Here is a 576,716-nt window from a genome sequence, read left to right as displayed (position 1 = left end):
GATACCAGCAACCACTTCACAGAGAAACTGATCTAATGCACTGCCCCAACACAAACAGAAGGGAAATTTCACTGGCCAGTGCATAGGCAGAAAGAAGAAATGAGAAGGATGTACATATTTTTCAACTATTTCATCGGCCAATTCTTTTAGGGACATTAAGTTATCATTCCTGTTATAGATTGAATGTGTGTGCCCCCAAATTCATATGTTAAAAACCTATCCAATGGGATAGTATTAAGTATTAGGGTCTTTGGGAAGTAATTAGGTTTAGATGAGTTCATGAGGGTGGAGCCCTCATGATGGGATTAGTGCCTCATAAGAAGAGACCAGAGGGCTCTGTTTCTCAAGGGGTGTGTGTGTGTGTGTGTGTGTGTGTGTGTGTCCCTCTTGTGACGAAACAGCAAAAAGGCAATCATCTGCAAGGAAGAGAACACTTACCAGAATCTATCCATGCTGCCCACTGATCTTGGACTTCCCAGCCTCCAGGAACTGTGAGAAATGTTTATTATTTAAGCCTCTCAACCTATAGTATTTTGTGATAGCAGCTGAGCTAACAAAGACAATTCCTTTTCCCACATGACATTCCTGAGAAGTAGGTGGTTTTCCTTCCTTTACATGTGAGGAAAATGAAGACCAGAGAATGAAAGAAATGTTTCTAAATAATGAGCTACAGAGATGAATTCCAACCCAAGTCTAGGTGACACCAAGGCCTATGGACATTCTACCATACCAGATTGTCTCCTCTCTGCTTTACTATTTGCAGTGTAACTACTGGCAAATCCCTTGCCTGCCATGAAACTCTAGTTAGATGATCCCTTAGCTCTCTTTCCTTGAACTGTAGGCTTTCATGATTCTGACTCATAGCTACTAGTTAAAAGGGTTATAGTGAGTGATGTCACCAAGATGGCAGAGTAGGAAACCCCAGTCTCCATCCCACCACAAAAGTCAACATTCAACCTCTATCCACAATCAAAAACATCTCTGGGAGAGCTCTGCAGTCCACTTAAGAAATTTCAGCAACATCTTGAAACAAACAAACAAACAAACAAAAAAACCTTGAGAATAACAGCACAAAAAGGGAAGGAAGGCAGTTTAATTTTTTTTGCATCATTCCATTCCCCAAGCTGGCCTTGCTTAGTTTCAAGAGTGAAATCCCCAGCTAGAAAGAGTTGCCCTCACAAGGAAAGGAAGAGTGGGATCTTTTGGGGACAACTCAAGAAGATCTGCTTCCATTTCAACCGGCCCAGAGACTGCCAAAGCTGAGATGTATAGAAGTATCTAGGAAAAAGGAAGATAAGCAGGGGCTACAATAGCAGCCACACAGTGGGAGCAATCTCAACTCAGTGACCTGTTCTGCCAAAAAACCTAGCAGCTTTAGCCATGATAAAACAACAACCAGCACAGCTAGGCAGACCTACTGCAGATTTCACTGGCTTTCACCCCACAGGTATTTGCATTCACTGAAGCTAGCTCCCTGAGTCTCTCCCTATTCCTGTCCTCCCCCACTCTGTGCCACCACCTCAACAGCAGCCTGCCTGGGCCTCTGCAGTTGCTCAAGTGCAAGACACCAGCCTAGACACCCATGGCTGGCCCCTACTGCCATGCACACACTCCAGGTTAGCCCCTCCAGCTGTGCATTTGCACTCTTTGAGCCTGACACCTATCAACAGTATCCACTGCCACAAACGAGCCCAGGGGGAGACTGTGCAGCCACAGGAGAGCACACTGATATCCAGGCCCCCTCAGCCACTTGTAGAACCAGAATGTGCTTTGTCTTCTGCCACTGGCCTCACCACTGCATTCATCTGCAGCCATCAACTCCATCAGTGCACCTGTATGCCTCTGGCCCAAACCCCATCACTGGCCTCCACTTCTATGCACCTGAGATAAGACCCAGCAGCCACAGCATAACAGCCAGCCAGGGCCCATGCAGCCGCCAGTGCACCTACAATTGGCCCTGACCCTTCCTGCCTGCCTCAGCCCCCACCACTACATCTGTGTTTGCAATTGCCCCCTACCACTGCACAGAAGCCTGCTGCTGGCTGTCACAGCCAAGCACATGTACACCACCAGCTCCAGCCACTGCCACTGCTTGTTTTGGTTTCTAGCTACTGGACCTGGAGGCACTGTTGAGAACCCCAAGGGCCTTTGCAGACTCTATGGAACCCCTTGCAACATTCACCAAGGACCATGCAGTTGTCAGTGCTGTGGATCCCAACGACTTGAGCCAATGAGCTGCTATACCCCCTGGACCTACTGCTACCACAAGCCTCTGCATTTGGTGCCCTGCATCATTAGACTCAAGGTCAAGCACACTCTAGTGTGCTTCTACCATTACTAAAGTCAGTCCATAAAGTCTGGAAGAGGTGACTGCTTCTTCAAATGCACAGACTCCTATGCAAAGCTACAGGGATCATAAGGAATCACAGAAACAGAATTACACCAATGGAATACAGTAACCCTCCAGTAACTGGTGCCAGAGAAAAGGAGATATGGAATTGCCTGACAAAGAATTCAAAATTATTGTTCTAAAGATGCCCAGAGAACAAGAGGACACAGAAAAAATTTAACAATATTGGGGAAACAATACAAGAACAAAATGAGTTCAGCAAAGAGTTAGGAAGCATAAAAAAGAAACAAACATAAATATTAGAGCTGAAGAAAACAAGGACTAAACTGGAGAATTCAGTAGAGAGCTTCAACAACAGAACAGATTAAGCAGCAGGAAAAAAATTCAGTGAGCTTGAAGACATATCTTTGGAAATTATCCAGTTAGAGGAATGAAAAGAAAAAAATAAAGTCAGTGTGACTTGTGACATACCATTATACATCATTGAAGTCCCAGAAAGAAAAGAGAGGGGAAAGGGGGTAGAAAGCTTATTTAAAGAAACAATGGTTGAGAACTCCCCAAACCTGGGAAGAGATTTAGACATCCACATTCATGAAACTAATAAATCACCCCAAAATTTCCATCCAAAACAATCTTCTCCAAGACATGTTATAATTAAACTGTTTAAAATCAAAGATAGGGATGCCTGGGTGGCTCAGTTGGTTAAGCACCTGCCTTTGGTTCAGGTCATGATCCCAGGGTCCTGGGACCGAGTCCCACATTGAGCTCCCTGCTCAGCAGGGAGCCTGCTTATCCCTCTGCCTGCCACTCTCCCTGTTTGTGCTCTCTCTCTCTCTGACAAACAAATAAAATCTTTAAAAATGAAATAAAAGACAAAGAGAGAATTTTAAAAGCAGCAAGAGAAAAAAAAAGTTCTTATAAAAGAAAACCCCCATAAGGCAATCAGCAGATTTCTCAGCAGAGATCTTTCAGGTCCGGAGAAAATGTAATGATACATTCAAAATGCTAAAAGAAAGATATTGCCAACCAAGAATATTTTATCCACCAAAGCTGTCATTCAGAAATAAAGGTGAAATAGGGGCACCTGGGTGGCACAGCGGTTGAGCGTCTGCCTTCGGCTCAGGGCGTGATCCCGGCGTTGTGGGATCAAGCCCCACATCAGGCTCCTCTGCTATGAGCCTGCTGCTTCCTCTCCCACTCCCCCTGCTTGTGTTCCCTCTCTCGCTGGCTGACTCTGTCTCTGTCAAATAAATAAATAAAAAATCTTTAAAAAAAAAAAAAAAAGAAAGAAAGGTGAAATAAAGACTTTCCCTAATAAACAAAAGCTGAGGGAGTTCATCACCACTACACCTGCCTTATAAGAATTGCTGAAATGAATCCTTCAAGCTGAAGCAAAAGGACACTAAGTAGTAACATGAAAACCTAAAAATAAACAATACATCAGTAAAGGAAAGTATATAGTCAGAATCAGAATACTGTAATACAGTGGGAAATCATAGTGTACCACTATAGAATCATCAATTCACAAATGAAGACAGCAAGAGAGAAAGAAAAGGAACTACAAAATAGCCTGAAAATAGTTGACAAGATGACAACAATAAGACCTTACCTATTGATAATTACTTTAAATATAAATGGATTAAAGGTACCAATAAAAAAAAAACAGAGCAGCTGAATGGATATGAAAACCAAGATGCAACTATATGCTGTCTATAAGAGACTCACTAAAGGTTCAAGGACACACATAGGTTCAAAGTGAAGAAACAGAAAAAGATATTTCATGCAAATGGAAATCAAAAAGAAATCAAGGGTAGCTATACTTATATCAGACAAAATAGACATTAAGGCAAAAACTGTAACAAGAAACAAAGACAATCATTATATAATGATATAGCGATTCAGCAAGAGACTATAATAATTATAAATACATATGTACCCAACATTGGAACACTAAAGTATTTCAAGCCAACACTAATGGATTTGAAGGGAGTAATACAAACAATAATAGTAGTGGACTTCAATACACCACTTTCAACAATGGATCAATCATCCAGACAGAAAAATCAATACAGAAATATTAGACATGAACTATACTTTAAACTAAATGAACCTGGGGGAAAAAGAGAGAGGGAAGCAAACCACAAGACACTCTTAACTATAGAGAACAAACTGAGAGTTGCTGGAGCGTAGGTGGGCTTAACGGATAATGGGTATTAAGAGCACTTGTCGTGTTGAACACTGGGTGTTATATATAAGTGATGAAGCACTAAATTCTACTCCTGAAACCAATATTACACTATGTGTCAACTAACTAGAATTTAAATACAAATTTGAAGGAAAAAAAATAAACTACATGGACCTAACAAACCTATACAGAACCTACTATCCAATAGCAGAAGAATGCACCTTCTTCTCAAGGACACATGGAACATTCTCCAGAACGTTAAGTCACAAAACAAGTATCATCAAATTTTAAAAGACGTAAATTATATCAACTATCTTTTCGGACTAAAGATATGAAACTGAAAATCAATAGCAGGACAAAAAGATTCACAAATATATGGATAATTTGACCTGGAAAATTATGGAAACTGGAAAATTCACAAATATATGGATATTAAACAACATATGCCTGAATAACCAATGGACCAAAGATGAAACCAAAAGGGAAACCAAAAAATACCTTGAAACAAAAGTAGAAACATAATTACCAAAACTTATGAAATGCAGCAAAAGCAGTGCTTAGAGGGACATTTACAGCAACAAATGCCTACATTAAGAAAAAAGAAAGATCACAAGTAAACAACCTTACTTCACACCTCAAGGAAATAGAAAAATAAGAACTAAGCTGAAACTGAAAAGGAAGGAAGGAGATAACAAAGACCAGCGTAGAAATAAATGAAATAGAGAACAGAAATACAATAGAAAAGATCAACAAACCTAAGATTGGTTTTTTAAAAAGATCGACAAAATTAACAAAACTTTAGCTACACTACCAAGAAAAAGAGACTCAAATAAAATTATAAATGAAAAAGAAGACATTGCTAATGATACTATAGAAATACAAAGAATCATAAAAGACTATGATCATATGCCAACAAATTGGACAACTCTGAAGAAATAAATTCCTAGAAACATAACCTACCAAGTCTAAATCATGAAGAAATAGAAAATCTGAACAGACCAATAACAAGTAAGGAAGGAAGTTAAATCAGTAATCAAAAAGCTCCAAAAAACAAAAGCCCAAGACTAGAAGTCTTCACAGATAAATTCTACCAAACATTTAAAGAAGAATTAATGCCAATTCTTCTCAAACTCTTCCAAAAAAAATTGACAAGAAGGGAACACTCCCAAACTGGTTTTACAAGGCCAGCATTACCCTGATACCAAAGCCAGATAAGGATGTTACAAGGAAAGGAAACTACATTCATCTCTGATGAACATACATGCAAAATTCTCAACAAAGTATTAGCAAACTAAATTCAACAGCATACATCATGATCATACATCATGATCCCAGGGGATTTATTCAACAGATGCAAGGATATTTCAAAATATGCAAATCAATAAATGTGATAATACTACATCAATAGGACAGAGACCAAAATCACATGATCATTTCAAAAGATGCAGAAAAGGCATTTCATAATAGTTCAATATCCTTTCATCATAAATACTCTCAACAAATTGGGCACAGAAGGAATGTACCTCAACAGAACAAAGGCTGTATATACCCAACCCACTGTTAACATCATACTCAATCATGAAAAGTTTAAAGCTTTCCCTCTAATGTCAGGAATAAAACAAGGATGGCCACTTTCACTCCTATTCAACCTAGTACTGGAAGTCCTAGCCAGAGAAATCAGGTAAGAGATAAAAGGTATTCAAACCAGAAAGGAAGAATTAAAATGATCCCTGTTTGCTGATGACATCTTATATAGAGAAAATCTTAAAGATTCCACCAAATAATTACTATACCTAATAAATAAATCCAGTAAAGTTTCAGGATATAAAATAAACATACAAAAATCAGTGGATTCTATACACTAACAGTGCACTATCTGAAAAAAAATTCCATTTACAATAGTATCAAAAACAATAAAATACTTAGCAATAAATTTAACCAAAGAAGTTTAAGATCTAAACACCAAAAACTGTAAGATATTACAAAAAGAAATCGAATAATAAAAACACATGGAAAGACATCCAGTATTTATGGGTCAGAAAAGTTAATATTGTTTAAATGTCCATACCACTCAAAGTTATCTATAGATTCAATGCAATCTCTACCAAAATTCCAATGCCACATTTCACAAAAATAGAGAAAACAATGCTAAAATTCATACAGAACTACAAAAGTCCCTGGATAGCCAAGCAATCTTAAGAATAAAACTGTAGGCATCACACTTCCTGATTTCAACCATACTCCAAAGCAATAGTAAAACAATACGGTACTGTCCTAAAAAGAGACTTATAGACCGATGGAACAGAATTGAATGTCCAGAAATAAACCCATGCATAATAATGTTGACAATATATGTTTGGCAAGCTAGGCAAGAATACTCAATGGGAAAAGGATAGTCTCTTCAATAAATAGTGCTGAGAAAACTGGACAGCTACATACAAAACATTTAAATTGGACCCCTATCTTATACCACTTATAAAAATTACCTCGAAGTGGATTAAGGACTTGAATGTAATACCTGAAGCCATAAAACTCCTAGAAAAAAACATAAGATAAATACTGTTTGACATTCGTGACAATGGTTTTTTTGTATAGGACATCAAAAACAGAAGCAACAACAACAAAAATCAATGACTAGCACGACATCACACCCAAAAGCTTTTCACAAAAGAAACAATCAACAGAATGAAAAAGCAATCTATGAAATGGCAGAAAATATATGCAAGCCATATATCTGATAAGGAGTTAATATCCAAAATATAAGAAACTCCTACAACTCAATAGCAGAAAGTAAACAATCTGATTTAAAAATGGGCAGAGAACCTGAATAGACATTGTTTCAAAGATGACATACAAAAGGCCAAGAAGTACATGAAAAGGTGCCTAATGTCACTAATCCCTGGGGAAGTACAAATTAAAACCACAAGGAGATATACCTTATACCTGTTAGAAGGGCTATTATCAAAGAGAGAAGTGATCACAAATTCTGGCAAGGATGTAGAGAAATGGGAACCTTTGTGCACTGTTGGTGGGAATGTAAATTGGTACAGGCACTAGGGAAAACAGTATGGAGGTTCCTCAAAAAATTAAAAATAGAACTACCATATGATCCAGCAATCAAAGAAGATAAAATCAATCTCTAAGAGATATCTGCACTTCCATGTTCACTGCAGCATTATTCACAATAGCTAAAACATGGAAACAACCTAAGTCTCCTTCAATGGATGAATGGATAAAGACACTGTGGTTATATATACAATGGATATTATGCAGTCATAAAGAAATTTACTATAACATGGATGGACTCTGGGGGCATTAAGTGATGTGAAATAACTACAAGAAAGCCAAATACTACATGATCTCAGTTACATGTGGAATCTAAAAACATTAAATTCAGGGGCACATGGGTGGCTCAGTCAGTTAAGCATCCTACTTTTGATCTCAGCTCAGATCTTGATCGCAGGGTCATGAGTTCAAGCGCCACATTGGGCTCCATGCTGGGCATAGAGTCTGACTGCCTACCTGCCCACATACATGCATATATACATACATACATACATAACTAAACTCATGGAAACAGAAAGTAGAATGGTGGTTGCCAGAGACTTAGGAATGGGGGAAATGGGGAATGTTGGTCAAGGATACAAACTTTCAGTTATAAGATGAGTAAGTTCTGGGGATCTAATGTACAGTATGGTGACTATAGTTAATAAAACTGTATTGTATACTTGAAAGTTGCTATGAGAGTAGAGCTTTAATATTCTCACCATAACAACAATAAAAAATTAAGTGAGATAAAGAATGTATTAACTGAGATTATGGTAAATATTTCACACTATATACATGTATCAAATCATCCCAGTGTACATCTTAAACTTACACAGCATTATATGTAAATTTTATTTCAATAAAGCTGGAAAAAATATAATAGAAGTATCATAATAGTTGAAGCAAGAATAAAGAAAATTTTTCCTTTCTTTTTTAAACTACAAAGTAATTTTTGAGAATATAAATGTCTATACTTTTCTCTCTAGGAATTCAAAGGAGCCCATACAATAGATATTAAATGTGATGTATTCCACAACTACTGTATAAGAAAATCTGGCTTTGAAAATCTGGCTTTGTATGCATTTGGACTTGGCTATTCTCAGTCACTTCCTCCTACCACATGCAGCATATGCAAGATCTTGCAGAGGCCTACCAGGTGGGTTATAGAGAAAGAACACCTAAATTAGACTGTATATATGGCCCTTAACCTTGAGGCATTTATAATTTAATTCCAGAGTTGGGCATATTCTGAGTGAAAATATGTAAGTACACAAATATATCAAAAGAAAGCATATCCATTCACAATTTCTTGGAAATAGCAATCGTATAGGAAGGCCTTAAAGAAAGGTGGATTTTAACTAGAATTTTGAAAAGTAGAAAAAATATGGTTGAGCAGAGAGAGCATCTAACTGTGGAAAAAATTGGCCCAAGGTCCCAGTAGGTTTTTAGGAATGTGATACAGGTCTGATGGCTCATCAGAAGATATTTTAATAAAGGGATCACTTGCAGTGTGTGAACAGGAATAAGGGAGCCAGGGAGAAGCCATTTCCACACCTACTGAATGGGCAAAAGGAAGAAGTGGTGCCCCAGGGCCCACTGAGAGTTGGAACTTTGACAGGAGTCTTAGGTTGGAGAATGTATTTGCTGCCAGAACCATGCCCCCAAATGAGAGGGTGAGAACGCTCTCTCCTTCTGCCCTTCATTCTCCTGCCAATGCCTCCCATGGGGCCAACACCAATGGGAAGCTGGTCCAGCTGGAACAGCTTCCTGGGGAGTGAGGGATGGTGGAAGGCTGGTCTGAGGGTGCAAATGGAGAAAACCAGCACAGATGAATTTATCCCTCCTTCTCCAGATGCTAAAGAAGGTTTGAAGGATACAAGATAAAGTAAACATTGAAAGGAAGACACCTTCCCCTAAGCAGGTAATCATAGGAGAGTCTAAGCAAGAGCTGAATTGTGTAGGGTAAGTAATAGCAAAGTAGTGTTACTCGGGACTCCTACTAGTAGCAGTTCACACTTACGTTCAAGTCAAGGCAGATTTCTTGTTAAAGTTGTCACTTACCTCTTTCAAATTCTTAATGGATCAATATCAAGATAACTGGACTATTATTATTATTTACATGCTTTGCCTTGGGTGTGAAAGGATGATAAAGACCTGACTTTAGCCAGGCTCCTCTAAACCCTCTTCTCAACCAGGTCTCAACCAGTTTTAGCAAAGAATCCTAAGTCCTTCCAGTGAGAATCCACCCACCCATAAGATCTGAGCAACTTCTTCTTAGTAATTGTCCATCACTGCCCCCTCACTCTGCTGGCTACAAATCTCCAGCTGTCTTTTCTGTATTCAGAGTTCGGCTCAGTCCTACACTGAAGTCTCTCTCCTCCTACTGCAGTAGGGTGAATAAAATCTGCCTTGCCATTTTTAACAAGTATCTGGTGCAAAATTTTTCTTTGACCCAGATGCTAAGGACAGTTTAGACAGGAGGCATGGGAAAGCACTGCTTCCCGCTCCCACAGCTTCAGGAGATGTGGTCTACCCCTGCTCTTTTGCAGTCAGAGCATAAGCCCTCAGCTGAGGCTCAGCTTGGAAAACCCCTACTGGTTGTTGAATCCCTGAAGGATTAACTCAGGGGCAGGCAGCACAATCGCAGAGGGAATTTACTATGAAGATAAAGGAGTCAGCCATAGTGGTAGGATGTGTCCAGAAGCCATGACATCCCAAAACATGCCCAATGGCATGCCCAGGACTGTTGCCCTAATCTCCAGCCCAATTCTGAAGATTTCCTGTCAATTCCATTAACTGCTTCTATTATTCTATTGAATAAATTTACCTTACTGGCCAGTTAAAATAGCCAACATCAGTTTCTATTGTTTGCAACCCAGAAGCCTAGTAGGCTGCACTAATACCTAGTTTCGATTTTCTTTTTGTGAAAAACTAAATTTTTAAAATATTATAAAACAAAAGTCAGTTAGTTTCCTAGGGCTGCCATAACAAATTGCCACGAACTGGGTCACTTAAAACAACAGAAATTTATTCTCTCACAGTTCTGGAGGCTAGGAATTCAAAACCAAGGTGTTGGCCAGATTGATTCCTCCTGGACACTCCGGTAGAATTTGTTCCTCTCCCCAGCTTCTAATGACTGGTAGCTATCTTTGGGGTCCCTTATAGATCCATCATTCTAATCTCTGCCTCCATCTTCTCATGGTATCCTTCCTGGGTGTTCAATTTCCTTTTCTTGTAGGGACATCAGCCACTGGACTAGGGTCCATCCTAATCCAGTATGACCTCATCTCAACTTACAGACATCCACAAAGACCCTATTTTCAAATAAGGTCACATTCACAGGTACTTGGTATTAGCACTCGAATGTATCTTTTGCGAGGACACAATTCAACCCACAACATAGGGAAAACTACAGACCATATAATCCTGGAACCTAATACCAGAGTGAAGTGAATCCAAATCGGGGGTGATATATTAGGGTAAGAAGACAGGAGAGAAAGAAGGTGGTGCAGAGGTCTTGGGAGAGAGTGATGAGTCAGTACCGGGAATCATGAGTGGCTGCAGAGCACACTTTCCAAGGCAGGAGTCTTGAATATTAGGTAAAACCAGGTTCCCTACTCTCCTAAGAAGAGCATCAGGAACTACAGCTAATAGAAGAAGGGGAGAGAGGTAGAGGAAGATAGTTATATTAAGGTAACAAAAGTTAAAAGTAGACTGACAATTTAAAGGAAATAGAGGCTAATGATTTTGAACATTTTTTCATGTGTCTGTTAGCCATTTGTATGTCTTCATTGGAAAAGTGTCTATTCATATCTTCTGCCCATTTTTTGATTTGATTATTTGTTTCTCGTGTATTGAGTTTGAGAAGTTCTTTGTAGATCTTGGATACCAGTCTTTTATCTGTAGTGTCATTTGCAAATATCTTCTCCCATTCCGTGGGCTGCCTCTTAGTTTTTTTGACTGTTTCCTTGGCTGTGCAGAAGCTTTTTATCTTGATGAAGTCCCACAGTTCATTTTTTCTTTTGTTTCTCTTGCCCTTGGAGATGTGTCATGAAAAGTTGTTGTGACCGATGTCAAAGAGGTTGCAGCCTATGTTCTCTATGATTTTGATGGGCCTGTCTCACACTGAAGTCTTTCATCCATTTGGAGTTTATCTTTGTGTATGGTGTGAGAGAGCGGTCAAGTTTCATTCTTTTGCATGTAGCTGTCCAATTTTCCCAGGACTATTTATAGAAGAGATTGTCTTTTTTTTCCACTGGATGTTTTTTCCTGCTTTGTCAAAGATTAGCTGCCCAAAGAGCGAAGGGTCCATTTCTGGGTTCTCTATTCTGTTCCATTGGTCTATGTGTCTGTTTTTGTGCCAGTACCATGCTATCTTTGTGATCACAGCTTTGTAGTATAGCTTGAAATCCGGCAACGTGATGTCCCCAGCTTTGTTTTTCTTTTTCAACAATTCCTTGGCAAATCAGTATCCAACAGGGAAATTCAAATCAAAACGACACTAAGATACCACCTTATGCCAGTTAGAATGGCAAAAATTGACAAGGCAGGAAACAACAAATGTTGGAGAGGATGTGGAGAAAGGGGATCCCCCCTACATTGTTTGTAGGAATGCAAGTTGGTACAGCCACTCTGGAAAACAGTGTGGAGGTCCTTTAAAAAGTTAAAAATTGAGCTACCCTATGATCCAGCCATTGCACTACTGGGTATTTACCCCAAAGGGACAGACGTAGTGAAGAGAAGGGCCATATGCACCCCAATGTTCATAGCAGCATTGTCCACAATAGCTAAATCGTGGAAGGAGCCGAGATGCCCTTCGACAGATGACTGGATTAAGAAGATGTGGTCCATATATACAATGGAATATTACTCAGCCATCAGAAAGAATGATTACCCAACATTTGCAGCAACATGGATGGGACTGGAGGAGATTATGCTAAGTGAAATAAGTCAAGCAGAGAAAGACAATTATCATACGGTTTCACTCATTTATGGAACATAAGAAGTAGGAAGATCGGTAGGAGAAGGAAGGGAAGAATGAAGGGGGGGGGTAAACAGAAGGGGGAATGAACCATGAGAGACTATGGACTCTGGGAAACAAACTGAGGGCTTAAGAGGGGAGGGGGGTGGGGGATTGGGATAGCCCGGTGATGGGTATTAAGGAGGGCACATATTGCATGGTGCACTGGGTGTTATACGCAAATAATGAATAATGGAACATTGCATCAAAAACTAAGGATATACTGTATGGTGACTAACATAATAAAAAATTATTTAAAAAAATAAAAATAAAAGAGATTAGTACAGAGTTAAATAAATAAATAAATAAATAAATAAATAAATAAAGGAAATAGAGGCCAATGCTTCAAAAGAATTAAATATAAATATTCTGAAGCAAATATAACAATCTATAATGCTATGCCAAACATTCACATAGAAAATCAAAACTGTATAGCTTAGTAAAAATGTGAATGTAGTTTTAATGAGTCACTGAATAAATATATTCTCGTGAATTACTCTCATTTTTGAGCATACTATTTGCTAGCAAATCAGTCTCAAGATAATTGTACACAAACAGAAAGGGCCAAGGAAAAACCCCAGGCATTAATTCTCTAAAATTGTGGAAACTATAAATGAGCAAAACTTTGTTCTCAGGATTACTTATCGTACTTGAAATGACTGCTGTATTCAGTCCTTGGTCTCCTTTCATTTCTTTTTGATGTCTCCACAAATCAGTGACAGCTACATTTCTGCTGAGCCAGCACTTTCCCCCCCTCGGTGATCTCATAATGTCTGGGAGAATGTTTGGAACTTTGTACACTCCTTGATATGCAAAAGAGAACTTTATTTCCAAGTGCCTTAAGCCAAGACAATGCTTGCATTAATCATGTGGCACCGAATAGAGATATGGAATAAAATACTCTAAAGGGTTAAAGTAAAAAAAAAAAAATAGTGCCAGAAAGAACTGCCACTTATCACTGGAATCTTAGGAACAAAGATTTAACCATGTATTTCCTTAAATTCTTGATACTGTACTTTCTACTGTAAGTAAAGCAGTATTAAAGAAAAACATCAATAGCTGGATAAAATGAAAGGCAAATTGGGGAAATCGACATTTGCTCTCTCCATAATGAAAACAAAAGGTTTGTGAAATGAATTTGGAACATGCAACAGTTCTATTCCATTAAATTATCTTTCTTCCTCTTTCCTTCCCACTCCTTTGACCAAAATGTTACTCTTACACAGTCTTCACAACTGGTTCTAATGAGAGAATGGATCTGATGGGGTGCAAAGTAGCTTGAGGCATGGATGGATGGGCTCATGAGAAAGATGCCAAAGGGGGGGTGGGGGAGGTTTGAAATCTGCTCCTTAGCCAACTGGCTCATGATCTTTGCACCATAACTACCTCTCTGCCACTGATAGATGTAGGAGTTGCTGTATTTCAGAAGCATGACCTCTGACATTACCAATGGTAGCAGGCACTTTTTATTCCACAGAAACATGACAAGAAAGCAAGGTATCGATAAGAGAATGAAGTCCTTTCATAGAAGGGAGATATTCACAGTCAGTATATGAGAAGAGAGGTACCCAATAAGAAAAGACCTCCCTGTTCCAAAGAATCCTAGCAAATGATGGAGAATCAATGGTGGGATGAGGTTCATGCTCAAAGGAGCAGGGGCTTCAGAGAAAACAGGCTGGGAAAATTCACTGGAGAAGGCTCAAAGACCTACACTCAATATTTTCAAAAGATTCCTTTTCCTAGATTGATCTCAACATTCTTTGCTCACCTTGCAAGGGTAGCACCCTGAACCTACTGCCACCTGAGTCTAAGCACTTAGAGTCCATTTTCTGTCTCCATCACTACACCAAAGTAGCCACCAACCTTCCAAACACAAATTCAATATTCTTAATCCTTCCCTTTCAGCCACCCTGCTGTGTTCAACTCTGTTGGTCTTGTCCTTCATAAAACTCCCTCCTCCTTACACTTCACTAGATCATACCATCCACATGGTCCCCCCGTCGATTACCCCTCTCTATCCTCCATTTCTTCTCCTTTCCCCAGGCAAAGAAATCCACCCCAGAGTCATTCACTTCCCTTCTCTCTCATCTACTGTTCTCCCTGGGCAAAGTCACCCACTCACAAGGCTTCAGCTATGATGGATTACATGTTTGACCTTCTAAAGTGTCTCTCCAGGCTCAAGTCCTTGAAGCAGCTCTAACCTGAATTTCCAACTGACTGCTATAACCTCTTTTAGTAAATGTTCCAGAAGCATCTCAAAACACATAGGTATAAAACTGAATTTACTTTTCCTCCACAAACTATAAACTTTAGATTTCTGTGAAAGGTACCAACATCTATCTCTTCCTTCTCCTTGCCTCTCCCCAGCATCCAACCAGTTGGGCCTGCAAATTCCCCTGGGACAGTCTCATTATTATCATTCCCACTGATGTCTTTCTAGTTTGATGACTGATTGTCACCTGCCTGGCTAGTTGCCACAATCTCTTAATGACCTGCCAGCCTCCAAAGGGTCCCTATTCTCACTTATCCCTCGTATCACTGACAGCACCCAACCACTCACTAAACTTCAATGCCCCTTTCTTGTCTCCAAGTGAAATAAAAATGCCTCAATCCCACCTCAATCCCCATGATGTTATCTCCATCTACACCTTTCTAGAATTACCTCTCATGATTGCCCCACAGGACCCTACACTCCAGGTCATTGCCCAGTTCCTGACTGTTTCATCACTTTACCTTTCCCTTCTCTGCTCCAAATCTCTAAGTTCTATCAGAGCCTGCACCTTCCTCCAAGGTCAATATTAAAGGCCATTTTTCCTCAGGAAGACTGTCCTCATCCCACTTTCACTTCGATTTGAAGTACTTCTCTTTGAACCTCCCTTGTAGATTGAAGCATCTCCTGACTTGTGGTAGAGTTAGCTAGCTATTTGCACATGCTTTCCCCCTCCCCTTTCAATCTATTAGATTCAAGCAGTCAGAAGAACAGAGACCCTGCCACATTTATCATTGCATCTCAAGAATTTAGGCTAATGCAATTTTTTCTAATGAATTAAATCTACTTTTCTCCCACAGAAATGAAAGTTAAAATAAATAAAAGAAGTCTTTGTGGATGCTTTCAAATGACATTTAGATTCAAAATCAGTCTCCTTCCTATATAGAGAAACATAATCATCCCTCCATCTTGTAAGACAAACTAGGATACCCCTGATCACAAAATTGAAACGAGTCAACACTTTCAAATAACTTGGAATGCGCTGAAATAAGGTAGAAAGCAACGGGTAGTTTTTTCTGAGATATATCTTCCATTGCTGCCCTACTAGAAAATCACAATAACACAGTATTTTCCTCCTTGACATAAAAAAGTAATAAAAGCTTATTTGTCTTCTTGAAACAATATACAATATGCCATCCACAGTAAGATGCTCAAACCTGTACAGAATACCACCCATTAGAGCACAGCGTTTTTTCCGTTCTGCCAGGAACTCGGGCTCACATCAACAGAAAAAAACTCATGTTCTTTTACCTGGATATTTAAATAGTTCCAAGCAGATCATCTATCATACAGGTGAAATTATTCTCCCCCCCCCAAAAAAAAAATTAACTATAAAGAGGATGCTTCAGAACTTACATCAAGACACTCCAAGATACACTGGAGGAGATAACGCTAAGGGAAATAAGTCAAGCAGAGAAAGACAATTATCATTTGGTTTCTCTCATCTATGGAACATAAGAACTAGGAAGATCGGTAGGAGAAGAAAGGGATAAAGAAAGGGGGGTAATCAGAAGGGGGAATGAAGCATGAGAGACTGTGGACTCTGGGAAACAAACTGAGGGCTTCAGAGGGGCGGGGGTGGGGGAATGGGATAGGCTGCTGATGGGTAGTAAGGAGGGCACGTATTGCATGGTGCAGTGGGTGTTATACGCAACTAATGAATCATCGAACTTTACATCAAAAACCAGGGATGTACTGTATGGTGACTAACATAATATAATAAAAAAATATTATTATAAAAAAAAAAGACACTCCAAGATACAGTCTTTGAATGAACAAAGTTTTGCTATCACATGGATCATCTCTGCAGATAAGAGGGGCCAGCAAGCCTGGGGAGAGGAGAGAACCTCTTCTTCTGGACCTAATTGCCCGGCTGCAATCTCATTTTCCATCACATTTTATTTAACTTTCCTTTACTTATATCGCATAAATTAACTCAGCAGCCATGCAGAATAATTCTGCTTCATTTGGATCTAAATTAATGAGCGTGATCACAAAGCTATGTGTACAATTTCAATGAAGATACACTGTAATTATTCTCTTGTACGGGTTAGCATTTCAGCCATGTGCTAATATATTTTGAATACGCAGTATCTGATGCTTTTGTGGTCTCCTGCCATAACACCCTACTGAAAAAAAAAGTCCTCCAGTTAAGAAATGCTAAAATAAATTATTAAACACAAAGGAAGGAAGAAGAAAGCGGGGAAAATTAGAAAGAAAAAAGAAAATGACAAAGGGAGAAGTATGCTCCCGGGCACTCATTTCCTCAAACAAATTTTATTTCCAAATCGTTTCATTAAGTAATGCATTAAGTTGTGCAACAATAGATCATATTTTTTTTTCTCAGCATTTGAGAGAGGGGTTTTGCAGAGAAGGAACTCTGGGCATTTGAGCAGACGTAAGAAATAGAGAGGAGAAATCACAAAAGAGCACAAGCACTTATGTCTGCAGTCAGTCATGAGTTACGCCGCTAAGTATCAGCTTGAGACCATGAATTATTTCTGTCCAGGCCATACAGTTCATGGAGCCCTGCTCAGGGAACATTAGACCCTGAGGGCAGGCAATTATATGTCTTTAGGATTAATCCCAAACAAGACAATGATTCAGAAATAGACACATTCTCTTTTGAAGAGCTTTTAGTCATAAAAAAGTCATTTTTTTTCTTTCCTGCCCTTAAGGCCTCCCAATGCCCCTTCTCTCCCCTCCTCTATTAAAGGTATAAAACAGAGCTTCCACCTGCTAGCACTCATAGACCAATAACTTTAATTTTTGGCACTTATTTACAGGCTGAATAGACCCATCCACACCTGCTTTCCCCTTAATTAGCTGGCTATCTAAGAGCTGCAGATTGGAGGCTGCCAGCTTCCTGAACGAAGAGGAAGATCATTTACTTGCTGATAGAAGAGAACTGGGTGGAGAAAGGAGGAAAAAAGAATCTTTCTGTTAGAGAAACTAGAGAGGAAACCATTAGCAAAAGAAAGAGAGCAAGAAAACATACATGAATAAGGGAGCAAATTACATGTATGATATAATGACATATGTAAGTATATATCCATATATAGGATATATCCACATATACATATACACATACATATACATACACATACATATATACCTATACATATGTATACATACACATACATATATACCTACACATACGTATACATACACATATGTGTACATATATGCCTATGCGTGCATATATGCATACACACGCATATACATACACATATATGTACACATACACATATACATACACACATATACATACAGATGTGGACACATATATACATACACATGCATGTATACACATGTGCACATACATACATATGTACACATACACACACACTCACGCACGAGCTACTTGAAGCCAGGAAAATAAACAGCAGCCCTAATTGGGAGTGATAGCTGCTTTTACTTAAGAACATCTGAAATCTTCCAAAGAATTCCAAAGAATCCAACATTCTATCCAGTTTATTACCTAAGACATCACCCTATATCACCCAGGAAGAAGGAAAGTAACCCCCAATAAAGTAGAAAGAGGAATGGGTTGGGGTCTGAAGCCCCTGGAACCCTGGACTTCACTCTACCACTGACCCACTGCTAGAATTAATGAGGGTGCCTCAGTGACTTTGTCTGTTACAAGTGGGAAAGGATATGGTGGTCTCCAAATTCCTCTTCAGCTCGTGTGATTTTGAATCAAATCCTATTGTCATTTCAGCCCCTTTCTGCAATAAGAATCACCCCTGAAATCACCCAGGACACGGAGGGAGAACCATAACAGAAAGAACAGTATATTGTAAAAAGCTAGTTGCTTTTCACGCCACTGGAATGTTTGAAGTTTCAAACCATGATAGGTGCCTTTTAAGGCTTAGAGGAAACTTGAATGATGTCCTCAACTTTCTCATGTTACAGATTAAAAAAAAAAAAAAAAAAAAAAAAAAAAAAAAAAAAAACCAAGACCTAAAAGATGGTTAACTGATACGTCCCAGGTTCATGGAATGCAGTCAAGACTAGAATCAAGTTCAACTGCCTCCCCAGACAAGTAACATGATTTTGCAGTGAAACAATCTGACTGTACACATTTATCCTTAAGTTTGCACCAAAACAAAAGCACACTCATTAGAAAAGAAGGGCATGCTCTGTGCTAAGGTTTAGGTGCAAGTTTATCTTCCCTTTATACAGTGTACAGGCTCTTTATAGATGCAGTGGGTGCTCCAAATAAATTTGGCATAAATAAAAACATACTCTCCAGAGGCCCTTCAAGATCAGGGCTTGACCAGCACATCTTATGGTCCAGATGTGTTGCAAGCATGCTGCTGGACCATTGCACTTCTCAGCTTAAGTCACACCGATAATTTCCACTGCCCTTAAGATAACTACCAAACTGTGCACCATGACCTGGAAGGCCCCCCATGAGCGGACCACGGCTCACCTCTCCAGCTTTATCTCTACCTGATGCTCATCCCCAGCAGACTGCATCTTTCAGCCAACTGAAGTACTGGTAGCAGTCCACAGGAACAGCCTCTCCTACTTCCGGACTCCCCAGCTCATTTTCACAGGTGCTAGCCTCCTTTACATCCTGTTGTTCTGTATTTACGTCATTTCTCCCAAAAAGCATTACATGTGACCCTCCAATGACCAGGTTGGAGCTAATATGCTCCTGGTGCTCACCTGTCTCTCCCACCTCACAGTGAACTTGCTAAGAGAAGGAATTTTCATGTCTCCCATTGAATGCCCCAAAATGCTAAGCATGGTGATGGCCCAAAAACACTTGTCAAATAAATCAGTATCAAGAGAGGTAAAACTATGATTACCTGACTATGAATCCCTTTATTTATGGATATTTTTTAAAATGGACCATGTGTCTTTATAATTTACATGATGAAATGTTCACATCTTTGCCTTTATTCCCATATTCGTACTGACCTTCCAATGCCTTTGAGCTTCCTCAATTTCATGAGATTTACCAACTAGGATGTGGGCTGTTGACCAGGATTACTCCATAACTACAAATCTACACTGTTCTCCAGCCTTGCCGAATGATGGGTTCAAATTCTGCCTGGGGGGGTCTACAGAAGGGAGTGATGAACAGCTGGATTCTGGAGCTTGGCTACCTGAACGGAATCTGAGCTCTGCCACTTCCTATAACGTTGAGCAAGTTGCTTTCCCTCTCACTATACCTCAATGTCCTCATCTGTAAAATGAGATGATATCAGTATCTTCTTCAAAGAGCCATTGGAGAATGAAGTTAGTTAATATATGTAAAAACCCTACAACAGTATCTGGCATATAGGAATTGTTCAAGGCTTGCTTAATGTTTTCACTAGGATGATAATTATAATCATTATCCCTAAGCTTTTTATACATATTGTCTCACTTAACCTTCATAACAGTGCAGTGAGGGAGTTCTCATGTTCTCCATTACAAAATAATACATCATGAAACACGGCAATGTCACTGTGGAATCTCAGATGTTGGAAGAGTTTTAACAACGAATGTAATTCTATATATCGTTCCCCCCACCTCACCTCTACCCTCCAAAGATAAGTTGCCCCTCAAACATCCTTACTCTATTAATGTTAATAGGATTCTCTCAGGTACCCACCACCACAAAATCCTGGACCTATCCACGGCTTGTCTCTGTCAAAACACACAGCCAGTCTTCTGTCTCTTGAATCCCTCCCCCCTTTTCATTCCCGCCCTGCCCTCTTCACTCTGATCCTCATTATCTCAAAATTAGATGGCTGCACACTTAGCTCTTGTTTTTAGCTTTAAGAGCACATCCATTTCACAGAGCTAGAGCTCTTCCTTCATGTGTGAAATTTAAAAAAAAAAAAAAAAGGAAGAAATCCAATAAAAGTCTACAAAAGTCCACAAACTTCTCCTGATTTTTGCTTCTCTTCCCCAACTCCCAATCAAAAAAGTAAAATAAACTGGGGGAAAAACTCCCTTCCAATGATTCCCACATCACTACATTACACAGAGAGAGCTTTTGAAATAACCCAACTTGTCTGATTAGGAATGTAAATTTTACACAAATTTGACTCCACATTTTCCTAGTGACGTATTTGTGTGTTGTTGTTGTTTTTTTAGGGTAGTTAAGCAAGAGGAGATGCTTACTTAGTGAAATGAATTAACTTCTCTTCTACAATTTGGTTTTTACCATATTGATAGCTTTTGTAAGGCCAATTATGCTCCAAGAGATCAATAAACTTTTTGCTCTGCAGCTCTTAGAAATAAACAAATGAAGGGAAAGATTTATCTCAACTCTTAAGGGTTTGTCAGTCTTTATTTGGCTAAGACTAACTTCCACTTAGATTTTTCTTTTCCTGATTCTTGTGACTCCTTGGTCATGACAAAGTGAGAAAGGAAAGAGTTCCATAGCTCAAAAGTGGAAAGCAATCCGGGGACAATTCTCTGTGAACTCGCCACTCTGGGGCAACCACAGTTTCCACCACCATCACAATCAGACTGGATGTCCAGTCAAGTACACCACATCCTATTTTGACTTCTTGGAAACATCACAGAACCAAAGATGTAGTTCTCTCCTCTTCCTGTCTCAAACTGCAACACACACACACGTCTCTAATGTCTGCAGGTACCTGGTCTAGAATTCAGACAGGACCCATTTACTTTGTTAATTGTAAAATAAATTGCAGATTTCAAATGATGATATTCTCCCTGAGGGGCGCTCCCCATGCCCTCCCCATAGCTGTGTTTAGAGAATAGTGGCTCCTTTGGTAATAAGAATCCATATAGCTTCTCTCAAGACTCAGAATACTTTATTCTCAAAATATACTTTACAAGAGTAAATTGTGACAACTTGGAAAGCATGGAGTCCACAGAAACCATTTTTCCCAGATTTGAGCTTTAGGGTAAATGATAGAGAAAGAATGGAAATTTGGGAAGAAATAAAAATGGACATATCTTTGTGTTTAAGGAAACCATTAAAATACCTTAAAATATTTCATTCAAATATCTAGGTTTCTTACAAAATTATCTTGTTTAATATATTGATATATTACATTTTTAAGATAATTTAATCAAATAATTATAAAACGATTAAGAAATTATTTAGCCTTTCTAAGTGAAGCCAATATGTAGGAAACAGAGAAAACCCTCCTAACAGGGGGGAAAAAAAACCTAATTGCCTAATCTTAAGGTGAAAAGATATGTTTGGTTTTCTGGACTCCATGTTACCTACTTAAAAGTGTGCATTTTCATTGAATTTGCTGAGGAAAAACAAAAACAAACAAACAAAAAAAAAAACAAGACAAGAAAAACCACCCTGAATACTGCTTTTTGCCACAGATGATCCTTAAAATCTTCACTTACTCTGAATATTCACCCTCAGGGGCCTCTGAGTCTTCCAATGTTCCCTTATCATTTCTAGGCTTTTAAAAACCATCTAACAGTCCTAAGACGAGTGCTTTTCAAAGCTTGCCAGTATGTGATATTTCTAAAGCCAGACAAATTGCTTTCATGCTGCAGACAAGGAGGATAAGCGGGAGGCTCGAGGCTGGGTCCCGTGGAGGGCTTGTCGCAGCAAAGTCATGGCACCATCCACTCTCGGGCTACGACCCTTGACCAGATGCCTGGATGCAGTTTATTCTGCAAGAAGACAATGAAACCTTTCCCTATCCACCTCTGAGATTGTGTCTCAAAGCTAGTCAGATATGGTAGCAGCCTACTTGCTCATGTCTGCTTTTGCAAACGGATGTCCCTGCAGACTGTTCCCGGGGCTCTTCTGTTAACACATCCACATGCACCATGCACTCCTTCACCGTGTATCCTGGAGGCCCATCTGGGTAGACCCCTCCATCAGCAACATGGCCACCAGTTTGGTTCTCTGGAGAGCCCCCATCCGGGTAGACAGGGAATTAGAGATAGACCAAAATCAGCATCGACTACTCCACCAGCAAGCTTCTTGTGCTCTCCAGTGAAGAGAACCCAACAGAGCGAACAGGAAATCAGAAAGAGGAAAAGGTGGAGGTCAGGTGTCATTCACCCAGCATCCTCTCTACACAGTCACCACGGGATGGCTCTGTCCCCAGACTGAAGGTCACAGCTCCTGTCAAGCAACCCTCTCTATAAACCTTCCTCCTTCAGAGTTCTGGGAACACTTCCTCTCCTCATTCCAGATTGTACCTTGCAGTTTCTCTACAATCTGAACACACTGTTGTAAATAGTCCCCTTATTCAATTCTGTCCAAATTACCCAATTTCCTGCTAGGACCTTGACTGACACAGACTGTATTCAACTCCTACACTGTGAACAAATCAAGAGGATGAGGCCATAGCTATAGATCCAAAGTCAACAAAAGGAAACCCACACAGGAGGCAGAGCAGCCTACTTGAGAAAATAGCAATGATCTCCGGAAGCTAGGGTATCCAGCTCAGTTTTAAAATGTTCTGCACGGCTTGCCTTTAAAATAGAAAGAATGGTACATTTCCTCATGAATCATACCCAATTCTAAATAAATGTCTTTAGAAATAGTTTAATAGGAATAAATTCTAGGTGACAAAATATAAAATACTTAATACTGATTTTTTAAATTCTAGAATATTTTCCCCATCAAGTACTCTAGCACTTAAAAATATTTCAAGGAAAAGCATAAGACAAATCTTTATGTTTTGCCTCCACTCTTTTCCCATCAGGTGTTTTTTGGTTTTTTTTTTTTTTTTTTTTTTAAGCCTTCATGTGTCTAAGTAGGTAGAGTCATTTTAACCCCATGTGAGAAGTGGAAAAGCTAAGGCTTAAGGAAATGGCACAGCTAACCATATTGGGAATAAACTTTCATCAAAGGTCATCCAACTCCTCCTAGAATTCATCACTCCCAGCTCACCTGAAAAGCAAATATATGAATATCTTGACTCAGAGATAGTACTAAGTAATTCCAGAGAGAAGGATTCCTCTGACCCACGATGCTGATAATCTTACCTCATGGTAACATTGTAATAGTCCATTTGGTCCTAATCCAAGACACAGCCCTGAGCTATAGCCCTAAATGAATTCCCCTCCACTTTTCATTTCTTCTGGGGAATCTGACTAATTATAGTGACTACTTTGGAGAGAGCACTAGTTTGAAAACATTGCCTGAGGGATACAAAAGTTGTTTTATTTCATAATTAGGCATTTCTGTCCCAGGGGCATATTATAGTCATGGTTTGAAATAACAGCCATTATTTTATTACAATTTTCTATTTTTTGCACATAAAAATATTTAGAACATGTTTTTAACTGAGTTTTATTAGTCATAATGCCAGGAAGCGCCTGGTGTTATGGATGATGGAATTATCTTTGAGGGCTTCCCTTTAGTGTTATTTCTTTCTTATAGGCTACATTCTCCCAGCATTTCATACTAGGACTGAAATATAAAGTGGAAATTGAATATTCCATTTGCAGAAGTGACCTGTACACAAGGATAAAGCAAACCCTACTCCTAGGTCTTTCTATTCCCTTGCTCCTAATCAATGTTCTATCCTCCATGCCACATGGGGAACCACTTACGTCTTAGGTAATGCTATATTAACAAGAAAAAGAAACGTGGAATCCTTTCATAGGCACAAAACTAACAATTCAGAAACAACTGACATTAAATAATGCCCTTATCAGGCAATTGGATTAAATTTCCCTCTTGGGGGAATCTAATAACCACAAGATCATGTGCACACCCTGGCACACATGTGTACACAGAGAACGGAATAATAGAATTCTGGAAACAGAAGCGATTGTCTAATATAGTTAGGCAAATTTTTTTAAACAAAACAGGAATTGCCTCAGAATATCTATAAATCTCTCCATACGTTCTTCTAGGAAATTCTTCTGGGGACAGGGCACTGGTTTTCTTACAACACACACAGTGCTGGGACTCAAGGTGGATAGGACTTCTTACATAGCGACAAAAATCTGTTTCCTCTTCACTTCTGCCCACTGACACCAGTTCTTCCCTTCTCAGACATCACAGCTTACAAATGTTTGAAAAATAGTCACCAAATCCTCTCTCACGGAGAATGACCCTTTTATCTAGCCCCATCTTATTCTGGTCACAGCATCTAATTTTCCTTCACTTCCATATCTTCCTCACTCTTAACACGTGCGGTTGTTTGCAGGGGTTGGTGGCACACACTCCTGACTGGGTATGCGACCCAGGCCTGCCAATACATACATACAAATTCCCCGCCCCCATGCTTAGTTTCTAAGCAGGCGTCTGACAAAGACAATGTCTATGAGACACACTTCCACAATTTTTACAGAACCTTTGAGAAAGAGCAACTCCTTTTCTTGCTCTGGGTTGTTGGTTTTGATGCACGCTCAAAGTTTCAAGGCACCATCTCACGGAGAGATTTTTGCCTGAGAATAAAGCCAAATAAATCAGAGCCGAGAGCAGAAAGAGATCTGATGATGTGGTTTGCAATCTGGACATCGGCTGAGCCTTCGGCCATGACGACTTCTGGCTTTGCAGTTACATAAGTCAGTCCATTTCAACTGCTGTGTAAGGCAATAGGAGTCATTTCCAAGCAAAAGAGTCCTGAACCAATAGACCCTTCTGGATCTTATCCTTTCTAAGGAGCATCACAGTTCCTCCAGCTATTCTTTAAATGTTCTGTCTTCACAGCTTTTCACCATCTCCACCAACTCTCTGCTTGATTTGTTCCCATGGAAATGAGCTCAATAAAACTGTTACCCAGAATGAAACCCAAATTATGAGATGTGCTCTGAGCAATGCAGAGAAGAGTAAATGTTGACCATTACTGATCTGGATGTGACAATTCTATCACTTCAGCTCAATATTTCATGAATAATTTTGTGATGGTTAATTTTCTATGTCAATTTGTCTAGCCTATGGTACCCAGTTGTTTGGTCAAACACCAACCTAGGCATTGTTCTGAAGGCTAGACTTTGAGTGAAGCAGATTCCCCTCCATAATGTGGATGAGCCTCATCCAATCACAGCTACAGGCCTTAAAAGAAAGTGATTCTGCCTTCAGACCACCTTTGGACTCAAGACCGCAACACTGACTCCTGCCACAATTCCCAGCCTGCCTGATTTCAGACTTGCCAGCACCCCCCACTCTGCATTAATGCCTGCATATGCACGTACATGCATGCGTGTGTGTGTGTGTGTGTGTGTGTGTGTGTGTGTCCTATTGGTTCTGTTTTCTCCAGAGAACTGACACAAATAAGGATATCTTATTTGGAACTTTCAGACAATGGAAACACTCAATTCTTTCACTTTCATGAAGACTCCCCATCTTATATTTGCTCAATTCATTGTTTTAAACTGAGCTCATTATACTTTACATGTGTGTCTACTACCATGATTTCCATCATTTGAGATTTTTCAGAAAGATTCCTTCATCCAGCATATTCATTAAGTTTCCCAGTTTGGGACCTATGCACATTTTGTAAGAAGGCTTTGATCTCTCCATCCTAGTAATTAGAAAAATGTTTGTTAAGCTATAGCTTATACTGGAGCCCTGTTGAACACAACTTTCAGTTCCCATCAATCAGTACCTATTGTGTGAGCTCTTTAACCAGTTGTTAATCCACCTAACGGGATTATCACCCAGCCCACACTTCCCCATCTTGCCTGTAAGAATATCATGAAAGTTCCCACCGAACACCCTGCAGAAATAAAATAGCCCATGTTCACAGAATTCTATCTTTCCATCTAACAACCCATGCAAAAATAGTTACTTTGACATAAATTATTGTTTATGAACTCATTCTGATACTAACTGGCCATCATTTTCTTTCATGAAGAATTTTTTTTTAAGGATTTTATTTATTTAAGAGAGAGAAGGAGGGAGGGCATGAGCAGGGGGGAGGGGCAGAGGGAGAGGGAGAAGCAGACTCCCCACTGAGCGGGGAGCCTGATGTGGGGCTCGAACCCAGGACCCTGAGATCATGACCTGAGCCAAAGGCAGATGCAACCAACTGAGCCACCCAGGCGCCCCTTTGTGATCAATTTTCATACACAGTTGATTTAGAATTTTGCCAGAGTGCCATCAAAGTACTAGCAAAGTAAACTTGGATACGCATTTTTGCTCATTTTTAGAAATACCATCTTCCTCAAAGACAAGCAATACTGCGTCCATGAATGCATCTCTAAATTCTTTCATTACCTTGAAAAGTAATTCATCAAAAGAATGAATAGTTTCACACATTTGAAGAAGCAGTGCTTCTCATCTTCTTGAGCTTCAGTTCTCTGTTACTTATGTTAGTTTTATTCTTTACAGTTTAAATGTGTTTCTCCTTGATGGAAAAGACAGAGATAAAGCCAGGTTAAGTAAAAGGCAAATAACCAGGAAAAAAAAATCCTATAACAGATTAAAGAGCCAAATGACTTTTATCTTTGTTCTATTAAAAAGCACATAAAATCTGATATTTAAACCATCAAAACTCTAAAAGATAAATGAGCAAAGGACATAAACAGATAATTCATGATAGAGGAAATATATCTGGATCACAAAACATGGAAAAGGTTGTACCTTCCTAGTATTGCAATAAATAAATGATAACACTTTTAAACTTGGCCTATAAAATTAGCAGCCTTTTGAAAAAATATAATATATGTTGACAGTGAAAATATCACCTATATTTTCACATATATACATATTGTGTGATTACATATATTGTTAACGGAAATAAAACACACTACTACTCTTTCACAAAGTTGTATATCAATATTCACAACATCCTAAGGAAATATTTTGAAGTGCAAGACAATCTTTAGCTACAAAAATAATGTGTCTTTATTCATGATTAAAGATACACACTATACAAGCAACAACAAGAAATACAAAATTGTGGCTCACTGTTACAATAGGATACCATATAGTCATTAAAATGATTACTATGAATTTACTGTAAGAAATTCTTATTTTACAATTTTTGGCTTAAAAAGAGAAAATGTATGTATTCTACATAATAAGTAGGTAATACAAGTCGGCAAAACTCTTCACTGAAAAAAAAGAAAGCCTAAGAATATACACTAAAACTAATATGGTCATGACACATCACACTAGATGCTAAATTATAGACTGAATAATTTTTACAAGGGAAAAATAGCAATAGGCTTTATTTTTGAAACTGGATTGAGAGAGGTTCTGTTTTCTTCAAAACCAACAGAACCTGAGCATATTTTTGTAATAGCCATTTAAATAGTCAAGAAAAATCATGGGGGCACCTGGGTGGCACAGCGGTTAAGCGTCTGCCTTCAGCTCAGGGCGTGATCCCGGTGTTCTGGGATCAAGCCCCACATCAGGCTCTTCCGCTATGAGCCTGCTTCTTCCTCTCCCACTCCCCCTGCTTGTGTTCCCTCTCTCGCTGGCTGTCTCTATCTCTGTCGAATAAATAAATAAAATCTTTAAAAAAAAAAAAAAAGAAAAATCATGAAGATGATCACATTTTCAGAATCATAGAGGGAGAAAGTGCAGCAGTCAAATCAAGCATGATCTGTCAGATCTAAGAAAAGCCTTTATTCAATCCATCACCACCAAAAAACACCTTCCCAATCATGCTTCATCATAGGTTCTTTCTAGCCATACTTAAAGGCATTGTAACTACTCTTCAAAAGGTTAGCACTCAAGATTTGGGAAGTTACGAATTAATAGTTAAATCACAGTTAGCTACTAGAAGAGCCTTCAGCATACAAGACTGATCAATGTTGAGGTTGGGGCATAGAAGGAGAAGATAAGTTGCCAGAGGTAACGCAGCCAACCTCTTCACTCCAGAATGCACCCATCAGTCCTGAACACAGAATTCACATGAGTCCACTCAACACACACTTAACACTTTGCATTTCTTTTATGACACCTTGCTCTCAGAACTAATACCATTCTACACTTAGCAGGAATAAGCAAAGCCATTCTGATTTGGGCCTTACCATACCTCCAGTTATAAAATGACATGAGTTGTTCAATATTTCTAAATCACGGCATGAAGTGAGAAAAAAAAGGGGGGATTCCTATACAGAAGGAAGAGAGAAACTAGCATTATACTGTGATCCATCTGATATTTATTAATAAAATTACACTGACAATGAGAAAACTTAAGGCCAGATACTATACTTTTAGAAACAAAGGCAATTTTCTGGCTCTATGTGTAGGTTAGGATGAGAAGTATAAAAGGTGGATGTATATAAGAAGAGAAGGCCAAGTTAATGAAAAGGGTGTTTCCTGAGAGTTGTCTGGGAGAGAAAAATCAAAGTCAAATGAAGTTAAGGACAGGAGAGGCAGATTTGCATTCAACTGACCAGTGGGCCAGAGCCAAAATGACTGATGAGAAATGAGGTCAAGAGAATAAAACAAGGATCAAAGCACAGAGGAGATAAGGTGGAGGAGTCCAGGACAGGAAGTCCATCAGACCAAGGATTTAGGGGAAATTCCCGGTCATTCCTTAAAGGCTCCAAACAGCTTGGGAGAAATAACCAAAACTTATCATTCACGTGTTCAAGAAAACCTATTTATTCATCTCCTGATAATGGAGTGAGAAGTGATTCAACATATTGACATGTTTTTTGATAAGACAAATAAAAGACAGACTTTAAACCTGTGAATCGTCTGAGCCAATGTCAATATTTCTGGTACGTTCTCTTCTCCAATGCTGCCCGATCCTCCATGATCCCTCTCCTGTAACACCCGGCCCCCAGGTTCCCCTCTGCTTCCCACTCTAGATGACCATGACCTCTAATTAAGGATTTTGCTAACGCCAGAGTTAGATGGCTGAAATAAAATTTCAGTATAGTTATAAAAGTGCTCCTAATGTGAAGAAAGCTGGAGAAATCAGTACCTACGAACACAATCACCAGATTGAAAGGTCCCAGAGGCAAAACATACTGCTCTGAATGATCCAAAATTGGCTTCTATTTTGACTGTTGTGACTTCTTCTATCACAAATATATAGGATTCTCACATATCCTGTGAGAGGATTTTCTTCTCATAGTGTTTCTCATGGCCTTTAAATATATTTGTCCATATAAATTTATTAAAAAGAATTGTCAATAGGGCAACAATAATTGTCAACAATAATAGGGCAATCTGACATCATGTTGCCTTAAGGAAGGCACATGTTGATGCAATGCAACAAAAAGGCATAATATCACCCGTGAAGTCTTTTTGCCTTAAAACTGTTTATCTTGAAGCATGGGGAAACAATCAGACAGATCCAAATTCAACCCAGCAATTGAACTTGACCTTCAAAACTCTCAGTATTATAAAAGATCCTAAAACACCTGATGGGAGGATCATTCCAGATTAAAAGAAACTAAAAGGACAGGACAACTAAACGCAAAGTGTGCTTCCTACTCAGATCTTAGATTAAAAAAGAAAAACCAAATGATACTGCAAGGAAAGCTGGGAAACCTGAATAGAGACAATATTATATAATGATATTGTATCAATGTTACATTGGGACAATTCGTCATGCTTCTGTAGAAGAATGCCTTTGTTCTTAAAAGACATTCTGAGCTATTTAAGAGTGATGTTCACAACTTCCTTTCCAACAACTTACATAGGGGGAGAAAGAAAATGCAAAGAAGAAAGATATACATATGCACAATATACATACACATACAGAGGAAGACAGAGACAGAAAGACCCAGGAAGAGAAATCACTGTAGCAAAATATTAACAAGTGATGAAGAGTATATTGAGATATTGGTAAGACTACATTAGTCATCCTAGTATTTACCATTCTTTCAGTTTTCCTATAGCTTTTTTTTTCCAAAACAAGGATGGAAAAAAGACAGGCAGAACAAATACATAACCCTGTGATATAATGGGAGAAACTCAGAAGTCTGAAGATTGGGCTGTGCACACAGCTGTGACATGTGGTTCTGACCCCGAGCAAGTGGCCTCAGTTCTTGGGGTTAGTTCCTCTTCTCTACAGTGAGATGGAAGAACTGAATCATCTCCAAGGGCCCTTCCCTGTGATATGAGTAAGCGTTTGGGAATAAAAATAGTCACGTCTATGCACGTAAATGTATGTTGACATATGCCGATAGCATAATAAAATTGCTATTTCTCTTCATAAAATTACTCCCTGGTAATTTCATAATTTATAAATTATTCCTCCTCAGCACCTTGGCTAATTGTGTGCGTTTAATGATATTAGCCTACTTGGCTCTAAAATGCTGTTTCTTGTTCCAAGAATCAGACCTTTTATTTACCTTAAAAAAAAAAGAATTCTACACAAAATAACAAGCAAGAAACAAACAATGCAAGAGAGAAAGGAGGAAGGGAGAGAATAAAAAGGGAAGGAAGAAAGGAAGGATGGAAGGCAGGCTAGGAGAAAGGGAAATGGGAAGAGAAGGGGAAAAGAAGAAGGAAGTTGGGGACAGAAGAAGAAAGACTTGCAAAGCGAACCTGCTTAAAGAAGTATTACTTGAACACCAGAGCTGGACAGCAAAACGAGAATTGAGGGGTCTATTTAGTGGCACAAATCCCCCAGGTGATTATCTCTAATTGGGAGTTGGAAATGGGACCTGCAGGCACTTCATTAATCCCTGAGTCTACATATCTAATGCCTATGTGTGAATCTCTGCGGTGTCTGCTAGGAACCAAAGCAGCATATGGAAGCAAGAATGGATAATCTTAAGAGAGTAGATCAGTTTTTAAAAATTATATGGGTAACTCACCCAAAACTTTTCCTGATGGACAATTTTAAAAGACAAAAAAAGTTTTAAGGCTATTAAGAACTAGACCCATTTGACCAATACTCCTTTTTTAAAGATTTATTTATTTGAGAGAGAGAACATGAGCAAGGACGAGGGGCAGAGGGAGAGGGAGAGACAGAATCTCAAGCAGACTCCCCACTGAGCATAGAGCCCAATGCAGGGCTCCATCCCAGCAGCCTGAGATCATGACCTAAGCCAAAAATCAAGAGTCAGACGCTTAACCAACTGAGCCACCCAGGTGCCGCTTGAGCAATACTCTTAATCTTAAAAGCAAAAACAGAAGAAAAGAAGCTTCCAAATTAAAAACATATATTTGAGATTTCCATTTTTTTAATATTTTTTTATTATTTTATGTTAGTCACCATACAGTACGTCCCTAGTTTTTGATGTAAAGTTCCATGATTCATTATTTGTGTATAACACCCAATGCACCAGCAATACGTGCCCTCCTTTTCCATTTTAAGAATCGGAATTCCTTATGTTCCACAGATGAGTGAAACCATATGATAATTGTCTTTCTCTGCTTGACTTATTTCACTTAGAATAATCCCCTCCAGTTCCATCCATGTCAATGCAAATGGTGGGTATTTCCAGTGGCTGAGTAATATTCCATTGTATATATGTACCACATCTTCTTTACCCATTTATCCATGGGGGAAGGGAGGGAAAACTGAAGGGAAAGAAATCAGAGAGAGAGACAAATCATGAGAGACTCTAGACTCCAGGAAACAGAGGGTTTCAGAAGGGAGAGGGGTGGGGGGATGGGGTAACCAGGTGATGGGTATTAAGGAAGGCACATGTTGCGACGAGGAGTAGGTGTTATAGGCAACTAATGAATCGTTGAACACTACATCAAAAACTAATGATGTATTACATGTTGGCTAACTGAACATAATACAAAATAAGAAAGAAAGAGAAAGCAGCACAAAAGCTATGCTCACAAAAGTTAAAATTTTAAAAAATCAATCTAACTTCATTTTTACTATATACTCTTTTGTATATTCTGATTTTTTGAGACAATATACTTTATTGCCACATATTCTGATTTATTTTTACCATGGCCATGGATTATCTTTAAAAAATAAATTTGAAATCTTAGGAGGAAAAAAAGGAAAAAACTTCCATGAAAAAATGGCATCATTATAACTGATGTAAAGACATTTCCAGGACTATTATAAACTGAGTTGATAAATATATTCACATCTATAAAGTGATTCTGTATCTGGGAATGTTTTGAAACATGAAAAACTATGATAAATAATGTGAGTTTGTAATCATTCTTCCCATCATTGGGTGGATTCTCTGTTGACTTTTCACTATTCTTGGTGACTTGCATTGGAGTTTCCATAAACCCACTAAAGAACTAAAAAAAAAAAAATTTAATTCCAGCATGTGGATACTTGACCATATCACTAGCAAGGACAGAAACGACTGGGTCAGAATAAAGTCTTACTTCTAGCTTGCTCTCCTTTGAGGGAAGTGAATGCTCTCCTCCAATTTCACCCTCTTTATCCTGCTCCCATTTTCTTCATCTATAAAATGGAACGACTGTTACCCACCCACACTGAGAGCATGCCCTGGACAATATTTCAAGTGTAGTACAGATGAGGGTTTACTTTATCAAGATGACTGCGCACTTACGACAGAATTGAGCACACTACTCAGAAGTTACCCTTGTCAGGGCAGGCTTCTGCCTGGGCTTATACTTCTCCATTTGGGCCAATATGGGACCCAGAATCTTCTCTGGAGTGGTCAAAGAGTCCATTCAGACCAGTACCCAACAACACTAGGAGTTTTAGTAAAACAACAGAAGGATATGTTGAAATCTACACTCTGAAATGAGACCCAGGTGGACACACTAACGTAAACTGATCATAGAAATTGCACATTTTCTAAATTTAATATCCGGTTCCTCCTCATCTAGCAAATAGCCACTCCTTTTCTCCAATCGGAATTCTTCCAGGGTCCTGATCCTCTTCTGCTTGTCCCCACGTGGCTCTGGAATACCTTCAAGCATGCCTGTCCCTGAGAGTTGCCCCGAAAGCTCAGGCTTTCTAGCCGCAAAAGCTAAACAGTCATTTTAAATCATCAGTCTTCATCAATTGATTTCTCCAGGATGTTTTTCTCCCATCAATATGCTGTGTAAAATGTGCAAAGTGTGCAAAACGTTAACGGCTGCCTACTTGTTAGTGGGACTGACTGCTTGATGCTGCAGCTCTCGCTCACTTGTTTGCACCTGCTGTCCTGATGCACCCCGCCTGCACCATGATCAGTATTCTGCAGGAGGTGCCAACCAGAGGAGGATTTTAAGCCCCTTTGGCTGGGAAACACAATTTCTTCTTTGACCTTCATTGAAGAATACCATGACTATCCTTGGATAACATTCCCCTCAACAGTATTGGTGGTCTGGGAATGTTACTTGCGAGCATCACCTACTATGTGGGGGCTACACCAGCATGCACCCCAGCCCCAGCTGCTCCCTGAACCATTCAGGGGAGCATGTGTGCTGATACTCACATATGTCCTGATAGCCGTCTTACTTTTCCAGCACTCCTCCGTTCTCCACCCGCTGACCTTCCTCCCATCGGCTCAGCTATACAACCGTATAGCGTATAGCAGCTTGAGATAGAACTAAAGCACCGACGTGACTTTAAGATCACCAGAACACCCAGCCCCGGCTCTTCCTCACCCCTTCAAGCCCTAGAAAACACATTGCTCTACCCCACACAGGAAAATACGGAGTGCATCTTATTTAAGTCATTATTCTCCTATCACTTCTGTATAAGAGGCCAAAAAATGACACAATGCCTCCCCTCGGCCCACCAACATCCTGTGGTGGATCTCAGACGTTAAGTCCAATTTAACCACAAAGTACTTGCACTGTTGAAGAAGGAAGAACCTAGTGCCTTGTCCTAAGAAAAGCGACCAATCAGAAGAGCGGACCCGGCGCAAGGCGCATGGCCCCTTGGCCGCGGAAGGAATTACAGCAAAAAAGACAAGTACTTCCTGCCAGAGCAGGGATCCTAGCAGTCCAGCCATAGGAGTTCATGCAAATAAGAGTAGAGCAGTTGCGGAAAATAATCAGCAACTGCAACCAGGTGCAAAACCAATGGACACGTAGTTCTGAGTAACTGCTCCATGTAGACAGCCAGAGCAGAAACCTCGTCATGGCCAGGGGAAGTGCAGACAAGTCCAGGGCAGGGGCCACTGGCTGGACACAACCTGATCGTGATCCTGGCGGCAGGGTTTTCACATGTTATGGTATGCCCTGAACTTTGTTTTGTTCCATATGTATATGGAAAATACAATGAAATAAGCCATCTATTTCCAATCAATATTTTGATAGGCTATATTAAATAATCAATCTTCTTAAAGACTATAGCCAAGTCTCATTAGCTGCTGTGTTATACTCCTTTGATTTGTGTTGGCTTTCTGGACTGTTTGGCCATTCTCACTAAACTTTGATTAAGGGAAGATAAAGAGGCAGAACTTTTGGGATTAGATGAAAACCTTTACCCTTTTTCCTGCTGGTCTTTCTGTTAAATTGTATTTTCCGGCTTAAAATAAGGTCTCCCATGAACGTGTCTGTCATGATTTTCAAAATAACAATAGTTGGTTGTTAAGGAATAAAAAGCACAAGGCATGTTATGTTTATTTCTCCACCTTTCCCCTCAACTCAATGGCTGTTACAGGGCAGCGATAGTCCCCCAGAAACAGGGGTTCTTTTAACTGTACCAGAAAATGCGTTTAAAAACCTAAACGAGCTAGCTGCAGCCGTATCTTTGTTTGGCAACCTGAGTATTCTCTTCAGTTAGGCCTGCTCATTGCAACACACAAAGGATTACTCTGCAGCCAGGGATAATAGCTGATCCCATAATCTGGCACTAACACTTAGAAAGATTAATTACCCTATTAAAATCTTAGACATTACTAAGAAAATCTTAGTATAAACCTTTTAACTCACAACAAATGCAGCCTCCTTGGTGCCTTCAGTTTGTTATACAATATAGGTCCTCACCCTCCTACACTTGTTCACCGTTGTTTCCAGCATCTTCAGGAATATCCAGATGCACACACGCAAAAGTGCACACACATCAGCAAACCTGCACCGAGCAACAGACAAGTTGAAGCTGCTTCCTGATACAAAGGCATAAAGTGGGAATGTGGTTGGAACAGATAAAGTAAAAACTCCTCCTGTCTATAAATTGGCTGCTCTGGAGATTAAGCGGCAGGGGAAATAAAAAATAAAATAAAATAAAAAAACACGGATTCAAAAGCTGCTGCTGTGTCAGAAACCAGAGGCACCTAAGAAGATTCGAGTTGTAATCCCCCCACAAATTATATGCCCAATATGTGAAATGAGGAGGAGGGTTGAAGCCTTGATGCTTAGCATCAAAGTCTCCCTCTGGCGTAAAACACCGAGGATCAGTCTTTGGGGATGCCTCTGTTTTGGGGGGGGGGGGTTGTTTTTTTATTTCCGTATTCTCGCATCAGCCTGTATGATTCCCTTTTTTCGCTGGGAGTGCTTCCTTCCCAGATTTCTTATGACATTTGCAAGAAAAACCCATTGGTTTCAAGACAGAAACAACAAAACGCAAGAGGAACCAGGGGCTCAAGTAAACAGGTTACAAGTCATGTGCTGGCTGATCACAAAAACCACCTCCATCCCACTTATCAGTTATGATACTTCATGGACAATGTCATCAAACAACCGGCGTCAGATGTTAGCCACAGAAAAATGCTGAAATGCTGTTAATAGTAAGTTGGTTCAAAGCACAGCCTGTAGAGTCAAAATCCCAGCTCCTGCACGGATTGGCTGTGTGAGGCCAGGAGATGTGTCATGGGACCAGCCTTGGTCTCAAATGCCCCATCTGTAAAGTGGAAATGATAGTAATACCAGATGCCTGAAGGTGTTGAGGGAGAAAGCTGGGAGGGGGGCAGTTTGTGGTGTGTCTGGCCCAACCCCTAACTCATCACCACTGCTCAAAAAATGTTAGCTGTCCCTGCTCCCTATCCCTGCAGAGTGATTTCAGAATAACAAAGCAGGCCGCAGTCCAAATGAGGACTTTAGGACTAACCCATCACTTGCCCCTTCGAGCTAGTAAGTAGATCAGGTTCCTAAGCGGGGTATCTTGGCCTCATGGCCTGGCCCTGCTCGATGGGGAGCCTCCTCCCTCTGCCTACCACTACCCCTGCTTGTGCGTGTCCTCACTCTTTCTCTCTCAAGTAAATAAAATCTTTAAAACAAAAACTAGTAGAAGACCCAAAGACGCATTCACTCCCCTGACTCCATCATACCCCACTCCCAATTCTCATTTACTTTATCTACTTCTGCTTTTTTTTTTTTTTTTTGGATCGAGTTTCACCTACTACCTCAAAGAACCACAAAGAAAAAAAGACTTTCCCATTTCTTTTAATTGCAAATGGGAGGCATAAACAAATGGAACTTTCAGGAAAACCCCAAACTGCTGCAGCAATACCAGCACTTCCCAGAGTGCTGGTCCTTTGCATTTCCAGGTCCATATAGAGAAAGTCGGTCTTTACAGACTTGCCCAAGAAAATGTGGAGCCATAGATGGTATAAATAGAACAAGCATGAGGATTTTCCTTGCAATCAATGAAGTTACAGTTAGAACTTCAAAACAAAAAGAACACTTCTGATCTTAGCAACAAAGGCCTTCCACTCACTGCTCTCAGGAGGAGACAGGAGATGTCAAGACTGTGCTGGGGCATTTGGTTCTTGATGCATCTGGAACTGGAGGCACAAAACATGTCTCTCTGGGCCAGTAAAGAGCTGAAATTAGTGCTTTCTCCTGTTAAGAGTAAGCAAATTCAGTCAATTTTTCATGTACCTAGCAATCTTGCTTTTGAGACACTGGAAGAAAATTTCTGAGTGATTAAAACGAAATCCAGGGAGGATAGTCTGGATGTTCAAAATCCTTCCTTCCTGACATTGTCAAACAATGACTTTCTCCTGTTCTCCAGTGCTTGTTTCTCAAGTGTTGCTGCCTACCAGTCTCAGATACACAGAAACTGTCAGCTCAAACATCATGGAGACAGAGATGGGTACGCCAGAGTTGTCCAATGTTAGCACGAGAATGAAATCCCAGCCACATGAGGGGGAGAGGGGAACTTGGCACTCAAAATGACCATCATTCCCTTAACGATGTGCACATCAGCACTTCTCTGAAAGATATTTATACAAATAAGCTTGAATTCCACACTTTAAAAATAAAGGACACCTTGTCACCAATCCAGGCTTATCAAGGTGGTCAGCTTCTAATCAGAAATGTCTCATTGAAACATCCACAGATAGCACATATAGAAACTAGAAAAAGTTTCTAAGGGCTTCTGATGAGAAGTAGATCTGCTGTAGTAGAGCTGAGTGTAGATCTGCTTTCACAGGTCAGAAACCAGCCCTGTCCTTAGGAAGCCTTCCAGTTGAAAGGCCTCAAAAACCAATCATAAAAAAAATTAAAATTTTAAAAATAAAGCTGATTTGCAGGAAGAAGGAAAAAAATCTATTGTTAGTGGACTCCCACATCTGTAGGGTTACAAGGACAAAATGCCTGCACACGGCCTGGGAGAGCCTTCTGAACAACTAAGAAGATAGGAAGAAAACAATGTGTCAGGTGCACAGCAGGTACATCTGTAGGAAGAACTCCTAAATCAGTACAGTCCTGGGGAGCAAGCAGCCAGGATGGGACAGGGAAGGCTTCCCTGGTTCCCCAAAGTCTGCTTCTTCATCAGCCTATGTATTTCTAACTTGGGCTCTATCCAGTCTGGATGCTGAGCTAGATGGTAACATGCAAGAAAGCCATAGGCTCAGTGCTCTACCTGGGTTTCTAGATCCAAGGGCTGAGCCCATCCAGGCCCTGCAGGGCTTCCCCTAGAGGCCAGACTACCATATTGGAAGACACCATCTGTAGAGCCAGAAAGGTCGAACTTCACATTCCTGGACCATCCCTTCCTTGCTGTTGACCCCAAATGAGTTATTTTAACTTCCTCAGTTCAAGTCCTTAACTATTAAATAAACAAAATGCTTATTCCAAGGATTATGACAAACCACAGCAGTTAGCTTTTAAAATTATTAACAATAATTTTGTATTCCTCATCCCTAATCTCCTTCTGCTCTCAGGGTTTCAAGGATCTCAGGCAGCAGGGGAATAGGCTCAGCTGTGAGCAGAGCCACAACTCCATCCTGCTAAGTATGACACAAGCTCAGAACGACCTGACTCCGTTCTCTTGCCTTACTAGCCTGTGGCTCCAGTGCCACCACCACCATCACTGCTACCCAGGTGGTGATCCAGTTCAGGCTCCTCATAGCCCACAAGTAACAAAGTAATTCATCAACTGCTTCAGCATGGCTCACCACTGTCCTGTCGCTTGAACCGTGAGCTTAGACAATTAGATAGTGACAAGAGGTCATTCAGCCTGAACTCCACCCTCAAAAGTAAAAGCTCAGCAAACATAACTACGCAGACCAACAGGGATTACCAGGAGATACCACTGTTACAAGACAGCAACAACAAACCTTTGTAAGTCTTTGTTGCAACATCATCTAATTTTTTCATCCTAGCTTAGAAAAGCTGAGTCCACATCTTATGAATCCAGAAACTCACAGCAACAACTGACAATGAACTCAGACCCTGCGATTACCTTACATGAATTATTTTGTTCAATCTCGTGACAATTCAGAGTTAGGAACTATCATTAGGCGTATTTTACTCACACAAAAGATAAAATTGAAGCTCTTGGCAGCTAATTAACCTACCCACGTTAAAAGAACTGGCAATAAGGACATCTTTAAGAGAATGGCGTTCATTTTGAGGGCATTGGTGCCGAGTCTCCCTCTCCCCCTCTTGTCACTGGGATTTCACTTTTATGCTGGTATTGGACAACTCTGGAGCACCTGTATCTGTTCCCATAAGGTCTTCACTCACAGTCTCTGTTTTTCTGAGACTGGTACCCACACAGCCAGAAAGCGGTAGAGCGGATGTTTGAACCATGGCATCTTGACCAGAGAGCTTCACCAGCATGCTGCATCAGATTCCTTTTGATAACCTTAGGTCTTATAGCTCAGATTCACCTTTTCAACAAATATTTATTGGTCATACACCATGTGCCAGTCATTGCCTTAGCACTGGCAATAACACAGAGAGAACTGTTTTCATGAAGCTTACTTTCTATTTGGATAAAGAGAATATAGAAAGGCAAACATATATAAAGATCAGGTAGTGATAAATGCTATGAAGAAAAAGGGCTACAGAGAGAAAGTACTAGATATTAGGGTGCGCAGGTGATCACTTCATTCAATCCTGTGTCTTCAGGTAGGATACAGATTATTATCCCCATCCAATATATTGGATAATAAGTTGAAAAGTCAAGTGACTAGCCCAATATCCCAGAGCTTGCAAGAAATGAAGTATAAACTAAAAGCCAAATTTCCTACTTCCTACTGCCTCTTTAGTTGCCATATTTAGTTTGTCTAATACTTCAACCTGTAATTACACTTCCACATGTGCATTGTTAAGCACAGATAATCTCTTTGTACTCATTTTCCCTTGTTGGTCCCAATAAAATGAGATCATCTAACAAAAAACAGAGTGGACAAGGAAAAGGGTACCTAAAAAAAGAAAGCTCTCTGACCTCATAAGAAACTGAACTGTACAAAATGAGTTCTCTCACCCTCACTTTTAAATACTTTGATTAATAACTGATAGGCTGTGCTCCATTATAATACTCATGGATTTGGCTCTCACAAGTAGAAATATCCTGGATCCAATGCTTTAATTACTAAGGGAAAATAAGAGCCCCCCAAATCATGACTAACAGCATTGACATAATTTCCAATCCCACTCTTTTGTTTGGGCAATAAACAAATGAAATTTTAGTGATAAATTGATTGCTCCGTCCTGGGCTGTTAGACCATGGACATGCTAATGGGCTGACTTGCAATTATGTGGTTTTGACGTGACAAATATTAATCAGTTTAAACTCTCTGAAGACTTTTTGGAAAACATGACCGGGTAGGGAAAGATAAATGCCATTCTTATAACTGATTAAATGTCTTTATGGTTATTTTCTTCCCATGCCCATTTTTTTTTAATATTGGCAGGAGAACAGATAATTGACAGCTGCAAATCTCAACCACAAATTATATTACTCCAAACAAGCAGGGAAAGACTAAACCTGTGAACTGATAAAAATACAAACTTTGGACTGAGCTTTTCCTGGGCTGGGCATTTGGTGAGCCAAAAATTCAATCAATCCGCAAGTGTTAACTATTAACTATCTAGCTCTGTAAACACGCTCACATAACACAGATGTCATCCGGGGTGACCCTGCCTCTGACTCTATGCGAAGCCCAGCATGCCTCTCTGTTTCTGGGGATTCTTGGAAGACATGTGGTTTTCCCTTGACATCTTTGGGTCCAGCTTTCTCCTGAAATTCTAATAATTTACCTTTTCTCTCTTCTTGTGATCATTCCCTTCTCTCCTCTTTATGTGAACCCATTCATGGAATACAGACCCTTCTTGATTTTCCAAAAAGATGACTCATACATGGCCATAGGATGTAGATGACTCTACCGAAAATTCAAGGTGTTGCTGGCAGAGGCGGCGGGATGGTTATTTACAAGGCAGCACAGATCAGCAGAAGACAGCCTTCTGCTCTTCTTAAGTTCTATTCGCTATCCCCATCAACACTCCAGCAGCAGTGTGGAACTTTCCCTGCCTTCTATTAAGACTCTCACCGTTGCTAACACCCACCACATACACATTTAACTTCCTCCTCCTCCTCCTCTCTCCTCTCTACTTCACTGGCCTCTATACTACAAATGCCCTATTCAGTTCTCATTCATTCAGCAAAGACTTCTCTCACTCATACCATCTGGGTCATGAGGGGCTTGCTTTCCCCAACCAAAACAATCAACCCAGACACAAAGCAAAGCAATGGAAACTTCCCGTAAAGGAAATTCTGCGATCAGCTCTTAAAGCAAGATATGTTTTTTTCTCCTCTACACATGTGACCCAGGTAATACAATCTTCTCAAAGGGTAGAAGAATAAGCATTACCTTCCTTTCCACCTACTTTCTACCTTCAAGCATAGCCCACAGTAGTTCGAGTGACTCTTCCTTATCCCCCAGCATAGCTTCCAATGCTAATTAATGTTGCCACTTCACCAGCTGTGGTATTTATATCTAAGTACGAAAATGCTAAGAAGATGAAGTAAAGGAAGGCCTATAAACCTCATTTGTTAAGCTGTATTGCCCCAGCTGGCAGGCCTCCAATTCACAGCAGATTATGTGCCTGCAAAAGGCACTGGAAGTCAAAATATTTTAAGGCAGATTTTTCTTTTATCTGTAGGAATTATCTCATAATAGTGGTATACTCCTGATCAGAAGCCTGATGCCCAAATTTTATCCAACTACCATCAGTCAACCCTTTGATCAGGTGTAAAGGACACACATATCCAATATTATCTAAATGTAAAATATTTTGACTTTTTTCATTATAAAAAGATTTTTCTGACTGTATAGTGTATGTTTATTATAGAAGAATTACCTGCAAACTCACTACCAACAGATAACCACTGTTTACATTTTGTTATGTTTCTTGTAAGTTTATTTTCTCCACATATTTTTACAGATATGAGTCCCCTCAGTACATAATTTTGTGTTCTGATCTCGGCACTTGCTATATATTGAGAGTTTTCCCATTTGTAAACATAGTAATACCTATATGTTAATCCACATATACACTAATTTACATAACGTCACCTATTATTCAGCACTTAGATTTTATAAATAGCAAATTAACACCATATTAAATCAACTGTTTGATCAACTCTGATTAAAATGTGTGTATACACATTAAAAATGTGCATACAAAGCCAATTAGAGTACAGAGGGCAATGTAGTAAGCAATCAGCTAACTTTTCCAATTTTTTTTATTGCAGTAAAATATTCATAACATAAAATTTATCATCTTAACCATTTTTAAGTGTACATTCTGGTACTATTAAATACATTCATATTGCTGCACAACAGTCACCACCATCCATCTCCGCCAACTCTCTTCGTCTTGTAAAACTGAAACTCTATACCCATTACACAATAACTTCCCCTTTCTCTCTCCCCACCTCCACCCCTGGCAATCACAATTCTACTTTCTAATTTTGACTACTCTAAATACCTTATGTAAGTGGAATCATACAGTATTTGCCTTTTAAAGACGGGCTTATTTCACTTGACATAATGTCCTCAAGGTTTATCTATGTTGTAGATGTCAGAATTTCCTTCCTTTTTAAGGTTGAATAATATTCCATTGTATGCACTACATCTACTTATCAATCAATCCATCCATCTGTCAATGGCCTCCGGGCTGCTTTCATGTTTTAGTTATTGTGAATACTGCTGCCATCAACATGGGTGTACAAATATCTCTTCAACGTTCTGCTTTCAGTTTTGAAGGGTATCTATGCAGAAATGGATTTGTGAGATCATATGGTAATCCTCTTTTTAATTTTTTGAGGAGCCATTATCTTGTTTGCTACAACAGCTGTACCATCTTACATTCCCACCAACAATGCACAAGGGCTCCAATTTCTCTGTATCCTAGCCACTGCTTATTTTCTATTTTGTGTTGTTGTTAGTAGCCAATCTAATGTATGTCAGGCAGTATCTCATTATCTCATTGTAGTTTAAGTTTACATTTTGGTAATGGTTAGTGAAGATGAACATCTTTTCATGTGCTTATTGACCGTTTGTATAACTTCTTAGAGAAATGTCTGTTCAAGTCCCTTGCCCATTTTTGGATTGGGAGTTTTTGTTGTGAAGCTTAAAGAATTCTCTAAATATTCTGGACAGTAATCCTTTATCAGATACAGGATTTGCAAATATTTTCTTCCATTCCATGGGTTGTATTTTTTTTGTACTGTCCACATTATATTTTGATGCACCAATTTTTTTAATTTCCATAAAGACCAATTTATCTGGTTTTTGTTTCCTTTGGTGTCATCTCTAAGAAATTGTTGCAAAATGAAATGTCAAAGCTTTTGTTCTGTTTTCTTCTAAGAATTTTACAGTTTTAGAGCTTACATTTTGGTCTTTGATTCATTTTGAGTTAATTTTTGTATACAGAGTTAGGTAAGGGTCTAATTGCATTCTTTTGCATGAATCACATAACTTTTTACGTAATTTATTTAGCCTAGATGGGAAACGTTCTGAAATTACAGAGAACTGGGCCAGCCCAGAAATGAAGCTGGAAAACAGGGAGATATCTGTCTCTACCCTCATCCCCATCCCCACTACCCCATATTGAAACCATACAGAGGAAAGGTGGGTGTGGGGAGATTCTAAGACCCAGAGGAAGATAGCATACTTTCCAGTGGTGTATGTCAACCACACAGCATGGTTTCCACCCACCCCCCTCAAAGTGCCATAAATGATTCCATGTGCGAACATATAGTAACTGATTCATGATGCATTGGAGCTAGCCATATATATATGTCATTTACTCCATTAATTAATCTTTGCCTCCAAATACATGATTCTAATTGTTTCCAAAATTATATTCATTAGTAAGCCAATACATTGTATTCTTGTCTGAGATTTTCTGTTTGAATTCTCACCTAAGGGAAAAACCAACTACCTCACAGCTTAACATGTCCCAGTTAAACCATGCCCAATTGTGTCTGATTCTGGGACATGAAAGCCAGGACATCGAGGGAATGTTAGGGTGGTGACAGTATCAAAATGGTAGCTCTACCCTTTTACAAATCCCAGTTCCAGCCCCCTGTCAACATTCTAAATTCTCTCTTGTGGCTATCGGGAATGTCAAAGACCAGGACACACTACAACACTCTTGGAATGGTGGAAACAAGACTCAAGTCCTATTTTCTTCCAAATGCTCTCAAAGGATCAGCTAAGAGTTCATAGAAATTGCAATCTCTCCTAACAATGTGCAAGAAACACTTTTCAGGGAGAATGGTCATTGGAATCACATTTCAGTCTCATAACCCAAGCTAAAAGGATTTTGAGGGAATTGAGAAGAGCCCAAGGAACAAAAGTTTGTGCCCCAACAGCCAAGTTTATTTTGTAGTAGCTCTTTATACAAAGAACTGGGATGTGAACATCTCAGCCTCCCTACTTCACCATTCGCAACATCGTCCTTCCATCTTGTGAAGCAACTGAAAAGGAGCCATCCTCTCCAGATGAATCCTGAAAAGACTAAAGGAGAGTGACCGGTCTCACACAGGGCAACCCAAAGGTACAACATAACAGGCACTGCTATGATTATGTAATGCTCTGAAGCCACAGCCAATGCAACTAATGCTGTGCAGAATAAAGGGGAATAATAAAGTAGATAAAAAGCCATTAAAATCCTGGGTCTCCATGAGGCTTCTCCTCCACTGAGTCACTCCAAGTGCCAACATGGAAAGTTGGCTTTCCAGGAGTTAGCACCATGTTGTAACCAGTCACTGTCTCCTGAGGGGAATAAAATCAGCCAACAAATCCATTATGCCTTTTCTTCTTCCAGAAGTTTCCTTGGCATTAAAAGTCAGAAAACTCTATAAATGACTTGCAGAGGATACCAGCACTTCATCAGACGTCCCTATAAATGGGCACTCTTGGTATTTTCCTAAGATCCAAGCCACAAATGGACAAATCAAAGCAGGATGTACATCCTTCTCAACACTGCCTCCCTCCTTACTCATACTCATGCCCCTGTCCCCTGGTTCTCACACCCCTGGTTCATTTCTGGATTTCCCTGCAAACAAACACACCCCCAGCTGATTCTCAAGCTTCAATGGAAAGTCAGCCTCTATGGTATGATCTGTGTTACCATCCAAGAGACTATTCACCCCTACACCTGGGAATTTATCCCAACATTGGGGGGAATCTCTCATATAAAGCAGAAGGACTGAGGAAGGGGGAAGTAGCTTTATTTTTCTTTGATTACTCAAATCAGAAAGATCTAACCAATATCCCTAAATAATAAATATCATAGTCCTTTTCTTTGATTTGGGGATAACTTCACAAAAGTCTCTGGCTTTGGTTTTTTGTTTTGTTTTCAGTTTCCCAGCCTGGCTGTCTTTGAACAGCTCACCATAATTTGAATTTCCCCTAGGGCCTCCTTTACAGAGAACTGTCCTAAAGACCTAGCTGGCAGCCAGAGGACACAGAGCCGGACCTGGGCTGGGGCTGGTATACCCCCCCGGGGATGAGGCAGGAAGGGGCTGGCCTCCTTTCTCGGTGGCAGCTGTTCCACCTTAGCAGGCAGCTGCCAACAGCCTCCTGTTTGCAGCCGGGGCAAAACCTGTGATTCCGACATCATCTTCAGCATCAACCAGCTCCATCTCCCTCTCCTTCCGGCCCACGCTGCTGTCACCGTGATTATGGAGGCAGCAGTTGTGCAGTAATTAGGATCCTCCTGGGCCAGCCAATCTCAATGAGAGCCAGATGCCAGCTGCTCCATCGCCAGAAACATCTCCTTGGCATCCCTCCCTCCTCGGCACTCTTCTGCCTCCCAGATCCTATCTTGTGCCCCTGGCCACGGGAGTCACTAAGTCAGCCTGAGACCCAGTGGATGACGTCTCTTCTACCCCAAAGCCAAGGTTATCCATTTCCCTGGCTCCCTGGGAACAGCCCCAGCTCAAGACTACGTGGAAGAGGGTTGGGTAGTTGGTCATAGCCAATATCCACATTGTTGAGGTGGGGTTTCAGGGATCATCTGAGCACTGTTTGCTCCAAATCTCCACCTCTTGACATTATTGTTTGCATAGTGTCATAGGCTCCTCTGGGCCAACAGATACCTTCAATTTCACCCAACAATGATCCTAGGGTCTTTTCAACTCTAGGACCTGTGAAATTCAGGAAATGATGACACTGTCCATGGGACAATCTTCTGTGGGATGACACTCCGTGGGGATACCCAGAGTAGCCTCTCCTCTGATTTCTATTTCTCTGTTCTTCTCTTTCTAGCATCTTCAACTAACTATAGGGCAGAGATGCTGAAAATGCTCCTGTATCTGTCTCCTGATGACAACAGGGGGACTCACCTGGCACCATAGGACATCGTCCCTCTTGGTGCTCTGATTCCAAGAGCGAGAAAAGAAATGCAGCGATAAAAATCTGATTATGCTAAGGGAAGCCAAGGGAAACCCCACTGCCTGGAAGCCCTCACTGATCTAACCATGCTGTTCAAGACCCCAGAAGTCTGTTTTCCTATCCCACTTCCATTTTCTCCTCTCCTTGTAGTCAAACAAGAATGTCACATTTCTCTGTTACTAAGGACAGTGGGTATTTTTAAACCCCATTTCCCTCCCTATGACTCAAAATAAGTACAATGTGAAAAACGGCTTCTCTGCTCCCTGGAGCCAACTCACCCAACCCAGTGACGACTTCACTCCAGGAAGAAAATCAGACTTGATGGAAGGATGTACAGTGGTACCAGTGAGGTCTGTGTAACCCACAAATACTGGGCAGAGTGGGGGGGGGGCGGGTGGAGCGACGGGATTTTCAAAGGCCCCCAGCCTTTCCTCCAGATTGTGAAGTGCCTAAGGCACCACTTTAATCCTTGATAGATGCAAAGGAGTCTTGGGGAAGCAGAGAAACAGGAAAAGACCATAAAGAAAGGGCTTGATTGTATTCAAGAAACGGCCATTCTAATAGCTCTGTGCCTGCAGGCTCTGCAGTCCTGTCCCCACCTCCGGGAGGAAATGATCAGCCCTTTCCCGTGTGCAGAGTTGAGCGAGCAGCCCACAGGCATCTACAAATCAGAACAGACTAGTCATGGGATGCCAGCCGAGCAGACGAAGGGTCACCCAGCAGGAAGATGTCACAAGCAGTGCCTGGCTCTGTGCCTAGGGTCACCGGCACGTGGCTCATCAGCAGTATTGGTGGTGAAGCCTGGGAAGTCAGCACATCCAGACAAGAGCAACGTGGCCAGTTATGATGTCACTATGAGATCAATCAGCCAGGGTGAAGGCATGCATGAGATCTGTCCTTGGATGCAGGAGGTTGAAGAAGTAACTATCCCCGCCTGCAGGGATGCCCTCTACACATCCACATGGCTAAGAGAGGAAGTAGACGCACAGCCAGGACACACAATGCTTACACCAAGGACTCAGACGCTGGAAAAATGTTGGTCCCTATAGCTCTGTGTAAAACATAAGAAGTAAATGATTCAACTCAGGCACGATTTAAAAAAAAAAAAAAAACTGAAAACAAAGTGTAAAGAGTCAGGCTAAGGTGAGGCAGCCATGACTTGAAAACTGTATTGATTTCTAAGTGGGAGTATTCTGCCCATGACACCTGTAATAGTTAGAACTAAATTAATCAATAAACTGATGGAGACTTTGCTGCTACTATTTTGAGGACCTTCTCAAATAATGACCATCACGATTTCCTTTCGTGCCCGATTATGAAATAACCCTCACTGCCTCCATGGGCACTATCCCTACTACTGCGCCCAAGCAACACGTTTGCCTCATGTGCACGCGTAGGTGTGCAGACTGGGTGAGTCCGCGCACCAACAGCTGCACACACACACACCGCAAATATGGCCACGGTCTATTTTCAGTGCCAAATATCCTGGTCTTACAAAACAGATCCTAAACAGAACTTGTCCTTTTGGAGTCACCCTGAAACAACAAAAAAACTGACTTTGGCATGGACTTTTCACTTGGAGGGGAGGTACGGATGAGGCATGCCTTCCCTTCCCTCCCTTTGATCCCTCATCCCTTTGTTCTCTCGCTTTCTAGCTTGCTCCTTCGATGGCACTGGGTTAATAGATGATTATTTTCATGAAAGCAAACCTGCTCCAAGCTTCAAAAATCTTGCAAGAAATTGTTATTGTGATTCAATCTTTCAAACTTCACCGTGTTAATAATCCCTTTAGACTCATAAAGAGCTTATTGGAACCAGCATTGGAATTAATTGAATTTGTAGTCTCACCAAACAGAAACGGCAACTCTATTATTAGTATTAATTATGGTAGGTTTTGATATTTTCACATTTTTTATATTAAAGGGACAGTATCAAATTAAACACAAAGCAGCCTCAGCTCCACCTTTATGTCCTCAATTCATAGTTCTAGGACTCAGTCGAAAGCAGGATATAAACCATGTATTTAATATCTATATCTTTGTTATTAATGGATCTAAATTAGGAACAACAAAGTTGTTCATTCCATAGTTTATTTTTAGGCATTTTTTTTGTTTCCTATTAGATTATGCTCTTTATGGAAGGACTGCTTTTTGTATCCTGGTTCATTTTTTATTTAGGAATATTTTCCAACTGAGCTTCCTTTCCAGATTCTAAATTTTTACATAGTTTGGCTTCAGAATCTGGTAGAAAGATCAACTTATAAATGGTAAGGACAGTTTGCCCTGATATTTCTGCTACAAGTCGTAACAGAATGGACTCAGAGCCAAGAGACCTAAGTTCTCGTCCTGGCTCACCAGCAGCCACCTGTGTAATTTCCCAGCATCAGTTTTTCCCTTCACTAAAAAAAACAAAACAAAACAAAAAAAAGACCCACTACAACAAAGAAAGGATGGTTTTAAATATCATTATCCTCTCTAAACTTTTTCTGTTCCTACCTTTTATGATTATAATTACATGACGTTATAGAAGACCTCTAAATACCTCTCCCACTAGTGAATCATACATAGTTCTTTTTAATTGATTGTACTCCTTGCTATTGCTTTATGGGGATGAGAAAGACTATTTCTCACAATTGCTTGTGGTCTAGCATAATGTGATTTGGTAAAGCTTTTGCCTTAGACTGTGTATGCACGCGTGCCTAGGATGGGTATATTTTCGTATGAACATTGGAGAAGGTGGTCACAGCCAGAAGAAAGCACGTATGGTTCCTGAGCATTTTGTTTAACCACAATAGACCTGAGTTTCAGCAGATTAAGAAACACTATTGAGGGGATACAGTTATATGCTTTGAGAATCAAAACTATGTTCCATTCTCTATGGTGTTCCTTGATGGTAAATAATCATCTCAACCAGCCAGTCATATCCATTGTTTCCATCAGGGGTCCTTCAGGGAGCATTTGCTAAGGGATGAATCGTGGCAGTAGTGCTGTATCGAAGTCATAGTTCTTTACCCTCAAGAAGTTAAATGCTTCAGCTGAAGAAATACAGAACCATTGAATTTTAGGGTTGGAAGACTTACTAAAGTTCTTCCAGTTCAACCTCAACCCCATGAAACTGTTGTAAAGATTCAATTCTTTAACTCAAAAGAAATGATCTTGCAGTAGGATATCCTGGAATACTGCACAAGGCAGGGAAGATTAAAAAAAAAAAAAAATGCCCATCGGTTCCTTCATTCTATCACTCAACCAGCTCTCTGCTGTACTCAGTGAGTTTGTAAAAATAAGAAAATAATATCCACACCGTAACTTCACTGAACATAAAAGATGGGGCTGATATGCATTGATGAAACACATTCCTCTACATTTCCACTCCCTCAAGACGCCGAAGAAAATCAGTTTGTAGGATAGAGTGACTTGTGGTGAAGGCCAGGGGGACCGTGGATTGGAGAATCCAGCCCCTTGGCAGAGTAATTCCACGTAGTTGCCCTCCCTCTAGTGGTTAAAGTTGAGATGGCAGCTCTGTACTTTCAGTGTTGGGAGTCTGGATGGAAGAAGGAATAGGGGTTGTTACCCAACCCCCAAAGTTTTGACTGTCTGTTTCAGAACCTCAGGACTAAGTTACAGAGCAAGTTGCCTTACAAAGGCTTCTTCTTAATTAGAACATCTTGCTTGTTTTTAATGATCATGGCACTTACAAAAGACCATATGTCCTTGAGACACTGCTTGGCAAGACTTTTCCAATGTTTACCAAATCTATTTTGTATCCCATGCTAATAATAGTCCAGTGGGTCCCCAGGCAGAGCGATGGAGACTGAGGACTTCTTGTTTCTCTTATTACTCAGTATTCCGCCTTCAGAATGTGAAAGACCTCTTAGTTCCTGTGAAAAGACTAAAACAGAGCTCAAAGTTTCCCAAATGCTGTTATTTTGGGAAACGTTTATTTCAAGGGCTAAATTGTAATCTTTTGACAAATCAACATTGAGCAATGCTCTGTGACTTTGTTATACACACACTTTAAACTATTTCTTCTAAATGACACTTTCAAATGAGTGGCAAATCCTCTCCCTATAGTATCCATCATGTAATTCTATCCTCTAGAGCCATTGCATGTAATTCAAGAAAGAGGGTGAAACACTGGGATGCCCAGTGTTGGTAATCACTGGTTCAAAGTCACACAGCTAGACTATCCCCACTGTAAAACTCTGACCACGCTGTGAAAATAGGGAGTGAGAGACTGCACCTACATTATCTATCACCAACATAATGATAGCAACAACAAAGGGTTTGTTCCTCGGGTCTGATTTGGGTCATCCAGAAAGACTCAGGTCCTCTTATTCACAGTGGAACAAAGTCATATGGTGAATTTATACAGGGATCTGAGGATTATGTGGCATCTAAGATCTGCGTGCTTCACGTGAGCCTTCGAAAGTTCATCAAACACTGGTTGTGTGCAGAATGCGTGTTTGATACTAGTTTTCTTCCTTTGGTTAAGTTGTAGTGAGCACATAGCGAAGTGTGAAGAATCTTTCTTAAGGTCGATAGCTCCATAGCTCTGGGGACATAATCCTTCGTTTCACATACTTTATGTACTTGGAAGGACTATCACCAGAGCCTCCTTCCTACCTGAGAAATACTGGCAATAGGGGTGCCTGGGTGGCGCAGTCGTTAAGCATCTGCCTTCGGCTCAGGGCGTGATCCTGGCGTTCCGGGATCGAGCCCCACATCAGGCTCCTCTGCTATGAGCCTGCTTCTTCCTCTCCCACTCCCCCTGCTTGTGTTCCCTCTCTCGCTGGCTGTCTCTCTCTAATAATCAATAAATCTTAAAAAAAAAAAAAATAGTGGCAATTGAACCACCATGTGTTAAGAGCTTTGAAAAGCTCATCAAGATGAAAAGTGGTCAATGAAAATAACTAGCAGTGCTCAGCCTGTGTCAACCAGAGCTCCGAATGCCTCTTCTCTAATAACTCACTTATTCCACACCATAGTCATATACTGTAACTACCACTGACATCCCCGTTCAACAGAAATGTCCGTTTTGTCAAGTTATCTCTAAGTTTTGTAAGCACATTATCTCACTGTGACAATATTCTTGTGAGATTACTAAATACCTCATTTTGTATTTTCTTTATTCATAATACCAACATTATATTCCTTTAAGACATAGTACAGTGTCACATTTTTTTTTTAAATATCTGTTGAGGTCTTGAGGGCGGGGTCCATGCTTTAAGACTCTGGATTTTCTTTTCACAGATAACTTTGCTACATGCAGTGGGCGGATTCTCCGAATAGAATTTCTTTATGTCTAAATTTACTACTGAAGTTTTATTAAGTTATCAGGAGAGTTTGTGACATAGAGATCCCTTATTTCCCAAAGAGGAAAGCAGAATTTCATTGGAAGTTTGTGAAACAACAATTAAATTTAACTCGGAGGCTGCAGAACTATTTCCATCAGCTATAAAATTACTTTGGAATTAGTGAGCACTGAGGGCAAAGAAGTTGGAGAAAGCTCTTCTCTGATGTGAATATGTATTCTTCGGAGACCAAAAAAAAGCTACAATATATATCCTGGTGCCAGAAAATTTAACCAGAGTTAAGAGTGCTGGTGAGTCAGCACCTCAGGGGCAGAGCTGTAACTCCAGGAAATCTGGATTGAAGCCAAACCTGTAGGGGGTGATATACGTCTCAGGTTTCAGAGAACACAAAGACGATCTATCCCAAGACACAAAATACTTTGCATAAAATAATGGGCCACACACACGACGAGGTCATTATTTTTAAACCAGTTTACCAAAACTTCAACCTCTATTTCCCCCAAAGCACAGACACGCACCTCCAAATACACCTGTGCTTCTCTGTCCTTACGATCTGGATGGTTTACAGATCCTGTCTTGGGAAGAGGTGGAAATCATTTTGCATGAGATGTTGGCTGTGTCTATGTAACTTCAAAATCCAGTTGAAAAATAAGAAAAAAAAATATTATTCTAGTAAACAGATCACTTTATTCCAAGGTGTAATGATGTCTTCCTGCAATAAACCCCTTTGAGCAACTTCTCTGAGGGCTCTTGGTTGGAAACCATCAAGGAAGCCAAGTGCAGCCTCCTAAAAAGCTTACAGCCCAGGAATGCTGGGAAATAAGCCCCAAAACCGGATCAGAGTAACCCAAACGGCGCATGGCAATCTCCATGAGGGGGCACAGGATAGCCATGGAAGTTCAGAGGAGGGATCATGTGTCTCCAGTTACAAGAATCCAGAAGGATTTCATGGAGAGGGAGAACTACTAGCTGACCAATGAAGAATGGTTAGAAATTTAAATGGCCGGGGCAGGGAGAACTCGGAGGCAGAGTTAGCCTCATGGGCAAAGGCACAGAGAGGAGAAGGCTCAGGGCAGGGACAGGAAGAAAACAGTCATGCTTGAAAGAGGGAAGTGGGACGGGAGGATGGAAAAATCATTCCAAATATTTCCACCCATTTTTACGGTGTTCTGCAGCCAGAGCTGAAAACTCTTAGGAGCCAAGGCACAGAGAAAGGCCGGGTCCAGAGAGGAGTGATGTGCAAGAGAAGGTCAAATCATTTGGGGACCTAGAGGCAGAACAAAGAAAAACGAACCTTTCCAAACAAGTTAAATTAAAGTTCTGGGGACGTTAATACAAACAAGGCAATTACGACAAATGCGGCTTGAGAGCTGGTCTCTGTCTCTTGAGACAGGGCAGGAAGACTCAGCTAATGATACCAAGCTGAACTCTAAAGAATTGGATGTGGGCATTTTAAATGGGGAACCTTTGACTCCGGAACTATCTCTAAATGACTGCGACTTTATTGGTCCTTGGGGCACAAGGTCAAGACCCAATTTTTCTATCTAGTCCTCTACAATTATAATGAGGATGCTTGTTATTTAGTAATGTCATAGATTAAGTTTGAATGAACAGACCCAGTGCCTGGAAAGGATAATGAAAGCATCCTCCACTCATCAAAGAAGCAACATTGGAATGAAGGGTTCACTCCTTTCCCAGGGAAAAAAAGAAAAGTTTTTCACTTGACTTTTAAATGACGTTGAACCACGAGAAGTGGGGGGTGGGGTGTATGAAGAAGCCCAGATGCAACGTGTGAGCACAATGAGAACACTGGAAAATTCAGAGTATCTTTGGCTAAGTTTTAGTTCAGTGCTCTTTTTCCTGAAAAATAGAACTTTCCCCAAACTGAAGAGTATAAAGCATTTAACATAAAGAATAAAAGCTTGACCAAAAGAGAAGAACAAGATTTTGAAACTGGCGTGTCATTTGCTCACCTCTGACCATGACCACCACTGAAAGTTCGTGTCCAGTCCAGTTAGCTCTGTTATGTTGTAAAAAGTTCTCAGTTTCAGAAGGACAGACTGCAACTGATTTGAGATTACTTCCTACACATGGTATTTCGTCACCTTTACTCCTTTGTGCCATGGGAGTGGTGCAGGCATATGCTTTCATACTATTGCCTTTGTTTCTGCCTGTGTGCTCGGCATCCACATTTATTTATAAAGCTGAGAGCTACTGAGCACCTGCTATGTGCCTGATACTTATTGTACCTGTTCACTGTTTCTCTGTCATTCCCAAAACCAAAATTCTGCAGATATCCCTATTGACATAATTTGAAAATTTAATTTCCAAGTGATCCAAGAGGACATGTTTCACATTTTGCTCAAAATAGTACTTGATTTGGGAAGGGCTGGAAAGCAAGGGAGGACCGGCACATCTACTAAAAGATAGGAACAGCTAGGCCAGCATTTTACATGCAGACACATTACCTTTTCAACAGAATTGCTCAAAGCACTGAATTTTACCCCCCTCTAGCTTTAAGCAAATAGTTAGTGCTTGGGAACTTCAATTAGAGTATTCGTCCTATTATGATTTCATATTCAAGTCATCGTCGTATTACCAAGGATGACACCAGGTTAGTCTGAATTATCTGCCATCAAGATGGGAAAGGAAGCACTATGTTTTCTGCATCGACATGGAACAAAGTAAAATAGAACGTAGCCATGAGTGGCTTTGTTTACCAGTCAACGTAAAGGACCACCTAAGACAAAGTTTCAAGGTAAGCAGATTGTCTGCACAGATCAAATAAACACGATTCCCCATTTTTTCTCATTCACCGTCTCAAAACTAATATTCGTCCTAGCCAGGTTTGTTAGTCAACACAAACTCAATGTGTTAACTATCCATATACTCCAGTTCTCATTAGCTCTGTTAAAAAAAAAAAAATTATATATATTTGCTTCCAAAAGACAAAATCAAGAAGTAGATATAATCAAGAGAAAAATGGGTAGGTTTCACATGGACCAAAAAAGTGTGGAGCTGTCAGTGGCCAGGGATTTTAAATATGTTATTAGTAACAGAAGAAACACAAACAATTAAAGCTTCAGGGCTCCTGAGGACGTTCCAGGGTCTACAAAGCTGAGAACAACTGTGTGTGCCGAATGAGGCCAGAGCTGGTGGAGGGGCAAGAGCGACCCTGTTCTGCCTGCTTGCCTCCACCTGTCCCCACCTCACCACAAAATGAAGTTGTGCTCTTCCTAGGATTTTCTTCCCACCCTGTGATAGATTTCAAGCTTCTTTTCTCATTGTCCCCAAACTCGCTGGCAGGGAGACCTGAGCCAAGAGGAACATGCCAAGGGAAGCCCAAGTGAGAAAGTGACCAGAGAATCACAAATGAATGGCAAAGGCTTTTGGGGACCACCATCTGCTTGCCCTTTTGAACCCGTGGATTCTATGATGAAAATGAAGAAGAAATGAGCAAATAAGTAAATCTAAATGGTTTATAAATCTATATCCCAAGGGCAGGAATAGGCATTGATGCAATTTGGAGTTGCAACAAAGTAAAAATACAAATTGCAAAATAATTTTAAAAATACAAATTGCAAAACGAGGATAAATGTTGAAATCCCAGTGCACAGTTTCCAACCATACCGAAGAAAGAATAAATACACGAATTAGGAAAGAGACCCCAGAAAAGAAAAAAAAAAGTGGAGAAAGTAAATGTTAAATGGTAGAAGAAATCTGAAATGGAAATTTTAAGAAGCACAGTGAAATCTGTGAGTAAATCTAAACACCAACTCCCACCCCTCGAAACCTCCCTGAGAAAAGCCCTAAGAAAAAGAATCAGCATTCAACTTAGACTCTGGGAAAACAATGTGGGGCCCACCAACAGGCAAAAGATCAACGACATTTCGTACTTAAAGGGCCCAAATCCGCCATGAAGATTTAGAATGAAGTGCAAAGTTCAAATCAAAAATAGCGAGCAGCAAAACTCAACTGTCACTGTTGACTCAACAGTATACACTTTAAAGCATTAAAAATAGCAAAGGAGAGGATTACAGTCTCAAAAACTTTTTCAAAACATGGAAGCAAATGCCAACGGAATTCAAAAAGACAAGTTCCAACCAAAAAATAAACACGCAATCCACTGATGCAAATGTCATTGATTAGGGAAAAGAAGGTTGAGGAGTTGAATAGTCTTGAAAATCCTTAGTAACGGTGAAGACTATACAGGCCATTGAGGGGCAATAATTTTCTGACCGTGGTGGAGAGAATTACAGGAACTTTCAGGAACATACACAGAGAAGAGGCTGTGTAATATAGCCTCAGCCTTGGAATTCCATTTCCTATAGGACGGTATTTCAAGTTGGCTAATTCTGCCTCTGTCTCTGTCTCTGTCTCTCTTTCTCTCTCTCTCTCTCTCTCTCTCTCTCTCACACACACACACACACACACACACACGCACACACACACACACACACCCCTGATATTCAACTTCCCCATTCCTTTCAGGAAATTCACTTCTCTTGCCCGTTTCCACTTCTGTGCCAAATGTTTTCTGATTATGAGGCAGTCTAGTTAGCCCCACGCTCCTGCCAAGTTCATTGTTTAGCTCCGGAATGAATGGCTAGGTCTGGATGGTACAGTACCTGAGACAGAGAAGTTTTGGTAAGCTTTGAGGAGGAAAGGGGAAATGCAATGTCGCCAACATCTAGTAGTATCTGTCTCTGCTTTTCCTAGCCTCGTTCAGTTGAATTCTGAGAGGTCTGACCGCTCCAGCTTTGACCCCTTCTGAGCACTGAGCGAGTCCTCAAAAGAAGAGGAAGCATTTTAGGAGACTCCCCACAACAGGGTAACTACTAGAATCAGTTAATCTGCTGTCCAGTATCCACCTACAAACAAGCTTCTGATCCAAGAGTGATAGCAAGGATTTGAAAACAGTGATGTTTGTCTCTTTTAAACATTGTATTCCCACGTGGTCTGAGCCTAATCAAGAATGGCTGTACAGAAAACCTTCCCAGGCACACAGGACCCTTGCTGACATGCTCAATGCCTTTTCTATTAGACTTTGAACTCCTGTCTCCTTCCTGTCCCTTCATGGGTTTTTCTACACCCCTTGCTAGAAAGTGCCCTCACCCCCTCCCCTCAATGCTTCAATACTGTGGTGCCCCCTTCTCCCAGATACACATGCCCAGGTACGTATTCTCTGCCTGTGGCCCTATACACAGTGAGGTCAGGGGCAGTATCTACTCTCAAGCCATTTCACCCTGTTCTATTAGTGGCAGTGACAGATGGACAGTGACCATCCGATTATATTTTTACTGCTGTGAACCCACCTGATTCCTGCCATATCCAAGCTTTTAAGCAGCAATTTGCTTGTGCTACTTTCCTCCTTTGAAGTTTGTCTCCTAACTCATCAGTGGCTCCCACAGTGTTCACATGGAGAGAAAGTCCTCTGACACTGGCTATGCCAAACATGTCCTTACAGACTTGGAGATACCTCAGTCTTAGCTCCAAGGAGAACTCACATGGGCGTTTCCTCCTTCCCCTCTTTCTAACTGCCCCTCCCTCATCTGCTTTAAGAAGCCTCAAACCTTTGCACAACTCCCTCTAGTCCCCAGTGAAAAGTGAAAAGAATAGAAATACACAGGCTGAAATTCACAAATAGTCTCACATCACATCATCCTCTGAGAGCAGGTTGCGGGGAAAGGAAGGTGAGACAGCAGAAGTCCTATAAACTTGGAGTGGGATGGATGGTTTACACCTTGCCAAGAACAGGCTCATCACCTCCCCTGCATGCAATTGCAGCCATCATCAGGCAACATGACACAGAGGCACAAGCCCCCAACGGGCTTGGGGTGTCTGGTCTCTGCTCTGAACTCCTGAGTGACTTGCCCTCTGTCAGCTTCTGTTGCCCAAGACGTGAAATGAAGGCTTAGAAAGGATGATCTCTAAGGTCTTTCCCATCATAAACCTACAATCTGATTTTGTAGGGGAAGACAAGAGAGATTTGCATAGAGCCTTTGAGGTCACTGTGCAGGAGAAATACACATGTACGTGAGGACAGCAGTTTAGCTTATTTGTGATTTTATAATTTACTATTTTTTAATTTATGAAAAGATGTCCTATTAACATTTCCTGGAAGACAAGAGACTGATATCCAAATATATGGAATATTCTCACATGGACACCCTCTTTCTCAAGTAGAATTGTTCTGTATAAACCCATAAGGCATAGCTGAAACCGATGGGTAGAAGACAGCCTTAAGTTTAATATAGAAGAAATGTTTTATTCATTTTGGGGATGGTCCTAATATAGAATCAACTAAAAGCCTTCCACAAACACACTGCTTTCTCCCAAAGAGGTCTCTGAGATTGGGAGTGTTTAAGTCTGCGAGCATGAGCTGATGACGGCTGCTACACGACTTCTTTGCATAAAGGATCCTTCCCAGTGCCTCTCGCTGCTTCCTGCCTCGGCCAACATCCTGTCCAACAGAAGGGCCTTTTAGCTCTCAGATCAAAGCCTCCCTGTGTGCAAAGTGCCCATTGTTCGTTAGTGAAATGTGACTTGCACCTGCTCCGCTGAGGTGTATGGCTTTCACGGCGTCCCTCTCGGTTTCAGCAGGCTGTAGCAAGATCACAGGCCAGTCGCTTCGGTGACGAAGGAAGCCACGCTCTGCCAGTCAAAGGCTGGGCCAGCTGTGCTGGTCCTGTGCGAACCAGGTGCCTCCTGCTTCCCCAGGAACCTGCTGCCAAGCCTTGGCAGCAGGGAGGACCAGCAGCTGCTCCTTCAGCCTCAGCCTTGTCTGTCCGTCTCCTCCTTGGTCTGAGGATCCAAGCGCAGTGTGCTGGGGAGCTTATTACAAACAGGAGGAAAGAGAACTTTGAGAGAGATACAAAAGTGATGCTTACAGAAGGTTGGCTGAGGGCGTGAAAAGCAGAAACGCAGGCAACGTGGGAACAGAGACAAATTTCAACCAGTCTAAGCCTCCCATATTCTGAACAGCATCATCCTCAAGACAGGGCCAATGCATAACAGGAAGGGAGCAAATTGTTTATTAATAATATCAGTGATATTATTATTGATCATTGATTTTAAATCCATGCCAACATTGATCCAAACAAAACACTGATCATGATAAAAATTCACAGCCTGAATTTAGATTAGCCGACAGTGCTGTTTGCCCTGGAGGGATGCTCATTCTCATGAAGTTTCATGAATTAATATGGACAATAGCAGCTGGGAATAAGATCACCATTGGTTGCCATGAGCTTTCCTGGTTACAGGTTCACTTTGTGTCATGACTCGGGAAGCACTACTAGGCTATAACTAAACTGGGTGCATTTGGATCTTGAATTGTATATATGTGTCCTTTTGCTAGAAAATATTTAAATGCCACCAAGCCACTTGACCAGCTGTCTATGCCCCTTGGATCCCACCGTCTCCTCATTAGATCTGAATGATGTTATTCAACTAGGTGGGACCAGGAGTGAACAACAGATTTGCCAAGTGAGTGGCTTCCTCCTCCAAAAGGTGCTTCCTTGCACGGTGTCCTTGGAGCTGTGGCAAAGGGCTCCTTCCCAAGCAGTAAACCCCAGTCAGGAGGGGGCGGGGGGTGGGGATGCAGGGAGTGTAAATGACACTGTTGTGCCATGACTCATCCTTTCACTGACTTCATTCACTTCTGTGTTTGTAGCCAGTTGGACAGCTGTGTTGGCCATGTGAAGTCAGAGAATTTTTTTGTTCCAAAGACAGGAAGATGGGGGGGGGAGACAGATAAAACAGTGGGTGCGTGTGTGTGGAACCATAATTACAGCATGACTTCAGCTTCTCTTGACCAGCTAACAGTCACCGCATTAGTCACCAGTCCTCAGAGGACGAGACGGGTCTGGGTGGATTCAACATGAAGTGAGACGGGTCTGGCCATGGAGACTCAGGTCCAGGAAAGGGTTCTCGTTGTGTCGCAGCAAGGTGAGGGGCAAATGCCAAACACTGAAGGATATGGTCCTTAACGAGACACCGAGGAAACTCAGGCTATTACAAAAAATACAGGGGACAAGGACCTTGCCCGCAAAATGTCCACAGTCTAGGGGGAGAGACAACTAGGATTAGCCAGACATGCTAGCAATTCTTTCAGATCACAGAGGAGGAAGAATTCACACTCTACACCTAGCTATCCTATGACAACCACAGTCTGTGTTCAAAACTGCCAAAACAATGCAAATGGGGCCACAGCCAACACTTTTTTCTAATGTTTTTTTATTATATTATGTTAATCACCATACAGTACATCCCTGGTTTTTGATGTAAAGTTCGATGATTCATTAGTTGCGTATAACACCCAGTGCACCATGCAATACGTGCCCTCCTTACTACCCATCACCAGCCTATCCCATTCCCCCACCCCCTCCCCTCTGAGGCCCTCAGTTTGTTTCTCAGAGTCCATAGTCTCTCATGCTTCATTCCCCCTTCTGATTACCCCCCTTTCTTTATCCCTTTCTTCTCCTACTTATCTTCCTAGTTCTTATGTTCCATAGATGAGAGAAACCATATGATAATTGTCTTTCTCTGCTTGACTTATTTCACTTAGCATTATCTCCTCCAGTGCCGTCCATGTTGCAGCAAATGTTGAGAAATTGTTCTTTTTGATAGTTGAGTAATATTCCATTGTATATATGGACCACAACTTCTTAATCCAGTCATCTGTTGAAGGGCATCTCAGCTCCTTCCACGATTTAGCCAACACATTCTTTCTAACGTCACTTAGACCCTGAGCTCCCCCTATATGCTATTCCTTGTCACCCATCAACACTCACCCTCTCCTAGCTCCTGCAAAAACGACTGCAAATCTCCAATGTTGCTTCAAAACTGTGGCCTGGGCCTCAACCTTTGAACACAGGGAACAGCCAACTGTGGCCAACAGCTGAAATCCAGCCTGTCACCTCTTCTGCAAATAAAGATTTTTTGGAATGGTGAATTCACTTAAAGTAATGTCTATGGCTATTTTCCAACTAAAATAGCAGAGTTGAGTAGTTGTGACAGAGACTAAAGCCTAAACTATTGGCTATCTAGCCTTGCAGATAAAATAGTTTGTTCCCCCTGCTCTAATACATATCAGAAAACATCTCTTCGCCAAGAAAATGTGAAGGTGAATTCCTTCACCCTTTTGACACAACATCTACTCAACAGTCTATAGCTGTTTCTATTCCCAGCTGGGCCAGCCCAGATTCAGGAGAGGAAGGTGCCTCCTCTCTTGGTCAAGACCCATCTGTCCATTCTGGGAAGGGATGAATTAGAACCAGGAATTCACATCTTCCCTAAATACTCCTCACACAGAATGAGATCAGTGCTCTTCCTCAACGCTCCAAAAAGCATCCCGTGCACTTTGTGCGTTTTCTTTGCAGCATCTCCTCCAAGTATATCACACTATACTGATTTAGGATAGGATAGGACACAGTAACGGATTTCATAGCTTAGTACAGCTTTTCTTCTCGATCATGCAAAGTCTGATGGAAGCTGGTAGGAATTCCCTCCACCTGACAATCACAGCCCAGGCTCCCTCCACCATGAGACACTGTCAGGTCCATGACCGCTCATTTCTTGGGTCATGGCAGCATGGGAAGAGAGAGCAAGAAAGTAGTGTACTGCCTCTTAAATGCCTCAACCCATGAACTGCAGTCACATCTCATGACTGAAGCTAGTTCCACAGCCCCATCTCCTGCTGGAGGCTGAACAACATAACCTCCTGTCTGTTCAGGAAGAAAAATTCAACATGGTGAGCACCAGGAGCTTCTACCATCTCCAGTCTCCTTTGTCTTTGTGCCCCAATACCTGGAAGAGAGATGAGTGCATACTAAGTACTGAACAAAGATTTTCTGAATTGTGTTGACTCTGCCTGGTGAGCTTAAGAGAAGTCTTCACAGAAGAGATCAGGAAGTGGAGAAAAAGCCCCTTCCAAGCCCTAACCCCAGGAAAGGAGTCGGAAACAAGAGAAGAACCAACAGACAGCATTGTTGAGGCATCCAAGTGAATGAATTAAGACAAGAATAGTCAATAGCATCACATGCCACAGAGGAAATAAATAAGAACATGACTGAAAACAGGCCATTGGATTTGACAATTAGGTCATTAATGGCTTTTCTCTGGTGCAGGCCAAATCTCATTATGGTGAGTTTTAAGAGAGAATCCAAATCATTTCAGTGAGCTAGAGTTTCATAGTATGAATGTTGCTCGAAACAGATGGCTATTTGAGATTTGTGGATGTTTTGTTACTCTGAGATTTTTAACCCTAATAAAATTTCTTGCCATGAGATAGTAATATATTTACCATTCATCATGCACTTGCTATGTGCCCAGCACTCCACTAAGTACTTTATCCACATTACTGCTAATATCTAATAACAATCCAAGAAAGAAGATGTTGTTATACTCTGGTCCCACAGTTAGTTCCTACTGCAGTGAGTATTGGGGTGCAATCATGGTTGGTTCCCAAATTTGTCCTTTTTCAACTATGTTAAGTCTAATTCCCAAAAACATACAGTGGTTAAAGCTGTGCCTATTAGATCTAGAGCACGCCCTAAACAATAAAATGTCAAGATGGAGTGGCTCTCTGGTGTTGAAGGAGACTGCCCTTTTCATCCTTAGCCTCAAAATCATTCCATGCCAAGGCATAGTGACTGATGCAGGTATTCTGAATCAACCTTCTGAAGTTGTCCTCACTTGAGAAAAATTATACAATGCATGCAGCATCCAAACTTTCCTTAGTTCTTTCCTGGTTGGCTTGTTACCATCTACACCTTCCTTTTACTTCTTCAAGTCATAATTTGATAAATTATTTTTGATCTTGGTGAATTCTCAGATGTTTTCTCTTTCATGCAACATGGTGAACAGTGTGCTATCTTTGGGTAATGACAGTAAGTCAACAATAAAAAGTATACTACTCAAATTTTGCAGGGAAAACAGTGTCAAGTATATAGCGGTTTAGTTGCAGTTGGATTGAGAGAATATCTTTGGAAAGTTCTCTGTGGGTCAATAGGGAATGGGGAAGGGAGACTTACAAGTGCTATCTTGGCCATACCAAGAAGCAAGTTCCACCATAGTTCATTTAAAGCTCCCAGAGAACGTAGTGCTTATTCTCACCTTTGATTAGTCCTATAGTTCTGTGGTGCTTGATTGCTTCACAATCCCAAAACTACTAGACAAGTTGGCTCTTTCAGTTCATATCTGTTATTGACTCCTTGTTTGACTGGGCCATTTGCAACATGACTTGAGAACACAGTGTTCACCACACTTTCTAGATGGGAGATATTGGCATCTATTACACCTTGGCCTATTAAGTCAGAAATGTATGTGGCTAAACATTTATAAATTTTGTTGTAATTTTTAATTCTAAGCTTCATCAGAAATTTCAATGAAGTATTACCTTTGCAGAGTCTGAAAATTAAATGATTAAAATTAATCATTTTTATGTGCATCTTCAGGATTGAGTGTTAGAAAATATTAAGCAGAACATTATAGGTATGTTTTACTTACTAAAATATCAAAGTTGTATTGAATGAACACCTGAAGTGGGCAGAGAACTGGGAAGATACTACTTACCTTCTGTGTGTCATAATACAGTAGGAAAAAAAAAAACACTAAGTGAATGGATTTGCATAAAAACACGCAAAGCACTATGTCCACAGGTGCAAAATAACAAACATCTGTCTTAAACTTCTGTATGCTACTCAATACCCAATTTACAGAATAGATATTTGAATACCTCATGATAAATAGTTCACTTTAACAAATTCATTGAAGGTTTTCTTTCAACAGGGATCTCTTATATGTATTTCTACCATGATTCTCTGGAAGCTTAATATCCCATACTATTCCAAACATTTTCCCCTCCATTGCTGACCCTTACTTCAATCCTGGCCCCCTGCGTTCAGTGGATGGATTGGACTTCTACTTCACAAAAAAAGTAGCACCATCTTCCTGCAGTTCATCAGCTTTTCCTTCTTTCTTTCATACAATGAAGGTAGCATCTCACCTCCATTCAAGGTTCAACCCCTGCCAATAGATTCTGGGTCCACTCCTCTATTGATTTCAGACTTTACCCCTTAACTTGTCCCCTTTTTTGCTAGGACTTAGATCTGCAATTAAATTCATTTAATGTCAAATGCCAGCCTTTCAACCAAAGTTCCCCAAGGCATTTTTGGTTGGTGAGAGTTAATCCTCTGTTTTCTCAAAATGGGCTTCTATGGATAGTATTTCCTGAGTTCTTACAAATTTGAAACTTTTTGTAGCCTTTTAGATATGACAGACATCTTGGCCATATATAAAATCTCCAGCTCATTCTTTCTTTCCTTAAATATAAGGATTATTCCACAATCATCTGGGATTGTTTATATCTTTAGAAAAGTCCGATGCCTGCCCAGCTTCATTCCACCATAAGTGAATAGATATTTCACCTGTTCACCCAAAATAGTCTTTCTTCTAATCACTTTAGAATATTCCTTGTGCTGACTTTTATAGAAAAGCCAATCTTCCCTGGTATATGGTGAGCCCTTCAAATATGTTGATTCATGCCTTATTTTTAGAAAAGTTTCCCTGAATTGAATTATCAAGTATTCGTTCTTTTGTTTTGGTCTTCTTTTGGAGAGACCCCACATGTACATGTATACTTGTGTTTATTTCTATAATTTTGTCTCTAAATCCTTTTTCTTTCTGTATTTCTTGTTCACTTCATTTGCTTTTCTCATATCTCTTTTGTTCTTTACTGTGCTTTCAATGGTATCTACTCTTGTGATCTAATTTAGTCTTTACTTCTGAAAAATGTTTTTATTTCTTTCATGATTTCTGCCAAACTCTAATTCACATCTCCCTTTATTCATCATCTCCTCATTGCCCAGTCCTGAGTCATTGCATTTTTGCTTTGTATACCTTCATTAATAACTAGTACTCCATTAAGTTTTTTAAACACGTGATATTAACATTAAAATTTTTATCTGCTCTTGGCAATAGTTTTCTGGTGCATTTCATTTGTCTATAGAGGAAATTTTCCTATTTTTTTCACAATTTAATAACCATGTCTGTACAGATGCTCTTCCAACACTTTTTTTTGTTACTCATACTTGAATGAGTTTGATTTTCCTGGACCAGCTATTTACAAAGGTTCCAAGGGGGTAGAGCGAAGGACTAAGGAGTTCCAGTCTCCCAAACGTTACAACTCATAGGCTTTTTCTGTTCCAGTCTGTTGCAATAGGTTATTTCCCTTAAAAAGGAGGTCTCTGCTCAACTTTATTCCCTTTGCCTTTTAGGTTCAGAATGGTTTCTACCCATGTGATCTTCTAGTTTCTTCACTAGACACCACCGCGCAGGACATACCTCTTAACTTCCAAGGTAGTGACCCCACTTTTTTTTGGTGCGTTTTGGCTTCTTCTTTCTGTAGTCTGCCACCCGCATGGCCCTAAGGCCTTTCCCATCATCCCACATCCTATTCCATCTCATCTAGGGTGAACAACATCCCAGTTTGCCCAGGACTGAGGAGGTTCCTAGGACATGGGACTTTTAGTGCTAAAGCTAGGAAAGGTCCAGACAAACTGGAATAAGCTGGTCACCCTGAATTCATCCTTGCTCCCTGCAGTTGCCACTCAGGATGGGATTCTCCCTTTCCAGAAGTGAACACTTACTGGCTTTTCTGAAATTCACCACAGCTGATGCCACCCACCCTCACCATCCTTCTTGATGCCTATTCACCACTTACCAGGCAGCTTCCTGACTGCTTCCATGGGCCTCACTTGCTTTGGGCAGCTCATATAATTTGCAGTTTTAAGATATATCTGGGTCTCTTGGAGTCACTGAAAATGGAATTTGTGAATTTTTCTCTTTGACTTCTTTCTCTGTATAATTTCAAAAAGAAGTGGAAAAACTCAGATTAAGCCTCTACCATGTGTCCTTGGCACTCAACCGAAATTTTTTGTCATCTTCATAGAATCCCAGGTTGAAGAGCTCCTTTTTGTTTTAACTGAATTTCTTAACCAAGTAAACTCTGCAGTTGAGACTGTGATGCTCAGAATAAGCAGACCGTGTAAGCAACACCCCAGACTGAAGAACGAGCCAACAAGATAAATTTCAGGATGTGTATGTTACACATTATGAAAGTGCATTAAGGCACATAAAAGCACAAAAGCATTATAAATATCAAGCATTATGCAGATAAAAGTAATAAAAAATAGTGTAGGAAACACTGATAACTAAAAAAATCACAATGAGAGTTAAAGAACACCCTATATAGAATGTAGATAGAACACAGAATTAGGTTTTGAATAAGCTCTCCGTGAGTAAGAAATTGCACTTTCTGAGTATGGCCGAACTCATCACACAAATATAAAAAAACAGGCAGATCGAGTGCTCATATATGCAAATCATGTGCCAAGTGCTGTTGCGTGGGTTATTTTATTTAATCCTAACAACTCTTCAAGGTAAGTGTAATGAGACTGAGTGTCAGAAAAGTTAAAATATCCAAGATCATTCAGCAAGCAAATGCCAGACCTAGGACTCAAACCTGGGCATCTCTGGGACCACTGGTCTACCACTTGCTCTACCACTCCAGCCCCTTTTCCATTAAAGAAAAGAATGAAAGTTCAGTTTATGGAAGAAACCCTGAGGGAGACAGTAACTTAAAACAGGGGGAGACAACAGTCATTGTCTTCTAACCAGATGTGGAAAAAGCTCAAGTGTAAATAGTTTAACTGCAGGAGGAACACAGAGAGCAAGAAAGTCAGCAACATTATTTATTGAGATTTTTAATGCAGTTGCTTCAACAAGCTGGAGACATTTAAAACTTGAACAACACACTGCATCTGGTTTCATCCTCTGACAGAAGCCCATTTTGACGAAGTGGGAATTAAATTCACAAATAGAAGAAACTAGAATAGTTTACCAAATTTCTTCCTGCTGTTACGAAAAATAATATTGTGATAGGGAATGAGATTAAATCTGTCAAAAATCAAATTCAGTTTAAAAAAAGAAAAAGAGTGGCAGGCTAACTGGTCTACCAGAGGGAATAGACCTATCAGGTCTAATTCTTAGAAAGTGGTTTCCAAATGTCTGATTCTTCATGTCACTGAGAAGCTATTAAAATTAGATAAGCTCCAGGCATTTGAAAGTGTTAGTTTATAGCCCCTTCCCAAGTTATGAACATAGTGCCTCAAAGACTCAGGTGACCAGGTTGACATCACTGGAATCATCTTCATCTTCAGTCAGACTTCACAGGGACTCCGGACTCCACCAGGAGCAAAGCCACGTGCATGTTTCGCCCTGGCTTTTGCACAGCGTCCATTGAATGGGAAGAAATTTGGAGCTGCAAGCTTTCAGCTGATAGGAGGAAAGTGCACAATGTAGGAGCTGACTGATTTGAAGGCCATATGCGGCCTTGACCAGAAGCCTCCCTGAGATGCCATAAATCTTAATTCCATTAATTTCCAGCTATTCCAGTATGTTATTCAATAAGGAAATAAAATGCTAACTCTTTATCTCCAGATACTGGTGCATTTAGATTCCATTAATCTTCCTCTAGCTACTCCAACCCATACTGACCTCTTCTTTCTCTGAAAATTATTCCTATGGCTGATGTAATATAATTTGACCCTTAATTGCCTCGGGGTTTTGTTTGTTTGGGGGTTTTTTGTGAATGTTTATGTAGGTAAACTTTGACTCAAACTACAGCAGAAGCTCTTTAAGCATTAGTTCCAAACATTGTGATAAGCCAGAACAGATAGTTAACATATATTAATTCATGGATCACAAGGGAAGGGAAATTTTAATGGAAGGAGTAAAGGGAGGGAAATAATGAAATGCAAAGCAAAGAACACATTGGGGAAGGGAAGCCTTCAGGAAGTATCACAGCACTGGGTTTGGGGCATCCAAAGATGTACAAGAAATACTGGACACCCGAGAGAAGAGAGGGCAGAAGTATTAATAGATTGAAAAAGGCATGAGAAATGTTGACTGCTGTGTCTAACTATTCATATACAAACTAAACACTAAGTTGAAGGTAATCTCTTCAATAACTTCCTGCATAGCTTCAGGAGAAAGATACATGGATAACAAAGAAAGAAAAGAACATTCTCCCTCTCCGGAAAGGTCAACCACAGGGATCAATGTGGTGACAGTTGTCAAAGCCAACTTATGTTTTTATCCCAGAAACAAGTATGAGAATACACCAAAGATAAACACAATTTGTCCAAGAAAATAGAAATTAAGCCCTTGCTATATCTTCAGTCCACAGAATTAAATGTGTTGTCTTTTCTGCATTTGATTGACTCCATCCTCATCCCGCATTGGTGTTTCTGGTTTCTAAGTTTAAGAAAAGTAATGACAAATGATATAGTGTGGGACTTCATATTTTATATATATATATAGTATTGTATATACTAAATCATTCTCCATTTTCAGGATTTTCTTAAGTACAAAGCACCAATAACACTTCTATCAAATGAGCAAAAAACGTTAAGAAACAGACAAGTCAGACCATATGGAAAACAATTTTCATTCTTAAATAGCTTAATCATCAAAAGGACAACTTCAGAAAATGGATGCATGATAATAGATCAAGATGACAACAGATTTTAATTTTCTTCCTTATTTTATCTTGGCTTTCAGGGGACAAAACTGAATCTGTAATAAGGCTTTTAAAATCTGAGTCACCCTATATTTCGTTTGACAAAGTTATACTTGATATTAGGAAATTCTGAGTTATAATGCCTGAAAGCTGATAGAAAGACAAAGAGGATGCAGGTAATCAAAGGTATATAATAGGCAAGCTTTGTTTCTTCTTTTAAGTTTCACCAAAGTCTCTAGGTGTCCTAATCTTTTTTAAAATAGGTGTCTAACTTGTTACAGTGTAGCTGGGGAGAGGAGGAGAAAGAACCCTGTGATCTACAATTGCTCTCAGGAAAATTCAAGTGTGCCTCTCTGCTTCCCAAAATGCTCACATTTTGTTTACTTTTTCTATTCATTTAACCAACATAAAATCTATTGCATTCCGGCATAAAGTAATCTAAGTCACACAATGATAGTTAAGACACTATACTTGTACCTAAAGCAACTTACAATGAGATAAAGAAGAGATTCTAATCATAATTATAACTGAAGGTGGTAAACATAGATAGATCAAGGCGAGAATGTAGTTTGAGAAAGTACAATCCAGGGCCCCACACTCAAGTTTCAATATTTGTTTCACTATATGGGCTGCAATGATTGAAGTATTTGGCAACTGGCTCACATCTTTTTCACTCTAAATTCTGTGATCATCTTGCATGACTTTATTATCTTCATGGCCAGTCCAAATTTATGATTTCAGAAACTTCCTCTTCCATGCTACTCTAGCTAACCTCTCCCATATTTGACATCACTCAGAACTATTCCATCTCTGACACTGCTCATTAATATAAGCCACCCTCTAACCACAGACTACTGTCATTCCAGCCTACACACTCAGTTACTCCCAATACACACATTCCTCAGTTCTGTTCAAACCTCTGGGGCACTTACTATTTTCTCTTTTTCTACACCTTCCAGGCTTCATTTCCCTCCTTTTTCATCTAAGATTCTGTGGTTTATAATCTCAACCACTCTCTTAATAATCTTTTCCCCAGCTTTATTGAAATGTAATTGACATAGAACATTGTGTAGGTTTAAGGTGCACAACATGATGATTTGATACATATATTGCAAAATGAGTACAAGAGTTAACACCTCCATCACCTCACATAATTACCATTTTTCTATGCATAAGATCTACTCTCTTAGCAACTTTCAAGTATATAATTCAGTATTCTTAACTATAGTCACCTTGCTGTATATTAGAACCCCAGAACTTACTCATTTTATAGCCCAAAGTTTATACCCTTTGACCAACATCTCCCATTTCCCTCACCTCCAGCCCCTAGTAACTACCATTCTGCTCTGAGTTTCCATGAGATTAGCTTTTTTAGATTACACATATAAGTGAGAACATATAGTATTTGTCTTTCTTGCTAATCTTCAGGAACTTCCTTGCCCTGCTTTTTTTTATTGCAACTGCACTAACAAAATCCCAACCATAGATGAATTCAAGTATCCCACAGTCAATAATGTCTCACAAGTTGCTAAGTATTACCAGAGGAATTCAACCAGGCTGACTGGGACCATCAAAAATTCATATCAGTGAGTTCATTTGGCCCCTAAAATCTGTCCCTCCCCAAACTCTTCCATTTTCCACTTCAATTGCAAAGTTTCTCAAGTATCCCCAATCAATCTTTCCTCCATCATATTGTAAGTGACCTCTTGTAAAATATAGAAAGCATCCAATAAGAACTCCCTCTGCTGCCCAAAACAGCCATATCCATACTCATCTTTCATCCTCTTATCTAAGGTCAATTCTTCCATCCATATTCCAGATTCTATCCTCTTTGGTTTAATCAAGAACCTTTTATTATTAAATATGTCTCTTGATGGTCAATCCCTTTTTTATCAGCCCCTATTAGACTCAACCATGTTCAAGAGTCCCCAAATTTTCAGAATCTCCTGTGTACGTCTCAACTATTCTAACTAAACATGATCACTCTCTCCTCCTTTCATGTAAAAGTTCTCCAATGACTATAAAGAATCAAAATTCCTATATCTTCATATCCCAAAATTCTTTATGCACTCCAATCTGGCTTCTCTCACATATACCACTCTATTCCATCCAAATAATTATATAAGGTGTTCAGTTCAATGACTTCCACGGTATCAGTTCTAATGGACTCTTAATTTTTATTTTATTTGACATATCGAAACATGCAACATTGTTATTCACATCCTCTGACTAAAACACCTTCTTTGCTTCCTTGACCTAACACTCTTCTAACTTGATTTCTCAGTCAATATACTTCAGTTTCCTTTCCGGGGTACTGCTCCTCTACACACTCTTTAAACAATGGACTTCCTTGATCAAGTTTCCTTGGGCTTTTTCTGATTGTCTCAGAGCTTACAGAAATACTTTGAAAAAAGTCATTAAACACCACCAACAACAATAAAAACAAATAACAACAACAACAAACTCTCAAGAGGAGAGAGAATCTAATTTCTAAAAATGCCATATTATATCATTTAAAGTGTCCAGTTTTCCTGAGGACTTCAGAGGGGAGGGGGGTGGGGGAATGGGATAGACCGGTGATGGGTAGTAAGGAGGGCACGTATTGCATGGTGCACTGGGTGTTATACACAACTAATGAATCATCGAGCCTTACATCGGAAACCGGGGATGTACTGTATGGTGACTAACATAATATAATAAAAAATCATTTAAAAAAAAATAAATAAATAAAATAAAGTGTCCAGTTTTCAACCAAAAATTATTTGACAGCCAAAGACACAAAAAGTATGGTCTGTGTCCCTGAGAAAACCCAACAGTGGACTTACTATACAAAGATTTTAAAACAGCTATTTTAAGTATGTCCAAATAACTAAATGAAACAATGCCTAAATAATTCCTATAAAGTATGGAAACAATATCTTACAAAATAAAAAGTGTCAATAAAAGAATGGAAATTCTCAAAAAGAACCAAGTAGAGATTCAGGAGTTGAAAAATACAATAACTGAAATGAAAATTTCACTAGAGGGACCCAACAGTATATTTAGGCATGCAAAAGAAAGAATAAGCAAATAAAGATAGGTCAATTGAGATCATCCAGCCTAAAGAATACAAAGAGAAAATAAAGAAAATAAATGGAACCTCAAAGACCTGTGGGATACCAATTAAGCATACCAATACACATAATGGGAGTCACAAAAGGAGACAGAGATAAAATATTTGAAGAAATAATGGCAGAAAACTTCCAAAATTTGATTTTTAAAATAAGTTCACATTTTTTTAAGATTTTATTTTTGAGTAATCTCTACACCCAATATGGGGCTCGAACTCACAACCCCAAGATCAAGAGTCGCACACTCTACTAACTGAGCCAGCCGGGTGCCCCTCTACATTTCTTTAAAACTTTAAAAACCTCTAAATAAGATAAACTCAGAGATCCACACCTAGACATATCATAATCAAACTGGCAGAAGTCAAAGACTTCTTGAAAGTAGCAAGAGAAATGCAACTCATCATGTGTGAAGGGTCCTCAGTAAGATTCAGTAAGTTCTAAACAGAAAACATAGAAGGCACCAGGATGGCTTCAAAGTTCAGAGAGAAAGACTACCAACCTGCCAATAGGATAAAAACCTATTATTCAAACTATCCTGCAAAAGTAAAGGAGAAAAGAGGACATTTCTAGATAAACAAAAACAAAGAATTTGTCACTAGCAGACATACCCCACAAGAAATACTGAAGTGAGTCCTTTAGGTTGAAATGAAAGGATACTGAATAGCAGCTCAAGTCCATACGAAGAAATGAAGATATAAAGAAATGAAGGTAACTCCATAGATAAATATAAAAGATAGCATGAATGTATTTTTTTGCTTGTAACTTTTTCTCCTAACTTAAAAGACAACTGCATATACCAATAATTTAAAATTTTATATTGATGGGTACAGAATGTATAAGGATAGAATTTGTGTGACAACATTAGCCCCAAAAGGAAGGAGAAAATAGAATTACATGGAAACAAAGATTTTGGATATTCTTGTAAACATCTCTATTAATCTAAACTAGATTGTTACGAATTAAGATGTCAACTATAGTCTCTAATGCAACCATTAAAAAATAACTCGAAAAGACTCTGGGAAACAAACTGAGGGCTTCAGAGGGGAGGGGGTGGGGGAATGGGATAGGCTGGTGATGGGTAGTAAGGAGGGCACGTATTGCATGGTGCACTGGGTGTTATATGCAAGTAATGAATCATGGAACTTTACATCAAAAACTAGAGATGTACTGTATGGTGACTAACAATATAATAAAAAATTAAAATATACATATATATTAATAAATAGCAAAGTGGCAGATATAAATCCTACTTTATCAGTATTATATTAAATGTAAGTGGACTAAACACTGTAATCAAAGCAGAGATGGACAAAATGGATAAAAACAGAAAATATGAACTATATGTTGTCTACAAATCATATGTGTTTGATTCAAAGACACAAATAGATTGAGAGCAAAAATATGGGAAAAATTAACTGTGAAAACCATAGCCAAAAAAGAGGTGGAGTGGCTGTAGCAGTATCAGACAAAACAGATTTTAAGACAAAAATCTTAACTAGAGACAAGGAAGGACATTTTATAATGATAAATGGATAAATCAATCAAGATGATACAATAATTATAACAGGACCCCAAAATACATGAAATAAAACCTGAAAATTAAGGGGAGAAATAGACAATTCAATAATAATGGTTGGAGACTTCAATACTTCATTTTTAATAATGGATGGAACAACTAGACAGAAGATCAACAAGTATTTGAATAACACCATGATCCAACAACACCTAGTATATATCTATAGAATGTGCCACCCAACAAGAGAAGTATACGCATTCTTCTCAAGTACAAGTGGAACAGTCAGTGGGATGGACTATATGTTAGCCTATGAAACAAGTCTCAAAAATTTAAAGGGTTGAACTCATATGAAGTACATTCTCTAGCCACAATGAAATGGAATTAGAAATCAATAATAGAAGGAAACTAGAAAATTCACGAATATGCATTCATCATATTAGTAACAAAGTCTAAAAAGCCACAAGACACTTGATCTTGGGGTTGTGAGACTAAGCCCCACATTGGGCACAGAGATTACTTAATAAAAAAGCCACAAGATCATCTCAATATATGCAGAAAAATCACTGGATTCCAAAACTCTTATAGGACAAAAACATTCAACAAACTAGGAATAGAAGGTAACTCCTTCAATTTAACAAAATGGAAAGCCCACAGTTAACATATTTATGATAAAACTAAAAGCTTGAAAGATCAGAAACAAAACAAAGATGTCTGCTCTTGCCACTTATGTTCAACATTGTACTAGAGCTTCCAGCCATGCTAATTAGGCAAGAAAATAAAAGGCATGCAAATTGAAAAGGAAAAGTAAAATTATATCTATTTGCAGGTGATGTGTATACAGAAAATAAGGTACCACCTACAAACACACACACACACACACACACACACACACACACACACAAACTATTGGAACTAGTAAACAAGTTTAGTAAGGTTACAGGATACAAGATCAACATACAAAATCAATTGTATATCTATATGTTAGCCATGAAAATTTGAAAATGTGAATATGAAATGAAAATAAGAAAAAAAATCTATTTACAACAGCAAAAAAATAATGCTTAGTAACAGATTTAACAAAAGAAGTGCAAGATTTTCACACTGAAAACTACAAAACATTGTTGAAATAAAATAAGGAGGATCTATAAAATGGTATCCTGAGCTCATGAATTAACTTAAGGACTTAATATTTTAAGATGGTAGGTAACACTTCCCAACTCAAATCTGCAGATTCAATACAATACTTATCTAAGTCCCAGCTGTTTCTGTACAAGTTGACGAGCATATCCTAAAATTCATATGGAAATGGAAGAGATCCAAAATAACCAAAGAATCTTGAAGAAAAATCACAAAGTTAGAACACTCAAGATTATTGATTTGAAAACCTATACAAAGCTATATTAATCAAGACTGCATGGTACTGGCATAAGGATAAAATATATAGATCAATGCAATACAACAGAGTGTCCAGAGATAAATCCAATTGGGTTTTTCCACAAGAGTGTCAAGATAATTCAATGGAGAAAGAATAGTCTTATCATCTAATAGACCTGGAACAACTGGATATCATATTAAAAGAATGAAGTTAGGCCCATCCTTCACACCACAGACCAAAATGAACTCAGAATGCATCAAAAACCTAACTGTAAAGGCTAAAACAATAAGTTGTAAGAGGAAAACACAGACATAAATCTTCACGACCTTGGGTCAATAGTTTCTTAGATATGGCACCAAATGCTTAGGCAAAAACAAAGAAAATTGGACTTTAAAATTGTTATCCTTCAAATGACACTATCAAGAAAGTGAATGCAACCCACTGAATAGGAAAAAATATTTGCAAATGATATATCTGATAAGGGACTAATATCCAGAATACACAAAAACGCTTTAAACACAATAAAAGGGAAACCCACTCTTATGGTGACCAAAGTTTTGTATAGACATTTCTTTAAAAAACAAAAAACAAAAAAAACCCAACTATTTTAAGATGGCCAAAAATCACATGAAAAGGTGCTTAATATCATTAGTTATTATGGAACTACAAATCAATACCCTAATGAGATATCACTTCACAGTCACCAGGATGGCTATAATTAAAAAGACAGACAATATAACAAGTATTAGGGAGGATGTGAAGGAATTGGATCCTTCATACACTGCCGGTGGGAATACAAAACAATTGCAGCCACTTTGGAAAACATTTCAGCAACATCTCAAAAATTTAAACATAGATTTACTATATGACCCAGAAATTCTACACCTAGGTATATACCCAAGAGAAGTGAAAACACACAAAAATTTGTACATGGGCATTCACAGCAGCATTATTCATAATAGCCAAAAAGTGGAAAGATTCTAAATGTCCATCAGTTGATGAATGGATAAACAAAATGTAGTATATCCATACAATGGAATATTATTCAGCCATAGAAGTGAAACACTGCTATATGCTCTACCATGGATGAACCTTGAACACATTATGCTGAGTGCAAGAAGCCAGACACAAAAGGCCACATATTGTACTGTTCCACTTATCTGAAGTCTCCAAATAAGTAAATCGACAGAGACACAAAGTAGATTAGTAGGTACTAAAGGTTGTAGGGATGGGAGAATGGACAATGACTGCCCATGGGTAATGCATTTCTTTGTGGTGGGACCAAAATGTTCTAAAATTAGATTGTGGGGATGCTCACATACTCTGAATTTTAGTATATTATACTAAAAACCACTGAAGTATACATTTTAAGTGGATTCATCTTTTGGGTATGTGAAGTATAGCTCAGTTAAAAAAAAGAGAAAGAGAGGCGCCTGGGTGGCACAGCAGTTAAGCGTCTGCCTTCGGCTCAGGGCGTGATCTCGGCGTTGTGGGATCAAGCCCCACATCAGGCTCTTCTGCTATGAGCCTGCTTCTTCTTCTCCCACTCCCCCTGCTTGTGTTCCCTCTCTCGCTGGCTTTCTCTATCTCTGTCGAATAAATAAATAAAATCTTTAAAAAAAAAGAGAGAGAAAGAGAGAGACTTCTGCCACTCAGGGATACCACATCTAGGTACATATTGTACGGAGAAACTCTCAAAAGAAGATGCGTACAAGAATGTTTAGTCCTGCATCATTTAAGAAAAATAGATACAGATTAAAGATCCATCAACAAGAGAATCGATAAACTATGATCTTCTTACACGGTGGAATACTCCATGGCAGCGTATGTGCACTGGAGGACGTGGATGAATGCATACTGAGTGAGAAGCTAGAAAAGCAAAGAATGCATCATTTAAAGATATGGGATAGAAACCACAAAAGCAATATTATAAATTGCTTATAGATACCCATAGAAGTATAAAATATTCACCGGAATTAAAACTTCAAACTCAGGATATGTGTTACCTCTGCAGATAGCAGGAGAGGAATGGGATCAGATTAGTTCCAGGGGGTTCAACTACATCTGTATGAGTTTAACTTGTAATGGAGAAGGGAGGAATAGAAAGGAGGACAGAAGAAGGGAGAGATGAAGATAAATCTAAAGCTTATTTGCTTTAGGAAGAATGTTATTATATGAATAAGCTGAGTGGTAAATACATGATTATATTAGTGTCTATGCTTTCCTATATATGTGAAATGTTTTATAGTAAAATGAAAGACATGCTAATCTATACCTACACACACACACACACACACACACACACACACGGATATGGATAAAGATAGAACCAAAACCTGATCAGATTTAATTTGTCTTTAACTCATCAGCAATTCAAAGTACAGAAAACAAAGAAATTAGGGCTGAGGAGAGGGAGCTAAGATGGTGGAGGAGTAGGGGACCCCTTTTTCAGCTGGTCCCCTGAGTCGAGCTGGATAGGTACCAGACCATCCTGAACATCCACGGAATCAGCCTAAGATGCAGGAAGATACATCTGGATCTCTACAAATGAACATCTCCAGTGCTGAGTATTGAGGTACGAAGCGGGGAGCCGTGAAACCGTGCACAGATATTGGAAGATAAACAGAAGGGGGAGGGAGCCGCCGCGTTCGGGCACCAGGAAGCGGTAGCCACCTGCACGGGGGAGCGGGTGGACTCGCGGACCTGCACCCGCGAGAAAGCAGACTGGGACCATGAGCCGGGGAACCGGGGAACGCGTGCCACCAGACTGAAACGGAGCTCTGGTGTGCTGACTGGAAACAGACGGAGACCAGGAGCTCCGGGAGCGCATGGGGGCGGCTGGTGGCATTAGAAACAAAAAGGACAGAGACGCGCCGGCCCTGGAAGTGAGGGCTGGGACGCCGGGTGTGGGGCGCACATCCGGGACGCTGCAGGGTTGAGCAGCACCAACAGTAACGGAGTTAAAGTGGCCAGAACATCAGTGGAGAGTGGTCTGCGATACCTCTGTTCTGAGACAGAGGCTGAGATTCGGCTACTGCTGCTCTGACTCTCAGAAGAGGCACAGCAAACCACCAGAGAAAGCCGCCAGAGAACAAAAGCCTGGAAATACCGGCTCACAGTGTGCCCATCTCCATCCCCCCTCCCAGGGGACACGGAGACTCTACCCAAACAGGGTTGCCTCAGTATTGGCGCAGCTGACCCCTCCCCCAGAAGGCAGGCTGAAAAATCAAGAAGCCTACATCCCTAAGGTCCCTATAAAACAAGTGCTCACTGCCTGGGTCCTGGTCAATAAATTGGGCTCTGGACAACCCCGCACCTCTCCTCATCAGAATGACAGAAGGAGAAATCCCCCCAGCAAAGAAAAGATAATGAGTCTGTGGCCTCTGCCACAGAACTAATGGATATGGATATAACCAAATTATCAGAAATGGAGTTCAGAGTAACAATGGTCAAGATGATGTGTAGACTTGAAAAAAGTATTAACGAAAATGTTAATGAGAATATAGAATCTCTAAGGGAGGAAATGTGAGTGAATCTGGCAGAAATTAAAAATTCTATGAATCAAATGCAGTCAAAACTAGAGGCTCTGACGGCCATGGTGAATGAGGCAGAAGAACGTATCAGCGAATTGGAGGATGGGTTAGTAGAAAAGAAAGCTAAAATAGAAACATGGCTCAAAAAAATCCAATCTCAAGAATGTAGGTTACGGGAGATTACTGACTCAATGAAATGTTCCAATGTCAGAATCATCAGCATCCCCAGAGGTCTAGAAGAGATATTTGAACAAACTGTAGCTGAAAACTTCCCTAATCTAGCAAAGGAAACAAGCATTCACGTCCAAGAGGCAGAGAGGACCCCTCCCAAGCTCAACCACAACAAACCTACGCCACATCACGTCATAGTGCATTTTGCAAATATTAGATCCAAGGATACAGTATTGAAAGTGGCCAGGGCAAAGAAATTTCTCACGTACCAGGTCTGAATTACGTCAGACCTGTCTACACAGACCGGGAATGAGAGAAAGGGTTGGGGGGGGGGCATTTTTAAAGCTCTTTCAGAGAAAAACATGCAGCCAAGGATCCTTTATCCAGCAAGGCTGTCATTCAGAATTGATGGAGAAATAAAGACCTTCTAGAATCGCCAGTCATTGACCAATTTCGTAACCACGAAACCAGCCCTATGAGAGATATTAAGGGGAGTTCTATAAAAGTAAAAAGGCCCCAAGAGTGATACAGAACAGAAAGTCACAATCTATAGAAACAAAGACTTTACAGGCAACATGGCATCATTTAAATCATATCTCTCAATAATCAGTCTTAATGTAAATGGCCTAAATGCTCCCAACCCCAGGGTTGCAGATTGGATAAAAAGACATGACCCATCCATTTGCTGTCTACAAGAGACTCATTTTGAACCTAAAGATCCATCCAGACTGAAAGTAAAGGGATGGAATACCATCTTTCATGCCAATGGACATCAAAAGAAAGCTGGGGTAGCAATTCTCATATCAGACAGATTGGATTTTAAACTACAGACTATAGTTAGAGATACAGAAGGGCACTATATTATTCTTAAAGGATGTATCCAACAAGTGGATATGACAATTATAAATATATATGCCCCCAACAGGGAAGCAGCAAGATACACAAGCCAACTCTTAACCAGAATAAAGAGACATATAGATAAAAATATGTTAATAGTAGGGGACCTCAACACTCCACTATCAGCAATAGACAGAGCACCTAAGCAGGAAATCAACAAACAAGAGCTTTGAATGCCATACTCAAAGAGGTGGACCTCATAGATATATATAGAACACTACACCCCAGAACCAAAGAATACTCATTATATTCTAATGCCCATGGAACGTTCTCAAGAAGAGACCATGTTCTGGGTCACAAAACAGGTCTCAACCAATACCAAAAGACTAAAATTATTCCCTGCATATTCTCAGACCACAATGCTTTGAAATTGGAACTCAACCACAAGGAAAAATTTGGAAGAAACTCAAACACTTGGAGACTAAGAACCATCCTGTTCAAGAATGATTCGATAAACCAGGAAATCAAAAATCAATTTAAACAATTTATGGAGACCAACGAGAATGAAAACACAACGGTCCAAAACCTATGGGATACTGCAAAGGCAGTCCTAAGGGGAAAATACATAGCCATCCAAGCCTCACTCAAAAGAATAGAAAAATCTAAAATGCAGTGTTTATATTCTCACCTCAAGAAGTTGGAACAGCAACAGAGGAACAGGCCTAATCCATGCACAAGAAAGCAGTTGATCAAGATTAGAGCAGAAATCAATGAATTAGAAACCAGGAGCACAGTAGAGCAGATCAACATAACTAGAAGCTGGTTCTTTGAAAGAGTAAATAAAATTGACAAACCACTGGCAAAACTTATCCAAAAGAATAAAGGACCCAAATTAATAAAATTATGAATGAAAAGGGAGAGGTCACAACCAACACCAATGAAATTGAAAGGATTATTAGAAACTTTTATCAACAGTTTTATGCCAATAAATTAAGCAATCTGGAAGAGATGGAGGCCTTCCTGGAAACCTATAAATTACCAAGACTGAAACAGGAAGAAATTGATTTTTTAAACAGGCCAATTAATTATGAAGAGATTGAAACAGTGATAAAAAACCTTCCAAAAAACAAAACACCAGGACTGGATGGTTTTCCCGGGGAATTCTACCAAACATTCAAAGAAAAAATAATACCTATTCTCCTAAAGCTATTTCAAAAAATAGAAACAGAAGGAAAGCTACCAAACTCATTCTATGAGGTCAATATTATCTTGATCCCCAAACCAGACAAAGACCCCATCAAAAAGGAGAATTACAGACCAATTTCCCTAATGAATGTGGACGCCAAAATTCTCAACAAGATCCTGGCTAATAGAATCCAGCAGTACATTAAAAGGATTATCCATCATGACCAAGTGGGATTCATCCCTGGGATGCAAGGGTGGTTCAACATTCCCAAATCTATCAGTGTCATAGATTTTATCCAGAAGGAAAAAGCCAAAAATCATATGTTTCTCTCAATAGATACAGAAAAAGCATTTGAAAAAATACAGCATCCTTTCCTGATTAAAACCCTTCAGAGTGTAGGGATAGACAGTACATTCCTCAATCTCATAAAAACCACCTATGAAAACCCTACAGCAAATATCATTCTCAATGGGGAAAAGCTGGAAGCCTTTCCCTTAAGATCAGGAACACAACAGGGATGCCCACTCTCGCCATTATTATTTAACTTAGTACTAGAAGTCCTTGCAACAGCAATCAGACAACAAAAAGGGATAAAAGGTATCCAAATCGGCAAAGAAGAAGTCAAACCGTCTCTCTTCGCAGATGACATGATACTGTATATGGAAAACCCAAAAGAATCCACCCCCAAACTACCAGAAGTTATAGAGCAATTCAGTAACGTGGCGGGATACAAAATCAATGCTCAGAAATCAGTTGCATTTCTATACACAAACAATGAGACTGAAGACAGAGAAATTAGGGAATCCATCCCATTTACAATAGCACCAAAAATCATACGTTATCTTGGAATTAACTTAACCAGAGACGTAAAGGATCTATATTCTAGAAACTACAAATCACTCTTGAAAGACATTGAAGAAGACACAAAAAGATGGAAAAATATTCCGTGCTCATGGATTGGAATAATTAACATAGTTAAAATGTCCATGCTACCCAGAGCAATCTACACTTTCAATGCTATCCCGATCAAAATACCAATGAAAGTTTTCAAAGAACTGGAACAAATAGCCCTTAAATTTGTATGGAACCAGAAAAGGCCCCGAATCTCCAAGGAACTGTTGAAAAGGAAAAACAAAGCTGGGGGCATCACAATGCCGGATTTCAAGCTGTACATACAAAGCTGTGATCACAAAGACAGCATGGTACTGGCACAAAAACAGACACATAGAGCAATGGAACAGAATAGAGAACCCAGAAATGGACCCTCAGCTCTTTGGGCAACTAATCTTTGATAAAGCAGGAAAAAACATCCAATGGAAAAAAGACAGTCTCTTCAATAAATGGTGCTGGGAAAATTGGACAGCTACATGCAAAAGAATGAAACGTGACGACCCTCTCACACCATACACAAAGATAAACTCCAAATGGATGAAAGACCTCGATGTGAGACAGGAATCCATCAAAATCATAGAGGAGAACATAGGCAGCAACCTCTACGACATCAGCCACAGCAACCTTTTTCATGACGCATCTCCAAAGGCAAGAGAAACAAAAGAAAAAATGAACTTGTGGGACTTCATCAAGATAAAAAGCTTCTGCACAGCCAAGGAAACAGTCAAAAAAACTAAGAGGCAGCCCACGGAATGGGAGAATATATTTGCAAATGACACTACAGATAAAAGACTGGTATCCAAGATCTACAAAGAACTTCTCAAACTCAATACACAAGAAACAAATAAATCATAAAATGGGCAGAAGATATGAACAGACACTTTTCTAATGAAGACATACAAATGGCTAACAGACACATGAAAAAATGTTCAAAATCATTAGCCATCAGGGAAATTCAAATCAAAACCACACTAAGATACCACCTTACACCAGTTAGAATGGCAAAAATTGACAAGGCAAGAAACAATTGTTGGAGAGGATGTGGAGAAAGGGATCCCTCCTACATTGTTGGTGGGAATCCAAGTTAGTACAACCACTCTGGAAAACAGTGTGGAGGTCCCTTAAAAAGTTAAAAATTGAGCTACCCTATGATCCAGCAATTGCACTACTGGGTATTTACCCCAAAGATACAGACGTAGTGAAGAGAAGGGCCATATGCACCCCAATGTTCATATCAGCATTGTCCACAATAGCTAAATCGTGGAAGGAACCGAGATGCCCTTCAAGAGATGACTGGATTAAGAAGTTGTGGTCCATATATGCAATGGAATATTACTCAGCTATCAAAAAGAATGATTTCTCAACATTTGCTGCAACATAGACGGCACTGGAGGAGATAATGCTAAATGAAATAAGTCAAGCAGAGAAAGACAATTATCGTATGGTTTCTCTCATCTACGGAACATAAGAACTAGGAAGATCGGTAGGAGAAGAAAGGGATAAAGAAAGGGGGAGTAATCAGAAGGGGGAATGAAGCATGAGAGACTATGGACTCTGAGAAACAAACTGAGGGCTTCAGAGAGGAGGGGGGTGGGGGAATGGGATAGGCTGGTGATGGGTAGTAAGGAGGGCACGTATTGCATGGTGCACTGGGTGTTATACGCAACTAATGAATCATCGAATTTTACATCAAAAACCAGGGATGTACTGTATGGTGACTAACTTAATATAATAAAAAAACATTTAAAAAAAAAGAAATTAGGGCTGAAAGTGGCTTACTAGTCCACTGATGTATCTTGTTAATTAATTTTCTATGAGAGCTCTATAGAGACCTTTTTAAGATCATAGTTTTACTGTTTGAAAAATAAATTCATGATTATTCCCAAATTTGGAAACTACAATAAAATACAAATAATGCATATATGAAATTATATATAATTATACTGCTAAGATAAAGCCACTGTTTATATTTGTCTTTTTTTTCAGTCTTTTCTCTATCAGGCATGTATCTTTTTATATAAAATTAGGGTTGGGGCACCTGGCTGGCTGTCAGTAGAGCTCATGACTCAATCTTGGGGTCACGCGTTCATGTCCCACGTTGGGCACAGAACTTCCTTAAAAAATTCTTTTTTAAAAATAAAAATTTTTAAAGATAAAATAAAAATAAAATTAGGTTCATGCTCTCACATGTAAACTAGATTGTCCTTTGCTGAAAACCTCCAGTGTTTATCTAATACCCTGATATAAAATCTAAACTCTCTACCCAACCTTGGCCCTGAGACCACATACTATCTAGGCCTACATGCCTCTTCTCTCACTCTCCTGCCTATTCTACATAAACCTCACTAGAGTTCTTGTGGCACTAAGCTTACTTACAGCACAGGACCTTTGTACATGCTCTTCTTTCTTCCTGGGATACTCTCCTCTCATAAGATTGTTTGAATTACTGTTCATCAAATATTCATTCACCTACCTCTTCTACTCTGGATGGGACGGGTTTCCCTTTCCAACTGAGATTAGGCTTGTCAGTGTGATTTGCTTAAGAATTGGCAATAGAATGTCAGCGAACATGACACAAATAATGATTTGCAATATGCTTGTGTGACAGGGTTTGTCCTCTTGTCCCTCTGTCATCATGAGGGGAACACGCTCCAGCTGACCGGCTTGTCTAAGAAGATTGAGACTCACATGACACAGACCTGAGCATAATTTTCAAGTTGGTGCCCCCCAGACAAGCTCAGACTGAATCAGCTAAACCCTGCTTACCTACCTCAGAAAGAATAAATTATGTGGAGAGAATCATTTTATCTTAAACCACTGAGTTTTGCAGTGATTTGTTACCCCATATTATGGCAATTGTTCACGGATAGCTTAATCTTGCACTCCACTCAGATATTGAAACATGTGCTCCCTCCTTTGAATCAATTTCTATCCCCTTAACTCTATTTTATACTTAACTGTAATATTGATTATAATCATACATGTATCTGTTTGCTTGTCCTCTTCCCCATGAGAATGGAAGTTTATGAGAGCAGAGACTTTATATTGTTCATTGCAATCTCTCCAATGTCTCTAACAGTGCCTTGAACATTGTTGATACTCAATAAATGTTGAGTGAGAGAATATTGTGACCTCTTGTTTTAACATTTTTCCCAATTATTCCCATTTCCAGATCATTAGACACTTAGCTTACTTATTTTTGCTATTATAAATATCATTATGAAAATACCCTGGTACATAAATCTTTCTCTATATCCCTGATTATTTTCTTAGGATGCGTACTTGATTCTAAATGTATTTGTCTCTCACTAAAGTTTGCACAGACCTTTAGAAACAAATTTTCACCAACCTTTGCTCAAATTTAATTTTATATTTTTTAATCAATAAGGGAGTTGAAAATGGTGCACCACTGTTTTTTCTTTTTGCATTGAGGAGGTTAAACATTTTTATATCTATGATACATTGATACTAATTCTTTAAAAAATGGTATTCACATCCTTTGCCCAGTTTTTCCATTAGTATGTTAAATTTTTTTCTAATGCTTAAGACTTCTTTATAATTTAAAGCTATTAAGCACTGTGGATGATCTCAAACACTGCAAATATTTTGTTCCAGCTATTCATTTTCCTTTAAGTTTTAAACCACTAAAGCATAGTAAGTCTAATATTGGCTTTCATAGAATTTGAACACCAACTCAGCCTCTTCCCAACAGTATGATCTTGATCAAAGCTTTATCCTCATGAAGCTTCAATTTCTCATCTGTAAAATGTGAAGAATAACACCTACTATGTAGATAGATGTGAAGATTAAGATAGATCATATGTGTCTAGTCAGTTAAGGTTCTGGTTTTAAGCAACATTAACTCTGGGTAATTTAAAGCAAAACAATGTTTTGGAAAGATACTGAGATGGCTCACCAGATTATGAAAGAGGTGCAAAAACCATGGGCAAAAACCATGGGCAACCCCAGGGGGCAGTAGCAGGAGCCCTTCCATGGACTACCCAGCTGAGGTCCCGCCATTATATGACTCAACTCCAGTTGGCTTTGCCCCTGGTCTCTACTCAATATTTAAATTCCTAGTTGAGAGAATTTGGCCTAATCCAGATCATATGCCCCCCTCTATAATCAGGAAGTGAGGTTTGATTACAGAAAGGGTGGAAAGTATGTGAGGCACACAGCCCCTCCCAAATAATCAAGAAACCAGGGAGGGGAAGGAAGGGAGAAAGAGAGAGGCAGAAAGGAGAGAAAGAAATGGAAGGAAAGAAAGAAGGAAGGGGTGGGGCAGGAGGGAGGCAAGCTACTCCTGTAAAGGCTAAGCTCTGTATCTGCCCCTTTAGTAAATTCACAAAAATAGCAGCCATTCATATACTATGCAACATTTTTCCAGATTTTATACTTACATAGAAAAAAAAGATTCCATTGAAGTCAGAATCTTGAATAAGCTTCTCATGGTAAGTTATCTTTTGCTCTTATTGAACTCATTGCCAAAAGAGCCAGCCCTTGATTCAAGCTGAAAATCTCCAGCATTCTAAGGGCTTAATGCTTAGTAGTAACCATAAAGAAGCAGCAGGCCTCTTGCATCAACTCTGCTTCCCTAGGATAGACTGTGCATGTTTAATTGTATTCTTGAATAGTACAGCACCCTGAATGGAACAAGTATTTGAAGACAACCCTTCAGAAGATTCAGTATTTCAAAGCCAAAATAGAAATGCCAGAATATGAAGCTTTCAAATTTATATACTAAAACCAAGATGGAAAATCCTCCAAAGACAGTATCCTCGGACAGGACTTAACCCTTCCAAGACTTAACTCCCCAGCCTTAGAATAGGTTTAACGGTATCTACCTCTCATGATTACTCTGAAGATTAAAACACGATGAAAATAAAAGAGTTAAATCGTAAGTACCTTATAACAGAAATCCACTTTCCCCTATCTCTTTTCCCTGTGAGTCAATTGAAAGCACAACAAAGGCCTCCATTGCCTGATTTTCTGTACATATGTAAGTATACAGCATATAATGAATGGAGTATAATAACAAAGGCTACAATTCAATTACTTAAAAGGGGGCCTACAAACCATCCTGCCAGCATCCCAACATGATGTTATTCCTCCCAGCAAGCCTGCAAGTTCCATCTTACAGATTAACAAAGTAAAGCTCAGAACGTTTAAGCAAGGAGCATGTCAATATTCAAACTCAACTCTGACTCCAGAGCTCGTGCTCTTTGCACAAAACTACATTACCTCCTAGGAAGAGAAGATGATCTATAAAGAGATTATTCTAGGACTGGACAACACCATAGTCAATTGCTCAAGACTGTGATCTGTTCAGCCAGTGCTCTGAAAGCACATGAAGCACCAACAAGTTGTTTATGTATCTAACCTCAGCACCTGGCTGGGTGCACAGGCAACGTTCCGTATGGATGTGTGCAATAATTCTTGTCTGCAGCATCATGGAGGGGAGATTCCAAATACCACTAAACACTTCTAGAAAAAGGGTTTCAGGAAACCACCAAATTTAAGCTTGGTGAAATTCCTTCATCCTCCCTTCCCCAACCAAAAATAAAAAAGAGGAAGAAAATGAAGAAAGATGGCTCACCAAGCCCTAAAAGACTTATCAAGAGTTTGCATAGCTGATATCCTCTGAGCTTTGATTTTTCACTCTGATGGGTACAGTATTTGAAGTCAACCTTTCAAAGAACCTGGTATTTCAAAGATGAAACGGACACTCAAGGTTGCCAAGTTTTAAAATATCATAGACACCGAAATATTTGTAGGATACAAACATGTCAGAAAATCATTCAAAGAGATTGATCTTAAAGTATCAGTGATTTGGATAAAGTCATAGCTGTAAGAGATAGTTCCTATAGTTCTCTGAATTGGAGCTAAAGAAGTATATGGCATACATATCTATTTTATTTTAGCATTTGGAGATGAATTTTTTCCAACCATGCTTAAGGAATAGTGCGTATCGGATTCTTACAGGGAATACCGAGAGGGCTTCAAAATGCACATAGCAACTCCTCTCTCTCCAAAGCATGCCATCCAGCTAGATTCTGAATGAGAGAGTGCTCCAACAGGATTGGCATCAACCCCACCCATCCCTGGAGGAGTCTGGTTATTAAATTATTTTTCAAAGACTCGTCTTCCCCCCAGTCTTCGGAGGCAGTACAGCTGGGAGCCATTAGCTGTAATCAGTGGGCAGCCAGCAGAAAGAGGAAGCAGTGGGGGAATGCTCTGTCTTTCTGGAGCAGCCATCTGGGCAGACTGAATTTGGTTTTAAACCCTAGGGGGTGGAGGAAGTTATTGGGATCTTGTTATATTTGGACTTGACTTCAGATCCTAAACAAAAGGTCTTTTTTCACCCGAGCTTTGCTTTCTGGAAACAGGAGTCAAGAGGGAGCAGTAGCAAGCTAGTGGCCATCTCGAAGGACATTATGGTCAACGCAGACAGAAAGCCTGAATACAAAGCCACACACTAGCTGATTCGGAGCCTATTTCTGGCTTCAAGTTTTGAAAGAAAGGAGGAACACATCCTACTGTGGGCAGTGTCTTTTTGTCTTCCCTGTGCATGTTCACAAAGAGAAACACACCTCTTCCACTCCCCCCCTCCCAAAAAGAGGATTATGCTTGTCTTCTAAGTTCTCCATGCACATAACAAGATCACTTTTGACTTTTAAGTTCTCCATGCATATAACAAGATCACTTTTGACTTGTTTCAAAATAGAAGTACCGGTTTTTAAGATTTTTATTTATTTGAGAGAGAAACAGCGAGAGAGAGCACACGAGCAGGGAGGAGAGGAAGAAGCAGGCTCCCCAGCGAGCAGAGAGCCCAATGTGGGGCTCAATCCCAGGACCCTGGGATCATGACCTGAACCGAAGGCAGACGCTTAACCGACTGAGCCACCCAGGTGCCCCAAGAAGTACTGTATGTTTCATTTCATCCTCTCTCTCCTCTCTGAGGATGTTGGCGATATGTGTATTAAATGAAGAGCAAGAACGCACTTTGAGGCCCAGAACCTGGGTTGGACCCTACTTACCGTGTGGTCTCAGCAAACTAGGTCAGCTCTGGGCCTCATCTCCCTCATCTGTAAAATAAGGATAAAATATATATGCATCCTAACGTTGCTAGAATTAGTGATATTGTGCACCAAATACCCAGCATACTCCCCGGAACACAGTAGGCATCCAACAATTGATGACTATTCCTGTTTATATTATTTACAACCAAACTTTTAGTAAAGGTGGTAAAATTCACCAAATTTTATTTCATAGGATTTTGAGAGGAGAATTTACAGAGTAAGTTCGACATGGCTCATCCCTCCATAACAGAAGCCCCTAAATTGGGGATCTATGGACCCAAACACCACTTGTAGATGTATTTTGGCCTCCTAGGGTTTTCTTTTTTAAGATTTATTTTTATTTATTCATTTTAAAGGGAGAGAGAGAACATGTGAGCATGAGCAGGGAGGGGCAGAGGGAGAAGGAGAGAATCTCAAGCAGACCCTGTGCTCAGCATAGAGCCTGACGTGGGACTCAATCCCATGACCCTGGGGGTCACAACCCAAGCCAAAAGCAAGAGTCAGATGCTCAACCAAATGCGCCACCCAGGTGCCTCTCGGGTTTTCATTTTTTTAATTTCTTTTGAGCATCTTAAAATTCAGATTTCACACTAAAATATGTTATTTCCAGCTTTCTTTGGAAAACTGAAAATTTAACCACCCCAGGCCAGCATTCCTGAATGGCACAAAGGGCTAGGACTGACTTGGTACTGTCCCCCTCAAATAGATGTGTTCTTCCGTCTGCCACAGTCCCCTCCCTCCCATATGTGGGATTCTGACCCTGCTACCCTGACTTATGTTTTCAGGCATTTGAATCTCAGACACCTTTTCTAACCCTCTGCCCCTAAGTGCCGATAGTTGAAAGTAAGAGAAACATGAAGGTGCTTCGTAAAGAATGCTGAGTTAGCAGTTGCCGGTCATGAAGTGGAAAGAAAATCACCTTGAGTTAGGGGATTAGTAGGACATGGGGCACCAGACCCAGTGATTTCCCCAGGCACTTGGAGACTTGTCATTTAATTCCAACTAGTCTCAAGTTCCCGACATGTAAAAGGCAGCTGATATTTACTCTGATATTTCACAAGGTGGATACAAGGATCAACTGATGTAATGTACGTGAACAAACCGCAAAATGCTTTGGATAAATGAAAGGTAGATTATCAAGGAGAAGGGACACAATATTCAGAGGAAGAAAATCATTTACTAGACTATCTCTAACAGATCTTTCTGGGAAATCACACAACTAAAAGAGATCTTTAAAATAACTTAATCTAGGGGCACCTGGGTGGCTCAGTTAAGCATCCAACTCTTGGTTTCGGCTCAGGTCATGATCTCACGGTTGTGAGATCAAGCCCCATGTTGGGCTCTACGCTGAGCATGGAGACTGTTGGAGATTCTCTCTCTCCTCTCCCTCTCTACTGCCCCTGCCCTGTGCTGGGGCGGGGGACGGGGGGCTTGCTCTAAAAAAATAAAATAACTTAATCTAGCCCTCAATATTACAAATAAGCAATCTGAAACACAGGCAGCAGCTCTCAAGAAGCTTAAAATTAAAAAAAAAACTTACAATATAGTGAAACAAAAAAGAAATACTTGGAAAAGGTGTTCACTGAAGAGATATGTAGAGCCAGGTGAGCCTCTATTAAGTCCAGAGGTAGTAATAGTTACCAGGAGCAAAAAAAAATTTTTTTTAAATCAGTTAAACTGTTTCTATCTTGGATTTCAAACTCTAAGGGTAATAGGCATTTCCTTGCTCTGGAAAAAAGGATGGAACAAGACATATGTTAAATAAATAGGCACAGAAGTTGTCTCTCCCCTTGAGTGCTGAGTTCCATGGATGGGACAAGACAATTTGCAGAAAGGAACTATGTGTCTTTCTAAAGAGGGAAAACTCAATTCAAACTCCAAGATTCATAGTTAGGACATCTGTCAGGAAGGACCAGAATGACCCTACCCAGGCTCCTCTGGCCAGAAAAGCAAGTCTCTAAAGGGACTCACCAAGAAATAAGAGGTCTAGGGTCAAACCAAGGATCTAAGAGTCTGGTAAGTATGAGGGGAGGCTGGAAACCCTTTCATGCCATTTTCTGTTTTTGTTTTTGTTTTTTTTTTAATAATGATTTTTTATTATATTATGTTAGTCACCATACAGTACATCCCCGGTTTTCGATGTAAGGTTCGATGATTCATTAGTTGTGTATAACACCCAGTGCACCATGCAATATGTGCCTTCCTTACTACCCATCACCGGTCTATCCCATTCCCCCACCCCCCTCCCCTCTGTAGCCCTCAGTTTGTTTCTCATAGTCCATAGTCTCTCATGTTTCATTCCCCCTTCTGATTACCCCCCCTTTCTTTATCCCTTTCTTCCCCTACTGATCATTCTAGTTCTTATGTTCCATAGATGAGAGAAATCATATGATAGTTGTCTTTCTCTGCTTGACTTATTTCACTAAGCATTATCTCCTCCAGTGCCGTCCATGTTGTAGCAAATGTTGAGAACTCATTCTTTCTGATTGCTGAGTAATATTCCATTGTATATATGGACCACAACTTCTTAATCCAGTCATCTGTTGCAGGGCATCTCGGCTCCTTCCACGATTTAGCTATTGTGGACATTGCTGCTATGAACATTGGGGTGCATATGGCCCTTCTCTTCACTACGTCTGTATCTTTGGGGTAAACACCCAGTAGTGCAATGGCTGGATCATAGGGTAGCTCAATTTTTAACTTTTTAAGGGACCTCCACACAGTTTTCCAGAGTGGCTGTACCAACTTGCATTCCCACCAACAATGTAGGAGGGATCCCCTTTCTCCACATCCTCTCCAACAACCTTTCATGCCATTTTGGATCTTCCTAAAACCAGACACCAAGACAGGATTAGATACGCAAGAGATTTATTGCATGAAATGGTCCTCAAGAGTAGAGGGAAGGAACAAGAGGTGAGGGGAATGTCCAGAGTAGGATGCAGCACTCACACTTGCAAAGGGAGGGAGAGAAGCAAGCAGGTGTAAGTCCTGCGGACTTGGGAGAAAATCTGGAACCGTGAGTTGGGACTAGGTCAGGAGCCTTATGCAGAAGGAAGTGGGAAGTATCAAGGTTTTGAAGGAGGGGTGATGCCATTAAAACCATGGGGAAGAACACTGTGACCAGAGCCCCATGCCTGGTGGTTCAAAGGGGGAGAAATAGACCTGAAGGTTATGGAATTAGTTTAGGCAAACTAACAAAAGGACAGAAATGATTATAATACTAAATATGGAAGAGTTGAGTGTTAGGGAAATAGAGAATAAGAAAATTCCCATCACAGAGATGGTTTCCAGAAAGAGGGACTCCAGAGACAGGATGGAAATACAGATAAGAAATCAGTTTAAGCAGCTTTTATCTTAAGGATTCTATATTTGGACTAATCCTGCAGCAAATGAGGTTAAGAAATGTTTATGTTAGAAGATTTGCATGTAGAGCACTGTTTTCCTCTTCTCAGTTTCAGGGCAGCCAGACAGAAGAAATTAAGTGTAATTAAATATAAAAAGTATCAATTAGCACTGATTTGCCCATCCTCCGAGAGAAATGGCCAGTTGGGACTGAGTGATCTAATCCTCAATCAAGCCTCAGAAGGAGTCAGAAAGCAGACATCCATCTAATCCCAATGGGAAGACATCACAGGAAAGTCAAGGGTCCCTGATAAGCAAACAGGATTCCCTCCCCACCCAGGTCATTAGGATCGTCAAAGTAATAACATTTGATGTCCTGTTGGTTATGCTCACAAATCTGACAGCCTGGGGTGACGTCTTGAATGATGTTTCACTCCCACCTATCACTGAATATTCAAAACCTTTCCATATCCAAAAGGAATAAGCCTGATAATCTGACAGAATGAACACATTTAGCATCAAGTCCCACTTTTGTTAGTTTTTACCAAGTAGATTCCAATAGCCACCTCCCCATTCTCAAGGTGACTTCACATCGCAATGCTGAATGGTATGTTCTTAGCTTGTAACGTTCTGTTCCTTCTGCAGTCACCTAGACTAGTCCCCCCAACAGCTTTGTGACTTTGCTGGCCCATTTCTCGCCTCTCCTTGTTCAAAGAGAATCACATTTGCGCATCACGGGACAGTGGTTTTATGGATTTTTCTGGTTGAAGTGGTTTTCCTCCATTTTCCCGTCCTTAGTATCCACCTCCCCCCCCCCAACAAATAAACATAAGCTTACATATACTCAGCCTTTGGGAGATATTCTGTATGTAGGGCAGATGCTCTACCAAAGAATCCTATTGAGTTTGACAACATAGAATAATTAATGCAGCTGTTTATATAGTAACGCAGCATCCCCAAACCTTCCCCACTCAGCCCCAAATCCTGAGCACATCTGATTTTACTCAGAGGCCCAGATACCTCCAGTCTGAATGACCCCCCACCCCATTCTTCTGGGATAAGTCCTGCCTTTACTAGATAAAACAAAGCTTCCAGGCCACACACAGCAGGACATCCAGAGCGCCCCTTAGGATCTGTCCCTGCCTCCCAGGAGTCAGTCCGCTCTGCAGCCTGCCATCCCTCTCCTCCATTCCCAGTATCTGTGACAGGTAGACTCCCTCCCAGGTACATACCCCCTCAACACACACTGGACACCGTAGCTTTCCCACATTTCCTGAAGCATCTCTAACACAAGAGTATTACGTGTAGAATTTCGCTGACGGCTCGAGAGTAATGGACAATAGCCCAGAGCAGGAAAGATCTTCCTTTCAGTATCAGACAAAGGTAGACATGCTTTGGCCATCCTTGACTATAGTAGATTTTTCAGGAGCCATATTCCTCCATAGGCCACACCCAGCTTCCCTCCATGTTCTTGGGAGCTCCTGCTCTTACTCTAGCCACCTCACTTCATTCCCTCCCGATTCATAGACCTTAGCCCCCCTTGGTTTTACTTTATTAGGCAGAACAAGAAAGCACTGTCTTTGTCCCCTCTGACTCCTCTTCAATGTGCCCAGGAAGTCTTGTTTTTCTCAACAAAGGGCTTATCATCAGGGCTTTTTCAAAGGAATGGAATTATTCCCATGGGAATAATATGTCATTTCCCTAGAAGATAAGAACAAGTTTTTCATTTCTTAGTAATTTTTCTGTTCTCTTTGTAATGGCAAAATATGTATAAAGTCTTTTAATAAGGGCACAGATCCCCAAAACTCACATTGCAATGCCCTGGGAATGCTCTCCTGTAGGCCTGAGGGGTGCGGGACCCAGCAGTAGTCAAGGACCACGCTAGCTAGGGGCTGACTCCACTCTGAAATCCATCCACAAGACCACCAACACCAGTTTTCTCGCCAAGGCAGAGGAAATTTATTTTTATTCCTTTGCCAAGCCATCTTTTGGCCAGGCAGAACATCCCTCTTGTCCTCCTGTGGTAGCCATGCTCTCTAAGCAACCCAGACACCATTCCTCCAATTCTGCCACAGCACATGTCCAGGAGCCTGCTGGTTGCACCAGTAGGACCTCCGTGTGCCATGCAAAAGCTCTGAAAGCTCCACTTTCCAGAGGATTCCCCAGGATGAGCCCTGCTGTTTGAACTTACCAGCTCTCATCTTCTAACTTTACCTACTTCTCTGTTAGTTTCCATCTCTCCTCACCTGCAGCCCTTTATTAGTTTCCTGCAGAACCACAAACACGGTGGCTTAAAACAAGAGGAATCTATCCCCTCACAGTTCCGGAAGCCAGAGGTCTGAAAGCAAGAGGTCAGCAGGTTGCGCTCCCACCAAAGACTCCAGGGAAGAGGCCCTCCTTGCCTCTTGCAGCTTCCGATCCCTCCAGGAGTTCCTTGGCCTGTGGTCTTCTGTGTCTCAAATCTCCCCCTGCCTTTTCTAAGGACACTTATCATTGGATTTAGTGCCCACCCAGATAACCAAAGGTGATCTCATCGTGAGATGCTTAACTTAATACACCTGCAAACACTCTATTTGCAAACAAGGTCACATTTGCATGTTCCAAGCAGATGCAGGAGTGGGAGAGGAACAGGGGAGACCATTCACCCCACTACAAGCCCTGGCCTGATGCTTCGCTGTGAAGGACATCCTTCCCACAGCCTCCCCGGAGTCCCCTAGGTTCAGGAAGAAGATTCACTAGGTTGGCCCGCTGTGCACTACATGACCACAGGGAAATTTGTTCCCTTCACCCTGGGGCAGGTAGATGCTCTCCCTCCACCACGAATTGCTAGTAGAGATCTAATTTCACAGGCTAGGAATCTACTGCAGTGTAAGGGAGGGAATGTTAGCAATCTCACTAGGTTTTTCCATATCCCTCAGCAGGATGAAAATCTTAACTTTCTCTTCTCTCACCTCCCCTGGAATGTGTACATTACACCTCACAGCAGCATTTTCCAACCACGATCTATGGAACAGGGGACACTGCTGGCTGTCCTACAGGTAGATGCTCTGAGACCGTGATCACACATCCAAGCTTATCAGCACTCTGACAAGCCTACAGCAAATAGGCTGCAGCTCTTCTGTACTTTAGTTAAAAAAAAAAAAAAAAAACGAACTTGGTTAAACTCATTTAAACTACTATTTGCCAGGGCGCCTGGGTGGCACAGCGGTTAAGCGTCTGCCTTCGGCTCAGGGCGTGATCCCGGCATTATGGGATCGAGCCCCACATCAGGCTCCTCTGTTATGAGCCTGCTTCTTCCTCTCCCACTCCCCCTGCTTGTGTTCCCTCTCTCGCTGGCTGTCTCTATCTCTGTCGAATAAATAAATAAAATCTTTAAAAAAAAAAAAAACTACTATTTGCCAAACTCTCTTGACCTTAAAGCCTTTTTTCTCTTAACATGTCTGAAGATTTCATGGAAGACTAATGTCCTGTAGAACACAACTGGGAAATGTTTTCTGAAAATATTCGAAGTGTCATAAAATTAATAATGCACAAGTTATTTTCTTCCTGTTCCCGACATTAGAATACATAGCTGTATTTTAAGTCCTCTCAGTATTACATATCTAAAATTAAAGTCTTAATCTGGCCAGTTTTGATTTTTCTACTTAGAGCTGAGTACCCTGAATTAGCCGGCATCTGTCGAGGATGAAGGCACCAAACCGACACAGAATAACCCTCAAGATATTTTTGAAGGCAGTGACCCATCTTCATCCTTCCCCAGCCTCCTCCTGATCCTGGAAGCTTGTGCGAAACAAGCGCTGACTCGCTGTCCTCGGAGTAAGAGTGAAGCCGTGAGCCGTGATGCTCCCTCGTGCACCCCTGCAATGTATATGTGGGAAGACTAAGCCCTAGTTATTTTTCCTTTTACAGACGCAGGATAAGATTTCGGTGATTATTTAGGCTTTTGATATAAAGAAAAAAACATTGCAAATTATATAACAGATAATTTTCCAAGTTTTCCATGAGTCATTTCAGATCACAAAGCTTGAGAACTTTAAGCGCAGATACCACACAATGTTCCAAAAAAGGCACTTTCTATGCACTAATGAGCCCGGCCATAGGTTTCCCCTCCACTTCCTGAGAAGGCAGCTCAGGGCGTTGGGATGAACACCGACCCAGGAGTCAGAAGATCCAGGTTTCAGTTCCACTTGGATGATTGCAGAGTTTCCAAATACACAAAAAGGATGTACCCGTACAGTCAATCCTCATGAACTCAGGGATTCCATATTTGCGAACTCACCTACTGGCTAATATTTGTAACCCCCAAATCACCATCCACGGTGCCTTCGCGGTCCTTCATGCCCATGGACAGAGTCGCCAACAATCTGAGCTGCCCAACGTGTGTGTTACCAGCTACTGGTGAACAAGGAGACACTCTGCCTTCTGGTTTCGGCTCTCATACTGTGAACAAGTATCCTTTTCATGGTCTACTTATTGCCACATTTCCCACATTTTTTGTACTTTCTGTTGATGGTTTCACTTTGCGTGTGTGATGATTTCAGTGTTTCAAATGGCCCCCAAGTACAGCGCTGACCTTCTGTCTAGTGTTCTAGTGCAAGAAGGCTGGGGGATAGGTGTTAAGTATGTGTTGGACAAGCTTCATCAGGCATGAGTTGTAGTGATGCTGGCCATGAGTTCAATGTTCATGAATCCACAATATATATTAAATAAGGTATCTTTAAACAAACACACATAAAATCGGGTTATGTATTGCTCAGTTGATGGAAATTTTGTGAACATATACTCACAGGGACTTAACCTGTATTCGCCTTAGAGGTAATAGCTCTGCATTCATTAATTCAATGTTCACAATGACTTTATAGAACACAACTACCATGAATAAGGAGAATCAACTTTATATCCCCAGCCTCATAAAGTAGCTATGATTCTTAAATGAGAAGATATATTTATTCAGCAATATTTAACAATCACAGTTGACCCTCGAACAAGGCAGGGGTTAGGGGCTCCAACCCCTTCCCCCTCAAAAGTCCACGTATAACTTTATTAATAGCCTGCTGTTGACCAGAAGCCTTACTGAGAATAGTCAATTAACACATATTTTGTATGTCATGTATTATATACTGTACTCTTACAATAAAGCTAGAGAAAAGAAAATGTTAAAATCATAAAAGAAAATACATATTTATTGAAAAACATCCACATATAAAGTGGACCCTACACCCCAGGCTCTGTGCAGACACTGTGGACAGATTTCTGACATCCTCTAGACATGGTCCCTTGCCCTGAAGAGGGCAGAGATAGGGGAGCACTTGGAAAATATTATAACTTTAAACACTAAGTTATTATGTTAACTTTTGTGTTAATATTAACAAGTTTTCCTAATATTAAGGCTATTTAAAAAGCCTTCACCTTCAAAATGTAGGCTTTGCTCTAATAAATAAAAAGCAGAATCAGACCAATAATTACAGAGAGTAAATGAATAGTTGCAGGGGAGGGGGATGGGCAAAATGGATGAGGGGGAGTGGGAGATACAAGCCTCCACTAATGGAAGGAATAAGTCATGGGGATGAAAGGCAGGGCATAGGGAGTACAGTCAAGGGTACCGTAATAGTGTTGTGTGGGGACACTTGGGGTGAGCGCAGCATAAATACAGAGTTGTCCGCTCGCTGGTTATACACCTGAAACTAACGTAACATTGAGTGTCAGCTATATTCAAAAGAGTTTGTTCGTTTTTTTTAATGTAGGCTTTGTTCTTATGGAACCAGAAAGAGATCTGGAAAGTTACATTTTTGCCAAATTTCTAATTTAAGCCATAAAGATGAAGGAAGAAAACATACAAACAAAATTTCAGGAAAACTTCAGTATTAGATTTGGGCTCATAAGATGTTCATTTTACAATCATTATGAGGCACATGATCCACAGAGCATTGTATAAAGAGAAGATCAAAATTCCCAACACTCTTTTAAAAACTGAACTTGCATCGGGGACAAAACAGATGAATGACAAATACTGGGTCACGAAAGGGTCACTTTGTCCCAGGTGCTCCAGAGGCTAATAAAATGCATAAAGACAATGCTGGTCTATGTAGAGAGTTATAAGTAAAATCACGAAAGTACGGAAATAAAACCGAGATTCACCAGAATAACGCCCTTCCCCACACGACTCAAATCACAGCCCCGGCCAAGACATAGCGGCAGCCAAAACAGGCCAAAAGACGGAGGTCAAATGCCAGCAGGAGCATATTTCAGCCACTGCTCCATTGTTTGGGGCCAGTTTTCTCAATGAGACCATGAGTCCTATTATGGAGAACGTGGTAAAATGTTCCAGGTGTTGCAATCCCACCCTGAATGGTTATGCAGCTTCTCCCAATCCGTTTTCCCCAACTCCACTACCAGCTGATTGAAAGGACTTAGGTTTTGAAAAATCGAATGTGCCTTGCTCCCCTGGGCGGGTAGGCTGCTATGTAACAAAGAACATGCCAGTTCATCTTCCCCTAGCACTAGGCACAGCTGGAAGGAAAGAAAAGGAAACCCATTTTAAAACATTTTAACGCTACTCTCTATTCCAGACTATGAGACTGCTCTGTTTAGGATCTAAAATATGCTTACTTTAACCCATCTTTGTTGACACAGCCACAAACTTCAGCAAATACTGGAACCAGACTCAACTAGATTTCTTGTAAACTTTCATATGTGAGCAAAATCCCCCTTTGATTTTGCCTAATGTTCATCTGCTATAATTTTTTTTTTACCAAGTTCTAAAAAGGAAATCTGGCATTCTCTATCCTGTATTTTACAGTAAAAACACAAACCAAAAAAAAAAAAGCCAACTGGACAAGACATCCATTAAGCTATAGTAAGTTTTGTCTCTTCATTCTTTCAAAAGCTCTTTTCTGCTGTTATTTGTCTTTATGTTTTATAAACAGTCCTTCTAAACCATGGCACTTTCTCTGACTCCCAAAGTAATGAGGATAATTGAACTTGCACTGGGTAGGGGTAGCAGGCGGGCGGTGGGAGAGAAGGACAGAAGCCAAAGCTTCAGGTAGCAAAGTACGGGTTTGGTTGACCTAAGAGGGGGTAGGGGGGGGTGCCACATCTTTCTCAAAGAGCCCAAAGTATGTTCACAATTGACTGACTCTCCACTTGGAGAAATGTGCTGTCTTGGGTACAAAGCTGAGGGCTCATGTCCTCAGACCATCTCTCTGACGTGGTATCATGCAGAAAACCCTGAACCCCTTCTTCCTCATGCAACAACCAGCTGTATAACCTCAGGCTGATCTCTGGTCACTTCTAAGCTTTGGGGTCTTTGTCCAGAAAATCTGAGTAATACCTTCTCTGCCTGAAAGCTTAGAAGTAGATTCTTCTCATTTTAGATCCAAGCTTCCTGACCATGTATCAGGTCCTAAAAAGGCTTCCCAGTGTGAACATCCCTGACCCTTCTTTCCTCTCCCCGCCACCCATTCCCTCACCCCCATGGCTGGCAGCCCCATCTCCAGCTGGATGGAGACTCCCTGACCCCCAAAAGCTCCCCACTCTTACTCGTCCCCATGTCTCTGGTTCCAGCTTCCCTGTCTTTCTAGATTAACCTCTCTCCACCTAGAATATTCAGACCCAGTTCTCAAGGTACCTACTCTATTCAGCCTTCCCTGATTTCCTCCAGAAACAAATTCTTTCTTCCTCCTGTCCACTCAGTTCCTTATGGAACTTAACATATTTGTGATGGTGTTAGAGTTATTTATATACAGCCTCCTCTTCTTTATTAGACATTGGCAGAAACCTCAGTTTACCCTATTTCTAGCTCCCTCTCCTCTTCACCCCAAGTCTCCAAGTCTTGATTTTCAATAGTAGTCCATTAAATATTAGATTAGTAAATAAAGCCTAGTACTTTACTTCACTATGCCAGTCTCTCTTCATAGATGAGGGGTCATAGAAAGAGCGGCGATACATTTGCTAACTAGCTTGAGAGCACTTAAAGAAAAAGGAAAGCAAATATTCACTATGAAATTAACAGCGTTACATGATAAAGTTAATCTTGTGGCCTCTTCCAGTCTTTTGATTCCAGTTATGAAAGGTTCTGGGAAAAGCAATGCATGTGTGTGTGTTGCAGCTGGCCTCCCACATTCAACCCCTAGCAGCCCAGTTCACTGGAGTGTCCCCTAGGCCCAGCTTCACAGCATGGCACAAGGTGCCCTCCACCTGTGACAACTGAGACAAGCCTCTTTTGGTACCTGCAATCCAAACTCTCGCTCATATTCACAACTACAAGTATTGGTAGAAAGGGAAAGGACCTCAAACACGTGATGAAATGTCAACCTTGAAGTCAGATGGTGGGATTCATCAATTTAATGTGCCTCTTTTGTAAGAAGATACATTCCTACCCAGTAAGGAACAAAGATGCCAAGGGTAGGTTTTCCTTTCTTAGAAACCAAACACCTTTCATCTCAAAAAGTCACATAGGACTTTAAGTCCTACAAATCAGTTTCCTTGCACACATGTAATGAAATACCCAAGCAATAAGGGCTTCAGGAAAGAGTGAGGTCAGAAGGCCTGTGTCTGAAGCCTTGAGCGCACAGCTCACGTTCACATTCCTGCTCTAGTGCTTCCTGCAAAAGGCATGGCCCACAATGCCCTCTCTGCTCTGGTCCCAGTTACCTGCCCCCCCCCTTTATTGGGCACCTGTCACATGGAGCAGCTCACCACTGCCTGGACATATTGGGCATCTCCTCCACTCCGTGTCTTTCCTCAGGGCTAACGCCCTCCTTCCTCTCCTCTGCCAGATGGAGACCTTTGAGGCTCTGCTTGCTGGGGCATTTGTCCCTGCATCTGTGCTCACATACGACTTTATTTAGTACTTGGCTATCATGTGTGATTAGTTGGGTTATCTACGTGGCTCCCATCACCCTAAAGGATGATGACTTATCCATCTTTTATCTCCAGAAATTGGCATGGTGCCTGACACATAATCATGTCTACTCATACCTATCCTCCTACCTCCATCGTATAGAAGTGTCACCTTGAATGTCAATGCAGCCCCACACTCAGAATCTCATCTAGTGGGGCCATGTAGGCAGCTCTCCCCACAGCACATGAGCAGAAGTGATGTTTGCCCATTTCAGAACTGATGAAGAAATGACTATGCCCCTCTTCACCCGCTGTTTCCTTTCCCACCAGCAGGAAGCAGAAGATTCCAAGGCAGACCGGGTCACAAAGTGGAAAGACCCAGAGTCCTTGAATCACAGCATGGAGGAAAGCCTCCTACCAGCTAGGAATACTGTCATTAGATTGTTACGTGAGCAAGAAATAGACTTCTATTGCGTTAAACTGCTGAAATATGGGGCTTTGTTACAGTAGCTTTACCCTAATATTAATTCTCAAAAAAATGCATTATTTTATTGAATTAGAGCATTCTGGGTAACAATGCTTCATCCCTCTAAGGTATAAATCATAAAGGAGAAGAAAAGAAAGGGGGAGGCAGAGGAGGGAAAGGAGAAGCGAGAAGGAGAGGAGGGTGGGATGAAGCCAAAAGCAAATGTATGCAATGAACAATTTTAGTCCAACAACCACCTCAAACGTAAGCAGTCCGTATCCTCATCATCAACAGAGTAAATTAGAACCAAGTCACTCGTTAATTTTGTTGCAGTATCCACAGCGCCTAAGCATTCCCCAAGACATAGTGGACTTTTAATAAGTACGTGCTGAATTAACTAGTAAATACAATTACACATTAATACCATGCCTTTGCTTCCTTATAAAATGACGCCAAGAAACCACATCTCCCTCAGCCTACAGATCATGGTACTTAAATCAGGTTTGAAATAATTTCTCACCTCCGAAGATTTAAAAAACAACATGTAAGACGAGAATATGCATCTGAATGCCTATGATGCGTGGTGTGCACCCTAGAACTCATGTTCCCTGGAGGCTTTCTTCTAAAATAATAGCGTATTGCTTGTTATTAAAGAGCTGATACTTCATGGGTGGCTCAGAAGTAGATAAAAGGCGGCATTTTTCTCCCTTCCTTATCCTAATCTCCAAAACAAGTTACTTATTATAAGAATTTTTAGAAAAACCTTCAGAAGATATTTTTGGGGAGGGAGATCAGGAGGAAGGAGAGATTTCTAAACAGAAAAGAATAATCCAACCTTAATATCAAGTGGGAGAAGAGCCCACATGTGGTGATGAGACCAATTTAATCTACATCCTCTGGTCCAATGGTCCAATTATTGCAATATGTGTGTATATATATATATATAATGCTAAATTTTGCCCAGTCCTGCTAATCAGACAGCAACTCACTGTGTCTGTTTATCTCTAAACCATTACCCAGTTGTACAGTAAATCTGCATTTCCAGAGATGGTCTAAAATAGAAACCCATGCTAGCTAAATTTGTTTTGGGACATATCAGGCAACAGCTAGAAATTTTTAAATGACCAACTTGTATTCCACCGAGGCACTGAATGAATTGATTAGGGAAAAGCTAAAAATTGAATAGTATTTTCTGGAGTAGGCTAAGGTTAGTGCTGCCAGTGAAAATATGTAACTAGCAAGAGAACGGCTATCCATCAGAGCTGATTTTCAAATAGAAATGTGGAAAAAAATACAATTCAATTGTAAAGGGAAAGGTCTTATTTTCCCATCGAGATGCCCCTTTCCAACTCGGTCAATGATATAATTAAGTCCTCAGGAATACACGCAAACTCCCAGCACTAAAATTATGATCAGAGAGAACAAGTCTTCTCACCAGCCAGAGGTTATTTCTCAGTTACGACACCCTTCGATCAGAAGAGGCACACAGATACTCGGAGAAGGGTTGACACCCCATGGACCAATACCGTGTGATTGATTGGTTTCTAATATGGAGTGTGTGGTGCTGCCTTGAGAAGAGGGCTCTCTTGAGAGACAAGCCCGGCTATTGTTTGGCCGCTCTCCTGTTAGCGAGTGCCCTGCGGTAACCCTCATGCTCTGAAATACTCATATTGGTTATTTCAAAGTTGGGTGCAGAATTGTGCTTTCCCGTGTCTGTCACTAATGACTTGCAGCTGTTGCTAATCTGTGCCTCTGATTTCCTTTGATTACTATGTGTATTGATGCCTGTGGTAAACAGGCATCTGCCAGGTGCCAGCACAATCAGGGGAAAAATATAAAAAGTTCCCTGTTTCAAATTCAATGTGACATTGTGCAAGTTGAGAGGCAGCCATTTAACTATTCAGAGGAACCCGCTTCCTGGGGCACCTCCGGCCTCCTGGCCAGGGACATTCCTCCCATTCCCCCTCTCCCCCATGATGCTGAATTTCTTTAGGACTGTTTTCAGCCAGGAGAAGACGGTTTCCATACCACATGACATCAGCAGAGCAAAATATCTCAGTTGGGTGGTTAGGACCCAAGTTTCCAGACAGTGAGTGGCTCAATCGGCCAATTTAAGCTTTAAAGAACCTCACCTGCCCCAACAAGTTCCAAGAAGTTTCTCCACAATGGCTATCCTGTGTTTTTTTCCCCCGGAGGAACACCTCTTACTTGGGAAGAGGCCTGGACAGTACCGCCATCTCCTTCAGGAAAACCAGGTGTTAATCTTTGAGAAAACAGAGCAAGATGGAGGCTTTCCAGAAAAAATGCAACAGTAATCATGATCAAAAACCACCACCTGCAGGCCCAGTGGAAAGTAGCTTCTCTCAAGCACTTTTTCTTGGGGTGTTTTTGTTTGTTTAGGGGTTTTTTTTTTTGGTTCTTAGGGAAGCTATAGACAGAAGCAGAGCTCATCTACTTCTTACCCTCACACAGCGATCTTAGAGCATAATATGGAAGAGAGAAAGGAGCTTCCGGTGTCCCCAGGTAGGGGTTTTCCCTCATGGCTTCCTCGACCCGCCTTTACTGCAGCAGGAAGAGATGGCCTCCAGGACAGCAGATGGGGCTCTTCCTGCACCTCAATGAGAGTTACTCTGCTTTTCACTGTCCTCTCCCCCTTCACATGTATATCATGAAAATATTAGCCACACCTTAACAGGTTCACTGTTATATCATGTTCTAAAAAAAAAAAAAAAATTCAGTTTTTGATGCCCATCTGTTATTTATCACGATAGGAAACAGACTGAGAGTCAGGTCTACTTTGGAGTCAGTTGTGGGGTCGCAAAGTGAAGCATCACAAAGAAGGGACCAAAGAATGAAGGGTAACCAACTGAATCCTGGAACACTAGGATAAAAGTCCGCAAGATCCCAAGATACGTTGGCACTCAATAATAGGTCACTTGTCACTTAAAAAGACCTAACAAGAAAATGAGCATCTGATGGATTTTTTTAATCCCTACTTGGGCAATTTTAAAACCCAGACTGTGGCTGGAAGATTGAGTTAAAAGCAGATCTCAAGAATGTTTGTTCTCGTTTGATAGAAGACCAAAGTGACCACTCTCAACACAACCGTAAAATGGCTTCAAAAAAAAAAAAAAAAAAATCAGTCAGACTGTATGCCCCAGCAGTACAGAAAAGCAGTTAGAACAGAAATGAAAGAGGACCTCATATCAAGTCAAAAGAAATAATTACAAATGCCTCTTGACCCAGTGATTAATCATCATCATCATCTGGACACTGTAGGATTCAGAAAGAAACCTCTGAATCAAGCAAAATACAAGATTAATAATAAGAGGACATAGGATAAAAATTAACAAAATTGTAGACCAACATTCTTGGAAAGAGATACCATTTCCTGGGTATTCCAACAATAAATACTTCAAGAATATTTCGCTACGCTGCATTTTAAGACAATGGATAAAAAAAACTCCCAGATTCAAACTAGAAGCAAGTCAACATCTAAAAGTGCCTGGATAGATTGAAAGAAAAAAAGACTTTACTAAGATACAGAAAATGCTGCCAAGATGGGTGGCTGGAGGTAAAGACATCAGAGATTTGACTTCTGCCACTGCCCTTTTAATCAAATGCTCACAAAGTGTGCGAAAGCATGTCTCTTCTCACGGACAGCTGGAGAACAGATGGAATCCGATGACGTGTAGTTGATAATCATCTAGAAAACCAGTAGGAGAAGGCTGGCTAGGGACATGTATTACTCTATTAATACCAATCCACACAGCCACCGCCCCACCATCCCCACTCCCCTAAGGAATGTAATGTTAGGAACAACGTTCTCAGCCTCACAAACCATGGCAGTGAAATCCTTGATTTCCCAGCTCCTTGATGTGACCTTTTATTACCAGTAGCCTTACGAATTGGCTTTAAATTGCTGTCGACACATCTGAACACAGCATATTCCAGAGAGACCTGTAAAAGGAACCCTGTCAAGGGTCTGGACCCTGCACAAGCAATGAGATTGAACAGAATCCTGTATTGGCAGCAACAGCCAATTGCAGCCAAATGAAGTAGCCAGCTGGATCTTTTGTCTAGCAACCTCCCTCCTCTCTCCTCGACAAAACTCATGCCCAGTGGCTTGGAGGAATCAGAGATCACAAAGGAAATCCAGTAAGCATGAACTCAGCAGTTGTCTCCCTGAGCATTGCTTTCATCACTGGGTAGAGGTGTGTGCCTATTGAATGCTTAGTGTTACCAGTTCATTGAATTTGGGTCATTGCAATGGTGATTGCCTTTTTTTCCAAGCATTTACACAGGAGTTTTGTGACTGGGTTCCCAAATAGTGATGCCAAGTGGACTTATCACTGAGCTGCTAAGCAGATTAAAAATGTAATAAAATTAAAACAAAATCAATTTTGAAAAAAAGATGCTCAACACTGTATGCTCTCTTTTAAAGATTCCTAAAATACATTAGCTCATGATGGACTCTGGGGAGTCCTGGAGTTCAATAAAACTTAATACCGTTTAATCTAGAATTTTCTGAATATACTTGATGGAAAATTACTTTATACAGGCAACCCCTATAAAAATACTACAAAAGTATTTCATGGTCATTCTATCTTAATATAGTCATCTTTCTATATCAAAACAGAAAATTTTATTATCGACAAGTTGGCAAACGTAGAGTACTTCCATGATAGATTGTCATCTATATAATTTGGTCCATAAACTGGCTATAATATTTAATTAATAAACCTTGGCAATAATCAAGAGGAGACAAAAATTACTGTTCAGTTGAAATCCTGTGGCATAATGAATTAATGTGGGGTCTTTTTTTCCTTAATTGCTTATTATCCATTCTGTGAAATATTTTATTTGCATTAATGAAAATGGGCAATGTTATTTTTACTACAGAAGAAATGTGATCCCAGGGGAATTCTGCAAGTGTTTCATAATAATATCCATTCTCTGTGCCCTCACCCCTCCCCCCAAATCTCCATGTAAGTAGCTAGTCAAATTTTAAAGACGACCTTCCAGGTAAAAAGCATGTACTAGAGATTGAGAGTCCTTGCTCCTTGTTTGGGAGGTGGTTAAATTCAGTCAATGAGACAAGAGAACCATGCTGTTAAATAATGGCCTAATGCTCAAAACACTAGCAGAATAAAAGAGGGCTAGCTCTCACTTAAAACTGGGACTAGATCAGGCAGAGCTTCATGAAGTGGATGGCACTGAAGGAGAGCCCTGGAGAAAGAGATGCCCATTAAGCCGCAGAGATGAGGGCAACAAGAGTATTGCATGACTAAGGAGATACAGTGGGGAATGAAAGACACCAGTGGCATTTAAATTATTTTGGGGGGTCTTGAGTACTAGGTAGGACATTTGAAATGTGAAAATAGGTCGAGTACACAATGAAGGGCCAGTGAAGGTTTTTGAGAAGACGTCAAAGAGCGCTGTACCCAGGGAGCAGCATGTAGGGCGAATGAGCAGAGTGGTCAAGAGCAATGGTCCCCCAAGTGTGGTCCGCAGGGCCACAGCCACAGCCACAGCAGGTGCCATGTCAGAAATGCACATTCTCAGGCCCGCCCAGGACCTACTGAATCCAAGACTCTGAAGGTGGGGCCCAGGAATCTGTGTTTTAACAAGTCCTTCTGGGGATTCTGATGCACGCTCGAGTTTGAGAACTGCTGGTCTGAATTCTAGGAATTGTCCAATAAACTGGTGAAGAGTTAATTCAGGTAAAATGATCATAAGAAGGTAAAGAATAGATGGGGGGAGGAAGAGACTTTACCAAACAGTCAGAGAGCTGGAGGCTACAAGATCATATCTCTTCCAATGCTGGCCTAAATTTCCCAGACAGTTGTCTACAGCTCCTCTTTTTCCCCCCAGTGTGTGATATTATAGGAGCACAACTGAACAACTTCTGCAGACTGACCAGCTTTAAGGAAGGAGGGATGGAGAGGATTCAAAGAACTCCAAGTTTTAAGCTTCAGAGACAGAAAAAGAGACCAGCAAAGCAAGAGGAGATGTGAATAGAACAGGATAAATCCATGTGTTTAGGTTTTACTTATTTATACCCCAACTAGTGACAAAAGGATTTACAGAAGCTTATAAAAATGCACACTATGCAGTATGTTTAAATAACATTACGTAGAGGCGCCTGGGTGGCTCGGTTAAGCATCTGCCTTCAGCTCAGGTCATGATCCCAGGGTCCCTGCTCAGTGGGGAGTCTGCTTTTCCCTCCCCCTCTGCCCCTCCCCACCGCATGCTCTCTCTCTCACTCTTGCTCTCTCTCAAATAAATAAAATCTTTAAGAATAAATAAATACCATAAGGTAAAATAAAAATTAAAAATGAGGCCAGATAAAAAATAAATATAGAAAAATAAGATGAAGCCATGAGGGACCAGAAGAGGACCACAAACGTGGCTTTAAACTTCTTTGTAATCATGACCCCCAAAGAGTCAGAGGACCCCTGACAGCAAAGCAGATCAGTTATTTAGCTCATTTCTTCTAAACTGAAACCAGGGAGAAATTTCCACCTTAGACCATCAAAGAAGAGACTTATAACAAATAATGTTCTCAATACTGCTGTTGGAGATAATTTGGTTTAAGAACATCAGGCGGAACTGTATGTACCCTTAGGACAATAAAAGGAACATTTTCTGCAGAAACATGTGAATCTGAAGCTCAAGAAGAAAATATGAATGAACTGGGAATTTTCCCACATGAAGGAGTTGCCTGGTGGGCAGATGACAACACAGTAAGAGAAATACAACTGAAAAGGCCCTGTTGCTATTAGGGTTTGTGAATACAGTAAGAAAACACTGCCTAACCAATGATATGATACTGTCACCAAGATTATATATCAGCAGGCTTCAAACATGAATAATTAAAAATCTGAAAGTGTTTCCCTCTTGGGAAAAAACCAAGTCCACTAAATTTTAAATTTATAAACACTTGCCTGATTACCATTCAAAAAGATTCAATATCAAATGTCAACACTGATTTTCATCAACTGGCAATTACCCTTAGTGATGTCAATCTATAAAATTTCATTTATTGCTAATTTTGGAAGAACATGTCTATTGCATTAGATGTGGCAAGTATATTTTTAAACTACAATCCAAAAAAAAAAAATGTGTGGGGAAATAGCTCCTACGATAAATGGGATATGAAAGGAACAAACTCTATTGGTTAAATTAGCTATTCTGTTTATGTCACGGAACAGAACTTTCTGATAAGGCCATTTCCAAAATGTAACCATATTTCAAAGATCGGCATAGGACTGAGGACTGTTCGGGATGCAATTAGCAGAAATGGATTCTGACTTCCATATCTGTGTATATATATCCATTATCAGAAGGATATGCGAAGTGGCTCACAGGTCAAAGGAGATGTTGAGTAAAGATACGAGACCTACTAGGCAGACTACTCAGGGGACACTACTGTCTTCAGGACATATCACAACCTCAGTGTCCTCCAATCTATGCTTGAGTCGAGGTTCCCAGTCCTAGGACAGAGAGCATGGCTTCACATGCCCATTACTTGGCCAAAGAAAGGCAGGGCCCCCAGATCAACAGCCCCTCCCAAGCAGCCTTCCTTACCACCTGAGAGGTCAGGTTGCGTTATGGCAAAAGAGGACAGGCAGGAGAAAAAAAGGGGTCTACCACGTGCCGCAAGTGTGCATTTCTGCTGGGAAAGCAAAGACCAACATGAATATGGACATACGGCGTGAATCCAATCATCATCCAAAAACTGGAGTGCTTTCACACGCACATCCCTTGAGTATCTTAAGAAACCAGGAATTTGCTGCAGGTTATTATCAACTCAGAAGGGATCCTCATCGGATCAGGAGGATCTTTTTTTTCATCAATAAGAATGTGACAGGACCATATTGTCTTATTCCTACATTTCATAAAAAGGCAGGGGCGCCTGGGTGGCTCCATCCATGAAGCGTCTGCCTTCGGCTCAGGTCATCATCTCAGGGTCCTGGGACTGAGCCCCACATCCAACTGGCTCCCAGCTCAGTGGGGAGTCTGCTTCTCCCTGTCCCTCTGCCCCTCCCCCTGCTTGTGCTCTGTCTCTCTCAAATAAATAAAATCTTTAAAAAAAAAAAAGGAACAAGGGGTATTGTTCATCTTATGTTTGAAATAAGCCAACATTATACCAAAATATTAATGCAATCTTAGACAATGAAAATTAAGTCCAAATGACAGGAAGTACAGTCTCGATGCCTTCTATACTGTTTCAACAGAGCATTGTTTTGAATTCTGAATTTTATAATTTAGAAAGGATGCAGCAAATTAAGACTATGTACTCAGAGGACATGACAGGAGAGCAAGGAAATTATCAGAATAACAATGAAGGGAAACGGGAACATTTCATATAAGGAGAAGAGGACTCGGAGAGTCAATGACAATGTCTTAAGCATACTCACTGTAGTGCACAGAAAACCTGAACGCAGTCTCCAAAGATAGAACCTAGTCCCACTCTTCCAATTTTGCTGTGTGATCGGGAACAAGGGGTTTTTTGTTTTTATTTTTGTGTTTTCAACCATCTCTGCGTCTTGGTCTTCATATCTATAAAAGGAGGTGTTGTGTTGTGCTTAACGGCAGGGATTTTCATCAGAGAGATACAGATCCCAACTTCACTGCTTACTGGGTAAGTAATTTTGGTCTGAGTCTCTATAAAATAAGGACAAATAAAGATGCAATCTCCCTTAGAGTTTATTGTGAGGATTAAAGTAATGTAAATACCCTGGTACAGTGACGGATACATAGATCAAGTTAGAGTATTCAATTACCTATTTCCAACCAATGGTAATTGTAACAATTCAGTAATAGGAGTCTTGAAATATTTGGAGTGCCATCCCAAGAAAAAAGGGGATAAAATTTTCTGTGGTGTTATAGGACCACTGACTAAAAATAGGTAATGTTTTTCTTTAATTAAATGAATAATTTTTTCAAAAGATTTTATTTGAGAGAGAGACAGAGAAAGAGAGCAGGGAAGGAACAGAGGGAGAAGGACAAGCAGACTCTACACTGAGCACAGAGCCTGACGCGGGGCTCGATCCCAGGACCCTGAGATCATGACCTGAGCCGAAATCAAGAGTCAGACCAACCAACTGAGCCACCCAGGGTCCGCAAAAGAATGATTTTCTATTAACTAGAACTAAGAAGAGAAAAAGTTCATTTGTGAAGTAACATGCTTCCCAACAGTGGAAATATTCAAATGACATAAATAATATCTATTGGCTATGGAACAGCTTTTTATATTTTGTATTCGTATATAAGGTCCCCTAGTGACCCAAATGTTCATAAATTTCAGCCGAATGCAGTACCAAGTGCATTCATAGTTTATAATATTAATGTACCACTGCCCTCTAGTGTATAACCTAAGATAAAATCACAAATACGAAAAACAAAACAGAAAGAAAATGGGACAAGCACCCAGCAAAATTTTTTAATCAGCAAAGGTTATCTTACTACTCATTGAATAAAACCTTCTCATTTTCAGATGAGGAGCTAAGAATAAAAAGCTAAGTGATTAGCCCAGGGTCGGCTACAGAGCTGAGATGGGAAGGCTGGCCCCTGACTCTCAGGTCAGAGTTCTGTCTGTTCCATCACATCCCCGGTACCGTAGCCCAGAGCCACAGCTCCCCTGGATAGCATCCCTCACCTGGGCCAGAGGCCCCCGCTTCCAGCCATCTAACTGCACAAGTAAACTTTCCTTCGCACCATCAGCCCAGTGAGTCCTCAATCACAAGTTCAAACACTTACAACTATTTTGCTGAAAAAACAATGGTTAATGAGGCCTTGTTGACAAGAACAGTCCGTTATCAGCAAGCTAATGACCACTCAGGCCGCAGCAGGGATGCGAGCCTGCAATTAGGTCTGCAGTGATGTACACACAGAAAGGGACTCTGGTTATAATTAAACCTGATCCTTTAGTCCAATTGCTCATTAGGAAAGAAAATAAAACAAAACACAGTCCCCACAACAAGAAGGCTAGTCCTTTGGTCCAGGGATGGAATTCCAGGCCATTGATGAATTAAGCCAAGGATCTGTCTCCGAGTGAGCACTTACGCTTATATTCACATTCAGAACACTTCGAAATGAAGGAGGATGGGTTTTTTGGGGTTTTGTTTTGTTTTGTTTTGTCTTAGTGATTTTAAAAGTCATGCCATACAGGATGGTGAACAATCTTATTTTCTTTATTTGGCTTATCAGCAGTTCCCAATTGTTTTTACTCTGAACTTGAATAACTTGTGTAAACATTAAAAACCTAATTGGCAAACCCTCTTTAAGTGATGCAAAAATATCTAGGTAGGAAACACAAGAATGCATAAAAGCACAAATCTTTCATACTTAGGAGGAAGCCCTATTCTATTGAACGGCAAGGTGATGTCATCAAGTTTAGCATGAGTTCTGGAACCAGACCGACCGGAGTTTGCAATGACAGTTCTGCTAGTTAATGCCTTTGAGATCTTAGCCAACCACCAAAAGTCTTTAAGGAGGGTGATTTCATTTAGGATTAAGTGAAAGCTCTTATGTAAAGATCCTAGCAGAGGCAAACAACTAAAGGGATCCAAAATTAGAAGGTTCTTCCTCTTCCCCTTATCCCTTTGCATTACCCCTTCCTTCTCCCCATAATGCCAAGAACATGTCTAAATCTAGAACGAGACGGGTCTCACTAAGAAAGACCTATCTGTGTAAGGCGTTGGGTTGCTGAGGTAAGTAGTAGGAAGGGGGGGAAGAAAAGGAAGCAGGTGCTGATGGAAATACATGGCTTCCTTGGGATTTCAACTCCCCACAGTGTTGAGAAGGTGAAGAAAAAGTAGAGGAGGAAGCCAATAGGATTATAGAAGACTCATCTTTTCCACTTCTTCCCATGTGGTCCCCCCACTTCTTTCCTTATTGCCTCTTTCATATTTTCCCAGGGAAGTAAAAGACGAGGGGCTTTCTTATTCTCATCCCTGTCGCTCTTCCTCTGCATCTTCTCACTCCTGACGAAGCCTGCCCCCGTTCCTGTTCTTTTGAACCCGTGTCACCAGCAGCCTCTGGAACCAAGTGCCCTCAAACTTCCTTTTAGTTACGTTATACGATTTCCCTTGCCTCCCTTCAATCTGTTCATCTCTCCTGGTCTCTTATCCATCTGTCTAAAAGCCTTCTGAGGGCTTCTCTACTCTTAATATTCAGTCTTGCAAGCCCTTAAATTGCCACGTCTCCTCTCTAGCTAATAGAAAGGGGAAGGACTGTGAATATATTATTTTTTAAAGTGCTCCAATACTCAAGGGGCTTATAATTTAGCTGTGGAGGCAAGACTGCTACTTCACTAGAAATAATGGTGATCAGTAAAAGGCAGCATATAATTAAGTCCTAAATTGTGTTGCCAGACTTAGTTTCTACAGCTGGGGGGATGCGAGAGGAGGGAATGCCCCAAGGTGGGATAATCAGGGACAACCTGAACCAAGCACCAACCAGAATAATGCTTGTAGCAATTACTCAATAAAGGTTTGTGATTTGATTTTGACTTGATACGAAATGTTAGCTAAGCCTTGAAAATCATCATCATAAGATCACATTTAGGTACACATTAAAGGTACACATTTTTTCCCATTTTAACAACCCTGAAACAAGGATATAGCTTTTCATTAATATCTCAGCATGTGTCATAATTTAATATGCAGTGTTTTTAGTGGCATGTGAAATAATTGTATAGCTTACGACTGATGGCTTTTTAGATTTTGTAATACACAATACCCACTGAACATCTAGTATGTCCCACACTACTCTTCTGGACTGAGGGGATGGGTGAACCACAAATGTAAAGTTTCTCCTGTGGAGCTTGCATGGTGGTCGAGGAGATGGGCCATAAATAAAGGAGCAACTATGTGATGAACTGAAGCCAGGCACTGTGACAGAGCAGGAACTAGACTAGAACCTACACCCCCATCTACTGTGTTAGGAAAGAAAAAATATTTAGAAGCAAATTTTTTAAATTCAGATTCCAGCCCACCTGGGTGGCTCAGTCAGTTAAGCATCTGCCTTCGGCTCAGGTCATGATCCCAGGGTCCTGGGATCAAGCCCTGCATCGGGCTCCCTGCTAAGTGGGGAGTCTGCTTCACCCCGTCCTTTAGCCCCTCCCCCTGCTTTTGCACATGCACTCTCAAAAATCTTTTAAAAGTAAAGTAAAATAAAATTCAGATTTCCTGTAAGGAGAAATTACAATTCAGGAGAAACTGAATATAATATAATGTGAATTGGATCTAGTAAAGTAGCCGATTAATGGAAAGACATCAAGCTTGGCAACTGTCTTCAAAGCCATGGTACAACCCTACCCAGTTTTGTCTTTCAGCAATTTTGTCAATGGTTTGGGCAGACAAGAAATTACATTTGTATCTAATTTGCAGGTAATAAATCTTGGAAGAAGAACAAGTACATGAGGAGATGGGGTTAAGGCACAAAAAGTTGAAAGAATAGACAGTGGGCTACACCTCACTTAATAAGAACAACCACGAAGAGCTGGCTTCAGATTAAAATTTTTATTTGCAAAAGAGCAAGAGGATCTATGCTGAAACAGAAGCACAGGTAACAAGATTTGGGGATTTTGGTTGCTGACAAGATCTACATGAGATAAAATTTCTAAGGCTAAATTGTCTTAAGTCTCTATGTTGAATACATCTTGTTCTCCTTGCACTGTATGCATCTGGAGGGAACATTGCATTCAGTGGGCGCTGATGTTGTGTAGACAGGCTCAGCAAGAATCAATTGACAGATTTGCTTCTAAGAATCTATGAATCTCAAAATTGTATGTAACATTATGGAGTCTTTTTTCAGGAAGATTCCATAACTTCCATCGGATTCTCAAAATATTCAGAACCACAGTTTTTAAAGGAACGCTGGCCAACTCTTACAGAACCAAAGGAGAATCAGAGTTGATAAAGGACCTGGGGGAACACACCACATGAGGAAAAGCTGAAGAAGGAACTACTTAGCGGAGAAAGAGGAGGACGGTTGTTAAATATTTGAAGGATCTTATTGGAGAGATCCTGGATCTAGTATACATGACTCTGGAGGGTAGAACCAGAATGAAAAAGTGAGTCACTAAGGTAATTTCCCCACATCATAAAATCAGAATTATCTTAATGCTATTGGCTGCTTGTAAGATGGTTTCTTTCTGGAGGTGTTCAGAAACATGCAATGACATCGTAAAATTCAACCCTCGATCTCAAGGGTCAACAGATGTTTTCTATAAAGGGCCAGAAGTAAATAATTTCAGCTTCATGCATCATACGGTCTCTGACACAATTACCCAGCTCTGCCATTGTAGCACAAAAACAGCCTGGACAATACATAAAGAAAGGAGCGTGGCTGTGTGCCAATAAAACTTTATTTACAAAACACTGCTCACAGGCTGGATTGACGTTGCACTGCAATTTGCCAATCCCCAGACCAGACAGCTGCTCCTAAAGGCTCCCAGAACTCCAGAATTCTTTGGCTCTCACAGCCATATACAACACCCATACAAACCCCAGATTTTTAGGAAGCCTACAAAAGCAAAAAAGGAAAAAGAGAAGCAATATTTACGGTGTGTAGGGAGCAGAAATGAACCCATTTACAAATTTTTGCTCAGACCTAGAATTTAAGCTCATCCTGATGCAGTAGAGCCTTCCTGATAGATTCAGAGAATTCTGCACTAAAGAGAATAGGCTTTTTTTTTTTCCCTCCTACAGCAACAGGTAGGAGGTGAGCAGGTAATTAGTGAGGTCTGTATCCTCAGCCCCAGCTTGTTACACTGCGGTCAATTACACAGCTGGTTACAAGTGTGTGTTTGCACCTGTTCAAGCCTTCAAATGTGCTGATCTCATATTAATTAAACAACTCTTTAGAAGCAGGTTAAAAACATATTACATGCTGCCATCCTGTGTCTGTCCTCAGCCTTCTCTCAGTGGCCCTTCATCTATAAGGGATCATCTAACAAGGATAAGGAGCAATGTTCCTTTGTAATTAGGGAGGGGCTCGTTATCCCCCAATTAATGCTGCCATCACTTAGTGAAAACAATTGTTGGTACACAGTACGGATTAGGGACTAAGAAGTGTTGATGAGCTAAGCTCCCTCACTAAAGTAGAACAGCCACCTTCCCCATGGACTGCTGCATGGGAAAGGGTCATCAATAGTCTAAAAGGAAAGACGGGAATGATGACCCTCCTCTTTCTTAGTGGGTTAGGAGACAGAAGTCCATAGCTAACCAGTACACCTTCCAAATATGTTTTCCAATGACTTGAGCTGTCAAGGATCCGTGAGAAACGGGAAACAGCCATGGCAGATTGAGTGTGGGAACTGGCCTTAGGAAGACAGAAAAACAGATGCTGTCGGTGTATACAGTCTATTATAGAACATCAGACATGAATACTCCTCCACTTTAATAGTCCTGTTGATTTTTTAAATGTTATTTTTATTAGGAGCATGGAATACTGGGTAAGAACAGAGGACTGAGTTTGGGGATTTCTTCCACTACGGACCTAGCGGATTGTTAATGTTTGTATTACCGCAGTTCCTATGGAAAGTCCTAATTACCTGTTTATACACACGTCACTCCTACCCACAGCACAGCTTCGGAGCAGAGGGTCAGCAACTCTGCCTGCGCACAAGACCCTTTCCTATATTAATAACTATATAATTTACCATGATTCATCTTTAATTTTTGAGACTCTAGGATTCTGGAAAGCAGATGGTTTGTAGCAGGTCTGTCATTCATTCTCTCCCTTTACCAGGGGCACGCCCAGAAAATAAGAAGTATATAGTCACTGAGCACCTCCTAGACGCCAGCGTGGTGTCAGGCACAGCAGCCCCAACTTATGGGGCACCTGGGTGACCTGGTAGGTTAAGCATCGGACTCTTGGTTTAGGCTCAGGTCATGATCTCAGGGTCATGAGATCAAGCCCCGTGTCAGGCTCTGTGCTCATCAAGGAGGCTGCCTGAGATTCTCTGTCTCTCCCTCTGCTTCTCCCCCAGCTCACACACGGGCTCTCTGTCAAATAAAATCTTTTAAAAAGATCATATATTGTGTAAAAATATTCCCAACTTACCTAATTGCAAAGAGCAACTGAACTTCAAGTGCCCTAATAATACCTTAAAGATAGAAAACTGTTCCTCCAAACTTTCAGTCATCCAGGCTTCAAATGTGGATTTTTTTTTTCCTCTATCAGAAGTCATTACTAATTTTAACTTTCTTCACCTTGAATACCTTAGTAACAGGTATATGATTTTATTCTTTATCAATTTGGTAATTTTTAAACATGTGTGATGCCCCGTGTTGACAAGGGTGGGCGCATACAGGTCCACTGGTGGAGGAGATGTACCCGGAAAACCACTTAAAAATATATTGAACCACATTTCTTCTCCTAGGAAGTTCGCCTTCGAAAGCACTCCCATGCTAAGCAAAGTGTGAGTGACAAGGTGTAAAGAGCACAAATTCCCTTCAGTGCAAAGATAGTTAAATAAACCATGGTTTATCCACACGGAGAGCAATGCAACTCTTGAACACCATGAAGTACAATTAGACGTACCGATAAAAAGACGCCCAAGACATCTAGCTAAGTGAAAAGGCAAATTGCCAAAGAGGGTCCTTCCACTCTAAGACAAATAAGGATAGTAATTATAGCAAAAGCAACACAAAACAATTATATGTTGAAGGGGGAAAACTGTAGAAAAATGTCTCAAATGACTGAGTATGACCATCTTTGGGAAATGATAACATAAAAAGAATTCCACTTTTTATGTTGCTGAATATTTGTAAATTCTTACACAGAATACAGACTATACGTGGTAATGTCTGCTATAATTTTTTTCTGAAAACAAAAATAAAATATAAAAAAATATAATTCTATTTGCTTATACTCAAAGCAAAAAATGAAAGTTTCATCAGATCTCCTATTTCTTTGAGTAGAAGATGGACTCTTTAAAGTGACCATTTTCAGGGCACCTGGGTGGCTCTGTCAAACGTCTGCCTTTGGGTCAGGTCATGGTCTCAGGGTCCTGGGATCAAGCCCCACATTGGGCTCCCTGCTTAGCTCCTCCCTCCCCCTCTGCCCCTCCCCCACCATTCATGCGCACTCCCGCGATCACTCACGCTAATAAAGTCTTTTGAAAATTTTTGAAAAATTTTAAATAATAAAGTGACCATTTTAAATCTTGCCAGAAATCCCAAATTGTTGTTCTCAGCTTATCACTCCGATGGAAACACCACCAAAGAATTACCAGTGTTTTCACACCTACACCTTATCCAAGAAGTGGCAGAATTCCAAAGAATGTTGTGAATGGCAGTTGACTTAATATTCTAGGACGTTTGCCACTCTTCCGCTTAGGAGTTATCTTGGAAATTGGGCAAACACACTGAGCTTGTTCTCACGCAGATGTTCATGAACTTCTCCAGGCCAGAGACAAGGGAACTCGCGCCAAGGCAGAGGACTGTGGACAAGAGGAAAGCGGAGGGACTGTAGAAGCCCTTTGGGGCAGGACTCCTGTAACTGAAGATAGAACATCCGTAACTTTGCAATTCAGAAGGAATCCCGGAGCCCTTGGGAAGGACATAGAACCTGTCAAAACAACAACTGAACCCTGGCTGCCACTCTTGAACAAGTAATAAGAGGGAGGAGTAGAGGAGGAGGAGGAAGATCTAAAAGCCAGGGACCTATTCAGGCAAAGACGGCTAGACACGCTTTCTCCTGAAGAGAGAGCCCAAACAAATGCTTCAAGATTTCAAAAGATCATTAAAAACAAAAGAAAGAAAGAAAAATTGATGGTACCCACCAACTCCATAGATCTATTTTCCAATGCCAGTAGATAGTGGCTGGAATACCTGAGTAACCCAAGAATGTCACAGCAAGACTCCTTGGGTCAATTCCTGAGGGCGAGCCAATGAACTTCTGTGGCATTCCTGCAGCCGAGAAATTCTCTCCCCACCCCACCCCCCAACCCAGGAAAAGAGATAAAGAGAAGCCAGGAAGTCAAGAGGAAAAAAAAAGAAAAAGAAAACCTAGGTGGCAGTTTGTAGGACAAATCCCAGAAGGTTTTCCTTCCATTTTCAAATTAAGTTGTCCTTGTTAACGGTAAAAAATTAGCATGAAAGTCCACTGAGGCAAACAGTCACCAGAGTCCTAGGGAAGCTGGGATGAAGACGTGGTGATCACTCAGTGTCCAGGTTCTATGAAGGCAACTGATTTGATTGACAAGTTCCAATACATGCAGTGTAATCATGCAAGAGCTTGCATAGTGAGAGTCTAAGATTTTTTAATGGTCAAAGTAAATGTTTTGTAACATCTCTGAAGCTTTGCAAGCTAAAGTTACAGTAGTATGGCCTCTGGCAATGGTCCACACGTTTTGAAAGCATGAGAACCTCAAATGTCAAAAGACAGTCTTGCAGATGCCCCACAAGTAGTTCTACTCTGAGTGTCTGCTCATTTAAAAATATTTGACACACTTTAAAAGAACGTATGCAAGTGCCAAACTCCAAAGACGTCAAAAGAATTTATGCTATGGCACCTAGTACCATTTTTAATAAAATATTAATTTTTTACAAAAAAGAATGTATGCCAAATGCATAGATGGTACTCAATAATTACTGAATGAATGAAAAAATATATATAAAATAGTTAACCTACAGTTTTTGCAGGGACTATCCCCTGATCTACAGATTGGGCCATTCTCCTTGGAGTAGAAATTCTAAGAGTGGAAATGAAGGGCCTCCTTTATCCATTTGTCTATGTGCTGGAGCAAACCTGAAGCTATTAATCAGGAAGAGTCTAAGCCTTGCCTGGACTCCACCTACTCCCAAATGGAAACTGGGGAGCTTTCCATGTGGCAAGTGTCCTGTTAGGCTTCAACTTCCACAAACTGTCAAACCTATTCCCTGCTTAGCTGTTAAGCATGTGGGTCTGCCCTCAGCCAGCAGCATGGCTTACCTGTTCTTCAGCTATTACTGAAAAGAAAAACCTTGAAGTCACTGATATTTAATTGTATCAAAACCTAGCTAAAGAGATTTAATATTTATGAAGGATGATAGGGCAGTCTCTTTTTCTCTATATTTATGCTCCTTGATCTCACTTATATGTACAATGTAAAATAGTCAAACTCAGGGGCAGAGAAACTCCTAGAAGCATGCAACAGTGGTTGCCAGGTGCTGGAGAGAGGGGAGAAGTCTTTGGTTAAAGAGTACAAAGTTTCAATTTTGCAAGATGAGTAAATTCTAGAGCATGGGGACTAGAGTTAATCATACTATATTGTATACTTGAAATTTGCTAAGAGGGAAGATTTTAATTACCCTCAACACACACACACACACACACACACACACACACGCAGAAAGCAGTAACTATGTGAGTGATGGATATGTAATTAGCTTGGTTGTGGTGATCATTTCAAAATGAGTATCAAAACCTCAAATTGTAAACGTCAAATGTATGTAATTCCTGTGTGTCAATTACAGGTCAATAAGCTGTTTTGATTTGTTTTGGTTTTTTTAGTATTTATGCCCACATCGATCTATTTTGTCAAATTGGTGCTTCCCTAGTCTGAATATAATTATCTGGTTCCCCCGCCCCAGACAGAACTGCTCTCACCAAATTGTATTTCATGTTTATACCACCGGCTCACATTACAGAATGTAATGAGTGACATTGACTTTGAAGATATTATTGAGGACACTGTTCTCTATGGTATACAGGGTTCTCTGTATAAGGGCCAAGAGAGCAGTTTCTCTCTGTTCCAGAAAAAGTTACTTCTCCTAAGCAATTGCTTTTTTTCTCCTTTACAGATACAATAAGAATTCTAATGAGTGATGGTATTTTTCTACTATGTTACAAAAACTCAGAACTGATCATGTGAATCAGAGTTACCTAAAGTAATTTCAAAGAATTTTGCAACGGGTGATGACCCACATTTTGTGTACTGACCTCTCCCTCGTTTTTACTGTATTTTTTTCTAATCTTCTGTTTCATTAGCTCCAATTTCCAATGACGCTTGGTGCCGGAAGTGGCAGCATGGGGGACTAGATCTGCTTCTGAGAACAGGTCTATGAGTAGAGCCCATCCTGAGCTCAGAGGCTCAGCAGGTGCTGCTGCTGACCACTTCGTGAAGAGCCTCCCAGAAAGGAGGCATTCAGCTGTAAAAGCACCCAGAAAGACTGTAAAGAAGCTGGAGACACCTGCAGAGAGAGGGCAGTATTTGGGTTAAATAAGGAGAAGGTATTCACTTCATAGGGAGGAAAGGCTACAGTCACACAATGAAGAGCTCAGGAAAACCTGTGAACTTGAAGAAAGCTCTGAATTATGGGATTCGCTGCAGAGCCCAAGTACCAGGAGGGAGGAGCAGAGGGTGTGTGAGAACTGCACACACCTCTCTCTCCCAGGAGCCCCCTCAAGACCAGGAGTCTAGGCAGCTGGGGTTGAGGGCTCAGCATGCCTGCTAAAGGCAGAGTGCGTCAAGACAATGTGAAGTTTAAAAATGAACAGCAAGCAGCGAGCCACCTACATGTGATTCATAGTCGAATAGCTGACAAGTGTATGGAACTGGGCTGAGATGCTGTGTAGGGCCAACAGGAAAAGAAAGTTTTATGTGGCAGGTTCAAGAGCATGCACAGGTCTCCTGTTTAAGACCAGTGTGTTGAGACTTCTGAGCTGGCTATCTTGATGCCCTTAGTTATATGGGATCCACTCAATTTGTTAAGATTGCTTTTTAAAACATTGTACACCTGAAACATAACACTGTATGTTAACTGGAATTCAAGTAAAAAATTACAAAAAATATATATAAACAAGGAGTATACATGGACAGGATTTCCCTTAAACGTCTTAATATTACTGTGTACTGGATTGAGGGTGGGGGCAGGGAAGGCATGGTACAGATGGGAGAATCATGGAGCTTCGGGGCGGCGCACTTCCACACCAGCCCCTTGACAACATTGTCCATTTGTCAGCCGCCAGCTCCCAACATGGCTCTCAAGTGTAGCATGCTGTAGGAGCCGTGGTGCCCCCAAATCAGATTTTCGGAAGTATAGTGCTCGAAACTGATATCCTTTGACTCAGTCATTTCTCTTTCTAGAAATTTACTGTGAGGAGTAATCAGATATACGCCTGAAGATTTTCAAAATCAGGTCCACTTCAAGTGCCTATTTGGGAATTCCCTTATTTGCTTGATCTTCCTCCTCCTTTTCCCTCAGGACAAACCAGGTCTCTAGGTATTCACCCTACACACAGGTTTCCAGCTGTCCCAGTAAGTCTGGCAGACCCTCTCAAAGTTGTCTGGATTTTAGGAGGTGGCTTTTAATCCACCAGAATTTTCACAGAACATTCTCAAAAATGTTTTTTACTTTCTCCTAATATTAATATTAATTGCTAGTTATTTTAAACTTTCAGTATGTCAAGCACAGAGCTAAGAAATTTATAGTGAATCTTTGTGACCATATCATCCACATGTTATAGGTAGGACAACCCAGTTAGGAAGCCGAACCCAAGACACAGTATAACTCTAGAATTCCACCTGGTAACCTGACTCCTAAGACAACTACGAGGTCGTTGTTGTCTACTCTTGACGAGTTTTGGGGGGATACGTTTTATACCTTCAGGCTATCAAAACTGCCACTATTCTCCAGTTTGCCTAAGACAACTACGAGGTCGTTGTTGTCTACTCTTGACGAGTTTTGGGGGGATACGTTTTATACCTTCAGGCTATCAAAACTGCCACTATTCTCCAGTTTGCCAAAAGACCAAGGCTGGGGAAAGAAGGAAAAGAAGGATGGAAAGGAGAAAATAACCACCCAAGAATGTTCATCATGGCCATTTTAAATAGAAAAAATTGCAAATGATCTTGAGGACTGATTTCATATGTTATGATACATCCAATATATCACATGAAATCATTAAAATCGTGTGTTAAAAGACTAAAGGTAGTTAATGACATAGAAAATGCTCCACTGAGATACTTTGGAATAAAAGTCACACTATCTGCAGGGTAATATAACACACATATTGTACACAGATCTCAAAGACTGGAAATATGGGGATTCTACATTTTAAACAGGTATCTCTGGTGATGGAATTGGGGAGATTTTTTTTTACTTTTCCCTTTGTGCCTTTCTAGATTTTCCAAATCTTTACAACAAACTTGTAATACATTGTAGTCAGAAGCAAAGCTACTTTTTAAAAACATAAAATATTTAATATTAAGATCTTCAGTGACATCACAAAAACACTACAATCACTGGAGTCTGCTGGAACTCCAGCAGCTTCTAGCACAGTTTGGATGACCGTAAGTGAACTTGCAGTCCTCCATAACAAAACATCATAGGACACCACATAACAATGTAGTACACACATGAAAACTGATAGGGTAACAAATACCCTGGAAGTAGAATCTAACATGTATCTACTCAAAAAGAACTTAATACATGATAAAGGTAGCATTACTAATCATGCAGTAGGAGGAAGGATTATTTAATAAATGGTGCGAAAATAGCCAGCTAACTACTTTAAGAAAATAAATCATTACTTTATAATATACAACAACACATAGTTTGGATGCACTAAATTGCTAAATGTAAGCGCTATACTCAGGAGAGTATACTTAGAAGGAATACAAATGAATTTGTGATCCAGAATTTAGAACACCTTTGTAAGAAAAATTTTAAAGGAATGGGGGCACCTGGGTGGCGCAGTCGTTAAGCGTCTGCCTTTGGCTCAGGGCGTGATCCCGGTGTTCTCGGATTGAGCCCCACATCAGGCTCCTTTGCTGGGAGCCTGCTTCTTCCTCTCCCACTCCCCCTGCTTGTGTTCCCTCTCTCGCTGGCTGTCTCTCTCTCTGTCAAATAAATAAAATCTTAAAAAAAAAATTTTTTTAAAGGAAGAAAATAAACCAGAGAAAGAACAATTTTCCTACATTTCTGTATATTGCTTCCTTACACCAAAAACCACCATGAAGGAAATTTTAAGGTAAAAGACAAGTTAAGGAAATCTGCAACATATACAACAAAGACTTAAAATTCTTAGTATAAAGAGATCTTATAGGTCAATAAGAAGGACCATTTTGATTTTTTTTTTAATTACAAGAAGGACAGGATCAAGCCTTAAGTTCCATTAGGGCAGGATGGTCTCTCACAGTCTCTGATTCGGCGGAATGCTCCACACTTAGTGAACCACCACTAAATACTGATTCCATAAAAGAATGATAACTTACAAGAGAGTAAATAGAAATGGCCCCCCAAAAGTCCATATTTTAGGAGTCCAAAATCACTGGTAATCAAGAAATGTAAGATAAGATAGAATAAAATGTTAACACTATCAACTTGGCAAAAAAAAAATTGTTTTTAAATAATGCCTACTGTGGTCAAGTATGTGATAAAATGAGTACTATTATCTACTGCTACTAGGATTCTAAGTTCAAGCTTCCCACACCGTGATTTGTCCCTACAGAAATCTTAATGTTCTTCTGACCCTTCACCAATATTTTTATTTCTGGGTATTTATTCTGAGAAAATAGTCCAAATACATACAAAAATATCAATCTCTCCATTTTAATGTTGTAAATTGGAAACAACTGAGTTGTTAAACATAGGGAGTTGGTTAAGTAAGTATAACGTGATAGGTTATGAAAGTAGTTGCGATCTAGAATATTTAAGTATATAGAAATTGATTATAAGTTTAAAAGGACAAACATACATATGTATTGATTTCCACTTTCTTTAAAATATGTGGATATATATGTTTACTTGATAATGGCATAGGTTTTTAAATTTTTTCCCATAATTTTTCCCCATAAGAACTCATTTTTTTAAGTCCTCTCTCCTTTGAGGTTTGCAAGCTCTTCAGAGTGTGCAAGCTGTTATTTGAATACATTCTGTTGTCCGAAAGAAATAGAATATGTGTTCTCAATTGAAACTTCCCCCACCTCTGCTATTAAACCACAATTCCAATATCTGATGGAGTCATTGGTAAGATATCCTTATGTATAAAAATGAACTGCCATTTTTCATACCATACACAACACTTAACTTAAAATGGATTGTAAACCTAAATATGAACTACAACTATTAAACCTATAGAAGAAAATGGGGGGAAAATCTTCATGATCTTAGTTTGGCAGAGATTTCTTATATAGGAAAAGAATCAATACACTGAACTTCACCTGAAGACATCTACAGACAGTCCCTCGCTTACAATACTTCGTTTTACAATTTTTCAGCTTTACGATGGTGTGAAAGCCGCACACGTGCAGTAGAAACCATACTTGGAAATTTGAATTTGGATGGTTTCCCTGGGCTAGCAATGTGCAATATGGTCCTTATGACACAGGGGGGCAGCCTTCACAGCTCCCAGTCAACCACATGATCAAAGGTGAATAATCGATACACGGACAACCATTCTGGACCCACACAACCATTCTGTTTCTCGCTCAGTACAGTGCTCAATAAATTACATGCAATATTCAACACTTTATCAAATAGGCTTTGCGTTAGAGGATTTTGCTCAACTGTAGGCTCATGTAAGTGTTCGGAGTACTTTCAAGGAGGGCAGACTATAAGGAGGATGTTTGGTAAGTCAGGGGTATTACATGCGTTTTCGACTTACGAGATTTTCAATTTATGAAGGGTTTTTAATCAGGAGGTAACCCCATTTTAAGTCAAGGAAGATCTGTATTTTGAAGATTTAAGACACAGATTGGGAGGAAAAAATCTTATCAAAACATGTATCTGCTAAAGGACTGGTATCAGGAACAGAGGAGGAACTTTTACAACAACCACATGGTTTTTAAAAAACAGGAAATATATTTGAACACGCACTTCACCAAAGAAGGTATGTGAAGGGCAATCAAGCACATAAAAAGATGTTCAACAATGTTAGTCATTAGGGCCATTAGTCCCAAGTAATGCCACAATGAGATACTACAAGGAGATTCCACTGGAATGGCTAGAACTTAAAGACTGATCACACTGTTTTTAAGAATGTGGAGCAACTGGGAATCTCACACTACTGGTGGCAACACAGAATGCTTCAACCTCTTTGGAAAACAGTTTCTCAAAACATTAACCTACACCTACCATGGGACCCTGCCATTCCACTCCTAGGTATTTATGCAGAAGAAACAAACGCACATGTCCACACAAAGACATACATGAATGTTCGTAGCAGCTTTACTTATAATAGCCAAAAACCAGAAACCATACGAATGTCCAATAGGAAAACGGACAGGAATTGTGGTATGTTCTTACAATGAAATACCACTCAGCAATAAAAAGGAGTGACCTATGGATTTACACAACATGGGGGAATCTGGAAATAATGATTCTGAGTGAAAGAAACCAGGGGGGGGAAAAAACAGATTCTAATGAGAAAGACACAATTCCTTACTACTCATCCATCAAAAAGAATGAAATCTTGCCGTTTGCAACGACGTCGATGGAATTAGAGGGTAGTATGTTAAGCAAAATAAGTCAATCAGAGAAAGACAATTATATGATCTCACTCATGTGGAATTTAAGAAACAAAATAGATGAACATAGGGGAAGAGATGGAAAAATAAAAGACAAAATCACAGAGGGAGACAAACCATAAGAGACTCTTAAATCTAGAAAACAAACTGAGGGTTGCCAGAGGGGAGGTGGGTGAGGGGGTAGGGTAACTGGGTGATAGGCTTTAAGGAGGGCACATGATGTAATGAGCACTGGGTGTTATATGCAACTGATGAATCATTAAACTCTACCTCTGAAAATAATACACTATATGTTGATTGATTTTAAATTAAAAAAAGATAAGATTCCATAAAATTCTCAAAAATTAGGGGTGCCTGGGTGGCTCAGTCAGTTAAGCGTCTGCTTTGGCTCAGGTCATGATCCCAGGGTCCTGGGATTGAGCCCCGCATCAGGCTCCCTGCTCAGGAGGAAGCCTGCTTTTCCCTCTCCCACTCCCCCTGCTTGTGTTCCCTCTCTCGCTATGTCTGTCAAATAAATAAAATCTTTAAAAAAAAAATGCAACCTGATCTATAGAAAGCAATGGTTGCCTTGGGCTAGGGGAGGAGCATGAGGTAGCTTGCGCAAGTGATAACTACATTCATTAACTTGGTTTTGGTGATGGTGTCAAACATACATATGTATGTATATACAGATACAGATGCATATCCATGTATATATGTATGTGTATAAATGTATCTGAAACCATTAAGATCAAGAATGTGTGTATATACATGTATACATATATAACAAGTTGTAGACTTTAAATAGGTGTAGTTTATTATCAATTACACCTCAAAGAAGCTACAAAATAACATTAAATAAAACCTATGGGGAGAAAAATTAATAAGTATCCCAGCCCTCAAGTGAGACTACAGGTCATGATTTCCCCCCACCCCAGCATGGCATACCTAACATTAAAGTCCTTTGGCCCAGACTGGGGAGCAACCTGATTGATCCACAGAGATTTGAACGGAGCCAGAGCACACCCACATCTATCCCGAACTTGGTGTGTTATTTAGGTCTTACTGTTATCTGTGGATGCTGGGATTCCTGATGTTTTTCTTTTCTATTCTGTTAGGCTCCAAGTTTTCTCTCCCGATCACATAATCCTTTCACCATAAAAATTATTTTATTAATTTAAAAACATTTAATGAAAAGACCAATTTAAGAGATCTTATAACAGTAGAAACACGAAGTATCAAATGCTTAACCAGAGCGAAACGCTGAGTGGAAGTTTGTGCCTGAAGACGGACAGACGTGGCTGTACAGAGATTTCAGAAGAAACCACGTTAGTCTAGAGAAAAGGAAATGAAGGAGAGTTTAGAGAATAATTGTCTTTAGCAATGCTTTCAACTTCACTTTGATGTCATCCTTGTCTTCTCCTAATCAGCGGGGAAATGGAGGAGATTCTGCTGCACCAGAGAAAGGCAAAGAAGCCTCCAGCAGTTTACCCAAAAAAAAAAAGCCCAGGGTGCAGCAGAGCTTAGTGAAGCAGCTGCAGTCTTTGTTATGTGTGCACTATTTTGATGGGCACTGAGGGATGGCAAGGGCAATCTGACCTTGAGAGCCTCAACTGGCAGGCTCTAAAAGCAAGTGGCAAGGTTCTGCCATTCCACAGCTCTGAAATGCATGAGAAATCTTCACTAACCTCTTGGAATAATATCACCCTTTGGAGACACAGCCCTCTTTTCTTCTACCCCCCCCCCCAATACTTTTGCTACCCAAGTGTTGCCTGCAGACACAGCACAAATTTAATGGCTCTGCTTCAGTTCACCTTTGAAGAGAATTCTGGTTCCCAGAGATGATGCCACAGACCTGTCAAGGGCAAGAGAGACCCCACTTTACAGAGGGGGAGATCTGTGCTTCTCGCTTCAGCAGGCCCCCAACACAGAGTTGAAGATGCTGAACCATGAAGGGTGGCTGGGGTCCAGTCAAAGCCCTCGGATCCAGGGACCCCTCACATTTATATCTGCACATTACTAGCTCCCGTCCCTATCCAGATGTACGTGGGCAAGGCGGGAACACCACCACTGGCCTCAAGGCAGCTAAAAGACCACTTAGAATTTTGAAGACATGAATTTTTTTCTCTTTCAGGGAAGCACCCATGTTAAAAGTTAACCTCACCTCTCAAAAAATCATTTCACCAACCTAAGTCTTGGCCAAGACTGGACTTCCTTCTTACATCTTCTCGAAATGCAGAGAGCCGTACCTACAGTCCAGGTCACCCTGACATATCCCAACAGGTGCTGGTGAAGAATTTGGGCCCGAGGGCTAATCTACTGAAGCAGGTCCTCTTCAGTCTGCTTACCTCAAGCAGAGCTAATCCCCTTTGTCTTTCTCACAGATTTAAAGAGAAGCAGGAAAAGAGCAGAGTCAGGTCCTTGCTTTGTAAGCAAAATAACCACCCAGTGTGTTGTACAGGACCCACGAGATTTACACTCACCAGTTAGCTGCTTATCTTCCTTTTAGAAGGGTTTAAAAAAGGATTGCCGGGGAAACAAGAAATGTGGACTCCAGAACGGCTTAGAACCAAGGTGGTCCTACAAATCATCAAGTTGGAGACCTGATAGAACGGAGTTTCTCAACACATAAATCCTAAAGACCTTGGTTCACTACAAAGCCCAGAGACGGCAACAGAGGACCTCAAGCTGGGGAGATGGCAGGGGAGGGGGAAGCCTCAAGTCTCCTCGGTTTCTGATAGGAGATGAACTCCGGCTGGTGGCAGGAGTCTTCTGCCCATCCAAAGAGAGCCCCTGCCAGGTTGTAGGGAGGTCTGTCATGGTGCAGTTCGGGATAATTGCTTTCTATGGCTTCAGAAAACCAACATTAGTTAGCTGTATCGGCTGGCTGTGCCGCCCAGTTCTAAACACATTATTTACAACCCCATTGGTGCCGTCTCACTTTCTTGTCCAGAGAACTTATAATAGATGGGCACTCACAAGACAACTGCGATAGTACCAGTCCATGAGCTTGCCCAAAGAGACACCTCTCAGTTCCAAAAAAAAAAAAAAAAAAAACACAGAGCACAGCAGACTTAGTCCCTTTTATATAATCCCCATTTCACAGATGAAGAACTTGAGTCAGTTACATAACCACCTGGCCTCACAGCTAGTGCCAAAAATTGAACCCAAGTGACCTAGCTCCAGAGTTCAAACTCAATCACTGCACCGTATTGCAAAATGACCTCTATGGGTTTCTACGGAAAAATGCCCTACGCAGATCAAAACACAGAGAGCTTTGCTCTGGTTAGAAAATTAACCTCCACTCAGATTGTCACCCAAAGCCACAGACTTGGAATTAAGAAGAGCCATCATCCTGTGCAATCTCCAGTCCAGAACACAAATCCTGTCTATAAAATCCCCCAACAGATTATCCATCTCCTAGTGTTGCCACAAATACCACAACCAATTAGAGGTAGTATTTATGAAGCATATACTCTGAGTGCATCTCCCAGGACTTTATGGGCAGGATCATATCTAGTTCCTATTAGGTAAGAAGCACATAATCCCCACTTTTCGGATAAAAAAAAATTATGTCTGAAAGGGTAACTGGTTTGTCTAGATCATATACCTTGTAATTAGCAGACTCAAGATTGCCCATTGGAAAGGGGTCTAGGAGTCAAGATGAGGTGCAAGCCCTTTCCGGCAGCGGGGGGGGGAAAGGGGCCCGCTGTGTAGGCATGGTCGTCATCTGAGCCCCACATGGCATGCATGTCCCACAGGATTGCAGCCAATGTTCCCTGTGCCATCTTTCTGCAAACTGCCTTTTTGCCCCCTCTCTTTATTTAATCTGTTTGTTTTATCTCTTACTCATGTCAACAAATATTTAATGAGTACCCCGTGTGAGCAAGAGACTAATAGAAGCACTGAGGATACACCAGGGAGCCAAAGAGAAATCCTGCCTCTCATGGAACGTGTATACTATTGGGGATGGGAGGAGGAATGTGTAAGTGCTTGCAAAATATATGAGAGAGACGTAAATATCCCTATTGTCTATAGATAACTTCTATAAAAGACAGTTGTAGCTTGCCATGTATCTATCCATGGATAGGTAATAGACACAGAGAAGGAAATCTTTGGTCCAAGTGTTATGGTAAGAAAATGGAAAATAAGGCAAAGTAAGAAGGATTGAGAGTGATGATATAGGGAGGAGTGGAATTTTATATCAGATGGTAGGGATCTACCTACCACGTACCCTACTGACGGGAGCTAGGGAAGGGATGAGGTCAATAGGTCTCATGTGAACAGCCCTAGAGAAAGGTCTACATCTCTTCATCCATTCATCCTGGAGTATCTCAGACAGTGATTCCATTTCATTAGACTCTGTGGAAGACACAAAGAGGAAGAGCAACCAGTTGTCTTGAGTCAGGTTCCCTGGGAAACGGTCTCAGACTGATATTTGTGTGCAGGAAGGAGTTTTATTGGGAGTGTTCTGGGGGACAACACTGTAAGGGAGGAAGAGAAGCAACGCTGGGCAGAGAGACATGTTGACTGGTTTCACGAGGAGCTCTGGAGCTGGGATGGCCCTACAGAGAAGCAATGCTGGGCAGGGGGACACAATGACTGGTGTCATGGGGAGGTCTGGAGCTGGGATGGCCCTACAGAGAAGCAATGCTGGGCAGAAGGACATGTTGACTGGTCTCACGGGGAGCTCTGGAGCTGGCTCGGCCTACAGAGGCCAGGCCCTTGGACCTGTGCATCACCCAGTCCCTGGCTACAGGCTGTCCCCAAGAACAGAGCAAACTCTGGCTAGGCCGCTTCCTTCTACAGAGGGTAATTAGAAGCAAGGGACTCCAGAAGCAATTAGCAGCCAACTCCTCCAGCAAGTGCAGACATGAGTAAATGAATGAACACCTTGCCTGGAGGAAGGTCTGGGCCAGACACCACAGCACACACCGCACTAACCATCCAATGCATTCTCCGTAGGCAGCATCATAAGATGGGTACGAACACCTTGGGTCAGAGCACCAGGGTAAATCTGACACCATTTATCAGTGGGACTATGGACAAGTTCCCTCTGTGCCTGGGCTCCCTGGTCTGTAAGATTAAGGTAACCATGGTGTCTATTTCCTCGGGTGGTTCTGAGGAGTACAGAACTTAGTACATGTAAAATGCTTAGAGAAATGCCTGGCCTACCATGGTAAGCACTGAATAAACGTTTTTTGCTCTCAGAGTACCCCCTGCACATGTTTCTATTTCTATTTTAACAAACAAGTTTGGATAACGCACTATCTCTTCTCTCCCTTCTCTGCTTTGCCGTCCACGTGGTTTGCATGGGGCCAGCTCTGTCCCTCAAGTGCAGGGAATGAGCCCCTGAAACAGGCCTGGCCATTCGGGCAGCGCAGACCTTGCTGAGGACTCTGGATCAAGCATCCAACCTAAACGGAGACCAGCAACCCCTTCCCTGGGTTTTCCACTAGACTTTCATCAAAGCATGTTCTTCCCCTCCTGAAAATCCCAGCTCAAAAGCTTATATAAAGATTCTGAAATTTCTAGGAATCATCTTTTCTAAATTTTGGAAAGTGCCAGCCTAAAAATGAAGCCAACCCAGAAGAAACAAAGCCAAAATAGGAGAGACAGATTCCTAATGACTGTGATTGAGTTTCTGGATCCTGTCATAGCTGAAACTAGCCTTCTGGGTTTTGTAAGGGAAAAAGAGAGAGAGAGAATGAAGAAATTCCTTTTTTGAATTGGGTTTGAGCTGGGTTTTGTCACTGGCCATACCTGCCGAGGAAGCACAGCCGAGCCAGCCAAAGCCAACTCTGAACTCTGGAGAGGTGAGCATAGCCCAGAGAGTGAGAGCCTGGGGTCCGGCTATAAAGAGAAAGAACATGACAAGCAATGGACAACCACGCCTAGGATGGCCTTGTCAAAAGGAAGAATAACCCCCGACATGAGGGGATGAGAATGGCACTGCACCTCTGTGGCCTTCCTCCCCAAAACCCATACCCCCAGGCTAGTCAGGAGAACACCATCAAAGTCCGGAGAGCAATTCTACAAAGTACCTGACCAATCTCTTCAAAACTGTCAAGATCATTAAAAACAAGGAAAATCTGAGAAACTGTCACAGGCAAGAGGAGCTGGATGATGATTAAATGTATGCTGGATAAGATCCAGGAACAGAAAAAGGACATTATACACAAATAAGATCTGAGTAGAGGGGCGCCTGGGTGGCTCAGTTGGTTAAGCGTTGATTTCAGCTCAGGTCATGATTTCAGGGTCCACATGGGACTCCACACTCAGCGCAGAGTCTCTTTCTCCCTCTGCCCCTCGCCCCAACTCATGATCACACGCACTCTCAATAAAATAAATCTTTAAAAAAATATAAAATAAAAAGGAGAAAGAAGGTCATCTCTTCACTCACTTCCAGTTCATCTTTGCTCTGATGGTTGAGCGGCCTAGTAAGATGGCAGCAAAGCATAACCCTCACCTCTGGCAACTGTAACTGCTTCCATCACTCGAGCTTACACCTTCCCATCACAAGGCCTCTCCCATTCACTTAGCACACCAGGCTGTGTGCAGGGTACTGGGGCTCAAAGTAATGTAAGCTATGGTCTTGCACTCAAGGAATTTGCAATCTAGGAAGCAAAGCTGGGTCTCTGAGCTCTAGAGCAGCTCCCAGACCCATTGCCTCCTCTGTGGAGCAATCCTTAGTACTGGGGTTGGAGCTATCAGACCTTGGCTTAGAGAACCCCTGTACTTCAAACAGCTGGGTCATTACAGGAGAAAGAGAGAAGGGAGAAAAAGGAGTTGGCTCAGTTGGCTGCTTTTGAGAAAGGACCACAGATTCTTAAACCTACGGATCCACAATCCCTTAAGTTAAAGCCTAGAGCCAGATAAGCTTCAGACCAGAGAATTTTTCAGAATTTTAGAAAGCAGAGAGGTTGCGTTACCAAGAGCTCCAATGGGATCTGGGGCCACAAAACCCCATAATCAAACGTATTATCAAGGCAAAACACAAATATGCACTCCGAGTGGGATAAACAGAATGATGATAAATAATAAATAGCCTCATGAATTCCAGACAGGTTTTGCCATGAAAAAATGTTGGTGCCAAACTTACAGTGAAATTCTTGGTTTTCAGAGCTTTTGTGACCTTATTAACCCTTTTAGCTTCACCCCCAAGAGAGAGTCAATAGCACTCTTCCCATCCACCTCCATTCTCCCTCAAGCTGTATTTATCTCCTAACCCCGAGGAAGATCATCCTTAAAGTTCCTTTCCAACTTCTTTCAGCCATCTGATAATGTCGCTGTTTCGGAGGGAGTGGTCCTGAACTGGCTTCCCTCCCCAGCTACTGCCTTAAGTTCCCACCCCCCTGCCCTCCAGCCCCCCTCCCCCCCACCCACATACTAGTCAGTCCTTCTAAGCTTGAGTGTTCACCCCAATCGCCCAAAGGACTTACTAACACAGATACTGAGCTCTGCACCCAGAGTTTCTGATTCAGTGGGTCTGGAGCAGGGCTCCAGAAATGCATTTTTAACAAGCTCCCACGTGCACCCCTTGGATACTGCTGGTCCTGGACCCCACTTTAAGGACCCACTGCATTACTTGACAGAGCTTCCTCATTCCACATCGCAGGGAAGAAATCAATAAACACTCAAACCCATTTTTCATTCTTATAAAGATTAGTTCCCAAATGACCCCAATGTGTATTTGATGGCTCACAGCTGCCTGCCTATTTGACACATATAGAGACAAAAAGCCAGCTGGATACTTGTGAAAAGCTTGATTGCCGTGGGATTGTAATGGGATGTCACCCTGAGAAGCCCAAGCTAGGCTCTTCACTGGGTTAGGACTCAAAACAGCAATCCTAAAGGGGTTTGAAGAGGGGGGTTAGATTTTGATTTTAAAGAAAATTCCTGAATTGAAATTATTTTCCCAAACCACAGTATCGTGTTGCTATGGGGGGAAAAATTGCAGAGGATTTTCAAAAATCATTAAATAAATGCTATTTTCCTTTAACGTAAATAATTGTCAGCCAACATGGGAATCAGTGCACACAGTCTCACTTCCTTCAGGAATCAGGGAAGTTGTGCAAACTCTCATGAGTTGATTTTCTTAATTTCTCTACCTACAGGCCAGTTGCTAACCTCAAGGTATTTCTTTAACATTTTTTTCCCCAACTGTATTCTTCCATCTTTCTCTTCTAGATCTTACCTACTAAGTCCAGAAGAATCTCTTACTCAGTTTCAATTCTCAGGGGAGAAATGGCCACATTTGAGAAGTAAAAGCTAGGATAGATCTACTCAAACACAAGGCTACACATTTAGACACAAGGGTCAGTGCCACCAACCTCTCAGATCTCTGGTGTCCTTCAATCTTTACAAAAGTGTCTCTTCATCATTCTCTGACAGTGCGTTTACTCGAACATCTTAATGATAACCAAAAATATATTCCTGTTGAGTTTGTTATCTCCTTTCTGATTTTGAATACTCTAGTAGTACCCTTTTCACTTGTTTCAATACAAATATTATTTAACCTACATCATAAGTTTAATTTTGGAGGGTTATTCTGGAAACCTATTCATGATTTAGGGTTTTGTAACTCAAGGGGTGTGCATTTTTGCTGCAATAAATCTACAAGCTGGGACCCCTGGGTGGCTCAGGCAGTTGAGGGCCCAACTCTTGATTTTGGCTCAGGTCATGATCTCAGGGTTGTTAGATCCAGCCCCACTTCAGGCTCCATGCTGGGTGTGGAGCCTGCTTAGGATTCTCTCTCTCCTTCTGCCCTTTCCCTTCCCTTCCCCTCCCCACTCCCAGCCTCACATGTTCTCCAAAAAAAAAAAAAAGAGAGAGAGAGAGAGAGAGAGAGAGATCTACAAGCCAATCCATTCCTTGCTCAAGGACTATACAGATTTCTGTACTCCCCTAAGCATGGCAGGTCTGTAATAACAGAGTTCCTTAATGAACATAGCTTAGCCAACTCCTAGATTATCAAGTTGAACCATTTGGGGTTTTTTCTTCTGCAAAAAGATCTTTGCTTTTCAAAAGAACCAACCATAGTTTCCTTTAAATAGTTAGATGTAAAAGCATATTTTGACTCACACAAATTTTCATGCACACAGCTGTTGCTAAAAGCAAATGAGAAAATGAAATACAAATGAAGGGTATCATCAGTCTTCTCTTAGGCCTGTAGACTCCACCTTATTAAATTGACTCTCATTTCCTAACAGAAAGGCTCAAAGCACACGACCTTCTGTGTGGATATTCGATTTAACCTTGGCCGACACTGCTACACACCCCCACCACAGCTCAACAGTAAGTAGCCAGGTGACGTCTAGGACAAGGGATGCTTGCTGATGCCTTACACGTAGGGTTACCAACAGCAAACAATTTGTTTCCAAGTCCATCTTCTGTAGCTCATCCTCAGAGGCAAGAGTTGTATCTCAGGAAGCTCTGCCTGAATGGGAACTATTCTAAAATTAGGGTCCATGTACACCCTGTCCCTCAGTTAGGGTCCCTGACTCTAACCCTCACTGGAGATATTAAGGATGGGGCCTATAAATGGATTTTTAATGTTCTGCTTCATGCCTTAAAATGCTCTTACCTCACCACGTGTCCTAACTATCCTTTAAAAACAAAATCCAGCCCTGTTTCTAGAGAAGGACCAGGTTGGTACTTGTCTCTTACAGATATACACCCCCCCCCCACTCAGGCAACCTACTTCTGTGGTAATGAGAAGAATCCCATAACTCACTCACTGTCTAAGACCGTGGGGTGTATGTCTTCCTCCTACAGATGCCACTGTGCCTAAAATCATGCCATCAGTGATGGCCTGAATATAGATTTACTGGTGCCCCTATAGCAGGTGTCTCCTAGGCCAACTTGGCCCCTACCCTCAGATGACTCCAGGCCATTAGAGGGGTCCCTTCTTTGGGGGTCAATTATTGTTCTGTCTCTGTACATCTGTTAATATGCAACTATTCATGGAGATAACAAGGCATGCTATGGATTTATTCGTCAGGTCTTTCTTCCCCATCCTAAAGTATCTGAGAACAGGTGATTTGTAAAGAAAATAATTCTCGCAAACCTCTAGAAAGAAACACAATGACCCACAGACCCCAGTTTGAGAAAAAACAACTCTGTCACCTTAAGACTCACTTCACTACAACCGTTGCCCTCCTATGAGCTAGAGCCATGCACCTGCCATGACATCAGCAAAGCACTAGATGGCGATAGAAACCCACCACAGAAGAGTAACGACAAGCCCAGCCTTGGAGGACATCTTTCCCAAGCATTTCACATACAGTACTTCAGATTTGCCCTCACAGGTCACTTTGCTCGGAGAAGAGCTAAAGAAACAAAAACGAAAATTCTAACAAAAGAAGCACCTACCATTCTCACTGTCAACATTCTGATTTATTGCACAGGGCCAGCAATGGGGCTTCAAAGAGACCAGGACTTTCCAAGTCAGAGTTCTCATTTCCCCAGATACTAATTAGTTAGAATTTCATCCAGCTCCCTGACAGAAACATGTGGGCACCAAATACCTCAATGGATTTGAAAGACTTTTATAAACTGTGATCCGTTATTTATGAATCGCTATTAGCACACAAAATGAACAGAGAAAGGAACAGATGGTTTAACATGTTACCCCTTCCAGAAACATCTATATTTAAATGAGACTGGTAACTAAAGGACAGGATTTCATCCAAAGGAACAAATCTCTAATGGTCAAATGTAAGGCACTGTAAAGAGGTTTTAAGTTACCATCTCTTCCCACTGGAAAAGTCAAGTCATCTTTTTAGCTTTTAACAAAAGGTCCAGCCAGCTTTTCCTCCTTCTGCCCAACCCCAACTTCTACTGTCTGGTCTATGCAACTGACTACACTCTGAAGTACCTGCTGTGCTCTTGCCTTCCCTCTATGCTCCTCAGCAACCACGCTTTCAAATTTAGAGAATCTTTCTTTCTGACCCTAAACTCAATGTTGAGGTTCTCCCTCCCTATCCACATACACTCAACAGAAATCAAGCTAGCCACAATGTAAGCACCAAAACTTAGCAATACTATAACTCTTCATACCATGTGATAACTGATAAAGTCTTTCCACAAATACATAAGAGGAAAAGGGGATGCAGTAACTTGCCTAAGTTCTCAGGGCTAGCTGGCAAGATTCAGACCTAAATGCAGATCCCCAGTTCCTGGCATCCCAAGGACTATTCTGGAAGCTACAGAAGAGCCGAAGACCAGAAGGACACTGCCATGGAAATGCTCCACACCTTCGCCTCCAGGCCCACAGACTTCCCATGGGAACCAAAGGCAAATCCTGTCTACAGTCAGCATTGACGAGCTCACTATTAGGAGTGGAAGGAGAATGAAAACAGACGTATTACCTCAGCCCCTTGCCACTGTTAGGTCTCACTGATTTCCCTTAAATACTTAAGACAAATTCCAGCCTGTGCTGAACAGGACCCAGAGGAAGCTTCCCATAGCCCAGATTCAACCTCAGACCTCGGGCACCTCAAAAAACCATGAGATGGCGGAGGAAAGAGCTCTCCAAAGCAAAGAGATCTGGGCAGTAAAACCAGGTTCTTGAATCCAGATTTCTTAATCCTCCCTGAGGATGGCCCACGTGGGAAGGGCCTCCTAGGCTGTGGAGAGAACACTACAACATACGTTTTGCACTTTTACTGAAATCCCCTCCTAGGACTTGACAGTACACCCACTCACAATCTTTCTTCCCGTTGGACTATTCCTACTAACACTTTCTCTTTGGCACCACAGAGCTGTGAGCCCCTCCTGGGCCAGCCCAATCCTGACGTGCACACAGTGCAGCCTTTGTAAGAGTGGGCAGTTCTTCCCCGCTGGGGAGAATCCAAGGCCTGGGAAGAGATTCCCTTCCCTAGAGCAGAAAGGAGGTGCCCAGAACACCTTCAGTCCTGAACATTTCAACATGGGGAAGGAGGTAAACAAAGATTAAGAATTGAAGACAGCCATTGAGAAGGGCCACTACCCGTTCTCTGAGGGTACAATCCTGGCAATGACCCTCTAAAAAGAATGGACATCAGTATGAAATACTTTCATCTCAGAGCCGGGGGAAGTGGCCATGGCTCTCCAGGGCACCCACTGCCCACCCTACCCTCCCCGTTAGATCCCATACCTAGAAAGGACTTCCACCAAAGTCATCCAAGGGCAGAAACAAACAAGACATGAAGCTCATTCAATCATCCCAACAATGTGTCTGGAAGCTCTGACAGCACCAAGGTAAGGCCGAGGTCACTGCTACCCCAGGACTTACACACCTGTGTTGTAAGTGCTGCCCTCGCACACTCTTGCTCCCAGAGGACAAGGGGATATTGGATATACATATGCATACACGTGCATCTGTGTATACATGTATTTATGTTTCTTTGTAGCTATGTATACATATATACACATACACAACCCTTCAGGAATGTGACTCAGTGGGACCACCAAGGGGAAGAAATAATACCCTGTACTTTTATAAAGCTTTCTTACCTTTATCAAAAGCTGTTTCAACTATGACTATTTTGTTCCATTCCAACATCACAAGGTAGACGGGGCAGAGAATATTAGCCCTATTAGACAGAGGAGGAAATTAAACTTCCAATATATTGGTGCTGGTTTGAATCAAAACTAGACTCCAGATTTAATGACCTATTCATGTCATCCTGCACTTAATAGATATTGCTTAATAATTGTACAATAATTACATATTGTGCAGCTTGGGATATAAACTTTCAATGTTTTATAAATCCATCTTAAGAATTATTTTTGTTGGGGCGCCTGGATGGCTCAGCTGGGTAAGCATCCAACTCTTGATTTCGGCTCAGGTCATGATCTCAGGGTCCTGGATGGAACCCCAAATCTCTGCGCTCAGCAAGGAATCCGCTTGAGAATTCCCTCTGTCTCCCTCTGCACCCCCCCCCCGACCCCAGCTCGCACTCTCTCTAAAATAAATCTTCAAAAAATAAAAAAAATAAATTTAAAGAATTATTTTGGTTGATACCCCCACAGATCACTTTTTACTCTATAATTAAAATCAAAGTAGAAATAAGCAAAAATCGAGACTCCTGGGTGGCGCAGTCGTTAAGCATCTGCCTTCGGCTCAGGGTGTGATCCCAGGGTCCTGGGATCGAGCCCCACATCAGGCTCCTCCACTGGGAGCCTGCTTCTCCCTCTCCCACTCCCCCTGCTTGTGTTCCCTCTCTCACTGGCTGTCTCTCTCTCTCTCTGTTGAATAAATAAATAAAATCTTTAAAAAAAAAAAAAAGAAAAGAAAAAGAAATAAGCAAAAATCATTTGATTTTTATCTTAAAATAGCTACTGGTCTATTATTCTCAATCCTACCTGCATATTAGGAATTGACTGAGAATCTTTTTAGAAATATCAATGCCTTACTGTAGAAGGCTCTTTGAATGGAATGATGCCTACCCAAAATGGAGAGGCAGCGTGATGTGGTGGAAGGAGGCTCTGGAATCACACAGACCAGGACTGGCATCATAATGCCGTCACTCCACTCACCAGCTGCAGGACATGGACAATTCACTTAATCTCTCCAAATCTCGCTCGCCATCTTGCTCCCTGCAGAGACTGGTCCGTTTCCTCCACCCATGCCCTCACGTTTGGCCACTGCCTTCCCACTTTCTTTAGATACCCAAAGCTACTATCAGCCCTGCTTCATGGGGATAGGGGAGTCCCACCTCGTAATTGTCAGAATAAGAACATACAGGCCTTCTCTGGGCCAGACACTGCATAGGATATGCAAATGAGCAAGACATGACCTTACCCTCAAGGAGTTCACTCCACCAAATCACCTACCATGGGACCTGGTGTACAGTATGTGCTCGATATTTTGTTGAATGAACTAATAAGTGAATAGTAGATTCTTAATAAATATCAATGCCTGGGCTTCACCCTAGCCAATTGAGGCAAATGTTTGGGGGTAGACAGGGCGAATTAATTTTTTAAAGCTCCACGTAGGACTTCACTGCGCAACTGTGGACTTGGGCATATGAGAGTACACAGTGTCCTCCAACGTGCACCCAATGCCAGATCATTTTGTACGTTTTGTGTGTGCACAGGTCTACTTCTATAATTTCAAGATCTCCCAACTTTTACCAGTTATGTAAAGGTCATTCTTTTCACAAACATTCAAATAACTCGAGCTACTATCTAACATATGATGAGAAACCCATTCACTTCCCTAATTTCTGAGACATCCAGAAAGGACGTTTTCCTGGTTCATCTCACTTTAAATCCGACTGCCAGTTTCTCAGTCCCACCCACCGCTTGCTTCCTGCAGAGACTGGCCTGTTTCCTCAGCCCATCCCCTCACCTTTGGCCACCACCTTCCCACTTTCTTCCAATACCCAAAGCAAAGATCAGCCCTGCTTCATGAACCAAACCTTTACCAAAAGTTTAATAGAAGGAGACTACAGCTCCTAAAGAAAAATTTGCCACTGAGTACTAAGACATCACTGTTCCTGAAGCTTCGCAGTCCTGCCACAGGGGATTCCCGCCACCTGGTAGGTTTGTTTGCTTCCCTTCGTCATCAATAATTTTCTACGTTGATGTATCCAACTCGACTTTTCCACCATCCTTTCTTCTGTCATAAATCCAGGGATTCCTCACCACCTTCCCACCAGCTTCCACCCAAGAAGTCCCTCAATTTTATTACACAAAGCAGTTTAGCACTTTGGTTTCCTCTTCTCCTGTCGATCATTCTAGGAAGCTTACCTTTTTTTTTTTTAACCAAACTATTTCATCTCATATTTTCCTAAACAAAAGGTTCCTCACCCTTTAGCATCTGGTGGGAGCTTTGAAGTTACTGTTTTTCTTTGACCTGTCACAGTTTGTAGACAGTGTTCTCTTCCCTTGTGACTAAGTATTTATAGATGTATACGGATACACGTATAGATACAGATAAGACTGGGAGCAGGAAGTCATTGGCTGTCATGTGTGAGAATGGTTACAATCTGAGGGAACACAGGACATGACAGGGAAGTTTTGGGGAGTACAGAGAGAAGAAACCACTCTAAAGCATGCGGAGACAGCCTGGAGAAATCAGACAGTTCTGAGGTGCAGCCAGAAAAGGCCCATAGTGGGCCAAAGTGGTTGAGCACAGAGCCATCAGAGAATGCCCCAAGGCCTGTTTCACTTAAGCCAACCCGAGATCTTGCCTCAAGCAATCAAAAATATTTACCAAGAGCCTTCCTTGGCCTCCACAAGTGACACTCTGAGTGGGAGGGGATCTACACTCCTGGACAGCTATTCAATGCCAGACACTGAGCTGGGTACTTTAATCACAACAACACTCCGAGGCAAGGGATGAAAGAATTCTGGACATCCCCATATATCCCCAGATTGCACAATCTTGCTAGTGAGTCTTTTGTAGAAGGCAGGCAGCCTCCTACTCATGACCGCCAGAGTCTTAACTAGCAAGCCTGACAATTCTGGACTGTATGTATAAATAGCTGTGGCAGAGTTTGGCTGAACATACAACCAAATCAGAATGATTCCAGGAACTGGTTATCTTGCCATAAGGAATGATCTCGAATTTGGGAGCTACAAAAGAATTCAAATCATCTAATTCGCCCCTTCGTGACAAAGAAATCAGGGTCCAAGTGACGGCAATCTCTTACTAGGTGCTCTCGGCCTCTTAGTGGCATGGCTGAGACTACTTGGTCTCCTGGCTTCCTGCTGAGGGACCTCTGGTGAACGCACAACCTACCATAAAATGTACCATTAATCTTTATTTTTTGTATTAGTAGAAGCCTTAAGATGTAAAACACAGTAACAAAACCATGATGGAAAAGAAATACATTTCCTGACAAGTGTCATTTTCTTTCCGGCTACACTGCCCACTTCTCTTTCTCCCTGATACCACACGCATCCATCCACCCCAATCCCACCCAACATATACCGCAATGCCGGAAGACAGAGCATCTCTCATACAGCTGCCCATGAAAACAGCCTAGAAAAAGGCTGTGATTCAGTCCGACCCCAGAATGAATTAACAACAAAACTCAGAGCCCTGATCAAAACATGGCCTTAGGGGCGCCTGGGTGGCTCAGTCATTAAGCATCTGCCTTCAGCTCAGATCATGATCCCAAGGGTCCTGGGATCGAGCCCCACATTGGGCTCCCTGCTCAGCGGGAAGCCTGCTTCTCCCTCTCCCACTCCCCCTGCTTGTGTTCCCTCTCTCGCTGTCTGTCAAATAAATAAAATCTTAAAAAAAAAAAAAAAAGGCCTTAGTCTTATTGGCTTAAGAGATTAGCTCCCAGCACATTTTCTCAATTGTATTACCTCTAGATCTACTACTTGCTCTACTAAAGGTGGAATATCAATGCCAACCTTGCCTATTAAAGCACGAGTTTATAAAATTCCCGGGATTTAGCTAAGATACCAGGCAATCCTCAAAGGAAGTGTATCTCAACTGCAATAAGTAAGTAAATAAGTAAATAAAGCAAGCAAGCAAGCAAAAGCTTTCCAAGCTAGGGCACCATGAGCAGCACAGTGATTTGAGTGGGAGTCAGGAGACCTAGATATAGTCCCAGCTCTTTTAGGGACACAAAACACCATCCATGTGGGCCTTGCTATCTTCACCTGAAATCAAGAACTCTGGACTAATACTCCCTAAAGTTCTTCCATTCACATTTCTGTGGGTTCATATAATCATTACGACATCCTCGGTAATGACCTGAGTGGTGGGACTTAGGTTGGGTCATCCAGAAGAACAGACCTACCTCCATAGGCCACCTTGGCAAAGCACTAGAAGTAACTGAATGTTGCTAAGAAAAACTGACATTGAATGAATAGGGTCTGTTTCCTTGGAATTTGCCCAGCTCCCTGCTTTACTTGGAAGAAAAGCCTTGGAAGCTCAGTGGCCCCGGGCCATGATTGAGGCTGTGGGACCCCTCTCCCACAGCTCAAACACTGCCTCCCCAGCACAACAGGGGCCTCTTCTGATACTGGCATAGACGGTACTCACCCCGTCCGACCTTCCCCCCACACACTATTTTCCTTGGAACTTTCCTTATAAACATTTAACTACAGCCCAGCCCTGCTTATCTTAAATGAATGTACCAGGCATGGCTCCTTCTGGTTCAGAGCCAGAAAAATAAAAACACAAACAACTCCTGGCTACTTTAGTGAGGGCTTTCTGGGCAATGAAGAAGAGGCAGAGGAGAAGGCTCAGAAAGGAAGAGGTCATTGGAAATACTGAATGGAGGAATCGAAGGAGGAACAGAGTGCCAAGAACTCTAGGCTATTGTTAGGTCAGGACTAGGCAGTTATTTGGGAAGAAATGGAGCAGTGGCCTCTCTACTACCCATGTGTGATTATCTATGTGAGATTAATTATGGAAGCTGATGGATGCATTACATGACTGACTAGCAGACTGTACATTTCTCAAGTGCACGGATTCAAGAGGCCTTCATATTCCACACATAATTTGGTGCACGACGCTATGGCAGCCTTCCAATTGAACATTCAGAGCCGCAATTTCAAATCTGGCAAAAACACTGACATTAGTGTGACCTTGAAAGAAGTGAACACATCAAATGCTTATCTTTAGGATGCATTCTATCTATCGCAAATCTCCAAAGTGGCAAAGGAGGTGAAGCTGTGATGCCTTCCCTTTCTCCATTCCATCACAGAATCTGAGCATACCAAGTGTTGCGTACCAAACACTTGTATCCCCCGAAGTTTGTATGCTGAAGCCCTAACCCCTGACATGATATTATACAGAAGGGGGGCATTTGGGACACAAGGTTTGGATGAGGGCATGGCTCCCATGATGACATTAACGTCCTTGTAAGAAGAGAGATCAGAGCACTCTCCACAAAGAGGTCAGAGGAGAGGACGGTAGCCTGCAAGCTGAGGGAAGAGACCTCACATGGAAACTTCCTTTGCCAGCACCTTGATCTTGGACTTCAGCTTCTAGAACGGCAGAAATCCATTTCTATTATTTAACCCAGGCAGCCTAGGATATTCTGTTATGCCTGAGCCAACAGACCAAGACTCAGAAGTCGCTGTCTTTCAATGAAGTGCTCTGCCAAGGCCTCAGGTGAACGCAATGGTGCATGGAGTGTCTCGAACCTGAGTTCAATCAACACCACAAAGCAGGTTCAACAAACCCTGAGGGACGCAGGTGATGGAGTACAATTTTCCAGACAAACAGACCTCTGCTGCCTCCTCGTTCCTGTCTGTAACTTCTAACAGGGAGGTTCTTTGACAGACCACGAGGCGGGTCTGAACTCCTGACTCATCTGACCGGTTGGCTTTCCCCGTGTGATTTGCAGCCCACCATTCAGCACAGAGATAGGTGCTATGGACTTTTCACCTGTGTTTTGTTGTTTTAATCTCTCTTCTCCCTGAAGATCAATCATTAAGCATCCGAAGTGCAGAGACCACATCTCCTTTGTTTCCAGCCTCCACAAAGCCTGGCGTAATATTTACCATGTAACAGGGAATCGATATGTATATGATTTATCGGTCAAATAAAGAACAACAATTTCTGTGGTCAGGTGAAGAACAATTTGTTACTTGTGTCAAGAGAAGGCCTGCCTTCTTTTACAAACAGGATAAAGAGCTTTAGCTGTTACTCCTCCTCACGCCTAATAGCAACAATTGTTCACATGTGTCTATCACTTCCCAGGAGACTAACTACCTTCAAACATTCCCGAAGATTCCACACACCCCCACCCCCCTGCAGATCTGACAGGCATGATCCTCAGATGGGATCCCCTCCACTCTGAGTGGCTCATCAAGCCCACCTCACCAAACACGACCTATCCTCTTCCAATCCCCTCAAACAATACAGGTTTGAGACTCCCAAATCTAGCAAAGTTTCCATGGTTGAAGCAAACGAGTGTTGTTTTTAAAGTTCTATATACTCACAGGTAGGAGACCTAAGGGAGAATCTCTATGTGACCTAAACGAGGATAATTTTTTCTTGCTGACATGATCAGATTCCTCACATTCAAAATTCCTTCTGGGTTGAGAGCTAGCTGGAGTCCTTCATCCCTAGGAAGGTTCGAGAAGCAGACTCTATCCTGGGGTGGAACTCTGCATGTAAATTAGAGTGAAAGTCTCCTGGAGACAGAGAAATTACCTATTTCTTTTATAAATAGAACCAGACAGCTTTTATGGGAAAAGTCAGTCATGAAAGGATAACATCATGTCCTTAGGCAGAGGGGTGTATGCAAAAGAGGAAGGAGGTTGTCAAAATTCCTTTGTCCAAAGCTACAAACAAAATTCCAATTTGTTACACCCAGTGAGTGCGTTCACTATTCAGGGAAACCCCCAAATTAGAGGGTCAGGACCAGCATTGTTTAAAAACTGAACAAACAGAACAGATGTACTTCAATAGAAGGATAGAGCACTTCACACTTAGGACATGTCGGAATTGCTTCATGACAATTTATGTATAAAAATGTATGGGGTCTTCCTGTCCAATAGATTTCTTACTACAGCAGTGGACCAAAAACGTTTGAGAGTGTTGCCCCAGCAGTAGCAAGGTTGCTGGTAGAATCGCACTGTTTGCCCTTTCTCCTTTCCGGCTAGGAGCACAATGAAAGAACAGCACTGTTTGTTTTCTGATAGAACAGCGCTCAACGCATGAGCAGCAGAGCAGGGTGGTGTAAGGCCTGGCATCTGGCCCGTGAGTCATGGCTGCATCACTGCTGAGTAGATAGGCCTGGGGCTGCTTAACCTCTCAGAGTCTGTGTCTTCATCAGTCTCTAGGGAGACTACCTATTTCACTCAGGAGTCTTGAGGACTGACTAAAATAGTACCTGCAAAGAACCGAGCACAGTGCTCAGTAGATATTGCATAATGGGACTTCCCACCTGGCCCACGCCCCCACCCCACACCACCTCTTCTGGAGGGCATGGGGGATCACCTCTACATTTTGCCCCTTTTCTTAGGGGGAGCTCTGCCAACCCTGAAGATGCTACCTAACAATTCAGCCAAGTCACCTGAGGAGCATAAAAAGGAGGTGGGCACATCATTTCCTCCAGTTTTGGGAAATACATTTCTCAAGGAGTATATGAAACAAGACGTTAAGAACCGTTCATTGTCTTGGTTTGCACGGAGTAGAAGCCTAAGAGATATATTTTGATAGATGAATGGTTTCAGTGCCTCTGAGTTCTCAAAAACAAACAACACATCAGTGTCCTATTTGAAGCAATAAAATAACTTCTGTGTCGCCTCCCTCTGACTCTATGCTCCTGGTAATCAGGGGGTTTCCACAGCACTCAGAAAGGACGCTCAATAAATATTAACAAAGGAAAAACAGACCAGGAGAAACTCTGCTCTTCTCCTTTCCTGACTTAGCCGTTAAATCAGAGACTGTTTTACCTGTTCTGTGGAAACCCCTCCAGCCCCCTTCAATAAGGATCAGCCACTGTTTAGCTGGTTTCAAACTCCATCAGGTGTTAAAAAAAAAAAAAAAGTTTAAGATTTATTTATTCCAGAGAGAGAGTATGCACAGGGGAGAGGGGCAGAGGGAGAATCTCCAGCAGACTCTACTCTGAGTGTGGAGCCCAATGTGGGGCTTGATCTCACGACCTGGAGATCATGACCTGAGACGAAACCAAGACTCGGATGCTCCACCAACCGCGCCCCCAGGGCCCCAGCCCCCCACCCCCCCAAGTGCTAAGCTTTTCTATCTATGAAAAAGCAACTGTCCTGAATTCCAGGACCCCGAGAGAAGTTAATTCCAGGTGGCCTCCTGCTGGGTCTCCCCCCATCCCTGGTGGAGTTTGCATAGCAACACAGACCCCCAAAACCTTCCAGCTCCTCACCAGTAACACTTCTGTCTGTTCTCACTGTTGCTAACTTTCTCTTACTTTCTCCCTCCGGGTCCATTCTTTCCTGAAACCTTCCCCATGTCTCCTGTCCAAATACTTGTATTCATCTTTGCATTGCCTGCTATCTGGTTTATACCTTTCCTAGATCGCTGACTATGCTGACATGTGTCACAATTACTTAGATGCCTGTCCTCCCCCCGAAACAGCAGGCACCCCGAGAGCAGGGACTCTAACTCGTTTATCACCCCTCCCCTGACCTTCAGCCCCAACACAATGCCTGGCCCACCATGAACATCCAATACAGGCTGTTGAAGGCCTTGATGAGAGTTCTCCTTAACTTCAGTTATTCATGCGCACCTAAAACTAAGTGCCAGGAACTCCTCACTTTGCCACCATTATTAGGAGAGAGCATTTTAATACATTGCAAAGAAACAGAAGGGCCAGGGAAGAAAGAAAGCCAAGAGAAGGGCAAAATACTTTCTTCTGCACCATTCACAGCTGCTTCAGATCTCTGCACACCACATCCGCCCCAGCTGCCTAGAGCTCCACTACCTATTCAATGGGATTAAGGGACTGGTTTTACCTGAAAAGCAGCTCACCCACACTGAAGCTTTCAAAGGCCTCCCGGATCTCTAATGAGAAGGACGCCCGCATTTTTACTTCGAATCCTTTTTACCATAGCCTCAAAGCGTTTTCTAACTGAAGACCCAATCTTTATTAAATCATCTGTCCAGTTCACCTCCCACCCACTAATATTCATGTCTTTGGAGCTGGGCCCCTGAAGGGGTGTCCTGTGAAGTCGTGACCGCCCAATCTCGATGCACCCACCCCTCCGCTGGTCACTCGCACGTCAGCCCAGTGCTGCTATGGTTGGTCACCAGCCTAACACAGGATGTTGCCTGGAAAGAAAGGCTAGGAGCCCTCTACAGGGGCTGCTGCGATGCTTCTGACCTATGCCCCCACAGCCAGAACAATGACAAGGCTCCTTTTGATTCTCTTTCCTCCCCCACAGGTTTAGAGAATGTGCTTTATGAGGCCTAGCTGAGTTACAGATGGACACAGGGCCCTGTGCCCCCCCCCCCCCCCCCCCCCCCGTCACGTCCCTTGCCCATAGGATGCCCAAGGCATTGGCCTATGGCGAACCCTCATGCAGGCTCTTTACAAAAGCAGAAGAGAGGCATTTTTCCCTTTAGGGCTGATGGTGGCTCTGATCATTAGAGTATGTTCCATTAGCAAGAGCAGCCAGAGGAGATTAGAGAGAAAGCCCAGTTTCCCTCCACAATGATCCCACCCAGTAGTAATCTGAAAAGGCTGAGCAGCCCAGGAGCTCTGTGGCTACCTCTGAATTCAATCTGGCCAGCACTCTATACTTCTCGGAGACAGTAGGAACCAAGGCTATAAACTAGTTACAGGTGCTGGCAGAGACCCCCCTCCCCGCCACCCCAGACTTGAACAACTGGAGACTATCTGGAGATTATCACCTCTGTTACAGTTCTCCTCAGCCCGTGTGAGGATACACAATACATCCCAGACTCCCACAACAAAGGCACAGGGATAGGTATATTCACCCCTCATGATAAGTGGCCACACCATGCACCCAGCTACTGAAATAGCAGCCCAGAAGTCACTCTGGTTGCTTCACTTTTCCCTGTGTTCAGTGGGTTAATTCTAAGTGGCTCTTACATGTCCCTTCTGCTTCCTGCCATTACTACGCTATGTCCAGCTAATTGTATTAGGTTCATTGCTTTTCTCCCTGAACCTCCTTCCACGAAGTTGCCGGAGTAATTTTTCTAATGTTCAAGTCTGATTTCATCATTCCCTCGCTCAAAATTCTTCAGCAATCCCCCATTCAACACAGAGATAAAAACTTTTTCAGATGGCTTCAGGATTTCGTCCATCCACCCCTGTAGCTCACCTTCGCCTGTGACTGCAGGAACTCTCATGGGCTTTGGCCTCAGCATAACTGCTAGACTCTTGCATACCTCCAAAGGAGCTCCCCTACTCTCTGCTTTGTTCCCAGTTTTCAAGACCTCCAAATGTTCTACTGACTTGCCTAATCACATTCTTTTTCCAATGCCCAAACCAGGACACATGTTAGCCCATTCTTCTCTATGTTCTGTTTCTTTATCCAGCCAAGGTCAGAAGTTTGAGAAGTGCCTTTTCCTCACTCCAACATTCCCAAGCAAGAAAACCCTAAAGGGTGTCCCACAGGGTGGGATCTGATAGTGAAGAATGAAGTAGAAGGCAGAACAAAGCTGCAAAGTGGAACTGGGTTCTTGGTAACTTTGAGTAACTGAGCCACGCCTGTCTGGAACCCACTCTATATCTAGACTTTTCAATTATATCAACCAACAAATTCCTTGTATTGTTTAATGCTGTTTGAACTGGGTTTTCCATCTCTTGCCGCACAGAGTACCTTATCTGATACAGCAGAAATAGTATTCTCTTAAAAAAATAAAAAGCAGCTTTCCTTCAAATAAATGATAAAATAAAACCAAGGAGACTCAGTAAATAGGGCATTAAATAGTCAAGATGTTTGAATTCTACCATAAGATTTCATTTGCATGTGGAATCCAAAAAACAAAACCAATGAACAAACAAGAAAGCAGAATCAGACCCATAGATACAGAAAACAAACTGACAGTTGTGGGGGGGGGGGGATGGTAGGGAGATGGGCAAAATGGGCGAAGGGGAGTAGGAGGTACAGGCTTCTAGTCATAGACTAAGTCACGGGGATGAAAGGCACAGCATAAGGAATATAGTCAGTGGTATTGTAATCATGTTGTATGGTGGCAGATGGTGGCTACACTTGTGAACATAACAATGTCTAGACTGTTGTACATCTGAAACTAATGTAACACTGTCAATTATACCTCAGTCAAAAAAATTAAACAGTAAAGCTAAGATGTGGAAAAAACCTAAAGGAAGCATGAATTCTAAATGAAAATTTGCCTCCAACTTTTGGGGTTCTAGTTTCTAATGCTTCATTTTTTTACCTGTAAATTGAGGATATTCCTACCAATTCCTAATTTATCACACAGTTGATAGGAATAAAGCCTAGAAAGATATCTTAGTCTGTTCGGGCTGCTGTAACAAAATACCACAGACTGGGTGGCTTATAAACAACAGAAATTTATTTCTCACCGTTCTGGAGGCCAGAAGTCCAAGACTAGGGTACTAGCACAGCCCATTTCTGGTGAGAGCCTCTTCCAGGCTGCAGACCACCAACTTCTTGCTATGTCCTCACGCAGTAGAAGAAGCAAGCATGCTCTCTGGGGTCCCTTTTATAAGGGCACTAATCCCATTCAGGAGGGCTCTCCCTTCATGACCTAATCACCTCCCAAAGGCCCCACCCCCAAATACCATCATCTTGGGCATTAGGTTTCCAGCATGATTTCAGGCCATTGTGAAAGAGTTTTGCTGCTCCTTTATACATTTGCATTTGGTCATTTAAAAAAATCATTGAGCATTTATTATGTGCTTGGCAGGGACTGTCCTATATATGGACAACCTGAGATATCCTCTAGGATAGGGTTTGGCAAACTACAACTCACAGGTCTAAATCTGTTTCCACAAGTAAGTTTTATTGGAACTCAGCTGTACCCATTTGTTTACAGACGGTCTATGGCTGTTTTCACCCTGTAACAGCTGAACTGAGTAGTTGCCACAGAGACCATATGACCCGCAAAGCCTAAAATATTAACTATCTGGAATTTTCCAGAAAAAGTTTGCCAACCTCTGCTCTAGGCTATTCACCACAGCTAAATGTTCTGTTTGCCATAAACCCTCCTTCCCTGAAGAGCCATAGTGAAGTACACTTCATCAACTTTTGTGTAACACAGTCCCAAATATCAAATTACACGCCTTGAGAAAGAAGAAAGTGTTCTTCAGCATATAGTCACTTAAATGAATTTTGAGTTTCCAGAATTAACTGGTACCATAAATGAAATGCAGGCCCCATGAACAATCATTAGGATCCTCCTTGAGAGATGGGCAAAACCCATTCCAGCTGGTGTCAATGAAAAACCAAGTGTGGACAATATGACTCATTAACAGAGAAGAGAGGTGTGGTTTTTCTCTCCTCCATCCTTTCCCCCCGGCGCACTATTCTGAGAATAGTGATATGATTTCAAGAAACTATAGTCTAGGACCAGAAGGGAAAAAATAAAAACCAGCCTATTTCTAAGTATTAATGCAAAAGATGAAATCTAGAAATTAAGCCCCTGGTCTTTTTTTCCCCCCCACAAATCAGTCTATGGTGACTCACAGGCTAACTTCTAGCCTAAATATCCCAATTTCCATTGTGCACGGGAGGCTTTCTCAAAGCTCTTTTCAGGTGCTAGAGGGATTAGCGCCGAAATCACTCACATTATTGTACAGCAGAGTGGAAACAGCACAGGCTGCTGAACCCAACAGCTACCTAGGGGAATCTGTTTTGCCTCTTATAATGCATACAACACAGAAGAATGTATTTTTCTTCTCTGAACTGCACATTCCTCAACAGTATGCAGAACGCTCATTCCTATTTCCTCGAGTTGTTAGAGAATCAAATGAGGTCACACCTGGTAGCATCTAACACAGTTACAGGCACAGCACTGTTTTCAAGAAACGTGGCTTTCCTCCCTCTTCCCTTCATCCTTCTCCTCGTGAGAAAATAAAAAGCATACCCTCCCCCGAACAAGAGAATCACCGCCTCCTATTGTTTTGAGTCTTAACTGCGTTAAAAAAGAAACAAACGTTAAAAGCGGAGAGATACAAAAAGATTTAATTGTGTTCTGGGACTTTCTCTTCCCTATTACTTCAACTCCCAGCCCCAAGATTAAAGATGAGAATAGGTTTCTATTTCTAAATGAACAGAATGCTGCAGGCATCAATCAGTAGGAACCACTAATGGAAACTTGGCCACTAGTACCTTCTCCAAGGCTGTCTGACACATTTGGATCTAATTGGCAGTCTGCTTTAGAGCAGCCAAAAAATATAGTGTCATACACATCACGGATCAAAGCGGACACAAACTTGCTAGGGGCCATGCGGCTCTGATTGCCAAAATCAGCCAAGCAGGTCTGTGGGTTTTGTTTAGGGACAGGTAAATGCTCACCACCTTATTTCAAGAAAACCTCTAAAAGACCCTATTTTAGCTAGCTCAGACCCAAAACACGAAGGAACAAGAAAAAGCATTCAGGGTAGCTGGCAGCTTGGGTGGTCAGAAAGAGACACCGACTTATTTTCATGTTGCCATGAAGTATGTTGGAAATTAATTAATATTCTCTTCTGGGCTTTGACATAATGAGAGAGTTAGACTTTTCAATAAGAAATATGCCTCAGCCTGCAGCTCAGGAATGTCAATTATACCTAAAAAGCCTCTTAAATTCATTATTTGTAGAAGAAAACAAAATTTCTCCTTCTACTAAAAACCAACAAAAAGAATGCTTCTAATTCTGACATGACACAAAAATACCTACTCCCCAGAATTTAAATGATAAATGTTCCCATTGAACACCGTTTCTCTTTCTAGCGTCACGGCCCCCCTAAAAGTCACAGAACCCTCCTTTCAGATAAATACATACACAACACAATTTTGCATACAATTTCAGTACTGACAGACTTCCTGAGGACCTCCCAGGGATTCCCCTGGGCTCTATACTTCCTAGATTATCCTTTCTAAATTAAAGATTCCTGTATCAAATGTATTAAACAGAAGGCAAAACCATTTACTAAATTAGAGTTTACCTCTGAAGGTCTGTCATTACTTCTAATTTGTGCCAGGTTTTGTGGATTGCATGTTTCTACAAGGACCTCCAGCTCACCAGCCAAAGATTACTACCTTCTAATATCTTCCCACTCTCAGAACCCCATGAAATATCTGCTATACAGAACTAAGAGGGTTATGGCCCAAATTCCTAGATAACCTTAATATAAAACAATGAAGACCGTGGAAAGCATTCAGATATGGGAATTAGTCATTCACTCCACAAATATTTACTGTACACCTATTATGTGAAAGACACTTTCAAGGCACTGGGGTACCAAGTGAACAAGACAGCAATGACATCTGCCTTCACAGATCTTATACCTAGGTTCAAAACTTGGCCCTACACTTACCATATCAAGTTATCTGAAGATATTACAAGACTTGATTTTCTCATAACAGAGGATTATAATGTATACCTTGTTAAGTGGTAGTAAATATTGTTTTAATCGTCATGCCAATCAATCTGACACATAGTGGACTTTCAAGTATTGTCCATTATTATTATCACTACAATTAATAATGGCAAGCATCAATTCTTCAGATTATGCATCACTGCTGAAACATCTTCCAATATCCCTACTCTTAGTGGATTCATTCATATTACCAAAGTCATTGGAGGAAATGCCAAAGAGGAGGTTTGGGCTCAAGTCTACAGTGCTGGACCTTCTTCTACAAGCCTTAGTTGGGTTGTTTCCAGAATGTGCTCTCATTATTAGTCATTAATCACTGTTGAACTGTTCCTTGGTTAAGATGGTTCTTTCAGCATGATGCCCACTTTGTTTCTTTATAAAGGCTGCTATCTTCCCTCTCCTAAGACATCAATGGCTTGGCCCCTATATTTGTTAAAAAAAAAAAAAAAAGTCCCTTTCAATCAAGTTGCTGTTGCTTATTTTCCACTTCAATCTCTCCATCACTGAAATATCGTATGTCACAAGGTAGCTTTTAACACATAGAGGGACTCCATACTAGACCACATCACCTGCTAAACTTCCTTGAAACCAAGAAGCAGCAAGTTTATAGAGCCAAAAAATCTGCAATCCAACCACCAGGAAATATACAGTACCTTGATTACAGGACAAAGGCTGCCTGACATCTGTCTTCAATACCAGACACTGAACTTGGAATTTGTTCCATTTTATGGAATACTTCTAGAATATTAAAATCAATCCTGAAGGGCTATAAACTCATTCCAACTCCTACCCATGAGAAGTCCTGCACTCCTCGGACTGTCAAGAAGACTAAGGCTACAAATATAATGAGAGGGGAAGGGCCAGAGAAAGATAATGACAAGCAGAGTTACCATGGAGGGTTCGGCGAAAAGATGGACTAGCTAACCAAGGAAACACAAATCTAGGATTCTAGAAATAGAAAACAAAACAGGGGCGCCTGGGTGGCACAGCAGTTAAGCGTCTGCCTTCGGCTCAGGGCGTGATCCCGGCGTTATGGGATCGAGCCCCACATCAGGCTCCTCCGCTATGAGCCTGCTTCTTCCTCTCCCACTCCCCCTGCTTGTGTTCCCTCTCTCGCTGGCTGTCTCTATCTCTGTCAAATAAATAAATAAAATCTTTAAAAAAAAAAAAAAGAAAAGAAAAAGAAAACAAAACAAAACAAAACAAAACAAAACAAAATCCCATCTTTCTATGGGGGCAGAGGAACAGCACCTTGAAGTCAGACATGTGTCTAAATTTTAGTGCTCAAGGTAAATGCCAAAATGGAAATGTTAAAAATCTTCTAAGCAAATATTGGGAGAAAGTAAACCAGTAGACAATCTGCAGAACACAAGGGATGAACATTGAAATATGACGTGAATTTTCAAAGAGATGATCCATTTCAGAAAAAGAGTCACAAAAATCTATCCTATTGTGTTAATTATCAATGTGTTTGCCTAAATGGATATGGGCCCTTTACATATTTCTTCTTTGCCAGTTGGTACAAAGCTAAGCTTTGTCGTTGGAGGGAGATGGAGGGACACTGGAGGAAAAGAGTTATTTTTCTCTTCTCGGTGTGGTAAGGTGTGGTAACTCCTTTTGCCAGGTTCCTACAGCTCCTGATTTCTCCAGCATGGACACCTGCTGTGCATGCCTTCTGCATACCCAGCTCTGCAATGAACCGTTCCTATAAGGAATCTTCAGCACCTGCTTCCTGCAGGGTACAGGGGCAGCCAGCAGCACTCCATGGCCAGTTGCTTTCCCAGCACTCCCTCAACTGGCCTTGCAGTGAATTGCAGGCACAGCACTTCCTATGGATGGCTCCCCACGGCCTCGGAGGGTAGATCTCCCGCAAGACCCAAAAGCACAGCATCTCAGCGACTCTTCCAGTATCCAGTGAGCCAAGGCTGTGCTCACTCTATGAAGTCTGTATCTCGGCCCTGATGGAGAGGGAAATGCTCCATCCCAGTCTTAGATGTAATGACTGCCCCTTATATCTGATTTCTGACTTCTTCTGATTTCCCTTTACTTCTTACAGGGCAGTTCCCCATTACTCTAATCCTCTATTATAGATACTAAGTCCTTATGTTAAACTTCCCTTATTCCAATTACTCTGTGGCTTTCTCTTCTGGTTGAGTCCTGAGTTATATATTTGAGTACCATCTGTGAATTCATTCAGGTGCACAAAAGCGACTGCTTTAAGGAAGTGAGGTGTTATTTCTTCAGGTGGGGTATCACAGAACTAGCATGTCAGAAATTACAAGAATCTCTGCAATCAAGATAGAAAATCAGAGGCACAATTATGTTAAGCCATTTCTGGGCCTATTCAAGGAAAATTAATCACTTCTTTATTTGGACCATCACTCCACCTAGAATACAATTATAGTTAGGACTTTGTGCTAAATTATTTGATTATATGTCTATCCATTTAGAGCATGTTTGGGGCATGGCTCACATATTACTTGTTGGATCCCGTACACCCAGCAAAGTGCTTAGAACACAAGAGGAGCTCCCTAAGCAATATGTCCAAGGTAAAACAACTACTTAATTTCAGAACCAATGTATTCTATTCTCCTTTCCAAAGCCTTATTAACATTTATCCTTTAAATTCTCAAGCAATTGAACACTCTATAATTAAAATAGCTCTGGGATGGGTGATATATTAAGTGTTCTCTATTATTAATATGGGACTCTTCCTCCAGATTGGTTTGGGTTCATTCTTTCCTGTGAATATTATTACCAAACTTTCCCTGGTTATTTGCTAGAAACCATATTCCATCTTTATCAGATGTTGTATTTATCTTTGTGTGAAAACTCTGAAGATGTAATAGTAGATGAAACTGTGTATGAGGGAGGAAGGGGATAGAAGAATTCTCTGTACACTCTCTATATACATATTAAATAAAAGAAACTCTAAAGATTTAAACATTATAGCACTTAACAAAAAGAAAATGAAAACTGAAATATTAGTAGCAAAGTTAAATTCAAGGCAGACAAGCCTTAAGAGGGACAAAAGAAGCTGTTTTATTTCTCTATCGGGTAGAATGTAAACATAGGTGTAACAGTCATAAACGTTTTTGCACTAAACATAGCATACATGTGAGCTTAATTATATAAAACAGAATTTCATTTCAGAATGGGAGGCCTGCAGAAACTGAGGTATCTCTTTCCTTTCTGTGAGAACCCATTTTAATTAAAGTGGTCATTTTAAAAGTATAAGCCTTACAAAATAAAGAGTAATGAGGGGAGGCCATCAGTGCAGAAGAGAGTTCAATAAATTGCTAGAGAATGGAACAGAGATGTAAAGGCATTGAACAATGGGTGAAGCAGGGCAAAAAGTAGCCACCTAATATATAAACAAAGAGGGAAAGTGCTCCTGCGATGAAGGGGCTTAACTTGCTTGGCAGAACCCAAAGGGAATCTTGACTGAGAAGCAGCATATACAATGTGAGATGGGGCATGAGAACTGGATCTGGAAACAGGAAAATTGGTTGAAAACCTATATAAGGAAGAGCCAAACACAGCTCACTACCTGCCTGCCCCTCTTTAAAAAAAAAAAAAAATATATATATATATATATATATATATATATATATATATATATATACACACATATATACACACACACACACACACACATTTATTTATTTATTTATTTATTTATTTATTTATTTATTTATTAGAGATAGAGGGAGAGAGAAAGAGAGAGCACAAGTGGGGGAAGGGACAGAGGAAGAGAATCTTTCAAGTAGACTCCCTCTTGAGTGCGGAGCCTGACGCCACTGGGGCTTGACCCCACGACCCTAAGATCATGACCTGAGCTGAAACTGAGTTAAGGTGCCCCTGCCTTCCCCTCTTTTGCCAGAAGCTGAAAAGGGTGTTTACCCCGAGGCCAAAATAAACAAGTTAGATAGATGATGATAAGAGAGACAGAGAGAAAGAGAGAGAGAGAGAGTAGATAGATTCTTCTCTAAAGAAAGTCAATAAAATGTCTGCCAGGAAAGAAATAGAGCAATTAGTGTGGATGTTGGTAATTAGAGAAATACATCCTACTTTAGTACTCAGAAAGTTAGTGTAGAGGTCAACTTCCTGACCACTCAGCTCAGAGAGAAGCCCCTGGGTCAATAGAACTCAGTCACACACACCCCACTCCTGATCATTTAGTTCACTCATCCTAAGTATGAACAGACAACCGAGGAACAACAAACATTTGAGAGAAGCCTGCAGCATCACAGAGACTGTGGTAAACTTTTTAAAACATTTTTATGTATGTATGTATGTATGTATTTTAGAGAGAGAGCACAAGTGGGAAGGGGCAGGGGGCAGAGGGAGGGGGAGAGAGAGAATCCCAAGCAGGCTCCATGCTGAGCACGGAGCCCAATGCGGCGCTCAATCTCACGACCCTGAGATCATGACCTGAGCCCACATCAAGAGTTGGACACTTAACTGGCTGAGCCACCCAGGCACCCCTGTGGCAAACTTTTTTTAAATTAAAATTCTAAGTACCATCTTTAGAGAGATTAGAATAGATACTGCATCTACAACAGGATGCTATGGGAAAGGAGTGTCTGCAAATAAAAAGAAGCTCTTGGAGATTCAAAACAGTTGTCAAAACACGCATTGAAATAGAATGGTTGACAGGCAATAGAGAAAGTCTCCCTTTAAAGGAGAACATAGAGAAGCATGTAGGGTGAACTCAGAGGATTCAATATTTAATAGGAGCGTTAGAGAGAAACAATGGAGGCAAAGAAGGAAGGAAATTTCCTTCCATTTTTGGAAAATTCCCAGGGCTTGAGAAGAAGACTTGTCTTAACATCAAGAAGATTTACGAACTAATAATAAGAACAAAGGAAAAGGTCTCATATCTGCAAACATGACTATGAAAGTCAAGAATGGAAGAAAACAGATCTCCTGCAAACTAATTAGATATTGGAAGGTATGGAATTAGTATCTGTAAAAATCTGAGTAGGAAAAATTTACAATCTAAAATTTGGTACTCAGCCAAACTCTCAATTAAATGCGAGAGAAGACTAAAAAAAAAAAAAAAAGGCAGACAAGCAAGGACTCAGAAGTTTTGCCTTCCACACATATTTTAGTTGAAGATGTACTCAGCGAAAAAAGGGGATAAGCCAAGAAAATGAAGACCTGAGATTCAGGAAACAGTAGACCAGAACTAGGAGCAGGCAGCGACATCTCAACATGATGGCTATGGAACTGGCCTAGAGGTATAAGTCGACACAGGAAGATTTGAATGTAAGACCTGAAACCATAAAACTCCAAGAAAAAAACATAGGTGGTAAGCTCCTCCACATCAGTTCTGGCAATGATTTTGGGTGCATTTGACCCTAAAAGCAAAAGCAACAAGAGCAAAATAAGCAGGTGGGACTACAACAAACTAGAAAGCGTCTGCACAGCAAAGCGAACCATCAACAAAATGAAAAGGCAACCTACACAATGGAAGCAATATTTGCAAAGTCTTTATTTTGATAAGAGGTTAATATCCAAAATATATAAAGAACTCATACAATTCAATAGCAAAAAAAAAAAAAAAAAAAAAAAAACACAACACTTACAGTCTAATTTATAAATGGGCAAAGGACCTGAATAGACATTTTTCCAAAGAAGATACACAAATGATGAACAGGTACATGAAAAGGAGCTCAACATCATTAATCGTCATGGAAATGTAAATTGAAACCACAATGAGCTATCACTTCACAGCTGTTAGAATGGCTAACATCGAAAAGACAAAAGATAACACATATGAATGAGAATATGGAGGGATAAAAGGGGGGAATCATGATCTCAGCCCAAATCAAGAGTTTGGTAGATGATGATAGATAGATAGATAGATAGATAGATAGATAGATGATAGATGAGAGAGAGAGAGAGAGATATGATGGATAGATTCTGTTGGTAGGAATGCAAACTGGTGCAGCCACTATGGAAAACAGTATGGAGGTTTTTCTAAAAATTTAAAATAGAATTACCATATGATCCAGTGCTCCCATTTCTGGGTTTATAGCCAAAGGAAAAGAAAACAGGATATTGAAGAGATATCTATACTCCCATGTTCATTGCAGCATTATTCACAGTAGCCAAAATATGGAAAGACCCTAAGTGTCTCAACAGGTGAACAAAGGAGACGTAATACGCACACACACATTTATGTAGATGCATATATACACACACAGTGAAATACTATTCAACCACAAGAATGAAGGAAATCCTGCCATTTATGACAACATGGACAGATCCTGAAAACATTATACTAAGTGAAATAAGTCAAAGAAAGAAAGACAAATACTGCATGGTATCACTTACATGTGGAATATCTTTTAAAAGTCAAACACATAAAATAGAAACGTAGTTGCTAGGGGCTGGAAAGTGGGGGAAATAGGGAGAGCTTGGTAAAAGGATACAAGCTTTCAGCTGTAGATGAGTAAGTTCTAAGTACCTCATGTGACACAAGGTGACTATAGCTGATAACACCGTATTGTATCATTGAAACGTCCTAAGAGAGTAGAATTTAAATGTTCTCTCTTACACACACGAAAAGATAAATATGTGAAGCAATGGATGTGTTAACCGGGAGGAAATCCTTTCACAATGCATACATTACATTGGTGTGAGGTATACTTTACAAATCCTAGACTTTTTTGCCAATTATCCTTCCAAAAAGCTGAAATTAAAATAAATAAGTAAAAAGCTTTGTACACTTCAGAGAAAATACCTGTTTATGGAATATCTTCTAATTATTTCCCACAAAGCAATCCTTAGAATATTCCTCAAAGTGGCGGTAGTACAGCCTATATAACCCTAATGCAAAAACTAACAATCTTAGGAATTTGTCATATTTTTAAGGAAAAACAAAATATAACTGGTAACCAAAACCTGTCTTACCAAAACCATTATTAAATACAAATCAATATGGTGATTATTTTGCAGAAAAGATCAACAATGACAACACTATTTATTAAAATTTGTTGGATGTTATCAAACTTACGCAGAAAGGAAAATTCATAACTTTTTTTAAAAAGAATATTTATTTATTTTAGAGAGAGAGAGAGAGCACAAGCATGAATGGCAGAGGGAGAAAGAGAGAATCTCAAGCAGATTCTACGCTGAACACAGAGCCTGATGCAAGGCTCGACCCTGAGATCAGGACCTGAGCCAAAACCAAGAGTCGTTCGCTTAACGGACCTCGCAACCCAGGTGCCTCAGAAAATTGATAGTTTTAAATGCTTTTATAACTCAACAAGAAAGAATGAAAATAAGTGAAAAATTCAACCCAAGAAGTAAAAAGGAAAAAAATAATTAAAAGCTAGGAAAAGCAGGAGGGAAAATTACAAAGATTAAAAAATAATGAATTAGAAAGCAAAATAAAATTAATCCAAGAATTCGCAGTTTGAAAAACTAAGAAAACAGACAAACATCTGGCTATTAAGAACCAACAGAGAAAGAACCAGATAAAAGCATCATTCTGAGAATCAGAGATTGTTTTTATTTTATTTTATTTTTAGACTTTATTTATTTATCTGACAGAGAGAGAGAGAGAAAGAGGACAAGCAGGGGAAGCAGCAGGCAGAGGAAGAAGCAGGCACTCCTCTGAGGTAGGAGCTCAATGTGGGACTTGATCGCAGGACTCTGGGATCATGACCTGAGCCAAAGGCAGACACTTAATCAACTGAGCCACCCAAGTGCCCCAGAGATTGTTCTTAATTAAAAGACTTCTCTCTCTGACTCAATTCTTCACCCTCTCAATACAATAAAACTATCAGCAGAATTGATAGAGGAACATTTGTGTGCGCCCGTATCTACGGATGAACTTAGGACAACAGTCCAAGCGTTTCTCCAAGTTACACCCTTCCTCCCTGCTCATCGACTGATCAGCACAGAAGTGTGCAGGGCTGAGCCCTTCTACTGTTTGTTACATGGAAGGGCATGTTGGTCTCTGATCATTTTATGCAACTATTCCTTTTTTTTTTTCTCCTAAAATAATGGGTATTAACAGAGGCCAAGTGGGCCAGAATTCAGTGTTCCTCGTTTCTGTTCCCTGGTCTCTGTTCAGCTCTAATTAAGCAGAGCTCCCAGTGTCAGGCTTTCAGAGAGCAAATGGTTTCCACAGGCAAAGGGCAAAAGGAGAGTCTAATGAGGATGGGCTAATCATCAGTTCTAAAATAGAATCACTGAGTTAAGTGGTTAATTGCTATAAGCTTCTTCACATGTAAGACCGAAGTATGTAACATAAGATTACATCAGTATCTCTTCTTAGCAGACAGAGCAGCCGCTAAGTGAAGGGAAAGACACACCTTACTGCACTTTCAAAGGGAATTCCTTTCCAAGTAAATGAAAACAACGTGGTCAGTTGACGTCCTCAGAGCGCTCTCAGGACCAGCTCCATTTCCGGTCTTTGTTAAGCTGGCTGTGTACTACAGTGCTCCCAGCTTTCCCCAAAAAAGGAGATGGTAGCTGGGTTGAAAGCATTTCTTAAACACTAACGAATTCATTTCTACAAGAAACTCTCCTGTGCCCCTTACTTAAGAATCAAGTCAAGTTATAAAACCAAGGAGAAATCCATCTCCCTCTACATTTGATCTCGCTGCCCTGTTATCATGCCTCATGACTAATTTTATTTATTCTCTGCTTTGCTCCAAAGAGGATTTAAGGGTAAAACCTGTGAGTAAGCTTCACATTAACAAAACCTCTTCTAAGCTGATTCTGGGTAAAGACTGAGAGCAATTGTATGGGGGCTTTTGGATTTGATTCAATAATATGTTCAAGAAAACAGCAGTATAACAGAATACTTTTTTTAAAAAGCACTTATTCTGTAAATGATATGATCATCAAAATGCTATTAAATTTTATATGCATGAAACGTCTTTCTCATTTGCTTTGTCTTCCCTCCCCCCCTTTTTCTCTGTGGACACTACTTTGCATCAGGCCTTAATTAAATAATACCTGGACTACTGCCATAATCCTCTAACTGTTCGTGCTACTCCCTTACAATTCAACCGACACACTGCTGTCAGATTAACCAGCAAATGTGTACCTTTGCACAAATCACCCCTCAAATGTACAGCCCTTAAATAGCTCTCACTGTAAAAAGACCCACCAACTCCTGAGCCTGACAGCCAAGTCTCTTTTCTCATCTGTATCTGGCTCTCCTCGGCCCTACAGGTGCTTCGTTTCAGCTTAATTAGACTATTTATAACCCCCCCCAAGCCACCTTGCTGTCACCATACCCTCTCTGGAATACTCCCCTCCCCTACTTTGCAATCACAATCCTAACAATCTTTCAGAGCCTTGACCCAGTATCAGCTCTGTGAACCCCTAGCCAGATCACTGCCACTCACCTGGCATTCATCCGGCACGACCTGATACGGTTATTCATCATTCAATGGCCCGGTGTGCTTTTTCTCCCAAACCAGAGTAAGCCACTGGAGGGGAGGCAACTGCCACACATCTGTCTGTACAATGAAGGCTATGAATTCGTGCTTCATAATTGGGAGGGTAGTCTGAAAGCCTTGCCTTCTTCAGTGAGCTGAGCCATAGGTCCATGCTTTTCAAACAGGCTTAAGCGCACCCCAGGGGTACACGGTGCGTCCTGGAGGAAACACGATAAAAAGAAGGATCTTCAAGAAGTTCATTTTACTTAGGTCATTTACAATGTTATCTTTAAAACGAAATCCAAACGACATGGAACAGACTGTAATTTTTAGATGAATTTTAAAGACAATATCAGGAAATGAAGCAGGAGAGGTCAAATAAGTTTCTAGTCCTCTGTGGCTCACTTTGGGCAATACTTCCGGGTCATCTCCCCTTTCTGCTAGGGGTGAACTCGTGTTCCTACGCCAGCTGAGGATGCTTACGTGGAAACATTTGAGAAACACCCTGTAGATGATGAATTCGTAATAGGGAAAGAATACAATCATTTCCCTTTTCTTTTTTTGCCATCATTTCCATTTTAAGATGCAATCAATACACATTTTTGCTTTCCTTAAAATGGGTAATAGAAATTAAGTTAAATTAAAAATGCAGGTTTTTTTCAAGTCTCTGTTTTACTTCCTTGGTTATGTCAGCAGCTAGACCCCAAGACCTGACCTTCACAGCCTACCTGCTCGCATTCACCCACCTTGTCTCACATTTTTCCTTAAGCTCTTCTTTGCGGCTGATCTCTGAACTCAGGCCAATGGCAGGAGAAACCGCCCTCCTCCAGCGACAGCCACCGCCCTGTCGGGACCTCCAGCCAGGCCAGACCACCCACACCAGTCTGAGCGGAACCCCTGACGTGCGCCTGCGCAGATGGAGCGACCTCTAGAACGACGAGCGACTCTCTTTACCTCATCGTAATACTAAAGTCTGCGCCCAAGGAGGAGCACAAGCCTCATTTACATAACGCGCCATGTATGTAGGGGCATGTTTCCTTAAGACGCATGCGCGACCTTATGCCCGCCTCTACATCTGATGAGGACAAGGCTTCCCTGTCTAAACTTATTGACCCTAAGCCTGAATAAAAGGAGCTCATCCACCCTTGCTCAGGGAGACAGGGCTTCGGAAGTTATTCCCAGTGATCTTATTTGCCGCAAATAAAGTTCCCCTTGTGGGACAACTCCACCTGCTGTATCTGGGATGCACCAAGGAGGGAACTCACATTGGTTCCGTGACAAATTTGGTGCCCCAGATGGACTGTTGGTCCTTCTGAGGTTCCGGTCTCTGGTCCCCTGGTTTCCAATGGATGAAGCAGGGGGCAACAGCAGCTCACCTGGCATAACCAGTTCAAGCTACAGGAACCAGCGGCAGCTTCCTTGGAAGGGACTCACCCTTCTTGGTGCTTGTGACTGCTAGCCTGGCGTTCTGTCCTCATCTGAAATCCAGGGGCCACTCTGATTACTTTTATTCAAAAGGATTTCTTTTGGGGTGAGTGACGCCAGCCAGATCTATGGCACAGCTTTTCGAGGTAAAGCTAGAGTTGTCTCACAAAGTCCGGACAAGCTGGCATAACAGTCAGAATACTCGGGGCTAACAGGACCTCTCTGGTTAACACTCTGGGGGATTGAATACTCCACTGGAGTGGAGTCTAGACATCCCCAGGTGACAAAAGATACTATGATGTGGCCAGAGGCTTGGATGCTCTGGCCTGGCAAAACAGGAGTGATCTAATAGAGACTAGTCTAGAGTCTAAGGGAGTGAAAGACATCTCCATCTCACCGGTTGTTTGGCCTGTTTGTTGCTCCCTGTTCAAATTTCCACCCTGGCTGCTTGGCCCTTGTGCACCTCCTCCTTCCCTTACAACCCTGGACAAAGGAGGCTGTAGCACTTGGGTTCCCTGGAAACATGCACCGGGAACAGGTAAGAGCTCAATTTCATTGGTTGAAAGATAAGTACTTAGAAACATTGGGCATTCTAAAATTCAGAAAGGTAATCCAAATGTTTTTCAAGTTCACATGATCTGGGATAATCTTTGGTAAATTAAAATAGACATGTGTTTTGGAGTTACCAACATCAAATATAACTGATAATCAACTTTAATTCTATCTGAATTTATTAATTAAATTCATATTGTATCTGTTGTGATTTGTCAGCAAAAATGACTTAAAAGGATGGTTGATTTTGTCTGTCTCCTGAAATTGCCATGGGTAATAGGTAAGAACAAATAGGTTAAACAGATAAAAAGGTTTGCAGATGAAATTTTTAAATAGCTTTCAAAACCTTTGGTAACCTGAAACTTTGATGTTTTGCTAAATTAAATAATGAGTTGAATTCATTGGATATCTAGGTTTGGGTTTTGTTTTGTTTTGTTTTGTTTTTCAAATAAGATTACGTTTTTGTAATTGACTGCACTGATTACAGAATGAAGGTTTGTCTGCTTTTGGCTTATTGCAGAGAAACTGAGGATACTTGGGTCAGTTAGTTTTATGCTTAATGAAAATTGTACTATGAATAAAAGTGTTTCTACAAATTGTGAAATATATTCATAAATTTGTCAATCTAAAGAATTCTGTTGTAACAGTTAACCATTGGTTGCTACTTAGTTTTCACTGGAGACTGAGGTTTCTGAAAGTCAAAATTCTAATAAATGTAATTGAGACTGCCAGAAATCATAAGGAAAACAACTCTGTATGCAAGAAAAGTAGATGTGTTTCGATAAGAAAGATACAAGCAATAGGAATATATTGAGGGGGGACAAAAAAGAAAGTAATTTTGTCCTAAAATTAAGACTGGTAGTGTAGAGAGAAGGCTAAGAACAAAATCTGAATGAATAAGAAAATTGTAGAAGGTTTGTGAAGGGGAATCTTTGAAAGAATTTTGTGTATGATCAGGACAGACTAAGGTTGAAATGAATGAGCCTTAAAAGTACACTAAGTCAGAACTGATGTTCTGTTTCTCTCTTAAAATAAGACCAAGTTTTCTTGGATTGTTGACCTACTCTTTTTTTTTTCTTAAGATTTTATTTATTTATTTGTCAGAGAGAGAGAACAAGCAGGGTAAAGCTGCAGGCAGAGGGAAAAGCAGGCTTTCCACTGAGGAGGAGTCCAATGTGGGACTCGATCCCAGGACCTTGGGATCATGACCTGAGCAAAAGGCAGACGTTTCACTGACTGAGCCACCCAGGCATCCCTATTGACCTACTCTTGATAAGAAATTGTAAACGAAGTTTTTCTTTATCTGCCCAGAAAAACACAGTTTCTATGCTTTGTCTTTATCAGGTCTTTAATTACTTAAAAATTAAAACTTCTCAATATTGAAGGGGCTAAGTTTTGCTAACAATGGTATAACTCTCTGAGAATATCATATTGCCAGCTTGGGTAAATATTAAGTTCTATAATGCTCTGTAATCCAATTTAGGCACGTGCTTTAAAACCTTCTGAGGTTTATAACAAAATCCCTAAGATTCAAATTTAAAGGAAGTCTTTTTGACTAATTAGGCTTGTTTATTTGGTATGTTAAATTAAACGGGAAATGTTGTCAAACAAATGATGATAAACCTTCTTAGATTATGTTGTTTGGGTAAATGCTATAAATGTTCTAGAAATTATATGAGACCCCCTAACGTTTTAATATGTCAAGTCATCACTTGACATTCTAATTATTGAAATGTTGTGTGTCACGAAATAACTGGATTTCCTTGCCAACTGTATCATAATGAACTCTCATCAGATCTTTAACCATGGCCATTTTTTAGTTTTTCTTTGTCATTGATAGTTAATGTTCTGATGCTCTTGCAAAATGTTTCATCTTCAAGGAGATTCATGAAAAGGACTTTGTGACAAACACTTGTTTTTTTATATCTTTAAGATCATAAAACTAAGCTGAGGAAGAATTTCCAGAACCAGTGGGAAAGCTGCAAACAGAACAAGAATTAGTAACATGGACTGAATGAATTGAGTAAGATGATAATAGTTTTTTTTTTTTTAAGATTTATTTATTTATTTATTTATTTATTTATTCGACAGAGAGAGACAGCCAGTGAGAGAGGGAACACAAGCAGGGGGAGTGGGAGAGAAAGAAGCAGGCTCATAGAGGAAGAGCCTGATGTGGGGCTTGATCCCATAACGCCGGGATCACGCCCTGAGCCGAAGGCAGACACCACTGTGCCACCCAGGCGCCCCAAGATGATAATAGTTTTTATCACTCTTGTTTGAAACATTGCTGGTTCCTTAAATGTAAGGAAGTTTTCTCTTAAGAAATCTATGACTTACAAAAATATGATAAACTATTCCTTTTTGAACAAATTGAAACATTTAACTTTTCTCCCATTACCTGAACCCTCCAGAATTCTGAAATTCTTAATGCGTAGTTTTCCTTTCATAGCAATTATAATTATTTGCATAAGTTCATTGAGAATCTGTTCTCCTTTTAACAGGACACCACTGGAAACACTGGTTATATTACCAAGGCTCTGACTGGAATGTCATATTTGAGAAAGTTAAGACTGAGATATGACCAGACAACTTGAAGGAACTAAGGTTGACTTTATAGAGTCAGTAGAGACCCTTGGAAATGTGGGCTGCTACCTTGCTTACAGAGTTCCCAGCAGCCTTACCAGGTAAGTAAAGAATGTCACTTCCTGGAAGGTGCAGGAAACCATGGGATATTTTGGGGACCTCAAGAAGAGGAAAACACCCAAATCTATGGGTACTGCAGACAAATCTGACGGCAAGTATTTGGCTTGGCTTCTAGCCTTGAGGTTATTAAAAGTTCAATCTGAAATTCCTTATAAAAGTCCCAGCAAAACCCTACAACCCAGCAATTGCACTACTAGGTACTGACCCCAAAGATACAAATGTAGTGATCTGAGAGGGCACCTGCACCCCAATGTTTATAGCAGGAATGTCCACAATAGCCCAACTATGGAAAGAGCCCAGACATCCATCAACAAGTGAATGGATAAAGAAGATGTGGTGTACACACACACACACACACACACACACACACACACACACACACACTGGAATACTACTCAGCCATCAAAAATGAAATCTTGCCATTTGCAACAACGTCGTGGATGGAACTAGAGGGTATTATGCTAAGCGAAATAAGTCAGTCAGAGAAAGACAATTATATGATCTCACTCATCTATGGAATTTAAGAAACAAAACAGAGGATCGTAGGGGAAAGGAGGTAAAAATAAAATAAGATGAAATCAGAGAGGGAGATAAACCATAAGAGACTCTTAATCATAGGAAACAAACTGAGGGCTGCCGGAGGGGGAAGGGTGGGGGGTGCGGCAATTGGGTGATGGGCATTAAGGAGGGCACTTGATGTGAGGAGCACTGAGTGTTATATAAGATTGAGGAATCATTGAACTCTACATCGGAAACTAATAATACATTCTATGTTAATTAATTGAATTTAAATTTAAAAAATAAAAACTAAATTAAAATTTATTTAAAATCCCAGCAAAACAGTTTTTTGGGGTTTTTTTTTTGTTGTGGTTGTGGTTTTTGTTTTGGTTTTTTCCTTAGTAATCTCTACATCCATCATGGGGCTTGAACCCAAGATCAAGAGCCACATATTCTACTGACGCAGCCAGCCAGGCACCCTCCAGCAAAGCAGATTTTTAAAATTTACAGGGTCGACTTCTATTCTTGCCAAGCTTATGTAAATAATTAGGCCAAGTTTGCTAAAACTGGACTTGTTTTACAAACAAATTAGTCTTAATTTGGCTGTCTTTGATGCCAATGAGGGTGATTTTAGAGAAAAATTATGTTTTAATAACACGTCTTTGTGGATGTTAGATTCTAGTTCTGATTGTCTTAGTGTTAGTTGTTTGCCTATAAACCTGGGCAGGATCCTGAATTCTCCTAGGTTCTTAGGAGCTGAATATCTGGCTCTGACTCTCCAAACTAAGGTTTCCATTTTCTTTCATTCTCTTGACTTGGAATCCTTGCAAACTAAAACTGCCCTTTTCCCTGAAGTTGGACAACGTAAAGTCTTCGTTATGAAGGCTCCAGCCTTAGCATTACCTGATTTTGACAAGCTGTTTGATTTGTATGTATATGAAAGATAAGGAATAGCTGTAGGGGTGTTAACCCAGATGGTGGAGCCTTTAAAAAGAATGGTAGCTGGGCGCGTGGGTGGCACAGTCGTTAGGCGTCTGCCAGCGTTCTGGGATGGAGCCCCACATCAGGCTCCTCCGCTAGGAGCCTGCTTCTTCCTCTCCCACTCCCCCTGCTTGTGTTCCCTCTCTCGCTGGCTGTCTCTCTCTGTCAAATTAATAAATAAAATCTTTAAAAAAAAAAAAAAAAAAGAATGGTAGCTTATTTTTCTAAACAGTTGGACACAGTGGCCAGGGATTGGCCCCCTTGCCTAAGAGCTGTACCAGCCTCATGCCTCTTGGTAAAAGAAACAGAAAAACCATCAGCCAACCTGTGACTGTTTGGACCCCACACCACATTTTGAGTTTTCTCTCCATCCTACTTCCAGATGAGATCAAAGGGGCTATAAAACAGGGCTATTAATGGCCTCCAGGAGGCACAGGATGGATGGTAAATAACAATGGGAGAATCTGGGTACCTAAGCAGATTGCTTGGGGATTCCTTAAGAGTACATACAACTCACCCATTAGGGTAAGCTTCATACCTACTGTTAATAAAGATTATGTGCATGCCAGCAATGTAGGAAATTATTGGGAGGATAACAAACCAATGTGTCTCCTGTGGACAAATGTACAAACCAGACCTCCAGTACCCCGTCTAGTTAGAGCAACCCCAATCTGGGGGACAATGCCAGGGGAGGACTGGTGAATAGACTTCATTGTAATCCCAAAGGCCCCTGGAGGGTCCAAACACCTTTTGGTGTTCATAGATTCATTTACTGGATGGATAAAGGCCTTTTCCTATAGGACAGAAAGCACTAATAAAGTAACAAAGGGCTTAAACATCAAGTTGAGATTACACTCTGCCTGGAGGCCTCAATCTTCTGGGAAGACAGAATATCCTAACAGAACTCCGAAAAAGACCCAAAATGTTGCCAGGAGACACAGGAAAATTGGGTAAAGTTACTACCAACAGCTCACCCTAGAATGAGAGCTGCTCCAAAGGGCAAACTAAAAGCTCAGCCCATTCAAAATGATTTATGTGAGGCCCTTTCCAAAAGGCTCTGACTTCTAACCTCCAGAGGTTTCTCTAGACCTTAAGCATATAATTAATCTCCAGTAGGTGGTAGATGCACTCAACAAATATGGAAATTTTTTTTGCCTCCTGAAATTAAGCTTCACCTGTATGAACCTGGGGACTGGGTATACATGAAAACAGAAAAATGGGCCACCCCAGGATCAACTATATCCTTTCTGGACAGGCTCTGCCTAGGGCTATTAACCACACACTCTTCCTTAAAATCAGGGAGAGTCACGCCTTGGATGCACAGTACTAGAGTAAAAATCATCTGCCCCAGAGGCCCCAGAAGGAAGAAACGCTACCAGCACCAGATGACAACAAATATTCCTGTGAGCCACTCACCGACGTGAAACTTCTATTCTAGAGATGAAATCGTTCTCTCTGTGACTGTCCAGCTTACTGTTAGTACATGGCAAAATAGAAAATACTCTAGTCCCCTCTACCTCTGTCTGATTTTAAAATGAACACCTTCTTGATGTTAGTCCTGGTCACTATTATCTTAGAGATGCAAAAAGCCATGAACACATTAACGTATCCTTGGGAACCAGGTAATCTAATAAATCTCAGGAGGATCATAGCAGAGAGAACAAACTGAAGACTGCTCTTTTTACTGATTGGACCTCCCATACATAACTGCTGGGTACTGTTGGGATCCATGTGTGTAGAAATCAAATTACAAATGGTAGCAACACGAGGATATGAGCAACGTGGGGTGAAACTTGGTGACCCACAGATACACCTAAAACTAGCCAAGGGATGATTTGATAATTGATAATTCTATCAATTCCTATGACTCTGTCCATGTCCAGCAGGAAGTAGCATTCTCCTTGTGCCTCTCAAGAATGAGGAGCAGAATAAAACTAGAGGGGGGACGGGGGCTGTGCCTGAGTGGCTCAGTCGGTTAAGCGTCTGACTTTGGCTCAGGTCATGATCCCAGGGTCCTGGGACCAAGTCTCACACTGGGCTCCCTGCTCAGGGGGGAGACTGCTTTCCCTCTGCCCCTCACTCATGCTCTTTCTCTCCTTCTCTCTTAAGTAAATAAATCTTTTAAAATTTTTTTAAAAACTGGAGGAGGGATTTGTCACCAGCTAGACCCCAAGACCTGACCTTCATGGCGGACTTGCTTGTATTCACCCACCTTTATCTCACATTTTTCCTTAAGCTCTTCTTTGCAGCTTACCTCGAGAACTCCGGCAAAGGGCAAGAGAAACCGCCCTTCCAGCACAGCCACCGACCTGACGGGACCTCCAGCCTGACGCGACCTCCAGCCTGACGCGACCTCCAGCCAGCCCAGACCACCCACACCAGTCTGAGCAAAACCCGGACGCGCGCCTGCGCAGATGAACCACGGAGGGACCTCTAGAACCAGTGACTCTCTTTACCTCATCATAATACGAAACTCTCCGCCGAAGGAGGAGCACAAGCGTCATTTACATAACGCGCAATGTATGTAGGGGCATGTTTCCTTAAGACGCATGCGCGACCTTATGCCCGCCTCTACATCTGATGAGGACAAGGCTTCCCTGTCTAAACTAATTCACCCTAACCCTGAATAAAAGGAGCTCATCCACCGTTGCTCAGGGAGACAGGGCTTCGGAACTTATTCATATGTTGCAAATAAAGTTTCCCTTGTGAGACAACTCCACCTGCTGTATCTGGGACGCAACAAGGAGGGAACTCACGTGGGTTTGTTTACAGTTATGATATATTTGTGACATCTGATATAATACTAGAAATAAGTTTAGTACGACCACTCTTAAAAATGTTACTCTCCAATGTTAAAACCTGAAGTGGAAACATTTTGTCACAAATGAGAGCAGTCCTCTGTGAAGAACAGCTTTTTGTGGGTTTCAAGCAATCCATAGAAAAATAAACACATTTTAGTTCAAAAATCAAAATGTTTTTTAAAGCACTTAAAAATATTTATGTAACTTCTAATTCTTAATTTACTGTTTGAAATCCGAAAGTAGTTTTGTGTTGTACTTTTGAAAGTAAAATTTATTATTTCAGCCTGAATAAAAATTTAAATGTGTCAGCTGTCCACCTAGGTATTTACTACTCATTCACACACACACATTTTCACATACTATCCTATCCATCAACACACATATATACCTTAAATTTAACTCAATTCATAGAAAATGCAATGTGTACCAGAAACAGAGAATAATTAATCAGCAGCAACCAACTGAATGTTAAGAAGAATCCTAAGACTGATACACGCAGAATATATAATCCATTGTGTTTTTCAAATAGATAATGAGATTCTGATGTCTCTAACATAAACACTAGAAGAAACATGTCCCTGGAAATTCCCCGAGCAACTTTTGCTGTAAGTCTTTTCAGCCATCGAGAGCTATAAACAAACCATGAAGCTCAACCATTGTTCTTTAAATCTGCTTATTAAAATAAACTGGTAATATTTTTCACAGGCTTCTGAAATTATCCATAATTTGGTGCCTGGAAACTGCTTCTGGCAATTACCAGTCGCTTGTCTAATAAGAAGTCCCCTTGTTCTAACTATTCTCATGCAGATGAAGCTCGTGGTGGGGGCTGGTGATCTTTTCCTTCCTACACAAGACTAGATTTGAACCGGATCTAGAAAACAGTCACTCCCAATTGTCTAAATGAAGAAACCCGAGCCAAGCTAACTTGTGTGTTGCCCAAAGCCACAAGGGACTAGTCGCTCTCTCACACCTCCCTTTTCTCGTCCATCTGTACTCAGAAGAATGGCTGTACTAGCTTAAAACACCTAAAGCACCTGGTCAGGGTCTGCATTCCTGCACTGGGCAGGAGAGGGGAGGAGGGGACGACCTTGATTTCTGATGCAGGCCCCTCAACAACACGCAGCCACAGGTTAACTCAGATCCCTTGCTTTAGTGGTCTGACTTGAGTGGAAACACCATCCTGTACTTTAAACCAGCTCTCACAAGGCATTGTCCCTTCTGAAACCAACACGAGATTTCATCCAATCCTGAAGCTTTGTTGAAAAACATGAGATCAGGTTTTCCTCCAAGCCCATTTGGGAAAATCTGCCTCCCAGAAAGACCAAATGGATCTCCCAGCCAGAAGCAGGGGTGCTGCTCACACCTTGGCCGTGCCAGATTCAACTGAAACTGAGACCAACAGCCTCCTTCTAGGAAAGCTAGGTTTTGCTCTTAACTCTTCCCTGCGTTTGTGAATTTTTCAGCTGATAGCATCATGTCTGCGATGTGTTTGGCTTCACAGAGCAGGGAAACAAATCAGCAAAAGGCTAAATCGCCCGCTGAGAATGACCACCATAAACATGTTCCGCTTTGTACCTTTCAGGGAAATCAGAGATGAAGCAGAAGAGAAAGTCAAAGAGAGCTGTAGTGAGTATGAGAAGAACTCCGTTAAAATAAAATGCAAACAGAACTCAGCCTTGAAAATTCCCCTGAGCAGACAAAACCAGTTTAGTCATACAAACAAAGCTTAATTTAGCTTATTTTGCAAGGCTAACTTGACCTGGGTCATTTCTTGCTTGTGCCTCTGAAAATCACAAGCAAAACTGTTCCCCGAGGTTGATAGGAGGTCACCAGTGACCAATTTCCTATCATTTAAGAAAATTCTAATATTATAATCGATCACTGCTGTCTCGCTATACAAGCTGCTTTATCATACTATGCCGCGGAGCCTAATATTCCATCTTTCGGTTTGAGCGCTCCCAGTTTACAAACTGCTTTTTGGTGTGTCCACAGTAACCTCTTGTCACTACTTTGGTGATTCACTGGTTTCACTTCTGTTATTTCTGAACTTTTGCCATTTCATGGCATGAGAAATGGGATCCAAAAAAGACCCCCAATGAGTCTGAGGCCAGTGAATGAACGGGTCTGGTACCCACAGAGCCCACAAGCTCACTGCTCTCTCATCAACCATGAAACTGGATCGAAGCTCCCCTGTCTTTCCATTCCGAGCCTCCAACTTGACTGTGCATGCTTGCTTTCCGATTTTGTTGGTTGAACCTTCTTGGGAAGTCACTCTATTCTGTTGAAAAGTGGGCGAAACGCGACACCCTGTGTTTTGTAATAGCTTTTAGAAAACAGGTCTCCTCATAATTAAAACACTGTAGGGCATCTAAAGAGAGAGGAGTTCCACCTGGCCTATGGACCAGAGTCTTGTGCCTTTTTGGAAAATGGGTGAACTTTTGGAATTGCAGTGGCTGTTTGGGGGAATCTTTAACTCAGATAAGTCCACTGTAAGGGATATCCTTAAAAGAAAGGATTCCAAACCTTTCAGAGACAACGAAATGCATTCTTCAGTGTAGAGAAGTCGCTAAAAAGACGAAATGACTCCAAAAATAGCTCTAAAACCTTGCAGCATGAAAATAAAATAAAACCTTATAGCATATAAATAAAAATACTTAGTAAAAAAAAAAAAAAACTTCAGTCGTCTGAGCCAGTAACCTTAACTTAGTCCATCTGCCAGAACACAAATTTGAATACAAATGTTCTTTTCAGTTTTATACCCTCATGGCTAAAACTTTTAAAACAAAAACGCTAAGATCGCTGTTTGGGCCTATCTGTATGTTTATGTATGCATATGTATGTGTGTTATAGATATGATATTTTTCTACCTCCAGATGGTATTGCCAAAATTTATTTGTACAGAGCTCTATTTAATTGGCTTAAAGAAACCAGCCCAAATGTTTTTCAATTTCACACGATCTGGGATAATCTTTGATAAATAAGAGCTAGTTAAAGTTTGCTGGTTTCATAAAGCAGGCATGCCTTGAAAATGTCAGTAAGAAAAATATCTTCAGATAATGGTTAGCTGTTGAATGTCTAATCCAAACATAATTGTAAAAACAAGTAATTAAACACATGTAAATATGAAAAATTTCTAAGTTAAACTAGAGATCAAAAAATGAGATCAAAAATGATTGTTCGAGAATAAGAAAAGAAAAAGAGGACAAAAGCTGAATGGATATAGAACACTGTAGAAGGTTTGTGGGAAAGGAATCTTAAGAAAGGAATTTTATGTGTGGTCAAGTCTGACTAAGATCAGAATGGCTTCGTTTACGTTAAAAAGAAAAAAAAGTTTTAATTTCAAAAATACACAGCTGTAAAATTTGAATTTGGTTTTCTCACTGTTAAAGAGACAAAGTTTTCTTAGATTATTGGTCTGTTCTTAATAAGAAATTGTAAGCAAAGATTTTCTTTACCTTTAATGTAATCTGCCTAGAAGACTGATTCTGTGTTTTGTCTCTGTCAGGTCTTCAGTTACTTAAAAAATTGAGTCTTCTCTATTAAAAGAGCTAAAAATTTTTTTAACGACTATGTAACTCTTTGTATATGTTAAATTTGTTGGAAAATAAATAAATAAGAAGTGATGCTGAACTTTCTATAGGGGATATTTGTATGAAGTTCCTAAAATCTGACAGGTCCTGATAAAATGTTATCAGTCATAATTTTAAAATGTATGTCACAGAAATAACCACGTTCCCTTGTCAATTGCATTTAACCATGGCCATTTTTAAGTCTTTTGTCTTAAGGTTGAAACGCTTATCTCTTTCTCCCTTCCTGATCCCTCCAGAATTCAGAAACTCTTATTAAATATTCCTACTTTCATAACACTATATATACTTCAATAGGAATCTGTTCTCCTTGGAACAGGACACGATTGGACAAGGCCTTGGCTTGGCTTCCTAGCTTCGAGAGACTTTTGAATGTCCAGTCTGAGATTCCTTATGAAAAGCTCCAGCAAAGCAGGTTTAAAAGAGCCTGTGTGGTCAATCACTATTCGTGCTGCGGGCATGTAAATAATCAGGACAAGTTTATTGAAACTAGACTTAATCTGCGGACGGATAAGACCTGCTGTGGTTATCTTTGATGAAGATGATTATATAGAGGAAAATTATCTGATATTTATGGATATCAGATTCGAAGTTGCTCATTGTCTTTGAGGCTTTGTGTTCTACCTATAAACTGGGCTGAACCCTGAATTTTCCTAGTTCCCTCCGCTATTTGGCTAGAACTCTCCAAAAGCTAACGTTTCCAATTTTTTGCCACTCTTTTGACTGGAATTGCTATGGAAATAAAACTGCCCTTTCCTGGAAACCTCAGAAGCTAAAGCTGGGCTACAACAAAGACTTGAGAGAAATCACCGCAACAGCTCATGGGTGGGGATGATCTTCTCGCCAGTTGCAATGTGGCCACTTAGAAACATTCACATTCACATTGCAAACCCGAAAACCTGACAGATCACCACTGCCCACCCTCGCTCCATCTGAAGATGCTCACGACCCCACATCCAGAAATCTTCTCAGTGGGCTGCTCTCTGAACTCAGAAACCAGTTTTATAATTTGCTGGAACAATCAAACTTTGTTTACCTTTTATTTCCGTAGAAATGTCTCCCATTAAATTACCTGATTGCTCACATCATAGAGAAGCCTAATTTGGGTGGAAGGCCACCTACAAGTACCACCCCTTGAAGCAAAGCATCTCATGTTCATCCTGTCCCAAGTAATCACGAGGATATGCGATTGCTAATACGTTGTGCTGTGACTGTGTACGTAAGGTGCAAGAATTATAACCCATTCGAGTTATTTAATTGGCTAAATCTTGGCTCCCGGGAACCACTGCTCTAGAGAACTTTGCAATCCTAGCTATTACTCTTTTTATAGTCATCATATCAACTTCTCCAGTGTGTTATGTATTCTCTAGGGCTTTACACGTGTCGGCAGCCACTCACACGCCAAATGGTATCTGTCAGGATCAGATGACTGGATGAAATCAACAATAACCACAGAAGTGATGAAGATGTTGACTACATCTTGGCCTGATGATGCAACCGGACAAAAGCATCAAATGTGTGATTCTTCAGCCTAACTGCATCAACAGTGGTAACACAGAATAACACCATACTGGTTGATAAGATTCTCAGCCTGCTGAGAGAACCATCAAAAGGGGGGAATTGTTAAAATAAAAACAGTGACCAGTCTTGAATATTCCCTGAATCGCATGGGATGCCTGGGTGGCTCAGTCACTTAAGCGTCTGCCTTTGGCTCAGGGTCCTGGGATCAAGAGTCCACATCGGGCTCCTTGCTCAGCAGGGAGTCTGCTTCTCCCTCTGCCTGCCGCTCCCCCTGCTTGTGCTCTCTCTCTGTCAAATAAATAAATAAAATCTTTAAAAAAAAAAAAAAAAGAAAGAAAAAGCAAATTCCCTGAATTGCAGTTTAAAACCAGTTTAGTCATACAAACAAAGCTTAATTTAGCTTATTTTGCAAGACTAACTTGACCTGGGTCATTTCTCGCTTATACCTCTGAAATTTATATGTAAAACTTGAACTAACCTCCCAAGGTTGGTATGAGGCAACCACTGACCAATTCATTATCATTTAAGGGAATGCTACTATTATAACCAATCTCTGTGAAGAACAGACGCTGCGTTGTCACTATGCAAGCTGTTTTATAACAATAGAACACTGAACCTCGTTCTATGTTTTGATTCAGTGAGTGCTCCTGGTTCACAAACTGTCTTTTTGGTGTGTGCTCAATAGACTTTTACTAATTATTACGTGGGCCATTCATTGCTTTTAGTTCTGCTATTTCTGATTTTTGACACCTCAACATGGCTTGAAGATACACAGGGCCACAAGGAAGGCATGAGAAAGAACTGAATCCTGCCAACAATCAGTGAGCTTGGAAAAGAACTCCAAGCTCCAAATGACAACAGCTGGCCAAGACCTTGATCTCCAGCCCAGCAAGATGTTGAGCAGAGAGCTCGGCCACCTCAGGCCAAATTTCTGATGTACAGAAACTGAGGTTAATAAATGTGTTGTTTCAAGATGCTTAAAAAAATTAAAATAATGCTAAGAGGTCCTGGGCAGGCTCATGAAAGATGTTTCCAGCCTTGCCACTAACCCATCGTATGACCTGGGCCATGTGACCTAGCCCCAGAATCTCACCTCCCACCTGTCAGTTGGGAGAGGGCCGTTTTAATATGTACTTGCTAGAGTAGTAGGAAGAGCAAAAGAAAACGTGTTTGAAAGTACTTTGCATACCAGATGGCATCGTGTAATTGTAAGTTTTTACAGTAAACCGCCCCTCCCCGTCAAAATCAATGTGTTGATATGAATTCTGCATTTTTCTCTCCACATAGCTTCCATTTTAATTGAACATACAATTAGATAAATATTTACCTGTGAAATATTTCTTTGTGAAAAAGCAACATGAAGGAATTTTTTAAATCTAGAAAGACAATGTATTTTCTGAGGAGGTCATTCCTCCCTCAATACACATTCACAAGCTTGAAATGTATTAGCCCTCCTCTTCCCCTCTGGGAGCAGTGTCTGGCTGAAAACTTGCCACCCACACTCACAGCCATAGCACACACAGTGCAATGGTTTTCCTCCTCACACCTCCTAAAAAACAATGTCCCTCGGACACTTGTGATCTCATCTGACCCTCTGTGCCTGAGCCAGGACGGATGAAATGACAGTGTGGATAAATGGTTGGCCCAGGACCACACCACCAATCAAGCACAAAGTCATCTTACTGCGAGCTGGGTGTCTGTCCCCTGACCCCACACCGTCTGCTGGACTGGCAGGGGGCAGGGAGAACAGAGGGCACTGCCTGCTTGTTCTGTGCCCAGGGTGACATCAAATTTGCCAACCCTCTCCCGACATTCCGTTCACGTGCCCTTGGGGTGCCAAAGTCCCGGGGCCAGGCTGGAATTCGGGACACATCATGCAGGGTGGTGTATGGATTTCTGGACTTGTTTGCTTTTAGTTAAACAAACGGGCTTGACTTCAAAAACTAAGTCCAGACTGATCAATAATCAGAAGTCTCACAACTCGAGAAAAACTTCACGTTCGTTTTATTTGAATGCATTCAATAGCATAAATGAGAACCACCCACCCATTCCTCCAGAAGGAAAATAGGCCTCTTCGATCACACCAGATCATCCAGGCAAACATGAGACTTCATTCCCTTCTCATCTAAAGCCTGAATTCTAGTTTCAACATACAAAAAAAGGGAAAGCTGGTAAAATTGTATTAGTAAAATTGAAAAACATTGAGGCAGAAAATGGAATTCGAAGCACGACTTCTTTATACACAACAGAAATTCAGTAAGTTCATTATTTAGAGCCCCATTTCTTGTTTTTGAAACTGCCAATCGACGGATTTATGTAACAATCGGCCACAAATACACGTTATAGCACAGGCTGGTAATGTTCAAAGGAAAGGATTTGGATTTAACAATCGCTTTGAGTGTTGACTGTCAACCTCAAAGGAGGCTGTGAGAATATACTTTATATCATAGAGAAGAGGAAACAAGCATGTTGGCATCTGCAGTAAGTACGTGGACCCACCTGTAATTCTCATTCCGGTGTTGGCAGGATACACACCGCCTAGTTATTTCTTGTCTTACTTGCCCTCCTCCCCTTGCTCTCTCCTCTACCTAAACCAGAGAGGGACTGAGGTTGACCTCAGGGGTGGCCATCTGCCCCAGGCAGGCTGTCAGACACACCAAAACACAGACTCTCAATGATTATTTGAAATAATAATTCTCTTACATATACCCCCACCGATGCAGATGCTTGAGCGGGGAATTCATTCTCTTGGTACTCACAGACACGGGAACGAAGGCCGGATCCGAATTACTAACTGATGAAAGCGCTGAAAGTATTCTGAAGAAGTTTCACATTCTTTTTCTGGCTGCCACTCATCAGTAGTGTGGCCCTTGGCAAGACATGAACATATAACCCCTGCTTTCTCTATGAAATGGATCTAATGTCTACTCCATTTATCTCATAGGATTGTTCTCATAAGTTCCTTAAAAAGTATATGTAAAATATATATAAATAAAACATAGTATAATTGTTATTGAATTATTTGAAGAAATTCATTTCTTTCCCATAATGTAGAATTGGATACTTTCTTTAGGGTCTAAAAAATATATTTATTATCTAACAGATGAAAATAATTAAATTACAGAAAAACCTAATTATAATTCTTCAGATTCACAAGGCCCATAATTTACATGGCAATGAGCTTGCCAGTTGGGCACTGAATAAAATCACTGCTGTATAAAATGGTTCATTCAATCATTCTTTGGGGATGCAAACTCAAGTTTAGCAAACAATGACACTTTTAAAAACTAATGTTGACATTCTAGGAAAGGATTAAGCAAATTAAGAAACCATAGCCAAAAAATCTTTTAATGTGATCTTATTAATTTCCTCAAAACCGAATGATTAGAAAACAGAATTTGAATTATAAGTCAATCCTAAGTCTTTGTCCCCAGTATCCTCTTACAGCCATAGAATGATCAATAAAGAGGTACCATCGCCAGTAGATAGGAATGCAGCTTTCAGTTTTGTGGAAACACAGGTTCTAGTTGGTAACCAACTTCCGGCACTCAGCGTTTGGCGATTCCTGCCTTGAATACTAATCAAATAGTAATGACCCTAAGTTAACACTAATGTAAATCCCTTAACATTTCTAACGAGGAAATACATTCCTCCGACAGACTTATGGGAGGCTAGAACGGACCATGGAGAGCACGTAGCCCAAACCTCATTTTATAGAACTAATGGCTTCGATGCCTGGCAGCATTTTTTATCAGAATGATCAAAGACCTAAATTACTGGTTATTTCTCTGGATAATGCTCGATGCCTGTGCACTGAGCGTGCAGAATATGCCACGTACAACAAAAATGTCTGCAGCAAGTGAATACTTCCTCTTATTTAAGAAACAAGGTAGCAAGTTATTTCCATAAATGGTATTGCAGATTTGGGTACTTTTCGTAAATTCTGAACCTAGGATTTAATAGTGCTTCCTTGGTTCCTGGAGGATAAAATTGAACATGTCTAGAAACGTGCAGCACGACGAAGGTTAACCACGCTTGCTTTCCTGCTCTGCATTTATTGGGGCTACAGAGACTAAAACAGCGATTTTCCTCTCAAATAATCGGAAAAATACAACAGCAATTCCTTAAATACATAACAAAACTTTCTGGATTGCGAATCAACATGAGATGTAATAGCCTGCAGATACATCAATTGCACAGCTTTATAAAATGTCATTCATCTAAGGCATTATGAAATTGTCTTCAGAGCAACACATATACACACGGTTCTATATACATAAAGGCATCCATTTATGAACAGAAAGTCAAGCACTGTGTAGAGAAGGGTAAAATAATACATATTTAGATTCTGAAGAATTTTTAAGAGACAGTTTGGGGTTCCAAGAAACAGTGATTTACATTCAACTAAACACGTAGATGTTCAAATCTAGACAGGTAAAATTTTCATGATGCAGGCTACAAGAAAATTCACACTGTGAATTATTTGTTTTTCCAAGGCCTCTTTATCAAAATAGAGATTTCAAGTCCAGAGCCACCACCCATTGCATGAACAAACAGAACGCCTACGACTCTAAAATTTGCTTCCAATGTGCCTTTCCCCCTCACCTCCCTACCCAATAACAAGAGAAAAATTCCCAGAAGGGGAGCAGCTAGATGTTGTGCCCCTCTATCCGTTTGTGTTTCTGGATGGGGGAGGTTATTGCATCCCGATTACAATTTGGTGAAGGAGTTCTGATTTCTATCTCAAATAGACTATATTACTCCAAACCCAAAGATTTTTGCCGCACACCCAAACATGATCACGTAGACCCATATTTCTTCCTAGTGTAGAAAAAGGATCACTGACAGAGGAAAGAGACAGGTTCGACTCTCTCACTGGCCAATTATCCCAAATGAAAACATCAGTCTCTTGTTACTGAGGTTGTCAGCTCTCTCCTTTGTAAACAAAGTTTCTAGCTCAGCTTACATCTCGCCCTTTGATGCACTAGGGACGTATCTCGGTCTAACCCACCAACATATTTCCGTTGATTCCCACAATCTCACACAGGCCAATTCACGTAGCTATATAAGGAAGAAGTCACGATTTTCCAGGCACTTCTCAACATTTAAAAACTTAAATCCAGTTGTTTAAAATCTGTTTCACAAACAACCCCCCTGTCCCCTAAAAAAGGTAGCTGATTCTGGTACAGTCTCTGTGAGAAGACAAGTTCCTTCAGTTTTACCAAGGAAACAGTATGGAGGTTTTCTTCTACCTTCAACTCCAAATTTGGGCGCTCCGCCTCTGAGAACATAGGATGTTAGGTTATTCTAAATCAGCCCCTGTTTAAAGATTCTTTGTGGAATCCAGCTTAGAGTTCACTCGTGCTGGAGGACACTGCCACGACAGACATTCTTGATACAAAAATGCAATTTCAGCTGAGTTCCTGTGATCCCCTGAGCAGTTATAAATGCCCTTTGCTATAATGAGGCAGTGTTAAGACAAAGCAAATTATTCAAATATATGTACACTTGTCTTTAGACTAATATGAAATACATCGATAGAAGAGGGTACTCTTGTTCTGAACCGTTGAGAGTTTCAAAGGAAAATAAAGACACATAATATTGAGAAATTTCCAAAAAATCATTAAAAATGTTTTTGGTTGGCTGCCATTCAAAAGTTTTCCCAGAGTTCTCATCTATGTTCTACACACATGGTAAAGAAAAATGTACACGACCAAGAGATGTACTATACATAAATCAGTTATCAATATGTACGTGTGAACTAAAGTTCCTTAAATATACACGTCCCCACTTAGGATACATTCCATTACATCGGCAAAGCGTCGTTCTTTAATAATAGGTCCAGGATAGCAGCAATTTAATAACCTAGTTACCCAGTTACCTCGGGAAAGTATGATGGGTTCTGACAGTCCCTGATGCAGGGTCCTTAGTTTCAAGGAGAGCTCTCGACAAGCATTTTACATGTTCTCATGAAGCACCAGGCTACGTTGCTAATGGCAATTATGTAGTCCTGTCATTGGAGAAATGTTATTGTCTTTTCAAAACCCGTTTATTCAAAATCTGACCCACGGATAACAGGAAAAATAAGTCACAAAGGCGATACCCACCCAAAGCATATATGATACATAAAGCATTTATATTTTATTTCTTACATTTTTTTTGTTGTTTTATCAGTGCCTTGTACACACAGAAAGTATTTGGATTGCCCTACCAGATCTGAGAGAGCAATATGAAACTCTGCTGAGAAGAGAGCTGTTCCCAGTTGTGTTTGAAAAGATGTAGATAACTTGGTTATCGTGTTTTTACAAACTGAGATGGCATGATAGCATACTAGGCGTTGTTTTAAAAGAGTTAGGTTTATGAGTCTATACCTTTGGGTAAGTTATGAACTTGCAACCAAAATTTACATATATAATATGCAAAAAAAACCCTTTAGGTTGATTTATAATAAACCATATTCGTCCCAGAAGGAAAGACAGAATGGCTTCGAGGAAACGTTTATTTCGTGTGTACCACTGGACAGACTCACGCATGCCCAATGGATGGAAATTCTAGGAAGGCGGCAATTTACGTGGACTGGTGTACACATGGACTTTGCTACTCACTCCTGGTGTGTACTTTTAGGTCCAGCTCTAAATGTGTGGGGTGCACGAACACAGAGCTCAGGAAAGGTCTCTGTTACCTATGATGAAGGTTTTTAACCTCAGCCACTCGACCCGTATTTCATAAAAAACAATCCTGTAGACCACAGCTACCGGCTGTAGGAGGAGAGTTTATCACCTTAACAAAGATGCACTTGCCAAGGGAGAGCTGCTCGATCAGACCGCATTGTTCTACAGGCTGCAACCCTTTCACCTGGAAGGGACAGCTTCCTCTGCACAGCAGTTTCTCCTGCTTGAAGCTTAGATCACACACGGAGAAACTTATTGTGTTTCTGCCAAGTCACTGTGGGGATGCCTGGAACAGCACACCCAGGAGCCCACAGAGGCAGAACCAACCTATCCACTCCCCCAGATAAGCAGCCTGCTGTGCGGCGCTTATGACAATTTCCCCTTCAACAGTGTTATCCTTTCCCTCCTACGGCGGTGGGCGGGGGGGGGGGGGGGGGGGGGGGGGGCGGCGGCGGGAGGGGGGGGTTCTCCCATGTTTCTCATCGTGGTCAAATCAACACAGAGCAGACTCTGGCTGCTCAGTTGTGATGTGTGTTGCCAACCATGACAACACACTGATTATACTGAATGTTCACTCGGGCTCCTTGAATTTGGCTGGAAGTTGAACAGTCCAATGGGATCCTTCAAAGGATAACATGACGATGGGTTGGTTCCTTCTCAGCAACCTCAAAGCTTCCCGACATGCGCCACAGACATGGCCAAGACTGCAGAACCCGGGTCCTTCTCTTCACACAGGCTCGGCCTTTTCTGATGGCAAAGGCAGGCAGACAAGTTCAAAGTCTGGACACAGAGGCACTTTCAAAGTTTGGCAAGGAGGAGGCAAGTTCACTAAATGGGGCTTTATCACTGGGCTTCTCATTAAAACCCCGGACGTCTGTGGCACGTGGACAGGAGCGGAGACCTTTAGGTCGTGGATGGTTCATGCTTTTTCTTCTTGCCCCGACAGGACTTGCAGACACAGCAGATTATACACGGGGAAGCCAGGAGCAGCAAGGGTGAAGTCACCAGCGCAATGATGCCCAGCCCCACCAGAATCCCCACCACCTGGAAATTCAGAAGAAAAGCCTACTTCAGCAGTTCAGTCTTCCTATATGGATACTATACCATCAGCTACAGACTGAATGTTTGTTTCCCGCCCCCCCCCCCAAAAAATTCATACATTGAAACCTTAATGTCTAATACAATGTTATTTGGAAACAAAGGCCTTTGGGAGGTAATCAGGACTCCAAGGGTGGAGCCCTCATGATGGAGTTAGTACCCTCATAAAAAGAGACATCAGAGAGCTTGCTTCCTCTCCCCCAGCTCGGTATCCTGTGGGGACACAGTGAGAAGAAGGCCACCTACAGACCAGGAAGAGGGTCCTTGCCAAAACCCAACCACACTGGCACCTTCATCTCGGGCTTCTGTCTCCAGAACTGGGAGACATACATTTCTATTTTTCAAGCCACCCAGTTTTACGGTAATTTATTCTAGCAGCCTGAAGAAAGACATCACCTCAGGCATATGAAACAGTTATAATTATGGGACCTTTCAGCCAGTGCCCAGCATGATCCGAACGGGATATAAAGCAGGGAGACAGCAAGGATTAGATCAGAGGTGAGAGTGACAAACCGGACGCTAACCTGAGCTCTGGCACAAGCTCCACGTAAGCCCGAATTGTTGCTGTTGACTCTCTCCCTACCCGAGGCTCCTTGACAGCCTCATAGGGCTGCTAATAATGATTACTAGGCTATTAACACTGACGCCCTTAAAAGGAACATAGTCTTTAATAAATATGAAATACTGTTAAAAATAAACCAGGACGGGGGCGCCTGGGTGGCTCAGTCCTTAAGCGTCTGCCTTCGGCTCAGGGAGTGATCCCAGCGTTCTGGGATCGAGCCCCACATCGGGCTCCTCCGCTGGGAGCCTGCTTCTTCCTCTCCCACTCCCCCTGCTTGTGTTCCCTCTCTCGCTGGCTGTCTCTCTCTCTCTGTGTCAAATAAATAAATAAAATCTTGGAAAAAAAAAAAAAAAAACCCAGGACGCCCTTTGAACCCGCCACAGAAACACACAATGGCATGTGCAGAGGGATCGAGGCCCCCAGCAGGGGCTCACAGGATTTTAAAGCAACACCTTTTATAGGAAATATGACTTCCAGGGCTTTAGGAAGTCATTCTACCATTTTTTCAAGAGGAAAGAATATCTGCCTTGATTCTGCAGGTCGCTGTTAATGACTTGGCCGCTCTGGAGCCCTGCCCCTCTCCTCATCCTCAAGGGGATCGTGCTCATGAACTAACTTCAGGCAGCTGCCGCATTACTTTCCCCGGTCCCCCACCCCAGAACTCCCCAGAACCTCCCAGGCTGGGATGGTAAGTAGAGAACAGGGTGGGGAGGAGGAATAGGTGGGCCTTTTAAGCCATCCCGAGTCCGGTGTATCTCCTGCTCGCTTAAAGGTCAGGGTACCTGCGTTCGGTTCCACATCACGGAGGCTCTCGAGTGGCCCAGCTTATTCCTACACGGCCCTTTGTCATAATGTCTGAGGAAAATGTCATTCTGAAACACAAAGAGAGAGGTTTCAGTAAACATGCTCTTTTGAACTGAGAAATAAATACTAACCACATGAGATCGCCTTGGTGGAAACAAAGGCTCTTTGAAGGAATACAAATGGCGGCCTCCAGGAATTCCAAGGCCGCAATCTTTAGAATATATCTCAGTACTTTTACAAATCACTGAGTGAAAACAGATCAGAATCATCAAGACTCTTGACTGAGTCTAGAAAGCATTAGAGTCCTGACCAATCATCTTTGAAAGGTGACTCTAGCACAGGTGTGACGTGGACTGAAGATCAGGAGTGGAGAGCATGTAAGATAACATCCCAGCGGCCGAGATGGGAAACACAGACATGGGGTCCTAAGAAGGTAACTAACTAGATGGGGGAGAAAGAAGAAATCGCAGATGAGGGGAAAGCCACCAGGCAGAGGCAGGAGCCTGGTCGAGAGAAATGACAACGGAGAGTTGAACTTTGTTGGGAAGATGATGGCCACAGTTTAGACATGTGGAACTCGAGAGACACTTGAGACATCCAAGCTGCAATGTTCAAAAGGCAGCTGATTACACAGATGAGAATTTTGGGGAAAAGACAAGAATCAGCGTACAGGGGGTGGAGAAAAACCACAGATGTAGATGAGATCACCCAGGGAGAGTATAGACTGACAAGCAAAGAGAATGTCAAGGTTGGGGGGGGGGGCTCGGGGGCTCAGTTGGTTGAGCATCTGACTTGAGTTTGGCTCAGGTCATGATCTCAGGGTTGTGAGACACAGCCCCACGCCCAGTGCTGAGCCTGCTTAAGATTCTCTCTCTCCCTCTTCCTCTGCCCCTCCCCCTTCTTGTTTTCACACCCTAAAAAAAAAAAAAAAAAAAAAAAAAAAAAGAATGAATCAAGGAGGCATCTGGAAAGGAAACAGAAGTGACCAGAAAGGCAGAAGGAAAGCTGAAGAGATGTCATCACTGAAACAGAGGCAGTGAAGACGTCAAAGGCAGCAGAGAATCTAGGTAAGAAGAGGACTGAAACATCCATTGGATTTTACCCAGAAGACAGCACTCAAAGCCTTGGCCAAAACACAGTCAGGGCTGCAACGATGTGTCAAGCTGAGTGCACTTCAAAGACTGGAGGTAGGTATCAACGATGAGAGGGGATTATGCTGTTCTGAGGCTTGGCTTCTAAGAGAAGGAGAGAGAGAGAATGGTAGAAAGGGAGACAAGTAGGCTTGAGAAAAATGTGACTCGTTTTTAAATGGGACACAGCTGAGCCTATGGAGGTATTAGTAGAAACTGAAGTCACAGGAGAGAGAAGACATAATGGAAGGGGACAAATCTCTGAGGTCCCCAAAGCAGAAGATTAAGAACATTTCGTCCTCTGAAACAGCAGGAGCAAACTCGACACCCCAGCAAAACTCAAAAATCCCTCGGTTTGGGCATCTGTCTCAGGCTTGGCTCTTGGACAATCATCCTGCTTCCAGACTCATGCTCTGAAACTTTCCTACAAAGATCAACACCACCATCTGACACAGAACACTTGCCGGGAGAAAAACATCATTACCAACAAGCCAGTACCCCTGGCGAAAACCGAGAAAATGAGATCTCAGAAAACAATGACCAGAAAAAGATGTTTCAGTATTTGAAGTCTGTGTGTCCAGCCTTTTAACATCTGTACCATTTCAGCTCGAGCACCGGAACAGTCCAAGTAACAGAACAGAGTGTTCTTTGCAACACCATACCCCAGACATATTTCAGCCAAAGGATGGGGAGATCTGGTACACATCTTTATTCCCTTACATTCTTGCCTCTTAAAAAGAACCTCATGGGCTCAGCCTCCTTGTGGATATGAACCCAGTTAAAGTTCTGGGTAAACCTGCAGGCAAACAGAAAAGATTTCTTTCCTTTGTAAAAACATGAGGGGTGTGCAACCCGTGAAAACCTCACCCAGGGCATCACACGTTTGGAAACATAATGGGTCTCGAATATCACACATACTTGTAATTCAATGGGTTATGATAAACAGAATAAAAAAGTAAATAAAAACACTTCTTTCAACTTGAGCTGCTGAGCTTCCCCAGTCTAAAATGTCAGTTTTCTTTCCCCCAGTTGATACCTCTGCCTGCAACACTGAGATCAGGCTGATTAAAATTCTTGCTCACGGATGTCCTCCGAAACAACTTACCTAATTTTCAGTTAAAGCTCAGGCGTGCGGTGGCCAGCACGCGTCCCGTATTAACTGCACACGGACTTACTGAGTGACAGATACTGACACTCCACAGGAGCTGCTCAGCCAGCTGAAGCAAGCGAGGCAATTAAATGAGAAGCTGAGCGGGGCGCCTGGGTGGCTCAGTCGGTTGGGCGTCCGACTCTTGATTTCAGCTCAGATCGTGACCTCAGAGTCGTGAGATCGAGCTCCGCATCGGGGTCCACGCTGAGTGCGGAATCTGCTTGTGATTCTCTCCCTCCCTCTCCCTCTGCCCCTCTCCTGATTTGCACTCACTTGTTCTCATTCTCTCTCTAAAATAAATAAATAAATAAATAAATCGAAAGAAAGAAAGAAAGAAGAAAAGAAGGAAGGAAAGAAGGAAGGAAAGAGAGAGAAAGAAAAGAAAAGAAAAAGAAGGAAGGAAGGAAGGAAGGAAGGAAGGAAGGAAGGAAGGAAGGAAGGAAAGAAAGAAAGAAAGAAAGAAAGAAAGAAAGAAAGAAAGAAAGAAAGAAAGGAAGGAAGGAAGGAAGGTAGGTATAGATTGAGAAAAGAATGTCCACTCCACCATGATGGAGGGCTCACACTGATGTGGACATATTAGTCCCGATTGCCAAAACAGGAACATCTATTCCTACGTGGGGTAGCACACGTGTGCTAGAAGAAACACCAGAATTGAAGTGAGATCTGCTGATCAGTCCTTCATGCCACATTTTACCTCTGAGGTTACCATGAGCCTCAGCACGGGACTGAATGAACCGCACCTGAACTGGACATGAATGATGAGGGGAAAGAATCTCTGGGGCAGACCCCATTATCTGGGCGTGGATCCCTAACAAAATGAGAGCAATCCCACTGTCATGCCAATGAATGAAGTGGTTATTTAAGATTTGAGGTTATTTAAGATTCCATTGATTTGAGTAGCTTCTTCTTTAAATTCAAAAAGAGGAAGAGAACCAAATTAGGCGCAGGCAGAAAAACAGCTCTCCTACAGAGAACTGTGGCCTAATCCCCAGAATTTGAAAATAGATTTGCTTACATGGAAAAAGGGACTTTACAAGTGTGATCAAAGCTTGAGATGGAGGAGAAGAGCCTGTATCATCCAGATGTGGCCCATCTAATCACTGTACCATCCAGATGTGGCCCATTTAATCACTGTACCATCCAGATGTGGCCCATCGAATCCGAGGGTCCTGAAGAGCAGAGCCACTTTCCCAGCTGTGGTCAGAGGGAGCTGTGACAATGCAAGAAGGGGTCGGAGAGACGGGATATGGCTGGCTTCAAAGATGGAGAATGGGGCCACAAGCCAACCAAAGCAGGCAGCTTCTAGACACTAGAAAAAGCAAAGAAATGGATTCTCCTCTGAAATCCAGAAAAGAATGCAGCCCTGAGGACACCCTGATTTTTAATCCAGTGACACCCATGTCAGACAGAACTAAAGACAAGAAACGTGGGCTGTTTAAGCCACTACATTCGTGGTGATGTGTTACAGCGACAACGGGAAATGAATATACTGATAGTTCTTTATGTGATAAAAGGAGACAGTGCCCCCACAGCAAAGAAATGTCCCTAAAACAAAAGCCCACCTTGAAAGCTAAGCCGAGACAGTAAGGGACTCAAAGAGACATTTGCTAGACATCTAGGGTAGCAGGCTCAGAAAGTATCATTGAGAAAAATAAGCTTCTTTTGCAGGACAAACATAGGCTCAAGATTTTAAAAGGAAAGGGGCGCCTGGGTAGTTCAGTCGTTTCAGCATCTGCCTTCAGCTCAGGTCACGATCCTGGGGTCCTGGGATTGAGTCCCTCTGTCTTAGGGCTCCCTGCTCAGCGGGGAGTCTGCTTCTCCCTTTCCCACCCTCCCTGCTTGTGCTCTCTCTCTCTCTCTGTGTCAAATAAATAAATAAAATCTTAAAAAAAAAAAAAAAAGAAGATTTTAAAAGGAAAGCCTGTAGGATCCTGGTGGTTGCAAAGATATGATGTAGAAAATGCCCCCAGGAGATGCTTGCAAGGGGAACTTACGTCCAGGTTCTGGAGACAGTACCAGCAAAACGTGTGTTTGCAATTCTTGCACATCATCTGAGCACAGCCCTCGTTGCGCTCGATGTAAACCCGACAAACAGGGCACTGCTTAATGGGGGCTTCTGTGTCTGTCCCGAAGAGGGCCCTAGAAACAAAATGGATAAGAAATGATGGGGTGGGGCTCAAGAATGCTGCTGGAACCACGAGGGTGTACACTACCCAGGGCTGGGGAAGAGTGGGCTGAGGGTAATTAATTCAACAGTTAACTAAGGCCCTTCTAGACCCCACTTTCTGGTCACCAACTGAATTCCTAGGGCTCCTAATGGTAGGTAGGACTCTTCCTCATCTGAGCTTAATTCACTTCCATGGAAGAGGGCGGGGGTAAAACGAGGGGGGGCACATACTATTAGCTGTTCGGATAACTCAAAACAAAAAAAAGAACCTTAATTTGTTTATCTTTGGCTTGGAGTGAATGATATAATTGTATTTTCCACACCTGACTTAATTCGTTGTTTTGCCAAATTAGTATTTCATTCCCTGAGCACACACTGTCGAAATCAAAAACGTAAGCATTCTGCTATACAACAGAAAAACCAGCTCTCGATCTGACACGGTACAGAAACATCTTTCTGGTGATCCATTCTGATAAATAAATGGAAGAGGTCATGGGAGGCAATAATCAATACTTGAAAATCAATGTCCAGTCTCATTAAAGAGACCTGCTCCAGACGGATGAATAGGTCAGCATGGGCTCATAGCCTTAGGGGACACGGAAAATAAGTGGAACACGTTGGGGTGGGAAGGTTAGGGGAACCACAGCACTGCATTGACGTTAGCACGTTCATCAAAACCAGCCCCCAGCACACAGAGACATCAAGTTCACAGAGGGCTGTCAGCCCCAGGATCCGATCGGATACTCACAATAACCTTATTATAGCAGCGGGACGGTTACTATTTTAATTCTCCCCCTTCCATTTTTTTTTTCAAATAGAGACACAGACTCATAGAGGCTGAGTGACTTCCATGAGGTCCCACAGATACCAAGCGACAATGTCAGAACGCAGCCTCTCGAGGTGCCTGGATGGCTCAGTCGGTTGGGCATCTGCCTTCAACTTGGGTCATGATCCCGGGGTCCTGGGATTGAGCCCCACATCAGCGCTCTGCTCAGTAGGGAGTCTGCTTCTCCCTCTGACCCTCCCCGCTCTCGTGCTCGCTCGCTCTCTCTTAAATAAATAAAATCTTTTAAAATATTAAAAAAGAATTCAACCTTTCTCCTCTGGGATCTTCACATTGTCCCGTGATACCTGCAGACCTCACTGCCATGTGCAGAGGGTACCGGCTAAGAAGGCGCGGGCCGGCCGTGCGCACTAGATCTATTTTTCCTCTTGGTTTGTCTGGTCTAAGATTCGAGCACAGCCTCCTAGCCAGGTAGCGCTACCATTCCTGAAGAATGGTTCTACACACTCGGAGGGTGCGGGGTGAGTGGGCCAGCCCGGCCGGAACACTGGTACCTCTGTTCTTGCCGATGCAGAACAGCCAGAGTTCTCAAGCAAAGCATGGGATCGAGCACAAAGCTCTCTCGCTCTGGGCCCTTCGGCTGCCATGAAAACCCTCCGTACTGAAAGGTAGAGAGTTAACTGCTTCTCATTGTAACTGAATTTGAACCTTGGCACCATCTTTGCAGGGCACAAAGTATCGGGAGATGTAGCTCCTTTCCTCTAGGACCCGCGCACTGGGCCCTGCGCTGCCCTGAAGGCCGCTCTTTCTATGGCGGCGCTCTCTCTGACGGGATTGGCACGCCTCACAAGCTGCCACATAGTCGGGTCACAAAATAATGTCTGTGTCGCTTTGCAAGCAGAACGAGGTAAATCAAGAGCAGGTGCTCACGGTTCCTAAGCAGACGGCTGGGGACAAGCCGTGCCTTGCGGTGGAAAACCAAGGGGCCGTGTGCCTCCCGACCCGAGGAGAAATCAAAATGTATACTGACTCTAATTTCAGCAGTATCTGGGAGATTCTCCAGGGGTAAATACCTAACACCCCCTTAGAAAGGCTCTGTCAGGGGCGCCTGGGTGGCGCAGTCGTTAAGCGTCTGCCTTCGGCTCAGGGTGTGATCCCGGCGTTCTGGGATCGAGCCCCACATCAGGCTCCTCCGCTATGAGCCTGCTTCTTCCTCTGCCACTCCCCCTGCTGTGTTCCCTCTCTCGGCTGGCCATCTCTCTGTCACATAACTAAATAAAATCTTAAAAAAGGGGGCGCCTGGGTGGCGCAGTCGTTAAGTGTCTGCCTTCAGCTCAGGGTGTGATCCCAGCATTATGGGATCGAGCCCCACATCAGGCTCCTCTGCTATGAGCCTGCTTCTTCCTCTCCCACTCCCCCTGCTGTGTTCCCTCTCTCGCTGGCTGTCTCTATCTCTGTTAAATAAATAAATAAAATCTTTTAAAAAAAAGAAAGGCTCTGTCAGTTACTCTTTGTTAACAACTTCCCAATTCTGAGACACTTCTCAGGGAAGTTCCGCAGGGCAATAACTAATCTCTAAATTCCATCACAAGAGAACTCCAAGTGACATATTTGGGGTTTCTAAGAACACCAGTGAATAATCCCAAAGACCGTTTCCTTTCTTACCCGTGCTCTGTTGGCAGGACGATAGGCTGGCTCTCTCTACAGGAGACTTCTGCGTGCCAAGCATCCTTGCAACAGGAGCAGAACTTCAGGTGACAGGATGGGCACTCCACCTGCACAGGCTGTCCTGGGTCACTGGAGGCAACAGGGCACACTGTCTGACAGTCTGCAACAGGACACCACGTTCGGTAGGGGTCCAGGTGAACTTCTAAAGTGTAAAAAAAGAAAGTGTGATGGTCTATGTGTCTTTCATACAGGCCTGAGGCTTTCTCCCACTTTTCTTTTATAGGCTACTATTTATGGAAGGTTAGTACAACCGAGGACAGTGATCTCTCCTCTTGGTCTTCATAATGGATCCAAACCTACAAGGTCACTCAGCGCTGCCACGTTTCTCAAAGTAGGTACTAGTGTAAGAGGCCACCACTGCCCTTATGAACGGATAGCAAGTGTTCTCACTAACCAAACTTTGCAATTCTTTTGGAATACTACTCACCCTTCAGCACTCAAAGTAGGCAAAAATCTCAAGTCCCTGCTACAATTATTTAGTGTATTATCTTGGAGGAAAATTGAACTTGAAAAACCTACCGAAGCAAAAGGAAAAAGAAATTCACAAAGGATTTTGTCCTTTTCGGCACTGAGAAATAAGTAGTGAGGATTCTTCTATTTTTTAGAGGGCAATAAAAGAACAAAGAAGAAATCAAATAGTTTAGGGACCAAACAGTGCCAGGTGTGGCTTAGCCAAAAAGTCAGATTGGCTGTCCATTTGGGTATTCTGTTGTCCTACCATATGCTGGTTAGACATTTGTAAAAGACTTAGATGATCTTAAAAACAAAAGGTATGGACTTTCACAGATCATAAAATGATAGCTACACGAGCTACGTCCAAGTGGCCTGCAGGAAAGAATACGGAGTCGGCTTACCACCAACTTACCACCAAACATTCTATTCAAATGTTTACACATCTTGTTCGGTTGTCTGTTTTACTATTCAATAATAGATCTCACGTTCCTGTCTTATAGTGTGACCTTTAAGGGAACATATCATGTGAAAATGATGTTATTTGAGTAGAGTAGTCCTTTTTTCTCTGAACCAATGTATTTTGCAAATTATAACTGATGAGATTTCAGCTTTAAATCTCCTAAGGCTTATGATTCTTGGAAATTTCCACACAGGAGGCAAACAGACCCAAACAGTGGTGTGAAAAGGAAGTGAAGGCATTAAGTATGAGCTTAGTTTTAAAGGTAATAATTTTACAAATTCGGTATCAGGGGAAGTAAGTCCAATATGTTCCAGCAAACACTGTCTCCATGAATCTCTCATCTAGAAAAGGCAATAATCAGATCCACACTTATGATAGGTTTCCATTCAAAAAGAGCATCCTTACACCTATTTTCTTATCTAATAATTCTGGGGAACAGGAGTTGGAGAATGATGAGCCAAATAAAATCAGAAGGGGGAAGCCTATGATTCACAGGTGCTCAGACCCCAAGAGAGATGTGGACCCTTGAAAAAATTCCCTGAAAGTTTGGGACAGGCTGGTTAGAAAGTCAAAGGGACAGGGGCACACACCTATGCTTCAAGGTCCTGACCTTTTATTTCCACACCATTGATTTTTTTTTCCAGATTCTTATAACTGCTTCACAAACACTAAGTCCAAAGAAATGAAGGCTGGTATATAAATTATAACTAAGGACTCCCACACCACCTACCTACTTAACCACCCATTCCAAATCACGGGTCCTTTAAAAGACGGACAATACAGAAGGGAAAGGAAAGGAAAGACACATATTACAGTTAAATTTATAGCATCCCCACGGATCACCCTAAAAAGATACAAGGATACAAGCTGTCTCTCATAATTCTAATCCAAATTATTTGGTAGACATTCTGACCTGTTCTTTTCTACCAACTTATTTCAGGTATCTGGGTGGCCACGATAAAAGCAAAAACTATAAATATGGGAGCAATTACAGGTTTTGACGAATTCCCATAAAGAATAAACCATAGGAAGCAATGCAGCTGACAGTCCAACGCAAAAAGCAAGGGAGTTGTCTGAGTCACAGAAAACAGTAATGCTCTGTGTTTTTCTCCACTTTGATACCACAGGAATGCTCATCCGAAGGAGGGTGGTGGAAGGGGCAAAAGGGGGACATTACAGCTTTTTACTTATTTATTTCGTTAGAAGTCTCGTTCTTTAAGGATAGCTTACAGAGCTTAACCAACACCCAAAGTGGGGATACCAGGAGATAATTTTTACTCTATTCAAACATGATATTGGCTTCTCTAGCCACCTCTATAGTATCTATTCAACGTCTGTCCCAACTCCTTTCAAGCCTCCTCGCTGAGAACACTCCCATCTCTATAAACGCAGAACACCACAGACTTGTGCTCTCAGCCTTCCGCGCAGCCAGGGTGTGGTCATGTGACATGGCTCTGGCCAATGGGAGGTGAGGGATGTTCTGCCAAGGGGCTTCTGGGACAAGATCTCCTTCCTGATATGCGGGCAAGAATCTCCCTTCAGTCTGTCCGTGTTTGAAGACAGCCGTGAGAAGCTGTGACGTCTGGGCCGGGACAACTCTGGGAACACTGAGGGGAAAATTCCATGAGTTGGAGAAGTTGAGCGGCTATGTCGACCACGCCTGCAACAGCCTACCTCTGGATTTCCTTTGTGCAAGGTAATTCAGTGCCTTCACTGGTTAAGGCACTTCCAAGTCTGGCATTCTGTTCCTTGCAGATGAAAGCATTTCAACCCATAAGGTTACCTCTAGCAATAGTGAGCAAATGCCCAGGTCAAACAAGGACTGTTCCTCCCTTGCAGCAGGTAGTTTACAAAGGGGATTAAAGCAGCATGTCTGAGATGACCTTGAAAGTCTTTTCCAACCTGATGATTCTGTCATTCTATATTTTAGGCACTTGGAAATGTGTGTGTGCAAATAGAAATAAAATATACACTCCACACATCGTCCTGCAGAAAACCTTATCTACCATAATAAAAATTTATTTTTGTTATTAACCTTTTTAAAAAAATTAACACGCTACTCCAGACCCATAAGGTTTTGTGTAGGTTAGTAGACAAATAATGTACGTCCGTATAGTTGAACACCATGTAGCTCTAAAATAAGGTGAATCGAGGTGACTATGTGGAAGGATCCCGAAGACACACTGCCAATTCAAAAATGCAGATTGAGGAGCAGTGTAAATGAGCCATGTTTATAAGAATATGTACATATAGAAATAGGTTGTAACATTTTCAGAATATCTAAGAAGCATAAAAACAGTTATCCTTGAGTAAAGGGCAGGGGTTGGGAGAGGAGGCAAAGATTTATTTTAATACTAACTTGAATTTATTTTTAAAAAATATTTTATTTATTTAATTTATTTGAGAGAGAAAGAGCATGAGTTGGGGGGCAGAGGGAACAGCAGACTCCCCGCTGAGCAGGGAGCCCCATGCAGGGCTCAATCCCAGGACCTTGAGATCATGACCTGAGCCAAAAGCAGCCACTTAACCAACTGAGCCACCCAGGCACCCCTAACATTGAATTAAAAAAAAAAAAAAACAGGAGTAAATATTACTTTTATAATTTTTTAAAGCTAGTTTTAAAAGGCTACTATCAAGGGCGCCTGGGTGGCTCAGTCGGTTAGGCATCTGGCTCATGGTTTGGGCTCAGGTCATGATCTCAGAGTCCGGAGATGGAGCCCGGCTTTAGGCTCTGTGCTCAGTGGGGAGTCTGCTCAAGATTCTCTCTCTCCCTCTCTGCCCCTCCTCCCCCATGTTTACACACTCTCTCTAAAATAAATAAATAAGGGTGTCTGGGTGGCTCAGTCGGTTAAACATCTGCCTTCAGCTCAGGTCACGATCTCAGGGCCCTGGGATCAAGTCCCACATCAGGCTCATTGTTCAGTGGGGAGTCTGCTTCTCCCTCTCACTCTCCCTCTCTCAAATAAAGAAAATCTTTAAAAAAAATAAATAAATCTTTTTAAAAATTTTAAAAACAAAAGGTTACTATCAATGTGTATGAATGACAGACTAATAAAATAATTCTGGATCTAAGTTGTCCCCTGGAAAATCTACTTTTCATATTCAAATTTCCCGTTTCACATTCTTCTCCATATATACAATTCTCATTCTATGCTTTTCCTTACCCCTAAAAATCCTCTCTCATCTTTAACCAATTTATAGCCTATGCATTCTTAAAGGACCTTTTTTAAAGGACCTACTACGTACTTGTCTTAATTTTGGTGTCACAGAATCAGCATCTATTTTATTGCTGTGCTCTATTCACTTCATGGAGATGGCCTTTCTCTCTTTAGACTGTAGGCAAGGGCTACTTATTCACTTGTGTGCTGCAGTATACCTGACGCACTGATGGGTTGCTTCCTGTTGATGTAAAGCAGTCATTCTTGGTTTTTGCAAAAGCTAGATATACTCCTCTGCCAACAACTGACTTACGATACATACACTGCTAATACCATCTTGAATTGCCTTGCACTGGAATTTATTTTCCATTCTCTTCTAGTACTCTCATCAACAGATGTACATAGCACACTAAAATCATCTAATACCAGTCCTGGTGTTGAAAGTATGTTATGATCATTATTAGACTCTAAATCTCCACCCACTTCAGTTAGGCTCTCTACATTTGGAAAGACACCAACTTGGCAAGACATGGAGCTTTACATATAGCACTTTCAAAATTAAACCTCCTTTACGAAGCGTTACCTATAAGGGTGACAATGAAAAAAATTTCTGACATTAAAATGAATAATAATTACCCTTGCTAGAACCCTATTTACTGTCTCCCTGTACCTAACATCCACTTCACCTTCCTGTCTCATGCCAGTCCTTGGATGAGTGATCCACATTCACTGATTCTCATTCCTACCCCTCACATCCTCCTTAAGTCTCTAAAGTAAAGTTTTTATTCCCAGCTCATGAATAAACTGCTCTCTGAATGTTAAAACTGCATCCCTCTACTCATATCCAGCAAATGTTTCTCATTCCATCTTCTATCTGGGACTCTTGTAGCTCTCTTCCATAAGGCACCAGCCTCTCTATTTTCTTCCCACAATCTTCCTTCTCCTTTTGCACCAATACTGCTTCCTTTGGTCCCACCAATGGATGGTGTCTAAGACTCGGTCCTCGATTTCTCCCGTATTTACTTATTTACAGAACCCAAGCCATGACTAAGTCTCAATCTTGCTTTAATTTGGACTATTCCAAACTTCTTCTTTAGGCCTGACCTCTTGTGATGATATGCCTGAAAACTTAGGCAAATGTCTATTATTCATTGTTATTCAACTAATGATCAACTACAGAGACTTTTTAGAGACCTTGGGTTTACAGAGATGAAAATAGAGGTTTGCTTCTCAGAAATCTCAGTGTGAGAAGGACAAGAGATGTTTAAAATTAATAAAATGTGAAAACAAAAACAAAAGAATAAGCAAAGTAATAACAGAGCACCCCGCAAGATAACATAAATGAAATTATTACTGTCTGTGAGAAGCTCTTTGGGGTGGAGGTAAGGAATGTTTAATATACAGAAAGTTTTTTTAATACAGAAATATTTAATGCTTTTCTTATCCAAGTATCCATACTGAAGTTTCCCCTTTTAATCAGCTCTAAACTCAGGAAGTAAAACCGGGGTCGTTCCTAATCACAGTATAAAGCAGACAGCACACGCTGAGATAAAACACAAAGAGATTAAGTTCGAAAGAGCTAAAGTACCACATAAACAGAGATTAAAAACAAAAAACAGTCCCTGGAATAGCAACTCTGTAGGCAGCCAGAGTGTGGAAGGTATAAAAGGGAAAGAACAGTCTCCTTCCAGATATTGGAATAAAGATTCTGTACATAAGAAGACAGTGAGCAAGAACATTGGCAGTCACCTCCTAAAGTGGGGTCTTGCCAGCAGCCAACAGCCTACGCCATCGTGTCCCACCTCCGCCTTCAGTGACATCACATGAATCACCCACTTGAGAAATCAGCCACGGTGAGAGCATTTACACCACAGAAATTGGCAAACACTATAAATCGGAGCCTCCCTACCCCCCCCCCACAAATCCGTTTACCAACACAACACTGAACACTGTCCAAATTGAGAGCAAATTCTTAAATATATAAAGCCTACTTCAGCGCAGTCAGGGGGTCGGGGCAGAGTGGGCAACCAAAGAACAAAGCTTAGCACAAGAAGAAAAGAAATTGAAACTACAACAGTGACATTTCTTTTAGCCATATTTGCTGGCCAGCCTTTTCTCCTTCCTGAACATCCTACACACAGACAGGTACTTACACCGGAAGTAACGTCTTATGTCTCCGGTGGGTGCATATCTTCTTCTTCTAAAGAGTATTTGGTATTTGATTATATTCTCATTTATTTTTCATTAATTGCTTTTTGTACCTCTGTCTGGGATCTTCAACTCCACTGAGAGCTACCCTAGAGGACAGGCAGGCTGTTTCTCCCACTTAGAACCACGGCATGTCTTAAGTAAGTATTTCTGGATCTCCCTATCAGAGTTCCAAGCACCCCTCACAGCGCCAGTCAGATGGGATGTCCTCAGTACATTCCTGTCCACCCAGCAGGGTCAAAATTTTTTCTATTATAAATACAGAGGGTCACGGGAGAAAACAGAGGACAGATATCTACTAATTTAAACCAATTACTTCTCTCAAACAGCCGCTCTTTTATTTGTTTTTAAGTTTTTATTTAAATTTCAGTTAGTTAACATACAGTGTAATATTAGTTGGAGGTGTAGAATTTAGTGATTCATCACTTACATAAAACACTCAGTGCTCATCCTAACAAGTGCCCTCCCAAGTCCTCATCACCCATTTAACCCATTCCCCCATCTGCCTCCCCTCCAGTAACCCTCAGTTTGTTCCCTAGAGTTAAGAGTCTGTTTCCTGGTTTGCCTCTTTTTCCCCTCATGTTCATCTGTTTTGTTTCTTCAATTCCACATATCAGTGAAATCACATGGTATTTATCTTTTTCTGACTGACTTATTTTACTTAGCATAATACTCTCTAGCTCCATCCATGTTGTTGCAAATGGCAAGACTTCATTCTTTTTTGTAGTTGAGTCATCTTCCATGGTACATATATACCTCATCTTCTTTATCCATTCATCTGTCAATGGCCATTTGGGCTCTTTCCATAATTTGGCTATTGTTGATAATGTTGCTATAAACCTTGGGATGCATGTGTCCCTTCAAGTCTATTTTTGTATCCTTTGGGTAAACACTTCATACTGCAATTGCTGGATCGTTAGCCACTCTTTTAAATAATTTAAATAAAAAGAAAGCACTGCTAGTTAGAATCTGACATGATTAAAGCTTAGAGAAATGTCGGTCGATACAGGAAGCACCCACAGTAGCAATACAATATCATGTGTTTCTATAATGTTTGCTTTGGGGCACAGACATTCTTTTTTTTTTTTTTTTTTTTAAAGATTTTATTTATTTATTCGACACAGAGAGAGAGACAGCCAGCGAGAGAGGGAACACAGCAGGGGAGTGGGAGAGGAAGAAGCAGGCTCATAGCAGAGGAGCCTGATGTGGGGCTCGATCCCGGAACGCCGGGATCACGCCCTGAGCCGAAGGCAGACGCTTAACCGCTGTGCCACCCAGGCACCCCTGGGGCACAGACATTCTTTACACAAGTACCTGAGCTTGTCCTACAGCTTTGAAATATTGTTCTGGTTATGTAAAAGATACCTGCCAAAGGTGTGCTATTGTCTTCTTGATAAACCATTACGGACAGAGTAAGTAACTATTCTGGGGCAAAAAAGACAGATCTAACCAAATTCCTGACAGTGCCCTCAGCTTTATATTTATTTCTATGTTAACATAAAGAGCTAAGTAAGTTAACAAGGAGTTAACAGAAGATTCAGAAGAGTAGTGACTTAATTTCTCTAACTGGAGATGGAGATAGGATTAAAGAGATTTATCCCTTGCAGGCAAACAGCACACACAAGCCTTCTACAGAAATTCATGGAGGACGTTTTTGAATGCAAAGAAAAGGTATATTGGTGCCTCTGGGCCTGAATGTACAAAGAATATGATTTGTTTTTTTCCTCTGCCGCCTTTATTTTTGATTCATGACAGAGACCTCTCTACTCGAAAGCACACTTTCTGCTTTTTCAACTGGATAACTATTAATTTGGTTAGAATTGCTGGAGATAAGCCTCTGGGACTGTTAACATTTGTGAACGAACCAGATGACACTGAGCAAACATTACTTCTGAGAGTTATTTATAGCTGTGCATTTTTTAAAAACACATTTAAGTTGATAGGTTAGGACCATGAATAAGCAGCCAATCTACACGTGGCTTTGACCTGAAAGATTTCCAACTTACATCCAAATGACGCAAAAGAAGAGATTTATACATGTAATAAGGCAGTGAAGTAATAAGGCAGTGAAATTTTACAAGGAGCTAAGCGAGCAAAGGGAAGAGTCATAGGACATAATGTAGGACTAGTCATCAAGCACCTGCTCACAGATGATGATGATGATAAGGCCTAAGCATGCTGGGAAGTCACTGGTGGGGAGCGCCATTCTTTTTTGTTAGTTCCATTAACACAGATACAGTGTACACAGAAGCTGTCTGTCTATTCATTTTCTTTGCTATGCAGCCTGGCATTGGGATTCTTGACCCTGATGGTTTTGCGGTTCTTAAAGGAGACATTTTGAGCAATCTCTGCACAGTAGGGTTTACTGCACATCAGCAGCTCTTCAAGCTCTTTGACGCTGTGGACTAAGAGTTTCTGAAAGCCACTGGACTGCGTGTGCTTTGTTCTCTTGTTGCTCCCATAACCAATGCTGGGCATCAAGATCTGGCCCTTGATTCTTCTGTGCACCCTACTGGGTTTCCAACGGTTGCTCTTAATTTTGACATATCGGTCTGACTGGTGCCAGATGAACCTCTTGGTCCTCTTTTTAACAGTCTTGGGCTTTGCCAGAGGTCTGAGGGTGGCCAATATGCCGAATAGAAGATGGCTGTCACCTCCACGGGCAGCGCAGAGGAAGACGGGGGAGTGCCATCTTGATTAGGGGAGAGCTGTGACAGGATTACTGTTCTTAGAAGATTGCTCTGGCTACTGTAGGGAGAATGGACGGTGGTGGAACAAAGTGGCAACAGACAGACCTCTTAGGAGGCTATTGTAGTGATCTAGTCCAAGATGATAACTGCTTATACGTTAGAAGTGGAAGTACTGACAATTTGGAGCATACCTTGAAGGTGAAACTGTCAAGATTTCCTAGTAGAGATGCAGCTGGATGCAGTCATCTCAAGTTGACAACCACTGATCTAGAAAGCTTCCTGGGATACAGTATTTGTTGAATAAATGAATGAAGCAACATAACAGAAGTGTAAGAAATGGTATCTGTAGATCAATTCCCAATGGTAATAAAAGAAAATGATGGCACACCCAGCAAGGCTCCATATTGCTCAGGCCTGCATTCAGATATTTCCCAGGAATAGAAACAACTAGTCAGGGAGATTTTTGTATAGGGCATCCTGGAGTCTCTTGGAGAAGAGCATCCCCCAGAAGAACAGGGATCCACCCATATAAGTCTGGCCAGATTACACTGAAGAGCACAACATCTGCCCTTCACATTGCTGGTCAGCCCAGCTCCTAGAAGAGCAGCTACAAGGCAATGTCCATAGAAGCTAAAAGAGGGATTTTATTTTATTTTTTAAAAAGCTTTTATTTATTTATTTGACAGACAGAGAGAGAGAGAGCCAGCAAGAGAGGGAACACAAGCAGGGGGAATGGGAGAGGAAGAAGCAGGCTCCCAGCAGAGCCTGGAGCCCGATGTGGGGCTCGATCCCAGGACCCTGGGATCACGCCCTGAACCGAAGGCAGATGCTTAACGACTGAGCCACCCAGGCGCCCCGAGGCATTTTATTTGTTAAGAATTACTAAAATTTCAATATGCCATCAAGAGCACAATTTTGCTTTATATCTGTCAGGTAACAGTACCACAAATGGAACCTAGAGGCCAGATTAGCAGAAAACAAAACAAAACATTGAAGGGGCATCAGATACTAGCGGTCCTAAACCAACACCAAGGAAGAACCAACTGATGGACGCCAGGTGAAAGCCAGATCACTGTCCGTGAACAAAGGCTTCCTCTCCTCATTCTTGATTCTACCCCAACGAGCTGAGAGGAGTCAGAATGCAGTGGGGGGGGGGGTGCTGTATAGTAATAAAAAGTGTTTTAAAATTTTATATTAACCCTGTACAGGTACGGGTAAAAAAGGTACACTTTTCAGTACTATTACTGTGAATTCAATTCTAACTCCTGGCTCTTGGTCTCAGAAACAGAATTATTAGGTAGATAAACAAAATGCACAATTATCCCAAAAGTTTAAGGTTTAGTTTCTTCCCCCTTCAAATTTCTATTCCAAAGTTGGAGGAAAATGAACTCATGCATATTCAACTAATTTCTTCCGCATCAGCAGTGAGGAAAGCTTCATGTAGCTCTGAGATGGGGGTAAGTTCGGGAATCTAGAAAAAGAGAAACCGGGGGAGGGGGGTGCCTGTGTAAATCATTCCCGGTGGTGCCCCCACACTTTAACATAAGTATGATTTAGCAGTGAGTAAATGTAATGTACTTACATCAGAGACAGACGAATTCACAAACTTCAACCAGAATTTACTTATGAAAATTAAAACTGATTTTGACTGTTTAAGACTGCTTGTTCATATATATTATGCAAGGCAGGAAACGCTATTTAAAGCGATTTCTACTTCTGTATTCTGACAATTATTGAGAAATAGAAACATTCTAAGAAAATAAAAATGCCATGCGACCCAAGGACCATGTCTGACCCCAGTGATTGCCTTCAGATTTCAAAAACTGATCTCAACGCCCTTGGTTTCCCCACCTGAAATTATTGGCATTAAGTATGTCGAGTTTGCTTTTTATTCTATTGTAAATTCTCTTAACTAACACAAGTCGGTTTTCTGCCATTCTCTGCCATCATGAAACTGTGCCAAAAAAGATATCCCATGATTTCTTATTGTGGGAAACATGACATCCAAGCTAATTATCAGCTGAAATAAACCAAACCGTTTTAACTTTTATAACCCACTGCATTTTTAATTATGCCAAAGTTAATTTGCTTTCTGCTATCTCAAAGAACAAAGGTCTTCTGTAGATCGTTAAAATGCAATTAAACTACACGGATCAGAATTAACAACTGCCATAGTAAATAAATTCAGATAGATGTGGCCAAGAGCCGAGGCGCTGCCGTCAAGATTGCGGAGGAGAAGCACAGAATTTCAAACCTGGAAACAACTTCTGAGTTTATCTAGTCTTAACGCTGTTATGTGACAACCCGTGGAAGTTAGGAGTTTGCTTTACTCATGGTGAGTGAGTATATGCTGGGACTGGGCCTTTTTCCCTCCTAGAATACCATTCTCTATGTAAAATCGTAACCATGTTATTAAATAGACTTCCATTCCACTAGCATGGGAACCTTTTCTCTTTAAAGCAGCCACTTTGAATGCCCCAGGTCAGCAAGTCATGATCTCCTTGGAGGGGGTCAGAGAAGGTGGATTTATGCTTCGAGTAAGAGCATGAAGGAACCGGATATGGCAGGCGGGGTAAGGAATTAGCTTTCGTTATCACGGTGCCATACAACACTTTAGAATCTAGCACAATAAGAATAGAAATACGCTGAAAAAGATACGGATTAAGATGAAAAGGGAACAAAAGTGGAATTATTGTGTTATACGCTCAGTCGAGGTATGATCTGGATTCTAGAAGATGCCTTCTTCATTTAGCTTAGAAAACAGGGATAAAGGTAAGATGGGGTGGTGGTAGTGGTGAATAACAACAACAACAACAACAACAACGACAGTAATAATTTATTGAGTGCACACGGTGACAGACACACAATATTAACTCACCCCTTACAACAGCACTAGCCTAAGCCTTCCATTCTTACCCCCCTTGTATAGATGAGGAAATGAAGTGGACACAGGCAGAGGCAAACACTTCACACTGTGCCTCTTATTTGGGTCCCTTTTAGAAATGTCACCCTATTCAATGATAAATGTCTTTTCTTGCAGGTACTTTAGTTTTCTAGCTGAAACGTCTACAGGGTGCTGTTTTAGATTTAGAACTGACCCATAAGAAAGAGTTGACGGTAAAGGAGAGGAAGGAGGAAGCTGAGGAGAAAGTGTTAGCACCCAGAAGCACAGAAGAGCTTCATAAGTGAACCCTAGACTTAGTCACACATTTACCACAAAACACCAGAAAAGTAGGCTAAAAAGAGAACGGGCGCGCGCTCACACACATGCACACGCACGATATGAATGGGCTTGTGATCAGAAACTTAGTAAAGGAAGATACCTAATGAGAAATGGGAGGTGTTACAAAATTAAACCGAACTGACAGTAAGATCATTCAAGTATCCCACAGCCCTAAAAAGAAAAACACCAAAAGAAACCAAACGACCACACACAGAGCTCTGGTGAGATAAAACCTTCAATGATCAGATACAAAAGGAGGGCTGGGGGCATTTCGCCAGGACAAATAAAGGTGTGAGATGAAACTCAAAGAGCCATGTCATAATTGTTGAGACTCACAGTGAGAGGAGGTGGTGACAAATGCTGAGAACAGACGGCTTTCAGAGAAAGATGGAGCCGGGCTTACGGCAGAGTCTGGAAGTGCACCTGCCACACAACAGATACTCAGTCCACAAAAAAGTAGATACTGCAGACATGAGCACATGCAGTAGGATTAACAGATAACCGGAAAACAGACTCCGATTTTACTTCACTTTTGTCCAAAGGAGAACACTGTGACACTCGAACCATTTGTAAGAGTTTCCAGCCACTAAATGATAATACAAAAATCCAAGTACAGACATGTTAACCTACCAAAAACAGAAGCACTTTGCAATTATAATAAGTAAAACAGGGTCACAAAAAATAGGGAAAGTGCTTAAGGACTAGAGATGGAAAATCTTAACCCAATTTTAAAAAAAACAAACCAACCCAAAAACCCAAACTATTTTGAAAAAGTAGATTCTGGGCAAGCAGATTCAAGAGACAAGCAAAATTCTAACATTAATCACCAGGCATGTGCTTTGAGAACCAGTAGAAAGTACAGCAGTGATCGCTAACACATGCCAAACTTAGTATTCTCTTCGTTGTTAATATTGGAAGGCTGACACAGAAAGGGAAAGCCACAAACATGGTAGTAGCCAACGGAAAGTCACAGATGGAAGGAGAGAGGATTCATAGAATAACCGATCGATGCCAAATGCCGTTTCTCCACTTTATGTAAACAGTGATGATTTAGGCTCATTCCTGTTCAAAATATTTTTTCCCCATGAAGAGTTAGATGAAAACAAAGCTATAAAAGGCAAGCTAACCATATATGTAACATAAAGCAGAGGACAATTAAAATGCAGGATGACACACTAAAAACTGCGAACTTGGTAGGCAGTAAGAATTGGGCAAAACTAATGAAAATTTTTATAATTCAGATGCAGGGCTGCCACTGATCTGATTCTACATTTTTCCAGAGCCGCCACAATCTCTACCACTCTATCTGAGAGCCCAGCCAGTGAGTTTTACTTTCCACCAGTTAAGTCATTTAGTTCATTCACAACATTAGTATTTAAAGCATCCCAAGATCCCATTCCAAACAGTTCCACATAGAATACTTTCATGGCAGGGGTGCCTGGGTGGCTCAGTTGGTTAAGCATCTGCCTTAGGCTCAGGTCATGATCTTGGGGTCTTGGGATCCTGGGATCGAGCCCTGCATCAGGCTCTCTGCTCAGTGGGGAGGCTGCTTCTCCCCCTCCCTCCCCCCTGCTCACTCTCTCTCTTAAATAAATAAAATCTTTAAAACAACAACAACAACTTTCGTGGCACAGACCTCAAAGTCACCTATCTGATAAGTCTTGGGTTTGAGACCGAGTAAAAATGAGGCATACGATTTAGATGAAGACCATGCCAATCAAGTAAATTTCATTATGTAACCCTGCATTAATTTAAATTTACTCCTACTTGGCATGCCTATTTTCTAATAATTCTTTATTATGGATGATAACGAAGAAGTGTATGAATTGACACACTGAAGAATTACAAATTGCCTTCCAGAATCACCTCAGATCAAAAAGTCTCTGGACCTTGGTTTCCTTTCCTATAAAATGAGGGAGTTGAACCAAATGGGCACCAGACTTAACAGACTTCCAAATGTAATGTACTTCCATATTTTACAATAGTAAAAATGTCTAATTGGCAGTTCCTTGAACACTAAACATAGAATTACCAACTGACCCAGCAATTCCACTCCTAAATATATACCCAAAAGAACTGAAAGCAAGGACTCAAAAAGATACTTATACCCCAGTGTTCATTGCAACAGTATTTACAATAGACAAAAGGTAGAAATAAGTGTCCTTCAACGGATGAATAAACAAAATGTGGTGTATCCACACAATGGAATATTATTCTTCGACCATAAAAAGAAACGAAGTCCTGATACGTAGCACGACATGGATGAACCTTCAAAACATGACACTAAGTGAAATAAGCAAGACATAAAAGGAAAATATTGTATGATTCCACCTACATGAAATATCTACACTAGGCAAATTTACAGAACAGTAAGCAGAGGAGAAGTTACCAGGGGCTGGGGAAAAAAAGGAAAATGGGAAGTTATTATTTAAAGTTATTATTTAATTATACTTTCTGCTTGGTGTGATAACTAGATGGTAGTGATGGTTGCACAACACTGTATGTTCTTAATGCCACGGAATTGTACACCTAAAATGGGTGAAATGGTAAGTTTTATGTTTTAGATAGATGCTACCCTAATAAAAAAATATATAGAATTGTTCCTATAGGTGGAGAAGCTTAGACACAGTCTATGTGATGTTAGGCAGGTCTCAACCTCTCCAATTGTCACTTTCTTCATCTATAAAATAGGAATAATAAAACCCATGGTCAATTCATGGGATCTGTAGTGGGACATCTGCCTAGAGCTTGTGAGAAAAAAATACATTCTGTGTATAAGTCAAACTACTTGATCAATTTATAATGCATAAAAGCAAAGATATGCAAGACCACCTGTGAAAGACTCGCACCTGAGAGAGAAATGTTCCTCCTTCCCCCATCTTACCTCTTAGATTTTACTACCCTAGTTTAAAAGTTAGGAATCAGAAAACTGAATGCTCATGCCAGATGAGAATTTATTTTATATACTCAAGGAGACTATGCGTTCTAGGGGAACAATTTTCTCCTATTTCTCAGATATAGAAAAACAGAACTGGGGGGCTCAGTTGGTTAAGCGCCCAACCCTTTGTTTCAGCTCAGGTCATGATCTCAGGGTCCTGGCATGGAGCCCTGCATCAGGCTCTGCACTCAGCAGGGAGTCTGCTTCTCCCTTTCCCTCTGCCCCTCCTCCCCTTTCTTTCTCTTTCCCTTTAAAATAAATCTTAAAAAAAGAAAAAAGAAAAACAGACCATTTAGTTCAAGAATGTACAGAGTGTGACAGGAGGGAAAGGGTGCCTTAAAAAAGATCTATGAGAAACCAAAAGGAGCAAAAAATAAATAAATCTTACAGATAAAAAGGCAGTACAAATAGAAAAGCTATATAAATTACCCCACGGCCAAAGTCAGAAAGAAAGTGAGCCCAACAGATTGTAAATCACATCAGAATGACACACGCAGCCATCACTAAGATTACATTACAGTATCAAAAGAACAAATGGGGAATATTACAAGCAGCAGTAAAAATGTTTGGGTCGATGAAGTTTCTGAAGTGATCTTCAGGAGTGGGAAAGCTGGTGGTAAAATGCATTTTAAGGAACATACTCTTTTGTAAAACTATCCAACTTTTGCAGAACTTCTCTCACATGAGCCAAATTAAAAATATACAAACAGCCAACATAAGGAAGCTTCTATTTCCTGCTAGTCTGCACTTTTTTCTGCCTGTGGCTGAGAAAGCTGAAATGTTACGTTGCAATTACAGCTTTTCCCCTTTCGGAGTGCCCTTGTGGCTTTGTTGACAACCCACAGCCTCCTTAACCTTCTATGGAGGTTAGTGTGAAGATGACACATGGAAAGCCACAACTCACCGTGGGGACAGAAAGAAGAGGGCATACATACCTCGTTCAAATTTTAACCGCTGGTAAAGCTGAAACTGATCCACAGGAACCAGGCAGGCAATCTGAAACCAGAGAGATTAACAAGATGAGGTCTCTGTCCTCACTGGAGCCCAGAGCTCCAGCCATCTAGGACCTCTCCTTCTTGCCTGGCTTACTTTATGCCAGTGGTTCGAGAACTTCTTTTTCTCTCCACGGTTCACGTGGTAAGACAAGCAGCAATTCCTACGGCAGCCCCAGCCCTCTGCCACAGCTAGGAGTTGCTGCTCAAAGCACCCCTGACAGGACTCCTTGGTCAAATTCCCTTCTTACCCTCAGCAGCTATGAAGACCAGACAACCAAACTTTTGGACTTCCCCAATTATTCGCATATATATACGACCAATGCTCCTTATCACTCCACGTTCATTTAAGAAATGTTGAAAAGATTATAGTTCTAGCCTCAGAACCCTTAAAAACTAAGGTCAGGTAGATAGTGCCTCAGGAATGATGAAAACCTCATTAGTCTCCTCGGGAATAGAACCTTCTGAGCAATATGAATATCATTCCTTCAAACAAAAAAAAAATCACTTCACGGGGTCCTTGGTTGTCCCTCATTGCCATCCAAGTCCTGGTAGAAAAGAAATGCTAAAGACATTTCTTGTGGCTTGACTCCTATTTCCATTGCAGATGGCGATAGGAACCAAAGGTTTGCTGGTAAATGGCAGTGATTCAGACCTAACCAAATGACATTTCAGATTAATCCTTTTAAATTGCATTTCAAAGTCAGATGCAGGAAAAGCTAACTGCTCTTAAACTGGCATTCTAAAAATAATAGTTCCATTGACGTCAACTATACTGATGTTGCTTAAAAGATTTATAACTGAGAAGACCCAAGGATTGATACTAGGCTTCTAAACATTTAGCAAGTTGATACAAGACACAGTCGTAGCCTTGGCAATTCTGACTCGAAAGCATTACACATTCTTTGGTATAAAATATATCTAGACGGAAGTTCCTGTAAGAAATGAAAGGAAGTCTGCTTTAAGAAAACAAGAGTAAAAAAAAATGAGGCAATTAAAAATTGTACTTAACAAATACAGTACATTTTAAAAGGTATTCAAAATCGAATCCTCCTCCTCACAAAAAAAAAAATTCAATTTGTTTATTTTGCAAATGAATTAAACGAAGTCAGCTAAAATGTATGAAGGACTGCAAAACAGGCAAGTTCAGTCTCCTCCATTCCAAGTACGGTAAAACATAAATTAAATTTAATTATAACATTTTTCTCCAGCTGGGAGGAAAAGGTTGATTTTCATCTGGCACCTTAAATAAAGCTCCCGAGCAATCACTAAAAAAATTATGGTTAATTTTATATGATGTGTGTTGTACCATACTTTTTTAAAAAGTGTGGTTAGACTTTTATTACATTGAAAGCCAGTTTTGTTTCATCTCTTATCATGCCACCTGGACACCTTTCCTGAAAGACAAAGGTGTCTCAAAAGAAATTCTGGGGGTGCCTGGGTGGCTCAGTTGTTAAGCGTCTGCCTTCGGCTCGGGGCGTGATCCCAGAGTACTGGGATCGAGCCCCACATCAGGCTCCTCCGCTAGGAGCCTGCTTCTTCCTCTCCCACTCCCCCTGCTTGTGTTCCCTCTCTCGCTGGCTGTCTCTCTCTCTGTCAAATAAATAAAATCTTAAAAAAAAAAAAAAAAATTCTGAGTTGGAAACAGAAGACACAGGTAACCAAGGGATGGGAGGCATTAAGGAATCTGAATGCAATTCCCGACTTAGTCATTGCTTCACTGTAGGTAGAGAACAAATAATCTAACTACTTCAACTTTTGGGCCAAGGTGACTTGGAGATGATGTCATCCGGGTCCAAGAGACCCCAGTAAAAGTCTGTACATCTATTTTTAACACCCACCCCCCCCCCCAAAAAAGGCCTTTGAGTCTATGGGACAGTCCTGTACTCTACCTGCCCACATCTAAAATAGTTATAGACTGATGAAGAACTTCTTCAAACCCCTCAAAGTCAATTCCTAAAAATTCTGATTTTTTTCAATGACATACAATATATGTAACAGCTAAGTCAAATACAGTTGATGGAAGACAAAGCAAACAGGAGATAAAGCACTTTAGATGCAGATGAAATGCTAATGAGAAAAGTAACACAAATTAATGCAGTAAAAAGTAAACAACAGTAGAGATGGATGTTTAATTTTAAATTAGAAAGATACATTTCATCAGAGAACACATCACTGCCAACAGGAAAGTTAGAGGTCTCTAATTTTTTTGGTCTCTTATTCTACTTTGAATCTCCTATTTATTATTTTTTATAGATCAGAGATTCTTTATGGAATTAAGACAATAAGGTAAATCAATTTTTTTCTATTGAAATCGGTGATTAAAAAAAAAAAAGTTAGTTCCATCACCACCATTCTCTTCCCAGACCCCACCACTTAGATCTGCATCTTCTTGGTATTCTGTTGGAGGGCACACTAAGGGTACAGCAGTGGCTGGACACCCAGGGAGACAGATAAGGAAAGGGGGCAGAGAAGCTGCTCTCAAAGAACTTAAATTACCCAGAAGGCAATAAAGACACATAAGGTTTTTTGTTTGTTTTTTTTTTAAATCTACTCCTTGGGAAAAAAAAAAAAAGAAGAAGAAGAAGAATCGACTCCTTGATCTTACCATTTTGGCTTTTACAGATTAGACTAGTTCTCTGAAATGTTTCTGTTATACCCATGGCTTTAGATCAAAGAAAGCTGGACCATGTAAAAAAAAAAAAAAATCATCCAAAGTATTAAATTCCTGGTTCCACTGCCATTTGGAATAAGTCACTATTGCTCAAGGTCTTTTATAATTATAAACCTGAAATAAATGTGTTAGGATGATTACTGAAGGTTCAATCAAATCACAGGTTAAAGGGCTCCTGCTTTAAAAAGCAAAACAAGACAAAACCTGAAACAATCACAAAGACAAACTGATTGCAAAACTGAAACTCCAACAAAAGAGATTATATAGAGGTGTCTGTGATATTATAACTATCCTCTCCCTGCCAACAAAGAAATTCCAAATTGTTCAAAATCGTATCAGAACGTTCCTTTTTAACTTTTTATTTTGAAATGATTTTAGACTGACAAGGAATTATAAAACTTAGGTAGAGTTCCTAAATCCCATTCTCCCCAGCTTCTCCTACTGTTAACACCTTACATAACTGTAGGTAAGAATTAAAATAATGAAATTTACATTGATATAAGACAAACTATCTGAGAGCCTTATTCCAAGCTTAAAAATTGTCCCACTTATGTCTTTTTTTTCTTTTCAGTCCAAGATCCCATTTAAGATACCTCCTTGCATTTAGTTGCCATGTCTCCTTAGTCTTCTCCAATCTGTGGCAGTTACTCAGTGTGTCTTTGCCTTTCATGACATGACCTTGACCTGTTTGAAGAGTCCGGGCTAGCTATGTCCTGCAGTGTTCTCCCATTTGGGTTCATCTGATGCCTTCTCATGATTAGGTTGAGGCTGTGCAGTTTGGGCAAGAATATCACAGAAGTGATGTTGAGCCATCAAGGAAGTACATGAGGTCAACCCATCTCGTTACTGGTAATGTTGACTTTTTAACTTGGTTACAGTGGTGTTTACCAAATTTCTCCACCCTTCGTAATCAGCAAGTATCTTGTTCTAGTAGAAATACATTTTGAGATTCTGCAAATATTCTGTTTCTCATCATACCTTTGCTCCACTAATTGTTCTATCTATTCATAATTCTTGCTTACGATAGTTATTACTGTGGTATTTGCTTAATGACGATTTTGTTTCCATCATTCATTCTGTATTTGTTAATTAGAATTCTACTGTAAGAAAGAGCTCTCCTGGGTGCCTAGGTGGCTCAGTCAGTTAAGCATCTGCCTTCAGCTCAGGTCATGATCCCAGGGTCCCAGGATCAGGTCCCACATTGGGGTTCCTGCTCAGCTGGGAGTCTGCTTCTCCCTCTACCCTTCTCCCTCTGCCCCACCTCACGCCGTGATCTCTCTCTCTCTCTCAAATAAATAAAATCTTAAAAAAAAAAAAAAACCTGTCCCTTATCCCCCATTTATTTATTTTTCATTTATTTATTTATTGTACTCAGTGGTTTCTAATCCATTAATAACCAGATCCACATTCAAGCTGTAAAAACAAAAATTTCCAAGTATCTTCTCAACTATCAAGAGACCACTTCCATCAGATCTAAGAAATTCTTATCTTGATTTAAAGTGATTTTTATTGCTATTTCTCCTTTGAACTTTATATTAATCCGCCTGTTAAACAAAATTTCTCTCTCCTCCAATCCAAGCATGAAAGACCACTTTTTCTCATCTTCATCATTCTAGAAATTCTTTCCAAAAAGAAAGAAAATTTAATCCAAAGAGAAAATAAACTCAGTTTAATTTTAATAGAATAAGAGTAGTAATATCAGAATAATAACAAAAAGCTACTAATTGCTCATAATTGCACTCCAGGTTGTTGGTGGGGTTTTTGTTTTTTTTTTTTTTTCTGGTAAAAATGAACCTGAGGATACTTATTAAATAATTAGTTCCTACTTTACTGCAAGTCTTCGATTTTCCATTCCACTCCAACTATAGCAAAGGATAAGCAGGACACTCAGAATACACATACATGTAATACACATACATGTGGGGCACTGTAACTGTTATACATGATGCTTAATCGGATACATCTAACATTCACAATGGAGGAGAAATGAAAAGTGAGGTATACCTTTGTTAGCTATATTAACTATGATCATAATATCTGAGCAGGTTTCACCACCTACATTGACACTAGCCCTACAAAAACTAAAGAAGGAAATGGCGGGCGTGGGGGGTGGTGAGTAGAGCCTGTTTGCCAGGGAAGCATTTATCCTGAAAGTGGTGTGTTCCCATAATACTGACCGTTGGTCAATATCTTATATATAAAATACAATATGTATATAAAAGATTATTTTTTTAAAGATTTTATTTATTTGAACGAGAGAGAGAAAACGAGAGACAGAGCATGAGTGGAGGGGGAAGGGCAAAGAGAGAGGGAGAAGCAGGCTCCCCGTGGAGCAAGGAGTCGGATGCGGGGCTCAATCCCAGGACCCTGCGATTATGACCTGAGCTTAACCAACTGAGCCACCCAGGCGCCCCTATATAAAAGATTATAATATATATTATCTTTTTAGTTACGAAAATGAAATGACTAAAACATTGTAGTTAGGAATTGGCTTCATGCAAGTACCATTCATCAAGGTCTAGAAAGCCAGGACCGAAGAGAAAAAGAAGAAAGAAAAGCCTAGTCTTCACTTGGGTTTGGCCCCTTAAACCATACTTCTGCTACTGTTGCTTTAAAACACTGAGACAGACCAAACAAAGAATACAAGAGATCAGTATATTTGAAGATGGACTTGACCACGAGGAGATCATTAGAGCATGTCAAAGCTTTGGCACTTTTTGAGGTGCTATGACTTGCAAAAATCTAGGCAAGAGAAACAGTCCTAGCCGTATGGCTAAGTGCCTTATCAAGCTAATACAAAAGCGACTCGGGTTTCCTGTGTCAACCCAGAAAAGAACTGCACTTCCTGACAGCCTCCCATTCATCACTTGAGTGGACTAACCACACTCACCTCTCCTTCTCTCCATACTAGATATTGAAACCTGCTGGAAAAAAACAGAGGGCATCACTGTCTGAGAGCCAGAAAGCAGGGCCCTCCTGGGAAGTGGAAAAGATGGCGGGAGCTGGGATGCCAGGGCAGGAATTGTTCTCACCGTTCTCCTTTCGCTGTTCCTTTCTCACTTGTTCTCCAGAGGCTTCAGGACACAGCATCCTCTGCCCTTCTCCCTTGGCTCCTCCATGGGTAAAAGGGATTTGCCCGTGTGCCCACCCATGTGACACATTCAACCCACTGCTGTTTACACTTCTTATAGTTGCCTTTAGTTGAGGAAGCAGCTTAGAAACAGAAACAGTATTCTCCACTTATATGCAGTTTTAAAGCAGAGCTTTAAATACATTCCAAAGCAAAATTCAGCTGGAACCCTAAAAATATTAATGCTGGCAGAGCCGAGGCCTTTATCCTTCGCCACCCCAAGGTTCGACTCTTGTGCGGCTAATACACTTCACAGCCAAAGGTTATGACAGACATACTTAGTCCCTTGCCCTTCAGATCTTTAAACCACAGCAAGAGGAATCTGGCTGCTGGCTGGGGCATCCTTATCTTCCCTCTGCCCCGCCTCATGCTGTGCTGAAGAAAGGGAAGGAAGAGTGTGACAAGAGGCTACAGCAAGGGGGTGGGTGGGGGGGGCTGTGCTGAAGGATCATTTGCGGGGAGCACGTGGCTCTCTAGAATTCCAGCAGCCTTTACCAAAGCCACACTCATAAACATGCAACGTGAGTTAAAATCTGTATTTATTTTGCAAATGCAGCTTTAAATTCCTTAGTACTCCACCCACCCCCTTCCTCTCTCCTAGTCCTCCGCAGCAACCTAAACCCCCTCCTATAGAAATTCTGGAGCCCCCATTCTTGGCACAAGCAGCTGCACCCATCCTTGCTCTGGGGCATGGGGGGGGGGGGGGCTCTAGCAGCAAGATGCAGGCTGGTCATTTCAGTGTTCCAGGACTTGAAAGGAGAACTGCCCTCCACTGCCAGCTGGCAGAGGGAAGAAGTTCAATTTCTCAGACCATGTGATGGTAGGCATGCACTCACCACTCAAATTTTATAGGGCCCAGACAAATGGCTCAGGCTCCCCCCGTCGGGATGGCGTGCTACTTCCCTAACACGGTAAGGGAACGGCTCCAGTAGTCATCACCTTTTTAACAGGGCTACGAACTCCCAGGGCCTTGCCCGAAGTAATGCTCTCAGAACAAAGAGTCTGCCTCCCACCTCTCGTAATCCCATAGGGGACAAGATTCCTAGCTCAGGTACATGAGAAAAGCCCACCACCAGCTGCAACTACCAGATGATGCAGGGAGGGCAAGTTTTACTTCTCCAGGGCCCCCAGCCTCCCACCAGCTTGTGTGACAGCTTTCTTCCAGAAGCAAACAGTACTTGGATCGGGCATTAAATGCTTTGCTAATGAAGCTATTGCTGATGAAGAAAAGTTAAGGGGCAAAGTCACGGCTGAGCTCATCTGGAAGCAGTGAGAAGGCAGGCAGGAGCCACAGTGAGCAGGGGCAGACGCAAGGAACACGGGCAACCACGTGGGCTGGATCTACACGGGAAAGCATTTGGAGCAAAGAGCTTAAATGCCTGGTGTCCCCTGAAGATGAAGGAATGTTCTACTTACATGCATTTTATAAGACAGTGAATGATGAAGAACCATGTATTGTAACATAAACAGCAGCAGCACCAAGGCGAGTCTTAACCAGAACTATTTTTAACATGCAAAGTGTATTTTGTGTTACCTGTATAATTAAACATTTTTTAAAAGGCAGAAGAAATAGTCGTAGAGACAGAATGCAGTCAAGCATAAGGCGGATAAGCCCATTATAATATACTCAATCATATCTGGATTAAAAGCTAGCTATTATAGGGGCGTCTAGGTGGCTCAGTCATTTAAGCATCCGACTCCTGATCTTGGCTCAGGTCTTGATCTCAGGATCAAGAGTTCAAGCCCCACAATGGGCTCCATGCAAAAGAAAAAAAAAGTGGGCTGCCTATCATAATAATAACTATAACTATACATAAGGAAAGCTTGATGTAAAGGAAGCCAGAAAGGAAGATGGCATAGCCCAAGTTCATGTGTGTGTAGTATTTACTTCGAAAGGAATGGTCCCATAAAACTGGTAAAGCTACCAGTATCTCTAACATAATGTTCTATCCATGTCTCAATTCAAAATGACAGACCGTTACTACCACCACTGCAATTTTTTACTCTGGGGGGGAGAAAAAACGTGGCCCATTGGTTAAGAACTTTGATGACTGTACATTCACACCCATCTTTAGTCAGGCTCTCAGCAGACCAGTGAGAACAGAATCGATCCGTGCCTTCCTATTCACCTAATGGGAAACAGACTTTGAAGAACTGAAGAAATACCATAGTTCAGAAGATGTGTTTGTTGTTTTTTTCAAATACCCTTTTCTAATTTCTAAGAGACATTATGGGTTTGTCAAGAACCTAGGGAATAACGTCAGCAGGAAAGAGGGAAGGTCATGGGACGCGTGCCTACCTCTGCTTCCTGCAGGGTCCCATGGTTCAGGCACACCGTGTCGGGGCAAGCAATGGGGGACCCACAGCCTTCCCGGATTGCCAGCTGCAGGTACTGTTTCAAGCACTAGGAGTTAAGAAGAAAAAAGACAATTACCCATTGCCTTACAGTAGCACAAAGGTTACATAACCGCCATTGGCTCCTCTTCCTTCACTGGCAGTCCTGGGGCTCTTGCACTCGGGAAACTGAAGTTATCACAAGTGTGAACACTAAGAGCTATTACCTGGGAAAGAATACAAGACAGGTCATTAATTACGTATGACCTCATCCTAAGAGCACTGAGTTTACGCAAGGCAACAAGTCAAACTCCTGTATGCTCACACATTTTAGCCACCACGGATTTGGGAAAGAAGAAACCGTCTTTTGCACTGATGGCAGAAGCCTTCTTTATAGTCTTTCTTTTTTTAACTTATGTGACTTCCTAGTTCCATTTTTACCTAGTGGTCCTCTCCCTCAAAGTTTGCCCAAAAGTAGAACTCTGTGCCTCTCATGCTGAGCGAGCCAAACAGAATCAAAATACAGTTGACCCTTGAACAACATGAGTTTGAACTGCGTGGGTCCACTGATATGCAGGTTTTTTCAATAAATACAATACTGGAAATGTATTTTCTTTTATGATTTTCTTGATAACATTTTCTACAGCTTACTTTATTGTAAGGATACAGTATATAATCCATATACAGAATATGTACGAATCAACTGTATATGTTATCAGTAAGGCTTCTGGTCAACACTAGGCTATGAGTAGTTAACTGTTGGGGGAGTCAAGTTATATGTGGACTTCTGACTGTGGGGGGAGGGGCAGGCGGGGCCCTTAACCCCTGCACTGTTCAAGGGTCAATTGTGAGATTAAGGCACTGACTTATCTAAGAAAACTCTATTTTATTTTATTTTATTTTATTTTATTTTATTTTATTTTATTTTATTTTATTTTATTTTATTTTATTTTATTTTATTTTAGTGAAAGAGAGAGCACAAGTGGGGTGGGGGGTGCAGAGGGAGGGGGAGAAGTAGACTCCCCATTGAGCAGGGAGCCCGATACGGGGCTTGATCCCAGGACCCTGAGATCATGGCCTGAGCCGAAAGCAGACGCTTAACTGACTGAGCCACCCAGGCGCCCCCATCTTTATTCTGTTTCCCTATCTGAAAATAAAACTAATATCACAATGGCATTATTTCAGGAAACTAATCACGTATTTACCTGATTGAAGTTACTGTTACAATGTATGACCGAAGCAATGACTAGAGCAAAGCATTTAAACCAGATTTGTACTTCTTCATGTGCTTGATAATTCCCTTCTTCAAGGAGCCCATTTTTTTCCCCTATGATATTCATCACAGAAAAAATGAGAAAGTAACCCAAATAGCCAAAATAGAAAAAAAATGTAAATAAACAATGCTAAATTCATACAATAGCATGCTGCAGAATCATAAAAAATATTTTCAAACGATGTGTAACACATGGGGAAAATGCTCCTGATTCAGTATGAATTGGAGAATAAGAGGTATCTGGGAGCAGGGCTCCTCTTGCAGACTCTTCCTACAGTCGACTCCGCTATGCTGCTGTATTTTACCTCTTATTTTCTTGTTTGAGAGAAGGGTGAACAATCACTTGCTCTAGAGTTTCGGTGCCAGACATGGTCTGTTGTGCCAAGAAGAAAGGGAAGCAGAAGAGAGCCATATCAAGGAAACGTGGGGAAGAATTTCGGCACACACGCAACACTCGGGAGGAACAGCAAAGCAGGCTCTCAAAAAGGAGTGTCACGCCCAGGGACAAATGAATAAATGATGTGAAGGCCTGTCCACCCGGCTCTGTTCCCGAAGACCTCTCTGCCCCCCATCTGCCACACAGCTGCCGGTGTGACCACCTTGATCTCCCCAGCTGCCCCTTGAAATTTAAGCAGAAAGACTCTAAAAATGTATGGTCTCTAGGCTCAAGGGGAAGGTATCTGGGAAGACAAAGTGAACCACGCACTGCGCGTGTATCAGAATATCTGGGCTCTAGCCATGATGATGGGGAAGTTACTTGAGCTGTGTCCCAGACCTGCTTCCCTTCACTGAAAAACCAGAAACGATAATATCTGTTATGGTTACCCCCAGGGTTTAAAACACACGCACATACAAAACACAAACGTGAAATTTCATACACAGGAACCCTTTGAAAAATTCACAAACTGAAGAATATTTGGTTTTATTTCTCCCCCGCTTCACTGGATCTTGGACGTTCTATCAAAAACTTTGTGGGGAGGGGCGCCTGGGTGGCACAGCGGTTAAGCGTCTGCCTTCGGCTCAGGGCGTGATCCCAGCCTTGTGGGATCGAGCCCCACATCGGGCTCCTCTGCTATGAGCCTGCTTCTTCCTCTCCCACTCCCCCTGCTTGTGTTCCCTCTCTAGCTGGCTGTCTCTATCTCTGTCGAATAAATAAATAAAAAATCTTTAAAAAAAAAAAAAACTTTGTGGGGAAATGTTAATCCTTTGACCTTCTGAGATTATCCTTTCTCCACTCCCTTGGGCGAACCAGTTAAGCCACTGTGGTCCACAAGCATCATAGAACAGGTATTTGTAACAGAACAGCATACACACCTCTATTCAAGCCTCTCTTTAGAACCATTTGCATCTCTAGGAAAAGCGTAGAGTCAAATAGAAACCAAAAAGACTGTGAGTCTTTAGGAGCAGAAAGAAAGAAAGAAAAAAAGGAGGGAGGGAGGGAGGGAGGGAGGAAGGAAGGAAGGAAGGAAGGAAGGAAGGAAGGAAAGAATCATTTCAACTTCTTTTGCAAACTTGTAAAGGTGAAATCTAAGCTTTCCCAAGAGTTTATCATAGATGTTCTATAGTTTTGTTTTGTTTTTTTAAGATTTTATTTTTATTTGTGAGAGAGAGAGGCAGATGGAGGGAGCCAAATGCCACTGAGCAGGGAGCCCAATGTGGGGCTTGATCCCAGGACCCTGAGCCAAAGGCAGACTCTTAACCAATGGAGCCGCCCAGGTGCCCCTGTCCTATTCGTTAATGTAAGGTTCTTAGGTGCATCCGTGACATGCAAAGCCAGTAAATTCTGAAGCTGCCAACAAGGGCTTTCCTGGCCCCAATATTACATGACCCATGATTTTAGGAGAAAAGTTAGAGCTATATACACAGACTACAGAGCATAAATATATACACGCCCTTTTTTTAATTCTAAGAAATAATGGTCTAAGGCAGAGAGGGGTAGGACGAGCGACTGAGTGCGGGGACGGCACAGGCACCTGCCGTTCCATCCCCGTGAGCGTGCGTTTCTAGTCGGAGGCCAAGAGGAGCAACAACGAGCCCTGGTTATTGCTTCTTGTTGAATTTTCAAGCACCTTACGTTGGTTCCATGGCCTCCATCAGCTTTCACTAAGAATTTAATCTCAAGCCCTCCATCTCTTCCCCACTACCTCTGGCTGACGCACAACAGAAGCAAAAACATTCACAGGAATCCCGCTGTACCTGTTATAAAACCTCAGTAAATGGCTAACAATTCTGGAAGAAACTGGCATCTAGACTGTAAATAAAGACAGAAAGAAAGAGGGGGTAAAAACTACCATCATTTAGTCACATAAAAAAAAATTACATTCCAGGTAGACCGTCTCTGCTTTGCTGTCCCGCCCGCAGCTCCCTTGCAGTGTATTCGGTAAACTTCTATCTCCTCTCTTCTGTCCTAGGTGAATTCTTTCACCTTCACCCCATCTGGTCGCCCCACATTTGTGGGCCCTTCCGGGGATCCTCTGCCGGGCGGAGGGCCTGGCCTCTTCCCGGATTCTCTGGGGATTTCTTGGGACTTTCCCTGGGTGCACCCAACAGACTCTAGTACTCCATGGGGAAACTGAGGACCTCAGGCCAAGGTGACTCCTGGATGAGGCTCAAAGCCCCAGAGCAAGCCACCAGAGTGCACTTGCCAGAATGGGTGAGGGATTTCCCCTCTGGGCCGTTGGAGAAACCCACACCCCCACTCCTTTTTCTTGTGCTTCCAGCCCTTGGCCTTGGCCATCTAACCCTAGCACTTCCCAGACAACTGAAGGTCTCTGGCCAGGGCAGCTCTTCGGTGTGGTCTGAAGGTCAGACGGTCCCCGCCTATGACGGTGAAGAATCCCTTCTCTCTACTCTCCCACTGCCCCCTCTGAGGTTCCCCCAGCACGTGGCACAGTTGGCCACGGCAGCTCCTCCGGGGCAAATCTGCACACGTGGAGGACTCGTGCCTGACTCACAGCCACCTTGCTTCTTTCGGGCCCCCACTTTCTCCTCTCTCCCCACGGGTCTGGCCACCATCTTGATCTACAGGCAGAATATGCTCTTCCTCGTCAGAGAATCCAACCATCCCACTCAAGGATGATGAGTCAACAAGGGTTCCAGCCCATGCCCTCATGGGAGTACCCTCCTGCTGTACCCCGTGGACCTGGCCACCACGGACTTGCACTTAAATCCCCCATCAGCGTGTGACTCTAATACCAAGCTCTGGTCTGTAACTGCACGGAATAACCTGATGGACCAATAGGTTTAGGTGGGGACAAGGTGTCTCGTCCCCCCACCCCCGTCCAACAGGAAGCAGCTACTGAAGATGAGACCTCCTCCAACCAAATGTCAAAGATGTGTCATTGTCGATCTGTCCTGGGGAGTGTAGAGACTGCTTTTAGGCAACAGGCTTGAGCAATGGAAACCACAGTAAGGGGAAAGGGCCCACCGTGACCACCAGGCTGAAAGCAAACAGGCTCATTAAGTGACCCACGTCAAAAGAGCCATAGGCTCTAGCTGACCAGTGGGCTACTTACAACCGAGCACAGGTACCAAAAAAGGAAAATTCAGTATGTTCCCATACCTTCTCACTTCCCCCCTTCCCTAGAGCCCCCCGCCACTGCCTCCTGACAGTCTCTCCTTTGCTGTTCCGCCTGCCGCTCCCTTGCAATGTATTCAATAAACTTCTCTCTCCTTAAAAAATTACATTCCATTAATAATAGCATTGAACAGATGCCTAAATATGCAATTTTCGCAACAGCTAACAAATTCTAAGGAAAATGTTTTAAACAGAACTTTTTGAAAATTCTGATGACCCACAAAAAGAAAGAAACAGGTTTTTTTCCTTTTAAATAATAAACTTTCCACTTAGTATGGTAGAACACAGAAACATTTTTAGGCCATGAAGCGTCATGTACAATAATAACGACTATTCTTACCCCCAAATCCTGTCCTCGTGCTGCATTTTCTGTCTCTGTGAATGACTTTTCCATCCACCCAGCTGCACAACCCAGAAATGTATGGATCACCTAGGACACCTCTTTCTCTTACCCTGTATCCAATAAATGCCTACTAGATGTCTTCACCTGGCTGTCTAACCAAGCCCTCGTTATTTAACAGAGCCTTTCAATCTACCGTCCCCCACATACCAGCTTCCCCACATCCCCAGTCTTCCCCATCTCAGTAAATGGAACCAATTACCCAGTTACTCAGCCAAAACAAAAACAAAGACATCCTTGATTCCTCTTTTCCTCAAACTCTACAACCAAAACATGTCCCCACACTAAAGCATTTCTCACCACTCCTGCTGCAAACTCAAGTCCCCGTCACCCCTTCCGGAGACGTCCGCAACAGCTTTCTTGCTGGTCTCTACTCCACACAGTAGTCAAGGTACTCTTCATACATCTTTCTAAAATATAAATCCTATTTTACTCTCCTGCCCCAAACCCTCCAATGAATGTACATCTCATTTAGATGGCCTCTCCAACTCCTTACCATGGCTCACACAGTCCTAACTTGTTCCGACTCCTGGCTACTGCTCTGAGCTCATTTCTACCACATTCCCCCTTTACTCTGGGACTATGAACTTGCTCACTATTTCTTCGACATGTCACACCTGCTCCCGAATAAGGCCTTCTTTCTTGGTTGGTGCCATTTCCTCTCCCTGGAATGTCCTTCCCCCAGATGGCTCACTCTCACGTCATTCAGAGCTCTGCTCAGTGTCACCTCCTCAGACAGGCCTTCACTGGCTAAAAAGGCCAACCTTCCCTCCCCTATCAGGCCTCCTGGCCCTGCTTTATTTTTCTTCATAGCACTTTCTATTACCTAATGTTATTTACCTGTGTATTATTAGGTTGCCCCACTAGAAATTCAGCTAGAAGAAGTACAGGGACATGGCCTTAGTCTCTGGTGGATTCCAGGAAAAGATGTAGAAGGTACTACAAACACATTACTGGGGGACTTAATAAATTCCAAAGTCCTACCCATATCATGTCCTAAGTATTGATTCGGCCTATTCACCTCTCTCAATCTCTTCTGCCCCATCCTTAGGCCACTTTCCATTACCTCTTACGTGGGTTTCTGCCTTAGTCCATTCACTAGTCTTCCTGTATCTGTTTTTGCCTCCTTCTAATTAATTCTCCACACTGCTGGCAGAAGGAACTTTAATAAAATCTAACTGATCCCTTCTGTCATCTGCTTAAAACCCTTCCAAGGCTGTAAACAGTCTTTATGTCTCCTTTGTAGCACTTATGACAATTAGGACTTAAAAATTAGGTGTATATAGGGGCGCCTGGGTGGTTCAGTCAGTTAAGCATCTGACTCTAGATTTCAGCTCAGGTTATGACCTCAGGGTCCCAGGGATCAACCTTCATGTTGGGCTCCATGCTGGGCCTGGAGCCTGCTTAAGATTCTCTCTTTCCCTCTGCCCTTCCCCGCACCTTAAGTGCATGCATGCGTGTGTGTGCACACGTGTGCGCGATCGTTCTCTTCCTCTCTCTAAAATATTAGGTGTATATAATTATGTACCCCCAAAAGTCTCACTCTCTCCACTCAGTCCACCTATCAACATTACCAGAAATTTCAACCTTTAGATTTCTTTGATTAAAACCCTGTCTCTGGGGGCGCCTGGGTGGCTCGGTCATTAAACGTCTGCCTTCGGCTCAGGTCACGATCCCAGCATCCTGGGATCGAGCCCCACATCTGGCTCCCTACTCAGCGAGGAGCCGGCTTCTACCCCTCCAACTCCTCCCTGCTTGTGTTCCCTCTCTCACTGTCTCTCGCTGTCAAATAAATAAATAAAATCTTTAAAAAAATTAATAAAATAAAACCCTGTCTCTAGAATAATCCTGTCACCATTCACAAATAATTAGGACAGGAAGATAGTCAAATGAGGCAGTAGTTTTCTAGCAGAGGGCAGGGCCTTGAAGAAAAGGATTGAAGACCAGGTATGTTTCTATGGACAAGAAACACTGGGAACTATGGGACACTAATGGGAAGGGCAGCTGTGATATTATGATTTATAATAAGAAATATGAATACATTCTTTCTGCTTCTAGCACAGAGCTTCTAAAACCCTTGGAATCTCCTAAGTGGTGGGAGAGATAAAAGGTATCTTTTGTTATGTTAAGGTGGTGACTTTGGGAATGCCCCTAGGTCAAGTGGGGGCTGGTTGCCAGTGGAGAGCTGGAACTTGTAGTCCTACCCATTGACCTCCAGGGAGGGGAGCACGGCTAGAGGTTACATCATGGCCACTGGTGATTGATTGAATCAGTCATGCCTGTGGAATAAAACCTCCTTAAAAACCCAAAAGTCTGAGTTCAGAGAGCTTACTGGTTGGTGAACACATGGGGACTTGGTAAGAGTGCTAAACTTAGGAGGGCTTGGAAGATCCGTGCTCTTTCCCCTCACCCTCCCCAATGCATATCTTCCCTCTGGCTGTTCCTGAGTTATGGCATTTTATAATAAACCAATCATCTAGCAAATAAATGCTTCTGTGAGTTCTCAGAGCCGCTCTAGCAAGTTAATTGAAGCCAAGAGGAAGGTCATGGGAACCTATGATTTACAGCCAGTTGATCACAAGTGCAGTTAACAACCTGGGCTTGTGACTGGCACGCAAAGTTGGGAGACTTCTTTGATCCAGACTTGTTGGGATAAATGTCTATTCCGATCCTTTGCCCATTCTGAATTGGGTTATTTGTGTTTTTATTATTGAGTTATAAGACTTCTTTGTATATTCTGCAGGTGTCCTGCATCAGATATGATTTGCAAATATTTCATCCCATATTGTCAGGTATCTTTTCATTTTCCTGAGGAGGTCCATTGTAAAGGTTTTTAATTTTGATGAAGTCCAATTTTTTTTTTCTTCTGTTCATGCTTTACCTAATCCGAGGTCATGAAATTTTTTCTACTTCCCATATTTTCTTCAAAGAGTTTGCAAGTTTAGCTCTTAGAGTTAGGCAGAAGCCGTTTGAGTTAACGTTCGTCCATGGTATGAGGAAACAGTCCAGCTTCATTCTTTTGCAAAAGGTATCCAGTTGTCCCAGCACTATTTATTGAAAAACTATTCTTTCCCGCTTTGAACTGCCTTGGAACCCTTGAGGAAATCAACTGACAATAAACGAGAATTTATTTCTGGAACTGTCAATTCTATTCCATTGATCGATCTACCTATCCTTGTGACAGTGTGACATAGTTTTATTATAGTGCTACAGTATAGTAACTTTGGAGATGAGAAGTGAGCTCTCCAACTTTGTTCTTCTTTTACAAAATTGTTTGGGCTATTCTATTTCCCTCAATTTTCCATGCAAATTCTAGGATACGCTTGTCAATTTGTGCAAAGAAGGCATTTGGGATTTTGATAGGATTTGTACCTGTAGATCCGTTTATGGCCATCTTAACGACACAGGCACACCTGCTGTACTGTGCTCCGCAGAGAGTACATTTTTACAACCTGCAGGTTTGTGGCACCGTTGGATCCAGGAAGTCTATCGGCACCATGTTTCCAACAGCATTTGCTCACTTCCTGTCTCTGTGTCATACCTTGGTAACTCTTGTCATATATCAAAACTTGCCATATTTCATTATTCATTATATTTGTTAGGGTGATCTGTCAGTGATTGTGACTCATTGAAAGCTCAGAGGATGGTTAGGCATTTTTTTTAGCAATAAAGTATTTTTTCATTAAGCAGTGTGCATAGTTTTTTTAGACATAGACACCTAAAAGACTATAGTGTAAGTATAAGACTATAGTGTAAACACAACTTTTACATGCACTGGGAGATGAGAGAATTCGTTTGGCTTGCTTTATTGCAATATGTGCTTTATTAAGTCTGGAACCAAATCCCCAATACCTCCTAAGTATGCCTGTATTGATCCTTGAAGAGGGAGTGTCTTTTCTATTTAGTCTTCTTGAATTTCTTTCAAAAATGTTCTGTAGTTTTCAGAATATAAGTTTTGTGCTTCTTTTGTTAAATTCATTCCTAAGTATTTTATTTCTTTTGAAATTATTGTTAATAATTGTTGTTTTAATGTACCATTATTGTATTTTCCTTTGCTAGTGTATAGAAATACAATTATTTTTTGTATATTGATCTTGCATTCTGTAATCCTGTTAAGGCGGCATCGGTGTTTTTTGTTTTTTGAAAGGTTTTATTTATTTATGTGACAGAGAGACAGCCAGCGAGAGAGGGAACACAAGCAGGGGGAGTGGGAGAGGAAGAAGCAGGCTCCCAGCACAGGAGCCCGATGTGGGACTCAATCCCGGAATGCCGGGATCACGCCCTGAGCCGAAGGCAGACGCTTAACCGCTTAACGACTGCACTACCCAGGCGCCCCAGGCATCAGTGTTTTTAAACTCTGTGATTCCAATATGCAACCAAGTCCAAGAACCTTTAGTTCAATACAATCCATGCCCTTGAGTCTAATCAAGGAAGATCCGTCCATCGTCACAGCCTTTAAGTTATTTTGTAATATTCAGAAGTATGACCTCCATAGGAAGGAAGGACTCCTTTCTAAACAACATCTCCATTGAGAATGCATTGCATTTACCTAGTTCCAGAAGAAACAGTAAAGGAAGCCTAAGAAGGAAGTTTTATATGTTAAAGTTAAAGCTCTGACTGAGATCCTTTAAATACTTTACCCAAAACAGCGCTGCTACTGTTTTTGGAAAAAGGTACTAAGATCCACCTTGTAAGTTTGAGAACAGTCATTCAATATGGGAGACTAAATCTGGCCCCCAATCGAAAGTACCTCCATTCCCACCAAGCAAGAGCAATCAAACACTTCTATCTTTATCTCAAGTGATCATGAAACACCTAAATTAAGAAACTCAGTGACGGAAATAGCTCTGAAGAGAAATCCACTGGAAATGCTGCAGACAGATCCAGTCCTCACAATGAAGTGAATCAATCAATCGTGCTAGATTGGAAACACCTTTCAACCAGAGCGGGGAGCAGGCATGAGCCTGGGAAGGATCTGCTTTCAACACGAGTAATTCAACAGCTCCCCCATTGACCGTTCAGAGGCTCTCCCTTCTATCCCAGCAGGGTTGCTTTTCTTAACAGAGGGGGCCCCAGTTCTCCAGCTAGTTCCAAAGAGATCCTTGTATGCCAGGTGCTTACAACACAGTATACCCAGAAAAGCAACCGCTGATTCCAGGAGAACGAAAATCAGAAGGCTTGCCAAGTTTACATCCTGCCATTTCCTCCCAAGAAACGTCAGACCTCAGAACTGCCAGCCCTAAGCTGGCCCCAGGGCCCTCGCCAACAGGCCCAGGACAGGCAGTGAGAATGAGCACAGCCCAGATTAAACAGCGGGCAATTCTGCTGAACTCATTTATCACTTTCTCCATACTCCTCCTGGGCACCTAACGAGTCCCTATTTTAACTCTCAGGGAGCCTTTCTGACTATCCTAGAATGCACAGAATTTCTCAGCAATACAGAAGGAAACACACCCCAAATAACAAAGGTCAAGAAATCCCTTCAGCCATGATGTAGGGCTGTGCAAGTTACCTGCATCAAATATATCCATTCAACCAGTCCAGGTAAACACAGTGAAAAATGTAGTACCTTCATTCTACTAGAGAATGCACAATATCTCTCCGTTTTATCCCTACAAAGGATAGAAGGATAAATGGATGGATAGATGCATGATAAAGCAAGTAGAGTAAAAATTTAATGTTGGAATCAGAGATGGGAGGAATATAGATATTCATTGTTAAAATACTTTCACCTTTGTTGTATGTTTCAACAGTCCCGTAACAAACTGTTGTATACATTTTTAAGCTAAAAAGAAAAAATATTTACACCATTTTCCAAATCTCAGATTTTAATGTTCCTTAAAGCAAGAATCATTTATGTTATATTTTATATAAAACCCCAATATCTGTATTGTATTTAAACCACAGTTTGGAATAAATTATAGTGAAATAAAATCTTATTAATGAAAATTAATAGTGGCAACATTAATGATTATTGAAATTTTTGAAAATGTTCAAGAATATTTACATTGTATAAATGAGAAAAGCTAACTCATCGTTGATTACATTTTTTTTCCTGTAGGATATAACCTACAAAGCCAGCATGCAAAATGGGTCACATCAATGACCCAGAGGTTAAACAATAGTGATGCTGTTAATTTCTTCAAGAGGATATTGTTTCTCTACATCGACTACTAGTTAGAAATGACTTACTTTCAGTTTGGCATAGACATAAGCCTTAAGCTGGGGGCGCCTGGGTGGCTCAGTCGGTTAAGCGACTGCCTTCAGCTCAGGTCAGGATCTTGGAGTCCTGGGATCCAGATGCTGCATCCTGCATCCGCATTAATGCTCCCTGCTCAGCAGGGAGTCTGCTTCTCCCTCTGCCCCTCCCCTGCTCCTGCTCTCTCTCTTTTTCTCTCTCTCACTCATTCTCCCTCTCAAATAAATAAGATCTTTAAAAAAATAAATAAATAAGATCTTAAAAAAAGAAAAAAGACATAAGCCTTAAGCAAACTTCCTCCTTGGCTACAATTACAAAAGGGAATTTATTAGATTTAAGAAATGTGAACTCTGAAAAAGCTGGACTAACAGTGACTAGGTTGAATGTGAGCCATCTTGTAATATTCAAAAGTAATTTAAATGATTTTGTTCAACAACTTCATAGCAAAATCAGAATATCTTTCTACCTATAATAGAGATGGTAACAAAATTGCAACCATTCCTCATCTCATCTTTTTCCCCCAAGACTTTATTCTGCAAAAGCAGAAATGTTTTCGACATTCCTAAAAAGCAAATTTCTAGAAATCGGGGGGGGGGGGGTTATAGGTGGTGCTGACTTGCACTTTAATTGCCCTCTTTTGAGTCAGTCTTCTTTTTCTTTCTCTTAGTAAATCCACAGCCTTGCATATCCAAGACTGGTCTTGACTGTCTTGTTAAAATCTAACCTACTTACTGGCCTTGAAAAGGCACTTTCCAATTTCTCTTTAAGTTTTATTTATTTATTTATTAAAGAGAGAGAGTGCGAGGGCTGGGGGAAGGACAGAGGGAGATGGAGTCTTCAAGCAGACTTCTCAGAGAGCAGAGCCTGATGCGGGGCTCCATCTCAGGACCCTGGGATCACGAACTGAGCCGAAACCAAGAGCCACCCAAGTGCTCCCAAATATTCTGAGGTAGCGCCATAGTCTGGCCAATTAGACTATTAAGGCAAAGATCATAAGTCAAAGCCATATGATGTTTCAGAAATGTGTGTCAGTGCTCACAAAAGAGACAGAGGGAGTCTATGTATTTGACGGCACAAGAGAGTGAGCAAATCATATGTACTTCACCCAAAGGGTGCTCTGCAAAGACCCTAGACCAGGGCAGCCCCCCTGGAGGAGGAGCTGAAACTCAGGTCATTGCGCTCCTCCCCCAGCATTTCTGACTTCGTAGGTGGGGCTCCAGAACTTGAAATTCTAACGCGTTCCCAGCGGCTGCCCTGAAGACTATACTTGCGGAACCCCTGGCCCACAATTGAAGTCCCTTACATGAGAGACGGGGGAAAGGTGGTCGATGGGGATGAGAGTATCTGCCAAACACCAACGGTAGGTGTGATACACATCTTAATATTCTCTCATTCACTCTTCACAGCAACTTGGAGACTGGTATTATCATCCTCATTTCACACTCAAGCATGAGAAAATACTGGGATATTTGCTACTTGAAAACACTACTTTTTTTCCTCAACACCATAAACTTTAAAGTCCTTCAAAGACTAGACATCATTCCATATGAAAACAACTTGGATAAACACCCGACCTAGGAAAAGCAGCTATTACAGCTATGAATTTCTTTTTTCCCACCGTGGTAAGTAAGGATCTCTGTGCTTTGGGGTCCCCTATCTATCCATTACCCTCAGCACACAGGAATCACTTGGAAACAAGTCCTCTAGTGACTACTAGTAACTTCCACAATGTGATGTGCGTTGGGTGTGGAAGAACATCAGTCTTTGAACGTGAAGGTCGGGCCCTGACGGTTGACTTTGGTTTCAACATCTGAATCTATACGACGTGTGCTGGGAGTTTCCAAGTGTGCAAAGCAGTTGCCTTAAACCTCTTAGCCCTTGGTGTCCCCAAATAATGTGCCTGATGTCACACAGCTGAGAGTTCACAGCACTTTGGTCTGGGGCTCAGTCCTTTGGTCTGGGGCTCCGGCCACACGTGTGTTCAGGTTCTATACGCTTTGGTCTCTGGAAAACTTGTTGGATTTTTTTTTTTTTTATTCAGTTGCTCTTTACATCCTCTTTGTACTAACTAAACTTTAATGTACATGAAAACCAGCTGTCAGTTTTGCATTACATAGGCCCTCGTCAAGCTTTAGAAACTACAGATAGAATCGATAGAATCGTAAAAACCTAATGATGGGGCTCTTCCATTGTGCGTGCTAACAAATAAAATTAAGGGAGCACATACGATGTCCTGGGCGGTATATTACGCATTTTCACAAACATCGCTCTTATCATCCAAACAACCCTATGATCCGGGAATTAAGAGTATGGATCTTGGGCAAGTAACTTAATTCTGTAGTGGTTTCTTTTTCTTTTTTTGAGAGAGAGAGAGAGTGTGCGCGCATGAGAGTTGGGGTGGGCAGGAGGGGGAGGGGCAGAGGGAGAAGGAGAGAGAGAAACTCAAGCAGGCTCCACAGTCAGCATGGAGCCCAACACAGGGCTCAGTCCCACGACCCTAAGATCATGACCTGAGCCGAAACCAAGGGTCGGACGCTTCACCAACAGCCGCCCAGGTGCCCCCGCACTGGTTTCTTAATGTGCAAACCGGAGGGTAAGAGTCAATAGGGGGAAAAAATAGTACTCTTGCATTTCACATATTACATGGCAGGTACTTCAAGGCTTTGCTTGTCCTTCCTTGATTTTTTTAATAGATGAATAAACTGAGGGTCAGAGACATTGAATAAAAACCCTCCACCCTACATTCATGTGGCTAATAACTCACAAACACCAAAAGAGTCAAACCAAAAGGACCTCCCTACGGGGGTGGGAAAACCATTGAGGCTTTTGGTTAACACAGAGCTTATGTATTTCCCTGAAAATGAGGTATTGACCGGGTCTAGCCTGATCCCAGGAGGTGCCACGCCCAACTGAAATCCACCAGGATCAAAGTGCAGAGATCCACCCAAAGTGCAAGGATCCACCAGGATCCTTGATGCACTTCAATAGTCAGAAAAGGGAGCTTTAGAGTTCACTGAATTTTCTAGTGAGTTTCCAACCTCTTTGGCTTCAACCTGGCTCCATTTTTATAAGTTCCTTTTCCTACATAGTAACATCTGATCAGGGAACATAAACTCTTCTGTGTGATAATGCCCCCCTCACCCGCATTAGGACCGACATTATAAGCAGTATGTTCTTATTCATTCATGTCTCCAAAATACAATACACTTTTCTTGATAGGACCCATTTTTCTAGCTTGACAGTACTGTGGATACCAGGGTAGAAAATCAGCTGAAACTGTACTAGTACTGGACATACTGTGTATTTTTTAAAGACAGACTCATTAGATGAGCTTATTTTGCTACAATTTGCTTCCTCCTTAAAAGAGGAAACACTGATTAAACAATAAGATATGTTCTTTTTCACATCTCAGATTAGAGAAGGTAAAAAATTTGAAAATATCCGGAGTGTCAAAAAAAGGGGGCTTTCCTACCCATTCGGTGGGGGCTGTTGCCACAACAGTTTGGGGGTGGGACAATCTGGCAACATACCAATTTAAACTGCACATACCTTTTTATTAGGCACTCCTACTTCTAGAAATTTTTCCTAAATAGATACAGTTTCACAAGTCCAAAACTTTTCATTTATAATAGCAAACACTTAAAAAGGAAGGTGGGTCTGTATACTCTTACATAGAAGCATGCCCACAATACAGTTAAGTTAAATTTATAAATCTCAAATTAAAGAAAAATATCTATAGATAAAGATCCCATTTCTCTATTAAATGATGTGTATGAACATGTATCCATCCCTGTGTTCACATATTTGCACACAGAGAAGGAGTCTGGAAGGCGAACTGATCGTACAATCCATACGTGGGAAGCTTTTGTTTTTGTTTTGTTTTAAAAACAGCATGGGGGCACCTGGGTGGCTCAGTCGGTTAAGTGTCTGACTCTTGATGTCTGCTCAGGTCATGATGGCAGATCTCGAGATCGAGCCCCGTGTCAGGCTCCACGCCAGGCATGGAGCCCGCTTAAGATCCTCCCTCTCCCTCTCCCTCTGCCCCTTCTTTAATTTAAAAAGGAGAGCGCAAGGACAAATGGGGTGAGAAGGAAGAAACTAAGCAACCAAGGTTCCACACTATTTCTGACCACATTCTCTACCCCCCTCTGCATACACGAACTCGGTGAACCAAACTTTTACACTGTGGCTGAAATCAAAGTCTGGGACCCAAAGCCCTTCTAGGCTGGCAGTGGAAGAGAAGAGAGCAATTAGCCCCTGTGCCCTTTCCTCCTGCCTTGTCCCTTGGGGCCTTCATTTGCCTGCTGACTTCCCATTTCTACAAAAAGAGACACAGAGGAACTAAACACCCTGCACAGCCCACCCTGAAAGGACTGCGAACTTTGCAGAAGCAGTGGCATTAACTGCAGGAGCTCTGGTTCCGGCACCGTCACTGCTGCCGGACCCAGGCACTTTAGGAAACCGGCAATCAGGTGCATGATTGGAGGGCTGCGTGGGCCTCAAAATGTGAGCACACAAACCCCAATGTCTGTAAGGCAAGTAAACGAGGAACTACGGTGTAACGATTTCATGATCCTTAAAGTAGGGATATGTTTTAATGACCGATTTGGGTCATCACTTTATGGATGGAATGAGTTAAAGCACTTAGAACAACATCTCACGCTGAATCACGTGGACAAATGGTTGCTGCTATCCTTATGCAACAGTGGTCACTGGTGATGCCTTCTTCCTGGGCTTCTGCCCGCAGTGAACTTCAGGTCAAGGCTAAAACGGATCGTCGTCAGATTGCGGGAATGGAAGGCAATACAGATACTTGGTTGGTTTGGTTTTTTTTAAGACTTATTTGAGAGAGTGCGCATGAGCGGGGGGAAGAGGCAGAGGCAGAGGGAGAAGCAGACTCCCCTGCTGAGCTAAGCAGGGAGCCCAATGGGGGGCTCGATCCCAGGACCCGAGGATCATGCCCTGAGCCAAAGGCAGACACTTAACCAACTGATCCACCCAGGTGCCCCCGCAATACAGATATTTGTAAGAAATTTATTTGACTTGATTTTAATACTAAATGCTTTCAGAGCAGAGTTGATCATTTTTACACTAGGGTAACCAATGCCACCAGGTAAGAACCATGTTTGAGCTTTTCACCAATAAATCCCCCCAATCTAGTATTTTGCTTGTCAAAGTAAGTATTTGTTGACTCGTAATTGTCCTGACCAGGCCATGAGACTTCATTAGGAACTAAGCCAGTGGGGTATTAAAGGAAGAAAAGAAGAAGATGCTAGAAAGAAGGAAAGTCACAGAAGCCTGAGAGGCATCACCACGTAAGAGGCAGCAGAAGGTGATCTGGACAGACACGGTGCAACAGGACTTCAGCGTCAGCCCTAGGGAATATGATTCGAGCAGGAGTGCCTGAAAGAATGACAGGAGTGGCATTTTGACAGCAACATTTTAAAAAATCAGACATTAGTATCCAAATGCATAGGAAGGAGAAATTGGGACACGAAAATACTTTGCACACTCCAGACTTCAAAACTGCAGTCTGCCGTGATAAATACAGCATATGTGGATGAGGGGAGTGTTCTCCAAGATCTCATCGCCCCCCCCCTCGTTTGCTCCCTTCCAGACCATTCTCCACTCTGTGCCAGAGCCATCCTACCTACCCCGTTCCCAAACAAAGCCTTTCGGTGGTTCCATAATGCTCTTTAACAAGGTCTACAAGACCCTCCCCATCCTCCCTCTCCAACTTCATGCTCAAACACCCCCACACCTCCCACAATATGTTCCAGGGACGTCTCTCAGTGCAGTTCCTCAGTATGCCGCCCTTCCTTGGCTCTGTGCATTCACCAAGTGTGGCTGACCCTTCTCTCTGGGGCACTCTTCCTGTCCACAGCCTCACCAACACTGCCATCAAGCAACCTTCTAGTCCTCTCTCAGTCTTAGCCACTCAGGAAACCTTCCCTGACCTCCCTGAGTCTAGTTTAGGTGGCTTCCATTATGCTCCCATAGCACACTGTACTTCCCTCATCGGAGTGTCCGCTTCCCACGGGAGAACCGGACTGGTTACACCTATCCACCCAGGATACGTGGCCGTATCAACTGGAAGAGCAGAATAAGGATTAAGATGAGAACACACTGGGGCACCTGGATGGCTCAGTTGGTTAAGTGTCTGCCTTCAGCTCAGGTCATGATGCCGGAGTCCTGGAATCAAGCCCTGAGTCAGGCTCCCCACTCAGCAAGGAGTCTGTTGTCCCTCTGCCCTCCCCTGCTTGTGTGTGCATGCTTTCTCTCTCTCTAATAAATAAAATCTTAAAAAAAAAAAAAAAAGATGAGAATAGACTTACAGGAAATTGGAATAAAGATACAACTACGAAAGAATAAATAGAAAAGCTTTGGTGACTCAGTGGCTGTGAGGGAAAGTTCTCTCACTCTACTCCCACTTCTGCCTGCTCTCTGGTCATGGTTTGCATGTGTGGCCAGCCTATCGTATTCTGATACGTGGTTTGAAAAATTAAACTTTGGCAAGGTATGCTGTGGAAAAAAAAAAGACTCTCCACAAAACACCAACACAGATTGCCAACGTACCATCTTTTTATAACCTTCTTTGTGGAAAAGAAATTAAATCTTCCGTATTCCAGTACCACCCCCCCTTCCTGATACCATATGCTTTCCTAAGAGAATATAGAAACGCCTCAAGTACTTGTTCAGCCCATGATCAAAGTCAAGAACGTTGTGCAAATAAAGCTCATTCCAAAAGCTTGTGTCAACAAAAGGGTGGAGGGGTGGGGAATGGAGTTCTATTTAATAATATCCCCACAATGGATGGAGCACCGTGGGAGAATTTTTAATGAGCAATCTTGTCCTAACAATAGGATTAGCTTCATTCAAATAATATAGAGCTAGTGAGCAGAATAAAAATTATATTTCAACCAGTTTTGTTCTAGAGAGCAGACTAATAGGTAGACTTTATATGGAAATAGGTTTCAAATGGATATAAGGAAAGACAGCTTAGAATTTTAAATTCTGCAGAGGTGCCTGGGTGGTTCTGTCGGTTAACTGTCCGACTCTTGATTTCTGCTCAGGTCATGATCTCAGGGCCCTGGGATCGAGCCCCAAGTCTGGCTCCGTGATCAGTGGGGAGACTGCTGGAGATTGTCTCTCTCCCTCTCCCTCTGCACCTCCCCCCACTCACATGTGCTCTCCCTCAAATGAATAGATGAATCTTTAAAAAATAATAATAATAATTTAAAATTCTGTAATTGAAGAGTCAGTGTCATGGTATGTCCCAATCCTAGAGGTTTTCAAGCAAAATTTTGATGATCACACTAAAATTAGTAGAGACCTATGGACATACTAGCTGCATTCCAGGCCCTGGACTAAATGCTTTCCCCAGATTATCTATTGCAATCTTCTCGTAACCTTCGGTGATTATTATCCCTATATTCTGTAAAAGAAAACGAAGCCTTAGACTACCCAAACACATGAGTGGCTACCACCCGCTTGTCCAAGCCACTCTCACCTCTGGCCTGGATTACCGTATTTATCTTCTAACTAGTCTCCCTGCCTTCATCCTTGCCTCTGTAGTTAATTCTCTATGAAGCAGCCGGGGTGACTCTGATGGTTAATTTCATGTGTCAACTTGACCAGGCCACAGGATGCCCAGATATTTGGGTGCAACATTATTTCTGGGTGGATCTATGAGGCTGTTTCCAGATGAGACTGGTATTTAAACTCGTAGATGGAGGAAAGCAGACTGCCTCCCCATGTGGGTGGGCCTCACCCAATCAGTTGAGGGGGGGGACCACAAGGCAGAGGAAGGGAGAATTCCTTCCCTCTGCGTGACCAGATGAGCTAACTCATTGGTCTTCTCCTGCCTTCGGACTGGGACTTACACCAGTGGTTCTCCTGAGGCTAGTCTCCAGCTTGTAGGCAGGAGATCACGAGACTTCACCTCCGTAACTATGAGCGAGTTCCTTAAAATAAATCTATACATACACACATGTATCTATATCTCATACTGGAGCTATGTAGATCTATGTCCAATGGATTTGTTTCTCTGGATGGCCCTTATTAACACCGTGATCCATTTAAAACATAGTTAAATCAGCTGCCTGGGTGGCTCAGTGGATTAAGCATCTGCCTTCGGCTCAGGTCATGATCCCAGGGTCCTGGGATCGAACCCCACATCAGGCTCTCCGCTCAGCAGGGAGTCTGCTTCTCCCTCTCCCTCTGCCACTCCCCCTGCTTGCTATACCCGAACACCAAGCACAAGCCCAGTGTCGGACCTCCACGCTGCTCCCTTCTGCCAAAAGCTCTCTTTGCCAGATACCTACACAGCTTGTTTCCTCCATCCTCCAGGCCTCTGCCCAAGGAATCCCTTATCAGCGAGGCTTCCCTGACCATCCAACACATAGCAGAAACCCCCTCTCCTACAGCACTCACCACCCGCCTCACCCTACTCTGTTTTAACTCAGAGCCTCCATCATCATCTGACTTCCGTATCTGTTTGTCAGTATCCGTGCTTTGCCTACAATTTGAGCTCTCTGAAAACCAGGCCTTGATCCCACCGCTCACCGCTAGATCTTGACCCTCAGAACTATACATGGCACAATAAATATTTTTGTATACGTGCAAGAAATGAAGCCCAAGCAACCAGATTTGAAACCCAGTCTCATAGACACCGAACCAGACCGGCATCCAGAGAGAGGAGCTACAGCAGAGTCGCTCAGCCTGCAGAGTGTGGTTCCCTTGGCCGCTCTTCCCTCTTGGTACATTTCACCACTCGCCTTGAATAAGTGAGTGGTGAGCACTAGGCATGGATGAGATCATGGGGCCAGAAAGCCAAGTCCTCCTGAGTCATCCCTACTCTGTTTCTCATGCTGTTACAATTTGCTCCCACTTCTCAGATCCTATCTGTCCTGCAGCAACCCCCTCGGTGGGAAAATTAGTACCAACATTTACATTTCAAATCAGCAACTTGCCTAATACACAGTCATCACAGCCTGATCATGGGAACTCTTGAGTTCAAGCAGTGAGAATACTGAAGTCATTTACAAGCAAACAATGACAGACGAAGGCTCTGAAAACCTGACAAAGGTAAATTCACTTTACCCATAAGACTAACCTTATACACCGCATATTTTTACCAGAAACCAACAGAACAAGAGAGGGCTTTACACTGGCCGCGTGGACTTCTGTCCATCCCACAGTACTGGAAGACAGGGGAATTCAGAGAACTAGAGAATTTGAAAGATTCAGAAAGGCTGGCAGGTCACGACCAGAGGAGGGGACATAAAATTTTTGTGACCTCGCTGGCCTGCGATGCTTCATGATTTCTTGCCGTTCCAGAGCGTTCCTAATAAAAAATACTTAAAGTGATGTTAGACTATACCTATCAAGCCAGCAGGTTATTCCACTGGGGAGAAGTAGCTTTTAAATAAATGGTAGCTTGAGACACTTCCATCTGATCCTTACATGCATCAGGAATGTGCTGATCTAGTCGCTATTATGATTTTTTTAAGGTTTTATTTTTATCATTTTTCTTTTAATTCCAGTATAGTTAACATACAGTGTTAGTTTCAGGTGCACAATACAGTGATTCAACACCTCCATGCATGACTCAGTGCTCATGAGGACAAACGCCCTCTTTGATTCCCTTTACTTCACCCAACCCCCACCCACCTCCCCTCTGCTAACCATCTGTTTGTTCTCTAGAGTTCAGGATCTATTTTTTTGGTCTCTTTTTTCCTTTGTTCGTTTGTTTTGTTTCTTAAATTCCACATATGAGTAAAATCATACGGTATTTGTCTTTCTCTGACTGACTTAATTCAAGTAGCAGGATACCCTCTAGATCTATCCAAGCTGTTGCAAATGGCAACATTTTGTTCCTTTTTATGGCTGAGTGATATTCCATTGTATATATACACCACATCTTCTCTATCCATTCATCTGTCAGTGGGCACTTGGACTGCTTTCATAGTTTGGCTATTGTAAATAATGCCTCAATAAACATAGGGTGCATATCCTTTTGAATTCGTGTTTTCATACTCTTTGGGTAAACACCCTCTTCTGTTCACTGTTAAAGTTGTATTGCTTTTCCTCTAAGTCCCACTTGTACCTCTTCAGCTGAAGCAGCCAGCCATCAGCCAATCTTCGGACAAATCCAACAGAGAAACCTCTCTCTATCCTAATTGTGAGTCTGTGGGTGTCTCGGAATAGCAGTAAGGCTGAAACCGCCTCTATAACTCTCTTTTTATAAAAGGCTAATGAGGAAGGCAGTCAAGTCTTTACAGGATTTCCTTTCTCTAAAATAGTTACTGAAACACAGAACAGCTCAGCATACTGATGGAACTCAGGAAAGAAAGCAGCAACAACACCAACTCACCAGAGACTTGGCTCTGAGCTAGCAACTGCCCTGGGGTTCCCACCTGACGCCCCCCACAACGCTCTGAGATCGCCACGATCCTCCCCTACCTCCCTCCACCCCCCAGGTGAGGACACTAAGGTTCAGAGAAGCCGAAGATCTGGCCTAATGTCACACTCATGGATGGCGAAGACTGACCCTGAGCTGGGGTCTCTCTCTCCCTCCAAATCTGCATGGGTTACCCACCACTGGAAAGGGAACACGGAGATGGCAGCAGAAAGACAGCACTCCTTCCAAAATCCTACTATAGCTATCAGTTAGAGTCCCGGAAAGAACCACCGAAGGTTCTCGGCTTCATTTGAAAATTACCACCCCGTGTGGACACACTTGTGAGCACGAGTAACACAAACACACACGCACACAAACACACACGCGCACTAGTGCACGCACACACTGAAACTCTTTCCAAACTGTAAACGTCTCCCAGGCCGTATGTGGGCTTTTCTTAAAGGTCACTCAACAGGCCCCAAGGAAAAGAAGGGCTTGGCCTAAAAAGTTTTATATTTCCTCTCACTTTTTTTAAACATTGGAAAATCCATTTGGCTCAGAGAAATGAATAGTAAAAGGAGTTCTAACTACTTAGAGCCAACGAAATGTAATGGAAAAAAGGCAAGAATAAGGCTGGACGTTATTTTCTTTTTGCTCAGCACATCCTGTCTGTAATCTGAAAGGTAAATAGGCCATGCCCAACATACCGACTCTTTTCAGGTGAAATTATCTAGGTTATAAAAACAAGCAACTGTGTTTCCATTATTCTTTAATTCGTGGCGGACAGAAATAGCTTCCAAAATAAATCAGAGAGGCAAAAATTGCTCACCAGGGAGCAAACCCACAAATTTTCCCTCCTTTGATAACTGACTTTTGTGAATTTTTTTTTTCTTCCACTTGAATTATAACGGTGTGGTGTTATCTGAAAGAGTATGTTGCAAATGCCAGGAAAGGAAATTTGGAATTTTCGTGTTTGGGTTATTTGAATCCATAGGAGAGAGGGAGAGAGAGAGAAGGGAAGAGAGAGAGTTTCTGCATATCATTAGTTAATACACTAACATCCCTGAGATCGTTACCCTTAGAGTCATTTTGCAACACCTCTCTCCAAAACCCCCCCAATATCAACTTCTTTGGCTCCACAAGGCACCTCATGATCTATGAGTTCAGTCATGTTAATGAGAGCTACGCCCATTTCTGTCCTGTATAGACTTCCTTGCTTTACACTGTACTTTCTTCTGTATATTAAAGCTGAGCAAATAGTCTAACGGAAACCACCATCAGAAACAGAACACACGAAGTTCCTTTAACAAGAAACTAGCTATATGATTTAAACAGGGTCCCCTTGCTTTTCTTTTAACCACAAGATTTCACAGACCCTCTCAAGTGCATTATGTCCCTTCCAAGAGAGGAAGAGAGAACATACCAGTTTCTGAGCTAATTTGACCATGGAACACTCTATTCACGGATCACCTCTGTTTCGCAGAGCTGGAGGTCCATAGAACACACGTGGGTTGGGGGCACTTATTTAAAGGCCAGATCTCCCTAAAGATAGGGAATGAGCTGGTTCACATCCAAGGTCAAGTCAGACACTTCACATCTATCCATACTGCTCTCCCAGGGCACATTGATCTTGGAAACAGAAAGAATTCAAGCTCACAGCAACCTGGTCAGAGATACTTCTTAGGGAAAACAAGACAAGGATAAAAGGTATAGAAAGCTTTATTAAATCTATGAAAGTATGCAGAATCCAGCAGGAGGACCATTCCATTTGGTCACCCGCCTAATGAGGAGGGGAGGGAGAACTCTCTCAGCAAAACTATTTTAAAGACACAGAATGCACAAGACGTCTTTCCCAGCCAGTAATTAGGATATGCCAACCAATCATATTTAAAACTGGAAATTAGTAGTATATGCCCTATTTAAAAATGTCACAAGGGGCCGCTGGGTGGCTCAGTCGGTTAATCGTCTGCCTTTGGCTCTGGGCATGATCTCAGGGTCCTGGGCGCCCAGGGGGGAGTCTGCTTCTCCGTCTCCCTCTGCCTGTCCTCCCTGCTCGTGCTCTCTCTGTCTCTCTCTCTCTCTCAAATAAATATATAAAACTTCAAAAAACAAAATCACAAATTTCTTTTCAGCCTTGAAAACACAAAACACACTTGGTATCTTTAATATCAATATTTAATATCTAGGGGCGCCTGGGTGGCACAGTGGTTAAGCGTCTGCCTTCGGCTCAGGGCGTGATCCCAGGATTCTGGGATCGAGCCCCACATCAGGCTCTTCTGCTAGGAGCCTGCTTCTTCCTCTCCCACTCCCCCTGCTTGTGTTCCCTCTCTTGCTGGCTGTCTCTATCTCTTTCGAATAAATAAACAAAATCTTTAAAAAATATATTTAATATCTAATATGTAAGTGCAAACTAAAATCTGGGGGATCAGACACATCCTTTGATAGCTTTTTAAAAGGAGAAATAAGAGATCTAAACAATAAAAAGTTAGAGCAGTATTTCAGGTGAGTCTGATGCCAATTGCAAATTTACAGACACTAATGTAATCAACTACATGCAGCTTACTATTTTGGTAGATCAAAGGGAATGGGGTATCAGGAAGCCAGGGAAGGTTAATGTTTATAGGCACAGAAAGTTCCAGACTTGGAGGGATATCAAACATACCAAGCCATTTGACTTTCTGGTTTGGAGCACTCACTCCCCAACAATGAGGAAGTACGATCACAGATGACAGAACAATCTACATGTCCTAGCTCCCACCGTCAAATTGCCAAAGGAGAACCGAGAAGCCATTGTGTTGTTTTTAACAGGGAACTAAGAACTCTTGCAACAATGCTTGTGACAGGATCAGACACCACGTCTGCGTCTGCGTGTGTACTTCTCCACCCGACGCTGGTGCACGAACGGGAATCCTGACCTGCTAAGTCTCGTCGCAAAAACTCAATTCCAGATCCTGCCTGTTCAACATCAGTCACCCTGAGACACAAATTTCCATCCTGCCTTTAACCAAACATTGCTTCTGACTCATTTATTTCAAGGATTAGGCAAGGGTCTGAAACACAGGTGAGAAAGTCAGAGAAATAATCCCTTCGGAAGCACAGCCCTCGGCAGCCAAGCAAGACCAAAGGAAATTGAAGCCACCCCTTGGATGACACGGTCACTTCCTTAAGCAACACAGGCCAACAAGAAGAGGAAGAACCAGCACCGAAGTCGAGCCCTCGTCCTGACACCTACTAGAAACGCAACATCGCCGGCCCGGGCTGCACCTTCCTCGCCCAGCTCTATTTCTTCCCGAAGCCCTATTACCCAATCCTGTATAATTCGTCCATTTATTAGGTTTATTGTTTATTATGCAACTGCCTTTGATGAATGCGAGCTCCTAAGAGCAACAATCTCTGCTGGGCTTTGTTTCTCAAACTGGTAAGTTCCAGAGCCTACAACAGTTCCTGGACATGGGGAGGGCTCCGTGGGGACCGAATGATTAAATGGATGAACAGTACTATTCGCTGCCATCTTTGGATCTCAGAATTAGAGACCTGGGAGAAGGATTTTAGTCACTTTCTTTTTTACCTAAAAAATCATCCTAAGGCTTCTCCCCACCCTAATTCTCAATTCAAAAAAATTTTTTAATTGATATACACGAGCTTGAGAACATGTCGTGCTGATTAAATTAACTAAGCAAAAAGAGATGGAGCAAAATTTATTTCACCTTAACTTTAGTTATACTGGTTGTTTTTTTTTTTTAAGTTATGCTTAGTAAACATAGCTCTTGATAAATGATTCTACTTCCTTACTGATTCCTTTCTCCTTGCTCCCCTTGACGCTGGTCACTGGAACTGAACAATTCAATTTGCTTCTCAAGTCAGAGCATTAAACCCACCTTTGTCTGGTGATTATTATACTTGTTGTATAATAAGTATTAACAGTCTGCCCATACAAGGTGCACCAGCAAAGATAAATGGTAAATATTGTAACTGAGGCATCAGGCCTCTGCCACACTGAGATCCCAGCACACATCCTGCGTGAGTCTTCACCCATCTTCAGTTTAAAAGCGTAGTTGATGCAAATACAAACAGGAGAGAGGCAGGTAATATAAACAGAGGAGGGGCACCTGCTGGCTCAGCGGGTTGAACATCTGACTTTTGGTTTCGGCTCAGGTCATGATCTCATGGGTCATGGCATCAAGCCCTGTGTTGGGCTCTGTGCTGGGCGTGCTGTCTGCTTGGGGTTTGCTCCCTCTGCCCCTCTCCCCACTCGTGTGCTTGCTTGCTCTCTCTTTAAAATAAATAAAAATAAATCTTAAAAAAAAAGAATAGATATATAGATAGGAATTGATGATTATGATATATACATAGAGAGAGAGAGAGAGAGGAAAGATCATCTATTTCTGGGCCTATTAACATAGACCCAGAGTAGCTGTATCTTACCACTTCTTCATTCTTTCATGAAATTTCCCAATTGGGGAAACAAAAATGTGTCAAGCCCAGACATGGCCCACGAGTATCACTTTGCAACCCTTGTTTAAAGCCTCAGCTCAGAGATCACTGCCACCAGGATGTCCCTCCCACCCCCAAGTGGGTGAGACGTTCCTTTGGGTACGTCGCGCTTCCCATGATTTCACTAAACTTATAAGGTTCCTTCAATGCGTCCATCTACCCTGTGGGAAGCATCTCATTCACGGCTATATTCCCATCACCCGGCAGAGTCCCTGGTACACAGCAGGAGCTCAAAAGACACTTGAATAAATGAAAATTTGATTAAGACCACCTGGGTTCATGCTTCTAGCAGCCACTTAGAATCTATCAGTCTGTTTCCTATCTTCACACCTTAACCAACCAACCTTCAGGGATCTGTGCGGTCAGGGTCACAGACATTGATATCAAGTGTCAGAATCAAAGAGACAAGCCCACCCCTGGAGATCTGCAGGCTTCTCTTCATTAGGAGGAATAAGTACCACCCCGCATATTGTGAAAAAAGAAAAAGAAGGCGCAGTCATTAAGCGTCTGCCTTTGGCTCAGGGCGTGATCCCAGCGATCTGGGATCGAGCCCCACATCAGGCTCTTCTGCTAGGAGCCTGCTTCTTCCTCTCCCACTCCCCCTGCTTGTGTTCCCTCTCTTGCTGGCTGTCTCTGTCAAATAAATAAATAAAATCTTTAAAAAAAAAAAAGAAAGAAAGAAAAAGAAAAAGAAGGAGATATGACAAAGTCAAAGAATTAGGTATCATGTACTTTGTAGGAAAGAGCAAGTCTATGAAAGAAAATTCAGTAAATTGCTACCTGCTTTCTCCATCATTCAAAATATCTGACAAACTCCTTACAGATGGTAGTTAATTAAGACGTGTTAGAAATATTTCTATTTTGTTCCTTGCCTACTCCTTTAAGAACAGATTCTGCTTATTTAACCAATTATTAAATTTCACACTTACATTACCCTTTGCCTAAACACCAGTAAGTACCAGATTTCCCATTCAAGGTACTACTTGGAGACAGAGCCAAACATGGAACTGCTCTCCAAAACAGGGGCCTGTTATCACAAACCCTGGCTTCTCAGAAAGCCATGGAAGCCGATCCCATCCTTCTACAGTTCTCCCCTTCTGTAGTTTCTTGCGCTCGTGACGCAGGCATCAGGGAAAACTTACAGCTGTGCAGAAGAGGCAGCGGCATTCCTGGAGCGTGGTCATCTTGTCCAGGGACTGTTCGCACAAGCAGAGTTTGCAAGTGACAAGGGGGGCTGGAGCCAGGTCTCCCGCCGTCGGATTTTCGGTGGTCATGGTGAGATACTGCAACTTCCCACCTGAGCCCATCAGCCTGTCCTCAGCTTTCTTCGGTCTCCTCAATCCCTACAGGAAGGTCCAAAGCAGAAAATATTATATTCATTCATACAGCTGAATATTATATTCATTCAACACATTTGGGCCCCACCAGGGCAAACCTTCCCCTTCCACACTGTCAAGGCACACAGTAAAGGCATTTCCGACAACCGTGGGCGACAGAGCTTGCCACCTTGGCAAGGTGCTCCTGGAGTCCTGACGTGGACAGTGACCCCACCATCCTGACTCCTCTCCTGTAAATTATGGGAATGAAAAGACCACAGGGAACAAACCACACCATTTAGGAATTGCATCGCCACAATCCAACAGGTTAAAAAAAAGACACTTGAAAATAGGATGTCACTCAAAAAAATTAAACAAAGAATTACCATATGATCCGACAATTCCACTTCTCGGTGTACGCCCAAGAGAACTGAAACCAGGCTGCAAACTGATACTTGCACACCAGTGTTCCTAACACCATTGTTCACAACAGCCAAAAGGTGGAAACTATCCAAATGCCCATTGAGAGATGAACGGATAAACAAAACGTGATATAAACATCCAATGGAATATTATTCAGCCTTAAAAGGGAATGAGACTCTGACACACACTGCAACACAGATGAGCCTTGAAGACGTTATGCTAAGTGAAATAAGCCAGACCCAAAAGGACAAATACTGTGTGATTCTATCAACGTGAGGTACCTAGCAAGTCAAATTCATAGAGACAGAAAGTAGAAAGGTGGGGCTGGGACAGGGGGAAATAGAGAGTTACCATTTCATGGGTACAGAGTTTCTGTTTGGAATGATGACAAAATTCTGCAAATGGATAGGGTGCTAATTGCCCAAGACTGTGAGTGTGCTTCATGCCACTGAATTATACACTTAAAATGACTGAAATGGTAAATTTCATGTTATGTATATTTCATACCAATAATTTTTTTTCAACAGGGCATCAGTGTTAATTGTGCTCCTTCATATATGTCATTTCGTTTCAACTTTTGCAACCACGAGGATTCTTTCCTTCATTTTATAGAGGAATTGAGGTCCTGAGAAGTTAAATAATCTGCCAAAGTTCTCAGAGCTTGGATATAGCAGAGAAAAATTCAAACCTCCATCTTCTGAGTCCAAGCCCAGTGCCTGGTCCTTTACACCAGAGTTGCCTCATGGTGGATGTTACATGGAGGGATGGAACATGGAGAGAGAGAAGGAAGAAGGGGTAAGGAGAGAGGGGGAAAAAAGAGAGAAAGAGACAAAAAGCCCATGACTACAAGTATCATAAGTTCACTCAAACTGTACAGAGTGAAATCTGTCTCCAAACACGGCATGACTGTAGAAAGGATTTTCCTACAATGAAAAAAAAAAATAGAGCTGAAGCCTTTCCATCTGTTTTTATTCAGACAATCTTTAAAAGAGGTCAAATAATTGTGGGAATAATCTTCTATAGTTTGGATCATATCAAGAAATTCCATGTTCCATTTAAAGAGAGGCAAAATCCTAAAGTTCTTACTATTTTAAAAGACTGTGGCCAATTCTAATAAATTTGGCCACAGAAATCATTGTAAACAGCCTCTCCCCCTACGAGAACCAGACTCTTTTCGTCCCCATTTTTGGGCAAAAGAAAGTACATGTTCGGCATTTGTTACATAGCCTCACGGTGGCTTACGTCTCAACATTTAGGTATACAAACTCAAGGGAGAGAAAAACAAACTGGATTAGATGGAAGGAAAAAAAACATCTATAAGATGTAGCTGCACTAACTATCTTAATGTCATACCAGAAAGAATCAATAGTTACTAACTCTCGTAACCTGAAATATTCACGGTTTTTCACCTACTCCCTGAGTAGTAGACTGAATTAAAAATAAAACTGAATTGAAAGCTAACCGATGATCAGCTTCCATGATATTTCTTGGGAAAGGCCCAATAAGGTTCAAGACATGGTGTTCTTATTTGATTAACTATTAATGAGCTATCATCTGAGAGCAAATCAACATGCCTACCAAATTCAGTGTTTTGAAGTTAAAAAAAAAAAATCTTTCTTGAGGGTCAATTAGGAGTAAAAATGAGTCATTTTATCTCTCTCCTCTTCCCAGTTTATGCTTAGACAACTATCACCTGTTTGTTTCTCCAAGACACCCCAGTTCCATAACATACATATCACTCATCTCCCCCAACTGCTGTCTTCACATCTCTATTTTCCCAACATGGCACATACAACATATTCTGACTATCTCTGCCCTGGAAAAGAGAAATCCCAAGTCAAACATCAAGAAGAAACGGAGCCAGTACACTTCTCACGATGAGCATAGAATTATTGAATTACTGCACAGTACACCTGAAACTAATATACACCGTATTTTAGCTATCCTGGAATTAAAATGTTAAAACTTAATACAATTTTAGATGAAGATGGAGGTGAAGGAGGGGGACGGGGAGGAAAAGGAAGAAGAAGGGGGGGAGGAGGGGGGAAGGGGGAGGAGAAAGGGGAGGGGAGGAGGGAGAGGAAGAAGTAGAAGAAATGTAGCCAGTAAATGCTTCCTGAGGAGGGAAGATGGGAATGACACAGGCCAAACAAGCTCACACCACAAATGTCAATTACACCAAGAGCCCATTTGAAGGAAGAGGTTATGAATGGGTAAATCCTGTTGTTCCAACCTGGCAGGAGATCTAGGTATTCTTCAACAAAGTCAATTATTTCTTACAGTCTCTCTCTCTCCCTCTCTCCCTCTCTCTCTCTCTCTCTCTCTCTCTCTCTCTCTCTCTCTGTGTGTGTGTGTGTGTGTGTATATATATATATATATATATTTTTTTTTTTTAATGTAACCTCTACCCCCAATGTGAGGTTCGAACTCATGACCCTGAAACCAAGAGTTGTATGCTCTACCCAGCCAGCCGGGTGCCTCTATCTTATTTTTTTAGAAAGAGACATATAACACTCGAGAAACGAATATGTAATTGAATACTTCTTAGATTATCTCTTAGAAACTGTCTTTTGAAGGCAGAACTAGAAATTGTGTTTATCATGGCCATCTGAAACATAATCTTATATCTCGAAATACACACATTAAGTGCTCACTCCTTACTCTGTGAGTTACAAATCGAAGCTATAAAAAATATAAAAATATCTATCACTTCCAAAAGTTTCCTCCTGCTCCCTTTACTTGTCATTACTTGTGTACGTGTATTTGTGGTAAGAGCACTTCACATAAGAGCTACCCTCTTAGCAAATGTTCAAGTATAAAATATAGAATTGTTAAATAGAAGCAATATGCTGTTCCCCAGGTATATATTTATCTTCTAACTCATCAAGTTGTCTACATTAAATAGGTACAGCTTCTTGCCTGTCAATCATGCCTCAATAAAGTGGTCTAATATCTATATACAAGTGTTTAAAGGATATTTTATATATATAAATATTTTTATGACAAAAGCCTTTTCCAAAGCAGAGACCTGTTTTGTTCAAACAACAACAAAAATTCCAAGCATTCCAAACAAGGCTGCACTTGTGACTGGGACAGAGGAAGGAGGTCACATACTTCATCTCGCTGAGATGTGAGCAATCCGAAACGATTCTTCAAAAAGAACTGATTTATTTTTCTGTGCGCCATAAACACCAATTCCCTAAAGTGATGGCATTCAAACATTTTTCAAGCAATGGAATTTTACACAAACACAATCTTAAGTAAACTGCCACCGTGGCAAGGAGATAAGGTAAACCAGTGCCAGTGGAAGCAGTACTGGGAGCACCGGGCCAGGTCCCCTGGACCTTTCCCTCAGCAGCCTCCCAGGCACCATCACAGAAGCTGAAGAACTGTGCCAGGCACAGTTGGAAAACCAGCTTCTTGGTTTTTCACTCTGGGCAAAATCAATAACGAATGTTTTAAAAATGAATGACACACAGGGAGTGCTTCATAAAGAAAAAAAGAGCATCAAACAAGAAATCCTTTCCCCATTGACTCATTACATAGAGAGCTCTTCAAGCAATCATCGGGGGAATGCTGAAGTTCTCTCCCTCGAGATGTTGGTGAATGGCTCCAAGGTGTCTAGCTGTCCTCCATTTATGTCTTTTTAGGATTCCCCAGTCCCTGACATGCAACCACCAGCAGCAGAAACTCATCGCCCCCCTGCCAATCATGCACACATGGCATGAATCTCAGAGGGGGTGTCCGGAGAAGGTGACCACAGCCCTGCAGCTCCTGACCCTTCCACAGGACTATATCTGCACAGGGACACGGAGAGTCCACACCCACTTCCCTCCAGGTTTCAAGGAAAGTCTTCCGTCCAGAGAGCCGGCAATTCCTTCTCACTAGCTTGCTCGACTTGTTCTGCCTCATACCTCCTGTTTTACCTAAAATAAGAAAGTGACTTGAATGTTCTACCCTCCTGCTTGTTTTAGAACAGTAACAGTTATCATTGCTTTTATAATTATTACAAACGTGACCGAGCCTCTTTTCGGGTGTCAAGAACCCAATCAGAAAAGAATTTTGTCAGAGCACACAAGGGGCATGGTGGGGGGAAAAAGAAAAAGAAAAGAAAGAAACCTGACAGCTGCCTTTAGGTTTGAACTTTCTAAAGTTGGTTGCAGGGCTGGGGGTGGGGTGGAGTGGTGAGGGCGGACTTCACCCAAATTGTAGAAGTGTCACTTGCTTAAATATAAGCAGCCACATACAGGGCAGATGGCTTGGGGCGTGCAGGCAAAGAAAGTCCCTTTAAAACATCTGATCTTGCACCAAATTACCAAGAAAGGGGAACCAGCAGTTCTACCTAGCCTGATTGTCTCTGGCACTATCAAGCGTTCGTTATGTGAGAAGCTAGTACTATCTGATAGGACAGAACAGAAAAGTCACTTTTACCCCATGTGTGTTCATTAGAATTGCCAAGGAGAGGAATACCTCACAAACCATGCTGCAAGCATGGGATGTATAAGGAATTTTCATATTCGCTGACGGCCTGAAAAAGCAATCTGCTCCAAAAATGCAGAGGGTGGGAGAGCCAACATTCGAAGTATTTTTAACTAAAGTAGTTTACGCCTGTTTCACTACTGAAAATCACGGCAATTATTCCATTGCACAAAAAAGATAATGCCGTTGGAAGGGATAATGTTTCACCAGGATACTTAACCTAATGGCTCAGGAATTTTTACACCATTCAGCAAAAACTTTAAAGTTCAGATAAATGGATAAAGCACAAGTAAAGAGATCAAGAGAAGGAGAACGTGAACAAACTGAATCAACTGGTTATTACTGATGTAACAGAATATTTATGTAAAAGTCCAGCTGATCTGTGCTGAGGTCTTAATTCCAAATTATGCTCTGAAAGTCTACGATTTACTCAAGAAAAAGGGCTAAAACAGAAGAGGAGACACATGAATACTCCCGAAATGTTTATCTGCCCATGTAGGACACTGAGTCATTCCTGTGAGGTAGCTGGGATAAAAGATATGAATGCATGACTCACGGAGAGCTAACACAGGGAAATGTTTTCAGGAAGGTAGGTGGTGGGGAAGGTAAGGCTGAAGTGTTGCCTTTATAATGGACAGATTTTCTCAGGAAGCCAATACTCTAAAGAGTTGAAAGATACAGCAATCAAAGATCCCATCTCTGCCTTGTTAGGAAAGCTCTCCCAATACCAACGGAGAATGACATGTCAGGGAATGAGAGTCTGTTCAACAAAATCTGAAAATTAGTATTGTGTTGACCTTGGCACTTCCGCACAATTATTTATTTTGCCTCCAGTTCATGTCCTTAACAGAAGCTATTAAATAGTACTGACTGAGTCTAGTGAAGTGCTGGCCATTATCAGCCAATAGCAATCTGCTGAAGTTCTACTCTAAAGAGAGTCTGGAATGGGAGGTAGACCAGCTGGCTTGTAAAACAGCCAGAGCAATGGGTATTAGTGTGTAGTGAGGCAAGGACTTATGGTAGACCTCCATAGTGGCCAGTGCTGTGGTTCTCCTCTCTGCTGGCATCTTTGACCCACTCTCTGGTCATTCAAGGACTAGATGAGCCAGTACAAATCCAGTAAGATCAGGACAACAGAAATATTTTATATCTATTTAATTACTTTTTAAAAGACAAATGCTCAAGGCCAATGAATAGATGCCTGGCATCACATACAGGACAATCTGTCATTATTTGTAAAAAAAAATAGATTAGACACTGTTCTCTAGTACCAACAAATCTAAGAAATACTTAATTCTTAGATGTGATGGAAGTAAATATTCACCTACTCAGGCCTTGTGAGATCACAGTGCCATTGTAGGAAGGAGACTGTTTACCACTGTCCCTCAGGTGATAGGAAAGGGGACCCCCCCCCCCCCGTATCTTTGCCTCCTGCTTCTCAGCCTCATTCAGAGGAAACCAGGAAGTGAAAAAATACTCCGGTCTGTAAAACCTTAGGTTTAACATCTTCATCTCGACAGTTACCAGGATGGAAATAAAACTATAAATTTGTAACCTGGAGACTGCTATCTTCTAAAAATGGAACTGACGTGCAAATATATCCCTATTAACTATCATGCAGGTAAAAAGGACAGACACTCCACTAGGAGGAGCTTCTTAAGTATTAGCAAGTATTGTTTCTAAACAATGTTCTTGCTATTTGCAAGTAGGTTATGTATAAAGTCTGGGACAGTTATTAATAAGATCTAATTTTCTTCCAGCTTTATTGAGATATAATCGATACATAACATTGTGTAAGTGTAAGGGATCCAGTGTAATGATCAGACATATGTACGTGTGTATACATATATGTGTATACATGTTTCAAAATGATTACCATGATAAGGTTAGTTAAACATCCATCACCTCACTTACAATTTTTTTATAATGGTGACAACAATAAGATCTAATTTTTATATTTTTTCCTATGAAATATATGGAAAGATTTGTGGAGATAATGGCCAAAAAAGTAGAGGACACCGTGAAAGGCTAATTCTCTAACTCCTACAGAGTACAGGCATGTGGGATGGCAAATTTTAACATCTGCAAAATGTTGGTCCCTCTAAAAAGTACATTTCTTTGTTCTTGCCTTCTTTCCGTGTTCTCATTACCACTATAGGAAAAGGCCCAAGAGGAGAAAATCCATTCCCGGCTTTTCTAACAATAAAAACTTATCAAAGAAGGTAGGAGTGAATATGAGAATAAGAGCTCAATATTTTTGGCATTGTAATTTCACATTTATCATGGTGCCTCCCTCCTCGACACCACTGTGCCCTGCCCACCCCGTTTTTTAATCAATGGTTCCCTTCCCTCCCACAATTATTCATACAGCCCTGCTGAATAATTTTCTTCCCCCTGCCTGGCATCACAACAAAGCTCAGAAGCAGGAAGGAACGCCACTTAAAGGCAGGTCAGACAATGATGTAATTAACAGATCAAGAAGGGTTATGTCAGAAAGCCCCATAGAGCAAGAGATGGGCTGATTTCTTAGGTCAAGACATTACCAGGAAACTACAGTGGCTAAAGCACAAACATCTAAATCAAAATGTTTTCTCCAGATGAATAAAAACATGTGTATGTATTACCCTGTCTTGTGAACGTTAAAAGTTTCATACAGAAATTTTAATTAGAAACAAATTTAAAAGCAGTTTGGGAGAGGACTCCCTTCCATCCCACACTAAGCAAGGGGCAGTGTGTGTATTTTTATACGCGTTTGCCAAATCGGTTTCTTAAAAAAATCAATAATGCAGGAAACCGAGTCAACCCACAAAGAACTGAATTCTGCACGTTCGGTGCTGGGGATGTAAAGGTGCTTAGTCCCCGCTTACAAAAAGTAAACTAGTAGAGGAGGCTGTAATAACACTCAGGACAATTTGTGGGTTTATGGCTTCAGCCATAAGTCTAGCAAAGAGACAAATGAGAGATGTCTTGTTCTATCTTCCCCCAAAGACAAAGCACCAGGTGATTAAAGGCCTGGGACTCAAACTCAGGACTGCAGAGGAACTAGAAACAAGACACAGCTTTCAAAGTATTTTCTCTAACAGACGCTACAAGCCACGTGATCCGCAATCTCCAGCTGTGAAGAAGAGAAGTCTATTTCACGGAGGCGGCTGTGTTTTTCAGTTCAAGGACGGAGGTCTCCTCATTCACGAGAAGTTTCCCGTTCCGTGCTGCAAAAGCGTTGACCACTTCTACTCTCTTTAATGTATTATTATTATTAGTCTTCCCTGTTTTATTAACCACTGCAGTGTGGTGCACTGGGTGGAGAAGCAGGCGCTGACCGAGAAAAAGCAAATGCCAAACAAAAACAGAACATTCGTACCAGACCCCCCACATGTAACTAAAGGTGAAGGAGCAAATTAAAATTTAAATAATTAAATAAATTAACTTTGGTGCTGTTACTCCCCTTCAAGTGACCTAACGCTCAGATGACATATGAGAAACATTATTTAAAAAAAAAAAGTCAAGATGAAAACCTCTAACACACTCAGGTAAAACAACGTGAGTTAAAAACTGCCATCCAGAACAATGTCACTTCCAAGCTTACACCAACTCCTTCAGGACAGAGGCCACATCTCACCCATCTTTCTATCTTCAGCATCTAGCGCACACCTGGCAAATAGCAGTCACTCGATCCCACAGTGGATAACTTCTTAACAAGCACATGGAGGAGAGACACCATTAAAGGCCTGGTTCTCATTTGCATTCGCTTCCAGCAATTCAAAGTCTAAAAGTATTGATAGTTTGCAATAGCTAAGGGGCTTCTGTAAATTCAGGTGGGCATCCCTGGAAAACGAAGTCTGAGGACTCAGGAGCAATGGCTGCAGAGACCCTACTCCCCAAGCTCGAAGGGGACAGCATGATTTGTGTGGCATCTTGGCTCCTTTCCCATATCCAAAATAATCAGTTGCACAAAGTAGATTTAGTCCCAAAACTGTTTGGACTTTGTTCCTCCACCAACATCTGGGTTCAGCATGATTCGTGACCTCTACCTCAAACTGGTGATTTCAAACTCTAAGAAACTCACTCAACAAGAAAGCAATGTTGTAAGTCAAGGCCGGGGAAACACAGAAGCCGGAATTAGCAGAAACACCATGGAGCAACGACTCTGGTGTCCTCATAAATGTTTCTAAATACCTAAAGTATTAAAACTGCTTCTCAAAAACAAAAATTTAAATATACTTTCTCAGATGAAAAGGACTAGTATTGTTGAAGAGAAAGATCATTTTTGGGATGCTAAGTGGTTATTATATAAAGAAGCTTTTTTTTTTCTCTTTAGGCAGAGCATAACTTTTCTCTCTGCTGTCAAGTTTGCCTCAGAAAACCTGGTTAGTAATCTGGGAGACCCAAAAACTAATTTAAAAAAAAAAAAAGACATGTCTTAAACTGACCTAGTTTGGAAGCCTGGATGCCTTTAAATTGCCAATGAACTGAAGCCATTCATGAGAATGGAGCTTTTGAATGCTGAGAATGTTCTGTGGGGCTCAGTGCAAAGATATTTGGCATAGATGACTGTAAATATTTGTAAAACTCTGGGTAAATGGACAGTGCTTGACCACACTCACACCTCGCTTCCAGCACAGTAGTGCGGGAGAAAGTTATCTAGGGTGATTGGTTTGGGGTTTTTTTTTGGGGGGGGGGAGTATTTTTTTCTGTTTGTTTTAAATAAAAAGTCAAGCAGCCCGATTCTGCAACTCAACCTCTTTTTTATACTTCCATTCTCTCTACACGGTTACCTTGTATCTGTTCACTCATCAAGACAGTTTCAATTAGTCAGAGGCTACTTTAGAAACAGAAGGGTTTTTCTCTTACCTATTTTTCCAGTGTGTGCCCACCATAAAGGAAAAAAAGACCAGTCACAGGTGCGCAAGGGTAAAACAGGAGGTTTTGGATTTAATACAATTATCTCAGTGTGGCTCGTGGGTCTGCTACATAGATCTTTCCTGCCCCCTCCACCCCCTCCTCAATAGAGTTTCAGAATTACTTAAGGGGTCACTACTTATGAACAGGACTAACGTTCTGTTCATAAGGGAAGGGAGGACAGAGTCAGGAGAAGGAGGGACCCACAAAGCAAAGGGATGTGAAAGGGACCAGGAGGCTCATCTACATGAAAACGGCAGCAGCCAGATACTTTAATTAGCCAGAAACTCCGTGAAGGCTGGCTGGGTTCCTTTTGCCTCTTACCCACGCCCTAAGAACTGAGTCATCTCAAATTCATTTATTTTGCTTCTGGGCCTACGACCCCCCCCCCCCACACCACCACCAATCTGCTGCTTCAGAAAAGTTAGATACATTGTTCTTTAAGTCAGACCGCGCAGGGCTCAAATCAACATCCAGAAACGCCACATTACAAGAACACAGACAGCCCTCCGGGGACCCCCAGCTCCTGTTTGATAAGATGTGTGCAGCAGCAAGAAATAAAGTGACACACAACAGTGGAAGCAAGAAAGAGGACATTTTCCCAGACCGGAGAATTCATTTCTGAGAAATCTAATGTGAGAAGTACTATGTATCAGGAGTAAACTCACAGAATCCCCGAAACTACTGAGAAAAGCAAAAAGGTGCCCTGACAAAAGTCAGCTCAACATACCTTTTCTCTGCTGAAGGGGGAATCAGTTTCATTTTAACTTCAACTCGAGAACAGCACTATAGGATCAGAGTGTCACTCTGTGTTATCAGCAATTACCTGACAAAATACTCACGATAACGTATGGCCAAGAGCCCATCTTATTCCGATCTATGTCTGTCAACACTGTGCGGTGCACTTCCGAGTAACAGAAGGTAAGCATCTGAGATTACGCCAACTTTTGGGTCCCCTTAAGGACGACACGGGGAGGTCTGATCTCATCTTGAATTTGCCAATCAATACATTTTGTAGAGACTGTTTTGTTCGAAAGGAGTTTCTCTTTACCTTGACCGAGGCGTCTATTTTTTAAAGTTAACAGGTGTTTAAGGCATTTCGAATGAATTCCACACTGTATGGCTTTAAGCACTGGAGGCAGGAAATAAAGCTCCGAACCAGGGAATTAGAGTCTCTCTTTTTTTTTTTTTTTTTTTTTCCCTATTTCCTTTTCCTAGTCCAGCACCATGCCTGGCTTGCCCTGCGTGCCGCGTTTCGAGAGCTCGCTAAACCTACCTGGCAGGAGAGCCGCGTCGGTCCGGGCGCCGCCGGGCGTCTCAGCAGCCGCCGCCGCGCGCCCCGCCAGCCCGGGCTGCTCGCGCCGCGGGGAGGCGGAGCCGGGTCATTCTCTGCCCCGTCCTCCGCGCTCTGCAGCCGGCAGCTCGGCGCTCCGCAGGGCTGCGGCGGACTCGGCCTCCCAGCCCCGGGGCGGGCGGCAGGGGGAGGAGGCAAGGGGGGAGGAGGAGGCGGAGGCGGCCCCGGGGAGCGGCCGCGTCGCCCCGAGCCCCGCGGAGCGTGGGGCGCAGCTCGCCAGCAGCAGCGCGGGGAGCCGCGCGTCTATTTATACAGGAAGCTCCGGCGCGGCACTTCCTACTTCCCATCTGGGTCGCACTTCCACGGCAGGTGATGGTCTTTTAACCCTGTCCGAGCCCCGGGCAGCAGCGCGCCCGCCCCCTCCCCGGCCCTCCCGCGCCCGCGCCACCGCTCGGGACCTCTCCCTGTCGCCCTTCTGGGACGGCTGTACCCGAAATCCGGGGCAGGGTGTCCGGCGGCAGCCCTCAGTGCCCTTCATCCTGCCCAGACCGGGACATGGCACCTCTTGGCCTTGAAGGCTCCTTGCTTGTCTGCACGTGCCCCGCTAGGACACCTCTCTTCTGCCTCCCTCCTGGCTCTTTCAATCTCCCTCTTTCACTTCTGAGAAGCCCCGACCTACCTTCCCACCTGGGCAGAGCACTGTTTTGATAGAAACACTTCCCAGGCTCGTCTCATCAGAAACACCTTGAACCTGATTTGTCGTTTTGCGTCTACTGACAAAATTAGAACGCAGGCAAATCAAAGCAGGACAGTCTTCGTCTACCTCCTCAAATAAAGGCACACCTTGATGACACAATGATTTCGCTTGAAGTGCTTTCTCAACAAATGTATGTGGGAACCCACTGTAACCTAGCAGGTTGGACTCAGTTAAAGAAAAGGTCACACGATAATCCAGAAGCTGTAGGGTATGCTGGGATGCGCCTTCCTCACTCCAAAACCTTGGACACTTCATTTGTGTGATGTTTAAAACAGATGATACCTGGGTGGCTCAGTCGTTAAGTGTCTGCCTTCGGCTCAGGGCCTGATCCCAGGGTCCTGGGATCGAGCCCCGCATCAGACTCCTCTGCCGGGAGCCTGTTTCTTCCTCTCCCACTCCCCCTGCTTGTGTTCCCTCTCTCGCTGGCTGTCTCTCTCTCTGTGTCAAATAAATAAATAAATAAATAATCTTTAAAAAAAAAAAAAACACAGATGATAAAACCAACTCACTCCCCCCATTGGTGGCCCGCCCCCTCCCCAGGTCACAATCACAGTCCCAAATCTGTTGAACCCTGGCAATTTAGGAATGTCACTGCTCTGACACAGGACTCTTCCCGCACCTGCCCTACAACCTCACTCTACTTTTGCAAAAGCAGTCAGGAATGTTTTTCCTGAAAGGAAGGGGTTCACTCATCCTTTGTGGAGGGGATCTGAGCATGCCAGTGAAGTAGGGTCAGTGGGCACCATTCCAGACAACACAAGTCTGCTGCTTCTCAGCCCTCCATGTTCAGGAAAACCTCCAAGTCAAAGCCAAGGGCTTGAAAAACACAGTATGCATGATGGTAGGACAGGCCTGGACCAGTCCATTAGTGGGGCCAGGGAGGCAGGAAGGGAAGACAGGCAAGGAAAATAAGACCGAGAACACACAGTAGGGAGAGACGCAGAGTAATAGAATCAGAGGACATTTGAGACTGAAAAGTCATTCTGGCTAGTTTAGTCCAAATGCCTAATTTTAAAGAAAAGAAACCTGATGTCCAGGGAGATTTAAGTGGTTGGCTGGAACCAGATAGGGGCAGAGCGGGAATGAGACCTGAACCGTGTTAGGTGAAAAGGTACATGTTAATAACCACCCCTAAGGAGTCTAGCTTCAAATTTAGCAGTAGCTTAGGTTCTAAAATAATCAACCTTGGGGCGCCTGGGTGGCTCAGTCGGTTAAGCCTCAGGGATCAAGCCCGTGTTGGGCTCCCTGCGTAGCAGGGAGTCTGCTTCTCCCTCTGCCCCTCACCCAGCTCATGCTCTCTCTCTCACTCTCTCTCTCAAATAAAATCTTTTTTTAAAAAATAAAACAAATAAATAAAAATAAATAAGATAGCTAACCTCAAGGTATTTTCTTAATGTAGTGGCCGCTGTTGATGGAATCAGAAAAGGTAAACAAAGCACCTTCTAAGAGGTTAGTTTATTCACTATTGTCAATACAGAACTTGGGCGCCTTAGACCAAAGTTCAACTCAGAATCCACATTTTAAATTATCATGCAATTAAGTTATAATCTTTTGTCAACAGGATAAGGGAAGAAGCTGCTGCGAAAACATATGTTAGGCAACGATCATGCAGCTTGCTGTTGCAAATGGCAGGGAGAAAGGGGGAAAATTGTATGACTAGATAACATCAGCACCGATTATTTTCACTATGCGAGTTAATAGAAATTACATGAAAATTTTAATAGGACCAAGTAAACACGTAAAACACTGTAGTAGTATGGGAGCAACTCTTTCAGACCCAAAATAAAATACCTAGGAATAAGTTTAACCAAGGAGGCAACAGCTCTGTACACTGGAACTATAAGGTACCGAAGAAAGAAACTTGAAGGCACAAGGAATGGAAAGATGTTCTGTGCTCACGGACTGGAAGAATGAACATTGTTAGAATGTCCATACGACCCAGAGCCCTCTACAGATTCGATGCAATCCTATCAAAATTCCAATGGCAATGTTCATAGTAATAGAACTTACAATCCTAAAATTTGGTATGGAAGCACAGAAGACCCCCGATAGCCAACGCAGTCTTAAGAAAGAATAAAGCTAGAGGGATCATGGTTCCTCATGTCAAACTATATGACAAAGCTATACTCATCAAAACTCTTTCAGACCTGCCTAGTGTGTCCACAGTATGCATTCATTCATTCTCTTGAGCTTTTTTGTTAAGATTTTCTTTATGTATTTGAGAGAGAGCAAGAGCAGAGGGTTGGGTGGGAGCCAGAGCGAGAGGGAGAAGGAGACTCTCCGCTGAGTAGGGAGCCTGACGTGGGGCTCAATCCCAAGACCCAAGGATCATGACCCGAGCCAAAGGCAGACATTTAACCGACCGAGCCACCCAGGCGCCCCTGGAGCATTTATTGATCTCCTCCCAGAGAAGCTGTTAGATGCTAGAAAGACGAAGATAAATTGTATGGGATTCCTGTCCTCAGAGCTCTTAGTCTGGGGAAGGAGTCCGACAAGAAAATCAATGATCAGGGTACTATGAGGAGTGAAACGATAAATGCAATGCTCTGTGGGAACACAGAGAAGAGCAATTCAGCTAAAGGAAAGGGGTTGGTGAGAACCATCAAGAAAGGCTTCCCTGCAAAAGTGACTTGAAGCTGAGTCTTCAAGCAGCCACGTAGGCAAGGTGGAGAGAGGTGAGCGAGCCCGAGGCAACAGCCAGGGCAAGCACCTAGCTGGTACCTGTCGTGAGTCAAACAGAACAGATACATTCAGAATCAAGAATGAGGACCTGAACCCATGTAGGGACAACTGGCCTAGAACGGAAGGGGACAAGTGGAGAGAGATTTGAGAAACAGAAGGGATGGGACCTGGTATCTGATTGGATGTGGGGGTGAGGGAGAGAGAGGAGCCCAGGCTGCATGTGCCACAAGCTGAGAGTGGGAATAGAGGAGGAGCAGTCATATGGAAAGTGATGATTCAATTTGAATCCTTTAGAATCTGAGGTGCCTCTGGAACACACTGGAAGACTTGTCTTCCACCAACAGAGAGATCTGAGGTGGAGAGTCCTTTAGGAATCAGCATCATTAAGTGGTGGTCATGGATGAGCTCACCAAGAGCTGAGATCACCCACAAAAGGTAGAATGCTGTAGAGAGAAGCAAAGGCTTTGGGACCCATACAAACTCTATTGCCCACTCATTACTGCGTAACCTTAAACAACTTTTAACATACCCAAAACTCAGTTTTCTTGTCTATGAAATAGGAATGATGCTATTCATCTCATAGGTTGTTGTGGGGGTAAACAAGGGGTTTGTGAAGTAGTTAGCACAGTGCCTGATGACACTACCCAAGTCTTTGGGGTGGGTCAGTGAATGTCACCTCCTGGAATTGTGCAGTACACAACCTGCTCAGCTGTACAGCATGGCCTAATCCTGATACACAGTAAGAACTCAGTCACTGTTATTCATTGAAGGAAGGGAAATGGGAAGCAAAACGAAAGGAATCAGAAAAAAGAAGGGGCGCCTGGGTGGCTCAGTCAGTTAAGCATCTGACTTTTGATCTCAGCGTAGATCTTGATCTCGGGGTCATGAGTTCAAGCCCCATGTTGGACTCCATGCTGGGTGTGGAGCCTATTTAGAGAAAAAAAAGAAAAAAAGAAAGAAAAGAGAACCCAAAGGAACCCCAGTATTTAAAGGGTAGGTAAAGGGGAGCCCTCAAATAAGCCGAGGAAGGAACTGCTTCTTTTAGACTGCAAAAATAAATGTAACATTTGATATCTCAGACTGAGAAGTAAAATCCAGCCAACTACAATCTATAACAGCATTTTTCCTGAGCAGTAACGGACATGATATTACGAACTATCCACCTGAGACTAGTCATGTTGATATTCATAATAGAGAATCGTTCCCTAATCTGAATTATAGACCTTCCTAAAGAAAAGGCAAACAAAATCTTCACATTAACAGTAAGTAATCCAAACTGTAACAAGGATTCTATTAACTTGTGATATACCTAAGGTCATAGAAAAGCACAACCAAAATAAATCCAAAGCATACTCAAAGTTTTCCCTACATAGGAGGCCAAAAATAATATAGAAATTGAATTACTAGCTTTCTCAACAGGTGCGTGTAAGATACTACATTATAATACATTCTATACTATATGTAGTATATAATAGATATATGTTATAAAATGCAGAGGTCCTACATAAGAAGAGAATCAAGTGGAATTTCTTCTTTTCAAAACTATTCTCTTTAATATAGAAAAAAAAATTAAGGGGCGTCTGGGTGGCTCAGTTAAGTGTCTGCCTTTGGCTCAGGTCATGATCCTGGAGTCCCAGGGTGGAGCCCAGCTTCAGGCTCCCTGCTCGGCAGGGAGCTCACTTCTCCCTCTCCCTCTGCCCCTCCCCCTTCCTGTGTTCTCTTGCTCACTCTCAAAGAAATAAATAAAATCTTTTTTTAAAAAATCCAGATTCATTCTTAGGCAGTTGAAATTACTCTTCCAATATGCTTCAGTAGGTAAATTAGTAACATGTACCTTAGACGTGACATTTTAATTACATCCTGCCCTGAAACCTAAATTGAAGAAAAAGATGTGCTCGCAGTTTCAAAAAATCAGATGAAAGAACACCAGTATTGGGAAACCAGCTTCTGCAACAGAGTGCAATTCTGTCCACAGGAAAAGATGTAAGGCAGAGGTCACAGTATTCTGCCACTGCCAATTTGGCCATTTCCTTTCCAAACAGCTGTAACTTCATTTGCATTTTCCTGCGGTACCTAATGGTGTTCATGTATACATTCAGTCAACAGTCATTGAGCGTATTAAGCCTTGAACTAAGAGTAAGACACAATACAAAATAAGACTGAAGAACATCACCAAACTAACGCGATAGAAACTATTCCCGAGACACGTTCGGGATGACATGACAGTCATCCAATTACCTCAATAACAAAGGGTTTCAAAAAGCTGGAGACAAGTCATTTGGTCTATTTCAACCGTACAAGAGCATCTGAACATCTCCCAGAGCAAGTCAAAACCAGCTGAGCCCCAACAAGAAAAACAAGACCTGAATAATCTCAAGCTGTCATTGCCACTATGCCACCTGAGGACCCACCGTGATTCGAGATGGAGAGCTTAACCAGAGAGCAAGGCTCCAAAGGATTCAGTTGTTCAAGACTCTGGATATCCCAGATATAACACCACTAGCAAGCCGGGGTTATGGGCCAATGAGAAAATGGGATTCAGCATTCTTGTCCATTACCTAACTGCAGAAAAAATGACTGCATTAGCCCTGACTTCAGATTCTCCACTAGAGGGGTGCCTCGGTGGCTCAGTCAGTTAAGCATCTGACTTCCGCTCAGGTCATAATCTCAGGGTCGGGACGGAGACCCGTGTCCTGCTCCCTGCTCAGCGGGGAGTCACTTGTCCCTCTCCCCGCCCCCCCATTTATGCTCTCTCAAATAAATAAATAAAATCTTTAAAAAAAAAAAAGATTCTCCTCTAGAAAGTCCAAAGAAATAGTCTTCAGAATCTTTTTATTTGCAAAGATTGCATTAATCCTTCTACTAATATTAACATCCCCTCCGAATTTCTGCGTATCAGACAACCAATGAAAAAAAAATCCCCGAACAATGTTCCCATATGTCATCATCCCAGACACTGCCAATTGGTTGCCCTCTTTCCTCTTCCTACAAAATAATGAACCTTAAAAGTCGCCAGTGAAACCAGAAGCCAGATAGAACAAATACTATCATCTGCAACAGATCAAAGAAACCAAATGAAGGGCGTGGAAGGCACAGCTAGATGGAAGCTGGATTGAGAAATACAGGTACCTTGAGAGGGAGGGATCCTCTTCTGTATCGGGCAACAGGAAAATCTCCCCTACACTTGGGAAGCCTATTTCCTTTCCACACCCTCACCTTACCCCTAAAAGTCCTCCAGACCTTCCCCAGCACATGCCACGGTATAGTCCTCAGGGGGAGGGTCCAAGGACCTTGCTATGTATTAACAACTGCAGCAAAAACCACAGACTCTGGGCAACGATGTTTGCATCGCCAACAGAATGGAATCTGAGAGATCCTTCTTACAAATCAGTGTTCCTTAAGTGGATCCTTCTCATTCCCCTTGGTGTCTGGAGAGCAATCCTGGATTAGGAAATATATGAAGATGAGTTTAAGCAAGAATTGCGGTTACGTGACATGTCTTTGCAAAGTGCCCTTTTCCATATTATGCCTGACCCACTTAACTCCTCTTACCTCCTGGAAGTCCCTGCGCCACTAGTTGCAAGTAATTAACAATCCTGTAAGGCCAGTAGTGAAGAAAATAATTTACTGCCCAGAATCCTCTCTATTAAGATGCATAGGTCTTTCCTTCCTCTTCTCATTCAGTTTTCTCTTTATTCCTCAACTACGGCACTTAGGGAGCACTCAAATTATTGGTCTATCTTCCTCGCTAGTCTGTCAGAAGTGTGTCATAGCATGTTTTTCACTTCCCACATCAGCCCCTCACTCACCACGTGCTAAAATTAACAGCCTATGGTGTCTTGTTAAGCATTTTGCTCTGTGCTCATTTAAGCACACCATGTATGTGCACGCGTGTGTGCACACACTCACACACACACCATTTATCTCAGCTCTGCAAATTATCTATTCATATTCGTTGTCCATTTTGCTTTAGAATAGTTGATATTTTTCCCGTCCATTTGTAAGAACCCTTTTTAAATTGTAGATATTAACACTTTGCCTGAAATATATTTTACAAACACTTTTTCCAAACAAAGCTGATGTCTGGTTTATTTTGTTACTACTCCTACAAAGTGGTTTTTGATTACACATATTCAGATATGCCTCCCTTTTCTTATACAGTTCCTGGGTTTCCAGTCTTTTTTTTTTTCATTGAAGTGCAGTTGACATATCTTATTTTCAGCTGTACAACAGAGCGATTTGACAATTATATACATTACAGAATGCCCACAGTAAGTCCAGTTACCCTCAGTCACCCCACGATGTTATTACAGTATTATTGACTATGTTCCCTATGCTGTACTGTTCATCCCTATGATGTATTGACTTCATAACTGGAAGTCTGTAGCTCTTAATCCTCTCACCTACTTTGCCCATACCCACCCTCCCCCCTTCTCTCTGGCAACCACCAGTTTGTTCTCCGTATTTAAGAGTCTGCGTTTTTTTGATTGTTCATTTGTTGTTTTTTAGATTTCACATATAAGTGAAATCATATGGTATTTGTCTTTCACCGTCTGACTTATTTCACTTAGCATTATGCTCTCTAGATCCATCCATGTTGTTGCAAATGGCAAGATCTTGTCCTTTTTATGGCTGAGCAATATTCCATTGCATCTATACCACCTTTTCTCTCTCCACTCATCTACCGAATGACACTTAGGTTGCTTCTGTATATTGGCTATTGTAAATAATGCTGTAATAAACATAGGGGTGCACGTCTTTTCAAATGAGTGTTTTTATCTTCTTCAGATAAATACCCAAAAGTGGAATTGCTAGAACATATGGTGGCTCTGTTTTTAATTGTTTGAGGAACCGCCATACTATTTTCCATAGTGGCAGCCCCAATTCACAATCCCACCAACAGTACACAAGGGTTCCCTTTTCTCCACATCCTCACCAACACTTGTTATTTCTTGTCTTTTGATACTAGGTATTCTGACTGGTGTGAAATGAGACCTCATTGTGGTTTTGATTTGCATTTCCCTGATGATGAGTGATGTTGAGAATCTTTCCAAGTGTCTGTTGGCCATCTGTATGTCTTCTTTGGAAAAATGTCTACTCAGGTCCTCTGCCCATTTTTTTAATTGGACATTGGGTTTTGGGTTTTGGTTTCTTTTTTTTTTTTTTGGTTTGTTGGTTGGTTGGTTGGTTTGGTTTTTGTTTTGGTGAGGACTTGAAGAGTTCTTTATGTATTTTAGATATTAATCTAGGGTTTCCAGTCTTGATTAAGAAGGTTTCCCAACAACCTGAATAATCTATTGCTGAATCTACTCTGTTCCAAGGGTCTATTTGTCAGTTGCTAGGCCAATACTGTCTTGATTATGGTGGCTTTATAATATTCCCCTATTTCATACTTTTCTTAGCTTCAATAGGGTATTTATCAATATAAAACTTTATGATCATTTTACGCAATTTTTAAAAGCCTATGCAGATATTCTATTTTTGAGCTGTGGGAAATTTATATATTATGTATATTTTTATGGTTTTATTATTTAAGGGAATAATGCCTCCATTTCTTAGAACTCATTGCTTAGAGATAAGCTTTCAATTTCTCACATCCAGCCATCTCCCCAAATAGTTTATTAATTCTACTAGAGTGGCTATTCTCTTTTTAATTTGGTCTCACGTTTAGAGGGTGTATACACAGTCCTCTCAGCAACAAGAAAATGTTTTTTTAAATCTCTTCCATTCCAGTAAATAGATCAGCAATATAATTTGTTGTTTTATTGCATTTCCTATAACATTAAAGACAATGATAAATAAAAATGCTGGTCATAGGCCTTCTAATCTAGATCCTTATTTAATTGGTTTTAATACTTCACCATATAAAATAAAGCTGTTGTTAGTTTTTCACAGATAGTCTTTATTATTTCTAGTTTCCTTCTATTCCTCCTTAGGAGTTTTATTAGGAGTACTACTGAACTCTACTAAATGTTTTCTCAGCAACTACTAATATGATGTTACTTTTCTTTTAAATTTTTGATATAATGGATTCAGTGGCTGGATTTTCTCATATTGAACCAAATTTATATCCTGCAACCATACCTTCTTGACCATATTGTATTGTCTTATACTGATATTAAAGGTATGCTGGCTTCATAAAGTGAATTGGGGAAATACTTACCTTTTTCTATGAGCTGAAAAAGTTTAAATAACAGTTTAATTATCTGACTCTTTTCAAGATTTTATTTATTTGAGAGAGAGCATGTGCACACAGGCGTGATCACAAGGGGGGGCAGAGGGAGAAGCCGACTTCCCATTGGGCAGGGAGCCCAATCCAACGGGGGGCTCCATCCCAGGACCCTGGGATCATGATCAGAGCAGAGGCTTAACCAACTGAGCCACCCAAGCGCCCCTAATTATCTGACTCTTAAAGACAGAATGACCATAAAATCCCAGGGCACTCTGAGAATGAAAGAAGACACTAATAAACAATTAAAATGAAATAACTTTAAAAATATATAGTGGTTGACAAAATAGTTGGTCTGTGGACAAATATATTGGTAAATAGAATGGTTCAATTAAAAAATTGTTTTCAGAAATAAAACGTAAAAAATAAAACATGTTTGTATTCATTAAAACAATTTTAAACTTTTTTATATTGCTTTATTTTAATATTAAAAATATGGCAAGGGAAATTTTTCTTGGTGCATATTCAAGTACTTAATAAGTTTCTTACTAACACTGAGTCATTGCTATTTTTATGAAAGATGCTATATTTTCAATATAATCTTGTTTTCTATTTTTTTATAAAAATTCCTGCACTGTTCTTCAAAGGTACATTTCATAGTTAATTTCATGTGAAATTATTGAACCCTTCAATAGACTATTTTCTGTAGACCATAATATTTTTAATTGAGAGATGCTTTCTCTTCGGTGCTCAAATACCTGGTAAGCTCAGAGAAAATTCTACTACATGGAGTGTATTCTTAATTTTTATTTTTATATTGAGAAATGTAAATATTCAAGCCAAAGTATTTTAAAAGACACTGTATTTTTTTGTTTTTAGTACCTTTCTTGGAGAAATATTTTTACAAAATATTCATCAAATGAATTCTATTTATGATTCTTTTTACTGTTTCATCAAAGTTAGATACCTTGAAATCATAAACCTTCTAAAATTCAATCTATTTTGAATTCTTGAGCAAAACCCAAATGTATCCTACTAAAAATAGTATTTCTATCAAAAGAATCTTCCCTCAAGTCTAGATATTCTAAGTACAACTATAAAATTTCAAAATTAAACCTTGCACACTGTACTTGAATTCTTATCACTTACATTGTTCAATCCCTACCTCATAAGGATAAATTCTAGTGCTTTCCTGTTTGTAAGCTTTGTTTTCCGTAGTTGCAATTTGTAAAAATTCAAAACCCTGCTTGTTCCATTAACTAATACTTTGATTAAAAATTTCCAACTGATCTCAAACAAAATACAAATTTAGAGGACTCCTTTGAGAGGAAAAAAAAGTCAATACTATAGATTAGCACTGATTTACAAAGCAGTTCTTCAAAGACTCAAAATATTTGTAAAATCTGATTGATAATGAGCTGCAAGGACAGAAAACACACGCTGCATGCCAAAGGACTTTTCATATTCAACATCAGCTTTATCACAAAAATGTTGTAGTTCACCAACTTAGTGTATGTAGAAAAATATTTGTAAACTTTGGCTGTTATTTCTATTTTCATTGCAATTTGTTTGAAAGAAACAATGACTTCTACGTGCAATTATATATGCACATTCCTGTTCCATGGATTTTTTTTTAAGATTTTGTTTATTTATTTTGAGAGAAAGAGTGAGGGACCACAAACAGGGGGGAGGGGCAGAGGGAGAGGAAGAAGATAAAAACTCTCCACTGAGCAGGGAGCCCAATGAGGGGCTCTATTCCAGGACCCTGAGATCATGACCTGAGCCAAAGGCAGCCACTTAACCAACTGAACCACCCAGGCGCCCTGATAAGATCATCCCCCTTTTTTTTTTTAAGATATTATTTGTCCCACGGATTTCTTATTCTAGTAATTCCATTGTGTATACTTGGACATTGTGCCCCACCAAAATCCTTATTTGTGTTCTCACTGAGAAAGAAATCATTTTCAGCACTTGCCAGGGGCTGGATGTGAATGTGAGGGTTGACTCCAAAGGGGCACCAGGCAGCTTCCGCAGGGGGTGACTGGAAGTGTTCCAAAACTGAATGGCGGTGATGTTTGTACGATTGCACAAGTTTACTGAAAGTCTTCCAACTATGCACTTAAAATGGGTAAAGCTTCTGGTACATAAATTTTATCTCAATAAAGCTGTAAAAAATATAAATTTCAGGGGCTCCTGGGTGGCTCAGTCAGTTAAGCATGGGACTCTTGATTTCAGCTCAGTTCATGATCTTGGGGTCTTGAGATCAAGCCCCACGTTGGGCTCCATGCTAGGTATGGAGTCTGCTTAAGATTCTCTCTCGACCTCTGCACCTCCCCCCTCCCTTTCTTTAAAAAAATATATTTATATATTTATGTATTTTATGTATTTTATATATAATTATATTATATATTTTATAATATATTTATATATTTTATAAATATATATTTACATATATAAATTTCATTTTTTGATGGTAAACTTTTAAAACAAATTTAAAATAGAAATCACAGTAATATTAAATGTTTAAACTTCAGGGGACTGATTTTTCTAAAAACTTTTCTGAATTATATGAAAATAATTACACCATTCAGGTAAAAAATTTAATTGATTTTCTTTTTGAAGCATCTGGTAACATTTAAATGAAACTAGCATAATCTGTGTGTTAACTCATCTTCTGCTAATGGAACCAAAAGATCAATAGTGATGACTTCCCTTTTTATGTGTGCATAAGCAAACTTAAAGTTGAAAATGCATGGAACAGATTTAGAAGAGCCACTTGATCTAAATGAAAAGTCATGCTTCACAGAATTAAAATTTAATGGCACCTTCTGCCACTGCAGGTGTTAAATCATGATCTTTGGGCAAAGCATTCTTAAAGTAATTACAAACTTTTAAAGTAGCCATGGATGTTGCTTCAGTAGATGTGTGAATTACACATCTTTTTTTTTTTAAGATTTTATTTATTTATTTGAGAGAGACAGAGTAAGCAAGAGAGAAAGAGAGAAGGAGCAGGGGGAGGGAAAGAGGGAGAAGCAGACTCCCCGCTGAACAGAGTGCCCAACAATGGGCTCGATCCCAGGATGAGCCAAAGGCAAACGCTTAACAGACTGAGCCACCCAGGCGCCCCTCATCACCATCTTCCTTAGAAACAGAAATTCAGTACTCAATTTTTCATGACACTTTGTACCTCTTTAGCTCATTTTCTACAAAGGGGGATTATTCCCAAGTACATTTTAAAGTTATTAAACAATTAAATAGTTATCTATTTACACCACACAAAAATGACAAAACCACTGCACCAAGAACATTCAGACTTCCCACATTTTCCACTGAAGTCAGCCTGGCAGCTTTGTGCTTTCTGTAGGCCACAGGGACACAGGGACCGGGTGGAGTGGGGATGGTACAACCATCTGGTATACCTGCGGGCAGGACTCGCAGCACTGAGTACCTCTCCAGCCACCAGCAGGCCTGGGATGAGTGAGTGGTCTTCAGCCACCAACATAGGAACGTGTTTCATGTTATTAGCCAGCAATCTACATGCTGTCTCTTAAAGGGGGGTGCGAGCTAACTTGCATTTGGAGAGAATGCGGGGGGAATACAGGGTTAAGCACGTGTTAAAGTAAAAACCTTCTCTTTTTTTTTTTTTAAGATTTTATTAATTTGGCAGAGGGAGATACAGCAAGAGAGTAAACACAAGCAGGCGGAGTGGGAGAAGGAGAAGCAGGCTTCCCACTGAGCAGAGAACCCGATGCGGGGCTCGATCCCTGGACACTGGGGTCATGACCTGAGCCCGAAGGCAGACGCTTGACGACTGAGCCACCCAGGCGCCCCAAGTAAAAACCTTCCTCACAACACACACATCACACACACTACTAGAGACCACAGCACAACCTGATATGATAAGGCAGAGAATTACCATCCCATCTTATTTCAGTGCGTGTTAAAATCATGAAGTCCAGAACCAACGCCAAATGGGACAGGACAACAGGCACAGACTTCTATTGATCTGTTTGAATCTTCTGGATGAGTCCGTATTGGCCATCTGCATTTTACTTACAAATTATCTGTTTCTTCTATATTTTCAAATGTGTTTCTATAGCATTTTATAGTTTTCATGTATATTTCTTATAATTCTTTTGGACTCTCCTGCTTCTGTGGTTGTGTCTGTTTCCTCAATCTTAATCTTGAATATTTTTACTTTTCCCAATTTTTTTGTCTTATTTAGCCATTCTGCTTTTTTTCCCCTATTCCATTAATTCTAACTTTATCAGTACCTTTTTTATTTCTTTTTGAGGGAAGCAGGTGTTCTATTAAACTTTTCTTCATGAATAAAATATATATAATATGCTTATTATATATATTTACTGTTTTAAGTTTTCCTTTGAGTAAAGTTTTGGGTATATACTATGCCCTAAAAATTGGGGTACATGGGGCGCCTGGGTGGTGCAGTCGTTAAGCGTCTGCCTTCGGCTCAGGGCATGATCCCAGCGTTCTGGGATCGAGCCCCACGTCAGGCTCCTCTGCTGGGAGCCTGCTTCTTCCTCTCCCACTCCCCCTGCTTGTGTTCCCTCTCTCTCGCTGGCTGTCTCTGTCAAATAAATAAATAAAATCTTAAAAAAAAATTGAGGTACAAAGTATAATTTTTACTGCTTTCTAAAGAATATACCATTGCTTTTCAATTTACTCTTTGATCAAAGGTTTATCTGAGAGAGCATTTCTTAATTTCAAGTGATATGTTGGGAGGTCATATTTTTATTATTGATTTCCAACTTAATTGGAATATATAATTAGGAAATGGGATCTTAAAAATCTCTACTGTTTATATTTGGTATGGTTTTGCTTTGTTTTTGACCAGGTGGGCTAATAATTTCTATTACTTCTAGTAATTGGGGTTTGGAAAATCTCACATCTCCAAAGAAATACATGCTCCCTGATGTGACCTGGTGAGCTGACCTGCTCACCTAAAGTCTCAGTCCCAGGAACAATGGCTGTGTCCCAGTGTCCCACTGCAAAAGCATTCGGACTTCAAAACTGGAACCATTATACTTCTAAGTAGAAAACAAGACAATTAATTATTTTAACAGCCGGATGATTGTATCACCTTGGAATTTAATCAAAACAAAGCAAAGGCATGCAATACTCCTGGATGGGGCCCAGCAAACGCGTAGTTCAAGTTTTCATTTTCCAACCTGGTATCTCAATTCCTCCTCGGCATTCACAGGCACCGCTAGACAACAGGTAAACCTGTTGCCCACCTACAAATCCAAGAGCAAAACACATTCTTGCACGTCCAGAGCGCCTCAGCATGATTCACTGAAACCTTGAGGTGGGGGGGTTAGAACTATTTTTAAATGTAAGCAACTGCTAAAACAGGTAGTCCCACCAAGGCTTTGAAGAGTCTGGGCTCACCTCAGATCAGCCCTGGTGACCTAAGACTCACACAATGAGCACATTTAATAGAGGAAATCTTGTTTAAAATCACCAAGGAAATTCCAAACTCTTACCAAAGAATTAGCGGATATTTCAACAAATATACACTTGGAGACGGGGTGTTGTGTTTTTGTTTTTGTTTTTGTTTTTTTACAGTTTCTCCTAGAAGTTCATAAAGTAGAAGCTTCCTCAGGTCTGGCCAGTTGGGGAAAGAAACAGATTATACTGTGGAGCACCTACTGTGTGCCAGGCGAGGTACTTAGTACTAAGTATTTTGTATATGTTGCCTCATATCTTCCCAGCAGTAGTCGTTATAGAAGAAGATCTAAGTTTAATCACATTTTTAAATGTGTAGTAACTGATATACCAGAAAAGGCTCATTAAAATAGAGATTGGGCTATAAAGCTGTCTCGTGATATAGACCATTTAGGGTTAAATTATGACTCCTACGTTTTTACCTCTAAGTCAGGTAGAATCCCCTAACACTTCCAAGATCTTAATTTGTGATTCCAGGAAATTTTTGTTTCAAACACAAACGCATAGACCCAACCATTCCTTGTGAAGTAATCTCGACGTAAAATTAATTAAATAATGACTCCTCAAATCAAATGACCTTACGAGATCCAATCCCACCTAAACGATTTTTTTATTTGGCACAAAATTCAAAGTCGCATACAACCTGCCTACCTTTTCAGATCCATCTTCTGCCCCCTTTTCACTTCGCATCTCAGTGCCAGCTGTGCGAAAGTATTTTCAGGCACTTCAAATTTCTCCTTCACAAATTCCTCTGGTTCAATACATACCCATGCCATTCTTCCCCACCTTCTCCACCGGATGAACAGGTCCTCCTGCCCCAAAATGTCACTCAACGTGACACACCCTCTCCACTTGCACTTCCCTCTTCCCCTGTAGGGCGCCATGGATGGCCTCCTCCAGTCTCCTACCCTGAGTACTGTGCTCTTACCCTGAATGAAGGCACTCATTCAACAAACATGTATTGGGTTCCTATTACCTACCAGGTTCGTTCTGAGGTGCTGGCAATACAACAGCGAATGCAACAGAACACTTCACGTGGTGTAGGGAAAGTGAGCCACGTCTGCCAGGCAGTGTGGTGCCACTTGGCCCCAGGGAGGCAGCTTGGCGAGCCCCGCCCTGCAGGACGGGGAGAGCCTGGGCAGAAGTGTGGGAAGCTGACAGAGAGGACGCTGGGCTAAAGGAACAGCATGAGCAAACAGAGAGAGATGGATAGCAGATAAGTTTTGCTGATGGCAGAAAAAATTTCGCCAGCCTAGGCATGCCATTAAAAAAAAAAAAAAACCAACTTGAAAACTACTCCTTTATAAACTTTTTCAGGCTGTACTAAAAGCAAATGATCTTCACGGAAAGTCACCTCTAACTTTATTCCTCATCGTTATTCACATCCAGGGCTTTCTTCATTCCAATGAGGCTCATTAGGAAGACGTTAAAACTTTCAGATTTTATCTGAAGACAAAAAGGTGCTTTTATGACTGCCCTGATAGCATCTGTGACTGAAGATAACTACTTCAGCTGTGTGACGTTAGCGCAGCAAACCGAGCAACAGGGTGAGGAAGGAAGACTCCTCCCCCTCCCTGGGTAAAGGGGAGAGAAAACAAATCAAGACTAATGATACAAACTTTGGCATAAGGCTCCTCGACCATCCTACTGGTTGGGGTGCCCCTGTCAAGCATCTGTCTTCCTTTCCTTTTTTTTTTTTTTTTTTTTTAATGTTTTAAATATTTTGTTACTTTGGATTTTTTTTTAAGTTTTTTAAAAGATTTTATTTACTTATTTGAGAGAGACGGAGAGCATGAGTGGGGTGAGGTGCAGAGAGAGAAGCAGACCCCCCACTGAGCAAGGAGCCCGATGCAGGACTCAATCCCAGGACCCTGAGATCATGACCTGAGCGGAAGGCGGACGCTTCACCGACTGAGCCACTCAGGCGCCCCTGTCTTCCTTTCTTGTGACCGAATGTGCACACCCAGACTGAAGAGCTCCTCCTCGCCAGTCCAAAATCCTATCCTCTCTGACCAACGGAGACGAAACTTGTCAGAGTCCCCTAAAGTTCGATGTTGTTACTTAAATTCTGAGAAACAAAACAAACAAACACAAAAATTCCCATCTTTTCAACCCTTTCTTGTTACATAGATTCCTGCAAGGCCTGGGACCACACGGACGCCACGGTCCCTACCTTTGGCTACCAAAATTGGAGACCAGGAGGCAGAAATCCGAGCTCAAAAGAACACAGTAAATTTGGCCGCCTGCCCAGTTCGGGCTAATTGTTTCCGTTGGGGAGTTCAGGCCGCTCAAGATGTTCCTTTGATAATCACATCAACTTCAGCCTCTCATCCGCAAACAGAACATTGAATGTTCCAAATGAGCAGGAGGCAGGCACCGCGGTCTACACCATGCCCTGAATGACACGGGGCTTTATTGTATGCTGCGTTCAAAAATTCAAATGAGGCCAAAATGACAAAGGAGTGAAGACTAGTTACCCCTTTCCTGAAAGGACTGAGTGAAAGGCCTTGAGTCCAGTACTCTCGGCTTGGAACCAATAAATCTGTAAGTGAATTACTGCACACTCATTATAAACTAGCAACTTTCCAACCTCTGAAAATGACTCGAAACCTGTTATTCTAGCAATGTTCCTGCGTCTGACGTTCCCACAGACATCATCTCGTTGACCACTCACCACACTCTTTCAGCTGGTTTGGTCCTTCCCCTTTTACAGATGAGGAAACTGAGCACTGAAGAACGAACAGGCTTTCCTGCACTCAAACAGGCAGCGACTGGCACAACGTGGACTGGAGCCCAAGAACCAAGTCAAGTGACATTCTGCCGGCGCATGCCTGCCTCCCAAAGTAAACTTATAGGTGAAATTAAGCTCCCCTTGTTCTCACATCAGGAACTTTTTGTAAGGAGGCCAAAAATAGAAGGCTGATGTAAAACATTTTAATTCTATTTTTAAACATCTACTTAGGGCAAAAGGCCAGGTGTTTTGCCAAAACAAATTAGACAATATTCTTTATCTCAGCAGAAGCCAAATCTTAACCAAGACACAAACAGAAAACATATATTGGGAAGAGAGTCAACAACTCTGAGTACATGAATTCTCAGCATTGGCCTCCTGCAAGAAGGAAGAGGCAAGTTTCCTGGAAGAGGGAACAGTCAAAGTGTATGACTCAAACCTATTTCGGTACAAGATCCTATTTCAACCTTGTTGTCCATCTGTTTGCTGAGAATGTAAAGTTGTCTGGGTCCAAGTCAGCAAAAGGGATGAAATCATCCACTAAAAACACTTCTGCAGGATCTCCATGAAGGCACGTTGGGATTACACAACAGAGCCATGCAATTAGAGGCCAGTGCACACCTCCCTGTTACCTGTCTGGACTTCTGTGCAGCCATTGTGCCTCACCCCAGAGAGGTAAGTTCAGGGATTCAGCTAAACAAATGGGGAATGCTGTAAAACTCATTATTCATCTACAGCAGGCTAATCGAGGGGAAAAAACAACTCAAAGAACTGCACATGAGAAAAAAAAATGGTTAATAAGTATTTTACACACAGGCATCGAATAACTAATAACGATAACTATTTATCAAATGTTGCAGCCAGGCATTCTTCCCTCCCCAGTCCTCCTCTCCAGACTTTCTCATCTTTCCTAGGGGAGTCACTAAGGACAGCAAACTCACTACTCTCTACTCTATCTTACTACCCTTCCTTTTGTGGCATCTCATACACCTGCACTTTCCACACCTGGAGACCACTTATCATTCACCTGCATGCCTCTGTGGTTTCTCTCTCCCTCCTTCAGAGGGAGAGAAAATGAAGGTTCCAGAAAATACTGAACTTTAGACACGTTCAGGGAAATTCGTCTTCAAAAAGCTAATGAATTCAGGGCTTTATTTTTTTTAAGATTTTATTTATTTATTTGAGAGAGAGAGAGATTGAGAGAATGAGTGGGAGAAGGGGCAGAGGGAGAAGCAGACTCCCCAAGGAGCAGGGGGCCCGACACTGGACTTGATCCCAGGACCCTGAGATCATGACCTGAGCCAAAGGCAGACGCTTAACCGACTGAGCCACCCAGGTGCCCAAATTCAGGCCTTTAGACACAAAAGAATCTAGACTCCAATTTTAAGAGCAAGTAAAGTACAAGGTAATAATTAGCATTTCAGCTGTATTGTAAACCAAATGATCATTTACAGTTGGGCTAGAAACCTAAACTACCAAGTGTAATATCGTTTCCATAGTAAAATGAGTTCCAAGTTCTAAACAACAGATCTGCAAACAAATTTTTGAAACACCTAATATTTATAAGTTTGGGCCACCTACCAAAAAAATGCAACAATAAATTTTTCTTCTTGAGTTTCTTTCTCTAGCACTGCAGAAGAATATAGGAGGTACACATGGATGTAACCGGGTGATGATGCTTGACCTCCTTCCGTAGATGCTCCTTCCGTTGAGAAAGGAGTTGATGACTACTTGTTCCAAAGAGCCCTGGGTGAATTTCTTCTTTCCACTCTGCCCAATGAAAGTAACCAGACCCACTTCTCGGTAAGTATTGACTATGGGGAAAAGGGCTCTCAACATTATCATAAAGAGATAGTAAGGACAACAGGTTGGGAAAGGGTTTTATTTACTTTATACTGGCAAAAAGAGTCAGTGGGCTGCTGTTACTATAGCCCAGGGCAAAAGTGGAGCTCCAGGAAGGCAGCTGGTTCCTTCTGAGTAGATACTGCAAGTGTACTCCTATGTGAGTGTGTGTGAGTGTGTGTGAGTGTGTGTGAGTGTGTGTGTGTGTGTAAAGGCAATTAAGCAACAAGGAATAAGATTGGAGGGATTATGATGATATGATGTACTTCCAAAGGGGAAAATCATTGACATGACAACATATTGGCCAAGTGAAAGGAGATGCATGAGAGGAGGTAAGATAAGAGTCAGAGAAAAGAATAATGGGTTTCCAGGTCTCAGTTCCAGTTCCTTCCAGAAGCCACCTGTATTCCTATCTTTGAGTTCCTCAAGACACTCATGTCCTTATAGCAAATTCTCCTTTTTTGTTAAAGCAAATTTAGTTCAGTTACTTAAAACCAGAAACACCTTGATTAAACCATATTACCATAAAGTAAGTCAGCATCATGTTATGTAGACTTCGAATCTGCCAATGCTGGGTTCAAATCTTGGCTCTGCTGAATACAAGCTGTCTCATCTAGAGTAAGTTTCCTAACCTCTTTGGGCCTTGGTGTCCACACCTATGAAATGCAGATAATTGTACACACTGCCATGTATAGTTGTGAAAATCAGAAAAACATCTCTAGAGCCCCTGGCATATAGTAAATACAAATTAAAGGATAACTCTTAGTGATAATTCATCAGAGGAGTAATCATGGTGGCAGTAATGGCATCACCACCGATATCTCAATAGGAAGGTTATATATAAAACTTATGAATACAGGGGCGCCTGGTGGCTCAGTCGGTTAGGCATCTGCCTTCAGCTCAGGTCATGATCTCTGGATCGAGTCCCGCATCGGGCTCCCTGCTCTGCAGGCAGCCTGCTTCTCCTCCCCTCTACCACTCCCCCTGCTTATGCTCTCTCTCTCGCTCAAATAAATAAATAAAATCTTTTTAAAAAATCTTATGAATACAGAAAAATGTTTTCCTTAACTTTTTGGTTTATAAAATAATTCAACCCAAGTTTTTTACTGAGATACTCTAGTAAATGCAAAGTGTGGCTTCATTTTAAAATACTTTTGAGGGGTGCCTGGGTGGCTCAGTCGTTAAGCATCTGCCTTCGGCTCAGGGCGTGAACCTGGCGTTCTGGAATCGAGCCCCACGTCGGGCTCCTCCGCTGGGAGCCTGCTTCTTCCTCTCCCACTCCCCCTGCTTGTGTTCCCTCTCTCGCTGGATGTCTCTCTGTCAAATGAATAAATAAAATATTTTTAAAAATAATAATAAAATAAAATACTTTTGAATGTATCATCTATCACAGATAACTTCTATATTTATGGGGAAAGTCCTAGGAAAATCCCTGTAGCAACTCTAACTACAAGATCACTTTTTTTTTTCCCAAGTAATCTCTACACCCGGCGGGGGCTCGAACTCATGACTCTGAGATGCTGTACCCACGGAGCCCATGCTTTACCCACAGAGCCAGCAGGGCACCCCCAAAGAATCACGTCTTTGGCAATTAATCTTCTCCATCAGCTGACACATAGAGAAATGGTTCTAGTCTTGTGGAAATCACAGACCCTTTGAGACTAGGATAAAGCTATGAGCTCTCCCTTCTGAAGATTCACGTACATACATAAAATGTTGCACATTTTCTAGTGTTCATGGTTCTGTGAATCTCAGGCATGAATCCCTGAGAATTGAACAGTCCAATAAACATCTTTACCTGGTATTTCTTTAAATAAGTCTGCAAGTAAGGAGTCATCTCCGACCCCTAGGTATAACCCAGAGATAAGAGATAACCTACATTAACCTCCCCCCTCAACTCCTAGGCTAATACCTTTACTGAAATTCTATACAGCAGGTCCTCATTTGTCTGGGAGGGGGACTGGGATATTCCAAGGTAGTCTTTACATATACAGCACTTACTCTACCATATTTTAAGCATTGACTTACTCCCATACTAAACTGTGAATGAGGGCAGAATGTGTCTTTCATTTCTAGGATTATGCTTCATATAGTAAATATTCAATAAATGGTAAATTAGCATATGGTATTTTATAAATACAAATTATGATTTATGCTTGTCTTAGACTCAAGTAGTAGAAAATTCAAGACAGTGTGCAGGCAATAAAAGGATTTTAACCCAGTCCAGAACATCCCCCCAATTTATCATTTCTACAACCCTACTAAGGTCTGAAGAAAGTCTCCGCTTGGTCAATTCTAGAAAATTACATTTTTTGTCAATGGAGCTCAACCTAATGCATAATTCCTGGTCTTCTCTGATTCTCTTCTACTCTAAGACATTTCTAAAATATACATCACCGTACATACAAACATGTGAGCACACACATGTACACATGACATTGAAGTGTCACATTTTCATGGAATTGTCTTGCACCCCAGTCAGCCAAAATATATTCACTTGTTGTTTCTTATATATGTTAAGGGTAGTGGTAGCAATGAGAAGCAGAATTCGAATATAGACACTTCAAGGCTCAGCCTCCAATAAGATTTTGAATGAATACTTAACCAAAAGCAAACTTGAAAAAAGTTAAAGATAGATAGTAGGGGGCAAACTTTAGTTTTATCTCTATATTATTATTGCCTTTATTAAATCCTAGATGATCTAGAAACCGCCTTCTTACTCAAACATAGCCTTTTCATTCATTCAACAAATATTGACTAAATCCTTGTGCGCCAGGCAGAGTGCTAGAACCTATGGATACAAAGGTAAACAAGAAAGCCAGGGTGCCTGACTTCACAAAGAGAAGACTGTCTTTCCTGCCTAGCGGAAAAGACCATTTTCTAAAAGTGATCATAATAAAGCGTATGAGTGTCACTCTAGGAGATGCAGTGATACTACAGAAGCACTTCAGTGAAGCCCAAATCTACTCTGATTTGGAGCAATGGTGTCCAAGTATGGTCCTCATGCCATAATCTAATCTAATCTGGAGCAATGGTGTCCAAGTATGGTCCTCATACCAGCAGCATCAGAGTCTCCTGCCAGTTTTAACAAGCCCTCTAGGTGATTCTGATTCACACCCCACCCCAGCACAGTTAAATCAGATCATCGATATTTTAACATGTCCCCAGGTGATTCTACTGCGAAGCAAGTGTTAAGATACTGGTCCATGGAGTGAAGAGAGACCTCCCTATGGAAATGACATTTAAGCTGAGACCTGGATCAATAGGAGTCAGGAAATAAATACTAAAAAAGAGTTTCAAGGCAGAGAAAACTGCATGTTTAAAGGGCAGAGGGCAGAAAAGCATGGTGCATTTGAAGAATTTATAGAATTCAATGGGGCTGGATTATAGAGAAGTTGAGGAAGACTGCTTTGAGATTAGGATGAAGAGGTAGACCAGATGATTGAGAAGGAAACTGTAAGCTTAAGAGTTGAACTAAAAACCCATGGAAAGCTTTTGTAAGCCACAGATCTTTATTTTTTAAGTATCACCCTGATTGCAATGTAGAAATATGTTGAACAGAAGCAAAATTTAATACAGGTGCCTCTAGGTAAGAATCTGCTTCAGTAGTCCAGGTGAGAAGCGAGACTGGCAGTTGCAATGCAGTTGGATAATAGTAAACAGCTTCACCATTATCAAGAAATAGAATTGGGGTGCCTGGGTGCTACAGTTGGGTGAGCCTCCAACTCTGGATTTTGGCTCAGATCATAGTTTTGGGGTCCTGGGATCAAGCCCCACATTGGTCTCCACACTCAGCACAGAATCTGCTTGGGATTTTCTCTCCTTCTTCCTCTGCCCCTCCACTTGTTCTCTCTCTCTCTCTCTCTCTTTCTCTCTCTCAAATACATAAATCTTTTTTAAAAAAGGAAAAAAGAGGGGCGCCTGGGTGGCACAGCGGTTGAGCGTCTGACTTCGGCTCAGGGCGTGATCCCGGCGTTGTGGGATCGAGCCCCACATCAGGCTCCTCCGCTATGAGCCTGCTTCTTCCTCTCCCACTCCCCCTGCTGTGTTCCCTCTCTCGCTGGCTGTCTCTATCTCTGTCGATAAATAAATAAAATCTTTAAAAAAAAATAAAAATAAAAATAAAATAAAAAAGGAAAAAAGAAATAGAATTGACAGTACTAGGGGATTAGTAGGATGTTGGAGATCTGGGAGTTCAAGAACTCAGTGCTGACTTCCATGTTTCAGATAAGAGCAATTGGGTAGATAACCCCTAGTTCATAGTTAAGCACATTGAATTCAAAGTGGGATGTACAAGTGAAAACATCTGGTAGCTTCTTTGACAAGAGGTATATGAAAACCCTGATTTAGGAGTCATTTGCTTATCTATGGTATTGAAGCCATGGATTGGAATGGCATAACCTACAGAGTAATTCAAGTTTGAGGTGAAGGGGACTTAGATCCTAACCCCTTGGGAGCATTAACGAATACAGGAGAAAGGGGGTAACAAATACAAAAATCGCCAGAGGGGTAGGAAGAAAACCAAGAGACCAAGTGAATGCAGTAGATGAAAGCCACAGTAAGAAAAAGCTCTGAGAAGCAAAGAGAAGCCACGGAATCAAATGCTGGTAAGAGTTTAAGCAAGGTAAAACCAGATGGGTCCCCTGGATCAATAACATTAGAAAGTCAACACTGACTTCAACAAGAGAAGCTTCAGAAAGTGGAAGAGATGAATCCTGCTTGGAATTGGGCTGAAAAGTAAGCTTCAGGTAAGGAAATGGAGAGAGCAAATAGCATAGTCAAGAAATTTGATGATAAAGAGGAGATAAATTGATACCTAGAGAGGGTTGCGGAATCCATCAGATGCTTTTTTTAAAGCATGGTCAAGAGCAAATGTAAAAGACAGAGAACATACTGAGGAGTGGTAGAATCAGAAGTGTAGGATAAACCCCAGTACAAGGCCACTAAGAAGATGGGAAGGGTCTGGACTTGAGCCCAAGAGTAGAATTTGCCTGAGGTAAGAACTCATCGCTGCGTGAGACTCAATGGGGCATGCACATCTGTATTCCCTTTGATTCCATGTTTTCATTAGGAGAGTGATTAGAAACCCTGGAATATTTGCAAATACTATTATTACCATTAAGATGGGAACTGCTTAGAATAAATCATATTCAGAGCTCTCAGCACATCGATGAACTTCAGTGTACATTCTCAGACAAACCCCTGAGAATCTAAGAGCTGGTACCCTGGTCAGACCAATGAGATAGTGATCAACTCATCCCAAGTGCGCCCAGGGCTTTCCCTGTTTTAGCACTGAAATTCCTGTGTCCCAGGAAACCACACAGGCCCAGCAAAGTAGAACAAGTGATCAGACTAGACCGGGCTCACATGCAGCCTCTTTGAATGTTAGCAATATGTTCCTTTCCCATAATAAGACAATTAGCCTCTCAAACAATAAATTATCAAACTCACTTATTTCTATTTTAACTCAGAGTTTGCTGCTTACAGGGTAAAGTAAGACCTGCAGCACAGACCCTGCAGGAGGCAACACTAATTCATTTGCTCTATTTCCAATCTTATTCTGTAAGAACCTACAATGTCCTGGAGTACAAGTCCAGCTATGGATCTGCTGAAATTTTTTGCCCTTTTAAGAAAACTATATGATTATTCAATGCAAAGTAAAAAAAAAAAAAAAAGAATTGATCCACAACAGAAAGAAAATATTTTATTCGGCCCTTAATAATTCAAATCTTGTTTTGCTAACTAGATAGGCTCTGGAGGAATAAATTACATTAGATACATAAATACTCAAATATAGAATGATTCAGCATTTTCATTCCAGTACACAATAAAATCTAGAGGGAACCTAATGTTAGGCTACTAATATATCTAATGATTGCTGGGGGACAGGGAGGAGCCAGAACATTTTAAATAGAAGAATAGAATTAAGTTAGTGTAATTCAAGTTCAAAAGAATTAGCTAAAATAAAATGCTTTTACAAATATAAATTGCCAAATTCGTACATTTAACATAAATTGCTAAATGACAATTTCACCACAAAAATAACAGTCTCAGTAGGAGAGATTATATACAAAGCTTAGTGCTTTTCGGAAGTACTATTTCTAAAGTAATATATTTGTTTTGCCAGCTTTATTAAGTATAACTGACATAATATCGTGTAAGTTTCAAGTGCATCATGTGTTGATTTGATACTTATATATTGCTAAGTGATCACCATGTAACTGTAGGTAACACCTCCCCCACCTTACATAATTACCATTTCTTTTTTGTGTGTGGTGAGAACTGAACATTAGATCTTCCAAAGTTATTCATTATACACACACACAAGTATGCACGCACACACACATCACTATTCATTTATCCATGAATGGGCACTGATATTGTCTCCCTATCTTGGCTATTGCCAACGATGCTACAGCGAAATGGCAATGCAAATATCTCTTTAATATACAGTTTTCATTCCTTTCGATATGTACCCAGGAGTGGGATTGCTGAATCATATGGTAGTTCTATTTTTAATTTTTTGAGGAACCTCCATACTGTTCTCCACAGTGGCTGCACCAAATTACATTCCCACCAACAGAGCACAGCGTTCCCTTTTCTCCACATCCTTGCCAGCACTTGGTACTTCTTGTCTTTTTGATGCTAGCCCTTCTAACAGGTGTGAGGTGATAGCTCATTGTGGTTCTGATTTGCATGTCCCGGATGATGAGTGACGTTGAGGCTCTTTTCATGCACCTGTTGGCCATCTGTATGTCTCCTTTAGAGAAATGTCTATTCAGTTTCTCTGCCCATTTCTTCATCAGATTGTTTTTAGGTTTTTGTTCTGGTTTTTGGTTTTTGCTCAGTTGTATGAGCTCTTGTCAGATATATAGTTTGCAAATATATTCTCCTACGTTGCCTTTTCATTTGGTCAATTTTTGGGGGGGGGGGGCCATGCAGAAACTTCCCAGTTTGACGTAGTTCCACTTACTAATTTTTGCTTTTGTTGCTTGGCTTTTGGTGTCATATCCAGAAAATCATTGCCATGACCAACAGCAAGGAGTTTTTGGTTTTAGGAGTTTTTCTTCTAGGAGTTTTACGTTTTTAGGCTGTATATTTAAATCTTTAATCCATCTCAAGTGTGTAAGACAAGGGTCCAATTTCATTCTCTTGCACGTGGATAACCAGTTTTCCCAATTTCATTTATTGAAAAGCTGATTATTTTCCAATTGAGTATTATTGACTCACTTGTCAAATATTAGCTGACTGTACATGTGAGGGTTAATTTCTGGACACTCTATTCTGCTCCATTGGTCTACGTGTCTGTTTTTATGCCCGGACCATGATGTTTCAATTACTACAGTTTAGTATAGTTGTAAATCAGGAAGCATAATGCCATCACCTTTGTTATGCTTTCTCAGGATAATGCTTTGGCTATTTGGGTCTTTTGTGGTTTCATACCAATTTTAGGCTTTTTTCCCCCTATTTCCATTGAAATTTTGATAGGGATTTGCTCTGAATCTATAGAGGGTTTTGAAAGGTATGGAAATTTTAACAGTTTTAATTCTTCTGATCCCTGAACACAGGATATCTTTCCATTTAGTTGTGTCTTCTTTAATTTCTTTCATCAAAGTCTTACAGTTTCCAGTGTAAAGATCCTTTACCTCTTGGTTAAATTTATTCCTAAGTATTTTATTGGTTTTGGTGTTACTGTGAATGGGATCATTTGATTGCTTCTCATAGTTTGTTGTTAGTGTATAGAAATACAAGTAATTTCTGGGTGCTGATTTTGTATCCAGCAACTTCACTGAATTTGTTGACTAGTCCTAATTGGTTTTTGATGGGCTCTTTAGGATTTTTTTTTTTTAAGACTTTATTTATTTGAGAGAGAGAGAGAGAGAGAGCATGAGCTGGGTGAGGGGCAGAGGGCATGGGACTCCCTGCTGAGCAGGGAGCCCAACACAGGGCTGGCTCTGGGGACTCCAGGATCATGACCCGAGCTGAAGGCAGACACTTAACTGACTGAGCCACCCAGGTGTCCCTCTTCAGGATTTCTATATATAAGATCATATCATCTGCATCTGCAAACATAGATAATTTTACTTCTTCCTATCCAAGAATGCTTTTTCCCCCCGATTGGTCTGGCCAGGACTTCCAGTACTATGTTGAATAGGAGCGGCAAGAACAAACATCCTGTCTTGTTCCTGAGTTTAGAGGAAAAGCTCTCAGCTTTTCACTGTTGAGTATGATGTTCGCGGTGGAGCAGTTATATATGACATTTATTATGTTGTGGTGCATTCCTCTTATACCTAATTTGTTGAGAGTTTTTATCATGAAAGGATGTTGCATTTTGTCAATTTCTGTGTATATTGAGATTATAATATGATTTTTTTTTCTTTCATTCTATTACTGTGATCCATCACATTGATTTGTGTATGTTGAACCATCCTTGCAGCCCAGGGACAAATCCTGCTTGATCATGTGCTTTTAATGTGCTGCGGAACTTAGTTTGCTAATACTTGGTTGAGAATTTTTCCATCTATATTCACCAGGGATTTTGGCCTGTAGTTGTGTGGTTGTTTTTTTGTTTTGTTGTTGTTGTTGTTGTTTCTTGTAGTGTCCTTACCTGGCTTTGGTATCAGGGTAATGCTGGCCTCACAAAATCAGTTTTGGGGTGCCTGGTTGGCTCAGTTGGTAGATCGTGTGACTCTTGATCTCAGGGTCATGAGTTCAAGCCCCATGTTGGATGTAGGGATTACTTAAAAATAAAATCTTTTTAAAAAAATGAGTTTGGAAGTGTTCACTCCTCTTCAATTTTTGGAAGAGTTTGAGAAGAATTTGGTGTCAATTCTTCCTTAAATGTTTGGTAGAATTCACCAGTGAAGCCATCTCATCTTGGGCTTTTCTTTGTTCAGAGGTTTTTGGTGACAAATTCAATGTCCTCATTGGTTCATTCAGATTTTCTATTTCTTCATAATTCGGTTTGGTACAATGTATGTTTCTAAGAATTTATCCATTTCTCCTAGGTTTTCCGATTTGTTTGCATGTAACTGTTCATAATAATCTCTTATGATCCTTTGCATGTCTGTGTTATCTGCTGCAACATCTTCCCTTTCATTTCTGAGTTTATTTGAGGCTTCTTTTTCTCTTAGTGTAGCTAAAAGTTGTCAGTTTTATTTATCCTTTCAAAAAACTAGCTCTTAATTTCATTGATATTTCTCCTTGTTTTTCTGTTCTCTATTTCATTTATTTCTGCCTTGATCTTTGATATCTTCCTCCTTTTTGCTCACTTTAAGCTTAGTTCATTCCTGTTATTCCCTAGTTCCTGGAGGTATAAAATTTGGGTTGTGATCTTCCTTTTGTCTTAATGTAGGCACTGATTGCTATCAGCTTCCCTCTAGAACTGCTTTTGCTGCATCCCATAGGTTTTACTATGTTGTGTTTCCATTTTCTTTCATGTTAAGATTTTTTAAATTTTCCTTTTGATTTTTTTTAACCGATTAGTGTTCAGGAATACGTTGTTTGATCGCCATATATTTGTGAGTGTTCCAGCTTTCCTTCTGTTACTGATTTCTCGTTTCATACTATTGTGTGCAGAAAAGATACTTGGTATGATTTCAATCTTCTTAAATTTGCTAAAACTTACTTTGTGATCTATCATAAGATCCATCCTGGCAACGTTCCATGTGCACTCAGAACAGCGCACATGAAGAACAGTGCACGAGGAGAATATGTAGTCCATCTGTTGGACGGAATGTTCTATGTATGTTTGTTAAGTGCATTAGGTCTAAAGTATGGTTCAAGTCCAATTTCCCTGTTGATTTCCTGTCTCACTGATCTAGCCATTAAGTGGAGTACTAGAGTCCTCGACCATTATTGTATCGTTGTCTGTTTCCCCCTGCTGATCTGTTAGTATCTAAATATATTTAGATGCTCCAATTTTGGATGCATACATATTTATGACTGTTACATCTTCTTGATGAATGACCTCTTTATCATTATATGATGTGTCCAAACTTATATGTTTTTGCCCCAACAATGTGCTGAAACTTCTCTGAACACCTGGACTTCCACAAAGGCTCTCCCGTCCGTGGATGATTGTCTAAGTCAGTGCTTCCCAAGGGCTCCTGGACCATGGCTGAGAGAGGCTGGAGCTGGTTCATGGGGCTGCACCAGGGTCTATCTGCCTCTTACCTGATGTACAGGATGTGACATCTCCTCCCAGTTCCCTTGACCTGTGGTGCTGAATCGACAGCTCCTACAAAGGCACTTTTGTGTCTCCGTATATTTCTCACCTACTGATTATTTCTAACATAATCATACATCGTGTCATTTAATGCTCATTATTTCCAAAATACTAAGATGCTCAGATGGAAACTGCTAACAAAAGAATAAAACACGGGGCGCCTGGGCGGCTCAGTCGGTTAAGCGTCTGCCTTTGGCTCAGGTCATGATCCCAGGGTCCTGGGATCAGGCCCCGCGTCAGGCTCTCTGCTTGGCTGGGAGCCTGCTTCTCCTCCTCCTTCTGCCTGCCTCTCTGCCTATTTGTGCTCGCTCTCTCTCTCGCTCTCTCTGTCAAATAAATAAATAAAAATCTTTAGGGAAAAAAAAAGAATAAAACACAATATGTTAACTTTCTTCATCATTCACAGTCAAATTGATTACACACACTGTTCAGTTATTTACTGCTTCTCACTCTCGAATTCCCGTTGAAAATTGATAGTAAATAACCCCGAAGAAACTGGGAGGAGGGGGTGTTTCAACACCACAGTCACACCTGAAACTTCTCTTACCATAAGACAAAAACTGATCTTGCTGTTGACAAACACAGTCAGGAATATTAGACATCGATCTATAAATCACAGTGTTTATAGTATGCATTCTAAAATAAAACTAGGGGTTAGCAGGCTTATGACCTTGAAAAAGGGACCAGAATGAAAAGAACACTGTAGGGAAGGGAGAAATCATTGTCAAATAGGTATAATTGGTATTCTGGAGAAATTAGGTTGGGATTTTATCCCCATCAATGCTCCTCAAAGACCTAAGCATCAATAGTATTAATGGAAAATGAAAATCTAAAGCAGCCCTTGTTCTCCCTCAATCCAGCTCGGCTAAAGCTCAGCTTTAAAGGCATGGAACTTTACATCAAAAACTAGGGATGTACCGTATGGTGACTAACATAATATAATTAAAAATATTATTAAAAAAATAAATAAATAATGTATTTACCTCCCTGCACTCTGTCGCTAAACTCATTGTAATCCCCAAGGGAAGCATGGTTGAATTTGGTAAAGTGAAAGGAAAGTGTGGAGAGCTCAAGTTTCGTTCTTTCCTCAGAAATAAAGGCCCACTGTGTCGCCATCTTGGAGACTGTCATTGTGACGATGTTTTCTGGGTTCTCAGAGTATGTCAATATCTACATTATCATTCTAGTCCCTAAAATTGTTCACGATAGCTAAAACAGGAACAGTTTCAAATTAGTTCTTTCAGATTATCCCTAGTACTGTTCCCTTCCCTAACAGAGCTATGGAAACAGAAGTGGCCCAGTGATATCAGAAATCACAATTTTTAAAACACTGTAGTGACTTAGAGAGACAGAGCATAAGTTAAGACAGTGGCTCTCACATATTAGAATCACCTAAGGGTGCTTTTTAAGAACAACACTGGTCTATCTGTTTTTGCTAAACCAATAAAATCCGGGTCCCTGGGGATAGGGCCTAGGCCATAGTATATTTAAATACATTCCCTAAACAATTTTAATGGGTACCCAAGGTTCATTAAGAATTAGGTTTGAATGCATATAAAGGAAAAAATTGCAAAATCTTGAGACAAAAGTGCTTTTTTTTCTCTTTCATATTAAAAATGATTTTTTAAAAAGTCTTCCCATATAGCTCCTTGAGTCATCCAGGACCTGAGCTCATTCTGTCTTCTTCTTCTTTTTTTTTTTTCTTTTGGCTTTAAATTTTGTATTATGTTATGTTAGTCACTATACAGTACATCATTAGTTCATTCTGTCTTCTTGCTCTACAACCCGCTATTGGGGTTCTGCCTTTAAGATCACTTCCTGGGGGCGCCTAGGTGGCTCAGTCGTTTAAGTGTCTGCCTTCAGCTCAGGTCATGATCTCAGGGTCCTGGGATCAAGCCCCATGTCATCAGGCTCCCTGCTCAGCATGAAGCCTGCTTCTCCCTCTCCCTCTGCCCCTCACCTCTGCTCATGATCTCTTCCTCGAGCTCGTGCTATCGTACGCTCTCTCAAATAAATAAATAAATCTTAAAAAAAAAAAAATCACTTCCTGGTCCAAAATGGCTGCTGTAACTCCAGCCATCATATTTAAGACTAGAAAGAGGAGGGAAAGAGAAAGAACAAAAGAACATGTGCCCCTTTTGGACAGCCTTTCTGGAAGATTCCAAACGCTTATCCTCTATTGGCTGGAACATAATCTTGTGGCCACACTTGGTTGCAATGGAAACAGGCGAGTGTAGTTTTTCACAGGGCTAAGGTTTTGTTGCTAACAAAGTTGAAGATGGAATTTGGGGAGGCAACTTGTAGTCTCTGCCACAGATGAATAAATCAGCAACTTAGCTCAGACTCCCTCCGTTCCACCTTGCTCTCTTTTGCTTGAATCAACCTCATTGTCGTACGCTGTCCCAAATCGTTCTTGACCTCAGAAAACAAAAGGGACAGGAAACACGAAGTTCTAAAACTCGACACCATTATCTTCTGCCATGGTTGACTAAACTCTGACGGCACCCTAGCCGGATGCAGCAGCAGGATCTGTTGTCGAAAATGTCACAATGGGCTCCGTTAGCTTCACAGACTGGGTTTGAGATCAAGGGACACGCGTTCACTGCACAATACCCATACCCCTTCTGGGTAAGGTACACATAACCTCGGGTTCTTTTTATCATAACCCTCAGCTAAGAATAGACAGTGAGATTCTTCTACATCCCACTGAATCGCAGGTATACAGAGAGGCAGCCACTCTTGAAATATAAGTCACCCAATTTTCTTACATATATTTGACCCCAAGGCCATTCTTAGAGACTTTGTGTGCGATCGAGCAGCTAAAGCAAGATGCTTTTCAATGATGGGCAGGACCGTGTTGCACAGAAATCAGGTCACCACAAACGTCCCATTTCAGGGTCCCACGACCTACTCTGTGCAGCTTGCCCCGAAACTCCTCTCCCTACCCCCTATCTGTCTAGGCACCCAGTGGCCTCATGCTGCCCACAGTTTAGGGTCCTAATCATAGCATTCTCATTGCAAAGCGGCTGATTCCAAATCTCCCACCCCCAACTGCCGATCTTTCAAACCATCTTGGAGGACGGACACTGTTGCCTCACAGCGGTGATGGTAGTGTTGGAAGACACACCGCAGAGCATGACCCATGACCGCCCCTTCTAGTTAACGTCTGGTGAAAATGTGTATCTATCTGAGACTCCATTAAGGAGTGTTATGGGCTGAACTGTGTCCCCCCAAAATTCATATGTTAACATCTTAACCCCCAGTGCCTCAGAATGTGACCATATTTGAAGATAGGATCTTGGAAAAGGTAATTAAGTTGAAATGAGGTCATGGGCGCAGGCCCTACTCAAATACGGCTAGTGTCCTTACAAGAAGAGGAGAGTAAGGGGCACCTGGGTGGCTCAGTTGGTTAAGCATCTGCCTTCGGCTCACGTCATGATCTCGGGGTCCTGGGAACGAGCCCCGAATCAGGCCCCATGCTCAGCAGGGAGTCTGCTTGTCCCTCTCCCTGTCCTTCTGGTCCTCTCCCTGCTCATGCTCTTTCTCTCTCTAAAATAAAGAAATAAAATCTTAAAAAAAAAAGAAGAAGAGTAGATTAAGACATAGATATGTACAGAGGGAAGACCATGTGAAGACACAGGGAGAAGATGGCCATCCATGAACCAAGGAGGGAGGCCTCCAAAGGAAATCAACCCTACTGACATCTTGATTTCAGACTTCCAGCCTCCAGAACTGAGAAATAAATTTCTGTTGTTAATGCCGCCCACTCTGTGGGACTTGGTCATGCCAGCTCTAGCATACAAATACAAGGATAATTAAATATTTCAAATGACACCAATTTTCGGATTGGTGTTCAGCCCCACTGAAATCAGACCAGTTCAGCAGTTATCTTCCTGGCCTGCAGGCAGGCCTAGACCCAGTCAATGGCAAAGTCTTACGTTTCTAATGGACACTAAAAAAAAACAAAAACAGGGCACCTAGCTGGCTCAGTCAGTAGAGTGTGCAACTCTTAATCTCAGGGTTGTGAGTTCGAGCCCCATGTTGGGCAGTAGGATTTACTTTTAAAAAAAAAAATCTATAATTTGAGCAACAAAAGAAAGCCAGTACTGGATTCTAGCATAAACATAAAATGGTCATTCATGAGTTCATGCTGATATAAATAGATGACTGAATACACAAATGATGGAGAATAGTCCAATCTCCCATACAGAGTGTTCCAGATAATTGAAGTAGTTACTCTACCCTCAAGGAAACAGCATAACACCTCACTCCTTAAGTGAACGACGCAGAGTAACTTCCTTCAAAAGAGCACTTAAGGGGATGGGAAGAACAGAGTAACTTTCAAGTGGAGAAACCTCGCAAACACTACCTCAGCCAGGTGATCAAGTCCACATCAACAGTGACAAGCCACGTTGATCGTACATACTGCTGATAGGACGGAATGAGAATGACGCTTTACTTCTGTAGTCATCCCCCTAAGAACCCATTCTGCCAGTTTAATTATGAGAAAAACATCTGACAAATCCCAAATCCCAGTTGAGGGACAATTTAAAAATCCCTGACAGTTTAGTCCTCCAAACTGTCAAGGTCATCAAAAACCAGGAAGGCCTGAGACACTTCACCAAGAGGGGCCTAAGGAGAGATGAGGACTAAATGTAATGTGGTATCTTGGACAGGATCCTGGAACAGAAAAAAAAAGACAGGAGGTAAAAACTAAAGAAGTCTGAATAAAGTATGAACTTTAGTTAGTTTTAAAAATAGTAATAAGAATCTACAGACAAATGTGCCCTGTCGAATTTCCACAAGTCGGATTCCTTTCTTCCCCATTGCGAGGACCCTCAGAAACTGCTGGAGTCCTGGCTGGCTGCAAAGCAGGTGAAGCAAGTTTGCTCGTGCACTTGGAAGGGAAGAGGGGTTCATCGCAGTGCATGGGCCAGAACGGAAATAAGTCCCACACGGTTATCTGAGGCAACTTGTAGTGGGGGTCAATGCTGAAATCAAAAGGAAGCGTATGACATAAGGGCCAACTGGTCACCCATTCAGTGACATTCCCTTGGTGAATTCTCCTCTGCCCTGAGTCTGCCCTCAGGCCTTACACGTTCAGCAACTACTTCATCAGTATCTGGAAGTTAATCAAACTCAAGGACGCTGACTCATCCTAACTAAACCCCAGTGACTAGGATATAGGAAAACAAAATGCCACCTCTTCAGGCAAACCCAACATTGCTGGGCTTTGATGGGGAGGGGCCTGAGAGTCTGTGTTTCTCACAAGCTCCCAGCCCATGCTCTTGGCCCAAGGACCATGTTCTGTGGAGCGAGGCTGTAGACAAACTACGGGGGAAACCAGAGTATCCGATTTTATTGGTGAGCGGAATATGAATGAGATCACAGGAGAGGTTGACCACTTAATTCCTTAATGCCGTCAGACTTTGGTTGCCTGAGGCATCCATTCCCATGACAGAGACAAACCCACTAGGAGCAGGCAGGGGTTGCATTATTCTCGGCACTAGAGCCTTTCCCGTGATGGGGCTTGTATGGGCACCACCCCTTTGCAGCCCCCAGAGACTACTATCACTTAGTCTCCTCCTCCTACCTCTGGTGGGAGAGTCAGATTCTTGATAGATGTCAATAAAGTGCTTGCAATAACTTTACGAACTGGTTTTGCAGACCGAGGAGTCATTCCCTCCAAAGGAAACTGCTACATCTCTGCACCGACGTGGTGTGCGCAACTTCCCCAGTTAGCTCTCCAAAGAAACGGTTATTTCTCCTAGTCTTCATGGAGAAGGGGGGACCCTGCATTTACACTGTGGCGGCAGTAGGAAAGATTCTCATTCCTATGCTACTGAGGGAGCCGCAGAGGAGTGCCAAGCACGGGTGAGGGCTTGGGATTGCAGTGGTGAGGAAAGGCAAACAAGATTCCAGCCCTCCTGCCAGGTGGTCATCTGGGGAAAGCAGGGCGCCTTGTCGTGAGAACAGCTACGTGCAACATTTCATCCTACAAACTTCTACTTTCTCCTTTCAGCCAGCTTCAGCTTCTTCTTCTAAATCCCTTGGTTTAACACAGGGGCTTCCTGCCAAACTACAAACTGCCCGACTGGTCAACCTCATCGGACAACACTTTTCCCCGGTTTCCACATCTGGCCTGTCACGTTCGCACAGCCACACAGAAACCCAACAATAATGCCCATCAATGCCCGCCAGGTCAAATCAAAGCATATTAAAATGGAGAGAGCGATCTAGAAACCCTAGGTCCATCAAAGGCGAGCAGGTACTGTGTTTACATGAGGTATATGAAGAAGCAAGTTTTGAACAGGCTGGTGTAGCAGGAAAGGAAGGAACAATTCCATCTCATTCTTTCAGCCACTTTCACACACGCCTACTTAGGGAAAACACTCCTCGATGGGTGGTTCTTCAAGTCGAGCATGCAAAAGAATCATCCTGAAGGTCTGTTGAGAATGCAAATTCCAGGGGTGCCTGGGTGGCTCTGTTGGCTAAGCATCTGCTTTCGGCTCAGGTTGTGATCTCAGGGTCCCGGGACTGAGCCCCACATCAGGCTCCCTGCTCGGCAGGGAGTCTGCTTCTGCCCCCCGCCACCCTCACACATTCTCTCTCTCTCTCTCAAATAAATAAGTAAAATCTTTTTTAAAAAATGCAAATTGCAGGGTCTCATTTCCCCTACCCCCTCTCCCCTACCCACAGACTTGGATTCAGCAGGCTGGAGCTGAGGCTTGTAAGTCCACACTTTGAACCCACACCCCAAATGATCCTGAGAAATACTGACTTAAGTCTGATCCTCTATTTTAGTGGATTTCAACCTTAGAAATTCACATTCAATTTCTGTGAGAGTATTAAAAAAAAAAAGTCCTCATGCCTATACACCCAGACCCCAAAGCAATCAAACCAGAACGTCTAGTGTCTGAGACCCAGCCATCAGTGTTTTCTCAAACTTTCTGGGTGCTTCATGTTTAGTGTTTCCAGGTAATACTATTTGCCTGGGTTGTTAGACATCAGATTCCAAGCCCCTCCCTGAAGTTTCTGATTCAGTAGGTCTTTCTGGGGCAAGGCCCTCAAGTCTGCTTGTCTAACAAGTGCCCCCGGTAAATTTTATAATGGGGTTTGAGAAAGGAGTCCGTCTTACTGCTCTGAGTCAGAGACCTCCATCTCCAGCACGTCTGCTCCATGCACCTCTTGACTCCAGTTTTAGAAACCGCATTCCATGCATTTAGTGGCCTGGGTTTTCCCAAAGAAAGAGAGATGAAAGCCCGCTGCTTTATGCCCCAGTGGCCTCCTTAGCCCCACTTCTATTACTAATATAACTAATATAATGTAACTTCTATAACTAATACAACTACATAACTAATACATACTATATAATAACTAATACATTATTAGTAATATAAAATTACCAATTTCTCCCACTTACTTAGCACTATGTACCAGGCATGTGGTCTTAACAGCCCCTAATATATTAACTAATTTCATCTTCATGACAACAATATGAATAGGAACTCTTCTTAGTGCTAATCTATCAGTAAGGAAACTGACGCACAGAGGTTAAGCAAGCAGCTTAAGCTCCCAAAGTCACCTAGAGGGTGAATTTGGACCCCAACAGCAGGGGACCAAGGTCCGCTCTCTCACCCATAATGCTGTAACCGTACTCAGCAAACAAGAGTTTGAAGAGCCTCCTTGCACGTGGCTTGTTGCCAGAAAAAGAACACGGAAGGGACCCTATCAAGGAAGCTCGTGTTTATTGAATCCCTACCTCGTGTCCCAAGGGCTAGGCTGAGGGCTTTATGTATATCATGCATCTAGTTCAAGAGTCAGATAAAATCCCTATTGTCATGGACACACTACACTGCCTCACTCAGTAATGGGAAGAATTAACTGTTGTAGAGTATTATGCAAAAAAAAAAAAAAAAAAAAACAGGCAACAACAAAGCAGCCAAAGAACCCTTCCAAGTGGATTTGGCAGGCTGGATCCTGCCGAAAGAGCCAGCCGTGGGTGTGCGTGTTGGGCGAGAGGAGGTGGCGGGGAGGGTGACCAGGGCTGGCTGCCGAAGGGTCCGTGAAGGAGACGGAAGCGTGGGCAGCTTTGGCTCAGAGAAAGGACAGGGCTTCTTCCTGAAGTCTTGGGAAGGGACAGGAGTTTCATTCACACATTCTGCTTCTCGGGCAGATCTGAACAAGTCGGAACAAATGGTGAGGTCCACCCATTTTGAGAACTGACGTGACAGGACACTGCCTTTAAAGAGAAGCCGATGTCTCCAACTCCTGCAGGGAAACACAAGGGCAATTCCTTCTGTCCTGCCTGAGATTTCTCCCTGGGTAGCAGTACAGGATGGACAAAGGGGTCCAAATTCAGTACGTTTAACTCTGAGAACTTTAAGCATTTGGCAAGTGGCACACGTTGCCTGTGTCTTTAGGGGAAATAGTGGTGAGTGGGTGCTAAGCACCACCTTCTTCCTGTCTCCATTTAGGGACATGTGATGCCAATCCCAAGCAGCACATCTGTCCAAGTGATGCGGGAAACAAAGGAAGAAGAGAAATTACTAAATTTCCTTACCACTTACAGCCCATTGACAAGTCCTGGAAACAGGCAGAGTGACATTCCTCTAGGAACTCAACTGCCTTGATGTTGACACTTTGCTAAGGGCAAAAGGCAACCTTAGCCCAACACCCAGGATCCTGTAAGTCTACTTTAACATACAAAAATTCCTTTGGAAACTTCCTTTATCTCTACTCCCCAAGATACATGTTGGCAATCATCCCCCAAGCATATGGCCCACCAATATACATCTGAAGGGTCTCATGACAAAGGTTTGATGAGACAGTAATAAATGACCTTCTCCCAACAACAGCTAGCCCTCTTAAGGTCCTGGAAAACTTGCTTCCAAAATTCCTTAGAGACTTACACTCTCCCGACCCCCCTCCCAACTTGAAAGTGTATAATGAGTCATTTATTCCTCATGACCCCAATGCAGCTCTTTCTGCCCATGGGTCCCGTCCCTGTGCTTCAATAAAACCACCTTTTTGAACCAAAGACGTCTCAAGAATTCCAATGCGATTTGCCAGGTCACAGGGGACACTGAGGTCTTGAAGGTATCGGAACTCGATGCTGAACAGCTGAACAGAAAGGCTCCAAAAGCAACCAGAGACCCAGAGAGGCTGAAAATGGGAGGTCTAGTAGGTTTCTAGAACACGAGCTCTTCAGTCTTTTCACGTGGGCTGCTGACAGCTCTGAGCCCAAAGACATTAACTGGACCTGACAGGTAGACAAAATTTTGCAGGTGAATTAATCCCACTCTTAATCAAAGTAGAGATGGAAATGCTCAGGTTTCCATGAGAGAATGTTCCCATTCAAGGCCAAGAACAAGTGAGTTAGGTATGAGAAAGTCACGGAATCCCAGGAGTGAGGAGAGCAGATAAGGTAACAATGTGTAATAAAGCCTACAAGAAGGTCCAATGAGCAAAAGGAGGCAATGCAATGATTTTCATTGAAGGCGATAAATCATAAGAATAAATTTATATTTAAGATCATTCTATACTTCCTTCCTTCCTCATTGAGCTCCTACCATGATTTATCAGCAAGCTTGCAAAACAAGCATTACCAACTGGAAAAGAAAAAAAAGGAAAAAAGCCTGATTGAAGCTGATTGAGGAGTTTGTTATTTTTCAAACCTTCCACTATGTGTTTTATTTCCCTGGGCATACAGGGCTAAGCATATATACCAAGCAAATTAATGGCTCAAGGGGTTTTTTGGTGAGGTTTTTGGGGGTTTTTTTGTTTTGTTTTTTTACTTCCTGAATCCAGGAAATAATAGCTGGTAACATTTATAATATAGCATTGTTTCAAGGCAGACTGTACTCACATTTCCCATCTTTGCTATGTTGCGTCTAACCTATGCGTACTGCTTTCCCTTTGTACCTTGTAAGGCCATAATCTCCTTTACGTGCTGTCCTGATAATGACCTCTCCATTGGCAAACAACGCGATACCTGCTTGCAACCCAATGAATCCACAAAGCTAGCCACACCTGACCAAGTGTTTAGGATGTTCTCAGACAAACCAGATGAAAAACAAGCTGACTGTTTCTAAGAATTATTTGTACACACCCATGGGCAACAAACCCAGTGAATTCCTCCCTCCCTCCCCATGCCAAAAAAAAAATGTTTTGAAAACACCTATTAGCTTAAGGAAATGATGAATTGGACAAATCCCTATGAAAGCAAATTGCATTGGTATTTTACGGATCTCTTTGTCTACGTCTCAGTTAACTATGACAATCACGGGGGCGTGGGAACTTTGTCTAGCTCCCCCACACACACGCCTCATATTCTGCCTGGAACAGAACAAGGGCTCAAAGGCTCAGTAAACACTGGTGAAAAAAACGGAAGTTGCCTAAGGTAAAAACCAAACATATATGCATTTGTGAACCATCCTTGCCTAAAACCACAAATAAGATAAGACTTTGATGAGGCCCTCAAGCATACACTTACATGTCTCTACATTCATAGTCATCTGGCGTTTACACCTTATTTAGTTGAAAGGAAGACACATAAGAGAGCCGTCTGACTTAATGACACTCATCTTGGAAACCCTGGGGCGGAGCATGCTGTTAGAATTCCCATGGAGAGGGGCACCTGGGTGGCACAGCGGTTAAGCGTCTGCCTTCAGCTCAGGTCGTGATCCCGGCGTTATGGGATCGAGCCCCCCATCAGGCTCCTCCGCTGTGAGCCTGCTTCTTCCTCTCCCACTCCTCCTGCTTGTGTTCCCTCTCTCGCTGGCTGTCTCTCTCTCTGTCGAATAAATAAATAAAATCTTAAAAAAAAAAAAAAAGAATTCCCATGGAGAATCACAGAGCTCACATGTAGTCTCCGAGGAAATGGTTTGGCCTTTCTGAGGCTCGTTCCTCTCATCTGCATAACAGGATTACCTTAAAAGCTTCCTATGGAAACTAAAGACGCTGATAATGGCTAACACTTACTGTGTGTTTATTATTTGCTAGAACTGTACTAAATGATATGGACATAGGATTTTCTATATTTATGTTATATGAATATATTATCTCATGGAATCCTCCCAACGACCCTAGGATTACTAATTCCATTCTACAGATGAGGACTTTTATTTTATTTTATTTTTAAAGATTTTATTTATTCATTTGCCAGAAAGAGAGAGAGAAAGAGAGCACAAGCAGGGGGAGCAGCAGGCAGAGAGAGGACCAGACTCCCCACTGAGTAGGGAGCCCGATGCGGGGCTCAATCCCAGGACTCTGAGAATCATGACCTGAGCTGAAGGCAGACGCTTCATGACTAAGCTACCCAGGTATCCCCAGATGAGGACATTCAAACATTTAGCAAGTTGGTCCAGGTCACACAAATAGCAAACACCAAAACTGGGACTGAAATGCAAGTAATCTGGCTCCAAAGCCAGTGCCCCAGCCCAATATGCCATACGTGCATCTGTGGGCCTAGATTGTCTCCAGGCACAGAAAAAGAAAGTGGCAATATTCATTCTTGTACCTTAGGAGAGGAGCTGGGTGTCTGGGATACTAAAGGGTTACTTTGTAACTTATATACCTTTATGTGTCCCTTGAACTTTCTACTTTCTGAATATATTCCCTATTCAGAAAAATAATCTACCAAAAAAGGGGTGTTTTGAAAAGGGAAATTGGTATAAGAGTTGACAAAAATCAGTAATACTCTACCCCTTATGTAAAGAGTTGGGGGAGTATCATTTCCAGGATTTAGCACTAAAAGCATTATGAAATCTTGGGGTGCCTGGGTGGCTCAGTTGTTAAGCATCTGCCTTTGGCCCAGGGCGTGATCCCAGGGTCCTGGGATCAAGTCCCACATCAGGCTCCCTGCTCCACTGGGAAGCCTGCTTCTTCCTCTCCCACTCCCCCTGCTTGTGTTCCCTCTCTCACTGGCTGTCTCTCTCTGTCAAATAAATAAATAAATAAATAAATAAATAATCTTAAAAAAAAGCATTATGAAATCTTCTAATCATGCACGGACCCATCCCAGTGCCTGCTTAATACGTGTTGAAGTTTCTAATATAATCATTACAGTGGTTCTTTTTGCCTCCTGTTTTCCATTTATAATGGTTTCATTGGCTGTGCCAGAAGGGTATCCACCTCAGGGCCTTTGCACTCAGCATTTACCCTGCCAGGAGCCTACCTCTCCCATTTATTCAGAGGCTCCTCCTTCACCTGCCCCCTTCAGCTCCATGCTTAAATATCATCTCAATCACACTCTTCAAAAAACTGCAATCCCTTTATTTTTTTCCCCACAGCACAAATCCCCATCTGATGACACGCTCTGTTTTTACTTATTTATTTTATTGTCTGTCTTCCAACCCAGGGCCTTAGAATGTCAGCATCTAGAAGGCTGGGATTTTTGCCTCCTTAGTTCACTGCTGTTTCCCCTGCTCTGAGAAGAGTGGGCCTTCATTTGAAATTGTTGAATGAATGAATTGGCCATGGCCTATGGAATCTTCCTAAGTTGAAACTTTTGAAATTCTTTTATTTTTTTTAAATTTATTCATTTGAGAGAGACAGGCAGAGAGAGCACAAGCAAGGGGAGAGGCAGAGGGAGAGGGAGAAGCAGACTCCCTGCTGAGCTGGGAGCCCGACGCAGGACTCGATTTCAGGACCTGGAGATCATGCCCTGAGCTGAAGGCAGATGCTTAACCATCTGAGCCACCCAGGCGCCCACATTTTGAAATTCTTAATTTAAGTATGCATTGTCGTTATTTTACAGGGCCAGCTTTAGCAAAGGGTGAAGAATGAGCCACATAGAATTTTAAGAAAGAAAATCCAAAGTGTCACATTAAGTAAAAGTCTACAAATTTATTCTTTGGAAGTTTCTCTTCCAAAACCCTTTTAGGGATACCTGGGTAGCTCAGTCGGTTGAGCGTCTGCCTTCAGCTCAGGTCATGATCCCAGGGTCCTCGGATTGAGTCCCACGTCAGGCTCCTTGCTCATCAGGGAGCCAACATCTCCCTCTTCCTGCCTTTCTCACTTTCTCTCTGACAAATACATAAATAAAATCTAAAAAAAGAACAGAAAACCAAAAACCAAAACAAAACGAAAACCCTTTTAAACTGGAAAAGGGAGTGCGTGACGGCAAGCTTGCTGATTTGAAGCAAGTTAGCAGAAGGACAAGTCCACAGAGGCTGAACTCAGACCATGGGTCTCTGTGCCGACATGTCCAGCTGGTAACTTCGCCATCCTACACCCAAGCTTCTTAACCTATAAAAAGCTGATAATTATAACAGTGCTTAATTTACAAACCTGTTGCGAGACTTACATTGGTTTCAGTGAGGATAAGCTTAGGTATGAGTAAAGCCCTCGGTAAACTGTTCAAATGGAATGTATGTGCTAACTAACTGTAAACTCTCAGACAGGGTGACATAAATAAATGTCCCTCTCCACGTTAGCACCAGAAAGGTAAAAATGAAGTGAAATTTTAGGAATAAAACAGAAACTCAAATTTGATAGAAAGTATAAACTTAAAATGTCACTTAAACAATTAATGCCAAGTTCCTGAGCTTTGCATTTTTAAGCTTTCCAAAGCAAATTAGTAACAAAACCTAAAGAAAATAGTGTAGTGTGGCTGCCAATGGGCACAGGTTAAGAATTTACAGAGAGGGGGAAAGGGGGGACGCTGGGCGGCCCAGTCAGTCAAGCATCTGATTCTTGATCTCAGCTCAGGTCTCAATCTCAGGGTTACAAGTTCAAGTTCCCTATTGGGCTCCACACTGGGCATGGAGCCTACTTAAAAAAAAAAAAAAAATCCAGAGAGAGAAAAAAAGAAATCCTTAACATAGCACATTTTACCAGAGCAAAGCACAACAACTCCAAAAAAGCCACCCAGAAAAACTCAACGGACACAAGCCATTTACTAAACTTCAGTGAAGAGGCACCACTTGCTTGTTGATAAGAAAACAAAAATGAATGAAAGATCAAAAGTCTCCTGCTGCCTTTTTTACGCCATATACAATCTTGGGGTGCCTGCCTGGATCAGTGGGTGGCGCATGTGACTCCTGATCTCAGGGTCGTGAGTTTCAGCTCCATGTTGATCTTAGAGATTACTTAAGGAAATTAAAAAATTAAAAAAAAAAAAAAAGAAGTATAGAATCTTCCAGAAGCCAGTCAACCTTCCTTTAAAGCGTGTGGAGTGACTGACAGATGTTCAAGCATCATTCAGTCCTTTCTGTTTTGCTTTACAAAGCAGAGCCCATGAAGCAGAGGTTAAGCACCCACAGAGCTCCCTCACTTTATAGAGAAAAAACCGGACAAGCAAGTTAAATGGTTTTCTCAGCTCCCATATTCGTTCCTTAAAAATGGACACCAGAGTCTAAGTGTTTCATTTAATGTGAAAATTACTTTTTTAAGAGGAGGGTTGGGGGAGGGGCAGAAGGAGAGAGTGAATCGCAAGCAGACTCCACACTGAGCGAGGAACCCGAGACAGGGCTCGATCTCATGACCCTGAGATCATGACCTGAGTGGAAATCAAGAGTCAGACGCTCAACCAACGGAGCCACCCAGGTGCCCCTAGAAATTCCTTTCTTGAGGAATTTAGCCAAAAGGAATTAGATACATGGGATTAAAGGGTTAAATAAATAACCTGGCTCACCTTCTTAAGGTTTTTCAACCAGAAGTCTCTAAAGCTCCTTGCTATTTTTCAATCAGGGTTTTTCATATAAGGGAAAGTAATGGCCTTTTTCTCCCTCACGAGCTGAAAATCCTGAGGCTTATATTTTAACACATATTCAAGCTATAATTCTGCATCTCCCTTGTGGTAGTCACTGGACCCTGTATATGTAAATGTAAGAGGCTCATCCAAAATAATATTTTCTTAGGTTTATTGTGACCATACATAAAACCATTCCCATCTTTAAACGGCAAACTTTGACCCTCTTTTGGAGAGACATTCCTGCCTCCAAACTGAATGCATCATCCCTTTAACCTTGAAATTATTCAGTGATCAGCATCACATAAACTGGAAGAGACGCCCATAAATTCAAAGGGAGATGATTTCAGAATAATAAAACAACCTACAGGAAGCAAATAATAAAACTAACATCCAGAGTAATAATTCCCAAGTGCTTGTATACCATTTTCAATTAAGAGGTTTCCTACTGCCTCCGAGGAAACCTACTGCGTTGTAGCAGCTTTCCAGGCAGAAACTCACGGCATGAGGCTTCAGAGAAGCCTAAAATGTCCCAAGCGATCGCAATGACACCTGCCGATTAACCTCCTACTATGTGTTAAGTAATTTACCATCCATTATCCCACCTCATCTAAACAACAACCCTGCCAACTGGAATTATCATCCCCATTTTTGAGATGAGAAAACAAAGTCTCAAAGAGGTCAGTCATTTGCCCCAAATCACCTAGCTAATAGATTAAGAAGCCAGGATTTATAAGGAACCCTGATCTTTCTAAAGCTGAGCCAGAATTCCCTCTCGAGAAATACCCTGTGAATTCCGCGCCCCCCCCCCCGGCCCACTAACCTGAAATTCACAACTTTGTTTGCTCTCCTTAAACATCTCCAGAAAACGTTTGTTTTCTCTGAGACAGTGACACACTGTTCGGTGAATCCATTCACCAAGATGAGCATATCTGATTAACAATTACTGTCATCCAACAGAAAGTAGGTTCTGTGGGAAGATGCAACAGGACAAGGAGGTTTTGCCCATGCCAGGGAAAAATGAAAGGATTGGGGGTCTACCCAGCCTTCGGCAGTAGGAAGCACACCGTCATTGCATCATAAGTGTCTTTTCCAAGCTGGAATTAACTGAATGAATTACAGAGAGGTTTGGCCCAAACCCTTCTACTGAAAGAGCTCTTCTGCAAATACATTTGGGAAATTCACAAGTGAATATCTCCTATGATATGAAGAGACCCACAGAACTTGCTGCTGCTCCTTGGGAACAGCTAAGGGACATCCAGAAATTCCTGGTTGAGTGTGAACATTAGGTCTGAGGAGCTCATTCCTTGAACCAATATATTCAAGCACGTATTATGGCCTGTGCCCCGATATGATTCCATCTACCATGTCCCCACACTCCCGTCAGGGAAACCAGAAGTGTCTTCATCCTTGGCCTGAATAGCTCATGGACTGTTTTGGTTCTAGCTGGGGAAGATGATGGCCTGTGACGTCAGGGTTAGAGGAAGCAGGGTCTTTAAGCCCCAGGAGGATTCAGGAGGCTGGAACAAAGTTGTTTCAGGGCTAAAAGGAGCTTTGCCTCTCTTAATCAGAGCAAAGAGTCGGGTAGGTGAGAAAAGCATCTAATGTTCTTTGCTCAGAACACAGAATATCCCTTGAGAGGGCGCCTGGGTGGCTCAGTCGGTTGAACATCTGCCTTCAGCTCAGGTAATGATCCCAGGGTCCTGGGATCGAGTCCCACGTGGGGCTCCCTGCTCAGTGGGAAGTCTGCTTCTCTGCCCCTTCCCTAGCTTGTGCACACTCTCTCGCTCACTCTCTCAAATAAATAAAATCTTTAAAAAACAATAATATCCCTTGAGAGCTGCTTCCTGCTTTGCTTTGAAGAGAAAAAAGATAAATGAGGTATATAAGCATGCCAGGGGGAAAAATAGGTAATTTGTATGTTTGAAAGAACGGATGTTAAGTATCTATTTTCCAAAGATCCTGATTACATACGGGTTTTCAGGAACATGTCGTTATATAGAGGCAGGATATGCTTATTTAACTAAGTACAGAGCGCAGAGGAAATTATTAGCGATGGGAGAGTTTACGTGGGAAATTACCCCAGGAGCAATGACATACCTAAAGGATTCGACCTGGGGTAAATCATCCGACACACCCTTCTCTATAGGACAAAACTATTTTTAGTTATAATTACAAAAGGAAACATAACAGTGATGGCCAAAAAGGAAGTATAGGTGGGGACACTTTTATTTTACTTAGTGTATGTAATCGTGCCCCCCGGTAATAAAGAATAAAAAAGAAAAGGATGATTACCATTCAAAACAGAGAGAAAAGTGATGGACCAATGCCCTTGAATGACTTTAATGTATTTTTGGAATAAAGAGAGAAAATCTTATATCTATATATCAGCCTACCTTTATATATGAATGATGAATATTAATTTATCTATGCATAATAATATTACAGTAACCAAACAAGGTAGTTTCATTAAAAATGAAGTGTCCCAAAAGTTACAATTTAGGTTAACTACTAAATCATCATATTGATATAACATTGCGTTTTCTGGTTCCTTCCTTAGTTTTAAAACAAACAGGGATTTTAGGGGCGTCTGGGTGGCTCAGTTGGTTAGGTGTCTGCCTTCGGCTCAGGTCATGATCTCAGGGTCCTGGGATTGAGTCCCAAATCAGGCTCCCTGCTCAGCGGGAAGCCTGCTTCTCCCTCTCCTGCTGCCCTCCCCCCTGCTTGTGCACACACTCTTTCTCTCTCTCTCAAATACATCAATAAACAGGAATTTTAAAAGAAAAATAAATTTTAATTTCAAAGTTGGTATTCAAATTCAATAAAATGTCACATGTAAACTAAAATTTACGCTTACAAATAAAAACTGGACCTCTTGGGGGCCTGGGTGGCTCAGTCGGTGAAGCATCCAACTCTTAACCTCAGCTCAGGTCTTGATCTCAAGGTCATGAGTTCAAACCCCGTTTTGGGCTCCACACTGGGTGTGGAGCTGACTTAAAAACAAAACAAAATGAAGCAAAACAAAACTTGACCCCATGCCATTTGCACTGTTCCATTGCTTCAAATGTCAAGTAATCTTTACACCCGATGTGGGGCTTGAACCCAGAACCCTGAGATCAAGGGTCAAGGGTCGGATGCTCCACGGACTGAGCCAGCCAGGTGTCCCTCGCATTGCTTCAAATTTAAATGCAAATAAAACCCCAAGTGGTCACAAGGACTGACAGAATTGAAGTAGATTTCTTCATTGGTAGTGTCCCTGTGCCATCGTTGTTTATTTCGAATCTACGGTGTAAACACAGAAACCTATAGTATCACGGGGGTCCAAGACTCCAGCTGCACTGAAGCAAATTCAAGCCATTCTGAACTTTTAAGAACTTACTTTCAGAATGAGTGTGAGCACATCACTCCCTTGGACGCCATGACGAACAGCTCTGTGAAGAGAGGCCCAACTGGCAAGGAGCTGAGGCGTCCCACCCAGTCAGCGGGGAGCTGAAAACTGAGCTGGGACCCAGTCAACACAAGGCAAGCCTTCTACCAACCGCAGCTGTGGCCACTGTCCTCACCACGGCCCTCATGAAAGATGCTGAGCCGGGGCGCCTGGGGGCTCAGTCAGTTAAGCGGCTGCCTTTGCCTCAGGTCATGATCTCAGGGTCCTGGGATCGAGCCCCAGGTCAGGTTCCCTGCTCAGTTGGGTGCCTGCTTCTCCCTCTCTCTCTCTGCCTGCTGCTCCCCCTGCTATGCTCTCTCTGTCTCTGTCAAATAAATAAATAAAATTTAAAAAAAGAAAGAAAGAGACATGCTGAGCCAGAACCATGAACCTAAGCTGCTCCCAGATACTGACTCTCAGAAACTCCTGCCATAAGAAATGTTCATTATTTGAAAAAAAAAAAAAAAAAAAAAAGAGGGCGCCTGGATGGCTCAGTCAGTTAAGCGTCTGCCTTCGGCTCAGGTCATGACCCCAGGGTCCTGGGATCGAGCATCAGGCTCCCTGCTCAGCGGGGATAGTCTGCTTTTCCCTCTGCCACTCACCCTGCTCATGCTCTCTCTCTCTCTCTCAAATAAACCAATAAAATCTTTAAAAAAAATAAAATTTTTTTAAAAAGTGAATGCAGGTAGCTCAATGTTTAAGTAGGTGTTCTCCAAATTAACGGCCACATAGAAACCATGTTTATTAAAGAATAAGTAATATGAATGTGCTAATTCAGTTTACATAAACATTATTAACGTGGAATGGTAACCACAGTAATTGTTTAGAACTTGGGCCAACAAAAAGAGTTTTTTCAGGGAAGTGTATCTTATCACTGACATTTGTTTAGATTTGTCACTGCATGGTGATATTAACAGCAGACCAAAAAAAAAAAAAGAAGAAAAGAAAAGAAAGCAGACCAACTTTTAGTCGGTTTTATTATTGTTTTGTAATTAGACATAAGTCACCTGGGTGGCTCAGTCACTGAAGCGGCCAACTCTTTTTTTTTTTTTTTTTTTTTTTTAAAGATTTTATTTATTTATTTGACAGAGATAGAGACAGCCAGTGAGAGAAGGAACACAAGCAGGGGAAATGGGAGAGGAAGAAGCAGGCTCCCAGCGGAGAAGCCCGATGTGGGGCTCAATCCCAGAACACTGGGATCACGCCCTGAGCTGAAGGCAGACGCTTAACAACTGTGCTACCCAGGTGCCCCAGAAGCGGCCAACTCTTGATTTTGGCTCAGGTCATGATCTCAGGGTCGTGAGATCGAGCCCCACACCAGGCTCTGCGCTCAGCCAGGGAGTCTGCTGGAGATTCTCTCCCTCTGCCCCTCCCCACCCTCAAGTGCACTCAACGCTCTTGCTGTCTCCCTCTCTCTTTCTCTCTCTCTCTCTCGCAAATAAATTTTAAAAATCATAATAATAACGTCTCCATCTCAAATATACCAAAATACTGCAACGAAATCCTCACTTACACTGCAGATATGGCAACCATATAAAAATGGCTCCAACTTAGATATCTTTCATAGTTAAAGATATCGCTGTCAGTGTTATTTTTGACTTGCCGCTGTGAGTGCAATAATTTATTCCCATTTTCTTGAAAAAGATACTGCAGGCACAAAAGTAAACCTCAGCAGAGGTGACAAATAAAGACACATCACTACTGGCAAGTTGAAAACAGATTTCCGATCCATTTGGACAGTCTCACCAGGAGAACCATGACATCTGAGCATAGTTCCTGAGCTCATACCCGAGTGCATTAGTCCCGAATGTCACACTGGCGATCTTTGCTGAATTTCAGCAGACTGAACCCCATGACGGCTCCTTTTCTAAAGAACAGCCAAGCCACCCGAAATGCCTCCAGAAACCCGACGTTTGCAGGCAGCGGAATCACGCAGCACTGTTTGTCCTCCATGACAATTGCACACCCAAGTGCATCACATGTGATGTGTGATCTGGTGCGAAGCCGAGACTGGGGTCCTGGAATCCAAAGCAAGGTTGTGAAATGAGACCCCTCACAGACTTAGGTAGTAAACAGTGAGCCCCAAATATTTGTGCCTGGCCCTGTTTTCTATACAGGTATTTGATGTAATTAAGTTCAATCCCTTTCAAACTGAGTAATAGTTAATCATTACCTCTGTGCCAGGTCCTGGGCTAGACAGTAGGGGGGTGCGCTGGGGGTAAATATGATGAAAACAATCCGTCTCTCAAAATGCTCACAGCCCGGAAAGGGGAGACTGTAGGAACACTGCGATAAAGGTGACAACAGGATCTTGGTCCTGGGCCAAAGGAAACGCAAAGGAAAGAGCCATCGCCATCTAGAGGATCGAGGAAGGTGATAAAGAGGCGGGTTCAGAGGACAAAGAGGAGTTCACCAGGCAGGAGGCAGGGACATTCCCTTCGGTATATCCATACCAGTGAATGTCATGTCAGATTACCTTAACCCCGAGCACCTTCCATACTGAAGCCAATATCCATCTGATTTCATTTTTTTTTAGATTTTATTTATTGGGGCACCTGGGTGGCTCAGTCGGTTAAGCGTCTGCCTTCAGCTCAGGTCATGATCCTGGGGTCCTGGGATCAAGTCCTGCATCGGGCTCCTTCCTTGGTGAGGAGCCTGCTTCTCCCCACCCCCACTACTGCTCATGTTCTCTCTCGCTGTCTCACACACAGATAAATAAAATCTTTTTTTTTAAATTACTCTATTTATTTATTTGACAGAGAGAGAGAGAGGAAGAGAAAGTACAAGCAGAGGGAGCAGCAGAAAGAAAGGAAGAAGCAGGCTCCCCGCTGAGCAGAGAGCCCAGTGCAGAACTCGATCCCAGGACGCTGGGATCATGACCTGAGTCAAAGGCAGATGCTGAACCCACTGAGCCACCCAGGCGCCCCAACTGGAAATCACCCATCCGATTTCAACTCCACAGTGACAAAGAAATCTGCAGTGTCTGCTTCTCTTTTTGTATACACATGAATATTTATGAACAAGTCCACTTATGAATAAATGACCCATGTAGTGAAGACCGAACATGTGTTATATACCACAATAGCTTGGTTAGTCCTACAATATCCCCTGAACAGCGTCTATCATCTTTACAGATGAAAACCCCATAGATAGATCAAGGTTACCCGGCTAATGGATGGCTGAGCCAGATTGTGAACGAGGTTTATCTAATGCCAAGGGTTGCGGTCTTAATCGCCACTCCACATTTCCTCTCTATAAATCACCTATGTATCTAAGCCAATCCCTTGCTTCTTTATTTAATAACATAACAAGGTGATGGGTACTAAGGAGGGCACGTATTGCATGGTGCACTGGTGATATATATATAGATATAGATATAGATATAGATATAGATATAGATATAGATATATTCAAGTAATGAATCATGGAACTTTACATCAAAAACTAGGGATGTACTGTGGTGACTAACATAATATAATAAAAAAATATTATTATTTTAAAAAATAAAAAAAAATAAAAAATAACACGGTTACGTTCTCCATGTGTTCTGCTGTGGGACTATAGTTGATTCCTTCTCGTGATGACTTAAACCAGAGCCCCTCCTTCCATATGGCCAATGCCCGAGTCCTAAGGGGAAGTGGAAAGGAGTCTTGTTTGCAGGACGGACGCAGAGCTGCAGTAGCACTTTGGTGACTTGGGGTTTCCCGCTTCCAGAGGCCCCCCCGCCCCATTTTCTAAGCAGCAAAAGGAAGAGAAACTCTCCAGCTGAAATGACTCAAGAAGGAACTTGAGATAATTGAATACTTTTACATGCTTCACTCACTTAAGGTTTTTCTGATGAATACTCTATGAAAACAGAGAACTAAGTGGTCCCAATGGACTGAACCCAAAGGAAATGTCTTTCCAAAGTTCAGAGTGCATCCCGAATATTATCAAACTAAAAAAAATGTGTACGAAGGAAAAATGGGGAGCAGGTGGAGGAGGGGAAGACACCATAAGAAAGAGCCAAGGAAATGCTCGGATGAAAGATAGAGGATTGCACCCCCTCCAGCTCTTCCTCTGAGTTGATTAGACTCAGCCCTAAGGGTCCTAGCCCTGCCTCCCTCCACTGTGGAAAAAAGGAAATCCTCTGTGGTGCTCCACTTCATTTCTCCCATCATCAGAAACAGCCCCTAAACAACGAAGTCTGGGATCTGTGAATGTGACACAACTTCTTTGCTTTTTAAGGAAATTATATCAAATTGTGGTTGGAGAAAAAAAAAATGGCTAAGCATTCTTGTAAAAGTTCAGCACAGTCTAAATTATGGGTTTGGACACACAAGAATTTAATCTGATTTTAAACTGAATTGCTTGAAGCTGCTGCAAAGATGAACTGTATAATTAGAGCAATCTACCCAGTTAATAGAGCGACACTGGCGGATTGCAGAGCTAAGGACAGAGACCCAAAGGGCTTTTTTCTGCTTCCTCCACTGAAGTCATTTTTCTCTTTGGTAACAGGAAAAGGAAACATAAATACTCTATCGCATCCTTAATGTGCAAGCCTGACATTAGTTTTAAAATTGTATTTCTTACAAAATGTAAATGTTATCACTTATTATAAAATAAATGTATCCTTTCGATGGGGCAATTTATTCCTTAAAGCATTACTAAATGGATTGATTTACATTTAACATGGGTTTCACACACATCAATCAATCCATCACACTCACAATACGTGTAACAGGATGGAATTCTTTTTTTTTTTTTTAAGATTTTATTTATTAAGAGAGAGCACGTGCACAAGAGCGGGGTGAGGGGCAGAGGGAGAAGGAGACCCCCCACTGATCTGGGAACCACCGATCCCAGGACTCCAAGATCACGACCTGAGCCGCAGGCAGATGCTTAACCAACTGAGCCGCCCAGGTGCCCCCTCAAAAGGCATGATTCTTTTTTTTTTTTTTTTAAATGATTTTTTATTATATTATGTTAGTCACCATACAGTACATCCCCGGTTTCCGATGTAAGGCTCGATGATTCATTAGTTGTGTATAACACCCAGTGCACCATGCAATACGTGCCCTCCTTACTACCCATCACCGGTCTATCCCATTCCCCCACCCCCCTCCCCTCTGAAGTCCTCAGTTTGTTTCTCATAGTCCATAGTCTCTCATGTTTCATTCCCCCTTCTGATTACCCCCCCTTTCTTTATCCCTTTCTTCCCCTACCGATCATCCTAGTTCTTATGTTCCATAGATGAGAGAAATCATATGATAGTTGTCTTTCTCTGCTTGACTTATTTCACTTAGCATTATCTCCTCCAGTGCTGTCCATGTTGTAGCAAATGTTGAGAACTTGTTCTTTCTGATAGCTGAGTAATATTCCATTGTATATATGGACCACAACTTCTTAATCCAGTCATCTGTTGAAGGGCATCTCGGCTCCTTCCACAATTTAGCTATTGTGGACATTGCTGCTATGAACATTGGGGTGCATATGGCCCTTCTCTTCACTACGTCTGTATCTTTGGGGTAAACACCCAGTAGTGCAATGGCTGGATCATAGGGTAGCTCAATTTTTAACTTTTTAAGGGACCTCCACACTGTTTTCCAGAGTGGCTGTACCAACTTGCATTCCCACCAACAATGTAGGAGGGATCCCCTTTCTCCACATCCTCTCCAACAATTGTTGTTTCTTGCCTTGTCAATTTTTGCCATTCTAACTGGCGTAAGGTGGTATTTCAGTGTGGTTTTGATTTGAATTTCCCTGATGGCTAATGATTTTGAACATTTTTTCATGTGTCTGTTAGCCATTTGTATGTCTTCATTGGAAAAGTGTCTGTTCATATCTTCTGCCCATTTTTTGATTTGTTTATTTGTTTCTCGTGTATTGAGTTTGAGAAGTTCTTTGTAGATCTTGGATACCAGTCCTTTATCTGTAGTGTCATTTGCAAATATATTCTCCCATTCCGTGGGCTGCCTCTTAGTTTTTCTGACTGTTTCCTTGGCTGTGCAGAAACTTTTAATCTTGATGAAGTCCCATAAATTCATTTTATCTTTTGTTTCTCTTGCCTTTGGGGATGTGTCATGAAAAAGGTTGCTTTGGCCGATGTCGTAGAGGTGGCTGCCTATGTTCTCCTCTAGAATTTTGATGGATTCCTGTCTCACATCGAGGTCTTTCATCCATTTGGAGTTTATTTTTGTGTATGGTGTGAGATAGTGGTCAAGTTTCATTCTCTTGCATGTAGCTGTCCAATTTTCCCAGCACCATTTATTGAAGAGACTGTCTTTTTCCCACCGGATGTTTTTTCCTGCTTTATCAAATATTAGTTGCCCAAAGAGCTGAGGGTCCATTTCTGGGCTCTCTATTCTGTTCCATTGGTCTATGTGTCTGTTTTTGTGCCAGTACCATGCTGTCTTTGTGATCACAGCTTTGTAGTACAGCTCGAAATCTGGCATTGTGATGCCCCCAGCTTTGTTTTTCCTTTTCAACAGTTCCTTGGAGATTCGGGGCCTCAAAAGGCATGATTCTTAAGTCAGTGTTAAGAACTCCTTCCTGTTAGGGGCTCCTGGGTGGCTCAGTTGGTTAAGTGTCTGCCTACAGCTCAAGTCATGATCTCAGGTCATGATCCCAGGGTCCTGGAATCGAGCCCTGCATCAGGCTCCCTGCTCAGTGTAGAGTCTCTTTCTCCCTCTTCCTCTACCCCTCCCCCTGGCTTCTGCGCTCTCGCTCTCTCTCAAATAAAAAAATCTTAAAAAAAAAAAAAAAGGAATCATTCCTTTTGAAATGTCTTGACCTTTTCAAATACTTTCTAAGCGACTGATGTCTTCCTTATTGAATATTTTTAAAAGCCCTGCTTAATCGAATTACTATTCCCACTTCAATTTGGGGACTGAAAAGAATCCCTAAGTTTACTAAAAAGCGAGGTGGAAGATACAAAAATCACGTTTACAGAAGACATAGAGTCTTTTGATGATGTCATACCAGCAGAAATTGGACATACCTGAGCGCGTTTTAGAAACAAGAAAAGTCATGATGCCCGTGAGTTTGAATTTAAACTTAGAATGTCTCTCCAGTGATAACGCTAAGTGAAATAAGTCAAGCAGAGAAAGACAATTATCATATGGTTTCTCTCATCTATGGAACATAAGAACTAGGAAGATCGGTAGGAGAGGAAAGGGATAAAGAAAGGGGGGTAATCAGAAGGGGGAATGAAGCATGAGAGACTGTGGACTCTGAGAAACAAACTGAGGGCTTCAGAGGGGAGGGGGGTGGGGGAATGGGATAGACTGGTGATGGGTAGTAAGGAGGGCACATATTGCATGGTGCACTGGGTGTTATACGCAACTAATGAATCATCGAACTTTACATCGGAAACCAGGGATGTACTGTATGGTGACTAACATTATATAATAAAAAATTATTATTATAAAAAAAAAGAATGTCCAGTGCTCGAGGTAACCTCAATATAACACAAGTATCACTGTTTCAAAATATGAAGAGAACGTGTATTTTTACAAGTGATTTGCTTTAATGTGTTCAAAAAATCAAAACACAGAGAGCAATGTCAATGATTGCCATAGATGGTGAATAAACTTAAGGGAACAGCTAACCTGTTAAACAAGAAATGAGTTTTCCATCAGTGAAAGGTTGGATCTAGTAATGCATATTTAGTCACTTGAGGAAGATTCCATTGGTACATTAAATATTAAAATGCTACTTGAAGAACACAGCTCCTGTAAAGCCCTGACAATAAATATTAACTTATTCCTCATACAAATTACAGGTAAGACCAGGGTGTTCGTAATACCAACGGTGACACTACTGTTCAAAAATTAAGAGGGAAGGATGCCTGGGTGGCACAGCAGTTAAGCATCTGCCTTCGGCTCAGGGCGTGATCCCGGCGTTCCGGAATCGAGCCCCACATCAGGCTCCTCCACTATGAGCCTGCTTCTTCCTCTCCCACTCCCCCTGCTTGTGTTCCCTCTCTCACTGGCTGTCTCTCTCTGTCAAATAAATAAATAAAATCTTTAAAAAAAAAAAATTAAGAGGGAAGGATGCCTGGTGGTTCAGTCAGTTAAGCATCTGCCTTTGGCTCAGGTCATGATCTCAGGGTCCTGGGATCGAGCCCTGGGTTGGGCTCCCTGCTCAGTGAGAAGCTTGTTTCTCCCTCTCCTTTTGCCTCTCTCCCTCCCCCACTTGTGATTGCTCTCTCTCTCTCTCTCTCTCACTCTTCTCAAATAAATAAATAAAATCTTCAAAAGCATATTAACAGGGACTATTGTTCCTACCAGGTTAAAAGAATGAGAAAGAGCTTAAGAAGGGAATTTTCAAGTGCATATAAAACGTAGTAAGGAACTGGAAGTTGGGACATGGAAAAATTGAAAGTAGTGAAGGTAATTCACTTACCAGGAAATGATACAAAAATAATCAGCTCATTCAATAAAAACATAAAGCAGAATTAGGTCAGTGACACAGACCTCGAAACGTCCTGCCTGTCTCCCCACTCCACACATCCCTCAGTCAATGCCGGCTACCTTTTCTCCCACCAATCCGATGTTAAAAACTAAGAAAGAACAACGAGGAGGTGAGAGGGAAACACTGCCCCCCCCCCCCCCCCGCCGCCCCCGGCGCTGGAGAGCATCCAAGTATGTAAGCTCGACGGGAGCCTTTTCAAAGTCACAGCCACAGACGTTGCGAACTGGCCTTGAGCGTGTGAGTATGACTGAATAGAACATCGAGGTCCCCACAAAGAACTTCTGCACTGCCCATGCCCCAGAGTCAGCCTTGGAAACTTCTTCCCATGCCTCCATCATCAGACAATCTGGGGGGAGGGGGGAGGCTGCAAAATCCAGCCCTCCGCCTTCCAAGACTCCAGGTGGCCCGGGGACCTTTGCCGCCCTACGTGACAGCTACTGAGTGGGCGAGGGCGGCGTCCCATCTGGTCCTGGTTAAGACTGGCAAGAGCAAGGTCAGCTCCTCCCAATCCCAGGTTCCTCTGCTCTCCCTCCTTCCCCCCAGGGGCCCAGCGCTCCGACACTGTGTGCTCCAAAACTTCAGCCTCACTCTCCTCTCCACTATTCCCATCTGCTGAGCGCCAGCGCGGGTGAGGCTACTTCGAGTTCGCGCTCTTCGACTCCCAGCTCGCTCTCACGGTCAAATCCAACCTGCTAGTCTCTGGCTTCCAGGCAGTAAAGAGAAGGAATTTGGGGAGAGGTTGGGGTGCGGCTTGTTTATGTCCCTGATGCTAGATCAATCACACACACCACTTGCGGGCCTTAGGAAATAGCAAGGAAGCACCGGGAGAGGACTGGGAACTTTCCGAAGGGCAGAAGGAACCACACCTTTGCTCTCCTTTCTCCCACCACTGCCCAAGAGGGGGGCAAGCTCTGACACCCCAAGGGCCACCTCCTCTCCGGTCTTCTACTTTCAACAAAGAAATGCAGTTTGCACACAGCCTGCCACACGGACGAATCTTGAACATATTGTGCTAAATCAAAGAGGCCAATTACAAAAGGACAAATATCATATGGTTCTACTTCTAGGAGGTACCTAGAAGAGGCGAATTCACGAGCCAGAAAGCAGAACAGAAGTTTCTACCAGGGACTGGGGGAACTGAGGAGGGGATGGGGAGTTTCCTTTGGGAATGATTTTTTTTTAAAGATTTCTTATTTACTCATATTTTTAAAGGATGTTACGTATTTATTTGAGAGAGATAGAGAGAGCACAAGCAGGGTGAGGGGCAGAAGGAGAAGCAGACTCCACGCTGAGCAGAGAGCCCCATGTGGGGTTCGATTCCAGGACCCCAGGATCATGACCTGAGCCGAAGGCAGACTGAGCAACCCAGGCGCCCCGGGGATGATTTAAAAGTTCTAGAAATAGACAGTGATACGGCACAACAATGTGAATGTACTTAATGCCATTGAATTGTACACTTAAAAATGGTCAGTTTGATGTTATATATATTTAACCACAATAAAAAAATTACAACAAGGAAAAAGATTAGCAAAGGGAGACAACGTCATACATCCCTCCCCCACTGCCTACCTCACCTATTCCTCACTGAAACCAGTCTTCACCCATCTGTCTTCTCTGGGTCCACTAGACGTGGACATATTTGTCAAGCCAAAGAGGTCTGGCTTCAGAGCGACATGTGGAAGGACACCAAGGGGCTCTTGCTGTCAGGCTGGAGCTGTGGACACTGTTCAAACAATGTTTTCTCCTGGCATCGGAGTGGACCCCGTTCTTATTCTCCATGCTCAATTCCAACCCTGAGCCAAACTCCCAAGGGTTAAACGGTTAAACCAGAGGGCAGCCTGGAACCCACATTCACGTTTTCAGGGAAGCCTTGACTAGAGCCAGGAAAACTCATCTCCAGCCCTGAGTGGACTCCACTGGACTTGGGAGTTGGGATTGGGACTCCTGGAATAATTGGGCCAGGGGCTGGGAAAAAATAGGAAGCGAGTTTTCGCTCTTTCTTCCTTCTTTACCATGTGCTTGTTATCTTTGTAACATGGTATTTACTGGTTCATGAGATAGACTCACTAATAGCTACGCCATGTAACTGGTACAGCATGATGGTTAAGAACACACGTCCAAAGACAAGCGTCTATGCACGAAACATGTGGCCCTGGGTAGTCTCCTCAACTTCCAGAGCCTCCCTTTCCCTATCCATACGGGGAGATAGTCGTCGTGCCCCTCTCGTAGCATTGTGACGACATCCTAATGCACCACACCTCAAAGATTTAGGAAGAATACCAAGCACGCATCAAGCACTCAAAGCGGGTCATTGCTCTTCTGATCTGAATCAGTTTATCACCCTCAGTTTTCATTGCCCCTTGCTGATGTGTGACAGTTTTATTTCCAGCATTAAACACCTTTATCCCACAGAAGTAGAGGAACAGGATGCAAGATGACTTTACTTTGTATCATTTTCTCTACAGTATTTCCATCGCGGCTACTACACTGGCCAGAACTCCAGTCGGCCACCTGACTAATCTTGTCCAACTGAGCTTGTCCACTTCTCCAGAATTCTCAAGAAAGATACTTTAGGGGCGCCTGGGTGGCTCAGTCGTTGAGCGTCTGCCTTCAGCTCAGGGCGTGATCCCGGCGTTATGGGATCGAGCCCCACATCAGGCTCTTCTGCTGGGAGCCTGCTTCTTCCTCTCCCACTCCCCCTGCTTGTGCTCCGTCTCTCGCTGGCTGTTTCTCTCTCTCTCAAATAAATAAAATCTTTAAAAAAAAAAAAGAAAGATACTTTAAAAAAAAAAATGTAGGATCCAAACCTGTAAGCGGAGGTGAGAGGCACAGAGAAAGTGTTTTGTGGTAACGTTTGAGACTCTGGCCCAGCTACTTCTGTCCCCACCCCCTTACACTTCCCAGTGATGTGAGCTCCAAATTTTCCTTTTCCGCATACAGTTTGAGTGGAGTTTGGGACACTCGCAACAGGGTCTTGATGGACAATCCCAAAAATGATCTGATTAAAAATGATAGTGGAGGGGCGCCTGGGTGACGCAGCTGGTCAGGCATCTGACTCTTAGTTTTGGCTCAGATCGATCCTGGGGTCATGAGATCAAATCCCGCTCAGTGCGGAGTCTGCTTGGGACTCTCTCTCTCCCTCTCCCTCGGCCGCTCCCCCTGCACTCTCACTCACTCTCTCTAAAACAAATACATCTTTAAAAAAAAAAAGATAGTGGAAATATTCGTATCCATTTGATCTCTCTCTTCCCCTGGTGTTATTTCTGACATATTTTTAATGAAGAGTAACAGGGTTAATTTTGGGGTAAATGCCATGGGAATGGTTGCACTCCTTCAATAAATGAAGACTAAGGAACAGCAGAAATGGGTTTAGAAGGCACATCTTGACCCGAAGCCAGCATGTTCATCAGACTATGAAGCGTTAGAAGAACCAAGAGCTTCGTCTCTGACACACATTTCAGCCTGTACCCTGCCCTCAGCCACCTGCATGAAGAACGGGGCTCAGGGCTCCCTCCACCCACATGGAGGAAAGCCTGCTGTCCACCTGGGGAGCCCGGCTTCCCTTGGAAGACATTAGGCACTGCTCTTCAGCGACGTCTTCTCCTGCCCATAGTCCGAACTCCTGCGGACCCCATGGCATCCTCTCAGCATTTCTGAGTTTCATCACAGTTTATTTCTACGTCTGTTTTCCCCGCCAGTCCTTAAAGTTCCTGAGGGAAAAAACTTCCACATTCACTTCCCGCCTCACAGCACCTGGCACAAACCAGGTGCTGGAGACCGGGCTGATGAACGGACGGATTGAGTCTCCCTGACGCCGACCTCCCTAGGCTTCCCCTTGAGGCCACCTTGCAGCCTCCACCACTTGGTCACCTTCCTGCCCAAGTTGCATGGTGTGAGAGCATCAGAGCCCTGCCTTATCCCTGCTCTTTGGTTCGGCCCCCGTGTGCTTTCCTCCTCTACTCGCCTCTCCCAAGGCTCAGTGCGGACACGATGAGTCATGAAGAAATTGTCCAGCGATGCAAGTTCCCATTGGGAGCGCCTTAATTTTGATTTCACCATCACAGATGGGAACTATGAAATGCAGAGAAACTTCTAAGACCTAGAATGAATTATCATCCAGGAGTTAACTGATGGTAAATGACTACACTTGAAGCATGAGCCCACAGAGACCCACCAACACGCACACACACACACACACATGCACACACACACAGACACATACACATGCAAAAGATTACTGACAACTGTACAAATTTAGAAACATATTAAGGATCACTTTTTTTTTTTTTTATGTAAGACAGGAGTGGTACAACTCCACCCACCAAATTATTTTCCTTCCAAAGGAGATGAATGTTGTTAACATCTCATTTTTCCATGCAATGAGTACACGATTCAACAACATGTTTATTTTAGAAGTACGACTCAGTCAAGAGTGTCAGGATTCTACGGAAGTTTAAAAAAAACTGTGTAACAACATTGAATCAAACTCCAGATCACTAACCAATCTGACCCCAATTACATGAGGGGCAGATGACACTCGTATCTGCCTGCTGTTTATCTCCCATGTTTTCATAGCCTCAGAAATGGACAAATTAGACTTCATTTAAAATCTCAAGTAATTTTTGACCTCTCACTTTTTATTTAGGCTGAAGCCCAGCAGAAAAGTCCATGAAATAGAAACATTGGGCCATCATTTTTGTCTCGAGGGAAGTTTGAGGTTGGGCAGCAGCTTGGAATGAGTATTTTCTAGCTGTTTCTAATGGAAAACAAGCCATTATGAAGAACTTGATTAGGGGCCCCAAATGAGTGAGCCACTTACCTCCCACTTTCTCCTGAATCAATTCTTCACAGTGCCACACAATTTCAGGATTTGAGTTGCAGGTAATTTCTAGCCATGACATATATATGCAAACATGAAATTAAGACTAATCAAAGTATATGTAAAATTCAGGATGAGAGAATTCTGGACTTGAAAAAGACTTAGTTTAGGTCAAGCCCCTCCCTTTACTAAGAAACAGACCCAGAAAGATTAGAGGATTTACCCAAAGTCACAGACACGGAGACAGACCTGGAAGCTCCAGACCCGCTGTTAGGTCAAATGTTTTCTCTTCTCACTGCTTCCCTGAAGACCCTCACTTACCAACGCTTGTGATAAGAACGATGAGTGCCGTGTGCATCTATGATAAGAACGATGAGTGCTGTGTGCATCTCAGGTAATAGCAGTAGGGTTGTCTGTAAAGAAGGACAGCGCTGTATTTGCTTTATTTAGCTGTTATAGCACTTCCTTCCTGCCCTGCCCCAAGAAAAAACAAAGTCTCGATTAGTGAGGGCAAATAGCTACCCTAACTTTAACCTTCAGGCATCCTGAGGTTTTGTTTTGTTTTTTTTAAAGAACATTCTGGGGGCGGGGGGGGGGGGGGGGGGGGGAGGGGGGGAACCATTTTGAAGTAAAACAAAAACAGGATAATCACAACTTCCAGCATCCAGGGGAGGGAGAAAACACACCATAACATTTGTAATAAGTTTGCTCATGTTTTTGGAATATCAAAACTGCCTGCTATGGACTAACCTAAATTTGACCATTATTCCCTGTTGAAACATACAACCTCAATGTGGAGCAGCACGTTCCTCCTTGTGGAAATTAAAGCAGGATTCTTAATTAGTCTAAAGCGCCCTCTAGTGTTCTCACGTGAAAACTCCCTTTACGATTAGGTGCCATCCTACCTAATAATGGCTAGAGTCCCTTTGCCGGGGACAGTCCTGGTTTAGGGCCTATTGTCCCACTAATATTTGCTGGATTTTTTCCTTCTTTTTTTTAAATTTTATTTATTTATTTGACAGAGATAGAGACAGCCAGCGAGAGAGGGAACACAAGCAGGGGGAGTGGGAGAGGAAGAAACAGGCTTCCAGCAGAGGAGCCTGATGTGAGGCTCGATCCCAGAACGCCGGGCTCCCGCCCTGAGCCGAAGGCAGACGCTTAACGACTGAGCCACCCAGGCGCCCCTGGATATTTTTACTTTAATGGAGAATTACTACTCTACTGGTTTAATATCTGCTGGGTGTTTTCACTGTAATAGAGAATTAGTACTAATAGTCACATTAAAAGCAGCTGGAATTGGCCGAGTAGCCCTCCACTTTGTACCTCCAGGCTTCCCCACGGTCTCGTCCAGGACTGTGTGAGGCACACGAGCATTGTTATGAGCTGAATGTTTGCATCCTCCCAAAAGTCCTAGGTTGAAGCCTTAATCCCGAGTGTGATGGTATTTGGAGGTGGAGATCTGGGGCTAGGTGAGCACACGACAGTGGAGCCCTCATGATGGGACTAGTGTCAGAGTGCGCTCTGTCCCTCTCCGTCTCTCCCTCCTCCTTCTTGCACGCATTGAGGAAAGGCCATGTGAGGCTGTAACAAGAGGACGGCCATCTGCAAACCAGGAAGGGGGCTCTCACCAGACCCAAGATCTGCCAGCACCTTGATCTTGCACTTCCCAGCCTTCAGAACTGTGAGACGTAAGTTCTTACTTTTTCAGCCACCAGGTCTATGGGATTGTGGTGGAGCAGCCCCCGCTGCCTGAGACAAGCAGTGAACAGAGAGGTCGCTCTAACATGAAGGATAACCAGCAACGACCCGGCTCCATTTTCCCCAATCTTTCCCCAACACAACAGAACTAATGCTTCCTTTTCAGAACTGAGGGCATTTGCTTACAAAAGAAAATGCACTCAAAGTGGAACCCCCGGGGACAGCTAACAAGCCCTCCAGCCTCTTGGCCTTGGCGTGAGAATGCTGAATGCTCCTGCCCTGTGCTCTTTGCGTCTGTCAGCTAGGAGTGCCATGCCCACACGGAGCTCGGCAAGACGCACGAACCACCAAGGCCCAGCTGGCCTGTCAGGGACAGTGTGACGGTGGGAAATGACAGGTTAGGGGCGTGTGAGATCCTTGCAGGGCGCAGACCCCAATCTGGACACTCTTGCCATAATGAATTTGGTCATGTCTTAGATGAGGCATATCTACAACTAATTAGGTTATTGTTTGGTGATTTTTTTTTTGCAATAAGCTCTTTCAGGAGCAATAAAGCTCAAAAGGGAAGCTTCTATTTAGTAAAACATTAAGTCCTGAATTTCTGCTATTCGAGTCAGTTGATGATGAATAAGAAATTGCACAAAATGTCATCATTTACGCCTCCACACTGCTGTGGGGACGAAGTGCAATCAATAACTGGGTGAAAACTCAGAAACGTGAATCTGCTGAAGGAGCATTACAACGGACATCAAAAGTTACTAGCTAGCTCGGGGCGCCTGGGTGGCTCAGTCGGTAAAGTAGCTGCCTTCAGCTCAGGTCATGATCCCAGGGTCCTGGGATCGAGCCCCACGTCGGGCTCCCTGCTCAGCAGAGAGCCTGCTTCTCCCTCTCCCTCTGCCTGCTGCTCTGCCTACTTGCGCTCTCTCTCACTCTCTGTCAGATAAATAAATAAAATCTTAAAAAAAAAAAAGTTACTAGCTGTCTAGGGGCTCCTGGGTGGCTCAGTCAAGTTAAGCGACTGACTCCTGATGTCGGCTCAGGTCATGATCTCAGGGTCCCGAGACTGAGCCCCAGTCAAGCCTTGCATCAGCCTCTGCGCTGGGTGTGGCGCCGCCTGAAGATTCTCCCCTCTGCCCCTTCCCTGCTCCCCTCTGCTCACCCACGGCTCTCTCTCTCTCTCTCTCAGAGAAGTCCCTAGCTATCTTACGAAGCTCGTTCTTGTGGTTTATGATTTAGACATACCACAGAGAAGGTGCTCACATAACACTGACATCCAGTCATTGTTCTAAACTGACTTTGCCAGGTTTTTCTTTCACGTGTTCGTGTTCACGTGCAAAAATGAAGCAAAAGGTGTAATGTGTTGATAGTGAAGATGGAAGAATTTTATAAACAGTTCAATGTTGCTAACTTTATTTCAGCGTTACCAGGGCAGCTTCGCCTAGAAAGATCAATGAATCCCAATAGCGGTTTGAATTCTTATCATGGACTCAGAGTAAAGTTTTTGGAAATTTCGTCTGTATGAGATGAAATATTTGACTTTATTGTCACTCTTTCTGTAAATAAAGTTCAGCATTAAAAATAAAAGTGTTTTGGGGGCGACTGGGTGGCTCGGTCAGTTGGGCTTTAGTCTCCTGATTTCAGCTCAGGTCATGATCTCAGGGTTGTGGGATCCAGCCCTGCGTTGGGCTCCCCACACAGTGTGGAGTCTGCTTGTTCCGTGCCCCCCACCCTCACTCGCATGTGCTTGTGTGCTCACTCTCTCCCTCAAATAAATAAATTTTTAAAATCTTATTTTTAAAAAAAGATATGGAGCAGAATTATAATTGGAATTGGCTATGGTGTAAATGTAAGTCATAATTTCACCCAAAGACGTTGCAAATAGAAGCTATATTTTTCAAATTTTACAAATTTTGAATATGCCGTGTAATTAAACTACATAATTTTTGTGATGAAGCAGATGTCTAATTGAAAAGAAACCAAAAAACCCACTACCATACGATCCAGCAATTCCACCTCTGGGAATATATCCAAAGGAAATGAAAACACTACCTGGGAAAGGTATGTGCACCCCCATGTTCATAGCAGCATTACTGACAACAGCCAAGATGTGGAAACAGCGCGGGTGTCCACCAGAGGACGGATGAATAGAGAGGCTGTGGTATATATGCACAACGGAATAGGATTCAGCCAGAAAAAAAACAAGGAAATCCTGCCATTTGTGAAAACATGTATAGACCTTGAGGACATTTTGTTAAATGAAATAAGGCAGAGAAAGACAAATGCTGTATGATATCACTTATGCGTAGGTGGGTAGGTAGGTAGGAAGGAAGGAAGGGAGGGAGGGAGGAAGGAGAGAAGGGAGGAAGGAAGGGAGGGAGGGAGGAAGGAAGGAGAGAAGGGAGGGAGGAAGGGAGCGACAGGGAAGGAGGAAGGAAGAAAGGGAGAAAGAGAGAAAAAGGAGGGAGGGAGGGAAGAGAGAGAGAAAGAAAGAGAAAGAAAGAAAGAAAAAAGAAAGGAAAGGAAAAGAAGGAAGAAAGACAGGGAGGGAGGAAGGAAGAAAAGGAGAAAGAGAGAGAATGATAAAGAGAAGAGAGAGGGAGGAAGGAAGGAAAAGAAAGAAAGAAAGAAAGAAAGAAAGAGAAAAGAAAGAAAAAAGAAAAAAGAAAAAGAGGGAGGGAGGGAGGAAGGAAGGAAGGGGGAAAGAGAGGAAGGAAGGAAGGAAAAGGAAAGAGAAAAGAAAGAGAAAGAGAAAGCAAGCAAGCTCGAAGAAAAAGAGACAGACCTATGGTTACCAGAGGCAGATGGCAGGAAGAGGAGAAAAGGGAGGAAAGCAGCAAAAGGTACAAACTTCCTGTTAGAAGGTAAACAAGCACAGGGTGTAACGTACACCAGGACCACTTGGCTAGCACTGTGGCAAGGCAGACAGCAAAGGTGTTAAAGGAATACATTCTAGCAGTTCTCATCAAAGGAGAATTTCTTTTTCCTTCTTTTCCTTTTATTTTCATTGTACCTATATAAGATGGATGTTAGCTGAACTTATTGTGATCATTTCACAATATATGTGAATCAAACCAACATGCCGTATACCTTAAATACATACCGTGATGACTGTCAATCATTTCCCAGTAAAAGTGGGGGAAAACCAAGCCAACTCAACACGGCAGGGCTAGGGGCTTCTCTCTTCACTGCCATCATCGAGTAGAATCCTCAGTAAATCAGTCTGCACCCTCCCAATGGTCTTGAGCTTTTCTGTAAATGAACCCTCTAGACTCAAGGGTGCATTTTGTTCAATATCAGAAATTTTAATCAAAGAATTCAAGGAGTACCCCCCCCCCAAATTTTCAACTTCCTGAGCTTTGGGAGAATTACAATCACTGAACATAACCAGCAAAAAGGAAGACATTGAAACACGTCAACCCCAGCAAAGAAGTGAATAAATTAAATGATGAGCGTTCAAATCATGCCCAAGATTTAATTTTACGATTCCGTCCTTGCTCGTTAGAATAAATCCACCCGTGGAGAGAAACTCTGATAACGCCCCCTGGAATGGGACAAAATCAAGAGGGTCTGTGATTTTGTAACATTTCAGTCTTGGGAAACATCGAAAGAATCTTGATGAATTTGGTCTTCTGGAAATATTTGTCCAGAAAAGGTACTCCAGGGAGGTGGGGGGGGGGGGATGGGTGAAAGAGGGGCCGGGGATCAAAAGCACACTTAGCATAATGAGTACTGAGTCATGTATGGGGTTGTTGCCTCACTATATTGTACACCTGAAACTAATATAACACCGTATGGTAACTGTGTAAGAATTAAAATCAAAACCTTAATTTTAAAAAGGTAGTTGAAGTGGTGGCAAAAAATATATATATATCAAAAATCATATTTTATCTGATTATTTACACATTTTAATACAAAAATAGTACAACGGAGAATAGTAAATTCTCCATTTAGCAGAATTCACTTTGTTTTTACCTGATAACTCAGTTCCTATAGAGAGATTGTGGGTTTTTTTTAATATTTTAAGTAATCTCTACACCCAATGTGGGGCTCAAACCCACAACCCCAAGATTAAGAGTCACATACCCTTCTGACTGAGCCAGCCAGGCGCCCCAAGAGATTATGTTTCTTAAATAGAAAATATTACGGTTTACAGATAAGAGTTAATTGAAGGTGTCAACAATTTCAACTTTTTTAAAAAATTTCTTTTAGAGAGAGAGAGAGCACACATGAGCAAGAGCAGGGGGGATGGGGAGGGGCAGAAGGAGAGGGAGAGAGAGAGAGAGAATCTTAAGCAGACTCCATGCCCAGTGTGGAGCCCCAGGCGAGGCTCAATCTCACGACCCTGAGCTCATGACCCGAGCTGAAATCAAGAGTCAGACACCCAACAATTTCAATTTTATTAACATAAAGTACTTCAATAAATGTTGTGGTTTAATTAGGAATAATTAAAAATAATATGTCCATACCCGAAAAAGATCATTCTTCAGAAAAATGCCAAGAACCCACACATTAGAGCCAGATAGGACTAAAAACTCATGAAGTGAGAACGTAAGAAAAATAATCATTCCACTTATTTTTCATGTTCAAATAATACAGTTTTTGTCTTTGTTTTGCTTTAATACACATAGATATTTATTTTTAGTTTTTGGAAAGAATTGCCTTTTCAAAAGTTTGTAAGTAGACCCATCCTTATAAAATGATTTTTGCCCTGTACCCCCAATCACCACGTTCTGCTGCCTTTCTCCCTGCATTACAGGACGCGCTGCTGGCCTACATAGAACATGCTTCCAGCCGCTGAGTGAGTTTGGCTCCACTAGGGCCTCTGAACCCATCACCACGTGGCCAAGGCTGTGCATCTTCGGCACAGCTGGCACAATGAGGGGCCATATGCTACAGCGGAAACCCAGACAATGAACAGTCCCAAAGAACCTACGAGAGTCACTTAGCCCATGTCTTTCAAGGTGCTGGTGACTCGTGCAAGAGTGCTCTTGCGTCCTGCAAAATCTTGTATTTTGCTTTCCGTGATATCCTCGACATGAAAGGCCAAGTTATAAGTTGGAGCTGTTCCATTAATGTGAATTAAATGGTATTTCACCTCGGACCTTCCCATCACTAAAATCACAAACCCTTTGGAAGTCCCTGGCTATTCTATAGTACAGAAGATGCTATGAAAAGCAAGAATAAAAGTTCAATTGTATGGGGCACCTGGGTGGCACAGCGGTTAAGCGCCTGCCTTCGGCTCAGGGCGTGATTCCGGCGTTATGGGATCGAGCCCCACATGAGGCTCCTCCACTATAAGCCTGCTTCTTCCTCTCCCACTCCCCCTGCTTGTGTTCCCTCTCTCATGGGCTGTCTCTATCTCTGTCAAATAAATAAATAAAATCTTTTAAAAAAAAAGTTCAATTGTAAGTTTCGTCATTAAATTTAGCACGTGGTGCATATTTGGCTCTGTCTTTCGGTGTCACTGCTGAGACTGGAAACGCTTAACTAGGATTGTGTACTTCTTTTTCGGATGCTTTCATGGTGTTTTAATTGCCTTAATCATGTTTCAGAGGTACAAAAGCTTTCCCTTTCCCAAGAAAAATAACAATAAAGACATTATTTAGGAGACAATTAACAATGTGCTACCAGACAATGAAAATACACAAAGTACCTATTAAGTGGGTTAAGCCAAGAATTTTATCTACAAGGATAATAGAGTAAAATGATGCCTGAAGGCAAGAGGTTTGCTTTAGATCAGGTGTCCCCCAAAGAGGGGGGTGAGGTGTGACTTGAGACAAAGGTTTGACCGCAAAGAGTCCATTAGGGAGATACAGAGATGACCGAGGAGCAGCAAAGGGAAGATAAAGACGGATGTGAAGCCACGACCAGAATGTAACTCCACCAGGAAACTCAGAGACAAACACAGGTCTCACAATCGTCCCACCCAAGGGGTGAAGGAACTCCACCCCAGCTCCCATCAGCTACTGGTTCAGGGCTCCCGGGTGTTGGTGTTAATGCCTCAGCTTTCCCAGACACCTGCTACTGCAAGGCCCCAGCCAGTGCCATCAATGTCTTAATGTCGAAATAAGGTCTTAAAGGAAGTGGGCAGGGCCCTGACAGTATCAGCTCCACCCTTCGAAACATAAAATACATTCTGATGACATCAAGTTATTAGGCTTACTGCCTACCCCCTCCCCACACCAAAACAAATAGTCAAAATCTAACAGTGGTGGGTTTTTCAGTATTTATAGCCAAAGAAAATACCGCAGTTCTAATTTTAAACATCGTTTCCCCCTCCAAAAAAAAAAAAATCCTAGACTATCGAATAATTTAATATTAGTATATGAAAGGGACAGAAATATTTAATTTTAACTTCATTTTTTAAATTATTTATTACTAGAGACAGAGAGCACGTGTACGTGCGTGCATGCAGGGAGCGGGGCAAAGGGAGAGAGAGAGAATCTCAAGCCGGCTCTGCACTGAGCCCCACCACGACCGTGTTTAACCGACTGAGCCACCCAGACGCCCCTAATTTTAATTTCTATTAGGCTTTGGGTTGCAAAAGATTAGAAGAGAATCCAGGAGGGGCGCCTGGGTGGCACAGCGGTTAAGCGCCTGCCTTCGGCTCAGGGCGTGATCCCGGCGTTATGGGATGGAGCCCCACATCAGGCTCTTCAGCTATGAGCCTGCTTCTTCCTCTCCCACTCCCCCTGCTTGTGTTCCCTCTCGCGCTGGCTGTCGCTGTCTCTGTCTCTGTCAAATAAATAAATAAAATCTTAAAAAAAAAAAAAAAAAAAAGAAGAAGAAGAGAATCCAGGAAATTGGCCCTACCAGAATATAACACGGATTTCTCAGCCTAGTCAGGTCCCAAAAGAGTGTCAAAGAATCATTTATTGATTGAGCTGGAGGTGAGTATAAACAACTAGAAACACAATTCAGCTGTGTATTTCCACGCGTCAAAGAAGGGAAGGGCATGCCCATGGCCCCCTAATCGTTGATCCAAATGGTTTTCTTATTTAAAGAGAAAAATCAAGGTTTTCATTTGGTTTGCTTGTTGGTTGGTAATTTACAGACTGTGCAACAGGGCTGTACACACACACACACACACACACACATGAGCAAAGGGACTGTTTCCCGGGAAAACACACTGATATTAACGGAGTCTCGAAAACATCCAAGTTCATGCAGACGAGCATTCTGAGACCCACTGAAAGGAATGCAGTTTTCTCCAGATACCAGATGGCAAGTCTACAATGTGTTGAAGAATTTCTCACCTAATTTTCACCGCTGCATATCACCCAGCGATTTTACATCTATCCCTCCGCAGCAAGAAAAATGACAAGCATTCCCACGGTCACATCCTGGGTGGATCTCAAAGAGCATTGGAAATAGTCCACGCAGCTGTTCGCGTCTCCAAATACACAGTCCAAGGCATTTAAATGCCCCGTCTGCAGTGCTGGCAGCGAGAGACAAGAATAACAGTTCCTTTTTTTCAACCAAAGATAAATGCCATCTTATGCCTGGAAAAGCCAGGGTCAGCTGAACTCCTAGGCAGAGAAGAAGAGCTCCAATGTCAACGGAAGGAAACGGTTTCTGGGAAGGATACACAGCTTTGACTAATTGAAGGCCTTTTGAGGGGAAAACAACATGGTTTTGTTACATTTTGGAAAGAAAAGTATTGCTCTCCACTTCTTTTTAAAATTAAGAACTAGTTTGCAGCAGGGAGCCTGCTTCTCCCCCTCCTCCCTGCTCATGCTCTCTCTCGCTATCTCTGTCACTATCTCTGTCTCTCTCTTGCAAACAAATAAATAAAATTCTTTTTAAAAAAATAAAATAAAGGAAAAAATGGGGCTACGCCTGGGTGCTCAGTCGGTTAAGCATCTGCCTTCGGCTCGGGTTATGATCTCAGGGTCCTGGGATCGAGCCCTGAGTCGGGCTCCCTGCTCAGCGGGGAGTCTGCTTCTCCCTTTCCTCCCTGCTCGTGCTCTCTCGCTATCTCTGCTGCTATCTCTCTCTCTCAGATAAATATATAAAATCCTTTTAAAAAATAAAATTAAATTAAGAACTAGCTTTTAAGTATATACGATAAAACGTCAGCTCTGGTTTTCCCTGGGTGATGGAACTTCAGTGATTTTCATGGTCTTCTTTACATACTTAAGTATCACTTCGTTTTTTGACATGAATGTATACTACTTTTATAATCAGAAAAAAATTATGTAAGCTAGGCCACCCAGGTGGCTCAGTTAGTTAAGCATCTGCTTTCAGCTCAGGTCATGATCCCAGGATCCTGGGATCGAGTCCCACATCGGGCTCCTTGCTCAGTGGGGAGCCTGCTTCTCCCTCTGCCTGCTTCTCCCCCTGACTGTGTGTTCTCTCACTCTCTGTCAAATAAATAAACAAAATCTTTTAAAAAAATATGTAAGCAATATCGACTTTGAAAAAAGGAAGGGAAGACAAAATACATAGAGAAAAGACATAGGAAGAGAAGAGAAAAAAGAGGAGAAGGAATGTGAACTCCTCCATTCATTCGACCAAGAATTCTTTAGTCGGACACCCACCGAGGGTACAACTCTAGATTGTGGTTGCCGTTGCTAAGGAAACAAAAGAAGGGGCTTAGACCAGGGGCGGAGAGGACCATACCGGGAACGGTCACAGAAGGCCGGTCTGAAGAAACACTTAAACTAAGAATCAAAGCTGACCTTGGGAAGAACAGTGGGGAGACAGCAGGTGCTAAGACCCCAGTGCAGACCTTGGTGACTTCAAGCTGACTAGCAGGGCTGACATTTAGAAAGAAAGAGGCGAGGGGCGCCTGGGTGGCTCAGTCGTTAAGCGTCTGCCTTTGGCTCAGGGCGTGATCCTGGTGTTCTGGGATTGAGCCCCACATCAGGCTTCTCCAATGGAAGCCTGCTTCTTCCTCTCCCACTCCCCTGCTGTGTTCCCTCTCTCACTGGCTGTCTCTCTCTCTCTGTCAAATAAATAAATAAAATCTTAGAAAGAAAGAAAGAAAGAAAGAAAGAAAGAAAGAAAGAAAGAAAGAAAGAAAAAGAAAGAAGGAAAGAGGCGAAATGTAATGAAGGGGCGGATTAGAGAGATAATAAGCAAGGGCCAATGCCTTCCTTCTGCCACCAAGATAAGGAATTGGTGCCTTTATCTCAATACAGTGAAAGCTATGAAAGCATTGTAAGCAGCAGCGAGAAGTCTTCTCGTTTTCATTTTAAATTGGTCACTGTCACTGGCCAGTGGATTGGAGGGGAGACAAGGCGCGAGTGGCTGTTGTGTGAGGAGCAACGTGGCAGCCTCCTTCACCCCTGCGTGTGTCCCCTACCAAATTCCCTGCAGCCTTAGATCCTACCCACCTGGCACCACGGTGCCCCAAAAGTAGCATAATCCTATTCACTCAGCTCCCAGACACCCCCGCAATCTTCAGCCCAAGCCCACAAACCCGTCCCAGTGAGTGTCCCCGCGTTCTAGGCTCTGTGGCGGCCATCTGCCCTCCTCTGGAAGGATGAATCCTGATTCCCCCATAATCATGGGGGAATTTTTTATTCCCCTGCTTACTTTCTAGTCCAAACTCACGCCACCTTCCGTGTTCCTCACCCCAGGGGTCACAGTGTTTTCTTTGCAAATACTTTTATTTCACGGGGTTGTGAAACTCCCGAGATTGAAAAGGCCGTTAGAGATATTCTAATTCAACCGGCAGGTTTTTAGGACAAGGAAGCAGGCCTGGTATAGTTAAAAGACTTTTCCAAGGTCTCAGAGGTTAGGATTTCTGACTTCCTATTTAGAGTTCCTTGCATGAGGTCAAAGCAATTTTTTAAAAAAGAATACTTGGCAAGTGTTTCATGTTTGACAGAACGCATCTGTACACACCATCTTGTGGAATCATTAGTAGCAGAAATAAATGGTGATCCAAGTATAGCTATATCCAAGTAATAAGTATAGAAGGTAATCCAGAGGCGCCTGGCTGGCTCAACTGGAAGAGCAAGACACTCTTGATCTTGGTGTCGTGAGTTCGAGCCCCATATCGGGCATAAAGATTACTAAAAGAAAAATATACTTTTTTTGAAGATTTTATTTATTGGACAGAGAGAGAGAGAGCACAAGCGGGGGGAGCGGCAGATAGAGGGAGAAGCAAACTCCCCACTGAGCAGGAAGCCCGATGTGGGACTCGATCCCAGAACCCTGGGATCATGACCTGAGCCGAAGGCAGACGCCTAACCGACTGAGCCACCCAGGTGCCCCGAAAAATAAACTTTAAAAAATAAAAATGAAATAAATGGTAATCCAAGTACAGATATGACAACATGGTCGATACTAATTGGAGGCTGAGAAGGATGAAGGGCTGAGAGAGGAACTCAGTCAGGCTGAAGTCACAGGTCCCCAGGCTCCGGGCACAGCATATGCTACAAAAAAATATGTCCCTATTATCTGATGCAGCTAGTCCCCGGGCAAAGTTAGAGGTTTCCTATTTCTGCTCCTCATTATGGGTTCATTAAACTTTCGTGTGTATTAGTTTTATGTTTCTTTTGAAGATCAGACTTTTTTAAATTGTGCTTAAGGAGGGACTTTGTCCAATACTGGGAGTTTATTGCAATGACGGCGAGGGCTCCTGAGCAGGAGAGAAAGTTTAAAGAACAAAGACAACGAAGGAAAGAGATGCAAACTTGGCCAATTTACGGTTTCGCCAAGGGTTGGTTGTGGATGGAGACCCGATGCCATAATGACAAATACCATTGGCAAAAGATGCCCCCTAAAATTAGGCTTCTTGTTTCACGTGAAGGTTAACACAGCACAATTCCATCAGAGTAGAAGAATGTGGCTGGTTCCATAAAGTTCATCCATCAAAGATTTGAATGATATACAAGTTGGATTATTTGCACTATTTTTTTTCAGCATTATGTGAGAGTTAGAATTTCAAATCCAATGTCAAAAAAAAATTCTAAGTGACAAAAAAATACATCCTTGATAGCTTTGCAGGATGTGGAAGAGATTACTGGTGCAGAGTAAATATATTTTGGAATGCACTGCATCCTGATGCTACAATTAGTTCTATTCTCGTTCTGCAGGTGGAAAGGGGTCAGGGGCCCCACATAACTGACACTTAACAGCAGCAGCTGTCACAGGCTGGGCACCCAACACTCACCCAGGAGAAACGGCTCACTCTTGACCTCAGAACCCAGCAGAGACAGGTTACAGAACATTTGTGCAAGAATTATTGCTTCCTTGCTCTTTAATGTGCTTTCATTTTGATGAGCTCAAACATTTTTTCCCCAAATATCAAACCTATTGGGGCACCTCGGTGGCTCAGTTGGTTAATCGTCTGTCTTTGGCTTAGGTCATGGTCCTGGGATCGGGCCCCATGACGGGCTCCCTGCTCAGCTGGTAGCCTGCTTCTCCCTCTCCCACTGCTCCCCCCTGCTCGTGCTCTCTCTCACTCCCTCAAATAAATAAATACAAATCTCAAAAAAAAAAAAAAAAGTCAAACCTGTTATTGTCAACATCCCCTTTGGGTATGTAGGTACAGCTGCTTGAGTGTGTTGCAAAACTTCTCAAGTGTGAATGCAAAATCAATCCACACTTACCTCAAATGCTAAGTATTGAAAGAATATGGCTCACTCCGTTTGTGCATAGTTGGTGAGCTAAGAGAAATCGCAGAGGTCTATTAACTGAAAGTCCAGAGTAATGTAATTAGTAGGATTTTCCTTTTTCTCCGTTGTACTGAGAAGTAGTTGACACACATCCCTATATAAGTTGAAGCCAGACTGCACGATGGTCTGATTGACATATATTGTGAAGTGATTAACACAGTCGGTTCGGTTAACACCTATCACCTCTTTTCTTAATATCTCCCATCCGACTTGGAGAAAATAATTATGGTAACACAGCAAGCAAACAAAAGTACTAGCTTCTAGAAGGCTACTAAAGAAGGTCTAAAACAGCAAGTGTCCCCCGAAAATAATCGTGCAAAATGCACATATCTCTCATACCATCAAATCTGAACATATTTCAGGACATCTCCTGCTTACTGCATTCCATCCCTTGACTCTCCTCTCCAGCTAAGCCACCCAAGTTGTGACATGTGGATTCTGGCTTAGCTCAGTTGAGTGCTGTGAGCCTGGTGGCACAGAGGCGTCAGGGAAATACCTCACCCTGCATACTTTTCATACCTATGGAGAGACCCCAAGACTGTGGTTCACAAACATACAGAAAGCTTACAGTGCATGAACTTGGCCTTGGGGGCTTACGCATTCCTTTAGAGTCGAGGGAAAGCTGGATCACCTTTCTAACACTGCACTTCATTGTAAGTCACCAATGTTTAAGATGAGGTAAGAGGACTAGTCAAAGATGACAAGATTATCCCTGCTAAAATCAGTCTTCTCCAGCATTTAAAAGCACTGAAGGGTGCTTTTGTACGTAGGACTTCAAGCTCAGTAAGAATTCTTGCGACTAAGTCATGTTTGTATTTGTGTTATTTTTATTTCTTTGGGTAAATGCACTGAGCTAAGATATCGAATGCCCTGAGCTACATATTGAAGATGCAGATGAAAGCAAAAAAAAATGGAAATGTTTTAGGAATACAAAATAGGTAACACTAGTCAAAATGTCACACCTCTGCTTTCTTAAAAATTGAGTTTTACATAAATATAATTTTATTCACCACTGAATTTAAATAAGTGCTAGGAACTCCGTGCAATTCAGTTGGCTTCTATTTTCAGACAGTCTCTGATTCTTCGAAGTATATTTTACAACCAACGAGAATGACAGTCATTATGAGTAACTCTCCCCATTGTTACATCTCCCTGAGATCAAAAAACATCATGTGACAATACTAATTATATTCGCTTGCAACATACAAAAAAATAATAAATAAAAATGAACAAACCAGAATATTGTCTACATGAAAGAAAACAACTGGGCTGGCTTGCATAGCTCCCTTAGACCCTTTACCAACCCATTAGTACAACAGTGACATTAACATAACTTAGATGGGCACCTCCCAGAGGCCAAGGGCTGTGGCTTGATGGTTCTGTGGCCCATCTACTTTTTTTTTTTTAAGATTTTATTTATTATATTTGACAAAGAGAGAAAGCACAAGCATGGGGAGCAGCAGGCTCCCCACGGAGCAAGGAAACCAATGCAGGGGTTCTACCCCAGGATCCTGGGATCATGACCTGAGCAGAATGCAGACACTGAGCCGCCCAGGCACCTGAGTGTGGCCCACCTGCTTTTGGCCTCTGGGAAAACAAAAGTCAAAAGCCAGAGCAAGAAACTAGGGACAGTTTCCACCATTAAGGAGCATGGCAATTGATCCTGAAAGCTTTGTCACATGAGCCTTCCATCCAAACTGACTGCGAAGCCAGATGATTTGAGAGCAGAGCCTTTAGATGCAGCCACTGTTGCACTGTTATCAAAACGAGAGGCTAATTAATGTTCACCTGCCAACACTTCCCCAAAGTCCTAGAACTCAGGCGGAACAAGGCAAATTTGATAAAGTTGACAAATCTCAAGAAAAGTGTTAAAGATCTTGGTATCCACATCTCTATAAGAAATTGGAGAAACTGAAAAGGCAAATTAAACATAACAGACATGCAGTTGCATTACACCCCCAGGAACCTTTTTCTGAATGCCAAAGAAGAAAAAAGTTCTTAAATACAAGGAAAATGATTTAAATATTGGGAAAACCTGGAAAATCTATTTTTAAAAAATCATGGATAGCACTTACAAAAGAAGTGGGGCTGTGACAGCACAATGTATCATATTCTGAGACAATTTAAGATTTGGATGATTTAAGTGTCATTTATTCCTCAAATTGTTGTTATTCCAAGATATACTTAGATCTGGTTCTTATATTTTAAAAATTTGTTGAAGAGCCCTAACCCAAAATAGTTAGCAGCATGTTACTCTGATTTCCTGGAATTACAGACCAACAGAGCTAGAAAGATATTCAGGATGATTTATTTCAAACCCTATTTATAGATGAGTGTCCTGATACCCAGACAGGATGAAGGTCATGCAGTGGCAATATGAAAACTAGGACCCAGATTCCCTGATTCTTAGCTGCATTTACTGAATCTTTGTTGTGATTTGAAATGACAATAATTCAAAATATGTTGAAATTGGCTGCAGCATTCCATGCATGGATTGCTACCACAGGTGATTAAAAAACCAAAGTGGAGAATCAAGCTAATGATACAGAAACAACTGTCCATCAAAAAAAAAGGGGGGGGGGGACGCCTGGGTGGCATAGCGGTTGAGCGTCTGCCTTCGGCTCAGGGCGTGATCCTGGCGTTCTGGGATCGAGCCCCACATCAGGCTCCTCCACTGTGAGCCTGCTTCTTCCTCTCCCACTCCCCCTGCTTGTGTTCCCTCTCTCGCTGGCTGTCTCTATCTCTGTCAAATAAATAAATAAAATCTTTAAAATAAAAAAAAAGTACCCTCAATAACCAAAAAAATCCATATTTTGTTTTTGCCCTAAATTGTTAAATGTGTTGCCTAAACTTTTCATTTTCCTTTAATGCTATAAGCCTAAATCAGAAACAGTTTCTTCCTTAAAAGAAAACACCCTTTAGCAGGTTTGTACCCTGAGGTGACAAATAAGTCCCAAATCTCAGTGGCTTAAAACAAAAAAGGGTTTTGAATAAGTCATAGAAATAAAAGGTACAGCATAGGGAACACAGTCAATGGTCTTGTAATCCTGTTGTATGGTGACAGATACTAGCTACATTGTGGCGAACACAACACAATGTATAGACGTGTAGAATCAGTACGGTGTATTCTTCAAACCAGCGTAACATTGTGTGTCAATTGTACTCAAACATAATTTTTTTTTAAAGGTTTTCCCACTCAGGCTAAATGTCCATTGCAGTCCAGTAGAGGGCGCTGCACATCATTATCGTTCAGGGACACAGACCAATGGAGCAGCTACCGTAGACACATCTCCAGGGGCGCCTGGGTGGCTCAGTGGGTTGAGCGTCTGCCTTTGGCTCAGGTTATGAATTCAGCGTCCTGGGGTCGAATCCCACGTCAGTGGGGCTCCCTACTTAGCAGAGAGTCTGCTTCACCCTCTCCCTCTGCTCCCCCCATTTGTGTATGCATGTTCATTCTCTCTCTCTCTCAAATAAATAAAATCTTCAACAACAGCAAAAAAATAGACATTCCCAGAGGGCCTTAGACCATGGATTAAATACTCCCCCATAGAAGCGACACACAATTCTTGCAAATCATTGGTCAAATTCATCACATGATGTGGCTCAGGAAATGAGATATTGAAGGCAAACTCCAGAAGTATTTGGAGAAGGGCATTACAGCCACACCCTGTATTTCTGAAATGCGAAAAACTGGAGACTGACCTTCTCTGATTGAATACACAAATTTATGAAGTACTTAAATTTTTTTTTATCATAAGCAGAAAGAAGCTAAAAAGGATGTCACTAAGCATCGAGAACCTGCAGCAATAGTCTCTGTTCAATCACCAGATAACCAATGACCCGGGCAAGGCATGTCAGTTTCCTCCCTTGTAAAATAACCATATGAGAAAAGGTGATTTCAAAGGTCTCATGTAGTCTTATGTGACCTACACTCCCAACTGACTGAGTTAATGAGTATGTACAGGAAGACTTCTCACTGGTTGCATTAACAATGCTAAAATCAAGATACATTCTTTTGAAGATGCAACATTCAAATACAGAAGTCTCAGTTGCCAGAAACCAGACAAAAATGGTAATTATTTGGTTGCTTTTCTTTTTCTTTCTTTCTTTGTTTCTTTTCTTTCTTTCTTTCTTTCTTTTTTGGCTTTTTGGCTTTTTGTCTTCCAAATAGTCACAAAAGTAGAAAATCTCACTTTGTTCAAGGAGTTCTGGCACGTAGGTTGCATTGGGTTTGCGCCAAAGAATCCTATAATTTCCTAATCAAAGCAAAAGGTATACCATGTTCAAATGCACTTTCTGTTATTTATTTCCCTCTGCTTCTATTTGTGCCTTTCCTTACAGGGTTGAGAGAATTCTAAATTCTACAAGGCAATAATGTAGCATTATACTTTTTCCTTATGGGGATCAGCCCGGGACATTTTACCTGAACCAAGGTCATTCTGTTCAACCAGTTGAGGAGATAAGGACACTCATATTTACTCCCGATCATTAAGAATATTAACAGAAAAAATTTTGTTTTATGATATATGGGAAGAGCAGTAGAAACGCCTCTTAGAGAAAGCAAAATGTAAAATCAGAAATACGACTCCCTTTAAAAAGTGAGTCCGTTTTAATAAGAGCTAGATTATAAAGCAAGTCATTTGAACCCAAAATGCTTCATCCGAATCCCATGTTATTAAATATCTTAATCTGTGCTGTTAAGAAAGCTGGATTTGGGGACTAATGAATGACAACAGAGCCCTGATTAACTACTGATCAACTCAGGTGAATGATTTCAACAAATGTTCAAACTAGCTATGCTCTTTTCTCTTCCACGAATGACAGATTCTTCTGTGGGGTTTCTTCCAACTATCCTATGTAAGGAAAAGACATTCTGGCTTTCCTGTTGTCTCCAGGAGCCTGCTTTATCTCCCTGAAAAAGTGAACTTTTATATTCACATAAACCTCAAGATTTGTGAAATCATGTTTCAAAGTCATTAAACATGACCAGGGTGGAAAATGATGCCAAGTCATAAATTGTACACGCTGGTAATCACACTTTGGATATATATATATATGTAAAAATAAACTTAGTGGGTTTAAAGAAATTATTTTCCTGCCTGGAGCCAAGTCTTGGTCCCACAGACACTGTGCAAACCTCAGTGTGGACCCTGCAGCTCTGTGTGTCTCCCCCTGCTGCAGCCATTTGCAACTAACTTGAATTATTATCATTAAAGAGCTTCTCACGATTTGTGAACCCAAAGCACAGTGCACCGCATTGTTCATTCATCTACATTACAGAAAAGCAGAGGTTTGTTTTGAAAATAAAAGTCTACCTAAAGCCCCAAGTCATTAAATCAGAAACTAAATTGCAAGTTGGTGGTGATGAAAGAGGAGCTCAGAAAGAACTGGAGAAATAGAATCACCGAGGCTTAAATTGTCTAACTACCTACGTTAACCAAGACGATCTTAAATGAGACGCATTTCTCTGCCTTCCAAGAAAACACTTTTATCGCCCCCAATTAAGGGATTAGGCTAGAAAGAGGATTCTTAACCAAGAAAGTACATCAATCAGAGGACCCAGGGGAATCTTCCCAAACACGCAGACCCATCCACACCTCAGACCTGCAAACTCAAAAGGTTGCATGTATGTCTTGAAAATGTTCCCCAAAAGGATTCTGATATACGCCATTAGTCTGCAAATTCTATCTCCGAAGGCCCTTCCAGCTCTAAACGCTACATTAATAAGCAGAGCCAATGAGAGAAGAGCTGTACAGAGTCGAATCAATAAGGCTCTGCCACAGTCATGATTTATAGATTACCCGGTGGCGTCGCCGTGAGAGAGAACGCACACCTTGTCTCCATCGCGGGGAGCAGTTGTCGCGAAGGCTTCCACACCAGATCTGCATCTGCCTGAGTCTGAGGAGACAAGGGGGTGACGCTTTGGCCCAAGTTCACGTTCTTGCTTCTTCATTAGTAGTGGGGTCACTAAACCTGCACTGGTGACTAAACTTCAACCTCGGGGCGCTTGGCTGGCCCAGTCGGAGGAGCTCGCAACTCTTGACCTCAGGTCATGAGTTCGAGCCCCATGTCCGCTGTACAGATTACTTAAATAAATAAACCTTAAAAAATTATAAAAGTCGGGGCACCTGGGTGGCTCAGTCGGTTCAGCATCTGCTTTAGGCTCAGGTCACAATCTCAGGGTCCTGGGATGGAGCCCCGAGTCCCTGCTCAGTGGGGAGTCTGCTTCTCCCTCTCCCTCTGCCTGTCCCCCCTGCTCATTCTTTCTCTCTCTCTCAAACAAAATCTTAAAAATAATAATAAAATAAAAATAAATAAATTTAAGTCTCTTTGAGCCTCAGTTTTGTGGTGTGTGAAATGGGATCAAGAATCCCTCTCTCACTTGCACACAGAGCTGGACATACAACAGGGGTTGGCTACACGTAACTTCTAAACGTAACATACCACCCTCTCCTTCTGTCTCATTTCTCTAAAAATAAGCCTTTTCTCCATTATAAAGTTACTCAAACATTTTGCCTTTAAGAGAAAAAACTCTAAAGCCTTAATTATTCCTCCCAAATGATGGAAACGTGTATTACAGAGAGATGAACCACTATACCCAAAAACACACAGGGGTCAGCTTATTTATTACTAGTTCCCAAGCCCCACAACTCACTTCAGTCATCTTTTCTGGGTCAAACCCTCCAGTTTTCTAAATAGAAGCTCTTGGACCAGTCACTTCCTCTTAGGGACCTTTGTTGCGTCTAGTAGGAAGACTAAGACTGTCTGTCAGGGCACTGCTGTGAGAGCCCAACGAGATGTGTATCGAAGTCATTTAACATACATTTCACATTATGCAAACATAAAGGAGGGGGCTATTATACAACAGCTTTTAACAGCTCTTGGCCAGGCTTCTCAGATATGACAAATGTGACTTGCTTTCCCTCATCTTTTTCTTCCATCCCCATGTTATAAGGGAGACGGGAAAAACAAAACCAACCAACATAATGTGAAGACAGTATATTTACCCAATGAGTAAGTTAATTTGTAACCTGAATATCATACGCAAGTCCCAACCTCAAGAACGGATATCCTGTTTGGTTTTTATTGTATGTGTATTTCGTTTTAGTCAACCGTGTACTAAGGTTTTTTTTATTTCCCACAGCTCCCTAATGCTGTTCTCAGAAGTTTTGTGGAATCACAATTAAATATGCATATTTTAAGACTTTACATTCTAAATGTTTTCCTGTAATTGGAAAACAATAATAAAAATAAATAGCAAAGGTGTAATTTTCTAAAATGAGCAAAATTTAATATAGGGTGCTATCTAAACATAGCAGAATAGCTAGAAATAAGAGAGAGAATATTGCAGCCCGGAAATCCCTAATATATTTTAAGATTTGCCCCTTTAGTCCTGGTTGATTTGGGGACGCCTCCTTAGATTCTTCTATCCCCTGACATGTAGGGCCATACATCTTTTTTTCTCATTAAAAGAAATAATGAATTTTCACAACAATTTGGCAAAATCCTTTAAAACTGAGGGTCACTGAAACCTGGGTAGACAGTTACTCTGCTGCCCACACAGGGTGTGGTCCCAGAGTTTTTGCACTAATGGCCCTAGGGGGGTTTTCAGAAAGATAACATTTCTGTTGCGTCTGAGTTGCCTTTTACCACGTCCTAGCACTATAGACCACCCCACGCACTTAACTGTCAGTCCTAAAGCCGAGCTCCCCAGTCTAGCAACAGACCTGGGCTCCACGATTTCCTTCTTTCGGCCAGTGGTTTTACAATTCCCCTGATTCTGGCATGCATCAGATAATAAAGCCATATATATTAATTCAGTCGACTGCTAGTAGTTTCTATTTTTCCTTACATTTCAAAAAGTTTTACTTATACGTATTTTGAGTAATTTTGATAAATGTATATTTACCATCTCTGGCCTGTACTATATTAAGACTAAACTCATAAAGTAAAATGGTCACCTGAATTATTTCATAGGTTACTTTATATTCACTAAGTAATTGAGCTAAATAATAGCAATTAAACAGTTCAAACCAAATTAAAACCATAATGATGAGATAATTTGCTTGTGATTATTCAACAAGCCAGGAATAATACCAAGGAATAAAATATAAAATCTAGAACTAATTTTAACAATATGTATATAATATTTATTTTTTATTTGCACAATTTCAGTAGGACATTATAGAGAAGGCTCAAGGGAATGGTGAGATGAAAGCCAGATTCATACATGAAAGGACTCAACATTGTAAATACATAAATTCTCTTCAAATTAATCTACAGATTCCATGCAATTCCAATCAAAAGTAAAATGGAATTTGGGGGAGAAAGGACTCACAAAATGAGTGTAAGGACCAGTCAATAAGGCATGCCAAGGTGACTTGGGAAGTCCACTCCACCCCAACCCTGGCCACCCCAACCCACAGCCTTCTCCACTAACCCATAAAAGCTTTAGACTAAATATAACAAATTATTTTTAAATGCATAGCTGGGCAGGAAGCAAGACAGGGAAATCTCCCAGAAACAGAAAAGAAACTCAACCCCCACAAGGGTGATTAAGAATTGAAGACGAAGTTGGAATACGAAAACAGATACCTTCTAGCGTCAGGCTTACTTACCGCTTGGAACTGTAATGAAGCCCCCAGCATAAAGTCAGGAGGGTGGAAGACTAGAAAAACTCCATGCTCTCAGGAGAAAAGCAGTCCAAAAGCAGCCCACCAGCCCTGGGCTCTCCATGGGGAAAGAGTCAGCAGTGGGAAGTCAGAGACGTTAGCCTGCTCAAGGCACAGGAAGGAGCTCAAATGAACTCTAACCACACAGGTTGGAAAGCAGATCCCAAACTGTGGAAGCATGCAGACCTCAACAAAAGAAATGTGACAACTCAGGGCACATGGAACTCACATGGTGAACTCACAGAGATGATAAGGCTCGTGAACAAGCAAGCCACCAGGAGAGAGGAAAATTAGCAGATGAATCAAAACGGCGAACGGACCCCACCAAAGGTACAGGTAACAGGGTTCTCTGAGACCTGTAATGTTTTTAAAATGTTTGACAAGATAACGGCTGGAATAGAATAGGTAAGTCAAGAACAAGATATCAGGAACTAAAAGAACAAGATTCAAAAAGAACCACGTAGACATCTAGAATTAAAAAACGGTTAAAGGAAAAATAAAAGTAGGCCATTTTCATATGTTGTACTGTTTAAAATTTTTCTTCTCGTCTTCCCTTGGGGAAGGGTCTGGTCCTCCATCTCAATCAGGGGGTTGGCCACTGACTTGATTTGGTCAATGGCGTAAGTGACATCACACCAGCTGTGAGCGGAAGCTTTCGGAAACAGGCAAGCCCACCAGCCGTCTCGCACACCACCAGAACCTCACACCTCAGACGGGACGGCTCTCCTGCTCCAGCCTGGCCCTCACCTGAGCGTTGGCTGAACTTGACCCACCGCCTGGAACAAAGACCCTAGGTCCTGATGTGCAATGTGAGCAAGAAAGAGACACCTGTTGTAAACCACTGAGGCTGTCAGGTTGTTTGTTCCCCTGTATTATTAAAGCAAAAGCCGATCGATGCAGCCAGCTGTAGAGAGAATCAGTGAAATCCAAGATAAAGCTGAAGAAAGCCCAGGACACAAATCGAGAAGTTTAATGTACCATATAGAAGTTGAGAGACATGAGGCTAGAGTAAGAATGTCCAGCCAAGGCTTGTAATCACACCAAGTGTACAGACTTGAGAAAATGGGGGGATACGTTAGTTTTCCAGAGCCGTGACACACCTCCCCACAAACTCGGTGGCTGCTCCAGAGTCCTAGGCACGTGGCCTCTCATCACATGGTCACATGCTTCTTCAAAGCCAGCAGGTGAATCTCCCTCCAGGCTTTTTTTTTTTTTTTTTTTTAATTCCAGTATCCTTAACTGCGTTATGTTAGTTTCAGGGGTGCACTATAGTGATTCAACCCTTCCAGTCTCTCTCCAGTCTTGATAATGAGGGGAATGGAACAAAGAATCACGGGAGTAACGTTTTATCCTCCCAGGCTCCAGCCACGCACAAGGGGAAGAGGTTTACAGGGTGGGACAAAGATCCTGCAAAACAGCAAACCTGGGAGATGAATACACCCCTCCGCCCGCCCCGGGTCACATACCTCCTGGAGCACTTTGCTCCTTCCACAGGGTGAAAGGGATTGCTTGGAGCATTTAGCAGAGCACTAGAACAATGGGGCATCACCCTCAGGATCCTAAGGGCAGAGCTGGGTCCACAGCAGAACGACATGTCCCTGTGCCAAGTCACCACTTCCTTCCATCTATTTGTGTCGATCAAATATCCTACTTCTGGATCCGAAATTCCATTTCTATGGAATACACAACACTCGTTCTGGGTCAGTGTAAATACTTTACGGTTAACGCATATGTATTTTGCAAGTTGTCTTTTCCACTTTTAGGAACACATTAATAGAAATGTTGTTTAGATTGTTCCCTTGTCACTCCTTTACCATTAAAGACTTTGAATAACTTTGCAAATTCTGGGAAGATAATATGGAAGCTAATAGTTTAAAGCCCTTTCAAAATTCCCAAAAGCTGAAATGAGAAATCCATTAGCATTTTTGTTTATTCTAGAGTGTATTGGCTTATGGGCATCATCTTTACGGTTTTACAGGAACACATGCTTTTTCTTTTTTTAATTGATCAATGGCAGAATACAAATGGTGAACAATTAATCTTAGCCGTTTATGGCTTCTGTGATTCTTTGGAAACAGAAGGGAGAAACTGTCTTACAGGCTTATTTCACAAAGGCAATATCTCAGATCATTTCTCCAGCTGCAGAACAGATTGCAAACCTTATTCTTAAATTACCTGATGTATATTTTAATTGACTGATTAAAATTCTCCTAGCATCCTTTTAAGAAATGAAAATAGTTATCATGACATTTCTGTTTAATTCCTGGAAGAACCCACGTTCCCCTTCCATCCTCTTACCAATTATGGGCCATTGGAAAACCGCAGATGATTTCATATGTACGACCCAGTGCAGCGAACAAGCAGGACTCATGGGATATCATCAGAAAATGACTTGATCTGTTTTCTCCATCGCCTCTTTTAGTATGTGAGGCTGGTTCTTCCCTTGTACTTCGGTGAAATTCAGGACAGTTGTCATGACTTTTTCAGCTCCTCTTAAATAATGAGGACACTGGAGTTACTCTAAATCCCAAAAATCGATCGCCATCCTGTAATTAATGTGTCCCATCGTATACAGCACTCAAACTTCCAACTTCACATCAAGTTAAGCTCCTTTCTTCGGCTATGACCTACTGAACACCTTTACTGAACACTTACCCCTTGTACTGGGAAAGGCGGACAGGGAAAGGGTCCTCTCTCTTTGGCCAGATTGCTAACATAGGTTATGCCACTTTCTTTTTTTTTTTTTTCTTTTTTTAAAAAGATTTTATTTATTTATTTGACAGAGAGACAGCCAGCCAGAGAGGGAACACAAGCAGGGGGAGTGGGAGAGGAAGAAGCAGGCTCCCAGCAGAGCAGGGAGCCCGATGTGGGGCTCGATCCCAGGACCCTGGGATCACGCCCTGAGCCGAAGGCAGACGCTTAACGACTGAGCCACCAGACGCCCCATATGCCACTTTCTGATACCAAAGTGGGAGTGACACGGGGGGTGTGCAGGGGGAAGAGGCAGCAGGAAAATTTTCTGTTGACTAATAAACTAATACTGGTGATCTGTGGGCTGGGTTGGTGTTTAAAGCTCAGTTTTTCCTCTTGAGCAAGGGTTGGGGATGGTGCTGAGGGGAATGGGGGTCGAGAGGTAAGAGAACCTCAACTCTACCCCCATCACCTACAGATCCCCTGGTGCACACGGTTACTTATGGCTCTCTCCCCAGTTTACCCTGCTGGGGTCCAGGTGGCCAGCCCTCTTGCATAGGACCTGGGATGAGTCCAGGGTAGCTAACTCTCCATTACAGGCTACCTTTGGTCCTTGGGGAACGATCCCGCGGTCTGTGCTCTCTCAAATCGCGGCACAAGGCAGCTGCATCTCTGTTGATCTACCAGTAGAAGAGCCAGCCAGTCTGTTGTCCTTCAATTTCTCAGGCGCTAATCTCTCATCCACTATGCCTCCCAATCATTAAACATCCCAAATGAGCCGTGTAAAACCCTCTTCTCTAGACTTGAGTTGAAGAGGCACTACCTCACACCCCTCTCTCAAGGTGGCCGGGAGCGGGGACTCAAACCCACTACCAACTCTCTAAAAATCATCTTCTAATCATTATTTTCTTAGCCTCTTCAGCCTGTTTCATCACCTGGAAGTGGTCAATGAGCTAACCACAAACAATGCCAAGCTGATTTTCCTGTGCTTCCTCTCCAACTCGGCACTGTGGTCTTACACCTGACTTTGGAATATGGCCTTTACCGTCCTGAGTCACACCTAAAACCAAAAACGCAAAAGGTTCCATCTTGACCTCCAGTGACACGGGGACTCCTATTTCTATCCTTTGGTCCATTTTTACTTTTTTCCAGTAGAAAATATGCATAGTCTGTTAGCTCACAAATTCCTGCATGCAGGGCTTGAACTCCCAAGAGTTAAATAATTGCAGAAAGCGAGGTGTAGGCACCAACCCACGAAGCACGAGAAGACAATGGCTGAGGTGGGGTGGCTAGGTGAGGTGGGGACTAGCTGGAGCACAAAGGAGCAAGAGTCAAAGATACAGAGTTCCCAGCTTGTACAGCCCACTGCACACTGGACTGAGTCCATGAGATACTGTTCTCCCGGCCCCGGTCCCCCTTTATGACAGCATCGGGTAGCATCACCACCCTGAGAGTCATCTTAGGATCCTCCCTCTCTCCCACCTGCCACCTCCAATCAGTCGCCAAGTCCTATTAAAGCTATTTATAAGTCCTCCCTCCTATCTAGCAGCTCCTCCCATCCCCCTGCCACTGTTTTCATGTAGGTCCTCATTACTTCTTACCTATGCTTGTTTTAAGGTGGAGTGGGACGTGCTTATATGATCATGAAAAACAGTCAATAGAGAAGAGACTGAAAGTAGTTGAGAGAGAAGACCATGGGTGAAGCCAGATTTCTAAAGGAGAAGAAGAGATGGAACCTTGAACCCAGGGGGAAAAGTAAATCTTGGATGGGAAAAGAAAATGTTACCATCTGAGATACTGACTTTCTCATAAAGCTAAATATATTCAATTTTTTCACATCAACATTATCTTTCTTTTTGGAAATAAGTTGGTATCAGATGGTAGTATTTTTAATGTCCTTACCCGAAAAAAATATTTACTTGGCAAACTTTCATTTTTTTTCTTCTGAAATTTTGCTATTCCTTCAAATCACAATCTGCCATCTTGAGTATCCATCTAGCTACTGACTTCTCTCTCTTCTTTCCTATCTTATCCCTTTCCCTTAAGGGAGAAACATGTTTTCATTGGCTGTTGGCATTTCCTATCTTTCTCCCTACCCTTGTTAATCATCCCACTACTGTCCTCCTTCTACTGCGTCTCTCTACTCCAAAGGTCTGGGGCTGAGGTCCCTGTAACCAACTGCCAAACCCAACGCTCATGACGCTTATGAGAGTTCTTTCCACCTGCAGTTTCTAAATTCCCTTTGATTCTCTGATTCTGCTCTCTTCTGATCTTTGTCCTTCGCTCTGACCACTCCTGCCTGTCTCCTTCTTTAAGGTTTTATTTATTTATTTGAGAGAGAGAGAGAGAGAGAGAGAGAGAGCAAGCATGACCAGGAGGGGCAGAGAAAGAGAGAGAATCTCAGGCAGACTCTGTGCTAAGCATGGAGCCTGACTCAGAGCTCGATCTCAGCACCCTGAGATCAGGACCTGAGCCAAAACCGAGAGTTGGACTGTGCCACCCAGGTGCCCCCTGCTCCTCTCCTTTGTTGGCTTTTCCTCTGTGCCTTCAGGGCTGTCGCAGGTCTCTTCCTGCTCTAGGCTCTCCTGGGGCCATTTCATCCATGCCTTCAACCACAAACTATGTCCCAACAATTCCTATATAATAATCCCCTGTAATCTGTACCATTCTATGAGGTAAACATTACTTCTTCCAGGTGAAGAAGGGAGGTTAGAACATTAAAGTAATTTGCAAAGCTTCCATACAATCTTCGGAACCCAAAGGCCACAGGCCTTCAACTCAAAAACAATTGTTTTAAGGATACAGTAAGGTAATGTATAAAAGTCTTTGAAAACTGAGACAAAGGTTTCTTTCTTTCTTTCTTTCTTTCTTTCTTTCTTTCTTTCTTTCTTTCTTTCTTTCTTTCTTTCTTTCTTTCTTTTTAAAGTAATCTCTACACCCAACATGAGGCTTGAACTCACAAACCTGAGATCAAGAGTTGCTGCTCTATTGACTGAGCCAGCCAGGCATTACCAAAGTTTTCTATATTAATCAAGTTCAGGAACTATATAATTAAAAAAAAATTTGTGAAGAGCCAAATTTCTTTTCTTTAATACCATCAGTCTCTTGCTCCCTTCCTTCGCTCTGAGGTGGTAAAGTAACTCACAGCACATTGCAACCTTCTTTTTTCACCAACCATGGAATCAGCCAGGGCTCCACACCATACAGGACCCCATCTTAACTCCTGATTCTCAACCAACGGAGATTACTTCTCCAAGGTAGAGCAAGCAGACAGAAAATACCAGGTATATGAAAAGACAGTATTTCAAAAGGAGACTCTTCTAAGAAATTACCATAAATAGTATGTAAATAAAGTTGCTATACAGTTGAAACGAGGATGCATCTTCTATGATATATGTATGTATGTAGACTCAGCAAGAAGCAAAAAGGGCATTATAGCTATGAAACCAAGATAGGTAATCACAAAGCAGGAAGGATCTGAGATTAGGAAGGACCACCGAAAATACCATTGCAAAGGCAAAAGTTGCAATGGAGACAGTATCATACAGGAAATAACTGAAAATCTCAACAGGGTAAATGATAGGCTTGAGAAATTCTGTCCATATTCAGAGAAAAGCAAAAAGATTACGTTTATTAAATGAACAATGAGTTTTGAGAGATGAATGTATAAATGTACACATGATTCCAAAAAGAAAAATATCAATAAAGAAATCATCAGAAGAATTGAATACTGAGATGAAAAATAGGTTCTAAGTCTTCAAATCAATACTACTCAAAGAGTATCAGGAAAAAATAAAACAGACTATCATCATGATATAGTCCGGTAAAAAAAAAAAATAGTATTAGAGAAATGAAAACAATGCTTTAAGCATCCAGACAGAAAAACAGGTTACCTATAAAAGAGTAGCAATCAGAAAGATCTCAGACTTCTCTTCTGCAACCCTCATTGCAGAATTCAATCAAGCCATATCTAGAGAGCCTTGAGGTAAGGACTGTGACCCAAGCATTTTATATAAAGCAAGAAAAACAGAAAGTAATCTCATCTGTGCAAGGCTTTCCGAAAGCAATTTCTTAAAAAACATCCTCAGCTACACATGGCCTAAAAAATTTACTTGAATTTGTTATGGTCTGAATTTAAGGATTGAGGAACAGTAATATTATTAACCAGGTATAAGCAGTAGAACGACTTACACAGAGTTAAGCCTAAATAAATTTGGTCAATATGGGTATAAACCTTAAAGAAAATGTTAAAAGTAATTCTTTAAACAAAAAAATAAATTATTTCAGCATTTGATTTTAATAACCCTCGATTATATCACTAGATTTTATCAACAAAACCAGCACATGGAGGAGACAGAGAAAGAGAAATAACAAATGTGTCCAATTTCTCACCTTACAGAAAGAAAGTTGTTAAATATCATTTTTTTCCTGGCATTGATTAGGGAAAACTCATGCCTATATTAAAAAACAAGCAAAAACCTTAAAGGCAGCAATAGTTGGAATTTTTTAAAGATATGATCTATACCTTTTAAGCTATCAGAAGAAGAATGAGCAATGAAAATATAGTCCAGATAGCTAAAGAAAAAATGTTGAATAGCACAGGTGATTCTTATATTGCTAATTTTTTTAAAATAAACAATGCATAGAAAAAAAATCTTAATTCTGTAACAACGTTCATATATGCATGTGTGCTCACATGCACAGTTAGAAGCCAGAAAAGTTATGCCAAAATGTTAGATGTGGTTATCTCTGGGTAGTGGGATCAGAGGTGCTTTTAATAGTCATCTCTGTACTCCTCTTTTTTTCCAAAGCCAAAATGTAAAATTAGTCCATTGCCTGATAAGTTCCTTGGTCTTTTTCATAAACCTACTTGCAAACTTAAATACAGTTATATGCACATTAATATACAATATTCCAAACACTCTCACCTCGGGGCGACTGGGTGGCACAGCGGTTAAACGTCTGCCTTTGGCTCAGGGCGTGATCCCGGCGTTGTGGGATCGAGCCCCACATCAGGCTCCTTCGCTATGAGCCTGCTTCTTCCTCTCCTACTCTCCCTGCTTGTGTTCCCTCTCTCTCTGGCTGTCTCTATCTCTGTTGAATAAATAAATAAAATCTTTAAAAAAAAAAAACAAAAAACACTCTCACCTCTTTCTGCTCACATGGTTTCCCAGAAAATAGTGATAAAGTACCAAAGTATGCAAATGGAGAGTAAGATCTCAAAAAGAAAGAAGAGTCTGCACTAATTAAGTACGATGGGAAAGAAGCATTAGGTTACAAGAATTTCTTCGAAAACTTCAAGCAAAACTTCACGAGGCAAGGCCCTTCTATACTCAAAGAGGAGGCAGGTGAGGAGGGGGCTACATACTCTGCCTGAGTTGCTCATTGCAACATTGCAATTGCCGATCTGGAAGCTGGACTATGCCAAGAGTAGAGAGGCAAGATGCAACTGCTGTGGGTACGGAGTCCAGCAGCAGGGCTTTCCAAGGGTCTACAGAGGTTTCCTAGGAAGCCACTAACTCAGAGAACAGCCTCAGCTTTGGGGGGTATGGAAGGAGCTGCAGAGGAAGACTGGTAGCCAAGGGAAAAGGAGCATTCTATAGGCGCAAAGACTCTCCTGGGATAGAAGCTTCAGGATTAAACTATAAGGGGGCGGCTCAGCCAGTAAGTAGAGCATGCAACTCTTAATCTCAGGATCCTGAGTTCAAGCCCCACAGTGGGCATAGAGCCCACTGTGGGGGAAGGAAGGAAGGAAGGAAGGAAGGAAGGAAGGAAGGAAGGAAGGAAGGAAGATTGATTATACTTTAAGGAAGCAGGAGCTCATGGGTGGCTCTGTTGGTGAAGCGTCTGTCTGCCTTCGGCTCAGGTCATGATCCCAGGGTTCTGGGATGGAGTCCCACATCGGGGCTCCCTGCTCAGCAGGGAGCCTGCTTCTCCTTCTCCCTCTGCCTGCTGCTCCCCCTGCTGTGTGAGTGCTCTCTCGTGCTCTCTCTCGCTCTCTCTCTCTCTCAGATAAATAGAATCTTTAGACTTTAAGGAGGCAACTCTTAACCTTTTTCATAAGGCTTAATGTTAATCCAGTAGAATAAATAACAAAAGAAACCAATGAAAATATATAGATTCATGAAACTAAAGGTAAAACTTTTACCGCTAAGCAGTTATATTTGTGTCAGATTCAGTAAGAAATATTCTTTGTAGGGCAATGACTCTCAACCCTATCAGACTAATGCTCATCTTTACAATATTTGGTAAGTTTCCCTTCCCTATCTTGATATGAAATTCACAGAAATATAGCCTAATTACATACACAGTTTCGAAGTCAAATAATTATACCACTCTAACGATAATATAAAGGAGGATAATATAAAAAAAATAAAGTCAATTTAATAAAGGAATACACAATTTTTTTTTTAAAGATTTTATTTATTTATTTGACAGAGATAGAGACAGCCAGCTAGAGAGGGAACACAAGCAGGGGGAGTGGGAGAGGAAGAAGCAGGCTCACAGCAGAGGAGCCTGATGTGGGGCTCGATCCCACAACGCCGGAATCACGCCCTAAGCCGAAGGCAGACGCTTAACCGCTGTGCCACCCAGGCGCCCCAGGAATACACAATTTAAAATATAACTGCTCTGGCAGGCTGACACAGGAAGACAAAATTTCTAAAAAGCCTTGAAGGAAACGGTGCCATGCAACAAAGAATTACTTGCAGAGAGCAATAGCAAATTGGTCATATTACAGATGTCTTGTAAATCACCAAAATTTCATGAAATTACAAAGCAAATACATTTGTAAAGACATCCTGATCGTTGATTGTTGATGGTTAGTTCCCCCTTGGAACACATAATTTAAATTGTCTTTAATCATTAAACCAATGTAAGAATGTTGAGCTCCCCACACTGAATACACCTAATCTGAAACATTAAACACATATGAAGATTTTATAAAATCTTTTCCAAATCAGGATATTTGTCAGATATCCCCAAATAAGCATACTACCGTCTACAGGTTCAATCAACAGCTTACACTCATCAGGGAAGCAGTGTGAGGTGTTGAGAGTGGTATGTGACCTTGGTCAAGATGCTTCACTTTTCGGAATCACGGATTATATAAAGGGGATAATAATGGCTCCTTTCGAAGGCTGCGAAGATTTTTTTAATGTATATAAAGCATCTTAATAAATAATTGGCAGTGAGACGTACCATTGACAAGAATACTTCCCTAGAGTCTATATGGTTTCTTGAGATTGGTGCCTACATATCAGGACAAATTCTTCTATAAGTGACAAAAGAAAAAGGTCTTAATGCTAGGATCTTGGGAAGATAGATCTTTGAGACAAAATATCTTGAAAGACATGGACATCAAGAAGTGGGACTTCTGAAAATCAAGCCTTAATTAAGTAGGGTTTTGAAAGCTAGAAACTCTAATGATTGTTCCCATTATTTCAGATTGCAATCTCTGGGGAGGGTTCTGAAGGCTAACCATTCCTGAATGATACACAAATTTAGTCAGTCCCTACTACGTGCCCCCCCCCCCCCCCCCTACTCTTCTCTCTGTATACTCATCCTTCTTAGGGCACTCCTTTTCTTCATCAATCAGCTGAAACAGTCCCCAGCCAATGGAGCAAAAAACCTAGGATACTAGGGTAAAGTATTTCACCACCTTTGTAAATGACCTATGTTGCCTTTAGGATCACACTTTGAGATTCATTGGAAATCTAGCTGAGATCGGCAACTGACTTTGCTGCCGTTCCTACATCGTTGAACTCATGTATAAATTAATTTCGAATGAGCAAATTCCTCAGTACTACAAGAACTAGAAAGACTATAAAATTTAATGTCTACTTCCAAAGTTTGGATGATGGCTAGGAGTGCTTCAATATTCATCTGTAGAAAGAAATTATTAGAATCGAGATGACTTCTAAAGTGCCTTCCCATTTGAATACTCTATGACTCTATTATTTCTACATAGCTGAATCAAGGGAAATTAATATAGCCTGATTAAATGAGGCAGTTTGTGATCTCGGCTACACTGAGGCTACTCTCTTTGCGGCTAAGGTATTTCTTAGAATACTGTGCTAAAAATGTAACTGCATTCTGCAACCAATGCAAACATGTTCTAATTGATGGAAGGGGAAAAACATTCAATCCAGAGTGCCAGCAATTCCTCTGTGAGCTAGCGTGGCAGGGAGAGTGTAGGGTCAGTGAAGCATCAAGTTACAGACCAAATTAAAGGTCTGAAAAAGAGTGGCAGAGGTCTAATCATCCTCTGAGCTGCCGGAATTGGATCTACCACCCTTACTCACAAAGGACTGCTCCACGTAGGCTAAGCACACAGCGAAGGGCTCCAAACATCTTTTATTAAAAAGGCCTTCAGTTCCAAATAGATCTTTATGGAATTATTTTCTTGAAGTTTTTAGTTCTGTCATATTAAAATTTCCATGAAAAAGTAATCAAAACCTAATGCTTACAGTGTTCTGCCACAGAGAAAAAATATTGTGGGGTTTTGTTCCTATTAAAAACATGTGTTTTATATATATATATATATGTAATTATGTAAGTCCCAGACCCAGTGTACACACATCTATACAAAAACCTTAGGAAAATGATGATAATAGTTTTGCCTAAGCCAACACAATTCATAACATAATATTGTACTCTGTCCATAACACCCCTCATTAAGCCAATGCTTTGAAAAGGTCAGCAAGCAATGAATATTTCTGCATATTTTGTGGCATAGGCTGCAAACACTAGATCTATAGGGATGGATTAAGGTCACTTTTAAAATTCAAACACAGTATTTTCTCGACTTGGTTGGCTGAATCGTGTGCCTCTGCACTCTTTTTCCTAGGGGAAAGTTAATTTTAGAAAGGAGAAAAAGTTTGCCAGGAAAACAATCATATTGGCTCAATACCTAGACAGTGACTCTTTTCTTAAAAGTTCAAACTGCTTTACAGACAGTCTCCTACTTGTCCTTAATATCCTTGAAAGCAGGTACCAAATACCATTCCTATTTCATAATGAGCATCTCATTTCATAAAAAGTGGTGTGATTTAATATGATACCTACTGAACAGTATTTTTTTTTTAATGAGTCCTTTACCTCAGTTTTCCAAAGACAGATAAAATAAAAACCTTTCTTTTCCCTGGTAGTTCCTCTGAGAGGTTGGTAGGTACTTAGAATGGTTCAGATACACATATATGTGAAAAGCAGGAGAAGCACACGTGTGACAAAGTGCAAGATGGAGAAACCATTCCATGTTTGTGTAAATTCAAATACAATACAATTCATAGTCACTCTTAACCAATTCAGGGTAGAAGAGCTTGCTTCAAATAACTAGGAATGTGAACAGAATCTAAATTAATGTATATGATAATTCTTCCTTCTGGTTCCTAGAGATATGGTGCATTTGGATCTTTGGCTTTAAAGAAACCAACATGTGAAGATGCCAGAGGTCATTGACAGAAAGTCAGTGCAAACACAGGCAAGGAAGATTTTCTGATTTACAGGGGAATAGGCCTCAGTCCTATTGCCAGAGTACTTTTGAAGGAATTCTTACATTGAAAACAATTGATGTTTAAAAGCTAACTCTTTAAAGAGGGCTCTTAGAAGCCTAGTATTTCTCTCCACCCTCTATCTGAGTTTCAAACCCACGTTAACCCTCCCTTCCCAAAACTGCCAACTCAGAACCAACCACCCCACCAAATTCATTGACTTGAAAGAAATCAGCCTTCGCTGTTTTTATTCTCCAGGTGAGGCTTCCCAACAGTTGGGCGTCCTCGCTCCCACCTCCGCGGACCTTTAAGATACTCTGAAGAGCTGATGGAGGGAGAGCACATCGCAATCACCGGGAGTGCTTTTTAAATACACAGAAGCCTGCGGGTACACGCCCCCCCCACCCCATTTCTGAATCGGTGTCTGAGCGCTTGAGTAGGACCTACTGCTTTAGGCTGTGATAAAAGTCCAGTAACACCGCAGTCACCCGGAAAACCTAGTAAACTCATCAGCGTATTTAATTTTCGGGGAAAAGAAAAACCCAAAGAGCCTCGGCCTATTGTTCGGCGCAGATAGGAAAGATAAGACGGCACACCTACTTTGACCAAGGGTTATGATCGCCCCCCTCAAAAGTTAGGACAGAAAGAGAAGGTGGGAGTGAGGGGCTGTATGTTTTGGAAGGAGAGCAGTTGTGATATTCCAGCCTGGAAATGACCGCAGAGTCTAGGGGAGAACGGCGCGCGGGTCCTTGCGCCACACACCTGGAGAGGGTGCAAGACCTCCCGGCGACCCTCCCACCCTCTCCCCCCGAGACCGGGCGCGGGGTTTCGGGGGCTGCGGGGGGGAAGGGGGACAAGGGAGGGGGGAGGGGGAGAGGAGACGCGGGGGGAGAGGAGACGCGAGTCCAGCGGGCCGCGGGGGAGCAGCGCAGCTGGCGGAGGGTCGCAGTCCCCGCCGCCCCCCCGCCCCCCACCCCCGGCCCAGGGCTCGCCAGGCGCGCAGGACACCCGGGCGGGCGCGAGCGAGGGAGGCCAAACCCGGACCTGGTGCGGCTGGCCTGGCAGCGCTCGGGCGACGGCGCCCCCCGCGCCCCTGCTTACCTTGCGCGCGAGGTCCGAGTCCGGAGCAGGGACACAGGGAGGGGCAGCTGTCAGCTCCTCCTGGCAACGCTTCAAGTATCAGAGGCGCACTGGTCTCCTAGCTACCGGCCGCCCCGCGCGCCCCGGACCCCCTCCTCCGGCCCTGGCCCCCGGCGCCCGCCCGCTCATCCCCCTCCGGCCGCCCTCCGCCGCGCTCCCCTTCTCCCCCTGCTGTTTATTCCGGAGAGCGGTGGCCCCTCTCCCGAGCCTTCCCTCCCCCAGCGCGTGCACGCACACACCTCCCCCCAGAAACGCGCTCTCTTTTCAGAAGGGGCAGCGATGAGGGTCCTTGAAATTCTGGGGCTGGGCGATTTCAGAAAAACCCTTTTAAAATCTTGGATCTACCCAATGAGGTTCAAGGGAGGCACCACTTCCAACCGTCCCTGCCTCCATCCCCGCCGGCCTTACCCACATCACTGAACGCTTAATATTCCGTGGAGCTGGGGCTCTGAGAATCTCCGGCCAGTCATTTTAATTTTTCCAAAAGAACTCCTTCCATTTTACTGTTTTAAAAATGTGACGTACCCACGAGTTAAACTTGGGTTGCCGGGACTTCAGATTGGCCTCGGGAAGGATATGTTCAGCTGTACAAGACAGGGCAGGTCTCTTTTGCCAGCACTGTCGATGCCTGCCACCTGTTAGGGCCCCAAGTCTAGGCGAGAGCAGTTAATGAAACTGGCTTTGGTTACTGAACATGTCTGCAGCCTCCGTTTCTCAGGAGAGAGACACATCTGTAGCCAAAGTTCTGAGAAGGAGCAGGTGCATGTATTCAAAGAGAGTTCTAAGGCCAACGAACTAGCCCTGGGCAGAGCATACCGAATAACGAATAACGTAAAAGGTAAGAACCATGGGAAGGCATTTGTGTAAACATCACTGTGTCATTAACATGCAGGGGCTCGCAGGGACATAATCCCCACTGGGAATGTGGAAGGTGATTTGTTAAATGGCACCCCAAGTGTCCATTCACTCATTTACTTATCAATATGATGTATATTTATGGAGTAGATTGGAGGCTGTGTAGCATTATTCATAGTCAGTCATGCCAGTCATAACTTAAACGATGCTACGAATTACCTTAAGAAGCAACTAGTTTATAACAGAGCCCTGGAAAATGCAAATAGCTATTAAAGAGACTGGCCTTTCGTATTTATTCTGCCAGTATGTATCGAATGCTTGCTAGTTCGAGATACTGCTGGGTGCTAGGGGTAGAAGAGTTAACAAGAAAGGCAACATCCCTAACCTCAGGGAAATGAACAGAGGGATACACACGTGAACAGGCTGTTAAAAGCAGATGCATACAAGGAGGACAGTATACATGAAGTCCAGAGGAAGTGGCTTTTAAGCTGAGACCTGAAGAGTGAGTATAATTTGGCCAGGGACAGGAGAGTAGGAGGAGAGCTTCCTAGTAAGGGGAGAGCGTGCACAGAAAGCCAAAGGTAAGAAGAAACATGGCAGTTCAATGAATTTTAAGAAGCTCGTTATGGCTGTTGGATTCTTTTTTGCAGGAGGGAATGCCAGTGGTTGGGAGGAAGAATGGAGAGACACAGCTAGAGAGGTAAGCAGAAGCAAACTCATGCAGAATCCCCTAGGCCATGTTTTAAAATTGCATTTGATTCCACGGACAAGAGGCACTGAAATGTTACAAGCAAGGTCACAATGAGATCAGATTTTTGCTTGAGAAAGACTATGGGCTGCAAGCAGAGAACAAATGAGGGCGGGGGGGTAGGGATGGGAGGAACTTTGAGAAGAGCTCTAGAAGGACCACAAGCTCATTGACTACCTATCTAGATCCTCCTGCCTTTGAGGCATCTAAGTTCGGTCCTATGATAAGTCCCTAGAGAGACAAACCTTTCCTGAAGGGACTCTGGAGGGAGAGGAGAATCAGCGGTGGTAAGCAATGAGAAACAACTGAGGTAAATGGACATTAGACATAGAGAGAAAATGTTGTTTATGAAACATTTTATTATCTAGTAAGTCATTCAGTTCAGGATAGAAAGCATGCTGATTTGTAAATGACTTGTAGAAGAAAGAATTTGACACAGGAATCGCTTTGAAGGTCCTACTGTGTGCCAGGAGACAAGCATGCTCCCACCCCAGCTCCGCTCTCCTTTTGAGAGTTATTTGATTCCTATTATCTTTCCCTCCTACCATCTAATCATTTTATGACTTTCCTCAATTTGAGCCCATCTGTCTGAAACCAAAGTTCATGTTACTTCTACTAGGCCAGGCTCTCTGGATTTGCTAAGACATCTATGGCTGGGAGCTCAGTTACCTTGCTGCAACCATGATGGGCTGTGATCAGGTCTAAAGGGAGTCATGAGTGCCAGGGCTGGGGTGTTGGGAGGCACAGGGCATAAGTGAAAGCTGGGGGGAAGGAGGGACGGGGAAGCAGGCTGACCTTAGGTCAGCAGAGCCAGAGCAGGACAGGCCTACATTTTTTTCTTAATTTTATTTTTTTAAGTAATCTTTACACCCAACATGGGGCTGGAACTCACAACTCCGAGATCAAGAGTAGTATGCTCTCCCCACTGAGCCAGCCAGGCACCTCAGGATGGCCAAACATTTTACCCCTAGATCATTCTCTTCATTAGTCTTTGTTGTTAAGATGATTTACTGCCTTCTCTCTCTCTCTCTCTCTCTCTCTCTCTCTCCAGTTCTATTCTCGTCAATTTTCCTTCATATTTTTTCATTTGTTTCTCCTCTCTTTAACTTTCTCTTCTCTTTCCCTTCTTCCTTCCTTCCTTGATTCATTCCACAAATATTTTTGGATCTAGTATCGTTTTGTATCTCCATAGTAAGTGCTGGATGTACAGAGATGACCCAGGGTGGTCCTTATCCTCGTAGTCAGTGGATGTACGAGTTAGGATACTATGGTTGCCCATAACAGAAATGCAGTGGAGATAACAAAGGCGGAAAAGGGTACTGCTTACAGGGTAGCAGGGCTGTCACCTGGAAACTGAAGGCATGGATACAGACAGCCTTCCTCAACAATCTGGAATGGGGAATTAAACATAATCATGAATCTTTGTGCCTCCCTTATCCTAATTCACTTTTATCTTCATTCTTTCTCTCTTAATTCCAAATTGCAATTGAGGGGATTAACCGGCCTTCCCTGGGTCAGAGGCCCCAGACAAGGTGTCAGGGTCATGATGTAAACATATGCCAGCAAGAGTTCTTCACGTAACTATGTAGGTGGGGGCCAGCACAGAATTGGGGATGAAAAGGTAAGGGTGTTTGAGGAGTCAGGAGTAAGGCAGCTCTTCAGAAAGAGCTCTAGGCAGACAACTTAATGAATGTTTACTATAAGGGTAGACACATAAATAATTACAATATAATTTCATAAGTGCTGTAATAAAGATATGAACAAAGTACTAAAAGAACAAAGTGCAGGGGGAGAAGGAAGAGTGCAGGGGGAGGGGGAGTTTCAACTTCAGAGACACGAGGAATGTTTCATAGAGAAGGCAATGTTTTGAGTCATGTCAGCTTAATTTATGTTTGCCAGACAAACGCACTAGCTAGTCTGCAGAATTTGCAAGATTATTCCTTGTATGGTGACTAGTTTTCGGTAAGGTGAAGGCTTCAGACAGAGACCAGAAAGGTCTATGACAGCAGTTAGGGAGAGAGCTAATATGGCCTGAAAGATAAGGAAAGGTGTGTGAGACATCTAGAGATTTAGAATCCAGAGAATTTGATGTGGGGAGTCGAGAAAAGGGAGAAGCCAAAGACGACTTCAAATATTCAAGTCTGAGCCACACAGTGGGCAACAAAGGATGAAATGAATCAGTAGAAATGGGAGAGATTTGCTAGAGAAGAAAATGGGTTTCGTTTTTGTTATGATTTCAGATATTGACAGGATATTGAGTGAAGAAATCCCATAGTTGATGAGTAGGCTACTCAAAGAGAAATCAGTTGCTAAATACATTGATTTGGACTTTATCGATCTAGAGGTCATTGATACCATGGGTGTGGATGAGAGCACACAGAGAAATCATGAGTAAGGAAAGAACCAAGAGCCTAGGGGATCCCTAAAAACATCAGCATCAACAGATGCAAGACAGCCTGCAGAGGGGAAGAACCAAGAGAAAGCACTGTCATGTGAGGACACTGGCATGCCAGAGAAAGGGTTTTTGAAAGAAGGGGATGGTGAGGCCCCTGGCTGGCTCAGTTGGTAGAGCATGTGACTTGATCTCGGGGTTGCCAGTTTGAGCCCCACATTGGGTATAGAGATTACTTAAAAACAGATAAATAAAATAAACTGAAAAAAAAGGGGGGGATGGTAAGTAGTGTCGATGCTATAGAGAAACTAAGCAATATTATAGGACTCTTCAAAAGAAGCCTTTCAATTGCCTGTTTGGGGATGATGGTTGGTCTTGATGAGAGCAGTTTTGCAGAGCGCTAGGAAAAGAAAATGCACAGCATTCTGTCTGGGTTTCTCCATCTCAGCAATACTGGGGTTTTGAACTGGATGAATCTTTGTTGGGAGGGCTGTCTTGTGTGTTCTAGGATAGTTAGCAGCATCCTGGCCCTCTACCCACTAGACGCCAGTAGCTCCTCCCCAAGTTGTGACAACTGAAAATGTCTCCAGGCAATGTCAAATCCCCAGCGGGCAAAATTCCCACCCCCATCCCACTGCAGAACTACTGCATTAAACTGAGATGTGGATGGGACAGTTTTCTTTTCCTAATTTGCAAGTAAGTGTTTATTTTAATTTTATAAACGCAAAATGCCTATGCGATAAAAACTTACCCAAGCCTTCTCTAGTTCATGTAGAGAATAAGTTGTAAAAAGAAACATTTTATTTATAAAAGTCTATATTCAAAATAAAATTAATAGGATAATTTCAGAGTTAGATGTATTTTTTTTCTATCGTGGCAGAAAGGAGTTCATTCATTATCCAGGGGTAGGGACTGGAGAGATGACAGGGGAGCAAAATAAAGGGGCACCAAAAAACTTGGAGGTGGTGGGTACGCTCCCAATCTTCATTGTGGTCATGGTTCCATGCTGTAAACATATGTCAAAACTCATCAAATAGGATACTTTCTTCTAAAAATTCTTGTTATTTTTTTAAGTAAACTCTACCCCCGGCATGGGGCTCAAACACACAGCCCCGATATCATGAGTCACCTGCTCTACCAACTGACCCAGCCAGGTGCCCCTGGGATACTTTCATTATGGACATTTTATTTCATGCCAATTATACCCCAATACTTTTTAAGGAGAGAGAGAGAAAAAAAGAAGAAAAAAAAGATAGGTTGCTTATACGAATAGCAAGGAAGAGTAGGTGATGAAGCTGGACAAGTAAACTCAGGTTCAGACTGTCATGCAATTTGTTGCAGGTTTGAATTCTGTCCTATGTGTAATGGGGAGCCAACTGAGAATGATAAACATGGGTGTGATCTAGGCATTGCTACTACCTAAGATAACACCCCATTTCGATAATCTCATGACAGTGTTGATGATTTCTAGCGGACTTGTAGTGGAAAACATTTGACTGCCTCTGAGATTATGATCTGGCCAACAGAGATGGTACTAAACATAATCTAAGCACTGAATATTAATCCATAAGCACAGGAGCCCCCTTCACCAGAGATGATTTCCTTACTTTACAGTGAACAAGGGAAATAATACCAAAGCTCCGTGCTTCTCTATTTCTTCGGTCTCATTCGATGGAACAGCTGATAGGGATATATTTGTGAACTGTGTTACAAACAATACTTGCTAAATATAGAGCAAAATTAGGTCCCAGGGCCAAAATCTGGTAACTGCTTATCCTTTGTCCTCCCACTTTTATAATCTCACCACCATTTCCCTCAACTTCTCCTACTGTTTACCTGGAACAGTCTTCCCTGGCCATTGTCAGAGCTGGGATATCTAGTTTATCAACCAACTGGGGCAGTCACATATTTTCAAACCTAATCTCAAATTACTAAACTGTGTACTTTGGCTAACTCTTTCTACCAAAATAGAGTATGATATCTTGTTTTTAGAAGGACCAAATGTGCCACTATATTTATATTTATGACCAGGTTTAAATAAGAATCTGGTCATCACTTTACTCAAGCCATGGTCATTTACTGAGCTGATATTGCTGGAAGGTCTTTAAATAGCATTCAGACAACAGACTCATGCCCCTAAGAACCAAAAGGATTCATTTCAATTAAACAAATATTTTTAAAGTATTTACTATGTGTCAGGCACTGTGCCAGGAACTGAGAGAGAATAATAAATAGCATGGGCTTGGTCTCTGCCCATGAAGCTTACAGTCTGGGAAAGATAGATATGCCTGCATTAGGGCTAGACAGGTGTCTGAGAAAGGTAGATATATGTGTGCAGTGTAAGTAAAAACTTTCTTAAGCCAAGATGAAAAAAAAATTTAAGATGCGGGGTTTTAGTATTTCCAAAATAAAACCAACGCACATCCACCATTCATCTCAATTGTATCTTATCCGGTTGCAATTATCGGCCCCTTATGCGAAGAAACAGCAATGCTCACCAATTCATCCTTATGTGCCCCCATGCTGCCCGGATTCTTTGCAGTTCGGTGGGGTCTGGTGACTCATTGGAGCAGAACCACAGAAGCGCAGGAATGAGTTCTCCTCCTGCTCTATGTCCCTAGCACTGTGAACTCCAAGCACTTGTGTGGAGATGCTAAATCCAGAAGATCAAAGTGGCCCCGAGCAATGAGTAAACCCCATGAAGGGAAGCCCTGGGAGTTGCCTCCACTGACAAAGAGCTTTATGGCTTGAGAAATAAACCTTTGAGGTTACACAAAACTGTTGAACTGCTGTTAAGTGAACTTTTGCAGAAATAACCTGCCCTGTCCTAATACGTCATCTCATCACATTGAACAAAAATCTTTGTAATGAGAGTTTCATAAGAGTTTCGTGTGCATTCCTTCAGCAAATGTTTATTAACCACTTACTATGTGTCGAGCACGGCTTCAGGGCTGAGAATACCATGATGAATGATCCAAAGTCTGGGCAGCTACATGGAGCTTACGTTTTAGTGGGGAAGACAGACAACTTTCAGGGAGTGAAATTCTTGATCTTGTCCCATTTTCACCAAATCTCTCGCTGCCTTATTTTCCTTCCTGCTGAGCTTACATTCTACCCTCTATATTCAGTGTCCTGTCCATATCCTCACCTCACTCCCCCTTCTCTCCTTTCTTCGTACTTGCCTGGCAAGATCCCAACCTGGTTAAACCCAAATCTTTGCCATCTCCACAGCTACTCCCAAGTAGATGAATGCAGCTGGACAAAACCCAGAATCCTAACTGGTCCTTACTTTGACCTCACGGCCACCCATCTCACTGGGTCCTCCTTGAAGCATGCTGGTAGCCATACTACATTCCCTAATCCATTCTTCCCCAGTCTCCAACATGACTAGCTCACATTTCCTCTCTCCTGAAACCTCCAACAGTCCTTCCACACTCGTGGTCAGTGATTTGGCTCCTGACTTCATTGAGAAACTTAAAAGAACTTCTAAAACTCTCACTACATGTGCCAATCCCCACCCAATGTCAGTACCCCGTATGCTGCACTTTCCTTCTTGTTACTGTGTGGAAACTGCCCACTATCCCATCTAAGGACAACCCCTACTCTGTGTACCAGAACCCATCTCTTATCTGTGGTAGATACAGAGGTGTACCACCCAGATCCCCCTTCAAGGAAAGACCTGCGACCCAGCTACAGAGCCCCCCAGGGTCTGTCGCAGCCATGGAGTCACTCTGCCTAAAGTCATGCCCTTGCATGCAGTGACTGACCAAGGTGGGGTTATAAAAGTCCAACGAGGAAGGACACTCTGAAGAGCGGTACTCACTCCAGAGCTGTGCACGGGATTGGCTAAGGCTTTGCCAGGTCTGCCTCAGTTTGACCTCTTCCTCTGCCCAATCTTGCATCCTGCCCCTTCCTTTCACAGGTATTGATCTCCCATAACTACCTGGTACCCTAACTTCTGCTTCAGCATCCACTTACAGAGATCGGCCCCTCCCTCCCTTTCACCATGAACTTTCCACTCCCTACTGAGTCCCACCATCATATAAACATTCGGTAATATCTCCCTTCCTAAAAACCAAACTACTTTTGAGCTACTGTTCCATTTCTCTGCTCCGCTGAACAGCAAAATTCCTGGAAAGTGTCTGAATCCATTCCTTGCCTACCTGTCTCACCAGAGCCCCACTCCTGGCACCTTCCCACATACCACCTTCCCAGAAACAGTGTTGTCGGTGTCGCTGGTGACTGAGCATTCTTACATCCAATGGACAATTCTCAGTTCTCATCCCACCATGCCTTTTAGCAGCTTCTGACCCAAGGGATCACTCTCTCCCTTTTAGACACTTTTTAATCATTTGGCTTCTGAGACGCAACTTACAACCCATGACTCTCCTCCAGCCTCACTGGCTACAGTAGATCCCTCTCATCTCCTTTGCTGGTTCTTCTTCCTCTCCTGAACCTTTTAACATTGGAGAGTTCCAGGGTACGATCTAGACTCTCTCCTCATCTGTACCGATGTTCACTCTGTTAATAATCTCATCCAGTCTCAGGGCTTTAAATACCATCCACATGTTGACAACTGCTAAATTTATGTCTTGACTAGAGCTTCTACCCCTGAATGCCAGACTCTCACATCCAACTGCCTATTCTGAATCTCCACTTAGATTAATAGGAATCTCAAACCTAGTATGTCCAAAACAATGGATTCCCTTCCCTATCCCCTACCCCCTCTCAAAGAAAAAAGAAGCCCTGCCCTCCCACCCCCAACCCTTCAGGTCTTCCTCATCCTTAAGTAACTAAGCTACTTGGTTCTACTGGTTATTGAACCCAAAACCAAAAGTCATCATCGACTCCTCTCTGTTGGACTCTAATATCCCACATTCAATACTTGAAAGAATTCTTAAGAATTTATCCAGTCTTTCTCCAGTGTTCTCATTTACTTATTGTCTCTTTTCAAATGTCATCGTATTAACAGTTATTAAGTAGGTAAAATAAAATCCCATCCACCCTACTGGTACTTATCTCCTTTAACCTGCTTTATTTTTTATCAAAATTAGTCATTCAGTATATTCACTTATTCATTGTTTCAAACAGAATGCAAGCTTGAAGATTGCAGAGATGTACTTCTGATCTGTAGCTCCTAGTGATGAGTAGGAGATAGTGCTCAGCAAATACTTTGGAATGAGTACATGAATGAATGAGAAAGGATGGAAAGGGACTAGTGATGGTATTATGGGGGTAGCAGAAGCTCGGGGGCATAAAGCTAAATGATGTGAAAATGCAAATCTTTTGAAGATGCTGAGGGAAAAGTGGTCCTGGCAGAAAAAAAAGCAAAAATCTCAAAGGTAGGAATGAGCTTGGCTTTCTGGGGGAACATCAAAGAAGGCTTGTGTGGCTGCAACAGCCAAAGGTGTCAGAGAGGTGAGACTGTTAACAACTGGATTGCATAGGACTTTATGAATGGTAAGTATTTTGAATTTTATTCCAAGTATGAAGAGAAACCACTGGAGAGTTTTAAGCAATAGAGTACCCAATCTGATAATTAAAAAAGAAAAAAATCCCCTTGGCTGCTGTGCCACTGGCAGGGGGTTGGGGGTGGCAATGTGGAAGCCACCTGACCAGTGAGAGGCTGCTTGGAAACCCAAGGGTGGACAGGATTTGAATGGCATCAGGACAGTGGGGAAAATGATATAAAATTTGAGGGTAGAAATGACAGAATTGGCTTATTGGTTTTTGGTAAGGGCACAAAAGTAAAAGAGAGGATTCAAAGAAAATGTCTAATTTTGCCATGCAATCTAGACTCCATTCAGGCAAATTTAACTCATCATATTTCCATTAAGTCCATTGACTAAAAGGATCCTTTGGGCACCTAATTGTTGAGGAGTAGGGAGAAGAAAGGAAGGGAATCACATACAGAAAGGGGGAGCTATTGAGGGGCGAAAATACTGCGTTCAGGTTTTGAAATGTTGAGTTTAAAAGGTATCTGCGGAGCTGGCCTAGAACTCCGGGAAAAGAGGCTGGACTGGGCAATACCGTATTTAATCTATTATCTTCCCCACATTTACGGCTCTGAACGGGGCAATACCGTGCTTCCCCTATTATCTCTCTCTCACACGCGCACCCCTGCTCTTACGGGTCTGAGCTGGGCATTACCGTATTTACTCTATTATCTACCCATATTTACGGGTCTGGACTGGGCAATACCATACTTCCTCCATTATCTCACACACACACGCGCACACACACACCTACATTTACGGGTCTGCACTGGGCAATACCGTGCTTTCTCTATTATCTCACACACACACACCCACATTTACAAGTTTGGACTGGGCAATACCGTATTTCCTATATTATTGCTCTCTCACACACACCCCTGCATTTACAGGTCTGGAAATAGATTTGTCTTTGGTGACGTGAACTTTCAACGTGGTAGGATGTTTTTCCTTACGGTGCAATTTACAATCCATGGGGTCCTCAGAAACACCGCAGTTTCAGGACTCACCCCCAGCACGATCTCTGGAACCTATATGAGACCACTCATTTAGTAATTCCCCTCAACCTCTGTGACATACTGTAGGTAGCGACTTCCTGGAATGGGAACTTCTCTACCACCAGCCGCCCGCCCCCTCCCGGGCGCAGGCTGCCCCCCTTTTCCGGGAAGGAGCCGAGGGGACAATACCCAGGCAGGCCCCCTAGCGTTCTCGCGATCAGCCCAGAGGCTGGCCGGCCGCCCGGGACGCGGCCCGCACGCTTCGCCAGCAGACATCCCACGAGCCAGGCCTCGCAGCCCTGGCGGCCCCAGAGCGCGCCGCCCCTCCGCCCCCGGCCCGGGCGACCCCTCGCGGCCCCGCCCCGGTCCGGGCTCCCGGCGGAGGCGCCCGGCCGCCCCGCCTCCCCCACCCGCGCGCGCCAACTCCCAGCTCGCGGCCCTGATTGGCCGCCGCATTCCCGCTTTCCTTCCCGAACCGCCATTTTGAAAATCTTGTTGATTCGGGGGAGCGGAGAGCGCGGCGCAAGCGTCACGCCAGAGAGCGGCCAGCGCGCCTCCTCCTCGGTGCTCGCCGCCGACTCCCGGAGCCTCTTCGTGCCTTCGCGCGCCAGGCCCGCGGCGGCCGGCACCGGCGGTGAGGGCTGTGTCGGGGCGGGGGAGGCCGAGAGGGCGCCGCGGGCCCACCCGCCCGCTCCGCCGCGGCCATTTGGACGTCGGCCTGGGGCGGGGGAGGGGACGCGGGGCGGCCGGCGGCCGGCGGCGGGCGGGGGTCTGCGCCGGCCGGGCGGAGGGAGGGGCGGCGCGGCGCCCGCGGTTTCCCGCCTCGGGAATTCCCGGAGCCGCAGGGAAGTCGTCCCCGGGGAGTGAGCGCGGCTGTCCCGGCCGCGGGAGGAGGCAACTTTGAGGTCGGGTTTCCCGCGGCCCCCGGCGTCCTGGGGCCGGGAAGCGTCGGGCGGGTAGCGGTGGCCGCCCCGTCCCTGCCGCGGGGAGAGAGGAGACCAAGACGTGTGGCTGCCCGCCCGCAGGTCCACAGCATGTCCTCCTCGGGCCCAGCTGCAGAGGGAGAGGGAACCCCCGCCCAGCCCGCGTCCGAGAAAGAACCCGAAATGCCCGACCCGAGAGAGGAAAGTGAAGAGGAGGACGAGGACGACGAGGAGGAGGAAGAGGAGGAGGAGGAAGAAAAAGGTAGGAGAAAGTCGCGTCCCGGGTGATGGATTTCACACAGAACCTTTCTCCTGCCCCATTTTTGCTCCTGGAGACGCTAAATCGGATCTCTAGCGAGAGTGTTTGCGAGATTTATCCCTTTTTGGTGTCGAGCAATAGCAGAGAATTAACTTGGTGAATTTCAGTTGGTAGAAAATATTTGTTAGCGTTGTTATTACGTATCTTGGCGTGCCGTTGACTTCTGGCCAGCAGTGCGTGTTCGTAACGTTTTCTCATTTGACAGGATGTTTCTAAGTTTCGGATCTGTTTTTAAAACCGTTAGCTTTTAAAGTTGTTAGGAGAGCCGTTTTAAATTTTCCTCTTTTGCTAATTTAAGTACAGGTGTTTTGCCTTTAGACGTTATTACGAGGGCCTTCATGAAACCACACATTAAGACTTAAAGAAGTTATGCTGGTCCTGGAAATCTTTGGACCACCTTAATATCTTTGCTGAACTTCCGCAGAGGCCGTTTTCAAAGGCTTGGGGGAGTTAACTTTGACGGGGAAACACCAGTGAAAGCTGTTGCTAACTTGAGAAAGTAGTTAAATATGAAAGCAGTGAACTGTGAAAGAGTTCCGAAAGCTGTCTCAGTTTTGGAGTTGCAGAAGAGCAGTATTAACCATTATTTACCTGGAGGCATGAAACAGAAGAACCTCACAGAATTCGGGAGTGGTACAGAATCACTTTATCCAGCACGCGTGGGGCAGTGCCAGCTTCCCAAAACGTTTGTAGCCACTTAAAAAATCCCTATCACAGTTCTTAGCTTTCTCCGGTGATATTAACCCAATCTGGGTTTGTTTAACATGTGGCTCCAGCTCAGCCAAACTTGGGAAGAAGTTTGAAGTTTTCTCCCCAGACCCAGGTTTAATGTCAGTTTCTGTTGAGTCTAAATGCGCCCATGGTCAGCATTTTATAAACATAATCTGGGTTGAGATTACAGGGTACGCCTTTCGTTTGTTCAAAGTGGTAGGTGTTCTGAGAAAGGAGCACTTCCACATTTAAATACAAAAATGCTTAGAAAATTGGGGCGCCTGGGTGGCACAGCGGTTAAGCGTCTGCCTTCGGCTCAGGGCGTGATCCCGGCGTTATGGGATCGAGCCCCACATCAGGCTCCTCCGCTATGAGCCTGCTTCTTCCTCTCTCGCTGGCTGTCTCTATCTCTGTCCAATAAATAAATAAAATTAAAAAAAAAATGCTTAGAAAAAAAATATAAATTACTTTTAAATTATTCATAATGCAGTAACTGAAAATTGGCTGCAGTATCTCAACTACTAGTCCAAAATTTTCTCAGCGTTTTTTCCTCCAATTTTTTGTTTTTTAGTCTCTTTTTAAAGACAAGGCTTTGATACCACTTAGATGATGGATTCCTATGTGTCAGGAAAAATTATAGAAATCATATAAAAATACTACACATGGTGATATAGTAATGCTTGGGGAACTGATGATAGTTCGAATTGGTATTTTTGTTTTTTCAAAATTACTCCTAAGTATATAGTTGTTCTAATTGCTTATTGTTCTATTTCCTTATTTGAGGTGTTTGTGGAACAAGTAAAATTGTAAAGGTTTTTATCCTAGTTAGCCCTGAAAATTTAATTCTACTACTGAGGCATCACAGAAACAAGGCAGTGTAGTCTGTGCCAAATGAGGGTGTAATTGACTTGTCTTTGGCAACTGAGTTGACAATATTACTGTTTTCTGAAAAATAGAACTCACAAAGGTGAGCGGGTTTGGAGATGATTATGACTTCTGTTTTGAATGCATTGCATTGGGCCTATAGGACATGAAGTGGAGCTGTCCAGTTGTTGGCCCTGATAGCTGATTTGAAACTCTTGACTAGAGAGAGGTCAGGAGAGTCATTAGCTTATAGAAGGTAATCAAGGGTGAGCAAATGGCTTAAATCACTCAGGGAAAGGAAATAGCACAATAACAGGTTTTGCTTTAGAGTGCATTTTCTTCACTCTGCACACCAGTGCCAGAATATACCTGGTGGAATCCCTTTATCCTTCCTAATTCTTTCTGTGCAAATCCTTACATCTCCAAATCTTACCTGTCCTTCAAAGCCAGCTCCAGTGTTTTGATCCTTTTTCTTAATCCAAAAATAACTACTGTCTTCAACTCAGAACTGTTATTTGTAGATTTCCTTCGGTGTTTTATCATATTCTGCTTGGAGTAGTTTGTGTCTCATCACCACTAGTAGACGTGATCTCTTTCAAGTTATTCAGTATCTTAACCATCTGTTCATCCCCCCTCTTAGTATCTAGTGAAGCTTTGCACAAAACAGGCATTCAGTTGAATGAATGAAGGGACCTTTAGTGATATAGTGACCTCTTTTTTATCTGCATTTATCTCAATAGACAAATTATTTTGGAAATTTAAGCTCAGTGTTTTAAGTTTTTACGTATAGGTTCTATATCTTCTAGCCTTTTTTTTTTAAAGTAGTCTGTACTATAAACAATTTAACTTTTTTAGTGTGATTTATGACTCTTGTTATATAAACATTTACTAAATTACAAAATAATGTCCTCCCAGTCAATTGCAGTAAATGTAAACTTATAGAATTTTACCCTATTTATAGCAACTGCAGGCTGCTTTAGCTAAGGTCCTTGCTTTTCTTTCATCTGCTTACTGAATTATGCTTTTCTTTGTATGTTTTTGAAGTTGTTATAATCTCAATCTAAACTTGCTGTTTGATGATGTACCATAAACTAAATCACAATCAACAGAATTAGGTCTAATCAAAGAGTAGGCTTAGTGAGGGCCTTGGTGATTTTTCACAAAGTGATTAGACTTACATTAGCAATAATTATAGTTCAATAAAAGTTTGTTTGCTTTATGATTTTTTCTTTTAACTGGATCCCTTGTGAGGTTGCCAGGTAAGTAAAATGCTACTCTAAAAAAAACTTCAGTGATGCTATTAAGTTATCATTAAGTATTTTCATCTCTCTCTCATCATTTGCTTCTCAAAGTCATGCTCAGAAGAAGAGTAAGGTATTAGAGGTTTCTGCAGTTTTTTTCTACATCCAGTAAAGTTTATCCAATAAAGTTAATATGTTTTTTAAGCTTTTAGCTATTTAAGAAGTATTAAATTAATTTCTAGAAAAGAGTCTCATCGTGGAAGGCAAGAGAGAAAAGAAAAAAGTAGAGAGATTGACCATGCAAGTCTCTTCCTTACAGAGAGAGCCATTTACCATTGCACAGGGTAAGTTTATTCTGTTCTTTTCATTTTATGGTGAAAATGTCTAAATATACAAAGTGATGGTCAGCAGTGCTCAGTTTTTAGTGTTTACTAAGTAGTTATATATTATGGGTATAATTTTATTTAGTTTGCATTATTCAGCAAAAGCTATATGTAAATTATGCTATAAAATGATTGTGATTAAAATAACTGTAAATGTATTAAGTCATAATGGGTATTTAATTATTAGTGTGGTTTTGTTTTTTTTTTCCCCCTAGGAAAGGGGCAGAAACTTTGTGAAATTGAAAGGATACATTTCTTCCTGAGTAAAAAGAAAACAGATGAACTTAGAAATCTACATAAACTGCTTTACAACAGACCAGGCACAGTTAAGACCTTTTTTTTGTATCTTTAACCTAGTAACATGTTTATGTATTAAAATACTTCACAATGGAAGTATAATTTTAGTTTTGGAAAGGATTTCTGCAATCAACTAGTTCAATTTCTGTACCATACTAGTGAACAAACAGAGACCTATACTTATTAAATGATTTATCATAGAATACGTAGTTAGATATTAGCACATAGTATTGTAATATCCATGCTTTGTAATGTAGTTGTTTTTATTGCCAAACTGAAATTTCAAAGTGTGAAATCCAAATTGTTTTTAATGATTTTCAAATGTATTAGAAGAAGTTTATTTTTTGGATATTTCTAGCTATTCAGAATAAATGATACAGTATAACTATCTCATTGCATGAGCTAATATTTGATAAATTAGGTGGTAATTCTTTGTTGGGGAATTTCTCAGAACAAATCAGTATTTCATTTACCAAATTACACTGTACATACAACTTCACTATTTTGTATAATTGTGGAAACTTTGCTTTGGGTTATGCATGGGCAAAGTGAAGTTTGGCGTTAGAATCAAATGTCTGAAGCATGGTATAATTTCCTATCGTCCTCACTACAGTCTAATTTACACAAGTCTTACTGTTACTGAATGGTATTAACTTCTGGAGGTCCTCTGTTCTTTTCAAAGAGTAAAATCCATGACTCTCTGATTTGGGAAACAAATGTTACTTAAGAAAAGGGAGTTTTTTTTAAGAACTAACTTTCCACATCCCCCAGTATTGTTAGATAACATTTAGTTGTGGTTTTATAATTGCCAGTAAAAATTCCCAGATGGAAATTCATTCATTCAAAGTGAAATTGTTATTTTTAAAGAATTAAACTTTTAAACCTTGTATGACATTAATATTTTAGTAACAAGTACAGTTTTCAGTTGTGAATAAGAAATGTTGAATAAACCACTGTTGTAAGTGGGAGACAGATATGAAAATAAAGATGTTGGCTTTGAATTTTTTTCTTATGTACATTTTTTTCTTATTACTGGGTAATAAATAGCATTAATAATAAGGGAAACATTTTCAGGTGTCCTCATTAAAGAAGAATGTGGGTCAGTTCAGTGGCTTTCCATTTGAAAAAGGAAGTGTCCAATATAAAAAGAAGGAAGAAATGTTGAAAAAGTAAGTTATTTTTATAAGCATTGTTTTGATCAATGTGTTATAAGTTTATTTTTAAACATTTAAATATGACCATTTAGTCATTTTTAGTAGACTGCTAATTCTTTGCTTTAAATGCCAAGATCTGACTTTTCTTCATAACTATCAATTTGAGATGTTCAGTACTTTCCAGGAGTGATTATTAAGAGTATTGAAAACGTACGTCTAAAAATGTTCTATTTCTTGGAAGAACTGTATACACAAGTTGTTCAAATAGTCCAAAATTTAGGTCTAAGGGGAATATTAGTGAAAAAACTCCCCCACTCTTTTTTCTTCCAGCCATTCTGTTCCCCCAACTTACAGGTACCATTTAAACTATTTTGAAGATAATCAATTTGATAGGAATAGTGTTCTTCACCATAATGCAAGCAAGATGTTATATTAAGAGCTTATGTTTGCTAAATTCCCTATAATTTAAGAGTTATAAAGAATAAAAATGATTGCCTACTTCTTCATCAAAATGTTGTCATAGTAGGAGTGCTGAGGGGAAAATGTAGGACTTAATCACCAACCCGAAGAATTGTCAAATCCTTGAATTTTATAGTACTAAAAACCTTTTACATTATTTCCTAGTGAATTGACTTTTTTTTTCTGAAGTAGGCTCCATGCCCAGCGTGGAGCCCAACGTGGGCCTTGAATATATGACCCAGAGATTGAGACCTGAGCTGAGCTCAAGAGTCGGATGCTTAACCAACTGAGCCACCCAAACGCCCCAACTTAAGTTTATTCTTTTTACTATCTTTAAAACTTAATTGGTAAATGGTGTCTTCAGTTTATTAATAATCATATCTGGTTGTATTTTGTACATTAGTCAAGATTATTAGGAAAGTACTTTTTAGATTCAGAGAAACATGAGATGTTTTTTAATGTTTGTACGTGAGCCAGTTTGTTTAGCTATTGTCTTTATGTTGTGGAGAATATTTATAAGCTTTGCTACATAATAAACTTGGTTTCTTTCATTTTCTGTTTTAGATTTAGAAATGCCATGTTAAAGAGCATCTGTGAGGTTCTTGATTTGGAGAGATCAGGTGTAAATAGTGAACTGGTGAAGAGGATCTTGAATTTCTTAATGCATCCAAAGCCTTCTGGCAAAGTGAGGACCAATTTTTATTATTTCAGTAACAAATCAATTATTTATAGCCTCTCCTTTCTTTTTTTATGGAACAATTTAGTTTGTTAGCAGCATTGGTTGTCAATTTTCAGTATTGCCTTCTACATTCAAAGAATGTGCCTCTGTTGACATATCTGCAATAGTTTCATGATAGAAATAACATTAGAAGCCGTACAGATATATCCTCTCTTATCAGATAAAAAAGGTATAAGATTGAGAAAAATAATTATTCACTAAACTGATGTTAAATGGACAGAAACACAAACTAAGTGGCCGGGGTTATATATCTAGAAGGCACTGCAAGAACAGAAACAGGTTGAGTTGAGGGTGAGGTGTTGGAGTAGTCAGGGAGGGTATGCAACCTTCAGCCAGGTCAGGAAAGATAAGATGGGAGTATATTAGAACTGGGTATTTTCTAGACACTGGAATAAGGTTATGAAAATAGAACATAAAAAGAAAAAAAAAAGCTGACTCTTACAAGTTTCTTGGGTTGGGTTTCCAGAATCAGCAGAGCCTAGGAGGTAGACAGGGAAATAAAATGGCCCTATACTTTACCCCATTCTTAAATTTAGATTAGGTTTGCCTGAATTGTTTAACAAAAGACATCACTGACTTAAAATGTCTATTGAGGTGTTACTTACACGACACCCTGCATTTTCAGTTTGTTTGAAGTTTATCAGTAAGTATTTTCATATTCTTCCTTATTTTGATAGCAAAGAAATTATGAAGAGATCTAAAGAACCTAGGAGTTCAGGGGAATACCATTGGTGAGGGGAGAGGTCATAAAGATTAGGAATCAGAAAATAGCTCTGGGACTTTGGTTTTATCTGCTGTTGGTCCAGTTTACCGTTAGCTGGGCAAAGGCTGATAAAGGATATTTTTGTAAATTGTCATGCAGCTAAAAAACCCAAGGGCCATGTTGAATCTTTTGTTTTCTTTTGTTTTTGGTGTTTTGAATTGGCTTAAAGATGAGAGATTATCTATTTTTGTAAACTTTTACTATGGCCAGACCTCTACTTCACAATTTCATGTGACAAATTGAATACCATTTCTCCAGAAGACATTACTAAGTTGCTTAAGTTATGAGGGATATGTTTATATTCTTTTCCTCAGTGATTTTTTTAACTATTGGTTTTAGGACCTGATTACTCTTAAAAATTAATGAGGACTCCAGAAGCTTTTATATGGGTTATTTTGATATTTACTATATTATAAATAAAAACTGAAAAAATCTTACGTTAACGCCTACGCCTACTACATGTTAACACAAGTAATATTTTGTATGAAAAATAACTATACTTCCGGAAAAAAATTTGAAGAATGGTATTGTTTTATGTTTTTGCATGTCTCTTCATGTCTGGCTTAAGAAAAGACCGCTTTGTTCTCATTTGCTTCTACATTTCAATCCACTGCACGTTATTTTTTTGCTTAAAGTATGTAAAGAAAATCAGTTTCTCTAAGTAGTTAGAAAAAGGAATATTTTTAAAACTTTGAGATAATTATGGGTGTTCCCCTTTGATACAATACCAACACTCCACAGCGGTAGTTTATTAAAGGTTAGTTGTAATGTGGTCTCTGAAACCAAGTGAGTGAACTCTTGACCTTTTTTCAATGGTTTTGTAATTGAATTCACCATCTGGAAATTCTTGGTTTTCTGAATTATGCAGGTCTTCCAAATGTGGGCACATTTCCATTAAACAATGTCAGAAAGTCATTCATTAATACAACCACCATCTCATCAGAAGAATCTTTAGGTATTGGGAGGCTGTTAGTTCATGGTGATGGCTGTGAATTATCCATGTGAAGTTTTGAAATTTTTCATTGGCAATAAATACCATCAGTTGTTTTCCTTGTAGTGACAGGCTCATGTTCAAAATGAACACACACCTTTTAAGTACCTAAGTCTGAATAGACATATTTTTACAGTTCTTTCACAAATAGTGTTTCATGGGAAAGGTAGCTAGCTTAGCTCCCAGATCAGTTGTGCAAGTATCTTTTCTTGAGAAAACCAGTGAAGTTCAGTAAGTAGCAAACATATTCTATGTGTACCTCCCATTTTGTTACAGATTGCATAAAGACATGTACTCACAGGTTGAGAGTTAATACAATATTTACGGCCTCATCAAAGACATTCTTAAAGGAAACACCTTTTTTTTCTTCCTGGTTGGTGGCTGTGAGGAATATAGTGACGACCAGCATAGTTTGCTTCCTCCGCCGTCATTAGTACTCCGGTGCCAGCAACTTTATGGCCATCTTTGCTTTTGCAGAGTCCGTAAAAGTGTCAACACAGCGAAAAGAGAAAATAATGTCTTGAAATTATTATGAAACTAGCTTGGACCTTGTGGGCTTCTGAAAAGGCCTCAGGAAACCCCCAGGGGGTGCATGAACCATGTTTTGAGAACCACTCTTTTAGCTTTACAGAGTCCAACTCTTACACCCACTTTCTGTATCTGATTCTGTGAGAACTACTCCTTAATCTAATGATAAATATCAAGTTATTTTCTACACTACCATACCTTTCTGTCATTTAAGAAAAACACTGTAAACTCATTAGTACTAATTTTTTCTCCATAATAATAAAATTATTGAATTAACATTGTTTTACTATCTTTTTTTGGTACTTCTACCTTGCTTGTCTGTTTTTCAGATTTGTTTCTAAAAAGGGATGATGCTGTTGACACTGGATTCTGGTTAATAGACTCAACTATTTTTAGAACCAGTATAGGAAAGCTCTAAAATATATATATGTATTGTTACTTTTTTTTTTAAAGCTCCTTATTTATTTTTGGAAATTGAATTTTCTTGATTGGTTACTTGCATGATTTAACGTTTTTCCCCTTCCTGTGTAGATTATCCTGCATCCATCATCTTATTACTGATTCCATATACAGATTATAGTCTTACTGCCTGTATCTGGTTCCTGAAATGAGATAGTAAGGGATACCACATTTTTCTAATATATTTGAGTCCTGGATTTCATATAATGAATAGGGAGAGTTTGGACAGTGAGAGTCACCTTTTCTCTAGTGAGATCAAAGAATTTATCCAAATGGATTTAGTTCCTTCTACTAGATGGTAATAGTAACAGGTCACATAACAAGGATATCTATGTACATTCAAGGAAGTTTTTTATAGAAACTTATAGAGAACCCCTCTGAGAAATATCATTGGTCTACTAACTTAAAATTTCTGAAGCGACCTATATTGGCTGTTGCCCAGCCTGCCTTTAGGAAGGATAGGTTTTTTGGGGCAGCTAGAGGCTATCTTGTGGATTGTACGTGGCCTGAGAACACCACATAACACAAAACAGCCACCTTTTCTTAATTTTTGTGCAGGTGATGGTGACCTTTAAGACTGGAAGTTTCTAGGAAAGAAAGAATCTGTGGTTCTGCTAGCTTCATGAAAGATTTTGCCTAAAGTTACCCCTAATGTTTATACAATTGTGTATAATAAGGTTATGTTATGGAATTTTCTTACTGTTTCTGCTTATTGTAGAAAATAATATAGGCAAAAATAAAAACAAAAAGATACTTATAATTTTGGAAATTTTAATTCCTCAGGGTATATCTTTTCAGATCTTTTATGCAAGGTTATTTTATGGTTTTCAGTTTCATAAGTTAGCAAATAAACTCCCCTAAGAAAGCATTTAAGAATTAAATTTGCTGGTTAATATAATCAAATTGTTTCCTCACGTGACCTCTGCTTTTTCAATATGCGTGGTTTAATTAAATACCGGAGTAAAAGCAATACATGTATTTCGTGGTTCTTAATTAGCTTCATAATTAACATACCCGACACTAATTGCGTATTTAGAATCATCAATGAGAATATAATCCTGGCATTACTGAAAGTAGAGCCTGGAGGTAATATGAATATAAACTATATAGATGATAAATTCAGGATGTGAAAATGAGGTTTTATTTCCTTTATTTGTGGCTCCAGTCTTTTGATGGGAGGAGCCTCTAAAGCAAGAAGCTCCTCTGGTATTGATAGTTTTAATGCTTATAGGAGTGAAATAACTTACAAGTCTAACTCAAAATAGCCTGATAAAGTGTAAATAACTGAGCTTAATACAGTGTGTACTTGGGCTTCTAATCCCATGTCAGAACACAGGACAGAGGGGCGCCTGGGTGGCTCAGCCGTTACGCGTCTGCCTTCGGCCCAGGGCATGGTCCCACGGTCCTGGGATCGAGCCCCACATCGGGCTCCCTGCTCTGCTGGGAGCCTGCTTCTTCCTCTCCCACTCCCCTGCTTGTGTTCCCTCTCTCGCTGGCTGTGTCTCTTTCTGTCAAATAAATAAAATCTAAAAAAAAAAACCACAGGACACAGTATGTATTTCCGCATTTGTGAAGAGTCTTGCCTAGGTGTTAGAACACAAGTGAAAGGGTATTGGTAGTGCGGACAAAAAGATCAACTTGACGTTTTAAAGATGAATTGTTCTCTGTAAAACTGCTAAGTTTGGAAATACTTGAGACAGGAACAAGAATGAGTTGATAAGTAGTTATCAAAAATGATTGACTTGGAAATATAATAGCTCATTGGTGTTATCTTTATTTTATTGTATACAGCCATTGCCAAAATCTAAAAAAAGTTCTAGCAAAGGCAACAAAAAGGAACGGAACAGTTCTGGAATGGCAAGGAAAGCTAAGCGAACCAAATGTCCTGAAATTCTGTCAGATGAGTCTAGCAGTGATGAAGACGAAAAGAAAAACAAGGAAGAGTCTTCAGATGATGAAGATAAAGAAAGTGAAGAGGAGGTAAAATGTTGGGTGTTTATGGGTTTTTTTTCCTCATTTCTTTCCGTGGGGAGCATTAAATATTCCTGTCATGTGATAGGTGTAACTAGAAAACAGATTCTAGAAACTGTTGGTACCATATTGGTTGTTTTTTAATTCCTAAGACACAAAAATAAGTACAGATCTTTTCTTTCCCTTATGGAGCTTTTGGTTTTATGGACATGTGAGAGCTTGGGGTTGGAAGAATGAGGTTGGCTGGATTTGAACTGGACCTTGAAGATCAGAGTAGGTACATGGGAAGGAGGCAGTGCATATACTAAACGGGAATCTAAAGAAGCAGATTGTTTGAGAATTGTTTTGTTAATATTTTAGGATTGATTTCAGCCATTTTGTTGTGTTTTATGCAAAAAAAGGGGTTTAAGGACCCCAGTTTTTCTCAACTTGTTGGGGATTATTTAATAAGAACCGTGTTTGAAGTTTATTTGATGGGTGGGCAGGTTTTGTATTACTTAGGAATGCCTGCCATTTTCTTTTACTTGGGCGTATCTGTAAAATTTTGAGAGTATTTAGCTTCCCAAGTGAAACTTCAGGAAGAAGAGAGCTGCTGAACCATTTAAAAAGTTAGCTTTACCCTCTCCTTGATACATATCCTCAGTCAAGGAGATGATTTCGTATTATGGCTAATAGTGTTTTGGTAGACTCTGTCTTAACTTTGTTTTGGTGTCTCCTTCAGTGGTCAGAACTTGCTGTGTAAATTGGGTCATCTTCCTTATTTAGGGACTTGATTAATTGGCTTGACTTTTTGGGCCAAGGTGTTTCTTTGTTGTGGAGGGCTGTCTTGTGCATTCTAGAATGTTTGCCCACTAGAGGACAATAGCACCCCTCCCCCCCAAACCTCCGATTGTCTCCAGACATTGCCAAATGTCCTTCGGGGTTGGGGCGGGATGATCACCTCCAGTTGGTAACTACTGGATTAGAAGGAAAAAGATGTGATGAACTCTGATTGTATATGTGTATTTGTTTTTAGGTACTTAAAATCCGTGATTATTTTAATGTCAGATTTTATAAAGACTCCTATAAAGCTAAATATGAAATGCTTCGTAATTTACAAAAGGATATTACAAATCTAGCAGGTATTTCATAATATATTTTTGGAGCAAGGGAAGATGAGTGATCTCAGCCCTAAAATTTTTATGGAATAGATTTTAAGGACATCAAGAGGGAAACATGTTTGTTTATATGTGAATCTATAATAATAGCAATTTTGCAGTAGTAACCATCCTCATTCAACAGATTTTTGGGTTATTACTACATGTAGTCACTGTGCTTCCTCAAACCTTTTAAAAAGCAGATTTAAAGAAAAGTTGTCATAGAATATAAACATCTAATTTTTCCAGAGGCAATGTGATTATGGGCATGGGCTTTGGAAACTATCTGGGTACAAATCCCAGCTGCACCCTTGAGTATGACTTTGTGCAGATTACTTATAAACCCTATACCTCAGCTTCTTATATGTAGTATAGGGTTGATAACAGTACCAGCCTCAACAAAGGGGCTGATTTCAGTAACTTTATTTAAAGCACTTAGAGCAGTGCTTGGCACAAGTACTATGTAAGTATTAGCTGCTATTACTATTAGTATTAAGATAACCTTTTATCATATGTAATATTCCTAAATCCAATCTTCCTGTCATTACTAAGATGCATGTTAAAAGGTGAGGGTATTTTATACTCATTTTCTTATTTGCTTTCCAGATTATTGTCCTAAGTAGAATTACTTGAAGTCTGTGAATATAGATGACCTCTGACTTGTAACCATATTGGTTCCTGGACAATGATCACAGGTGGAACTGCCCCACTTATAAATCACAGCCTTTCTGCAGGACCATAAGAAAGGATCGTTTGCTAGAAACCCAGGTCAAATGGCGAAAATCCATGCAGGAAAAAGGAAAACACAAATAGGCTTTTACAGACATAAAGTCACACAACATAAATGCTTTATCATAACTCTCTGTTCTCTGCTTTGGTTTTTCTATTTGGGCTAGTACTGACGAACTTCGTAAAATACAGTCCAATAAAATCTGGACTGAGAAATATTTCTTTTTTTTTCTTTTCCTGATAAGTCTATTATTCATGGCTCTAAAGGCTATCTCAAATTTAGGACTATTCTCAAAAACTTTATTACCGGTTCTGTTCCTATGAAAGGTAAGTACTAGCAGGAGGAACAGTATTTCTATGGTAACTATTTTTCCTTATTCCATTTTTTTGAGGACTCAGTTAAGTAGTAACTTTGTTAGGGACTTCATAAATGGCATTGTTTTGATTATTACTTTTTTTTTTTTAAGATTTATTTATTTATTTATTTATTTGTTTATTTATTTATTTATTTATTAGAGTGAGACAGCCAGCGAGAGAGGGAACACAAGCAGGGGGAGTGGGAGAGGAAGAAGCAGCCTCCCAGTGGAGGAGCCTGATGTGGGGCTCTATCCTGTACCGCCAGGGTCACGCCCTGAGCCGAAGGCAGACGCTTAACGACTGCGCCACCCAGGCGCCCCAGCACTTGATTATTACTTTGAAAGGACCTCTTTTTCTAAGAGGCCGTAAAGAACAGTTACAGGTTGATTGGAAAAGTTGTGAATTGCCTGTACATAGAATTTTTTTGTTGACTCTTTCCATAGAAGGTTGCTAAGTTAATATTACTTATTCTGTTATTTCCTGAGACAGATTTTCCCTTTATAAATAAGACTTCTCCCTGATTAATATTTTCTTATTTTATTTTAGATTCCTGCAGTAAGTATGAAGTTAGGTAGATTAATGTTGTCTTTGGTTTCCTCTGTAAATTGAGGGCTTTGGACTAAATAATCTGTATCATATTGCTTAAGTCAGGACTCTCAAGCAGAAATCCAGTTTAAGTTATAGTTGTCCATTGACCAGTTACCTGAGGTTGAATGTTACTCATTCACCTGCTCATTTTCCTATTTAGCTGTGTAGAAGACTAGGATATTTATAAGTAAATTGATTATCTCTTAAATGTAGGGTTAAAAGTCACTGAAAACCACATAGTAAAAATAATTGTCAGGGTTTTTTAAGTCTTTTGTAAGAAAATGTGTCATATTTAAGCCTGACAATAATTGCTAAGACATTTTGTTGGAGGTTCTCTGGACCTGGAGCTCTGTTTCTGTGATAGGCAGTGAGTGGTTCACAGTGGTTTTAAATCCTCCTTTTCTTTAGAAGTAACTCCAATAAGAAGTTGCTCTTTCTTTCCAGGAGTGACTTTATAAAAGAACTGTTTTAAACTTACCGTCTTGGCTTTTGGACATTTGCTTCTTCTTAGGGCAGTAGGAGGAGAGCATTTTAGAATTAGGAATTTGTAGTGTAGATAAAATTTCTTAAAAATGAGGGAATAGGAAAATGACAGGTTTAGTTATTTTCTATAAACTTATTCTGAAAATCATCTGGTTCCTGTACTGGGTTAGCATCTTTAGGAGAAGATTGCTGAAATGAACCAGTGAGATTAAACCATGCTTAGGTATGTTATTGACCACGGTGTTAGACCTTAGGCATAGAGAAGTACTGGAGAGTACAGAGAGAAGCCATGCTTCCTACCTTGGAGAAAACGGTTCTGATAATCTCTTAGACCCTTAAAAGCATACTTAGTTTTTTAAAATTTTATTCTAATACTCTTCTGTTTTTCTTAGTGTTTTTATAACATTCTTATAGTTAGAAAAGTATACAACAAACTGAAATTTAAAATTCATCTGAATGCTCCCATACATCAGGAATGTCTTCAACTATAAATACTTAAAAACCTTACTAGTAATGTCCAAAACACGAGTTCTTTTTTCTTTCATGACAAGAAATCCACAGACAGGCAATTTGGAGCCAGTATATTAGCTCAAGAAAGGTATCGAGAATTTGAATACCTTCTTTATTCTAGAGCCACCATCTGCAAATGTGGTACTTCACCTCATGATCACAAGATGAGGGTTACCTTTAGGCATTGAATCCCTGCTCCAGAGAAGAGCGAAAGGCTTTCTTCTAGTAACGTTTTCGGTTTTTTTTCCCCCAGAAGGGATGCCTTTTATCAGAGATCTCCGGGTATGTTCCCTTGGCCAGAACTTTATTACCTCTCTACCTCTAGCTGCAGGGGAAGCTGTTAAGATCCAGGTGGTAGCTTTCTTGTGTCTGTGGAGGAAGGCGAATAAAGATGTTGAGTGAGCCATCCTATAATGTTGGCCAGATCAGAGAAACTTCCAGTTATAGTTTTTGATAAACTTAACATATTTGGACCATTCAGGGAATTATTTGATAGTAGTAGGAGGGTGAATGTAAAAGTTTTGTTAGTCCTTAATTGTGTTCTAAAAAATAAGAATCCCCCCTCCCGTTCCCATCTCATAATTTGATCAGAGGATTTACAAAACCATGTAAATTATTAAACTCTTTTGCTGGAAGGCAAAGTTGAATAATCACCATAATAAAATCTTAGACTTAAACTCGCTTTCATAATCTTCTGTGAAATATAATGAGCCTTTCACATTCTTTACTCTTGGCATTCTTGAGTTATCTCAGCCAAGTTGTTAAAAGAACAGTGTATTTTAAGCTAATTTTTATTTTGTTCATCTGTTCACCCAGTACAACCTTTCTGCTGTGAGGACAGGATTCTGGCTCTGTGACAGGCGTCTTTTTTGGAGACCCTCCTTCAAGAGCCCTGCTGCCTATAAAAGATAGGTAAGCCTTTTCTCCCAAGATTTTTTTTTTTTTTGCCTTCCTTCAAAAATTGCTTGTGTTGTTCCTCTGATTCTATACCTTCATGGTTATCAGAGATACAAAAAATCCTCTTCAAATTTAAAAAAATTTCTATTATTAATCTTTTACAAAATTAGATCACAGTACATGGTACTATCTGAAATTAATGGCAGCTGTCAATTTTTGTCTGTTTCTCTTTTGTCTGTTTCGCATTAAAACTTACTACAATACTGGATGGTTCTGACTGAACCACTCACAGCAGATTCAAAAACAACAAGCCAGAATCTTAATAAATCCCATGACAATTTGGAAACTAGCCTTTTCTTAAGTTTTTCTAAACTTAATCACCTAATTTTTTCCCATATATTTTGATGAAAGACTCAAGTCTTGACTCTTGTTTGATTAAATAACAAAATGTTAGTTAACTCATGAATACCTCCAACATTTTTCCTTTGTAATGCCACATAATGGGTTTGCTATAATTAGTAAAATTTTCAAAATATTTTGAGAGATTTTTAAAGTAGGGGTTTCACATGTTATCACTTTTACATTATTCAGTTCAGTACATTGAGAGTATACTAAGTGCTGTTGAGGTTCCAGAAAATATTTTCTACCCAAATGCCATTTGAATGATACTTAATATAGGATTCCAAAAGAGAATATTCCTATCGTTGAGGGACAGCTTTGGAGAGAAGTGATAGAAATACCAGTTGAAATTGACCTTGGGAATAGAAAGTTGGACATGTGGACAGAGACAGGGAGCAAGAAGGTCCAGGGTCCCCCTCTGACAGACACACTTGTTTGTGGTTAGACAATGTGTCCAGAAGTCAAGCCGTGAGAGGTGAGCTAGAGCAGAGTGCACTGAAGCCGGACTCTGGAGAACTCAGGAGGTTGGACATTGTATAAGTAATAGATGCATCATTCTTGTTTATTCAAAATGATGGTTCATTCTACCTGAATTTTGCTGAGAAGGGAAAAAGAGACCTGGCTTCTAGAACAGTCTACCTGGGGAGAGTTACCACTCATTCAGTAAGCATTTCCTGGTAAATACAAGGAGCAGGCTTACTGAGAATCTACTACGTGCCATGTACTTTCACATCGTATATCTAAGTCAGTCTTGACTCCAAGGGAGGATGATATATCTTCATTTTTGCACTTCAAGGATATAATAAATATATGTATGTATTTTTTTCGTATTGAAGTACAGTTGACAAAATGTCACATTATTTTCAGGTGTACACTAATATTTTTTAATATCTTGTCCATATTACTCTTTCCAGAGCTGCTAGTTCATATGCTTCTGTCTTCAGAGTTATCTAGATAGAACTACTGATTTAGATTCAAATTTGATTTTAAGCAATAGTTTTAGATAAGTATATATCCACTTCTGATTATAAAAACACATAAAGCTGTTGACATAAATATATTAATTAAATTATTTTATTGACTAAATTATTTAGTTCCTGCCTTTAACTTGTATAGTTCCAATAATTCATAATCTAGACTAGTAATTGGCAACTGTAGCCCTATACACCAGATCCAACCTATGGCCTGTTTTTGTACAACCTAGAAGCTGAGGATGGTTTTCTCCTTTTTTGCAGTATTTGTTTAAAAAAATGAAGATTGCAACAGTAAGCACATGTAGGCCGCAAACCCTAAAGTAATTACCTTCTGGCACTTTATAGAGAAAGCTTGGTGAGAGATTCAGACTATAAATTTATCTGTCATCTTAGAAGATTTATAACTGGGTGAGTCTGCCGCAGGGCTTTAAAAAAATACATAGGTTCCCAGGCCTCACCCTTGACGATTTACCGAATGGTCTCTTTTCCTTCTCTTATATGTACAACCTGTATAGGTAAGTTGTGCCAGAAGACAGTTATATTAAAAAATCAAGAAGTTTGGCTGCTGTTAGTAGCAAACACATTCTCCTAGCAAGCAGAGTGGTGCTGGTGACAGGGAACCTCAGGGCTGGAATAGATCTTCAGCAGTTACCTAGTTTCCAAGAATCTTTTCCCATCTCAATCTTCCAAATAATTATGTAGCAACTACTAAGTGCCGGTTCTGAGCCACGCACTGGAGATCAAGAAACATAAAACAGGGTCTCTGCCTTCAGCAGTTGTTGGTAGAAAGGGAGAAGTCAAAGATCAGCAGGAAAAAAGTAGAGTATAACTTAAAAGCCAAAAAAGAGATTTGGACAAGATAATGTGGAGGCTCAGAAGATAAAGGGTATTTACCTCTTTCTAGGGACATGTGGGGAGCAAAGATCCAGACAGGAAACTTCACAGGAGGTAACAATTTGGTCTGAGCTTTTAAAGGATAAACAGGAGAGATCAGAGTGAAAGAGAAATTTGGTGAAAACTATACAAAATTGGATTACACTAAGGCCCATCTTAGCTTTAAAAAAAAAAATCTAAAGAAATGATCCTGGGGCCCCTACAAAATTTGGACGGCAAAGGCCAGAGAGCCCTAATACAGAGTTTGGTGATCCTCTGTTGCTGTTTTGCATTTTCTGCCAACATTTTTTTATTCTTTGTTATCATTGGTAACATTTGTATGTAATGGAAAAAGTTAATTTTAACAACCTAAATAGGTTATGATATCACTGGCTTATTTCTGTCATTTCAACTCTGGCTTGAAAGAGATACATAGGTACGTTAGTCATTTCTATAAGCAACTAATAATCTATGGTAGGAGGCACACTGAACTTACGAATCAGAGGTCTTGCTTCTTAGTATCTGTAAGGCGTTGGTTCTCAGCTACTCAGATACATTTTCCTCCTTTGTATTGAGATAAACTGTTTTGTCTTTGGATTTTTTTTTTTTTTTTTTTTTTTTGCTTTGCTTTTTTATTTAGCTCATGTAAGATAGTGTACTATAGAGATGCCTTTTTCTTTTTCCTTTTAATTACATTTTAACCACATCCTGGGTTCAGAGTACAAGTAAACCAGATCCTAAAAATGATATGAACATGACAAATATTTAAATAGCTGCTTTATGCCAAACATTTTTTAAGGTTGCTGGGGACGGATGGAGCTAAATAACGCGGTCAGGTGTCTTTTCTCACGGAGATTGTCAAATATACTCTTAAAAAATTTGTGATAGGGTGGGAAAACAGGCTGTAAATAATTAGTTTAATAAAGCTGTATACATTACATGTTTTTGCTGTTACCTTATATTTATTTACTTATTTGATCCTCAAAACAATTCTACAGATATGGCCACAGTTCATCGAATCTCCGATGCCTATAAGGCATCATTTTAATGTAAATTATAAAATGTACCCCAGTCAGATACTGCTGAGATGAGAAAATGTGAAAAAAAGTATTAAATTCAGCAAAGTCTGGTATTCTTACCTCCATTTTACAGATGAGGAAACAGGCCCAGGGAAGGTAAGTGATTTGTTTGCGAATACAAAAGTGGTCAGTAGTGGAGTCAGGATTTGAACCAGGAAGTCTGGCTCTCAAACTTGTATTCTTATTCACTGCTTCACATGAAGTAGGGATACATGAATTGTAGGCCAAGTACTGTGGGACCACAGATTAATCAGTTGGTGATAAAATGAAGGATTCAGAGGAGGAGACTAGTGGGCTGGATTTAGACTCATGAGAGATTTTCCTAAGGAGAGGAGGGGAGTAAGGTAATGAGGATTTGAAAGTTCCTGTAGAGTATAAGTGGGCTCACTTTCACTCCCCTTCTCCGCTCTCCCTGGGTCTCTTTACCTCCAAAATACCAATTATTCACGTTTACCTTACCTACCAGAAATCGTCTATTGTGTCCCAGTACCAAGGTCCTTTGGGATGCCCCATTTTCAGAGTGACCTCCTCCTGTACATATCTAAGACATACCATTAGGGAAGCTGAGGTGATTCTTTACATCCGCAAGGCTAATGCGAGTTACTCTGATTGCCTCTCTGCTCAAGATGAAACCTGAAGATATGCGGTTCTGTAGAGATTATTTTACTACTCCGTTCTCCCTGCTGCTCCATGCTAACATTTCTCACTTTTCTGAATTCCTGCCTTTCATTTGTCACAGAATAACTTGTAACTGGTTACCAAAGATGAGTGAGATCCGGTATAAACAACATGGTTTATTATTACAGGGGTGGATGTTTGTAGGTCCAGTACTATCTACCAGAAAGTAATGAAATAAGCAGAATCATCATGGTTAGTTAACACAGGTGTCCTTGAGCCTATCTTCCTGCTCTTGTTCTGTGTATCTATTCTTTATATGTGCCTTGCTTTTTTAAAGAAGACTTTAAAACTTCCAAGTTACTACATGTGTTTAATGAAAGAATTCCTTTACAAAAGGAAGCACTCATAATTATTAGTTATTACAATAACTAATATTCATTAACCATTTCCTATGAGCCTGGCACCATTAAAAGTAGTTTCCACGAATGCGTTTACTCCCCCATAAAATCATTAAGTACTATCACATTTCCCTCATTTTGTAAATGAGGGAACTGGGGCCAGAATCTGAAACCAGGCAGCTAGCTCCAGAGCCCACACTCTTACCTGTTAGGTTTCTATAGTGCTTGTGACCGTGTGTTTACAGTGTTTCTCTTAACTTAATAGGCTAGTTGTTCACTTAAAAAACTGGGGAACACTATCCCTGCTAGATGATGATGGGGGATATAGAAAGAAGCATCGTTTTAGTTGTGTTTGTCCAGTGTGATATCTTGTGGAGATGGCTTTGATTATCCTTTATCACTGTGAATTTTTATACTTTGTCAACCTAGTACTACTCCCGATTTGCAGGTTTTAAAATGGTGCCATATTGTGCACCCTCTGAAATTTTAATGACAGCTGTATACCCTGGCCTTAAAAGGCTCTGGAAGTGTTTTAAGTGTGTGATTCTAATTATCTAATCTGGGTGGGATCAAGTAATAATGCTTACGGTGTTGCTATCCCTTGCTCACCCTCCCCAACCCTTTCTTACTTTCTTGTAAAGTATGTTAATCACCTACAGATCCAGATTTTATTAAACTTTGACTAAAATGTGATACATAATAGTGATTATTCTACATATTAAATATACAACAGAACTTGGGAAATTTTAGGATTCCCTTTTAGAGCTTAGTGTGGTTCTTATGAATTAGGTGGATACCTAATAAAACTTAGTTCAAGTTAGTCACAGAGAATAACCTGTCCAGCACCCCCCACTATTTGGAACACCTCCAAGAATTAGGAAATAAGTAAAAATTGCCTCTCAATAATAACGCATAGGTAGAGCTCATATACTTTACTTTTAGAAAACGTTTCAGCCCCTTGCCACCTCTCAAATGCATTTTTTAGTGGCAGTTAAACTAGCTCGGTTAGCCAGCTCCCCGCCAGCAGTACATTACTGCGGCGGGACAGGCTGCTGCTGGTGGCCTGCTGTGACTACATAGCGATGGCAGCGTGGCAAGTGGAAAGAGATACTTCCGAACCACACTTAGAGCCTCAGCCTCCTTTACCCCTGGAACAGATTGGTCTATATACTTTAATTTTAAGAGTAAGTTCAGACCAATATCCATCTTTTTTTTTAAAAAAGGGAATTATAATCAGAAATTAAAGTGTAAAACATTTGGAGAGACATTCTGTCAGATTTGCAGTATTTTTGGTGTGTTAGGATGAGATTTTAGGTTATTTTGAGCTATTTGCTTATATACAAGATGCTTCTACTTTGGGAAAATTAGTTAAATGAATTAATGTTCCCTAATTTCAAAGACCCTGGTTGGGACAAAGTAAAAATTATAATTTTGTCATTTTAATCTATCTGCGTTTATATACTTCGCTTTTGTTTAATCAGCTATGAGTCAGTGTTTAAGAAAACAGGTTCTGGAGTCAGATCTATTTGAACCTCACTTGTGTATTTTGTTATGTGGCTGTGAACAAAATACCTCTCAAGCCTTAGTCTCTTCGTATGTTCAGAAATAGTTACTGAGCAACTGCTGTGCTTGGTGCACTATTTTAGGAGTTAGGGATACATCAGTGAACTTAGAGTGTTAAAAAAAAATCCTGGTCCTCATGGAACTTCCATTCTAGCTGGGAGAGACAATAGAAAAATATTAATATCACCTATATTCTAGAGGCATTTTTTAAGATGAAAGTAAGGCAGTGCATATAAAGTTTTCTGTCTATAGTGTGTAATGAATTTGGGCATCTTATATTAGTGTTTGATTCTTCTCGTGACTAGTTTTGTGTTGGGATAAAGTGAAGTTTGTTGGGGATATTGGTTATCTCAGAAATTGGTAACTAGTAATAATTTATCATTTGGTGATGCTAAATACATTAATTTTCTCTAATATTCTTGAGAGGTACAGAGGAATAGAGGAATGAAATTAATCTCATCAATATATGTTCTTTGCTTTCCTTTCCACCAGCCACCAAAAAAGACATCTAAAAGAGAAAAACCTAAACAGAAAGCCACTTCTAAAAGTAAGAAAACTGTAAAAAGTGCTAATGTTAAGAAGGCAGATAGCAGCACCACCAAGAAGAATCAAAACAGTTCCAAAAAAGGTATGTTAGAAACGACACATTTTCGGCAACTCTAAAGGTAGAACTCATATGCTCTAACAGTTTTGAAGTGTGTGTGAAAAATAGATAAACTGCAAAGAAAATTGGCTGGGGGGAAGTGGTATACCAGGTTTTTATAGTTGTAATTTTTCAAAATTGACAAAAATGTTAATGCATGTTGTATACCTAATTTATAGAGTGGTGATGTATCGTTTTTCCTGATACCTCTTTGAGAATCTAATGAATGCTTATCTTACTTTTAGAAAGTGAATCTGAGGATAGTTCAGATGATGAACCTTTAATTAAAAAATTAAAGAAACCTCCTACAGATGAAGAGTTAAAGGAGACAGTGAAGAAATTACTGGCCAGTGCTAACTTGGAGGAAGTCACGATGAAGCAGATTTGCAAGGAGGTAATTGGACAGATACTTGGATCATTTTGCTTTTATGTGAAAAATTCGTCCACTCAGCCCTCAGTTCAAAGCAAGATTCTTATGTGCATGCGTTCACTGCATAACTGTCTGCTGAACTGTTACATGTTCTTACAGGTGCTGGGGTGCTGCAGTCAGTCAGTCCAAGTCTCTGCCCTAGTGAGGCTGCTTCCTCTATAACAGTAGGATGTGTACAGTAAACAAAGCTAAAGTGATACATTCTACACTGCAGAGAAAACTTTCTTTTCATGATCTGGAAACTACTTTTATTGATGCATCCTTAGATTATGTTAGTTTAAACGAGCAGAATCTCGGGGCACCTGGCTGGCTCAGTTGGAGGAGCCTGTGACTCTTGATCCTCGGGGTCGTGAGTTCAAGCTCCATGTTGGGTGTAGAGATTAAGATTACTTAAATCAGTATTTTCAAAAAGAGAATCTCATGGACCACCTTATTTTCAGGGTTATTATTACAAGATGGTATAGATCAGGTTTTTAGCTCAGACTTCTGTGAAGTTTTTCTGATACTCAGAAAATAAAATGACCTAGTCTTGAATCGATTCCATAGAGATTCCATACTCTAGATCAAAATTGGGAGAGTTTAGAATCTAGTTTCTCATGGTAAAACCAAATTAAAATTTCAAATGTACTAAAGGTGAAATATTCTATATTTTTTTAAGACCTTGATTATTTTGTTTATTCATTCAGCATTCACTGAGCCTCTGCTGTGGACCAGGCACTGGGATAGATTTGGGGGTAAAGCTGGGGAATCCGTTGTTTGGCTGTTGGGGACTTACTGTTAGGTGAGATAGGAGACGGCTGTTGCAGTGCACTGGGGACGGTTGGTGGGGGCTGGGCTGGAAGAGTGCAGAACGTGCCACACCACCACAGAAGGAGCTGCGCATGCCTGGGCCTGGGAAGAGGGAAGAGAGCCTAGAGCATCAGCTGTGCCATACAGCTGAGCGACATGGACACGTGCGTGTGAAATAGGACAGTGACCACAAGGAATAGTAATTGGCTTAATTTGGCAGAAGAATAGAGTTGGGGGCGCCTGGGTGGCACAGTGGTTAAGCGTCTGCCTTCGGCTCAGGGCGTGATCCCGGCGTTATGGGATCGAGCCCCACATCAGGCTCCTCCACTATGAGCCTGCTTCTTCCTCTCCCACTCCCCCTGCTTGTGTTCCCTCTCTCGCGGGCTGTCTCTATCTCTGTCAAATAAATAAATAAAATCTTAAAAAAAAAAAAAAAAAAAAAGAGTTGGAAGGAAGTCTTCGCAGGAGTTAGGGAAGAAAAGAAGTTTTGTAGAACTCTTGTATGCTGTGTTGCAGAGTTTAGTTTTTTCCCTGAAACTAATGGGAGAATTGGGAGGCTCAATGGGATAGTGAGGGCTGATCAGCAGGGGCTGACACAACCCGATTTTTAAGAGTCATCCCAGACACATTGAGAAAGAACAAAGAATGGAATTAAGAGGCAAGAAACCCAAGTTTGTCATAATCAAGTTTTCATGGCGGCCATAATCCAAGTCAGAAATCGAGAGAGCCTGGCCAGACCTTACTCAGCTGTGGGTGTTAGGGTGTGGCTGCATCAATCATCTGGGGAGCAGAGCAAAGAGTACTCTGAGAAAAAGATGAGTTTCGTTCTAGACATTATGACATGAGGTGCTTGGAACATCCAAGTGAGAGAAGCTGTGGCCACTGTAATTCTGCCAAGGTAGGAGAGAAAGCCAGACTGGGCTACTGCTGGGAGTTAAATCCAGAAGCCTAAAGAAGGTGGCCCAGGCAAGAAGATAGAGGAAAGCAAAGGACAGAGAGTCCTGGAGACCATTCACATTAGAGTCGAGAAGTGATTTCTACAAAATATAAAAAACCGTAGAGAGATAAGTGCTATCAAAGCCAAGACAGAGGAGACAGTTTCCAGAAGGGGAAGGGCAGGGCCAGTTAAGAAAAGGTCATGCCCTTCCATGAGACAGTGGGCGAGGGCTGTGGAAAACAGCTGAGGGGGTGGGGGGGAATAGAAATGCCCTGTAAACTTGAAAACACACTTTCCGTACTGAAAGGTAAAAGTGGAAATATTTTTGCTCATTAGCTTGACAAAATCTTTATAAAGATTAGCAGTTTTCATGCTTGGCAAGGGTATAGGGAGATGTACTCACGCTTAAAGTTGTAACAACTTTGGAGAACAATTAAGTAGTATCTTAAAATGTAAATCGCAAAATGCCCTTTAACCTAGCAATTCCATTTCTAGGTCTCTATGCTAAAGACGTAGTCACGTCTGCACAAAATGATCACAGTAACGTTCAGCATGTCTGTTAATATTGAAAACTCAGAACCTAACTGGCCATCGATAGGGAAATGTTTAAACTGGTATGTTTGTACTTTTGGAATTTTCTGTAGCAGTTCAAAAGAACATGGAAGAACCTTCCAGGTATTGTCAACTTTTTAAAACATATAGAATATTACCCCATCTATGTAAATACAGAAAAACAATATTCACATTGGTACATTTATGTGTTTGTGTAAAAACTCGTTTTTAAAGGTCTGGAAGAATACACAGCGAACTGATAACTGGTTTCCTCTGGGGGGAGGGACAAGGGCAGAGTGGAGAGAGACGAGTTCTGTGCCTTCGACTTTTATAAATACGCTTATGTAATTTTTTAAGGAGATATTAACAACATGGAGAGGTCAGGTGAGAAGGACTTGAGGGGGTTTTTTGGACTCAGGAAGTAGGAGTCACGTAATAAGAGCAGTTTTGAGGATGGTGAATGCAAGGATTATTTACCCTTGGATTGAGAATGAATGGTGATGAAAGTAAATAAAAAGCTGCTGTTTTAAGCAGCTTGCTTTAGAAGGGAAATAGTAGCTAAATGGGGGGGTGTGGAATACAAGCTGATGAAAGTTTTTAAGCAGGTTGGGGAAAGAAAGCACATGCATATGTTAGGCTTGGAGACAGTGCTGGGATGGCCTGGGGAGAGTTACGGAAACGGTCCACGCAGAGGTAAGGACGTGGGGAGTATTGATGGATCCAGACAGAATAAGGTGGAGGGGAAGAGGTATGTCCGAAAGTTGAAGGAATGCATAATAGTGGCTTCTTGGCCCAAGAGCACAAGGGGGGGAGGGATGAAGATGCCATTGACAGGAGTGAAGGAGGACCTGGTGAGATACTTGGAGGGATTGCTGGTGAGACTCTGGCATTGGATACCATGAACTTGAAATGGGACCAGTCTTTTAGTCTTTAATTTTTTTAAAAGATTTTATTGATTTATTTGAGAGAGAGGACAAGCGAGGTGAGGGGCAAAGGGAGAAGCGGGGAGCCTGACTTGGGGTTCCTGAGCTGCCTGAGCTGAAGGCAGATGCTTAATCGACTGAGCCACCAGGCATCCTAGGACCAGTCCTTTGTATAGAAAAGCTGGTAGTTAGACCAGTTCAGGGTTAGAGTTTTGCAGAGAAAGAACAAGGGCGAACAACTGGAGTGATGTGAATGACTGACTCTATTCGTAGGAACTGGCAGACTGCAGCCTGTGGGCCAAATCTATCTTCCCATCTGTTTTCGTAAATAGTTTAATGTGACAACAACCACATCCATTCATTCCAGCGTTGTCTGTGGCCGCTATCACACGACAATGGCGTAGTTGAGTGCTTGTGACAGAAACTGTGCTCCTGGAAAAGCTGAAACCATTTACTGTCTGGCCCTGTACTGAAGCAGCTTGCTTACCTTCACTGCACCTCAGGAGTGAAGCCTGCGGGTGCCGATGGAGTCAGCCCAGGCGTCATCGCGAAGTCAGGCAGCGGGGAGCGAGTTGACAAAAGAGAGGGACTCCTGAGACCACCCGGGTCTCGGACATGTCACTTAGGGGAGGGGATAGGGTGGTGGAGTGGAGGCTGAAGCTCATCAGAGTTCACGTTGGGGAGCCTCAGTAGTGTTGGAGGACGTAACAAAGCAGCGTAAGGAAGTCTCTAGGAAACATCTGACAGATAACCTGCCAGTGTAAAGAGCTTGGTCCCCTTACCTAAGATCTCTGTGTAGGTGTTTGCCTCGCCCGCGTCTATTACCTCAGCTGATATTCCCAGCAGCGTATACGACAGAGAGAATGTTCGCGTGCTAGTTTATTGTCTGCTCAGTGCAGTTGTCTGGTGAGCGAGAACATTTGCGCGCACGTGCAGCTGTTCGTATGTGGCATCCATTTCTTCTTTATCCAAAGGTATAAAGAATAGCACTGGATTTCTAAATCTACTTTTAACCTTTTTCATTTTCACTATAGGTATATGAAAATTATCCTGCTTATGATTTAACTGAAAGAAAAGATTTCATAAAAACAACTGTTAAAGAGGTAAATATATCTACCTTTTGATCAGTTTTGGTCATTTTGAACATTGAAGACAAAGGAATGATGTATATCAAATACTGCATTTTTTTCAAAATATTCATTTCACTAAATATATCACATTTGACCCTCAAATTTTCTCAGAATAGATGGGGAAAATATTTTCTCTCTCCCATTGTAAAGCTTAAAAATACAGTCAGAACAGTAGTGATAGACCCGACCTCAGGCTCGCCATGTACCCACGTGGGCAGCCAGGCACGTCACAGACACTCACAACCACTTGAGCATAACTGTTGTCCACCAGAGGCAGAAGACCAGCAGTAGCCAGAGTTTGATATGGGTCCCAACAGATTTCCCAAGGTCACAGTGGTGTAAAACAGAAGTTTAAAAGGGGGGGGGGGTATGATTTTTGTGTTCCTAATGTATTGGGTATAGGAAAATGTTGTTTCTCTCATTGCAGCTGATTTCTTGAGGCAGAGGAGACACATGACTTGTCCCGTGGATGTAAAGATCTGATTTATACCATTATACCAGCAAAGAGAATGTATTTCCTTTTCTAAATCCCTGCAAGCATTGTGTTGGTAGAACTTATTGCTGATCTTTTTATCTTGAGTGTTAAGTAAATTTGAGTTTGTTGTTTTAAATTGCATTTCTATGCAGTTTTTAGTTTAAAATTTTGCATGGCAGTAACTTCCTTGCTTTTATAGTTGTATTTTGTACATTTTGGATTTCTTCATAGGAGATCGTAGATTCTCGAACTGTTGTAGTTTTAAGCGCGCTTAGTATTCGCTTGTTTCAGATATACTTTTAATCAAGTAGAACAAACTATTACTGACATTTATACATGCAGAGACTATGGCAGTATTTACTACATGAAATATTTTGGATATACACCTGTCAGTGGCAGTGTGTTCATATTAAAAATACAGGCTTCAGCTATTGAGATTAAATTGAAAATTTTCTGCTGCATGTGTATATATGTCAAATTGTCAGCATGACAAAAGTGACAGATGTTATTTTTGTATTTTTAAAAACAAATTTGTTGTATATAAAGTTTTTTTATTTCTTTTGTGCAGATCAATTTTTAAACTCCTCTGGGTAGGTATCTTTACAGTTATAAACTATGAAATGTCAGTGTTCGGCCAGATGGTATGACGGAGCAGTGAAAGTCAAAATTCAGTGGAGAAAACACTGAAGGAACAGATCGTTCTCTGCTTTGCCTCAGAAGTGTCATCAATTTGTAGTTTTAGTGTTAACTCTGCAAGTGTCTGTAGATACATTTTATATTAAGGATCAACCAAATCAGTACATCAGAACTTCAAAATTTGGGGACAGGGTGGGATGAAGTACAAGCACATTTGGCTTATAATAAATGAACTGATTTTTATTAACTGCTTTTGCCCATATAAAATGCTGATATTTACAGGAAACCGGGCCACCTTTATAATTATGATAAATGTACCGAGTATAATGCTAGAAGTTAATGTGCAGGCAATAGTGGGTATCTCTGACAAAATATTTCTCAAAAGTGATAAAAGACTTATTTTTAACGTTAAAGAAGTTTATTTGTGGAATCAGGGCTTTTGGGTTTTAAATTTTGGCCAATCAGGATTCTAGGTGATCAATATACAGACCACTACTGAATGAGACTGTTTTATCTTTTAAATTGTCTTAATCAGTTTATTGAATCTCTGAATTTTAAAATAAAACAGTGCTACTTAATGAGAGAATTAGGCCTTTGATAAACCAATTGAGTGTTTAAAAATCCATCCGTGGAAATACATAAAAATGGTATGTGTTGATTGATTGTTGGGTATTTTAACAGGTTTGACTTGTTTCTGGATAAATACAAATGAATGGAGTAAACAACTAAATGAGACCTTAGAATTGGCCTTTGATTTTAAATATTTAATTTGTTCTTATAAACCTTGTCAATAAAAATAATAAATCCATGCTCTTGTCTCTTGTTTTAATGTCTTAAATTCCTGTAGCATTTCCCCCCTCTAGCTGAGGATTTCAGAACAGGGGTTTTTAGGTGGAATTAGCCCCACGACCCATTTAATTTGGAGTGCTGTTCAGTGATAATGGACCACGTTTACGTTGAGCACTATGGAGAAGTCACAAAGGAAAAGTGGGAAGTGATTTCAAAAGGTAGGTGATTATGGTTAACAATTATTTTTATGATCACTCACTTGAAAGGGGGTAAGCAGAGTAAGAAAGACCTAGGAGCTAAAAAACAGTCCACAGAAGGTTTGGAGGAGAGGGGATGGAGGGGATACGTGCAAGTTCGTGGGGAAGGCATGGCTAATACAAGTGCGCTCATCACTACAGTGCACAGCGTATTTGAAAAACAAGTCTAGTTTTTATTAAGCAGTTTTATACAACCAGCTGTTCACAATCTGCAGTTAAAACACTGTGTATTCACTGCTATTCAATTATAAAATCTTGAAACAGTGAAAAACAAACTCAAGAAGAAAAGAAAAGTACCATGGTTCCTTAACGAACAAAAAGTCAAATTATGTCACTTGAGACAGGAAATTTTTTACATACACATTTACCGTACTTCAGCTAACTAGGTTTTCCCTTAGTTTGCTTGTAGCACAGTACCAAGTTTAAGTGCCCAGAGACTAAACAATTGTGAGCCATTTCAAACTTAAAATATTTTATATTTATCACTAAACACATGCTACTCTTTAAACATTTTAATACATAGCATTTTAAAGCAGAATACTTCCCAATCATCAGATAATCTAAATATCAACATTAACTTTGAAACCAATTTACGGCTGTTTGCTTTTCTGAGTTTGTATCATACTTTGATGGGGAGGGATGTGTCTAAATTCTGTAAGTTTGCATAAAATACTATTTCTACTTACAAGCTGACTTTAAATTTTAAAAATACCTAATATTTTGCAAAGTGTCTTTAAAGTCATTTTGAGTCCCTTTTTGAAGCAGACTAATATAACTGAAAGAACTGTTCAGACTTTTTAAAACAAAAGCACTTAAGTTACCATTCACTTTTCTAACTTCTTGGCAAGATAAGCATCCTGAAGACCCTGAAACCAGTGTTTATTTTAGTTGAATTATTTTATCATGAGTGAAGAAAAAGGAACTGAGTATCTGCCATGTTCTCAAGCTTTTAAGATATGGCTTTAAATGTGTAATATTTACCAGGATATCACGGTTTTCTGCAGTTTTCCAGTGGACCTGCCTATGGAATACTGAAAACATAATGCTGTAAAAAATACTCCTAGAGTTTGAATCCGTTACTTTAAAAAGAGGCAGTAGAGGGAGTTTTTTATTAAAGTATTTAGACAAGAAAGATCTTTTTGCTAGTGGTTGCCAAAATTAAGGCTATTTAAAGTGTGCCATCCACCCTAACTTGGCTCTTAGAAAAACAGCCATATTCTAAATGGTCTAAAGTATGAAGACTATACTATCTCTACCCCATTCTAAATGACAGAATACCTATGCTGTTTAAGGAATTGAAAATTTTGCTATTTTGCCAATGAGTGCACAAATCTAAAATGTATCACAAAAGATACCTGAATTTAAATTTCTTTTGAATAACCCAATGGAAAGAAATATGTACAAAACAGTCTAGAAGTTTCATTTACTTTTAACTGAAGAGTTTGTGCTGTATCCGAAATGGAAAGATTTCTATCTAAATTTTAAGTAAAAGCTCAATATTGGAGCTATATAAAAGTCTTAAGGCTCATTGGCAAAGATACCAATAAACTGTCACAGAAGAAAAATACATGGCTTTGTCTGGTTTTTTAATGATTGCTGCTTGGTTTCTCAATGTTTGAAAACTGATGAGCCCAACAAATTGCCAGATTTAAAGGGAGTCTCCAACCATGGAAGAAAGCCTATCCAAAATCTAATTTAAGGTTCTATTCTGCCTTATTCTGAAATACGGAAGACATAGCCCTAATCAACCTGTGGAAAATGCAGTTAAAATATAAGTGCTTCAAAAGGATTCTTGGGGCTAATGCTCTCAGAGGTTTTTTGTTTGGTTTTATGAAAGTGAGGTTTAACATGTGTTTCAAACTTTACCATCTGGGGCACAGAAGAAAGCTGGGTCCAGACAAATTCTATTCAAAATGCTGCGATCTTGCTTGCTTCTCGAACACCACTCAAGTATGCCCCTGTAACAGTTTGTGGAAAATGCCTGTTTGTTGCCTGTAAGAAATAATTGCATAATTTGAGGTCATGTGTAAGGAACTCAGATGATAATCAACAGATAATACAAGCTTATACTTTTCTCTGATCCTCAAAGACTGATGGCACTTCTTCGTGCTATGAGTACTACTCCCCCATCACTGCTCCCGTACTTCTCTGGTGATCCCACCATCCTTCACCAGATCATTCTACAACTTTCTCTACAGTCCTGTGAACTACTCTGTACCGATCCTTAGGATATCACCTCTGTATACCACGTACTTGAACTAAGAATAATGAATAAGACACAGTCCCTGCACCCTTGTCAGACAAGCAACCTTGCTGTTCAAATCAGCAACGAAGGAGGCACAGAACACGAACCAATCCATCCACAGTTAGAATTTCGCTAGATGGCTGGAACAGAAGGACAGAGCTGAGTTAAGAGGAAGGGGAAAGAAAGGTGAGGACTGGCAATGGGAGAAGCCCACTTTCCAGGAGGGTGTAGCTGGAACAGAACCAGCAAACCAGGACAGGAAAAGCAGCAAGCCCGATCTGCGCCTTCGGGGGCGGGAACAATGATGGAGCTGTGGGAAAGCCGCTGCCGTGTGGTGAGCAGACCGCAGAAGATGGGGAAGGATAGGAACAGGAAGCTCTGTGGGAACTAAGCTAGGTGCCATGTCATCTAGGTTGATGGCTGGGATGGAAGGAAAACGTCCAGGGCCAAAGACTTCAATAAATGGAGGCGTGATCGGGATGTAATGTTACACGTACTAGTAGAGGGAAAGGGGAACAGAAACCTCACAGAAATGGGTTAAAAAAAATTTTTTTTTTAAACTGTGAAGTAACTATCTCATGAGCCTAACAGAGCCTCTCCTGGAAGCACTGACAGTGGTTGTGTGGCAAGCTGTCATGCCGCTCCCACAGAGCTGGCTCTCTGCAGGCCAAGGACGCATCTAAGATAGCTGGTTTTTAAAGGACATTCTTTTGCAATCCTCCAAAAATCAGGAAGAGAAAAGATAACACCAACTCCATTTTTGATGACACTAGAAGATGTGTGAGTCCTAAGCTAACATACACAGTATGAAAACAGATGAAAGAGTGCTGAGAATTCACCTTACTCTGCTATGTTTGGGGGGGGGGGGAATTAAAAGCAACCAATTCACTCCCCAGAGCAGCCACTGGAGGCATCAGGAACCACAGAGCAGAGGCTGAGTGTGAGTAGAAACAGGGCTGAAGGCTACGAAGAGCAATCTGGTCCCTCACCAGGTTCCCCGCTCCCACCACCACAACCCACCTGGAGATCTGACGCAGAGGCAAGGGTGGGGCACCAAACAACATGGGGATTAAGTCAAGTGTTCATAACTAAGAGCAAGACTTCCGGCTCCCAGGATGTCAGGAGCTGCCACCAAGCGCAGAGAAACTACGTTCCCAGAGGAAAGAGCTATAGATAGACTGATGTTTGGGGATCCAACCACCCGCCAGCAAGCTTCCGGGAGCTTTCTGTAGGCTTTTATAATATAAACGCCTCACTCGAATCTGAGCAGACAGTCAAGGATGGAGTATGTGGACATGGGAGGGGCACCGGCTAAAGGAAACAAAACAGGAACTCTGAGGAGTCATGAAGCAAGAGGGTGTTACCGAAAGAATCCAAGGACAAGCCCGTGCTCATAAAAGAGCCAAAATTTCAAAAGTCAACTCAAGGGTGGGAAGATGAATTTCCCCCACCTCAACAACAGGATAAGAAGACGGAGATGAGTAACAGCAAAGAAAAGGAAATTAGACAATCAATTCAGGAGTTCCAATATATGTAACAGAAGATCTAGAAATAAGAGAAAAAAATGTGGGGAGAAGATGATCGGAAGTGAGAAAAAACCAAGGACTGAAGGATAGGACTGTCTAGATTGTAAGCAAGCCAAAACAGACACAGAAAAAGTGATCAAAACAGCTAAACATTTCTCAACAGAAATAAACCAAGAAAGAAGGCAGGCCACGTCATACCCATTATGATGGCCATTATCAAAAACCGCCAAAAAATCGCAGGGCACCTGAGTGGCTCAGATGGTTGAGTGTCCAGCTCTTGATTTTGGCGGTCATGATCTCAGGGTCATGAGATCAAACTGCACATCAGGTTCCCCTACTCAACACAGAGTCTGCTCGAGATTCTCTCTCCTTCTGCCCCTCCCCAACCATGCACACTCTCTCTCTCAAATAATAAATCAACCTTAAAAAAATCTCAAGTATTGGAATCTTTGTGACTGCTGGTCGGAGTGTAAAAGGATGCCGCTGCTGTGGGAAACAGTGTAGTGGTTCTTCAAAGAACTAGGCACAGAACTAATACATGATCCAGCAAGGCCTCTTCTGGGTATATACCCCAAAGAACCCAAAGCAGGTTCTTGAAGACAGATGGACATCCATATTCACGGCAGCATTACTCACAACAGCCAGAAGGTAGAAGCAAGTCAAGCATCCAGGACACGAACGCATATATGAAATGACATCTGTAGGGTGCCTGGGGGACTCCGTCAATAAGCGTCTGCCTCCGACTCAGGTCATGATCTCAGGGTCCTGGGATTGAGCCCCATGTCAGGCTCCCTGCTCAGTGGGGAGTCTGCTTCTCCTCTCCCCGCTCATGTTCTCTCTCTAAAATATTTTTTTTAAAAAGAAATCTATATACACACGATGAAATAGATTTAGTCCTCAAAAGGAAAAATATTCTGACACGTGCCACAATGCAGATAAACCTTAAGGACATTGTGCTGAGTGAAATAAGCCAGTCAGGAAAGGACAAACACTGTAGGCTTCCACTGAGAGGATGACACACCCAGAACAAATTCATAGAGACAAAGTAGACAAGTGGTAGCCAGGGGCTGGGAGAGGGGGAAGGGGGGGTGCTGTTCCATGGGCACCGAGTTTCTGTTTCGCAGGATGAAGTAGTTCTGGAGATAGGTGCTGGTGATGGGGGCACAGCAGCGTCTGTTCATTTGATGCCACTGAACTGTACATCTAAAAACAGCCACGATGGTAAAAGCTTCCTTCTAGATGGAAACGGACCCAGTCGTTCACGGCGTCTGGAAACTGCGCCTGGGGCTACAAGGGTGCTGCAGGGGGGACCGAGAGGCCCCTAACATTCTGTGCCACGCTCATGCAGTAGTGAAGTAACGAGACTCTTCAGTATTAGAAACGATTACGGAAAAATAACTTTAGCTCCTTTGCCAAAACAGCAGTCCTTGTACTTCCTACAATTTGACTTCTCAGGCCCTCCCGTAAAGAAACTGGATCCCAAAGACGACGGTGGGGAGTTTGTGAAAGTCTGTCCGTATTCAAGCGGATCAGGGAAGCCCAGGCGTAGGAACGGGGGCTGGCGGACAGCGACGACTGCAGACTGAACACAAGTTCTTTGCGGACTTAAAAAATAGTTACGATGGTAAACTGCACGTCATGCGTAATTTACCACAATTTAAAAACCAAATGTTAAAAGAAAGAGAGGCATCTAGAAAATGAAAGCGCCAACGGCGCAGAGTGGCAAGCAGGGGCCCCAGAGGTGAACAGCGCAGGCCAGAGCGCCGACCAGAGGACGCCAGGAAGGGGTTCCACAAGCCGAGCGAACGCGCCGGCTCGCAGGGCTGCGGCGGGGCGGGGTCTGCGGGGAGGGGCGCCGGCCCGAGCTCGGGCGCACCGGGGCCACGTGACCGGGAAGTGCCACGTGACCGGGAGGTGCCACGTGACCGGGAGGTGCCACGTGACCGGGAGAAGGCGCCCAGGAAGGAGTCGTGCGCCCGGCTCCGCAGGAAGCCGCGTCCCGGCAGCACGAGGCCGCTCCCGGGGTGAAATCCCTGCACGGCGACCTTCCGCCCGACGGGAGGTCAGCGCACGGTGGCTCCCTTGTCAGGTCGCAAGCCAACAACAGAAATGGCCGCACGCAGGAAGCAAATTCCTGAAGAAACGACAGGAAGGGTTAAAAATGGCTGTCCTGGGAGCGGGAGGAGGGTGTGGAGGGGCATCTGCTGTTCCGTGTGGTGTCTTTTTTTTTTTTAGATTTATTCCTGAGAGAGAGAGGAGGAGGGAGGGAGCACGAGAGTGAGCAGGGGAGAGGGAGAGAGAGACCGAAGCAGACTCCGTCCCTGCAGGGAGCCCAACGCGGGGCTCGACCTCGGGACCCCGAGCTCATGCCCTGAGCCGAAACCGAGTCCGACGCTTAACCGACTGCGCGGCCCGGGCGCCCCCGGTGGCCTGATGGGCCTTTCGCTCTGCAACCCTGGACGTACAGCCCTTCCGCGAAAAGAACGTAACCCAAGCAAGAGCGGCCGGGTTCAGGCTGCGGACACGCACCTCGCCCGCGAAGAAGACCGTGCCCTGTATCTCCTCGGCAATGATGTCGTAGGCCTCCCCGCTGCCGCCCGTCTTCACAAAGCTGTACGCCATCTGGATCCAGGGGTCCGTGCTCCACCGAGTGACGAAATACTTGGTGGGATCCGGGACTTCCTGTGTCAGGCAGAAGGAACCGTGAACCGGGATGGGGGGCCCGAGACGGGCTGCAGCCCAGGGCAGGAGCACACACAGTCCCGCCGCCTCTGGAAGCGGAGCCCGTTCCTGGAGGCGGCGACACGGCGGCTCCCGGTGCGCCTCTGCCCCCCCCTCCCCCCAGGCCCCAGGTTTGTGCGGCGTCCTCCATGTCCTGCCCAAACTCTGCAACCTCCCCCGGCATCTCATGTCTACACCTTACCCGGCCAGAGACGCGCGCCCCCCACCCAGCCGGCCGTGGCCAGCGCCTGAGACTGGGGGCGCCCCCTTGCCCACGCCTGGCACACGTTGTGACGGTGCAAGAGGGGCGTACGGGAGGGAAGGGAGCAGCCGTGGGACAGGCTGGGATTCTCAACAGACTTCTCCGCAGATCAGCCCCAGGACGGCATGTTTCACATTCACGAAGTTTCACGTTAATTCCGTGCCTCTGACAAGCACCAGCATGAAAAACAGTTCTACGGAAAAAATCTGCTAAGTTCCAAATAGCTAGCGTGAAAACAAGTTTTGGGGCAAAAACCCCAAGCAAGGGACAACTGTGAGATGTAATCATATCATGTAATATAAGCAACAGCCTCCCCCCCCCCCCCCCGCAGGGGCCTTTCTCTAATTTACGTAACTTTTGAGTCATTTCAGTTCTTTCTACTCCCACTGCTTTACGTGAAGCTATTAGCCACGCCATTTACAGATCTCCAGAGAGCGTGAGGTTTGGTAAACTGGAGAATCTGAAGTACTGGAGAATCTGAAGTACCCTGAGCTCCTCGGAGCAAAGACAGAGAAGAGAGAGGCCGCGTCTATGGGGTAGGAGAAAATGCCGGACAATATCCCTTCGAAAGGAAAGTTGTCAAAGCTTGCTGGGGTTTGGGTTAAAACGCGGAGCCTTTTCCGTCCTTGGGAAACAAGGGGGTGTGGTGCCCTCTGCAGCAGCACAGACACTAAAATAGGAACCACATGGGGAGGACCAGCATGGCCTCCGTGCAAGGAGCACGTGCAAATCCGTGACGCGGTCCACACTTCGTGCAGTTCCCCTGCGGACAGGCACCCACTGTGCATTAGCGCAAAAAAGGGGGGGGCGTGCATGATGTGAGCAGAAAAGGAAGACGAAGGTGTGGAAGGCCATACGGAATATTGCTATAGGCTCATCTGTGTCCCCCTAAAATCGCTAGCTTGAAGCCCTTAACCCCCAAGGGCCACACATGAGGTGATCATGTTACAATGAGGTCCCTGGGGTGACCTTTAAGCCAGGATGCCTGGTGTGCTTGTGAGAGGAGAGGACACAGACAAGCACAGAGGGGAGCCCGGGTGAGGTCCCAGGGGGAAGGCAGCCATCTGCAGGCCAAGGAGGGCAGCCTCCGAAGACACCAGACCTGCCTCGTCTTGGACTTCCAGCCGCCAGCATGGTGAGAAAATCGATGTCCATGGTTCAACCTCCCCACCCCCACCCCTGGGCGGTGGTGTGTGTTACAGCAGCCCGTGTGGACGGGTCCGGGTATGCAGGGGGGAGGCCGGCCAGCCGTAGGAAGAAGGAACGGCGCAGTCCGGGCCCAGCCCCAAGGACAGCTGGCTGAGGGCCACACGTGGCCGCAGAGCGCACGCCATTCTCTGACCTGCTCCTTGAACAGCTCCCGCAGGACAGCCATGCACTGCTGTAGCACCTGCTTGTCATCCAGGGTCCGGACGGACGCCACCGCCTCCCCGGCCACCACCGACATCAGCACGCTGTGCTGCTTCTGCAGACGCGGGAGGAAGGCATGGGCAGTTCACTCTCAGCTTTCGGGACAGAAGCCCCTAACTGCACGGCTCCAGGCTCCAAATCGGGAAGGACTTCGTGCTCCCCAGCCTCTGACTTCGCCCGGCCCCTGCCCCTCCTCCATCCCCAGCCCGGTTCCCTGATGACACTCATTGTGCATCTATACATTTGGTTGTTGGCGGCTGAGAAGCTCAGGAGGAAGGGTAAATATCAAATTCAGGGCTGCTCTTGGCTTTTCCCTTATAAGAACTTGTTCCAGAAGGAACAGAAGATGGAGAAGGGACATCTGCACAAAGTAAGGGAAAAAATCTTCCTCAATCGGTAAAGAAATTTTTGCCCATGGCTCCCAAGTGAAACCTTTGAAGAGAAAGTTTCTTGGAAGGAAGGAGGAGGAACAACAAGGGTGACTCTTTTGCAGGACATCAGTAGGACGTTTCAAGTCCCAGGCACGCCCCTTCCCCGCCCGCCTCCCACACGGATCACACCCCTGCCAACACTGAGCTGCCCCATCTGGGCCAAGCACACCCCGCCCTCCAGTGCTCACGGGAGGACCCCGCGTTCAGGTAACGCTCAGTACTGTGCTGCGCTGACTCCCCGAGAGGACTCCCCACCAGTCCGAAATACTAATGCATTTCCCGGGAAGCAACGTCAGCACTTGAGGAAAACACGGTGGACGCCGGGGCTCCTGTAGGAAACGTCCCAGTCCAAGTATCCCCAGGCACATCAACATAGACCTAGTGCGTCCACCCTGTCCATCGGTCCCTGAGCGTGACCCAGTTCTAAACTGCAGCAAGGGAATTCAGACCACATGTCACCAGCGACTTTACCTGGGGATCCATGTCATAGAACACAGCAAAAAGCCCCCGCTTGCTGGCGCTAGGAGGTACGTGACCGAAAAAGTCAGCCCCTTGAACTTTACCGTCCCAAAATCGATAAGGAAATTGCAAGGCAATCTGGAAAGTGAGCAAGAGAAAGACAGTTAGGAGTTTCTGGAATCAGAGGGACGACAATCTCTAAGAAGCAACCTGCAGTTCTCAACTAAAGAGCTATGCACAAAAACACAAGCCTAAACGCTCCCTTTCCACGCGCCTGTCTCGTTTGTTCTCATGTGAGCATTTGGCTTTTGTGCCCTGCAGTCCCGCACTCCCACCGACGATGGTGGGACCCACCGACAACCATCAGGCTGATCCGAAAATGCAAGGCATCCCTGAGACCTGGTCTTGAAGTGAATGTCCCTGAGATAAATTCTAGCCACCCCAGGGCTGCCAGGATCCCCTGCAGCACTGGCACGTTCTGCTAGAGAAGATTTTAAAGGCAGAGGAAGTGAAACTCTCTTCTCACTGGGACCAATTAATGGAGGGTAGGCATAGAAAGCAGCCAAGGAGAAGGAAAAAAAAAAAAAAAAACCAAAAAAAAACCTTACCTTATTTACATATTTATATGCCAAGTTCAAATTCTGAAATAACAAGATTCATTTTCCTAACATCAAAATTCAGACCCCAACCAGCTCTCCTCCTTTCGTTTTGATAATATCCTTTTGTATTCTTCATGAATGATTACTCAAATGAAAAGAAAATCTTCGAATTTTATTTGGCTTAAAGCATTATCCACTACTTCCCAAGACCAGAAGTTAAGGAACTCCGGTCATCTGACTTTAATCTCCTTAGTTCTGAGGCTTGAGTAACACAGTCACCTTTTCAATGATGCCCGCGCCTAAGCTGTTGATAGCCTTCATCTTCTTGTCTGACAGCGGCGGGTTAAAGTGAATGGCACCCCTCTGCAGTAAGGCCAGTGGGACAGTGACTAATACCTGTGAGAAAAATGAATAATGAACACACAAAAGCAATTGAACCTAACACCACAGCTATTCAGTGGGTTCATTTCCAGGAAAATCTCAACACCCAAGGGACATTCCTCTCTATTGCCAATCATGAGACTGTCAACGTCCCATGTTATATTGGGAAGAATAAGGGCTGTCATGTACCATCGGGCAGGCTGTTCACTGCACAAGGGTGCCTGGCTGAGCCAAAGTGGCATCCACATGGAAGAACTCACAGAAAGGTCTTGCTGGTTTAGAATAACCCTGGGTAAAAACAGTCAATAGATCCCAATCCTGAAAAGCAGTACTATAAGAGGAAATGGCTCTAAATATGGAGTCAGGAGAACCACATTTGTGTATCATTACCGACACTTTCTAATGTGTGGCTAATACCTGCCCTACTAACCTCAAAGAACTGACATAATGCTTAGAACAAAAACTCTTACAATACACATCAATGTGTTTCATAAACGGTAAAGCATATCAAAAACAGTACAGAGTGTTACAATCACAAAGAGCCACAAAAAAATTTTTTTTAAGGAGGAAACAATTTATTACAGGGTCTCCAATGGCTCACAAAATCATTTAGGAGAGCTGAAGTAACAGGTGCAAACAGAGCCTTCAAGAATGACTCTCCAAGTCCATCACAAAACCCGGCCATCAAAGAGCTGCTGTCTCTCCATACAATCAGGAAATTTCTAGCTCCAGAACCATGTTACCACAACCACAGCCAGAAGCCATCACTCCTTGTGCCCGCTGAGTAGGGAGCCCAGGGAGGAACTCGACCCCAGGACCCTGGGATCATGACCTGAGCCGAAGGCAGACACTCAACCGACTGAGCCACCCAGGCGCCCCAGATCTAGATATTTTCTTAACAACAAAAAAGCTTTCAAAAGCACATAAGCAAAGGTAAACAAACAGGGGAAAGAGGTAAACACCCGCTGGCCAGGGACTCACACCAGATCTCGGTGCAAGCAGCCTAGAGACCGCACTCGAGTTTGTCAGATGTCTATCGGTGTATCAGGCTGGGTGGTAATCTTTCACTTATAACTCGGTTTGGAAACTTCCAATTCAAACTGTGGGATGTGTGCAGACTACCATAAAAATAAAAAGACTTCCTTTAAACGTTTCAGAGCAGACTTTGAAACAACAGCTCTGCCCTAATAGTGCCGGAGAGCCGGATCCAAAGAAAGAAAGGCAAGGTGCCCGGTTTGGGCCAGGCAGAGGGTGACCCGGCAGAGGCTGCCACGAGGCAGAGTCACAAAATCCCAGAGGGTGAGCCATCAGCTGACTTGCAATTTGAAAAAGAGGAATTAAAAAAAAATTTTACCACTAGGATGAGCCTTAGATATTAGCCTGCTTCTCACTTTGGGGCTCATGGATAAGGACACTGTCGCGGGCCTGGCCGCAAGCTGGACTCACCTGGGGAAGCATTACAAACATGACCAGCCCGATTCACTGCGAATCTCTGCAGGGTGGGGTTCTGCAGTCTTTCTTTGTAAGCCCGCCCCGTGGCTCATACACTAGACCCCGTGTCTTCATGTGACCCGTGATCCTTTACTTCTGGGTGAGTGTCAGGGGCTGTGGAGTACTTGTAGGTAACTGGAAAGTGTGGAACACAGCTAATCTAGGAACCAGTGATGGTCTCTCAGCTACACATTTTGGTCCTCATTTCAGACATAAATAAACTGAAATAAATTTACAGGGCTTATTAATCCCCCTCTGCCCCAGGGAGTACCTTTGCTCTCCAACACCACAGAAATCTCTATGTGATGTCACATAGTATAGCACCCTCCACTGTCCACCTACTGAAGTTGTTTACAAAAAATTCCAATAATATAAAAGAACTGCCAGTTTCAAAATGAAAACACAGAGGTGTCTTGAATGAAAAAATGATTCCATGTCAAAACAAAGTAAAAAAAACCACCACCGCCAACTTGGAAAGTACCAAATTAAACAAAATTCACTTTTTTTTGGTAATGCACAACTTCTCAGAGCCTTTAACACAGTTATATTTAACCCAAAAAGTAGCCTGCGGTATACAATACTTTTCAAACTTATTTGGCTGAAGGATTTCTTTTCTTACTCAACTTTCAGGACCGATGTACCATAGAACCCACTTTCAGAAACACTTTTAGGAATTTCGTCTACCACGAAATCTATACAGTGTTTGAGAAAGGATATCAGATCTGCAGATCCACACATAACTGAGTGCAGGTAGGTAACTCTTCAGGACTCAGACAAGGCTCCAGGCAGGTTGCCAAAGGCAAACTTCTTGGTGGAAAATACGGTTTTCCCAGACCCCCAGGCCCTGGGCAGCACCTAGTGAAATTCTAGTACCTACCTTTTGTGCTGTACACGCTGTCCCATCCGTAATGGTAACCTGCACTTCATCCCCGGAGTAATCGATGCTCTGCACCTGCATCAAGAAGAACAATCATGAAAACCACGAGGGACGGAGCCACACGATCCAGGATCCTCTCCAAGTTTATCGTGTGAGTTTCTATCTCCAAGACTCCAAAGAACCATTTCCTGGCATTCAGAGATCTAAACGACATTTACAGCTTCCTTCAGGGAACTATCACCCCATCGTTAAGATTTATAAACACTTTGTCAGAATATGGAAGATCTTTATAATCGTCTCAAGTGAAACATACACACGAGTTGCAGCCTCTGTGATTAGAGTAACGCGCAATACAAACGTGCAGGGACAAAGATGTGAAGGGAAAATTTTAGAGTGAACATAAATGTGCTGTGTCAAGGGGGGTCGTGAGACTCCCGCCCACATGAGTAACTGAGATGAATCTGTGCCACTGTTGCTCCAAACAGCGGGCCTACCTACTGAGCAAGGTCACGGCAAGCGCCCCAAACTTTGCATCCTCCAAACACAAGGCCAAAGCAGAGCCGCCCCTCCCCGCCGCTGTCCGTACTCACTGGAGACTTGAGCCGAATGTCTAGGCCTTCTGCCAGTTTTTCAATGATTACGGAGTAGCCAGGCGTTAGCAGAGTGTGGTCACCAGCGAACTGGGCGAAGAATTCGTTGTGGTCCCAGGAGCGAGCAGACACCTGAGAAATGATCATGTGCAGGAAAGCTTATTATTTTTTTTAAGTAAACTCTATACCCCTCATGTGGGACTTGAACTCACGACCCCAAGGTTGAGAGCGTCATGCTCTACCCACTGAGCCAGCCAGGCACTCCAGGAAAGCTTATTTTAGAACAAAAGGTAGACATGATTTGGACACGGGTACCACCCCTTGACAGAAACACAAGGCATATTGTGTATCAACAATCCTGGAAAAGGAGAATTCTCACGCGACTAATGAAACATCGAACATTATATTGAAAACTGATGCTGCAGGGCGCCTGGGTGGCTCAGTGGGTTAAGCGTCTGCCTTTGGCTCAAGTCAAGATCGGGGGGGGGGGGGGGATCCTTGCTCAGCAGGGAGCCTGCTTCTTCCAGTCCCGCTGTCCCTCCCCAGTTGTGTGTGCACGCACTTTCTCTCCCTCTCAAATAAATAAATAAAAACTTAAAAAAAAAAAACAAAAACTAACAATGTACTAGATGTTGGCTAATTGAATTTTTTTTTAAAAAAAGGAGAATTCTATCAGTAAAACTGCATTTGAACAACCCAACATGCCAACTATTTGTCTTCCACGTGGCACCACATGATTCCGGAAAACAGTGTTACTCCAACGGCAATGAAGAATCGAATGAACATGGAGAGGTCCAGATTTGGACAATAAGTCGGGGTCAACCGTGGAGGCTCAATTCAAAATATAGAAGATCTGAGTATCAAGACCACAGTGGTTACAGGAGTGAGGCAAGTTTAAATTTATTTTAGCCAGATACACAGACCGCACAACTGCAAGGCTCCTCTATTTTGGTCTCTGGAGAGCAGTGTTCTCAGACCACGCAGGGCTCCACGGGGCCTCCTCCGGGGAGCATGGAGCGCAGGGGAAGGAGGGTAGCGAGCGCACAGGGCTCTGGCCCTCCTGCACTGGCTTTACGCACATTCTCGGAAGGAAGGTTACAAAACGCAGAGTCTAAACCACGGTGGGGTGACTACGCTCAGAAGTCATGGTTTTTGAACTTCCCAACAGCAGAACCAGTATTTCCTGTTTACCCAAACCAGTCCGGGTTCAGTGGTGAGACCCAGCACGCAGCCACACGCGAACCAGCACTCGCCCCTGCACGTCCCGCACCTGCTGGAGGCTGCTGCCGCACGCGTACTCCAGGTTGCTGAGGTGGAAGTGGCGCACCTGCTCCTCGAGCTCGCTGAACTGGATGCCAGACTCCTTAATAAAGGCTTTGTAGATCTCCTCGATCTTCTCTGTAACGGGAAGGGAGCAGAGGAGGGAAAACGGCAGTCACATTATTTCCTAATTCCTTATTCTCTGCGATCCACCTCCTGCAACCCCTGAAAACCCCCAAACCTCTGAAGTCCCTTCCCAAGTAAACCTGGGGTGGGGGGGGGGGTGCGGGGAAAGGACATCTCGATAAGGTTGGTTTCGCTCAGGAAGGAAAAGCTTATCTGAACTGGAAACGAAGTAAGTAGGCTCTGTATCTTCAACCATGTTTCGTTTCTGCCTAGCTGAAAAACTTTCTTTTTTTGCTCAAGATCGGGGGTGGGGGGGGGGGGAGTACCCCCTGCACCGCCAGAGAAAACGCCTCTTCCCTTTCTGGACTGCGACCACCTAGGGTCAAGTTCTTAGAATGTCTACGTTCTCTCCAAAACAAGAGTAATCCATCACGGGCTTTCGTCACCTCAGCCTTCTGTCTTGATACCTTTTAATTACTGGTTTTCTGCCTGTGTAATAAATTCCCAAAACCCGCAGCCAGAGCAAGCTAGCACATTTTCAGCCTTTCTAAAGATAGCTCCTACTACCTGCCCGCTCACACGCTCTGCTGAGCGGGCGGGCGGCTGGTCTCTTCCTGGTAAATTCCAACCGTGGGAGGCCTGCTGCTACCACTCCCCGCACTGGCCGCCCCCCAGCCCCGTCCAGCAGCAGCTGGCCACACACGCCTTGGGAATCCTGCTTGCTAGCAACCCCCGCCTTCATCCACCCATGCAACTGGAATGTTCAACTATACAGACATGCAGCCCTGTGGTATCATCACTCCGGCTCTTGTCTGAGATCCCTTTTTGGGCAGACGGGTGGGGGGGGGACTCATGTCTGGCAAATTGTAAGCAGGGTGCTTCTTCATAACCTTCGCTGTGATGACCGCCAGCCCACAGTGCGCTGTAGACTCAAAGTTTCTATCAAGTCTGTGCACTTGCTTAACTAGAAACGGAACTGAAAGTGATTTAAGAAAAAAAAAATTTTTTTTTGACAACTCCAGGCTCTCGTTAAAATTATCTGTTCTTATGCTCCATCGTAATACGGGGGTGGCCACGGCACCTCGGGGTCTGTGCCGGGCTTCGGCCCCCAGCCCAGACCACAGGGCCTTTGTGCTACCTTCGTTACCATGTTGCAGTCCCGTTCCTGCCTCCTGCTACGTGGTTTCTACCTTCCTTTAGGTTTTGTAGAGATTCAGGAGGGACCAAGATTGCTAGAACAGTATATAAAATTAAGTATAAACAGATTGGGAGAAGGCTTAATGTGATTTTTATGTAAATGACATTTAGAAGCTTTGGTACATATGCTCTGCGAAATTAACTCTAGCTTCGTAGTACTTGTATTTGGGTGTTTTGAGCGAAGTGCTAATGAGGTGGAATCTCAGACACTACAGGCAGGAGAGAGCCAGGACCTTGTTTATGCAGACACGCGTGCACCATTATTAAAGCTTTTCCAGAAGATAGTAATGGGACGAAACAACTTACACAGGGTTGCAGACCCTCCCTTGGTAACCGAGGGAAGGCCAAGACAAAGCAGTATTATTAACTTTTGTACCTGGTGGCCCCGAAAGAAGGGTGAAGACCCCCATCCAGCGATTACCACACACGTGCACAACACTAACCAAATTCTGAGCACATTCCTCAAGTCAGCCTGGTCACTGTCCCCAACTCCAGCAAAGTCAACAATGCTCCCCTGGGTCTGGACATGACCCACGTTTGATTCAATGATCCCAGTCAATTTCTGACAATGTTCTGTGAGGGTCTGCAGGTGAACACTTAACGCACGAGGGCGACTGGAGGGGTTGGGTCTCAAGCAGGAGGGCGAGGGAAGGGGAAAGAGAAGGGACAGTGCTTGCTACTGAGACCTCTGCCCCAAACCGTGTGGGAGTGTGTGCCAGGATGCAGAAGTAAGAACCCTTACAAGGAAACACACACTTGAAGCAAATTAACATCCCGCGAACAGAGTTCAAATGATCACACTTAAAGGCACCCGACAGGCCGCCAAGAACTATGAGTAATACATCCAGGTCAGAAGAATTATAGGTCAAGTAAAGGTCAACTTCAGAAGCAGTATGGCCAAATCTCTGCTGACACCCTTGCGGAAATGAGCGGCTATACTGTCAAGTTTTCGAATGAGTACAATTAACGGAGTACATTTTGGTCCATTTAGTACCACAGCCTGAGGATTTCGAATTAAAATTTTCCAATTGCAATACACATTCTTGCATTCTTACACAAAACATGCTGGAAAAACAAAACAAAACAAAACAAAACTCAAGCTATTGCCCCCCAAAAAAGGAAAAGAAATTCTGGCATACAGAAAGTCTTTTTACGGGGGGTGTGGTGATGAGCTAGCCCGGGGATGGGTAGTAAGGAGGGCACATATTGCACGGAGCACCGGGTGTTATAACGCAAACAACGAATCATGGACACTGCATCAAAAACTAGTCATGTACTGTATGGTGACTCACATAACATGATAATAAAAAATTAAAGAAAAAAAAAGAAAGTCTTTTTATCTAAAATGGACATTATGTAGGGACTATTCACACAGGGCCTAAAGCACGTTTCCTTAAAAGTAAGCTCCTCCGGGAAACTGAAAATTAAACATTTGAGTAATTATTTTAAACATCCGCTATTTTATACAAAGTGAGATCCGAGTGTATTCACGCACACAAGCCTCTAAAGGTCCTTGAGGAAGTTCTCCACGGAGCAGAACAGTCGGGAGGACTCATCAGTCCAAAAGGACTCCTCCTGTGTGTGCGTGTGTGTGTGCGCGTGTGTGCGAGAACATAAGCTCTACGCCCCTCGTGGGGCCTGAACTCATGACCCCGAGAGCAGGAGTCACAAGCTCTACCGACTGAGCCGGCCGGGCGCCCCTTCACGGGACTCCTCCAACCGCAGACACCCGACCGCACAGGCAGACGCTGCTGGGCCTAAGCCGGCTTGCGTGACAAGGAGACGCCAATGGAACATTCAGAACGCCATTCTCCCATACCTCCTAAAGGAACATCTTGGAGCTGAGTCTTATCCTTTCTCCACTCAGAGACAACATCCAAGAGAGCATTAAAATGAAAATCCATGCGCTTGTCAATAGTGGGGTCAGTTACTCGTCCACCTTCCTGAATTAAGTCACATCTCTCTCCAAATTTATGCATGCTGATGCCAAGCTTCAAAATAATAAGAATAAGAAGGTGAAAATTTGCCCTGGAAACAATACTTACAGGTTCTAAGCTGAAATGAGACAGAGCTCTCATGGAGAAAATGGTCTAGCAGCTCTTGAAGAGAAAGCTAAATATGCTTCCTGGGGGATGGCAGCAAAGTGAGGCAGTGAGAAAAAGAGCATGAAATCTACGAGACCTTATTTTAGGAGAAGGTGAGGTGACAGCAACAGCGTCCATGCCATGCACTCTACAGCTTTTCGGGCAATATTTATTAATGCTTCCGATGCTACGCTGAGCACTGCCTCTCCTTGCTCTGACATCCCGGCCCCGCTGGGGACTTTCCCATAGATGAGCACGCAACCACACAGACACTCATGGAAGGTGATGTTCAATTTACCGTCAATAAATACTTCAGGAGAAAACCTTGGGCCTAGCAGGTCTTCAGAGAAACTACAGAGGGTTGCCCGATAAAAGACAGGGTGCCCAGGTAAATCTGACTTGCAGATAAACAATGAGGAGTTTAGGTTTTGGTGTCTGTTATTGTTTTTGTTTTTGTCTTTTTAGTGTATGTCCCAGATATTGCATGCAAAACATCCCATGTAATATCTGGGACATACTTATCCTAAAAAAACACTTGTCATTTATCCAAAAGTCAAATCTAGCTGGGCATTCTGTGTTTTTATTTGCTCCACCTGGCAACCCTAAAATGATGAGCTAATCGAGTGGCCTGCGAATAACACACAAATATAATTAAAGATCTTAGAAAAAAATCTTTCATGCACGCTACAGTTCCACCGTCTCTGAAAGGAGGAACGGTAACTGTTTTTGTTGACTTTTCAATGGGGATGGGGGGGGCCAGAAATCATTTGGGGGTGTTTCCGTATCATCTAGAAGCATTATTAATACTACACACAAGCAAAATGAGACCATTCTTTTCTTCTGATTATCTCCGACCCAAATCTTAAAGGAACCCACTTGTTCACACATTAGTGCTACTGGGTTGTTGATACAGCCATTGACAATCTGGGCTCCTCTTCCCACTGTGACGCCTTTAAAAGATTTATCATCCCATACGCGGCCTCCAATTCGGTCTTTGGCTTCCAGCACAGTTACCTAAAAAGACAGGCAATCAGGGAAGCTACACAGGATAGAAAGACCATATTCAATGCAGTGCTATAAATGCAGAGTGACCCACAGTTAAACAGATTCCATATTTGGTTAATTATGATATCACTCGAGAAAGAAGGCCGTGCGAACAGAAGCCAACGTCGATGTTAAAACGAACCATCCAGCTTTCAGCAAGAAGTGAGGAAGTGGTCTGCTGGAGAAATCCCTCCAACTGTCTCCTCTCCAATCCCATAATGATAAGATTTGATGAACCACCACAGGAAATGGACTCTGAAAGCTCCTACTTAACACTATTCCACAAATTGAAAACCACTATAAGAAACTAAAGAGGTGAGTTTGTCCTATAAAGCATCTCTGTAAGAAGCAAAATGCCGTCAGCAAATAGGCCTTAACTTCCCTAAAATAGGACTACTGTTAAAAATAAAATCGTATGTCAATCATACTATCCAAGAATGACCTGCTGGGCCGGCCTAAGCAGGCTGGCCCCACCCCCAGACTACTTGACCTCCCACAAATTTCCGATGGCAGGAGGAGCTGCTGGTGGTGGTAGACAGCTCCGACTACGAGTGCTACACTTCCCCTGGGTTGCAGCAACCCAGGGAAAATGTGAATCCTACTCCGCACGAGGCCAGCCATCTCACTTTCGGATTCCTAACAGCACGCTTTCAAACGGCTCAAGGAGGTTCCCCAAAGTCAACCATCTTGGTTGCTCCGGGGAATCTCTCTCCCAACATTAAGACGGATGGGGGGTCTCTCTGGGGTCTCTCTCATCACCTAGTGAGCGAGAAGGGAGAATGGGAGGGGTTCTCTGAATATTCTTATTCCTCATTTTCTCCGATGGGGAAGGTTATACAACCTGAGGTTCTAACCCTTCCCACCCTCTTCTGACTTCATTCAGATAAACACAGACCCATCGGTGTCTAGTTCTGTTTTAGTGTAAGAGGAAGGCAGGACATTAAAGACAGCCCCCGGGACTTTGGATATTAATAACCTTCCTTGCAATATCATCTGTGAGTTTCCCCAACAAAAACAAACAAGAGATCTTGGCCCTAATATCTAATGCTGGAATAAATAAATGACCAATTAAAACACGTCCTAGCTTAATACCATTCAAAATATACCTGGAAATGCAAACACGTTTCCCGTAAATCCAACGTTTCTTCTGTTTTGTGAACAAAATAATGTAACCCAAGACTTACATCTTCCGTTCAACTGAGGAACACGTCTCTTAGACATAGCTACTGAAAACTTTTCTCATCTCTGAAACTCCACCAGCAGAGCAGACATTGTGCAAAAGTTGTCATTTCTTTCAGCCAGACAGAGAAAAGTGATAAGACTAATTCAAGTTCTACCAAATTGATTTTCATGTTTGGTTTCACTGAAAACCAAAGTCTTGAAAAATAAGTTTTTAAAAAGGAGAAATGTGTCAGACCTAGAAAGTCACAGAAATTGAGGGCATTGTTAATTCAGATGACTCTAATGGAAATGAGATTCTGAATTGCACAATATTTTTTTTTGTAAGTCTCTGTTTTGGCTAATTTTGAACAACTGGAACAAGGCCACACACTAGCTAAAAACAATCCTACTGTGGAGAAGCAGGACCCCTCCGACATGTAGAGCCCTTCAAAAGTCGTATAATTCTGTCTGCTTTTTAAAGATGGTTTTCCCGAGTAAGACTCAAAGTGCGCCTTTGAGGGGCACCTGGCTGGCTCAGTCAGCAGCGCATGCGACTAGGGTCGTGGGTTCAAGCTTCACGTTGGGCACAGAGCTGACTCGAACAAACAACAAACAAAAAAGATACCCTTTGATTTGCATAAGAAAATCTGCATGTTTCAGAAACTTTTATACAAGAAACGGTGAATTTCCAAGCTGCTATTTGTTGTCTCAAACTATTACAAAAACAAGGACTTTTTCCCAATGTGCCCTCGATGGTGTTGACAACACCCCGTGGAGAATTTCTGCTTTTGCTTCTGCACAGACTCTCTTCTGATCTGCTCATGAGGGGCTAAGACCCCGTCCTGAGGCTGCTGAGAACTGCTATTCCCTCCACCTTTCTTTTATCAAACCAATTTCAAATATTTCAGCTTTTCTAGGATCGATCAGAAAGATTTTAAAGATAGAAAGACACAGTGCAGTTCGCATTCTCCACTAAAATCAGAAACCGGTTTCTAAATCTTAGAAAATTTGGACCAAAAGGCACGGTTAACCATCTGTTATCAACTTCATGTCCCCAAAAATCTTACCTTAATTCCAAAGTTATGCAGTTGCCTCGCAGCTGCTAATCCTGCCGGACCAGCCCCGATAATGATGACTGATTTCTTTAAAAAAAAAAAAATTTTTTTTTTGAAAAAAAGAAGGATCCAATGAGAGAAATGAAAGCAATATATTCTTTTAGTTGTTCTAAGAAGGTACTAACTGCCAAGCCATGTTAGTTCATCTACATTTCTTCGACGGTCATAGAAAGTTATTTTCCTAAAGAATATGGTTGTACTTGGGTAATCCCCTCCTCTTTTCCACAGTTTAGGGAACGAGTGCCTGATACTCTCTTCCCAAGCATATTCTACGCAAGTCTTGCTTTGTAACTTCTGTGGTGATGATGTGACTGTCACTGGTATTAGCTAGTACTCACTAACACTGCCATCAGCATGCTAGCATTTATCGTGATGGCGGTGGTGTTACCGTGAGAGCAACAGTCACCTACGTTGTGGTAATCTTTAGGAAGAAGATGCTGGTCGGTGCCGACGCTGAGAACTCCCGTGTTGATGAGACCTTTCCTTGTCATAAAATAAAGTATCCTCTCCACTTCCTGAACGCACCGGACACGCACGAGACCCCGGACGATGATGTGAGGAATACACTTCTGAGGGGTAAGGGCTTCCTGTGTGTGGAAACAAAACCAGACTGTTAGGACAAACAAATACACATAACCCTGGGCTCCTCGGAAAGTTAAACAGAATTCCTCTAGGACCCAGCAAGCCCACTCCTGTGTATCCATTGAAAAGAACTGAAAACGTGGGCTCATACAAAATTCACAGCAGCACTATACTCAAATTCCCAAAAGGTGGGAACTGTGCAAGTGTCCGTCAACGGATGAATGGATAAACCAAATGGGGTAGATCCATACATGGGCCATTATTTGGCCATAAAAAGAAATGAGGTACTGATCCATGCTACAACATGGAGGAATCTTACAAACATGACGCTATGTGAAGAAGCTACTTACGAAAGGTCACGCATTGTAGGATTCCATTTATATGAACAACCCGCAAGGGGCAAATCTATACAGACAGGAAGTAGATTAGTGGTTGCCAGAGGCTGGGGAAAAGGAGGAATGGGGAGTCACTGCTCAATGGCTGTAGGATTTCCTCTTGGGGTGATGGAAAGTTCTAGAATGAGATGTGGGGATGATTAGACAACACTGTTTACTTAGTGCCACTGAACTGTACCTTTTACAATGGTAAAAATGGTGAAATTTTTTTTTTTTACCACAATAACAAAACAAAACAAAACCCCTGTCCATCCTGTATCCACTAAGACATAATAGGATCAAAGTGGGGGGGGTTGCCTGATAAAGAAAAAAAAGAAGAAAGGGACAAAAGGAAGAGATAGCAATATGCACTGCATCAGCTCATCTTCTCCCCAAGGACAGCTACGGGGAGCGTGGGCGGACCACGTCGCAAATACATTCCTGACTTGACACACCACACAGTAAGGGCCACAGCAGAAGCCCACGCTGCCACTTGGACCGGCAGCAGGAAAAGCTGGATTCTCATCACCGATAAGATGTGAGCAGACAGATTTAGGAACTTGTTAAAAAAAAAAAAAAAAAAAAAAAAAAAGACACTGCCTTTCCCCGCACACCCCAGCGCTGGCAAGGCCTTGGAGCATTTCAAAGAACAAGACAAACATAGCCTTGACCCACTGTTGTGAAGTTAGAACAGGCTCAAGAGTGGGGCTCCCAACCTACGGCTTGTCCTCTACTTGTCACCAACCCCCCCCCCCCCGCTCCGAAAGAACCCGACCAAACACAGGAAGAAGATACTCCAGTAGACCCGTGAACGACACGGGGTTGAGCTGTGCGGGTCCACTCACAGGTGGACATTCGCGATGAGCACAGTGCAGTACTTAACCTCTTCTGTAGCTTACACTTTATCACAAGAATACGGTATGTAACACACACACAACACACAAAATATGTGTCAGTCAACTGTTTACATTATTGGTAAGGCTTCAAGTCAGCAGTGGGCTATCTGGAGTTAAGTTTCTGGGGGAGCCAAAAGTTATATGCGGATTTCTGACTGGGTTGGGGGGGTGTCAATGCCACTAACCCCCACATTGTTCTAGGGTCAACCGTATTCAAGAAATAACATCAGCTTGGGTTGGTGCAGAAGGTAAAAACAAAACAAAACAAAACAAAACCTCTGAAGTCATCAACTTTAAAAAGAAAGTAATTTCAAAATCTTTGATTCTTTCACACAGCAAAATATCTGTGCTTTTCCACTAGAATATTAAACTTAAATATGATTTTATTAAATATTAAAATAGATCCAGGCTGACAAAGTTCAGGATTTTTTTCTATAACTTTCTTCACCAGCATAAATCAACTTCCAAAGTCGAATGAAAAGAAATGTGAAGAAAAACGAATCTGAAGAAAAATTCAGGCTATTTCTGAAAAGTGTATCTTTACAACTTATTTACAGGAAATTCTGACCACAATTTTGTTCAGTTCAGCAAATGTTTATTGAGCACAAGCCTGCTGGGGAGGAAATGAACAATTCTGCCTTGCCCAACTCACTCATAGAATTGGTATAAATTGCATTAACAGCCATAACCCTAATCAGGCCATCTCATCCTGGATTCTCACCCAGTGAACCAGGAAGGTGGATACGGAACATCTTTCTTGAATCAAGATTACTTTGTCAGTCTTGCCAAATGTTCTGCATTCAGCAATCACTCAACTAATTACAGAAGAAATTAATAAATCAGAAAAATACTAGGGTCAGGAGACCCTTCGTTTAGATAATGATAATAATAATTTGAAAAGCTCATATTCCTTCTCATTTGGCCTGCCCCCTTCCCCAGTGGGGGCTGTATGAGGCCCCTAGCACAGATTCAGCCCCAGAGACAGCAAAGCCCCGGTCTCCGCTGTTGGAGGATAATAACGTAAGAATCCCTGCCCTCGAGGGGTCATAACCCAATCTTTAATGTTTTATATTCTTCCTCTTGGCATTCACGCCGGAACTCTCTGAACCAAACTTTGCACCTTATACTCACTCACTGGAGAGTCAAAAATTCGGATAACATACGATCGGAAGTGGTGGTTCCCAGGATGGGGAGACTTAGCGCCTGGGAGGCAACGACTGGACACACGGTGGGTTGTCACAACCAGGGGTGTTCCCGGCATCTAGTGGGTGGAGGCCAGGGATGCCGCGACACGTCCTACAGGGCACCGGACAGCCCCCCCCCACGATGGCCACGCACCCAGTGTCCACGGTGGGAAGGCGGAGAACCCCTGATCTAAAGCTCCCCACCCCCGACAGCGACGGCAGCCCCCTCCCCCACGCAGCCCCGGTCTGTGTGCCTTAGCAGACTGTCCGTCTACTTACTTTGCAGTTCGTGTGCCACAGGGCGAGGATGAGGTTCCGCAAAGCCAGGTACATGGTGGGGTCTCGGGAATACTCGGGGAACTCGTAGAGCTCGTCCAGCTCCATCACGTCCGGCCTCACGCACAGGGCTTTGCCACACTCGTTGGGCTGATAGAAAGGCTGGAAGTACCGGTTCATGCCTGGAACGGACAAGAGGACGCGGATGCACACATCCCAGGCCCAGGTGAGTGACAAAGCAGGCGCACTCCAGAAAGGACAGCCTCAGCTAGGGCTACGGTCTGTCCCATAGAGACACTTTCCCGCTCCCTCTGTCCAGTCGGATGAAACACACGTGAACTGCGTGTTTCTCCCATTCTTTTTTTTTTTTTTATTTAAAGCTTTTATTTATTTATTTGACAGAGAGAGAGACAGCCAGCGAGAGAGGGAACACAAGCAGGGGGAGTGGGAGAGGAAGAAGCAGGTTCCCAGAGGAGCGGGGAGCCCAATGCGGGGCTCGATCCCAGAACCCTGGGATCAGGCCCTGAGCTGAAGGCAGACAGTTAACAACTGAGCCACCCAGGTGCCCCACTCCCATTCTTTCTTCACCAAGTGAATTTCCACAGTATGGAAAAAAAATCTTTTTAAGGTTTTCATGGGGGTTAAACACCTGCCACAGAACCCACCACCTTAACCGTGTTTAAGTGTAGTGTTCAGCCGGGTTTAGTGTATTCACATAGTTGTGCAACACATGTCCAGAACGCCTGTTATCTTGTAAGACTGACACTCTGTGAACACCAGCTCCCCGAAGAAGTAAATTTTAAAAGTAAGCTTCACTGGAATTTTTCTGATTAAAACATGAATCAGTTCACAGAGGAACTTAACAGTCACTGACCCCTGACAATCCTTGGGCCGTGGGGTAACATTTAAGGCTATGGTCTATCCTTCGTGCTTTTAGTACACACAGAGACTATTAATACATCAGGCACTTGTTTTTTAAAAGACAGAAAAACATGCGGTTTCCTACTCTGCTTTTCAAGACCACTGTCCCATGTCACTAAGCCTGACTTTAATGGACACAGAATATTTTCCTATTAACCTCTCCTCTATTCCTGGGCACTTAAATTTCATCTAATTATTTTGCTATTATAAACAATGCCATATAACTCTCTGGACTAACCTTTTGAGAATTTACTCTGATAATTTATTTACGACAAATTCCTAGACTAAAGGGGTGTCTATTTTAAGGTTTTCGATTTATGGCCAAATTGTCCCTCACAAATGTTCACACCCATTAAAAGCATCTGAGTGCCTGTTCCACTGCACCGTCATTAACCCTGGGACTTATCGCTTCGGCTTCGAGTCAGACCACATTCACATTTTTAGAGGGCCCAGTGTTATCAGTTAAAAACCTTAAAATAGTGTAGTGCATTGGTGGCTCAGTCGGTTAAGCGTCTGCCTTTGGTTCTGGTCATGATCCCAGGGTCCTGGGATCGAGTCCCGCATTGGGCTCCCTGCTCAGCGGGGAACCTGCTTCTCCCTCTGCCCCCCCTCCTCCCCCTCATGCTCACTCACACTCTCTTTCAAATAAAATGTTTAAAAAATTTTTTTAAAAATAAAAATTAAAAAAAAAAAAACCAAAACCTTAAAATAGGGCTTCCAGGTCAAAAATCTATTTGCACCGTCAAACATGAATTTATTACTGTGCAGACAGGGGAAGGTCTAGAATTCTTGCTGGGACACGAAGAACTCTGGTGGAGAATTTTAAAGATCCATTTAAAGTAAGTGGTCAATGGCATGTCTCGCTTGACCTGAAGTTTTGGATTTTTTTTTTTTTCCAAGAGCCGATCACTTCGCTGAGATTTTTCCACGGCATAATTGGAAGCAAAAGAAGACTCAGAAAAAAAAAGAAAGGCTGCTCATATGGTCAAAACTTTCTTCCAGCATGTCAGAGTTTTGGGTTATCATTAAATGATGCAGCCACCCGAATTTCCAATAAGGAACTCACTGAACTCCACAGACACAATTCCCGGGCCAGCGTTACAGACTTCCCACGTTACGGACGGGAAAAGACCCGCGCAATGTATAGGAATGCTATGACTGAGCCACGGCATAATCCAATCCACGAAATCACAAGGTGCTTTATATCACGTTGCACACATTAAAAAAAAAAAAAAATCGTTTGCGTTCTGCTCCACCCCCACCCCCATTTCCAAGGAAAGAGGAGGAAAGGAAAGCAGAGAGGGCGAGGACCAGCTCTCACCCAGTGCAGAGGGGACCGCCTTGGAGTGCTCCAGCTTCCCGGGGCTGCTGCTGCTGGCTACGCGGTGCGTGCTGGCGCAGGAGGGGCTCATGCCAACGCAGTCGGGGTAGTAGGCAGAGAGCAGGGGTGCGGCCACGCTGTCTTTCAGCAAAGGAGGTTGGATGAGCATGGAGTACCACCAGTGGTTGGACACTTCCGACACTCTCTGAAACAGGGCAGAGTGAGACCAAGAGGCTCAATGGCAGACAAGAAATGGACATGCAGATTTAGCCGAGGACAGACGGCTGGCTCCTGTCGTTCACCTGGAGCCTCCTCCTCGGCCTTTTCACCCTCCACAGTCCCACACCAGAGCTCTGCACGCGCAGATTTAGAAGCAAAGACGGCCGATGGGGCCCGGAGAGAACGTTTCCTAGCAGAGTTCTTCCAGATCGGCGGCAGCAGCCTCCTCCCATGCTCCCCTCCCCGAGCGCCACCCCCCCCCAACACCATGTCAATCTGAGAGCTGCAGCCGGTACAGAGTTCCAGCCGTGCACCTCACAGGCAATGTAACAGCCAGTGCAGTCCCCTACCTTGCAAGTCTAGGCTTCAGCCTCACACGAGAAACTTCCTTCCATTCGGGAATCACTTATTACCCACACCCCGACCCCCCACCTTCACTTAGGATCTAAAGATAACTGAAGTCATGAAATGGGGCAGGAAAAAATCGTTCTCCTGAGCAGCAGTGAAGCAGGACTCCTTTTTGCTAGAAGCTACTGAACACTTTCCGAGGAAGAAGTACGCTACAACTATTGAAATAAGATGCTAAATGTAGAAATGAACAAAAAAGCTATTTTTGGTCTTAAAATATGTGATCACATTCCAGAGTTGACTTAACATATGCAGTCATCGGATCAAAGCGTCCCCGTGATGACTGACTATTGCAAGAAGAGTAACATTTCCTTGGCTTCTAAAGCAGCACTGCTGCTAAGCCCGTGTTCAACGGCCTCTTCTAAACGTGATCTTGAACGTGTGTTCCAAGAGTTCTAAGAACCTGATATAGGAGAACCCTGAGCTCCGGCACCCTCTGATGTCAGGTCTGCGGGCTCCAAGCACATGCCACCTGCCATCAAGCAGGGCTTTGTGACCTCCAGGTCCAGAAGGCGAAGCCAGTTTGCAGACATATTTTGCCTGCTCCTGGGATTTCAAGGGGCCCGAGTCTGGGGCAAGCATGTTTCAGTTTACTACAAGCCCCGACACCCGCTATTCATGACTCCCCAGCTGCTTCCCACCTTCATTCGCCTGCTCAGGCTCCGAAGGCATGTCGGTTTGCTACCTGTTCTCAAGGCTACCCTCGGCCAGCCTGGGCTGTACCGGAAAAGAAGAGAAACTTCGGTTCCTTCCCCAGCACGCCAGGGCTGCCCCTATGGACCCCTTCCTAGCATAGCCCCAAGGAGAGAGTAAATGGAGAGTTCAGATCCCAACACTCCAAACGGACTGCGTAGAGGACAGAATGGAGATGCCTTCATGAACACGAACCCAAGCTCTTCAGCTTCCGGAACCCAACAGAGGCTCTGTCCTCCTGCATAAAGGGGACAGCTCCCAGTCCTTCCTCCCCCAGAAGCCCACCTGAGGGTGTTCCAAAAAGTCTCTGCACGGGAGTACAAGCAGCTCCAACAGTGACTGAGAAACCCGCCCTCCGTCCTGCCGTTCTGAGCATGTCCTCCCAGCACACCTGCCACTCCCCGGACACCTGGCTGTCATTTTGTCAATACACCATCAAGAGCCCCACTCTCACCTTCAATACACACACCACGGAAGAAATCGTACTTGATACCATCAGCCCATCAGCGTATTTAACGAAACAGCCACTACACTGGGTTGAGTAGCGTTCCCCCAAAATCCATGTCCACCCAGAACCTCAGCACGAGACCTTACTGGGAAACGAGGTCTGTACAAATGTCATCAGTCACACTAGAGTGAGCCCTAACCTCAGTGTGACTAGTGTCCTTATAAGAGAAGAAGAGACACAGAGCTGAGGGGACACAGAGGAAGAGGGTCGCGCGAGCCTGCAGTGACCCGCGGACAAGCCGAGGACGGCCAAGGACTGCTGGCACCACCAGACCCTGGGAGAGGCTGGACCGACGCTCCCTGAGATGGTCAGGGGGAGGCTGGCCCTGCTCACACCGTCACGTCAGACTCACAGCCTCTGAAACTAGGAGACAACACGCTTCTGTTGCTTTAAGCCACTCAGTTACAATATTTTATTACAGAAGCCCTAGGAAACTAATACAGGCACTCAAAACTTAGAACCTGCTTGAAAAGTGACCCCAGGGGCACCTGGGTGGCTCAGTCGGTTAAGCATCTGCCTTCGGCTCAGGTCATGATCCCAGGGTCCTGGGATCGAGCCCCACATCAGGCTCCCTGCTCAGTGGGAAGCCTGCTTCTCCCTCTCCCACTCCCCCTGCTTATGTTCCCTCTCTCACTGTCAAATAAATAAAATCTCTAAATAAGTAAATAAAAAAAATAAAAAAATAATTTTTTAAATAAAAAAATAAAAGTGACCAGAATCCACAGGAATAGAACAAGGGTAAAGTAGGTGACATGGCTATACACTGGCTCTAGACTCTTTCCTAACCATACACAAAGATAAAAAACTGGCAGATGAAATCCAGGAACTCTTCCACAATTTTTAAAGTTCTTATATCCCAAGAATACGGCCTCTGTCCTAAAGTTCAGATTGTTCTATGTGCAAAAGGGTCTGAATGTTAGGGGACAGGTCCATCAGATACTGCAAATGTATTTACAGTTATGTTTTCCTTTGTATCTACAATCTCATTCTGTCTACCCTAAATCCAGAAATTATTTGGGCCATTGCTTTCCTATGAAAATGCTTGAGGGTACAACTCATTATTAAAAATATGTGTGCGGGAGGGCACCTGCGTGGCTCAGATTTGGTTAAGTATGTGACTCTTGATTTCAGTTTAGGTCTTGACCTTAGAGTTGTGAGTTCAAGCCTGCTTTGGGGTCTGCGCTGGGTGCAGAGACTACTTTTAAAAAAATATGTATCTCACACACCCCTTTATGTAACAGAATGGATTTCAAGATTTCATAGGTGTCAAATCTCCCTTTGCCTAAAAATCACAGTCCGAGTTCCAGACATGCAGAAAGACCCCAAATTAACACCCCCGTATCACTGAAATCCAGAATAACTCAGAATCTCAGAATTTTAGAAACTCGGAAATGCAAAACATCATTTTCAACAACAGCCGTGGGATCTGCCATATGGGCCGTGGGGTCTGCCAGCTCAGGTAGCAAAGTTCCACGTGAGCAAAGAAATGAGGGCCTCAGCCTGCTGGACATGCTGCTTCCCCTCCCCACCTCGGGGCAGAGACAGGACGGAGCAGTTACACTGAGCTCAGAATACACAAGAACTCTCGAAGCTGAATCTGGGCCAAGACCATCAGATTACGGGCCTCTTGTTCTTTCTTGGAAGGATTCAAACGGAGACAAGGTCACAAAAGCCACCCATGAGAAACAAGGGTAACAAGGCTGATCCTTGTAGGAAGGCAAGCTATCCATTTCTTCTTTTTTAATTCCTTTCCACGTGGGGCAATATAATTTATTTTTCTCTGTAAGGTAGGGGAGGACCATCCATGTTACCAGGAACGCTAACACTTTTATCATACTGGCATCAGGCTGGATTAAAAGCCTTTGATCAGCAACCAGAGAGAGAAACTCATAAAACTGTTACTGTCAGTGACGCATAGGACTTTCATCACCGAAGGCACGACGAGCTGTAGTCTAGGATGTGCATGAATACTCACCAGATCCTCGGGAAGGGAACAAGGATCTGAGGTCTCGGGCTGCAAAAGAAAACCAAGTGTTATTTAGATTTACTTATAAAATACAGCCGTTAAGTGTCCATGTGCTTTCAGTAAGCTACCCCTCTTCACCCGTTTGACGGGCAAAAGTGAAAAGTGGGGTAAAACACGGCAGGAGTGAGGGTGTGGAGGAGAGAGCGACTCCCATAAAGATGTCCTGGGTGGAAAGCTAAAGGAATGGAAGGACTTCGAAGGGCAATTTGACAAAATACACTACATTTAAATGCATGATAATTTGGCACTACCTTGCACCACTAAAAACATACATTCTATATGCCCAGCAATTCAATTTCAAGAGGGACCCTCAAGCATGTGCACCCAATAGGAGTGTTAGAAATGCTCAGGGGCGCCTCAGTGCCACAGCCAGTTAAACACCCAACTCTTGATTTTGGCTCAGGTCGTGATCTCAGGGTCCTGAGACTGACCCTCACGAACGGCTCCCCCACTCAGCGAGGAGTCTGCTTGGGACTCTCTCTCCCTCTGCCTCTCCCTCCACTCGCTCTCTTTCTTTCTCTCACTCAAATAAATAAATAAAATCTTTTTTAAAAAGATTTTATTTATTTGGGGGGGGCCAGGGAGGAAGGAGGGGGAGAGGGAGAAGCAGACTCCCCGCTGAGCAGGGAGCCCAATGCAGGGCTCGATCCCAGGAACCTGGAATCATGACCTGAGCTGAAGGCAGATGCTTAACTCACTGAGCCACCCAGGTGCCCCCAAATAAATAAATCTTAAAAAAATGTTCAAGGGAGCACTATATTAAACACAGCCCAGAAGTCTACCAAGAGTAGAATAAATAGTGTTATGTTCAAACAACAGCCCACTGGGGCGCCTGGGGGGCTCAGTCAGTTAAGCATCTACCTTCGGCTCAGGTCATGATCCCAGGGTCCTGGGATGGAGCCCTGCATCGGGCTCCCTGCTCAGCGGGGAGCCTGTGTCTTCCTCTCCTCCCCACCCATGTGCTCTCTCTTGCTATCTCTGTCTCTCTCTCAAATAAAAATCTTAAAACAAAAACAAAAACAAAACACCAGCCCATGACACAGCAGTGAGAAAGAACGAACCACAAACCACACACCAGCACATGGACACACTTCACAAACATAATGGCTTCAAAGAAACCAGGCCCAGAAGAACACACACTGTATGATTCCATTTACGTAAAGTTCAGCAAGTCAGCATAGTGAGGAGGGGAGCCAGGGGCAGAGGGTGTGCGTGAAAGGGGATGCAGGGGGGCTCCTGCGGGGCTGGCAAGAGTTTGATTTCTCCACCGGCAGCCGGCTGAAGACGGGCTCTCAGAAGCTTCACTGAGCTCTGCAGTTTGATCTGTGCATTTTCTGTTTGGAAGTTATGCTTCAATAAAAAAGCTACCTAAGTCGACTGAAAACTGGCAGACCATATGGCCTGGCAAATCCGGCCCCTGGACTACTCCAGAGAAGCTCCAGCGTGCATGCTCCGGGAGCGGCGTGCACGAATGCCCGCGCGTATCGAACAGCCCGAAACGAGCAACCACCCTCCCGTCCGCGAACAGGAGAACAGACATGCCGTGGTGGGTCGAGCCGTGCAGGGCAATACTGCACAGCAGGGAGAAGTCCGAGCCAGAGCTTAGGCATCTACGTGGATGCTTGTGGAAAACGCCGCTGTTGAGTAAAAAGAGCAAACGGCAGAGGAGTACAAACAACCGGATGTCCTCTATGACCAGTACGCAAATACAGACAACTTCACATGCTGCTCTGGTTTCATAAACACGCACGGACTCTGTCACAAAAAGCAGAAGAAGATAAATGCGAACTCAGAACACTGCAGAATACTGCCGGGAACGGAGAGAAACAGAAGTACGGAGGGGCCCCTGGGAGTCACAGAGGCCCTGGTAATGGTCTGTTTCTAGAAGGGGGTGCTGGGTACCTGAGTGCTTACTTTAAGTCTTTATGCCTTACGTATCATCAGAAACCCTCTTTTGTGTCTATGTGTGAGTTCCTATGAAAATGACCGTATCGGGGCCCCTGGCTGTATCAGTCAGTAGAGCACACGACCCTTAATCTCAGGGTTTGGGAGTTCAAGTCCCACGTTGGGTGTAACGCCTACTTAAAAAAAAAAAAGGAAAAAAAAAAGGAAAAAGGAAAAAGGGAAGGAAAGGAAAATGACCATTTATACTTTGACACAGAAATCTCATTTCCTGGAACCGATCCACGAGACTGAAAACAGCAGAGATACAAAGCTATCACTGTAGCACCGTCGCCAACAGTAAACATGTAAAAGTCCCCTCAATACCCTTCAGTCAGGTGAAATTCATCAGGATACATCAATTCAGTGGACTATGTATTACATGGTCTTTAAAAAAAAGAGACCTTTATGGAATGATATGGAAGCACCTTTATATAAACCAACAGGGGCGCCTCGGGGGGGGCTCAGTTGATGAAGTGTCTGACTCTTGATTTCGGCTCAGGTGGGGACCTCACGGTCGTGGGATGGAGCCCTCCGTCAGGCTCCACGCTGCGCTTGGAGCCTGCTGGAGATTCTGTCTCTCCTGCTCCCCCTGCCCTTCCCCACCCCTCTCTCTCCCTCTCTAAAAAAAAAAAAATCTATAAACCAACAAGGAAAGCTCCAAAAAAAGCAGGTGTCGCTCACTACCGTTCTGTTTAACGCTGGTTTACAAACAAACCTTTCCAGACTTTGTCCCTGACAGAATACGAAGCTGCAAGACCAAAGGGACTCTGGGTCAATAAACACCATTTAAATAAATATTTCAAAAGTTCAGGCAATGGCTGGCAATCTGTTGAGACTGAGCAGTAGGTCTCCAAGGGGGCTCTCTGGAGGGCAGGAGGAGATGGGAAAACCTGATACCATAGGCAGATGCTGGGATTTAAGACGACCGCAAGCCCTTCAACTTTAAGATGGTGGGAGGCAGGAGGACAGAAAGACCATTAAGCTTTCAAACACGGAAGGGATCTGACACCTCGAAGCCCCTACTGGAAATAAGTCCTTGCTGTTAAAATACATCCAACCATGTGAGGAATCACAATAAAGAAAGAGGGACAGAAGGAACTGTGGTCCAGAAATTGCGGGGGGGGGGGGGGGCAGTAAAGCCGTGTAAACACAAAAGCAAGAGTAAACAACGGAGGGATTCCGGGGACTGAAAACAAATGACCCAAAACACGAAGAGGAATTGGGAAGGAGGAAACGGAGAGGTGGCCTCAAGTGTGATGTAATTTACTTTTTCCTCTTTCATGGCCGCGTGTCAATGAGCATCTAAGACTGAAACATGCAATTTAAAAAAGAAGTTAGGACAATTCCAACCTCCCAACATTCTCATCACATGTCTTCTTAACCTTTCAAGAAGACTTTAGAAACTATTATTCCTTGTGATGAAGAAATCCTTATTCCGTGTTCAGCAAGGTCTAACTTCACTTTGGCTTCTCCTTCTTATGTTAAGTGTTGCTGTATGACCACAGCACATCAAAGCGGCACGTGTGCTATTATTTTCACTCCAGAGGGATCTGTCAGCCAGGCCTTCTCCTTGCACACATGTGGGAATATTCTCGAATGAACCTCATCAGACCACGGTTATTTCATGAATTCACGATGGAGACCACATGAGTTTGGTTTTTTGCTATCATCTTTGTTCTTTTCTGTATTGCTTCACTGTTTCAAATTCGAACACGTGTCATTTTTCTAAAAAAAAAAGCTCATTCTACAGAAAACCTTGGACTTTTCCAAAGCAGCTCAAGTGGAAGAAAGTGAAGACCCAGACCACCGGATGAAAGATCAAGTAAATGGGAAAAGGAACACCGACGATCTGAAGCATGAGTAGAAATGAAGTCAAAATTGTACTTTCTGTTATCACAGAAAGAGAAGAGGGACGATGGAGAAATCCAAACCCAGTTAAACCACAGCCAAGACGAATTATTTTCATATAAACTTGGCATGTAAAACACACCTAGTATTTAGTAACATAACATTATTAGACAAGTCATCCAAGGTATTTGTTTAATCCTTTAGAACAATTGTTTGGAATCTTCACAAAAACAGGCTGGGTAAAAATGGCCCCAAAGTTAGTATCTATTAAAATAGCCTGCTATTTTTGACCACTCCCTGGCTGAGCTCTCCTTTTAAATATTCTAACAAAACCCACTTGAGAAGTCATCTGAAGCACAGGTGCTAGTTGGTAAGCTCAGTGCAACCACGATCCTGATTAACTTGCCGGACACTCGAACCCCAATTCCCCTCCCTGGACCCAACTCTGCCTGGAAAATCTATTACCCTCAACATCAGCCCCCTCCCTTGTTTCTCTCTCCTGTCTCGCAAACAGGGCTTCTGCTCCGAAGGTCCAGCCCGAGCACCAATTTAGGTGCTGAACTGAAAGGCTTCAGCACGAGACTTGCTAATTCCAGGATCCCGGTCCCAGGCTTAGATCTGTGCTTTCCATCCCTCACTCCCAAACTGCCCACATCAAAAATAAAGCAGGGATACCACCACAGATCCCACTGACACTAAGAGGAGAATTAGGGAACAGTGCAAACAACTCTAATTTGACAACACAGATGAAATAAATTTCTTCAAAACCCAACTATCTAGGAGTGCCTGGTTGGCTTAGTCGGTTAAGCGTCCTACTCTTGATTTCAGCTCAGGTCATGAGCTCAGGGTGGTGAGATCTACCCCAGTGTCTCGCTTTTTACTGCTTAAGATTCTCTCTCTGCCTTTCTCTGCCCCTCCCTCCATGACCTGTATGCACACACCCTCTAAAAAAAAATTTTTTAATTAGAAAAATTTAAAAAACCCACAAAACACAACCATCTAAAACTGGTAGAATAAACCACGTGAACAGCCACATATCTGTTAAAGACACTGCATTTGTCATTTCAAAACTTCTCACAAAGAAAACTAGCCCAATGTCTTCACTGCTGAATTATACCAAACAGTAAAACAAGAAATCATTATCAACCGTACATGGACTCTTTAACAAAACAGAGGAGGGTATACTTCTCAAGTCGTCTTATGGAGCCAGCATAACTTGGATACCAGAACCTGACAGGGATATTACAAGAAAATGACAGACAGTATTCATCAAGAACACAGGTGCAGAATTCCACAACAAAATATGAGCAGACTGAACCCAACAATAAAGGATAATATATTAAGAACAAGTGGGATTTTCCCCCCAGGAACGCCAGGTTGTTTCATCATGCTAGAATGTGTGCAACTTGCCACAATAAAGGAGAAAAACCCACACGATCATCACAAAAAGCACGGAGAAAGCGTCTGACAAAATCCAACATGCGTTCAGAATAAAACGTTCTCAGCAAACTAGGGAGAGGGAGGAACTTTCTCAGTCCGATCAAAGACATCTGTGCTAAAATACTGAACGCCGTCCTCCTAAGTCAGGAGCAAGAAAAGATAGCCGTTCTCCAACTTCTCCTCAACTCTATGCTGATGGTCCTGACCAAAGTGATAAGAAGAGCGAGCCGAAAAATCTAGTTTTTAAAAAAAAGCACAAGTCTTTATTCACAGTCGCTATGACTGTAGAAAACCCAAAGCAATCTATAAAAAGATCTTTGAAATGTAATAAGTGAATTCAAGAAAGTCTCTGGGTAGAAAGTCAACATATACAAGTAAACTGTATTTCTACACAATCTTTTTTTTTTTTTTTTAAAGATTTTATTTATTTGACAGAGATAGAGACAGCCAGCGAGAGAGGGAACACAAGCAGGGGGAGTGGGAGAGAAAGAAGCAGGCTCATAGCAGAGGAGCCTGATGTGGGGCTCGATCCCATAATGCTGGGATCACGCCCTGAGCCGAAGGCAGACGCTTAACTGCTGTGCCCCACCCAGGCGCCCCTGTATTTCTACACAATCTTAACAAACAACTTAAAATTATCAAGTTAAAAATAAATTCCACTTCTAATTACAGAAAAAAAGCAACATACCTAGAAATAAATTTAACAAAAGACACCCTCAGTGAAAACTAGAAAAACACTCTGGAGAGAAATTAAAGACCCTGAAACGATGGAGAGATATTCCACGCTCATGGATCAGAACAGAGGTTCGGGAACACTTTCTGTAAAGGGCCAGACAGTAAATATTTTAAATCCTGTGTATCATATGGTCTACATCACAAACCCCTTACCACTGCAGCAGGAAAGCAGCCACAGACAATATATAACGGATGAGCATGGCTACATTCCAATAAAGCTTTATTTTCAGAGGGAAAGATGGCAGCAGGGGACAAAGGCGCTAGGCTCGCCCCGTCTCACAACTAAAACTAGATAACTATCAAATCATCCTAAATACCCCAGAAACTGATCTGAAGACTGGGAGAACAAACTCCACAAATAAAGGGAGAGAAAAGGCCACACCGAGGAAGGTAGAAGTGCAGAGATGAGGCTTGGAAGAGAAATGAATCCTGGCCGCTGCAGTAGGGAGGAGGGAGCTGTGGTTGCAGAGACGGGCAAGAGACAGACTAGCATGCAGGGGAGTGCACGGGGAAAACGAATCCCCATAGCAATTGGCTTGGAAAGTAAGAAAGACTGAATTTCGTGAGTTCTTGCCACAAGCAGGACTTAAAGCCTGGAGTTCTAAACTCAATGGAGTTGGCTGGGATACAGCCTAGAGGCTATCGCGGTTACTCTTGGAGAGAAGTCAGGGCAAACAGCCCTCAGACATGCAGCATGGATAAAACAGTGATCTGAAGAACACCTGGGACACAAGGTGAGGAGGTTAGCTGCTCATCTCAGAGCGTGTCCCAGAGAAGCGGCGATCATGGAGAGACCCCTCTGGGAACAAAGGAACTGGCAGGAGCCATTTCTCTCGCCCATCCTCAGCCTTGACCCAGAGCCTCCCACAAGAACCAGCCCAGGGCCAACGCTAGCTACCTAACTTGCTTATGTCAAGTCTCACCCCAACCCTGTGTTCCAGGGGAACCAACCTTCCCAGTCACATTTTCCTCAATCGCAGCATGGCAGGCCTGTTACCCCCAAAAGCCAGTGCACCCCTGCCCACACCTCATCTCCCCACCCTGCAGGTTTTCAAGGCCTCAGTTCTGGTGGCAGTGATGATGGGTCCCATTTCACAAGTAAAACAGAACACATTTAGTTAAAATGTACCACATCAGGCCAGGAACCAAACACTGCCCACAACAGACAAAGAGGGCCTCTGCAGATGACTGGCCTAAAGGATAAAGTATCCAGGACAGAACCACAAAGCTCGCTCAGCACCACTGGAGATACTCGCAGAAGTGCCAGGCCCTGGGGAACAGGGGACACTGCACGGCAAGACACTACAGGACCTCTTCTTCATAAGGCCATTACCCTCAAGAACAGTTGTAATTGGTTTTCCTAACACAGAGAAACAGGCATAGAGACTTAGACAAGATGAGAAGGCAGAGGAATGTGCCCCAAATTAAAGGACAATGCCAGAGCCAGAGTTCTAAGGGAAACAAGATATAAGTAACATGCCTGATGGAGAATTTAAAGCAATGATCATAAGGATATTCACTGAACTTGAGAAAAGAGGACAACATGGCGACCCTTGACACAGAGAAAAGGAATAACATAGCACAGTGAAATGAGAAACACACTTGATGGAACGAACAGCAGGATGAAAGATGCAAAGAATTAGTGACGTAGAAGACAGAGTAATGGAAAGTAGTCAAGCTGAACGAAAGAGAGAAAGAATTATGCAAAACAAGAACAGACTTAGAGAATTCAGTGACTTCATCAAACACAGTAACATTTGTATTACAGAAGTCCCAGAAGAGGAAGAGAGAGAGGAAAGGGGGCAGAGAATTTACTTGAAGAAATAACAGCTGAGGGGTGCCTGGGTGGCTCAGTTAAGAATCCTACTCTAGGTTTCGACTCAGGTCATGGTCTTAGGGTCATGAAATTGAGCCCCGAGTTGGGCTCCGCACTCAGTGTGGAGTCTGCTTGTCTCTCTCCCTCCCCTGGCCAGTGCATGTGTGATGTGCTCTCTCTCTCAAATTAATAAATAGAATCTTAATTTAAAAAAAAAGAAAGAAAAAGAAAAATAGCTGAAAACTTCCCTAATCTGGGGAAGGGAAGAGATAGATCCAGGAGGCACAGAGAACTCCCAATAAAATCAACAAAAGAAGAGCCACACCAAAACATATTGAAATTAAAAAGGTAAAAATACAGTGATACAGAAAAAATATTAAAAGCAGTAATATAAGGGGCGCCTGGGTGGCTCAGTCGTTAAGCGTCTGCCTTCGGTTCAGGGCGTGATCCTGGCGTTATGGGATCGAGCCCCACATCAGGCTCTTCCGCTGGGAGCCTGCTTCTTCCTCTCCCACTCCCCCTGCTTGTGTTTCCTCTCTCGCTGGCTGTCTCTCTCTGTCAAATAAATATATAAAATCTTAAAAAAAAAAAGCAGTAATATAAATGAAGACAGTTACATAGAGAAAGGAAACCCCATAAGGCTATCCGCAGTTTTTCAGCAGAAACTTACCAAGGCAGAAAAGAGTGGCATGATATATTCAAAGTGCTGAATGAGAAACACCTGCAGTCAAGAATACTCCTTCCAGCAAGGCTATCATTTGGAATAGAAGGAGAAAGAAGGAGTTTCCCAGACAAACAAAACCTACAGGAGTTCATGGTCACTAAACCAGCCTTGCAAGTAATATTACAGGGTACTCTGAGTGGAAAGAAAAGACCAAAAATGATCATATGAGGGTAGAAAACACACAAGCAGCAAAAATGAATATTTCTGTAAAAAATAAGCCAAGGAATACACAAAATACAAGGATGTAAAATATAACACCCTATACCTAAAACGTGGGGAAGACAGGAGAAAAGAATGGGTTCAAACCCAAATGACCACCAACTTAATATAGTCTGCTATATGACGAAGGTTATGTACAAACCTAATGGTAACCACAAAGCAAAAACCACCAACAAATATGCAAAGAACGAAGAGAGAGAAATCCAAATATATCTCTAAAGAAAACCAGCAAACCATGAAAGGGAAAAAGACAAGAAAGGATCAGAGAAAATTCTCAGAAACAAATGACAAAACGAGTAATAAAATCGCAATAAATAATACCAATAATAATACTGAAAGTACATGAACGAGACGCTCCACTCAAAAGACAGAGGGTGACAGAACGGATTAAAAAACAAGACCCATGTATACGCTGCCTACAACAGACTCATTTTAGACCTAAAAACACCTCCAGATTTAAAGTGTGGGGATGGAGAATCATTTATCATGCAAATGGATATTAAAAGAAAGCTGGAGTAGCAATACTTCTACTGGACAAGAGAGACTTTAAAAGAAAGCCTGTAATAAGAGACAAAGGATGACACTATAATAAAGGGGACACTCCAACAAGAAAATATAACAATTGTAAATATTTATGCACCCGGGATGCCTGGGTGGCTCAGTTGGTTAAGTGTCCAACTCTTGGTTTTGGCTTGGGTGATGGTCTCAGGGTCACGGGGTCAAGCCCCATGTTGGGCTCCTCATTCAGATTGCTTGAGATTCTCTGCCTCCACCTTTCCTTCTGCCCCTCCCCCTGCTCGCTCTAAAATAAATAAAATCTTTAAAAAAAAATTACGCACCCAACACAGGAACACCCAAATACATAAAACAGTTAATAACAAACATAAAGGAACTAATCGATGACAATACAGAAATAGTAGGGGACTTTAACACCTGCCTTACATCAATGGACAGATTATCTAAACAGAAAGTCAACCAGGAAACAATGGCTTTGAGTGTTACACTGGACAGTATGACAACAGTATCTCTTAAACCCTTAAGAGATATATTCAGAACATTTCATCCTAAAGCAGAATACACATCCTTTACAAGTGCATATGGAACATTCTCCAGAACAAATCACATATTAGGCCACAAAACAAGTCTCAACAAATTTAAAAAGATCAAAGTTACACCATGCATCTTTTCTTTTTTCTTTTTTTTTTCAGATGCTTAACAGCTGAGCCACCCAGGTGCCCCACACCATGCATCTTTTCTGACTGCGAAACTATGAAACTAGAATCAACCCCAAGAAAAAATCCGGAAAGGGCACAAATACCTTTATTTGTGGTCAGGTTAAATAACCTGTGGTTATGTTGAGGTTAAATGACATGCTACTAAACAATGAAGGGGTCAACCAGGAAAATGCAAGAAGAAATTTAAAAAGTACATGGAAACAAATGAAAGTGAAACACAATGATTCAAACCATTGGGACACAGGAAAAGCAGTCCTGAGAGGGCAGTATATAGCAACAGAGGCCGACCTCCAGAAGCAAGAAAAATCTCAAACATCCTAACCTTACACTTAAAGCAGCTACAAAAAGAACAACAAATGAAGCCTAAGGCTAGCAGAAGGAAGGAAAAAATAAAGATTAGAGCAGAAATAAGTGATACAGGGGGCACCTGGGTGGCTCAGTCACTGGGCGTCTGCCTTTGGCTCAGGTCATGATCCCTAGGTCCTGGGATTGAGCCCCGCGTTGGCCTCCCTGCTCAGCAGGAAGCCTGCTTCTCCCTCTCACACTTCCCCTGCTTGTGTTCCTTCTCTTGCTCTGTCATATAAATAAATAAAATCTTAAAAAAAAAAATAAGTGATACAGAAACTAAAAAACAATGAAACCAGGAGCTGGTTCTTTGGGGGAAAAAATAAAATAAAATTGACAATGTCTAGCCAGACTCATCAGGAAAAAAAGAGAAAGGACTCAAAATCACAAATGACAGAGGAGAAAGAAAAACCAATACCACAGAAATATAAACTGCAATGGTATATGATAAAAAGCAATAAGCCAAGTAGACAAGAAATGGATAAATTCATAGGAACATGTAACCTACCAAAACTGAACCAGGAAGAAACACAAAATTTGAACAGACCAATCACCAGCAAAGAAACTGAATCAGTAATAAAAAAAAAAAAAAAAAAAAAATCAACACTCCCAAAAAATAAAAGTCCAGAACCAGATGGCTTCACAGCTGAATTCTACCAAACATTTGAAGAAGAGTCAATACCTCTTCTCAAACTATTTCAAAACTTAGGAAAGGAAGGAAAACTTCCAGATTTATTCTATGAGGCCAGCATTACTATCCTGATACCAAAACCATATAAAGACAACACACACAAAAAAAGGGAACTACAAGCCAATATCTCTGATGAACATAGATGCAAAAACACTCAACAAAATACTAGCAAATCAAATCCAACAATACGTTAAAAAAGTCATTCACCATGATTAACCCAGGATTTCTACCTGGGTTGCAAGGGTGATTCAATATTCACAAATCAATCAATGTGATATAGCAATATTAATAAGAGAAAAGATAAGAACTACATGATCATCTCAATAGATGCAGAAAATGCATTTGACAAAGTACAACATCCATTCATAATAATAAAAAAAAAAAACCCTCAACAAAGCAGGTTTAGCAGGAACACACTAAAACAAAATAAAGGCCACATACAAAAAACCCACAGCTACTATCATCCTCAATGGGGAAAAATGGAGCTTGTCCTCTAAGATCAGGAGCAAGACAAGAATGTCCACTCTCACCACTTTTATTCAACATAGTACTGGAAGTCCTAGCCACAGCAATCAGACAAGAAAAAGAAATAATACACAACTAATGAATCATCGAGCCTTACATCGGAAACCGGGGATGTACTGTATGGTGACTAACATAATATAATAAAAAATCATTATAAATAAATAAAATAAAAGTAAAAAAAAAGAAATAAAAGGCATCCAAATAGGTAAGAAACGAGTAAAACTTTCACTGTTGGCAGGTGACATGATACTACATACAAAAAACGCAAAAGACTCTACCAAGAAACTGCTAGAACGGATAAACAAATTGAGTGAAGTCACAGGCTACAAAATTAATCTACAGAAATGCGTTGCATTTCTATACACCAATAATGATGAAACAGAAAGAGAAATTAAGAAAATAATCCCATTCACAACTGCACCCAAAATAATAAGATACCTAGGAATAAACCTAACCAAAGAAGTGAAAGCCTGTACTCTGAAAACTATAAAACACTGATGAAAGAAACTGAAGGTGACACAAAGAAATGGAAAGACATTCCATCCACATGGATTGAAAGAACAAATACTGTTAAAATATCCAGACTACCCAAAGCAATCTACAGATTTAATGCAGTCCCTGTCAAAATAACCCCCAACATTTTTCACAGAGCTAGAACAAGCAATCATAAAATTTGTATGGAACCACAAAAGACCCTGAATAGCCAAAGCAGTCTTGAAAAAGAAAAGTGAAGCTGGAGGCACCACAATTCTGGACTTCAAGTTATATTACAGAGCTGTAGTCATCAAAACAGCATGGTACTGGCACAAAAACAGACACGTAGATCAATAGAATAGAAAACCCAGAAATGAACCCACAATTATATGGTCAATCTCTGACAAAGCAGTTAAGAATATCCAATGGAAAAAAGTCTCTTCAACAAATGGTGTTGGAAAAAGTGAACAGCTACATGCTAAAGAATGAAATGAGGCCATTTTCTTACACCACACACAAAAATAAACTCAAAATGCATTAAAGACCTAAACGTGAGACCTAAATGTGAAACCATAAAAATCCTTGAAGAGAACACAGGCAATAACTTCTTTGACATTGGCCATAGCAACATTTTTCTAGCTATGGCTCCTGCGTCAAGGGAAACAAAAGCAAAAATAAACTACTGGGACTACATCAAAATAAAAAGCTTCCGCACAATGAATGAAACAGTCAACAAAACTAAGAAGCAACCTACTGAAGGGAAACGATATTTGCAAATGACTTAGCTGATAAAGGGTTAGTATCCGAAATATATAAAGAACCGATACAACTCAACACCTCCAAAAAACAAATAATCCAACCAGAAATGGGAAGATACGAACAGACATCTCTGCAAAGAAGATATCCAGATGGCCAACAGACACATGAAAAGACATCAACATCACTTATTAGGGAAATGCAAATCAAAACCACAATGAGATATCACCTCACACCTGTCAGGATGGCTAAAATCAACAACACAAGAAACAACAAGTGTTGGTGAGGATGTGGAGAAAAAGGAACCCTCGTGCACTCTTGGTGGGAATGCAAACTGGTGCAGCTGGTGTGAACAGTATGGAGGGTCTTCAAAAAGTTAAAAATGATCCAATAATTGCACTAGTGGGTATTTACCCCCAAAATACAAAAATACTAATTCAAAGGGATACGTACACCTGCTTGTTGATTGCAGCATTATCTACAATTGCCAAATTACGGAAGAAGCCCAAGTGTCCACCAATAGATGACTGGATAAAGATGTGGTGTGTATACACAATGCAATATTATTCAGCCATAAAAAAGAATGAAATCTTGCCGTTTGTGACAACATGGATGGATGCAGACAGTATAACGTGAGGTGAAATAAGTCTGTCAAAGACAAATACCATATGATTTCAATCATATGTGGAGTTTAAGAAACAAAGGAAAAGAAAAGAGAGAGAGAGAAAGAAACAAATCAAGAAACAGACCCTTAAATATACAGAACAAACTGATGGTTGCCAGAGGGGAGGTGGGTGGGGATGGGGGAAATAGGTGATGGGGATTAAGAGGGCACTTGTGTGATGAGCACAGAGTACAGAATTACTGAATCACTAGATTATATACCTGAAACTAATATAAAAATAAATACATATAAGACATTTTAAATACTAAGGAACTGACACATGTCAAAAAAAAAAAAAAAAAAGGCACAGTATACCAACGAGGTCAGATTCCTAACTGCTCAAACATATCCATCCATCCCTTCTTCCTTACTCAAGGATTCTGGTTTTGTTTGATGTTGCAACATGCTCAGTTACACTGCCTTGCTGTATCCCTACTGTCGTCCACAGTTGTTGCATGGTCCTGTTCTACAATGAGATGTAAAGAGAAATCTACTGTTGGAACTTTCTGGAAAGCTACTATTTTACCAATAAAAGAGGGAGAAGCTCAGCTGGCACACCCCTCTTGCCCTTTGCGTTTCTCAACTTTTCAATGCTTAGAATCTGGACACAGGGGCGCCTGGGTGGCACAGCGGTTAAGCGTCTGCCTTTAGCTCAGGGCGTGATCCCGGCGTTGTGGGATCGAGCCCCACACCAGGCTCCTCTGCTATGAGCCTGCTTCTTCCTCTCCCACTCCCCCTGCTTGTGTTCCCTCTCTCGCTGGCTGTCTCTATCTCTGTCAAATAAATAAATAAAATCTTTAAAAAAAAAAAAAAAAGAATCTGGACACAATAGCTGATGTACAGGAACCATCTCCTGGTGGGACTGGAAACAAAAGGGAGACTTCGCAGGGCAGCCACACCAGCCCTGGACAGGCTACTTCCAAACTCCTTATCACGAGAAAAAAATAAAGTCCTCAATTGGTTAAGCCATTGCAGTTGGGGTCCTGTTATACGTGGACTGATACAATCCTGATAAAATAATCAATAAACGAAAAATATACACCCATCACTATTCAGTAACAACTAAATTAACCTACCCATTAATTCAAAAGCAAAACCAACGGAGATCGTACCTTAATAGTAGTATTTGATTTCATACCACATCGGTAGGTCCTTGCTATCTGTGGAGTAAGGTGGATTTCCTTGGTAAGTTGTCTCCATTTTCTACACTCGGGTATTGTACACTGAACCTAGAAGGAAAGCAACATGTCAAGGTGAGTTGGCTAATCTTGAACTAGCAGGTCTATCCAACAACACTCACTCTGCCATCTTTTCCACAAGATCCAACCAACCTTTTTGTACTTGGGAGTACTTTTTCCTCCCCCTTGCATCACCACCACCCATAGAATCCACTTTTACCCCACGAGGGTAATGACTTCTGATTCAATACTAGCTCACGCACAGGGAAAGTGCAAAGGGGATCTAAGCACTGTTGTCAGAAAGGTTTTCCAGCTCTAACCGAAGGAAACGATCAGAGCTAAATTTAGTCAAAAAGTATGCACATTAAATGCACTGTGGTATTCTGAACTGGATCCTGGAACAGTAAGAAGGACACTAGTGAAAAAGCTGGAGAAATTCAAATAAAGTCTGCAATGTAGTTATTAGTACCGTACCAATATTAATGTCTAGCTTTAATCAGGGCTGGTGGATGATAACATCAGGAGAAACTGGATGAAGTATAGATGGGAATTCTCTGTTATTATCCTTATGACTTTTCTGTAAATTTAAGATTCCAAAATATAAGGTTTATTTTTTTAAAGTATGCAGATATATATGAAAAGAATTAAGCTGGACGCCTACTTCACACACATACAAAAATTAACTCAAAAATGGGGGCGCCTGAGTGGCTCAGTCAGTTAAGCATCCGGCTCTTGGTTCCAGCTTAGGTCATGATCTCATGGGTTGTGAGACTGAGCCCTGCATCAGGCTCTGCACTCGGCAGGGAGTCGACTTGAGACTCCCTCTCCCTCGGCTCCTCCTCCTGCTCGTGTGCACTCCAAAATAAATCTCAAAAAAAAAAAAAAATAACTCAAAATGGATCAAACATCTAAATGAAGACTGAAAGTGACAAAACTCTTCAGAAGAAAGGATCTTCATGACCTCAGACTTGGAAATAGATTCTTGGATACGACACCAAAAGCATAAGCAGCAAAAGAAAAAAAACAGACTAAACTTCAAAATAAAAAATTCTGCACATCAAAAGACACTATCAAGAAGTGAAAAGGCAACTTATAGGAGAAAATATTTTCAAGTCCTGTATCTCAAGGGTTTAGGATCCAGAATATATAAAGAACTCTTACAACTCAACAATGAAAGATATAAACAACCCAATTTAAAAATGGGTTGTTTAAAACAGATGTCTTTTATTTATTTTTCTTGTCTGTTGCATGAAGAAATAAAAGGCACCTAAATTGGTAAGGAAGAAGTAAAACCGTCCCTATTGACAAATGACATGATAATATATATAGAAAACTCTGAAGACTCCACCAAAAAACAATTAGAATAAATGAATTCAGGAAAGTTGCACAATATGTTAATATACAGATATCAGTTGTGTTTCTACACTCTAATAATGAAGTAGCAGAAAAAGAAGTTAAGGAAATAATCGTATCTACAATTACACCAGAAAGAATAAAAATACCTAGAAATAAACTTGACCACGAAAGTGAAAGACCTGTATTCTGAAATTATAAGACGTTAATGAAAAGAATTGAAGACGACACAAATAGAAAGATATACCATGCTTGTGGATTGAAAGAATTTTCTTTCTTTTTTTTTTAATATTTTATTTATTTATTTGACAGCGAGACAGCCAGCAAGAGAGGGAACACAAGGAGGGGGAGTGGGAGAGGAAGAAGTAGGCTCCCAGCGGAGGAGCCTGATGTGGCGCTCGATCCCAGGACTCCGGGATCACGCCCTGAGCCAAAGGCAGATGCTTAACGACTGAGCCACTCAGGTGCCCCGAGAAATAATATTCTTAAAATGTCCGTACTACCCAAAGCAATCTACAGATATAATGCAATTCCCATCAAAATACCAACAGCATTTTTCACAGAATGAAAATAATCCTGAATTTGTACGGAACTACAAAGACTTCAAATAGCCAAAGCAGTCTTGAGAAAGAACAAAACTGGAGCTCTCACAATCCCAGATTTCAAGATACACAACAAAGCTGTCGTAATCAAATACTATGGTACTGGCACAAAAACACAAAGGTCAATGGAACAGAATAGAGAGCCCGGAAATAAACCCATGTTTATATGATCAATGAATCCACAATGGGGTGGCAAGAATATACAATGGGGGGAAAGATGTTACTTTAATAAATGGTGCTGAGTAGGGGCGCCTGGGTGGCACAGCGGTTAAGCGTCTGCCTTCGGCTCAGGGCGTGATCCCAGCGTTGTGGGATCGAGCCCCACATCGGGCTCCTCCGCTGTGAGCCTGCTTCTTCCTCTCCCACTCCCCCTGCTTGTGTTCCCTCTCTCACTGGCTGTCTCTATCTCTGTCAAATAAATAAATAAAATCTTTAAAAAAATAAAATAAATAAATAAATAAATGGTGCTGAGTAAACTGGACAGCAGCATACAAAAGAATGAAACTGAACCACTTTCTCTCACCATACCCAAAAATAAATTTAAAATGGATGAAAGATTTAAATGTGAGACCTGAAAGTGTAAAACTTCCAAAAGGAACCATGGGTAGTAAATTCCTGGACATTGGTCTTAGCAAAATATTTATGGATAGGTCTCCTGAGGCAAGGGATACAAAAGCAAAGACAAACAACTGGGACTACATCAAAATAAAAAGCTTTTGCACCGTGAAGAAACCATCAACAAAACCCAAAGGCAACCCAGTGAACAGAAGATATTTGCAAATGACATCTCTAATAAAGAGTTAATATCCAAACTATATAAAGAACTTCTATAACTCAACACCAAGAAAACAAATAATCTGATTAAAAATGGGCAGAAGACCTGAATAGACTTTTTTTCCAAAGACCTACAGTTGGCCAACAGACACATGAACAGATGCTCAACATCACTCATCATCAGGGAAATGCAAATCAAAACCACAATGATATCTTACACCTGTCAGAATGGCTAGTGTTGAAACAAGAAATGTAAGTGTTAGTGAGAATGTGGAGGAAAAGGAACACTCGTGCATTGTTGGTAAGAATGCAAATTGCTGCAGCCACTGTGGAAAACATATGGAGTTTCCTCAAAAAATAAACAGAATTACCATATGATCCAATAATTTCACTCCTGGGTATCTACCCAAAGAAAACAAAAACACTAACTTGAAAAGATACATGCACCTTATATTTACCGTAGCACTGTTTAAAATAGCCAAGATATGAAAGCAGCCCAAGTGTCCATCGATAGATGAATAAAAAAGAAATGGTATACATACACACAACAGAATATAACACAAACATAGAAAAGAATGAGATTTTGCTATTTGTAACAACATGGATGAACTTAAAGAACATTGTAATAAGTGAAACAAATCAGAGAAAGATAAATACTGGATGATTTTGCTTATATGTGGAACCTAAAAATTAAATTAACAAACAAAGAAACAAAGAGACTCTTAAATACAGAGAACTGGTGGTTGCCAGGGGCAAGGTGGGTAGAGGGATGGGTGAAACAGGTGAAGGCAACTAAGAGCTACAAACTTCCAGTTATAAGTCACAGAAACGAAATGTACAGCACAGGGAACATAATAATTTTTTAAAAATGGGCAAAAGACTTGCACAGATATTTCTCCAAAGAAGATAAACAAATGGTAAGCACACAAAAAATGCATTAATCATTATGAAAATGCAAATCAAAACCACAATGAGATACTCCCACTAGGGGTATGTGTCATTCATGCCTACTACGACAGCTAGAATCAAAATAATGGAAAACAAGAGTTGGTGAGGATGTGGTGAAATTTGAACCCTCACACAGTGCTGCTGGGAATGAAGACCCAGCAGTTTGCTATGGAAAAGAGTATGGCAGTCCCTCAAGGGGTTAAACAGTTCCCATACAACCCAGTAATTTTATCCCTAGGTATACAACAGAACTGAAAACAGGTATTCAAATATTCATGCATAAGACGTCCATACCAGCAACTGTATGCAATAACTAAAAAGTGAAAACAACCCAAATGTCCATCAACAGATGATTGACGAATGGATAAATAAAATCGGACCAATCCATACAATGGAATATTACCCATGAAAAGGAATGAATTAGAACATAGATGAACTGCAAAAACATGATGCTATGTGAAAGAAGCCAGTCATGAAAGGTCACATACTGCATGATTCCTTTATATAAAACACCCAAAATAGGTACCTCACAAAGACAAAGATCAGTGGTTGCCAGGGGCTAGGGGAGGGGGAATGGAAGGTGACTATTCGATGGGCACAGATTTCCTCAGTGAATGATGTAAATGCCTTGGAATTAGCATTTGGTTGCACAGTGTTATCAATGTATTAAATGCCACTAAATCATGCACTTTAAAATAGTTAGTTTGGGGGCACCTGACTAGCTCAGGGGAAGAGCACGTGACTCTTGATCTTGGGGTCATGAGTTCGAGCCCATGTTGGGTGTAGAGAGTACTTAAATAAAACTTTAAAAAAGTAAAAAAAAAAAAAATAGCTAATTTTATGTTATGTGAAATTTGCATTAATAAGAAAATTTTAAGTGTGCAAGAGAAGCTCAAAATTACTTATATTTTTAAACTAGCAAATCATTTATTAAGTGATAATATATTTATCTCATATATACAATCACTAAAATATATTTTCAAAGAACGGCTACATGGAAAAGTAAAATTAAATCAATAAACTAAAATTATACGCAAAGTATGATTTTCAACCTAACTAGGATCTGTACACTTCTTTGTACTATGTGAATTATCAAGGTTTTCAACAGAAATAAAAAATGCGATATGTTTTAACAGACCCAGAAAGAATAAGTGTAATAATAGAAACATTTCCTAAAAATCAGTATTTTCACCCATCCCTGCCTTTCGCTCCACAACCTTTTTCCAGGGCAATACAGCATTACACTTTTTACCCAATAGGGGAGCTGCTGGTCCGCCATGAAAGCTTTGGGACTAGGTTCAGTTTTTCCGTTGCTAGTCCATATTTTTTTCCAAGTAGTATATTTGTCATATCCGTCCTTATGGCTGAAAAAAAAATAAAAATAAATATATCAAGCTAGAAGTTCACCAGGTTTTCTGAACAGGGGGCAGGTCAGCAAGCCTTTCGTAACGGATTTAACTAGCCACATCATAAAGAGAGGGAAGGTTATCTCGGTACCCGTCAAAGAGGTGGTCGGGAAGGGTGCATTCCTTCCCGTTTAGTATGGAAAACTATTAAGACGGGATGTCCCCCTGTCTGTCCAGCACCCCACAGTTGTCAGCATCCTCCCTCAAATCTCTGCAGCACTGCCCCCATGCACGGTCACAGAACAGCAAAGCAGGGCCTAGATTTTTCAGAACGTGCAGACCAGGAGTTAGCAGGCACTTCCTGAGCCCTGAGCGTGCACACACGTAGCACAGACACACACCCAGCCACTGCATCAAAGTTCTGGCTCAGCTGTAGTCGGCTCAGGCACGGGTGAAAGGGTAGAATAATTCAGTAAGCCTGGGGGCTCCGTCTTAACTGTCTGACCCCTTCCGCAGCCCCCCGCCACCGTCCCCTCCACCACGGCAAGCTCCAACAATCAGCGAACAAACCTTCTGTAGTAATGGTCAAAGCATTCATTACAGAAATGCTCCCCACAGGAGAGGTGATACCATCGGGATGTGTAGCCGTTTTTGGCACACCTGAAAATAGCAAAACACGTGTAGCTTCATAATGAATAAGCATGTTGTCCCGCTTTTTAAAAACAGGTCTTAAGCACATCCTATGAGCCCATTTTGCACCATCTCCACTTAGAATCCTAACAACCGAGAGTTGAGGACCGGGGAAACTTAAAAGGATGTCTGATCCCTCGTAAAACCTGGTGAAGACACAGGGACTTAAAGACCCATGGTACGTAACCCAGCTGGCTGCACAGCACAAGGGCCTGGGGCTTAGATGTTTTCTCAAGACTCCCCCGGAGCAATGAGTTTTAGGGTACAGAACAAGGAACGTGGCCATGCTTGCTGTGAGCAGTGAGTGCATGAAGGAGACGGGGCAGTCTCCAGCAGTAACGCATGGCCCACCACCGAACAGCCAGCTGCAGTCTGTCCATCACGCAGGCGCTCCGGCAAACAGAACCTGCCCCACGGCCGATCAGGGAGCACAGGACGACCTCCGATGCCACGGTGAACACTACCACCACCACCTCTTCGTGGTTAAAAGATTAAAATGGGATTTGTTTTCCAGGTTTTATTGACGCGGAAGCCTTAACTGACGATTTTTCTGGGGAAGTAAAAGGTCATGCTTGGGTCATGCCCATAAAAATGGCAAGAGTGAAGGTAGCTCCGTGGCTGAGACCGGTCCGTGTCTACTGAAGAGGAGGAATGTTATCTGAGGGGGAGGAGAAGCACAGGGGAAGTGAACACATGCTGGTCCCCACTGGGGGCCCAGGGTCCTCTCCTACCCCCTCCCCCCCACCCCAGGAGAGGTACAGCCACAGTGGGCGGATTGGAGGACGCTGATTGGTGGCTGCTAGAGCTGCCACGACTAGGTCTCCCGGGGGAGCACAGAGGAGGGTGCGGTGTGCACGAAATGCACGGGAAGCGTCTCTATTCTTAGACGACTTCCAGTATCTATATCTATCTTTAGGAAAACTCTCCTGGAGGATGATGCTCCCCCCGGGCGGGGAGGGGCGGCCGAGGCCCGCCTGCCACACGGACCTTTCAGAAGCGCTTGCAAAGCACACGGGACACGCTACTGTGCAGCCTGACTTCTCACATCTCCTGTACTTCTTCTCTGACCCGCCGTCCTCATCCTCATCTGTCGTCTCTGTTGCTTTTTTCTTCGCCTGAGGAACAATCGGCTGAGGTTACGCGATTTTCCCCAGAAGGGCCCAGGGTGAAGGAGGTGGGAAGTTCGAGACTGAAATAACTTTGCCGCTGTGAAAATCAACAACACCCTGGCAGCAGGTGAGGGGCTGACAATACAGCAAGTTCTCAGAGACGGCAGTGTGCAAATAATTCAGTGACTTGCTGCAAATACAGAAGCAGCACTTGAATGACAGGTCTCCGAGGACAGAGCTAAAATGCACATGAGCCTTTCTTAGGAAAAAGCTGTACCAGTCAAAGCAAAAGCTCCTCTCATATCAAGACTTTTATTCTTTTCTTTTTTTTTTTTTTTTTTAGATTTTATTTATTTATTTATTGGAGAGAGAGCTTGTGGGGGGGGGGATGGAGAGGGAGAAGGGAGCCCAACAAGGAACCCGATCCCAAGACCCTGAGATCATGACCTGAGCCAAAGGCAGATGCTTAACCAACTGAGCTACCCAGGAGCCCCAAGATTTTTTTTCCCTTTAATTAGAATAGTCATATCCTCTCAGTACTGCAGATTTTAAAACATTGAATAATTTTACTTTTTTTTAAGTTTATGTATTTATTTAAGTCGTCTCTATGCCCCACGTGGGGCTCAAACTCACAACCCCAAGGCCAGGAGTGGCACACTCTTCCGACTGAGCCAGCCAGGTGTCCCCGAAAGCTGAATAATTTTAGAAAAAGAGTTACATCATTCAATATTTTTCTTAAAAAAAAAAAAAAGAAAAGAAAAAGCCCTAGAAAAGAGATGGCAGCAAGTAACCTGCCAACAGCAGCCGACCAGCTATAAACTGAAGTCCACATTCCTATGAATGACGCCAAGCCAAGCATGGTCTGGCCTCAGCTCACATCCTGGGAGCAACCACACAGCTGTGGTTCTCTGAACAGCTCATGCTGATTCACACTCCATGCCTGTCCTTGCAGGGACATCTGTCCCTCTGCCAGATGTACTTTTTTCTACATTCTACCACTTTATCACACCGCGCTGTGATTGTTCCGAGGGGAATTTCTCCACTAGGCTACAAGTTCCTTGAGGACTGGAATCGTACCTTTTCATCTCTAATACTTCAGCCCCAATCATCCTAAGGTTGTGGGGCACCAGGCTGGCTCAGCCAGTGGAACATGCGACTCTTGATCTCGGGGTTGTGAGTTCAAGCCCCAAGGTGGGTGTAGAGAGGACTTAAAAATAAAAAAACTTGGGGCACCTGGGTGGCTCAGTCGGTGAAGCGTCCAACTCTTGATTCAGCTCAGGTCATGATCTCGGCTCAGGTCATGATCTCCGGGTCGTGAGATCAAGCCCTGTGTAGGAGCTCTGCACTGGGGACATGGAGCCTGTTTAGGATTCTCTCTCTCCTTCTCCTCTCCCTCTGCCCTCCCCCCTAACCCCTGCTCCTACTCTTTCTTTAAAAACAAACAAAAACCCAACAGGTGCATTAATGAACAAATGAATAATACCTGCCTACCGGAGCTCCTCAAAGGCAGGCTATCCGGAGAATGATCAAAAGATGCTTTTTTCTTTGTCCTCCTCCGTGGTGTTGCCATCGTGTCAGAAAATCTTCAAAAAAAAAATTAAATTAAATAAGTAAACAATAATACTTTCAACACTCTAGATTAAAGTTACTATGTAGCTTACTAGGTAAGAGCATATGCTCTGCAGGTAGACTGCACTACTGTGAAGCCACTGCTTTCAAGTTACTTAATCCAAGACTAAGCCTCAGTGTTCCCGTCTATGAAATGGGCACAGCAAGTATGTACCATAGCAGTGGTATTTAAAGCACCAGACCTGGCATACTTTAAGTACTTAATAAATGCTGTCCATTTGTAGTATATACATTTAAAAATATAAAAACAAGAAACACCACACAGATGACCAATAAAAGAATTACACTGCTGTTTGTAAAATTCAATGAGTAAAAATACCTGGTCTTTGTCTGTCTGCTCCTCTCCCTCTTACTGTGTCTTCTCAGTAGCTCCTGAATTTCGATCTTATTATACTTTACAAAGAAAACTCAGTTGCTCCCTCTCAGTAAAATCTCAGGCACCCTGTCCAGTCACTACTGAATTTAGGAATCTGGGTTAGACAGTCACTGGTATCTTCTACTAGAAAAATTTACGAGCTCTCAAACTGGTTTAAATAGCCGCATAAGCATTAGGAACCAAAGTCTATAAGAAAAATAATGCATAGTAACCAGGAAAGATTAAGAGTTATCAAATTAGTATTTTTCAATTAAATAAGAAATAAAAATGCTTACCATAAGTATGCAGTAACATACAGATTTTACAATCATCACAATTCCTTCCCTGATCCGTGTATTTATTACACACACACACACACACACACACCCCATGAACATAGGACATACCTATGGGTAAGGAATTTGAAAGTGGAAAAGTGTTATAAGATACAAATTCCACAAATATAATCTTCATCTTGGAGAAAAGCTTTGAGGACCTTGTAATCCTACTGTTTCATATACGTGAATTGTACTAACATTCATAAGAGCATTTTTCATGGATTATTAACACCACATGTGAAAACTCTGTTTGCCACCTACACGGACTTTGAGAAATCTTGACATCAGTGGTAAAGACGGCCTAACTCAGTCTTCACTTTCTCAAAACCATTATGTTATGAACGCTTAAATCCTGTACAGATTCTGAAATGCGTTCCTATTAAGCATTAAAAAAGGTGCCTTTTGGTTTCTATACCACTCATTATACTGCTACATAAAGCACTACTAATGTTAACATACCTACTGTTTACCTATAATTCTTATACCCAAAGGCTTTCTGGATCACATTTATATTTTCAAAAGGCGTCCAATCTAACATATCTCTTTATATAATACATATATTCCACGTTATTCATAAAATGAGCCACAAAGCACGTATAAATATGTACATAGTATATGTAAATATATAGTATATGTAAGGATTGCAGCAAAAATATTTGAGTCTAACGTGGGGTTTAGGAACATAATCAGCCTAGTTTCATGCAACATTTGGCCCTGTTACCTAGGAATACTGGCAACTCAAAGCATAGTTTCTGGATATTTCAACAAACATTTTAATCCAACTGTGTACTGGAAAATACATATTTAATTGCAATGAAGAATTATATAATTCAAGAAATGGTTAAGAGGAAAGGAAAACATTAACTATAGAAGCCACTGTTAAATCTGTGTTGTCTAGGAAAAATATAAGTAAAGATTTTTAAGTGTTCGTACACTTTCACCTTTATACAATATACGGTGACATTCTCTCATCCTTTTCTGACACTATAATTTCTCTGTTTCCACTGTTGCTGGGGTTTGGGGGCTCAAGATGAAGGGGAAAACGTTTACGTTGGAAGGACTACAGCTTGGGTGTTTTTCAATACAATCTTAGAAATACTGATCACAAGTGCTAACAAATTAGTATAAAGTGCTCTCACCTGGTTTTTCAAATTGATAAACGCAACTCAACAGAACCAATTTGTTTCATGTTCAATATAATTATATAAGCACATTTCTTCCTAATTTTAAATTTATAGCTTTGGCTTTCTTTTCAAGTGACAAAAGGAAGAAAAAAGTGAGGTTTTGGGGGGAGGTAAATTTATACGTGCATATACCAATGTCTCGATTTCTATTTTAATAATTCCCAGGGTTTTTTCCTAAAGTAGCCTATTGAATAATATTTTTTCCAAAAAACGCACAATTCACAAAAATATGAATCCAGACTTCAAGTTGGAATAAAAATGTACAGGGGCATCAGCTACTTTCTAAAAATAAGACAAACTACCAGAAACTTCTTCAGAGACAACAGAAACAAGAATTTCCCCCAGGGCCACTGAAAATACGGCAGGACTAGCACCTTCTTGCACCCACGCTAATCAAGTTTTCCGAAATATGGATCCTGTTCAACTGCCTGAATGCTTTACTGACTACTTTCTCTGCCTGAAAGACAATTTAATTATTGGTCATTTTCTCCTCTACCTCCTGAAGAAAACTTCCCTCCCGCCCCTTCTTCCACTACAATAGATTTTTTAAAAAAGGAACTGACCTAACAAAACGCAGCAGCCCTGAGTGGTGTGTACGCCTGCAGAGCCTCGAGCTCCCCAAATGGAGCGGTCTGGGGACTCCCGCACCCCACCCCAGGGAAGGCTGGGCCTCCATCTGGCTCGACTCCACATTACAGAACCTCAACTTTCTACAGCTGGGCCTGCCTCTCTTCCTTCCTCTTTCACCTGCCAGCTGCCGGGCTGTTGCCTAACAGCTCGGGTAATCGGGCCGCCCCCTCCGGGTCCTCAGGCCCGCAGGAGTTACCCCAGCAACCTGGCAATGCCGCTCGTGTCTGAACGCGTGGTGGCTGCGCCGGAGTATTACTATAACACCTGCAAGGCTGTGCGGGCTCCTGGCCGCCACACCTCGACTGCGAAGAACGAGCCAGGGAGTTCCTACCCCCGGACTGGGGGCTCTCCGCGGGCCGCAGACACTCCCCAGGTGACAGGGCTCTGACAGTCCCCAGGAGGGAGCCCCAACGTGCCCGGCGCCAGCTGCAGCCGCCTCGCTCTCCGAAAAGCTTTCTCGTCTCTTCTCCCAAGTCGGAGAAGCAACAGCCTCCGGGGCTCACCTTTGCGCCAGAGAGGTGCAAGGAGCCGGGGGGGAGAAGGCACCCCTGCACGGAAAGGAAGCATTATAGGGGGGTTAGGAGAGACCCTCAACCCCGCGACGAACTGGGGAACCCCGTCGCTGCTACACGCCAGCCCGGGAATCCCCCCTCCCCTTCCTCAGACCCCGCACCCCCTTTCCAATACGGGGAGGGCGGGGGCAGCCCCCAGCGCACCGGTCCACCTCCCACCCGGGCGAGGGGCGCTGCACAGGGGGAGGAGGGCAGCCTGCACCCCAGCCAAGCCGCTTTGTGAGGAGCTGTCACCCGAAATCCGCCGCCGCCCCCGCGCCCGCCCCCGGAGCCGCGTGCCCCGCACCTGGGAGCGCGGGCGAGACGCTGCGCGCCGCCCGGGGCTGCCGGCGCCTCTCCGGAGCCGCGCGCCGCGCGCACAGGACAGCAGGATCCGCGCCGCGAGCCGCAGCCCCCTCTCGGCCTCCGCCGCCGCCGCCGCCGCTTCCGCCCCTGTCACGGCGTGACCCGGGGTGGGAGGAGCCGGCGGGACCAGGGAGGAGTAGGGTCCCCGCCTTCGCCTTCGCCGCGGCGCTCGCCCCGCCCTGGCCATTTCCGCCGCTGCGCAAGCCGGGGCGCCTGGGGCGGGGGGCGGGGTCTGTGCGCAGGGAAGGGGGAGGGAAGGGAAGGGGAGGGGAGGGGGAGGGGAGGGGGAGGGGGCTGGCCCGGGGGCGGGGCACGCGGGCTCCGTCCTTGGGGCCCGCGGCTGCGCCGGAACCAGCTGCAGGCTGCTGGCCCCGCGCGAGGTAGGCTTCCCTGGGCGCAAGAGGGTGCGGGAGAGTTGGCACGACTTGCTAGGTGCGAGCCTGTGATGGGATTCCGGACTGGGGTATCTTGACGAGCGTGGGCAGCCCAGCAATCCGCGCCCTGAAATGGGGTTCAGGAAGCAGAATGGGACCTGGGAATAACGAGGTCGGGCGATGAATGACCTTTCTGAGTTCATGATTTAAAGTGCCCCCAAAGCATCGTTCTGTATTAGCGGTTTTTAAGAAAAGAGAAGTACTTGCTAAATAGTGATGCTTTGGGGTCGAGGGTGGGGGTGGGGGAGTGGGAACTGGGGTGCTGTAAATATTCAGTCTTGCTCCAAGGTTGTTACGCACGTGTATGCATATCTAAAAATTCACTGACCCATACTCTTAAAATCTGCGCCCTTTAGAGAAGTTATTATTCAAATTAAAAACATTTAAAAATAAATCTAAAACAGAAACATGTTTTTTTGAAAAGGAGAGAAACCAGACTTGAGAGTCCATGCAAAGAGGACTTAGGGGGCCAAACTAGCACATCACCTGCTTCCGTGTATGGGAGGTACAATTGTGAACTTTGTCTTTCCTGATTCTTATAATTTGCACTTTTATCTTTTTAGAAAAAGAAACTATTTCTCCTGAAAAGCACGTGGGCAAGTACACATTGAGATGCCATTAGAACAGCTAAGAAGTGGTTAAGTTATATACACGATGTTAACTTACATTTCGAGTTTGTGTGAAAAGGATAGAATTGTACAATTTCAGGTTGCCCTGGCTCTATGATGAAATTATGCTTTCCTTTTGTTTTAAGTAGAGAACAGCTTTATGAAGGCTGGAGCTCAGGTTCCAAAGTTTCTGGCTGAAAATGTAGACGGGAAAACTGTAACTCTCTTTTGCTTTTCTGTACCCAATATAATCAGATACCTCTCTCTGACCTCTCAGAAGACTGAGAGTTACCTCCTGACATCAACAGGACCTTGCAAAAGCATTTGTTAACAAATGTTTTCTAAGAAGTGAATTTATGTTCCCAATACCAGGGGGGTGGGGGGGGGGTGCCTTCTCCTTAAATCCTAAGCCCCCTGGAACCAAATTTTGCAATAAAGGGAACTTTTCCTGAAATACCTGCTTGTAGGTGACTATTTTGCTATTTTCATTAATAAAACATTAAATTAGACCTGCCAATAATAGCATGCTAGTATAATCCAAACTAAATTAGTTTCACTGATTCAAAAGGAATATTAGAATTAATCAAGTTATATTGTCCTTAGTATTACAGAGTTCACATTGAAAGGACATTTTCCTCATACCTTCAGACAGATTTGCAGTTATGTTTAGGTGTCCTTTTTTTTTTTCCCTCAGTTCCTTTTGTGTGCATTTTCCCATGCAAAAAAGGAACTACAATAAAATTATTTGAAAATACGAACTTATGGAATAGAGATAGGACATCAAACCCACATTTGCTCCCTCCTGAAACCCCACCAAAACAACAACAGGGTTTTTTAAAGGCATAAACCACTACGGTAGGGAGAACAGATGAAGAGACAAGCGCAATAAAATTTTGAAATCTAGAAGGCAGATGGACAAGTGGTAAAGGATATTGCAGACTGAAGAAAGCTAAGTTCTAAACTAGCAATGGGGAAAGCCAATAAACAACCCTGTTTGCATTACAGAATCCCCAAATGCTCAGGAATTAGCGGTACCAGGTTCCTCCAGGAGGTGGAAGGGTATGATTGAAAGTAGAAGCATTGCTTGAAAATTCTGGTTTGGAAAAGGCTAAATCCCCAGATCCCTTTCCCAACTTCCTGCAACAAGGCAACTGCCTGTCCTTTGCTGCACGAGCAGAGTTTGGGGGGAGGCGTTATTCCCTGCAGAAGGTAAGGACTCTCTGGACTGGGAGACACAGTTGGGGACTGGAGTACCATACTGAAAATGGAGACTAGTTGAACACAGGCAAACTGAATGTTGGGACCCTCTCTCACGTCTATGCTTTTCTCACGTGAGTATAGAACCAGGGCCCCCACTTGATCCTTACAACAGGGGTTGGGAGAGCCATCTATGGAAAGTCTGACCAGTCAAAAGAAAATAAAAATAATGACATTTAGGTTTCCACATGTAATCCACTCCTATCATCCTTACAGTGAAGCTTACAGTCAGTGAGCCCACCCACAAACTTAAACATCTAATCAGCTTTTTGGTACTACTCTTAAACATGAGCAGATAATAATAATTGCTAAGCATTTGAGGAAAGTCACTAGTTGAAAAGACAGAAGACAAACAAATAGAGTGACTCATAGGGAGCAGACTATGCAGATAAAATATTATATCCAGTCTATATGTGAAATAACAAAATAATATAAAAAGAACGTCAGAAACAAAATATACTCTTGAAAATTAAAGACTTGACAGCAGGGAAGAAAAACCAAATAAAAAGAAATTTTATTTAAAAACTAGAAAGGTAGATAAAAAATTAAGGCAGTCTCAGAAAATAGAGCAAAAAGACAAAGAGCTGGAAAATAGAAAAAAAAAAATGAGAACTGTATAATACTAGGTCAGGAGGTTTTCTACAGCCAAATAAAAGGGGTCCCAGAAAGAGAAATAGAAACAAAAGAGAGACATGAATAATTCAAGATTTTTTCCAGCATTGAGGGATATGACCTTCCAGATTAAAAGAACTCAGCCAAATGGTTGAAAACACACCCAAAAGAAGGCATAGAATTATGAAATTGGAAAAACTAGGGGCAAAGGAAAAGCCTTGTGAGAGAGAAAAAACATATTGGCCTCATGGAAAATATTGGGATCAGGATGTCTTTGAACTTAAGCAATATCTCTGGAAACTAGAAGACAACGGAATGACTTTTTCAAAATTGTGGAAAAAAAAAAAGTTTTCTAACCAAGCATTCTATACCCACAAAAACTACACATCAAGGATTGAGAATAGTATGAAGTTATGCAAAGTCGCAAAAATCTTTTCTCCTATGCACCCTTTCTTAGAAAGCCGTTGGAGGTTGTGCTTCATTGGTATAAGGACAGTTTAAAGAAAAAAAGAAAGAGGGAAACATAGGATAAAAGAAACAGGAGATTCATCAAAAGATGAAGAAATCTTCAGGGTGATGATCAAGAGAGATCCCAGAATGCTAGCCATGTAGTAAAAGTGGAGAGCATGCAGCTCAGAAGTCTTTGGAGAGTCTTCTCCAAGAGGGTAATATTGGTAGGATATCTGATAACGGAAAAGATTGAGAGTGTATTGACAGGATATTAGGATAATTGGTGGAGTTTGGAGTTCAATTAGTAGCAAGTACATAGGAATTTTATAAATGAAAAAGCAAGACAGTTATTAACTGCAGAATTAAAAATTTGTGCTGGAAAGGAAAAGTAATCACAGAATACTATATGGTTTAGCTGCGAATAGTATTTACGTGGTCATAAGAATGTGTACCCCAAGTATTTCATCAAAAATAGGCTGTGTCTATGTGGGGGCACCTGCCTGGCTCAGTCAGAGGAACATGTGACTCTTGATCTTGGGGTTGGGAGTTCGAGCCCCACTTTGGATGGAAAGCTTACTTAAGTAAATAGATAAACTTTAAAAATAAATAGGCTATGTCTATGTTAAAAGGATGGGGAAAATGAGAAAGTGGTGTGTGTTGGGAAGTTGAAAGAGTGAAATGGGTATCTTTTCTCCATGCTACCTAGAAATGAAAAATCAAGATAGAAAATAAGCATGCTATTTTGAGATACAGAGCTAGATTGCAAGACTCAGCTAAAAGAGTTCTCACTCTTTCTCACTGCTGTCTTCGTGACTCTGAAACTCTTTAAATCATATACATTATAACAGATTAAAAAATAAGAAGTAAGCATTAAAAGAAATGTTAAAAATTAAAGAGTGAGATGCTAGAAAAAATTCTAAGCTTACAAAAATTATAAAGTGTGGCCTGCCTGTTGTTTTTGTTTGTTTGCTTGTTTTGGGGGGCGTTTTTTGTCCTCTCTTTTTTTTAAAACTTAAGCCCTTTGGACTCTAACATTAAGATATAATTCCGTTTATTTAAAGCTCCTTCCTAATATGTAGTATCAGGTATGCCTCTACCACCAGAGTCACTGAAAAGTAATTTTTCAGATGGCTTTTCCTTGGGTGTTGAAATATTTTTAAAAGCCAGTCAGCTAAGGATAATCGGTTTTTATTTCATTCATCAATAGAATTGCCATGCCCTTAAATAACAACATTACATATATTTTCCATGCAGGCATTGGAGCCATCTGCTTGTCAGGCAAAGGTGTCTCCGGAACCATGGAAGATACAAGAACATTCCTTGAGGTTAAAGAGTACCCTGATACCGAGGTACAGAAAAACCAAGTACTGACCCTGGAAGAATGGCAAGAAAAGTGGGTGAGCCGCAAAATTGGATTCCATCAAGAGCAAGGACATCAGTAAGAAACGTTTGGTTTATGACAGAGAAATGCTCTATCAGAAACTGACTTTGGAAATAGAAATAGTAATATAGGTACACATTATTTGACTGATTTTACGAAGCACGGGTTTAGTTTTTCATGTTTTAGCGTCTCTGAAATAGCACGCGTCTCTGGGACGTCATAGGCTGATCGGCAATCTGATCTCTCCCCAGGGTGTATAAATAATAGTGTGACTTACAGTTGCAGGCATCTGAGATTCATGAAATACATCTTTCTTTTAAGCCCCCGTAGCATCTGGGTATTGGTCATGCCTATTTATATATACAGCAGATGCCCACATTAATGTGTAGATCTCTTTATACTGAAAAGTGGTGGTGTTCTTTGTTTGAGAGAGAGAGAGAGAGAGAGAGAGCGCCAGCATGAGTAGGGCAAGAGGGGGAGGGGCAGAGGGAGAGGGAGAAGCAGGCTCCCCGCTGAGCAGGGAGCCCCACGCTGGGCTCCATCCCAGGACCCTGGGATCATGACCTGAAGGCAGACACTTCACTGACTGAGCCCCCCAGGCGCCCCATGAAAAGTGGCAGCGTCCTGACTTTGCTTTCCGAGAGCGTGTGTACAAATGTAAAGTGTTCTCTACGTGGTGGAGGAAGAGAAGCAGAGAGAAGTTAATACGGGAGGTAGGATGGTGTCTGGGCCAGTGCTAAGTCTTGTTCTCGGCAGCCACCTGACTTCCCAGGGGACAACGACATCATCATCATCACCTTTGCACACTGAGTGGTAGTTGGGGCATCTTCCCAGAGCCAGCGTTTGGGTTATCTTTGTTGTGCGGGTGACCTTGGAAGAGCCACGTCTCTACAGAGAGAAACTACAGAAATAAACTTCCCAGAGCTTCAAAGTCAGAGACCTGAGTACATGTTTAGAGAACTTCCCATAAAAGGAATGTTGAAAAATTCAGTGGGTCCAGAGGCTCCCCATCTCGCTCCCTTTCTCTCTCTCTCTCTCTCTCTCTCACACACACACACACACACACATTCAGGAAATTAATGAAGAATTTTTAAAACATTAAGAAAAAAATAACTTTGAATTACTAATGGGGCAAGCCCTGAGGTTAGTCAGATTACCTACTCACGAGCTATGTGACTAAGCGAGTTATCTCACCTCCCTCTTCCTTCATGTACAAACTGGAGAGAATAATAATGAATGTTTTCTACTCTGTGAAGTTGTGGGGAATATTCAGAGATCATGCACGCAGAGTACTTAGCCTCCTACGAGTGTAGTCCTTTCCTCTGTGCATTGGGCTAACGAAAACAAAAATATATCTCTTCCTCCCCAGGCTATTAAAGAAGCATTTGGATACTTTCCTTAAAGGCGAGAATGGACTGAGGGTATTTTTTCCTCTTTGTGGAAAAGCAGTTGAGATGAAATGGTAAGAGCAGATAAGCATTCACACACTTCCTTCTCTTGATGACACATACGCTGGGTAAATATTTAATAGGATGTAGGTTTAAAAATTCCATTCTCAGGACGTGCACAGTGATTCTTGATTTTTAGTAGACTGTTACTGATGGGTTCATAGAGATAAATATTCACAAACAGTAAGGCACAGTACAAACCACTGGTGTGATCTAGTCTTTCTGTATTGAGTTTCTAAGAAAAAAAATTATAGTTTGGAACCAGTGGTGGGGTCGCAGGGCGTACAGAGGACTAGCCTTCTCTCTTATATCTGCAACTTCTTTGTGCCCAGGTTCATTTTTGTAGGTGGTTTAGGAATTTGGCTAAGTTAATTTTAGATATTTTTAATAGAGGTGGACAGAAAAATTCAAAATGAAATACAACTCTTCGGCAAGACAACGTGTAGCCCACGGTTCAGCCCAGCTCTCCCCTCCCACTATGAGCACATAGGTGATTATTTTTAAAAAATCATTGTTATAAAACTAGTGATGAGGAAGTTATTTCTTGTGAGTAATTCTCTGTGAAGACGCTATTACTACAGATTACCCTAAAGTCACAAATCTGGCAATCATTTTCTATATGGAACTCAGTTGCGGGGCGCCCGGGGGGCTTAGTTGTTACGCGTCTGCCTTCGGCTCAGGGCATGATTCCAGAGTCCTAGGATGGAGCCCCGCATTGGACTCCCTGCTCCACTGGGAGCCTGCTTCTTCCTGTCTTACTCCCCCTGCTTGTGTTCCCTCTCTCACTGGCTGTCTCTGTCAAATAAATAAATAAAATCTTAAAAAAAAAAAAAAAAAAAGAACTCAGTTGCAATGATAATGCATGGACACTATTTTTTTTTTTTATTTTTTAAAAAGATTTCACTTATTTATTTAAGAGAGAAGGAGCATGAGAGTGAGGGAGGGTCAGAGGAAGAAGCAGACTCCCGGCTGACTGGGGAGCCTGACACAGGCCTCGATCTCAGGACCCTGAGATCATGACCTGAGCCAAAGGCAGACGCTTAACCGACTGAGCCACCCAGATGCCCTGCACGGACACTATTATACATGCCAAGATGTACCATTAATTTAAAGCTTGAATGTTGAGAAGGTTGTGGTAATTAGGCAGGAAAGAACATTTTAAAGTATCTATAAAAAGGATTAGTAAATGAAAAATTTAGTACCTTGGAAATGCTCTATTTCCTGTATAAATGTAGGTGGGTGACCCAGAGAACACAAATGCATTCGGAGCTGATTTTCGAGTACAGATGTGGCATTCTTGAAGCCAGCTGAGCCTTTGGGACACAGCAGCTGTGGCATCCGATTCTCAGGTGGCCATGACATTGAGAATATTTAAACTATATCATTAGACTTACACCTAACCAACTCATTGAACCAGAAGAGTTGCTTTGGAAACTACTTGCAAGAAAATCATTAACTCTATAAACAGATTGTCTTACTGCCATGTCCTTACGTGTTAACAATCTAGCACTAGCAGGGATTTTGGACAAGATTAGGAAATGGAATGATAAAACAGACAATTAAATGTGATTGTCGAATATTTGGGGTCTAAAGTCATTTGTAACAAAAGTACCAGAACTAAGCTATTACAATTGCAGGTAAGCCTTTATATTAGAGGATTTTTCGTTTACGTATCTCATCTGTGTATTGAGGTCTGTCCAGATATCAGATGTAAATAGATAACTACAAGGCAAAGCCCAAAAGCACTAAAATAAAACGTTTAACACATTTTCTTAGGTTTTGTTTTAAGGACAATATAGTCCAATATAATCCAGCTTATGTCAGTCTGTAATAGGCTCTGCTTTAATTTTCAAATGTAAATAAAAGTCCTCATAGCCCAGGGTGCCTGGGTGGCTCAGTCGGTTAAGTGTCTGCCTTTGGCTCAGGTCATGATCTCAGGGCCCTGGAATCGAGCCCATGTCGGGCTCCCTGCTCAGTGGAGAGCTTGCTTCTCCCTCTCCCTCTGCCCCTCCCCCTGCTTGTGCTCTCTCTTTCTCACTCTCTTTCTCTCAAATAAATAAATAAAATCTTAAAAAAAAAATTCCTCATAGCCAGTTTGGATAACTGTATGGAGAATTAAAAACTACTAAATTGTCCTCAAGTAGAGGCACTTGGCTAGCTGAGTTGGAAGAGCATACAGCACTCGATCTCAGGGTCATGAGTTCAATACCCACAATGGGTGTTGAGCCTACTTAATAAAATAAAAATTTAAAAATTCCATTATTTAATAAACAAGTAAATAATAAAACATTAAAAGATAGCCCCTGTATATTAACTTACAAATTCAGTAGGAAATATAAAAGACAAGTTATTAATATGTTTATTTTAGAACTATATGTTTAATTTAGAAATAAAGTTTATGCTCTGACCTCACTGAAAGTGATAGTCTTGTGTGCGTAAGAGGTACGATCAATTCCGCTCTACCTCTTGTTTTGAAAATGTTTAACTTCACTCTGACTCCATTGATAAATCAGGGAACAACTTGAGCATGACGTGAATTTCACATTCACTTATGTGTCATTCGTGTGCAAAAAGCATGAGGTAAGAGCAAAAAACCACATGCAGCTGAGTGCAGTCATGTGAGAAGGGACAGGACGCACCCGTGCACACGCCTGCAACAGCTCCCGGACACCCCAGGTGACCTGTGTGCTGGGAGCCACTCCCATCCACAGCTGGGCTTAGAACTTTCCAGTAACCCCCTTCTGTCTGTCAGGGCACAATAACTCACAAGCTGCAGCCCTTCCAGCCCTCTGGGGTATTTATATATTTTGCAGCCATTTAACATGTTTAAAACACTGTGCCACCATTTCTGTTAGGTTCCTGCTCTTTTTTTTTTTTTTTTTTTTTAAGATTTTATTTATTTGACAGAGAGAGGCAGCCAGCGAGAGAGGGAACACAAGCAGGGGGAGTAGGAGAGGAAGAAGCAGGCTCATAGCGGAGGAGCCTGATGTGGGGCTCGATCCCATAACGCCGGGATCACGCCCTGAGCAGAAGGCAGATGCTCAACCGCTGTGCCACCCAGGCACCCCTCTTTTTTTTTTTTTTTTAAGATTTTATTTTTTAGACAATTATCATATGATTTCTCTCATCTATGTAACATAAGAACTAGGAAGATCAGTAGGGGAAGAAAGGGATAAAGAAAGGGGGGATAATCAGAAGGGGGAAAGAAGCATGAGAGACTATGGACTCTGAGAAACAAACTGAGGGCTTCAGAGGGGAGGGGGGTGGGGGAATGGGATAGGCTGGTGATGGGTAGTAAGGAGGGCACATATTGCATGGTGCACTGGGTGTTATACGCAACTAATGAATCATCGAACTTTACATCAGAAACCAGGGATGTACTGTACAGTGACTAACATAATATAATAAAAAAACATTTAAAAAATTTTATTTCTTAAAGTAATCTCTGTAGCACCCAACATGGGGCTTGAACTCACAACCTGGAGATCAAGAGTCACACATTCCGCCAACTGAGCCAGCCAGGCACCCCCGTCTTACTTTTTTTAATGTGGCACTGACAACTTTTTTTTGTAAATGCATTATTTATTCAGTTTATTTCTAAAGTGTAACTGTATATTTTTGAGAAAATCCTGATTCACAGAGATAAGTTATGGCAAATGTGTAACAGTTGTTTTTTTTTTTTAATTTAAGTAAGGTATAATTGACATATAACATTTGTGTTAGTTTTAGGTGTATAAGGTAATTTGTATATGCTGTAAAATGACCACAATAAGTCTAGTTAACATCCATCATCACACGTAGTTACAGAATTTTTTTTTCTTGTGATAAGGACTTTTAAGATCTACTCCCTTACTAACTTTCTAGTATTATTAACTACAGTCACCACGCTGCGCATCACCTCCCCAGGGGCCTTATTTATTTCATAACTGGGAATTTTGACCCCCTTTGCTCGTTTTGACCACCCTCCCCTCCTACCTCTGGCAACCGCCAATCTGTTCTCTGGATCTATGAGCTTGGTTGGGTTTTCTTTCTCTCTTTTTAGATTCCACATATAAGTGAGACCATGCAGTATCTGTCTTTCTCTGTTCAACTTATTTCATTTAGTATAATGTCCTCAAGATCCATTCATGTCACACGTGGCAAGATCTCATTCTTTTTTATGGCTGAGTAATATTCCGCTATAACAAAGTTTGTAATGTTGTGCCCCACCCCCCATCTTCCCCATAAGCCTTTCGGTTTTTATTGCATGATTTTGCATGGCACAGTGATTTTTAGGGATGCCTACGTTGCATTATAGCAGAACTGACTGTATGTGTTTATTTAATTTGACAAACATCAAGGCTGTACCACTAGCACTGTTTCCTCCGGAGTCCAAGATCCCAAGACTGTGGATTCTGTAATTATAAAGCTTACCTGGAGAACACTAGTTATTTGCATATGGCAGTTAGATAAATTTCTGGATGGTGTTTATTGTAGGTAAATATAAATTTATAAGACTATAGAAATGGGTGCTGATGTTCTAGACCCCTATTCTCTAGCCCGGTGGTACTAGGCACATGTGGCTATTTCAATCTAAACTAAGTCACACTAGGGGGGGCCTGGATTTCTGCTCAGGTCATGACCTCGGGGTAGTGAGAGGGAACCCCGCTGAGTGTAGCACCTGCTTGAGATTCTCCCTCTCCCTTTGCCCCTCCCCCCTTGCACTTCCGTGCACATGCTCTCTCAAATATATAAATCAAGTCTTTTTAAAAAATAAAATAAATCACACTAGCCACATCTCAAGTGCTCAACAGCCAATGTGGTTAGTGGTGCAGGATTTGATGGTATAGGCATGGACACCTCCGTTAGCTCAGAAAGTTCTGATGGACAGGGCTGATTTAGAGAAATTGAAAAGCATTTCTAATTCACAGGATGCTTTTAATTAGAAACTTTTCTAATCAAACCCATCTGTAAGTAGATCAACATTTTAAGGTATAGTTTTCCAAATTTTTAATTTTTTCCCAAGGTCATATAAATCAATTTTTCAGAACTCCATGTACCATTAAGTTTCAGAATATATAGATCCACTTCCCTACGAGTTCTACGAAACTCTGTGACCCTGAATTTATATAAACCCCTTAAAATTAAGGGGGTTGTATGTGTTTTAGGGTATATTCTTTTATTTAGTACTGTATTTGAAATAAAAATTGAAGTGTATGTATTGATTTCATGCAGGTTTGCAGACCTAGGACACAGTGTCGTAGGTGTGGAAATCAGTGAACTTGGGATACGGGAATTTTTTACAGAGCAGAATCTTTCTTACTCAGAAGAACCCATGATGGAAATTCCTGGAGCCAAAGTTTTCAAGGTTTGTCTTGTTTTTAGTAAATAATGATTCCCATGTCCCCATAAGAAAGGTTTTTTCTTAGCCTAAGTTACTATACAAGTGTCACGTGACCCCACATTCTCACACAGAGTCACCTGAACATTACAGAGTTTAAGGAGCTAGGGCTGAAAAAGATAGGTCATCACAGATATGCACAAATATATATAACAGCTGATAGCAAAGTTTGATTTTTTAAATTTATAAACAGGCATTTCTGAGAACGTCTTGTACCACGCCCTGCATGAGACAGTGAAGAGAGAAAAACACAGTCCCTGCCCTACAGAATCTCTTGGCTTAGGAGAGAAGAAAAACACAGAGAAAGCTATTTGTCATACACGGAGCTAAGCGTCATGACACAGAGTATGAAGGGAACAAAGAGGAAAGTCCCCTAACCCAGCCTTGGAATGCTCACTGAAACATGGTGACAGGTGGAGCCGGGACAGGCAGGCCAGCCAGTGCATGGTCTCCGAGGCCCTGGAAGGCCGGTCCTTCATCCTGAACAGTAAGGATTTTAAGGAGGGCGTGACTCGGCTGGATTTTCTTTTGAGACGAACCACCCTTGCGGCTTCAAGGGAGGTGGCCTCCTGGAAGAGAGACCAGATGGGGGGCTATGAGCAGAGGTCCAGGGGAGAGCCCTTGAGGGCTTGCACTTGGACGGCCATAGGGCATATAGAGGAACAGGCAGGTCAAGCAATGTTGAGGATGTCACACAGGCAGCGTTTAGGATTAAGTGAGTGTGGATGAAGTGGGAGCTGAGTTTGCATCTCCAGCCCAGATGACTGGAGTGGATGGTGGAGAATAAAAGAGAAACAAGCTGAAGGGGCAGAGAAAATGAGTTTTGTTCTCAGGATGATGAGTTCGGGGCGCCCGGCTGGCTCCGTGGATAGAGCATGAAACTCTAAATCTACGCCCTGTGTTGGGTGTAGAAATACCTTTAAAAAAAAAAAAAAGAAAAAGAAAAGACGATGAGTTTAAGAGAACTGTGGACTGGTGAAGGTGTAACTGGCAAATGGCTTTATGTCTCTGGGGCTGCGGGCGGCGTTTGGGCTGAAGTGATAGATCTGGGGGTTGTCTTCATCCTCTGCCCACAACGAGCTGGGGGAACTGCTTCGCCTGCTTGGGGTAGGAATGTGGGAATAAAAGACCACCCAGATGAGAGCAAGCGAGGCTGTTTTTTCAGAGGGGCCTGTCACTTGTGGTGAGCAGAGGCTCAGAGGCAGGGGGTGGGAGAGCTTTGTGCTGGAAACCACAGGGAGGCTGATGGGGCTGTCGGCGCAGGGAGGCGGCGGTGGGCTAGCGGGAGGCGGCGGTGGGCTAGCGGGAGGCGGGAGGCGGCATCCTGTGGGATTGGCTGGGGGAGTGTATTTGGCTTTCTGTGGTTGATCTTGAGCTGGAAGGGGGAAAGGTGATGAAAATTAGGGAGGCTGGCAACCCTGACACGTCATCGAGGCAGAGACTGTGGCTTGGCTTCCAGGCTGGCTGCTGCAATGGGTCTAAGCTCTCTAGTCCTACGTGGTCTGGCCATCGCCCTTGGTACATTCAGTCTCTCACAAGGTACTCTGTTTTCTAAATATTGAAACTAATTGCAGGTCTGTAGGAGGCTTAATAGTATTTTATTTTATAGCTTCCTCCCACCCTGTTCTCAAATCATTCCAGGAGTTTACTCAGTCCAAAGAGGCTCATCCTAGAGCCTCGAGGTGGTTCTCAGACTTGGGGGCACATTCGCAAAGGCCTGCGGATCTTTCAAAATTCCCAGTCCAGAGGCTCAACCCCAGGCCCGTTAAAGCAGAATCTTTAGGGGTGGACCCCAGCATCAGTACTATTTAAAGCTCCTGAAAGTTGAGACTCGCTGCTGTCCTCTCTGCCACCTCGCCCACCCCTCTGGGTTGACCCCCATGGTGCTTCCAGACTGGTCTTTAGAGACCCTTCCTCTATTTGTAAACCCGGGTTGGTTGGTTCCCTTCAGAATACAGTCCAACAGTGGCATGTCCTGACCTCTCCTTCCTTGCCCTTCATCCTCACCCCCAACCCCAGGCTTCTCATATCCCCTGGACCCAGTGGAATCCATGTCCATTTATGCCCCCTGGACTGCACCCCCAGCCCTCCGCCCCGCCCATAATGTTAGCAGATCCAGCCAGACACCCTTTCAGAGGCTGCTTCTTGTCGAGCTCTGCTCCCTCCTCCGTCTTCTGAGTCCCCATGTTCACGGGCACGCAACCAGAACAGCCCAGGCCATCCCGTCCTTAATGCGCCTCTGCGCCCATGCCTCTCTGCTCTACCAGGCTGTCCTTGCTGTGGTCAGAGGCCGCACCAGATTCACACCCACTCTCCAGAACCCCGGGTAGTCCTGTCCACCAGGGGCTCAGGCCATAAATGCCCACTAGCTGATGAATGGATGTGAGAAAAGCCAGGAAGGAGTCCATACAGCTGTACTTTGCACGAGTGACTTTAGAAGTATCCGACCTTCCTCTATCAGCCTGCCTGGTCGTCGGTGGACCGGTTTATTGACCTTTAACAGTGTCAAAATCTCAGGACTCTGCTAAAGTCAATATTGCTAAAACAAAACAACGTCTGAAAATAATAGCTAACTAGCCTTCAGGGTTAACGTCTATGACTTTTCTCTTTGAGTTGATCCCAAAGGGCCCAGACAGGTCTGAAAAAAACCAAACAACCAAACGAAACAAAACTAAAAAAACACAGTGCCATTAAAAAAAAAATATTTGCAGTAAGGTTTTATTTTATTTTCCGTTAAAAAAAATTCTTTGCAGTACGATTACATTCTTCATGTCTAATTACACGTTCTCTCCCCACCACCGTTGCTGTGCTTGGCTACCCTCTTGTCTCTCCTTAACCATCCAGGTAGCTCCTAACTAAATAGCATATTTTTTCTTGACTTTCATTACAGAGCTCTTCAGGAAACATCTCGTTGTACTGTTGCAACCTTTTTGATCTTCCGAGGTAGGACCGAATCCCACCCACCTCTGCACTTTGAGTAACTTGAGTGCTGGCCGGGCCACGCTGGGGGAGGGAGGGACTTTTCGTTACCCTCCTCTGCTTGCAGAAGCATGGATGTCTCCATCCCGCAGTTCTTTGGACTACAGCCTACATGTGGGCACACTTGCTAGCTTCGTCCTTGGATAGCTTCCAAAATATAGAAAACACGTTATGACTCGAGGCAGGTCAGGAGAAGGAAGGAAGAGCAAGACAGTGTCTTCGTTTTACACCTGATCAGTGAGAGAAAGGAATTTCCAAGTGCAGAAGGTGGTGATACCTTATCTCCTGAAAGGCCCTGGTACTTTATCGGGGGGCCAGGGGCAGGTTGTCACAAATGGTCCTGTAGTTCTCCTCTGTGCGCCCAAGTCAGAGCACAGGGGGGAGGCTACTGCCACCAGCTCCTGAAGCTGGAAGGAGCTCCTCACACCCACATCCACATGTCCCTGCAGACTCGAGAAAAGCAGCCGGAGATCCCGATGTCTTGACAGCTAGTGAAACAGCAGCACGCACCACCGGGAATGCTGTGCTCCTTGTTCAAGACTCAATTTTTCTTACATAAGATGTATTTTTCTTTCTTTTTCTTCCTGATAGAGCCAATATTGGCAAATTTGACCGGATCTGGGATAGAGGAGCATTAGTTGCTGTTAACCCAGGCGATCGTGCATGGTTAGTAATTTGGTTTCTTTTCTTTTTTTTTTTTTTAAAGATTTTATTTATTTATTTGACAGAGACAGAGACAGCCAGTGAGAGAGGGAACACAAGCAGGGGGAGTGGGAGAGGGAGAAGCAGACTCATAGCGGAGGAGCCTGATGTGGGGCTCGATCCCATAACGCCGGGATCACACCCTGAGCCAAAGGCAGATGCTTAACGAATGCACCACCCAGGCGCCCCAGTAATTTGGTTTCTTTAATTACACCAGCTTTCCCTTTTTGGCCTTTTTCATTTAACACGCTGTACTTTTTGTGAGCCCCAGAAAATTAGTTAGACTTTCACTAGTTTGAAATAGCTTCTTGTATCTGGAATTAGAAGACTTAAATTCAGTACCATCTCTGTGTAAAAACGATAGGATTTGGCCATGACCGTGGAGAGCTGGTTCGAGGCTTGTGGCTCTGTCACTTCCAAGCTGTGTTGCCTTGACCCAAGTGTTCAACTTCTCCAGGTCTCAGCTGACTCCTTCCTCTGCAAGATGGGGGCGTGTCTGCTAATACCGCCCCCACCGCCTCCACTAACATTACCTCGTAGGCATTTTGGGGACTTGCCATGTGCCAGGCATTGCTTGAAACACTCTATCAACACCTTGAATCCACCAAACAACCCTGTGGGGCATGTGCCACCATTATTCCCATTTTACAGATGAGGAAGGATGGAGGGTGGAGCCCAACACAAGGCTTGAGTTTTGGTCAAAGAGATCAGGTTGCTTGAAGTCAGGCAGCTAATACACAACAGAATTGAGACTCAGACCCAGTTTGGTCAAAGCCCAAGCTCATGATCCCTGCGTTATTCACCCTGCAGGAGTCACTGTGGGAATTAACGGGAAGGACGTATGTGGAAAGTACCTGTCTACTCTCCGTAACTGTCTGAATATTAGCTGCTATTCTGTCAGAGCTTTGGTTGGTGATGTTTTTGACCATTCCTACTGTACCTACTCTTACGAGAAAATAAAATTGAAACATGAGAAAGCATACAGAGTAAAACATGGCTGCTCCTATGTACTTTCCAATCCAAATATCATCACGTACTTACTTGGAGATGGCATATAACTATTGAACTATTTTGTGGTATGGAGGCAGACTCTTAACACATGTCCAAAGGCTTGCATACACATCAGAGAAATAAAATTTTTATTTCTTAAAAATTAATTGCTTGATGAGTCAAGCTGATTGCCAAACCTAATCTTCTTTAGGTAGACCTTGCCACATTTTCTTTTTTTTCCTTAAAGATTTTAAGTAATCTCCACCCCGATGTGAGGCTTGAACTCAGCCCCAAGATTGAGGGTCCCTGCTCTACTGACAGAGCCAGCAAGGTACCCCTTATGCCACATTTTCTTTCCTTTTTTTTTTTTTTTTTTTTAAGTAGGCTCCACACCCAGCCTGGAGCCCAATGTAGGCCTTGAACTCACAACCCTGAGATCAAGACCTGAGCTGAGATCAAGAGTTGGGCGCTTAACTGACTGAGCCAGCCAGGCACCCCACACATTTTCTTAATATATATTTTCCTTCAGTGATAATTCACATTCCTGTGTTCCTTTTTCTTTCTGTTGCCAGTCCTCTTCCTTCACCTCCTTCTGGAACCTTCCCCTTCCTCACACGCCTAGAGGTCGCCATTCCCTAAGGGACCATCATCAGCGTTTGCTTGTACTTGCCTGTCTCCTGCCCTTGCTTCTTTACTGAGCCCTTTGCGTCCGTTATTTTCATTCAGTCATTCAACAAATGAGTACTAAGGTCCTACCACGTTCTAAATATACACTGTGCCACGTTGGGGAAATAATGGAACGAACTGTGCCCAGTATCTGCCCTTCCCAGTTCTGTTCTTCCTCCGAGACGTCCACATCACATGTCAGTGTCTGCTTTGCATTTCTTGTGTGACGTCCGTGTCCTTGAGCAACTCCCAGTATCCCGGGCAGCTTCCTTGTTTCCATAATACACCACGTGTGTCTCCTAAACCCACATCTGCGGGAGGTCTGCCTTTGTGGGTGTTTCCCCCTCCCTGAGGACGATTATCCTCTTGAGGCGAGTCCTTGCGGGGGGCTGATTTGCACGGCTGAAATCCACATGGTGGGGAGCAAGCTGCAAGTCCCGAGCTCACCATAGGGCAGAGCACGCGCACTGTGTTATCTCCCCACCAGCTGGCGGAGTGTATGTCTAGCACATAGTAGGGGCTTAACAAATACTTGTCAAATACACACATGAGAGCAAACTAGACTCATAGCAAAGGAAACGCACTGTTTCCAACCAGCCACGACCGCCTCCTCTGTCCCAGATATAGAGGCCATCTAAGTGGCCTCTGGACTGTTGTTTCATGGTTACCAATGAGTAGTGAGACCCCCTCTAGAAGTCTCGTTTAGGGCGTCCAGTTCCAGCTTAGCCACAGACTCTGTGTCCTCCTGGTTCCCCCTCTCTCTTTCCTGGCAGCCCAGTGACATGTGTGCACTTGTGCGTGCATGTGTGCGTGCGAGTGTGTGTGAGCACAGCCCCAAGCACACCTGAGAACATGTTGGCCTTTGTTACCGGAATAACCACTTACGTCAGGCCAACAGAAAAATACATCTCTTTCCCTTCGTCCTGGTGCTTGTTTGAACTTTATCTCGCTCCTGTCATGAATACTGGGCATTTCTCCTGCTTTGATTGCACGCAGGCAAGTGCTGGGACCCTCAGGTGTCTGGCCTAACGTTAATCAGTGGGGCAAACCTCTCTCATGTTTCTGAATTTTTTGAAAGTGGTTGAGAAAGTCCACATTCCAAAGGGAATGAAGTGTGTCAGTCCTAGGAAACCCTGCCAAACCAGTCTGACTGATCACCTGCTCGGGGACAACAGTGACTTCTTCCTTCTTCTTCTGTTTTTTTTTTTTTTTTAAGATTTATATATTTTGAGAGATACAGAGTGTGAGCAGGGAGTTGGGGGGCATAGGGGGAGAGAGAGAGATTCTTAAGCAGAACACCCCCCCCCCCCTGCTCAGTGGGGAGACCAAGGTGGAGCTCAATCTCACACCCTGAGGTCATGACCTAAGCCAAAATCAAGAGCCATTTGCTCAACACACTAAGCCACCCTGGCGCCCTGCTGCTTCCTTCTTCTTAAGACCAACAATCAGAAAGTTAAGGTTTTTCTTTTTCTTTTTTTTTTTTAAGATTTTATTTATTTATTGAGAGAGAGAGAGCCCACTCACGAGCAGGGGGGAGGGGCAGAGGGAGAGGGAGAAGCAGACTCCCCGCTGAGCAGGGAGCCCAATACCGGACTCATCCCAGGACCCTGGGATCATGACCTGAGCCAAAGGCAGACGCTTAACCGACTGAGCCACCCAGGCATCCCTGAGGTTTTTTGTTCAAGAGTTTGCTTTGGTCTTGCATTTTCTCTTGCAAGACTTGTGACCCCCTCAAGCCAGCCCTAGCTAGGGGCATCTGCTAAAGAGAATAAGAAAAAACGAACCTAGGTGCTTATCTCATACCAGGCAATGTTCTAAGCACTTCATGTGTGTAAACTCAATGAATACACACCACAACCTGTGAGTTGGTTACTAGTCTGATCCCCATTTTACAGATGAGGAAACTGAGGCAGACAGAGGTTAAGAATGTGTCAAGCTCATATAGTCACTAAGCGGAAAGGCTGGGCTTCGAGCTCTGGCATCTGGCCAAGTGCCTACTCCTAACCCCCATGCCAATCCCCTGCCTCCCCAGTTTCTCCCAGAGCCCTGGGCAGGGATCACAGCACATTCAAGCCCAGTAGAAATCCATGTTCCAGGAGCCACGGCACCTCCCTCAGAGCTGGGCAGTCTGCCCGTCTCTGCCTGTCCATCATGACTTCTCTAGCTCCCTGTGCCCGTCTCCTCTGTCTGCCTACCCTGGCCATTCGGCTTTCTCGGCCTCCTCCACCTCTGCTCCCACACGTCAGGCTTCTCACAACCCCCAGCGCCACCCAGCACACCCCACAAAAGCTCTAGGTCAGTGCTGACAGCTAAGCAGCACCTCCTTTCTGGGTCTCTCGATTCCATTTCCCAGCACAGTTATCTGACTGGTCCAGATCAGTATTCTGTACCGGGCCCAGCTCCCGGTCCCTGGGCTGATGGGCCTTGTTCCAGTCAGTGCCCCCCATTCTGAACCGATCAGACACGGCCGGGACGGGGCATCACCTGTGTTCCAGGACACCTACACAAAGGACTGTGCTGGTAGCACTCATGCTTTATGCTGTGTTTGCAGAGCTTTGATTTCATACTCCCGTGAATTTTTGCCTCTTTTTTTTTTTAAAGATGTATCTACTTCTTTGGGGGGGGGGGCTCACAGGGAAAGAGAGAGAATCCCAAGCAGACTCCTCACTAAGCCTGGAGCCAGACGCGGGGCTCGATCTCAGCACCCTGAGATCATGACCCGAGCCGAAAACAAAAGTCGGACGCTTAACCAACTGAGCCACCCAGGTGCCCCTGCTTTGTTAGTCTCGTCCGTCTCAACTCTATAGAGGAAGGAATTATGTTTTGTACATCTCACATATGCCCCTGGGGAGGACCCAGCCCCCCAGGATATTGTTAAACTGCAGCATCCCAGGCCGTACAGCAGACCCACCGAATCAGGCTCTGAGAGTGGAGCTCAAGCATCTTTCTTTCCAACAAGCGCTCAGGTCCTGGCCCCAGTGTGAGCTCGCAGTGCTGCGGGAAGTGTGTGTTTCTGCTCGGCTTAATGTCACATCTTCCGATCTGACGGGCTCTGGAAGCCCATCCCCTTTTGATTCCTATCTTTACTATGTCCCAGCTTTGGCAGGTGACAGAATTTGTGGACTGTTTCTGGCATTTAGAATGCCAGTTGACTTCAGGGGGTCGTTACAAGAATTAAACTCAGCAATGTAGAGGACAGTGAGCCTGGTTTCCCTCTCTGCCTCTCGCCCCCTGCAGTTTTGCCTTTGCGGAGAAATGTCACACCTTACTATGTTGTGTTCTTTTCAGCTATGCAGATATCATGCTGTCCCTAACGCGAAAAGGGTTCCAATACCTCTTGGCTGTTCTTTCTTATGATCCCACTAAACACGCAGGTAAAGTTTCTTTGGTTTTTCTTTTTCTAAGATGTTGCCTCATTTCCTAATCTAATTCTATGACACGGATAGCATTATTTGCTCCTAATTTAGATCACAGGAAGAATACTGCTTTTTATACAGGAAGAAAAGTCTGGTTTGGGTAAATGGAAACTATAAACCTTTTCTCCTCTTCCCCATTGATGCACGTTTTTCTTGTCTTCCATTTCGTTGACCATTCACAGCTCAGACTATAGACGAGAGGGAGAAATGGATGGCCTAATATAAAAGAGACGTTTCATGAGCTCTGGAGTAGGAAGGGAGGGACCGGTTGCCCTGCTGTGAACAGAGCACATGGGCTTCATCTGTGCTGGTGGGGATGTGTTAGGGCACGCAGACAAATTCGCACACAGACACACCCTCATAGGACAATGGGTGAGACGTGGATGTGGGGCGACAGGAGTTGTGCAGAAAAATTTCTTAACTATTACAGCTTTTTAATTTCTGAAATTTTACAATGTACCGCATTCTTTAATAACGATCTTTGTTTTGAACTTATCAAAGTGACGTTTTCTCCTGGACTCCTTTTGATGGGCTTGAACATTGTAAGCTTCAACTTTGCCATGACTCAACTTTTATTTTCAGGAAGGAGTGAAAGCCAAATATATAGACTTTTATTGGAAAAGTCCCCTTTTTGATTTTTAACAGAGTTTTTTTTTTAAGTGTGGTATTTTATAAATAATTACATATGCTAGTATTTTTTTCTGTGTGAGTAAATCGGATCTTAAAAGCTCATTAAAAGATGAGACCTAGTGTCCACAATTATCAGATGGAAATAGAAATTAATGGAGACAGACCTCAGCTCTGCTAATCTGATTTAAATTTCATTCCTGAACAGGCAGGGCTTGTGAGCAGAAAACACAACAGGCTCTGTCTGGGGCCGGAATTCAGAATACCTCTTGAAAGGAGCAGAAGCTCCATTTCCTTTAAAGTAAATGGCCTGCAGCAAAGTGGGAAGGACGTATAGAGAGTGAGTGAGTGCAGGAGTCATGGAAAATCAATACTCCAGAAGATGGAGGAAATGCCAAGGAATTTGTGAATGAACTTCATTCTGATTTTAAAATTCCCAAGTCCTGGAAACTGGACAGCACCAAGCAAAAGAACAAAACTGGACAACTTTCTTACACCGTACACAAAAATAAATTCAAGATGGATAAAAGACCTATATGGGAGACCTGCAACCATAAAAATCCTAGAAGAGAACGCAGACAGTAACCTCTTTGACACTGACCGTAGCAGCTTCTTACTAGGTATGTCTCCTAAGGCAAGGGAAACAAAAGCAAAGTTAACTATTGGACTTCATCAAGATAAAAAGCTTCTGCACTGCAAAGGAAACAATCAACAAAACTAAAAGGCAACCTTTGGAATAGGAGAAGGTATTTGCAAATGACATATCTGATAAAGGGTTAGTATCCAAAATTTATAAAGAACTTATACGGGGCACCTGGGTGGCTCAGTCGGTTAAGCGTCTGCCTTTGGCTCAGCTCATGAGCTCAGGGTCCTGGGACTGATCCCTGCAAGGGGCTCCCTGCTCAGTGGGGAGTCTGCTTCTCCCTCCCACTCTCCCTCTGTGTTCTCTCTCAAATAAATAAATAAAATCTTTAAAAAAATTATAAAACTGAACACCCAAAAAATAATCCAGTTAAAAAATGGGCAGAAGACATGAACAGGCATTTCTCCAAAGAAGACATCCAGATGGCCAACAGACACGTGGAAAGATGCTCAACATCACTCCTCATCAGGGGAAATGCAAATCAAGACTGCAATGAGATACCACCTCACACCTGTCAGAATAGGGCTAAAAATAACAACACAGGAAACAACAGGTTTTGGTGAGGAGGCAGAGAAAGGGGAACCCTCGTGCACTGTTGGTGGGAATGCAAACTGGTGCAGCCACTCTGGAAAACAGTATGGAGGTGCCTCAAAGAGTTAAAAATAGAACTGCCCTACAACCCAGCAATTGTACTATTCGGTATTTACCCAAAGGATACAAAAATACGGATTCAAAGGGATATATGCAGCCCTATGTTTACTGCAGCATTATTTACAATAGCCAAATTATGGAAAGAACCCAGATGTCCATTGACTGATGAATGGATAAAGAAGAGGTGGTGTGTATACACAGTGGACTATTACTCAGCCATAAAGAAAGTGAAATCTTGCCATTTGCAATGATGTTGATGGAGCTAGAGTGTATTATGTTAAATGAAATAAGTTAGTCAGAGAAAGACAAATACCATATGATTTCACTCATATGTAGAATTTAAGAAACAAAACAGATGAACATATGGGGGAGAAAAAGAGGGCAGCAAACCAGGAAACAGACTCTCAACTACAGAGAACACACTGATGGTGACCAGAAGGGAGGAGGTGGGGGGATGGGCTAAATGGGCGATGGGGATTAGGGAGGGCACTTGTGATGAGCACTGGGTGTTGTATGTAAGTGAGAATCACTAAATTCTACACCTCCAACTAATATTACACTGTATGTTAACTAACTGGAATTTAAATAAAAACATGAGAAAGGAAAAAATAAAGAAAAGTTCCCAAGTCCCATGGCTGGCCCAGTCGTCTCATCTAAGCTGGAGATGGGCACCCAACATTGGCATCCCCTCAGTAAAGCCAGTCTACCTCTTTGCTAGGACATGTGCAAAAGAAGAAATAGAGGAAGTCACATCCTCGCCAATCTGATAATGATGTTGTGTATGGAATAAGTCTACGTAAGTCACTGGAAACCAGCTGAGAGGTGGGCCCTGAGAATTTCTCTTTAGAATTAGATCTATAGAAATTATTCTTCACCCTGTTTCTCTTTTACCTAGGACCACCATTTTACGTTCCAGATGCTGAAGTTAAAAAATTATTCGGTAAGTTATTTACATTTTAAATAAAGTGAACAATTAACTGTTTTACCTGTTACCAACTACGTGTCTAGAAGTCTATAAAATCTGAAAGTCAGAAACCCTTTTACTGAAGGCTATTTTATGCTAGAAAAGGGACCGATCTCTGTCATATGCCTTTTTCGATAAGTGGTCTGCTTGTGTGAGAGGCCTTTGAGTTCTTCCAGAGAGATGGTATGTTTAATTTAGGTCTTAGGACTTGTAAGTGCTAATGGCAATTCAGAGTCAGACAGTTTGCCCTTAGCATTTCCCCATTTCCATTAAAAACAAAAAGAGGGGAGCGCCTGGGTGGCTCAGTTGGTGAAGTGTCTGCCTTCGGCTCAGGTCATGATCTCAGGGTCCTGGGGTTGAGCCCTGAGTCGGGCTCCCTGCTCAGCGGGGAGTCTGCTTCTCCCTCTCCCTCTGCCCCTGCTTGTGCTTTCTCTCCCTCTCCCTCTCTCTCTCTCTCAAATAAATAAAACCTTTTTTAAAAAAAAGCTCTTAAAAAGAAAAACAAAACAAAAGAGGGGCACCTGGCTGGCTCAGTTGGAAGAGCATTCGACACTTGATCTCAGGGTCAGGAGTTCGATCCCTACACTGGGTGTAGAGATTACTTAAATAAAATTTTAAAACAAACAAAGGAAAGAAAAATCTTCAGTAACACTGCTTTTATAAAATGATTTGATGAGTTTTTAGAAGAAACCCCGATTGCATTCTTTTTTTTTAAAGATTTTACTTATTTATTTATATGTTAGAGAGAGAGCGCACATGCAAGCAGGGGGAGGGGCAGAGGGAGAGGAACAAGCAGACTCCCTGCTGAGTGTGAAGCCCGACAAGGGGCTCGATCCCATGACCCTGAGATCAAGACCTGAGCCAAAATCAACAATCAGATGCTCAACGAACTGAGCCACTCAGGTGCCCCTCAACTGCATTCTTCACTAACCTTTTCGCTTGTTTCCCTTTCTTCTTGTTACAGGTTCAAAATGCAACATTCATTGCCTTGAGAAGGTTGATGTTTTTGAAGAACGACATAAAAGTTGGGGAATTGACTACATTGTTGAAAAGTTATACCTATGTACAGGAAAGTAAATGAGAAAATTGACAATTACACTAAGGCATGAAAATATAATGGATGACTCTTGGAAAAAAAAATGTTTACAAATCACATTACAGATCTTTGCTCACAAATGTGTGTGGAAAGGACACGTAACTAAATTGGTAAAGTAGCTACCTTTAGAAAGGAAAGTGTAGTGGAGGAGGGGGTCAAAGAATATACCTGTTTTACTTACAGATTGCAAGAATTTTTTACAACCAGCATGTGTTGTATAATTTTAAAAATTAAAAATTAAAGGGGCTCCCAGCTGGCTCTGTTGGTGGAGCATGCGAAGCTTGACCTCAGGGTCATGAGTTCGAGCCCCACGCTGGGTGTGGAGATGACTTAAAAATAAAATCTTTTTTAAAAATAATTAAAATGTAAACATAATTTTTAAAAAATTAAATTAAAAATAGCAATTTTTTTAAGTAAAAGAAATGCAATGCATATAACTTAGGGAAACAGAATAGGCAGAAAAACTGACACTTCTTATGAAATTTAGAACCACTGAGGCCACGTAACACTTTACTAGGGTTCAAGGTAAAAGACGGTGATCCAAGCAGTTATATGTAAACCCCCATCTTCTCCTCAATCCTAGCAGCCCTTTTCACATTTTTTTCTCCTTATATAATTTTATGGGTAACAGAATCAAGAAGCATATTTTAAAATGTATTAAACCAACTAACCTACATGGAAAAGGACATTCTTTTCCAAATTGTAAAAAATAAAAAATTTTAAAAAGGTTTTTCTCTAAGTTTAGCAGGCGTTTTGTTTTTCTTAGTTTAATCTTGTTTACATGATAACGTCTCACGAAGTACAATGTACTTAGGGCTGGATTCATGATTCATAGCTTCTCTGTTTCATTAGCATCACATTTCGTTAACTCAGACATCTCTCTAACCATACAACCTCCTACCTAAATGATCTGGATTGTTCAGCTCATGTTAATAGGATCGTATTATAGAAAAGCGGTTGCTTGATGGTATGTGTATGTGTGTGTGTGCTGTTGGTAATGGGAAAATTTATAAACCTGTTCAATATTGATGAAATCTACAGACACCCTCCCCAGAAATATGTCATAAGCAGAATTATGTGATAACTTCCTTGGGCTTCAGAGTTATCGACCTCCCCACCTCTTCTGCCCCATGTAGGACTACCTCCCCAGATGCTCTCGGGCACTGGTCTTATTCTAATACTTATAAGGTGATTAATTTGGAGTCTCCCGTCTCACAATGCTCCTTGCTTCTCTGCAACCTGCCTCCATCCGGAGCGTGGACTACCTGATTCCATCACTGAAGGCAGTTGAATGAACCAAGGACAGACGACTGCCCTGAGTTGGGCCAATCTGATTCTCTTCGGGATTGCTGGGATTGTGGTGGGAAGAGCAAGATAGTCGCTGATAGCGGACACAACTGAAATGTGACCCCAGGGACTGTGGAGCAGCCACATTCCACCACACAGATCTGAGAATGAGAGCAGGCTGATCTGCAGAAAGAAAAGTGGAGATGGGTGTTGGACAGGGGCCGCAGGTGTTCTGGGTGTCTATTTACCCCCTTCCTGAAGCCCAGCTGCACTGGGCAGGACCCTGTGTCTTTATGATATAGACCTCTTTTCTCTTTCTCTGGCTAGGGCTGGTTTCTACAACTTGTACCCAAAGAATCTTAAATAAAATTGAGATATTCTTATGTAGTTGATTTTTTTTTTTTTTGGAGGTTTATTTGAGAGAGAGAGCAGGGGCGAGGGGCAGAGGGAGAGGAAGAGAAGCAAACTCCCCACTGAGTGTGGAGTCCAATGAGGGGGCTCGATCCCATGACCCTGAGATCATGATCCAAGCCGAAATCAAGAGTCGAGAGCTCAATCGGCTTGAGCCACCCAGGCGCCCCTGTAGTTGATTTTTTACATATTACGTGCCCTCGCTGGGAGAATACTGACCTTTTAAAAAGTCTCAAGATGGGAAATATACTACATCTAGATTATTTTAGAGCAACTGAACTGTTTTCAGCATTTTCTTAAAAATGCCTTTTAATTTTGTATTCTCAGTAATAGACTTGCTGAACGTCTGTGCCCTGCAAACAGCGATCAGTGAAATGCCCAGCCCTAAGTAGCAGGAGTGAATGTACGAGCACACACACTCACTGTTTTCATGGAAGGCGGGACAAAGCAAGAAAGGTGTGTACCAGTCTACTTGGATGGATGTGGAAAGAAAAATACAAAGCTTTTCAAAGCTTTATCACCTACCTGTGGTGGGCTGGAGATTGAGTTCTCTAAAGGGTTAATGGCATGAGGAACCACAGAAGGTTGCCTGAAAGATGTCAGAGATACTGTCACATAAAGGGGATTTCTAGGCAAAAAAATGAAGGGACAAATAAAAACATGACCCACAGAAGAAGTAGTCCAAATAAATTTTCCCATTCTCCACTGTAGTGCATACCTGTCATTGTTTATTTGAATAAGGAAGCACAGTTTAGAAGTGTGTGTATGGAAATTGTGTGTGTGTGTGTGTATAAAACAGGCCATAAAATATTAACACTTATTTATTTTGAAATAATAATAAAATAATACTTTCTCCCTGCAAACAAACGCAGGAAACACAGGAAAGTCTAAAGAAAAAACGCAAAAGTGGCCAAATCCTATCACTAGAGAGAATTACTGCAAATTCTGTGTCACGTTTTCCTGTTTGTCTGCTCCTACTGGTATGTTGCGGACTCGCGTATGTTTCTGCAAAGTTGAGATCGATTATGAGACAGTATTGTATCTTTTCTGTCTTTCTTCTCTGGTGTTTCATCAGCCCTTCCTCGTGTCACTAAGGATTCTTTAAAAACAAGATTTTTTAAATAGCTGCATCATGTCCTACCATACAGCTGTACCATGATTATGTCATCTTCCCCTGTGATTAGATTCATTCAGCAAATGTAAGTAATCTTGAAAGTGCTGGAGGACGATGGACGGATGATTGACGGCAGTCCTGTCCCAAGGAAGCACAGGCTCTCAGGGTAGAGACTGACACAGAACGTTACTCCTCGGTGTTGTGAGGCTGCATGAGGGGTGCGTGCAGGGAACGGCCACTCACACCGTGAGCGAGGATGACATTGCTCAAGGAGAGCAGGTGGGAAGAGAAGACGATCCAGGATGGCATGCCGAGACGCCTTTTTTCAAATTGAGAAACGTTAAAATGTCCAGATGCTTATTGCCAATTGTACATCCGCAACTCATTTTTCTGCAGGCACGCAAGACATTCAATCCCAAATCACCATTTCCCTCTCCACCAAATCCGTCACCCCTGAGAAACCACGCACACGAGGCATGAGTTCCAAAATCAGATAGGTGGTCAGAGTGGGTGCTGGAAGACAAGACGGCCCACGGGAGGGCAGAGCCCCAGACATCACCACGAAACTCAAACCTGACCAGCACAAGAGGGCTTCAGGTTGGCAAAGGGCATTCTCGCTCTCGGGGGCTCGCAAGCCCGTGCTAAATAAAGCTCCTGCTGTCTTTGCGCCTCTGTTAAAAGATGGTACATCTCCTCTCTGACTACATGCTTCTTTTCTACGGGCTTTCCCCTCCTCCTTTCTGTCAAGTTACTGTCAGGTACAGACTGGGAGGTAACGGCGTCATGGGAATCATTCTGGGATTCCTTCGAAGCTGCACGTAAGTGGCATATCGTGCCACACTTGCACAACCAGGAGTCCACGTGCCTGAGCACTAACTCCCGCGTCAGGTTCCTCAGCCTCCCCTCTGCTGGAACCGCCCTGAACTGGGTCTCGGTTTTCCCTCCCCCGCCAACTGGTACTTTGCACACAGCTGAGCCACAGACTGCAAGTTCTGTTCTTCAACCCTTCTGCCCCACGCCCCTCAGCACTTGTTCTAGGTAGAAGCAGGAAGGCACGGGCAGGCTATTCCAGAACCTTCTAAGTGAGGTGTGTTGGAGGGAAGCATGGAGGAAATCCACGGAGATCCAGCCACGGGGGAGGAAAGATGGGAAGCTCCAAATGTAAGAGGCAGACTCAGGACGTTCCTTTTATTAATCGATGTGTGTGTATGTCTGAGGATTAGACTCAATAAGGTATTTGGAAACCTATCAGAACTGACTCTAGAGATAAGCAAAATGCTTGGCACAGTTCCTGCGTAAATGCTACTTCAAAAAAAAAGAATTGATTTATTTGAGAGAGACAGTGTGAGAGAGACAGAGAGCAAGAGAGAGAGAGAGCGCGTGTGCGCGCACAAGCAGGAGGGAGGGGCAGAGGAAGAGGGAGAAGCAGACTCCTCGCTGAGCAGGGAGCCTGATGCAGGGCTGGATCCCAGGACCCTGAGATCATGACCAGAGCCGAAGGCAGATGCTTAACTGACTGAACCACCCAGGGCCCCCTAAATGCTACTTTTTAAACAATACTTCTTATAATACTAGAGAATCATGAACAAGAAGATACAACATCTGGGTTGAATACCTGTAAGTTGTATCCTTTTCAGTATTCATCCAATCATCCATCTATAAAACATCTTCTGGGCTTCTCCCGTGTCTTAGGTGTGTGCTAGGTGCTGGGGATATGGTGTCTCGCAACACCAAATGTGGTTCTTGCTCTCCTGGAACTTTACGTTTTCCCGAGATAAGAGCGAAAGAAAGGGGATGAAGATAAAGAGTAATTTGGGTATTGTACGAAAAGGAAAATTGGATTCTCTATTTTGGAAAAGCAGGAAAAGGACAGGTGGGGAGAGGGGAGGAGCTGGGTTAGGTTGATAGGAACCCTGGAATAGTTTGTATTTCTTCCCATGGAGAGGCAGCAAACTAGGAAGAAAATGGTGTCTAAGGACACCCGGCTAGAACGTGGAGATCTTCAACTGCGAGACTCAGACATACACGTTTTTAGTTCGGGAGCCTTGTGTAATTGAGAAAACCTGAACTTCCGATCAAATGCCACCAACTTAGATTTCCATACTTTAAATTTAACATTAGAGTCTTGACAGTACGTCATTGGGATAGATGGTCTGTGTGCATGCCACGATGTTTTCCAGAACCACTGTGCTGTCTAACCGCCAAGTGGGAGAGGAATTACTGTTAACATTCTTAAATATGTCGGATTTATTGAAGCTTTTTCTGGTTTGCCTCACTGAACACCTCTGCCTTGGTGCAGTACTACTGGTTACCCCGCAGGGAGCAGCAAAGGATAGGAAGAAGCGGGTAGGATGACCAGCCGGCCTGAGAATCGCACTGAAGGGTCAGGGGAACGTTTGCCATAGTCAACAATGAGCTGGGGTCTTCAGGTCCATCTTAAGACAATGTTAGAGCAGAGACAAGTTAGAACAAAGTCACGGCTCAATGAAATCAGTCTGGAAAGCATCTCAGGAAGGCAATATATGAGAGCACAGACTTTGTCTCATCTGCATTGTTCCACGCGGTGGCCCCCAGCCACACGTGGAAACAGCATTTGACGTGGGGTCTGTCTGAATTAGGATGTGCTGTGAGTGTAAAATACACGCTAGATTTTACTCAGCACTAAAAATACAGCTGTAAAATTTCGCTAATAATTTTTATAGTGATTACATCTCTAAATGATAATATTTGGGGTATTTGGAGGTTAAATAAAATATGCATCAAATTAATTTCACTGGTTTCTCTTTTACTGTTTAAAAGGTGGTTCCTAGATATTTTAATATTACATATGTGGCTCTCATATTTCTTTCTTTGAGAGGGAGCTAGAGAGTGAGAGAAAGCGAGCATGAGCAGGGAGGGGCAGAGGGAGAATCTTAAGCAGGCTGCACGCCTAGCAGGGAGCCTGACACAGGGCTCGATTTCATGATGTCCTGACCCTGAGATCATGACCTGAACCAAAATCAAGAGTTGAACGCTTAACCGACTGAGCCACCCAGGTGGCCCTCTCATATTTCTATTAGACAACACTAGTTCTAAAAATATTCTATTTTTGGTGTCCTGAATATATTTCTTCCCTTTTTTTGTTTGTCTTTGATTTTTTTGTACACTCCACCCCCAACATGGGGCTGGAACTCAGGACTCTGAGATCAAGAGTTGCAATGCTCTCCCGACTGAGACAGCCAGGCTCTCCCTGAATGTGTGTGTGTGTGTTTTTTAAAGTAGGCTTCACTCACAGCATGGAGCCCAACGCAGGGCTTCCAACTCATGACGCTGAGATCAAGACCTGAGCTGAGATCAAGAATCAGACGCTTAACCAACTGAGCCACCCAGGCGCTCCTGAATGATTTTTTTTTTAATTATATGTTAGTCACCATACAGTACATCATTAGTTTTTGATGTAGTGTTTTTCTTGACTCAAAGATTACTTCAGGAAGTAATTTCTATTTGATGTGATCTTAGTTACAATATAGCTCCCTTTAGGGGTTTTAATAGGGGATACAAATCCCACTTTCTCAGAAGTCTAGCAAATAAGAGGATGAATGATCATAAAATAAGGATTTAAATGAAGGGTAGTGATCTGGTATGTGGTCGTATAAAAACCATGTCCACGTAAGGCATTGTGGGGAGGGAAGGGGAGGATCCCTAAAAATGAGAAATTGTAGTATCACGAAGGATTCCTGAGAGAGCTCATGTTATCTCCTGTTTGCAGACCTTCACACATACGGCACATTGTCTCTGTTTTCAGCCTCGACTGAAGCTGGAAGAATTGAGCCTGGTGCTGATTTGAAGGGATTGCCGTGCAGTGGTTTTCCAACTGGGCTGCACATTACAATCACCAAGGGCGCTTTAACAAGTTCCAGCTGCCCGGACCACACTCTGGACCAATGAAACCTCCAGATGAGACCCAGGTGTTCACCATGTGCCAAGTTTACCAAGTGTGAGAACCTCTGAGATGGTTAAGAGCATGGGCTCTGCAAACTGCCTGGCTTGAAATCCCAGCCCAGTCGCTTCCTAGCCAGGTGACCCTGGGCAAGATTCTGAGCCTCTGTGAACTCTACGGCGGAACAGGGGTGAGGAAAACAATAAGCCCTTGTAGGACTGTCCTGAGCTCTAAATAAGCTGATCTTTGTCAACCACTTAAAAGAAGGCAGGCGCGGTTTAGCAATTACGTTCACCAGCTTTCTTATTTCCTATTCCTCTAGAAGACATTCCCAGCCATTGCTCCCCTTTCTGACACGCATGTCTCTAGAGGGTTTCCTCTATTGTCCTGTATCATTGCTTTGTTCGTATACGAATTCGCTTTTACAAGTATTCACTAAGCAGCTACTTTACTACAGGTGTGACGGCAGACACCCCCTCGGTTTTTAACTTCCCTCGTGGGTCTGCGTTTCCCAGCGAGATCGTAAGCATGATGAGCTGTGAGACTACGCTTGGTGCCTGGCGCGCCCTAGCACCCAGTGCTCTGCACCCAACGCCCTAGCACCCAGCGCCGCGGATTGCAAACTCTAGGGTACGACAGGTGGAACACTACGTTCTAACTCTTGCTTTGCCACTTACAGCCTCGGTAATTGGGAGCAACCCGCTCGTGCTTCAATAACTCTGTTTCCTCGCGCGTAAAGTGGAAATGACCCACCCATGACTGTCGTGAAGGTCACAGGTCTGACCGCGCGCTTGTGGATACAGCTTGTAAGTAAGTGTCCATTCCCGGGCCCTCCCGAGTCAGTGCCGCGCGCGCCCACCAGGGGACAGCAGGCCGCGCGGCCCAGCGGCTGCGCGCTGGACCCGCGACGTCAGGACCAACGCCCCGCCCCGTGACCGTGACCGAGCGCGGCGCCGGGACGCGTCTGCCCCGCGGACTGGAGGCGTAACGGGAAGGCCGGCGGCCGCGCCATGGGGGCCGAGGCGTCGGGGAGCGGGCCGGCGCTGCAGGAGCTCGTGCGCGAGGCCGAGATCAGCCTGCTCGAGTGCAAGGTGTGCTTTGAGAGGTTCGGCCACCGCCAGCAGCGGCGCCCGCGCAACCTGCCCTGCGGCCACGTGGTGTGCCTGGCCTGCGTGGCCGCCCTGGCGCACCCGCGGACGCTGGCCCTCGAATGCCCCTTCTGCCGCCGAGCCTGCCGGGGCTGCGACACCAGCGACTGCCTGCCGGTGCTTCACCTCCTGGAGCTCCTGGGCTCGGCGCTCCGCCCAGCCCCCGCCGCCCCCCGCGCCGCCCCCTGCAGCCCCGGGGCCCTCACCTGCCACCGCGCTTTCGGAGGCTGGGGGACCCTGGTCAACCCCACGGGGCTGGCGCTGTGTCCCAAGACGGGGCGGGTCGTGGTGGTGCACGACGGCAGGAGGCGGGTCAGGATCTTTGACTCTGGGGGAGGATGTGCTCATCAGTTTGGAGAGAAGGGGGAGGCTGCTCAGGACATTAGGTACCCACTCGATGTCACCGTCACCAACGACTGCCACGTGGTTGTCACCGATGCCGGCGACCGCTCCATCAAAGTGTTTGATTTTTTTGGCCAGATCAAGCTTGTCATTGGAGGCCAGTTCTCCTTACCTTGGGGCGTGGAGACCACCCCTCAGAATGGGGTCGTGGTAACTGATGCGGAGGCAGGGTCTCTGCACCTGCTGGAAGTCGACTTTCCCGAAGGGGTCCTCCAGAGGACCGAAAGGTTGCAAGTTCATCTGTGCTGCCCCCGAGGGGTGGCCGTGTCTTGGCTCACCGGGGCCATTGCGGTCCTGGAGCACCCTCTGGGTCCGGGGTCGGGGGCCAGCAGCACCACGGTGAAGGTGTTCAGCGCCAGTATGCAGCTGATCGGCCAGGTGGATAGCTTTGGGCTGAGCCTCCTTTTTCCCTCTAGAATAACTGCCTCCGCCGTGACCTTTGATCACCAGGGGAATGTGATTGTTGCAGATACTGCTAACCAGGCTGTCCTATGCTTAGGAAAACCGGAGGAATTTCCAGCCCTGAAGCCCATCATCACCCACGGTCTTTCCCATCCCGTGGCACTGACCTTCACCAAGGAGAACGCTCTTCTTGTGCTGGACAGTGCAGCCCATTCTATAAAAGTCTACAAAGCTGACTGGGGGTAAAGAGGTGCGGTGGGGGTTCCGGGGTCTGCAGCCAAAAGCCTTGGAATGCCACTACTGAATTGTTTAACCCCGGATCAATTAATCTCATCTCTCCAACAGGGATAATTATAACTGCCTGGCAAACTTCCAAAGGTTGAGGTAATTATTAAAGAATAATAATAAATCTACCGTTTATTGAGTATGTGTTTCCTGTGCTGAGAAATTTGCAAATATCAGCTCAGTGTATTCTTACACCTGAACCCAGGGAGGTAATGCCTGTGATTCACCCCATTTTAGAGATGAGGAAAACGGAGACCCAGAGAGTTCAAGGGACGTTCCCAAGGTCACATTTACTTACTGTGACAGTCAGTAAGGGGAACTCGCCTCGGACTCCCCAACCGCTTGCTCTTAAATAAGGTAACAGATGTGGAAAAAAAAAAACCCCACATGTGACTGTATACTGTTACTCTCGTACTCTGTTTACAGGTAGCTGTTTCTTTGGGTTGGATGTGCAGAGAAAAGAGACTTTTTAGAGAGTTTAAGAGGAAAAAAAGGGTCGTGTGATGCGTGTGGGCGCGAGTCATTTAAATTGCGGCTCTTTTGATGGCGCCTTCGATGGAGGAGCTGTGGATCCTGAGTTAACGTGATTAAGGAAAACAGTTGCACTGCCCGTGGAAAAGGTACACGTGTCCGTTAGGACCTGCGTCTCCTCCACCGCAGGCACTCAGGAAATACCAGCTGGGTGCTGCAGAAAGGCCTGTGTGGGGTAAGTTTGAAACTACCGCAGACCACTCTCTGCATTCACACGCCTGGTGGGAGAGGCCTGGAGGGCAGTCCTGTCACGTGGGGGCGTTCCTAGAGAGAGAGGTCACCACAGTCGGCAGGAGGAATTTGCCTGCCTTTTCGTAATCAGTGGTGACCTGAAGCACTTTTGTGGCGGACTTCTTCTCTGGGTCCCTTAAATTTGTCCCACTGCACACACCACATTCTCAATCACCAGTTCCCTTGGTGCTAAGCTAGCGTTCGGGGCACCGGGAAACCCGGGAACACTTCTCGAACCGAAATCAAGCTTTGACCAAGCTAAGGCCTGCTATTTAATGCTGCAGTCGACTGAGCAAAGAGGGGGAGATTTCAGGTGAGGTGTCCGGTTCTTTATAAACTGCGTTCTTTGCGAATGTCAACACCTCAGAGTTTCGGGCTTCTGGAATAGAACCAAACCACGGGCACCTCAGAGGCCGCGGCAAAATAATTTTTTTCTCAGGGAGAAAATGCTGGTTTTGAGAGGTGAGAGTTTGCTTTAGGTAATAGCTGATGTTTTATCAACTGTAGGTTTCTATTGTACAAACAGGTTTAAGAGATACAATGGACGCACTGGAGATAGCCCCCAAATTAGGAGTAGGCTGTGTTCGAGAAGGTTAAGTTTGTCCTTTAGAGCTGAAAGAGAGACCGTGGTCCATGCCAGTCCTTAAAAGCCCGTTGTGCTTTCAACACTCCCCTGTCACACTAAGATTGCAGGGACCCTGGACCAGCACTTGTAAATGCATTCCAAAGAGGGATTCTGGGGACAGCCCCTCTCCCCCACCCTTAGAAGTCATCCTTAGGTCAGTGACCTCACAGGTGTTCTCAGTTGTGGAGTGAGAAAAGCCGCCTCAGGTGGAGAGATAGGTTCAAGACTTGGTCATTTGCAAGTGGGGCAACCATGGATTGACCTTTAAAAACTTTTCCTCAGGAACAGCACCATTTTAATGGCCTCAGGGTCAGCCAATTCAAGGGACTGCCTCCTATTTGCAGTTATCAGAGGCATCATCTTTGACCAGAGAGCTGTGCTTAGGTCTTTTGCAGACAGCACTGGTAGGACAGGAAGAGGATATGCAGTGCATGTGGAGGTCTGTGGCCCAGGTTGGACGTGTCATGTGTCATGACTCAACCGGAAGGATGGGGTATGAGTCCTTGAGAGAATATGAGAGCCAATCAGAGGGATGAGAGTGAGTGACCTTGCTTACTACCCCTCCTGGGTAGATACGCAGGCTCGGGAGTGGGTACGACAGGATACATAACAAAGAGCCGCTCCTCCCAGGAACGGTATCATGAGGGAGCAGGGTTTCCCCGGGAAAGACACAAAGCTTGCTGTTCTCGGTTTCCAAGCGTGCATCTGCTGAGGGAATAGGCTCAGCGGCCTGCATGGCAGATGCTAGATTCATCTTCTGGACTGCATTCTCTAAAGCCAGCTGGTTCAAGGGCTTGCGAACATGTCCCACCCCACTCCAGGCTGTTAGAGATTGGAGTGTCTGAGACAGGCCGGAAGAGCTGATTGGAGCAGAAAATAAAAGGTTTGGAGGTGATGGAGGACAGCTGGGATGACCCTCCCGAGACTGGAGACAAAAGAATGTGACCAGGGGTCAATGTAGAAGAAACAGTCTCTTCCTGAAGGGCCCCCTTAATGGTGTGCCTTCAGGCCAGCACTACCCCCCATGTAGCACCTGGTGAGTCCCTAAAAGCAAGTGCAGACACTCTGGCTCTGGTCTCAGCAATTCTGAAATCATCTTCCATCTGCTCCAGTGTTGCCCAGCTCCTGTGTTTGACCTTGTTCCGCCCTCTGGACTTGCCACCTGGACTGGTTTTTTCAGTCTTTTTCCTTGACATTTTCTAAAGACTTCAAGTTCAGATTCATAAACCTCCCCTCTACCAAGTCGTCACTCTGGATCCCAGAACCCAAGCCATCACCTCTAGAGAGGTCTTATCTAGACCTTTCCTGGCTCCTTACCAAGTGGGGTCTGCACCTGCTTAGTGAGTTAGGCCTATCTTTTTGTGGAAGAAGCAGTACTCCATATACCTCAGAAAAATGAGGAGAACCATACCGGTGAGAGCAGATTTAATCATCCTGACCCCTGCCACAGGAAGAAAGGCACACTGGTGGTCAGTGCTCCACGAATAGTGACACACTACGGTGGTCTATCATGGTGACTAGGGAGAGGAACTCTTTTCTTAAGGAATATGTATAAAATATGAGAGGGAGACTGCCAAGACACCACAGCTGCCATATTGAACTGTCATGACGTCTGCCGTGCCCCTCCCCCCGCCCTGCCCATGAGCCTGATCCTCTCCAGCAATAGCTGATTGGACAGGAGCACATACCTCACTACAGCCTATCCACCCACGTCCCACCAAAGGTACTGATTGGACCAGCATACTGGCCTCTGAATTGGCCTGGGACAAACAGGTTTTCCCAAAAAGGGGCAAGGAGATCTCATTAGAACTTTGTCCCTGAAGTTGTAAATTGAGAAATACAGAGCCAATCAGGCAGATGGCAGTCTGGGAGAATGCTTAGCAAATACCACGTTGGAGGGGCGCAGAGCAACAGCGAGGAGACCAAATTCACAAATGAGAAGAGGCGGTAGGGCAGAGAAAAGATCCAAGTGTGAGGAATCCAGGTAGGAGTGGAAGGAGAACCCGGAGAAGCTAACCTGTGCGAGTTTGTTCTTTGCAACAGAAAGTGCCTAACAAGAGTTACACTGTGGGGTTAATTTGTTTGGAGAAAACGGAACTTGAACCTACTGATTTTGATGCCAGGAGTAGGATAGGGTTTCTGAAGGGGCCACGGTCTCCTCAACACCCCCACCCCTGACACGGGCAGGGCCTGAGGCGATAGGGACACGTGGAACCCCACAAGCCGCAGGTCTAAATATCTGAGTTACCCATGGAGCCAAAAACCTGTCAAATACAATACATCCGATCCTCCTCCTTTGACAAAGGTAACTGTAAATGTTTAAAAACGCACTTTCATTACAGTCTGGGAAGCCAAGTTCCGTTTTAGAATACTTGGATGGAGTTTATGGTCAATTTTAGAGTGCTGCATTTTAAAGAAAGACCGTGATAAGCTGGAGGATGTTTAAAAGGTCTGAAGAAGGGGCACCTGGCTGGCTCAGAAGAGCATATGACTTTTTTTTTTTTTTTTTAAGATTTTATTTATTTATTTGTCGGAGAAAGAGAGAGAGAGGGAGAGCACAGCAGGGGGAGAGGCAGGCAAAGGGAAGAGCCCGATGCGGGACTCGATCCCAGGACCCTGAGATCATGACCTGAGCCCAAGGCAGATGCTTAACCGACTGAGCCACCCAGGCGCCCCAAGAGCATGTGACTCTTGATCTCAGGGCTGTGAGTTCGAGTTCCACATTGGGTACAGAGATGACAAAAAATTAAACTTTAAAAAATAAAAGTTCTGAAGAATCTAAACAGCATGTTTTTCGCCAGCCTCTAATAACTAGAACGTAAGCTGCATGAAGCCAAGATGTTTGTGTTGGCTCCCAGCGGTAACCCTCCGGCCCAGAGCGCCACCTGACACGTGGTAAGCATTGAAAAAGACTCGCTGAATCAATGTGTGTTTATCCCAAGGAATTTTTCTAGACTGGGTATTCCTTTCACCAATAAAAGGGAAGTGCTGTCAGTAGCTGGGCTGTTTGGGGAAGTTGGTCTGGAATTAAAACAATCTGTGGTGAGTTTGCTGAGTAACCTGTAGAGAGTCACAAAGCCTTCCGGGGACATTGCGGTAGCCTCGGTCGGGATTGGGTGGAGAACTTGGTGTTCTCAGTCGCCACATTTCCAATCTCCCCAAGCGCACGGGACTTTGAGGGATGGGGTTGCCTGAGCCACATGTTTTGTCGGATCCTGAAGAGCAGAGACAACCCTGGGTGCTGGTTCTCCAACATCCAGCAGTGATATCAACGCCGGAGGCAAGAGAGGAACTGAAAGTACTCCTCTCCCCCTCACCTGGTGGTGGGCTTGGGACATTGTTGAAGTCATCTCAGGGTTAATTTGGCTAATAATCCATAAAGAGGATTCTGGCTCCCAGGAACACCGTCCTGCATGTCAAAGCTCCAGCCTTTCCTGTGGAAGGGTCCTGTCGACTCCCGAGTGCCCCACGACCCGCACTATGTTGCCCTCATTGAGGTGCTGTGGAGAAAGGCCTGTTTCCATGGCAAGAGCGAGAGCTCTGACTGGTCCTAGGAGGGCTTTAAGTGAAGGAAGTCGAGTTCTGATGTTTCCCTGAGACCCATTTGTGGAAAAAAAATGAAATGTGCTTGTTAGTTTTAGAAATCAGAGAATGTAATGCTTTAGCTGCCTGGCCCACCGTGCCCTGGGGCTCTCTGATCTGACATGGAGTGTCGTACAGGGCTGCACTCTTAAGTGGGCGAGGAACTTCCAAAGTCAAGTGCTGAGTGGCAGATGAGTGGCCCACGAAACACTGGGGCTCAATGTTCTCTTCCATTTCTCCCTCCGGAAAAGCGCCCTTTTCTGGGCGCTCCCTGCCCCCACCAATTGTAGAAGTAACATTCGTTCATAGTAGACTTGGAAAACACAAATGAGCATAAAGATATCTAATCACTTTTAATTAGAGAAAACTACTGTTACCACGTCGGAATTGAGTTGACTCATTGCTGCGGAATTAGTATTCCTGGAAATCACTTCATAGATCCTGATTTTGCAAAAACACTGAATGTGTCATATAAATTGCAAGCTCTTCTGCAAAGTACATTTAAGTGGCATTCAACTGGAGCTCAATTTTGGAGAGCCCAAAACATGGGAAGCAAACGCACCACGGTAGAGGGAGAGAGAAGGGTACTCACCAAATATTCCGTCTGCCCTCCGCATTTCCCAGCCTCTGTGGTTCAGTATGGCCACGCGACTAGCTCTCGCTGTGAGCAGAAACCAGGATGCAGCAGTATAATCTCTGTGAACTGAGAACAAAGGAAAAGTAAAGATAAAGGAGCATGTTGGGGTGAAGAGGGGTCTCAAGTTTCATAATGAAAGTATCGTAATTTACAGATATAAAATACTGCACTTAGATTTTATATAAAGTTAGGTGGGCTCTAATTCAGCTCCTTGTCTTTTCAATCATATCGAAATTGCATTATCATCAGGAAAGTTCAGGTTAGCATATGTTTTCAGGATGTATTTTTTTGCCAGTCACGAGCGTCATTTGGTGCCGTTGCTGAACAAGCGAGAAGAGCTGCTATAAATACGTGCAATCATTATTAGCGGGGCAGTGGGCTGCGTGGTGCACGGTGACACGTGTTAGAATCACAGGAACCTCCTCTAATCTCTTCACATCAGCCATTTCTGCATTCTGTTGAGCAAAGAGCTCCAAAATAGTCTTCAGCCACATGATCTTTCTCCCCAGACATACAACTCCCTACAATTTATTTCCATTTTCAAACCATTGATTGGTGTATCTCCATGCACTGTGAAATTGATGAAACAAGGGGCCAATTCCATTACATTTTGGAGTTAATTTCCACAAGGTTGTTCCACTCCTGGTGGACACTAAAAATCTTAAAAATCAGCAATTTTTCTTTTCGGATAAATCAGTAAGAAATGCTTCATGTAAATTTAGTAAATTTGCTAGAAGCACTGTGCGTACAAGTACACGTGAAGATTTCCAAATGCATCTTGATTGGGTATGACGTTTATCAGTTTATCTTAACTCAACCATACTGTAAAAGGAAGTCTATCAATTAAAAAAAAAACACAAACTTTGAGAGGCGCCTGGGTGGCTCAGTTGGTTAAGGGTCTGCCTCGGGCTCAGGTCATGATCCCAGGGTCCTGGGATTGAGCCCCACATCGGGCTCCCTGCTCAGTGGGGAGTCTGCTGAGTCTCCCTCTGCCTCTGCCCCTCCCTACTGTTTGTGTGCTCTCTCTCTCAGATAAATAAAATTTTTAAGAAACAAACAAACAAAAAAAGAGGATGTGAGGGCGATCTGGCTGCGACATCTGTCACCCCACTGATCGCCAGGGTTGATTCGGCTGATCTGGCTGGCTAGGCGGGTGTCCCCTTCCTCCCTCACCGCTCCATGTGCGTCTCTCCCGAAGCTGTGTGCTCGATCGAAGAGGACGACCTTCCCCGATAGAGGAGGACCGTTCTTTGGTCAAGGGTATGCAAGTAGCTGCGCTCCCCTGCTAGAACCTCCAAACAAGCTCTCAAGAAACAAAAAGAAAGAAAGACAAGACATGGACTTAAAAAATATATAAAAACACAAAAAACTTTTAAATCTCTTTGATTTTTCTTTTTTGGCAAGAATTTACTCAATAAATAAATATTTCCAATGTGCTCACTCTATGTTAAGCAACGTGCTAAGCAGTGGGGAATATAAACACGCTCTCAGGCACTAAACGTCTGGTGTGGAGATGGGCAAGAAACTCAAGAGAATACCATACGGAATGGTTAGTGCTGTGCAAGGATATGCACAAGACACTCCAAAGAGGGAGAGATAACCCCAGATGGCTACAGCAGACAAGGCATGTTGGAAGAGATGATATCACCCTAGAATTCCAGACTGATCGATGTCCTACGTACTGGCTGCTTCATCCAAAACAAATTAAGAGGAAACAGTTGGATGTGAGCCTGCACTGATTCTCTGTTACCAATATTGGGATCTACTCTCTGTAGCTGTGGCCAGTCTCTGGGTCTCTGGGATTATATAAAAAAGAGAAAATGACAGGTGTTTCAGAGCATCTGAGGGTATTTACTGATATTTGCCCGTCTCGCTAAACACTGCAGTAGTAATGTATTAATATCTACTTAGGTCAAAGTGCCCTTAACTCTTAACTATACAGCACAAACTGCATAACTACGGAGGACAGATGGTTACCAGAGGGAAGTGGATGGGGGGGGATGGGTAAAAAAAAAGTGCCCTTTTGAACAAAGGTTATTTACGTTACAATAAAGTACTTCCCAGAGTGTTTTACAACCCTCTCCTACATGTAGTCCTTTCCCATCATCAGGGCAACCGCAGATCCTGCGGGAGGGAGAGTGAAATGGACATAAATACCCTCCCAGTTCAGAGATGCTTGTTGCAGGTGCTGTGCTCTGGACATCTCCTGATGTTTGGCAACTGCCAACAGGCACTGCGGAATCGGGACTTTCCTAGAAACCTTGGCACCCATGGCATGACTTGAGTCCTCCCCTTACTGGGCTTCAGCAGCTCAGGTGGTAGAGCTCTGCACACCAGCCAAGGGACCACGTAGAGGAAAACATATTCAAGATAAAGAGATTTCAAGGTTTCAGCTGGTAGCTCCGTTTAACAGATTGGGAACCATATGTCAAAAGGGGTCAGAGGTCAGAAACATTGATTAATTTTGAAGAACGTCAGAGGAGAAACAGGAAGCCTTAGAATAATTTTGACTCTGGGCACCCATCCCTTGGTGAGGAACTCCAGGAGAGCTACTCCCACTCCAGTGGAAACCACCCTCAATCATGTGTTGATGGGATATTTCACAACTGAGGTAAGAAGTATCCTTCGCCAGGCTGTAGGTAAAAGTGTCTATAAGATCCTATCTTTGTTGTGAACCTTGCCAAATGATTTATCAGTAATATTTAGCACCATCCCTTCATGTAATCACCATCAATGAAAGGCTTCCTGTGAGGATATGACCTTTGCTTGGGTTCCATACTCTCTCTTCCAGGCAACTTAACTCATTACCATCTCCCTCGTGGAGAGAGTGGGCTCCCCCCCTGCAGCTCTCCGGCTGGCATACCCTGAAGCTGGCTCCTGCCCCAGCAGGAACGGTATAAGAAGCTTCCAGTTAAAGGTTTTCCTGTCTGGTGCCTGGGGTCTGCCATCCAGGGCATTGGCCTCGTTATTGGCTCCCTCCTAGGCTAGACTGGCAGCCTTGACTCTGTTCTTTCACTCAGCTCCATCGTCCCAACACGGATACTACCTCTTGATCCCAGCTTTGCCCTAGCCCTGTGGCTTTGGGTTTCCTTCCCTATATCCATAGCTATGAGCCATTGTGACATTTTCTATCTCATTTAATGCTGTTAGAGATCTTGGAATGTATGAAGTCGAATTTTTTTGGACCATTACAGGGAAACAGGCAAAGGGTAAGAGAATAAGCAAGTAGAAATGGTGCCGAGAATGATTGGCTTCTGGACGGCAGTGACTCCATGTTGGGTACCATCCTTCAGTTCTTGTGTACCCTTATGTCATCTTCACCACAGCCTAAGGAATAGTTGCTGTTGGCATTTTTACAGATGAGGAAACCGAGGCACAGATAGGTCAAAAAATTTGCCCAAGACCACACATACAGAAAGTAGGCAAACTAATTTCTCTGAGCCGAGATTTCATAGTAGCCACTTTCTAAACTTGTCGTGGGGCCTAAATAAATTTATATATGTGCATTAGAATAGGACCTGACACATGGTAAGTGCTCAATAATTCTTAGCAATCATTATTATTTTTTACAAGAGTCTGAGAGTTTAAGTTTTAATAAATTTCATCTTAAATGCTTTTTAGCAACATGTAATGGTTGGTTGGGTTTTTTTTTTTTTTTAAGATTTTATTTAATTATTTGACAGAGAAAGTGCACACAAGCAGGGAGAGAGGGAGAAGCAGACTCACCACTGAGCAGGGAGCCCAATGCGGGGCTCGATCCCAGGACCTCAGGATCATGACCCGAGCTAAAGGCAGGTGACCAACTGACTGAGCCATCTGGGTTGGTATTTTTAAAATCACCAGTATGGGTTCCTTCTTTCCCTTCCCTCCTCTTCCCTCCCTTCCCTCCCCTCCCTCCCTCCTTTCCTTCTTTCCTTTCTCTTTTTTCCCTTTCTCTCCCTCCCTACCTCTCTTTTTCTCTTTCTTTTTTCTTTCTTTCCTTCTTTCTTTCTTTCTTTCTTTCTTTCTTTCTTTCTTTCTTTCTTTCTTTCTTTCTTTCAAGATTTTATTTTTAAATAATCTCTGTGTCCAACGTAGGGCTCGAATTTACAACCCCAAGATCAAGAATCACATGCTCTATGGAATGAGCTGGCCAGGTGCCCCTTTCTTTGTTTAAATTTGAGTATAGTTGCCACACAATGTAACTTTAGTTTCAGGTGTACAACACAGTAATTTAACTTCTCCATACATTATGTTATGCTCACCATAAGTGTAGCTACTATCTGTCACCATGCAGTGCTATTATAATATCATTGACACTGTATTCCCTATGCTCTGTCTTTTATTCCCGTGACCTATTCACTCCATAACTGGAAGTCTGTATCTCCTACTCCCCTTCACACATTTTGCCCATCCCCCCAAACTCCTTCCTTCCGGCAACCATCAGTTTGTTCTCTGCACTTACAGGTCTGATTCTGCTTTCTGTTTGTTTGTTTATTAATTTCTTTTGTTTTTTTGATCCCAAGTATGAGTGAAATCATATGGCATTTGTCTTTCTCTGTCTGACTTATTTCACTTAGCATGCCTTCTATGTCCATCCATGTTGTTGCAAATGGCAAGATCCCAAATCCTTCTTATGGCTGCATAATATTCCTACACACACCCCACATCTTCCTTATCCACTAGTCCTTGATGAGCAATTTGGTTGCTTTCATATTTTGGCTATTGTAAATCATGCTGCAATAAATATAGGTGGGCATATGTCTTTTTGAATTAATGTTTTCATTTCCTTGGGTCAATACTGAGTAGTGGAATTATTGGATCATATGGTATTTCTGTTTCTGATTTTTTGAGGAACCTCCATACTGTTTTCCACAGCACTTTTTATTTTGCTTGAACCATTTGGAGTAAGGCAATACTTATTTTTTTAAGTAAAGAAGTTAATGATTAGGAAGCTTGGACCTGCAGGAAGTCATCTTTGTTCCCACGTGGAGAGCACCTGCCAGACAAAAAAGCCCAGAGAAGAGAAAGCACAGCTGAGAGATGGAAGAACAACATCCATTGTAACGCTGTGTGGGTCCCACAATTTTTCTGTTCCCTCAGCTAGATGTGATCCTGGATGTCCTATTTATCTGAGCTGGTAAATTCCTCATTCTCTTTTAATAAGTTTGAACTGGGTGTCTGTGACTTCCACGTAAAGGAGCCTTAAGAGAATCCAAGGCAGACGCTTCTAGAAAACATCGCACCGATGTCAAGGCAGCACAAAGCTGGTTTTCAGTCTGCACTCAGAGTTCCACAACAGAAGAAAATAATTTGTTCTCCTTGAGTTTTGAGTGGGACATCCAACTACTAATAAGTTGTTTGACTTTTTTGACCAGTGGGAGGAGAGTCACCTGGTACCAGTTGGAAGGATTTTTTTGGATTATCAGAGCTCCTTTGATGCGTAAGGTTTTCAAGTCTGGCAGGATCATAGAGATCTTGATGTCCAGTTCTTTTGCTTTCTAAATGAGTAAACTGATGCCTGGAGAGGTTAAGCAATGTAGACAAGTGATTCATCTTCTTAGAAGAAAACCCAGAATTCTGAATTTTGCTGCCATTTGAATTCTCTCTGATTTTGGATTTTCAGCAATATAAGCTACGCACAGCATTTTTTTTTTCCTCCACAGATATGCAGAAACTGGAGACAGCCATCAGCTGACGTCAGCTCTCCTGACTCTTAACCTAGTTTGGTTTTCCCATCGTAGCCTGCTTCTTCCTGAAAAATGAATGCTTTACGTGTGGCTGCTCCATTTACTAAATTTCTACAGCAGCACATGGCAAAGGCGTAGCGTAGGAAGCCAGCCCCACGGGATGTCACCAGAGTGGGGGTAGTGTGGAGAAAGGGGTTCTGTGTTTAAATAAAAATTTATGAGTTAAATGGTGTCTATATTGGAGCCCTTCTCAGTGCCATTAATAAGCTATTCTGCATAATAAATTGCAAAAGATAGGGGTAGTTTGATAGGACACAGTGTTTTCCAAATGTATCCGATCATAGGTCTAGTGTTCTGGGAAATGCTATGTTAGAGACATGAATTTTCACATTTTTTCCTCTTCACGTAATTCAATTCTGCCCTTTCTCTGGTCTTTCCGAGGCCTGTTTTTAATTCTTACCTTCAATTCTCATGCTTTCTCCCATCCTTCCATTTCTGCAAGTTTCTATGTTTGGTTGCTTCTCTGGGGGTAGTTGTCTTTCTCAGCTTCTTTGGGTGTGGCCTTTATCTGGGGGGTAAAGAGATGGTGGGGCAATGTCTCTGGCAGGTTTAAAACGAGGACTCCCCTGACTGAATTACAGCTCAGTATTCCCGCACTCCAAGGCGGGCTTGAGGGAAAGAGTAGCCCGTACCGATGCCTCCAAGGGCTCGCCCAGAAGTGCCATGAGAGCCTCTGCCCCCCTTGTGGAGTCTACGCATCTTTCCAGCCACAAGGATGGCAGGGAAACATCTCTGCAAATTCCCAGTCAGCAGAAGCTCCTCTCCTGGCTTCCAGTAGCTCCCAGTCAAGTCAGTCCCAGCTCAGCATCCAGCCTTTTCTCCCCTGACAAGGTGACACTCTGTCCGGGATGGCGTTTCTGTTTTGACCGAAAAGAATCCACCTCCCTTATGAATATTTGCAGCTACTGTCACTGAAAAGGATCCTTTTATCTTTCCAAAGTGTTCTTTGTTTTCTACCTTTGCCTTGTTGTGTCCTCGAGATTGCAGCAGTCATTCTGAATACATCTGGCAAACGAGGGGGATTTATTTTCATTTATGGTTTTCACACTCAAAATCCCCTTATTTTCCAAGTTCCTCACGGACCTAATGACAGAGCTGGGAGCGTCGCCGTGCTTCTTCTGTGGGCAAAGCAGTGTTTGAACCATTACTGCTGATCCAATTAAATGAATTCCCCGTGCCTTCTTACATTTGTCCCCCAACATTTTCCACGTTCTTTCTGAAACTGAGATGCATTTTATGCAAATCCCTCTTTTGAGGACTTTTCAGGAACACTAAGGCGGCCCTTTGGCTTCACTACAGAGACTGTGGGAAGACAAGCACGCGATTTCAAAGGCCAGGTGTGAATTATTGACGGTTGGCGACCTGGACACACTTTACACGCGCCAGTGTTCCTTTCGAATGTTGATACTACCTACAAGAATATATCAGAAAGTAGATTCCGAAGAGCTGATGGTAAGTATGTTTTTAGTATTTCCCCGTTTGATGGCTTTCCTAGAGACACGCACCCCCTTCTCGCTATTTTATATTGAACCACACCTTCCTGTGGCGGGCTCTTGCCGCACCCTGCTGTGAGGTAGCAGCTGATCGCTTGTCATTTCCCAACATTATAGTGTGTCTTGGGGTTTGTCAGTCATGGACGGAAGCTCTCGTTGGCACACGGGCGGAGAACGGTGAGAGCCAACACAATGCCTCATGGGCCCCCTTACTCAGCCTTGCCTCTGGGACTCACGGAACGCCGACATCCTCAGAAGCCACGCCCACAGGTAGAATTGCTGGAAACTCTAGCGGAAAGGACGCCCGACCTGATAACATCTAGATCCAGGAAAGAAGAATCTAAAAAAGGTTCCTCCTGTCCTAAACCTGAGAATCGTGTAACTTGATAAGTATTACCTGGCTGGCCATTAATTTAAGTAAGTTACTTGTTCGCACTCAGGTATCACGCTGAGGTGTTAAATTTAATCTCTAGAGACTTATGCAGTTTGGATTCAGAATGTTCTCATGAATACAACTTCTTTCCCTTCTCATGTTAACTGACCCAGATTTAAGGACTTAGCTGGGACCACAGGGCAAGTTGAGGCAGAGACAGGATTTAAGCTGAGTGCCTCCGGTTCCATTCTGAGTCCATTCTACTGATGAAACAGCTTGCCCAGCTCACTGGGGATCTGAATGAAGCCTAAAACCTCAGACAGTAGAACTTCAGACTTTCAGCATGAGAGTCCAGGGTGTAAGTCTATTCAAGACCATGTCTCTGTTTCTTTTTCCTGTTAATAACAGATACTCCATAAAGACAGTCCTATGCCTTCCTGAAATTCCCAGCCCGTAGTAAGTTTAATATTGGGATACTTTCTGCTGCAAGCAACAGAAAACCTAACTCAATACAGTTTACGTAAGAAGGGTATTTATTACCCAACATCAGAATCCCAGAAGTAGGCTGGCTCCAAAGGGAGTCAAGTCAGCCACTCAACATGACCAGCTACCCATGTTCTATCCTATTGTCCTGCTCAGATGCCCTCAGGCCAAGGTCTGTCACAAATGTGGGAGGACCACCCTAGTTCTAAGAGTCAGACTCAAGGGAGGAAGAGAAATCATTCCATCCCACCTCCTACTCGGTCTCATGTCTCAGGTTAGGAAAAAGTAACTCTTCCCTAGAAGCCATCAAATCACATTGACTATAACCCAGACATATGACCAGTCCTAACCCAATCACCGACAAGAGGAATGGGAGCACCGTGGCTGGTTTAGAATCGTGCTTCAAATTCCTGGCAGCACATTCTAATATCTGGGGCTAAACAGGAAACTTCTACAAAGACCAGTACCCAGAACCACTTCCAGATATTCTGATTTAATTGGTCTGGGGAGGAGGACTAGACATGGGTCTTTTTTAAAGCTACCCCCAGTAACTCTAATATGCAGCGGAGTTGAGAACCACCAACTTAGATGAATAGGACGTATTCTTGAACCACACTGAGGGAAACGAAATCCAAGATCAACCAGGAGGATGAGAGGCGAGGGCTAGTGGATAGACAACCCACAGACGACCAAAAATATTTGAATTTCTCCAGAGAAGATACATAAGTGGCCAACAAGCACACAAAAAGTCGCTCAACATCACTAGTCATTAGGAAAATCCAAATCAAAACCACAACTGGATACTACCTCACACCCATTAGGCTGGCTACTACCGAAAAAACAGAAAATCACAAGTGTTGTCAGAACGGGGAGAACCTGGAACCCTTGGGTCCCACTGGGGGTACATTAAATGGCGCAGCTTCTGCGGAAAATGGTGTGGTAGTTCCTCAAAAAATTAAACCTAGAATTACCGTATGACCCAGCAATACCACTTCTGGGTAGAAACCCTCAAGAACTGAAAACAAGGTCTTCGAGAGGTATTTGCCCTCCAACCTACAGAGCGGCATTATTCACAACAGCCAAAAGGTGAAAGCCACTCCAGTGTCCATTGACAGACGAATGGATACACAAGATGTGGCACACACACCATGAAATATGACTCAGCCGTCACATACAAGGAAATTCTGACCCTCGCTACGACATGCATGGACCCTGAGGACGTGATGCTCGTCAGATAAGCCCGTCATAAAAAAAGCAAATACTGTTACGATTCTGCTTGAGTGTCAAGTAGCTACAACAGTCAAATCCGGAGAGACAGAGAGTGGAGTAGGGCTGCCAGGGGCGGGACGAACTGAGCACTGGGGAGCTGTTTCACGAGGACAGTTTTAGTTTTGCGAGATGGAGAGATTTCTAGTTGCACAACAATGAATATACTTAACACTTCCAAACTGCGCCCTTAAAAATGCTGGAGATGGTAAATTTCATATTATGTGTATTTTACTACAGTTAAAAAAAAATGTTTGTTGAATAGATGCAGACCTGAGAAAGCCATGTGCTCTCAGGACTGGTGACTTGGTGGCAGCAGGACAGAGGTGAGGAAGCTCTGGGGGGGGGGGGGGTAGGGGAGGGGGGCGCAAAGCCTTGAAGGCAGCAGACTGCATTTCTTTAAAGGGTACTGAATTCCAGGGGCCCCTGGGTGGCACAGCGGTTGAGCGTCTGCCTTCGGCTCAGGGCGTGATCCCGGCGTTATGGGATCGAGCCCCACATCAGGCTCCTCCGCTATGAGCCTGCTTCGTCCTCTCCCACTACCCCTGCTTGTGTTCCCTCTCTCGCTGGCTGTCTCTGTCAAATAAATAACTAAAATCTTTAAAAAAAAAAAAAAAGGGTACTGAATTCCAAATTCCAATGATGTTCAAAAAGAGGAGGAAGGGTGGGAAATAAGAATTGGGAGAGAAATTCCCCGAATAGCCCACACCTGGCGGGTGATCAGCCCATTTGGGAGCCCCCACCAGGTGCTCTGTGGCAAAATTCCCTGCCGATCACCTGGAAAGCACCGGCTCGAGGATGTGCTACTGCGGGCCCCCGTGGGGATTTTGCAGTGGGATTTTGCAAGACGTGCAGGGATTGGACAACCCCAAACCACTGGTAGCAAAGTCGCTTATGTCTGGTTCGGGAACATGTATGAATATGGATGCTTGCATTTGAATGGGTTTGGTGTAGAGGGAATTTATAGCCCGGACGGTAAGGTAACAGAGCCCTACTTCCAAGCATGGACTTGCTGTAAGCTGCAAGCCCTCCAGCCCCACTGGTTCCCAGCATTGCACCCCCACTTCCCACAGTGGTCACCTGCTCTGTTTCTCCACACCCCAAGAGCCTGGACAGTGCACTCTGGAGCCTGATGAGACTTTCCCCATCGCCCACCATCACTTCCACCGCCTCCTCGGCCTCCTGTCTTTCTCACAACTTCTCGGGACAGAGCATATAATTAAATCTTTGGCATGCTGGCGAATTGAACATAATAAAAAACAATTAAAAAGTTAAAAAAAAATAAATATTTGGCTTAAAGGGGCTTTTCTTCAGACTGTTACGGATGAAAGGAAAGTAGTAACAGTCTTCGTGCTAAGATTAAAAAAAAAAAAAAAAAGACTGCCGTTTCCCAATCATGTATCTAGAAGTGAGGACATTAGTCCAGTTGACTCAAAATTACCTGGGACAACTGTTGGAAATGAAACTTCTTGTAACCCAGACCCACTGCACCGGAATCTCTGGGGATGGGCCAGGAACCTGCCTTTGAACGAGGGTCCTGAGGGATTCTTCAGCCGATAATCTTCAGAGGGATGTTGCCAGCTAACCTTCAGAGTGAATGATCTTATGCCAAACGAGATCTTTTGGAGGCAAAGGAGGGAGCTTATGATTAATGATCTCTTTTTAAGTAACTTGTATATAAGTTATGTCATTTAAACTTCCCAAAAATATCATAAAATTAGGTATATCAGAATCGTGACTTTAAAGTTGATCAGTGGGAGACTGAGCGAGGTTAGGTGACTTATCCAAGAACTCTAAGAAAATTAGAACCTCAATCCAATTCTAAGCGAAAGACCATCCATGAGTCCAATCCCAGAATCTGTCCACTTTTTCGTACCAGTGGAGCCTAGAAGATAACTGGTGGAGGTCAGCTAGCAGCTTCATATTGACCTTCAGGCCTTGTGTTCAGTTCAGTCCATTATACCCAGACACCAGTATATCTGTAATGAAAGCCCTTCACCCCATATGAGGCTCAGACCCTCAGGGCCCCTGTATCTTCCCTCATTTAAAATAGAAGCAAATGACTCCCTCTGGGGTGTGACATGTGACAAAAGGGAGGGGCACACCCTCAAAGAAGGAAGAAGGGAGCCAAGTCCAAGGGTGTGGTCTGATAGCAAATGTTCTCTTTTCAGCTCACACTTGGGCTTTGACCAGCTGTTGTTTTCATTCACCAGGAGGAGTTCAACTTTCAGAGCTCCTTGTGAAGTCCAAGCCTCTTCCCTTACCTCCTCCACCCCGGCGAGGCTCAGGTGGCCATGATTTTGGGAATGGGTGGCCATGATTTTGCGAAAGGGATCCTGTGTTCTCTCAGAGAGCCACTCCACAAAGGTTTAGGAAGAAGCCGAAACCGTGTGCAAAGTTAAAAGTGAATAAGGTATCGCACACCTTCTCCCAAGGAGCTTATAATCCAGTGGGGGAAGCAGGTCCCCAGACAGTCTGTTTCTGTAGTCATACATATGGACAATGAGTTTGGGGAACACTAGGGAGTGACGATTAATCATAGGGGCCCAACCCAGGACTGGGCAGCTGGAGAGGGCGGGGAAGGCTTCCTGGAGGAAATTGTGTCTCCATGGAGGCTTAGAGGGGAGTGAGTGGGAGTGACCAGATGAAGGGGGCTGGTACCGCAGACAGCATGAGCAGAGATAACATTGCATTCAGACCGAAAGAATAAAACTGCATCTATGCTCGAGACCCATCTGACCATTTCCATATGGCTGTATCAGCATGCTATTCTGCAGCTGAGTTTTCCAAAGACATTACTTCCCCAAAGGTCTTTTGGCTTTTCCTGACCCCCTTAGTAACTCCAAACTCAGCTGGAAGGTCCGCCTTTCCCTCCCATGCCGAAATCGCCTTCCCCTCCCCCCCATTCCAAGTTAAAGAGTTCAAATTCCCTTTCTTCCTGCTTTCAATAATTTCTTAATCTGTAGACATTCTGTGGAGGATATTTTTAGTTGGAATGGCTGAAACTCTCTCTGATTCACTCGCGGTGAGAGCAAAGGAGTAAATCTATACGTTGATGTTCTATCCGGAAACTGGGAAGATTTCTTGAAGAGGTGTTTTGATGCTCTGAGCGCATGGATCCCCTCACAGCCTGAAAGAGCTTTCAACTACCTCCACTTTGCCCTCAAGCTGTACTTCCTCATCAATTCAGTTCTTTCCAACCTACCCCTTAACGTGGGCAAAAGACCCTGCAGCAAAGCATCCCATGATGGGAACCGAAACGTCCCTGTCAGGCGATAAGGACTGCCCTGACGTCAGCGGGACCCTGCCCGTGACAATGACTCACCTCACCCTTCCTGCCCACCTGCATGGACACACTGACCTTTGTCCAATATTTTCCTTATTTAAAACCCGAAGTGCGGTGCCTGAGTAGCTCAGACGGTTAAGCGTCTGCCTTCGGCTCAGGTCATGATCCCAGGGTCCTGGGATCGAGCCCCATGTTGGGCTCCCTGCTCAGTGGGGAGCCTGCTTCTCCCTCTCCCTCTGCTTATGTTCCCCCCCCCAAATAAATAAATAAAATCTTTATGGGCGCCTGGGTGGCTCAGTTGCTAAGCGTCTGCCTTCGGCTCAGGGCGTGATCCCGGCGTTCTGGGATCAAGCCCCATATCAGGCTCCTCCCCTGGGAGCCTGCTTCTTCCTCTCCCACTCCCCCTGCTTGTGTTCCCTCTCTCGCTGGCTGTCTCTCTCTCTGTCAAATGAATAAATAAAATCTTTAAAAAAAAAATCTTTAAAACCCATTTTAGAGACAGTCTTTGAGACGCCAGTCTACTATCTTGCCAGCGGTGGCCTCGTGGAAATAAATTCCTTTCTACTCCCACCACCACTCATTTCTCTGCTTTCGGATTTTGTGAGCAGTGTGTAGTTGAACCTGGTCTGTGTGGGACCCCCCGGGAGCCAGATGCTCTTGCCCCCATGAGCCCCCACTACAAGCTCCCTGTAGGCTTGAAAAACCACCCACAAATGAGAAGGATTCTCTCTTTTTGCTAAAGTCTGAATGTTAAGCTACACATTTTGTCCTTCAGAGTGGGCCCAGCTCCACAGAAACCCTGTCCCACATTTCTTTTAATCGCTTCATCATGAGAACAGATTTTTATGGACTGAGAATCTATATTAATACAAATATGATGAGAACCAGAAGAATCGGAAGCAACTGACTATTCCCACATGAAACGCCTCCGCACATTCAGGAACTGATTGAAAAAGCTGAGAAAAGTGATAAGAAGCCATGGAAATTTTTCTGCAGGGAAATAAGCCCGTGGAATTACAGTAATGAACGCAGGCCTAGTGAAACACTAATGAAAACACATTACGATATAATAAGCTTTCTTTTGAACTTTAGGGGGTAATCACAGTCCAAGCTATGTGCAACAAATGGAAATTTCCTCACACAAAATGAAGAGTAACACCTCACAAACGGTGAGACTCAGTGGCTCTCCAAATTCTCAGTTGTGCACTTATAAAAGAATGATGAACTAGAATCCCAAAGGCCACGCATAATACAGGATCAAGTACCCCAATCCTAAATGGAAGTGTTGCACCCCTGTCTTAGGCTGGGTTCAGGAATGACTACAAAATTTGTGGGGCCCAGTCAAAAGTGAACATGTGGAGTGCTTTGTTAAAAAATTATTCATAATTTCAGGATGGCGGGACGCCTGGGTGGCTCAGTCAGTTAAGCATCTGCCTTCAGCTCAGGTCATGATCCCGGGGTCCTGGGATGGAGTCCTGCACTGGGCTCCCTGCTCAATGGGGAGCCTGCTTCTCCCTCTTCCCCTCCCCCTGCTCGTGCTCTCTCTCTCTCCCTTTGCCCCAGATAAATAGATAAAATCTTTAAAAAAATAATTTCAAGATGGTAAGAGCAGATTAAACCATATACAAGGTCCTGCACAGCTGGCCCTAGGTGGGCTCTCCTTATGGCAGAGGATATAGTTTATTTGGGGTTAATTCCAGGAAGTGTCAATAGGAGTGAGGAAGTGACACAGAGAAGAGTAGGAAGTTAATTTAGGGTGTGTTAGTAAGCAGGTTACCACTGTGCTCAGCTACTGGAGCTGGGAGACAGTGTAGATTAGGACTCTGAGATGTCCCATCCAAGGAAGCCAGGTTATAGAGTCACCGACTCCCATCTGTCATTAGTTGATGGCTGTTCTAGAGGGTGTTACCTTCCAGGTGCGCTGGCTTTCCCCGTGCCCAGGCTGACCGTGTTCCCCCAGGCAGAGAGTCACATGAGTGGGCAAACATGAGGGCCAAGGCCAGGGCACCAAAAGCATCTGCTGTAACCACCTCTGTAGGGCAGGTGGAGAGACCCGGAAAGTGGAATTTGTCCACCCCAGGTTATAAAAGAGTCATGGCAGAAGACAGTGAAAGAAAGTGGGATATTTGGGAGAATTTTTCAGTGTACAGTAAATTTCCAATACCCCCTCCAAAGGAGAAGATCAATGGCTTCTCTTCTTTACCTTAAATTAAGTTAGGAATAGGCGTTCAAGAAAGCACCCAAAGAACTGACCATACTTCCCTAGAGCTGGAGATTCAGGACCTGGTCTGGAAAACACACCTGAGAAACCTGAAGGCAAGTCTGGCTGATGTTGACAGAACCAGGAGGAGAGCACTGCACTGGGAGTGAGTTGTACTTCTAACCGCCACACGGTCAAGATGCGTATTTCCTAGGGATAACATGGGGACCTAGAGAAGGGAGCCAGCCTGAGCTTGCAGTGATGAATCTCCCCAAGAGGTCTCTCGGAAGAGCCTCTGATACAGGGTAGGCGTGAGGGGCTTCCAGAAGCCCAGGGACTGAGCTACGAGACATAAGGGGCCAGCTGGAGGACAGGATTTCCCTGTGTGGGAGTCAGTCTCCAAGGCAGCCCCAATGATCCCGCCTCCTAGTATTCACACTCTGGTGCAGTCCCCCCCTCCCCATATCATATCAGGATTGGTCTGTGTGATTGTTAAGGACTGAATTGTATCTCCCCAAAATTTATATTTTGAAGCCCTAACTCCCAAAGTGATGGTATTTGAAGGTGAAGTCTATTAGAGATGATTAGGTTTAGATGAGGTCATGAGGGTGGGGTCCTCATGATGGGATTACAGCCCTTATAAGAAGGATACAAGAGGTCTTTCTGTCTCTCTCTCTCCACCATGAGAGGACACAGGGAGGAGGCAGCCATCTGTAAGCCAGGAAGAGAGCTCTCACCAGAAACTGGCCATGCTGTTGCCCTGATCTTGGACTTCCCAGCCTCCAGAACCATGAGAAATAAATTTTTGCCATTCTAGCCATCCAGTCTAGGTATTTTGTTATAGCAGCCTGAGCTGACGAAGACAGTGACCGATAGAAGTAATGGTGTGTGACTTCCAAGACCAGGTTATAAAGGGCTTCATGGCTCCCTCCTTGCTCTCTTGAGATCACTCACTCTGGGGGAAATAACCATACAGAGAGGTCCATGTGTTGAAGAACAAAGGCCTCCTGCCAAAAATCAGAACTAACTTGCCAGGCATGTGACAGAACCACCTGAGAAGTGGATCTTCCGGCCCCAGTCTAGCCTTCAGATAAGTGTAGCCTCTACCAACATCTGACTGTAGCCTCCTAAGAGACCTTGAGTCAGAACCACCCAGTGAAGCAGCAACTGAATTCCTAAGCCACAGAAACTGTGTGAGATAATAAACATTTCTAGTTTTAAGCCACTAAGGTTTGGGGTAATTCATTATGTAGCAATGGATCGCTGATATATAATATTAGCAGTCGCCAGTAGGGAAAACTCGAAGAAACCTAGAAAAGTGTCCACAACTGCAAGCCATAGGCTTGTACATGTCCAAAAGGACACCAGTGCCAGGTACAATTTATCCAGCCCTGAAGACCGTGGCCTTTTCCATGATTCTCCTCTCCCCCTGGGTCTGTCACTCTTGGGCGATGGGAGGAAGGAGACAAGGACAGGAGCTGGTACAGAAACATCACCTCTTTACTAAGGGAGGAAGTGAGTGAGGAGAACAGAGGAGCCAACCATGCCCCTTCATCTCCCACTCTGGGCCTCCAAGCTAAAGGAGGCGTCCATGAAGAGCGGGAGAAGTTTTAACGTCAGATAATTTTACAGTGTTGATAGTATACCGTACTAGACCGGATTTATGTGATCAGACTGGATTGGATTCTAGGCCAGTGACCTGAGGACCTTTTTCACTCCAACAGACAAAGAAGTTTTCTCATTTGCTACATATTTAGGGATGGGGAAGGATGGTTCTTCAGGCAACTTTTAATGGAGTAGAATTTAATAATGGAATAAAGCTGCTTTCTGTTTACATCCATCCAATAAAATGGTTACCCATTTATTTATTTAACTGCGCCTACAATGTGCGGGACCCAATGTGGCAGTGAAAAGGAGGACATAATCCCTGCCTTCAAGGAGGTTATAGTCTAGAGAAAAATAGAGACCACAGGGTAAATGACTGTAGTTCATAAGAGACATAAGAGTTAGCTGAGTAACCACAGAGTAACTGTAACGCAGGGGAGAGGTCCCTAATTTGGTTAGGGTGGGGCAAGGTGAGACTTGAGGAATAGGTAAGAGGTCTCCAAACAAAGAGGAGGAGGGAAGAGCGTGTTCCAAATCAGGGAGATGCACCCATGCCCCTGGCTGTGGTAGAGAGACAGAGAGGGAGAAAACCACAGGGAGAGAAAGAGGAAGAATAGTGCGTGCAAGCGGTTGAAATAGAGAAATGTGGCTGGAGCTCAGGGAACAGTGTTGGAGGGGACAAAAAATGAGGCTTAGGAGGTAATCAGGGCCAGACATGTGGCTAGGGTATGGGGGTAGAACGAGGGGGGCCTGAAAATGTTTAAGCAGGGATTTAAACATAAAAACTTAGATTATCCCCTAGAGCTTGAATTTCCAGCAACATATCTTGCATAAACATATGATGCTTGGGGAGATGAAATTTCTCCTTAATTCAAAGCTTTGCGAGCCCCAGAGAGCTGGGGTAGACATCCAGGATGCAATGACACAGGGCTTTTATCGCAGAACAATCCATCAATCTAGGGTAGGTATAGTGTTAAAGGGACGAATATCAGAGGTAATTCATGGAGCCAGAGGGAGGTTGGCAGGAAAACCTCAGAATCTGGGTCAGAAAAGCAGATACCTCAAGGGGGCTAGGACAAGAACCAAGGAGGGTGCCAAAAAAAAAAAAAAAAAAGGTAGCTCCCATCCCCCATGACTGTAACTACACTCTCCACAGCTGTGGGTCATCCGGTTACTGCCATTCCTGGGTAGAACTCTCTAGATCAGTATTTCCTAAGGTGCATTCCTTGGAATGAAGAAGAGTGTTCTGTGATAAAAGAAGCTGTAGGAAATGTTGAACACCATGGTCTCTTTTTAGAGAAACGTGACCAGCATACCTTCACATATTAAAGGCTCTGAGAAGTCCTGCAGGGAAAACAACTGTTTAGCTTTGCTTAAACTTAGCATTTTTCAAACTTTTTGACCATAGGAGCCTCTTTTCCTCCATGATGCCTATTCATATCCTGTGGATGTCATAGTTTGTGGAAACACCATTTGAAAACACAGATGTGGGCTTTGTACTGGGTGAAGAGAGGCTTGGCCTTCCTGGAAACTGGAATTCTTCTCATTCAAGGAGATAAATGGCCTCAGCAGCTGTTGGAACTGGTATTCCCTGGGTCCTCTGTAGGGCCTGTGCAGTGGGACAGGAGTCATTTCTACTCAAGAGGAAGGTATCTAGATCTTCCCTGGGAAACTCTCATCTTTGGCGACTCATGGATCCTCTGTGGCCAGAGGCAGATTCCTGCTAGAGGGACCCACCCTTCCTTCTTTTCATAAACACTCGTAGTCATTTTGTTGTATGAGCTGAACTTGGCGGAGTATAAGCATAAAATAACTTTATTCTTTCTTGCCCTGTCCCTTCAAACCACTCCATGGTCTAATTTTTCCTTGCCTGAGGATGGAATCATGGGCATCCCATATGGCTTTCCCAGTCACTTTTAGAGAGTACATAAAAAGCCCCTTGTTTGGACATTAAAAAGTAAATCTGTTTGATAATCCCGTAATTCTCACTGAGTCCAATATAAGAATCAGAATGTTCTATTTTACCCAATTAAGACTTCTTTCTTTCTTGAGTATGGGCCTGGCCCAAGCCAGGAGGCAGGGTAGAGGGTAGAGTCCGTTTTTCAATCTCCTTCCCCCTCCTCCTGCTTCCCTGCTTTGCGAGCTGCCCCAGGTGCCCCATGTAGCCCCTCCAGGGAGAGGGTTTCGGGACAAGAGGCTACGGCCCAAGGGAGAGGGTTTCAGGACAAGAACACAGCGACACTTCGTTGGCCGGCTGTGACCCTGCTGCTGGTCCCTCTGGATGGCAGGTGTTTTCTCTCACTGTGAGTTTTTGCAGACCCCTCAGAGATCTGCCTAACAACTCCTCGATGGAGACGAGGTGCTTCCCCTCAGTTGCTCATGACCCCTGGGCCTCCAGTGTCCACTCCCCCTGCCCCTCTAGACAGACCTCTTGGGAAGAATTATGTTTAAGCAAATCCCACGCTAGCCACCTTCAAATCCAGTTCATACCAGAACGCAGTGGAAATGCAGCTGACCCACAAGGCACCTGCCTTCACTCCACTCTGAGCCAGGAGCAGCTCCAGCCGTGTTCTCTCACCTCTAGACGTCCCCTGGCAAGAGTCAGACACTAGTTCCCAAACCATAAGCTTTGCATGTGGCTCTCTTCAAACTCTCCTTCTTTGACTTGACGCCCATTTTTTCCTGTTTGTGGGGTTTGGATGCCCAGCATATTGAAAATTCTCACCAGAAAACGTCTCCTTCCAAAAAATCATTTGAATTCAGTCTTGAAAATGTAAGTGCAGATAATTGGCTAATGCTGGCAAAAGTGGTTTCCGATTCTCTTAACGTGTCATGGATGGGAGGGCCATGCCCCACAAAGGGAGACCCTCCTTTATCATCTGGGGGACACTTGGCACCATTGTATTGTCCTTTGGTTTGGGAAGCTTGGCTGAAATGAAGCCAGGGGGAGTGTCCTTTTAACATCCTGCTGTTCACAATTTTCTTCCTCTGGAAATTTTAGTCTAAAATGTGACAGTTTGCAGTATTGATGCATTAACAATATGCAGGATGCTACATACATCACAGTCCCCCTAGCTTCTATGGGAGTGTCAAAGGTTTAACCTTTAGAAAACTCATATTTCCTAAAAAGAAGAAAAGAAAACTCCTATTTCCTCATTTAAAATGTTAATTTCTCCCAATTCCACGTCATTGTACTATACTACTTGTTATTAATAAGCCCTTGTTATTAATGATGATATTACTTGTTTTTAAACATATTTCTTTTCATTCTGATGGATGGAACGCAACAAGGCTGTGTGATTTGGAGCCATTTGCTTATCCGCACATCTCTTCTTATATACGTAAATAACTAAAAGACAAGGTAGGGTACAGACTAGGGTCAAAGTATTGCAAAGTATCGGGAGGGAAAGGTTGAACTTGACCTAAAAAGTTTTCCTGGATAAAGTGAGATTTACCCAAACTCTGTGACTTTGAGCAAGTTGCTGAACCTCTTTAAACTTGGGGGTTTGATAAATGGCTAAAAAGGACACGGACATTCCGGGAATAAGAATCAGCTTGAGCAAAGAACATGATGGCAACGACAAGGGCCAGTAGAGTGTGCACAAAAATATATGGGCCAAGGGGGAATGTAATGGAGATGGTTTTGCAAAGGTATTTTGGGGCTGTGTCTCGGAAGATTTTAATTACCAGTCTCACCATCTGATATCTGATTCCACAGGAAGCAGGAGGCCACTGAGTACTCTTGGCAAGGAGGGGACAGGCTATGATTGCGATCCTCTGAAATGGGTGACAGCTTCATCATCTCTGGGTTCTGTGGATACGTGCCAGAGTTAGAAGCTTTGCCTTCACGGGTTCCTCTTGCCTGTAATAATTCTCTCTTCTGGGCTGAAGGAGTGGGATTATATGATGGAGGGGAAGGCATTCTGGACCATCCAAAGGACAGCAGATTGCTAAATGTAACATTAAATGCAAAGTAGAGAGTCTGGAAGACAGTAAGAGATAAGCTGGGACAGTAGGTTATGAAGATGACAGGAGGGCTGGAATGGATGTCCCATCGGCCATGGGCACCCCCTGCAGAGTGCCAAGTGAGGCAACGACAACATAATGAGGTTGTGAGTAGAGAACTCAGGCGCAGCCATCTTGAAATGAGTTTCTGGCTATGCCTGCCCACAGCCACCTCATCATTTCCAGAGTGGGGGTTTCTTGGTTTTGATTTTAAATCCCTGGAGAGCTGACAAGACTACAGCAGTAACTCAGATGAATTCCAACTCCATATTCCCCCAATTAATTTCAAACAGATCAAACTTCTAGGCACTCTGCCCCTCAACCCAACCAAAAATACTACCCCAGCTCCCACCGTTTGAATAATTTCTAAATCTTAGGAGAAGAGGTTTGGGTGTATGCTAAGAAACCTGCTCTTATTATTCTTTTGAAGAGCAAAGTGTTCAGCGACTCCTAGAAACATCTGAGCCTTGCATTGCCTTTGTGGTTGACAGAGAGAAGTAGGTTAAAATAACTGAGCTTTTTATCTAAGCTAATGCAAGCACTTTGAGTCATTGTGAGTCAGGGATTGGCCCTCCTTAGGAGTATGATTGAGCAAAAACACAAATAAGGCATCTTGGAAATTCAAAGGGAAGGTCAACACAGGCTACCGGTGGGAAGTGGAATGTAGGAAGCTGTGTGGTTATTGTGGTACCTGGACCACCACCCAGCGAGTTTCGGTTTGGACTGTGGAGCTGTATTTGAATCCAATACTGACAATCGATGATTGGTTCCCATCCTCCACCCAGCCCCAGCTTCATTTCCTTCAGCTTGCAATAATGCAACCTCACATTTCACATACCTCAAGTTTTTGTTTTTGAACCTCATAGCATGACTAATGAGATAACCACATATTAGCAGTTTCAAATGGATTCTAAACAATGGCTGAGGAATGCCTCTGATTTTGGATTTGCAACAATGTGAAAGAACCCATAACAGCCCTCAGTCCTACTGAGTCTCTCTCTGCAACAGATTTGTCCAACAGAACCTCAGCACACTCACAAGCCTCAAATACCTGGAGGACTAGACACAGATGTTGGTGTTTTCTCAAGAACTAGCCCCCTCAGAGCCTGCTCTGCTTAGCCTGGCTCGCGACATCTTCTGACATAAGGATGAGCCAACATTTTCTCACTTGGTAACTAACTGATGCTGTAAGAGGTGAGGTCATTTGGGCAGACCAGGATTTAGACGAACTAAGATGTATGTTTTTGTGTCCTGAGTGAGCGAGTGAAAAAAGGAAGGAAAAAGAGAAGATGGTGTGTTGCTTATAAATGCATTTTATATACATGTAAGCACCCACTTTTATGACAAGTCTAGAACAGGAAGAACTACAGAGACGGAGAACAGATCAGAGGTTGCCTGAAATTGGGAGGTGTGGACAGGGATTGACTACAAAGAGAGACAAAGGAATTTTGGGGGTGATGCAAGAGTTTTAAAACTAGATTGTGGTGAAGGTTGCACAACAGTATGAATTTACTAAAACTCATCACACTGTCCACGCGAAGAGGTAAATTTTTTAAAATTCCACTTACAACAGCATTGGAAAGAATGAAATGCTTAGGAATAAATTCAACCAAGGAGGTGTGTAAGACTTGTACTCTGAACACTATAAAAAGTTGGTCAAAGAAATGAAAGAATGCATTAGGGAAAAAAAGGAAAGACATCCTGTGCTCACGGGTCAGAGGACTTAATGTTGTTAGGATGTCAATACCCCCCAAATCTACAGAATCCATGCAATCTCTATCAAAATGTCAATGCCTTTTTTTTTTCTTTTTTTGCAGGAAATGAAAGGCCAATCCTCAAATTCAGACAGAAGTGCAGGTCTCAGCCAAAACAATACTGTAAAAGAACAAAGTTAGAGGATTCACACCTTGTTATTTCAAAGCTCACTACAAGGCTTCAGTATTCAAAGCAGTGTGGTAGTAGCATAAGGACAGGCACACAGACCAGTGGAATAAAACAGAATCCAGAAATAAATCCACGCATCGATGGCCAATTTATGTTTGACAAGGATGCCATGACCATACAATAGGGAAACAGTCTCTTCAACAAATGGTGTAACAACTGTCTATCCATGTGCAAAGAAAAAAAAAAAAATTGGGCCGGATTCCCTCCTACCTGCTACCATCTACAAAAAATTAACTTGAAATGGATGACTAACCTAAACGTAAGAGCTAAAACTATAAAACTCTTCAAATAAAATATAGGCATAAACCTCCATGACCTCAGGTTTGGCAGTGGATTCTTTGATCAGACACCAAAAGCATAAGCAACAAAAGAAAAAAATAGATAAATTGGACTTCACCAAAATTAAAAACTTGTTTGCATGAAAGGACACTAACCACAAAACACCCTATTAAAAAATGGGCAATTTCTCCAAAGAAGATATGTAAGTGGCTAATAAGCACATGAAAATGGAAGTTCAACATTACTAACCATTAAGGAGCTGCAAGCCAAAATTACGATGAGATACCACTTCACAGCCGCTAGGATGGTGATGATGATGATGGTGGTGGTGGTGATATGTTGAGAAAATAACAAGCATTGGTGAGGGTGGGGAGAAATTGGGTCTCCTGTACCTTGCTGGTGAGAATATAAAATTGAGCAGCCGCTGTGGAAAACCATTTGGTGGTTCTTCAAAAGCTTAAACACAGCATGACCGTAAGACCCAGTAATTCTACTCCTAGATATATACCCAAAAGAATTGAAAGCAAGGACTCAATCAAACGTCCATGCCAATGTTCATTGCAGCATTATTCCCAACAACCAACCAAAGTAAACAACCCAAATATCCAACAGAGGAACAGATACACCAACTGTGGCCTACACCACAGTGAAATATTACTCAGCCATAAACAGAAATGACACGACATAAATGAATCCTGAAAGCATTATGCTACATGAAATAAGGCAGACACAAAAAGATAAACATTGTAAGATTCCATTTCTATGAAATATCTAGATTAGGCAAATTCATCGAGGCAGAAGATACAATGGTAGTTGTCAGGGACTGGGGGGGGGAATAGAAGTTGTTGTTTCATGGGTACAGAGTTTCGTAATGAACGAGTTTTGGAATAGATGGTGGTACAACATTGTGCATGGAATGACTACTACGACTGTATACTTCAAGGTCGAAATGGCGAATTTGGTGTTCTATGTATTTTACCACAATAAAAAAGGTAAAAATAACCAGGTCCCCCTGGTGCAGTTAAGAAATTCTGATTTCGAGAAAAATAACAACACATGCTGTGTACAAAGGCTCTATCGCCCTTGAGCAACCCCAATCCTGTTTCATATAAAATTTGTCATACGTGAGCACTCATGAAATGTTGACTAACCATTAGAAGATGGGGTGATAACAAAAACAATTATGAGGGGGGATAGCCCCAAACTGTGAGGATCATATTAAGATGTACCAGGTAGTATTAACGTAAAGCAATCTTCTAAGCAATAAAATACGTTTGTTGAGTGAGAGAAGAGATTTCTCTCTATTGAAACAGTTGCCAGCCTAGTACACTGCCAACCCTCCAGAAATTATGAACATGGAAGATGGAATTTTCCACGGACAAGAATGGTGAAAACTGTAAATAAAGGGCACCAATTAAAGCATTTTCTCTACTCATTAAAGCAAAATATGCCCTACAACAGCCAATGATTTTCAGATGCCAGCCAACAAATGTCACAGTTCGCAAATTTCTGCTAGAGTGTTTTTTTCACTCACATTCTTGCCAACCCAAGCTTTTTAGATTTTGCATTGGCCATGTTGGCTGGAGCGGACTGTTCCCCGGCTGGTGATGGAATTCAGTGTGAGTGAGACTCAAAAGGACCGGCCTCTGGCTTTCTTCATGTCAATCACACTTGAAGTACTACTGACCTGCGGGTCATCTGCTCTACTTAGATGGGCCACTGATAAGAAGAATCTTACAGCAAATATCATTCTCAATGGGGAAAAGCTGGAAGCCTTTCCCTTAAGATCAGGAACGTGACAAGGATGCCCACTCTCACCATTATTATTCAACATAGTACTAGAAGTCCTTGCAATAGCAATCAGACAACAAAAAGGGATAAAAGGCATCCAAATCGGCAAAGAAGAAGTCAAACTGTCTCTCTTCGCAGATGACATGACACTCTACCTGGAAAACCCAAAAGAATCCACCCCCAAACTACTAGAAGTTATACAGCAATTCAGTAATGTGGCGGGATACAAAATCAATGCTCAGAAATAAGTTGCATTTCTATACACGAACAATGAGACTGAAGAAAGAGAAATTAGGGAATCCATTCCATTTATAATAGCACCAAAAATCATACGTTATCTTGGAATTAACTTAACCAGAGACGTAAAGGATCTATATTCTAGAAACTACAAATCACTCTTGAAAGACATTGAAGAAGACACAAAAAGATGGAAAAATATTCCATGCTCATGGATCAGAAGAATTAACATAGTTAAAACGTCTATGCTACCCAGAGCAATCTACACTTTCAATGCCATCCCGATCAAAATACCAATGACATTTTTCAAAGAACTGGAACAAACAGCCCTTAAATTTGTGTGGAACCAGAAAAGGCCCCGAATCGCCAAGGAATTGTTGAAAAGGAAAAACAAAGCTGGGGGCATCACGTTGCCAGATTTCAAGCTACGCTACAAAGCTGTGATCACAAAGACATCATGGTACTGGCACAAAAACAGACACATAGACCAATGGAACAAAATAGAGAACCCAGAAATGGACCCTCGGCTCCTTGGGCAACTAACCTTTGACAAAACAGGAAAAAACATCCAGCGGAAAAAAGACAGTCTCTTCAATAAATGGTGCTGGGAAATTTGGACAGCTACATGCAAGAGAATGAAACTTGACCACTCTTTCACACCATACACAAACTTCAAATGGATGAAAGACCTCGATGTGAGACAGGAATCCATCAAAATCCTAGAGGAGAACATAGGCAGCAACCTCTACAACATTGGCCACAGCAACTTTTTTCATGACACATCTCCAAAGGCAAGAGAAACAAAAGAAAAAATGAACTTGTGGGACTTCATCAAAATAAAAAGCTTCTGTACAGCCAAGGAAACAGTCAAAAAAACTAAGAGGAAGCCCACGGAATGGGAGAACATATTTGCGAATGGTATCCAAGATCTACAAAGAACTTCTCAAACTCAATACACAAGAAACAAATAAACAAATCATAAAATGGGTAGAAGATATGAACAGACACTTTTCTAATGAAGACATACAAATGGCTAACAGACACATGAAAAAATGTTCAAAATCATTAGCCATCAGAGAAATTCAAATCAAAACCACACTGAGATACCATCTTACGCCAGTTAGAATGGCAAAAATTGACAAGGCAAGAAACAACAATTGCTGGAGAGGATGTGGAGAAAGGGGATCCCTCCTACATTGTTGGTGGGAATGCAAATTTGTACAGCCACTCTGGAAAACAGTGTGGAGGTCCCTTAAAAAGTTAAAAGTTGAGCTTCCCTATGATCCAGCAATTGCACTACTGGGTATTTACCCCAAAGATACAGACGTAGTGAAGAGAAGGGCCTTATGCACCCCAATGTTCATAGCAGCATTGTCCACAATAGCTAAATCATGGAAGGAGCAGAGATGCCCTTCAACAGATGACTGGATTAAGAAGATGCGGTCCATACATACAATGGAATATTACTCAGCCATCAAAAAGAACGATTTCTCAACATTTGCTGCAACATGGACGGGACTGGAGGAGATAATGCTAAGTGAAATAAGTCAAGTGGAGAAGGACAATTATATGGTTTCACTCATTTATGGAACATAAGAAGTAGGAAGATAGGTAGGAGAAGAAAGGGAAGAAGAAAGGGGGGTAAACAAAAGGGGGAATGAACCATGAGAGACTATGGACTCTGAGAAACAAACTGAGGACTTCAGAGGGGAGGGGGGTGGGGGATTGGGACAGGCTGGTGATGGGTAGTAAGGAGGGCATGTATTGCACGATGCACTGGGTGTTATACGCAAGTAATGAATCATGGAACTTTACATCAAAAACTAGGGATGTACTGTATGGTGACTAACATAATATAATGAAGAAGAAGAAGAAGAAGAAGAAGAAGAAGAAGAAGAAGAAGAAGAAGAATCATCTTACTTGGTGGCACATGGGTGGCTCTGTCGGTTAAGGTCAAGCGTCTGCCGTCAGCTCAGGTCATGATCCCCGGGTCCTGGGATCGAGCCCCGCGGCGGGCTCCCTGCTCAGCGGGGAGCCTGCTTCTCCCTCTCCTCCCTGCTCATGCTCTCTTTTGTTATCTCTCTCTCAAAGAAAGAAAGAACGAAAATCTTAAAAAAGAAAAAAAAAGAATCTTACTCGTTTCTCGGTGCTTACTCCTTTCTATGTTGCAATGTCTCTTTTATTGATTGATGAAGGATTAGGGATGTCCCAAGAAACTGGAGATTGATTTCATAACGAAAATGTATTTTTTCGTGTTTTTGTATATTGATTATTTTTTTGTGATTGGATTTATGGGGTCAGGCTGGAGCAGGAGTATCCCTGGCCATTTTGAGCACCTCTCCTGGTTATATCTCCTATTAGATTTAACCTGGCATCTGAGAAGCCCGTGCCAAAACAGAATCAAACGACTGTTACGGGCTGAATTATGCACTCCCATTCATACGTGGAAGTCTTAACCCCCAGGACTTATTTGATAAATATGTCGAAACTTTTGACATGCAGCTAAGACCATGATTAGAGGGAAATTTAAAGCCTTAAGTATATGTGTTAGGAAAGAAGAAAGCGTAAGAGCAAATGATCAAACAAGAACCTAGAGGAAAAGAGAACAAATTAAATCCAAGGAGAAGGAACGAAATAATATGGATGAGAGCAGAAGTTAAGGAAACAGAAAACAAATACACTAGAGAAAAAATTTAAAACGTTGAGATGTGGTCCTCTGAAAAATTGATAATTCCTAGCAGAACTGGTCAAGGATAAAGAGCACAGGGGCGCCTGGGTGGCACAGCGGTTAAGCATCTGCCTTCGGCTCAGGGCGTGATCCCGGCGTTATGGGATCGAGCCCCACATCAGGCTCTTCCGCTATGAGCCTGCTTCTTCCTCTCCCACTCCCCCTGCTTGTGTTCCCTCTCTCGCTGGCTGTCTCTATCTCTGTCGAATAAATAAATAAATAAAATCTTTAAAAAAAAAAAAGGATAAAGAGCACAAATTACCAACAGAAGGAATAAAAAAAACCCTGCATCATTGCAGATCTGAAGCATATTAAGATAATAATGAGATATTATGAGCAAGTTCATGCTAGTAAATGGAACATCTTGATAAAATGGTCACTTTTCTTGAATACCATAACTTACCGAAAGGGAAATAAGAAATTGAAGGCCTTGATAAATAAAAACTTCCCTATAAAGTAAACTCTAGTACCACATGACCTCACCAGGAAAGTTTTCAAACACCTAATAAAGAAATAATACTGATCCACCATAGATTTATCCAGATGACATGACCTTGCAACTTATTTTTTGAGGCTGGAATAACTTTTTATAACAAAATTTGACAAGGACATTACAAGAAAAGAAAATTACAGGTCAATTCCTTTCATGAGCATAGATGCAAAAAACGTAAACACACACACAGGATAACGTATCATGACCAAGTTACGTTATTTTGAGAATATAAGGTTGGTATAGCAATTGAAAATTAATCATTGCAATTTACTACAACAATAGAACAAGGGAGAAAAATTGTTTGATGATCCCAAAGATCTTTTGATGGAATTCACCCACTTATGATAAAAACTCATTCCAAAATAAAAAGGGAATACCTTCATATTACAATGTCTATAAAAAGGCTGCAGCAAGTATCACTTTTTTTTTTAAGATTTTTAAAATTTATTTATTTGACAGAGAGAGACAGCAAAAGAGGGAACACAAGCAGGGGGAGTGTGAGAGGGAGAAGAAGGCTTTCTGCTGAGCAGGGAGCCTGATGCGGGGCTCAATCCCAGGACCCTGGGACCATGACCTGAGCCGAAGGCAGATGCTTAACAACTGAGCCACGAGGTGCCCCAGTATCACTTTTTTTTTTTTTTTAAGATTTATCTATCGATTTGAGAGGGGAAGAGAGAGAGAGAGAAAGAGTGCACAGGTGGGGATGGAGGGCAGAGGGAGGGGGGAAAGTCTTAAGCAGACTCTGCACTGAGCATGGAGCTGATGCAGGGCTCAACCTGGGCTCTGTCTCACAACCCTGAGATCATGAGCTGAGCCAAAACCAAGAGTCGGCCACTTAACCGACTAAGCCACCCAGGCGCCCCACAAGTATCACATTTAATGTGAAATATTCAAATATTTCCGGCTAAGGTTGAGGACAACACCTGGATGTCCCTCCCCTACTACTGCTCCTATTCAACAGTTTATTGGGTGTCCCAGTCAGTACAAAAAGGTGAGACAAGGGGCGCCTGGGTTTAAGCATCTGCCTTCAACTGGGGTCATGATCCCAGGGTCCTGGGATGGAGCCCCACGTCAGGCTACCTGCTCAGCGGGGAGTCTGCTTCTCCTTCTCCCTCTGCCTCTCCTCCCGCTCATGCTTTCTCTCTCTCTCAAAATAAAGTCTTTAAAAAAAAGGTGAGACAAATATAAAAGGCATAAAGATTGGAAGGGAAGAGGTAAAACTGTCATAATCACAGATGACATAATTGTATACATAAAATTTCACAAAAGAATCTGCAGATAAACCATTAGAATTAATAAGTGAGGGGCGCCTGGGTGGCACAGTGGTTAAGTGTCCGCCTTCGGCTCAGGGCGTGATCCCGGCGTTATGGGATCGAGCCCCACATCAGGCTCCTCCCCTGGGAGCCTGCTTCTTCCTCTCCCACTCCCCCTGCTTGTGTTCCCTCTCTCGCTGGCTGTCTCTAGCTGTCTCTATCTCTGTTGAATAAATAAATAAAATCTTAAAAAAAAAAGAATAAGTGAACTTTTAGCAAGATTGCTTGACACAGTTTGTATATTTAAAAAAATCAGTGTATTTCTATATACTAGAAACTAACAATTAAAAAATGCTTTTACAAACCATAAGAGACTTTTTTTTTTAAAGATTTCATTTATTTATTTGACAGAGAGAGACAGCGAGAGAGGGAATACAAGCAAGGGGAGTGTGAGAGGGAGAAGCAGGTGTCCTGCTGAGCAGGGAGCCCGATGCAGGGCTTGCTCCCAGGTCCCTGGGATCATGACCTGAGCTGAAGGCAAATGACTGAGCCACCCAGGCGCCCCCATAAGAGAGTTTTCACGATAGAGAACAAACTGAGGGTTGATGGAGGGAGGTGGGTGGAGAATGGACTAAATGGGAGATGAGGATTAAGGAGGGCACGTGTTGTGATGAGCGCTGGGAGTCCTATGTAAGTGATGAATCACTAAATTCTCCTCCTGAAAGCAATATGTTAGCTAACTACAATTTAAATAAAAATTCTTTAAAAAGAAAATGCTTTTAAACAATATAAAATAGCATCAAAATATCAGAGAGCTAAGAGAAATATAATGAAAGATGTATAAGAACTCTACACAGAGTATCACGAAACATTACCAAGAGTAATTAAAGAAAACTTCAATAAATGGGAGAACCTACCATGTTTATGGATCCGAAGACTCAATATTATAGACTTTTCCTTAAATTAATCTGTGGATTTTATCTAACCCCAATAAAAATTTCCTTAAGATTTTTTTTTGTAGAAATGGACAAGCTGAGTCTAAAAGTTATACGAAAATACAAAAGGGGCACCTGGGTGGTTCAGTTAGTGAAGCGTCCAACTCCTGATTTCAGCTCAGGTCATGATCTCAGGGTCGTGAGATGGAGCCCTGCATAGGGCTGTGCTAGGCATGAAGCCTGCTTGGGATTCTCTCTCTCCCTCTCCCTCTGCCCCTCCTCACTACCCCCTTCTCTCTGTCTCTCCATCTCTTAAAAAAAAAGTCAGAAAACACAAAAGCCAAGATAGCCAAAAAATGTGGAAGAAGAACAAGGTGAAGGACTAACTACCTGGTTTGAAGATGATGATAAAGTGGCAGGTACATTCAAACAGCGTGTTAATGAATCACTGATAGGCATAATCGACTCGTAGAACAGAATAGAAAGCTCAGGAATAGACCCACACATATACTGTCCCCAAATTTAATGGGGAAAAATATGATTTCAATTAAGTGGTGCTAGATAATTGAGTATCTATATAAAAAAATAAACCATGATTCTACTTCGCACCATGCACAAAAATTAACTCCAGAGGAATTTTAGATCTTTGGTGGATAATACAACATTGAAAAGTAACGCAGTAAAGCTCCAGGAAGATAACAAAAGAGCATGTCGTCATGTAAAGTAGGCAAAGATACCTTACACCAGACATAAAATCACTAGCCATAAGATAAAAGTTTGATAAACTGCACTTATTAAAATTTTAATGGCTCTTTTCATGAAAAGATTTCACTTATAAAGTGTCACGGCAAGCCAAAGGGTGAGAAAAGATATATGCTATATATATAAAATCTGGAAAAATGATTCATATCCAGAATATATACCTTTTAAAAAAGATTTATTTAGGGTGCCTGAGTGGCTGAGTCGGTTAAGCATCTGCCTTCGGCTCAGGTCATGATCCCAGTGTCCTGGGATCGAGCCCTACATAGGGCTGGCTCCCTACTCAGTGGGGAGTCTGCTTCTCCCAGAGAGAGAGAGAGAGAGAGAGAGCCCAACTGGGGCTCGATCCCACCACCCTGAGATCACGACCTGAGCTAAAACCAAGAAGAGTTGGACACTTAACTGACTGTACCACCCAGGTGCCCCATACCCAGAATATATAAAGAACTTCTCTAAATCAACAAGAAAATAAGAATCCAATTTTTTAAAAATATTCAAAAGGGCTGAGCATACACCTTACAACAAAAGAGTATCTAGATGAACTATCAGCATAGGAAAAGACGCACAGCCACTTTAGTTACGGAAATTAAAACCACATTAAGACATAACATTCTCACCAGAGTGGCTAAAATTTAAAAATGGACAATACCAAAAAACAATAAAATAAATAGAAATAAAAGCTGACAATACCAAGTTCAGAAAGAGAATGTGGAGCAGCTGGGACACTCCGATACTGCTGGGGGGAGTGTAGGCTGGTGCAGGCACTTTGGAAAACTTTTTGGCAGCATCTACTGAAACTGAACACATGTATAATTGCGAGTTACCTTGTATTTCTGCCCATAGGCATCTAGCCAAGGGGAATGCATGCATATATTCATAGCCGCATTATGTATAAAATTCAAGAAACTAGAGATAACCCAAATATCTATCAATTGCAGATGCTTAGCTGAATTATGGTATATTCTTAGAGTGACATTTGGTGTATCAATGGAATTCAATACATCTATGGCTTCTATCTATCTACTGCTGCAAACAACAATACAAACAAGTTTCACGAACATGAATTTAGGCAAAGGAAGCCAGACACAGAAAAGTGCATACTATATGGTCCCTTTTAAAAAAAAATTAAAAACGGGTAAATAACATACAAATCAGCCTAGCAGTGACATTTGCAGGGAGTGAAGGAATGAGGGAATGCTCAGATCCTGGAGAAGGGACAAGGGAAGCTTTGGGACGCTGAAAAATTCACCAAAATGTATGCTTATGATTTGTGTACATTCATAATCATGTCCTTTTCTCTGTGTAAATTCTACTTCAGGAACAGTTCACCAAAAGATGCTAGCACTGGTGGGTTCAGATCAAGCAAATAGAACATCTCCTCTTATCTTGACTTGCTTTGCCTATTGTAGTTCTAATGACCCACTAATATTTTCGATTTCAGCAGTTCTGTGTCTTGGCTCTAGAAATTCTTAGGCAATTCGAGACTGGTCAAGTAGGGCTTATATGTTCACTTAAAACTGGAAAAGATTCTTTGTGGGGGCACCTGATCATTACGGCCTTGCACTACTCCATTGTTGGAAGAGCGGCGCAAAATGCGGCATCTGTTCCAGAAGCATCGCCTGGAGCTCAGTTGCTAACAGTCAGCCAGAATTGAAGTGCATGCAAGTTTAATTTTGGTGTTGGTTCTCTCTGGCACAAGAATTCAAAAACCCATTCACCTAATAAAGGCTCACTCAACACCACTGTAACTTCAAAGGCACGTGATTCCGGGGAAGAGCCCAGATGTGTGAGCTCTCCCTCAGAGTACGCGTTAGTGACACTGTCCCATCCATTTGCCCAAAAAGGCCTGCAATCGTCTCTCTCTCTTTTTGAAAATGTAATCTCTCCACCCAACGTGGGGCTCGAATCACGAATCATGACCCTGAGATCAAAAGTTGCATGCTCTTCCAACTGAACCAGCCAGGTGCTCGTGCATTATGCCTTTAAGTGTATCTTCTATGTCTCCAAATAGAGTTTAGTCCTTAAAACATCCCCTTTGTATTCCTACAATGTAGCAAAGACATTTCATCCATGCTTGATGTTGATAGAAAGGCCGGGACGGGGAGCAGGGAAGGAGGAAAGAGGTTTGCATAACTGGATTGGGACATTAAGAAGTGTGCACGGGGCATGGATAGGAGTGGCAGGAGTGGCTCCCCACTGCAATGAAAATTCCATGCACACTCTCCACAATGCCAGCTGGCTCTGCATGGGCTCTGCCCACTTCCTCCCACTGTCACGCACCCACACTTCTGTCCCTCCATTTTTCCTCACCTTCTCCGAGAGACCTTTCCTGACCATGCATTTTAAAGTAAGCCTCCATCCAATCCCAGAAATAGACTCTTAACTCTAGAGAACACACTGATGGTGGCCAGAGAGGAGGCAGGTGGGGGATGGGTGAAACAGGTGATGGGGATTAGGGAGGGCACTTGGGATGAGCACGGGTGTTGTATGGAAGTGTTGAATTGCTATATTGTACACCTGAAACTAATATTATCCTGTACGTTAACTAGATGGAAGTTATATAAAAAGTTTAAAAAAATAATAAAGTAAGCCTCTTCCGTCCCCTTCATGCTGTCTCAATATTTTATATTCTCTTCAGCATTTTTTACTCCCTGAAATTCTTTATTTGGTGTGTGTGTTTGTGGTCAGTCTCTCCCAGTGGAGCAGAGGCCCCAGGAGAATGGGGGAGGGGCATGGCTTGCTTCCCCACCATATCCCCCAGCACCTGGAACAGGACCTACCATGCCTGGTACGTAGGACAGGCTCAGGAACTACTCGCTGTGAGGTGTGTATTCTTATATCTAAACCCCGTTGTGTAGATCAGAAAACAAGGCTAATAGAGGAAAAGTAACTTGGCTCAGTTTCTACAGTTTGTTTTTGGTAGAACTGGAGCTCCAGCCCAGATCCGTGTGGCTCCAGAGCCCGAACTTCTTTTTTTTTTTTTTATTAATTAATTAATTAATTAATTTGACAGAGAGAGACAGCAAGAGAGGAACACAAGCAGGGGGAGTGGGACAGGAAGAAGCAGGCTTCCCTCCGAGCAGGGAGGCCAATGAGAGGCTCGATCCCAGGACCCTAGGATCACGACCTGAGCTGAAGGCAGATGCTTAACGACTGAGCCACCCAGGTGTCCCCAGAGCCCGGACTTCTTAACCACTTGACTAAAACGGCACGGCCCCTGCACGCAGCCATATCCTAAGAGTTAAGCGCCTGAGGAGATGCCCAGGTTCAACAACGTGAGGAGACGTCTATGGGGACAGATGAAGTCATACCGGTTTATTTAAAATAGCGCTCCTCCAACTTGAGTGAGCCTCAGAATCATCTGCAAGATCTGCTGAAAAACCAGGTTATGATCCCCTCCACCCTCCAGGCCCCTTTCCAATTTGGGATTCATTAAGTCGAGGGGAATATTCGGTAATTTGCATTTTGAACTCAGAACCACGCTTTGAGGGGGGAAAAAGACCTCATCAGGGGTGGATAAATAGATAGTTTAAAAGAACTCTGGCCAAGCTCATCGACTACAGCTTTGGCATTGTGGAGAGACGCGTGACCATAGTCCCTGCATCTCTGCCACCCCAAAGACCGCGGATGGCCCCTCTGGGAAACTGTGGCATGCTGGCTGAGAGGCTGCCCAGAACAGGATCCCTGCTTCCGCTGGTGCTGCCAAGGTTGTGGCAAGGTCATCCCTGAGCTGGACAGGAAGGTCATGGCCACGGCCTTCTGTGATTCTAGATGACATCAAGAAGGTGACAGAGGGCCCCCCAAAAGGGCATCTGCTTTTCTTTTTTTTTTTTTTTTTAAGATTTTATTTATTTGACAGAGACAGACAGACAGCAAGAGAGAGAACACAAGCAGGGGGAGTGGGAGAGGAAGAAGCAGGCTCCTAGCAGAGGAGCCTGATGTGGGGCTCGATTCCATAACGCCGGGATCACGCCCCGAGCCCAAAGCAGACGCTTAATGACTGCGCCACCCAGGCACCCCATGGCATCTGCTTTTCTACCTGCAAAGCTGGGGTTGGCAGCATCCTCAACCACTGCTCATTAAGCTCATTTCCTGGCACACCAATGAATTTGGCGACAGCAACGGAGCAGTGAACCTTATGGTCCTCATGGCCTCTGAGGAGGAAGGGCCCCTTGGGCCACCAGCCCCAGAGAGACCACAAGAAGAAGAGAGAGGCCCTTGGCTGCTGGAGAGTCCTGGCCCCCAACTCGATTCCCCAACACAGAGCATCTCCTGTCCTCAACATGGTTCTCATGGCAGAGCCCCTGAAGCAGGGGAAGGGCTTAGGGAGACCCAGCTTGCCGGTGTGCCAATACAGTACACAGTACTCAGCACCCCCTTCAAAAGATGTAATTAGGATTGGATAAATGGATAGTTCAATGCTGAAGCACGTACGCTAAGCCGTTAATCACAGAATCTAGGGGACAGGTATATAGAGATTCGCTGTAAAATCTTTCAGTTTGCCTATACTTTTGAAATTTCACGACAAAATGTTGGGAGGGAGGGCTTACCCAAAGACTGGGACTCACAATGGGATAGGGATAGCAAGTTATCAGGAATCATTCTACCACAGTGTTAAGCAACCTGTGAGCTAATGCAAGAATTAATTACAGGTACGACTAATAAGTCTGTTTACACATCACCATCCTCTAAAGACTTAATTGAGTGCTTTTCCAACATGACCTTTGCTTTAATTCTTTTTTTTAAAAAAGACTTTATTTATTTGACAGAGAGAGAGAGACAGCCAGTGAGAGAGGGAACACAACCAGGGGGAGTGGGAGAGGAAGAAGCAGGCTTCCCAGGGAACAGGGAACCAGATGTGGGGCTCGATCCCAGGACCCTGGGATCATGCCCTGAGCCAAAGGCAGACGCTTATCGACTGAGCCACCCAGGCGCCCCTGCTTTAATTCTTGACAGGAAATGATTAAAGAGTGTGCAAACAAGAAGACATCAACGGGTTGCTACTTAGTACAGGTTGAATCCTACACAGTAAAGACAAAGAAGGGACTGTATTGCAATGTTTCCCCCCAGATGTCCCCCCCACCAAGGATGAGTGCTCACAGAAAAGAAGATTCAGATTGTAAACAATTACTTTCAATACCTTAGACTGGAAATGCTTTCTCTGGTCATGCAATCATCTCATTAACTGGACCACTTTATTGGAAGTCGGCTATGAGCTGGCACTGTAGGAGGTACTGAGGATTAAAAAAAAAAAAAAAGTTAAAAAAAATAAAAATAACACCAGCCCTCGTGGAGCTTCCATTCCAGCGAAGAAGCAAGGACCAAACAAGATCTGTGTCACGTGGTGCTAAGTGCGGGGGGGGGGGGGGGGGGGGACCGGAAGGAGGCTGCGGGTGTCGGGGTGGAGCTGGACCGGCTTGAGGTGCTCGGTCGGACGGTTAGGGACGGGTGCTTCCAGCAAAGGCCCAAAGGAGGTACCAGAAGCGAGCCAGGTGGGAGTCTGGGGAAGATTCCAGGCCGAGTCGTGAGCGCACTTGGAGGCCTAGAGCAGGAAGGAAGCCCGGGGGTCCAGGGAAGAGCAAGGGGGCGGGAGCTCAGAGGGTGGGGGGAAGTGGTGGGAGGTCAGAACGAGGGGCCCGGGGCAGGTGGGCTGACCACGCCAGGCTTTGCAGCCCTCCCGAAAGGTCCCCTGGCCACCGGCGGACTCTCGGGCACAGGGACATGATTTGCCTTACGTTCAACAGGCATTGGCGTCTGCGCTGTGAAGATGCAGGACGAGGAGGGCGCCCACCCAGCCTGGGCAGAGCGGAGCTCCTCGAACACAGGCCAGGACGCGACGCGCTCCAAACCACGAAGCTGGCCACGGGCAGCGCTCCGCCCCCGAGGTGATGTGCGCAGGCTCCGCAGGACATTTGAGTGGCCCCACGGTGTGGCTGGGCTTTTGCAAAGATGAAGGGAGGGCACCGCCGAGAAGGGACACGGTGCGAGGAGGTGTGTGGGAGAGAAGGTAGCACAGACCCAAGCAGGGCCTAAGGGAAGACGGCGGGGAAGGTGGGGGCACCTCTAAGTTGCCTTGAAGGCTGTGCTGGAGAGCTTGGGCTTGGTCGGCATGGGGAACTCTCCGACTCTACTAGCCTAGAACTTGCGCAGTAGCTATAAAGTTAATCCCGGGCAGCGAGGTTTCACTGAGGCTTTTCTTCTTTTTAAAAAAAAACTGTTTAAATAATTTTTTAAAATTTTAATTGCTTAAAAATTCTTTTAAATGGTCAGTTCAGTAGTGTTAAGTATACTCACACCGGACGCAACCAATCTCTACAACTTTTTCATCTTACAAAACTAGCATTCCGTACCCATGAAACAAGACTCGCTGTGGCGTTCTCTCTCCAGCTCCTGGCACCCACCATCCTACTTTGTCTCGGTGAATTTGGATGCTCTCAGTATCTCATACAAAGGGAAGCATACGGTATTTATCTTTTCTGTGACTTAGTTCCCTTCGCGTGCCTTCAGGGTTCATCCACGTGGTAGCACAGGTCAGAACTTCCTTCTTTTTTCAGGCTGAATAATATATCCATCATATGCTTATATCATGCATATATATGCTTATTAGTGTGCATTTCGTTTGCCATTCACCCACGGATGCACACTTGGGTTGTTTCCATTGCTTGGCTATTGTGGATAATGCTGTTACGAACATGGCAGTGCAAACATCTCTTTGAGATCCTGGTTTCAGTACTTTGTGGTATATGCCCGGAAATGGCATTATTGGGGCCTATTCTTCATTATTTTAGAAATCACCAAACAGTTTTCATAGCAGCAGCACCGTTTTGCGTTCTCACCAAACATGCACAAGGATTCCAGTGTCTCTGCATCCTTGCCAACATTTGTCATTTTCTGGTTTTTTGGTAGTGGCCATCCTAACCAGTGTGAGATTTCCTTCTTTGTTTTTTAATCAAAGTGGTTAATATGCTCCAATTCCTTCCGCTAACCCCTCCTGTTTCTACTTTGCTAGAACACACAAACTGGAAAAATGAGGAGTGGCCGAGGTCCTTCCTTCCCTCCACCCCCTCACTGTGTTCCCTTTTACTTGCCAATTCATACCAGGGGAACCGAGCGTAAGCTTCGCATCTTTGCTAGGTCCTGTGAACATAATGCATTTTTCAGCACTATGTTTTTACCAGATTTAACCACAAAACCCCTTTCAGAAATCCAGGAGAGAAAGTCATTTTATTTGTAGTTCCTGTAAAAGTGAAAGTGGAGTCTGGTGCCCTTTGGGCACGCGGTCAGCAGCCTGGCTGGAAAGTTTGTTTGGCCTCTGTCATGATCCACACTTTAACTGCATCCCATTTTTATTGTTTGACTGTTAAGATGTGTGTGTCCAGCTGATTAGATAAGGAATTCTCAGCAAGGGTGGAGGAGGAAGATGATAGCCTTAAAAGGTTTTTCTCCTTCAGTTCCTGCTCCTGAAGCTTGCCTTCATCCTCTGAACTTCCCTCAAGGAGATCCGCTTGGGAACCGTGGCCTTGGCAAGTACTGACTCTTGTTTGAAAGTTTTCTGCTTTGAATAAAAAGTCTTTGATTTTTTTTTTTCCTTCTGCCCTTTAAAAAAAAAAAAATTGCTGTAGTCAAATGCCCTGGGCCAAATTCTGCCCTTAGTTACTATTTCTATGGTATTTGTATTGTACACATAAGCAAACCCAGAGGTTGATTCCATTACAAATTTTAATAACAATTTACATCTGTGTATCATTTTATATTGTGGAAAATGATTGCACATTCATTGGCTTATTTAATATGCACACACATACACACACATGCATTGTGCAATAGATAAGGCAGAAATAGTCCTGTTTGTACGGGCAAAATAACTGAGACTCAAGAGGGTAGGTGGCCGGTCCCAGGCTACACAGGCATGGATGGGACTCAGACCCAAGTTTTCTGATTCTGAAATCCGTTTTGTTTTGCCTTGCTGATGATTATGGAATTATAAATATGCACGCAAAGATAGATTATTATATCATTCCCATACCATGTGTGGTGTCTCCAAAAGATAGGAAGAGTGAAGAAGAAACCATGATGAGGTGAATGTAACCAAAGTTGGGAAATGCAGGGCATAGGTAAGAAGCTTGCAAGGACTAGTTAGACACAAGATGATAGATGATAAACTATTAGAGGGGACCGTCTGAGGTTTATTTTTGCCCTTTAGATAATCCTCAAGACAGCATCTTGCACTTAGCACAAAACGAGTGAAGGAATGAGTGAATACGATTTCCCAGAGTCCGAGAGGAAGCTCGCCAAGGGTTTGATGTGAGCTGGGAGAACTTCTTGAACTTTATATGAAAAAACAAATTTAATAAAAAGTTTAATGAAACTTTCACGAAGTTCTCCCCGGAAAAAAGTCTCAACTGGCTAACCAGGCTTTCTACTTCTGTGCAGCCAGAGAACAGGAAGGGAGGAAGAAAGAGTGAGAGAGCGCTCGCCGTGATTTGCTATGACTTTCATTCCATCCACCCGAGAATCATATGGTTGATAATAGATACAAACTTGGGGGAAAAAAAACCCAAAAACTTGTGCTAAGAATGTTCTTTTTTTTTTTTTTTCTAATCTGTCATCCTTGTTTTGATGTATATAGTGGAGGCAATGACCCACTGATGGATCTGAATATCTGTAGTCATTGGGGGCAGTGCCTGGCCCACAGCAAGTACTCAGTAAATGCTACTGAAAGAATGAGTAAATGCCCCCGAGTTAACGAGTGGCAGAAAAAAGGCATCTGGCAAACAGGGAGGGCCTGGAGAAGGAGCCACCCTATGTCCTACACACCCTCCCCCCAACTGCCAATAAAGAGGGGGACCTTTGGTTTGGAGAAGTGCTACTTCTTAGACCATTCGCATATAAAGCGATTGTTGATATAGTTGGATCGATTTGTCCCGTGATTGTAACTTTTGTTTGCTGCACCTGTTCTTTGTTTCTTAGCCTCTTTTTCTGCCTTCTCTGGTTTCAATCAAGCATTTTATGTGACGCCATGTTCTCTCCTCTCTTAGCATAGCGATTATACTTCTTTAAAAAAAAAATTCTTTAGTGGATACTCTGGAATTTGTAATACGTATCTGTACCTAACCTAAATCCATTTGCACCTAAATCCACTTTCAAATAACACTCTACAGCTCATGGATGGTGTAGGTAGCTTTTCATAGAGTATTCCTGATTCCATCCTCCCATCCTTGTAACGTTGCTATCATTGATTTCACTTATCCATATGCTACACTCATCCAATAGTTACCTATTAGATAAATCAACAATCAGAAAAATAAAAGATCTCGTTTGACTTCATTCATTCCTTTTCAACATGCTTCCTTTCCTTATGTGGATCTAGGGTAGATCCTCTATCCTTTTCCTTCTCTCTGAAGAACTCCCTTTCGCACCTCTTACAGGCAGGTCTCCCGGTGAGGAAGGCCTTCATTTATTTTATTTGCCTGAGTCAGTCTTTCTTTCTCCTTCACTTTCGAAAGATCGTTTCACTGGGTATGGAATTATAGGTTGGTAGGGGTTTTCTTTCAACAATTTTTTTTTAAAGATTTTTTATTATATAATGTTAGTCACCATACAGTACATCCCCGGTTTCCGAGGTAAAGCTCGGTGATTCATTAGTTGCGTATAACACCCAGTGCACCATGCAATACGTGCCCTCCTTACTACCCATCACCGGTCTATCCCATTCCCCCACCGCCTCCCCTCTGAGGTCCTCAGTTTGTTTCTTATAGTCCATAGTCTCTCATGTTTCATTCCCCCTTCTGATTACCCCCCCCCTTTCTTTATCCCTTTCTTCCCCTACCGATCTTCCTAGTTCTTATGTTCCATAGATGAGAGAAATCATATGATAGTTGTCTTTCTCTGCTTGACTTATTTCACTTAGCATTATCTCCTCCAGTGCCGTCCATGTTGCAGCAAATGTTGAGAATTCATTCTTTCTGATAGCTGAGTAATATTCCATTGTATATATGGACCACAACTTCTTAATCCAGTCATCTGTTGAAGGGCATCTCGGCTCCTTCCACGATTTAGCTATTGTGGACAGAGCTGCTATGAACATTGGGGTGCATATGGCCCTTCTCTTCACTATGTCTGTATCTTTGGGGTAAACACCCAGTAGTGCAATGGCTGGATTATAGGGTAGCTCAATTTTTAACTTTTTAAGGGACCTCCACACCGTTTTCCAGAGTGGCTGTACCAACTTGCATTTCCGCCAACAATGTAGGAGGGATCCCCTTTGTCCACATCCTCTCCAACAATTGTTGTTTCTTGCCTTGTCTATTTTTGCCATTCTAACTGGCATAAGGTGGTATCTCAGTGTGGTTTTGATTTGAATTTCCCTGATGGCTAATGATTTTGAAAATTTTTTCATGTGTCTGTTAGCCATTTGTATGTCTTCGTAGGAAAAGTGTCTGTTCATATCTTCTGCCCATTTTTTGATTTGTTTATTTGTTTCTCGTGTATTGAGTTTGAGAAGTTCTTTATAGATCTTGGATACCAGTCCTTTATCTGTAGTGTCATTCACAAATATATTCTCCCATTCCGTGGGCTTCCTCTTAGTTTTTTTGACTGTTTCCTTGGCTGTGCAGAAGCTTTTTATCTTGATGAAGTCCCATAAGTTCATTTTATCTTTTGTTTCTCTTGCCTTTGGGGATGTGTCATGAAAAAGGTTGCTTTGGCCGATGTCGTAGAGGTTGCTGCCTATGTTCTCCTCTAGAATTTTGATGGATTCCTGTCTCACATCGAGGTCTTTCATCCATTTGGAGTTTATTTTTGTGTATGGTGTGACAGAGTGGTCAAGTTTCATTCTTTTGCATGTAGCTGTCCAATTTTCCCAGCGCCATTTATTGAAGAGACTGTCTTTTTTCCACTGGATGTTTTTTCCTGCTTTATCAAATATTAGTTGCCCAAAGAGCCGAGGGTCCATTTCTGGATTCTCTATTCTGTTCCATTGGTCTATGTGTCTGTTTTTGTGCCAGTACCATGCTATCTTTGTGATCACAGCTTTGTAGTACAGCTTGAAATCCGGCATTGTGATGCCCCCAGCTTTGTTTTTCCTTTTCAACAGTTCCTTGGAGATTCGGGGCCTTTTCTGTTTCCATACAAATTTAAGGACTATTTGTTCCAGTTCTTTGAAAAATGTCCTCGGTATTTTGATCGGGATAGCATTGAAAGTGTGGATTGCTCTGGGTAGCATGGACATTTTAACTATGTTAATTCTTCCGATCCATGAGCATGGAATATTTTTCCATCTTTTTATGTCTTCCTCAATGTCTTTCAAGAGTGATTTATAGTTTCTAGAATATAGGTCCTTTACGTCTCTGGTTAAGTTAATTCCAAGATAACATATGGTTTTTGGTGCTATTGTAAATGGGATGGATTCCCTAATTTCTCTTTCTTCAGTCTCGTTATTCGTGTATAGAAATGCAACTGATTTCTGAGCATTGATTTTGTATCCCACCACGTTACTGAATTGCTCTATAACTTCTAATAGTTTGGGAGTGGATTCTTTTGGGTTTCCCATATAGAGTATCATGTCATCTGCAAAGAGAGACATTTTGACTTCTTCTCTGCCGATTTGGATACCTTTTATCCCATTTCGTTGTCTGATTGCTTTTGCAAGGACTTCTAGTACTATGTTGAATAATAGTGGCGAGAGTGGGCATCCTTGTCGTGTTCCTGATCTTAAGGGAAAGGCTTCCAGCTTTTCCCCATTGAGAATGATATTTGCTGTAGGCTTTTCAAAGATGGCTTTTATGAGATTGAGAAATGTACCCTCTATTCCTACACTCTGAAGGGTTTTAATCAGGAAAGGATGCTGTATTTTGTCAAATGCTTTTTCGCCATCAATTGAGAGGATCATATGGTTCCTGAGTCTTTTCTTGTTGATATGATGTATCATGCTGATAGATTTGGGAATGTTGAACCACGCTTGCATCCCAGGTATGAATCCCACTTGATCATGATGGATAATCCTTTTAATGTACTGTTGGATTCTATTAGCAAGGATCTTGTTGAGGATTTTGGCGTGCATATTCATTAGGGAAATCGGTCTGTAATTCTCCTTTTTGATGGGGTCTTTGCCTGGTTTGGGGATCAAGGTAATATTGGCCTCATAGAATGAGTTTGGTAGCTTTCCTTCTGTTTCTATTTTTTGAAATAGCTTTAGGAGAATGGGTATTATTTCTTCTTTGAATGTTTGGTAGAATTTCCCAGGAAAACCATCCGGGCCTGGAGTTTTGTTATTTGGAAGGTTGTTTATCACTGACTCAATCTCTTCATAATTAATTGGCCTGTTTAAGAAATCAATTTCTTCCTGTTTCAGTCTTGGTAGTTTATAGGTTTCCAGGAAGGCCTCCATCTCTTCCAGATTGCTTAATTTATTGGCATATAGCTGTTGATAAAAGTTTCTAATAATCCTTCCAATTTCATTGGTGTTGGTCGTGACCTCTCCTTTTTCATTCATAATTTTAATAACTTAGGTCCTTTCTCTTTTCTCTTGGATAAGTCTTGCCAGTGGTCTGTCAATTTTATTGATTCTCTCAAAGAACCAGCTTCTAGTCCTGTTGATTTGCTCTACTGTACTTCTGGTTTCTAATTCATTGATTTCTGCTCTCATCTTGGTCAACTGCTTCCTCGTGCATGGATTAGGCCTGTCCCTCTGTTGCTGTTCCAGCTTCTTGAGGTGAGAATATAAAAACTGCATTTTAGATTTTTCTAGTCTTTTGAGTGAGGCTTGGATGGCTATGTATTTCCCCCTTAGGACTGCCTTTGCAGTATCCCATAGGTTTTGGACCGTTGTGTTTTCATTCTCGTTGGTCTCCATAAATTGTTTAAATTGATTTTTGATTTCCTGGTTTATCGAGTCATTCCTGAGCAGGATGGTTCTTAGTCTCCAAGTGTTTGAGTTTCTTCCAAATTTTTCCTTGTGGTTGAGTTCCAATTTCAGAGCATTGTGGTCTGAGAATATGCAGGGGATAATTTCGATCTTTTGGTATCGGTTGAGACCTGTTTTGTGTCCCAGAACATGGTCTATTCTTGAGAATGTTCCATGGGCATTAGAATAGAATGAGTATTCTTTGGTTCTGAGGTGTAGTGTTCTATATATATCTATGAGGTCCAGCTCGTCGAGTATGACATTCAAAGCCTTTGATTCTTTGCTTAGTTTTTGCCAGGGTGTTCTGTCTATTTCTGATAGTGGAGTGTTGAGGTCCCCTACTATTAATGTATTTTTATCTATATGTCTCTTTATTCTGGTTAAGAGTTGGCTTGTGTATCTTGCTGCTCCCCTGTTGGGGGCATAAAAATTTATAGTTGTCATATCCACTTGTTGAATACTTCCTTTAAGAATAATATAGTGCCCTTCTGCGTCTCTGACTATAGTCTCTAGTTTAAAATCCAATCTATCTGATATGAGAATTGCTACCCCAGCTTTCTTTTGAGGTCCATTGGCGTGAAAGATGGTACTCCATCCCCTTACTCTCAGTCTGAATGCATCTTTGGGTTCGAAATGAGTCTCTTGTAGACAGCAAATGGATGGGTCATTTCTTTTTATCCAATCTGCAACCCTGTGGCGCTTTATGGGAGCGTTCAAACCATTTACATTGACACTAAGAACTGAGAGATAGAAGTTTAATGATGCCATGTTGCCAGTAAAGTCTTTGTTTGTATCAGTTGTGACTTTCTGTTCTGTATCACTCTTGGGGCCTTTTTACCTTTATAGAACCCCCCTTAATATCTCCTGTAGGGCTGGTTTCGTGGTTACAAAATTGGTCAATGACTGGCGATTCTGGAATGTCTTTATTTCTCCATCAATTCTGAATGACAGCCTTGCTGGATAAAGGATCCTTGGCTGCATGTTTTTCTCTGCAGGAGCTTTAAAAATGCCCCCCCAACCCTTTCTCTCATTCCAGGTCTGTGTAGACAGGTCTGACGTAATTCTGATACCTTTGCCTTGGTACGTGAGAAATTTCTTTGCCCTGGCCGCTTTCAGTACTGTATCCTTGCATCTAATATTTGCGAATTACACTATGACGTGACGTAGCGTAGGTTTGTTGTGGTTGAGCTTGGGAGGGGTCCTCTCTGCCTCTTGGACACGAATGTTTATTTCCCTCGCTAGATTAGGGAAGTTTTCAGCTACAATTTGTTCAAATATCTCTTCTAGACCTCTGTTTTTCTCCACCCCCTTGGGGATGCCGATGATTCTGACATTGGATCGTTTCATTGAGTCAGTAATCTCCCGTAACCTACATTCGTGGGCGTGGATTTTTTTAAGGCCAGCTTCTATTTTCGTTTTTTCCTCTATTAACCCATCCTCCAATTCACTAATACGTTCTTCTGCTTCGGTGACCATGGCTGTCAGAGCCTCTAGTTTTGCCTGCATTTGACTCATAGAATTTTTAATTTTTGTCAGATTCGCTCTCATTTCTGTCCTTAGGGATTCTATATTCTCAGTAACCTTTTCGTTAATACTTTTTTCAATTCTACTCATCATTTTGACCATCGTTACTCTGAATTCCATTTCTGATAATTGGGTTACATCCATATCCATTATTTCTGTGGCAGAGGCCCCAGACTCGCTGTCTTTTCTTTGCTGTGGGGGGCTTCTCCTTCTTGTCATTCTGATGAGGAGAGGTTGCAGGGTTGTCCAGAGCCCAAATTATTGACTGGGTCCCAGGCCGTGCCCCTTGTTTTATAGGGATCTTAGGGATGTGGGCTTCTTCTTTAAAGATTCTATTTATTTATTTATGTGGCAGCCAACCAGCGAGAGAGGGAACAGAAGCAGGGGAGTGGGAGAGGAAGAAGCAGGCTCCCAGCGGAGGAGCCCGATGAGGGACTCCTTTCCGGAACGCCGGGATCACGCCCTAAGCCGAAGGCAGGCGCTCAATGACTGCGCCACCCAGGCGCCCGGGTTGTGGGCTTCTTGATTTTTCAGCCTGCCTTCTGTGTTCTGGGGGAGGGGCCTGCCGCGCCGATACTCAGGCAGCCCTGTTTGGGTAGAGTCTCGGCGTCCCCTGCGAGGGGGGATGGGGAGGGGCACTCCCTGAGCCGGTATTTCCAGGCTTTTGTTCTCTGGCGGCTTTCCCTGGCGGTTTGCTGTGCCTCTTCTGAGAGTCAGGGCAACAACGGCCAAATTTCAGCCTCTGTCACAGAACAGAGGGATTGCGGCCCGTTCTCTACTAATGTTCTGGCCACTTTAACTCTGTTTCTGTTGGTGCTGCTCAACCCTGCAGCGTCCGGGATGTGCGCCCCACACCCGGCGTCCCAGCCCTCACTTCCAGGGCCGGCGCGTCTCTGTCCTTTGTGTTTCTAACGCCGCCAGCCGCCAGCCGCCCCGCGCGCGCTCCGGAAGCTCCCGGTCTCAGTCTGGATCCAGTGAGCGCACCGGGATTCCGGTGTTCCGTGAGATGCCTGGTGGCGCACGCACCCGGCTCATGGTCTCAGTCTGCTGTTTTGCGGGTGCCGTCCGCGAGCCCCGCCCACTCTCCCGTGCAAGTGGCTACTGCTTCCCGGCGCCCGAACGCGGCGGCTCCCTCCCCCTTCTGTTTATCTTCCGATATCTGTGCACAGTTTCATGGCTCCCCGCTTCGTACCTCAATACTCAGCGCTGGAGATGTTCATTTGTACTGATCCAGATGCGTCTTCCTGCGTCTCAGGCTGATTCCGTGGATGTTCAGGATGGTCTGGTACCTATCCAGCTCGACTCGGGGGACCGGCTGAAAAAGGGGTCCCCTACTCCTCCGCCATCTTAACTCCTCCTCCTTCTTTCAACAATTTAAATATTTCATTTCACTCTTCTTGATTGCCTGATTTCTGATGAAAAGTCCGATATTATTCTTATTTTTGCTCTGCTATAGGGAAGGTGTTTTCCCTCCTCTGGTTTTTCTCAAAATTTTCTTTGTCTTTGGTTTTCTGCAGTCCAAATATCATATACATAGGTATAGATTTTTTGGTATTCAGCCTCAGCTTCTTGCGTCTGTGATTTCGTGTCTGTCATTAATTCTGGAAAATTCTATTACTTGAAACACTTCTGCTCCTTTCTCTCTCCTTCTCTTTCTGGTATCCCAGTAACACCCATGTTATACCTTTTGCAGTTTCCTCACAATTCTTACATATTCTGTTCTGTTTGTGTTATTGTTGTTGTTCTTTTTTCTTTACGTTTCAGTTTGGGAAGTCTTTATTGACATATCTTCATGTTCATTGATTCTAGCATTGGCCGTGTCCCGTTTACTGATGAACCCATCAAAGACTTTATTTCATTAGTGCTTTTGATTTCTAGCATTTCCTTCCTGTTCTTTCTGAAGGTTTCCATCTCTGTGCTTCCATTACCCATCTACTCTTGCATGCTGTCTACTCTTTTCATTAAAGGCATTGACGTATTAATCAGAGTTGTTTCAGATTTCCTCTCTGATAATTCCAACGTCTGTATCACATCGGAGTCTGATTCTGATGCTTAGTTTATCTCTTCAGACTGTGTTTTGTCTTTTCGCATAGCTTGTCGTTTTTTTCCTTTTTTTTTTTGTTGAAAATGGGACATAATGTTTTGGACAATAGGAACTGCCGTAAACAAACCTGATAATGAGGTTTTATGTTAATCTGGCTAAAAACTAGACTGTTTTCTGTAGATGTAGGTGCCAGAGATTTCGATTTCCTCTGCCGTCCTTGTGGTTTTTTTCTCTCCTATATTCTGTGCGCTTCCCTAAGGACTTAAACAGGGGCCGTCTTGTCTTTCCTTTAGTTCTAACCTGTTGATATTATGCCAGAGCCGTGTTGGCTTGATGGTAAGGGGCTGGGAAGGGGAAGTGGTCCATAATCTTATAATTAAATCTCAGTCTTTTAGCGGGCTTGGGTCCCTGAACTGTGACCTTTAGGAATGTTCCTTATCCTTTCTTTCTCTCCCCTTAGAAAAAACAGGGATAGAAGGGCTGGAGTTGGCTCATTGCCCTTCCCCAGGTAGATAAGGGTCTGATAAAGTGGATAAAGTTGGTACCTATAGGAAATTCACTCTAGGCAAATTTCAGAATGGTTACTTTTCCTTTCCCTGCCAGAAAATCTGAGGGCACTTTTTTCAGATCTTCATCTTGAGAACGTGGTGGGATTCCTGGAAGGTAAAACCCATGAAAGAGTGGGGGGGGGGTGGTGTTCCCCTTGACCGCATCCCCTTGAATTTCTTATTCTCAAACGAGTCCACACTCAGCCTTTAGCAACTCATCCCAACTGCTTTTTAAATATTCCTGCCACTTTGTGGGTCTAGAAGCTGCTGTTCCAGGTGAGCTGACCTGTAATTCTCTGTATTCACCTGTGACTCCAGATTTCAGGGTGATAGTTTGCTCTGTGACCTCATTTCTCTGAGAGGTCTAATAAAAGTCACTGATTTTCAATATGTTCAGCCTTTTCTTTTGTAAGGGCAGGAATGATGAATTCCAGGCATTTTACATGTCAGAGCTAAAACCACACTGTCTATATTTTGACAGATCTCTACTGAGCTATTCTGCCTTCCTCCGGGTGGAGTGCTGAGAACACCGAGAAAGTTACCAAGGAGGGTAGATAAGTGAAGGACTCCCAGCTGCATTGTTCTTCCGTCTGAACTCTTGGTGCTGTAAACTGTGTGCTTGTCAGGAACATTCCTCCCTCCCCTTGACTGCGTTAAGATATAAGAAAATATTACTGGGAAAAGAGATTTGAACAAGTTTTTCTGCTCTGCCAGAGGTTTCACTTAAGCATGAACAAACACGTCGCATAAATCAAGGGCTTCAAAGTCTACAAGAGGGAGGTGTAGTTACCTTGTTCAAAGAGAGCCATTCACAGAATATATACAAGTGGGGACAAGGGAGGAGTGGTCACTTGGCTAGATCTCAAGATCTGACTAAGCCCACTTCAGATGACGGGGTTCCTCTGTTTTCAGACAGAAAAAGTTGCACTCAGCAATTGCCCTGGGAGTCAGCCTTGAGCCCAGGGACACAGGGTTTGAAAGAGGAACAATGGGAGGAGCTGGAGGGGGGTTTATCTTTGGCACCCTCATATTTCTGGCGTTCAGGCTACCTTTCTGGACTCCTATGGCACTACCTTCTCTTGTTTCCCCAAAACATTCAGTACCCAGTTTCTGCAAGCCTAGCTGTCAGCAGGCGGGCAGCCCCAGTAATCTTGACTCTCTTGTTTCCATCCCTGATATATCTCAGAACATGCAACATGTATGACCTTTGCAAGGAGCATTTAAATTTTGATAAGGCGTACTTCCTTTAGAATGAAGAAACTTCCAAGATACTAACCTAGGATCTAGAGAGTCTATTTTTCAGGTGATATCCTACCTTAGGGACGTACCTGTACCCCCACCTGTATTCCTAAGCAGTTGCCAATCTTCTCTTTCATAAGAGTGATTTACCCTTAACCCCTTTTATTAGAGGGAAGGGAGAATGATCAATATTAATCTCCTTAGAAGAGAAAAGCAATTTGGGGAACACAGGTAAAGTGCCGAAGGAGCATGCTTCTTTAAGAGAAAACAGTCCATGCATCCCACACTTCTTGAAAAGACTGCCAGATACAATCATTCAGAGCACAGCATTTTTCATTTTTAAATTAGTAGAGAAATTTCTCGGAGAAAAGGGAAACTTGTAAGAGAACAGTGTGAAAGCCAGTGTAGACCAACTTCCTGGTTTTCACCCTTTTTTTAATTCCTATTTCATTTTTTCAAAGCAAAGCTCTTCTGCACGTAGGGGAAAAATTAGAATCCAGCTTACTTTTGTCTATCATGACCTTATTCTTATCCACGTCCAACAGGACTTCGAAGTGAAGCTTCTGAATGTCAATCCTAGACAAAAGCTCATATTGCAGAGGAGAAAAAGAAATCTTTATTTTTAACGAGAGAATAAATTCCAAGAATTTTTCACCATTGAGTGGGGAGGACGTTGAGACATTGCCACCCATCTACCTAGGAACACATAATGCTGTATTTAATTCCAGGCTGGATGGCTTGCTATCTTTTCTTTTCTTTCTTTCTTTCTTTCTTTCTTTCTTTCTTTCTTTCTTTCTTTCTTTCTTTCTTTCTTCCTTCCTTTCTTCCTTTCTTCCTTTCTTTCTTTCCTAGAAAGATAGCTAGAAACAAAGGGTAATTCAAAGAGGACAATCAGTCTAATAAGATTTTAGCATTAGAGTTAAAGCAATATATTAAAGGACGTTTGGATACCTAGGACTTACTTTTTTTCATTTAGTTGTATTGTGCAGATGCATAATGACACTGTGGTTAAATTTTTATATGTCCATAAATTCTGAGATGTGTATTGAAGTATATAGGGTTGACATTATATGATATTTGGAATTTGCTTTCTAAGGCTTCAGAAGAGAGAAAGAAAACAGATGAAGCAAAGAGGACAGAATTGCGATTTTGAACTGCGGGATGGGTGTGATGGGATATATTCATTTCCTATAGCTGCCATCGCAAAGTACTTCACGTCTAGAGGCTTAACACAGAAGAAACGTACCCCCTCACAGTTCTGGAGAGGGGAAGTCTGAAATCAGGGGATCAGCAGGGCCACGCTCTGTCTGGAGGCTCTGGGCGAGAATCTTTCCTCACCTCCTCCAGCTGCTGGCGGCTCCAGCTTTCCTTGGCTCGTGTCTGCCCCAACCCAGTCTCTGCCTCCACGGTCAGGTGGCCTTCTTCCCTGTGTCCCTGTCTTCTGCACCTCTGTATCTTACAAGAACACTTGTCATTTGATTTGGAGCTGGCTGGATAACCCAGGCTGATCTTATCTCAAGATCCTTCCCTTAATTACATCTGCAACTCTCTGTATCATAAAGCTGGCAGCGGGTGGTGGAGATATTTGCACCACGACACCCAGCAAACACTGCAAATCAGGGCTTTCTCCCAACCTGCTTTGGAACAGGAGAGAGGGGTCAAGGCTCACTATCAGGAGTCTATGTAATTTTGACTTGTCACAGTTACTCTTACTCCTGTTAATATCCCTAATGCTTAGATACATAGAAGAGTGGATTAGCTGCCATTCCTTTACTCTTATTAGGTTATTAGTGGCCAACACTGAAAACAGTTACTTAAATGTTAAAAACAAAAAAGAGAAAACCTGCAGATGTATTCCTATTTGAAGAAAGAAAAATATTTTCATGTAAGTTTCAGAAACCGCTCACTTCTTCCTTTAAAAATATTGAATGATAAGCACGGTGTTCTTTTATTTGGTTATACTTGCATTCGGGATTAAGGAAAGCAAAATGCAGGGCATCTGGGTGACTCAGTGCGTTAAGCTCTTCCCTCAGCGGGGAGTCTGCTTGGGATTCTCTCTCTCTCCCTCTGCCCCTTCCCCCACGCATGCACGCGCTCTCTCTCTCTCAAATAAATAAACCTTAAAAAAAAAGATAGCAAAATGCACCTTTCAAAAAGTAAGTAAATAACTAAGTAAGCAAATAAATGAGTTCAAGAGAAAGGTTGTTAAGTTTATTTTTTTTAAATACATTTTAAGGGGCACCTGGGTGGCTCAGTTGGTTGGGGATCTGCCTTCGGCTCAGGTCATGATCTCAGGGTCCTGGGATTGAGCCCCACGTCTGGCTCCCTGCTCAGCGGGGAGCTTGCTTCTCCTCTCTTCTGCCCCTCCCCCCTGCTTGTGCTCGCGCTCTCTTTCACTCAAATAAATAAAATCTTTAAAAAAATAAAACAAGATAAAATACATTTTTAGGTAATCAAATCATCTGATAACATGGCGGTGAAAAATGAGAGGAACTAGGAAACTAAGTAACTTCTTTTATTATAGGAAATCGAGTGTCATTTTTACAGTTCACTATTGATTGTTGTCGGCAGTCTGACAACGAGACATTTCCCTTGTTAAAATCAAACCCCCAAACGTGGGAATGAGCTCACATAATTTTAAGTGTGGTACTATTTAGAGGCCCCTGTTTAATAGTATTTTTTCAAACTCCACTTTGCATTTGATATGAATGTGTAATCAGACTTTTAGAGCTAGGGATCACCGTGGAGATTACCGTGTCCAGGGAAAGCAGGTAGATTTCAACTCTTCAGAATCTCCCCGTTTGTTGTGGCTGCCTGGAGTCCCACCCTGCTCAACAGGGAAAAGGGCCCTATCCTGTCCCTTCCTATCCACCAGGGAAAAGGGACGTCATGAGTTCAACAGAGTCCTCATCTGGTCCAGTCTCTTCACTTCACAGGTTAGAGACTGAAGCCCTGAGAGATTCAGAGACTTGCTGGAAGTCATACAGTGAGTCAGCAGCAGAGCTGGGCTTACTAGGAACACAGTCCAGTAGGAAGCTGTTCTTAAGTAAAACTCTCCCCTTGACCCCCAGCACACTATTGTTCTAAAACTTTTTGTGCCCAAATACCTCCCAAAAACATTTCCTCCACCCCAATTCTATTAATCCTGCCTATTTGTCAAGCGTCCCCTAATCTGTCTACTATCCTTAGTATCTCTCTCCATTTCCCCTTTGAATCCAGCCTCTTAGACCTAGAACGTTACCCAAGAAGAATTCTAAAGCACACATGTGCTGGTTTTACTTTAACGCTCAAGAACACCTCCACGATCCCAGCACCTAAGGATACCGTTCTTTTATATCTGCTCATTGCCTGTAGCAAAATTCTACTCATGCTGCAAGCCGGTTAAAACATCACTTCAGTTGAACTTTCCCGAATTCTCCCTGACCCACCCATTCATAAGAGCGGAGACTGTGCTTCCTCGTCTCCGTCTGTCTTCCTTCTCCCCCAGGGTCTGGCACAGAGGAGGCGCTCCTCTGAATATCAGTATCCCTTCAAGCCAGCAGGATGCCGGGGTGCTACACCGTTGGGTAGAAGGTCTAGATGGAGGTTTTTGCTGTTACCTCATTGACTCTTTTAAAAAATTAGAGCTGATACATGTCTGGGAATGTTACCTATGTCAATAACCTAAAATGCAGGCACTAACACTTTAGGTACACAGTTCTTTTTACCTAAGCATGACTTACAGCAGTGAAAAACAAAAACAAAAGCTAACCATTAAAGGGTTAGGAAATTGTGTATGATGGAGTATGATACAGCCATTTAAAATCATGTTCATGAGAAGTTTTTCATGTCGGGGGGAAGTGCTTATAATGTGATAATAAGGGGAGAAAGCAAAATAAAATATGTACATGCAATAATATTTTTTAAAGGTTTTATTTATTGGGGCACCTGGGTGGCTCAGTCAGTTAAGCATCTGCCTTTGGCTCAGGTCATGATCCTGGGGTCCTGGGATCGAGCCCCGCATCGGGCTTCCTGTTCAGCAAGAAGTCTGCTTCTCCCTCACCCCCTGAACCTCCCTGCTTGTGTGCTCTCTGTCTCTCCCTCAAGTAAATATTTAAAATTTAAAAAAAAAGATTTTCTTTATTTGAGAGAGATAGCATGAGCAGGGAGGAGGGGCAGAGGGAGAGAGAGAAAAAAAGGAGGCACCTGGGTGGCTTAGTCAGTTAAGCGTCTGCCTTCGGCTTGGGTCACGATCTCAGGGTCCTGGGATCGAGCCCCAAATCAGGCTCTCTGCTCAATGGGAAGCCTGCTTCTCCCTCTGCCTCTGCCCCCTCCCCTGCCCCACTCATGTTCTCTCTCTCTCAAATGAATAAATAAAATCTTATTTTAAAAAAATCATTACCCACCCAAAAGTATGGAGACATTTCTTTGTGGTCTCTCCTGGAAGCTTTAGAGTTTTAGCTTGCGTATTTAGGTCTATGGTTATTTGCTTATTTTTTTAATCATAAGGGGGAAAACAGTTTCAGCTTAACCCAAGAAGTATAAACAGTGGGCTCTTAGTGAGTTTATCCATCATTTACATTGGGGAATGTTGAAATTTCGGCAGTGACACAGTAGAACTCCCCCTGGGTGGAAGACTAAGAAGTCGTAGAGTTTATAGAACATTCTGATTCTAACTTTGGCCCCACAGACAAGTTATACCTGGAATTTCTTATAGTTAAAGTTTGGGAGAAGATTTAAGGAATTTGGGGGATTGGGAATAAATAGAATTATAAATAAATATGCTTGAAATTACTCCCTCTCCAAGGCTCACACCCATATCCTCTCTGCAGTTCTCCTGTAGTCAACGTAGACTCCGCGGAAAGCCCTGCTGGGCTGACACCCTCTGACACGGACACATCCAGAGCCAGGAGGCATGAGGGAGAGGCAGGGTGGGGTAAGCAAAGGAGAAGCATATCATCATTTATGATGAGTTGGCATGAAAGAGATGTTAGTCATGTTTCCAACGTAGAAAGATACTGAGAAAGATGACCAGAATTCAAGGCCCCAAATTCCTAAATCCTCTCCCGTTGCTACGAAGCAGCTGCCACCCCATGTGAGTTTCCCAAGGAAAGTATGTGCACAGAAGACACGAACACAGAAGAAGAAGGTGCAGGAACACTTTATGACCAATGACTCTGGGTCCCAAACCTCAAAGACTCGACCTTGTATGTTGCATGATCTTAATCATGCTCCCCTGGCCTGGAGCTCACACTTTAAGCACCAGAGTAACTTTGTTGGCCTTCTTCCCTGGGCCAGAATGACAAATCTCTCACATAGGCATGGCCACTCCCACTTCTGTGGCTGTCGTGGATCTTTTGGTATGCCACGCAGATCCCCTTTCAGGACCCATGCATGCATTCCCTCAGCTGCCACTAGCGTTGGCCACTGGTGACTCATAATTGCATCTTCCCTGAGAAAGGCTTTGGTCAAAGGGAGCTGCCTTTCCCAAGGTCACAGCCCTCCAGGCTCAATGTTGGGGGGAACGGGGGAGAGGATTCATGCTAAGGCCTGGCCCTTTGTCTTATTTGAGACAACCCAGCTCCAGAGATCGCCCATGAGGTTGGCTGAGGCCATCATTGCAACTAATGTCTCGTCTTGCTTCCCTCATTTCTTACAAGTTCTTGAGTATACTCCCCAATAAACCCCCCGCGAGCAATTCTCTGAGTCTCATCAGAGTCTGTTTCTGTGGAATCCAAAACAGTGGCGATGGCAGAACACATGACTAGTTCATTGTTTCTCTTGCTTTTTCTCGCTAAGCCTGGATAAATCTTAAGGATCCTTCTCAAAGCAGCCCTCTAAGTATCTACAAGAAATTAACTGGACTGATGAATGAGCTGAAACCCGTTTATCATCCCTGCTCCAAGCCCTCATTTTATTATCAGTCTTCTGGATCTTAGCGTTCTGATGGCAAGAACAGACAAGTAGAGGCGTACTTAAGGGAGGTGCACCAACGAAAGGAGAGAACTCTGGAATGTAAAGCCTTGAGAAAAGCCAATCTAAAATGTTTCCCCCAGTTCCTCTCTCAGATGGGAGACAGTCCCGGCATGGTCAACTATGTAGGAGAAACCAATCCAAAAGGGTCAGTCTGAGAAGAGGACCCACCACTTACTCTCAACAGCTTTACTGTCTGATCGTCACACCAAATGTCCACTCCCTCACACCAAAGTCACAAAACACCTTTGGCCTCGACCATTCATATCAGGAACTTCTCCAACTTTTGAGGCCAACATGGGGGGAAAATCTGGCGACCTGTAGTCTATTCACACTTCCCTGAGAAGCTGCCTATCTTTTGGATACGACACCAGGCACTAGCTTGCTCGTTTATAAAAGGAAGGAAATGTACCCGTAAGATTTCTAAGACTTGTTCTTGGACTAGTGTGTGATTCTGCGCCCAGGAATCAGGCTGAGGGTGGACAGATTTGCTATTGATGGCAGCGGCATTCTTATAATAGCAGAGTTGGCCCTTGCCTTGTCTCTGTGACCCAATCAGATGCAGAGAAAAACACAACAGAGCCGAAGATGAGAAGGGAAAATGGAGATAAGATGGTGACACAATGATGGCCAAGTGACAGATGCAAGGATAGTGGGCAGGACAGGCAAGCTGTCTCTCCGTTTTCCTGTGCCAGACATTTCTGGCTCTTGGTTTGCCAATAGCAACCTAACTACTTGTCTTGTTATAGAATTGGGTCAAACCCTCCAGTATCCCTGAATATTGTTTCTGAATCTATCCAACGGAAATATATTTGCCAGAGTCTTTTGTTGTGATGTCAGAAACACAACAGAAGATAATCTACGCAGCCACTCCAGGTTCATAATTTCTAGTTGAACAACCCCAGGGGGAAACCCACAGCTGTCTCTGGGAGAGCCCCTGAGGAGTGAAGCTGGGATGCCATACCCATCCCTAGGATAATCACTGTGGCTGGTTGGAGTTCACATACCCTTATAGTCAGGGAGGAGGGGACACCACGACTGACATCCCCATTGACACGACATTGAATGCAAGAGTGGTTTTCTTCAAGGAAAGATTGGTAAATGAAAGCATGTTCACAGGTGCCTAGGTGGCTTGGCTCAGTCGGTTAAGCATCTGCCTTGGGCTCAGGTCATGATCCCAGGGCCCTGGGATCGAGCCCCACATCAGGCTCCCTGCTCAACAGGGATCTGCTTCTCCCTCTCCCTCTGCCTGCCACTCCCCCTGCTTGTGCTTGCTCTCTGTCAATAAATAAATAAAATCTTTAAAAAACAAACACATTTAAAAAAGCATGTTTACTATATAGGTATGATCTATTCCCTGCATCTCTGAAACCCCACTGTATTAATTGTCTATTTCTACACAACAAATTGCCACAAACTTCATGGCATAAACAAAGACAAACTTATTACCTCACAGTTTCTCTGTGTCAGGGGTCTGGGGACAGGCTGAATTCTCTGCTCAGGGTGTCACCAGGCCAAAATCAAGGTGTTAGTGGGGACTATGACTTTATCTGAGGCTTATGGGTCTGTTCTAAGCTCATGTGTGTCGTTGGCAGAATTCAGTTCCTTGAAATGATGGGGCTGAGGCCACTGGCTGGGGACCACTCTCAGCATTAGAGGCACCTAACATCCTGACCATGTGGACCCTTCTGTATGCAGTTCACAACATGCCACTTTGCTTTCTTCCAGACCAGCAGGAGTGCCTCCCTGATGCCTCGCCTGATTAGGTCAGGCTCACCTAGGATAATCTCCCTTTTGATTAACTAAAAGTCAACTAATTAGTAGCCTAATCATGGCAGTGATATCCTATCATTTTCACTGGCCCCACCTACATTCGGGGAAAGGAAATTATACAAAATGTGTACACAAGGGGGTAGGAATCTTTTTTTTTTTTTTAAAGATTTTATTTATTTATTCGACAGAGATAGAGACAGCCAGCGAGAGAGGGAACACAAGCAGGGGGAGTGGAAGAGGAAGAAGCAGGCTCATAGCGGAGGAGCCTGATGTGGGGCTCGATCCCAGAACGCTGGGATCACGCCCTGAGCCGAAGGCAGACGCTTAACCGCTGTGCCACCCAGGCGCCCCAGGGGGTAGGAATCTTGAGTGTCATCTTAGAATTCTGTCATCTGAGGTGCCTGGGTGGCTCAGTCAGTTAAGTGGCTGCCTTCAGCTCAGGTCACAATCTTGGGGTCCTGGGATTGAGCCCTGCATCAGGCTGTCTGGTCAGCGGGGAGTCTGCTCCTCCCTCTCCCTCTGCCCCCCCCCAATGTGTTCACGTTTTCTCTCTCTCTCTCTCTCTCTCTCTTTCTCCCTCTTAAATAAATCTTTAAAAAAAAAAAAGACTTCTGTTATGTACAACCACTCAAGGAAAGCAACAACAACAAAAAAAGACAAATCTTCAAGTAGAAAGGCAACAGAGACAACTGGGGATGAGCTATTTCGGCAAATTTGTGTGCCTGCAAAGGACGGGCAGTAAGGTCCCATGATGTAAGGAACTTCAGAAAATCTCAGGGCTAGGAGTGACGTCAGCAAGATGGCCGAATAAGACATTCCTTGCCAGTATTCCTCCCTCAACAACAATAACCTGGCACCCACCCATGAACAAAAGGGCTTTCCTGGGAGCTTTGGGATCCAGGTGGGAGACTCTGAAACCCCAGTGCATCCAAGAGCAAGAAGAGCTGTTTTGAGAAAGCAGGCTCACACCAAGGCAGTTGACTCACCTGCCATGGTCCTGGCTACAGACCCAGAAACAGCTCATAACTCTGAGAAACTCAGCAACAGCTCCATTTGGCTGGTTCTGTCAGACAGAGACAAATCTCTATCATCTCACTTACATATGGAATGTAAAAAAGCCAAAGTCACAGAAACAGTAGAAGTGTGACTGCTAGGCACTGGATGTGGAGGTAATGTGAGGCCGTCAAAGGGTACAAAATTCCAGTTGTAAGATAAATTCTGGGGATCTAATACTTAGCACACGATGGCTGTAACAGTACTGTGTCATATGCCTGAGAGTGGCTCAGAGAGTAGATTTTAAATGTTCTCATGACACACAAAAGGAAATTAGGTGACATGATGAATATGTTTACTAGCGTCATTGTAGTAACCATTTCCCAATATATATATGTGTGTATCAAATCATCACATTGTGCACCTTAAACTCACGCAACGTTGTATGTCACTTACGTCTCAATAATCCTGGGGCAGAATTATAAAAGAAAAAAAACACCTCAGGTTTTACTATTTTTTTTAAGATTATATTTATTTATTAGAGAGGGAGAAGCAGACTGCCCGCAGAGCAGGGAGCCTGACATGGGGCTTGATCCCAGGACCTTGGGATCACGACCTGAGCCAAAGGCAGACATTTAACCCACTGAGCCACCCAGGGGCCCTGAAAACCTCAGAAAGCAGGACTAAAAATCTGTACGCTTGTTGAAAGTCTACACAAGAAGCAATGAGACCCACAGATCCCCTCTTTATCTCCTGGCAGATGCGGGAAGTTGTGCTCTCCCCAACATCCCTAGAAATTTATTCTCTGGAGACTTGGAACCAGAATGTCTCTAGACAAGAGTACCACGCATATAAGGATGGGGTTGGAGGAACAGTAAATGAGTATCTGTGTGTTGCATAGTGGGGCTCTGAGCAAATCTCTTCGTTTGCTTTTTTTCTATAAAGCTTGCATTCAAGCTCATATTCCTTAGGAAGAGAGGAGGAATCTCTATAGAAAACAATCCCAGAAAAAGACTTCCAGAAAGTGGCATCCCCAATGCTCAGTGTTCCAATGGTTTTCAATGTCCCAATGCCAAAGCTAGTTTGGCACGTGAGCACTGTGTTCTGAGGCCCACCAGCTGACAATCACCTCACACACACACACACACACAAACACACACACCCCACTTCCAATCAGCTTTTTACTGCTTCCCCTACTATCAAATGGGAATGGTATAGATAAGACTGGGCTTGAGCAAGTCATAAAGCATGGCGTCCATACCACCTACTTCTGCTGTGTTACTCCCTTTCCTCACTCCATACCTACGGCCTCACCAGAGTTCCTATTAAGTAGCAGATGGAGGGGGGGAAAATTCAAGAACGGTTTATAGATTGGCTGAACGGTTTATAGATTGGCCCTGGAGAAGAGTGGGGAAGGGAAATCCTCTTGCCGGGCAGAGTGTCTGGTTGTTCATTCTGTATGGAAAGAGAGATTTCCAGAGGGAGAAATCTATATCTCGCCATGGGTAATGGCTGATGATGGGACTGTGACAAAGTCAGAAACAGACAGAATAATCCAGAAAAAACAAACATGATACAAAGGACAGAAGAAAAACTCTAAGAAACAAAACTAGAGGGGGCGCCTGGGTGGCTCAGTCGGGTAAGCGTCTGATTCTTGATTTGGGCTCAGGTCATGATCTCAGGGTTGTGGGATCGAGCCCCTCTTAGGGCTCTGTGTTCAGCAGGGAGTCTGCTTGAGATTCACACACTCTCTCTCTCTCCCCGCTCTGTCCTTCCCCGCTCAAAAAAGAAAAACTAGCATTAATACCTTCAAGAACAATTAAGATTTTATTTATCTTTATCTTTGAGAGAGAGAGACTATGAGGGGAGAGGCAGAGGGAGAGGGAGAAGGAAACCCCCCACTGAGCAGGGAGCTCGATGTGGGGCTCAATCCCAGGACCCTGGGATTATGACCTGAGCCGAAGGCAGTCGCTTAACCGACTGAGCCACCCAGGCGTCCTTCAAGAACAATTAGAAAAACAACAATAGGATGCTGAAACATAAGAGAATAATAAGAGAAACAAGAACAGGATTCTGAGAAAAAAGAACAAAATTCAAGAAATGTTTCTTGGAAATAAAAAATAAATAGACTAATCAAAGGGGAAAAAATCCATAGAAATGATGTATAGCAATGTGGACAGAAATCAACCAGGATATAGAACAAGATGGAAAATAGAAGTTAAAAAAAAAAAAGAAAATTTGAGAATCATTCCAAGAGGCCCAAAACCCAGCTAACAGGTTTTACAGTAAGACAGAATGGAGAAAATTGCCAATGAAATACTACAGAAATGTTTCAGAGCTGCAAGATAGAGGTTTCCAGATTTAAAGGGACTGCAAAAGCCCAAGAGAATAATGAAGAAGATGATGATGATGGAGCACTCAGGCACATTATCATAAATATTCCAAAAACTGTCAATTGAGGGCAGATTAATTTCAAACAATCATCTTCAAAGATGTTCCCTGCTGAGGATTGAGATGATGGTTTACATGTTTTAAAAGTGCAAATAAAACACGCAAATACTCCCTTCCCTTATCTAAAGCCGTTAGTTTTTCTCCTTTTGAACTTTGAGTTCTGCTCCCCGTAAATAGTAGCCTTTTTTTTTTGGTGGCAAAAAATTGCCAAAGATTCAGAGGTTGCATTCACAGAGCAGAATTCTCAAAGCAAAGCTTTGGAGTCCTGCCGCCTTTTTGGGTTGACTAAAGCAGAAATGAGCCTCAGCCCAGCAATGCTTTTTAAATTCAGAACTCACTTGGAACATGAAGGTGTCTTTCTTTTGAAAGGCTATTTTTCAAACCCTCTAATGAAAAGGCGAGGGAATATTGCTATCAATTCTTCCTTTCCTCCCCAAGCAAATGCATTCCTCCGCCTTGAACAGATGGGGCTCTGTGTGATAAATAGCCCAGTGTTTCCCTCCAGCAAGGGATGGCACTGACATGTTGTCCCCAGTGTTTATAAGCTGGGCTGTCCCTCCGCTTTCATTTCCTTCGACGAGACTGGAGCAGTGTTTTAAGACTTGGGCAACCAAATGGGTGGGGGCTCGTTCCAGCCACCCTCACATTCCAGCCATTCTTCATTATAAGGATGAGAAGCGTGAGTGCCTTCTAGGAAGGATTCTGGAGAAGGTGGGAGGTAGGGAGGAGGAAGGAGAGGGGAGCCCCTCCTGCCTGGCGCTGCCTTAGTGCCCTCAATATTAATAGCTCAGACACTGACTGCTCCGGTTAATTACAATTCTCAGAGGATTCAGCTGGCTTTCCATTTACAGAGGCAGCTATAACAAAAGTGCACACACATGTACACAGACACACAGACACACACACACACACAGACACACACACACGCCACTATTCCTACTCCTCCAGCTGCCTTCTGATTGGCTCCCTTGGAAGCCCTCGTCCTCCCCATCATTACTATAAAGAATGTCAATCATCACTGAATGAGAAAATCACCCATCTCTTAAGGAACATCAGACACAGTGTTTGCTGTTCTAATGACTTCATCTCCACTGTATGGAGCTTAGAATATGATTAACTTTGCATCAAAGTCCCCTTTGTCACGCTTCTGTAGATAAGGGCAGGCTGCCACAGCTGCCTTCCAAACCAGGAGGGACAGACTGTGCGACAGCAAATGTTTGGAAAGAGCAGATTCATTTTGGAGCAAAGGGACAAGTTTATGTTCCTAAAGCTGCATTTCCTTCCTGTGGTTGAATATTCTTCAAGGGTATTGTGGGTTGATTCAAAATCCATGACATTTGCATATTTCTGGATGCAAACACCTTAGGGTGCACTTTCCCTTTCTGCTTCTGACTGCTCATTCATTAAAAACTCCACGTAATGAGGACTAGTTGCCAAGCGCTTCATACACATGATCTCTAAATAGTCAATCCTCCGTAAGTCTTTGAGCTCCTACTGTCAGATGGGCTCTGAATGCGGGGTGCTGGGGATACTTACCCTCAGGGAACTTTCTGTCGGGTCACAAAACAGACTTCGTGACTGTGGGATCTGAGTTGCATGGGGTCCAACGTGTATACATTTAGGGGCATAGGGCTCTTTAAGAAAAAGAATATATATTTACTACGCCAAACATTTATTTTAAATGAATATAGAAACTGCCAAAAATTGCATAGTTGTCCTCCAAGAAGGAAATATGTGAGGCAGCTTTTCCCAAACTCATTCCATGTATTTAACCATTCTTTATTGAGTGCCTACTATGTGCCTGGCACTGTTCCAGATGCGGGGGCACAGCAGTGTGTGAATGACTTGCCTGCAGAGCCCTTTCCCCTGCAGAATAGCATACAAACCCAGTGTTTCGTGACTCCACCTTGGGACAGACTGAGCCAGATACTTCCAAGTGCCTTCGGTTTCTAGCATTCTGCGAACAGCAAGCCGCCGAGGTCAGCCTAACCTTGGAGAGAGTGTCTTGGCCTCCAGTCTCAGCCCTGCCGGTTCTTGAGCCTTCATGCACGAGGTGCCTATTTCTACAAAATAAAGTCCCCATGTCCCAGTAGATTTTGGTCTCCACCCACATTTCCAGTCTCACGTCCTGCTGCTCCCTGGGGTGTTCCAGCCACGCTGAAGTCCTGCATGTTTCCAAATGACCCATGTTTGTGTGTCTGGGCCCTGGCATAGTATGTGAACTCTGTAGAACGTCTCCCTTCGCCTTGTGCACCTGCCGACTCTCTATTCATTTTCTGTGGAAGTAAAATTCACAGGACATAACTGTTGAAAATTATGCAATTAGGGGCGCCTGGGTGGCTCAGTGGGTCAAGCTTCTGCCTTCGGCTCAGGTCATGATCTCAAGGTCCTGGAGTCGAGCCCCGTTGTCAGGCTCTCTGCTCAGCAGAGAGTCTGCTTCTCTCTCTCTCGCTCTCTCAAATAAATAAATAAATAAAATCTTTTAAAAACTAAAATAAAATTATACAATTATTTAAAATTATACAATTCAGGGGCGCCTGGGTGGCGCAGTCGTTAAGCGTCTGCCTTCGGCTCAGGGCGTGATCCCGGCGTTCTGGGATCGAGCCCCACATCAGGCTCCTCTGCTAGGAGCCTGCTTCTTCCTCTCCCACTCCCCCTGCTTGTGTTCCCTCTCTCGCTGGCTGTCTCTGTCAAATAAATAAATAAAATCTTTAAAAAAAAATTATACAATTCAGTGGCATTTAATACATTCACAATGTTGTGCAACCATTACCAGTCTCCCTCCTTCCCCCACCCCTCAGTCCCTCAGAACCACTCATCTGCTGTCTCTGTTCTGGGTATTTCAGATAAATGGAGTCCTAGAACACGTGACCTTCTGTGGCTGAGTTCCTTCTCTCAGCATGATCGTAAGTCATCCGTGCTGTAGCACCTGTTAGTACTTGATTCCTTTTTGTGGCTGAATAATATTCCATTGTAATGATACACCACATTTTGCGTAGCCATTCATTAGTTTATAGACGTTTGGGTTGTTTTCACCTTTTGACTGTGACGAATAAAGCTGCTGTGTATGTGTATGCCCAGGTTTTTGTGTGGACATCTAGTTTCAGTGCCGTTGGGTGTATACCGAGGAGTTGAATGGCTGGATCGTATGATAATTCGGTTTAACTTTCTGAGCAGTTGCCAAACTGTTTTCCAGAGCAGCTGTGCCATGTTGCGTTTCCGCCAGCAGCATGTGAAGGTTCCAGTTTCTGTCTGTTCATTGTTTAACACTTAGCTCCAACCTCATCTTCATTGTAAAGCTCACCAAAGCACCTTCTGATGCCTTGCACTGATCACTCTGTATTTATGTCTCTGTCTCCCACCCCAGAGATCCCCTTAAGTTAAGAGAATGACTTCCTCACCTTTATGTTCCCAGGACCAAGCATGGAGTCTGGCCTTCAATCAAAAGTTGTAAAAGAAATGAATGCGTGGAGGGAGGGGGTTACCTGGATGGCTCAGTTAGTTAAGCGTCTGCCTTTGGCTTAGGTCATGATCTCAGGGTCCAGGAATTGCCCCAGAGTGGTGCTCCCTGCTCAGCTAGGAGCCTGATTCTCCCTCTCCTTCTGCTCCTTCCCCTCCCCCGACTCATGCTTTTTCTCTCTCTCTCAAATAAATAAATAAATAAAATCTTTTAACAATATATTAATAAAAAAAAAAGGAGAAAGAAATGAATGCATGGGGCGCCTGGCTGGCTCAGTCCGTAGAGCATGTAACTCTTGATCTTGAGGTCATGAGTTTGAGCCCCACGCTGGGGGTCCAGTGTACTTAAAAAAGTAAAATAAAACATCTTCCTTTATGGTATTCTCTTAAAAAAAAAAAAAAAGGAGATGAATGAATGAACTGGCAGATGTTGCCTGAAATTAGTTTTTCAATGTTCGACCATTGTCTTGTACGGGGTGATGCCTAGGGATTCTTTTACTTGGGACCTGATCCCTCTCCCCAATTCCTGCCTTTGTTATCCAGTCTGAAACCCAAGGGGTTTTTTAGCCCTGGCCTCCTAATTAATTCTTCAGTTTCCTTTTGAGACTGAAGTCTGCCTGAATTCCTGTTCCCTAGTCTGATTCCTGAAACCTTCACGCATTTATCCAGCCACCACTGTCCACTCTGGAGAGTGAGCCCTACTTATAAGCTTCCTGTCACTGTCTGGGATCCTACTCCAAACCCCTTGGGCCACCAGGCAAGCAGACCTCTCATTTACAAAAAATCCCCATCACAGTGATCCTGCTGGCTCAAGCTTATTCTCCCAACATCAGATTTACACATCACACTGCATTGAGCTCAAATGTCCACAACTTTTAGAATGCCCTCTGCGAGACCCTAGTGCAAGATTGTCACGAGGAGCAGACCTTAGAAACTACTCAGCTGTCTTGTCTTCCATCCCGTCCCATATCATCATCCTTCTTCCTTCCTTCTCTCCTGCCTCTTCTGCATGTGCTTCCTTACTTTCTCCTCTCTTTCTTGCTTCTGCTGCCCTGCTTCTCTTCTTGCTTGTCACCTCCTCACCCTCCAAAATGCTTTGTCATTTTATGATCTTGTTCCCAAAACTGGAACAATTTCTAGATTGTGTCATCTTCTGCCACTAACAAGGTCAAGTTTTAATGATGATGAGAGCTATCATCCATTTCTTCTCTGCATGTATCATCTCTAATCCCAACAGCCGCCCTCTGAGAGCCTGAGAAAGGATCTGCAACTTGCCAAAGGCCACGTGGTTAAAGCAGTGGATCTGGGATTTCAACTCGTCTCTGTCTGGATCCTAAATCCAGCCTTGTTACATTCAACTGCCCTGATTCCCCTGATAGGGGTTCCTTTGCTATGAATACCATAACCTTCTCCCAATCCCAAAGTAAAGCCAATCTTTCTCAAAAAGAATCTGCAGGGGCACCTGGGTGGTGCAGCGGTTAAGCGTCTGCCTTCGGCTCAGGGCGTGATCCCGGCGTTGTGGGATCGAGCCCCATATCAGGCTCTTCCACTATGAGCCTGCTTCTTCCTCTCCCACTCCCCCTGCTTGTGTTCCCTCTCTCGCTGGCTGTCTCTATCTCTGTCGAATAAATAAACAAAATCTTTAAAAAAAAAAAAAAAAAGAATCTGCAAACAAGTCTAGTACCTCCCCTGTGACTTTCTCACCCTCAGAGCCTCCCAAGTTAAGACAGAGCAGCCCTCTTTAAGCCCTTCGCCTGTCCTGTGTGTCTTTCCTTCTTAAGTCTTGTAAACATGAACTTAAGTCTTGTTAATTTGCTCATGGCACTTTATTATAATCTTTATATGTGATAGCAACACATAATGAATTTTTTAAATATATGTCTTATATGTTATTTATACTAGTACTCTTGTAAATCTGTATTGTATTTTGGGGGCGGATTATTTGGCTACCTATCAAAAGTCATTAAGGTATTTATATTTCTTGCTTCATTAGTACCATTCCTGGAAATTGTTCACAAGGGGAAAAGCTACATATGGTGGTGTTTATAGTGGCATTAACAGGATATTTAACAATCAAAGAACCAGATGCACCTGGGTGGCTCAGTTGGTTAAGCGTCTGCCTTCAGCTCAGGTTATGATGTCGGGGTCCTGGGATTGAGTCCCACATTGGGCTCCCTGCTCAGCAGGAGCCTGCTTCTCCCTCTCCCTCTGCCTCTCCCCTCTGCTTGTGCTCTCTCTCTTTCAAATAAATAAATAAAATCTTAAAAAAAAATCAAAGACCCAAAGAAACCTAGGAGTTCAACAGTTGGGGATGGTCAAGTAAATGACATATGGATGATGGGATGTTATGTAGCTATTAAAAATAATAAATATGATGGTTACGTCATAAAACTGAAACAAATGAAAAAACTAGAACACAATTCTATATCTGACTATGTGAAAGGTACATGCACGTATCAATACAGATTGGAATGGATTTCACACTCATAGATGCCCAAAGCGAGGTGAGGATGGGTGGAGCTTTCTTATTTTTTAAATTAGAATTTCTTGGCAATATTTAAAAATTGATGAAATGGTAGGTCGTCAAAGTTCTGAGGCAGTTTGAAGACTGGTCTTTTTATTAATACTCGAGTTCATCTGTAGGTGACAATGGCTCTTCACAGTCTAATCCAGTGAGGAGTGCCAGCCTCAGGCATCAAGCCTTGAGGGCTGGCTTGCTCAACAAACCTTCTATCAAGAGTAACCTACCAGACAATTTAGTCTGGGATGAGCACATCCCATTGACATTGGACCATGAAGGGCCAGGGAAAAAGGAAATGGGGTTGAGTTGCACACCATTTCAGCAGGAGTACCAAACCGGGATGGTCTCTAAACAGACATGAACCTCTGAGGCAATCCTGGTAAGAATTCAGTGTCTCCCTAAACAAAGTGGAGATTGTATAATATTCTCCTCCCTAAATTCTTTCTAAGATCAACTCCACCCATGTGTTGCTCAAATACACCCTCCTCTGCACCGTGAACAAGACAGGAATTTTTACTGATGAGAGATTAATGTCTGGGGCTGACACTAGGATCCAAATATTAAATATTAATCAGACTGTTGAGTAGACCATTTGAAAATTCTTTTTCACACAAATACCTCGTCAGCAATGAAATGGACATGACCCATCTAGCCCCAAAGACACTCAAAGGGAAGACTCACCTGCAGAAGTCATCTCCGAGACATTCCACAAGGATTGTGCATCCTACACGCCACGACATGAGAGGATTTGGTCAGGCTGGAGGTCCACAGCTCTCTTGTGAAGCATTTCATGCTTAAAAACTGATAACGTTATCCTGGAACTCTGAAAAGGATTTATAAATGAGCTTTAACCTTTAGATAACACTTTGTTTCTCCAGAATCTCAGAATCTCTGAAGATGGAAAGAGGAAGAAAGTTTGCAGTTATATCCTAGCATTAGAAATACCAAAATTTAGGAAAGGCAGGAGAGATGGATATTTGACTAAGCTGAAGGTGTGCCTATTTGTCATTGGGTGGACCAAGATGATACATTAGTACTACTTCACCTACGGACAAAAGGGTGATCTCAGCCCCCAGGAGCAGCTCCTGGGTACACCCCTCATGACGCTCAAGTTGAAATTATGCCTTTGCTTGATTAGTCAGGCAACAATTATTCTTTTTTTTTTTTTAAGTAGGGTCCACACCCAACATGGGGCTCGAACTCATGACCCTGAGCTCAAGAGTCACATGCTCTACCGACTGAACCAGCCAGGCACCCCTAGTCAGGCACCAATTTTTTTCTTTTTTTTAATTTTAATTTTTATTTTTTTAGGGTTTATTTATTTATTTGTTAGAGAGAGGGAGAGCATGAGCGGGGGGAGGAGCAGAGAGAGACGGAGAAGCAGACTCCTCGCTGAGCTGGGAGCCCGATGTGGGGCTTGATCCCAGGATCTTGAGATCATGACCTGAGCCAAAGGCAGATGCTTAATCAAAGGCACCAATTATTCTTAAGATGAATATTCTATTCATCTTTGCCATGCGAGCTTCAAATTTTGAAAGTCCCAACTCACTGACTTCGAGATTAATGATCTTGGACTGCATCTCTGTGGTTACAAGGCAGGATGCTGTGCTGAACCAAGAAAAAGAGCTATTCCTAACTCACAGAGAGTGAAGCAGGTGGTCAATAGCTGAGGACCCAACATACAAGTGCAGTTACGTGGTGTATGTAGGGAAAGCACCAATGAATACATTGGATGACTGTGAGAACAGGAAGCTTGTGTCAGGTCTTCCAACAATGAGATGCCAAGTTAGGATTCAGTGTAAAAGGCTTTGGGTAGGGGAAATGCCTGTGTCAGAGAAAATCAGGAGGAAACCGGGTAAGGCTGGGAGAGCCTTCAGATCACCAACCACATGGAAGGTGAGGAGATGTGTCCTTGACAGCCATGCGGTCGAAGGAAGACTCAACAAGGCCACCGGGTAGTCTGGAAGCTACAGTTCAGCCTTAGCGGGTCTTCCCTATATATGAGAACACCCTGTCTAGCATCTTTGATTCCCTTAGACACCGGCCAAGAGCAGCCCTTGGGAGGCATCATCTCAGCACACACACTTCAACTGATTTCAGAGCACAGCAGTGGGGTCCTTGGTCATTACACCCCCCAAAATTGAAGGTCTATGAAGCATAGAATTGAAGCTGTCTCAAAGCTGCCTACAAACCAAAACCCCACTAGTACCAAGAGATGGGGGTTTGTAGTAGAGATATAAATTAAGTGTATATGGGCCATCAATGAAGCAAAACAAAATAAAAACCAGATCCATGTTTCGGGAGAAAGAAGATGAGCAGAGAAATGCTAGGACCAATTTCTTACCTAACTATGAGCAGAGTCCACTAACATGCCAACTTGACCCCCCAAAACCAAATGAAACGGATACTATTTTGCTATAGAAAAGTCAAGATCTGTTAACTAATACGGACAATAGTTATGGTTTGGACTTCAGCCTCAACAGATGAAGAAGATTGGATTTTAGCAGATGTAGGGTTTTTGAATATTTTCCCCAAAGAGCAATTCATCCGTTGAATATATTGCTCTGGATGGAGTTTGAATAAATTTATCCTGGAGTCTTGGATATCTGCCTGTTTATTTCTTACAATACCAGACTAATATGATATGGGCCAAAGCACCTCTCTAAGACAGATTAGTAGAATCAAATGAAACATAGGAAAAGACCCGAGTGTAAAAAGAAGTTTACTGCATGATAAAGGTGGCATTTCTAAGTAGTAGAAAAAGAGTGTTTGATAAATTGTGTTGGAACAACTGGAAGCCATCTGGAAAAAAATAAATTTGGATTCTTACCTCATATGTCATCCCATAATAAATTCAGGAAGGATTAAAGACTTAAACAGTAAAAATAAAATAAAAGTAGAGAGGCCTGGCTGGCTTAGCTGGTAGACCGTGTACTTCTGATCTCGGGGTCCTGAGTGGGAGCCTCAAGTTGGGGGTAGAGATTACTTAAAAATTAAATCTTAAAAGAATAAAATAAAATGAAATAAAAGTACTGGTAAGAGAATTTTTAAATCCTCTCTGAGTGCAAAGAACTTTCAAAATGTGAAACAAAACCCAGATGCCATAAAGAATGGAAAAATAAGTTTGACAAAAAAATAAGTAGTTTTTTTATGGGCGAAAATGGGTGCAGAAGACGTGAACTCTAAAAATTATTTTTGCAATTCAAATTACAAAAGTCCAATTTCCCTGAAACATAAAGAGGTTATAGAAGTCGATGAGAAAGACCATTAACCCCCTAGAAAAATGGGCAAAGACGATGAAGAGATAGCTCATGAAAAAATATGTAAATGGTTCTTAAATATATAAACACGATCACCTTCACTCATAATCAGAAAAATGTAAGTTGAGATTATACTAAAAAGTGATGGGGTGCCTGGGTGGCTCAGTTGGTTAAGCATCTACCTTTGGCTCAGGTCAGGATCTTAGGGTCCTGGGATTGAGCCCTGTGTCGAGCTCCCTGCTCAGCAAGAAGTCTGCTTGTCCTTCTCCCTCTGCCCCCTCCCCACTTCTGTGTGCACTCTCTCTCAAAGAAATAAATAAAATCTTTAAAAATAAAATAAAATTATACTAAAAAGTGAAAAAATGGGATCTTCTGAGATGCTAGTTTTTGTTTTTATCTATCATACTATTAAAGAGGGAACAACATGCTATGTTGTTAGCTCAGGATGTCTGAGGAGCAGACACCAAGATAGGATTGAATATGCAGGACATGAATTGGGGGACATTCCCATGAGGGTAAAAGAGGAGGGATGCCGGAGGGGGTGGAGAGAACCTGAGGACCGGGCTGCCGGCCAGACCCCTGTGAAGGGGAGAGGGAAGGAAGGAGGGAGGGCAGGGAGGGAGGGCAGGAGAGGGTGAGCTCAGGCGGCCACACGGTGGTAAGGGGGTTTGGCCAGGTGATGAAGAGTCTCTGAGCTGAGGACTCCCACATCCTGCAGGAATGGGCCTTCCGTTGTGTTGGGGCTGCACTCAGCCCCTGGCTGGGAGCAGCCTGTGGGAAGTCTGGCCTGGGTGCTGTCACAGTGGTGGATTTGAGAGCACAGCGACTACATTTTCTGCAGCAAGATGTCTGAGTGGTGCGTTTTGAAGGCCATCTCGCAGGCTTTGGTAGCAAAGGTAGAGAGCAACAGGCATTCTCCTACGTGGGTGACGGGAGCGTAACTTGGGAGAACCTCAATGGAAGGGGACACCTCTCGGGGCACCTGTGTGGCTCAGCTGGTTAAGCACTTGTCTTTGGCTCAGGTCATGTCTCCACAGTCCCGGGATTGAGCCCCGCATCAGGCTCCCTGCTCAGTGGGGAGTCTGCTTCTCCGTCTTACCCTCACCCCTATCATGCTCTCTCTCTCAAATAAATAAATAAAATCTTTTTTTTAAAAAAAGGTAGCACCTCTCAACATTTTCAGTGGACAAGCCATTTGAGCCAGCAATCCCACTTCTACAAATTTTTCCTAGAGTTGCACGCACATGCAGGAGTAGTCACTTCAGCATTGTTCGTAATCGTAAAAGATTGGTAACAACCTAAATGCACATTCTGTAAGGAACTAGTTAAATAAGTGATAAGATGTCATATAGCTGTAAACAAAGAAGGAGGAAGGTCTGTGTACTGACATGGAACAATTTGTAAGATACCTTATCAAGTGAGAGAGGCAAGGTGAAGGGCAGAGCAAGTGATACGCTACAATTGAGGTTAAAAATGTTAAAGGAGGGGGGACACCTGAGTGGCTCAGTCGGTTGAGCATCAGACTCTTGGTTTCTGCTCAGGTCGTGATCTCAGGGTCGTGCGATCGAGCCCTGCAGCAGGCTTAAGACTCTCCGTCTGTCCCTTCCCCGATCACTAAAATAAATAAAAATAAAAATAAAAATCAATCTTAAAAAAATGTTTTATTGGGAGGATTGCACATGTACAAATTTGCTTGTATATGCAGAGGATGTCTCTGGAAGAGAACAAACATAAGAAACAGGCAACATTCACTGATCTTTGTGAAGACAGGAACTGTGCTCTCGGGAGACAAAAACGGGAGAGACACTTTTTTTCCAATATCATTTTTTCCCTTTTGAGTTTTGAATCATGTGAATTCAAAAAAATAAATACAAATTTCAAAAGAATTGGAGTCTTTCTGACTTCAGGCAGGCTCTTGGTATCCTAAATAAGGGAAAAGTGGGTACCGTGCACGGAAGGGGTATTTACTCAACGTTAAGTACCTGGGGTCAGCCTCCCAGCTGCAGACACGGATACTCTTCCCTCACAAAAAGTATTTAAAAACGTACAAATCAACATAAAAGAAAAACTACCTTACGCATGTGTGATCCATCAGCCTTGACAAATACGCTTGCACAAAGGTCTGCAGTGTTCAAATTGAAGGGTTCTTGGGTTCTTCCAGATTTCAGTCAGGAACGGAATGACGAGGGAAGGGCCTTCCCTTTTCTCTCGCCACCTCCCACTCTCCTGAATCAGGAGTGGCCTCCACACACACGTGCGGACCAGCCGCATGTTCAAACTCCATTTACACCTCCAAGAAAGATCATCCCTTGGTCATGCCTCAGGGCCACGGGGTGACCCAAAAAAAGATGGAACCAGGAAAGAGGTCCCTTTAGATTATGAAGCAGCACTGAGGCCATTTAGGATTTGGGGGGTATGAGATGCCCTAGGGCAGTCAAGAGCAGGGATGAGGGATTTTTTTTTTAACATATCAAGTTGGCCAGGCTGAATTCTATTTCCCAGAATCCCTTTTCCATGATTTTGAGGGAGATTTTGGGGGGAAAGAAGCCGCAGCCACGTCATAAGTCCCCTGTACGGTGGCTCATCTTCTGGCTCACCTCACGCCCTCGAGGCAGCAGCCTGCCTCTGCTCCCCCTGCCCCCCTCCCTGGTCCTCCTTCAGCTTCTCGGAATTTTAGGCCAGGTGAGTGTGTTTAGCTCTGTGACAAGGGACACTGGCTCCTGCAGGACACCCGCACCCGTAAGGTCAAAATTGACACGGGTTTGCATCAGCCCGCACGGACTCCAGCTCATGCTGTGGGTCCCGGCTGCCTCTTGATCTTCCCACTTCAAGTCCCTCCTGTCTTCCCATTCAAGCTCCAACAACGGACAGAGGCTGCTTTGTCCCTTCGGCAGCTATGCAAGGTCAAATCCCCGTAAAAAATCTCTCTCCCTCTACTGCTCCGTGTGTGTGTGTGTGTGTGTGTGTGTGTGTGTGTGTGTGTGTAGGTATATACATCCCCTGGTGATTCTGCTTCCCAGACTAAACCTGAATTCAAAGGGGTAGGTGTACGCCTTGGCCTTGTGGACTCCTTGCCCTTTGGGAAGGGCACGGCTGGAACAGGGCAATCCTTTAAAGCATAGCACCCAGGCCTGGGTCTCAGGTGCCCAGGAGTAAGGGGAGCACTGAACCCAGGGCAAAAGAAGAAAAGGCACCTGGAAGAAAATAGGGGGGTCGGGGAAGGTCTTTTCAAGGTGGCCTTTAGCTGTGACTTGAATGATACAAAGAATTTTCCTATCCAGAGTCTTGGATAAAAGCTCTGGGTGGAGAAAGCCTGGTGTGTCCTGGAACAGAAAGAAGGCCAGTGGGATTGAGCTGAGGGACCAGGGGAGGATGCTCAGAGGGGAGGCTGGAGGGCAGGCAGCGTCCAGGCAGTGGTGGCCCCATGGGCTCTGCTAAGGAGTTTAGATTAATTGCAGGTGTAAGGAGAAGCTACTGGGAGGTTCTGAATATAAGAATGACACAGTCTAAGAAAGATTTTAAAAACACTGGTCTGGGGGCACCTGGGTGGCTGATTGGTTAAGCGTCTGCCTTCAGCTCAGGTCATGAACCCAGGGTGTTGGGAATGAGCCTGCTTCTCCCTCTCCCTGCCCCTCCCCCCTCCTGCTCTTTCTCTCTCTCTCTCTCTCTCTCTTTCTCTTTCTCTCTCTGTCTCTCTCTCTCAAATGAATAAATAAAATCTCTTAAAAAACAATACAAAGCACTGCTTTGACTGCTCTGTGGATGTCGGACAGGTCTCTTCGGTGTGTCCCCCACATCCACTCCCCACAAGTCCCCTCCTGCTCTGTCTCAGCTGGGATCTCTTCCCTCCTGACACCGGCTGCGTCAACGTGGGGAGCTGTGTGTCCCTCAGGGAGGGAGTATTTACTCCTGCCTTCTTCCCTGGGGGGTCACCATGGCTGCTTGTGTCCCTGCACTAAAGGTCACTGCTCCTCTCAAGGCGGCCTTCTCCTCCCAAGTCCCTCCATCTGCTTACAGTAACCACTCCTTCCCCTCACGCTTCTGTGTGGCAAGATCTCCACTGGTTCTAATCCAGGTTATTACACTGTCCCTAGATTCCCCTCACCCTCTAAAAGGTCCCCAAACTCTCCTCGAGTTATCCTAATTTAAGGGGGGCTGTCTGTTTCACCTTTGGGATGACCCAACTGAACCCTTATTTACCGCACAACCCCCTCTAGTTTATTCAGAACCCTCCCCATCGTTCAGTGACTAAGGCTTTATGCCTAGTTTCTTCTTCTCTCCTTAGAATGAGTTCTGCCCTAGGAGGCTCTTTGGCTCTACCTTCAAATCCACATCTTTTGGGCTGGTCCTTGTAGGCTTTCAGAAAACAGTCTGCATGTGCCTGCACGCCATTAAGACGGTGACTTACGCTGAAACCCCACTACTGTTAAGTCTATGTGAAGTCCTGCTGAAGACATGAAGTCGGTCATGGAGAAGCATTCTCCACTGGCAGCCACTGCAGGGACGTTGTGTCCTAACACACACGGGAATCCAGGGGATCACACACAGCGTGGTGGGAGACCCTCCAGTTACTGTATCAGACACAGTGCAACAACCTTGCTTCCGATAGGCAGAGCTTCAGACATTGGCTTTCACTTTTCCACTAACGTAAAAAATCTGTACATTTGACTCACATACTATAAAAAAATCAACCAACACTAAAGATATTATCATTACAGTCACTTACATGGATAGGAACGATTTTTGTTACAAATTATCAAAGATATACTAAAAAAATCCTTCTGACTTTTTTTTTAAATCTAAAAGTGCATTTTGGGATTAATGTAAATAAAGCATATTTTAGATTATTTTAACCCTCTGATTTCTTGACCCAGGTCACACTCCTGTGTTCAATACCGTCATTGTACCTGATCGTGAATTATTGACAAAGTTCATGGAAAAACCAAATTTGCTTTGCACTGTGACAAATGACCTATTTCAGGTTCATTATTATTTCCGTTTACAAAATGCTTCTACTTCTTTTGTGAGAAATGAACAGCTTATAGTATTAGAGCCTCTCTTTAGAATTTGTATTTGAATCTATTTTTATTTTCAAACATTATAAATCAAGAGACTATTATAATAAACCCCAGCATAACAATTACCTGTTTAATAATTGACATTTAGCCACTGTTGTATCATCTGTTATACATATCTGATAAAGCATTTACAAGCAAATCCCAGACATCACGATATTTGTCTTCAGCTACTTCAGTACGCACTTCTTAAAAGTGACATTTAGGGGCCCCTGGGTGGCTTAGTCGGTTAAGCGACCAACTTTTGATTTCCATTTGGGTCGTGATCTCGGGTCATGGGCTCCAGCCCCGTGTCAGGCTCTGTGCTCAGCACAGAGTCTGCTTAGGATTCTTCTCTCCCTCTGCTCTGCTCCCTCCCCCCAAATAAATAAATAAATCTTTTTTTAAAGAGACATTTAATTACATAACCAGAATCCTATTATTGCTTCACAAAAGTAACAAAAATTCTTTAATTATCATCGGATACCCAAATTTGGTTGTCCCCCAAATATCTGTCTATAGTCAGTTTGATTGAATCAAGATCCGGCACTCCACAAGCTACGTGTGGTTATCTTTTGTATTAAAAGCTCTTTAAGGGAAAATTTATTTTCACTCCTCTCTTTGTCCAGTATGTGAGGATATTTGACCTTTTGTAATAATGATTATTTCATAGAGTGTGGAGGCAATACATATATATGGAGCTGAAGCCTTTTTAAGGTCAATGGATGCTTGAACTTAGCTTATCTCATTTGGAGAAAGCATTCACATAGCCAGAGGGGTTCTCAATAGCCTTGAACAAGTGTTGCCTTACAATCTATTTTTGGAAACACATCTGTCCGCTGCCACCACAGGGCATTACTTCCTCCACAAAAATGTGGCATTTTCTTGTTCAAAAGGGAACAGTCATTTTCAGAGACTTATTTCTTCCACTTGTCTCATAATTTTGGCAAAGTCTTTAGGAAACGCTTTCTAGACTTACCAAGCTATCCCTGCAGCACTACCTGGAAAGCGAGCCTGGAGTAGGAAATAGACGATCGCTCAATAGTGCTTCCAATGGAAACCCAAACTCCCCCAGCTCCCACCAAGGCACTTTCCCTGGAGAAAGATTATGCACATTACTATTTTCCTTCCATCTTGCAAACTTTCTGGGAGAAAGATCTATATACGCATTTAACAAGGCCCCAGGAGGTCAGGAGTCATAGTTTGAAGGAGTGGATGGGTATCCTGAACCTTCTAGCGAGGCAAAAGGGTCTTTTCGCTTCCATGAAGAGGGAAATATTATTTAATTTACAGCTGCCTTTAACTGACTCCAAAGTTAATTTGCGATTTTCCAATGGAATTTTCACTAGTTGTCTCTTTTGATATTAACTTGACAAAAAGAAATGTAAAGAAAAAACATATCAGGGCGTCTGGGTGGCTCAGTCGGTTAAGCGTCCAACTCATGATTTGGGCTCAGGTCATGATCTCAGGGTCATGAGATTGAGCCTCGCGTCAGGCTCCATGCTGGGTGTGGAGCCTGCTTAAGATTCTCTCTCTCTCTGCCTTACCCCCCCCCATTCACACGTACCCTCTCTCCCAAAAAGAAATCAACAACAACAACAAACATATCACTGCTTGTTTATTGACAAAAGCATTGTTTCAACTGTTCCAAATAAGGCCAGATATGTCAGCATTGGGAGTACAGAATGGACTTGTGTCTTTGATGGCATGAAGCATGATGGATGGAGAATTACAGGGACGTTCAACCAGAGAATTAAGCCCTAAAGCCCCAAGACATCCACCGTGTGTACTGAATTAACTTCTCTGCTAGGCATCTAGAGAGGGGCTAGTTAGGTACCAACCTTGGGAGAAATGAGAAAAGAATCGGATTATTTTCTGTGTTCTGTGGTGCAGAGGAGGAATCTGGGTTGATGAAAGTCTGCAAAGCATCAAGTTAGAAGGTGTGGGCAGAGCCTTGGGCAGAGGCCCTGAACAACGTCTGGAGTTGAAGTCAGGTGAGATGTTTAGGCTCTCCAAGCCTACAACTTCACAGGAAGGGAGCGTTTAATGAAAAACCTGTGACCTAGCCAGGGGCTAACATCCAGATAGCTTCCAGGAACGGGGGTGAGGCTGTTCACACACTCCCCTTCAAAGCCAGCTCACACATGCCAGTAACGACATCTCGACACTTTGGGGACACTTCTCTTGGAATTGCCTTCACTCCCACAAGAGCAAGGCAGCCAACCCTCGTTTATTCTCACTCAGACCTCAATTTGGAACCAACCGGTATTTCCCAGCTGGTTCATCCCTTTTATCTCCAGACTTAACTACAAGTGACTTTAAGCTGTTTATGAAAATCAAGCCCATCTTGCTGGCTTTGTTATTGCCCGGCTGTGTGACATTAGTCATGCCACCTGATGTCTAAGGTGCCAATTTATCTGTCTGAGGCAAAGTGATTGGATTAAATGATCCCTAAGACCCCTTTTAGCTTGAAAATCCCGGGACTAGAGGATGAATGAATGATGACCCACCAGTGTCGAAAATGCTTACAAGAATACGCCACAGGCTCTGAAGGGAAAGCATTTAGAAACATCACAACGATCAGTGCACTTCCTTCCATGCTTATTATTGTGAAAAGAACAGAGACCTGGGTCACCTGGGAGGCTCAGTCGGTTAAGCATCTGCCTTCAGCTCAGGTCATGATCTCTGGGTCCTGGGGTCGAGCCCCATGTCAAACTCCCTGCTCAGCAGGCAAACTGCTTGTCTCCCTCTCCCTCTGTCCCTCCCTCACTTGTGCTCTCTCTCTTTCAAATAAATAAAATCCTAAAAAGAACGAAAGAAAGAAAGAAAGAAAGAAAGAAAGAAAGAAAGAAAGAAAGAAAGAAAAGAACAGAGACCCAACTATTCAGTTCATTCATCCGATGGATCTCCAACTGAGAAGATACTAGGTGTTGGGTTCTGTGCCATGCGCTCATGAGAGTCAGATGAGCAAGGCAAGTTTTCTACCATCTTCAACAACAACGGCAATAAAAAAAACTTCCTTTTACTGAGTTCCTTTGATGTGCCTATCACTTTATAGACTCTAATTTCTGCAGGAGTTCACAGTCCAGGACGGAGACAATCAAACCAATGGATTATGATGCACCATGATAATGGGAGCTAACATTTACTGAATTCTTACTATGTGAATGCATAATGCCAGTCACTTTACGTGGATTACCTTTAATTCTTTGGTTTAATTCTGACAATAACCCTACGAAGTAGTTCTATTATTGGCAACAATTTGTAGATGCGGCATTTGAGACATAGGGAAGTTATGCAATTTGCCCAAGGTCACAGATAGTAGGTATGTAAGGTTAAATGTGGCTGCTTTGGAGGAGTAGGATAAGAAGGAGAAAAGGGTTGATGATTTTATACATTCTCTACACTACCTCATATTTGAAACATGTGAGGTTGTCATAACCTCTGCAGGCCACAAGCCAAGAAACAGACAAGTGTCTCTGCAGAAGGAAGCAAGCTAGGGCAGTGGGATACCCAAGGTGGCCTGGAGAAAGCAGAAATGTGCACAGCACCTAAGACAGGCATTCCAGACCCAGACTTCTCCTTGAGGCATTCATCCTCTCCTTCCATCTCATGGAGTGAATGTTCTAGGACTTTCTACTTCTGAGACAGGACGTTTTGCTTATGACCCATAGGTGACAAGACAGTTCAAGAGGATCTCCACCCACCACTCCAGGTTTTCCAGACCATTTCTTTATCTGTCATAGACTGTACTTCCTTCATACACCCCCTCCCTGGCATCCTCCCGACCCTGCCAACCAACACTTGCAGAGTGTGCAAAAGTATGGGACAGCCTCGACTTGATCCCCTCCACATTTGTTCCAGGAGCTCCTCCTTCCTACGTAGGCTGTTTTCTTTTTTTTTTTTTTTTTTAAGATTTTATTTATTTATTTGACAGAGAGAGAGACAGCCAGCGAGAGAGGGAACACAAGCAGGTGGAGTGGGAGAGGAAGAAGCAGGCTCATAGCGGAGGAGCCTGATGTGGGGCTCGATCCCATAACACCAGGATCACACCCTGAGCCGAAGGCAGACGCTTAAAGACTGAACCACCCAGGCGTCCCCGTAGGCTGTCTTCTGTGATTGATCGGATGTGGGTCACATCTAGAAGAGAAATGGCAGGCAGGATCATAGGGACAGGAATGCGACTGAATGACTTCACGCGTAACCGTGACGTAGAGGGCCACCTGGCTGGCTCAGTCGGAAGAGCGTGCGGCTCTTGATGTCGGGGCTGTGAGTTCGAGCCCCACACTGGGTGTAGAAACGACTTGAATAAATAAACTTAAACATGATAGATAAAGTCAGTGTCTATTTTTCTGCCAAATCAAAGAAAACCCCTCTTCTGATGGAACCACAGCAGCAGAGTAAGCATGGTGGGAATGGGGAAGTTAACTACGAATCCCACCACACACGGCACCAGAAAATTTAAAGTCCCATCCACAGCCTCCCTCCCTCCTCAGTGCACTGGACCCCCTAACCCCGACTCCATGATTCCGGTCCTCCTCTCCCTCCTCCACTCTGCTGGGTACCCACTCCCCGCCCTGCACACCCAGCTGAACTTCTGACCAGTTAAGCCTTTTCTTCAGTCCGTCAACCTCGTGATGCCTCTGTCTCGATCAGTAGCCCCCCTCCCCCATATTCTGACTTTCACTGAACCCAAATTTACTTAGAAGACAACCCATTACTTGCTGCTCAGTGTGGTTAACTCTTACGGGGAAGTACAAAAGAAGGCCGTGCACAAAGGTGTCAAAGGTGGCCATTTTTCCTTATGTGTACAAAGCTGTTCTAGAAAGAGAGAAGACTGAATTAAACATGCAGAGAGATGAAAGACCACAGGGTTAGAAGGAACTGAGGCAGTAATTTGAATTCTTGGCTTTCCAGACTCTGGCTACAGCCCTTATGAGACCTGTGGTGTTTACCTCCCCAAAGAGATGTGTCCTTCCAACACGCTCCTTTTGCTGCAGCCAGTTTGAGTTTCTTGCAACCCAATGACTTCTGATTAAGATATTCTCTTCCCTGCTTGGCAAACTACCCCTGAGCCATTAGGACCCAGCTCAAATGTCTCCTCGAGTGCAAAGCCTCCCTCAGGATGGAAATTGCTGGTTCACACTGCCATGAGAGAGCATGGCCCACTTTCGATGGCATCTGGCTATTCTTCCCTTGCCCTGGAACCCCTTGTTTCTGGGTCCCCAGCAGAGATGATGTCTGTTTCTGAATCCCCAGCAATTCCCACAAGTACTTCATGTGCCAGCTGCTCAGTAAACATTTAATAAATGAGTGGATTCATTAGTGAATGGGGTGGGGGTGGGGGAGCTTTTCCATTTTCTATCAGTGATCTCTACAGAATTAAAACCAAAGTGCTCTGGTCCTCCTATACTTACCCACACAGCTTCCAACCTGAAGTCTTCGCAGAGGGTTCTATTCCTTGGGAAAGGCTGATATTTTGTTTTGGGCTTCTCACCTCATTTTGTTTTGGGTTTGGCGAGTTCCAAATCATTCCAGAGTCCACATTTGGGAACCAAGGCTATATAACAGCTGGGGAGAATCCCTTTGCCCTCACACTGTGGGCTGCAGCCAGTGTGACTTGCCAAGCTATTGCCAAGCCATTCCTAAATGTCAGTCCGGGCATGTGCTATTTCAGAATCAGCCCAGGCCTGACCTCCTGAATCTGTGTGAGAGAAGACTCAGGAATCCCTATTTCAAAGAACGGTCAGCCAGGTTTGGGACCCTTGACTAGGTTGCTGTGCTTATGAGGGTGAGTTATGGGTCTCTGCATCAAGAGGGACCTTAGGGGAGCCTGGGTGGCTCAGTCAGTTAAGTGTCTGACTCTCGATTTTGGCTCAGGGTCATGAGAACAAGCTCCACGTTGGGCTCTGAGCTCAGTGGGGAGTCTGCTTGAGGTTCTCTCTCTCCCTCTCTCTCTGCCCCTCACCCAGCTTGCATCTCTCTCTCTCTCTGAAATAAAAAATAAATCTTTTAAAAAGAGAGAGAGTGAGACCTCAGATTCTGTCCTGATCAGAAGAGGGCAGAGCAAAAGGGCTTCCCCGCTAAGCGCAGAACTCGATCTCACGACACTGAGATCATGACCTGAGCCAAAATCAAGAGTCAGATGCTTAACCAACTATGTCCCCCAGGTGCCCCTGAATGTTTCTTTTATATATGCGGGTCACTAAGCCAGGCATACTACACACATTATCTCATTTCAACCTCAGAAGAACCCCGTGAAACCAATATTATATAGCCACTTTACATGCAAGTGGAAAACAGACCACACTCAGTCCAATACCAGAGTCTGTTTTTCTTACTCTGCACAGTGAGCCTAACATTCTCCCCAGTTTCTACCCCTACGTCCTAGATCACTGCCACGAAAAAAAAAAAATTTTTTTTTTCTCTTTTATCTACTGTAGGATTCTGTGACTCTTTTGTGGAAGTTACTTTATGCTTTAAACTGCGAAGCGTAATTCCAACAGACTGTCATTTATATTACATCTCTTCTGTGCCAGAAAAATATAGATGCATCAGGACAAATCCATTATCACCCTTAGGAAAACCATCCACATGCATGTTCCAGTCTGTATGGGCTTTCAAATCCCTAGGGCACCATACCCCAGGTATGTGACCTTGAACGGTTACCTAAACTTTCTTTTTATTTTTTTATTGATCAGTATAATGAAGGACAATAGTAATAGTGTAAAAAATATTATTTTTAATAACAGAATAGGGTTATTATGAGGATTAAATAATAGAATCATGCTTGGTAAGTAGTCAGTGTTTAATAAATCTTTGCTACTCTTAATTATGGCAAAGTATCAATGTTATTGTGGCAGATGGCTTGGAGCCCTTCTGCAGAGGAAAAAACTCACAGTGTTTTCTGTCTCCTGACTCTTCACTGAATACCTTTGTACTCCAAATGTGTGGAGGGTTTTCTCCTCGCCAAGTACTTCTTCACTTTTCAAGGGACACCAGTTGGATCTTACAATTTAACTCAATTTTGACACTATCCATCAGCTGGCACAGGTCAGGGCTCAGTCCTGCAAGATTGCCCTCTACCACCTGAGACACAGTCACAAGCCCAGGTTGTCACTGTGTTCCCATGACCAGCTCCTCCATTTAATCATTTGCTTCATCAGTTCACAGAACTCAGGAAAACACTTCACACTTGACCATCTTTTTTTTTTTTTTTTTTTTAGATTTTATTTGAGAGAGAGGGAATGTGTGTGTGCACAAGCAGGGGAAGGGGCAGGGGAGAAGCAAATTCCCTGGCTGAGCAGGGAGCCCGATGTGGGACTCAGTCCCAGGACCCCAAGATCATGATCTGAGCCGAAGGCAGATGCTCAACCAACTGAGCCACCCAGGCGCCCCTATACTTGACCGGTGAACAGCACAGGTGTGAACTGACAGGTCCATTACAGGTGGATCTTTTTTTTTTTTAATAAAGATTTTATTTATTTATTTTGACAGAGAGAGACAGCCAGTGAGAGAGGGAACACAGCAGGGGGAGTGGGAGAGGAAGAAGCAGGCTTCCAGCAGAGAAGCCTGATGTGGGGCTCGATCCCAGAACGCCGGGATCACGCCTTGAGCTGAAGGCAGACGCTTAACGACTGTGCCACCCAGGCGCCCCTAGGTGGATCTTTTTTTGATGAATACAGTATAGGACTGTCAATGTGTTTTCTCTTCCTTATGATTTTCTCACTAACATTTTCTTTTCTCTAGCTTACTTTATTGTAAGAATACAATACATAATACATATCCAATACATGTAGTAAGGCTTCTGGTCAGCAGTGGCTATTAGTAATTACGTTTTTTGGGGAGTCGAAAGTTATATGTGAATTTTGACTGGGCAGGGGGTCGGCACCCCTACTTGGCCCCATTGGGCTCAACTGGGCTTACTAGATTACTGATTGATTATAAAAGGATACAATTTAGGAACGGTCAGAAGGAAGAGCTTCATAGGGCAAGGTAAGTGGGAAAAGGTATGATACATCCATCCTCTCTTTGGGTGTACCAACCTCCTGGCTCCTCCACATCTTCACCAATCTAGAAGCTTCCCAAACCCCTTCCTTTTTTCTTTTTTTTAATGGAGGCTTCACTGTGTAGGCAAGCTTGAATAAATCATTGGCCATTGGTGATTGATTCAACTTCCAGCCCCTTCCTCCTCCCCCAAGTTAGGGGTGAGAGGAAGTGGAGCTGAAAGTTCCAATCCAATCACATGGTTGGTTCCCCTGGCAACCAGTCGCATCCTGTGGCTTTTCAAAAATCACCTCAACTCACTGCTAATGCTCTGGAGCTATTTCAAGAACGAAAGACAAAACCCCCAATATTGTAAGGAAAGATGCTCCTATGTTCTAATCACTTAGGTAATTACAAGTTTTAGGAGCTGTGAGCTGGGAATCATGGATGGACATCAAAATATATATTTATTATATGACAACAGAACACCTTTCCAGGGGGAGAATTATGCCTTCCTGCCGCACTGAGGTGAGGCTAGACCATGTGACTTACTTTGTCCAATGAAAACTGAGAAGTAATATATGCTGTTTCTGAGCCGAAGCTTGAAGAGGCTTTGTGTGGTTTGTCACCTTGTCCTTTCCTTCTGTCACAAATCTGGCATTGTCCCAGCTAGGGCCTGTTTCATCAGCCTAGAACTCAGAATGCAAATGAGAGCAGCAGAGTCACCACCAGACTGTGATGGACAGGTCACATGAGTGAGACATGAAGCCCTGTTCTTAGAGCCACTAAGATTTGAAGGTTGTCGGTCACCCTGATGTCAATTCGCCTAGGCTGACAGATACAGCTGCTAAACAAGATGTATAGAAACCCTCTTATTTAAGGATTTGCTCCATCATTACTCTTTGTCCCTCTGGAAACCTGAGCCATTAGCAGTTTTCCCATCAGTCCAGTAGCCCACTTCCACCTGGAATACAGCAGACGTTTCCAGAGTCCCTGGTATATTTGTCTGCCTGTTCTTCAGAACCCATGGTGTTTCCAGTTTCTAAAGTAAAGCGCTATTAACAAGCTCCTCCTAACAAAGAACATATGCATACAAGGGAGCTTGAGTGGCTCAGTCAGTGAAGCATCTGCCTTCTGCTCAGGTCATGATCCCAGGATCCTGGGATCGAGTCCTGCATCAGGCTCCCTGCTTAGCGGGGAGTCTGCTGCTCCCTCTCCCTCTGCCCCTGCCCCCACTCATGTTCTCTCTCTCTCTCAAATAAATAAATAAAATCTTAAAAAAATATATGCATACGGTGCATATACTGGGGCACACAGCAGCTGTATTAGTTAGCTAAGCTAGCCTTTGGGGATTGTAGAGATGATTGAAAAGAATATCTGGGCCGGGCTGTGCTGTCAGGGAAGCCCCACCAGCCATTCCATAGCTCAGCCCCAATCCAGGGTTCTTCTAGGGGTTAGCCAGCTCTCCAAAGAGCCTTTACTTCTCCAGTAGGGTCATGACCTCAATAAGCTGCCTTCTGAGCCCTAAGCTTCTTTTTCCTCTGACTTCCAAGTGGGACATTGTCTGTAAGGCTCTCAGAACTTTCCTTGATGTTGCCCAAGAAAAGCACCTGCATGCTTGTATTATCCTTTTTTTGCTGCTTTCTTCAATTGCATAGGCAGGAATAAGAAAAACACCAAGCATAGGTACGTTAGAAAGTTCCAGATTCTTCTTAAGAAGTCCATCCAGTTAAAATCCCTAGTGTAGTTTATGACTCTTATTACATGGATAACTACTTGCATTTCTTCCTGCCAAGTGTCTAAGTTTGGGGTTCCCTCAATCTCCCTTACAGCCTTTTGGGAACTTCTTTCTGTGGAAGAACTCTGGGAAAGCCCTCACCCCATCCTTTTCGAGCAAACTGGCCTGAAGGACCAATTGTGGGAGGAAAACAGGTTCCCTCTGCAGCCTTGAGTGGGTAATTGGTACTTTGGAGGGACTCCCAGGAGGGCTGATGGGCACTGTTATGTTGAGGGCTTACACTGTTGGGGATTGTTCTAAGGACCACTTTTCATTTCATTCTGTGAAATACCCCAGACACTTAGGGAATGTGGGAGGGTCACATCTACTGAGTAATGTTGAGTAACCTAGGCTCCCTGAAGGGAATCCCAATCCATAAATAATAGTGATGGTGATGGTTATGGTAACAACAACACCTGATGCTTAGTTTACCCTCACCCTGGTCAGACCCCAGTCTCAGGGTTCCGGGCACAGCAAGGTAAGCGCCATCATCACCACCATTTAGAGATGAGGCAATGGAAGCAGGGACAGGATAAATGACTGGAATAAGGTCACACAGCTTGCAAGTGGCAGAGCTGGAATTTGAACCTGGGTTGCATGACCCAAAGTGCGTGCTTTCACTCCTTGCACTATGCTGCCTTTCTTTCTTCGACATGCTTATCATGTATACCCAGCTGTAAACATTCCCCTTCTGAAGGGACTTACAGATGGAGGGCGATGGCAGCAATACTTTATGTAGTAAACTACATAACATTCTCCATGCTGACAGAGTGGATCAGCTACTGTTCGTTGAACGTCTTCTTGTCTTCTCAGTCATGTGGGTGCTTTTCCCAGGTTGATTCCACCCTCACTGTAGGATCTAGGAACAGGAATGTAGCTCAGCCTTGATAGAGCCTAGAAGGTTTTAGAAACCCCAAGGGTCTCTGTTCCCTAAGTGTCCTGCACCATGGCTTCATGATTCTTCTTCTTCAGAGCAGCGTCCTGGTCCTCCTGTAACTATAAAAAAAAAAAAGCCATCTCACAGCCCTCACATTGACTGCTGGGAGGTGCCAGCCTCCATTCACAATGCTGTGATGAGAACTTTACAGGTATTAACTCATTTTATCCTCATAACAACCCCACGAAGTAGGTACTTTTCCTATCATCAATCACCATCATCCTATTTTACAAATAAGGAAACTGAGGCCCAAAAGAGTTAGTACAGATTTTCTTGCTCAGAAAGGGAAGGTTCAGAATCCAAACCAGACAGTCTGATTCCAAGGGTCACATCCTCAATCACAGCCTTCGGAATTCAAAGCCCAGATTTGCAGGGGAAAGAACCTGATAGACTCAGCTTGTGACAGGAGTAGCCAGGAATACTCAGGGTCCAATGAACTGTACCAAGCGGTGGGGGGTGGGGGGGGGTGGGTATATATAGTACAAAATAGCAGCTGAATCCTAGGACCCAAGGGGTGAGGCATAGGGGGAGAAGGAACTGGAAAGGTAGAATACCACACATCAGGCATTTACTCAAAAAGGCATCCTGTAGTAGGAGTTCATATTGCCCATTTGTGCATGAACTTATTGAAGATTAGTGGAGGTTAAACAACTTGTTCCAGGCCACATGTAAGTGAGACAAGATTCGAACACAGCCCGTCTTATTCCTAAGCCTTACTTTATTTCAATACCCTTTCAGAGGAGGATGGCCAGGACAGTTGAGAGAAGGTGTTACTAGGCAGATTGCATTTTCCATATCGGGCTGCAAATATCACCCAACCCACACGATATTCTTAAAATATTAACTTTGACATTTCCCTCAGTGAGATAAGGGAACGATAGTCCTCACCTTGGATTTGGGAGGGCTGTGTGACTATGGCTGAAGTGACACCGAGGACTTCTAAGGTAAGGTCATAAGAGCTGATACAGCGTGCGCTGGTACTCTGAAAACGCTACCCCTTGGAACCTAGCCACCGTGCTGCGAGCAAGCTCAAGCCTACCCATGCAGAAAGACCAGATGGGGACAGAGCCTTGAGACTACTTAGAGGCAGAAGAAAAGCCTGGCCTGTTCCAGCTGTTCCAACCCCCTCCTGGTTCCTGCTCTAGCTACCATCTGACTGCAGTCTCTTGATAGAACCAGAGCCAGAACTGCCCAGGTAAGCCCTTCTCAAATTGTTTCAAGCTGCTACATTGGTGGAAGATGTGTAATACAACTGCACATTCAGAGAAACAGAAGTCTTCACACGCAGGGACGTGAGAGCCACCTTCAAGCCTCTGACGGGCTGTCACGTACAGGGGGAGTTTGGCTCGGAGCGTGAAGCTCTAGGAGACAGCACTCATGTCAACAGTTGGGATTTACAGAGAGGCAAATTTGGTTCTTCATGGAGATCTTCTCTAACGATACAACGTTAGAATAGAGTCACCCAGAAGTGAGCACGCTGCCACCAAACATACTCAAACAGAGGGATGACCACTTTGGGGGATGTTGTAGAAGGGTCTAGAAGACTCCAAAAAGACTTTCTCACTCGAAAAAGATACGATTCCAAGTGAGTTAAGCCTAGACTGTTTTGAAGAATAAATGTTTAGTAAACCTTCTTAGGAGAGATGAGGACTCAAATGGACCTTTAAAGTTGGAGAGGGTTGGGAAAGGAAAGCAGACGGAAGGACAACTCAGCAAAGAGCCACTGAGAGCCGTGTAACTAGCAGCACCTTGTTAATCATTCCCCCTCTCACCTTCAGACTGCTCATCCATTTGTGGTGTGTTCTGGGCCATCATTTTTCTAGATTTTTACCCAGTCACCAGCAACCCTTTTGCTCACATCCCAGGCCTCACATCCCATTGATTGCTCAGTCATTCATTCCACTCTTGACAATATGCCCCACATCCGTTCCCCTGCCCTGTCACTGGCTTTGTTCTAGCCATCACCACCTGTCATTGAGATGACTGCAACAGCCCTCTGAGTCATTCCTCAGGATGCTCTGAACCTGTCAGTCCCCAGCTTCCAAACCAAAACCTTCGTTCAATTCCCGCTGCCTTTAGAATAGAGTTGAAATTTTTTTAAATAAAGATTTTTTTTTATTTGAGAGAGAGAGAGAGAGAGAGAGCTGGAGTGGGAGGAGGGGGAGGGAAAGAGGGAGAGGGAGAAGCAGACTCCCTGGCTGAGCAAGGTGCCCAGTGTGGGGCTCAATCCTGGGACCCTGGGATCATGACCTGACCGAAGGCAGATGCTTAACTGACTGAGCCACCCAGGTGCCCCTGGAGCTGAAACTTCTTAGTCAGGCATTCAAGGCTTTCATGATATGGCAGAGAATTAAGATGAGAGGAGGGAGGACATAAAATAAGAATGGTTGCGGGGGAGGGGAGAGGAAAAGAAACACTAATCCATCTCTTAGTTTCTTAGGGCTGCTGTAACGAATTACCACAAACGGTGTGGCTTAATACAACAGAAATTTATTCTCTCACAGTGTTGGAGGCTATATGTCCAAAATCAAGGTGTTGGAAGAGCTATGCTCCCTCTGAAGGATCTAGGAAAGAATCGTTCCTTGCCTCTTTCTAGCTTCTCAGAGCTTCTGGAAATTCTTGGCGTTCTTTGGCTTGTGGCTCCCATCACTCTGATCTCTGCCTCCGTCTTCACATGGCCATCTTCTCTGTGTGTGAAGTTCCACATCTCCTGGTTCTTTCTCTTACAAAGATACCAGCCATTGGATTTAAGGCTCATCCCAGTATGACCTCATTTTAACTTGATTATGGCTGCAAATCCCCTGTTTCCAAATAAGGACATATTCACAGATACTAGGGGTTAGGGCTTGAACATATCCTTGGGAGGCACAATTCAACCCTCTATAATGCACAGTGATGGAAACTAAAGAACAATGGCTTAGCATAGGATGGAATCTTGCCTGTGAAAAGGTTCTGGATGACATGAAGGACTTCAGCAACAGGGAAGGTAATATTAAATAGGGTACTAGATTACCAGAAGGTTGTGGGTTTTTTTGTTTTTGTTTTAGCAATGGAATAGCATGCATGATCAAAGGATACAATTTTAATTAGGAAAAAAATCAGTCTGGAAGCTGGATTTAGGGAAGATTATAGAAGGTAAAACCAGGAAGTTAAGGGAATGCCTGAGTAGCCTGGAGGTGAGGAGGAAGGCACAGAACTAGCCGATTAGCCCCAGGAGGTTGTTAATCTTGCCTCTTTTGTTCAGCATTGTATTCCAAGAGCCTAGAACAGTGTCCACACACATTTGCTGGATAGATGAATGGGTGGACAAAGCAGGCTTTCGCTAGTAGGAATGGAACAGAAGATGCCATAAGCCTTTCAGAGGTGAGCTGAATTAGTGGACCCTGGAACAAGATAGAAGTGAGGAAGAGCATTATTTAAAGGCAAGCCCACAACTTGACACCTGTTGGAGACAGAATCGAACCTCTCTCATACCACCTGCCCACAGAGTAGCATTATACCTAACTCCTGTGTTATTTTTCCCCACCACAAGAGTGTGAGTCTGGGGTACAGGATGCCTAACTTTATTCATATCTGCGTGTATCCTTTACAGCACCCTGCACACAGTAGGCCCCCAATTCAACTTTCAATGAACTTATGAATGATTGAATTTCCACATTTAAGCAAACCCGAAATATGTCTCCCACATTTAAATTCTGAATTTTAAACTTTTGTACCCTTCCAAATGCCTGGCA

At 42.7% G+C, this 576,716-nt stretch overlaps 5 protein-coding genes and 1 long non-coding RNA gene across 23 annotated transcripts; 4 read left to right on the top strand and 2 right to left on the bottom strand.

The window, feature by feature from the left end:
* Nucleotides 1-179,848: 179,848 nt before the first annotated feature.
* On the bottom strand, nt 179,849-352,113 carry RNF144B (ring finger protein 144B). 6 transcript variants are annotated; one of them, XM_048225688.2, is made up of 8 exons: nt 352,041-352,113; nt 243,655-243,855; nt 216,133-216,237; nt 207,973-208,033; nt 191,845-192,049; nt 189,223-189,367; nt 184,927-185,016; nt 179,849-183,528 (listed from the first exon to the last, which is right to left on the bottom strand). In XM_048225688.2, exons 2-8 carry the CDS (start codon nt 243,817-243,819, stop codon nt 183,388-183,390), a joined length of 912 nt encoding a protein of 303 aa, XP_048081645.1. In that variant the 5' UTR covers nt 243,820-243,855; nt 352,041-352,113; the 3' UTR covers nt 179,849-183,387. The 6 variants fall into 6 exon arrangements, with proteins under 6 accessions (XP_048081645.1, XP_048081644.1, XP_044244714.1 ...); XM_048225687.2 differs by lacking the exon at nt 352,041-352,113 and adding an exon at nt 351,924-352,019; XM_044388779.3 differs by lacking the exon at nt 352,041-352,113 and adding an exon at nt 351,477-351,578.
* A 10,296-nt stretch (nt 352,114-362,409) lies between these two features.
* Nucleotides 362,410-391,729, top strand: DEK (DEK proto-oncogene). The gene is made up of 11 exons (XM_026511562.4): nt 362,410-362,634; nt 363,026-363,185; nt 366,301-366,402; nt 366,657-366,766; nt 367,813-367,907; nt 368,916-369,036; nt 373,623-373,811; nt 384,899-385,034; nt 385,295-385,443; nt 389,715-389,783; nt 390,238-391,729. Exons 2-11 carry the CDS (start codon nt 363,035-363,037, stop codon nt 390,247-390,249), a joined length of 1,134 nt encoding a protein of 377 aa, XP_026367347.2. The 5' UTR covers nt 362,410-362,634; nt 363,026-363,034; the 3' UTR covers nt 390,250-391,729.
* LOC130542240 (uncharacterized) lies at nt 373,818-384,892 on the top strand. The gene is made up of 3 exons (XR_008956657.1): nt 373,818-375,994; nt 378,422-378,517; nt 381,747-384,892. It is a non-coding gene; the product is annotated as an uncharacterized LOC130542240 (long non-coding RNA).
* Nucleotides 391,730-392,119: 390 nt separating the features above from the next.
* Nucleotides 392,120-448,905, bottom strand: KDM1B (lysine demethylase 1B). 8 transcript variants are annotated; one of them, XM_048225680.2, is made up of 22 exons: nt 448,765-448,905; nt 448,410-448,454; nt 445,254-445,353; nt 443,649-443,776; nt 442,542-442,631; nt 441,878-441,989; nt 436,883-436,999; nt 422,304-422,342; nt 418,501-418,705; nt 416,262-416,440; nt 413,357-413,533; nt 412,899-412,973; nt 410,503-410,640; nt 409,362-409,533; nt 406,230-406,357; nt 404,960-405,091; nt 404,370-404,444; nt 401,900-402,016; nt 401,034-401,159; nt 400,064-400,186; nt 398,268-398,420; nt 392,120-397,872 (listed from the first exon to the last, which is right to left on the bottom strand). In XM_048225680.2, exons 3-22 carry the CDS (start codon nt 445,338-445,340, stop codon nt 397,429-397,431), a joined length of 2,817 nt encoding a protein of 938 aa, XP_048081637.1. In that variant the 5' UTR covers nt 445,341-445,353; nt 448,410-448,454; nt 448,765-448,905; the 3' UTR covers nt 392,120-397,428. The 8 variants fall into 8 exon arrangements, with proteins under 8 accessions (XP_048081637.1, XP_044244708.1, XP_048081639.1 ...); XM_044388773.3 differs by having other exon boundaries at nt 392,120-393,959; nt 445,719-448,454; nt 448,765-448,903; XM_048225682.2 differs by having other exon boundaries at nt 392,120-393,959; nt 448,171-448,454; nt 448,765-448,903.
* Nucleotides 448,906-449,118: 213 nt separating this feature from the next.
* TPMT (thiopurine S-methyltransferase) lies at nt 449,119-473,866 on the top strand. Of its 6 annotated transcripts, none has more exons than XM_026511553.4 (9): nt 449,119-449,203; nt 453,439-453,622; nt 454,935-455,027; nt 460,228-460,360; nt 463,284-463,336; nt 463,964-464,038; nt 469,019-469,104; nt 471,963-472,007; nt 472,996-473,866. In XM_026511553.4, exons 2-9 carry the CDS (start codon nt 453,483-453,485, stop codon nt 473,106-473,108), a joined length of 738 nt encoding a protein of 245 aa, XP_026367338.1. In that variant the 5' UTR covers nt 449,119-449,203; nt 453,439-453,482; the 3' UTR covers nt 473,109-473,866. The 6 variants fall into 6 exon arrangements, 5 of the variants coding, with proteins under 5 accessions (XP_026367338.1, XP_048081648.1, XP_026367339.1 ...); XM_026511554.4 differs by having other exon boundaries at nt 449,153-449,369; XM_048225690.2 differs by having other exon boundaries at nt 449,159-449,255.
* Nucleotides 473,867-480,799: 6,933 nt separating this feature from the next.
* On the top strand, nt 480,800-482,223 carry NHLRC1 (NHL repeat containing E3 ubiquitin protein ligase 1). The gene has a single exon (XM_026511552.4). The coding sequence runs from the start codon at nt 480,869-480,871 to the stop codon at nt 482,054-482,056; it is 1,188 nt and encodes a 395-aa protein (XP_026367337.1). The 5' UTR covers nt 480,800-480,868; the 3' UTR covers nt 482,057-482,223.
* The last annotated feature ends 94,493 nt before the right edge of the window (nt 482,224-576,716 follow it).

The sequence above is a fragment of the Ursus arctos genome, unplaced genomic scaffold (genome assembly GCF_023065955.2).
Source record: "Ursus arctos isolate Adak ecotype North America unplaced genomic scaffold, UrsArc2.0 scaffold_31, whole genome shotgun sequence".
NCBI classification, from domain to species: Eukaryota; Metazoa; Chordata; class Mammalia; order Carnivora; family Ursidae; genus Ursus; species Ursus arctos.
Note: the sequence above shows the minus strand (reverse complement) of the source record. Positions and strands in the feature narration are given on the sequence as shown.

Excerpts from the sequence above, each read along its gene's own strand:
- NHLRC1 (XM_026511552.4), top strand. The coding sequence starts at position 480,869 with ATGGGGGCCGAGGCGTCGGGGAGCGGGCCGGCGCTGCAGGAGCTCGTG.
- KDM1B (XM_048225680.2), bottom strand. The coding sequence starts at position 445,340 with ATGGCAACACCACGGAGGAGGACAAAGAAAAAAGCATCTTTTGATCAT. Across the intron at positions 418,706-422,303 it reads GTTCCCTTCCCGAGGATCTG|AGAGTGTCGGAAGTGTCCAA; the intron begins GTGAGTATTCAT and ends GCCCTGTTTCAG. Across the intron at positions 405,092-406,229 it reads GCGGCAGCAGCCTCCAGCAG|GTGTCTGCTCGCTCCTGGGA; the intron begins GTGCGGGACGTG and ends ATCATTTCTCAG.
- TPMT (XM_026511553.4), top strand. The coding sequence starts at position 453,483 with ATGGAAGATACAAGAACATTCCTTGAGGTTAAAGAGTACCCTGATACC. Across the intron at positions 453,623-454,934 it reads CATCAAGAGCAAGGACATCA|GCTATTAAAGAAGCATTTGG; the intron begins GTAAGAAACGTT and ends CTTCCTCCCCAG. Across the intron at positions 455,028-460,227 it reads AAAGCAGTTGAGATGAAATG|GTTTGCAGACCTAGGACACA; the intron begins GTAAGAGCAGAT and ends GATTTCATGCAG.
- DEK (XM_026511562.4), top strand. The coding sequence starts at position 363,035 with ATGTCCTCCTCGGGCCCAGCTGCAGAGGGAGAGGGAACCCCCGCCCAG. Across the intron at positions 369,037-373,622 it reads ATCCAAAGCCTTCTGGCAAA|CCATTGCCAAAATCTAAAAA; the intron begins GTGAGGACCAAT and ends TATTGTATACAG. Across the intron at positions 385,035-385,294 it reads TCAAAACAGTTCCAAAAAAG|AAAGTGAATCTGAGGATAGT; the intron begins GTATGTTAGAAA and ends TCTTACTTTTAG.
- RNF144B (XM_026511563.4), bottom strand. The coding sequence starts at position 254,558 with ATGCTTACCTTCTGTTACTCGGAAGTGCACCGCACAGTGTTGACAGAC. Across the intron at positions 216,238-243,654 it reads GCTGCCTCTTCTGCACAGCT|TGCTTGAAACAGTACCTGCA; the intron begins GTAAGTTTTCCC and ends CTTAACTCCTAG. Across the intron at positions 183,529-184,926 it reads TGATGTGGAACCGAACGCAG|GTGGTGGGGATTCTGGTGGG; the intron begins GTACCCTGACCT and ends CTGAATTTCCAG.